The 576,716-nt window shown below is 43.8% G+C and overlaps 1 protein-coding gene across 1 annotated transcript; it reads right to left on the bottom strand.

Annotated features, from left to right (window-relative positions):
- Positions 1-170,107: 170,107 nt before the first annotated feature.
- LOC146805518 (lysozyme g-like) lies at positions 170,108-560,752 on the bottom strand. Its single transcript, XM_085623805.1, has 4 exons — positions 560,575-560,752; positions 344,553-344,749; positions 344,285-344,423; positions 170,108-170,241 (listed from the first exon to the last, which is right to left on the bottom strand). Exons 1-4 carry the CDS (start codon positions 560,750-560,752, stop codon positions 170,108-170,110), a joined length of 648 nt encoding a protein of 215 aa, XP_085479931.1.
- Between the last annotated feature and the right edge of the window lie 15,964 nt (positions 560,753-576,716).

The following is a 576,716-nucleotide window of genomic DNA, read 5'->3' as shown; positions in this document are numbered from 1 at the left end:
TAGTCTCTTTATGAGACTGGAGTTCGAAGTACTTAGTTTACAAGTCAGCAATTATCAGTAACAGCACAAATACACGTTTGGGCCCTAGGGGCGTACCAAACCATATACCAAAAAAGTGGTATAAGAACCACGACGGGAATAGACGCTAGGCCTATAGCCTATAGAATTGCTGGGACCCCAAGGAACCACCCAAGGTAGTGACACAGGGGACCCATGGGGACTGTATGCAGTGTGAGAGCACAACTGCAGGTTCCCGTTATCTTCTATGGGCAATGTCGCGGTTGGAAATGTAAAGATTAGGGACACTTCTAATCGAGTCAGGACCAAACCCCTCTGGACTTAGGAAATTCTAGGGCTAGCACCCACGAGAGTACCGGAGTACTCGAGTTACCTCACCCAGGGAAGCTGGGTGCATAGGTGCCTTTTGGTGTCGGGTCGCGTCGTCGATTTCAATGGAAGCCTGCAAAGAACTGCTGCTGCCGTGAAGAGGAGAAGTGTCCGGAGAGATCCAGGCCTGGATCTGGGATGTAAGGAACCTGAAAGCAGAGAGGACAGAGTCTGGGTCACTTGTCAGTGACCTAGGGCAGGATGGACCAATGCCCACATGTGTCGGGTGCTTCAGGTGAGTTGATGGGTGTCTTCAGCCATGAGGTCCAGGAGGCATCGACGAAGTCCACAAGCCGGATTTGAGCTGTCCCACGAAGTCTGTCGAGTGCTGCGGTGTCGGCGACCAGAAAGGACCCAACAAGTCTTGGCAAGGGCAAGTCACAGGAATTCAGAGAAACGACAGCGGTGCAGACCAGCAAGGTCTGAGGGACTCACCCAGCAAGGGTAAGTAAGGGCACGTCTGGAACAACCAGGAAAGCCCAAGCAGAAAAGGAGTTGCCTTCATGGGGACCTGCTAGCCAACAGGCTAGTTATCGCGAAGGAGCCTCGAGCAGTCACACTTGAAGCTGGCCCACGGGTCACTCGTGGAGTGGAGGCCAACAATAAGAGGTGCTCATGGCAGGGGCTACTCGGAGCACAAAGCACCACTTCAAGGAGGTCCAGGAAGATAGTGTTGCTGCAAAAGATCACGGTGTCCAGGGGTCACGGTTCCACATCACCCACGATAGCCACGGGCCTCAGCTTTGCTGTGGACTCAGGGTATCCTCAGAGAAGTCTGGAATTCTACCTCCGTTGATGCAAAGACCTCGGCGTCCGGCGGGAGCTTCAGCGATGCAGACCGGTCAATTGCTTCTTTGGTGCCTGCCAAGCAGCAGAGTCACTCCTTGACCCCAAGGGAGATTTCTTCAGTGTTCTAGTCAGGATAGAACGTCGAAGGTCCAGGATATATGTTGCAGAGTTTCATCCAGGGTAATCTAAATCCCTAGGGACTGGATTCCTGTACTTATGGGATGGACTAACTCTAAGGCCCCACCTATGGGTGGGCCTGGTAAGAGGGGTAGTTACACCCATTTATTTTGTCCAGTTTCATGCCAGAGCAGGGGCAGGTAGCCCCTGCAACCGGTTTGAACTGGGTTATGCACAGGGACAGCAAACTTGCCCCCAGTGCAGGACTTCAAAGCACCAGAGAGTGCTCCCGCCCAGCCCCAATACACATCTGCCTGTCTGGGGAGGTGGTCACACCTCCCTTCGACAGGAAACCTACTATCCAGGCCTCCCCTGCCAGAGTTTCGGTCAGCAGCAGGAGGCCAGACCCGTGTCTGTGGCAGAGGCATCCATTTTGTGATGCCAGGGCTCAGGAAAGTCCTACCAGGTTTAGCCAGTGTGAACATGTCTATCCCTCTAGAAGGGTGGAATGCTACCCCCGCCGCCAGAACTGGTGGGGGGGTGGTATTCCAAAGCGTTTGACAACAAACACGACATGTTTTGATGCAGCCATTCCAAAGTTAGCATTTACCGCGAGGTTATAATGCTACAGAGGGGCTCAGCTCATGCTTGGGCACCATCTCACATAAAACCAAGCACTCAGCCTTCAGGATTGTCAAGGCCTGCCATAGGAGTGGCTTATAGGTGTATATGTGTCTGTATATATATGTGGATATAGGTAGCCTATACCACAGTAAGGGGTGCAAACACACCCTTACCCAGACTGCAGTAGCAGACCTGTGGTGCCATTTAGGAGTGCTTCCCAGGGGTGGCATAATACATGCTGCAGCCCCTGGTAGGCCTCTGAGGTACCTATGCCCTAGGTACATAGCATACCATATACTAGAGGCTTATAAGGCACTCCAGAATCCAATTAGATATGTACCTAAGGTACATGGAAACCATTTTAGAGAGGAAGCAGCTAGGCTGTGGTCCTGATTAGCAGGGCCACAGCCAGACTAAGGTAGAAAAACAGTAAAACACCAGCAAAAAGTGGGGGTACCCATGTGTAGCAGATCCTACTCTCCTACACTGGTTCCGGGCTTTCAGCCCTCATCGGCCAGGATAGCTTGACTACAGTGGCATGGAGAGCACGGGACCCACGTCTGGGCATACCCATCCCACTTGGGGTGACGAATGCAAAAAGAACAATTGATGGACAGAATGCAGAACAATGTCATACATACACCCCAGTACATAGATCTGGGCCTAAAATCATCGTTTTTTTGCTCACCATGTCATTCCAGCTTGGACCCAGCCATATTCAAATCAGTCTTGACCCTACGCCCAATGGGAACAGTCCATGCCAGGCCAGGTCCTCCCTGGACTGAAAATAAGCATCCTAGGACCGGTTTCGGGCTGTCAGCCCTCATCAGCCAGGATAGCTTGGCTCCAGTGCTTGTTTCCGGTCCACGGAGGACCAGGCTTGGCAGTTCAAGGTGGACTGTTCCCACAAGGAACAGGGTCAAGACTGATGTGCATATGGCTGGGTCCAAACTGGGGCGGTGTGGTGAGCAAAAGAATGATGGATTTAACCCAGTTCCTTGTGACAGGGGGTGAATGTTTGCATTGTCCAGCATTCCGTCCATCAATTGTTTCTTTTGCATATGTTTCATGTCAGTTTTAAACTTCCGTATGCATTATTAAAATCTATAGTTTTTTTTATTTGTACTCTTTTATGGCCAACTATTTTGCCAAATAAAGTTTATTGTCTTGACTTTGCATTTATATTTAATTTAAGCTTGGCATTATTAAACATGTACTTACCTGAAGGTGAAAGACTGAAAAAAGTTCTAGGCTATATTGTTTTTTTTTAGTCATGCCTTTGATCCCCCACCACCTAAACTCACCCCACCCCATCTGCACACAGCATCACAGTTCCCCTACATTTTTTATGCACTTAGACTACTGACAAAATCCATTAAATGCCCGACATCTTACCAAGTTCGTTCTTACCATGTTCGTAGCCTTCTAGTTTTCAGTGGAGAAGCAAGGGTCCATAGGCCTGAGTGGAATCCAGAAAAATTATGCTTTTAACTGATGTGCAGTTGGTAAAATAGAGCAATACCAAGGATTCACTGGGATCCTCAAGCATCTTGGTCCCGTGCCACTGCACTTGCTGCACCATTGATAGCTATGTCCCTGCTAGTCTTGCCCTTTAACCTCGTCTTCCTTCCCCTCCCATTTGCCTCTCCTCCAATTCAGTTTTACGACTACCAGTATTTCTCTATTTCTATGTAAAGCACTGTTTTGGAATAATTTGTTTCTAGCTTCAGTGAGTCCATAAATACTCATATTATCTGAGTGAGGCCAAAATAGCTTCCCCATAATATGTTCAACAATAAGAATGATTTGTGGCGTGGAATGTGAAAAGCAACACATGTGGAGGTCTTCTCAAGAACACAACATGGAGTCAATGTGGTTCACCTCTTGAACAACCTTTTCGCAGAGGTTTTAGAGGTGTAAGTCTTATGTTAACTCCACCCTTGTGAGAAAGATATGATAACATGCTCTCATTTATTGTGTCGACTGCAGAGAAAATTTACATTGAAATCTATTTATGGGTAACTGTGGATGTCATTTAGGGATCACCAGAGGTTGCATTTTCTGCGCCTAATGTTTCGGTTCCAAATCTCAGGATCTCTACCACACATGGCAGTGGAGATATGGCGATTTTTATCTTCCAACGATTCCACAGGAACTTAGAAAAAAATGATGATAAATATATGGTACAATATCAGATGGCATGGGCATTTGATGGTGATCACCAAGAGCGGCAATACTTCCCTTTTTGATGCCTATGCATGGCTGAGCATAACAATGTTTTTATTTGCAATTGAATCCCAGGATGAACTAGCCTTTTTGGAGATCCATTTCTGCTAACCATGGGCAGAAAAGAATGGGTACATCTGGCATTATCTTGCAGCCGGTCCACACAGTCATTGCCACAGCTATTCTTCTATTCTGAGTGACTGTCAATAGCCAACATTTCAGCCAATGAGAATAGGCTCCTCTTTTAAGCTAATTATACTTGAATGCTGGAAGCCAATCTCAATATCTGTCAATAGTCACAGTTTTTCTGGACTGCACTTTACAGTCCTCAGGGCTGCAGAAATAATTACTTTTTGGGCATATAACCTGATTCTTTTTCTAATCCTTGCAATTTTGAAAAAATGAACTCCTTTCCGCTGTCTGATTATAAAAAAATAATGTTAAACCCGTCAGCCGTAATCTGGTCTTCCCCCAAACGTTTTACCTTATTCCTCCATATTTTTATGATCTTGGTTTTGTTGCCAGCGAACAAATCAAACACAAGGAGAAAATGGACAGAGTGCTGAAACTTTTCAAACACTCACCCCCAGTCACAGATCTGGGTTGAATCCATCATCATTCTATAGATCACTTTGCCACCCCAGTTCAGACACAGCTATATGCAAATCAGTCTTGATCCTGTGCCTCATAGGAACAGTCCAGCCCGAACTGGCAAGCCATGTCTTCCCTGGACCGGAAACAAGCATCCTGGGACTGGTTTCAAGCTAACAGCCCTCTACAGCCAGGCTAGCTTGAATCCAGTAGCAAAGTGAGCAAGGGACCCACGTCTGGGCATACCCTGCCAACTTAGGGCGAACAAAGCAAACACAAGGAGATGATGGACGGAGTGCTGAAACGTTTCGAACACTCACCTCCAGTCACAGATCTGGGTTGAATCTATCATCTTTCTTTAGCTAACTTTGCCACCCCAGTTCAGACACAGCTATATGCAAATCAGTCTTGACCCTGTGCCTCGTGGGAACAGTCCAGCCCGAACTGCCAAGCCATGATTTCCCTGGACCAGAAACAAGCATCCTGGGACCGGTTTCAGGTTAACAGCCCTCATCAGCCAGGCTTGCTTGAATCCACTGGCAAAGGGAGCAAGGGACCCACGTCTGGGCATACCCTGCTAACTTAGGGTGAACAAAGCAAACACAAGGAGATGATGGACGGAGTGCGGAAACTTATCAAACACTCACTCCCAGTCAAAGATAAGTGTTGAATCCATCATCATTCTTTAGCTCACTTTGCTACCCTAGTTCAGACACAGCTATATGCAAATCAGTCTTGACCCCGTGCCTCATGGGAACAGTCCAGCCCGAACTGCCAAGCCATGTCTTCCCTGGACCGGAAACAAGCATCCTGGGACCAGTTTCGGGCTAACAGCCCTCATCTGCCAAGCTAGCTTGCATCCAGTGGCAAAGTAAGCAAGGGACCGACGTCTGGGTATACCCTGCTAACTTAGGGCGAACAAAGCAAACACAAGATGATGATGGACGGAGTGCTGAAACTTTTCAATCACTCACCCCAGTCACAGATCTGGGTTGAATCCATCATCATTCTTTAGCTCACTTTGCCACCCAAGTTCAGACACAGCTATATGCAAATCAGTCTTGACCCTGTGCCTCATGGGGACAGTTCAGCCTGAACTGCCAGGCCATGTCTTCTCAGGACTGGAAACAAACATTCTGGGACCGGTTTAAGGCTAACAGCCCTCATCTGCCAAGCTAGCTTGAATCCAGTGGCAAAGTAAGCAAGGGACCGACGTCTGGGTATACCCTGCTAACTTATGGCGAACAAAGCAAACACAAGCTGATGATGGACGGAGTGCTGAAACTTTTCAAGCACTCACCCCCAGTCACAGATCTGGGTTGAAAGCTGACTTTGCCACCCCAGCTCAGACACAGCTATATGCAAATCAGTCTTGACCCTGTGCCTCATGGAAATAGTCCAGCCCGAACTGCCAAGCCATGTCTTACCTGGACAGGAAACAAGCGTCCTGGGACCGGTTTCAGGCTAACAGCCCTCATCAGCCAGGCTAGCTTGAATCCAGTGGCAAAGTGAACAAGGGACCCACGTCTGGGCAAACCCTGCCAACTTAGGGCGAACAAAGCAAACACAAGGAGATGATGGACGGAGTGCTGAAACTTTTCAAACACTCACCTCCAGTCACAGATCTGGTTTGAATATATCATCATTCTTTAGCTCACTTTGCCACCCCAGTTCAGACACAGCTATATGCAAATCAGTCTTGACCCTGTGCCTCATGGGAAAGTCCAGTCCGAACTGCCAAGCGATGTCTTACCTGGACTGGAAACAAGCATCCTGGGACCGGTTTCAGGCTAACAGCCCTCATCAGCCTGGCTAGCTTGAATCCAGTGGCACAGTGAGCAAGGGACCCACGTCTGGGTATTCCTTGCCAACATAGGGTGAACAAAGCAAACACAAGGAGATGATGGATGGAGTGCTGAAACTTTTCAAACACTCGCCTCCAGTCAAAGATCTGGGTTGAATATATCATCATTCTTTAACTCGCTTTGCCACCCCAGTTCAGACACAGCTATATGCAAATCAGTCTTGACCCTGTGCCTCATGGGAACAGTCCAGTCCGAACTGCCAAGCCATGTCTTCCCTGGACCGGAAACAAGCATCCTGGGACCGGTTTCAGGCTAACAGCCCTCATCAGCCTGGCTAGCTTGAATCCAGTGGCAAAGTGAGCAAGGCACCCATGTCTGGGTATCCCCTGCCAACTTAGGGTGAACAAAGCAAACACAAGTAGAGGATGGACGGAGTGCTGAAACTTTTCAAGCACTAACTCCCAGTCACAGATAAGTGTTGAATCCATCATCATTCTTTAGCTCACTTTGCCACCCCAGTTCAGACACAGCTATATGCAAATCAGTCTTGACCCTGTGCCTCATGGGAACAGTCCAGCCCGAACTACGAAGCCATGTCTTCCTTGGACAGGAAACAAGCATCCTGGGACCGGTTTCAGGCTAACAGCCCTCATCAGCCAGGCTAGCTTGAACCCAGTGTCAAAATGAGCAGGGGACCCACAACGGGGCATACCCTGACAACTTAGTGCGAACAAAGCAAACACAAAAATATGATAGACGGAGTGCTGAATCTTTTCAAACACTGACCCCCAGTCACAGATCTGGGTTGAGTCCACCATCATTCTTTAGCTCACTTTGCCACCCCAGTTCAGACACAGCTATATGCAAATCAGTCTTGACACTGTGCCTCATGGGTACAGTCCAGCCTGAACTGCCAAGCTATGTCTTCAATGGACCAGAAACAAGTATCCTGGGACCGGTTTCAAGCTAACTGCCCTCATCAGCCAGGCTAGCTTGAATCCAGTGGCAAAGTGAGGAAGGGACCCACGTCTGGGCATACCCTGCCAACTTAGAACGAACAAAGCAAACACAAGGATATGATGGACGGATTGCTGAAACTTTTCAGACACTCACCCCCAGTCACAGATCTGGGTTGAATCCATCATCATTCTTTGCCACCCCAGTTCAGGCACAGCTATATGCAAATCAGTCTTGACCCTGTGCCTCATGGGAACATTCCAGCCCAAACTGCCAAGCCATGATTTCCCTGGACCGGAAACAAGCATCCTGGGACCAGTTTCAGGCTAACAGTCCTCATCAGCCTGGCTAGCTTGAATCCAGTGGCAAAGTGAGCAAGGGACCCACGTCTGGGCATCCCCTGCCAACTTAGGTTGAAAAAGCAAACACAAGGAGATGATGGACGGAGTACTGAAACTTTTCAAACACTAACCCTCAGTCACATATCTGGGTTGAATCCATCATCATTCTTTAGCTCACTTTGCCACCCCAGTTCAGACACAGCTATATGCAAATCAGTCTTGACCCTGTGCCTAATGGGAACAGTCCAGCCCAAACTGCCAAGCCATGTCCTCCCTGGACAGGAAACAAGCATCCTGGGACCGGTTTCAGGCTAACATCCCTCATCAGCCAGGCTAGCTTAAACTCAGTGTCAAAGTGAGCAGGGGACCCACATCGGGCATACCCTGCCAACTTAGTGAGAACAAAGCAAACACAAGGATATGATGGACGGAGTGCTGAATCTTTTCAAACACTCACCCCCAGTCACAGATCTGGGTTGAGTCCACCATCATTCTTTAGCTCACTTTGCCACCCCAGTTCAGACACAGCTATATGCAAATCAGTCATGACACTGTGCCTCATGGGAAAAGCCTTTTGGCTTTGTTATGGCTTTCTGTAAACAGTGCTTTAGCATGTTGCTAGAGCTTAGACAATGAAGAAATCAATAACCTGTTCTTTGCATAGCAGCCCACACTACAGACATTTGGTGATGAGGCTGGAACCGGGCCGCTCACTGAACATGCTTGTCACTGCTGGTCACAGGCATGTGTAGCAGTCATCGGTCCCTACTTGGTTCACCCATTTCTGGTATCATTATTAAAGTTAAACATGGAAGAGGGACAAAATATGGGAGAGGGAAGCAGCTTGAGAATGTGTTAAGCTGTCCCTTCTCACACGCTCCCCTGTTGCTCCAATTACCAAAGGCCATATAAGTACCAATGTACAGCTTTCTGGGCTTGCTTGACTCTGCAGTTGATATGGGGTTCCTATGGGGGAGGGGTGACTGGGGTGGGGAACTAGGTGAGGGGGGAGGAAACTGATGGGGAGGAACAGGGGAGTTGTAGTGCCCAGCAGAATGGGTAGCTGCAAGGATCTGTTTCATTACAACATATAACCTCATTGCTGAAAGAATTTTTTTCAATGTGGCCAAAGAGGCCAGGGAAGATCTGCATGTGAAAATGTATAAACAGAGCATTTCAAGGAATCTAGAGCCACCTAAACATAGGATAGGAATTTGGTAATTGTAAACTACTTTACAGCTGAATGGAGGCAGCTGCTGTTGCAGAGTTGTCTCGTTTCAACCCCCTCTCTGATTCTGCTTCTATGATACAAGTGTGGAGACATGAATCATGCCAGGGCAATTGAGCAACATTTTAATCTATGCCTACTTTACCAGGTGTCTAGCTAGGGTCCAGGATAGTATGAATAATTTGTTTTTCTATACTGACCTATTGACTGCTACTGAAGATTCATTCATGGAAGTCATATAAACCCATTTCTATGCATTATAGTGATGCTGATGCAGCACAAAGTTTATAAAATTTGTCTTTACCCTTACAATAATCTTATCTGACTAGGCTCATTTCAGGCAACAACCCTCTTTCTCTCGATAGTCTCAACTAGCTCTTAGATTTCTACAAACCGTGGTCCTCTGATGGATCTTTTTGTTGAGCTGACAAGGACTAGAATACTAGGAAACGTGAACAGGTATTCTATGAGGACAAGGAATAAAATAATTGTTACCTCAAACCTAATTCAATACCTTTCTCAGCCACTGATACAAATGGCTTGAGATAAGAAATATGACCAAAAGAAGAAGGCAGAATTGATAAAGAAAATTCATAGGAAGCATTTATCTAATGCCTAGTCAAGAAGATAAATTTCAAATTTAGATTTCATGACTGTGTATTTACACAAGTAGCCTCACAACACAAAACAGAACATTGTTAGACAGCTGGAAAATCCTCTGTGGAGAGAAACAATACATTTCAGTTTCAGTTATTAGTCATACAAACCAAAGCAAAGCTGATAACTTCAAGTTCGTACTCAGTTTAATCTGGTCAAGTCTGAAAGTGCCACAGTCGGAGTCAGATAACCTCTCAGCCAAAAGGTTATTTTTCCTGCACAACTTTACTAGCCGGCAAAGTACAGGATTCGAGGTTGCAGTTTGGATATAGTTCAGTTGGTTAGAGTCTATTCCACCCAGTATGGAAGGAAAGGGGCATAGAAAAGACAATAGGGATCAAAAGTCCATCTGACAGCATGCCAGACAAGAAAAGAAAAATGACAGCCATCCCCCAGAGTACCAATTCCATTAGTCCATGGGGTTCTCATTGGTCACTCACAGTGGGTTATAGTGGGGTGATCAGTGAATAACACATCTCCAGAAGAATTAAGTAATCCTTTTTGCAAATGTCATTACCATTCATTAAGTTCAATTGTATTCTCATTTTGTCACTTCCATGGAAATGGGTGGAACTTTACTTTGCTCACAGTCCGTCTGTTCCCAGGTGCTTTCCCCTGGGTTTGCAACAATACCTTTACATTTCTATTGAATATGCTTCTTAGCAGGGAAAGAGAACATTTATGGCCTGCATGAAAATTAGCTGAATCACTACCATTTAATTTCATCTTAAATCACACATATTCATGAATGGATTTCGTTTCTCTCCAATACAGCAGTAATACTTTCTTCCAGGTACTACATATCAATATTAGGCACTACAAAAAATGTTCATTTCTACATTTTCATTTTCAAAGTAAATTATTAACGTGGCACTCTCAATACATGTGCTTTGTATAAACCATTAAGAAGGGCAGATTTGCACTATGCCAAATTTCTCTAAATACAAGCAATTTTGCAATTCAAGATTTTTATTATGCAGGCATATATTTCAGATATGATACACATTATGAATGTTATAATTTCAATACTCTATGTTAACAATATTTTATTTTCTCACAACACGTAAATACGTTCATTTATACTTCTCATTGTATCTTTTTATTTTGTTTACATTTTCGAATCATAATTTTAGAACCCTCTGCATGCTTCTACTATGCAGCATGTATTCTCACGTTTTTCGATTCAGCAGGTTGACATGTCTTCATCAAAAAATATTTGTTGTAATGATCTTTTAAAGGTAAGAATTGATAAAGGTAGACGTCAGATAATATCCATGCTCCGTCAATGCCAAGTAGTGTACTACAAGTAAAAAAGATTTAGATGTGACACCTAAGTATCCCAGCTTGCATATTTTAACATTAACAACTAGAGTGAGTGTAATAACAGACAGAAGTGCATTTTTATAATACGGTTTCTTAGTTTAAGAAAAACCAGAGTAACAATCAGTCCCCGGTGAGACACCATATTGTGTATGTTTTGGAAATTCTCCATATGTATATTTTAGCTAACCTTTGCAGGCCCCCTTCTAGTTATAAAAGTTACTACACACAGTGATGGTTGACAGTAACGTCCCTTTCCCAGGGGCAGAACAGTAAAAACAAGCATTGGCATAGCCGATAGGTCTCGCTTTTGGGACCTTATAAGTATTTAGTTATGCAGCATAATATCCTTGGTGCAACAACATCAACCGTTGCATGGCTAAACACTTATAAGGTCCCCAAGGCGAGAACTATTGGCTAGGCCAATGCTTGTTATAACTATTATTATTTAATATTTTACAGATATCAATTTTCATGGGTACGATGCAAATGTTGGCATTTATTCTGTTATTGTGGCACCTTGGGTAATCACACTTCATGCTCAGTTTCGGTTTCCTGAATGTCTGTACAGTCGACATCTTTCTAAATGTGGGCTCCAGTTTAGGCCTTGGAAGTGCCTAATCATCATAGAAAAATAATATTTTATGGCAGCTAAACTCAGTGGCACTATTTAGAATAATTGAAATACAGGTTCAACTTTCTATGTGTTGCAAATTTGGGACTGGCGGCATTCTTCGCCATGACTGTGAGAAAGTTAATTCATGTATCAAGGGCCTGATTAAGAGTTTGGCAGTGTGGGTACTCAGTCGCAAATGTGACGGAGTACTCTCCCGCCAAACCTTTGGTCCACCTGCCCTATTTAGAGACAGGCATACCTTAAGTATTCTGTTCACGGACCCTCTGTTGGCTTCATCAATGGAATACTTCCTCTAACCGCTCAGGATGGTAGGACCCAAAGTTCCACCCCTTACCAGATCGAATAGCTTAATATGTTAAGCAACAATATGAATGCTGCTAAGATTTCTTGAGTGATAACCCTGAACATTTTAAAGTCTTCTTAACTTGAGACCAACAACACTTGCCAGTGCACTTAAAAATGTATTATTGGCCGCATTTCTTTGAGAACAATGACACCCCATTGCATGATATTGTACCAGAAACATAATGGGAGCCCCAACAAGTAATTTTGATTCAACTCTGAAAATGGCTCCATCCCAACTTTTCAAGGTATTAACCCCCCCAAGGTGTGGGTCTAGTTGCGCCCCTGGCAACGATTATCCAAGTTCAAAGTTAATTCTAAATTAGTAGGGATTGTAGATAATTACATGGAATTGGAAATGGGCAGAAGCAAAAGCAGAAGGAAAATGGGAATGAGAGTGCAGTTGTGGAAACAAAAGAACACAAGGAATGCTGTACTGGGATAATGCAGATGAAGATCTCTGAATGCAAGTGACGTTTGAGTGAGTCACTCAATGAAAATAGTGTAGGAGATTGTGGAGCTGAGAATGGTGCAGCGGCGTCCAGTGAGGTACATAGCATTAGGGCAAAAAATGAGCTATGTGTCATGATTTTGCTTTAGAGTTTGTTTTTAATCTTAATGGCAGGCTTATACAACAGTCTCCCGTATCTAGGCTGTCAACTGTGCAACTGGGTTAGTAAACTTTCATGCTGTTGTTCATTACACATTTGTCTATAATCAATGTAATGTTAAGGTTATTGTTCTAGTGTTGTTTCTTTTGCCCTTCTTTCTTTTGTTTTCATGTCATTAAAGTTTTATATAAAGAATGGGACAAAGACTTGTTGTAATCAACTGTTTAGTATAATGCATTCTCCTCATTGATGTTCTGTTCCCTGCTGCTCAGCCAGTGTGTGAGGTCATTAGAATGTTCAAGAAGTTTGTGGTTGGATGCAGTGAGTTGGAGTGGATGGGCTGAGCAGCAAGGATGCTGCTCCTGGTGGGGTGTTCCTGTAACTAAGTTAAATAAACCTCCATCTATAACCTACAGGTATCAATCTTATTTGTAACAAGACTCTGGGGGTGTCCAAGGGATTGTAAAGTCCAAGGCACATATACATAATAAAGATGCTTTATTGTAGATTGAAACACCAATACAGAAGAGCACCATAATGCACAGCTTCCCTTGCCCAGTCTTCTCTACGCCACTCCTGGGAATTCTACTGAAAAGTAAAAAGCGAATAACCAGTGCAGGTGCCAGAGAACACAGCTAGCGACGACATAGGTACATTAAGCATACATCTGACATACGTATGAACACAACAGCGATTCCATAGCGAGGTATTAAAAAATGTTCACAGAGGCTTTCTTTGAGGTACTTACAGTGGGCTTGCTGTGTGTCTCTGTGTGATGCCACCCTGCGAGTTACTGAGCCAAACAACAACCATGTCGTTACATATGAACACAACAGAAATTCCATAACGAGGTATTAAAAAATGTTCACAGAGGCTTTCTTTGAGGTACTTACAGTGGGCTTGCTGTGTGTCTCTGTGTGATGCCACTCTGTGAGTTACTGAGCCAAAACAGCCATGTCATTACTTCATTTTCACTGTAAAAAAGTTACTTAGATTGAAAATGTTTTTAAAAGGTACTGAAGCTAGAGAACAGTTCAACAAATCAGAATGACATCAGTAGAACCAATCAATGCCCAGAAGGCACGCACTGAACACAAACTCATTCAATTGGTGCCACACCTTGCAATTTTTTTTTATTAATCACGACCCGGGTTGCCAGAGACCCACAGGGTGTGTCGTTAGTCAATTAGTCCAGCCTGGTAAAAACAAATGAGTGCTTGCTTCACCAAGCATATGTTTCAGCAAACCATTGCTTTTGAGTAAAGCAGCAAAGTGGTTAACATAAAACTGAGTCAATGTACAAAACGTTCAACGGACCTCTTGAGAAAAGCCCCTGTGCTCTTTTCGCCGTTCACTTTTTCCTAAATCTCGTGATATTATTTATGTAGTTGCTAGGTAACACGCCACAAAAGTTAGCGCAGCTACTTATCTGAGTGCCGCAAGATGGCGGAGTCTCGGAGCAGGTCTGCGCTCACCTCTGCAGGTGGAAAGGTAAGTCTGCTCTCAGTGTTTTTTATTGTGCGTTCAGAGTGCTTTTCAGAGAGAAATGCATGGCACCTCTGTCCCCGCAGTATTATTCTCCCCCTAAGTTCTCCAGGCAGTACAATCTGCAGACACTCACGGGCCAGACACTTATACGACAGAGCAGCTTGGCGTTATTTGCAAGTTTTCTGTTCCACGTGTCACCAGGGAGCCGTTTTGTGCCCCGAATGACCTCTGAATACTGTCTACCTTTCTTTATGACCTTTTTGTACGCACTTTAGCCCATAGATGACGTACATATGTTCTTTTACCCAACACTATAAGCAAAGTACTCATTTAACGTAGGGCTGGTCTAGAGCCGCCGACTGGAACTGGAGAACCCGGTTCGAGTGCTGGCTTAGAATCAACATCCTGCTACTCTGGGCAAATCATTTAATCTCCCAGTGCCTAAAAGCAAAAACAACAACTGCGCACGCTGAAGAGAAGAAAAAAAAAAAAAGATGATGAGAGGAGGAGGCAGCAGGGGGAGGGGAGAGAGAAGGGGGCCTGTTTCCCTTGCGGGAGTGAGCAGGAACCATATGTTTGTAATTAATACATGGTTTGAAAGCTCGCTCCAGCAGGTAAATCGCCAGACGTGCACACGTTGCTTTGAAAGCAATGCAACGCGTGCACGTTTTTGGCTGAAAAGCTGAAGTGATTTCAATAGGTCTTTATCCTATGCAGCGCATGCACGCTGCGTAGGCGAGACCTGACAAAAAGACATTCAATCCTTAATATACTTGCAATGCAAGTTGGCTTTGGCTCCGCATGTGTGTTATCTGGTCCTAGATGTACCCAAGTTGGATCTTCTGAGGCAAGAGTAACAATAGTTCCATGAGAACCAAGGACACAGATGACAAATAATAGCCTTGTATGCTGACATTCCCCAAAGTTGTATACTGGTGTCTGGGTCTGATGGAGCTGAGCAAGGGCATTTTGTGGAGAAAGATTTATAGATCAATTCTGCCACACGTAGTGACAAAATCAAATTCAATTTATCAGTGAGCCCTACAGCGAGAAGTGTGGCTCAATGGTTAGAGCGGCAGACCCTGATGCAGAGGTCTGGCCCGGGACCAGGGTTCAATTCCCCGCCCGGTGGGTCTTGGGCTCAAAAATTCCACGGACCTGATAATTCTCGCCTCGATGCCTATTCCAATCATGGAGTCCCACTCCGCAACTCTGGGCAATAGCTTGCTTAATCTCCACAACGGCCCCCACAACGCTAAAGGATGCCTGGCCTCCACATTGGGGGTGCCCAGGAGTGGACGCCTCACAGGGAAAGCCAGTATGGGTTCCACAGCGGTATTCGTACAAGCGCCTTGAGACCCTTGCGGGTGAGTAGTACGCTATACAAGTATCAATTTACATTTACAGCGTGGAGTGGAGACAGATACATCTGGCCACCTGGGAAGAGAAAGTCAGTTGAGGGATGGTTGCTTTAGAGGAATATAAATTGTTACCATGCGTGCCTATTACCACGCATGAAATACAATATGATAACACATTGTATTACATCATAGTTCTTAGCACACATGGTTTGTGGTAACAACTGATATAAATATACACACACATAGACACACACATACAATTCATCTAAACCTCCTATCTCACTACCTTTCAAAACCCCTTACTACTACCCTTACCCATCCCCCAACCCTTGAAACCCTAACACCCTTTACTACCCCTTACACTTACCCATCTCTGAACCCTAAAACCCTTTAGTAATAGGATCCTTACCCATCCCTGACCCTAAAAGCCCTTACAAATCCTTACCCATACCCATTCCTGAACCCAACAAATAGCATATTACCCAGTATCCTTACCCATCTCTGAACCCTGAAATCCCCTTACTACCCCCTACCATTACTCATCTCTGAAGAATAAAAAAAGCCTTACCACCCATTACCATTACCTAACCCTGAACCCTATAAATCCCTTATTGCCTCTTACTACTCTTTACCATGTTCCATCCCTAAGTCCCATAATCCCTTAAAACTCCACACTCTTAGTCAGCCCTAAAACTACAAAAATCCTTACATCCCTGGCTTTCCCTTAATTCCCATACTTAAATGGAATTCAAAAAGCCATTTACCTGCATGGCTAAGTCTTGCATTACTAAGTCCTATAAAATGCAATGCGTGTTACTTATGTAAGTGGTAATGGCCATGTTTTAAATGGAACTTGTTGTATCACCCTAGTTTTAAGCATTACATACTGCTGCAGAGGGTTGCTAGGTCAGTTGTTGCTGTAGTTCGAATATGTGAGTCTAGGAGTTTCATTGAGCCTCAGTGAGGACTAAGAGGAGCCATTAGAGAATTCCTGGTGGCTGATTTGCCCAACAGAGGGGCTTTTCTAGGCTCTTCCCAGATTGGTGCTGGACAGTGCAATGAACAATTAATTACATTGTTTGACTTGACAGTGCTGGAAGGCACACTAAGTCCTCATTCCAAGCTTTCCTGTGCTGAAGTACACTCTGTCTGCATTTCTTGTTTTTTTTCACATTGGAGGCAGGGGGATACAAAATCAGCAAAATTGTCAGAATTTTTTGCATCTGCTTACCATGGGTTAAAAAGGGTATTTATTTGTCCACCCTTAGTTGCAGCATATTGCTATCAGGAGATGTTGGTGATTGAGACTCAGCAGAATGAGATAGCAGTCACAAGCTCTAAACCCACAGAGCATCAAACTTGGAATGCAAGACTCAAGTATGTTTCCTTTCCCACAATGGAGAGAGCTTTGTCAGATATCTGCGTAGGAAGCTGGAAGAGGAAAGGCAACACTGAAGGATCCCTGAACCTAAAGCCTCAACTCTAGGGCTCTGTTTTTGATCGGTTAGCCACAGGTTCTAAGCCTGGAAGGTACCTCAGCCTTTCATCCTTCCAGGATCGATAAAATTAGTACAATTAATTTGAGTAGTAATAAACATCTGTTATTCAGTGGCATGATACCCCAAGAGTAGAAAATAACTTTCAAAATAAACATGTTATGAGAGTATAATATGCCTACTTCTGGGGAACATGGCTTCTGGGGATGCAGCATGATATGAATCTCTCCCGCCTTATTTAACCCAGTAGTAACCTAAGGCAAGTGACGTATCTCTGATACATGAGGGAAGGCTCACTGGCAGTGATGGGTATGACTTCATCAACAGGATTTCCCCCAAAAATCTTTGTGTCACTTTTAGCCATAAAAAACATGTAATGTTCCCTTGACATTGATTTAGTTGCATCTCCTATTCTGTGTGTTTTTCCAGTTCCTGTGTCATATCCTTTACCTGAGCCCTGAATGCATGTATCCTCCCTTTCCTAGAGTTTTGCCCAATTCTGTCTTATGAATATAGTTTCTGCAACACTTTTTCTGATGGCCGAGTCATATTCTGGTCTGTCAAACAAGTATGTGCGTGTGTCTGTCCCTTCCTTTTCTGGGTTCCTACAAACCTATTCAGCCCATTCTGAAACTGTTTTGTAGTGTACACTGCGAATTAATGCAACAACTTTATTTTCCAGGTCCATTCTATTCTGACCACTATATTTCTCACACTGTGTTGGCCACCATTAACTGCTGTTACAAAGGAAGATCAACTTAATAACACTTAGCGAGCTTGTTTAACAGAATCAACTGAAATTCATGGCCAACAAAGGAGTCATTCATAAAACAGAGTATACTTAGTTCAGATCTTTGGGTGTGCATGATATATGACACAGTGAATGGAATTCTGAAATGGAATTCTGAAAATTAAATGCGAGCAAGTGTTAAATCATGTTAAAGCAAATACGCAAATCATTTGAATTGGATAAACAAAATCAATCATGGATAACAAAATTAATGAAAAACGAATGAAAAACAGACATACAAACATAAAACTACTGCATTCACTTCATGCATATTACGGAATAACATACATGTGTAGGGGTACAGAGAAAAGCAATCAAACAAACGTATGTCCAGTGTGTAGTTTGTCCATGTTGTTACAATAATCATATGTGAGAAAAATGTATGCCAACTCCACTCTCAAACACAATCAGAAGAACATCTCCATGAGCTGTAGAATTTGTACTAATGGTAAGTAAATTACAAAAGACTACATATCCATAAGCTGTAAAAGTTGTTCTAATGGTAAGTAAATTACAGAAGACTACATATCCATGAGCTGTAAAATTTGTTCTAATGGTATGTAAATGACAGAAGACTACAAACCCCTGAGCTATAACATTTGTTCTAATGGTAAGTAAATTACAGAATACTGCATTTTCATGAGCTGTAGAATTTGTTCTAATGGTTGGTAAATTACAGAATACTACATATCCATGAGATGTAGAATTCCTTCTAAATGTAAGTAAATTGCAGAAGACAACACATCCATAATCTGTAGAATTCATTCTAATGGTACGTAAATGACAGAAGTCTACATATCCATTAGCTGTAGAATTTTTTCTAATGGTAAGTAATTCACAGAAGACTACATATCCATGAGCTGTAGAATTCATTTGAATTGTAAGTAAATTATAGAAGACTTCTCCATAATATAATTGTACATCCCAAAAATGTAATTTGGGATGCAATAACCCATTAGCTTTCATGGAATAAAGCTTGTATTTAGATTTGGAAGATTAGCATCACTGATTAGTTTAACCATCAACCGAAGGTACTCGAAGTCTCCCTCTGGGGTCACAAAGAAGGTTAGTACCCTACACTCCGAGAGGTAGTGTAAATCACTGGTACAGAAAATGTTTTACACCCCCAGTTTGGCCAACACTCCATATATTTTGGTAAGGGGGAGAAGGTCAACAACATTATACTCTCAAAATGTGTTTTTGGTGATATCTATTAGAGAAAAACACATTGAGGAATCCACCCATGCTGTAAGACCATTTTTGCTAGTAAAATGGCTATCAGTTCTTTGCAAGACACCCAAGGGAACATTCTGTAGACTATTTTTGTGTCTGATACCTTTTCACACTGCTTAGCCTGCACCTAAAAACCTCAATATACATCTTCAGTACGTCATTTGTCTTGCATTATATAACCATTTATTTCTCTTCCTTAGCTCAAGGTGTAATTTGATTGTCTAGCTGCCGTGTCATGCTGCCGCAAAACATGTAGACTCTTTCTCCAAAATTGCACATTGTCAGCAGTTTATTATTAGTTAAAAACAATGGGTCCTATTCACAAACTGGAGTTTGCAATATGTAAAATAGTACTACAGTGATACTACTTACATACTGCAAAACACCATTCACAAATCTAAGACTAGAGACCTCCTCCTCGCCTATCTAGTCTGGGCAGCAGTCCCCACCACATGTGTGTATGTTTTTGTAGAAGATATGGAAGGGACCAAGGGGGAATACTTACAACTAAATGGGAAAGGTTTAAATTTAAGGAGTGGTTAAAAGTCATGTGAAGAGGGCTTCATGTAGGGACATACCAATACAAACACACCCAGTGTGAGACCTTTGCTATTCCACATATTGAACTTTTTGAAGTTGACCTTGAAACCTGGCACTGCAACACACTAATCTAATTAATAACAATTAGAATATAAGGGAGATGCCCCTAAAGGAAAGCGTACCACTCCCTATCAATGTAGAAACTCACAAAAGATACGTTCTCATGAAAGAAATGCTGCGACCAGGGTCTCAGTAAAGAGGGGGTTAAAGAAAGACCTTATCTTTAAGGACGAGAACCCTCACTCACCCGAAGTTGACAAGCTTCATCACAGGGCTCCCTCCTCACACCTGAGCTGCAAGGTCCTAGGTGTGGGCTAAGACTCATCAAAAAAGATTTTTATGAAGAGGACCTGAGGTGTTTTCAATAGGGAAGACTGAAGAAGTAGGTGAGTGAGGGGCAGAGTGCAAATGAAGTAAGAAAATATTAAAACTGTCTTCAGGGACCTAGTACCTTTATCCATCGGTGCCCTCGTACAGGGTTAAAAACTAAGAGGACCAGGGGTTAAGAGCAAATATACCCCTGCTAGAGGTCAACATGTTTCTCCCTAACTCAACTCCACCTGAAGTTCATGGGAATTCCTCAGGACCAGAAGGAAAAACTAGTCACTCTGCAAAAATGGAAATGAAAACAAAACACAGGTGCTTATACTGGCCATCAAGGTTTGTAACCCGTGTATAAGGCGGATAATAAATACAACGTCTCATCTGGAAAAATAAAATACAAAAGCCAATCATTATCCGGCCACAATTATAGAACAATATTAACTAAGCCCCCAACATAGTACAATATCCATATAACCAAAACAAAATGAACCATGGATACCTGATAGGAGGATTTAAATTACCTCTCTTCAGCCATAGGGTACCCCACGTCAGGCTCAGCTAATGGAGACAAAAATAAAGATGCCACATGGCAGATGTGTAGAGCAGGCCAATCATCTAGGTCTCACTTAGTAGATGTCTTGTAAAATATTAGAGCATTGGGAGAGACTTATAGCGATAGGTCAGCGCCCGACTGAGTACTCAGAACCTACCTATCCAAGTTCCCATGCCCTGGGTGCATGTCCGACTCTAACATTAGTGATGCAATCTAAAGGCCCAATGTTACAGTAAGGGTTCACATGCAATCATCATATTAACCTAATGCTAACTTTCTTAAAGAAAAGCTGAAAAAAGAGCTATAAGCACAGTCCACTACATAGTTAAGGAACTGACTCTGTGCAGTCTGGCTGAATTAAAGAAATCCTCATCTTAAGTTCACCTACGAGCATATCAAAGTTCCTTTACACTTTCTAGACCTTCAATTACATCTGCTCTCCTTGGATAAGAGGATAACATCTCCTTCATCTATCAAGTGTGTGATCATGCCCGATTGTTGAAATCATTTTGTAGACAGTGGCTGTGTATTGAACCTGACTGCCTCCAAGAACCCTATAAAAAAGCCCTGTGAAGAGGTTTGCTGCTGTTGCTTAATTCATTTTCAGACCCTTTATAAACCCCCTATCCACTAAAAGTGCTACAACTTCTGTCGATGCATCACTTGACATAAAGGTAGTGATACAATTTAGGTAAACCCAACACCATCCTTTGATTAAACCTGGATCATAATTTAACAAACTGGAATTCAATATTGTCTGAGAAAATCCCCGCCCCTCCAAACAAAACAGATAGTGACCATTAGGCATGTTTTGCTCTTCTCAGTATGTATGCACAAAGATTTTGTCTGTCTCTTTTCATTAAATCATGTTATTAAATTCAGTATCATTCTTTGGCCAGGACGGTATCTATGACTATTCACAATAAACTATTCACAATTTGTAGTCTTTCTTAGAGATGTTGTGATCCTGTTTCCTTGTGATTACAAGTAGCCTTTGTGAGTTCCCCTTTGAACTGCATTAGGGCAAAGAAGGAAAGTTAAATGTCTTAAAAGCTTTTTTGCCTCATAACCGCTTTGAAAGCATCAACAACAGAACTGGAGGATCATTCTCTCCCCATTGGTCATCAAAAACTCCTTGATCTGTAACTTAAGCTTTTAAACATTATCCTTGATTGTTCTTATCATTCCTTCAAAGGCCTATGCCGTAATCAGTTCCCAAGTGACTGATGAATGGTCAGAAGCAGCAATATGGCCCTTTAGCCACAGTCCAGGGAATGCGGATATTGTCTCCATGATTATATTGAAGTCTCTTGCCCTATGATCTTGTGTAAAGAAGGATCCTTTGTTGTCCAGCAGGCTCTTAAGTAGGAAAAAATATGCCCTCTAGTCTTCTGCATCAGTCAATTGTAATTGTATGTTCTTGTGGATTGCCAGAAACAAACCACATGTATTCAGTGAGAAATATTCCAAAGGGAAAAGTTTGAAAGAACAGTTGTGTATGTCTTTTTCAATGAGTGGGTCTCTTGGAGACATACACAAATCTGTCTATCTATGTTGCTTCTCCAAAGAGGAGTTGAGGCTTTCAAAATCTTATATTAAAAATGAATCTGGTTTGAGGTCAGATTCTTTAACAACACACGTTGGGTAGGAGCTTTTAGAATAGATCAACCCCTTGTGATGAACAAAACCTACTCTCACCGTGTGGGACAGGTGATATTAGTTGCCCCTCCACCTTTTATGATGTGTGGGTAATCATCCAAATCATCCAAATCTGCCACGCGTCACAAAAATCCTGTAGTTAGGGCAGCTTTACGTCTCCTTTTGACTTTCCCCATGAGAGTGTACTTGGAGACACTAGAGACCAACTATTATTATATATTGGGATTCATGCCCCTGACAAGGCCACAAAGCACTCAGAGTTTTATGGGGGGGCCTGGGTCTTTTTCAGAGTGCATGTTAAAAGTGCATTGGATGCTTTTGTCTTGTGTAGGAAGTGTCTGTAGAGATTCATCCTATCCAGAAACATCTTTAAATATGGTGTGGGGTGCATCAGCCAGCTTTGATCATGTTGTGTTATTATTAACATATTATTAATGTCTACCATGGCAGCTAATGCTACATAAATATTGTAATGATTTAAATATTATTGATACTTTAGGGAGGGGATGTCACAAGAGCTGCTGAGTTTTAAACCTGGGGACCGAGGTTCATATACCGGCCTTGGCGCTTAAATTTAACATTGTGTGATTCTGGTGAAACCACTTAATCGCCATGTGCCTAAAAATACTGTAAAATGTAAAATATGCTGTGTGGAATTTGTTTTTGTGATTCCCACTTCATGTACATGATCTTGTAGATCCTCTCTCAAGCACCCCTTCCCTTAAGATGGAACATACAGCACTCAGTTTGCTATATAAATACCAATACAGGTATACATGTCTGTTTGTGCCCTATACAATTCTGCGATACGTATCATTTGTTTCTACTATGACTGCTAATTCCTTATACATATTGTGATACCTGCAACAGTGCAGTGTTTTCTGTGCCTTTCCATCTTTCGTTGGGTTGAAAGGAAACAAGAAGAGACAGAAGATTGCAGAGAGATTTCCCCCATTAGCGAATTAATTAGAGATGGAAAGAAATTTATTTTGGAGCAAAGGATACTTTTGTAGACCAGTCAACAAATGTGATTTAGATAGAAATTTTGTATAAAAGCCAATTTTAAGCCAATTTTAAGATTAAGTGGTTTAAGTCTATTAATCCACTGGCTGAAAAAAAAATACTCAAATTATTTGTCTTGATGTCTTGTACATATTCATGTGTGTGATTAACTGTCACTCAAGGAAAGAAAGTACAGGTTGAGCTGCTCTAAAGTTTCAGCCCAACAAAGCATGAACATGGCATTGAATTGTACAATATTCTGAGGTTGGTGAGTTAAGTCAGAGATTCTGAGAGAACTCTTGCAGCCCGATGACTGAGGTGAACACTGGACCTCATGATGAGGCCTAAGATGGTGAACCCTGGTGTTGCATTCAGACTGTACAGGCTGAGATAGCCCCTTCCAAGAAACTCCCCTCATAACAAGTAGCTGAGCACCAGAAGTGAGAGCAAGTAGCAGAGATAGGGGCATGTCTGACAGTGAAGAGGTATCATGGAACTGACTGCTCAGATCATTGTGGTCTGATCACAGACCACAGGGGTCAAGCCGCTGTGAGTTGACAAACCCAGTGACAGCAAGCCACAGGGTGTTATCGTCAGCCTCTGGTTAGAAGCTATGAAGTAACGAAGCAGGTGACCCCAAAGAGAGGCAGTAACTTGTCTGAGGGGATCCCACCCGCCTCCACCCATAGCAGAGAAACTATGGCTTGCAATGCTCCTCGCCCAGAGGCACAGGATATCCCCCACAAGACCAAATAGGGGTGGAGGACACAATGAGATATCCTGATGGTGACAACAAGTTGATGGGTGGATGGTAGCTGGCAATGTACCTCCATGCTTCTTCCAAATGTTCTTCTAGTGCTTGATGACCTCTTGGAGATAGGGGGTTGCTTGTATTCTCTGTCCTGGGGAGTGAGAATTTCTGTACTACAAGATGGAGGCTAAGAATTGTTCCATCCTTTAGTGTGAATACCACACTAGATCCACTTTGTCTGTGAGGGATACAAGAGGATTGTGACCTGAGATGAGCATCCCCTGGCCCACAGAAGCAACTATCTGATAAGTACAGCACTCGGAGGTCCTGGAGCAACCTGCGCTGGAAGCCCTTGGACAGCTGAAAACCCAAAGTCCTAGCCCCCTAAATAGAGGCAACCCTGTGGGAAGTCCCAGAAAATCCCTATAAACAAGTTCAACTGAGGTAAGTCTGATAGAATGTCAGGAAGCAGGGGATTGAAAGTCCAAGGACCTTCCTCCATCAAAGTGCAGCGTATAAAACGAACAGCAAGAAGAACCTGAACCATGGCTGGCCCTGGCAGGCCTGCAAATTGCCAGGAGTAATCAGATCACACTCTTCTTTTCTTTTTGTAGAGTTTTATATAGCGCAAACTTGAACCAAATCCAATCAGGTATCAGAGCGCTTTACATAGCACCAATTATGTTACATGAGGACACACATTCATTCTTTGTTAGACACGAGGAGATTAAGTGATTTGCCCAGAATCACAGGATGTTCAGCGTCATTACCGAGACTCAAACCCAGTTCCCCAGGTCCGAGGTCGAGCGCCCTCGCCGTTAGACCAAATCCTCCCCTCTGAATAAAGACTTCCTCCTATTGGTATTCCGAGAAGTTGAGGAAGAAAAACATTCCATTATGTTGAGCTTGCAACACAAATTGAAAGAACTTAACAAGCTAAAATTGGGAATGGGACTGAATGAGCCACAATGATTGCTGTGAGCACATGCTGGCTCTCAAGGAGTAACAGGATATGTGAAGACCTGGAGAATTGCTCAAGACTGAATGATATGCATATCCGGGGCATTCCTTGAGATGTGTACCACAAAGATCTGAGATGATATGTAACCGATCCATCGTGGAGCACCCAGGGAGTGACTAAATATGACTGGAAAGAACAAAGGGGATGGGCCTGCCATCTTGAAAGTGAGATCTGTGATGTGCTAACTAGGGTGCACTTCTATGAAGATAAATAAGGTATAATGTTTAATGCACGTCAGGGATGAGGAAATGCAACTCTTTGTTTCAGGACTTTTCCTTGCTCTCACTAGCCAAGCAAAAGTCATTCAAACTAATCACACACCATCTTCAGCGTGATTTTCCAGTGGGAAGGTAAACGCCTTTCACTTGCCTCATGCAGGGAATGCTGCAAATATCTGGAACTTGAGACTGGTCTGGTGGGCCAAATCCCAGAAGAGAGAAGGGTGGGCATTTGTCATAGAAAGAAAAGTTACACTGGCATGGAGGAGATTGAGGTGTACATAGAAGATGCTGCAGCATCAGCGAAAAGTCACCGGGGATGCACAGGTTGGGAACAAGTCTAGTAAGGTTGTACCTAGGTAAACTATCTTATTTATAAGTATGAGCCTCTGAGCAGCAGACTACCTTGACACTGTGTCTGGGATCTGGGGCCCTGTAGGGGAGTAGGGTATGGGCTGGAATTTAATATCCATGATTTTGGCAGTCAGAGCCAATAGCCCCTCTCTTACTTTAGATAAACTGCACTTCTTGGGGGAATTGAGTTAGGAGATGGGAAAGTAAAGTCATTCGAAACTGGTTTAAAATTGTAGGTCACGGTGTAAGGGCCTCTTTACGATAGCAGTCAGCAGTGGCAACTGGCACTGGTAAGAGCAGTGGGGCAGGAGGTGGAAGTTACCAGATGATGGAATAGGTAATATTAAAAAAAAAAAAAAAACACTTACCTTGTGCTTACCGCATCACGACTCGACGATGCGGTGAGCACAAGCTAAGTGTTTTTTTATTTTATTATTATTACCTGTCCTGTCATCTGTTGACTTTCACCCACCCTGCACTACCACTCTTACCTGTGCAAGCTGCCACTGGTAGTCAGATGACCGCTGACAGCCATCCCTGCGGGCAGGACCATCCCATAATGAGTCAGCGGTCCCGCCCACTCTATTAGGATACAACCGCCATGCAGGTGGAGGTTACATTCTGTTTTCTATTGCGGCTTATGCTGCGGCCCAGAAAAAGGGCAGCAGCACAAGTTGCACTAGAAGAAAATATTTTGTGCATATCCGTGCACTGTGTGCCAGGCAGCATGTGGTGCCTAGCACACAATGCATGCATGTGTGGGGGGCATAAAACCACGAAGCTGTGGCCCACGGGGGACAAGGGCCATTCTTGGGGCCCCCAAAATCCCTTTCCATCTGCCTATTCATGGGCAGTTGGACCGCCATGAACAGGCAGTTGAAAAGGATTTTCCTAATCCCTATGGTACTGCCTGCACAGGCACCGTCTCTATAGTAGGGTTAGCAATTGGACCACCGTCCTGACGGGATCTTTGATCCTGTCCGATGCGATGGTTTTTTCCATCTACATTATCAATCCACCCGCCTGCATCGCATAATGCAGATGTCCGAACAATGGCCTGGATGTTGGGGGGACCTACATCATTATAAAGGACTAAGTTTAGTTACCTCACCATAGCTTGTTATAGGCTTTGAATGTTTGAAGTCTGGGGTGGTAGTGGTGCATGGGTGTTCCTGACTGTTCCACTAGATTGGCACGCACACTGTTTTATATTCCACTGAGATGACTCTACACAATGTGGCAATTACTCACCATTTTGGGGTCACATAATTCCTTTAAGCTGACACTAGTAACTCATTTAATTGGAGGCCTCCAGAAACCAACTAAATTCCTGGGAAAACCACAAGACATTGAAGCAGATATCTGCTTCCTGTAGCATATTCTCCTTCTCTGGACAGAGCAATCTTGTATACAATCCTGTAACTTTCCCACCGTAAATGTGCCTCATGGCCCTCTTAGACAGCAGGTGTGGCCATCTTACTGAGATCCCGACATAGGTGTGTGCAGCACAGAAGAGAAAGTATGATAAGGCATGGATATGGTTTATTCTACAGCATAAATGAGATTATTGAATACTATTAATTATAAGGAGTGGCATCTAAACTTTCTATAGAAGGGAAGACCCAGGTTGGAGACTTGGCTCTAGTTAATGCTTAACCTCACTGGCACTTGCTGTCAACTGATTGTACCAAATATATGTGTGCATTGATTAACACTGCTTAACAAACCTCTGACATCATTAGTGGAAGACTTGTCCATAGGCCTTCAAAGAGAACTTGAGCCAGACAGATATCAAGAGAAAGGGCTCAGCAATAAAACACGCATCAGTATTTACGGAATCTCCTTTTCAATGTGTACATCATTTCCCATGTATATTATTAAAGTACTGTGATTTTCAAGTTACTTCTTCATAGGAGTGTAGCCTAAACGCTTTATATTTCTCAACATATGCCATTATTTTTTACTTTCAACCCTTGAGCTGATCATCTAACGCAGCCGCGGTCGGTAGTAGGAGTACCTGCAGGGCGGTGACGTGGGGAGGGGCAGGGTGGCGGGTAGTAAACTATGGATTACGGAGGTTTACAGGTAAGTATACATATAAATTAATAAAACGAATTTCGTTGCATGCACTGCATCCCCAAATGCGATGCAGTGCACGCAACGAAATTTGTTTTATTAATTTATATGTTAACTTACCTGTAAACTTCCGTAATCCATAGTTTCCTACCCCCCACCCTGCCCCTCCCCCTCCCCACGTCACCGCCCTGCAGGTACTCCTACTACCGACCGCGGCTGATCTAATGTGGCCGGATAGGTGATTTAGCAGTAGCATAGCAGTGGAGAGATAGGACCTATCAAAAATTCCTAATCTAACTCAATCTTCACAAGTAAATAATGTTGTTTCTTTATACATTCTTGCATCCTCAAACTGCATGCTGTCTCAAAGTGACATTGCAGCAAAATAAAAACAGAAATAGTTTGACCACCAAGCATGGGGGGTCAGGGTATCACAACTCTGCCCCCTTATGTCTTTTCTTTAAACATTATTATGCGATCGACAACTTGCTTTTCTGTCCGTTCGCGAGCGCCACGAGATTTGTAATATGGCTGCCCAAGCCCGCAAGAGTGTGCGATCGCGAACACGTCATTCGGGCGCGCGAGCTGGCTTCCGGCGGCTGTCTTGGTAAGATCGCGATCCCGAACATGCAAAAACTACAATCTGGCGAAGAATATCTTGCGAGCTTCATAAAACCTTCTCTAAAATTATCATTTTGCTCAGAAAAACTCCTCAAATTGTGATTTTGCTGTAGTCTTTTGTGTAAGGAGGAGTCCTTTAATTTTTTTAACTCTTTTTTTCAAGAGGAAGGAAGTGCCCCTGAGTCCACAACTTCCTGTTGCTGTCCAGCAGGCTCCTCCCAGTGCTTTGTGCATGTGCTGTTCACTTTCATTTGGATTTGGAGCTGGAAGGTTCACTTTTTGTGTCTGTCTGCTGCATCATACCATTGGATTGGATTTATTTGAGGACTTTTTGATTTGAGATTTAATTTACTACAAGTAAGTTGGAGAATTGGTGTGTTTGTTTTATTGGGGCTTGTTTGTACCTACATTTGTCTTGGATTTTCATTGTTTTTTAAAATTATTGTTGTGGCGGGGGGCCTGTACTTTCAATAGGGGCTTAGTTGTTTTTCTCTGCAATTTCTGCCAGTAGGGTACCCATGGGCCATGTTTCGTGGTGTCTGTAGAATTTTCAACATCATGTAGGGCATGGATGGCATAGGATTGAAATGCTAAATGTAGCTGTGGTGTATTTGACTGTTGGTGTGTGAATGTGTGTGAAATACCTTTGTTGGATGTGTGTGCTTGATGTGTAACTTCTTTCCAATCCTTTCGTAGCCCTGTTGATTTTCATTTTTGGATTAAAGCTGTGTTGTTTAGTAGGCCTCCTTTGTCCCGTCATCTATTATAGGCCTGCTTCAGGTCATTTTTTTCCATGGCCTGTTGTGACTGTGAGTGCCCATGTGCCTTGGGGCAATTTTGTGGTGGTAGTTTACTAGTGTGTGCTTTTTTTCCATAAAGTCCTGCATTTCTTTTCTTTGTTCCCCTTGGCTTATGCTTGTTGTTGTTGTGTCCTCCTGGCCATGTGTGTGGCGGCCAGTTTGTGAAGGCAGGTATTGTGCTTTTGCCATAGGCTTACATTGACTGTTCCAAGCTTGTGGCCTAGTCTGCCAGTTGGCCCAGAGTTAGTCAGCCTCAAATCTTTGGTGCGTTATTTAAATTTACAGTTTGTGTTGTCTGTTGATTTTTTTTTACACCATGGATGGCTTTGGATTTTATTGCAAAAGGTGTTTTTTGGGGTGGAATAGCAGTTTTTGGGTGTGTGTTAAATAAATAGGGCTTTTCAGCCAGTAGGTAACCCTAGGGATTCAGCTCGCGTACTTTCGATAACTCTGCACAGCGCGACAACGCGGACTTACAGTTTGCGGCATTTTCGCGCTCTCAATATGCATGTTCGCGCACGCGATGAAGCATTTTTGTACAGTTCGTGATCCCGAACACGCAGCATTTGCAATCTGGCAAACAATATCTCGCGAGCAACATAAATCCATCTCGAAAACTCTGATTTTGTGCATTTTGCTAAAAAAACTCCTCAGGTTGTCATTCAGCTGTAGTTTTGGAGCACGGAGAAGCTTTTATTTTTAAAAAAATATTTTTTATGACAGTAAGTAAGTTCCACAGACACTACAAATTCCTGTTCCTGTCCTTTGTAATCACTTTTTTGGTTATTATTGTGGTGGGTGGCCTGAGCATGTGTGTGGCGGCCATTTTAGGAAGGCAGGCATTGTGCTTTTGCCATAGGCGTACATTGACTGTCTTCCATTTCTTGTTGTTGTGGGTGTGTGGCGGCCATTTTGTGGAGCCATCCAAGCAGTGTGCTTGCTTTTGCCATTCTGTTCCAAGCTTGTGGCCTAGTCTGCCAGTACGCCCACAGAGGTAGTCATCCTCAAATCTTTGGTGCATTATTTAAATTTACATTTTGTGTTGTGTGTTGAATTATTTTTTTACACTGTGTATGGCTTTGGGTTTCATTGCAAAAGGTTTTTTTTGGGGTGGGATAGCAGTTTTTGGGTGTGTGTTAAAGAAATAGGGCTTTACAGCCAGTAGGTAACCATAGGGATTCAGCTCGCGTACTTTCGGTAACTCTGCACAGCACGACAACGCAGACTTACAGTTTTCGGCATTTTCGCGCTCTCAATATGCGTGTTCGCGCACGCGATAAAGCATTTTTGTACAGTTCGCGATCCCGAACACACAGCATTTGCAATCTGGCAAACAATATCTCGCGAGCAACATAAATCCATCTTGAAAAGGCTGATTGTGTGCATTTTGCTAAAAAAACTCCTCAGATTGTCATTGAGCTGTAGTTTTGGAGCACGGAGAAGCTTTTATTTTTTTTTAAATATTTTTTATGAGAGTAAGTAAGTTCCACAGACACTACAACTTCCTGTTCCTGTCCTTTGTAATCACTTTTTGGTTATTATTGTGGTGGGTGGCCTGAGCATGTGTGGCGGCCATTTTGTGGAGGCAGGCATTGTGCTTTTGCAATAGGCCTGAATTGTCTGTCTTGTATTCCTGACCGTTTCTTGTTTTTGTGAGTGGTCTGGCCATGTGGTGGCGGCCATTTTGTGGTACCAGCCACTGTGCTTTTTCCATAGGCCTCCAAGCTTGTGGCCTAGTTGTACAGTAGGCCCAGGGGTACTACTCATCAATCATCACGGGTGCATGGAATTTAAACAACTGTTTTTGTGTTGTGCGTTAAATTTCAACATCATGTATGGCTTTGGATGGAATTTTAAAATGTAGCCTTTACTTTTTTTCGGGGGTAGATTTCACTTTTTGGGTGTTGTAAATAAATGCCTTTAGTTTTTATGTATATATGTTCGTTGTTGTTGCTCCCTTATGCTGCATCCATCCCATAAGATGCACACATTTTTATTTAGGGCCAACAGGCTAGACTACATTTATGTTTTTGTTCTTTGCTATTCTTCTTCCTGAGTGTACACAGTACAAATACACCAGGGTCCCTGGCCTTGTCAGTCTCTTTAATGGCTGGCTATACTGTTGTTGTTCACTGACTTCATAAAATGTAATAATTGTGACCACCCACCAGACACTAAGAAGATGACCAGGCATCTCTGCAACTTGTGCAACTGAGTGCTGTTTTGACATCTGAAGAAGATGCCCCCAAAGAAAGCAGGTAGCAGGTCCTCCGGTACCAAGAAACTTGCCATGGAGAAGAAGGAACAGAAGAAGAAGGAAGTGTTACTCAAATCTGGTGTGCCTCCCAAAACCTTTTTTGGAACACCAAAAATGACGCCTGAAGCAGCGTTGTCGGGGGGCCAAGCTGGGGGCAGCACCTCCACATCAGTGGGCCCAACCCACCAACCCAGGCCCAAGCAGATGAGTGTGGAAGAGGTAGCCAGCCTTATGGTGGAAAGCAGTGATGTTGAACCTGAACTAAACTTATCGCTATCTCAAAGTAGTACACAATCAACGCAGGAGGGAACACAGCAGATAAGTGGTCAACAGCCACAACCACCGCCTGCAATAGTACCTGTAGTTCCTCCCGAAGTAGGGGCAGTTCAGGAAATTGAGCCTCATGCAGAGGAAGAAGAGGAAGCCACTCCTTTAGAAGTTCCATTGGCTTCCAAATCTCCATCAAGGAAAAGGAGGGTTAGTACATCAAGTTCTTCACCAAGCCCCCCTTCTGATGATCTAGATGCCACTTGGAAGCCACAAACTGAGTCTGAGAGGGAAACACGTCACAAGAGCAGGCATGGGAAAAGGAAGGTTCCAGAAAGCCTTACACTTATGGAGGTTGATGTAGAAGAGCAGGAGGATGATGATGATGATGGTGAGCCAGTCATCACGAACATCACTCCCGGGCCTGAGGAGATGGAGACCAACATTTTTACACTATCCAAAATGGCTGCGAGGGATGTAGAACGCATACCTCCAACACAGGTAACACCAACACGACCTCCAGCTTCCATTTTTACATTAGAAAAGGGCCGGCAGCGTCCTACATCTAGCACAAGCACCACCTCAGCAGAAGTAGGTAGTGCTACTGCACAGAGTCAAATTCAACACACACCCTCCAGTTCATCCGGCATTGGAAGTGGCAGTGGCACCTCCAGCAGGAGACAAAAGTTAAGCTCCCAGTGTGGGACTTCTTTACGGTTAGCGGAAAGGAGGAGAACATTGCTATATGCTCCGTTTGTCATACCTCTGTTAGTCATGGTAAGCTTGGTACAAACTATGGTACCGGAGGCCAAATGACCCATCTGAAAAAACACCACGCAATCCAGTGGGAGGAGCACCTTAGTCGCATGAAAAAAACTGGAACCATTGCTGTTGAGCATAAACGAGTAGAAAGTCCGCTCACGGTGGAACAGGAAGAAGAGGGAGACATTCTCTGTGCTAGTGGTACACAAAGTAGCCCTGTCCCCAGCACTGCAGTGGTAACGCCCACATCCTCAGCCACATCTCATTGGCACAAGAGTAAGAGTCAGCCTGAGACACCAAGGAGTACTGCTGGCCCAAAAAGTGCGACGTTGACCACAGGAAGGAATACCATGCAGCCTACCATTCTTAGCATGTTTAGTAGGCCACAGGGGCAGTACGAACGCAACCACCCAATAGCACGTTTGTACAATGCGAAGCTGGCTAAAATGTTAGCACTGGACCTTCTCCCTTTTTCTTTTGTTGAAGGGGTGGGTTTTCTTGAATTTGTGACCACCATCTGCCCAAAATGGAAAGTTCCCAGCCGCTACTATTTCGCAAGAGTTGCTGTTCCAGCACTACATCACGACGTGCTGGAATTGCTTGGAAAAGCCTTAAAACAGAGTGCTGTTCAGAGTATTCACCTGACAACAGACATGTGGACCAGTTGCCAAGCCACTGATTACATGTGCATCACTGCACACTGGGTCTCTTTTTCGGGTGTTAAACATAAGATATCTGACGGTCTTGTTGACACCGCTGAGATTTTTAAAGACACTCGCAAACATGCAACTGTAGCCATGTTTGCTATGGAGAAATCTCATACTGCTGCAAACATTTTGGATGAGTTTAACAGCAAGGTGTTTGAGTGGCTGCGACCAAGAGGGCTTACCATTGGTTTTGTTGCCACGGACAATGGCAGTAATGTAGTTAGGGCTATGAAAGATGGTGGCTATTTCAGGGTAACATGTTTGGCACACTGCATTAACATTGTTGTTCAAGACTTTCTGAAAAATGAAAGCAAAGTCAGCAGCTTACTGACCACCAGCAGAAGAATATGCACACATTTCAACCATTCTTTTAAAGCCTGCAAGCAGCTGAGGGTCATTCAACGTGAGCATAAAATGCCAGTCAAAGCACTCATCCAGGAGGTGCCAACACGTTGGAACTCAACGTATTACATGCTTGAGCGTCTGTTTGAGCAGTACATACCACTTAATGCTTATGTCATGAAAAGGTCAGGGGATCCTACTGTGAAAGGCATGAGAGTTGAGATGGCCCAATGGGACCTCGTCAAATGCCTGACAGAGATGCTACTTCCTTTTGAGGTCTTCACACGTGAAGTGAGCAGGGAGGACTGTACTATGGGCCAAGCTATCCCATTGTTGTACATGCTAGAGCAAGAGCTGAAGGAGGTGTCAGAAATGTACGCAGGTGTGGATGACAAAGTAGACACATATTATTTGGCAGACACCTTAGTCGCTCGCTTATCTGACAATACAAAGATTCAAAATAACATTGTGTCACATCCACATTATATTACTGCCTCAATTTTGGATCCACGTTACAAATTATTGCTGCGCAGTAATGAAGTGATTCCTTTTTCAGAAGTGGATGTTGCCCAGTACAAAACTTTGATAGCTGAGGAAGCCACTGACTTTGAAAACGAAAGGATCTTAATTAGAAGCCCGCCCCCCCAGGGCAGAAAAAGTACTGCAGGGCACCCAGAGTCAAGTTCTACTTCAGAGGCCGAGAGCAGTGCGTTTGCCTCCCAGCAGTCAACAACACTGCCAGCAATAACATCAACAGCACCAACAGGATCATCAGGCACATTTAAAACAACAGCAGGTGATTGGTTTCTATGGAAAGGATTTTGTACGTCCATGACTGATGCAAAGGCAAAAGAGGCCAAGCAAATCGGAGCACCCCTGAACATTGAGCGGATGGTTCAGGCCTATCTACATGACAAATCAGAGGTCTTCATGGAGCAAAGCCCATTGGTGTATTGGTATGGGAAAAGAAGCCAATGGCCAGTGCTCAGCAGGCTGGTGATAAAGTATGTGGCTTGCCCTGTTGCAAGTGTCTCTTCAGAGCGTGTTTTCAGTGCTGCTGGTGCCATTGTTACTGTCAAAAGGACCAGTCTCTCGCCCAAAAGCATTGAGAGGTTAACCATGATCAAAATGAATATAATATGACATAAGTAGTGGGTTGTTAGAAGTACTTATGTCCGAACCACCAGAGTTTGAGGACGAGCTCCTTTTCCCTGACAACTAGGCTTTCAAATTGTTCTCCCTTCCTTTATTTGTGTGTGACTGTGTATCTGTTTTTCTGGTTCAAAATCTAATCACAACAAATCCATCAACAGTCTCCTCTTTTTATTTCCCTATTGGAGTTGCACGTCTGTGCATAACTGTCCACTCCACTCCTCAGGGTCCTGCTCCATCTTCCTTACTCTCCCTAAGTACATTTCAAGCAAGCCACACATTGGATGGAGATGGAGAATAGTACAATACATGTTGCCTCTAACAGTCCCTCCATAAGAAGTGAAACGTGACTCCAGCTATATTCCGTTTTGTTTCCAAGCCGAAAGAAACTCATCACTGATTGTCAGAAGGCTAGGCAGGCATCAGAACCGACAGCCAAAGAGAACAGCAAGACAGGTAATGAGTGATTAATATTGTGAATGATGGCATGCATTGCATTGGATGCTGGGTGACTACGAATAATTGTGCATGCCATGAAGTAGAACTATACTAGTTTATCGACAAAGTAAAAGTGACTCAGGTGTGGTGACAGTTAATATTTCCTTGTTGTTTCATAATAACCACATTGTACTCCTACCACTTCAGGTGCCGGCCAATATCTGTTGCAATTTTGTAATATGGTATATATTATACTTAATCAGTCACTACAGACTGAGTTGGTGTTGGAGAATACGTACCACACGGTCATCATCATGATGCTGCTGAGCATACTATCTTTGCACACAGCCAGTTGGATCGGAGAACATTGATGGAATAACTGCGTTTCATGGGCTGACTTAAAAGGTAAACAGTTTGAACAAGAACCACAGCAGACCTAGGCTAGATGTCCATGTAGTGGTGTGGACTGGAGTAGAGTGTAGTGGTATGAGGGACAGTGGCGCATTGATTTAGTCACTTCATTTGGAAAATGCTAGGTTGCTGCAGTGCATATGACATTTCTCTGGCTCGGTCAAAATGTAATTAAGGGTTAGGGTGCCTGGCCTGTGCTGCGGTTCTCCTGTTCTGTGGCTGCGCTGGCTCCTGAGTCCTGTCCCGTTGTTGTTGTAGCTTAATGCTGTAGAGTAGACACTATGAATCCTATCCAAGCTGCCTCAGTCTGAAAGTGTTCTCTCCAGAGTCATGTCTTCTCGTCTTGCACTCCACTCTAATTGAATTTATTATTTTAAATGCAGTAATTTTTCAATACCCCGTTTGTTTTATCATCTACACTTACAGGCCGGCCTTTAACCTGTGCTATCATGGGAGAAACGACTCACACTTACCTTACCAATCCGCATCAGGCAGGCAGTGGTACCCAAGATTGATGTGCGGAGTGTCCATGGAAGGGAGGACCAAGAGGAATGACGAGAATGATGCAACTCCACATTTGGACCAGGATAATACAGTAACTTTAGTATCATTCATCATTCGTCTTTAAATTTATTTGATTGCTTTTTTCTCTTCAATCATTACGACTGTGTGTTGTGGTTTGTTTGGTAATTGATCCCTACAACTATTTTTTAATTTGCTTTGCTAGCTTGAAAATAAAAGTAAGCCCGGTACAGCATGTAATTTGGCTCGGTCTGAGCTCTGTGGGCGGCAGACAGGCAAGGCAAATATCATATTAACAATTTCTTTCCTGTACTGTCTCATTGGGTAATAGTAGTTATAGTAAGTACAACTCATTATCATTAACCATCAAGTTCTCTTCCTCAGCATGCATGCATTTGCTTTTTCTCACTTTATACTTTGATTTCTTTGATAATGGATCATGGTCGTCTTACAAGATTGTGTTTTACTTTTGTTGTGTCCATGCATACTGTCTGTTTTTCTTTCTTAAACCTTTCCCAGAACCCCACTTCCCATCCATTTATCAATCCCTAACCCTCTTCCCCCGGGCTGTGTGATTTATATTGAGGTGTGATGTGATGACTACATTAAATGTACACCAACAATTGATTACACACTTGCTGGGGCAGATGTGGTGAAAGCAACACTAATTGAATTTCAACTAAGGCAGGGCAAAGATCTTCTTCTGCTTGCCCACCCATGCTGTAGTTTACTTTGTGTTCTGTTCTACTACTCCTCCCACAGTCTCTCAGTCAAGTGACTTTCTCTTTCTTTTTTCAAATGCTATTGCCAGTGTCTACTACTACCTCCACAATATTGGCATCTTCTCCGTTAATTTGGGAAACCAACCATGCAGCCATCAGTGTGCCGAACTTCATCATCAATCACAGGTAAGATAAGTTTGGTGGGAGGTATGGACTAGGAGGAGAGACTGACAGTACTATTATGACAATTAAAAATAACTCAGTGAGGGGTACTGCATCTATCGGTTTGTGTGTTACAAAATCGGCTGATCTTTTAAATCAAACACTGGCTGTGGGCAGGCAGCAGCACGGAAACAAAGTAACAAACCATGTAACTTAGATTGAATTCTGAAAACTGTAACCCACCACAAAACATTAACATCGTATAAGTAAATAAAATAAAATGTAATATCCCCTAACAAAAATAAACTATCCCACTCTGACCTAACCCACCCCCTCCCTAACCCCAACCAATGTCCAAAACGAAACGAAAGTCCAAGATTCCCAAAATCCGAACGAATCCCCAACGCCCAAAAACCACCCCCCAACAAAAGGAATTAAAAAAGGGGCAAATGACAAGGTCCTCTATTGTCGGCGGGCCTTGAGGTGTTTGTCCACCAGGATTTTTACCCGCTCCTCCAGGTTCTCCTCTAAGCGGGCCATCCGGCGGAGCAGCTGGCGGCGAAATGCCCTGCAGTTACATGCAGGGTGGGGGGCAGCAGTGCTTGAAATGGAGGCGCGGCGGCGGGCGGCTGCCAGACCATGGCTCCATGAAACTGGAGCCAAGCCCTGACTGGGGCCCGGGGCATTGGAGGAGGCTGCAGCTGCAGCCGCCTCCTCCTCCTCCTCCGCCTGAGCCACCAGCCGGCGATAATGTTCGCAGATGGCCTCCACTTTACGGCGCCGGGCCCTAGAGGCCAACTCCTTCTGAGATGGTTTTGTTGATGTGGAAGGAGTATCTATATCAAGAAAGAAAAAGAACATGTTGTAGCCAATTATCTTAGCAAAACAGAAACACTAAAATCATTCAACACATAGTGTCACAGTATCACTAGCAAGCACAGTTCATAACATTTGTGATTTGGTGGTAAGTATCTCTACTCCTACTTCCTTGGACTCTAACATTTGTGGGAGTTTCCGACATTAATATAATCGTACTATGTACTCCGGTACACCAGTTGTGTTGTTCTTATGTGTAGTTTAGCCCAATTACATAACCTTGTTGTAGCCGGCATGCCAGCTCAGTCAGCTAAGGTTGCACCCAAGAGAAACAGATATGAGCCACATGATGCAGACTCATGTTAGTTTTATTTACTACTACTGTCTGCAGGTGGGGAAGCTCATATTTTTGTATGACGCCTTACGGCCGGTGGCACTGGCCATACTCTGTCTGTTACATGAGGGCAAATGCACAATTTCACTTAAACCCTGCCCTGGGTACTACAAAAAGGCTTATTATTAATCTGATCCAATGATCATTGCTTATATTCATATTATAGATGCTAATACGATACGACATCAGGTCAGTAGCGGTCGGTGGTGGGAGTGCTGCCGGGCGGTGACGTGGGAAGGTGTAGGGTGGTGATAGTAAACTTTGGATTAAGGACAATCACAGGTAATTAAACAATACATTTCAAAAAAATTTGCACGCACTGCATCGCATTCGGCAGTGCAGTGCGCACATTGAAAATATTTTTATTTATTTTTATGTTGATTACCTGTATTTGGCCGTAATACACAGTTTACTCGCTAGTGTCACCCACCCGTCCCCTCCCCATGTCACCCCCCTCCAGCACTCCCACCACCAACCGCTACTGCAGAGGGTACTTTGCTTTCATTGATTATGTAACCAACCATAAACAACAGATAGGCCACCCTTTGCAGGCTGGCTGACTCAATCGAAAATACATAAATAATAATAGGTAGGGAGTGGTCCCCAAAGTGGGAGGAAGGGGCTTCCGCTTGATAATATATATATATATATATATATATATATATATATATATATATATATATATATATATATATATATATATATATATATATATATATATATATATATATATATATACATATATATATATATATATATATATATATATATTATCTACTGGCGGTCGCCAGTAGATATTTATAGTTAGGATCGTGTTTCCATAGGAAATCCGCAACATTCTATTTGGAATAACTTTGGCGCCGATTGACGAATCCTCGCGAAATTTTCAAAATAGGTGGGGCGCTCCGCTCCGCTCCTTCCCTGAAAGTCTCGGGGGGATTCGTCAAGCGGGGGCTGAGAAAAAGCGGGGGTCCCAAAACGCATTTTCCCCATGCATTTCTCCATAGGACCTTTAGTCCAAGCTACAGCCCGAACAGCTGAACAGAATTACTTGAAATTTGGCAGAGAGGTAGTCCTCAGGTCAGGGATGTGCCTTTTGCAGGTCTGGTGTAAATCTGTTCAGTATTTCCTGAGAAAATAGCATTTAAAAGCATATATATATCTATAAGCGCGCTCCGTGCGCGTACGGTAAAACTTACCTTACGCGCACGCTGCCGTGCACGAGCGCGATTCAGATTGGTTGTTAGATCTTAGTAAACATTCGAATCGGTCGAAAACAGGAAGTGTCGGCCGCCATTTTGTCTCTCGCAGTCTGAGGGGGTGAAAAACAAAGTTGGAGAACGTGAAAAGGGGGCAGGGTGGACAGTTCCTGACCCCGTAGCCTTAGTCAGGGGGTCCCAGAAGGACCCCCAAGAGCCAAAATTTCCTTTAATTTTTTTGCGAAAAATCGCGGAGTACGCGTAGCGTGCGTGTACGGTAGAAACGGAAAAATTCTGCGAACTGCGTAACGTGGGAGCATGGTGCGCGTACGGTACGCGCACGGTGAAAAACCTTAAAAAAAAAAAAAATACATAACTTAGCATTTAAAAAACCGTACAAATTCACTTGAAAAACCATAGGTTTCACAAACGTTATAGTTAGGAATTAGCATTTAAAAAACCTTGCAAATTCACTTAAAAAACCATAGGTTTCACACATGTTATAGTTAGCTGGACATTTCCCTCGTAAAAAACCAATGAAATTCCCCCGTTATAGTTAGTGCAGGCAACTATACCTCACGCAACCGCAATCCTCTGCTGATGACGTCAGATATTACATCACTGATGACATATGTGTCTTTCTGAAAAAAAAATATTTGTAATATATGTATAGCTAAAAATTAATGGAAGAAGACATGGGTAAATAAGTGTCTAAATATAGTGATGTAATATCTGACGTCATCAGCAGAGGATTGCGGTCGCGTGAGTTATAGTTGCCTGCACTAACTATAACGGGGGAATTTCATTGGTTTTTGACGAGGGAAATGTCCAGCTAACTATAACATGTGTGAAACCTATGGTTTTTTAAGTGAATATATATATATATATATATTTAGTATCTAAAGGTGGGAACATTGTTTTATGGCCGAGGGATATGTATTTGGAAGAAGCATGGTTGCACCTCAATGATACAAACTGTTACAGAAAAGCCAACTTCCAAGACTTGAAACAGAACAAAGAATATGTTTTTAATGAATTGGCATAGTGAAAGCGTGTGGGTCTTCTATCTAAAAATGAATACAGCTTTCTCAAGAATGTTTATCCTATGATTCCGTTTTTATACTTTATTCCAAAAATACATAGGAATGTGGTACCGGTTCCAGGTAGACCAATTATTTCAGCTCAGAAAAGTCTATTAGAGGCAATGTCAAAATATGTTGACCATTTTTTGCATGAATTTGTAGGAAAATTGCCATCTTTTGTTAGAGATACTGGACACTTTCTTTCTAAATTGAAAACAGTTATTTGAGATGAAGATTGTTTGTTAATAGTGATGGATATTAGCTCGCTGTACACTAGTATTCATCATCGCGATGGTATCAATGCAATCCGTTACTATTTGGATATGAGAAATATACATATGTATGAACACAACAAGATGTTGGTTAAAATGATAGAGATTTGTCTAACACGCAATTATTTCTTATTTAATAAGGAAATATTTCAACAATTGCGCGGAGTAGCTATGGGAGCATGCTTCTCCCCCAGCTACGCATGTTTACATGTGGGCTGGTGGGAGGAGCATGTACTGAAAACTACCCATAAGAATATTTTTGACCAACACGTTCTTCATTGGTGGCGGTTCATTGATGATGTCTGTTTAATTTGGAAGGTTCCCCGGAATCAGCAGCTAGCTTTGTAAAAGATCTCAATACCAACATACTAAACTTAAAATTCACATCAGAAATTAGCAATAAAAAAGTGCAATTTTTGGATGTAGAAATCTTTATTAAGGAGAATTCATACAAAGTTACACAGAAAATTAACGGCTGGGAACTCCGTACTAAATGCTGGTAGTGCACATCCCCAGCATCTTATACGAAGTATTCCCTATGGTGAATTTTTAAGAATCAAACGTATTTGTAGTCATGATGATGATCTAAAAGAATGTCAGGCAGACGCCTTTAAGAGATTCCTAAGTAGAGGATATAAAGCCATTGAATTGACCAAAGCATTAGACAAAGCGAACAATACAAATGACATTGGTTATGATTCTAAAATTTCAGAGATTCCAGCAACAGTTGTGCAAATAGAAGAGAACACAGAGACATCTACTATTAAGACAGTTGAGAGTATAAGACTGATAACTAATTTCTGTAGACAAGAACAACAGGTTCGCAAGATTCTTTATAAAAACTGGCCAATTATTCGGTCTGACATGACAATGTCACGAATCTTACCAGAACTACCGAATTTAACATGTAGAAGAGCGCCGTCTATGCGGGATGCTCTTGTAAGAAGTAGTCCAGAGGTGATAGTCCCTAAAACATGGCTTTCAACTAGAGCAGGGTTTTTTAAATGTAGTTCATGCCGTGCATGTAAGTTTGGTAAAAATACTCCAGAATATGTCAAAGCTTTTAGTCCAGAACCAGTTAAAATAGAAGGGCATTATACTTGCAGAACTGATTATGCTATTTATATTTTAGAATGTACGTGCCACTTATTATATGTAGGAAGTACCAAACTGCAAGTTTTTAATCGGATATTGCAACATCTTAGAGCTGTGGTTAATTCCGATCCTAATTATCCAGTAGCTAGACATTTAAAACACGTTCACAAGAATAACCTCAATGATCTCAGATATTATGTTATCAGTTCGGTACCAAATAATATTAGAAGTGGCAACAGAGAAAAAAGATTAAGACAAGTGGAATCAGAATTTATTATGCTACTTGACTCTAGGATGCCAAATGGTCTCAACAATAGTGATGATTTGCACAACTTTCTTTAAAATTTTCAAATTTAAAATACAAATTAAATACTATCAATTGCTGATGAATCTTATTTAGGCTTTGTTAGAAAAATGGGGGTTTTTATTATGTTTCTATGGCTCGTTATTTTATCTGGTTTTTCTGGATTTTAGCGGGGTATGGGTGAGAATATTGCCGATTTTTTTAGCTTTGACATTTTATTTGTATAGAAAAAACTTTTTTATAGTGATTTTTACTATATTTATTTATTTTTTTAGATCATTAGCTGCAATATGTTATCTTTTAGCTTTATGAAATTGATAAATCTTGCGGCATTATTCTCATTTTACTTGATGGTATCTAAGGTTTTAGATTTTGTCAGGTTGGCGGGGTTCTTGCCGGCTGATTTTATTTATTTTGAGTAGATCATCATATAAAAACGATTTAAAACTCAAATGAATATAGAAGAGTTTAAAATTATGGATTATTAGTCTTCAATAAGACATGATGTTTGAGTACTAAATTATGACTATATTTTTTAATTTGATCAAAAAGCAAAAATGCATTTTTTCTCTTTTTTATTAGATTCATGGATATATTTCAAAAAATCATCAAAAAAACCTTGAAAATGAATTAAGATCTATTGTAAGAAAAGAAGAATTGGAGGGGCATCTCTGCATTTATGCTGCTACATGGTGTTATTATTATGTATATTGTTTGGTTGGATGGTTAATTTATGCACTTGCACTTTATTTATATTTTGGCACATATTGATGTATGGATTAATTGAAGTTTTAAATGTCGAGACTTTTATTTAAAAAAGGACAATTACGGAGAGTGTAGATATTAATGGGAATTTGAAGTTTATTTAAACTTAATATGAGCATTGGGCTATTTATGTTACAAATTCTCATTACATTTTGATTGAGAATGGAGGATCTGATAATTCTCTAATATTACAGAAAATAACATTAAGGAGCACTATGCCAGTATTGTTTCGTTCTATGAAGTAGAATGTAAAGGAGAGGAAAAATGACATGAAAATTATATGTATATGTATTGAGCTGTTGGCCTTTTAAATCGACATGCACTGTGCTTTTAAATCAATCACAAATTGAATACATCATGTGATTATGTGCTTTTGGTTGGTTCCACACTATATATTCACACTGATTCAGTGCGTCATGTGATCAAGACTGCCGGTGGGCAGTCGAAACGCGTCATGCTGAGCACTTGCTTTATTTATAATTTTGCACAGAAACCTTTTTATCTGCAACAATAAAAGAAGAACTTTTCCCATATTGTGGTCCGTACCTGCTTTTTCGATCGGAAGTGGGATCGCTTCAGGATTGTGCTTGTCATATATATATATATATATATATATATCTACACATATATATATATTCACAGAAAAAACCATAGGTTTCAGGGGTGTTACAGTTAGCTGGACTTTTCACTTCTACAAAACCATTGAAATTCCCCCGTTATAGTTAGTTCAGCTAACTATAACTCGCGCGCCCGCAATAAACTGCTGATGACGTCACATATTACATCACTCATGACATGGTCAGTGACATCACTCATGACATCACTGATGACATCTCAAATGACATCACTGATGACATCATCCAGTGAATGTGTGTTTTTCTGAAAATTAAATATGTGTTATATATGTATATCTCAAGGTCGATGGAAGAATAAATGGGTATATAAGTGTCTAAATGGATGATTTGTTTTTGAAAAATTGATTGTGTAACTGACTGATTAAGTGTATCATAGTGAATACATGGCTTAGTGAGTAATGTTTAAATATGTAAATATCTGTATCAGTCTCTCACTTTGTGTATAAGGGGCTGCATGGGTTGGTGAGTAGCTACATGGGTGTCTATATAGGTTATTAGTTGGTTTTTTGAGTATCAGTCTGAGTGTCTGCATGGTTCGGGGGGGGGTATTACGTAGTGCATAGGTGCATGAATGAGTGACTCACTGTTTGTATGTGTTGAAGACAGCATGTGTGCAGGACTGTATGGGTGGATGAGTGTGTGTATGGGTGTGTTAGTGAGTGAATGACTGTCTCAATAGTGTCTTTATGAGTAACTACATATGTTTTAAACTAGTATATGTGACTATTGGTGTATATAAGTGAGTATATGTGAGAGTGAGAGATTGAAAGAGTTCCTGTATGAATAAGTATGTGTTTCTATAAGTGATTGTTTAAAAGACTAAGTATGTGTACGTTTCCGTAGAAGTAAGTGTGGTGGTGTGTGTATAACTGTATATGCAAGTAAATGTATGTTTAATTCTTTATTAGCATCAGTGACTATGTGTGTGAGTAACTCTATGGATGAGTGGCATTGTGTAACAGGATGTATAGGTGTATGAGTACATATGATGAGTGAATACATGTATGAGTGACTGGATAGGACTGTTGGTGAATGAGTGGATGTGTATGTGGATCTTAGAATTACTGAAGAGGTTGTTGTAACTGGTATTGGTATGTCCATTGTTTTGAAAAGTTTAGTCTCTATTTTTGAATGTGTGTATCAAAGGTTATATTAGGGTGAGAGGAGGTCTGCCACTCTATCACAAGGATGATGTCATCAGTGATGTCATTTGAGATGTCATCAGTGATGTCATGAGTGATGTCACTGACCATGTCATGAGTGATGTAATATGTGACGTCATCAGCAGTGCATTGTGGGCGCGCGAGTTATAGTTAGCTGAACTAACTATAACGGGGGAATTTCAATGGTTTTGTAGAAGTGAAAAGTCCAGCTAACTGTAACACCCCTGAAACCTATGGTTTTTTCTGTGAATTTCAAAGGTTTTTTAAATGCTAATTTCTAACTATGCCTACAGAGATAGGGCATGTGAAGAAAGAAGGAAAAATGCACAGAAAGGAAAAAAATGAAGTGCAGAAAGAAGCAACAGAAGTCCTCAAAGACTAAGAAAAGTGCAGGAAGAAGGATAACGTGCAGAAAGAACAAAAAGAAGAGCAGAAAGAAGCCTTGTTGCAAAATCATCCTGTACCCTCAACTTTTTCAGACGGATACTGGTGGTAACTGTGTCTGACTAACCAGTCCTAGAGCCAGTGCTATGTTAAAAGACACTTAGAATACAGTGAAAACACCTACATACACTAGGGAACATTATGCGTTGGGGTCCCCCTGTGATTAGCATGACCTCCTCTGTAAGCCCCTAGTAAATAATAGGGCAGGGGGATTAAAACTACCTCTTAAAACAGGCCACAGGGCGTTTTTGCACACGTTAATTCAGGCCCCGTCCCCTCCCTTCACCACTGTGTAAACACGCCCTGTGTCCGTTTTTAGTTGGGAGATTAAGTTCATTTGAATCCTGAGGGTCCCTAGGGTCCAACTAGCCCACTAGGTACCTCCAGTAAGTGCCACAGAGCTGCGTTGCAGAGAGGTGTAAAAAGTGGCATGGCCTGGACCACCTCTCTGCAATGCAGCTCAGTGGCGCTTACTGGAAGCACTTGGTGGGCTGGGTTAGCCCCCAGGGGCCCTCAGTATTGAAGGAAAATTATATCCCCAATTTAAAACGTGCCATAGTGCGTGTTTGCACACGTCACCTCAGGCCCCGTCCCCTCCCTTCACCACTGTGTAAACGCGCCCTGTGGCTGTTCTAAGTTGAGAGATTAAGTCCCCTTGAATCCTAAGGGTCCCTAGGGTCAAACTAGACCACTAGGTACCTCCAGTAAGCGCCACAGAGCTGCGTTGCAGAGAGGTGTAAAAAGGGGCTTGGCCTCAGAACACCTGTCTGCAGCGCAGCTCCCTGGTGCATACTGGAGATGCCTGTTGGGCAAGTTGGCCCTCAGGGACCCTCAGTATTGAAGAGGAATTAATTCCCCAGAGTGCTGCAAGGAGGGGGCGTGGCCTCCGGCACGATGCCAGTCTTTTATTTATTTTAATTTTTTAAGAAGGGGGCTGTGTGGTTCCCCTTATTATTCTAATTTATTGGCCCTGATGACCCCATCCCCCAGCGCCTGTCTCCTAATTATATTTTTTTGACCCCAATCCCCAGGGCTGGCCACTGTTTTTTATTATTTTTAAAAAATATATATTTATAGTCACACCTAGGACATGCTGGACAAACCGTACGTACCTATCACTATGACGAATTGCGTGATATTCATTAAAAGGCGACTATGCATACAATGAATCCACGTGGAATGTATTTACACCACTAGTTAAGCTCTAACATGTCGGATGCCCTACCGTGCCTAATCCCGGTAGACACCCTTGTCGTTTATTTATACAAACATGGGTAGCTATTGACGGGCACATTTAATACACATGCACACCAAGCCATTCAAAGGGGATTCGACAAAAATTCGACCAAAACTATGCAAGAAACCCCCCTCACGGTTAATAAAACACACATCCACTGCCGGATGTCTAATACTTTTTATTTTACTCTCTGGAAAGGGGACGAACATCACTTGAGAGTCACAGCGCGCTCCTGGCAGAGCCCAATGCTGTGTTACACCCACCATTGCCTGCTGAGTGCCACACACCTCTGTGTTGTATTCCACTAGCTAGTGCATATGCTATGACACTCTCTAGCCCATGTGCACTGTAACACCACCCCGTGAATATGTCATGCAACACTTGTCTTCGCACGGGTTATATTGCCCCATCTAACGTGCCTTCCTCGATGCCTATGTTATAACGCACAGTGCTATGCCATACATATTACAATCTGGGATCCATATCTTTGTCACAGTGCATATGCAACGTTACACTCCCCAGCACATATTTTATATTACAACTTTAGAGACTAGTTAGGTTACACAACACTGCCCTGTGCATATTACACTCCAAGGCGCATATCGAATAGCACGCGCAAGTGCCTGTGCTATCTCGCGCTCTCCAATGAATCTGTCATTGCGCACAATGTATTGCATATTATATTTCACGCCCGGTTCATCTTATATCACACTTTTTGGTGCATAGTTTATACCATACACTATCTAGTTTTCATTTTCAATCGTGCTCTCAGGACTATGTTCTATATAACACTGCGTCCACCTACCCTTTTCACGGGCATTACATTTTGCGATAGGGGGTGGAGGGTCAGGGGGTGTTTCTGCCAAGTGAGCCCCGAGTCACAGTCACAAACGTCCTCTTCTTCCTGAATAAAAGTGAGATTATGCTGCATACTTGTTCATATTTTAAGTAGTTCGCACAGACACACGTTTTAAAAACAATAAAGTTCCTAATACCCGCCTTCTCTGAACAGTTAGCTTGCTGCCCCATCCCCCTCCTCCCTATCCTCTGTTGTGTGAATCCATGGACTAGCCTCCTCCCTCCTGCCATGCATGGTCTGATGTGCTGCCACTGCCCTCAATTTAGTATGATGTACCAGTCCACTCCTCCTGCCCTCAATTGCCTAATTCTATGCCCCATCATTGACCTCCTGCTTAAACTCTGCTTAGCTTGCTGCCCCTATTCTCCTTCCCCCTGCCCTCCGATGTCTTTGTGCATGCCCCTGCTCCATCCTTTTTGCCCACCATGTTCCATGGACCTGCCACTCCTATCTACTATGAGTGTTCTATTGAGGTGCCACTCCCCTCCCACCTGCCTAGCATTGTCAGATGACTGTAGACTGTCCCTGCCACCTCCACCCTGCCTGTCCACATGCCATGCCCCTATCCTCTTCCTCCTGTCCTACATGGTCCATTGTACTGCCACACCCTTCTGCCCTCCCTGGTCTGTTGTGCTGCAACTGCTCCTCCTGCCTGCCCTGTGCGGTCTGTTGTGAGGCCCCTTCCCCTGAACTTTCTTGTCTGTGCACAGGTCCTGACCCTCCCTTCTATCCTCCATCGTCCTTTGTGCATGCCCCTGCACCCTCCTTCTTGCCCATCATAGCCATTGTGCTACCACTAACCCTCCCACTTGCCATGCATGGTCTTCTGTGCTGCCATGGCCCCTCCCACCTTCCCTGTGTGGTCAGTTAGCTGCCCCTGAACCCCTCCCACCTTCCCTCCATGGTCTGTGTGTATGCCATCACAGTCTCACTGTTGCTCTTCATGGTGTGTCTTGCTTCTAGTGCCCATCCTGCCTGACCTCCATGGCTATCTTGCTGCTCCTGCCCTGCCCCCTTGCCCCCAGCCCTCTGTTTACATGTGCAGACCCCTACTCCCTCCCTCCTGGCTTGTCTGTTCCATTGTAATGCCCCTGATCCATCCCTCCTGCCCTTTATGGTCTGTTATGCTGCAGCTTTCTCTCTTGCCTATCCATTATGGTCCTGCCTCTTGCCCCTCTGTTCTCTGTTGTCCATGTGCATGGTTCTGTCCCCTCCCTCTTGCTTTCTATGGATTGTTGTGCTGCACTCCCGTCCCGCATGCCCTGTGTGGTGTATTGTGCTGCTGTAAACCCTGTTGCCTGCCCTGCAGGGTCAGTTTGGTGCACCTCTCCATGTCCCTCCTGTCCTCTGTTATCCAAGTCCATGTCCCTACCCCATTTCCTTCCATGATCCAATGTACCATACTTGCGAACATTTTGAACTTGGAAAGAGGGAGATTTTGAAAAAAAAACTGGGATATTGATTTTCCCCTTTGAGTTGCATTGAAAAAGAGGAGATTGTAGACAGAGAGATAAAATAAAGCCCATTTGAGCTTAAAAACAGTGGACGTTTCCTGGCAGAATCGGGTCTGTTGGCATGTATGGTTGTACTACCATTGCCTCTTCCTTCTGCCCACAATGGTCTATTACATTGCCACAGCCTCTCTTGCAAGTCCTGTATTGTTGGTTTGTTGCCCCTGCCCCCCTTTCCACTGCCCTCCATAGTCTGTTGTCCTGCCATGGCCCTTCCTGCCTGCTCAGTGTGGTTAAATTGTTGCCTTTGCACCCTCCTACCTGCCTTCAATTTTCAGAGTCCGTGCCCCTGGCCTCTGCCTCTCAACAGTATCCTAATGAACAACTAGATTGCTAACATTCTATATTTATTACAAAAGTGTGGAACGCCTGACGTCATCTTGATGTGATCAAAACTGTAATACCTAGAGCATTTCCTTTAGAAATTACATATATGAGAGGGTCTTTTTGGCATCAAAATTATGGTTAGTGCTCTAAAAGACTAAAATAAGGACATATTTTCTGAGTTTTCAAATAGCGAGAAAGCACTTTTAAATTATTTGTTACCTTTATGTTTTTTTATCCAGTTGACCACTTGATTAAATGTTGCACTTAGGGGAGAGGATGTGGTGTTACTTCCAGAACTGCAGACTGTGCAACTGGGGAACCAGGTTGGAGTTTCTGCTTCAGCTCGACATTCTGTGATTCTGGTCAAATCACTTAGTCTCCCCATGTCTACAACCAAAATGAATTTGTTCTTGTGTGATGTAACCAATGCTCATGTAAAGCACTCCAATACCTGACAAGTTTGCACTATATAACACTTGAAAAACACAAAATAATAAGTGTTTTGCACACTTCTGTCATTGGGCTATAGTTGGGCTACATCTGGGTGATTTTGGGCTACATTTGGGCTCTTTTGTCTCCGGTGGCCATCTTGGGAGATTTATTTGTTATGAAGTTTCCTAATTTCCTCATGTACTGCAGTATCCTCAGTAGGAAATGCTTTCAGTTTTTTACTTTGATTCCTTCATGAAGGTATTCAGATATGTCACACATTTGCCATAAATTCTGAATGTTAGCACTCTAGTTGCTCATTAGATTACTGTAGTAAAACTACTGTTCACCATGGAAGTCTGCTCCTGGTATTAAAAGGGCATGTTTCAGTCTGCATGTCAGAATTTTTTAATGAAATAGAAGAGGATTTGAGAAGTCACTCAAAATGTGCCCTCATTTTCTTTATTCAGCATTAATCATAATTTCTATGGCAAAATGAACCCCCTCATTGTGTTCCTTTTTAAATTAAATGTTTTAAGTGTTGCCAGTTTATTCCAATCAAGATGGCTTCAGGTGTGCCATACTTTTGTCATAATGAAGACAGTAAGCGCTCTAGTTGTTTTTAAGAACACTCTGGGACATTCTGTCATTGGGCTATACTTGGGCTACATCTGGGTGATATTTGGGCTACATTTGGGCTCTTTTGTCTCTGGTGGCCATCTTAGCAGACTTATTTGTTATGAAGTTTCCTAATTTCCTCATTTACTGCAGTCTCCTCAGTAGGAAATACTTTCAGCTTTTTCTTTGATTCCAAAGGCATTCAGATGTGTCACACATTTGCCATAAATTCAGAATGTTAGCACTCTTTTTGCTCATTAGATCACTGTAGTAAAGCTACTGCTCACCAGGAAAAACTGCTGCTGGTATTGAAAGTGCATGTTTCAGTCTGCATGTTAGAATTTGCTTAATGAAATAGAAGAGGATTTGAGAAGTCACTCAAAATGTGCCCTAATTTTTCTTTCTGCAGCACTAATCATACTTTTTATGGAAAAATGTACCCCCTAATTTTGTTCCTTTTTAAATTAAATCTTTTAAGAGTTACCACTTTAATCCAAGCAAGATGGCTTCAGGTGTGCCATACGTTTATCATAAGTAGGACTGTTAGCGCTCTAGTTGTTCTTTGGAACACTCTGGGAAGCTGCAGTAGAACACAAAGGAATCAACTGACAGTCTCTGCCCTTGTTGGATGTACATGTTTTACTGAGAATGTCAGACTTCATTCTCACATGACTGAGAAAGATAATGTGAATTTACAGAAAATAAGCTCTCAGTTTAGCTTATAGATCACCTTCCAAACCTCTGTGGGAAAAGCATGAGAAAATATTTTTCTCTCAATCATGATATCCCAGCAGAAGGCTTTTTCACATGGTGAAATCACCTTAGAACATACCATAATTCCTAAAATGAATATGGTACCATCAACAAATGATTTATAATGTAACTAAAGTCTTAAAACCTTCTATTAACTGCAATGCTTTTTAATGTGGTGCTATCATGTATATTGGTCCCAAGATGGCTGCCAACACTTCTTGGATGAAGTGCTGACAGCCAATCATATCTCAGGATGAGATGTGTGGTTAGGCTCCGCCCACATATATATATGATTTTACTTTTGATTTTCTCAGGAACTACTGAACAGATTGACACCAGACCTGCAAAAGGCACATCCCTGACCTGAGGACTACCTCTCTGCCAAATTTCAAGTAATTCTGTTCAGCCGTTCGGGCTGTACCTTGGACTAAAGGTCCATATGGAAAATTGCATGGGGAAAATGCGTTTTGGGACCCCACTTTTTTCTCAGCCCCCGCTTGACGAATCCCCCCGAGACTTTCAGGGTAGGAGCGGAGCGGAGCGCCCCACCTATTTTGAAAATTTCGCGAGGATTCGTCAACCGGCACCAAAGTTATTCTAAATAGAATGTTGCGGATTTCCTATGGAAACACGGTCCTAACTATAACTATCTACTGGCGACCGCCAGTAGATAAATATATATATATATATATATATATATATATATATATATATATATATATATTACCTACTGGCGGTCGCCAGTAGGTAGTTATAGTTAGGACCCTGTTTCCATAGGAAATCCGCAACATTCTATTTTGAATAACTTTGGCGCCGGTCGATGAATCCTCGCGAATTTCTCAAAATAGGTGGGGCGCTACGCTCCGCTCCTACCCTGAAAGTCTCGGGGGGATTCGTCAAGCGGGGGCTGAGATAAAAGGGGGGTCCCAAAACGCGTTTTTCCCATGCATTTTTCCATAGGACCTTTAGACAGGGCTACAGCCCGAACGGCTGAACAGAATTACTAGAAATTTGGCAGAGAGGTAGTCCTCAGGTCAAGGAAGCGCCTTTTGTAGGTTTGGTGTAAATCTGTTCAGTAGATTCTGAGAAAATAGCCTTTAAATCAATATATATATATCTGTGGCAGCTTACGGTGCGCTTACCGTGCGCTTACCGTAAGCTTACCGTACGCGTACGGTGGCGTGCGCGAGCGCGATTCTGATTGGCTGTTACATCTAAGTAAACATTCGAATCGGTCGAAACCAGGAAGCGGCGGCCGCCATTTTCTCTCTCGCACTCTGAGGGGGGGGCTGTAAACAAAGGCAAAAAACATATAAAGGGGCTGTTTAGACAGTGCCCATGCACATAGCCATGTTAGTTGAGTCCTCAAAGATCCCCCAAGGCCAAAAACGGTAAATTTTTATTTTTTGAAAATTTCGCCGATTACGCTTACCGTACGCGTACGGTGCGCTTACGCTAAAAATTTTAATAAAAAAAAAAACACATTCTCTGTGCATGGCATATTATTGTCATCACTTACAAATTAAATTTAACAGATTACCTATCACAAGGAAGCGCATAATATATCCTCCATGTGCGCACGGTGCGTAACGTGGGCACGCGGTGCGCGTAGCGCACTGCGTGCCCACCTTGCGTGTACGGCACTAACTGCGCAAAGTGGGCGCACGGTGCGCGAAGCGCACCGCGTGCTCACTGTGCACGCACGGTGCGCAAAGCGCACCGTGCGCGCACGGAACGAACTGCGTTAAGTGGGCGTGCACGCCACGAATGGCGTAAAGTAACTTAGCATTTAAAAAACCGTACAAATTCACTGAAAAAACCATAGGTTTCACACACGTTATAGTTAGGAATTAGCATTTAAAAAACCTTGCAAATTCACTGAAAAAACCATAGGTTTCAGACATGTTATAGTTAGCGGAAATTTTACTGATAAAAAACCAATGAAATTCCCCCGTTATAGTTAGTGCAGGCAACTATAACTCACGCGACCGCAATCTTCTGCTGATGACTTATGTGTCTTTATGAAAAAAAGATATTTGTAATATATGTATAGCTAAAAATTTATGGAAGAAGACATGGGCAAATAAGTGTCTAAATACAGTATTAGCATCAGCAGAGGATTGCGGTCGCGTGAGTTATAGTTGCCTGCACTAACTATAACGGGGGAATTTCATTGGTTTTTTATCAGTAAAATTTCCGCTAACTATAACATGTCTGAAACCTATGGTTTTTTCAGTGAATATATATATATATATATATATATATATATATATATATATATATATATGACGTGCTTGCAAACTACTGCAAGTCTACTGTATTCTTCTGATAATACTACCTATATTCCCCTACGCTTTGCTACTGTTGCGCAGTTTCTTTTACATTTTGTTCAAAGTAAGAATCTCCAGTGACACTTTCCACCTATACTGTCTATTGATGATGATAGTAGTAGTAGTAGTAGTAGTACATCCAGGCATACATCCATTAAAGTAAACCTTTATCCTTCTTTTTTATATATCTCATACTTAGTTGGTTTCACCAACAACCACCCATGTTTCCGCTCCTTCCTTGCTTGCCTTGGCTTTGAGAACCAAACAACGCTGATTCTTGCTATCTAGCACTATCCACCCATACTGTGTCGCCCACCCAGGCAGGCATTCTCTTTCACCTTCCACCCATCTTTCAACAACCTATGCATCTGATCTGATTACTCTGAGCCACCTATGAATGCTTCCAACAACGTATCCTTCTCTGCCAGTCAGTCATATTATTTATCTCGCCTGTCCTTCCACCCTTAGTTCTTTCCCTCTTTGTTCAACACATCCATCAAGGTCATCTGATCTGAGTTTGTCTTCTCCATAAAACCTTCACAGCTGATTTTGGAGTCAAATAGAAGAGGCCATTGGTTACTCAACTCACGCTGCTAATGCTAAGTAAAGGGGGTCTTCTTCAACCGTTGTATAATGTTCACTACAACTTAATAAGTCGCACAGTACAGTGAAATAGTGAACACACTTCCATCTAGTAGTAATGTCAAGAAGTAATGAATATAACTTACCGCTGACGGCCACTGCTGCTGGCTCCCCCAGTGTCTGTCCTGCAGGTGCCGCCAGTTCTCCTGCCCCCTCCGAAATGGCCGCATCGCCGCTGGCCCCGCCGGCACTGGTGGATGGTAGTGTGCCTAGAAAAAAACAACACACATTTTTAGATGCCTGGAAACCTCCCCCTATTTTAAGTGTTCACTTGGAACATTGAAAAAAAAGTTAATACAACATACATCAGCACTAGACAGTAAGTACAGTCAGTAGACAGACACTAGTAGTGATGTGGTTCCTAGGGTCATCTAGTCCTACTCTACTCTTTTGCAAGTTAGTCTGAGCCATGTGTAACCCTTATAGATTCATCATGTCGACTACTACTCTTTTGGCGCATATTTAATTATTCAATACTAGGACCGGTGGGGCCCTAATCTCCACGCACAGTTGCGTTCAGGTCAATACCTTAAAACAATTCTCAAAACTGTAGTTTTTTATGAACATACTTAATCCAACGTTTGTGATGAATGAATAAAAAAATTATTCTCGAATCAATGTCTCAATGATTAAAGCAATTTATTCATTGCAAAAATATTTGTTAGTTGAATCTTCATTCATTTCTTCGTACAAATCCAAATTACACTCTTACAAGAGGTTCACTTTTGTAAATGCCCAATGCATTTCGAGCCAACCGGCTCTTCGTCAGGGGCTAAGTATCTAAAGAAATAAATAAACAATGTATATTTACACAATGAACGTGACAATGATGGCAAAAACATCAGTTTGCAAATACATGATCAAACTCAATATTTAATTTTACCTGCCAGCTTATTGACATGTGCAGTAGATGCCTTTGAGGCCACTTGACTGTTGCGTACAAGTGAAGAGGTCGAAAAACAACCCACTTATTGAAATGATTAGTCCATATTGCTTAGCAATCACATACATGTTACACTTTTTGCCATGACTGCAAAATGCTTGCATTCACCAGTATACTATCTAACGGCTAATGCGCAGCATTTTTCTCATATAATAGGAGGAAGATTCCCTTCTACAAACCAGAGATTTACAGAGCAGATTGGATGCAAGATGATGTAACCAGTATTTCTACGTTCTACGGTGAGGGGTCTTCCAGAATTCAAAAGATCTTGGCTCTTGTTCTTGCTGTCATGCACTTGTAAATGTTTACTGTTTTAATCCTAGGCTTTTTGCTGGCTTATTGACTATGGCTGTAGTAAATTAAATTTCATATTAATGATGTACAGAGTTTGATACTTGTTTCAAGTAAACCTTTTGAACTTACACATAGACTCTGTGGTATTTGGTGTGGTGGGGTGGACTTACACAAGTGAGTGAGCAAAATGGTGTTATTAATTAATATGTTCTGGGTTGTCTGTCTCAGTCATCATCAACATTGTGTATCTTTTTCGTGGGGGGGGTCGGGAGTGGGACCCTAATGTGAGACACTATAGCTAGTCGGTCAGGGGAACGTGGGTTATTTGGACTGAGGTGTGATCAGTAAGGTCCAACCTCCCATCAGCAACATCCTATGTTGTTTTGCATAGTACTGTATGTGGCTCTGCAGAATCACTAGACAATAGTAGTATCATGTACTATCCGATCAAAAATACTAGTCAAATATCTGGTTGGCCATTTTGTTTGTGGTAATTCTCAAAGCCTAAACATTGAGAAGACTTGAAGAGGACAACCCAAAGGACAGGACACAGTGGCTAGAGCTATTGGTCAATCAGAGTTTGATTATTCCAAAGAAAACCTTCTATAAAGAGTGGGCAACTGTGCAAGCTTCGCTACAGACAGAGTAATAATAGTAATAGTAGTAGTAGTAGTAGTAGTACAGAGAGTCATAGCAGAGGCAGTTAGAAGCAACTTAGTTAGAGGCAGGGATAAACAGAATTTGGAAACAGATAGTCAAGGTCAAAGAAGTAAGCTTTTGTAAAAAATATAATTAGAAAGTGGAACCATAATTTATAGTTCAGAAAAAAAAGATGCAGTAAACGTTAGGGAAATATAAATGTCAATATAACCACTAGAGGACTTACTGGGGCCAGCAGCAGGAGCCTCGGTTGAGGAGCGGTCCTGTGGTTCCCCCGCCGACTCCGACCCCGTCTTCTTGCCCCTGGGTGGTGCTGATGATCATGTAAAATATAATAAAGAAAGACAAACATTAAGGAGTGCTGTGAAACAAATAATAATAAATCATTTTGAAAAATAAGTCAAACAACATTTTAGGAAACAGCAATTGCAATAAAATTGACCTATCTAATCAGATGGATCGACTACTGGCTTCTTCTTGCATTCACGGATCATCTACTTATTTATGAACACTCCAGTGTTCCATAATCATTCTGATTACAATACGAAGCCTAGTAAGTACCACCTGACCTACACCACCTATTCCAGATGGGCCAATTGTTCACTAAGTCTGCATTTCCATCTTTTTCAGCCATCAAATGCATGGATGAGATGGAGGACACATGCATACATTAGTGCATACATACATACAACAAATTGTGGGTTGGTTGCATGATTCTGATCTAGTTCTGCTACTGACTGACCATGCTAAGCCTACCACTCACTAAACAAAGTACAAAAGGTTCGACGGAGGACTGGGGTAAGCAGCAATCAGTGACAGAGGAGGCATCACGCAGACCGCACAAAAACAATTATTAACTAATACTAACAAACTAAACCTAGTATCCAATATCCATCACCACTATTTCACAGTAGGACAATGGAAGGACTAGAGTCTCTCTAGCAAATCGCATTACCTAACTTCAGTTTTGTAAAATAAACTTACATAATCAGCATCAGCAGCACAAGCTAGCGCAAACTAACTTGCAAACAAGTAAGAGTACCACCGAGCACCTGGGTCCTTGGCTTAAATCAAAGAACATTTTGCTTTTTGGAATGTAATTTACCAGCAACGCTTGGCACGCAGCAGTAATCTTGTTGTTCATCAAATTTAATATACACAATCAGTTACTCACCAAGCCCGACGACCTCAACACCTAGCAGGTCCAACAGGTCCTGCTCCCGGTCCAGGATGTCGGTCCACCGGTGGGCTAGCTGATTGTGGGTGCGCCAGACACCAGAGCACCGGAACACTGTCCGGCGCACCTTCACCCACCGACAGTGCCCCTCCTGGGTAGCGTACCCGGAGCCTGCCGCCAAGGTCAAGGGGAGGAGGCGCTGGATGAAAAAAACAAGGGCGGCCACCTCCTCCTCCCCAAACAGTTGCCGGGCCTGCACCCCTGAGGACGCATTCTGCCACAAGGCAGGCGGCCCTTCTCTGCTCCTGCAGGTCCCTTGCCCTTGGCACTCGGACTTGGTGTGCCCTTGGCCATGGTTCTGGGGTGGGTGGGAGGCGAAAAAGAAAAGTTAGAAGGGAAAAAAAAGTTAGGGGGAAGAAGATAGAAAGAACTTTATAAAAGTAACAAAACACAGTAAAAGTAGAAATAAAATGCAAAATATAAACTTAGGCAAAGAGAGAGATAGATAATAACTAAAAAAAGTCAGAAAAAATGCTTTAAAGACAAAGGATTGCAAAGATAAAGGGTAGATACAAAAGTAGGCCCAGAACCATAGCATAGAGTGAAAAACAAGATGGCCGCGCCCATTCGCGACCGCGTGGGTAAGTTCACGCGATATTTTTTGTGAACATGCACTATTCATCACGAACAAGTAAAATGCGCTCCCGAACACGTCAATGCACATCGCGAACACGCTATCCGCGACCCGGAACAGGAAATAGGCATCGCGAGCAGGCGGGACAATTGAAAAACAAGATGGCCACGCCCGTTGGCGACCGCATGGATAAGATCGCAAGATATATCCCCCGAGCATGCAAACAGCTCCCCGAACACGTTCACCGCGCTCCTGAACAAGAAAAAGCCATCGCAAACGGGCGCCCCAAGCAACTACGCAAGCTCGCGAAGCTACGCGAAGGTCGCGTAGTGCAATTACATCATCGCGAAGCTTCGCGAAGCTTCGCGAAGCTTCGCGAAGCGCGGCTACGCGAACTACGCCCAGGGTTAGTGTAAATCCCTTCAGCTCTTTCAGCTGTAGATATGTCTAAAGTTCCCAAGAAAAATGAATGGGGAAAATGTGTTTTGGGACCCCCCCTTTTTCTTGGCCCCTGCATGGCAAATCACCCTGACACTTTTCACTGGAAGACCAATCAAAGTTTTTTGGAAAGTTTTGTGGCTATTTGTCAAACTGTGCCAAAGTTATTAGCAACACAAAAAAGAAGGTATTTATGTAAACATGGTCCTTTCTATAACTACCTAATGGCAACTGCCACCTGGTAACATATATACCATACATATATATATGTATGTTATTAATCAAACACTGGTTGTGTGAACTGTTGGAATTCTCTTGATAATTGACTTCTTTTTTGTGTGTATATATATATATAAATCCCACTAGTATCACACCTTCCATCAGTGACATAGAAATTCTTCAAACACTAGATAGCCTTATGAACGAACATCAAGCAGATATGACACAATCTACAGATTTACTAGACCCCAATGTCATCTCCACAGTTGAAAATGTAGGTTTTGATCCTAAGATACCAGCTGTTACACCTTTTAGAGCTAGATCTAAATATAGACCACAGCACCCCAGAGACAATATCGATGTCTTTCATGATCTGGTTAACCAGGATGTTTTACAACTCCTTAAAAAACCTATTATGAAATCTAACCTTACACGATCACAAATGGAAGCCCTGAAGGGTCTTCAGAATGATGACAATACTATTATTACACCGTCTGATAAAGGTGGGAATATTGTTCTTTGGGAAAAGAAGAATTACATCCAAGAAGTCATGAGACAATTAACTAACACCACTTGCTACATTAAGGTTGATCATTCCTACTTTTCTAAATTGCAGACTAAACTTTCTGACTACCTCAAAGTATGGTCCGATGATAATTTACTCAACTGGGACGAGGTTACATTTTTTTAAAATGAAACTCCAACCATACCTACCTTTTATCTCCTCCCTAAAGTGCATAAAGATCGCAGACAACCACCAGGAAGGCCCATAGTGTCCTCAAAAAATGGTCTACTAGAGAACGTTTCACGGTATGTGGACTATTTTCTAGCCAACTATGTCAAAGAACTTACATCATATATCAGAGACACTAAAGACTTTCTCCAAAAAATTGAAAATATACATTGGGAAAAACACTTCTGGCTGGTATGTCTAGATGTTGAAAGCTTATATACCAGCATCAGGCACAATGATGGATTGAGAGCATGCGAACACTTTCTTAGGACTAGAAGCATGCACCTAGTGACTAACATTCAAATGCTGCTACAGATGATTGAACTATGTCTTACTGAGAATATTTTCATATTCAATGGAGTCCTTTACAAACAAATACAGGGAACTTCGATGGGCACCTGCTTCGCTCCCAGCTATGCCAATCTTTTGGTGGGCTGGTGGGAGAAGCAGGTGCTCTGGAGTGAAACTCTAGAACATTGGACTCATAAGATTAACACCTGGCTCAGGTATATTGACGACGTCTTCTTTATTTGTGAGGGTACTGAGAAAGCTCTTCTTAATTTTACTAAAGAACTGAACAACAACTTAGTTAATCTTAAATTCTCCATGCAACATAGCCAAGAGAGTGTAGATTTCCTTGATATCAGAGTTACAGCTCAAAGGGATAAACTTGTTACTGAGGTATTCAGAAAAAATACAGCTGGCAACTCAGTGTTGCACGCTGCAAGCTGCCATCCACCTAATTTTAGGTGGAGTATCCCTTTTGGCGAATTTCTCCGTGCCAAGAGAAACTGTAGCTCAGAAACAGCTTATAAGAAAAACAAAAATGAAATGAGGGAACGATTTCTTGCTAGAGGATATCCTAATAACATGCTTAGGATAGGAGAGAAGAAAGCAGATGCAATAAAGAGGGAGGAAGCACTCTACAAACCACCTAAAACTAATGTCACTAAATCTGATTCTGTAATTAGATTGATTACCACCTATAACTTCCAATCCCACCTGTTCAGCCAAATAGTAAGAAAAAGATGGGATATACTACTCCAAGATAAAACACTGAAAGAGATACTAGGTTCTCACCCAGCAATGACATACAGAAAAGGTAGATCCATAAAAGGTCGAATAGTGAGAAGCCATATGGAGAACAAACAAACAACTTGGCTGACGAGAAAGGGAGGGTTCCACAAGTGTGGGAAATGTAAAGCCTATAGTTACAGCAATAATGTGAGAGAAGTGACACTGCAAAGAACAAACAGAAAATGGAGTAAACGGAGACACATACAGTGTAACACAGAATTTGTTGTGTATGTTATCACCTGCCCTTGTGACAAGTGGTATATTGGCTCAACTACCTTCCCTGTGAAGAAGAGGATACTCGAACATTGGCGAGCAATTATAAATAAAGACTTCTCTTACAGTACTGCAAAGCATTTCAATCAACATCATGATGGAGACTGGACCAAGGCTAAATACTTTGCATTGGATACTATTCCAAAAAACCCAAGGGGGGGCAACAGAGTCCTGTCCTTGCGTAGATCAGAATCTAAGTTTATCCTCCAAGCTGGCAGTATCGCCCCTATAGGGCTGAACATTGATGAAGAAATGCATGTGCATCTCTGAATTTGTATATTTGGCAAATCTCCTGATATCCCGATAGGAATTCTTGTTCTGTAATGTTTTAAAACTCTTTCACCTTTTTATACAATGTTTTCTGACTTTCTTAGGTTTTCTTAGTTTTTTGGTTTATCTTTTTTGACATTGGGGTACCATATAAGAATAAGAATATAGGAAGAAATGTATATAGCATTTATTGTCCATGGGTTTAAAAGAATATTAGGTGTGAAATTCTTACTAATCATATTTCCTTTCTCTGTTTGTCTCCATATAGATTGGATCTTGATGGAGTGAATGTGTCACCAACTACTGTTAAGAACTACGTGCACGGAGAACATGTGTTTATATTTATAGACACACTCTCCTCTCATAGATAAATTAGACACAATTTAAGTGGATTTCGCAACCCTATAGAACTGATTACAGAGATTTATGTGTGGATAGATTTCTTCTTTAAGGTACTAGACCTGAGATAATTCTTTATACAATTGAATACTAAAGTTGTTTTGATCTCTGAGTTAAGTTGTTTTGTACACTGTTTCTGTTCTCAGTACACATATATTTTCTAATGCTACATGGCACTCTAGATTTGGGTACTATACCTTAATTAGTGTCTATAAGGAAAATTACAAAGAATAACCTGAGCGAGCCAATGTTTAGGATGATTTTTTGAAATATACACAATAATGTTTTGTACTCACCGAATCTCTGGATGGTGGTTAAATCCAGAGTCTTTTCTTTATTTTTTTCATTTGGAAAAGAGCACTTAAACCCTTGTATCAGAACCATGGTCATGTGACCAAGAGCTGGATAGCTCGAAACGCGTCTTTTGTGCCCGTGAATAAAGGATTTATTGGAAGTAGTGGATCAGTGTGGCTCTTTGTCTTTAACCTAACGACTTTCCTGTTCGATATATATATATATATATATTATCTACTGGCGGTCGCCAGTAGATAGTTATAGTTATGACCGTGTTTCCATAGGAAATCTGAAAATTCTATTTTGAATAACTTTGGCGCCGGTTGACGAATCCTCGTGAAATTTTCAAAACTAATGGGGCGCTCCGCTAAGCTCTTACCCTGAAAGTCTCGGGGCGATTCGTCAAGTGGGGGCCAAGAAAAAAGGGGGTCCCAAAACGCGGTTTCCCCATGCATTTTCCCATAGGACCTTTAGTCGAAGGTACAGCCCGAACGGCTGAACAGAATTACTTGATATTTTGGCAGAGAGGTAGTCCTCAGGTCAGGGAAGTGCCTTTTGCAGGTCTGGTGTCAATCTCTTCAGTAGTTCCTGAGAAAATAGCTTTTAAAGGCATATAAATATCGATAAGCGCGTACCGTGCGCGCACCGTGCAAGCACCCTAACGTGCGCGAGCGTAATTCTGATTGGTGGTTACATGTTAGTCAACATTCGAATCGGTCGAAATCAGGAAGTGTCGGCCGCCATTTTGTTTGTTTTCAGTGCGAGAGTGAAAAAGGAAGGTGGCGAACATGAAAAGGGTGCAGGGTAGAGAGTTCCTGACCCCCTAGCCTAGGCAGGAACATTTTATTTTTTTTTTAAATCGCAGGGGTGCGCGCACCGTGCGCGCACGGTAAAAAAACAAAAAAATTAAAAAATTTAAATTATTCTTTTTTTTTAATACGTAGTTTATTGTAAAATAAATATATAAAACAAATAATAATACATACATAACTTAGCATTTAAAAAACCATACAAATTCACTGAAAAAACCATAGGTTTCATACATGTTATAGTTAGGAATTAGCATTTAAAAAACCTTGCAAATTCACTTATAAAACCATAGGTTTCACACATTTTATAGTTATATTTCACTCGTAAAAAACCAATGAAATTCCCCCGTTATAGTTAGTTCAGATAACTATAACTCGCGCGACCACCACTCTATCACAAGGATGATGTCATCAGTGATGTCATGAGTGATGTCACTGACCATGTCATGAGTGATGTAATATGTGACATCATCAGCAGTGCATTGCGGGCGTGCGAGACGTCACATATTACATCACTCATGACATGGTCAGTGACATCACTGATGACATCACTGATGACATCTCAAATGACATCACTCATGACATCATCCAGTGAATGTGTATTTGTCTGAAAATTAAATATGTTTTATATATGTATATCTCACGGACGATGGAAGAATAAATGCGTATATAAGTGTCTAAATGGATGATTTGTTTCTGAAAAATTGTTTGTATAACTGACTGATTAAGTGTATCTTAGTGAATATATGGCTTACTGAGTAATGTTTAAATATGTAAATATCTGTATCAGTCTCTCACTTTGTGTATAAGTGGCTGCATGGGTTGGTGAGCAGCTACATGGGTGTTTATATAGGATATTAGGTGGTTTTTTGAGTATCAGTCTGAGTGTCTGCATGGTTCGGTGGGGGGTATTACGTAGTGCATAGGTGCATGTATGAGTGACTCACTGGTTGTATGTGTTGAAGACAGCATGTGTGCAGGACTGTATGCGTGGATGAGTGTGTGCATGGGTGTGTTAGTGAGTGAATGACTGTTTCAATAGTGTCTTTATGAGTAACTACATATGTTTTAAACTAATATATGTGACTATTGGTGTATATAAGTGAGTATATGTGAGAGTGAGAGTGAGAGTGAGAGATTGAAAGAGTTCCTGTATGAATAAGTATGTGTTTCTATATGTGATTGTTTAAAAGACTAAGTATGTGTAAGTTTCTTTTGAAGTAAGTTTGGTGGTGTGTGTATAACTGTATATGCAAGTAAATTGATGTTTGATTCTTTATTAGCATGAGTGACTATGTGTGTCAGTAACTCTGTGGATGATTGGCATTGTGTAGCAGGATGTATAGGTGTATGAGTACATATGATGAATGAGTACATGTATGAGTGACTGTACAGGACTGTTCGTGAATGTGTGGATGTGTATGTGGATCTTAGAATTACTGAAGAGGTTGTTGTAACTGGTATTGGTATGTCCATTTTTTTGAAAATTTTAGTCTCTATTTTTGAATGTGTGTTTCAAAGGTTATATTAGGGTGAGAGGAGGTCTGCCACTCTGTCACAAGGATGATGTCATCAGTGATGTCATTTGAGATGTCATCAGTGATGTCATGAGTGATGTCACTGACCATGTCATGAGTGATGTAATATGTGACGTCATCAGCAGTGGATTGCGGGTGTGCGAGTTATAGTTAGCTTAACTAACTATAACGGGGGAATTTCATTGGTTTTTTACGAGTGAAATGTCCAGCTAACTATAACGTGTGTGAAACCTATGGTTTTTTCACTGAATTTGCAGGGTTTTTTAAATGCTAATTCCTAACTATAACGTGTGTGAAACCCATGGTTTTTTCACTGAATTTGCAAGGTTTTTTAAATGCTAATTCCTAACTATAACGTGTGTGAAACCCATGGTTTTTTCAGTGAATTTGTATGGTTTTTTAAATGCTCATTCTTACCTATAACATGTGTGATACCCATGGTTTTTTCATTGATTTTGTATGTTTTTTTTAATACAAATTCTTATATTAATCGTGTGGTTTTTTTTTATTTGCAAGGTTTTTTACATTTTTTTTTTTACTTTATATTCTCTTAAAACACTATGCTTAAATTTTAAAAATTCTGCAATATATTATTTTTTCTCATTTTTTTTTTACCAAACAGGTAAGATATATTAGTATAACATAGTGATTCTTTTTTTCCTTTTTTTGGTTTTTTTTTTTTACGTGCGCGTACGGTAAGCTTACGGTAAGCGTATGGTTTGCGTAATGTACGTAATATTTCTACTCTTTTTGCGTATGGTTATGCAATTTACGTAGCCGTGCGTACTGCGTACACGGCGCGTACGCGCATACGCTACACGCGCACATTACGCGGAAGTGTTGGGGCGTGCCTGTTATGCGCATGCGTGCGTGTGCGTGTCTTTTATACGCGCATGCGTACTTTTACCGTAAGCGCTCCATAAGCGCACCGTAAGCGTAACGTACGCGCACGGTGGGTCATGTGATCAAGAAACAAAACTTTTGATTGGTTCAAAGTAGTTTCAGTTCTAGAACTCTCCTACACCACACCCATTCCCCTCATTTCTGCTTGTGATGCCTTAGGAGAAGGAGCTGAGTTGTCTTTGGGATACGATGGCAGACCAGCACTCCTCTTCTGAGAGTGAGGCTAGCAGCACCACCATCAGGCAGAGAAGGAGGAAACAGAAGCTCTTTTATATGGGAGTATTTTACTTTTCCTGAGGGCGAGAAAAAAGTAAATGCTGCTTTAGTGACTTGCAAGCTGTGCCAGCGTGTACTTTCTAGAGGTAATCCTAACAAGAAGTATTCCTTCTCGAATCACACTATGTTACGACACCTTGAGGATGTACACCCTAGGACACATGCACGACATACTAGAGGAAACCCTTCAGTAAGTCGAGCAAGCACATCCACAGCAGCTCAGCCGAGTCCATCTTCGGAAGCTCAGCTGAGCCCTTCATCTGTGGGGGCAGATTCACCTTTTTCTGGTCCTGTGGAAACTAACTATCGATTTGCGAGGGTTACAATGCGGTGCTCAAATTGCCATGGTCTAATTGTTCATAGGGAGACCAGTGTTCCCCTAATTAACAACAAAATAGACCAGCACATTTGTCCTACCAGCTAATATTCCCATTCTTCCTTTCCTCTGTCCCTGCATGAACACAACGGCTCTTTTAAGAGCCAACCTTACCTCTCAACTTTTTTTAATTTTTTCTTAAAAACTTTTTTTTTTTTTTTTTTTTAAAACACTAAAAAACAATTACCACATTACAAGGTCTTTGAGGGATTAATAACGAAATACTGAAAATCTGTTTGAGGAGAAGTGGAAGAAAGGGACCATCTAATTTCTGACTTACCTGACCCACCCAACAATTTAATTATCATTTTAAATTTAATTGAAATTGCTTGTAAAAATGGTTTTTTTTTCGAAAATTTTCTTTCTCAATCTGAAAAAAAAGAAAAAAGTATTGATATTTAATAAAACATTATATAATACAGTACACGTATTTACATATTTTCCAAAAACAATTTTTTGCCATTTTTTTGCTGTTTTCAGAATATATTGCATCTCACTATAAATCGTGAAAGCAATTGCATTCATCACTTAACAGCGGGCAAAAAAAAAATAACAATCTCAAAGATTGTTTTAAAAATGCCCAGAATCTCTTTTCACTTAAACATAACATTATAGAAATGCAAAATATTCAAAAAAAATATCATCTAATAACAATAACTATTTCTTTAAAATACCGTCTGACAATTTTGTTACAGAAGCATAATCACAAAAATAATATATCTCAAATAACTCCACAATACATCTGGTTACCTTTCCTTTAGGCCAAATTGTAATTTTAAAATTCTTTTTTGATTAAATTTCCAATGGTAATCCAATAAAATTCCAAAATTTAAATTGTACAGATGTTACCGATTCTCTCTAAAATTTTGGTTTCCAAAAGATTAATTAGTAATTAAATAAGTCAACAATACAATTGGTTACCTTTCCTTTAGGCCAAATGGTAATTTTAAAAATCTTTTTTGATTAAATTTCCAATGGTAATCCAATAAAATTCCAAAATTTAAATTGTACAGATGTTACCGATTCTCTCTAAATTTTTGGTTTCCGAAAGATTCATTAGGAATTAAATAAGTCCACAATACAATTGGTTACCTTTCCTTTAGGCCAAATGGTAATTTGAAAAATCTTTTTATTTGAAAATTCCAATTGTAATCCAATAAAATGGTAAAATTGTTTTGTACAAATCTTGCCAATTCTCTCTAAAATTTAGGTTTCAGGAAGATTAGATAGGAATTTGCTAAATCAAAAGGCAAACGTTGCTTGAAAATCAATTGGGAATCATTACACAGTGTCCAGCCTTTTTCACATTTAAGATAAACTGTGTAATGTCCTGAAGTTACAGTAGGTCCTTCATGGAAAATTATTGCAACTGTTACAAAAGTTTTTCCTGAAATTGATAATTGCTGTCTAATAAACTTCTTTATTAAAGTATCCAATTTTGAACCATCAGCTCTACATCGTTGCATCATTAAAATTACATACTGTCCGTATTCCTTTAAAATTAACGTTGAAAACATGTCAGATTTACACTCGCCGCAGTCCATGCTATGATTAGCATCTTTAACTAATTTAGCAAAAGTGACTGTTTTTCTCTCTGGCAATGTTAAATAAATAAACCTTTCAGAATCAACATTAGAGCCACATGTATTGAAACAGTTTTCACAACTATGTTCCCATTTATAAGAGACACCAAACATATTTTCAATTTGTACCCCTTCTTCTTCCAGTACCTGAAGAAAATACATCAAGAATTCCTGTGCGTCTTGCTGTACATTTTGAGAAAACTGTGTTCGTCCTGAACATACATCTAAAAGTTTTCTAATTTCAGTAGCACTTTCTATTTGAGTTTTATCATTACTCAGCTTTTCAAAAAGGAGACTCAACTCAGAACAGAATCTTTTTCTCTGATTTACTATTATCCGCTCTTGCAAACTTTCCAGATAAAATACAACATTCAGCACTACATTAGCGTAGCAGTTGACACCAGAGCTATTTTCAAAATGACAACCTACAACCTCTTCAACATTTTCCTTTTTCTTTTTGCTTGCAATTACATCACTCCTCTTTTTTTTCTCCTCTCTACATCCTCCTTACAGATATTCTCAATTCTCCTTTTTTGAGAAACAACACGTTTCTCCAACACAGGATACTGACCTAAATGAGGAGCATAGGTTCTTCTTAATCTATTATACTCCTTTACACAATTTGCATCAGCACTAACTTTTGAATCATCAAAGTCTATCATAAATAAACCAGATAATGTTTTCACTCGTGACAAAGCAACATAAGCCATACCTTCTTTGAACACAGTTGAACCAATGTTTATAAAAGCACAATCTACAGTCAATCCTTGAGACTTGTGAATAGTTACAGCATATGCTAGAGAAAACGGAAACTGTTTCCTACGTACATATAAGTCTTTCACAAGCATGAAACGAACTGTACAACGACAAATGTCTATAACTTCTTCTATCTGATCAAATTTTATTTTTAAACATTCAATTCCATCTTTTTTCTGGAAATTAATAAAACCCACAACTCTTCCCATAGCTCCATTCACTAAACCTTTTTCAACATCCAAATTTCTCCTTAAAAATACTCTACAGTTCATGCAAACATATAGATTTTTTTCTAATCCAGCAGTTTTGGAAATGTTCTTCTCTAGTGAATCCAATTTATTTTTCAGTTTCCCTGTTAATGTAATAGTAATTCTTTCATGCTGAATTTTGTCCACTGCTTCCAATTTCCTAATCTCTTCCTTTTCCAATTTCAAAAGTTCCTCATTGAATATTGAGCATTCACGTAGAGTTGGCATTAAGCAGATGACACTTTTCTTTTCTGCAATGTTCTTGTATATTTTCTCTGCAACTATTTCTTCCTTTGGGAATAAATTATGTAGCAACCGACTCTGTAATGCTTTCGTGCCAGCTTCAGTGAGTAGTCCAATTCTGATATCTTTCAGAATACTTCAATATTCTTCATCGTTTGCTTGCCTCATATTAGTAGTAAGTTCCTTGTACTCAAAGAAGGACCAAATATTTGCATTACCAATGCTTCCCAATGACTTATTTGTGTCTTCATGTGTCACAGTATTAAACACTGGTTGTCCTTTAACTGGAGTAAGCTGTAGAAGATCCCCAAAAACTATGACATGTTTTCCACCAAATAACACGTCATAGTCTGTCCTTAGAATTTGCTGCATTCTTAAATGCACAAAGGCAAGCATTAAGTTTGACACCATGCTCACCTCATCAATAATGAGAACTTGCATCTTCTTCAATACTCTTGAAACTTCCAAGCATGCTTCTCCAGTTAGCTTGTGGTATTGTATTTTGTTCTCATGCTCCACTGGTAACATTAGCAAACGATGTAAGGTGATTCCTTTTAGGTTATATGCTGCTAACCCAGTTGGAGCAGTAACCACACAAGACAAAGTTGAATCCGTTTTTTGCTGTAGATAGCTTCTGATGACTTTTATTAAGAAACTTTTTCCAGTTCCAGCTTGTTCGCTTACATACATCCTGATTGGTTGAAATGATGTGCATGAGCACTCTTTTTTTTCATGTAGTAATCCGTGATCAATTTTGTTTCTGATCTCTTCATAAATTTATTGCTGCTCTTCATTCAGTTGTCTTTCCAAATTTGGTAAGTCTATAAATTCTTCTTGAGCTTGATTCATAGCCGTTTCCACTTCAGTCATAGCTATTGCAGCTTCATTTTCAACGATTGGTTGTCCTAGGGGATCTTGACTGAGTGTTCCAGAACTTTGGCTGTCTTGAGAACTGTCTCTAGCTACTTCAGCTGCAATTGTAGTTTCCTGTTCAATTTCTTCATTTAACATTTGCACATAATTTGTGAAAGTACTGCATTCTATGCTGTCTTTGCAAGCATTAAAGGAATCTTCATAGCTTTGAAATTCTCCCAGTAGTTCGTCCTCTGAACGCCATGGTTTAAACAGCTGTAAAAGAGCCAAGTAGTAAAATTCCTTTTTGTCAGTAGTTTCGCAACTGAGCTTCCTGTGATTAATCAAACTTCCTTTTGTTTGCTTCACCAAACATCCTTCCTCACCAATGACTTTTTATTTTCCATTGTTGATGTCTTTTGTGGCTTTCCGTGAATAAATGTAGTTCTGCAGCACTTCATAGAGACACATGTTCTCTAGATGAAGACTTCTCTTTGGGTAATATGTGTCCAACATGTTTGATTTCAAAATATCTGTACTTTCTGGGTCATTCTCGGCCAAATATTCAATTTCTCCAACAGATTTCAGTACCCGATTTCTCATTGCTGCAAGGCCTAAACTTGCCCAAATTATTCTTCTTGATTTCGAGTAGAGACTTGCAGAAGATAACCTATCTGAACATTCGTAGGATCCAATTTCTCGATGCGATAACATCTTTAAACTGAAACTGTACAGCTTCTTACTGACAGTCTTCTCGTGAGAAATCTCTTCCCACATTTCTTTCAATTCAGTTTTTTCTGATTTAGTAATGTAAGACGTTACATATCGAGCAACAGCAATGGAATTGTCAGCTACATACTGTATATCCATGTTAGCATTCCACATGGATAAAATGACTGGGTTGTAGTCATTTATATTTTTTGATTCTTCTTTTCTTTTTAGGTTGTAGGTATTCTTAGGTGATTTTCTTGTAATAGTATGTCTCACAGCTGACATAAAACTGTTTACTCTTCCTTTTGAAAGAACAGGTCTAGGAAATCCAAATCGACATTTAGTGTAGAATTTATCTTTGCTCTTGTATTTCCGTCGACAGTATTTTCCACACCGATGACTTTGGAAACGTAAAACTTGCTCCTTTAACTTTTTCTCTTCTGTGCTTTTTGGTATAGCACATGTTGCATATTCTTCAATGAAAGATAACACTGCTTCATCAGTATCTGTTCCAAACTTTGGGGCATCCTTGATCCACAACAGCATATGAATATGAGGAGCACCTCTTGCCTGGTACTCTTTTCTCCAAAAGAAATCCACTACTTCTCCAAGAGGTGGATTTTTTTTTATTGCAGATGAAGGACATCATAGCCTCAAATCTATGATTGAAATATCTGCAAATATTAACCCGATCCAATGAGCACAGTTCTCCTGCTGTCTTGTATTCGATGTTTCTAATGTTTAAATTTGCCTCTCGCAGAAAATCCAGTAAATCATCCCAAGCGTACTCAGCACAGCTTAGGGTAGGAACCATGTTGGTGTTCCTAAATTCCGTAACATGCATTTTAATTCACCATGGCGTCGGTACCAATATTCATTTGTCCCACGCTGACAAGCCATCAGATTGATCAGTTGTGTTTCCAAATGATCATCTCGGTGCTGCACTTTCTCCATGAAATCCTTAGCAGACACATTTTGTAAATGTACTCCACTTTTTAAAATGTGATTTACTGCATAAGATAATGCAGACAAGTCGCTTTCAAATAAAAGATGGAACAAATAAGGAATACTTTGTCGAAATCTTTGATCTTCTGCATATAGTCTTGTAGTCCGATACTCAGAAGCTGGAATCTGTTCTGGACGTTCATCGTATCGTCCTCCTTTTCCTGTAGGAAACAGCTGGGGAAAACATCGAGCTTCCAAGCTCTCCTCCCATACACTCACGGGAGTTCCTTTTGCTTTCTTCATCTGAAACAGATCAATAGTGTCTCCCATAACTTCTTTTGAATGAAGAGGATGTATGCTAAAATGTTCATAAATTTCTTCTTCCTTTGACTTGTCCACTTTTTCAATTTGTCCAGTTGGTGTTTCTGTGTCTTCTTGTAAATCTTCTTCTTCTTCTTCTATATAAGTTGATTCATACCATTTGTTATTCCTTTTCAAATTCAAATTTGCTCTTTGTACTTTCCGTACATCTACCAGCTCCTGCCAAATCTTCTTATTCTTTGTAGGTACACCATTAACCAGAATAACTAATGGTTCAGTTTCCAAAGTATCTGCATCAATAGTTTCCATATTTTTTTTCAAATCCAAGGGCAAATACACCACTCTACCTTTTAAACCTCTCAGTAAATCAGAAGGAGGTAATTTACCAGTTTTGGGCTCCATACGTACTATGGTCTGGAACGGATGAACACATCGAATAAATATAGACTCATATGTATTTAATTCAGAAAGTTCGGCAGGAATAGCATCCAATTCTAAATTATTATGTACAGCTCTGGTCGGCATTCTATTTTCTTCTAACTTGTTGTAACAGTATTTACAAATACGCTGATCTTCACCCAATTCAAAACAATTTTCAAGAAATATATATGTGGCAAAATCCTTCCACTTATAACATAATTATCTTCATTTTCACTTTTTCTGTAGAGATCAACATTCCTGGTTTGTTTTTTATAATGAGTTCTGCGGCAACAAATACAAGTAATATTTGGTCTTTCATTAGAGATTATTGCAAATTTTGTTATGTGATCATTAAATTTCTTACAGAGGGTTCTACATTCTCTTCCACTTCTTCCTCATTTACTGTGTCCTTTTCTGCACTTTCTTGTTCTGGACCAAAGTAACAAAACTGAATTTCATCAGTAACCTTCTCTACATCTGATACCGATCCACGGAACAGAGCCCTATTCAATTCATCTAACTTTATTGCTGGACTTTTAGCAAAATACAATTGTCTCACAAACTTTCTCATTTCAGTATGATGAACAGCCAGCATCCTAAAATGATGAAAAACACTTTTACACACTTTTCTAGATAGACAAGCCAGAGAATGTCCCTGCAAACCAGTATTCTCTCTCACTCTGCATGGATCTAGACTTTGAAGCACCTTAATCTTCTGTTTAACACTTTTTTTACTATATTCTCTTAGAAACTCACGAAATTTATCAATAGATTCCTGACGCACAGTGCAAATACTACTACAATTCCAAGTATACACTGGGGCTTTAGGACGTCTCCCCATAGCCTCATCCGCCATCACTTGTTCCTCATCTCTTGGAACCATTTTCTCCTTCTCCATTATACAACCATTTTTCACTTCATAAGCACGACCTCTGGTGTCAACTGCATGCAGCAAACTATTACTTTGAAGATAACTCTCTTCATTAAAAAAAGGTTCACTACTTGAACTATGCATCCATTCTCCTAAAAACACTTTACAAAAGTTTGTTCTTTTCACTAGTCTTTTCCTTTTGCTTTGTGATTTCAGTACATTGACCATTTTATCTAATGTACGCATCCTGTTCAAAATTAAAATGAATAGTTTCCTTTTTAATTCTAAAGCCTTTGCTGCAATGGCTTCAATTTCTTTTTTTCTCTTATAAAATTTAGCTTTTTTCTTATATTTCTTCACATCCTTTCTCAAATTGGACATAACTCTTCTCTGAAACATTTTTCTACCAAGCTCTTTAAACGCTGTTTTTCTTTTTAAGTTAATCTTTATTGTTTCTGAAGGTATATTTGCATTAACTAAATGCTCAATTTTTTCCTGTTGTTTTCTATTTAAAACATTCTTTCCAGTACAGACATTTTGTACATTTTTCCTTTTTTTGAAGATATTGTTTAAAAAAACTTTTGTCTGCTTACCAGAAGACTTTCTCTTTTTCCCAACATGAGCATCTCCAACTAACTTAGGTCCTCCAGTTGTCTTCAAATATAGATTTTTTTTGTGGTTTTTCCTTAGTCTGGATTTTGTAGGAATCTTAAATTTTGTTCACTGCTCTTCAGCAATATCTGAAAAAAACTAAAAAAAAATTCCTTTATTTAATTTAAATATATTACTATATTTTTTATAATCTTTTCAAATCTTAAAATACTATGTACCCCTTTCCTACAAGTGAAAATCACAATAACACCATCACAAATTAAATATCTAAAAACAATTCATGTGTGCACACAGAGTCATGGTTTGATATTAGTCAGAAAACAAAATTTCTTTGCCAATTTGAAAGCACACTTACTACTCTTTTTTTGGCAAGTGATAAGTACTTTTACAGTCTGACACATTTTGAATCCACTTTTCAGATTCTGAAAACAGCACATGTCCAAACAGCTTTTTGAGACCAGGAACATGTGTAACCTGGGAGAATGACTACACTCCAGCAAGGGCAACCAGCCTTAGTGATGCTGAATGTATTTGCATTACTGACTGCAACCTCAAACCCCACACGGTTGTAAATACTATGCATGATTCTACAGGATAAGCAGCTGGGTGTGTGCTAAGAGTCTGCTTCTGCAGAAAAATAGCTGCCCCTTTCCTACTAATGCAAATGTAAAATTACCAGAGTAATACGCAATAAATCTCTGTCTATAATTCCTCTTTGCACACTGAGTCATGGTTTGATATTAGTCAGAAAACAAAATTTCTTTGCCAATTTGAAAGCACACTTACTACTCTTTTTTTGGCAAGTGATAAGTACTTTTACAGTCTGACACATTTTCAATCCACTTTTCAGATTCTGAAAACAGCACATGTCCAAACAGCTTTTTGAGACCAGGAACATGTGTAACCTGGGTGAATGACTACACTCCACCAAGGGCAACCCGCCTTAGTGATGGTGAATGTATTTGCATTACTGACTGCAACCTCAAACCCCACTCGGTTGTAATTACTATGCATGATTCTACAGGATGAGCAGCTGGGTGTGTGCTAAGAGTCTGCTTCTGCAGAAAAATAGCTGCCCCTTTCCTACTAATGCAAATGTAAAATTACCAGAGTAATACGCAATAAATCTCTGTCTATAATTCCTCTTTGCACACAGAGTCATGGTTTGATATTAGTCAGAAAAAGAAAATTCTTTGCCAATTTGAAAGCACACTTACTACTCTTTTTTTGGCAAGTGATAAGTACTTTTACAGTCTGACACATTTTCAATCCACTTTTCAGATTCTGAAAACAGCACATGTTCAAACAGCTTTTTGAGACCAGGAACATGTGTAACCTGGGTGAATGACTACACTCCAGCAAGGGCAACCAGCCTTAGTGATGCTGAATGTATTTGCATTACTCACTGCAACCTCAAACCCTAAAAGTATTCCTCATTTATACCAGTACACCTTAATGTATGGTGAAAACATAGTCCATAATATTTTACATGTTCCTTACATTTAAATTTCTCCCAAAAACAAAAAATGATAAACACAACTTCAACAAAAGGAATTCCAATTCTATTATTCATTTCTTAATATACCACATACATCCCCTCTCAAACTCATAACTCACCTTTAAAATTAGTTAGTTGTGAAAGAAATGTGGCACTCAAACAGCAGATTATCAGAGCCAGGATCTCTGTTCTGTACACCTCTCTCCTCTCAGCAGAACCAGATAATGGCAATGTTTCCCTCTCTTTTCCACACATATACATGTTAATTTCAAATCTCAGTGCTGCCCCCTTTTTTTCAAATGGAATCACACATTTCTATTGGTTGAAAACCAACCCTTTTCCAAAAGTACCCTTCCCCCAACTTGACTTCTGCCTAGTACCCTTCCCCCAACTTGACTTCTGCCTGCTACCATAGCAACAGCTCATGGAACACTGCTGTGTGAAGTCAGGTCAGAAGTTCACCACACAATGTTTCATTTCCAAAGAGCAAGAGTGCTTGACTTTTCTAACCTAACAGCAAATCCATAGTAATGTTCTTTGGTAACACATTTTTCTGTACCAATACAAAACATGCTTCTATAAATTGACACATACAGCCTAGTTTTTAGTGTAGAATGGTATGAAACAGCCAATGAGTTCTTTTTATTTTTAAAAAATATGTATGCCTCCATTTCCAAACTGTCTTTCATTTCTTTTTCCCATTCTACTGAAATCCACCTCCTGAGTTCATCCAGATCTCCTTTGAAGATGTTCACAGTGTGGATTGTAGGGCACAGCTATGTCTTCTGGAGTGAAAAGTATGCAGAGAAAACAGGTATGGTGAGAGACCTTGCTTTGCCAAATGTAGACATTAAATGGATTGGTCAGAGAGGGTTAAAGTGGCACCAATTGATGCCATTGGTGAAATCCTTCATGCAAATCCAACACCCTGACCTCATAATAGTGCACTGTGGTGGCAATGACCTAGGCACTTTGACTGGGGTAGGTCTGGAAATGCTTATGAAGGAGACCTTTGCACAACTGTTTTCACTTTTCCCTAAAACTGCCTTTGCGTATTCTAACATATGCCAAAGGCAAAAATGGAACTGGTCCAATCATTTTTGTCCGCAGATTGACAAAGCAAGAAAGCACGTCAACAAATCTGTTTCTGCTTTCCTCCGAGACTATGGTATGGGTTCCATTTACCACAACAACTTGCGTTACGACATGCAAGACATTTATAGAGGAGATGGTGTACACTTCACTGATGAAGGGAACAGAGTCTTCCTCTTGAACCTTAGACTCTGCATCGGTACTTACTTGTAGGTACCGAAAAACACTTCATAAACACAACGGCTCTTTTTAGAGCCCCCTAATATCTTAACACTTATATCTGAATTTTATTTCTTTTTTAATTTTTTTTTCTACCGTACGCATACGGTAAGCTTACCGTACGCGTACCCGCGATTTTTTTTTAAAATTAATAAATGTTTTTTTTGTACTTTTCTGTCCTTCTTTGACCCCCTTTCAAATGTTAGGGGGTTTGTAACTCTCTTCCTTGCCCCCTTTTCACGTTATCTCCTTTTTTTTTCTGTGTGAAACACACGAAATGGCGGCCGACACTTCCTGATTTCGTCCGATTCGAATGTTTACAGTCATGTGACAACCAATCAGATTTGAGCTCGCGCACGGCGTCGTACGCGTACGGTAAGCTTACCGTAAGCGCACGGAGCGCGCTTACAGATATATATATTGATTTAAATGCTATTTTCTCAGGAACTACTGAACAGATTTACACCAGACCTACAAAAGGCACTTCCTTGACCTGCGGACTACCTCTCTGCCAAATTACAAGTAATTCTGTTCAGCCGTTCGGGCTGTAGCTGTGTCTAAAGGTCCTATGGAAAAATGCATGGGGAAAATGCGTTTTGGGACCCCCCTTTTTTCTCAGCCCCCGCGTGACGAATCCCCCCGAGACTTTCAGGGTAGGAGCAGAGCGTAGCGCCCCATTAGTTTTGAAAATTTCGCGAGGATTCGTCGACCGGCGCCAAAGTTATTCCAAATAGAATGTTGCGGTTTTCCTATGGAAACAGGGTCCTAACTATAACTACCTACTGACGACCGCCAGTAGGTAATATATATATATATATATATATATATATATATATATATATATATATATATATATATATATACATATATACATATTTGTTTGTTTTTTCACTGAAAAACCAAGGTTACAGAAACATTATAGTTAGGCTCAAGTTTCTGCTTATGACCTCACATATTACATCACTCATGACATCACTAAAGACATTTCAAATGACATCACTGATGATATCATCCAGTGACTGTGAGTGTTTTAAAATGTTGATGAGTGCTCAATATATAGACTCAATATATAGACTAAGCTGTATTGATGAATCAGTGGTTGTATGAGTGCCTGTATGGATGATTCAGTTGGTGCTTGACTAACTGTTTAAGTGAGTGATTAGGTGTATCAGTGAATGTATGGGTAACTGACTAGGTTGTTTGAATCAGTCTGCCAGATGGTGTCTAAGTAGCTGTATGGGTTGATGAGTGAGTATTTGAGTGTCTGTAAGGGTGATTGTTTGGTTGTCTGATTACCTGCATGGGTGTATGAATGCCTGTGTGGGTAGATGAAAGAGGTGTGTGACTACCTGCATGGATGAGTGAGTGGTTGAGTCAGTGGCTTTATGGGCTAGTGATTATGTCATTGAGTGTGTATATGGCTGTGTCAGTGAGTGAATGGATGTGTCAGTGGTATATGGGTGAGTAACTGGATATGAGAAAGGCAGTAGAGGTGACTGTTGAAGTATATGAGTGACTGTATGTATGAGTGAGGGATTTTGATAGTGGCTGTATGGGTGAGTGTGTGCCTGTGTGAGTGACTCTATAGGTGAGTGAGTATGTGTTAGTATCTGTATGAATAATTGAGTGGTTGTGTGTATAATTGTATAAATGATTGAGTTGGTGTAGAAGTGGCTGTACAGGTAACAGAGTGGATGTGTTCATAGACCTATGACTCAGTGAGTAGGTATGTGAGTATTGGTGTGGGTGTGCAGTGATTTTGAGAACATTAGTGTGGAAGTTGGAGTTTATATGGTGTGTGAGTGGGTGAATCAGAGATTATGTGGATGATGTCATCAGTGATGTAATTTGAGACGTCAACAGTGATGTCATTTGAGATGTCATCAGTGGTGCCACTGACCATGTCATGAGTAATGTAATATGTGAAGTCATAAGTAGTGAATTGCATCATGTGCATATATATTTCAGATATGATACACATTTTGAAGGTCTTTGCCACAGAACTCTCTATGTTAAAAATATTTTATTTTCTCACAGCACATAAGTACGTTCATGTATATTTCTCATAGTTTTTTTCTTTTGTTTATATTTTTGTGTCATTTTTTAGATCCTCTGCATGCTTTTATGATGCAGCATGTATTCTCACATTTTGTGACTTAGCAGGTTAACATGTCTTCATTAAAAAATATTTGTCAAAATAATTTTTTATAGCTGAGAATTGATAAAGGCAGACGTCAGATAATATTTACACTCCATCAATTCCCCCCTTTGATGGCAAATCAAGCCATCACAAGATCTTATCTTATCAACATTTGATCATCTTCTGATATCACTTTAGAATACAGTTGTTTTCATTTGCTTCAATATAGCCTGTTCCAAATTTTGCATTTCATCCTAATATCCACATTGCCTTTTTTCTAATTCAATTTCTGCTCTATTTCTTTCCACTAGTTTCTTCTTCAAGCCCTTTACATTTACATTAACGATATATAATTACTATGATTAGTAAGCCAATAGCAAAAGTTATTAGTGATGTCGGTATTTTTTCCAATAGACTTCCTCCCAGTCCTGCAAACCAACATTCCACAGATGAGACTCTCTTCCCAATGGTTTCCAAAGCACCATCAGCTTTAAGTCCTGTTAGTAATGTTGCTAATATATCCTCACAAATCTTCACTTTTGTCAGGGATATAAGAACAACATTGTTCAACCTTCATCATGCAACAGACACCGCCTTCTTTTGCTAGAAGGACATCTAAAGCAAGCCGGTTTTGTAAAACCATTGATCAGATAGTAACCATCTCTGGATCTAAAACAAGAAATCCACCAGCAGTACCAGTTGACGGCCAATCTACTACAGTTGAAACTTTCTGAATTTTTGTGAGAATTCAGTACTACCCCCACTGAAGGTACTATAGCTCCAAAATATCTCCAATGATTTCTGCAGCACTCATTTCCCTTCTTAAACATCTGTGTCCTATCTCATTGGTTGCACTGTTTTCATTTACTTGATACATTTTTGGAAATACTATTCCCATATAATGTAGTGAAGACTGCTATTTATATACGTACAATGCTAAGTTAGCACAACCGCGTTAGATGTTCGAAAGCCATCTTGCCACTTTTGCTGCTTTTGCACACGACACTGTAGTTACATGTTATTAATTAAGAAATGCTTGCTCGCCTTTGCTTCATATGAGAACTAGGCCTGGGCAAAAATTTCGTTCCGTTCGCGGAAATTGCGATAATTTGACATTTTTGCGTTCCGCGGAGAGCGCGAAAATGTCAAAAATTCCGGTTTCCGCAGCTTGGCGATAATTTGTTTCTTGCTCGCGCTGTAAAATAATACATTCTCGCGCGCGCGCGATCGCCTTACCTGAATCCCTGCGTTCGCCGACAAGTTTTCTTGATCCGGTCGCGTTCTCCATGAGATGTTGTATTGTTTTTAGCCATTTGCGCTGTCTCGCGACAGTTCGCGCCCGCAGTGACGTCATGCGTCGCGCGATCACGTCTTTCTTCTCGCGATCATGCACCGCGAGAACAACTCAAAACAAGATGGCCGCGCCCGCAAGCAACCACATGGGTAAGTTGGCGACCCGCAACCATGCAGAAAATCTCGCGAACATGCCGGAAAAAAACTTCCGCATCTTCGCGATATTTCTGCTTGTTTGCGATAATTTTAAACATTCTCGCGATAATTTGCGAAGGTTAATTCCGCAAATTCCGCCCACCCCTAATGAGAACTGTCTGTTGTTCACATCCCTAACAGTGAGCTGTGACCTTGGTCTGAACATTGTGTAAAGAGAAACAGTCTGGGTCGCTAGACGGTGCATGTTGGTGGGTTCAGGTTGATCGGCCCACTATTTAGCCATAACACGCACGCAGCTGAAAATACCTGAATGTCGAGTGCTTTTAATATTGCAGGTTGCATGCTTTAGACACATTCGGAAGAAGAGCTTTCCCAGGTGCAGAGTCTAGTTGATCCTGTGATGTGATTCCACTAAGCTGATCTTTACGGTATGGGGTTCCCCAGTTAAGCCTAGAGACCCTCTATTAATATAATAATAATAATATTAGTTTGCTATCGAAAGGAAGGTGGCTGTCATCCACTGTCATTTTATTATGATTTCTCCTTTCATTTTCTATGGTATTGTAACTATGCTGATGGTTTTGATCTTAATCATTTGTCTGCTTATGTTAGCCAAAGTACTGCATCTTAGGACACGAGGTTTATAAAATAAACTCTTTAAACTTTACTGTGTCTCTGTTTGTTCTGTTGTGGACTGATATGAGAATAATTCCGAACAGGTATTTCTGATTCCCACCATTCCTGAGAATACACTAAGTCGCTTGTTCTGGGTTGTCTATACATTGGGACCGCTGAGATAAAACTCGGATAACGAATGGGACACTGATGCTGGTCGGATAAGGGGTTCTGGGTTCTGAGGTAGTTTTTGGTACCTACTAAGAAAAGGGGGTACCCCGAAACTGATATAGGGAGAGCAATGGGGGACAAGACCAATAACAAGAACAAAAGATTTGCTCTACCTATCTAAATAGTAGTGGATCGACTAGATCTCGCTGATATATCACCCAAAGAGTTGCCTTCGGCTATACCATTTGAAAAAGAGCACACAAGAATTTTTTTTTTTTTTAATTAAGGATTATACTTTTTATTTGATAATTCTATTGGTATAAATGCAAAAAACAGATACTCAAAATATAACTTGGATACATTTTTGAAAAGATATATACAAAAACCAAGGATGGCCCCATCAGAGAGGTAAAAGAGATATATAAACAATTAAGTCACATTCATACTCACCAAACATGGCATTCAATCTTGTACATCCAATCAATACACTACACATACATTTTCACCACATTAAAAATTACACATAAAGGGGAACTCTTTTAAGGATTTCAGACTGTAGCTTTATTCTCCAATGGTCGACGGCCAACTGGTCACGTTACTGTATACCAGGGTGCATGAAAAGTTACCGCTGCAGGAAACCGCGGTTTCCTGCAGCAGTAACTTTTCACTTGGAAGGACGTTATCCTTATGACGTATTGCCTTCACGCATCACGAACGTATATACAAGCCCAAAAACATCGCCACGCTTAAACTGAGACTTTCGCATTAGTGTGTGACCCGAGATACATTGTTTCCATGCACCATGGTATACAGTAACATGACCAGTTGGCCGTCGACCATTGGAGAATAAAGCTACAGTCTGAAATCCTTAAAAGAATCGACGTGCTTTCAAACACAGAACAGTTGCCATTCTCAATTTGCGACCACCGATTTTGGAGCTTCTCTATAACATCCGTTGCCGCACAACTTGCCAGGACGCAGACAGTCGGGACTCATTCAGTATCGATCCAATGATTCCTTTACAATCATTTTGATGTACGTTAGGATTTAACTCAGGCCCCTCGGACAACAGAAACGCATAAAACCCACGCCCTGAAGAAGGTGGCACCCTTAGTGTTGGGTGATTGCACCGAAACGTGCATCGGCGTGTCTTTTTTTGTAGTGTTTGGTTGTTTCCATCAACTCCAACAGTACATAATAATGTTTTGAGGAGAGTTCCCCTGTATGTGTAATTTTTAATGTGGTGAAAATGTATGTGTAATGTATTGATTGGATGTACAAGATTGAATGCTTTGTTTGGTGAGTATGAATGTGACTTAATTGTTTATATATCTCTTTTACCTTTCTGATGGGGCCATCCTTGGTTTTTGTATATATCTTTTCAAAAATGTATCCAAGTTATATTTTGAGTATCTGTTTTTTGCATTTATACCAATAGAATTATCAAATAAAAAGTATAATCCTTAATTATAAAAAAAATGTTTTTCTTGTGTGCTCTTTTTCAAATGGTATAGGCAACTCTTTGGGTGATATATCAGCGAGATCTAGTCGATCCACTACTATTTAGATAGGTAGAGCAAATCTTTTGTTCTTGTTAGTGAGTTTTTGGTACACCACGATTCACTGAGGTCCTGGTTTCCTGTGCATAGTTCTGTGCATAAGCAGAATCCCTGCAACAATAACAACATCAAATACCATTTTTTTGGTAGCCTGTAATAAGCATTCCTCTCACAAATGTAATAGGCTCCTGGGAATTCAGCATCTGCCCCAGCCAAATATTTTCCCCAACCTCCTACAAGTAGGAAGGTATGATCACATTCACTGAAACCAACACATTTTTTGTTATAGTCTGTTTTGTGTCTAAATGTGCATAACTTCCCCCTATGTTGCCAATCCAGAGCCATGTCTGCATGTGTCTCCCCCTTTTTCAATTTACCTTCCCAGTGCGCCCATGGCGTATCTCTATTTGCGATTCAGATTTTCTTTTTATCTCCCCTCGTCGAACTTCTACTGAATTTATAAAATCTTTTTCTACAGTATGTAAAGCACAAGTTAGATTATGTTGATGCTCATATACTGTATCTATAGTTATTGTAGGTTGGAAAAATTTTCTGAATATTTCAGCATATCATGCATCTGGTACTACATTTACATTTTTCTTGAGCGGAACTTCTGAAAAGATCACATCATAATTTGAATAATAATATTGAAATTGTCCTTTACAATAGAATAAACTTGTTAGTACAGTTAAAGAAATGCCATAAGTTATAGGTAAAGATGATAGGTCAGTCCCTCAGATACAGAAGAGGATAATTGCATGCACACATAACAGTCTCTTGCATCCATAGTGTTTACATACTCATAGAGGAGTCTAATAAGCAAGTTTAGTGAGAAGTCATTACTAGACTGATCATGATGTAAATCTGTATTTTTTGTCACAACCACTTTCTCTTGTACTTTTGAAAGTTAGAATTTGAATAAACATGATAATGGAAGGTTTAGTATTATCAATATCAAGAAAAGTATTTAAACTAAAGCAGTCAAAAAGCAATCACATATACATCAAGCAACCCTCTTTCTCTAGATAGTCTTAACTATCTCTTAGATTTCTACAAAACTTGGTCCTCCGATGGATCTATTTGTTGAGATGAAAGTGACTAGAATACTAGGAAACATAAGAGTTCTTTTTTGAGGACCTGGAATAAAATAATTGTCACCTCCAACCTAATTCAATAACTTTCTCAGCCACTGATACAAATGGCTTGAGACAAGAAATATGACCAAAAGAAGGAGACAGAATTGATAAAAATAACTCATAGGGAACATTTATTTAGGAAGATGGCGGATTGAGTCGACCGGGAGAAGCAGCACCTAATGAGAGCTCCTGACGGATGGCTATCTTCTGATGAATTTACTACTCTCTGAATACGGGGGAATCGGTGTATAAACTTTTTAAAAAGAAAATCATTTGGCAACATGCAACAAGTTATCTTTAAGGACTTTGCCACTCAAACTTTGGCGTTTTTCTCTGAAAAGTATTGGGCTGGAAAGTGCTTACCTTTCATGTTCCGACGGGACACCCAAGGCTTCTTTCGGCTCGAACAACGAAGCTCTGTGTTCTACTGGATCGGTCTAACGGCCTGCCTTCGATCCAGCCGGCAACCAATGCCTCCCCTGTAGGTGAACTCTCAGCGGGTGGGACAGCTGACCCAAAACTTGGCTGCAACTGATGCGGACAATTCTGCTACAGAGGGGACAAATGGTCCATCAAAAAAGGCTTCCCTGCCTGCTTTGCTGTGCTCTGTAGATGCTGTTAATCTCCTCGCTACTGCCTCTGAACCCGCTATGGCTGAGATCGTTATGGAGGCAGTGCAACATAAACTAGCAGGATTACCGATGGGCTCCTCTGATGCTATATTGGCGGCAAGCGCTGCGGGCGCTGTGAATATAGTGAGTACTATGGAGCAAGGAGTGGAGTCTGCAGATTCTTCGGGAGGTTTAGCTGACTTGGGAGTAGTTCCTGACTTGCAATCTGATAGTAGACTTGCAGCAGGCTCATCGTTATCTGATAATAGTAATGGAGGCAATGGAGGTAATGGAGGTAACACTGGTGACATAACCAGTGATAGAACTGGCAAGTTGACTGGCCCTTATACTTCTAGTGTACTTGATGATAACGATAACAAGTCAGGCAAAGGAAACTTGCAATCTATGAAAACGATCTCCAGTGCTCTTTCAACTGCCTTTATTGCAATGGGGCATATGGACACACTAGCATCTCCACAGTTACAAGTGCCAGCAGCAATAGAAATTTCTCAACTGCCTAACTTGATAAACTCTTCACAGAATGGTGTAAGTGTGGAATTACCAGCTGATATATCATTGCTCTCTTCATCACCAGTGAACGCTGATAACTCATCTGTTCATTCATCGGAGGAAATCAACAACTCTCAGCTTTAGTTTGCAAAGAAGAAAATGCAATCTTAAGCCTGTTAAAATGGCAAGGACTGGTCGCAAGGCCGGTGTGTCTAACAAAGATATTCCTACTTATCAACAACAAGGCAAATTCATGACCACTTCAAAAGCTAAATCAAACACTCAGGATAGCCCCCTATGTAAGTGGGTTACCTCTAAGGGGGAAGTAAAGGCAATCGTCTCGAGATTATCTGGACTAGTTCAAAATCCACTAGCTATCAGAAGTCAGCCTGCTTCCATCTCTTCTTCTGTAACTGATCATCCCCACAAGGGCGCCAGCATGACGAGGTGCTCTAATATGGTAGAATCTCTTGCACTATCCAGCGCTACACCTCTTGCTGATTCATCTAGAGATTTATCATTGCCAATGGCAACACCAGAGCCTTCGTGAGCTTTAATTATGCAGGTATTATCAGCGCAAAGAGCTGAGGCACAGAAATATCATACACAACTCAGGGTGGATAATGCCATCATACAGCAATCATTGGTAGCAGTGACGTGCAAGGTTTCAGAACTTGCAACTGAAATGACTACTGTACAGCAGTGGCTATCTGACAATGAAGATGCAGTGACATATTCTACTAAGCTGCTACAAGAACACGATATCCAACTTAATGCTCTACAGGGGAAAGTTGAGGATTTAGAGAACCGCAAACGCGGAACAATTTGCGAATAATTGGGATCCCGGAAGGCAGAGAAGGTTCGGACCCACGACTATTTATTGTACAAACATTTCAGAAAGCCTTTCCTGACTTAGCAGACTGGGACTGGGATTCCCAAATACAAAGAGCTCATAGGTTACCAGCTTTCCTCAACCAAGCAGATCAGTCCGGCCTTCGTTGACCACGACCAATACTCATATATGTCGGCAACTTCTTATTACGTCAGTCTATAGCAATTAAATCCCGACCTAGTACACCAGTCCTAACTGACTCATTTTCCATCATCGCAAGATCCGATCTATGTAAAATCATGATGGAAAAACGTTGGAGGATGAGGCAACTTATTGACTCTTGGAAGGCTCTCGGCGCACTGGTCTATTTGCAAGAACCTGCTGGATTGAAGGTTATTAAGGACGGCAGGATACAGATCTATTATACTGTTCAAGAGGCAAAACTGGCGCTTGCTAAACTGCAAAATAATCCTTAAATAAGAACATGATCTGAAATATTTATTGCTTTAGGCCATCCGAAGCAAGGCAGCCCTGTATTGCTACAAATATAGAAGGGTTGTTGTCTCTTTTCTACTTTCTGAACTCCTCTTCTTTCTTTTTTCCTGTTTGTTCGCACAAACACTGCACCATTAGCCAATGCCGGGAGGGTCTTTGAGGGCTCTGCTTCTCTTTGCTGTCATCGATCGCAGGTTAGTGGGGGTGATTCCTTCTTTAAGCCACGGGGGTTGGACAACCTGTCAAGGTTTTGGGGGTGGTGGAGGGGGTAGAGGGGGTAGGGGACTCAAGCTGACCAAGGGGTAGCGCATTGATAAGCATCGGGTTTGGGGGTGTAAATCACGTGGTGTACAGATTAAACTAGAATTGAATATGGATATGTCACAAAATTTGCATGGGCAAGATCAATTTGTTTATGTTTTTTATGCAAATATTTAAAAGGCTGTTGCTCTCTAAATTACCTTTGAAACTCACCAAGGAGAGAATTAATGTGAACCTGAAATGTTAGAGGTTATATAATTGGTACAATTAGATGTATCAGTTGGAATGTGGCAGGGCTAAACTCATCCGTTTGGTCAGAGAGGAGCTTAAGATATATAAGCAGCATCTGGTCATTTTAGTAGAGACACATCTGGCATTTATAGACAGGGGCTTGTTTAAACAGCTTGGTTTAGAGATGCTAGAATGTACCTCGGTCCCAATATTTATACTCCTTTTCCCTTTATTCTCTGAAGGCAGAGAGGCCTTTGCCTAGCCCAAACCAGTTCTGGTCAGTCCTGGAGCACTTTGTTGACATGCCTCCTTCTTTCCTTTCATAGTGCAGGGAAGGGACATCAGGCTCACCACAGGAGGTGGAGCCAGCATTGTGGAGGGAAGGCCCAGCCCTATTCAGGTCCCAGGTGCAACTCCTCCCTCCCATCTAAATGCACCACTGGGCTGACCCACCCTGTCTCCTGGAATCCCCCAGCCCTGTCACTCAAACTCTGGACAAGGAATACACAACCTAGCAGAGGCAGGTTTGGATGGTTAGACAAGAGAATGCCTGCTTTCTAAAAGTGGCATTTTCAAACACAGAATGTTAAAACCAACTTCACTAAAAGATGTATTTTATCATTCTGAGTTCAGGCATACTAAACTCAAATTTCTACTATGTTCCCTGAGTCAGTTAGGATTATAAAATGTAATAACCAAACTGCCCATTCTGGCCTATGGAGAACAGGTAGCCTTGCAATAGTAAAAAATGAAAATGGCTGTAATTCACTATTAGGACATGCCACACACACCAGGGCATGTCCAACTTTTACCTACAATGCATCCTGCCCTTGGGCCTACCATAGGGGTGACCAAAATGCATAAAAGAGAAGGTTTAGGGACTGGCAAGTGGGTGAACTTGCCCAGTCAGCATGGCAGTACCAGACTGCACACAGGCTCTGCAATGGTAGATCTGAGACACACTTTAGAAGCTGCTCCGGTGGGTGGCACAATCAGTGCTGCAAGCCCACCATCAGCATTGTTTACAAGCCCTGGGCACACGCAGTGCACTGTACTAGGGTCTGACAAGTAAACCAATCAAGCCAATCATGGAGTCACTAATCCATATATCAATTCACCATAGGGAGCACTTGCACTGTGGCACTGAACAGCAGTGGCACAGTGCCCAAAGCATCTATAACCAGCAAAAACACATGAGGCAACAGCAAACAAATTGAAGGGAGACCCACGCCAATGGTGCCAGGTCTAACACGTGTCCCCTCCAGCTGAAATGTGGGGAGAACTACCCTACCTCCTGGGAGTTCTCATCACTAAGGCGTAAAAATCTGGACAGACCATCTGCGTTAGCGTGTTCTGTACCAGGGCGGTGTTCCACCGTGAAATCCATCTCCTGTAGGGAAATGGACCACCTCAACAGCTTTGCATTCTCACCCCTTATCTGCATCAACCACCTGAGGGGCCTGTGGTCTGTCTGAATCCGGAAGTGAGTCCCAAACAAGTATGGTCTCAACTTCTTCAGTGGCCAGACCACAGTCAATGCCTCACGCTCAATTGCACTCTACCTCTGTTCCCGTGGAAGTAACCTCCTACTGATGAAGGCTACAGGTTGATCTAGGCCCTCCTCTTTAATCTGTGATAGAACAGCCCCCACACCATGCTCTGAAGCGTCTGTTTGCACGAGAAACTCTTTTGAGAAGTTGGGTGCCAGGAGCACTGGCGCCGTGCACATGGCAGTCTTCAGGGCATCAAAAGCTCTCTGACAGGTGTCAGTCCAAATCACTCTCTTGGGCTGCTTCCGGGAAGTCAGCTCTTTCAAGGGTGCAACAATGCTGCCATACCCCTTGACAAACCTCCTGTAATACCCGGTGAGTCCTAAAAAGGCTCTCACCACTGTCTGGGTCTTGGGGGGTTCCCAAGCCAGGATGGTTTCAATCTTGGGCTGTAGGGGCGCCACCTGGCCGCTCCCCACCTGGTGTCCCAAGTACACCACAGAACCCTGCCCGATCTGGCACTTACTCGCCTTGATCGTGAGGCCTGCTCTCCGCAGCGCCATCAACACTTCCCAGAGGTAGCGCAGATGTTCTTCCCAACTGGCGCTGAACACTGCATTTGTCATCCAGATAGGCGGCACTGAACTCATCCAGTCCAACCAACACCTGGTTGAACAACCTCTGAAAGTTGGCAGGGGCATTCTTCATCCCAAAGGGCATAACCCGGAATTGGTAGTGCCCATCTGGTGTGGAGAATGCTGACCTCTCTCTTGCCCCATCAGTCAAGGCGATCGGCCAGTACCCAGACATTAAGTCAAACGTGCTGAGGTACCGGGCAGCCCTAACCGATCAATGTGCTCATCAGCTCTGGGGATGGGGTGCGCGTCAGTCCTGGTGACTGAATTGAGCCCTTGGTAGTCCACACAGAACCGCAGTTCTGGCGCGACACCCGGTGCGGCAGCCTATGGGACCAAGATCACTGGACTGGCCCAAGGACTGTTAGAGGACTCAATCACCTCCAATGCAAGCCTCTTGGAGACCTCCTCCTTGATGAAAGCCCTCACTCTGTCAGTCACCCTGTAAGTTTTGTGCTTGACGGGAGGACTGTCCCCAGTGTCTACATCATGGACGCACCAATCAGTGACACTGGGAATCAGGGAGAACAGGTCAGAAAACTGTCCCAGCAACTGGTGACAGTCATTCTGTTGCTCAGGGGTCAGGGTGGCAGAGAGGTTTCTCCATACACTGAATCATCTTGCTCTGTTGCAGACAGGAGGTCAGGAAGAGGTTCAGTCTCCTCCTACATTCCAGCATCTGTTGCTAGTAGTATGCCCACTTTGGACCTTTCTAAGTGGGGCTTCAGGCGGTTGACATGCAGGGCCCGCAAGGGGTTCCTGGCAGACCGCAAGTCCACCAAGTAGGTAACCGGACTCTTGCGCTCCACCACTTCAAATGGTCTGGTCCACTTATCCTGGAGTGCACAGGGCTCCACGGGGGCCATGACCCACACTCTCTGACCAGGCTGAAGCTCTACCAGAGTGGCATTCTGGTCGTACCACCACTTCATCTCCTCCTGGCTGGCTTCCAGATTCAACTCAGCGAGTTTTCTGAAATGCCTAGTTTGGTTCCTGAAGGCCAGCATGTAGCTATATACATCCTGGGGAGGTTTCCTGGGAGATTGCTCCCAGCCTTCCATGACCAAACTCAAAGGTCCTCTCACTTTGTGTCCATAGAGAAGCTCAAAGGGACTGAACCCTAGAGATTTCTGTGGCACCTCACGGTATGCAAAGAGAAGGCATGGTAAGAGGACGTCCCATTTACACCTCATGGGTTCCTCAAGACCCATGATTATGCCTTTTAGGGTACGGTTGAACCTTTCAACCAACCCATTACCTTGGGGGTGGTAAGGAGTGGTGAACTTGTAGGTTACACCACACTTCTGACACAGGGACTTCATATACTTAGAAATTAAGTTGGTTCCTCGGTCAGACACCACCTCTCTAGGGAATCCTACTCGTGAGAAAATTCCCATCAGTGCCCGTCCCACCACGGGGGCCGTCACTGTCCTCAGAGGTATGGCTTCCAGGTACCGGGTGGCATGGTCCACCAAGACCTTGATGAACCTGTTGCCCATGGCTGTCTTGGGATCCAGTGGCCCCACAATGTCAATACCCACCCGTTCAAAGTGGATGCTGACCACAGGGAATGGCTGGAGAGGAGCCTTGCGCTTCCTCCCGCTCTTTTCACTTGCCTGGCAAGTCTGACAGGTCCTGCAATAAGTGTTTGAACTCTTGCGCATTTGGGGCCAATAAAAATGGGTGACAAGCCTTTCAAAGGTCTTGTCCTGCCCCAAATGTCCTGCCAAAGGCACATTATGAGCCAGCCCCAGTAAGAAGGCTCTGAAGCGCTGGCATACCACCAGCACACGGGCTGACCCAGGCTCAGCAACCTTAGGCTCACTATACAGGAGACCATTCTCCCAGTAGATCCAATGTGATCCAGACTGATCACCTGCTGCCTGGTATGCAGCCTGCTGCCGCAAACCCACAAGAGAAGGGCACTTGTTCTGTTCCTCACAGAACTCCTCCCTGGAGGGACCTCCTTCCTGCTGCCAATGGGTCAGCTCAGGCATGTCTCCCAGTTCAGCAATCTCTTCCCCGGTAGGCTCCAGGGCATCTCCCTCAGGGTCTGCCTCCTCCTGGGCCGTGGGAATCTCAGGGGCCGGTTTCCCGCGCCCACTACCTCTTCTCTTAAAGGCAGGTACCTGGGCCATTTTCTCAGGCTCCAGGTCCTCTTGAACACCCTTACCGGCTGCCATAGACCGAGTGGTCACGCAGGCCCACTCAGGCAAACCCAACATCTCTAAATGAGCTCTCCGCTCCACCTTAGCCCAAGGGGAGCTCTCCAGATCGTTACCTAACAGACATTCAACAGGCATGGCTGGTCTCACAGCTACTTGAAGAGTCCCTGAGACCCCCCACTCAAAGGAGAACCTGTGCCACCTTGCAGTAGCTCTCTGTGTGGTCAGCGGCAACAACTGGATAGAATGCATTTGTGACTACCTGCTCTTCAGACACCAGCTGACAGCTGTCACACTGGCTCCGGAGTCTCTAAGAGCTTCCACCCTCTTGCCAGATATGGTCACCCACTGCCTGTATTTCTTAGTGTTATCAGGCAGCTGGGTCCTGGGGACCACTTCACAGTCTCCTAAAGAGACGAGGGACATATCTGCGGGGCCCCACCCACCTTGGCCACCCATCTATTCCCCCAAGGCTACACTAGCCAACTGCCGGGGTGGTGCACTAATGGGTGCTGTCTTCCCATACGAGGTACATCTAGCATCATAAGAACAGTGGCCTACCTGACCACACTTAAAACAGGTCTTGGGCCACTTGTGAACAGGTTTATCTGTCGGGGCCACTACCTTCTTCTCAGGGGGAGGCTGGGAACCTTTCCCTTGGTTCCCTTGGGGATTACTTTGGGGCTCTTTCTGGAACTCCCTCTGTTTACCCTTGTCCCCCCACTCTTTGGTGAAGTCTACCACATGACCCTTCTGGACCCGGGTGCTCACCCAGCGGTCCGCCTCCTCAGCAAGCTTCCTAGGGTTAGTCAGCTTACTATCAATAAGATGCTGGCGTAGCTCTGGAAAACAGTTATTAGACAAGTGCTCCGATGCTAACAAATCATAGAGTGCTTCAAACGTATCCACCTGGCTACCCTTCACCCAACCATCCAATGCTCTGCAAAAGAAAGAAGCATATTTCACCCAAGTGGTAGACTCCAGTTTTCTGCAATTTCTAAACCTTTGCCTGTATACCTCTGGGGTCAAACCAAATCTGGACATTAGGGCTCACTTCATGTTAGTATAGGACATCTGCTACTCTGTAGGCAAATCCAACAAAGTGTCCCTCCCATCACTAACAAAGCGGCCCCTCAACCCTGCTCCCCAATCCTTCTCAGGAACCCGGTGGGCCAACATTGCAGCTTCATAAGCCCTAAATAATTGACCAATATCCTCATTCTTGTGGAAATCTTTCACTACATCTTTGGGGATGTAAGCTCTTGCTTCTACCTGCACTGGCGGTATGCTGCCACCAGAGGGAGGAACCTCTAAACGTTTGGCTTTGAGTTCCAATTCCCTCAATCCTCTCTCATGCTCAAAATGCATCCTCTTTTACGGTGAGGCCCTTTACAGAGATTTTAAATTTCTTGCACAAAGCTTTGAGATTAGGCACAGTGTAAGTATCAATTCTCTATTCCTCCAACACAATGTCTACAGATACTATGGTTGCTGACTTGCTCATGGTAGCAAAAAGACTACCAGTTCTCAGGAATCAAAAATAGAAAAGAAGTTCCAAGGAAAAATTCTCTCAAATGATGTGGTTGCGTTATGGTCTGCACTCACTAGTAGTGTACACCAATCACTGTATATGAATCACAAATGCAAGTCCAAATCCTCACCACTGACCACCAATGTTAGATTTGGGGGTCTCTAGCTGGCATTGGTAGATACCTGTGACAAATAGGGACCCTTGTGTCTAGTCAGGGTAAGGGGCTACACTCCTAAAATAACCCCTGCTCACCCCCTTGGTTGCTTGGCACGAGCAGGCAGGCTTATCTCAGAGGCAGTGTGTAAAGCATTTGTGAACACATACAGTAATACAGTGATAACAGTACAAATGGACACCACACAGGTTGTATTATAAAAATAAGTCTTTTTATATAGACTTAACACAAGACCAGACAACAAAATTTCACAATACTGTACTCAAAAATAGTCTTTTAAATGTTATAAATAGCTCAGTTCTCTCAAGTTGTAAATGCCACACTTTACTCTCAATGTACCTTAGATGTGCAGCGCAAAGAAAACAAAAGTGTTGCAGGGAAGGTGATGCGTTGGTTCCTTGCACGCAGGGGAGTGGATGCGTCGGTTCCTTACTGCTGCACAGGGGAGTTGATGCTCGCTTCCTTACTGTGTGGGGAGTTGATGCGCCAGTTTCTTACTGCTCTCCGGTGCGATGCGACATGCTGGCACCTCGATGCGATACTCTTCTCCAGTGCAATGCGATAAAATGGCGTCTTGGTTGCAATGCGACAATGTTGGTGTGATGCGACACGCCCAACGGCCGTGTGGCGACTTGATGATCTTTGGAGCCGCGACAGGCCCTGTGACGCGCTTCTCCGGTGATGCGACAATGACCTCTGTGGCAGCATCCCGCTTCTCCGGCGATGCGCCGCTCTCCGGCGATGCGATGATGACAGCGGCGGCTCACTTCCTCGGCGATGCGATGCCAGTGGCTGTGGCTGCGACACACTTCTCGTTGTTGCATCATGCTTCCAGCTCCCAGCGACACGCAGTCTCTCAGAAGGCCCAGCACAACAACAGGCACTTCAGTTCCCAGCAAGGGAATTCAGGGTGGAGCTGGTTGGTGAAGTTTTGTATCCCTGAGACTTCAGGCAGGAGACAAGCTCTAGTTCAAGCCCTTGGAGATTCTTCTTCAAGTTGATAGAAAGCACAGTCAGTCCTTTTCTCCTCTCTTTGGCAATGAAGCAACCACTCCAGGCCAACCCCCAAACACACAGCACAGGGGTAGTCTCCTCCTTCAGCTTCCTGGTTCTTCTCCTCAGCAAAGGTTTGTCTTGATTCCCAGAAGTGATCTAAAGTTCTTGGGTCTGGGTCCCAATATTTATACTCCTTTTTCCTTTGTTCTCTGAAGGCAGAGAGGCCTTTGCCTAGTCCACACCAGTTCTGGTCTGTCCTGGAGCACTTTGTTGACATGTCTCTTTCTTTCCTTTCACAGTGCAGGGCAGGGACATCAGACACACCACAGGAGGTGGAGCCAGCATTGTGGAGGAAAGGCCCAGCCCTATTCAGGTCCCAGGTGCAACTCCTCCCTCCCATCTAGATGCAGATCTCTCTATCCACCACTGGGCTGACCCACCCTGTCTCCTGGAATCCCCCAGCCCTGTCACTCAAACTCCAGACAAGGAATACACAACCTAGTAGAGGCAGGTTTGGATGGTTAGACAAGAGAATGCCTGCATCCTAAAAGCGGCATTTTCAAACACAGAATGTTAAAACCAACTTCACTAAAAGATGTATTTTATCATTCTGAGTTCAGACATACTAAACTCGAATTTCTACCATGTTCCCTGAGTCAGTTAGGATTATAAAATGTAATAACCAAACTGCCCATTCTGCCCTATGGAGAACAGGTAGCCTTGCAATAGTGAAAAATGAAAATGGCTGTAATTCACTATTAGGACATGCCACACACACCAGGGCATGTCCTACGTTTACCTACAATGCACCGTGCCCTTGGGCCTAAGATAGGGGTGACTAATATGTATAAAAGGAAAAGTGTTTGGACTAGCAAGTGGGTGCACTTGCCCAGTCAGCATGGCAGTACCAGACTGCACACAGGCTCTGCAATGGCAGACCTGAGACACACTTTACAAGCTGCTCTGGTGGGTGGCACAATCAGTGCTGCAAGCCCACCATCAGCATTGGTTACAAGCCCTGGGCACATGCAGTGCACTGTGCTAGGGTGTGACAAGTAAACCAATCAAGCCAATCATGGAGTCACTAATCCATATATCAATTTACCATAGGGAGCACTTGCACTATGGCACTGAACAGCAGTGGCACAGTGCCCAAAGCATCTTTAACCAGCAAAAATACATGAGGCAACAGCAAAAAAAGGAAGGGATACCCACGCCAATGGTGCCAGGTCTAACACTTTTCATTTACTTTTGAGGACCTTACCAGCCATGAGTATCTTAAGTTATGAAAGAATCCATCTCTCCCGAGTATATACCATGACTCAGTTACTTGTAATTGGGCTAGACATGGCATTAAAAGACTGGGACAACTATATTATCATTCTTGTTTTTCGACTTTCACATCACTTCAACAATCTTATGATCTTCCATACCAGTCATTTTTCAAATATTTACAATTTAGAGATTATTTTCTCAAAGGACAATTAGCGCAACTTCCACATGCTCACGTAGTTCTCACATGTTTTCTAAACCTCCCTTTAAAAGCCAGAATTAGCTCAATGTACACACATTTCTGCTGCGTTAGAAATGCTGACCTTAGTGAATTAGCAAATCAATGGAGTAGGACACTTAATATGGTTGGAAATGCATCTGAAATCAGGCTGGTCTTAGATAAATTAAATAAATCTGTACAGTTTATCAATTTAAAGCTGCAACAATTCCGTACTGCATGATAAACTATACTCCGGATAAAATAGCCAAGTGGCAGATATCATCACAGGCCCTTGGTAGTGGGGGTACGGATAAAACATGCTGTCCTAAGTGTGGTCAAAGGGCAGCCGATATTCTCCACATGTTTTATTTATGTGCTGTGGTATCAGCTTTTTGGGAATAGGTTATACAGCATGTCAGCCATCGTTGGAGTCTTGAATAAACTTTTACTGTTAAAGAGATTATGTTGGTGTTTAAGGCTTGTGATGATCCTTATATGGGGTGCTTTATGTCTATTCTATTGGTAACTGCCCATCTTTGTATTGCGAGAGAGTGGAATAGCCCTAACTCTCCTTCACTATTCGGTTGGCTGGCCCTCATGAAGAATATCTATGAAAGAGAACGTGCACTTGCTAAAACTCGATCTATTCGATCAATGCTAAGATTTAATTGTATTTGGAAATATTTTGAGCATTAGTATGGTATATCCCAGACTGATGGTGTATGTTACTAGGATGATACTGTATTAATACTTATATTGTTTATCTAAAATCTGACTATAATCTGTTTTTCCTATAGTCTGGTATTGTTCTTGCTCATGTATTGCTTTATATTATTGCCAATGTTTTGATTATCTTGGATTCTTTTTTTTTCTCTTCTTGTGTTGTTTTGTTCTTTTTTTTCCAATACTGCCTGTACACCTCGAAAAAATAAATTCAATAAAAAAATAAAAAAGGAACATTTATTTAATGCCTCGTGTTGCATAGAGAAGTCAAGAAAAAACATTTAAAAATCAGATTTAGTGACAGTGTATTATTACAAGTAGCCTCATAACACAAAGCAGAGCATTATTTGACAGCTGGAAAATCCTCTGTGGAGAGAAACAGGATAGATTTGAAGTTCAGTTAATAGTCATACAAACAAAACCAAAGCTGATCACTTCAAGTTTGTCCTCAGTTAGATCTGGTCAAGTCTGAACAGCAGCACCACGTGCCACAGTCGGAGTCAGATAACCTCTCAGCCGAAAGGTTATTGTTCCTGCAAAACTTTATCTGTCGGCAAAGTACAGGATTCGCGGTCACAGTTTGGATATAGTCTAGTTCGTTAGAGTATTCCACCCAGTATGGATGGAAAGAGGCATGGAAAAGACAATAGGGATCAAAAGTCTGACCGACACTATGCCAGGCAAGGAGGGGAAAATGTAAGCCAACCCCTAACTCCTTTCCTGATAGGGCAATTATACTGCCAAATGTTCCAGGTTTACACCCCATAACGTATCAATTCCATCAGTCCATGGGGTTCTCATTGGTCACTCATAGTGGGCTGTTGTGAGGTGAGTGATCGGTGAATCATAAAACTTCAGAAGAATTAAGTAATCCTTTTTGCAAATTTCATTAAGATTCATTAAGTTAAATTGTATTCTCATTTTTTCACTTCCATGGAAATGGGTGGAACTTTACTTTGCTCACAGTCAATCTGTTCCCAGGCGCTTTCACCTGGGTTTGCAACATTACTGTTACATTTCTATCGAATATGCTTCTTAGCGAGAAGGGAGTCTATTGCGACCACTGCTGCATCCACTTTGCCTTCCAGAAACCCACCACACACCACCTCACCCAACAGATCCCCCGCCGCTGCTGGAGCAAAATCACCGAAGACCAACTACATGCAAACCTCGCTTTCAGCCCACCCACCGAACCCTCCAACGCCGGCGACGCTGCCCACAACCTCAGACGCTGGATCAAGGACTGCGCCAACACCCTCGCCCCACTGAAGAAACCCCCCCACAGAGACACCAGCAAGAGGGCCAGCTGGTTCACCCCAGAACGCCTTGCCTCCAACCAAGCCTGCCGGAAACTAGAGAAGGAATGGCACAGTGAACAAACTCCGGCCAGCCACGCAGCACACAAGCATGCCATCCGCAACCACCACCACCTCATCAGGGCAGCCAAGAGGATCTCCTTCAAAGACCACCTCGACAACAACGCACACAATAGCAAGGAGCTCTTCAACATCGTGAAGGAACTCTCCAACCCCAGCTCCAACACCAACGACATCCCGCCGTCGCAAGCCCTGTGCGACTCCCTCACCACCTTCTTCCACCGCAAGATAGCAGACATCCACAACAGCTTCAACACCCAGACAGCCCCAACCGACAGCAACACAACAGACCCTCCACACACCATCAACCACGACCCCCTGCTAGCATGGGCCAGCGTGAGCATCGATGTCACCATCAAGACCATGAGCACAATCCACTCCGGCTCTCCGTCAGACCCATTTCCGCACCACGTCTTCAACAAAGCAAGCAGCTCCATCGCACCCCACCTGCACAACGTCATCAACCTCTCCCTCGAGACCGCGACCTTCCCCGAGAGCTGGAAACACCCCGAGATAAACGCCCTACTTAAAAAACCTAAGACAGACTCAAGAGACCTCAAGAACTTCCGGCTCATCTCTCTGCTCCCCTTCTCGACCAAGGTCATCGAGAAAATCGTCAACAGACAGCTAACTCGATACCTCGGAGAATACAGAATCCTGGACCCTTCCCAGTCAGGGTTCCGCAGCAACCACAGCACCGAGACTGCCCTCATTGCCGCCACTGACGACATCAGGACCCTGGTGGACAACGGTGAGACCGCAGCACTCATCCTCCTAGACCTCTCCTCCGCCTTTGACACCGTCTGCCACCGCGCACTATGCGCACGCCTCCACGCCGCAGGGATCTGAGACAAGGCTCTGGAATGGACCACCTCCTTCCTCTCTGGCAGAACCCAAAGCGTCCGCCTCCCCCCATATCGTTCCAAAGCCTCCGAGATCATCTGCGGCGTACCCCATGGATCCTCCCTCAGCCCGACAATGTTCAACATTTACATGGCCCCCGCTCGCACACATCGCCCGACAGCACGACCTCAACATAATCTCCTATGCAGACGACACTCAACTGATCCTCTCCCTCACCAAGGACCCCATCACCACCAAAGCCAACCTCCATGAAGGAATGAAGGCTGTCGCCGACTGGATGAAAATCAGCCGTCTGAAGCTGAACTCGGACAAGACGGAGGTCCTCATCCTAGGCTCCAACCCCTCAGCCTGGGACGACTCCTGGTGGCCGACGGCACTGGGGGCAGCCTCGACACCCACCGACCACGCACCAACATGGGAATCATCCTCGAATCAACGCTCTCAATGACCAAGCAAGTCAATGCCGTCTCCTCCTCCTGCTTCAACATCCTCCGCATGCTCTGCAAGATCTACATATGGATCCCGACAGATGCATGAAAGACAGTCATCCAGGCCCTCGTCAGCAGCAGACTCAAGTACGGAAACACCCTCTATGCGGGACCCCCGACCAAGCTCATCAAATGACTACAACGCATCCAAAATGCCACAGCACGACTGATCCTCGACGTACCACGACACGGCCACATCACCCCCCACTTGAGAAACCTGCACTGGCTCCCCGTCAACAAGAGGATATCCTTCAAGCTCCTCATCCACGCACACAAAGCACTCCACAAGACCGGCCCAGCCTACCTCAACAGACGGCTCTCCTTCTACATCCCCAACCGCCAGCTACGCTCCTCCGACCTCTCACTCGCCACTGTCCCGCGCATCCGAAGATCAACCACTGGCGGGAGATCCTTCTCCCACCTCGCCGCCAAGACATTGAACACCCTCCCACTGAGCCTACGACAGACCCAAGACCTGCTGACCTTCAGGGGGATACTCAAGACCTGGCTGTTCGATCAGTAGCACCCCCCCCCCCAATCGCCTTGAGACCCTCTCGGGTATGTAGTGCGCTTTACAAATGATTGATTGATTATTTGATTGATTGATTGTTAGCTAATACAGAAATGAAACTTCATAGAAAGTTCTCATAGGGCTTAGGTGACTGTCTCACATGGTTTTACATTAAAGCAGAGAAAGAGATCATTTAAGGCCTGCATGAAAATTAGTTGAATCACTACAGTTTAATTTCATCATAAATCACAAATTTTCATGAATTCAGTTCGTTACTCTCAATTACAGCAGTTGTAGTTTCTTCCAGGTACTACATATCAATATTAGGCACTACCAAAAATGTTCATAAGCATTATTTGTACATTATCATTTTCATAGCAAATTAATAATGTGTCACTCTCAATACATGTGCTTTGTATAAATGCTACAGAAGTTCAGATTTGCACTATGGCAAATTTTTCTAAATATAAACAATTTTGCATTTCAAGAACTTCATTATGCAGGCATATATTTGAGATATGATACACATTTTGACTGTTATTATCACAATACTCTATGTTAAAAATATTTTATTTTCTCACAACACGTAAATAAGTTCATGTATACTTCTCATTGTATCTTTTTATTTCTTTTACATTTTCGTGTCCAAATTTTAGAACCCTCTGCATGCTTTTACTATGCAGCATGTATTCTCACGTTTTTCGATTCAGCAGGTTAACATGTCTTCATCAAAAAATATTTGTTGTAATGATCTTTTAAAGGTGAGAATTGATAAAGGGAATAATATCAACCCTCCCTCGATGCCAAGTAGTGTACTGCAAGTAGAAAAGATTTAGATGTGACACCTAAGTATCCCTGCTTACATATTCTAACATTATCAACTAGAGTGATTGTAATAACATACAGAAGTGCATTTTTATAATGCAGTTTCTTAGTTTAAGAAAAACCAGAGTAACAATCAGGCCTGTGGGTGACACCATATTGTGCATGTTTTAGAAATTCTCGTATGTATATGTTAGCAGACCTTTGCAGGCCCCCTTCTAGCTATACAATTTACTACACACTTTGATAGTTGACAGGAAAATTCCTTTCCCAGTAGCATGACAGTAGAAAAAAGGTGAAAAGACATTCAAAGCTGATTTACTTGCAATGCAAGTTAGCTATGGCTCTAACACATGTGTTATCTGGTCCTAGATGTACCCAAGTAACAATACTTCCATGAGAACCAAGGTCACGGATGACAGATAATAGCCTTGTGTGCTGACTTTCCCCAAAGTTGTATACTGGTGTCTGGGTCCGATGTACCTGAGCAAGGGCATTGTGTGGAGAAAGATTTATAGATCAATTCTGCCACACTTAGTGACACAATCAGATTCAATTTATCAGTGAGCCCTACAGCGTAGAGTGGAGACAGATACATCTGGCCACCTGAGAGGAGAAAGTCAGTTGAGGGAGGGTTGCTTCAGAGAAATATAAATTGTTACCATGCATGCCTATTACCACACATGAAATACAATATGTTGATCATTATAACACATTGTATTACATCAAAGTTCTTAACACACATTATTTGTGGTAACAAATTATATAAATATACGCACACACAGACACCCACACACACACAAACACATACAATTCATCTAAACCTCCTATCTCACTACCTTTCAAAACCCCTTACTACTACCCTTACCCAGCCCCATCCCTTGAAACCCTAGAACCCTTTACTACCCTGTACACTTACCCATCTCTGAACCCTAAAAACCTTTAGTAACAGAATCCTTACCCATCCCTGACCCTAAAAGCCCTTACAAATCCTTACCCATACCCATTCCGGAACCCTAAAAATACCCTATTACCCAGTATCCTTACCCTTCGCTGAACCCTGAAAACCACTTACTACCCCCTACCATTACTCATATCTTACCACCCATTACCCTTACCTACCCCTGAACCCTACAAATCCCTTATTGCCTCTTGCTACCCTTTACCATTATCCATCCCTAAGTCCCATAAACCCTTAAAACTCCATACTCTTACTCAGCCCTGAAATTACAAAAATCCTTACATCCCTGGCTTTCCCTTAATTTCCATACTAGCCCTGCTCGCGCCTCGCACATTTGATCCTTTTTTAGCTGCTCATCTGTTTTAAATATTATTGTACTGTTTTTAAATATCATTGTACTGTCATAATTTGCTGGGAGGGTTGTTGCTGCTAGGGAGTTTTAACGTTCATATTTTTGCACTGACTTACTTCTATTTAAGCTCTTTGTTGCTTCTCCTTGCGTTTATTTGCACTGTCCTTGCTGGTTGTCAGGGCCGCCCCGTTCCGCCACGGCTGACATGCCGCTTGAGCGGAGGGCGGACCCTTCAATCCACAGTTTTCCGGCCATCTCACTTCTGGTGAGGACGCGCTCCTGACGTCCGCCGGAAGGGATTTAAAGTAAAACATTCATGGTGCGGACGTGCAGCGGACTTAACTAGCCCTGCTCGTGCCTCTCACATTTGATCCTTTTTTAGCCCGCTCATCTGTTTTAAATATTATTGTACTGTTTTTAAATATCATTGTACTGTCATAATTTGCTGGGAGGGTTGTTGCTGCTAGGGAGTTTTAACGTTCATATTTTTGCACTGACTTACTTCTATTTAAGCTCTTTGTTGCTTCTCCTTGCGTTTATTTGCACTGTCCTTGCTGGTTGTCAGGGCCGCCCCGTTCCGCCTCCGCTGATGCGCCGATTGAGCGGAGGGCGGACCCTTCAATCCACAGTTTTCCAGCCATCTCACTTCCGGTGAGGACGCGCTCCTGACGTCCGCCGGAAGGGATTTAAACATTCATGGTGCGGACGTGCAGCAGAAGCGCGCAGCGGGCGCGCCGCTGGCGCGCCAAAGGCGCGCCTAAGGCAAGCCCATCTGCGCCCGTCCGCGCCAAGTCCGCGCCTAGGGCCGACAACTCTGAACCGTGGCCCCCACCGATTATTAAATATACGAGTTGTGTTTTGCGTGCCTTGGGCAAGCAAGGTAGGGAAAACTACTGTGTTATGCGTTTTGGGGTTAGCATGGCAAGCTGTGCTTGTGGTTTTGTTCTCCCCCACCCTGAACCAGTCTCAGCCTTGCAATCACCCCAGCGTCCAGCAAACGGCATTGCACATGAACAATCTATGCTCTTTGGTGGTCCTATTAATGCCAGATCATTGGGTAAGCATAGGTATGAAATTGCTCACAGCATAGAAAGCCGGGGTCTAGATATACTATTCATAACAGAAACCTGGGCAGATGCCGCATCAGACCCCGACTTTATCACTGCAACACCTGTTGGGTTTAGAGCAATTAGAGTGGACAGGTCTTTCAAACGAGGAGGTGGAGTAGCTATTATTTTCAGGGATCATTTTCTGGTCACACACTATCCCGTTTCTACTCCTTCGTATGAAGCTCTCCATTTCTCATTTACACTCAATCACAAAGTGACTTTCAAGGGGATTCTTCTCTATCGTCCTCCAGGCACTCGCAACACCTTTTTAACTAATCTGGACACTTTGCTTGAGCTAGTTATTTTAAATTCAGATTTTACTATTCTTGGAGACTTCAACTTCCATCTGGAAGAGTTAGAAAATAAAGACACAATGGGGTTATTAGATACCTTAAGATCACTCGGACTGACTCAACTGGTGCAGTGACCGACACATACAGCTGGACACACGCTGGATGGTGTTTTCTCTTCAGCTTATGGCCTCTCCCGCTACTATGGTCAGATCACTCATTAATTAAGATCAGCCTTCCCTTCTTTAGGGTGGGAGAGGGTGGCACTACCAAACGGCCAGTTTCCACCTGTAAAGCTTGGAATAAAGTGGACAAGTCATCCCTTTATACCTACCTGGAAACCTTTCGCCCTCTCTTTCAGGACCAGGTGGACTTAGCCGTCACCAACTATACTAATTGGATTTCGTGCGCAGTCAACGCCTCGGTTCCTCCAAAAACTCTTTCAGGCAACAGGACTACGCCTTCTGCCCCCTGGTTTTCTGAACGCCTTCGGAAAGAAAAACAGATGTGCCGCCGTTTAGAACGGCGTTGGCGTTTAAACTATGATGAGCCGGGTAAATTAGCTTACAAAATAGCTTTATTGAACTATAAAAAACTTCTTATCTCAGAAAAGAAAAAATATTTTACACAGCAGATTGATTTAGCTACTAATTCACCCAAGGAATTGTTTGCGGTGATTAGCAAACTGGCTATACCCAACAACACAGGCAGGAAGATCAATCAGAAATTCTGCAACGACATCGCAGACACTTTTAAATCTAAGGTTTTAGAAATCTTTCAAGCCTTCAAGGAGGCTCCTGACTCTTGCCCTCTACCACACCCATGTGGCTCAGACACCATTAATCACACTTTATTTGCGTTCTCCCCGGTCTCCTTAGATGAAGTAAGAATATATGTATATCAATCTAAGTCAGGTTCACCACTGGACCCATGTCCACCGACATTCCTCAAAGGGCTGGCAGACTTTGTGAGTCCAGGTCTCTCAGATATTTTTAATCTGATGTTTACCTCTGGTGCCTTTCCGATCAGTTGGAAGGAGACATCTATCTTGCCGTTATTAAAAAAATCTACATTAGACGCCACCAATCCCACTAATTACCGACCTATCGCTAGACTGCCTTTGGATAATGGACAAAATTATAAACAATCAATTGTCGCAATTTATTAACGCAAGCGGTTTGCTGGATCATTCCCAGTTCGGCTTCCGCAAAGATCATAGTACGGAGACCACACTGAACAAAGCATCAGAGGAGATCAGAGCAGTGATGGATGGAGGAGGTGTGGCTGCTCTCGTGCTTCTTGATCTATCTGCCGCTTTCGATACGGTGGATCACTCCCTCTTGCAAAACTGTTTGGAGAAGTTGGGAGTAGGAGAGGTGGCGCAGGCACTTCTGGCCTCCTTTCTCACTGATCGAAAATCCACCGTATATATCGACGATTTCAACTCAGACCCCTATATTCTACTTTGTGGCGTCCCTCAGGGCAGCTCGCTGAGCCCTTCATTGTTCAATATCTACGTCTCTGAACTGGCCCCTCTTATCCAGGAATTTGGGTTCAACCTGACCACTTATGCCGACGACACCCAGATTGTGTTAGCGGCACATAAACTTCAACATTTCCCGGCCTCGCAGTTTAGATGCTGCATGGGTGCCATCAATAGATGGATGACCGCACACTGCCTTAAACTCAATTCCAATAAAACGGAAGTTTTGATTTTTGGCAGTTTGCAGCCCCCCTGGAAAAATTTGTGGTGGCCAGCGGAGTTGGGCCTACCACCAAAGCCAGTGGCTAAAGTAAAGAATTTGGGTGTACTGATGGACAATAGACGGACATTTTGTCATCAATGCCGTGGTGTCTGCTTCACATTTTCTCATAAAGAAAATAAGGAAAATATTTCCGTACATCCCCGACAATACCAGGAAAACAGTAGTTTCTTCCCTTATTCAATCCAAATTAGACTACTGTAATGGTCTATATCTTAACACCCAGAAGCAGTGTCTGAAGAAACTTCAGATGATTCAGAATTCGGCAACTCGCCTTTTGCTTGACATTCCCAGACATAGTTCAGTTTCTAATGAAATTCGCAAACTGCATTGGCTCCCAGTACCCCGGCGCATTGAATTCAAGACATTATTTATTGTTTTTAAAGCTTCGCATCACCTAGGTCCATCTTTCCTGCAGAATTTTTTCACATGGTATCAACCGACCAGACACCTTCGGTCTATGGGGGCACGATTACTGCTGGTACCAAGAATTCATACGGCTCATTGGGGAGGCCCTGGTTTTTTCTATGGTGCATCAAAATTGTGGAATTCCCTTCCCTCTCAACTTAGGAATGTTAGTTCCTTGACGGTTTTCAGAAAGCAACTAAAAACCTGGCTTTTTCAGTACTAGGTGCGAGTCTGTGGCTTGCATTTCCTAGCGCCAAGACACCTCCGGGTAGTTGTGCGCTTTTATAAATCTCATTAACATAACATAACATACTTAATGGAATTTAAAAAGCCATTTACCTGTGTGACTAAGTCTTGCATTACCAAGTCCTATAAAATGCAATGCGAGTTACTTATGGGATTGGTAATGGCCACGTTTTAAATGTAACGTGTGGTATCACCCTCGTTTTAAGCATTACATACTGCTGTGGAGGGTTGCTACGTCAGTTGTTGCTGGAATTCGAATGTGTGAATCTAGGAGTATCATAGGGCTGCAGTGAGGACTAAGAGCAGACATTAGAGAATCCCTGGTGGCTGATTTTCCCAAGAGAGGGGCTTTTCTAAGCTCTTCCCGGATTGGTGCTGGACAGTATAATGAACAATTAATTACATTGTTTGACTCAACAGTGCTAGAAGGCACACAAAGTCCTCATTCCAAGCTTTCCTGTGCTGAAGTGCACTCTGTCTGCATTTCTTCTTCTTTTTTTCACATTGGAGGCAGGGGGGTAGAAAATCAGCAAAATTGTCAGAATGTTTTGCATCTGCTTACCATGGGTTGAAAAGGGTATTTATTTGTCCACCCTTCGTTGCAGCACATTGCTATCAGGGGATGTTGGTGACTGAGACTCATCAGAATGAGATGGCAGTCACAAGCTCTGAACCCACAGAGCATCAAACTTGGAATGCAAGACTCAAGTATGTTTCCTTTCCCACAATGGAGAGAGCCTTGTCAGATATCTGCGTAGGCAGCTGGAAGAGGAAAGGCAACACTGTAGGATCCCTGAACCTAAAGCCTCAACTCTAGGGCTCTGTTTTTGATTGGTTAGCCACAGGTTCTAAGCCTGGAGGGTACCTCAGCCTTTCATCTTTCCAGGATCGATAAAATTAGTACAATTGATTTGAGTAGTAATAAACATCTGTTATTCAGTGGCATGATACCCCAAGAGTTGAAAATAACTTTCAAAATAAACATGTTATGAGAGTACAATATGCCTACTTCCGGGGAACATGGCTTCTGGGGATGCAGCATGATATGAATCTCTCCCTATTTGTATAACCCAGTAGTAACCTAAGGCAAGTGACATATCTCTGATACATGAGGGAAGGCTCACTGGCAGTGATGGGTATGACTTTCATCAACAGGATTTCCCCAAAAAATCTTTGTGTCACTTTTAGCAATAAAAACCTTGTAATTTTCCCTTGACATTGATTTAGTTGCATATCCTATTCCATGGTTTGTTTTCCAGTTCCTGTGTCACATCCTTCAACTGAGCCCTGAATACATGTATCTTCCCTTTCCAAGAGTTTTGTCCAATTCTGTCTTATGAATATAGTTTCTGCTACACTTTTTCTGATGGCCGAGTCATATTCTGGTGTGTCAAACGTGTATGTGTGTGTGTGTGTCCCTTCCTTTTCTGGGTCTCTACAAACCAATTTAGCCCATTCTGAAACTGTTTTGTAGTGTACACTGTGAATTAATGCAAAAACGTTATTTCCATGTCCATTCTATTCTGACCAATATATTTCTCACACCTTGTTGCCTACCATTAGCTGCTATTACAAAGGTAGAGCAACATAATAACACCTAGCGAGCTTGTTTAACAGAATCAACTGAAATCCATGGCCAACAAAGGAGTCATTCATAAAACAGCGTATACTTAGTCCAGATATTTGGGTGTGTATGATATATGACACAGTGAATCGAATCATGAAAATTGAACGCAAGCATGTGTTTAACCATGTTAAAGAAAATACAAAAAGCATTTGAATTGGATAAACAAAATCAATCATTGATAACAAAGTTAATGAAAAATGAATGAAAAACAGACTTACAAACATAAAACTATTGCATTCACTTTATGCATATTACAGAATAACATACATTTGTAGGAGTACAGAGAAAAGCAATCAAACACACATATGCCCAGTGTGTAGTTTGTCCATGTTGGTACAATAATCATATGTGAGAAACATGTATGCCAACTCCACTGTCAAAAACAATCAGAAGAACATCTCTATGAGCTATAGAATGTGTTCTAATGGTAAGTAAATTACAGAAGACTACATATCCATGAGCTGTAAAATAAAATTCATACTAATGGTAAGTAAATTACAAAAGACTACATATCCATGAGCTGTAAAATTTGTTCTAATGGTAAGTAAATTACAGAAGACTACATATCCATGAGCTGTAAAATGTGTTCTAATGGATTGTAAATGACAGAAAACTACAAACCCATGAGCTGTAAAATGTGTTCTAATGGTAAGTAAATTACAGAATACTGCATTTCCTTGAGCTGTAGAATTTGTTCTAATGGTTGGTAAAGTACAGAATACTACATATCCATGAGATGTAGAATTCATTCTAAATGTAAGTAAATTACAGAAGAAAACACATCCATAATCTGTAGAATTCGTTCTAATGATAAGTAGATGACAGAAGGCTACAGATCCATTAGCTGTAGAATTTGTTCTAATGGTAAGTAATTTACAGAAGACTACATATCCTTGAGCTGTAGAATTAATTCAAATGGTAAGTAAATTATAGAAGACTTCTCCATAATATAATTGTACATCCTGAAAATGCTCAGCAGAACTTTCAAAATGACATTATACTCGACAATAAACTTTGTAAAGACCAAAATGTCATTTGGGAATGCAATAACCCCCTAGCTTTTATGGAATAAAGCTTGTATTTAGATTTGGAAGATTAACATAACTGATTAGTTTAACAATCAACTGAAGGTACTCGAAGTCTCCCTCTGGGGTCACAAAGAAGGTTAGTACCCTACACTTACTGGTGACAAACCCTGAGAGGTAGTGTGAATCCCTGGTACAGAAAATGTTTTACACCCCTAGTTTGGGCATCACTCCATATATTTTGCTAAGGGGCAGATGGTCAACAAAAGTATACTCCCAAGTTGTGCTTTTGGTGATATCTATTAGAGAAAAACACATTGAGGAATTCACCCGTGCTGGAAGACCATCTTTGCTAATAAAATGGCTATCAGTTCTTTACAGCCACAAAGGCAACATTCTGAAGACTATTTATATGCCTGATACCTTTTCACACTGCTTAGCCTGTACCTAAAAACCTCATTATACATCTTCAGTATGTCATTTGTCTTGCATTATGTAACCATTTATATCTCTTCCTTAGCTCAAGGGTGTAATTTGATTGTCTAGCTGCCCTGTCATGCTACTGCAAAATGTGTAGACTCTTTCTCCAAAATTGCCTATGTAGTCTGGGCAGCAGTCTCCACCACATGTGTATATGTTTTTGTAGTAGATATGGAAGAGACCGAGGGGTATAATTACTACTAAATGCGAAACGTTTAAATACATTTAATGAGTGGTTAACAGGTATGTAAAGCAGGGTTCATGGAGGGACATACCAATATGAACACACCCTGAGTGAGACCTTTGCTATTCCACATATTGAACTTTTTGAAATTGACCTTGAAACCTGGCACTGCAATGCACTAATCTAATCAATAACACTTAGGATCTAAGGGTGATGCCCCTGAACAAGAGCGTACCACTCCCTATTAATGTGGAAACTCACAAAAGATAAGTTCTCATGAAAAAAAATGTTGCGACCAGGGTCTCAATAAAGAGGGGGTTAAAGAAATACCTTATCTTTAAGGACGAGAACCCTCACTCACCAGAAGTTGATAAGCTTCATCACAGGGATCCCTCCTCACACCTTGGCAGCGAGGTCCCAGGTGTGGGCTAGTACTCTTCAAAAAAGATTTTTATGAAGAGGACCTGAGGTGGTTTTAATAGGGGAGACTGAAGAAGTAGGTGAGTGAGGGGCAGAGTGCAAATGAAGTAAGAACCTATTAAAACTGTCTTCAGGGACCTAATAACTTTATTCAGTGGTATCCTTGTACAGGATTAAAACTAAGAGGACTAGGGGTTAAGAGCAAATATATCCCTGCTAGAGGTCAACATTTTTCTCCCTAACTCAACTCCAAATGGAGTTCATGGGCATTCCTCAGGACCAGAAGTGAAAACTAGTCACTCTGCAAAAATGGAAATAAATACAAAACACAGATGATTATACTGGCTACCAAGGTTTGTATCCCGAATATAAGGGGGGTAATGAACACACCGTCTCATCTGGAAAAATAAAATTCAAAAGCCAATTATTATCCGGCCACCATTAAAGCTCAATAATATGTAAGCCCCCAACAGAGTACGACATCCATATAACCAAAACCAAATGAACTATGGTTACCTGATAGGAGGATTTAAATTACCTCTATTCAGCCATAGGGTACCCCATGTCAGGCTCAGCTAATGGAGACAAAAATAAAGATGCCACATGGCAGATGTATGGAACAGGCCGACCATCTAGGTCTCACGTAGTTGATGTCTTGTACAATATTAGAGCATTGGGAGAGGCTTATAGCGATATGGTCATCGCCCATCTGAGTACTCAGAAACTACCCTTGGTGCATGTCCCACTCTAACATTGGTTAATCAATCTAAAGGCCCAATGCTACAGTAAGGGTTCATATGTACTCATCGTATTAACTGAATGCTAACTTTATTAAAGAACGGCTAAAAAAAGAACTATAAGCACCGTCCACCACATAGTTAAGTAACCAACTCTTTGCAGTCTGGCTGAATTCAAGACGTCCTCATCTCAAGTTCACATATGAATGTAGCAAAGTTTCTTTACCGTTTCTTGACATTCGATTATGTATGCTCTCCTCGGATAACATCTCCTTCATCTATCAAGTGGGTGATCATTCCCAATTGTTGAAATCTAGTTGTAGTCAGTGGCTTTATATTGAGCCCAAATGCCCCCAAGTACCCTATAAAAAAGCCCAGTGACGAAGTTTGCTGCTGTTGCTATATACATTTTGAGACCTTTTATAGACCGCCAATCCACTAAAAGTCCTACAACTTCTATCTATGCATTACTGGGTTTATAGGTAGTGAGACATTTTATGTAAACCCAACACCATCCTTTGATTAAACCTGGATCATAATTTAACAAACTGCAATTCCATATTGTCTGAGAAAATCCCTGCCCCACCAAAAAAAAAAGAAAAACAGATAGTGACCATTAGGCATTTTTTGCTCTTCTCAGTCTGTCTGCACAAATATTTTGTCTGTCCCTTTTTATTAAATCATTTTATTAAATTCAATATCATTCTTTGGCTAGGACGATCTTTCTATGAGTATACACAATTTGAAGTCTTTCTTAGAGACGTTGTGATCCTGTTTCCTTGTGATGACAAATTGCCTTTGTGAGTTCTCCTTCCAACTGCATTAGGGCAAAGAAGGAGAGTTCAATGTCTTAAAAACTTTTTTGCCTCATGACCGCTTGAAGGCATCTACAACCCAACTGGAGGATCATTCTCTCCCCATTGGTCATCAAAATGTCCTTGATCTGTAACTTAAGCTTTTAAACAATATCCTTGATGGTTCTTATCATTCCTTCAAGGGCCCATGCCGTAATCAGCTCCCAAGTGACTGATGAATGGTCAAAAGCAGCAATATGGCCCTTTAGCAACAGTCCAGGGAATGCGGTTTTTGTCTCCGTGATTATATTGAAGTCTCTTGCCCTATGATAGTGTGTAAAGAAGGATCCTTTGTTGTCCAGCAGGCTCTTTAGTAGGAAAAATATCCCTTCTAGTCTTCTGTCTCAGTCAATTGTAATTGTATGTCCTTGTGGATTGCCAGAAACAAACCACATGTATCCAATGAGAAATATTCCGAAGGCAAAAGTTTGAGAGAAAAGGTGTTAATATCTTTCTCAATGAGTGGGTCTCTTGGAGACATACACTAATCTGTCTATCTCTGTTGCTTCTCCAAATAATCTGTTCTTTAATAGAGGAGTTGAGAATTAATCTGCTTAAGGTCAGATTCTTTAACAACATACATTGGGTGTCTGACTCCAGGTGGGACGTTTTAGTATAGATCAACCCCTTGTGATGAACAATGCCTACTCTCACCGTGTGAGACAGGTGATATTTAACGCGAGTCCCCGCCTTTCCCTCCCCCTGACAAGGAGCGTACTGCTGACAGGAGCGTTACGGCGCTTGCTGTTTAGTTAACTTTTTACTCACCTGTTTGTTTTCTTTTAGGTCTTCTGACCCTCGCTCGCCTGCTCCCCTCACTTGCACTATAATTGTGCCCCTCACCGCCGTTTGGCGGGCTGGTCCTGGGGAGGCGGACATCTTGGTTTGGGGTGAGGTGAGGGATTAGTCCGACAGCGCTTCATAGCGCATGCGCCAGCGGGGGAACACATATTTAACGCGAGTCCCCGCCTTTCCCTCCCCCTGACAAGGAGCGTACTGCTGACAGGAGCGTTACGGCGCTTGCTGTTTAGTTAACTTTTTACTCACCTGTTTGTTTTCTTTTAGGTCTTCTGACCCTCGCTCTCCTGCTCCCCTCACTTGCACTATAATTGTGCCCCTCACCGCCGTTTGGCGGGCTGGTCCTGGGGAGGCGGACATCTTGGTTTGGGGTGAGGTGAGGGATTAGTCTGACAGCGCTTCATTGCGCATGCGCCAGCGGGGGAACGCATATTTAACGCGAGTCCCCGCCTTTCCCTCCCCCTGACAAGGAGCGTACTGCTGACAGGAGCGTTACGGCGCTTGCTGTTTAGTTAACTTTTTACTCACCTGCTTGTTTTCTTTTAGGTCTTCTGACCCTCGCTCTCCTGCTCCCCTCACTTGCACTATAATTGTGCCCCTCACCGCCGTTTGGCGGGCTGGTCCTGGGGAGGCGGACATCTTGGTTTGGGGTGAGGTGAGGGATTAGTCCGACAGCGCTTCATTGCGCATGCGCCAGCGGGGGAACGCATATTTAACGCGAGTCCCCGCCTTTCCCTCCCCCTGACAAGGAGCGTACTGCTGACAGGAGCGTTACGGCGCTTGCTGTTTAGTTAACTTTTTACTCACCTGTTTGTTTTCTTTTAGGTCTTCTGACCCTCGCTCGCCTGCTCCCCTCACTTGCACTATAATTGTGCCCCTCACCGCCGTTTGGCGGGCTGGTCCTGGGGAGGCGGACATCTTGGTTTGGGGTGAGGTGAGGGATTAGTCCGACAGCGCTTCATTGCGCATGCGCCAGCGGGGGAACGCATATTTAATGCTCCTCCCCTAGCACAGCGGGATCGCGCAGCGGGCGTGTCTTCGCGTGGCCGGAGTCGTGCCAGAGTCCTGCCCGTCTGCGCCCGTCCGCGCTAAGGCCGTGCGGGACGTGGCGGGCTCTGGTTCGCGATAGTCATAACTTCTGGTCTGTTGCCATGCGGACATACTCCAGGGAGAGCCTGATGTCCATCGACCAGGTGAGCCTCTGCTGTACACTTCCGCTTGTCCACCCTCTCTGTGGTCCGTATCGTTGTCCCTGCAATGGCCTGATACTTGACCCTCCAATGCCTCTCCCTCAGAAATATCCTTCTGTTGTTCATCATAGTAGGGGCTCTCTTCCCTTTCTGCGGATTATGAACCTAAATGTGAGGTAGGTCTTGAAACATCAGCAGAATCTGTACGATCTTATTGAGGATGAAGCCCCGGATATCCTTGCCATAACTGAAACATGGCTTCAGGAAGCTGACACTGCCATTTTCAATCTGGCATGCCCCTCTGACTATTCTATGTACACCTTGAATAGAGCATCTAGAGGGGGTGGAATAGCGCTGATAGTTAGGTCTCGTTTTCCCTGTGTGTGGAACAGCCTTAAGATCGCTGGCTGTGAAAGCGCCTCTTTTAAAGTCTCTGTCAGCCCAGAGTTTACACTCTCTGGGATGGTGGTATATCGTCCGCCGGGCAGTGACGTGCTGTTCAGAAATGCTTTTTCGGATATTGTCGGCACTTTGATCACTGACTGCGCCAACTTTTCTATACTGGGCGATTTAAATCTGCATTTCGATACACTGTCCAGTCTGACAGCTCGTGCCATCTCTTTGGACTTAGAGGCTCTTCAATTGTCCCAGCTGGTTTCCCAGCCTACTCACATTGGGGGACATATTCTTGACCCTTTTTTCACCAATTTGACTGAGGCTAAAATCACTGCGATTACTCCAGTAGAATGGTCTGACCATTTCCTGGTGTCTATCCAGTGTCCCGTGTCAGTGACCACTCCCACTTCCTCAGCTAGACGGGTACTTAGGAGATCTTGGAACAAACTCAGGCTGGAAGATTTTCATCATCTTCTGTTAGTGGAGCCCTTGGGCCCAATGAACAATGTAGACGAGGGGTATGACCTCTTCTGCTCCTGGCTTACTAGGGCTCTGGACGCCTTGATACCTATTGTATCGACTAAGATCAATCCTCGTGAGTCGAGTCCCTGGTATGATGGGGCCTTACGCGCCTTGAAGGGAGCCAGTAGACGGGCGGAGAGGGCTTGGCGGAAGACATATGGGGCCGATTTAAAAGCTGCATATGCCGCGTCCGTCAAGCTCTATCATCGGGCCATATGTCGTGCTCGTGCGGCCTTCTATGCCGAAGAATTCCGGAACAGCACCAACCCGTCGAAGGCCATCTTCAAGGCGGTTAAAGATCTTATGGCTAAGCGGACTACCTCTTCAGCCGAGAGCTCTGTCTCCCACTGTGAATCCTTTGCTTCCTATTTTTTGGGAAAGGTCCAAGCTATTTATCGGACATTCCCTAGCATTGGGGTTTCGTTGGGAAGTTCCAATGACACACCACGTCAGATCACCCTCCCTTCATTTCCCCCTCTCACCTCGGATGGGTTTGATAAACTCGCTTTGCAAGTTAAATCTGGATCTCCATCCGATCCAGTAAGGCCTGCTCTCTTTCGAGACCAGACCTTTATGGGACGCCCCGTTGTGCGTTCCCTTGTCAACCTCTCCTTGGAATCGGGGGTAGTTCCAACTAAATGGAAGCAGGCGGTGGTGTCCCCGATCATCAAAAAACCCTCCTTGGACCCGTCTAAGCCTGAAAGTTTTCGCCCCATCTCGCTGCTACCTTGGCCGGCAAAGTTGACAGAGGCCCATGTTAATCTGGCCCTGTCAGAACATCTAGCCCGGACCAACGCCCTCGATCCCACACAGAATGGCTTCCGTGCTGGTCACAGCACGGAGACCGCTCTCCTTGCAATGGTGGAACATCTGCGTGCAAGGCTGGATGCTGGTCAGACGGCGGCGCTGATATTGTTAGATCTCAGCGCCGCCTTCGACACGGTATCTCACAGCATCCTCCTGCATCGGCTCGAGGAGATTGGTATCAGTGGTCTGGCGCTGCAATGGTTCCGCTCCTTCCTGGACAACCGCTCCTTCTGTGTGGCCATTCCTCCCTTTTCGTCCAGTTTCCAGCCGCTGGCCATGGGGGTTCCGCAAGGGTCCTCGCTAAGCCCCACGTTGTTCAATCTTTACGTGAGACCGCTGGCTGATGTCGCGAGGCAGTGGGGCCTAACTTTGGTCTCATATGCCGATGACACTCAGCTGGTGGTTACTCTCAGCGGGGATGTACAACAAGATGCCCCCAGGTTTCAGTCTGGACTGAAGGCAGTGGCTAGCTGGTTGACAGAAAACTGTCTCCAGCTTAATGCCACAAAAACGGAGGTAATGGTTGTTGGGAAGGGAGTTGAGCTTTGGGGCGATCAGTGGTGGCCTTCTGAGCTGGGCCCCACTCCGACCTCAGTGTCGGAGGTGAACAATCTGGGGGTCTGGTTGGACGTTGGCCTTACCTTTATAGGGCATACCAAAAAAACTGCAGCCTGTTGTTTTGGTCTGTTAAGAGGACTTAGACCAGTTCTTAAATATTTCGATGCCCCAACCAGACAGCTTGTAGTCCAGGCAACTATCATCTCTCGTCTGGACTACGCTAGCTCTCTTCTGGCTGGGGCTAACCAGGCTGAGTTAACTCGCCTACAGCGGGTTCAAAATGCTGCGGCTAGAGCCATTGTTGGCCTACCCAGATTTTGCCCGGTGGCGAATGTCCTCCGCTCCCTGCATTGGCTCCCTGTAAGGAAGCGTATTCTTTTCAAGGTCCTTTGTTTGGCCTTTAAAATTTTAAGAGGTATAGGCCCTGAAATCTTGTCCAATTGTATCTCTTTCTATGTCCCCACCCGTAGTCTTCGATCTCAGGGCCAGGCCCTTGCTGTGGTCCCCAGATTTAGACTCAGTTGAATGGGGGGCCGTTCCTTCAGCGTGAAAGCTGCACTAATTTGGAACACCCTCCCAGTTGAAGTCCGTCAGTTAGATGATCTGCTGTCTTTCCGGAGAGCTATTAAAACTTTCTTGTTTTAGCTGTTCATTTTAGGTTTTCTCTTTTCCTGTTGTGTTATGTTTCTCCTTGTCTCTGCGCCGGGACGCTCCTTGGCTGGAGTAGCTGTGCGCATAATAAATTAATATAACATAACATAACATAACATAACATAACATAACATAACATAACATAACATAACATATTATTTGCCCCTCCACCTTTTATGATGTATGGGTAATCATCTTTACGGGAATTTTACCCATGAGTATGTCTTCTTATTGCTATTTTTCACATTTCCTGATGCACCCTTTCTGCTTTTGGATAACTTACTTCTGTTAGCAGGTCAGCATGAGATAGTAGGTCATTAATTCAACTGCGGATCTAATAGTGACTGAGCCCATGCTGATCTGAAAATGCATTGAAAGAGAAAAGCCACCTGGACTAAACATAGTGTTTGGTTCCTTAGGCCATGCTGAGCTGAGGTGGTTCCTCAGTATCTTCGTGCATCACAAATGATCTGCTTAGTGTTATCGAGTGTAGTTTGAGACCGTCTTGATTTGCACCTTGTTACCACAAAAGCAAGTAGTCTCTTGCTTCCTTTCTTGCCTGAGATATTCAGCCCTTGACCTAGAATGAGAGTTTTCCCAAGAATTTGACTTGGGCATACATCCATCTTCCATTTGGCAGGCTTCCTCTGGCGCTCTTAAAATTATAGAGTGTGGATAGTCCTCTTTCAAAATGTCTCACACTAAGGTGTTTGGAAACTCAAAATAGTCACATTCTTCCAAACCTAAATGTTTTTTATCCTAAGGGTATGCCTCAGAGATCGATATTCCAAATCTGCCACACGTCACAAAAATCCTGCAGTTAGGGAAGACACTAGAGAACATCTTTCATTATATATTGGGATTCATACCCATGACAAGGCAGCAACGCACTAGGATTTTTATGGGGGGCCTGGGTATTTTTCAGAGTGTATGTTAAAAGTGCATTGGATGCCTTTGTCTTATGTAGGAAGTATCTGTAGAGATTCATCCTATCCAGAAACATCTTTGAATATGGTGTGGGATGCCACAGCCAGCTTTAATCATGTAGCGTTATTATTAACGTATTATTAGTGTCTACTATGGCAGCTAATCCTATATAAATATTGTGATGTTTTAAATCGCATTGATGCTTTATGGAGGGGATGTCTCTAGAGCTGCTGAGTTTTAAACCTTGGGGCCCAGGTTCAAATCCCGGCCTTGGCGCTTAAATTTAACATTGTGTGGTTCTGAGGAAATCACCTACAGCAGAGAAACTATGGCTTGCAATGCTCCTCGCCCAGAGGCACAGGAGATCCCCCACAAGACCAAATAGGGTTGGAGGACACAGTGAGATATCCTGATGGTGACGAAAAGTTGATGGGTGGATGGTAGCTGACAATGTGCCTCCCGCCCCTTGCAAATGGTGTTCTAGGGCTTGATGACCTCTTGGAGGTAGGGGGTTGCTTGTATTCTCTGTCCTGGGGAGTGAGAATGTCTGTACTACAAGATAGAGACTAGGAATTTTCTGTGCCTTCAGTGTGAATGCCCACTTTTTCTGGGAGGTATACAGGAGGATTGTGCCTGAGATCAGCAACTCTTGGCCCACAGAAGGAACTATCTGATAAGTGCATCACTAATAAGATATGTGAAGACCTGGAGAATTGCTCAAGACTGAATGACATTCATATCCGGGGCATTACTTGAGATGTGTACCACAAAGATCTGAGATGATATTTAACCGATCGATCGTGGAGCGCCCTGGGAGGGACTAAATATGACTGGATAGGACAAAGAGGATGGGCCTGCCATCTCAAAAGCGAGATCCGATCCATGATGTGCTAACCAGGGTGCACTTCTATGAAGACAAATGAGGTATAATGTTTAATCCACGTCAGGGATGAGCAAACGCAACTCTTTCTTTCAGGACTTTTCCTTGCTCTCACTAGCCAAGCAAAAGTGATTCAAACTAATCACACACCATCTTCAGGGTGATTTTCCAATGGTAAAGTAAATTTCTTTAATTCACCTCATGCAGGGAATACTGCAAATATCTGGGTCTTGAGACTGGTCAGGTGGGCCAAATCTCAGAATAGAGAAGGTTTGGCATTCGTCACAAAACGAAAAGTCACACTGGCATGGAGAAGATTGAGGTGGCCATAGAAGATGTTGCAGCATCAGCAAAACGTCACTGGGGATGCACAGGGTGGGAACAAGTCTAGTAAGGTTGTCCCTAGGTAAAATATCTTGGATAGTACCTATTTATAAGTATGAGCCTCTCAGCAGCAGACTACCTTGAAACTGTGTCTGGGATCTGAGGCCCTCTAGGGGTGTAGGATATGGGTTGGAATTTAATATCCATGATTTTGGCAGTCAGAGCCAATACCCTCCGTCTTACTTTAGATAAACTGCACTTCTTGGAGGGATTGAGTTAGGAGATGGTAAAGTGAAGTAATTCAAAATTGGTTTAAAATTGTAGTTCACAGTGTAAGGGCCTCATTACGATGGCAGTCGGCAGTAGCAACGGCACTGGTAAAAGCATTGGAGCAGTAGGTGGAAGTCAACAGATGATGGAATAGGTAATAATAAATAAAATAACAGCAATATAACCACTTACCTTGTGCTCGCCGCATCGCCGACTTGACGATGCGGCGAGCACAAGGTAAGTGTTGTTTTTAAAAATTAATATTATTACCTATCCTGTCATCTGTTGACTTCCACCCCGCCCTGCAATACCGCTCTTACCTGTGCAAGCTGCCATTGGCAGTCTGATGACCGCCGACCGCCATCGCTGCGGGCAGGAACCATCTGGCAATGAGTCACCAGTCACGCGCACTCTATTAGAATACGACCGCCATGCAGGTGGTGGTTAAACTCTGTTTTCTAGTGCGGCTTATACTGCGGCCCAGAAAAAGTATTTTGTGCACATTCATGCACCGTGTGCCAGGCACCATGTGGTGCCTGGCACACGGTGCATGAATGTGTGGGGGGGCACGAGCCAATAAGCTGTGGCCCACGGGGGTTGAGGGCCATGCTTGGGGGCCTCAAAGTTCCTTTCTATCTGCCTATTCATGGGTGGTAGGACCGCCATGAATAGACAGTTAAAAAGGAAAAACCTAATCCCTACAGCACTGCCTGTGCAGGCACCGTCTGCATAGTAGGGTTAGGAATTAGACCGCCGTCCTGATGGGATCTTTACTCCTATCCCATGCGGCGGTCTTTTCCACCGACATTATCGATCCAACCACCTGCATCGTGTAATGCAGTGGTTGAAACGATGGCCTGGATGTTGGGGGACCCTCACTGACAGCCTGTCAGTGGAGGTCTGCCGAACATTATTATGAGGGCCTAAGTTTATTTACCTCACCATAACTTGTTATAGGCTCTGACTGTTTCAAGTCTGGGGTGGTAGTGGTGTATGGCAGTTCCTGACTGTTCCACTAGATTGGCACACATACTGTTTTATATGCCATTGCGATGACTCTACACAATGTGGCAATTACTCACCGTTTTGAGGTAACATAATTCCTTTAGGCAGACACTTGTAACTCTCAAAATTGGAGGCCTCCACAAACCAACAAAACTCCTGGGAAATCTACAAGACATTGAAGCAGATATCTCCTTCCTGCTGCATATTCCCCTTCTCTGGACAGATCAATCTTGTATACAATCCTGTAACTTTCCCTATCACATCTGAGTCTCATGGCCCTCTTAGACAGCAGGTGTGGCCATCTGACTGAGATTCAGACATAGGTTTGTGCAGCACAGAAGAGAAAGTCAGGATATGGAGATGGTTTATTATACAGCATAAATGAGATTATTGAATACAATTAATTATATGGGGTGGTGTCTAAGCTTTCAATAGAAGGGAAGACCCAGCTTGGAGACTTGGGGCCAGTTGATGCTTAACCTCACTGACATTTGCTGTCAACTGATTGCACACTTCTCAGCCTTGCACCAAATATATGTGTGCATTGATTAACACTGCTTAACCAACCTCTGGCAAAATTAATGGAAGACTTGTTCATAGGCCTTCAAAGAGAACTTAAGCCAGACAGATATCAAGAGAAACGGCTCAGCAATCAAACAAGCATCAGTATTTACGGGATCTCCTTTTCAATGTGTACATCATTTCCCATGTATATTATCAAACTACTGTGATTTTGAAGTTACTTCTTCATAGGAGTGTAGCCTAAAACTCTTTATATTTCTCAACCATGCCATTATTTTTACTTTCAAGCCTTGAGCTAATCAACTAACCTGGCTGGATAGGTGATCTAGAAGTAGTGTAGCAGTGGAGAGATGTCTTACCTGATTCCAGTACCTATAAAAAATTCCTAATCTAGCTCAATCTTCACAAGTAAATAATGTTGTTTCTTTTTACATTCTCGCATCCTCAAACTGCATGCTGTCTCAAAGTGAATTTGCAGCAAAATAAAAACAGAAATATGTTGACCACCAAGCCTGGGGGGTCAGGGTATCACTACCCTGCCCCCTTGTGACTTTTCTTTAAACATTTTTCTTAGACTCAGGACAGGACATGCTGCCACATTCTTGTTGATGTGGTAGCAGTCAATCAGACCTCACCATAAGATCTGTCATCCTTGTGGATCCTCCACTATGTGATATATACAATTGTGTTGAGCATTAATTGCTCAAAAAGTACTAACTGTAACATCTCTGTAACCTTCGTTTTTTTCAGTGAATTTCTTAGGTTTTTTAAATTCTACTTCCTAACTATAACTTCCCTGTAACCTTTGGTGTTTTTCATAAATTTCTATGGTTTTTCAAATTCTATTTCCCAACGTCCATGTGACCTATGATTTTGTTAATGTTTAAAGTTTTTAAATTGTGTTTTGTTTTCTAAAATGGCTCTATAACGTGTACTTTTATAACCTTTTATTTTCTTTAGTAGATTAATAAAGTAGTCTTTTTCTTTATTTTTTTTATATTCACAACCTGAAACTTCGCATAAAGTCTTATATGCAGCTGTCTTATACACACAAACGCTCTTTTCAGAGCAAAAAAAAAGTCCAAAAAGTTGTTCGGTTTTTTTTTTAACTTTGCAGCGACCTTGCGATGATCACGATCGTGTTGCAAAATCACAAAAGAAATGCAAACATTCAACGACCATTCCACATAAAAAAATGATAACTTAAAAAATGTATTATAACTATTACAATACACAGAAACTAACAACTTAAAGAACATATTTGTACAAATATATTTGTAGTAACCTTTTTAAAACTGTGTTTGAGCCCTACTTCCTGTTTTTGCTAAGACAATGGGAGGCACGATGACTTTGTTAACCGCGCCTATCGCACCTTTTTCAAGAGGTATAAAACACATATATGCACACATTTTACAGTATTTTAGACACTATGAGTTTAGTACTGCACTGTTTAAAGTCATATTTTTGTAGGGAGTTTGTATAAAAACCATCTTTTAAACCAATTTTCTGTTTCTGCAGTGACACCGTGCATTGCGATGATATCGGCAGCCAATATTGGCCGTGAATACGTCACAAAATGGCAAAACAAATGCAGAAATTCAGTAGCCACCACCACATCAAAACTTATAACTTCAAAATAGATTATAACCAACAGACTAAACACATTACTATCTAAATGACTGTATAATAGCATGTACAAATCCCTTAATATCTATATAACATAGTGCATAAATTTTGCTGTGTAATCTATAACTGCATGCATCACTGAATCAGTAAGTCTCTCATTTACTGTATAAGTATTTGAGTGAATCTGTAAGACGGTGCATCAGTCTATCAATGCTTCTGTAATGACCTGTCTGACTGCCTCAGTGCATCTATGATGGGTGCATCAGTGTTGCACTGGATCTGTGATTGGTTGCATAAGTCTCTCATTCAATCTGTGAGTAGGTGCATGAGTGCCTTTTTGCATTTATAAGTAAGTAGATAACTGTCTGACTGGATCTGTGATTGGATACATTAGTGTCTGATTGGGTGAGTGAATGGATGCATGAGTGTCGGAATGGGTTTATGAGTGAGTGCATGAGTCTCTCAGTGGGTCTATCGCTGTCAGCAAGAATGTATGAGTGGTTCAGTCAGTGGGTGTGAGGGTCCCTGAGTGTGACTGTGAGTGGATACATAAGTCTCAGAGTGTATAACTCACTGGGTGCATAAGTCTCTTAGTGGATCAATGAGTGGGTATGCGGGTGACTGTATGGGTGTGTGAGTGTCTGAGTGGGTATGTGAGTGGGTGTATTAGTGTTTGAGTGGATCTGTGAGTGGGTGTATGAGTGTCTCAATGGGACTCTGAGTGAGAGCATAAGTCTCTGAGTATCTGAGTGGGTCTGTGACTCAGAGGGTGAGTATCTGGGTGGGTCTGTGAGTGGGTGCATGGTTTTTGAGTGTATGAGTGAGTGATTGAGTCCTAATGTATCTGAGAGGATCTGTGACAGAGTATGGGAGTGACTCTATGGGTGTGGGAGTGGGTGTATGAGTGTCTGAGTGGATCTGTAAGTGCCTGTATGATTGTTTCAGGTGGTCTGTGAATACATACGTGAGTGGGTGCATGAGTCTCTGAGTGGGACTGTACATATGTGTGTGACTGTCCGAGTGGGTCTATAAGTGGGTCCATGAGTATCTTAGTGGGTATGTGACTGAATGTATAAGTGTATGTGGGGGTATGTGAATGGGTGTATAAGTGTCAGAGTGAGTCTCTGAGTGCATACATGAGTGTGTAACATTGACTGGTGAGTGTGTACAAATATATATTTTGCATACTTTTAGCAATATTCACAATGATGCTGTGATTTTTGCAATGTCCCCACAACAGTACAAGTGGGACCCGCTGGTGATCACACTGTCGTCGTGAATATTGCGCTAGATTTAGAAAATCAATTTTTGACACATAATTTGTGTCACTAATACTCCCATTTCTTAAACATTGGGTCAGAGTACCTCCACCTTGACCCCTTAGGTTAGCTTTCAGTGAAACTTTCAGCCTCAGGAACCATTCCCGATCAATAAAATGGTGGCCACAACTTTCTGTGCGGGTTGTGTCCAGCCAATCAGAGGATTCCTTTTGGTACACACCTTTGCAATTAATCATGAAACCGTTGCAAAATATCCGCGGCCAGAGATATCACTATAATTTCTGGCTTAAATTTCACAAACAGTACCAAATGGATTTGCACCAAATAACAAAAAGCACAATCTGCTTAACAACATCTACCTTTCTGCCAAATTTGGTGTAATTTAGTCCAGCGGTTCGGGCAGTAGGTTTGACAACATGTTCCTTTGGGAATTAACATTACAAATGCACCCTTATTTCATGCCCTTATTTCTCGGTCCCTACAGCACAGATCACCGCAAAACTTTTCATGACACACAGAAACTACTTTGACACCTATTTTGGACAATTTCATGCCAATTGGTCAAATTGCGCTAAAGTTATATACAAGTCAAAAAATGGTTTTCCTATGGAAACTAGGTCCTAACTATAACTACCTACTGCCGAAAGCCAGTAGATACTATATATATATATATATATATATATATATATATATATATATATATATATATATCACGAGTATTCCTACGCTGAGTTCCAACGAGCGGCTCTCTCAAGAGATGGACACAGACCCAAGACTTTGTGCAAAAATATATCTCCTTTATTCCTCTGTCGCCATTACGCGTTTCGGCTCGCCTGAGCCTTGATCACATGACAGTGGCATGATAGGGATAGCGTTTATTTAAAATGAAAGTACGAGTGTGATTGTAACCACGTGATGATCATGACGTACTGGTTTCAGCATAGACATAGACAACAAGAACGGCCGTGTTTACATAGTACAGAGCACCAAGGCATTTCTCTATTGGTCGAAATCATATTGTAATGTCTTTTGTGGTGTTGTATATTGACACATTCATTGTTGGGTGTAATATACATAGTCATAAATAGTACAAAAATTATAGTGTGTCAAATCGTCGTTTCCACTGTTGATGAGAATTACATTTGTATATGAGACATGCATATCGGTAAAATACCACCTTGTTGCTCATATTAAATGCTGTGCCAATCCTCTATCTATGTATGGGAATTTTTTCATCGTGATACAATTGTTAAAAGCAAAAGCAATAAAAATAAAGCAATTATTTCTGTAAAAGTGCAACGTGTTATGTGCAATATATGTGCAAAAGGAGCCAAATATAAGTACCGGAATATCATAATTCAAGGGGCAATTCAGTTGAATTGTGTGGGTTCATGTTTAATACATTGTTACCTCGTTGCATTTCTTGCTCTGTTTTATATAGTGATGTTTCATTTACTTCTTTATTTGTCTAAATATATGGTGGGATCATTTATTGCCACAGGTTATTATCTTTGCGATCAAATTATCCTTAAAATCTGATTATTGAATACAATGACCTATATTGCTGTTATAATAACTTTCATCATTTAGGTCAATGAAGCCTTGAATCATATACGGTTCATAATCCTAATGTTTCGTCAGATCCTCTGTCTTGTTTACTGCTGGGTGGGTCCCATGATCTAATATCAGGTTCGTCTTCACCTGATCACACTGGATCAAACGCACCTGTAAAGTGCATAAGTATCAGTGCATGTTAATTGTGCAAAATGCCAATAAATAGATAAAAAGGTAATGTAGCCTTAAAAATATATCTATCGACCTGTCCGTTTAATATCAAATCTGGATAGGTGCAAATTAAGAACATATTTGCTAAAAATAAATACAGTAAAAATTGGATTACGTGATATTTTAAAAAGCCTTGTAAAACTACAATAAATAGTAAACTATTGTGTTTTTGTAAGACATTCGGGGATCTATTGATAAAAGGCAGTATGACAAATTGTAATTCAAATGATGTTAAAAAGATTTCTGGTTATTATTGAGAAATGAGGTTTAGTATGATTAACGTCTAATATTGTGAGAACATATTACACTATATTATATTAGACATGTGTACAGATCCTCCGTGGCATTGAAACCTGCGGGGTGCTTAGTATCTAGTTGTAAGATGTACAGAGTTTCTAGTTTTCTTAATTTGCTTTCTCGGTCCCCTCCTCTCCTGCTAGGTGGGACAGCATCTATGACAAAATATTTCAGATAGTGGTTGTCAGATTTATGCTGTTCCCTAAAATGCCGTGCAACAGGATAGGTATTATCCTGATTTGTAATGGCTCTTAAATGTTGGAGGATACGTTGAAAAACAGGTAATTTGGTGCTGCCTATGTACCGTAAATTACAGGGGCATGAAAGTACATATACAGCCTATTCTGTCTTACATGTTAAAAGTTTAGAAATAGTGTAATTTTGATCACTGAAAGGAGTTTTGTACATGTTGGTGTTAACTTCCTGAATACATGCTTTGCATGTTTTGCATCTGAAAAATCCTTTAACGGATTGTATCCAGCTGATGTTGTCAATCACCTCAGGACTTGTTTTGACTAGTATGTCCCTCATTGAGGGTGCCCTACTGTAAGTGATGGACACCCTCTGCGGTAGCAGAGGTCCTATCACAGGGTCACTGCGTGCCAGAGGCCAGTTCCGCTGGATGATTCTATTCAATGTTTTGTGCTATTGGCTATATTGGATGATCAAACGGAATTCCTCATTTAGATTTGCATTTTCAGTATTGCCATCAATGGTATTGTAAGGGCTAACCTTCTTAGATTTGTCGTAGGATTTTTTGTCAAATTTTTTTTTTTCAATTTTTTTATCCTTAATGGCTTCCTCCCTACTCCAAGACATGGACTTTTTGATAGCATTATCAATGACATCTGTCTGGTAGCCACGTTGTTTGAAGCAAATTTTACTTTCATCTTGTGCTACCTTTAGGTCCTGATTATTACTACCTATGCGCCTAATGCGCAGCATTTCCCCATAGGGGATGCTGTTGATAAGGTGTTAGGGATGCGCACTAGTAGCATGGAGCGTGGAATTACCTGCTGTCTTTTTTCTAAAAAGGCGGGCTTCTATTTTGTTGTTACTTATGTAGACTTGGGTGTATAAGAATTCAATTTGTGAATGACTGACTGTTGCGGTGAAATGTAAATTCATACTATTGACATTGATCTTCTCAATAAATTCATTTGCTTGTTGTAGTGTGCCATGCCAAACTACAAAGAGATCGTCAATATATCTGAGCCATATTTTGACATTATTGATAACATATTCACCAAATTCTTCCTTGAGGACCAGCTCCTCCCATCTGCCCATATGCAGACATGCATAGCTTGGTGAGAAGCTGGCCCCCATAGCTACACCTCTAATCTGTTGATACAGTTGGCTATTAAACATAAAAATGTTGTTATATAAACAGAATTCAGTCATTTCTACAAGCATGTTGTTGTGTTCTTGATGCTGTATAGATCTTTGTGAAAGGTAATATTGGATTGCTGTTAGACCGTCCGTATGTTTGATGCTGGTGTATAAGGAGGTTACATCCAATGCCATCAGTAAATAATCATCCTGCCACGCAAAGTTCAAAATCTTCCTAAGAAAGTCACTGGTATCTTTCACATAGGATGGTAGGTTCTGCACAAACTCCTGTAAATAGTAATCAATATATTTTGTTGTGTGTTCCACCAGACTGTTTCTAGCACTGATTATTGGTCTTCCGGGAGGATCGTTGTAGTTTTTATGAATTTTTGGGATGAAATAAATAGTCGGTGTTGTGGGATTATCATGTTTTAAGTATTTAAATTCATCATTGCTAATCAGTTTCGCGTTTTTCCATTTGACAAGCTTGAGATGGAACTCTTTATGTGTGGTTTTCATATTGCCCGTAGTAGTCCGTGTGTAACATGCACTATCATTGAGTTGTTTATATGCTTCCTTGTTATATAAGGTTGTTGGCCAAATTACAATGTTGCCGCCCTTGTCGCTGTTGCGGATTATAATTTCCTTGTTTTTTTGTAATTTGGATGTTAACAATCTATATTGCTGGTTGACTTTGTTGGATTGTCTTATTTTAGATTGTGTCTTCTTGTGTAACTTTTTCATTTGCGTGGTTACAGCTTCGTGGAAAATGTCAATGGAGTCGCGAATCATGATCGGATTAAAAGAGGATTTAGGTTTAAATGGACTTGCTTTGGGAATTTCATTTGCTTGGTTGCTTTCATTGCTTAGATCTTGCATGATCTGTAACAGGGGTGCATCCGATTGAGTCAAAGTTGTTGCCCCTCGTTTAATATCAGGTGTAATAACTTGACTGTTGGCTGCTTGATTGGGTGTATTGATTAAGAAATGCTTCTTCAGTTTTAACTTACGTACTCCTTTGTATAGATCAAGTCTGGTCGTAGCATAATCAAAGTTGTTTTGTGGTGCATATGAGAGACCAAGTCTTAGCATGTTTATTTCTTGTTTTGTCAGCTCAATACTGGACAAGTTGATAATAGTGTTTTCTACCTGTTCGTCCATTATTGTTTGTTTCTCCAATATCCCCGTCCTCTCCTTCTGAATTGTTTTTGCTCGGTTAATGTTTGCTTTGCGCCTCTGCCGCCGTTTGTAATTAGAGGTGCCGGATTTGTTGGGGGTCTTGGACGCAGTGTTTGTCTGCGTTCTTGGCATAAAAAATTGAGTTCCTCTCCTGGGGATGGCTTGGATTTTGATCCCATCATTGTGGCATTGCGCATTTCAGATTCAGATTCAGATATATATATATATACATATATATTTCCACAGTTCGGCTCAATTTAGTAGACCCCTGGCGATTCTTTATCCGGTGCGTAACTGCAGCAGAGCCATGCCGTAAATTTATTCACCAACAGCTTCCTTCTCAGGAGACCAAATAGAACGCGCTCACAGGAATCTTTGTTACCCCAGGTTCCTTTATTTATTCAATAGCATCCAGTTCCAAGGAAATACCAACGTGTTTCGCTATCAACAGATAACTTGATCACTCTCCAACGTGTGGGTAGCTGACCTGGATTATGCCCCCTTTGGCCCACGACCAGGAGTGTTATGGTGATGCCCGTTTATGGCATGCATGGATGTTTGGCATGCATGTTGGAAACTGGGCCTGGGAGATTGCATGTGTCGTAGTATGCAGTGAGCAAATTGGCCCACTTCCCGATCCTGCTTTGATGCACATTGGGTACAGTGGTTGGAATCAGCACATCTGTCCCGGTCAGCTGATGGATTATGTCGATGACATGTCAAATATCGTGGCCAACCATCACTCATTAGAGATAGTGGCTTACGCAGCTGCACTCGTGTTCATGGACGAGTGACAAGGTAGCTGCAACCATGACTCGATGTGCCACATTGCACGTGTCCTGCAGCATCATTGCATGTGCATCTGGTCACATGTCCCAAGACCACAGTGGACATGGCTGCATTGGCGTCGACTCATGTCCGAAGCACGGACAACGAACGCTGCTTGACACTGACGTGTGTCAGTGATGGACTACCCCGAGGTGAACATGAACGTTTTCCTACGTTCCTTATTCAGGCATGCTGCTGCATTTGTCTGCATATCGTGGCACTACTCTTGGCCATACTGACACACATATTTTTTATAAAGATTCCACATTTTCACTTGTCTCCAAATGTGTTGTGTCTTCATTTGTATGCCAATGTGTGTGTCACGGACTCTCTGGCTGCCTGCCATACGTGAATTGCTACCCCATCCAGACTGTGAGTTTGTACTTATGCGTTCTCATGTGCCTGTTTCGTACTGACGCTTTTGGACGTTTATCCACCACAGGCGAGTGCATTTGTGTCCTGTGTTCGATTGTGCGAATGTTTAAGTTTGGACAACATTGTGTTGGATGTTGGTGTGCTCTGCTTCCTATCTGTGTGTGCCGCATTGTGTGTGAGATGTCGCTTCATGTGAAGTTTTGTTCACCCTTCTCCCTTTCAGGCAGTGTGGTTTTCACTTCTGTGCTTGTTCAGTGGTGTGATGTTGGCGGGTTGTGTGACCTGTGCTCCTTGTTGGTGTGTTTCATTTTAGCCATGGTTTGTCTGTAGTTGTGCTGTACTTAATTGTGTATGTGCGCCATTGTGCCCATCTCCCCCGTCCCCCCACTACCTGCTTGTTCCTCTTCCTCTTCCTGGTGCTGTTGTGTTTGTAATTTTGTTACTCCACACATAAATACACGTAAAGAACAAATTAGAATAGTTCCTTGATTCTTTTGGATTACAAAACTTCTCTCTATTGGTTATTTTTGAATTTTCCATATAAACTGTTTTTTTAATATTCAAGGACACATAGAAGTCAGAAGTGCAATGCATTCTATCAATACACTTTCTAGAACATTCTACAACACATGCAGGTTAAAAGTTCATCAATTTTTTTAAACCCAACAATATTTTTTATCAACATTTTCTCGAACATTTAACGGCACGTGCAGGTTAAAGGTTCATGATTTTTTTAAGTTCCAACAGTGCCTTCCAAATGCAAGTAGCAGGTGTGGTTGAGTTGACCAAATTTTATCCTATGATATGTACTCCACGTTTAAACTGCTTTTTCTTAACCAATCACAAAGATGCTTTTCCACAAAACGAATGTGCACCCTACTTTTAAAAAACAATGCTTTTCATATCCCAATCAGTTATCATTTTGAATGAGAAAAAAAAGTAGTTCCCCACCTTTAAACATATCTCTTATTCTACGAACGGACTGCATGAGCTATTGACATCTATCCATACTTCCCAGCCATACCTTCAAAATGCTAGTGTGGATTGTAGGACATAGCTATCTGGTGCAAGAGGTATGCAGAACAGAGATGTATTGACTTAGACCTAGGTTTACACAATATGGACATTAAATGGTTTGAACAGAGAGGATTGAAGTGGCACCAACTGTTTCCTTCGGTTAAAACTTGTTTGCATCTCCAACACCGTGACCTCATGATTGTGCACTGTGGTGGAAACGACCTAGGCACATTGACTGGTGTAGGTTTGGAAGTGCTAATGAAAGACACCTTTTGACAATTGATGTTGCTTTTTCCTCAAACTGTCTTTGTATATTCCAATATATGCCAAAGACAGAAGTGGAAATGGTCAATCCAATTTTGTCCTCAGATTGAAAAATCTAGGAAGAGTGTCAACAAAGCTCTGTCTGCATACCTCAGAGACCATAGAATGGGGTCGATCTACAACAACAACATACGTTTTGATATGGCCGATATCTACAGAAGTGAGGGAGTACACTTCACAGATCAGGGAAATTGAGTTTTTCTGAATAACCTGAAGCTGTGCATCCGCACTTATATGTAGCTCCAACTAATAAACGCAATGGCTCTTTTTAGAGCCTCCTTATATTCCCAATATCGGTTCGCAGAGTGACAGCTGTGATCCGGCTAGTACAGGGAGACCTGTGGTCCGTCGGGCAGGCTCGCAGAGGGAGAGCTGCGGCCCGTCGGCTCGCACAGGGAGATCTATGGGCCGTCGGCTCGCAAACGCACACCAGCCTGTTGGCTCGCAGAGAGAGAGCTCGGGTCTAACTCGCAAAGGGACACCAGCGGGCCAACGGTCCTGCTAGCAGAGACACAGCTATCACCTAACGGACTGGCTTGCACATGTACAGCTAGGGACACGATGGCTCGCAGATATGCGAACTGATGGACTGGTACTGTCTTATGCTTTAGGGTAGTACAGTGGTGTTTGTGTACTGTAGGGGGTTTGTGCTGGAGGTAGCGTTTTAGGGTTTAAGGTAGTGCAGTGGTGTTTGGGTAGTGTAAGAATCGTGCTGGAGATAGTGTTTTAGAGTTTATGACAATGCAGTAATGTTTGGGTAGTGTAAGGGGTCATGCTGGGAGTACTGTTTTGGGGTTTAGGGTAGTGCAGTGGTGTTTGTGTAGTGTAGGGGGTCATGTTGGGAGTAGTGATTTAGGGTTTACGGCAGTGCAGTGGTGTTTGGGTAGTGAAGGGGGTCATGCTGGGAGTAGTGTTTTAGGGTTTACGGCAGTGCAGTGGTGTTTGTGTAGTGTAGGGGGTCATGCTGAGAGTAGTGTTTTAGGATTTAGGGTAGCACAGTGGTTTTTGTGTAGTGTGGGAAGTCATGCAGCGAGTACTGTTTTAGGATTTAGAGTAGTGCAGTGGTGTTTGTGTACTGTTTGAGAAATCATGCTGGGGGTAGCATTTTAGAGTTTAAGGTAGTGCAGTGGTGTTTGGGTAGTGTACGAATCATGCTGGAGGTAGTATTTTAGTGTTTACGAAAATGCAGTGGTGTTTGGGTAGTGTAAGGGGTCATGCTGAGAGTAGTGTTTTAGGCTTTAGGGTAGTGCAGTGGTGTTTGTGTAGTATAGAGGGTCGTCCTCGGAGTAGTGTTTTAGTGTTTATGGCACTGCAGTGGTGTTTGTGTACTGTAGGGGGTCGTGCTGGGGTAGTCTTTTAGGGTTTAGGGTAGAACAGTGGTATTTGGGTAGTATAGGGGGTCTTGCTGGGGGTAGTGTTTTTATGGTTTAGGATAGTGCAGTGGTGTTTGTGTAGTGTAGGGAGTCTTGTTGGGAGTAGTGTTTTAGGGTTTAGGGTAGTCTGGTGGTGCTTGAGTATTGTAGGGGGTCGTGCTGGGGATAGTGTGTTAGGATTTAGGGTACTGCATTGGTGTTTGCATAGTGTAGGGGGTCCTGCTAGCGGTAGTGTTTTAGGGTTTACGACAATACAGTGGTGTCTGGGTTGTGCTAGGGGTAGTATTTTAGGGTTTAGGGTAGTGCAGTGGTGTTTGGGTAGGGGGTAGTGCTGGGGGTAGATTTAGGGTAGTGCAGTGGTGTTTGGGTAGTGTAGGGGATCGTGCTGGGGTAGTGTTTTAGAGTTTACGACAGTGCAGTGGTGTTTGGGTAGTCTTTGGGTAGTATAGGGGATCGTACTGATAGACTGACTCACAGAGCTCTGAGCCGATGGACGGGCTTCTAAAGGCATAGCCGCGACCTGGTGATATGAAGAGAGGCAGCGTGAAAGGCATATCTCACACAGACACAGATGCCAGTGTTGCCTCGCAGAGGTAAAACTACAAACCCGATGGCTTCTACACGGAGAGATGCGAGCTGATGGAGTAAATCACAAAATGGCTGCCAACACTTCCTGGTTTCAACCATTCACAGCCAATAAGCCGCAAGCTGGTGCTTGTAACCCCTCAGCCAATCACATGTCAGAATTCTCAAATATCGATATCTATAAAATGTGATATTTCTCAAAAACTACTGAACAGATTAACAGCATTTAAACAAAAGTGTGCTTTCTGGACCATCACATTTGTCCCTGCCAAATTTGGCGTAATTCCGGTCAGCAGTTTCACCTGTAGTCTTTTGTAAAGTTTTGTATGGAAATTGCATGGAGAAAACACGATTTAGAACCCTCTTGTTCTCAGCCCCTCCTACACCTTTCACCCCCAAACTTTCAATGTAAGAGCTAATCATAGAGGGCTCCAGAAGGGGGGCCGCACAACCCCCCTACCAACATGAGTGAATCCCCGGGGCTGCCCGGACCCCAGCGCACCCCCACAACACCTGTGAACCCCTGCTATCATTTTTAAGAAATACCCCCGGAACCTAGCCCACCCATGGGCCTCGTTAAAATGAAATGCGAGAACCCGCGACCCAGTGCAAATTTTTGACGATTTTCTGTTTAAAAAAAATGATTTTTTGGGCCCCTAGGGTCCTTCTGGGACCCCCTGAGCAGGCCTTTTTCTACCCTGCCCCCTTCTCTTGTGTTATACCTTTGTTTCTCTGTTTTCGGTTGTCTCGCTTCTACCGAGCAACAAGAAGGCCACCAACACTTCTTGGTTTGGACTACTAGCAGCCAATCACAGTGAAGCTCGCGCACGCGACTTAGGCTCTGCCTAGATCTCAAAACTTTTATTTTTCGCTTTTTGACTCAAGCAATACCTTTCTGCCAAATTTGGAGTAATTCCGTTCAGTAGTTTCGGCAGAAGCCTTGCACAAAGTTTCCTATGGGAAATTGATTTTCTTACTCTTATTTTTTTAATTTCTCAAAAACTACTGAACGGATTTGCACCATTTAAAGAAAATGTCGCTTTCTGAACCAAGCTCTACCTTTTAGCCAACTTTGGGGTAATTCTGTTCAGCAGTTCGGGCTGTAGCTCGTAGTAGCCCCTGCTTGACGAATCACCCCCAAACTTCCAGGATAGGAGCTGACCCGGATAGACTTTTTTGGTGGAGAATTTCAGGAAGATTCGTCAAACGACGCCAAAGTTATTAGGAAATCAAAAATAGCTTTTCCTATGTTTATATATATATCACATATATTACATAAAGCCTCCTCAGGCCCGGCAAACAAGAGACGCGTTTTCGGCTGGCGCGGCAGCCTTTTCATATATATATAAGAATATATCTTTTAAACAGTGTCATGGAACTTGTCAATATTGTCATGGGGCATATTACGGAAGAAGGTTGAACTGGGCCTGAATTCTGTAGATGCTGGTTGATCTGTAATGATATCAAGAGTATCAGCCAGGTTACGGGACTATAACCCTGTCCCTAATCGAAGTTTATTTGAGGCAAGACGAGTATCTACATCTCCTACTTTGAGACCAGGACTTAGGTTGATATTAGTATCAATTATAATCTCAAACTGACATACTCCATGAGCAGGAAATCTATTTAATTCCGAGATGTCCAGGTTGACATTCAAGATAATACCATTCTACCAAGCTACACCGCAAAGCAACAGCGGGTAATAGTCTTCTCCATGCTCTCAACAGTCATCCTGAAAATCTGAAATTGAGTATCCTTAACAGGAAACTATTGAAAGCAAGAAGAAACTGCAGCACGGATGATGCATATCTCACTGAACAGGCCAATAGGTTTAGAGAACGTGATTACCCCACGTGGGTTATTGGCAAAGCTGTGTCCAAAGTAACTAAGGTCAGTAGGAGTCAAACATTGGAAGAAAAATATGAGAAAACAGAGAATGGTTTGGAGGGCAGCGCCACTAGGGTTATTCTCACATACAATGCCAACTCAGAAGATTTTTTTTTAATCCTCAATAAGAACTGGAACATACTGGCAAGTGACATGATTCTAGGACACAATATACACAGTATACAATCCCGTCTTAGGGTCACTTATAGAAAAGGACGAAGCCTGCGGGACATTCTAGTAAAAGGAGACATCACATTGAAACATTCTTTGAAACAGTTTACAGGGGTTCTTCCCATGTGGACACTGAAGACAATCACCCAATTGCTTATTTGCAGCCCCACTTTTGTAATTTATGTTCTGGAATGCCCGGTGACCTGAGATACAAGGGAAGCACTACCCTTATAGTTAAGAAAAGGATACTTGAGCATATGAGGGCAATACACAACAAAGACATTCATTACTCCATAGCTAGGCATTTTCAAGATTTTCATGTATCTAACAGTTACCTCTTGAGATATTTTGCTATTGAACAGGTACAGGAGAAGCCTAGGGTTGGAAATAGGGTTCTTCAGCTGAGAAAGAGAGAATCCAGGTACATTCTGGATCTAGATACCAAAAAAAGCTAGGGGTAACATAACTTGGATAAAGAGCTAGGAATACACCTACATGATAATAATTCATAATTAGGAATCCCAGAAGAATCTCTGATTTTATGCAAATGTTGGTCCAAAGATTGTGAATATCCGCTTGATTAAACATATTCCTTTGATTTAAAACATGTTTTGAAGATTTACCATTTCTGACTTGCATGTATAGTAATGATTATGGTAGGTTCTATTTTGTAATTTTCATTTTAATGTTTTTAACCTAACATTTGTCTGTGTTTATATTACAGGAGAAAAGGAAAGGGCCCACTCTTGGTTGGAGGCATCAAAAGGGGTCCCTTCCCTTTTCTTCAGAATCATGTCTCCGTGGTGAAGGGTTCACAGCAGATAAGACTGATTGATTTTCCTTTTAAGGTTTTTTGGAAATGGGTTTGAAATTAGGATTTTTCTCAATTTAGTAGTCCTAAGTTTAGACTTAGGACTACTAAATTGAGAAAAATCCTAATTTTAAGACTTTCGGTATTCACAGAAGGCATTTAGGAGTCCTAAAGTTAAGAGTCCTAACTATACTACTACTAAACTGAGAAAAATCCTAATTTTAAGACTTTCGGTATTCACAGAAGGCATTTAGGAGTCCTAAAGTTAGGACTCCTAACTTCTGTGAATACCGAAATGAGTAAGTGCCTTCTGTGAATACCAAAATGAGTAAGTGCCTTCTGTGAATACCAAAATGGTAGTAAGTTTAGGATTTTGTCTTAAGTTAGTTTTGTGAATCGGGCCCACCTTTGTCTTATGCTGTGAAGTCAGGTGCCCTCTTTGTTGCACCACACCTGTGGAAGTAGTGTCAGCATGTGTTTATACCTACTAGGCTGAACTACTGACCCCTACAGGTCTGAAAGTGCTGGGGTACAGAAAATATGTGAGTTATTGTCTAGAGTCTCATGCTGCTAAGCTGAGCTGCTGCCGGACTCGGGGATGAAAGCGTGAGTCCAAACTGTGTGTCATATGCTGTAAAGTCATGTGCTCTGGCCGCTGTGCCACATCTGTGCAAGTAGTGTCAGCATGTAGTTATACCTACTCAGAGAAACTTTTGTTTTCGAATATTATAAGTTGTGTATGGTGTTTAGGGGGTGTTATACAGTGAGTGCGAAGGGAAATTCAGTATTTTGAAAGTGCAAACTACTCACTCGTATGGGTCTGATGGTGCTGGGGGCGTAAGCTGAGCTGCTGATGGACTCGGGGATAAGGGCGCCGAACTACTGACCCCTACCAGTCTGAAAATGCGGGGTACAGAAATTAAGTGAGGTATTGCCTAGAGTGTTATGCTGTTAAATTGAGCTGCTGCTGGACTTGGGGATGAAACCGTGAGCCCAAACTGTGTGTCCTATGCTGTGAAGTCATGTGCTCTGGGCGCTGTGTCACACCTGTCCAAGTAGTGTCAGCAATTTTATACGTAGTAGGAGGAAGTTTTGTTTGGAACACGGTAACTTGTATATGGTGCTGGTAAGTGATCCGCAGCACTTGCAAAGGCAGTGTACCCAGGACATGCAGCAGACGTGCAAGGTATAGGTGGACGTGAATGGAGTCGAACATGTGTTCCGGATGCCCTGCTATGCATCAGTGGCTCTGCTTGTAGCTGCACTGGCTTGCCGTGTGCTAGTCTTGTGGATGAAATGGTACAGCTTGGTGCAATGAGTACGTGTGAAGGCCATTTCACGTACGCTAACTACAACGAAGGACTTTTGAGTGTGGGATGTCCACTCGCTCTCAAATCGGGCAGTGGGTAGTGTGGGAGATGGATGCAAATATTATCGTATCTGTCAGGGGGGGCTGGCTACTTGCAAGTTCATTCTCGGAGCAGCAGATGTGTTAGCGCAAGATAGCTCATACAAAGAACCTTTCATCCTTACAGTAACTTCTCCAGGTGCATTCATACAGGATGTGTATAAAGGCCGGTCGTGGGTGTTGTGGGATGTCTGCGACTCTGGTCATCATGGATGAGATGCCCAGCACGTGGCACATGGGCGGGTTCACTGTGTGTTACGTTGCCAAACAGCTGCTCCTCCTTCCAACGAGCCCCCACTCTTTTGTGCGCTGCACTGTTGTATCCCGTGCACTCCTACGGCACACCTTTGTAATGCCTATTGGCGCAGGACCTGCGGCATTCCAATCACTCCGTGACACTGCCGTTTGGAGGTGGTGCATGCCACTTTACAACATCGACTGCTGCGGCCCTTGTGGCGGCCACAGCAGAACACAGAGACACACTTGCCTCACTTCTTGCACACGCACATGTGTGAGACACCCCGTTCCCTTTGCTGCTTGTGCATGCAGGAGGATGCATGCGTAGCTACATCTCCTGGCTCACTGCCAACACTGAGGTGACATGGTAACGTCCGCTGAAGACAGCACACTGTGATATTCCAGGGCCGGTACTTATCATGCTAACACAATGACCACATGGACATACTTGCTCAGATTTGGGTTCGGGGGGCATTGGTGGTCCTGGGCTTGTTGCAAGGAGTGTAATGGCCCTCATGGGTATCCATGTATCATGCTCATTGACTCTATGGCACCTGTGGGTGTTCAGGTGTGGCTCTTGGCTGTGTTCCTTTTAAAGCTGCAGGTAGTCGTCCTGCTTAACACCAGCAGAAAGCAGGTGTAAAATCTCTGGTGCTAATGCGGCTTATCGCCAGGATTTGTTTCGCTTCATACTTTTTGGCTTTCGTTGTGAAAGCTGTGATGTGTTTTTTTCGTGTACAGAAAAATAAACGAACTGGGCAGTGTATCCCGTCAAGATCCAACACCTGAGCCACTATTCCCAATCAATATAAATACAATGAGATGTCTTTATTGATTTTGTGTGTACACTGTAAATGCACCCACTACCACAGTGGAATTCAATACAGGATTTTGGTAATTAGAAAGGATCGCAAATGTGCGCCTCGTGTGTTTTTGCACAGGAACACCTACTCTGCATCTCATTATCAGCATTTTAATGCAACTAAAGTTGAGAGAAATCTAACACAATATTAAGAAGCTGGTGCAAACTGCAGACATCACCAGTATTTCAACGATAACTGCCCCAAAATTTAACACCATGGTGGACACCACCAAATAACAGAATAAGAACGTGAAATAATGACACAGCACTTAACTTTATTGAAATTTAACAAACTCAACATTAAACAACAAGGCGGAAGACCCCTGTTGGGTCCATCAATGTCGATGACACAGCCTGGAAAATAAAGCACAAAATAAGGACGTGTGTAATGTGCATATGAGAGGAGTGAGACACAGAGAAAGAGAGAAGGAAAAAAAGCCAGAGAGAAAAAGAGAGGAAAGGAAAGAAAGGGAGTGAGAAAGGGAGAAGGGAGAGAGAGAGAGAGATAGAAGGAAAGGAAGGAAGAGAGTGAGAGAGAGAGTGAAGAGAGGAAAGTGAGAGAGAGAGAGAGAGAAAGAGAGAGAGAGAGAGAGAGAGAGAGAGACACTGCCACCCTTGCGCAGCCATGACCAAATAATTACCTGCTGCTACCTGAGTGTCTACCAGTGGGCACTCCACATGCCCGTCAAAGTTCCACGGCCCGGCACATCTCACAGATGTCGCTGAGTCCTGAGTCATCAATGGCGGAGACCACATCAGCTTTTGGGGCCGCTAACTCTGTGCAACGCAAGTCAGCACCATGTGGTGGTAGGCCGCTGACGGCCATACAACTTAGGGTGCGACTAACCCTGTGCAACTCAAGTCAGCGCCACGTGGTGGTAGGCTCATGACAGCCATATGAGCTTCGGGTGGCACTAACCCAGTGCAAGTCAAGTCCGCACCACGTGGTAGTAGGCCCCTGACGGCCATGCCGCTCAGGGTGCAACTACCCTCTGCGCAACTCTTCATGGACTCTTTATAATTCAGACCCGTGGAGCGTCCGCCATCCAGTCACCACCGGCAATAGAGGATGTGACGTTTTCGATGCATTATATTTGCGTGGTCACATGGCTTGTGATGCATGTGCCGTATGGGTGTGGTGTGTGTGCAAACCTGCCCTCAGGGAGTGGCTGTGAGATGTTGACAACTGGAGCACTGACCTGCATACCAACAGCAAGTACGCCTGCGTCAGGTAGCTATGTGGGGGTATGAAAACGTGTTTTCTCAATGGATTTTCTATAGGAAACTATAGACAAGGCTAAAGGTCAAACTGCTGAACGGAATTATGCCAAATTTGGCAGGGAGAAAGGTCTTGGTCTAGAAAGCGGGCTTTCTCGCATCGAGTTAAAATATAAAAGAAAGGTCTCGAGGGCAAATAATATGCCGGAGCTCTGTTTCTGCAAGATAACTCTTTCACGCTGCCTCTGCCCAACATCACCACTTCGCAGCTATGCCGTTAGAAGCCAGTCCGTTGGCTCATAGCTCTCCACCTTTACGAGCTAGTACGCTACTGTGCCTGCGAACTACTACGGTGCTGGTCATTTGGGAGCGGACGGCTCGTAGTACTGCGTCTGTGAGTCGATCGGACAGGCCACAGTTGTCCCACTGCGAGCCTGGGTGCGAACTGTTCATAAGTCACACTACATAAGCATTGGAAAGCCATTTTGTGATTCAGTCCGTCAGCTGGCATCTGTCCGAGGCATTTCTGAAAACATATCGCAGTTCTTTCTGTGAGAGATACCCCTTTCACGCTGCCTCTTCTCACATCAGCAGGTAACGCACCCTCTTCCCACATTATCAACATACCCCCAACAACCTTCTTGGGCCCAGAATTGTCCCTGTACGGTTGGACAAACAAGAATCTTAGTCATGTATAGATTTATATATAAAACATTTTATTTAAACAAAACAACAACAAATAAAACTGAAGGGAGTCTGGTGCTGTGGTCGCTGCCATGAAGTTACTGTCATTCAGGATTCAGGACACAGTTCCACATGTGGGATTGGCTTGTATTGAGCAGGGTTAGTGGCACCACGTGTCGCGCCTTATGTTGTACAGGGTTAGTGGCACAATGTGCCGCCGGCCTTGCATATGGAAGTATGTCTAACTGATCAAAGAGAATATGCTGCTGTGGTCGCTGCAACAGACTTGGGGCCACTGCCATTCAGGACTCAGGACACAGTTACACATGTAGGATCGACTTGTGTTGAAGAGGGTTAGTGGCACCACGTGTCGTACCTTGTGTTGTACAGGGTTAGTGGCACCACGTGTTGCCGGCCTTGCATATGGAAATATGCCTCACTAATCAGAGGGAGTCTGGTGCTTTGGTTGCTGCCATGGACTTGGGGTCACTGTCATTCAGGATTCAGGACACAGTTACACATGTGGGATCATTTGGCTTATGTTGAACAGGGTTAGTGGCACCATTTGTTGCCGGCTTGTGTTGAACAGGGTTAGTGGCACCATGTGTTGAAGCTTGCGTTGAATTCTGCCTGAATAAGTCCACATCGCATGTGCACACCCTGCGATGATGCGTGGTCCAGGCAGGCCTCACTGGTAGCAATGTCTTTACATGCTTTGAAAGAATCTTCATGGCAGTCAAAATCTCCAAGTAATTCCATTTCAGTCCTCCAAGGTTTGAAGAGTTGGAGAAGAGCTTAATAGAAAAACTCTTATCTGGAGTATCACAACTTAATTTCCTGTGATTAACCACATTTCCTTTGGCATTCTTTAAGAAACATCCATCAGATCTAATTACAGCATATTTCCCTTTATTTATTTCCTCTGTAACATTTTTTCTAAAACTATAATGTTGCAGTATTTTGTATAGACATACGTTTTCCAGGTATGGACTTCTATTTGGATAGTATGCGAGGAACTGGAATTGAGTTATCTGCAACATATTGTATGTCCATATTTGCATTCCACATCTTCAAAATTACCCGATTGATTTTTCTGTTCTTTGTATATTATAAGTATTTTTGGGTGATTTTCGAGTGATAGTATGCCTCACTGCTGACATAAAACTGTTCACTCTTCCTTGCGATGACTTATGGTGCAATGACTTAGTAGTACCTTTGGCGCTCAGCATGTACGTACCCTGCGATGATGCGTTGTCCGGGAGGGCTGCATTCGGAGAAATGTCTTTTGTCTATTGAATTCTGCCTCAGTAAGGTGACATGTCGATGTCTTGTGTTGCACTGAGTTAGTAGTACCTTTGGCGCTCAGTGTGTACGTACCCTGCGATGATGCGTTGTCCGGTGGGGCCGCTTTCGGACCAATGTGTTTTGTCTATTGAATTCTGCCCCGGTAAGGCCACATGGCGATGACTTGTGGTTCTCTGAGTTAGTGGCATCTGAAGTACTCAGCGTGGGGGCATCCTGCGATGATGCGTGGTCCGAGAGGGCCGCACTGGGAGGAATGTTTCTTGCGTACTGCACTGCATCATCTGCAATCGCTACTCCATCTGAATTGTGAGGCCTGCTGTGCGCAGTGTAGATCGAAGACAGTAGTCTGTACAGACATAAGTCTGCGGTGCTGCGCCGCTGGGTTCGCAGGGGACCTGTGTTGGGGAGAGCCGCGGTCATGGTGGCAGCCTCGTGGCAGGGTGAGGCCCGCCGCTCTGGCATAGTCGTTGGTCTTCACAGTTCACAAGTGAACCATGCCCAGAGCCCCGGCCTATTTATTCACACTCCTAGGCTGAAGTGGTGTACGTCAGACCAGCTCACTCCGGTTACCTTTATGCTTACAGGAGGGTACGATACAGCTACATGACTGAGATCGTCCCTAGTGTTTGACGTAACAAGGTTGGGTCCACTGTTCACAACACTACAAGCACCAGTAGTATTTGTGTACATGGAGAGGTGTATGTTGTGCATACTGAGATTTTGTGCATTGTTATTCATGGGTGAATTGCTTCCTTCACATATAGTTTGTTCACACCTGTCCCAATATTCAGGTTTTGTGTGGTTGAGTGGCCATGCTGTTTTCGGAAAGTTCGCTGTCTTGTTCTGCGCTGCCTCAGTGGTAGAGGGGGTGGTCCTGGGGGTGGTAGTGGGTGGTGTGCCGTTCTTGGGTGTCGGAGCTGCTTCATCAGTAGGTCTATGACATGTGTTGGCATTCAAATGTGGCTCTGGGCTGGGCTCCCTTTTATACTATATGTAGTTGTTTAATATTTAAAAAACAAGATGACATTAAATAATAAATAAAAAAATACAAAAACAATTTTTAGGATATTAAAGTTACAAAATGTCACATTTATTTTCAAAATTACTGAGAAAAACATAGGTTTTATGAACATTATAATTAGAAATTAACATTTAAAAAACCTTTGAAATTCACTGAAAAAAACATAGGTTTCAGGCACGTTATAGTTAGAAATTAGCATTTAAAACACCTAAGAAATTCCCTGAAAAAGACATAGGTTTCAGGCACGTTTTAGTAAGAAATTAGCATTTAAAAAACCATAGAAATTCACTGAAAAAACCATAGGTTTCAGGGATGTTATAGTTAGTTGGACATTGGACTCATAAAACCAGAGAAATTCGCCCGTTATAGTTAGCTGAGCTAACTATAACTTGCGCGCCTGCAATGCACTGGTGATGACATCACAAATTACATCACTCATGACATGGTCAGTGACATCACTCATGACATCACTCATGACATCTCAAATCCAGTCCAATATCCAACTAACTATAACGTCCATGAAACCTATGTTTTTTCAGTAAATATATATATATCTATATATATATATATATATATATACACACAACAGTGCACTGAGAATCAACAGACAACAGTGTTTCTTCTTGTACCTTTTATCAAGATATCTTTTACTCTCCCTTTACGTATTCTTTCAATACGGCAATCAGCCTCCACTACTGTAATTAGCTGCAAACAACCAGCCAACACGTGTTTCGCGCACTAACGCGCTTCTTCAGGGATCTTAAATAAATATCTTATAGTTTTCCACATCCTTTATCTTGGTTTGTGATACCATCTTACTGGATAATGCATTTGTTTTGTCTTATTATTTCTTTTGAACTCTACCTCTTGTTTTCTTATACCAGAATCATTAGGTCATTCACATCAATATTCAATCTATTACGCAACTGCCGATAGGGAGCTATTATCAGAAAGATGGATACTTTCCCCGTTATTAATAAATACACAACATAGTCACTCACTATAAGTTTCCCCAATTCGGATTACTAATTGGTTCCCTGTAAGGGCGAAACCCCTGGCCAATTGACCACGGATAGCATAATGTTTTCCCCAGCCACGAGCAACAATATATTTTTACAAGCTATATTTACATAGAAGCTATATACTTGGAATTTCAGTTACAGCTTGCTCTGCTGTTGCATATTTACGTGTCTCTAGCCTTTTGCTTCACATCCAAGCATCATTTCCAATTAACCATTAAGTACTTGAAGTGTCTATTTCTGTTTGCCCATAACTCGATAATACTGCCCTCGTGACTCGAGCTACACACAGGCCCGCTTTCAACTCAGCCAGGTTCTATGAATTTTCATCTGGATGGGCCAAGGCTCGTTCAGGTGAGCCAATGCAGGCCCAATTTTTGTAAATTCTAGAGGTAACCTACAAACCGAAGATTTTCATTATATCTTATTCCAAGCAGGCATACAGTGCATCTAGAGAATTATTTGAGAGTAAGAGATGATACCAGTACTCAGCAGGCCAACTCATAACTCCCAGCAGGCCAGGCTTTAACACCAGTCCCAGGATTCCAAGCAGAGTGTAATAGTAGTTCAAGTTGAGGAGGTCCCTATTACCACACGTAAGCCATGACATTTTGCACTAGGAAGACTGGCACTGAAAGCTTAATCCGGACTCGAGCCTGAAGCCGGGTTCTGGCTCAGCTTGAGGTCCTTGTTGGAACTGCAAGCCCATAATGAGCCAAGCTTTCATGCACCTTCTGATTGCCACCCTCAATCTACCCAGGATGTGGCATTAGGGCAAAAGCTTCCAACAAGTTAGGCTTGAGTCTCGGCATTGGCTCAACATCCTGTGATTCCTTGCAAATCTCTAGTGCTTAAAAGAAATGAATATGACCTTGTGTAGTGTAACTGGTGTTCATGGAAAGGGCTTCAATACCTCTAGGTCTAATAACAGCATAAAACTGTACAAAGAGGTAAAAACAAAGCATTAACTTAAAAAGGAGAGACAGAGGCTCATTTGTACAAGGTGAAAATATAAAACCTAGATAAATTGGAGCTTTCCCACTTAGATTGTGTGAGCTTGGGCAAATATTTTATTTCACCAAAACTCTTTTTTCTTCATATCTGCGCATGAAAGCACCTTCAAATATATAAATCAGAAAACCAACTATACTAAAACCTATTGTGTTTGATTGAATAGACCAATGTTGGTCTATAATAATCTGGGCTATATACAAGGTCCACATGACACCTGTCTTGCCTCTTGGTTCACTAATGGTACTGTTACCAGTGTGATGACGGTATAGGAATGACTCTAATCTCATGTTTAAAAACGGTCATTTTTAATAAGTACTTCTCAGTACAGCGGTATCTTGTGGCATTAATGTCAAAGCTTCTATGAGTTAAAGAAATAAGAGACAGTATAATAATTGACATGAAGTTTGTTGTATGTTTCACAAAGCAAACATTTTAAGAACTCCGTTTGTACATCGGCTTTTAGCTCGGCTATCCCTGTTACTTTGTTTTCTCGCTCAGCTCTGCCCCCAAAAGACACCACTCAATTTCAGTGGAAAAAACATTTTGACGTGCAGACGTTGAAATTGATGAAGCACTTGAGAGGTGCCTTCTCCGTGGCCTCTTCTGCCCTGACTGGGTGGGCCAAAGGTCATGTTTGGGTGGGCCTGGCCCACCCGGCCTCCCTGCTAGAACCAGGCCTCCTTCCACTCCATAAAGTTTCCGCTTACCGTGGATCATCTGTCAGCCTGTGTCCGTCTCATCTGAATCAAATGGTGCAATCATTGAGACTTTTCTCTCCTTCCTATTTATATGCAGCTGTAGCCTTAATTGGCAACACCTGAAAGAGCGCGAATGAAAAACAAGGCACTGTCACTCCATGGGAAGGTGCTCAGTGCTTTATATCACTAAAAGCATAACACAAACACAACTCGCCTCATTCTTGTCCTTCCTGAAACTTGTTCACGAGCTGCATTTGAAAACTTTAGGTATATAAATTAGGACAGCAAGGAAGGTAGAGAGGCCACTCACCACAAAAAAACAGAGGGGACAGTGTGATGGCATATTTGTTCCCAGCTAGTTCAGCAGTGTTGAGTGCCAATGGATTTGAGTCAAAATGCTGGAAACTGCTTACCTTCGGCACCCAAAAAAGGCAAGAAATGCTGGACACAGGAGAAGGCTGGCAATGCCTTTGGCAGCCCACATCTTTTATCTTGATCACCTGGTAGTCTAGTCAAATGGTTCTTCTTGTACCCTTCTAGCGACAGCTGCGCTGTTACTGGTAATAGTCATTGGGTTGGGGTTTTGAGCATCAGCTTGCAAACTGAGGTCACAGCAGCAAATGTCACAGCTGCTGTCATGCTGGTGACAGAAGCGTTGTGATTGGATAGGGGAGTCTAGGTACTTCCTGTTTCCTGCACTGTAGATAGAAGAACTGAGGAGAGTGGGCCGCCAGGGAGGTAAGGTATATTTTCTTTTTTTCTGCCTTTTTTAGATTTTTTAACCCCCCCTCCTTGGCACACAACTACTGCTTTGTAGCAGCCGCTACTGCATGTCTGGGCACTATGAGGCAAGTTCTTAGCATATAAGGCAGTCTACTTCCTTCTTCTCCTCTCTTTTTTTCCAGGCACTGCATGAATCAAGTGGCTTGGTTTTTTTCCCATTATGAAAACTCCTTTTAGCCTCTTTGGTCTCTGTAAAGACCCTTTATGGGAGTGCAAGTTTTGTACTAGTTGCAAGTGCATAGCGGTCAACCTACCCTTTAACATGAGAATGACATGCAGCCAGTCACATGTTTTCTGCCTAACATGCAGTGGATTTGTCGGCTAAAAAAATCAGGATTGGCTGAAAGTCACTTTCATGTCATTGGACAAGTAGACAATGACATAAGGGTAATACAGGTAATAATAAGAGAACTAGGAGGGCAGAGGGTATGTTAAACAATAAAAAGGAAGCACGACTTAGAGCACATTTGCATATGAGACACTCAGCTATAGCAGGTTTTCAGAGACATAGGCCTGTCTTATGTCTGATACTGCCACAAAACCAATGACCTTTAGGAGGCACAGGCCTGGCATGTGATAGCCAGAAGCAGTGATTACCATCAATGTAGAGCTTTCCTTTCTAGTCAACTTTCATAACTGCAATGGTAACATTATTGAGGTTCAATAAAGGCCCAAAAGTCTTCTGCTGGGCCTTGTTTGAAGGCTAGGAGAGGACCTCTGAAGACTATCTAGTTTGTGTGTGAAGGCGCACCGGGGTGCCTCAGGGGATAAAGGGAATGTTTGTCGACAAATCAGTGGAATCTCAGGGCATCTGGTGGTGGGCATTGAGGTTCTGGACCTTTAAGAGTCCAGAGGTGTCAGGGAAACAACACCCAAAGACCCCTGAGTTCCTCCTGTCTCGGTGCACAAATAAACAGAGACACAGGCTTCTCGATGGTGGCGTCAAAGACCAAGGTTTATTTACTGCAGGGACACAGAAGTCATAGGAACCACACAGAGGCAGAATCTACGAGACTGTTCAAATTGCATTAAGTGGGTTGTTCTTTAAATACACGCAAAATGTCTTTAGGCAACATTACACGAATATTTCTCATGCCCAACCCGGTATCCCAAACAAACAGTAAATAGACATCAAACAATAATTAGTCGTAGGATTTCGGTATTCGATCAGATTCCCCTGACAGTTTTCCATTCTTTGTCCGAACCTCCCCATCATAAAAATCGTAACCTCCCCATTGTAAAAGCCCAGAAGGAGAGGAGCAGAGCCAGGTGCAAAGGATTGAAAAGTAGGATAAGAGGTGTTTATGGATCATAAACGGGCATGTCTACCGTCTTCGGCCTTTCAGTCAGGACAACGGACACGAGAACCAGTATAGCAGGACTGGCCTCAGGCAAGGGAGGCAGCTTGATTCTGCCTAGTCATGTAGCGTCAGCCTTTCTCGGGGCTTGAGCTTACGTGTCCTTAACAAGGTGACTCTGCCGGGGTCATCGCCCGTTCATTGACTATGTGAGGGCAAGAGACAAAATGGATGCCGTAACTAAAATGGATGCCATGACTTTACAACAGAATGCCCTATTTCTCAGTGAATTCATGCTAGTTGTGTAGCGAAAACACTGTTATGCATATAATGGATCATTTGCGGTTCATTGGTACCGAAATCGTGTCAGTACTACGATACCGAATTCACGGGTTCGGATCGCTACAGAACCTCAGACCGTCCTTTTGCCCTTACATAGGCAATAACTCACTCTATGTCAGAATCCATTTCTATGTTCATCAGGTCACTGATATGTTGTTGAAGCATTACTCTATCCCGTGGCGTATCTCTAAAAACAGGTGGTCTTCTTACGCATGTTGAAATGCAGAGGTTACATAAGGCAGGACCACACTGAACAATGAGACAGCACGAAAATAAAAATACCAACGCAACACCAGTGACTATCAGAACCTTCCATCCCCACGCAGACAACAGGCTCCAGAACCATCCCATTAATGACCAGTCACCTTCCTCTACATGTATAGAGTCAGAAATATTATGTAACTTAGAGATGGCCTTGTACACCGTTGGCGCATTATCTGGGATAAAAACACAGCAACTCGATTGGATCATCTTACACACTCCACCTCGATCTGCAAGTAACACATCAAGAACCATACGGTTCTGTAACTTCATGAGGCGATCCGCTTGAAGCTCAGCTGTCAGGTTACTAAGGGCACCCGCAGTTTCGGTGATGGTGGATTCAACTACCCGTGTTAGTTGACGTAAATTTCTACTGTTGGCCATAGGCCCCCAGAACGGAAGGAAACCTTTGAAGAAGTCTCCTGCTTCTTGGCCAGCAGTATCTTCCTTACTGAAAACACCTCTCACAACTCTAGTTTTGTGATAGTCCGGTGCAGCAATGTATGTCGGTGGTAACAGTTGAGCGATATAACATGAGCCTGAGAAGTCAGCAGGCAGCCATATGTATGCTCTGTCTTGGCAAACAAAATAGGTACCCTTAGCAGCTAAGAATGCAGGGGAAGACTGTGACTGGAAAACATATGTTTCGATACAGTCACTCTTCCCTAGTCGAGCTTTTGGATTCCTCCCATTTCCTTGCAAACAGACCTGACCTTGGTGGGGTACGACCCAGATCGGAGTTCTCACCCAGAGTAATGCCATATTCCGTAACATTCCAACCCATGTAAACTCGCAATTCATCCTTGGGAATGAACGGAGTATTATTGACATCTCTAACCATGTCAGTGATTCCTTTTACCAAGGCTCTATTAGCAGAGTTATACCGAGTGGAACGCGGAGGTCGTGGAGGATAGGTCTCTAGGGCATAAGCAAACATGGTCTGAAATGCCCAGAATGATCCATTATAACTAAAGGGCAGAACCAGATAAGGGATGCCCTTGTCCATGGTATGTGGTATCAAGCCACACACCCAGCAGTTTGTTGTGTTAACCACTAGTTGATGTTGGTGCAAGAGCTGAATGAAAGTGTTATTTATAAACTCGGAGCGTCGAGCTTGCTCGTGGGCAGGAAAAGGATGGAAAGAATGAAGAGAAACAACAGTCGGAGAAACAGGAACATGGGGAGATACTGTAGATGTAACAGGTGTAAAGATCAACTGAATACCAAAAATAATTCCGCCTACCAAAGTTATCAAAACAATTAGAAGTGTCAGAGTACATTGCATTAGAAAACATTTGCTATATAATATGTCATATAGCTTTGTCTTGTGCACATTTATGACATTAACCCGTCGCAGTTCAGGAAGCTCCATCTTCTACAACCGTTCGCAACGGATGGTTTGTACCTGTTAAAGACTTGCCTCTGTTTACCCTGGGAGTTCCCAAGATAGACAGAAGAAACCGACCTTATGTCTGATTCCCTGCAAATTAAAACAAGGCACACGTTACGACCCTACGGTAACCCAGACGGCAAGGTGAGAGAAACAATAAAAACAAAAAGATAAAAATTTTGAGCAAACTTCCTGACTGAATGGAATGCAGTAAGATCAAAACAGTTTTCAAACAGAAAGGTAATTATGCAATGTCATTAGTTCATAACATGAGAACGTAGATTATATCTGTACTTTCCGGGTCTTGTCTGATCTTGAAATAGCTGGTCTACAGGTGCGGAAATGTTCGACTCCACAGGTGGCAAATGTTCACTTTGTACAATACTCGGTCCAGGATTCAAAGGAGCGGTTCCTGCTGAGGTGTCAAAGTTCTGTGTTTCAGTTCGTGGGTGGTCCGTTATGTACTCTGCATCACTGAAAGGGATGTGCCTAGGAACAGGTTCTGTCTCGGATACACCAAAACCCTGTCTAACCCAATTGTCATAGGGGAGTGGGAGAGGGACACGCTTCGTATGGCTAGCGTGCACCCAATTTTTCCTTCCAGCTAGGCGTACAGCAGTTCTTGTTGTGAGGAGTACCTGGAACGGACCCACGAATCTTGGCTGGAGGTTCCGAGTTCGTTCGAAATTCCGAACTACAACTTGGTCGCCTGGTTTCAACGTGTGGCCTGGACTCTCTGACAGTTTAGGCAAGGATTCGAATACCTGTTGATGAATAAGGCTTAATTTAGCAGTCAGATCATAAAGATAATCAATCAACATTGGGTATTCAATCTGTTTGAATTCCTTTGGCCTAGAGACTCCCCAAACATTAGCAGGACGACCGAACACAATCTCATATGGGCTAAGCCCTACTCGAGAGTGTACAGTCGCTCTGGTGGACAGTAGAGCTAAAGGCAGTGCATCTGGCCAAGAGAGACCAGTGGAAGCTTGAATTTTAGCAAGTTTCAGCTTCAGGGTGCCATTGTACCCTTCAACCAAACCCGCTGACTGTGGGTGATTCGCACTGTGAAATTTTTGGTTAATACCCAGACCCGCACACACACTCTTCATAACTTTCCCTACAAACTCACTTCCATTGTCCGACCAAACAATCCGTGGCATACCTGGGGAAGTATTCTTTGAGGAGGATTTTGGCAGTGGACATAGCAGTGTTATCCTTCAACGGATATGCCTCAATCCATCTTGAAAAGGCACAGACTACCACTAGGACGTATTTAAGATTGTTACACCTATCCATGTGGATATAATCCAACTGAATCCCTTCAAAGGGACAAGAAGGGGGAGCAAAATGACCAGTTGGTGTTGGGGTTCCCTTGCCAGGATTATGCATCAGGCATATCATGCACTTTTTCACCACTCTTTCCGCACACTTAGTAATTCCATCGTTCTTCCATACTGGAGCTAACATTTTACAGATCCCTTTTGAACTGATGTGCGCCGCTCCATGCGCCATCGTGACTACCGCAAGTACATACGCATCAGGTAACATCCAACGTTGCTGCTCAGACAAATCAACCCAACATCCACTTGAATCCATTTTACCCGTTTTCTCCTTCCATTCATTCTTCTCATTTTCAGTTGCTTCATTCTGGATTGCCTTCACACTTTCAATCGTATTCTCACACATCCCTGATTCAGCAGTCCATCTTGCAGACGTTGCAACATACATTCGGCTCGTCATGTTCTTGGCCGTCTCTTTGGCGACCTCATTGTGGTAAATATTTCATTACCGGTACTATTTTTTATGCGGTAAAGTCTAGTAAGAATAACTCAGTAAATATAAGAGGCAGAATCCGTGGTATTAGAGGTTCTAAAAGGCTTTATTCCTATACAAAGGAATGCAATTCGAATTGCAGGCTTCTATTCCATCACCACGAAAGTTCAGGAAGGAAGGGCATACATTATTGACAGATAATTAGTTTTATAGGAAATGCATTACAGTGAAACAGATGCAAGAGGCGTAACAGCTGATAGTACAGATAAAATGTGCATACGTAACTAATAGAGGCGGGCATATGGGCGTAATTTAATAAACGTCATTATACATGATGTCACAAGTGGGTGGATCCATAAAAGAATCCTGCAATGTCAGCAGAAATATTTGGCAGAGATGCGCGCGCAGCCGCATGACGTGTGATTGACGTGCAACTAGAGGGTGAAGGGGACTTGACATTTAGCTCTACATGTGGAGACAGAAGTCTGGGGGTCATGTCAACCTAATCCCAAATCATATCTAATATCCTATGTTTAAAGAACTGTGTTATCCAAAAGGAAAGGTCTCTAGGATAGAATCTATTCTATACTGACTGTTAGTGCGTGTACAAGCGTCTAAGTGTCTACATGAGATGCGAGGGGGGTGGGAATATTCCATGGTAACGGAGGCTATGAATTACTTGCATGAGGACAGCGAGGCCTGGCCCTTTGCACGGTAGCTGGAGGAATGTTTACCTAAACTACTAGACAGGAATGCATCGGATGAGGAGCGGAGTAGATCATCTTGAAGGTGAAATACAGTTTTTGGCAGGCAACAGGCTGGATCAGGCACCGTTAGCCGCGCAGGGAGTAGGACAAAGTTCATGGATACAGATGCAGGCTCAGACTGGAGCTTTCAGAGGCAGAAGGCAGGAAAAGGCTTGATGACAGAATTCTGGGCCTACTCGCCTGAATCTGTAAAATGTGGAAAGTGAACCACATAAAGTCGGTGGCCTTTCATACTTAGGAATGGAATATCTGACCCATTCATGGCGGATCTGAAAGAGGACATGTTGACGGTGGACGCACATATATTTGCGTCTTCAAAACTGGAACTGGAGGGAACATACATGTACTTATAGCATGCACATGGAGCCGTTGGGGTCTACGATAGGGGACATAACTGATCACAAAATTCATATTTCCTCATTCCCTCCTTGTCCCCTACGGACCCTCAGGAGATATCGATCTTCATCAATCCATCGATCTGTTCATATAGCATCATTTGTTCTTCTTTCTTCTTCCGGGATTTTGAACGAAAACTTGGATGTGGGATACACGATGTGGCACACAGACCACAAATCGCTGGCCCACATTGTAGACATAGGCAGCAACTGAATAGTATGAGAAAGCCAATACCTAGGAAGGATAGGATTCTCCATCCCCAGGCTGACAACACGCCCCAGAACCAACCGGACCAAGTCCAGGTGCCTGAACTCTGGTGTATCTGGCTTATAATCTTATGAAGGCGGGTTATGGCTTTATATACTGACGGCGAGTTTTCTGGTATGAAAATGCAGCAACTTGATCCGATGACTCTACAAGCTCCGCCCCTATCGGCCAGGATGACGTCAAGGACAAGACGATTTTGAAGCACAACAATCCGCATAGCAGACTGCTCTTCTGTTAAATTGCCTAAGGCGGAAGTAGTTTCGTTCACTACTGCTTCAAGGGTTCTGGTTAATCTACGTATCAGCTTACTATTAGTGACTGTACCTATATAGGGAAAGAAACCTTTATTGAAATCTGTGTATTGCTCCCATGCTGTTTCAGTGTAATCGACAATTGGGAGATCTCTCTGCTGTCTATTGTGTACTAAATGGGTATTTCTGTGATAATCAGGAGGAGCTAGGAAAACAGGTGGCAGAAGGAATGCTATGTAACAGGTACCATCCCAATCTAGAGGTAGACGTATATATGCGGTCTGGCCACATATAAAGTAGGAATGACGGGAAGCTCTAAATGTAGACTTGCCTTGATCACTGAATTTTATTACAGTGGTGCATTTACTATGGCCCATGTGTATGGAACCATTCTTTCTTATACATAATTCCCCTTTTACTGGGAATACTGACATGGCGGGCAAGATTGGTGTAGCTTCAGATTCAACGTTCAGGATCATGAGGTTAAGTGTAAAATTACCTAATCCATATACTTCATTTTCTAAATCAGTTCCTGTTCTTTTGGGAAGTCCCTCCTTGTTAGGGTAGCAGACTTTAAGCAAAACTAGGTTCAGGTTTCCCCATACCCAGTTGTCTTGATAAACTGCGGAATTTGAATCTAGGGAATTAATCAAACTAAACCATGCTCCACAGGAGCCATTGTGTGTGAACGGATAGGGAAAGAGGGGCAAAACTCCCTTATAGTTCTGATAGGGAGGGAGTCGGCCACATATCCAACAATTTGTGGCATTGCTGGTCTGATGGGAATGATGTAACATACTAATGAATGTGTTGTTGCGCAGCGCAAATCTATAGGACAATTCATGCGGAGGTAATTCGCTAAAAGAATGTTCTGCAGTTACATTGTAAGCACGCTTAAGAATAGGGTAATACATGTGCAATAGTATGCTGACAATGATGATCAGAAGACTTAGAAAAAACAAAATTAATAATGTTACTATGCAGTGACTACGAAGTGATTTACAATACGCATGCTTTTTAAGCTGCATCTGTTGATTTCTTTCTCTATTCCGGTCTAGAGGATACATGTCAGAGACAAATTCAACCGATTCACCTTGGAGAGGACTTAAACAATCAAATTGTCTGACTTGCTAGACCTTAACTTCAGTTTATAAAGTTCAGAGTTTGTTAATTCAGCCAAGGGGAGCTTTGAGTCTGTCGGTGAGGGAATGCAGGGCTGAGCGTTCACACTAGATGGTAGTCCATAAAATTTCTTGATATGACTCGAGTGCAACCACCCTTTACGTCCCTCAATCTTCACGGCTGTCCTTGTAGTTAGCAGAACCAATTTTGTCGATGTCCATCTAGGCTCCAGTTGGGTCTTCCGGTCAAAATTCCTGACCAGAACCAGGTCGCCAGGAACCACGTCATGGGGCTTCACCTCAGTATTATCGGGAAAAGCTGCGGCTACCTGTGAACGACAAGATTGTAGTGCAGACATCAAGGAAGCCAGGTAATCTGTCAGAATATTACAGTCAACATCAGTGATTTTGCGAGGTATAGGCGTCCCCCACATATTTGGTGGTCTACCGAAGATCACCTCGTACGGGGATAGCCCTGTTCGAGAATGTGCTACCATTCTCATGTAAAAGAGCGCAACTGGTAAGGCTACTATCCAATCGACACCTTTTTCCCTACATATTTTGGACAATCTAATTTTCAGAGTTTGATTATGGCGTTCCACGAGACCTGCCGCCTCGGGATGTCGGACACAGTGAAATTTCCATTGGTAGCCTAACAAAAGGGAAACGTGTTTCATTAGTTCGGATGAGAACGGCTGGCCGTTATCTGAGTAGACAACACGTGGTAAACCGTACCGTGGGAAGAATTCTCGAACTAACTGTTTGGCAGTAGTCGGGGCAGTGTAATCTGAAACCGGGTAGGCTTCTGTCCAACGGGAGAGAGCACAGACAACTACGAGAACATATTTGAATCCTCGACATCGTTCCATCTGGATATAATCCATCTGGAGGACTTCAAAAGCATGATCGGGAGTTTGAAATCCACCCTGCTCTACGGGGATGCTTTTACCTGGATTAAACTGACAACATATCATACAGGTACGAACTTTTTGTTTAGCTGCTGCTCGCAAGTGTTTGTTGAACCAAATGTGTTGAATGCTGTCTAGCATAGCTTTTTCTCCTAGGTGCGCTGGACTATGTATTGTGTTAATGATGACTTGAACCATGGAGTCGGGAAGAAACCATATAGATTTTTCCTTCGTCATCCATCCTTGATCCGTTTGGATCCCTCCTAATTCAGTCCATTTCTTTATTTCTTCTGGTGTAGCATGTGTCTGTATGTCAATTACATCAAGGGTGGGATCCTTAACTGTCATGCAATGTGTTGGTGTCGGAACTATTGTCTTTGTCGTGTCAGTTGTGTGAGTCTGATTCTGAGCAGTCTGTTTAGCTGTTCTGTCAGCTAGGTCATTACCCTGAGAAATGATATCGGTAACTTTTGTGTGGGCTTTGCATTTCATAATCGATATTGCAGTAGGTAGATGAATCGCGTCTAATAGGGCTTGGATGAGGGGTCCGTGTTGGATGTGGGCACCGTGAGAAGTTAAATAACCTCTCTCTCGCCACAGTACGCCGAAGTCATGGACGACTCCGAATGCATAACGTGAATCTGTGTATATGTTGACTTTCTTATTTTTGGCTTGAATACAGGCTTGTGTCAGAGCGATGAGCTCTGCTGCTTGAGCTGACAAAGTGTTAATACAATTTGTTTCAATGACTTCAGTGTCTGTTGTGACTGCGTAAGCGGCCACTAACTCTCCTGTACTTGTTCTCATACATGACCCATCTACATACAATGTCAAGTCTGGATCTGACAAAGGGATATCTGTCAAGTCTTGTCTGGGTTTCGTCGTGATAGTAATGACTTCGACACAATCATGTGCCAATGGATCTGTTCCGCCCACTGGTAACAATGTGGCAGGATTTAACGTATTACAACGTCTGATTTCTATGTGTGGCTGAAACAATGTTAATTCGTAACCCGTGAGTCTCGCTATAGTCAAGTGTTGTGTTTGTGTGCGGTTCAAGAGAACCTCTACTGCGTGTGGTACTTGTACTGTCAATTGATGTCCTAACACTATGGCATCGCTTTGTCTGATAGCTAAAGCTGTTGCTGCCACCGATTTCAGGCACGCAGGAAGAGCCTGAGCTACTGGATCTAATGTACTAGAGAAATAAGCACATGGTTTGTGTGATCCTGCTTGTTCCTGAGTGAGTACTGACAAGGCAGTACCGTCGCGTTCTGTAACAAAGAGTGTAAACTGTGTACTGTAACATGGTGTTGCTAGGACAGGTGCTTGGCATAAAGCTTTCTTTAAGCTTTCAAAGGCATGTGTATGTTCTTGAGTCCAAGGGAGGACAGTCGATGTGGCCGCCTCCTGTGTTGTCAATTGGATGAGTGGTTTTGCTAGAAATGCATATTGAGGGATCCACTGCCTACAGTATGAAGTGAGGCCTATAAAAGCCCGTACCTCCTTTTGTGTCTTGGGTGGTGACATGTTAGTAATTAACTGGATGCGGTCGGGTGTAAGCTGCCTTCCCTCCTTGGACAGCGAGTGCCCAAGGTAAACAACTCGCTGGACACAGAATTGCAGCTTAGAAGGGGACACCTTGTGCCCCTTGTCGGCCAGAAATTTTAAAACCGTCAGTGACGCTGTTTCACATTCAGGTTAGCTTCGGGCGGTGATCAGCAGATCATCGACATATTGAAGCAAGGCAGTGTTAACTGGCATGTGAATACTGTCAAGTTCTCGTTTCAGTGCTTGGCTATAGATGCTGGGGCTTTCTGTAAATCCTTGAGGTGCGCGTGTGAATTTAAAACTTCGTCCATTTAAACTGAATCCGAACAGATATTGACTTTCCGGATCGATTGGGACGCTAAAGAAAGCATTCTTGAGATCAATTACAGTGAAAAACGTTGCTTCTGAGTCAATAGCTGTGAGTAATGAAGAGATATCTGGGACCACAGGGTATTGTGGTACAATACATTTATTTAATTCGCGCAGATCAATAACTAATCGATATACTGGTGGTGCTTTTGGATCCGTTCTTTTAAGAATCGGAATTATCGGGGAATTACATACATTGGAGTCGGTTTCGACAACCACTCCTTGTGCAATGAGCTCGTCAATGATTTGCAGCAAAGCCACAACAGCATCTGGTGGTAACTTGTATTGTCGCATTCGTGGTAGTACTACTCCTGTTTTCAATGTAACTCGATATGGTGTAATGTTCATGCAACCAACATCAGTGGGGCCTTGTGCCCATAAATGTGTAGGTAAATTCTGCAGTCGGTGATCCATGTCTCTGGACACGTAGTGACCTTTAAAGTCACGTAAAAATAGTCGTACTCCTTCCGGAGAACAACATATTATGGCTCCTAGAGCTTTCAATGTTTTTATACCTAACAAGTTTTCTGGACATGATTTAGTAAGCAATAAATCTGTAGTACGTGTCAATGGACCGACCGTAAGTGGAAGAGGTTGTGTTACGTCATTGATTATAGGTTTTCCTGAGAATCCAAGGGAGATATTCTGTGAGCCTGAGAGGGGTGCCCCTGGAACTTCACTGCGTCTTATAGTTGTTCTGCTTGCCCCTGTATCAAGTAAAAACTTTCTGTCTTCCCCTAATAGTTCACTATGTACATAAGGTCCCTCTTGGTCTACAGGAACCTCAATAAGGGGTAAGCCAACTTCCCTCTCTAGGCTATTTCATGTGTATCGCTGATAATCGGGATAATCTGCTTGTGCATACTGATACATCTGTTGTGTCGTTGCTTGTGTTGCAGCAATAGGCTGCGCTTGTGGTGGTGCTACGATCTGTTGTGGAGCCGCCTGTTGCGGAGCTAGTTGTTGCGGAGCTAACCTAGGTTGTGCATGCTGAGGGATTTGTTGTTGATTCTGATCCTGTCTAGGTGGACGTGGTCTCTCCTGGGTTCTACCTGTGGCAATATTATGTTTCAGGACTGGACAATCGTGTATATAATGACCTTGTTGTTTACAATAGTTGCATGTCCCTTTCGTAGGACCTGCGGAATCACCCTTTAGGTGACCATCAGCTGGAACTGACTGAGCAACAAGCATTTTCATTTTTGTATCTTTCATACGTCTTTGTTCATGTTCTTGTTCTTCTCTAATTCTATTGTGGTGATATTGTAACATCTGTAACATCTGTGATGGGGTATTACCTTGCCAGGTACTTTCGAATTTCAATACTCTATTCTTGATTTGCAGCAGAGAATTTTCAACTAATTTTGTCACAAACAGATGTGGATATGACTCGCTACTGGCCACTGCCACTATTTATACCAAAACATTTTTCAAATCGGGAATAGAAATCACTAGTGTCTTCATCTGGCTTTTGTTTACAGGCTGATATTGCACCCCAGTCTTCCTTTTTCGTAGTTAATAAACGTGGCAGTACCTGCACTAGTAGCCCTGCTAGTGCTGTAGTCTTTTCCCCAAGCCCTGCTCCTGCAGCTCGGGCCCTTTCTTCGTTTTCTAATGCTGTCCAATCTATCTTTTGGTCTCCCACCTCCCATTCCTTTTCTTTGAGTTTCTCGTAAACACCAGCGGGTAATAGGACTTTTAATATTTTCATAATGTCGGGGTAGGTATACTCTCCCATGAGTAACATGTCTTTTATCTCGCGGTGGAAACCTGCTGGGTCCTTGTCATGGCTGGGTACTACTTTCTTCATTTCTAATAATTCCAGTTTAGTTATAGGCGTGTACACAAACACGCGTGTAAAGTTATTACCGTCACCTCTGATTGGGTGTACTTCGCGTAACGGGTTCTGTCTATCTATGTGATACATTTTTCTTCCCATAATGGGAACTGGAACGTGTTCTGGGCATACGAAAGTTAAATATTGGTTTCGAAATTCTAGAATTTCTTTAATCAAATCAGTACCTGACCCTCTCCATATATTCGTGAGTAGTTCTGTCAATATGTCAGGTAAGGGTCCTGGATCGGAGTGTTGGTTTTTATGTAATATAAGGAGGTGTTGAATCATGTATATACTAGCTAAACGCTGTTCGTATGGGTCAAGATTCAGAAACGTGTGTGCAAGTACATTATCATTGTATTCGCTGGGACTGTCAGCCCATTGTACTGCTGACCTGGCTAATTCTTGTTCGTCCATGGAATCGAGCATGTGGTACCCCCTGCGATCTCGGAGTAATTTATCAGCGGCTTGGAATAGGTGTTCAGGGGATCTTGTATTTAACATAGGGTTTGGAAAATGTCTATTACATTCTGGACGTATTGGACGTATCGGGTCATTAAAGCCTCTAGTATTATTATGGGGTCTTCCTCTACCTACATAAGCTATCGTTTCTAATTGTTCTGATTCTTGCTCCTCCTCCTCTTCTGATTCTACTCTGTCTGTCTCTCGTCTTTCTTTATGTATTCGTTCTACTTCCTTGCGGATCTTTCGACACATGGCGATTATACACGCCTGTCTATCATGTTTCTCTTCTGATATGTTCTGACCCCATTTGACAAGTCTTTGCATGGTATCGTGATCTGCCCCAGGCCTGTCTTGATTCCTAATTACGCAATTTATGAAAAAACGTAGTAGTTGTCTTTGGACGTCCACTTTCTGGTATTCCATAGCTTCGTTAATACTTTCTGGACCTCGCCCTGTTTGGACAAAGCGATATATTTCGTCTAGGTGTTCACCCATTCCTGGTATCGTCATTAAATATAATGTAGCTCGTCGTATACGTAGTGATGATATGAGCAATTTGTCCTGTCTACCTGGTACTGGGTCGTATCTACAATCCACAAGCTGTTCTTTAAACATGTCGGATGTCGCTAATTGGGGTGTACGTTGGAGTGCTAAATCTCTAAGGGTCTGTTTATTTCGCGGCGGTGTGGCAAACATGTCTGTCGTACCTCCTGTAGCACCATCTGAGGTGCTAGGCACGAAAGGATTCGTTGGACGTAAGATAGAGATTGTAGATGCGGGAAAAACTGTAGAAACGGACGGACCTGTGGGAACTTGTGTAGGAGTTTGTAGTTGCGGGGATACAGACGGATGCTCTTGGTGTTGAACACCATCGGCAAGCGGTATGTGTGGTATGGCATTAGCATACTCGGGAGCTACGTCATCTAAATAGGAGGAAAGGAAAACGTCCTTTGCTGTTTTGGGATGTGTTTTGGGATGTGCTTTTATCGGGAGCAATGGAGGAGTTAAGTCTTTTGGTATCTCCGGGGTAGCCTTAGGTAACCCTTCGGCCAACAGAGGATACATACCATTCATAAGAGTGTTTCTTTGTCTATCTACTTGTTCTGAGTTTACTCGGGTACCTTCCTCAATTAATAGATTTTCTCGGGTTTTATTTGAATTCTCTCTACCTTTCTCTTCCGGTCTGAGTGCTTTTTCTGTACGTCTATATGATTCTTTACGCCATAATTCAATGGCATCTTTCTGTGACTGTCTGGCTTTCTTTTTCCATAATTCTTCTTCTACTCTCATGAGGCAATCTGCATCCCAGGTCCCCGCTGCGGGCCATCTCTGACTCTCTGGTAACTCTTTGGTGTAGTCCACCCATAAATCAAGAAATAATACGGCATCTAGGCCATGCTTATGATACATAAAATACCCTGGAGTGTCCCTAGGTGGGATGGGAACAGCTTCTTCGAGTACACCTTTTCTGGTTTTGATCTGTCTTAGTTTCGAAAAGAGCGGCATTTTAGACCTTATTACTAGAACACAATTTATACAATAAACGCAATAATGAACAGTCATTCACACCACAATATATAGAACGTATTAAAACGTTTAACACTTAACAGTTTTACGAACGATGATAACTAATAGAAAACTAGTTACTGACATAATACTGACACTTAGATAATACTTATTTATATGCAAGACATACTATATATACTGCTAAACAGTACAGATACACTGCTGAAACAGTGCAGACCGGATTTGTGTACCCAAACCCGTCTTGACCGGCACAGACTATGTGCACGTAAAATGCCTCCCCGGTAATGGTACTCACCGGGTAGCTCGGAACGGAAGGCCTCGGAACTGAACTGAAACTGGACCGGACTGGACTCGACTCGACTGGACTCGGAACTTCGGAACCTGGTGGGCCTCTGTATACCTCGGATCTTGCTCTCTCAGCTAGGCTCTGGTCGGGATACTTCGCACTTCTCACCGCCTCGTCTGGGTGTTGATCGCAGCCTCAGTCGCCTCCGCTTGGCCGGAGGGAGATACAGGAAATCCTGCAGGTACGCGTTTTTGTCCGTTCAGCTGTGGCAGGAGACCGGGCCTGCAACGCACCTCCGGCGCGTGAGATGAGAAAGTGTCCCTGTTCGGGCGCCAATTTATGTGGTAAATTTCATTACCGGTACTATTTTTTATGCGGTAAAGTCTAGTAAGAATAACTCAGTAAATATAAGAGGCAGAATCCGTGGTATTAGAGGTTCTAAAAGGCTTTATTCCTATACAAAGGAATGCAATTCGAATTGCAGGCTTCTATTCCATCACCACGAAAGTTCAGGAAGGAAGGGCATACATTATTGACAGATAATTAGTTTTATAGGAAATGCATTACAGTGAAACAGATGCAAGAGGCGTAACAGCTGATAGTACAGATAAAATGTGCATACGTAACTAATAGAGGCGGGCATATGGGCGTAATTTAATAAACGTCATTATACATGATGTCACAAGTGGGTGGATCCATAAAAGAATCCTGCAATGTCAGCAGAAATATTTGGCAGAGATGCGCGCGCAGCCGCATGACGTGTGATTGACGTGCAACTAGAGGGTGAAGGGGACTTGACATTTAGCTCTACATGTGGAGACAGAAGTCTGGGGGTCATGTCAACCTAATCCCAAATCATATCTAATATCCTATGTTTAAAGAACTGTGTTATCCAAAAGGAAAGGTCTCTAGGATAGAATCTATTCTATACTGACTGTTAGTGCGTGTACAAGCGTCTAAGTGTCTACATGAGATGCGAGGGGGGTAGGAATATTCCATGGTAACGGAGGCTATGAATTACTTGCATGAGGACAGCGAGGCCTGGCCCTTTGCACGGTAGCTGGAGGAATGTTTACCTAAACTACTAGACAGGAATGCATCGGATGAGGAGCGGAGTAGATAATCTTGAAGGTGAAATACAGTTTTTGGCAGGCAACAGGCTGGATCAGGCACCGTTAGCCGCGCAGGGAGTAGGACAAAGTTCATGGATACAGATGCAGGCTCAGACTGGAGCTTTCAGAGGCAGAAGGCAGGAAAAGGCTTGATGACAGAATTCTGGGCCTACTCGCCTGAATCTGTAAAATGTGAAAAGTGAACCACATAAAGTCGGTGGCCTTTCATACTTAGGAATGGAATATCTGACCCATTCATGGCGGATCTGAAAGAGGACATGTTGACGGTGGACGCACATATATTTGCGTCTTCAAAACTGGAACTGGAGGGAACATACATGTACTTATAGCATGCACATGGAGCCGTTGGGGTCTACGATAGGGGACATAACTGATCACAAAATTCATATTTCCTCATCATCAGCAAACGCATTCCCACGGCCAACATCATCCGTAATCTTCTGATGTGCACTGCATTTCACAATCGCAACTTCATTCGGTAGGGTCAGAGATTCCAATAGATCACTGACTAACTGTCCATGTTGGATCTTAGTTCCATGGGACGTGAGAAAACCTCTTTCTCTCCAGAGACGTCCAAAGCTATGTGATACGCCGAAGGCGTATTGGCTGTCAGTAAACACATTCACTCTCTTTCCCTCAGCTAAAACACACGCTCTTGTTAGTGCAATTAATTCTGCAGCTTGGGCAGAATTCTGACTTACTCTTGCAGTCTCAACAATCGTACTCAAAGTCGTAACTGCATACGCGGCCGTCACATCACCAATCTGTAATTTAAAACATGACCCATCGACATATAAGGTGCCGTCTGGATCTAGTAACGGAGTATCTTTCAAATCAATCCTACCTTTTGTCTCTTCCTCAGTTCTGAAACAACAGTCATGGGGCTCTGAATCACTCGACTCCTGAGTAGTCGGCAACAGCGTTGCTTGATTCAGTATGTTGCATCGCTTGATCTGAATGTGACTTGCCAAAAGCGTCAGCTCATAGCCTGATAGTCTAGCACTGGTGAGGTGCTGAGTTTTCGTTCGATTCATGAGTGTATCCACAGCATGTGGAACCATGACTACTAACATGTTGTTCATGACTAGTCCAGCAGACTGTCGAATAGACACTGCAGCTGCTGCTGTAGCTCTCAAACAACTTGCCAATGCTCTGGCTACCGGATCTAATGTGGATGAGAAATATGCACAAGGCCGCTGTTTGTCACCAAATTGTTGCGTTAATACACTCAACGCACAACCTTCTCCTTCATGGACATATAGTGTAAACGGCTTACTGTAGTCAGGAGTACCCAACACAGGAGCTGAACACAGCGCATCACGTAAGTTGGAGAAACTTTGTTGACATTCATCAGACCATGGCAAAGGGCTCGGAACACCTTTTCCAGTCAGGGCTACCAATGGTTTTGCCATGAGAGAAAAATTTGGGATCCATTGCCTGCAGTATGACGTAATACCCAAAAACGCACGCACTTCTCTCTGTGTGCTTGGTACAGTCATCTGCGAGATTGCTTTGATTCTCTCTGGGGTCAACCTTCTTCCCTCCTTTGACAAAAGATGACCTAAGTCGGTCACTTCTTGGCAACAATATTGCAGTTTAGAAGGTGACACCTTGTGATGTAAGTCTGACAAATGACGTAATAAAGAAATTGTAGCTGATTTGCAAGTTTCCTTGTCATCAGCAGCCAGTAAAAGATCGTCTACATATTGGATCAGAGCAACACCAGGAGGAAGTACAAGAGCATACCTAATTGACTCTTCAATGCTTGACTGTAAATTGAAGGGCTCTCACAATAACCTTGTGGAGCGCGCTTGAATCTGAAACTGCGACCTCCTAAGGAGAAACCAAAAATGTCTCTACTTTCCTCGGCTATGGGAATGCTGAAAAATGCATTTTTCAAGTCGAAAACTGTAAACCATGAGGCTGAGGCAGGAATCAACGTCAATAATGCAGTGATATCTGGGACCACAGGAAAGTGTGGAATCACTATTTTGTTAACCTCTCTGATGTCAATCACAAATCTGTAGATTGGAGGCTTGGAAGGGTCAGTGCGTTTCAAAATCGGCAGAACAGGACTATTGCAGACATTTCCTCTAGTTTCCTCAATCACATCTTTCTGTATTAAGTCTTTCACAATCAGTAAGAGTGCACGTTCCCCTTCATTCGAAATCCGATACTGTGGGATTCGTGGGAATTTAACATTCGCTTTCAGACTTACCACATAAGGGGGAATTTCCAAGAGGCCTACATCGTTAGGACCAGTTGCCCAAAGAGTATCAGGGAGAGAACGCAGCTCCGGTGGGAGCTTATCCATCGACATATACATTGGAGAGATGACTCTTTTGCCTAATGTGAGCTGTACTCCCGAAGGAGAACAGTACAGTGTCGCATGTAGGCGTTTCAACAGATCTAAACCAAGCAGATTCTCATTACAACCGGTTGTTAGAATAAGGGGTGCTTCCAGTTCGCATGGCCCAACAGATATTGGCAAAGGACTAGAAACAGGATTGTGAACAGGGGCGCCTGAGAAACCTACTGAAGTGTTCGTTAAGCCAGACAAAGGTGCGCCAGGGAGTTTCGCATGCATAATTGAACTTTTTGCCGCACCAGTATCCAACAGAAACGGTTTGACCACGCCTGAGGTAACTACTGCGACATAAGGTCCACTCTGATCAACTGGAACTGATACTACTCCCTCTCTTTGCCTGTGGCTGTCCTAGTACTCGCTTCTCTGAATCTCCTCATTATGATCATAATAATCTTCAACATGATACTGTGGAGATCTACCTGCTTGCGCAGATTGTGCATTTCGCTGATCGAAATAATTCGATTGGCGATCGGCCTGTGGTGTCATAGTACCACGTCCTCTACCTCTAGGAGTTTGCATAGATCCAACAGTACCTCTCTGAGCTGGGACACCACTAGTCTGTGCGTGCAGTACCGGACACTCATTCTTATAATGACCCTCCTTTTTACAATAGGCACACTGATTCCATGCTAACTGTTGTCGAGAAAAACCATAATTAAATCTTTGGGACGTCCCTTGCTGGAATTGTGGCTGTTGCTGAAACTGGGGTCGCTGCTGTGAATCTGACTGATTCGAACGAGGCGGATACGCCTGTTGCAAAAGAACTTTAGTCTTTAAATCTTTTGTTTTCTTTTCTGACTTTTCCTTCTCTTCTTTCTCTCTATTCTCGTAATACTGAGCAGTTGCAAGTATCTGTGCTGTCGTCGACACTGCCCATGCACTTTCAGAATCCTTTAACTTGTTACTAAGTTCAGGTAGTAAATTAAACACAAACTTGTCGACAAACAATCTCTGGCCTCCTTCAGTACTCATATCTTGCCCACTGTGGTCTACGAAGGTCTCTTCAAATCTAGTGAAAAAGTCAGAGACGCTTTCGTCCTTCTTTTGTTTGCATGCCGATAGTTTATCCCAATTGACTCGTAACGCTGGCATCAGCGTTTTCATCAGATTAATTATTCTGCCAGGTAGGGCAGCAATCAGAGGTTCAGGTTTAGCACCGCCAACTTGTTGCGCATCTGCTGCTACACTAACTGGCCAATCACCTCCTAAGGCGACTGGGTGGTTCTCTTGTCTAATCTTGGCCCATATAGGCTGTGGCACTACATTACCAAATAACATTTCAATGTCCGCCAAATTCATGATGCACGCTTGAACTGTCTGCGTTAACTCTTTGTAATAACCAGCAGGATTTTTACGTGGGTCTGGTAATGTTTGTTTTACTGCTAATACTTCGGCCCGTTTCCAAGGGATGTGTATCCACACTCTCTGGAAATGTGCCGGAGCAGCTACAATATTATTAACCCCATCAGCTTGAACTGCATCACGCCATATCGGCGGAACTTTCCTCATCGGATATTGACCTCGTTTTTTCCTAGTAGTAATCGGTGAACCATCAGGGTCTCTTGTCGCTCGAAGAGGGGAATCATCCCTATGAGCTAAAATCAGTTCTATCGCTCCCCTTACTTCTGAACCTATCACCATTCCTGCGGCGAACTTCTGTTGAATATTTATTAGATCAGAGGGGACGGAATCTAAGTCATCATCTTCCCATTCTTCACGCACAAGAGAACACATCACGTCAAAAACATAACGTTGAGTTGGTTCATTCCATTGCATAAAAGTATCTAACACTCTTTGTGCATCATACTTCACAGCTTTCGACATCCACCTAAGAGCTGTTGAATCTAACATGTCTCGTTCCTGAGGACCAGGAAGCTAGCTACGTCTCTGTATAGAGTCAGAAACGGGGGTCTCAATTAAAGACCTGTAGAGAGGAGTTAAGATATTAGTTACAGAGTCGGTTATTTTCCGACGAACGGAAAGCGGAGTCAGAAGGTTCACAGGGTTCGGGGATAAGGCAGCTGGAGCAGATGAAATAGTAAGGGTAGGAGTAGCAGGTAAAGCAGTTTGCGTAACGACAGGCAAAGGCGGAGCAGGCGACCCAGGAAGAGGGGGTGCCGAAGGAACATTAACCACGGGAAGGACAGGAGCTGGAATCAAAGGAAGTGGAGCAACTATTCCAGGCTGACCAGCAGCTGGCTGTACAACAGGTAGTAACTGTGGTACTGTAATACCCTGTGCATACGGTGGAGGTGAATTCAACAGGTAAGACAACAGAGGATCCTTCTCATGATCCTCCATCGGCTTAGTAGGACAAGATGGCAATACAGGGTAACATTTATCAATTGCCAAATTATATTTTCTATTCGCCATCTCCATTGCTTTCTCAGTCTCGTTGACATGCAGCTGCCTAGCAGACTCCATTAAAGTCAACCCTTTCTCTTTCTGTTCTTTCTTCGTCTTCCTAATTTCTCTCTGTTTGGCTTCTTTACGCCATACGCGAAAAGAATCAAACATTGCCGGCCGGGCTTTTCTCTTAACCAACTTCATTTCTAGATTGTCTAGAATTTCGGTTTCGAAGCTACCATGCGGTGGCCAACTAAGGACCCCATCTTTTCTGGTATAACGGACCCATACTTCATTATACGTAATAGGACCAACACCATGTTTACAATAGAGCTCATATGTAGAAGTTCCAATCGGAGGAACCGAACACGAATCCTCCAACCGGGAATCCCCGTTGCAACGTAACCAGGACAGGAAACAATTACTACTGGTAGTCATGACAAACAAAGACAAATTCCGACCAAAAATGCGCAAAGAACTTAGGCCTACCAAAATGAACTAATACCAAAACAAAGATTATCTAAACAAGAGCAACCAATGATAATCTACGAAAAAACCAGAGCAACAAGGAACAACCAAACTGAGCGTAACCCACTTAATACTTAACTGAAATGTGGAAGACGTCACCAAGGAGAACCCGTCTACGTCTCGCCGTACTAAGGTCTGCACCTCGGGTCCAAGACAGGGCGACAGTCAGGGCAGCGGTCCTCTGTAGCCGTCTGGGAACGGGAACCCTCGTGGAAGAGATCGTCGGGCCACTTTTACGACATGCAGGGATCGATGAAGCGGGGTACCTCCCTCCGGAATCTTCACACGAAACTTCTAGAACTTTTCAGGCTTTGGACCGGTACCGGATGACGTCGTCCCACGTTGGGCGCCAATCTGAGGTTCTGGACCTTTAAGAGTCCAGAGGTGTCAGGGAAACAACACCCAAAGACCCCTGAGTTCCTCCTGTCTCGGTGCACAAATAAACAGAGACACGGGCTTCTCGATGGTGGCGTCAAAGACCAAGGTTTATTTACTGCAGGGACACAGAAGTCATAGGAACCACACAGAGGCAGAATCTACGAGACTGTTCAAATTGCATTAAGTGGGTTGTTCTTTAAATACACGCAAAATGTCTTTAGGCAACATTACACGAATATTTCTCATGCCCAACCCGGTATCCCAAACAAACAGTAAATAGACATCAAACAATAATTAGTCGTAGGATTTCGGTATTCGATCAGATTCCCCTGACAGTTTTCCATTCTTTGTCCGAACCTCCCCATCATAAAAATCGTAACCTCCCCATTGTAAAAGCCCAGAAGGAGAGGAGCAGAGCCAGGTGCAAAGGATTGAAAAGTAGGATAAGAGGTGTTTATGGATCATAAACGGGCATGTCTACCGTCTTCGGCCTTTCAGTCAGGACAACGGACACGAGAACCAGTATAGCAGGACTGGCCTCAGGCAAGGGAGGCAGCTTGATTCTGCCTAGTCATGTAGCGTCAGCCTTTCTCGGGGCTTGAGCTTACGTGTCCTTAACAAGGTGACTCTGCCGGGGTCATCGCCCGTTCATTGACTATGTGAGGGCAAGAGACAAAATGGATGCCGTAACTAAAATGGATGCCATGACTTTACAACAGAATGCCCTATTTCTCAGTGAATTCATGCTAGTTGTGTAGCGAAAACACTGTTATGCATATAATGGATCATTTGCGGTTCATTGGTACAGAAATCGTGTCAGTACTACGATACCGAATTCACGGGTTCGGATCGCTACAGAACCTCAGCATTTGCAGGTAAGCTGATAGTCTCTGAGATCTGCCTTGGGACCTGTAAAGACTGACTTGGATGTCAGAAGGAATGAATGAATGAATGAATATTAGATTTTTAAAGCGCAAACTTTGCCCAAGAGCATGAAGGCGCTACCGGCAGGACTGTCATACAAAAATAAAGTATAGTTCAGACAGAAATCTTTTTAAAGAGCCAAGTCTTCAGAGCCTTGGGAAAGAGAGACTGAGACAGCAGTCCTGAGAGATCACAATGAAGGGAGTTCCATAGACTAGCATCAACAATAGAAAAAGCCCTGCCTCCCCATCTAGACTTCTTAAACCTTGGAACGTGCAGCAGATTTTTGCTGGTTGAGCTAAGCTGCTTGGTAGGGACATAGCGCTGGAACAGCCCTTTGATAGTCTCTGGGCCCAGACCATAAAAGGCTTTATGGGTGAGGCATGTGGCTTTAAACACGATTCTTTGATTTTAAAGGAAGCCAGTGCGGTTTGTTGAGGGAAGCCGAGAGGGAGTGGCATTTCAGAAGGTCCATTACTAGCCTGGCTGCTGCGTTCTGTAGCAGCTGCAAGCGACAGACATCTCCCTTATTAATGCTCAGATAAAGGGCATTACAATAGTCCGACCTGGACATCACTAATGCAATCACTGCCTGTGTGCAAGAGGCCAAGGATAGGAAGTGGGAGATTTTTCTGAGGATCCTGATTATCCCAAAGTTTGTAGACACCGTTATGTTAATCTGCAGACGCAAAGAGAGTGATTTGCCACAATGACCCCTATGTTTTTACCCTGGGATACAGGCCTAGGGCAGCAACCAAAAGAATCTGGCCACCTATCGATTGACCAGATATCCTGTTGGTTTCAGAAAATCAGGACCTCAGTTTTTTCCCCGTTGAGTTTAAGATAGTTCTTAACCATCCAAGAGGAAACTGTTTGCATGCAATTTTTTAAGTTTGAGGCAGATTTCCTTATGCTGTGCGTGATAGACACCGTAATTTGCATGTCATTGGCGTAGGACAGTACTTCCAATCCAAAGGATCTTACCACCCCTGCCGCGGGGGCAACATAAATAATAAAATGGGTCGGACTCAAGGAGGAACCTTGCGGGACACCACATTACAGCTGGTTAGGGGCGAATAGAATTGCCCCATTTTCACTAGCTGTGTCCGATCATTAAGGAAGGAGGTGAGAAGTTTAAGGGTCATGCCCCCAATCCCTATCTCCTTGAGCTGTTCCACCAATCTCAAGGGAGAAAGGGTATCAAAGGCTACTGTAAGGTCAAGGAGAACCAACAGCGTGGTATGTCCTGCGTCAACCTGAACACTAATATTATTGAGTACAGAGGTTAGCGTTGTCTCTGTGCTGTGGTTACTTCAAAAACCATGCTGCGAGCCTTCTAGGAGCTGGTACTCACATAGATAAGAACTGAGGTGGGAATTCAAATGTTTCTCCAAGATCTTGGCTGGAACTGGTAGCAAAGAAATAGGGCGATAGCTTTTCAATCCCGCGGAGTCCAGAGAAGATTTTTTTAAAAGAGGCTTAACCACCGCCGTCTTCCAAGGGATGGGGTACTGCCCTGCCGACATGGCAAAATTGAGTACTGAGGTACGGTGCAGTACAATAGCTTCCCTTCCTATTTTCAAAATCTTCAAAAGGCACACCTCCTTTGGGGACCCAGATGTAATCCCCCCTAACAGGTGGTCCACAGGTTCTGGAGACAGGGGGAGAAAGGTAAGTACCTTAGGTATCTCCTCCGTGGCTACGAAGGGACTCTTAGAAGAGAGGATATTAGAAGAGACTAAAAGGGCACTTTTAACATTGGCAGCTTCCAAAAAGGAATATATATCCATGATTTTAGCGTGGAAGAAATCTGCCATGTTATCACAAAGCTCCTGAGAGGTATCCATCAGGTCCGGAACAGGAGGAGAAACAAGCAAATTAATAACATTAAAAAGTTCTCTAGGAGATTTAATAGATTCAGTGGGCTTTGATTAGACTAATACTTTTTCCTCAATAATGGCCGCTTTGCATTCCTTCAGACGTTGTTTGTGATGCGTCCCTACCTGCTGGAGGAAGATCTGCACGCCAAATTCTTTCCTGCTTGCGACAGGATTGCCTCATCTTTCTAAGTCTATCTGAGAACCAAGGGGCAGAGAGATTTTTTCTTACAGTGTAGTGCTACTTAAAGGGCGCTAGACTATCCAGGGCTGCTAACAGCCAATTCGAAAAATCCACTGCCACTAAATTAGCATCGGTGCGCGCAGGGACCTGATAATTTTTTAACAAGTTGACGAGAGCCTCCTTACTAACGAGGCTAAGATTTCGCTTTTTCTCTGTTGCCTTGTTAATAGCAGAACCAAAGGCTGGTACCCATATCCGGAGAGTAAAGAGTAAAAGGAAAGGCATAATGGTCTGACCAGAAGAGAGGCATCGGCTCTCCTACCTTAATCCGTTGGTCGTTAGAAATAATGTCATATAATATATGTCCTGCCACATGGGTGGGGCTCATAACCAATTGTGATAGGCCACAACAACCCAGGGTTTTCAAAAGAATGTGGGTGTCTTTACATGAAGCTTTGTCCAGATGGAAGTTAAAATCACCCAGCAGGGTAAAGTTTGATTTCGCTAGGTGCAGTTCTGAAAGATTGCTAAAATCCTGGCTGAATGATGACCTTGATCCGGGCAGCTGGTAGGTCACAACACTAGTAAAACATTCTGTAGGATAGAATGTTATTGAAAAATATAGTGCCTGGAACGGATCAGAGGATGTAATAAGTGACTCAGTACCACAGGGGACAAAGTACATTTGAGGGCCAGACCAGTTGTGACTGAAGATGACCTGGGAGTAAATTATGGCACTATGGGGGTGTTTGAAGCCCAACTGGTAGTGCCAGATGACTTGAAAAGGACATCACTGGATGGGATGAGGGTTTCTATTCTGCTTACTTCTTGTTTGTGATTGAAGGCTGAAAGTCTCTGAGAGCTAGCTAGTGGTGCTTTAGGGCCAGCTTGACTGTCTGAAGGCCGACTGAGTGCCTTTTAGGGTATAAAAGGGTCTCTCAGGTCTATTTGACCTTAATGCAGAATAGAGGACTGCAAGAGGTATTTTGCCGTTGAACTCAGCATGTTGGCTCGGATTGTCCAAGGGTGAGTTTGGGCCGTCTAACCTCTAGCCAAGGATGTCTGTGGGCCAGTTCAAACGTCCAGCTGAGGGTGTTTGAGCATCTGCAGGGTATCCCTGGAAGAAAAGTGATAAAAGGGAATGAGAGGGAGAGCTGTTGTGAGTATGAGTTTTATAGTTTTTAGATTCCCAGATTTTCACGAGAAAATTCCAATTATGAATAAATGCATCTTGTCTTTATAGAGACGCCTGTTGACGATAGTAATACAGGCCTTATGCTGGCATCTTCGAATATGCAAATTTATATCAAACATGTGCAGTATCTGTGCGTGATTGGCCATTGCAGGTGATGTACATAGGAGACATTTGCAATTACCTAGTCACTCAACATTTAATGACAAGTGCTGATAATGTCCATTAATAGTATAGAATACAAGCTCACTAAAAGATGTTGGCAATTTAAAATATGCATTGAACTGAAATGTGCTTTTCACTTTCTTGTTGTTTTTCTGTCTCTTATTTTGTCTCTCTTTCTCTTACTGTTTGTCAGACACACACTTTTTTTTCTTTACTTCATGCTCCAAACAGATCAGGGATAATTCAATGTAGTCAATGTGGTAATGACTCTAGACGAGCTGTTTTCGAGTGTGAGAATGTGTCACCACAATTGATCCAACCCCTGATTATGGTCGCAAGGTGCCCTGATATCCCACGTGCCCAACAGCACCAAAACATTTCATGCGATTCGCCCTATACCCGGCAAATGCTGTGGGGTCTGTGAGGACATTGTAAATGAAGGATTTATGAATGACTTTCATGGAACGCATAATAGTGGCTGCGTGATTAATGCGAAATTATTTCATTTTTTGTATTGTCTTTTTAAGTAAACCTGATGTATTAGATGTATTTAAGTGACTTCAATTTCTATCAGTACAACAATTGGAAGTGTTGTGAACCAAGCATTTTTCAATTAAAAAATATTCATGACTGACACGGAGGAATGTACTGTGGAAAGTCAAGAGAGCAGAACGAATGCCACTTTCCAAATTTTGAAAGCACCTTTTCCAGTGGTGGCTCACCTGTAGGAGCATATCATTGTGGAAAAGTATTTCTCAATGTGCTTTTTTATCTTCTGATAATCTTTTTCTTATTGTTTCTTTGTGGGTAACCGGTTCCAGGGCTCGACTGAAAAATTATGCATTCCAGTAAATCGTTTGCATCACTGTAAACATTGCTGTTCCAAAAGTGTTTGGTAAAAAGAAGTATTGAGGTTAGATTGCAGAGTGATAGTTCCTCGCATGTCGCAGGATGTTAACTTTTTCTGTAGCCATTATTTCAAAGTAACTTCCGACACTGCTGAAACATACAGAGATAGCATTGAATTCCATTTTCCACAACGTCAATAATAAAAATGTATTAGTGGAGAGAGTTATTAATTAAAGATTACATTGTCTAGTATTTTATTCAACTAAGTATGACTCTTAGATCGAATTCCCCCAAAAATATTTTTCGAGACATTTTCATGTAAAAGAGTCATGCTGTATGGACTTGGAAAGGAAGGTGATCCAAGTAATTATTTAAAATCCATGTTGTTTATAATATTGGGCGCGAGCCACCACATCATTGGAATAGTCTTTGTGAGCTGTATTATTGTCCACTTCTGAGAAGCTTTTGATGTTTTGAGGGCCAGCGTAATATGCAGCAATTCCACCTACAATAAAAAGTGAATGAAACACAGATATAAAATAATTTTCCGCCAGTTTGTTTAACACACACCAAATAATTGTTTTTATTAATTAAACAATGCACCTGTTACAGAGTGCAGACTGCTCTATTTCTTATAAAGGTTACACAGGTGGAGAGCGACCTTTCCTCCATTGTTGCTGAGACAGGATTGACTAGTCACAGTTTATGGAGAAAGGTCTTGTACCTTCTCCTGATCTAATTGTTTTCCTCAAAAGAAAGGGGCATGAAACATGTACTGCTTGGCCATGGTGGCTTTCAGAGGGCGAGTGGGCATGCCTTGTCATAACTCTCTTAAATAACGCAAGGCTGATCCCACACCGCTAGTTAACTTCCTCTTAATATCCCATTTGCCTTTAATTTCTAAACTCATCAAATCACTGTACATTTGCAACTTTACACATTTATTCAAGAGTGTGGCCGACCGGGGGCATATTATCAAGCCAGGCGATAAAATTATTGCCGCTTTAGCAGCAGAAAACTGCCGCTAAAACCGCGATAATGGGCTTGATAAAATGCTCTATGGAATTCCAATTGAAGCCCATGATAGACGTCCTTCACATTTAACATGGGCTTCAATGGGAATTCCATAGAGCATATTATCAAGCCCATTATCGCCGTTTTAGCGGCAGTTTTCTGCCGCTAATGCGGTAATAATTTTATCGCCTGGCTTGATAATATGCCCCTAGATGCTGCCAAGCAGGTCTGCACAAGGCGTTACGGCCATTCTGGTCTCATTCTCTTCTCTTCATAACCTCAGACTGATTCAGGACAATAGCAGTACTTCCGCCCTGGTCCTTTTAGACCTTTCTGGTGCATTCAGACGGCCTCACCATTCCCTCAATCGTCTCTGGAGATTGCAGTGAGAGAACATGCCGTGGAACATATAAGCTAGTTTTTTGCTGATGCACCCGTCAGCAAATTGCTGATTGGTCCCTTCCTCAGATTCTACAACTATGTTGACTAAATGCAGCTACTCTTTATGAGTAACAACTCATCTGAATCTCAGGAAGCCTTTGAAAACACAATGCTATTCATCCGTGATTGGATGAACAGCAGTTATGTAAAGTTAAATTCTGAAAAACTGAAATTGTCATATCAAGAAACAAGTATGATTTTTGAGTCCCTCATTTTAGCCGCCAGCGATGGGCATTCCCCCACAGCCAAGAAATCAGTAAAAAGTCTTTGGGTCCTCATTGATGAGAATCTGTCCATGAAGCCCCAGTTAGGAGTGGTCACTTCTTCCTGTTTCTTCCAACTCTGAAGAATCAGGAAAATCAGGAAACTCCTTACCATTAAGGCCTTTGTCCAAGTAGTCCTTGCCCTGGTCACCTCTAGGATAGACCATGCACTCTCTCTCCCAAAAAGCCTCAATCGCAGACTCCTATTGGCTTAGAAGCAGGCAGCCAGGTTAAATTTCCATCAACCCAGACACTGTCACATTACCCTTCTGATGGGAAAATGAATCTGACTTCCTGTAGAACAAAGAACTGTCCTCAAGACAAAGAACATCATTTTTTAAATCCCTTCAAGGAAGAAACACAACTTTCATATCAGCCCGAAATGATAAGTACATGCCCAAGAATAACCTAATATCCATCCACATGAACTTTCTCACAATTCCCATATTTAAAAACAAGAAAAGGGGAGGTTCCAGATTTTGAGTTCTGTCCCCTCGCATCTGTCACTCCCAACCTTAAGTGATAAGAGCCCCACCTAGCTACATGAGATTGGGGTAATTACTAAAAGCATGACTTTTTAAACAAGCATATGACTAATTCCTATGAGTAGAGTCTATGTGCTCAAAAAAAACTAGTAACATAACATAACACAACATAGGAGGGAAGAGGGTATGGCATTTAGAAAGAATGGTAGTAAATGAATGGCCTACTTGGTCCTCTATGCCATTTCTCCTTACTCATTGCAATAGCCTCAAGGTGCCAACAGGTGGCTCTCCACTTTTTATGTGAATGGGTTTAAGGGAGAATGTATATGATTAGACATGGATTTCCACTCAAAACGAAGACTATATTTCACGCCTTAACTTGAGCTGTATGTTGATTAAATATGATGTTGCTCAGACCTTAAGTGGAATACTGAACTGGATGGACATTCAGATTTTAATTCCACATGATCTCAGGTGCACATCTTTCTCTCTGATGGTCAAAGATAGTACTAGTTTCAGTGACCTATTCTAACAAACAGGTCTTTGGTGCATCAGGCTTGCCTGTTAAAGACCTATGAGATAGTAGAAGAGACAAGGTGTTACAAGAGATTTTCCGCAGTGAGTGGACTCGCTTTGTCTTGACCACCTCCAATCTAATGGCACTCTGAAGACTAGAGATCAATATGCCAATGATTTTAAGTTGAGCCCCAAAGACATTTACCATATCTCACAACTCCTACACTGGGCTAGACACCCCAGAGTGACAGAATTCAGTGAAGGGAGATGACAGGAGTGGAGTATATAGTCACAGAGAGGGACACTAGGAAGACACTCTTGCATCTTTATCACTCCCTAGACAGACCTACCCCCTAACACAACTAGTGTACAGAGGACAATGGTCAACCTACCTTGCCCTCACATTGACCGAGGCTGCAGGATCCAAATCTGTGGCAGAGAGAAGAAATCCCCCCATGTCTCTAACACAAAACAAATGCTTTCCAATTAATGTTGCAATCTGACCACAGTTCGGCCAAAAGCCATGTGTAATGCTCCTGACAGTTGTTTTAGGGGTTGTGATTCACAAGGGACTTCTAGCTACATGTGGTGGGAATGCCAAAATATCCAGCCATGTTGGGGCCAAATTTAGGAACTCATAAAATGAATCACAAATATTGAGCTACCTTGATTGCCACAAATAACTTTTTTAGGCCAAATGAAGCTGAACGAACTTCACCCCCTATCTTGAGCTGAGGAACATTGAATAGCCCACTCTTATTTGTAGCCCACATAGTGGTAGCCCAGAAATTGTGAAACTCTTCTTTACCAATGATAAACCAGTGTTGACAGTATGGATAATATATGCAGAGGAGTGCCTCACATCCACCCTGAGAGATACATTGCCCAAATTTGACAAGATAAGGACCCCATTGCCACCTACACCACAAGGGACAGGGCAATACTACAACCACCAGAACTGGTGGGATTAGTTGGGTTGAGGCATTAGAAACGAATACTCTAAAAGGCTCAGACTGAAGAACAGATTGTGTTAAAATATTAAGGAAGCGCTCCCTTACTAGTAAATTGTAAAGTCCTGTATAATCATGCACATTACTTCCATGAAGCCAGCCTCCCAAAGCCTTAATAGCGCTGTCTACAAAATCTACCCAGTCTTGGGTGTGTGTCCCTAAACGTAACCGTGCACTATTTGGAGGTTAAACTAAACCATCTATGAGGGCACTCTTCAAGACTGAGTAATTATCTGCATCTTCCTCTCAAACAGTAAGAAGTTTGTCTCTACCTTTGTTAGCAAAGGAGTGTCAAAGGATAGCTGCCCACTGACCTTGAGGGACTTTCCGAACTTTACAGGCTCTCTCTAAAGCAGGGATCCATTTATGGATGTCATCCCTCTCCTGATAAGGAGGGATTATCCTGCCCAGGTTTCTAGTATCAAAGGAGTGTTTTGTGACCCTAGGTTCGTTAGTGCTGCCACCATGGGATTCTAATTCCAAATTCTTCCTAGCCCTCTGAACTTTCAGGTTCTTCTTATCAAGGGCCAACTGCTCCTTTCTGATTCTGAGCTTTCGTCTCTCAAGCTTGAACAAGTAATATTCTCTCCCTAAGGAATCTTCTCTCTTGCTAGAGAGAGAGGTCCCTATGGCGTGCTTAGAGGAGGTTGAATTGACGTAGGAGGAGCTAGACCTCCCCTGGGCTCTTTTTACCCTTCTAGGAGAAATTAAGAGGGACATACCTCTAGGGACTCTCTGTGTACCTTCCTTACTATTCCCTGGGGGATTAGAGTTTACCAGTGAGGGGTCTTTAGACACTGGTGTGAGACACCACTGACTCTTCTTGAGCCCCGCCACCCTTACTCACATTGTCCTGCCCTTCTGACCTATCAGGATTCTGGAGTTCATCCTGCAGGAGTGCCTCTAAGTGCTGCTGTTTTAGGTTTGCTACCTGTCTTTATTTTTTGGGTGCAGACAGGGTCCTATGTTCCTGGAACTTAAGACCACTATATCTAGAGGGTGGGGCCTCACTGGATCCACCAATTATTGGCATGGTAACTAGGTGTAGTGTGGTGTTGCACCTACCTACCCTAGTGAAAACTAAACTTCTAAATATTGGAGAAAGGGTTGTGCCAGACTCTTAACTACCAATCCAAAAAGTTCAGTAGAACTTACTAAATCACAAAAGTATTATATGTGCCTATCTAGTAATGGTTTTTCATGTAACCCTCAAATAGATTAAATGGTAAAACTGTGCAGGCCTTAATCTCACCGCTGCCACCAATGTAGAAGGCTGGCTTAGTATATGGTGCACACCTATCTAAGTGATGCACCTTGCACTAATCCAGACAACCCTTGTATTGATTACAGTGGTCTGTGATAACCATAGAAAGCTCTCAAAGTGGTAGCTGTGGACAGCAGCCTTCAGGCTTACCTTGAAGGAGTGTAAACCAGCTTGTTTTATCAGTTTAATCAATAGTGTGTATTGAATCAAAATGAACCACTCAGAGTTTAAATAAAAATACTTCAATTTATTAAACAACACTTACCAACACACTGGTATATCTCCTAACCGGAGATATCAACACAATACACCAAAATACTTCAAATGGAATCAGGTGAGTAGCAGAAAATACAGTGGTCTCCAAAGGGAGACCAAACCATATACTAATAAAGTGGAATGCAAACTGCAATGGGGGACGGGACTTGGACCAGCAGACTCAGAGGAGCTGGGGACACAAGGAACTACCCAAGGTAAGTGCCCAAAACCCCACGGACGCTGTGTGCAAAGTGGAAACACAGCCATGTGTTCAATTGAAGTCAATGGGTAAGTCGCGGTTGCAGTTTTGCGGATGAAGGGCCCTTCCCATTGGAGGACAGAAGGTTGGAGAGCCTGTGGATGCCCCAGAAACCAGGTTACCTACACAAGGAAAGCCAGGTTCATGGGGGTGAACAGTTGTCAGAAACCTCAGTAGATGACAATGAAAGACTTGGAAGAAAATGCCTCTGGAGAAAAAGTCCGGTGGAATCCAAGAGAGGATTCTGTATGTGAAGAACCTGCAAGCAGAGGGGCCATAGTCTATGCCACTCTGAGGTGAACATAAGGCATGGTAGAGCAATGCTCACCGATGTCCTGAGGTTAAGAAGAGTCAACAGTGACCTTGTTGTTGCAGCTGTGAGGACCAGGTGATGCTGAGGAAGACCAGGAGCTGTGCACAAGCTGTCCCAAGTTGGATGTCTGTGAGTAAGTGGTCGGTGTCCTGTGGGGGCACCAACAAGCCTTGGTAGCTGCAACTGGTGTGCAGAACGAAGAAGAAGCAACGTTGGGACAAGCAAGGTTTAACAGACTCACCAACATCAGGAGAGTCAGAGCAGGCCCTGAGCAAACAGTAGAGCCCACAGAAGCAGCAGAAGACCCTCAGGAGAGCCCACAGGGCAAATTCACAGGAGTCACAAGAGGACCTCGAGCTGCTCACCAAGGAGGAAGGTCCTTGGTGGAGAGGATGTTCTGAGGGTGATGATCTCTGTAAGGAAGAGATACTGGAGACTGGAGATTCTTGTAGCCTGAAGATCTCTGGAGTGTAGAGCCATAGCTGAGGCAACGTCAAGTTGACGCAGTGCACAGGGATTCGGTCTCAGCGATTCCGACAATGGATACTGGCCTCAAAATTGCAGAGAGAAAAGGTCAGGCATTGAGGGAGTTGCAGAACCACCATCTGTGTTGCTGAGCCTCAGAAAGTCCGTATGACGACAGTAGCAGCAGACCCGGTAGCTTTGTTGTGGTGGCTGCAGATGCAGGGGAGTGACTCCTGGACTTCAAGGGATATTTTGTTGGGTGTCCTGGATGCCCACAGGTCTGTCGAATAACCTGGATGAAGCACAGTCACAGAGAATGAACAAGACTTGAAGAACAGTGAGAACAGGAGCAGCAGGTGTCTTTCTTGGTGCAGTCTCGGATCCATTCAAAGTCCAATGAATTCAAAGTGTCCAGCATGAAAGGAGAGCATGAAATATGCCCTTCAAAGTAGTCTGGTGGTGCTGGCAAGTGCCCCCACCCTAGACCTATGCACTAAGTCTTGTCTGGGAGGTGGTCACACCTCCCTGTGACAGGAAACCTGTTGTTCTGCCTTCCCTTGCTCGAACTTGGCTCAGCAGCAAGAGGACAGAACCATGGTCGGCAGCAGCACTAGCTTACTGGCAGACCATGAAAGTCTGTGACCGGGAGTACATGGGGTACCCAAGAGAGCCACCCAGTGCATAGCATCATACTTCCAACAATGGAATCAGTGTTGGGGTATGTTTCCAACTTGTTTGATACCAAACATGACCGGGTTCGGTGCAGCCACTATATAGTTAGACATCTGGTAATGACTAATGTCCACTTTATGCATTAAAACGGCAGACCTCACTTGCAAAGCCTGGAGAATCGACTCAGGGGTTTGTAGGGGTGTTGCCCTCATGCAGGGGCACCCTCAAACTTACAACCAAGCACCCCGCCCTCAGAACTGAAGAGCCTGCCATAGGGGTGACTTATAGGTTTTAAGTGCAGTGAACAAAGATAAAAGGAAACATATATCTGTCATGAGAGGTGCAAGCACCAACTCACACAGACTGCAATGGCAGGCCTGTAGTTACAGTTTAAGTGGACTCCCATGGGTGGCACAATACATGCTGCAGCCCATGGGAGACCCCTGGTGTACCTATGCCTTGAGTACCTTAGTACCATTTTCTAGGGACCTACAAGGGTGCACCAGTAGCCAATTTACGCAAAATCTTTTAGAAAAAGAACAGATTTTTTTTTGTGTTTACACCGTGCTATTAGTGAAATTTTGTTTTAATATCAAATGTGTTGAACTACTATTACTAAGGGTTGACATTTGTTTATTAGACATTAAAACCCATAAACATTATTGAATTATAAAATTAACATCACAAATATATCAATGGAAAAGAAAAGGAAAGGAAAAGACAATCAATAACCAGACACATTAAGACGACATCTAAAACCCAGGTCTCTTTACCCATATAGCCTTCATTAGTATAGGGCCAGAGTCCCTACTACTTTTTAAAAATGCAATTACTAAAATGTCAGGGATAATTGAAGTGACATCACACATCCTTTCAACTTAATGACATCACAGGAACAGGAAGTGATATCATATGACCTGCGATCCCAGAAAGGGAAGTCACATGACCTTAACCCTGTTGCTACCAAGATTATTGAATTGCTGAAGTTCCATAGTAAATACATGATTATAACAACACAACACAGAAAATGTCTGTGTTAGAAACCACATATATTACGATGCCACCATAATCTTTGAAAGCGGTGGTGCGTAATGCTTTTCCTGACAAGTTAAGCGAGTGAGCCGGACCTCATCTAGTAGGGCTCAAGGAGGAACTTCCCCAAGCACATAAAAAAAAAATGGGTCATATGGTGCATTTAAAGCACAATGTTCACACACATTTGCTAAAATGCCTTCAGCTCTGAAAAGGTTCTCATTAAAAATTGAAGTCTTTTCACAATTTGCAGAGCCAATAAAACCTGATGCACCTCAGGAGTGTACCTCATTTTTTTCAAAATGCGTTTTGACTACCACTATATGACAACAATTATCTACACTGTGCCAGGGCCATTGTTTTGTCATGGACTCCCCTTATATCCCATGGATGACCTTATGTCAAATATCACATACGCTATGCCAGTGCCAGAACTTTGCCACTGGTAACCCATATGCCAAGGTATACCTCTACTATGCCAGTGCCAGTATTATACCATAGGTGCTCATCATGCCAAGAATTACCTCCAGTATTCCATTACCAGTATTTTGTGAAAGGTGCCTTTTCAGCTAAGAATCACCTGCAACATACCAGTGTCAGTATTTTGCCATGGGTGACTCACTAAACCAAGAATGACTTTCGGTATGCTATGGCCAACCGTATAATTCTCAAGCATAATACTACATTCTTACTAATTCTCCTATAACTCACTTATACTTATTCTATTTCCTTCTCATTTATTTTCACTCACTTACACTCATTCGTTCTCACTCTCTTTCACTCACTCTTTCTTGCTTATTCTCACTTACTCATTCTTACTTGGATCATCTCATACTTTCTCATTCGCCCACTCTCACCCAAACTCTCACTCCATTATTCCCAAACACTCATTTATTCTCAGTCTTACTCACTCATTCTCCATAATTCATTCAAACTAGCTCACTCACATTTACTCTTAGTGTCACTCACTCACACTTTCCCACCTACTCACAACCACTTGCACTCACTGATACTCTCACTTATTCTCACTCGCAATTACACTCATTGTGACTCACTCTCAAATACTCCCTCAAACTCATTCTTAATCATTTATTCTCATTCATCTACTCACATTCACTTACAGTCACTCTTACTCTAACTCATTCTGACTCTCTTATACTCCTTTACTGAGTCTCATTCTCACTCAATACCTGCTACTGTTTCTGACCCACTCGCTTTCACCTACACATACATGCTCACACAACAGAGATACATGTTCATACAGATATGCCGTCTCACAAAACTACCATCCCCAAACATGAACACAATAAACATTTAAAAACATTGCTCTTCTTACCAATTCTGCCAGCAAAAGTCTAGTTCCAGGTTCTAGTGCTCCATCTTCTATTACACTAATAGTGAATAATAACTTATTATTCACTTTTAGTGTAACTAAGAAAGGGCTGTAGACAAATGCTGAACATCAACAACCTAAAGAACAAGCTGTCCCTGTATTCTCGCACTGATTTTGCAACCTCTGAGGCCAGGGGTTGCAAAAGCAGTGCCAGGGTTTGGAAGGGGCAAGCAGGTGGTCTCAAGTGCCACTCCTGTCGACCCCTAAATGATTTCCATGGATATTTGTAGAGAGAAATTATGTATATTCATGCTTAGTTTCACTATATCTAATGGAGGCCTGAATATCAAAATTAGTTAATGTTAGATGCCATCTTTGCTTTGTCACATGTGAACACTTTATTTCTAGGCACGCTGGAGTTCTATGTATCAAATGTTCTTTTTCTTCTTTCATATGTGAAGAAATGATTTCTTTTCTTTGTGATTATCGTGGAATGTTGTTTTAATGACTATGACATTCAAGAGACACCTGTGGTGTGCAGATTAGTCCACGTAGCTTATCCAGACTTATCTAAGTCTGAAGGGTGCAGATAGAAGCTTATATTGTGAGAAAACATGAGGACATATTGAGAATGTAATTGTTTCATTTTGCTTAAAACTGATTGGATAGTCTTCTTGAAAACTGAATGTAGTTGTGTAAAATAATAAAGCTCATGTGGTTTTAGCACAGGTGAGAGCAGAGTAAGACATTTTTAGTGTGCTCTTTCAGAGGGATGACTAACGTTTCCTTTGTCCTGCCTTGTGAGACAATCGAATGGTGGGTTGTCCTCTGCTTTGTCAAATTTGATCAAACTTGATTGCTTATTAATTGAACAATATGCATTCTGATTATAAATTGCTGCTATCAAAAGGAGGGAAGAAAACCCACTGTCTACACTGAACTAATTACACTATGCCCAATCATGGGTCAGATTTATAGAAAAGAGCCATGGGCCAAGACAGACTCGAGAAGATAAAAAGGACAAAAGGGAAATACCAAAACGAAATTTATTTCAAAGACAATGGTCAAGATGATAATCTTTGCACAAAGGATAAACAATATAACATACAATCCAATTTTTACACCTGAACGGAAATCCCACATATAAAACAAACATAAACACACTCAATCAGACATCATACTCATATATAGAATGAAACAAACATATGTACAGCAGTTATACACATTCATTTTCAATTACATTTAAAAATGACATCAGCAGTATATGAATTTGGCAAAATAACAAGCTTGTGCGCTCCCAGTTCATAAGGGCAGATGGAGTCTTCTGGTGGGCACGAGAAGGTAAGAGCCAACGCACGTTTCGGTGTTTGCCCATACAGAGCTACACCTTCATCAGGGCAACGGTGATAAAAGGCGTGTGGGACAACACAGGAGAAACCTATTATTGAGTCATGAAAAAAAGAAACAATACATCAAGGAATCAACATTTTGAAAGAACATTCTGTTCACAGTGTATTAACATCATAGTATCTCCTTCAGCGCTCTCAAAGGTACAAAAAAGTCACTAAAGTCACATAGAGGCTAAAGGATAAAAATCCAAAGTACAAGTCAGGGGGCCCAGATTCAAAAGAGGATAATATATAGAATACATGAAACCAACCTGGTGGGTTGCTTTGGATGGATAAGACCGTGGTGCACCCAACGAGATAGAATCAAGACAAAGTAAAAGCATTCAAAATATCAACGAGAAAATAGAGGATCACCGGTGATGCAAGAGAAATGATATCAAGAGGGTGCAGATATAGCACAACCGACCACCAAGAAATGATGGAAAACAGAGATGCTAAGGGGGTTTTTACATACAAAGTAATATAAACAGAGTTAAATAAATATAGAGGGGACAATACCTTTCAATCAAGTGTGCTATTAAAAGTCAACTCTTCTAAGTAATGTTGGAGAGACAATACATATGCATCAAGTAAGTAGGCACATCAGTTCTATAGAAAAAAGAAAATAGTAGAGTGAGAAAAACATGAAAGTAATATGGACAATCCCAAGAGGGGGGTAGGAGGGAATGGTGCGACTTACAGGTAAGAAAAATTAATGATGCGGCTTACCCAAGGCTGGGTCCGATAGGTTGCAGTCATGAACAACAGCCAGTATGAGGCTACTCGAAGAAGATTTAAGGCGTCAGGGGTAGATTACCCTAAACATAAAAAGTATGTATATCAGAAGGGGCCGAGACCATAAAAAAGAGACTGTTCCTTTAGAAAGATGGACAGTGGTGACAAGCGAATTCAACTGACAAAGGGTCCAGATGCTGCTATACGTCAGAAAGACGCTGCTATACGTCAGAAAGAGCTAGGTATTATAACCGTGACTCAATGTTCCAACAAAAGCAAGAAAAGGCCACGGACCGGTTGGTGTGTGTTACTCGACATTCGAACATTAACCATAAAATTCGTCAGGCTATTAATTCTCTCTGGTATCTCCTAAACATGGGTGACAATGATCGATTGCCTAAACCTCTTTTTGCGTTTAGAAGGAATACAAATCTCAGGAACCATCTTGTTTGTGGCAAGATACCAGAACCTTCTTCCCCCTTCCGCCAAATGTCCATCACTGGCCTACCCCCCATTACAGGCAGTCATCGATGTGGGTCCTGTCAAGCATGTCCCAACGCCTTGGTCAGACAAAATATCAACATCAATAAACAAACCATTAATTTGATGGAAATGACTAACTGTCGAACCTCGAATGTCGTTTATGCGATTTTCTGCCCATGCGACTTGACCTATATCGGTGAGACTGGCAGGGAATGCCGCCTTAGGATGGGTGAACATAAATCTAACATTCGTTTAAAGAAATCAGGGGCTCCCCTCGTCTCCCATTTGACTGAATTTGCCCATTCAGAACAAGATCTCAAATGGATCATTTTGGAAAAAATACACACCCCTGCGGGTAAGGACCCCACGGCCCTTAGATGGAAGAGGGAAGTCTTCTGGATATATTATCTGAATTCTGTTGCCCAGGGTCTCAATGAGGTCTGTCCCTGGGAAAATGCTATAACATGAGTTGTCATCTCGTGATTTATTAGTACCCTCTTTATTTGCCTCAGTCTTCTGATAGGTCTTCTTCCCTGTTGCGAGTTCCCCCTATCCCTGTGATTCGCTTATCTCTCATCTTTCATTTTCTATTTTTTATTCTATTTTTATTCTATTTTTTATTGTTTTCTGTTACTTCGAACTTTGATCTAGGAAAAATTTGTTTTTGTTTATTTGACTTATATTGATCCCTTTGAAAACCCTTCCCCCAGCTTCATTCACGCTTGAATGATGTACACTCACTTGGAGATTCGGCTCTTACTATCCCGATCACTTTATCATTTTTTCGTTTGGGGGGATGATCGGGCGGATACTACTAATTACATTTAATACTCTTGTTACTTACTCAATTTTTATTTGTTTTCCTGCTCCCCTGAAGATGCTGAGCCTTACGTGCCTATGATGATGGTGGCGATTGTGCTTCGGTTCCATTCTATTACGCTCTGTTCCATTATGGCCGCCTATGCTGTTAGCTCCTTTTGTTGTGCACTCTGAGCCCGTTCATTGTTTCTTAGCTCTGCGTATTCTCGCGAGATCCTCTATTCTTGGCTCGGGGATTGGTCCCATTATATTTAAAACCCTGGGTTATTAAACCCAGACTCCTTGTGTTATCTAGGCTCATCATTGTTGCCACACTTTCGTTCGAACATCGCGTTTATTGACAGTAAGACACCCCCGCCTCAGTCTATCTGTTTAACCGTTCTCTTGTCCGTGCAATGTATGTTTGGGCGCTTTAAACCCTCCAGCATAAACAGCGCATCTCCATGCCTCTGTTCCCGCTTATTACCTCTGAGCGATGCTTTTATATATAGATCCTGCCTTGAAGCCTTTGAGCTCGTTACCTATATGGTGCCAAATTAGGAACAGTTTTAGTCCTTTTGCTTTAATCTTGACTTTACTGTATTGGCCCCCTCCTTGCTAGCTCCGTATATCACGTGAAATAGATTTTCTCCTTTTTCTCCTCTAGGCCCTGTATCATATGGCCGGATTTGAGATTCCCCCTATTCTCATCTGCCTAGCCACGACTGCGAAGACCAGTTTGCGGTGTGTTTAGGCGTACTGTTTCCGCCCAACGGTGGCCCTCTCTGCCTGGTAAGCGTCCTGCCCATGGTAGTCAGTCTGACGTATAGCTGCGTCTGGACCCTTTGTCAGTGGACTTCGCTTGTCACCACTGTCCATCTTTCCACAGGAACAGTCTCTTTTTTATGGTCTCGGCCCCTTCTGATATACATACTTTTTATGTTTAGGGTAATCTACCCCTGACGCCTTAAATCTTCTTCGAGTAGCCTCATACTGGCTGTTGTTCATGACCGCAACCTATCGGACCCAACCTTGGGTAAGCCGCATCATTAATTTTTCTTACCTGTAAGCCGCACCATTCCCCCCTACCCCCCTCTTGGGATTGTCCATATTACTTTCATGTTTTTCTCACTCTACTATTTTCTTTTTTCTATAGAACTGATGTGCCTACTTACTTGTTGCATATGTATTGTCTCTCCAACATTCCTTAGAAGAGTTGACTTTTAATATCACACTTGATTGAAAGGTATTGTCCTCTCTATATTTATTTAACTCTGTTTATATTACTTTTTATGTAAAAACCCCCTTAGCATCTCTGTTTTCCATCATTTCTTGGTGGTCGGTTGTGCTATATCTGCACCCTCTTGATATCATTTCTCTTGCATCACCGGTGTTCCTCTATTGTCTCGTTGATATTTTGAATGCTTTTACTTTGTCTTGATTCTATCTCTTTGGGTGCACCACGGTCTTATCCATCCAAAGCAACCCACCAGGTTGGTTTCATGTATTCTATATATTATCCTCTTTTGAATCTGGGCCCCCCTGACTTGTACTTTGGATTTGTATCCTTTAGCCTCTATGTGACTTTAGTGACTTTTTTGTACCTTTGAGAGCGCTGAAGGAGATACTATGATGTTAATACACTGTGAACAGAATGTTCTTTCAAAATTTTGATTCCTTGCTGTATTGTTTCTTTTTTTCATGACTCAATAATAGGTTTCTCCTGTGTTGTCCCACACGCCTTTTATCACCGTTGCCCTGATGAAGGTGTAGCTCTGTATGGGCAAAAACCGAAACGTGTGTTGGCTCTAACCTTCTCATGCCCACCAGAAGACTCCATCTGCCCTTATGAACTGGGAGCGCACAAGCTTGTTATTTTGCCAAATTCATATACTGCTGATGTCATTGTTAAATTTAATTGAAAATTAATGTGTATAACTGTTATACATATGTTTGTTTCGTCCTATATATGAGCATGATGTCTGATTGAGTGTGTTTATGTTTGTTGTATGTGTGGGATTTCCGTTCAGGTGTAAAAATTGGATTGTATGTTATATTTTTTATCCTTTGTGCAAAGATTATCATCTTGACCATTGTCTTTGAAATAAATTTCGTTTTGTTATTTCCCTTTTGTCCCTTTTATCTTCTCGAGTCTGTCTTGGCCCATGGCTCTTTTCAATAAATCTGACCCATGATTGGGCATAGTGTAATTAGTTCAGTGTAGACAGTGGGTTTTGTTTCCTCCTTTTGATTCTAGTTGTTCCCTTTTCCCCCTGTCTACCCATCCTGCCTTTAGGGACCACCCTTCCATTGAATAGTTTTCTTCACAGCCTTGAGCTGTGGGGTTTTTTCTGTGCTTGTATCTGTTGATTTGCTCTATGTGTTGTATTTGACGTTGTGCACCCTATCTGTTTTTTCCTCCTCTACTGGTTTAGATACCTTGTACATCTTTCTATTAGTTTCACTGTATGATCCCATTTGGACTAATCTAGTTTTTTCCCCCCTACCCTTCACCGTATCCCAGAAACAACATGGAAAGCATTAAAACATTCGGCTTCTCAGATGAAGACTTTGCCCGTATGATCGGGACCACCACTGATAGCAATAAACAATTCACTCTATCAAGGGGCTTGAAGAGCAATGGACAAAACTCTTGAATCTCAAAAAGAAATCTAAACGCACGGAGGCACATGCCAATTTTATGCTGAAATATCTTAAGGCCGGTACCATCCCTATAGGCCTACGTGTTCGCAACATCCCGGGTCTCTTTGTCGCACTGAGACTATTTTTGGAAAAGTGGGCCTTAATCTCTAATAGATGCTCCAGAGATTGGATGATGCTGATAGTTGAAACCGCTAGAGAGGTTCTTTCTATTCTCAATAAAGAAATTGAACAAATGGAAGAAAAACTCAAACGAGAGAATGTTGTTGAGATAGGAAAAAGTAAACTGGAAGAAATCTCACTTGAACTTGATTCTTTCTCTGAGTACCTCCTCAAGAGAAAGACTGACAAATTCAAAAAAGACATCAGGCTTTTCTCCCAAGAGCGAGCCTATCCATACCTGACTCCTAACTTCTAGACTAACACTGAAGAAGCTTATTCAAACTATCCCAACAATTCTAGCAGTACCAGACGGAACAACAGACGGGTTGTTACGTTCTCCGATACTACGGATTCAGATAGCGAGGAACCCACCAACTATAACCCCAACTATAATCCGGCGTACCAATCCAGACAAGAGAATTTCGACAGAACAACCCCGTCAAATCGTTTTTTAGGGAATCGCAGAGGCACCTTTCGCCCCAGGAACCGGAACCCCAGACACAGGGGCTTCCGTCAGTATCCAATACAACCTCAGATGTACATACAAACGAGGCAACAACAATATTGGAAAACATAAGCAACATCCCTGTTTTCAATTTGTCACTAAAAACTATAAATCCTGAGACGTCCAAACTGCTATCTAGATGGTTGTCCTTTGTTCCATCTGCTAATTTTAATAAATTTGAATTTAACAAGGACCTCCATTCCTTCTTCCGCAAAATAAGACTAAAAAAATTCTTTCAGATTAGGCCCCTTGCTGACAATAATAACAACCGATCTGGACTCAGACCTCCTTCCGAATTTACTCCATCCTTGGACTCTCTGGGACCTGAAGTCCTTATCTTTGAGAAGGCAGTCTTGACTAGAATTCAACAAACTTTGAAATATGTTCCCAAACCGACACCTAACCTCCTCAAAGAAGAAAACGATGCCCTCCTTAGAGATAATGAACAACTCACCATCAAACCGTGCGACAAGGGGGTTGGGATTGTCATCTTTGACACCCCCACATACATTGACAAAATGAACAACCTTTTATCGGTAGTCAAACACTACAAGCGTATCACTATTATTCCTGAACCAGCACAAAAACACCGCATTCTGACTATGGTACGTAATGCTGTGGATGAAGGATACCTGTGTACCAAGGAAGCTGAGTTCCTTACCCCTCTCCACACTCGACTGCCGATCATCTACGGGGTGCCCAAGACCCACAAAAACGTGTCTGATCCCCCCTGAGACCCATCGTTTCCACCATTGGGGCAGCTACGGAGCCACTTTCAAAGTATGTCGACCATTTTTTAAAACCGTTGGTTGCCAACCTTGAATCTTATGTAAAGGATACTGGCCATTTCATCGCCAAGATTGAGAAGTTAGACTACCATAGTGACAGGGAATTCCTTGTTACTATGGACGTCGAGTCCCTATACACTAACATCCCCCAAGAAGGAGCCCTATCGGCCATTCAAGATATCTTAAGCTCGGAACCGGAGATCACCAATGCCCCCTTTATCCTTCAATGTCTGAAAACCATACTGGGTGAAAACTATTTAGAATTCAACAACGAATATTACCAACAAACCCAGGGAGTCAGTATGGGGGCTGCCTGCGCCCCCAGCGTGGCATGTCTATATATGGGGATGTTTGAAAGAATTAACATCTACAATGAGATTGCCCCCTTTTTCGAGAATGTCTTCGCCTGGTCCCGTTTCATAGATGACATTTTTTTCATCTGGAAGGGTGACCAGGCCTCCCTGGACGATTTTGTCCGTTGGATCAACCTTGCTGATCAAAATCTTAAATTTACTGGTCACTCCAGTAACAGCAGGATTGAATTTCTTGATGTGTGGGTTGAGAACAAAGACAACCACCTATTTGTCTCCCTATACACCAAACACGTTGCTCCAATTTGACAGCTACCCCCCCCGCTGCCAAAGGGAGGGCATTCCCTTTAGCCAATTTCTTCGACTTCGGAGAAATTGTACTGAGACGAAGGACTTCCTCTGCCAGGCTGACATCTTGAAAACTAAACTTTTGAACAGTGGCTATCCCCCCCAAATTGGTGAAGAATTCTCTCAAAAGAGCTAGGTATTATAACCGTGACTCAATGTTCCAACAAAAGCAAGACAAGGCCACGGACCGGTTGGTGTGTGTTACTCGACATTCGAACATTAACCATAAAATTCGTCAGGCTATTAATTCTCTCTGGTATCTCCTAAACATGGGTGACAATGATCGATTGCCTAAACCTCTTTTTGCGTTTAGAAGGAATAAAAATCTCAGGAACCATCTTGTTCGTGGCAAGATACCAGAACCTTCTCCCCCCTTCCGCCAAATGTCCATCACTGGCCTGCCCCCCATTACAGGCAATCATCGATGTGGGTCCTGTCAAGCATGTCCCAACGCCTTGGTCAGACAAAATATCAACATCAATAAACGAACCATTAATTTGATGGAAATGACTAACTGTCGAACCTCGAATGTCGTTTATGCGGTTTTCTGCCCATGCGACTTGACCTATATCGGTGAGACTGGCAGGGAATGCCGCCTTAGGATGGGTGAACATTTGTTTAAAGAAATCAGGGGCTCCCCTGGTCTCCCATTGGACTGAATCTGCCCATTCAGAACAAGATCTCAAATGGATCATTTTGGAAAAAATACACACCCCTGCGGGTAAGGACCCCATGGCCCTTAGAAGGAAGAGGGAAGTCTTCTGGATATATTATCTGAATTCTGTTGCCCAGGGTCTCAATGAGGCCTGTCCCTGGGAAAATGCTATAACATGAGTTGTCATCTCGTGATTTATTAGTACCCTCTTTATTTGCCTCAGTCTTCTGATAGGTCTTCTTCCCTGTTGCGAGTTCCCCCTATCCCTGTGATTCGCTTATCTCTCATCTTTCATTTTCTATTTTTTATTCTATTTTTATTTTATTTTTTATTGTTTTCTGTTACTTTGAACTTTGATCTAGGAAAAATTTGTTTTTGTTTATTTGACTTATATTGATCCCTTTGAAAACCCCTCCCCCAGCTTCATTCACGCTTGAAGGATGTACACTCACTCGGAGATTTGGTTCTTACTATCCCGATCACTTTATCATTTTTTCGTTTAGGGGGATGATCGGGCGGATACTACTAGTTACATTTAATACTCTCGTTCCTTGCTCAATTTTTATTTGTTTTCCTGCTCCCCTGAAGATGCTGAGCCTTACGTGCCTATGATGATGGTGGCGATTGTGCTTCGGTTCCATTCTATTACGCTCTGTTCCAATATGGCCGCCTATGCTGTTCTTTGTTTCTTAACTCTGCGTATTCTCGCGAGATCCTCTCTTCTTGGCTCGGGGATTGGTCCCATTATATTTAAAACCCTGGGTTATTAAACCCAGACTCCTTGTGTTATCTAGGCTCATCATTGCTGCCACACTTTCGTTCGAACATCGCGTTTATTGACGGTAAGACACCCCCCGCCTCAGTCTATCTGTTTAACCGTTCTCTTGTCCGTGCACGGTATGTTTGGGCGCTTTAAACCCTCCAGCATGCCCAGCGCATCTCCATGCCTCTGTTCCCGCTTATTACCTCTGAGCGATGCTTTTATATATAGATCCTGCCTCAAAGCCTTTGAGCTCGTTACCTATATGGTGCCTAATTAGGAACAGTTTTAGTCATTTTGCTTTAATCTTGACTTTACTGTATTGGCCCCCTCCTTGCTAGCTCCGTATATCACCTGAAATAGATTTTCTCCTTTTTCTCCTCTAGGCCCTGTATCATATGGCCGGATTTGAGATGCCCCCTATTCTCATCTGCCTAGCCACGACTGCGAAGACCAGTTTGCGGTGTGTTTAAGCGTACTGTTTCCGCCCAACGGCGGCCCTCTCTGCCTGGTAAGCGTCCTGCCCATGGTAGTCAGTCTGACGTATAGCAGCGTCTGGACCCTTTGTCAGTTGACTTCGCTTGTCACCACTGTCCATCTTTCTACAGGAACAGTCTCTTTTTTATGGTCTCGGCCCCTTCTGATATACATACTTTTTATGTTTAGGGTAATCTACCCCTGACGCCTTAAATCTCCTTCGAGTAGCCTCATACTGGCTGTTGTTCATGACCACAACCTATCGGACCCAGCCTTGGGTAAGCCGCATCATTAATTTTTCTTACCTGTAAGCCGCACCATTCCCCCCTACCCCCCTCTTGGGATTGTCCATATTACTTTCATATTTTTCTCACTCTACTATTTTCTTTTTTCTATAGAACTGATGTGCCTACTTACTTGATGCATATGTATTGTCTCTCCAACATTACTTAGAAGAGTTGACTTTTAATAGCACACTTGATTGAAAGGTATTGTCCTCTCTATATTTATTTAACTCTGTTTATATTACTTTCTATGTAAAAACCCCCTTAGCATCTCTGTTTTCCATCATTTCTTGGTGGTCGGTTGTGCTATATCTGCACCCTCTTGATATAATTTCTCTTGCATCACCGGTGTTCCTCTATTTTCTCGTTGATATTTTGAATGCTTTTACTTTGTCTTGATTCTATCTCTTTGGTTGCACCACGGTCTTATCCATCCAAAGCAACCCACCAGGTGGGTTTCATGTATTCTATATATTATCCTCTTTTGAATCTGGGCCCCCCTGACTCGTACTTTGGATTTTTATCCTTTAGCCTCTATGTGACTTTAGTGACTTTTTTGTACCTTTGAGAGCGCTGAAGGAGATACTATGATGTTAATACACTGTGAACAGAATGTTCTTTCAAAATTTTGATTCCTTGATGTATTGTTTCTTTTTTTCATGACTCAATAATAGGTTTCTCCTGTGTTGTCCCACACGCCTTTTATCACCGTTGCCCTGATGAAGGTGTAGCTCTGTATGGGCAAACACCGAAACGTGCATTGGCTCTTACCTTCTCGTGCCCACCAGAAGACTCCATCTGCCCTTATGAACTGGGAGCGCACAAGCTTGTTATTTTGCCAAATTCATATACTGCTGATGTTATTTTTAAATTTAATTGAAAATGAATGTGTATAACTGTTGTACATATGTTTGTTTCGTCCTATATATGAGTATGATTTCTGATTGAGTGTGTTTATGTTTGTTTTATGTGTGGGATTTCCGTTCAGGTGTAAAAATTGGATTGTATGTTATATTGTTTATCCTTTGTGCAAAGATTATCATCTTGACCATTGTCTTTGAAATAAATTTTGTTTTGTTATATCCCTTTTGTCCCTTTTATCTTCTCGAGTCTGTCTTGGCCCATGGCTCTTTTCTATAAATCTGACCCATGATTGGGCATTGTTAGACCTGTCAGCCCTAGGGTGGTCTCCCCCTGTATTTTTGATTGTGCCTCATTTTTTCCACCCTCGTTTTTGTGTTGGACTTAGGTCTCCGGGCGCCTTTTCATTGCCAATCAGTGTTAAGGTGCAGGTGCTCGCTTCCCCAAAGATGGCTGCCAAAGGCCCCTGCTACTGCGGAGTGGCCTTTCTAGTGCACCATAGCTGCCAGGAGCTGGCTGGAAGCCCACAACAATGTTGCAACACCAGCCCGCCTTTTTTTGTCCTATACCTAGAGTGGGGAAGCTCCTGGAATGTGCTGGAACCTTCTGGAAGAAGTGTGGGGTTTTACTTTTGCCGCCTTAGGAGGTGGTCACCTGACCTAGGGCTACTTAACAGAGGGAGGGAACTTTTTATAGTCAGTTGGGGTAAAGCAGACCTGGGGAACCCACGCAGGAGTTTTAGGCGGTAGGGCCTAGGCAGGGACTTATGCCTCTGAAGGTGACAGGGTTTAGGCACTGCCCTTTAAGTGAGTGAGGGATCCTGTACTACCCACTGATCTAGCCCGGCGATAGGGAAACCCAGGGGCCATCTGCCAAGCTGGACTAGAAAGGAACTAGTCACCAACTCAATCCCTAACCCCCAGGAACAGAACCCCTAAGGGCGCCAGAGACAACTGCGCCACCAGGACTGCTGAAACTACTGCTAGAAGTTACTGCTGAGACTTCCTGCTGAAATTCCTGCTGAAACTTAATATTGGAACTTTCTCCTCAAAACTCCCTGCTGGACTGCTGGGGGATCAACCAGGTACTAGCGCTGTGACCCCTGTGCTCCCCGACCTTGCCTGGGATCCCCCTAGTCCGTCCTGTACCAGGCGCTGGTCGCCGAAGTCACCCCTTAATTTCTGCCCCCCGGGTGTGGGGATTCAAGGCGCACTCACCGCTACGGCCCAGGGCCGGGAAACTGCCCCCTGTCATCACCGGGGCCCGCGGAGAAGCCCGGGGCCCCGCCGCTGCCGTCGCAGCCGAAGAATCGCAACCCCCAGCACCGAGAAGGCCTCGTTGCGCCCAGGCGTCTGGCCGCGGTCGCGTAGGCCTGAAGCCGAGCCCTCGCATCACCTGACAGGGGCGGACTGCCAAACGCCGCCCCCGCCGTCACGCTATTGGTGGATTGGGCCGCGCCCCCGCAGACTGCACTGTCATTGGCGGCTGCGGGCGCGGACCCCTGCAGCCACAAGAAGATCCCAAGAACCCCCGGTGAGGCCAGCAGAGCTCCCCGGTCACGTCTGACCCGACCGGGAGCTCCGCGCGTTGTCCCCCGCTCCTCGTACCACTCTACTCGGCGGAAGAAGCTCGTGAGGGAGGCCCTCGGCCCGGACATCGCCGGGCGGCCTGGAATCCCGTTGTGAGGTCCCCGCCGGTCGGAGCGCTGATCGGCGCGAGACACGTAAGGAGGAGGGATCCCCTCCCACCAGCGAACCCGTCGCCAGGGCCGAGAGAAGGCCAAAGACCAAGGTAACCCATGGGGGAGGCGGGCGGAAGGCCGTAAGGAGGCCCCGAGTTCGCCCCTCCCCTGGGGAGGTTCCTCACGAGGCCCAGTGAGCCACGGCCCTCCCCCAGACCCGGGACCCGGGTCACCAGCACCTCTCCCCCTTGGTAGGGCCCCCCGAAGATACTGTGGGCCTCATTGTGGACCTGACATATGAAGCACGAAGGGGACACAGAGTGCTAAGACCTATTTGAGGGCCCGATAGGGGGATGCTGAGATTCTCCACTGGGTGGCCAATGCCTCATGTGACGTGCTAGGAGACTGCCCGCAGCGCTATGTACATGTAGCCTGATTTCAAGCGCTACTCAAATGCTGGGTGCAGCGCTATGTTCTGAGGCCTGCTTTAACGCGCTATTTGCATGCTATGTGCAACGCAATGTCGCTAGGCCATGTTTTAACGCGCTAGAAATTGGCTATGTGCAGCGCTATGGTCCTAGGTCTGATTTAAAGCATTATTCAATTGCTATGGGTAGCGTTATGTTCCTATGCCTGATTTTAAGCGCTGTTTAGTTGTTACGCGCAGCGCTGTGTTTAACCCCTGTGTTTGACGCTCCGCAGGATCACCAGGTGAAGCGCTTGGGTTCCATAGCTGGTTTAATGTATTCAGGTATTGCCCATTGAAGAGTAATGAAATGCTTTTGAACTTGATATTTAAATGTATTCAGGTATTGACCATTGAAGAGTAATGAAATGCTTTTGAACTGGATATTTAAATGTATTCAGGTATTGCCCGTTGAAACCTAATGAACTGCTTTTGAATCTAAACTGATTTAGATAAACTAATTGATTTTCAGTTAACATACTGTGTGGTGTCAGTTATTGCGTGCGCTTCCTGCTTCAGGGGTTGTGTGTGCTGTATGATTGCTTCACACGTAAGCCTTCGGGTGCCCAACCGCTCGAGTCACGTTACCCCCTTAGGGCCCGGTGACCCCAGGTCCTACAGGCATAGTGTAATTAGTTCAGTGTAGACAGTGGGTTTTGTTCCCTCCTTTTGATTCTTGTTGTTCCCTACTCTCCCTGTCTACCCATCCTGCCTTTAGGGACCCCCCTTCCATTGAATATAAATTGCTGCTAACCTGATCTCTGCCTTCCGTAAACCATTAACTTTTAATAAACCTTCATGGTTTGATACTAAATATTCTCTGCTTTTCTGTGGAGCCTAATGTGGTATATATAATGATGAATGTATTTGTTTAATGACCAGGCTCAGGTCTGGAGCACTAACATCCTTAGGGGATTAACACCATTCCTAGTCCTTCAGGAGCGTTATGGTTCTCAAAATTGCTTACACTATGACGTTATCCTGTCCAAAGAGGATTGCAGGTCATGTCTCCAGGCTTTGTGGTTTTCATCCTTCAAAACTACTTATGACTACACACTGAGTTGCTCATCTTCAGCTCTGATCTCCAGGGAAGCCAGACAAAGGTTCTCCCTCAGGTCTCACATTTCCTTTTTGTGCAGGTGCACAGAGACTTTGCAAGTAAATGTGAACTTGTTATGCTAATAAGTCAGCTTATGTATCCAATTAAGTAGTATTTAGGCTCTAACACACCGGCCATTCAAATTCACAATTAGACCCAAACATTTGGAGGGAGACAATTGATTAAAGGTGTGCTTCCTTCAGATGTGCCATAGCTGCATGGCAATTAACACAATCAGATGCTTTTGCTGAGTTTTGGTTTCTTGGTAGAATTAAGGGCACAGGATGTGTGGGGATGCACACCAACTGCAATCAGAGGTCTCATTCAGGCGAACCTACACTAATTTACACAGGGAGAGCCATTATGCATTCTACTCACTGGTGTAGAGATGCAAAGGCCTGTACCCAGCACTTTCAATCATCGGGCTCCACCCACTAGGGGTCTTATTATCTGGTCATGACAATAGTATTCACCCAAGTGAATAGAAGTTTGACTTTTTTGTGCCTTTATTGCCCAGCAGAGTCTTGCACAATCTTCATGGGAAACAGATAAAACAATGTAGAGCTATGTGAAGGGTTTTGCAAAATTATCTTCTGCAGGGGAAAACACATAGAATTCGTCGGATTCAGAAAATGAGGATCAAAATCACACATGGATACTGCACCAGCAATCTTCGACCTTGTACCCATAATATCGTTAATACACAAGGCCCTGATAAACCAGTTGGCAGCGTTACTGGTAAAGCCTTTTCATTATTTTATACTTTGCACAACTTACATTAATCGCAAGTATATATATATACATACATAGAACCAGGGCCGGACTGGCCGTAGCGGGCACCGGGCAATCCCCCGGTGCGCCGCATGGTTGGGGGCCGCTTTTGGGCCCCTGGGGCCGTTTTTGCAGCATAGCTGCAAAATCGGCCCTGTAACAAAATCGGCGGAAAATCGGCCCTGGCACAGAGCTCGGCGGCACCCCCAACCCCCCACGGAAGCGGGGGAGGGGGGGGGTGCGGCCGAGCACTTTGCCAGGGCCGGTTTTGGTTCCCAGTCCGGCCCTGCATAGAACAGTATTTGGACTCCATACCATTATATTTGGCCCATCACAACAAAATGTTGGTTGCAATGATTTTGTACTGCCTTAACCCCTTCGCCGCGGCACGAATTTTGCCGCAGCACTGGGGGGGTTTGGGAACAGCGCGGCGCCCCCATAATCATGACGGAACCACTCCGTCATGAGTCACGGGCGCGCTGTGCTCATGACGGAGTGGTTCCGTCACGACTCCGCCCACTGCGCTAATCGCCCGCACAGGCGGGGAATTAGCGCCGCGTGGGCGGAGCGGCCGCCAACGGCCGCAGCATGACGGAACCACTCCGTCATGAGCACACGGCGCCCGTGGCTCATAACGGAGTGGTTCCGTCATGAGCAGGGAAGGGGTTAATAACAACTATTTTCTATTGTCAAACCAGTTATTTCAACAAATAAGAGGAGTAGCCATGGGGGCTTGTTTTTCCCCTAGCTACTCCTGCCTCCACATGGACTGGTGGGAGGAGATGGTTTTAAACAGAGAGCTTAAGTCCGCTGTAGACAGGCAGGTGAAAGTTTGGTTACGCTACATCGATGACTTATTTGTGATTTGGCACGGTACAGAAGAATCAGCCCTTGACTTTGTGAGAAACATCAACGAAAACAGCGTAAATCTCCATTTCACAGCCACCATCAGTAGCACAAGTGTGTACTTCCTTGATTTGGAAGTTTATATCAAAGACCAAGAAATTGAAACTAAACTTTACCGAAAACCAATGGCAGGTAATAGTTTGCTGCATGCTACGAGTCATCATCCTCGGCATCTCATCCAGAGTATACCATATGGAGGGATGTTGAGGATACGTTGAACATGCAGCACTGACTTTGATCTTGCTGACGCGCAACAACTCAGCAAAATTAGGTTCTTGGAGCATGGCTACAATGAAAAAACCATAAATATAACCATTACGAAAACCAACAGTCTGGACAGATCTGAGTTATTAACTATAATAGCCATCAAATGTCCAAGCCATGTCAATGTAACAGACACTGAAACCAGACTTATTCTTACGTATAGCAAAGAACAAAATGCTTTACGCAAGATTATAAACAAAAATTGGCCAGTGGTTAAGAGTGATCCCGTAACTAGGAAAATGCTGCCCAAACACCCTAGCATCACGTTCAGGAAATCAAAGTCCATAAAAGACTTGTTGGTTAGTCGCAGTCCTGAGATCAAACCATCAACTAATTGGCTTACTGCTCGCAGGGGATTTGTAAAATGCAATACTTGCTGGGCCTGTAAATATGGGACAAATAGAACATCATATAAAACCCCATATTCAGAATACCCCATAAAAATCACAAAATTCCTCACATGTCGCACGGAATATGTGGTCTACGTGTTGGAGTGCTCTTGTGGGTTGCAGTATGTGGGCAGTATCAAGTTACAGGCCCACAAAAGAATACTGCAGCACATGAGAGCAATTACCAACAGTGACCTGACATATCCCATAGCGCTACACTTTAAAGAAACGCACGCCAACAATCTTAACCATCTCACCTATTTCATAATTGACTCCATTCCAATGTCCAGAAGAGGGGGTAACAGAGAGGCTAAACTTAGACGCCTCGAAACACAATACATTTTAGAACTCGATACCAAGACTCCCAATGGACACAATTCCAGTGAGGACTTTTATACTTGGTTATAATGAATATGACAGTTGACCATAGTAGAGTTAATTTTCCACTTTCTGTCCATGCAACATGAATGATCAAACAATTACTATCCCAATCTTATCAGCATTTCTTCAGTATACTGCAGTAAGCATTACGCTCTTATGAGTTTACTATTTGATTTTAATTCATAGCAGTTTTATTTAGTTATGTATAATTCAGGAACATGGGTAGTTCCAGGGTAGCAAGTTATTTAACATTTCACGTAGCACTTTAGACAAGGACAGGAAAAGCCATAATATTAGAAATATTGCTTCCGTGCAAGCATAACAATCAATCAGCTATAGTTAAACAAAGTAAAACATGTAATCAAATTATGTGTACGATATTATATTATACATGTACATGGAGGCGCTGCTTACCGGAATAGTGATTTTACCTGTTACCGTGTATTGAATTATGATGCTGCCAAATTTGGGGGACTTTTAACGAATAATTTTGCACATTTTCTCGCACACTGCACTTTGTATTTTAACCCTTTTTAAAGTTGTAGGATCTGCTGAAAGTTCTGGGCCATTTTGTAAATTAATTTTTCAAGGTCAGCAGTCTAGTGTTGACGCTGACATCGTCGCGCACGCCCAGTTATAAAAAGGGCTTATGACGCGACCGCGCTGAGGCGCTGCTTACCGGAATAGTGATTTTGCCTGTTACCGTGTATTGAATTATGATGCTGCCAAATTGGGGGGACTTTTAACGAATCATTTTGCACATTTTCTCGCACACTGCACTTTGTATTTCAACCCTTTTTAAAGTTGTAGGAGCTGCTGAAAGTTCTGGGCCATTTTGTAAATTAATTTTTCAAGGTCAGCGTCTAGTGTTGACGCTGACGTCGTCGCGCACGCCCAGTTATAAAAAGGGCCCAGGTGCCAGTAACCCTGCCGGTGGAACAAGGACCTTGATTGCGTATACCACCGAACAGCTTCAGCACTATAGCAGAGTGGAAGGAAGGAAATGTATTCACGGTATGCACCCAGAGGTGAAAACAACCTAATGTATGCATTGTCCTTTCCACTTCCGGCCTGCTCTTAACAGGGAAAGTACCCTGGCCCCGGTTTTTAATATGTTGTTGCTTAATTGTTGGTCATTGTCCAGACATTCTACTGAGATTAGATTATTATTAGAGGACGAGAGCCCAGATGTGCTGTTTTTAACAGAAACATGGTTGACAAATGAATCCGATATGACTCTTATGAAAGCTCTTCCCTCTGGATATACCATTCAAAGACTTGATAGAGAGCATAGTAGAGGAGGGGGCATAGCCATCGTTTTTAAAACTGAATTTAACTGTCGCATTTCCGAGAATACTATACCAGATTACGAGAGTTTAGTCTTCTCTATTGGTTTTTCCCATACCTGCACCTTCTCAGGGATTTTAATTTATCGTCCCCCAGGGCCTTTGGGAAAGTTTTGTACTGATCTTCCCGAGATTATAGCTGATTTAGCGCGGTCCTTGTCCAATTTCTCGATGTTGGGAGATTTTAACCTGCACTTTGATGACTATGCTCTACCAGTTATTCGGGAATTTGTAAACAGCATGGAATTTTTCCAGTTATTCCAAAAGGTTAAAGGCCACACTCACTCTTTGGGTCATTTACTTGACCCTATTTTTACTAATGCCATTGATCTCCAGGTTGGAAATTCCACTCCGATACCCCGGACGGACCACTACCTTATTTCTTTCACCTGGACTCAACAGGCGCCTAGTAGATCAGTAACTACATCTATTAAACTGCTTCGGCCATGGTCACAACTTCCATTAGAACATTGGGTATCAATACTTAATGATACTAGACCGGCACCAGAGCCTAATTCAACTACTGCCAGTCTCAATTTTGAAAATTGGTTGAGCTCCTCTTTAGATATAGTGCTCCCAAAGAAATATATCAAGGATAAAAATGGAGCGAATAAGAATGATTGGTACACTCCTAAATTATGTAAACTTAAGCAGGCTTGTAAGCGATCGGAAAGGAAATGGAGAAAGGATTACTCAATTTTTCATAAAGCAAATTATAGGGAGAACATTAGAAAGTATAAGGAAGAAATTAAGCATGCTCAATCCCTTTATTATGAAAATCAAATATTGTCAGCCTCTAATTCTTCCCGTGAAATATTTCCTATAGTAAACTCTCTTATTAAACCCCCTTCCCCACCCACCTTGTGTGAGGACATGTTATCTCGCTGTAATCAGTTAGCCTCTTTTTTCTCTAATAAAATTCAAGAGATTTACACATATTTTCACCAAACAGTTTTTATTGACGCTCCATCATTTAATAATATAGGATGCACTGATAACTGCACTTTAACCGCCTTTCCTATCCTGGACCATTCTTCACTTCAAGTTATACTTGGCCAATTGAAATCAGGCTTCCCTAAAGATTCAGTTACGCCCCTTATTTTAAATCAAATTTTTGACACAGTTGTTACTGCTATCCTAGAACTGATTAATGCTTCATTTCAGAAAGGCATAGTTCCCATTTCCTGGAAGCAAGCTATGGTGAAAGCATGGTTAAAAAAACCAAACCTGGACCCGGAGGTACTGGGAAATTATCGCTCTATCTCCCTGTTACCAGGGATCAGCAAAATTGCTGAAAAACATGTACACTGTGTTTTTTCTAGGTTTCTGTAAACCAATAATTCCTTTCATCCGTCCCAGACCAGTTTTAGACCGTTGCAGGGTACAGAGACGGCCCTTTTGACGGTAGCTGAGGCCACGAGAAAAAGTTTGGATAACGGAGGCTGCGCTGCTATTATTCTTTTAGATCTCAGCGCAGCCTTCGATACAGTCAACCACCAGTTGCTCATCCACAGGCTCAGGCAGGTAGGAGTAACTAATCTGGCTCTTAAGTGGATTCATTCATTCCTGGAGGACCGGTCTTTTCAAGTGTTTTATGGAGACTGTATTTCTGATCCTCAACCGCTTCGGTGTGGGGTCCCTCAGGGATCTTCCCTGTCCCCCACGCTTTTTAATGTATATATGAGCCCCTTGGCAGGGGTTGTGGAACCTTTTGGCATTCAAATAGTCACTTATGCCGATGATACACAGCTGATTGTTTCCCTCAATCAGATGAATAACTCTACCTCGGACTTCGCATTGTGTCTGGAAGGAATATCAGCGTGGATGGATCGCTCTTTCCTGAAGCTGAATGGATCCAAAACAGAGCTGATGGTTTTGGGTAACTCTACTGTACCTAATTTAATATCATTTTGGCCAAATTGTTTTGCCCCCCCCCCCACTTCCTAAAGATCATATTAAAAGCTTGGGGGTGTGGCTAGATGGTAAGCTTGATTTCGGGAAACAAGCAAGGAAGGTTGCTGGCAGCTGCTATGGATTACTGAGGAAGACACGGAAAACTTTTCCTCTCCTCCCTCTCAGTACAAGGAAAGTGGTGATATTCAGGCCCTTATTTTATCAAGGCTTGATTATACCAATGTTCTTTACCTAGGAGTACCTTGCTCCACGGTCAAGACACTGCAAGTTGTTCAGAATTGTGTGGCACGCCAACTTCTGTACATTCACAAGCGACAGTCAGAACGGCAAGCAATGACCACTTTGCACTGGTTGCCCATTCAGCAGAGAGTACAGTTTAAGGCTCTCTGCATTCTACATAAGATTCTATCAGGTTCTGCCCCTTTTATTATTGGTTCCTTTGCTTCCATTTATCATCCGTTCAGACACCTTCGTTCAGGCAATAAGAGGCTTGCAGTTGTTCCCAAAATTAGGATAGTACATGCCGGGGGCCGATCCTTTTCTTATAATGCAGCCAGGCTCTGGAATTCACTTCCTCTAGATATTCGATGTGTAAGTAACCATCTGGGCTTTCGGAAATGTTTAAAAACTTTCTTGTTTCCATAAATCGATACTATTCACTAGCTCTTGGCCTCTAGCGCGGGGATGCCTTTGGTAACCAGGCGCTCTATAAATATTTTACAATTACAATTACAATATCATATGTTTTTTACTATACCTACATGAAATTGCCAACATTAGGTTTTAAATTTTGTTTGAATGCTTTTATAACAAAGTTTATGTATTTTACGTAGATTTGTTTTATATGTATTTATATCAAGTGGATTTTAACCTTTCATCTATTTATTGCTGATTTGCACAATCATATATGAGACAATTAAATCATATGATTATTTCTTCCATTTCTATACGATGAATTTACCACATGTGATTGCACTAGCACTTTAAAAAGAATAATGTGACTCCCATAGCACGTCATGTGATCAAGGCTGTGTCAGGTCGAAACACGTCATGGCAATTGTGGTGACTAAACAATAAACCAAAAATAACAGCACAAAATGAGGGTCTGCATCTGTTTGTTCCCAGCGGAAGGTAAGTTTCAGAGAATGGTAGAGTTGGATATATCTATATCTATCTATCTATCTATCTATCTATCTATCTATCTATCTATCTATCTATCTATCTATCTATCTATCTATCTATCTATCTATCTATCTATCTATCTATCTATCTATCTATCTATCTATCTATCTATCTATCTATCTATCTATCTATCTATCTATCTATCTATCTATCTATCTATCTATCTATCTATCTATCTATCCTCGTTGGCTGAAACAGGAAGAAAGTGGGGTGTCGACATCTGTTCTTATGCAGACGACACCCAACTGATGATCACATTGGATGAGGAGGATGACCCAAAGGATAGGTTACTAAATTGACTTGCGGAACTAGCCAATTGGATGCATGGCTACTGTCTTAAGCTAAATGCAGATAAATCCGAAATACTGTTGTTCGGCAGACATACACAACTATGGGATAGCAGCTGGTGGCCCACAACCTTGGGCACCCCTCCCAGCCCGACAACGACGACTAAGAATCTAGGTGTGATACTAGGTAACACTCTGAGTATGAAAACCCATGTATCAACAATCTGTGGTAAAGGCTTTGCATTATTGAAAATGCTCAGAAGAGTCTTTCCATGGATTCCTACTGAGTGTAGAAAGATCCTGGTCCAGTCGTTACTAATGAGCAGACTGGACTATGGAAACTCCTTGTTCGTGGGAATGGCTGACTATCTCTTTTCCAAATTACAGGTTGTGCAGAGCGTTGCGGCAAAGGCTATCTGCAATAAAAGAAAATACGACCCAGCCAGGAGCTGCATGAGAGAGCTGCACTGGCTGCCAATGAGAAACAGAGCTACTTTTAAGCTACTGTGCATAACGCATAGAGCACTGCACAATACAGGCCCACGTATTTTAAAAAACAAAATCGCATTCTATGCTCCATCCAGGAATTTACGCTCCCAAACAACAGCAAGAGCAAGAATTACCCGTGTGAAAACAGCAAGGATGGGTGGACGGGCTTTCTCCCACCTGGCGGCGACCAGTTGGAATGAGCTGCCTGTGAATCTTAGATTAACGGACAACCACCTGTCCTTCAGGAAGCAACTGAAAACATTTCTCTTCCCCAAGCTTGATTAAAATAATGACCCTGTTATCTGCCTACTACTCACTATTGACATTATAGCGCCGTGATATCCTACTTAGGATGATTGTTCGCACTTTATAAGTACTATTAACATTAACATTAACTATCTATCTATCTATCTATCTATCTATCTATCTATCTATCTATCTATCTATCTATCTATCTATCTATCTATCTATCTATCTATCTATCTATCTATCTATCTATCTATCTATCTATCTATCTATCTATATATATAGAATGGGGGCATACAAATCTAGAATCCTCGGCGAAACTATTGCAAATCTTAGTCAAATATGCAAGCATTGATAGGAAGGCATTCATGAAAGAAATCGAGGAAATCAATGATTTACTGGCAAAATTTGAGCCCAATGATATGATTACTAAAACGCGAAAAGAAATAAATGAGAGACTTGCTAAGCAGGAAGAAAAAATTAAGGCGTGCAAAGTATATAAATTCGCCCGGGATAAGGAGGACTATGCCCAGGGTCGAATTTACACTTTTGCCCGAAAATTCGATAGCGCTAAAAGAACGAAATTTGCGCAACAAGCACAGCAGGCAAAATCAACAAAACAAATTAGTTTGACAGCAGCGTCTACTTCTGCAATAGCAAATAAAGAGGGCAATGTGAATCAGGAGCCAAGTGACAATGAATTACTAACGAGTGGGCCTTCCTCGGATGAAGAAGGCTGCAGCACATGGGACCCCAATACAATTATTCTTGATTTAGGTGAAGAGGTGGATTTTTTAGTGTCGGACAGGCTCCAGACATTACGACCTCGGACCAAACAACCACAAAAGGGTCAACAACAGCAAAAAGAGCAAGATGCAACAAACGGAGGGGTGAACGCCGGAAAAAACACAAAATCTCCCAAAAAACAAAAAAGCAATATTGGCGAAAAAAACACTAGATAACAATGCAATTATAAATTTATCTACAATCACCCTGAGCGAAGCTGAGAAACAACTTTTGAGTCTTGGACTGACATACTGTCCGGTTTCGGATTTCAACTACACAAAAACGAGTGTTGATATCTATTTGTACATCAGAACGTTAAAAATAAAAAAGTTCTTCAGTATCAAGGAGGGCCTGAACGAAAAGGATCCATCCATCAATACTGCTGTTATAGTGAACCCTTTAACCTTACCAGCTAGAGACACCAAAACTTTTTTGGCGCTGCACCAATTGGCGACCAATGACATGAATGATGAGGACATGGCGTCCACACAGGAGGAACTCAGAATGGCTTTAATTGAGCAGGTGGGAGCAAACATCAGCCCATTCAAACCGAAATCAAAATTCATCCCTACTATGCCAAGGGACTCAATTGACGTTTTCCAAGATGTAGTGGTGGAGGATCTCAAAAAATTGTACCACAAAATAAAACATAGGAAAAGATATAAAAGTCAACATGAGAAAGATTATTTACTGCTGACTAAAAAATTGGGTAAAGATCATAGGATCATTGTTACCACCGCGTACAAAGGAGGAAACATGGTGGTTTGGCCTCAAGGAGCTTATATTGAGGAAGCAATGAAACAGTTGAATAATCCATCATGCTACTCTAAGACTACCATTAAGAACTTTAATGAAGCCAAGGAGGTCCTAAAAAAGCTATTAAACAAATGGAAAAGGGAAGGCATGATTTCAAAACAGGAATATGAATTTTTACACGTTGAACACCCTGTATTACCCAAATTTTATCTTTTACCCAAAATCCACAAACAAGTTGTTCCAGTTCCAGGCCGCCCAATTATTTCAGCGATTGCAGGAGTAGCGGAACATGTGACAGAATATATCGACTACTTCCTGCAAGATTTAGTGAAAGGCCTACCTACCTATATTAGAGACACTGGGGACTTTATCAGGAGAATTAAGAATACCTCATGGAGCGACGATATGCTATTTATCACCTTAGATATCGAATCGCTCTATACTAGTATTGAACATGCATCTGGGCTCAGAGCTTTAGAGTTTTTCCTTGTCAAAAGACCCATAAACTGTTATAATCATAACAAATTATTGTTAGAACTTACTAGTTGGTGTCTCAATAACAACTTCTTTTTATTTGGTAGTGATGTTTCCATTCAGAAACGTGGCGTTGCAATGGGGGCATGCTTCTCCCCTAGCTATGCGTGTTTACACGTAGGCTGGTGGGAGGAACCGGTCATCAGGCGAATGCACAGTGACATCTACAATGAACATGTAGTGCTTTGGATTCGTTTTATAGATGATGTTTTTGTTTTGTGGCGGGGGGATCATGAAAGTGCAACTAATCTCATCAATTCCCTCAACAGCAATCAGGAGAATCTAAAATTCACTTCTTCTCTCAGTAATTGTGAAGCAGAGTTTCTAGATGTTAAAGTGTTTATACATGATAATCACTTGGCCACCAAACTTTACCGGAAAAGCACTGCTGGAAATAATATCCTTCATGCCAGCAGTGCACATCCTAGACATGTAGTTGACAACATTCCGTTTGGAGAACTACTGAGGCTTAAACGGATATGTAGTACAGACAGGGATCTGAAAATCTGTACTATGGAAGTTCTGGAGAGATTCAGACAGAGGGGATATAGCAAATCGGTCTTGAAACAGGCAGTTCTTAAAACAGAAGCTAGTACTCGGGAATCACTATTTTTGTCTACATCTAATACATCTTTAGACAGTGATTCTACCAATACGGACAAATCCCCTAGATTAATCATAGCCTACAGTAAACAGGCAAGACAAATTAGATCAATTGTCCAGATGCGTTGGCCTGTACTTAAAACGGATTTAGTCTTAAAACCTAGACTACCGGATGGTCCAACGATAACTTATCGTAAGGGACCCTCCTTGAGAACTCATGTCTGCCATGACTTTCCTGAGTTAAGAAAGCAGGAGGAGTGGTTAAAATCCCGGCCGGGATTTAAACGCTGCTCCACATGCAGAGCGTGTAAATTTGGGAAGAACACCACCCAATACCGTACACCGTTTAGCCCAGATCTGTTGGATATACGTGGGTCTTTTACCTGCAAAACTGAATTTGCTATCTATGTGCCAACATGCACTTGTGATCTCAGATATGTTGGGAGTACCCGACAGCCAGTGCATGTCAGAATTCTTCAGCACTTGCGTGCTATTGTAAACAATAATGCATCATATCCGGTGGCGAGGCATTTTAAGACCTGCCACAACAACAATTTGCAATGCCTCAATTATTTTGTTATCGCCTCGGTTCCAAAAGCCAGAAGAGGTGGAGACCGGGATAAGATGCTAAGAAGACTAGAATCTGAATTCATTCTAGAATTAGATAGCAGATTCCCCAATGGGCTAAACACGACGGATGACCTGCATGTATTTCTTTGATACAGAAACGTACATTATTAATGATTAGATCTTGGTAGAGTGTTATGTCATTTTCGCTTTCACTAATATCTATAAGAATTTCTATGTTTTAATATCCCATTTTCCCCTTTTTTTATTCTAATTTTTCCCTGTTTTTGTTGGATATATAATTCAGGGATACACATTTTTTTCACTTCATTTATTGACATAGACTCATTGATTTGCCTGTTTAGACTCTGATTCTGAACTAATAGTCAATTTATCTCGAGTGTTTTGTTTAGAGAGCTTTATAAATATTATTATTAATGTTAAAGCGTCAAATCCAAATTTTGTGTGACATTACAATTGCATTTTATGAAGTAGAATAATGAGGCTTCAATGTGATGTCTAAAGACAGGTTTCCATATCTAAAAAAGTGCAGAATTTGCACATTTTTTCTCTGTGTGTTTACATTATTGCGTAATTTACACATTGAACTTTTGCACTTTATTTTAGTATATATATTTATAATTGAACTGGATTAATGAATTTTAATCTGTGATATTTATATATATGTTTTAAGTGTTTGCTATTTTTGCACAAATAACAATTTTTGCACTTTATTGCGTTATTTGCACAGTTAATCCGATATGGATACTAATATAACAACGGTCTTAAACACATTGAGTAGGATTTTAGCATTATATGCGAAAAATTATGTAAATATATACATGCTTCAATATTTTGGTTTATATATACTTAAAGTCATGCATTTAGCTCATGTTTTATGGTTCTTGGATTTTAACCAATATACAAAACATAAACACTTGGGGTTTTGTAAAAATGTTTGGAAAACAGACTATACGGATTTCAAACTGAGTAGTATGTCATCACTTTTTGAATGTCACATGGTGCTGAGAAAAAGAAAAAAATGCAACCAATTGTAAACCATTGGGTACTTAATGGGCTTCATTTTTACTAACTGACTGTCTGTGAGTGATAGAGATCAGGGTATCTAAAATACGCCCACTACCACAGATAGAGTAATCACACAGTTACACGCACATACATACATCATACGCTAGGGCCCATTTCACTAACATGCACTCAAATACTCTACCAGCAATAAACCTGTGGAAAGAAAACACCTAAACACCCTGCATCAATATCAGGTCGATCAGATCTGGTTTAGCGACTGTCCTAATCAATAACATAATCTACACAACATATACAATAATGATCAAAAATATAAACCCAATAATTGACAAGAAAGAAAATTCAACACCATGTTTAAAATTATGTTGCTTTATCTAAAATTAGTCAAAGTAAAATCAATCAGAATAAATCATTTCTCGTAGTTACCTATTCTAACTAAGTGTCAGAACGGGTCAGGACAAGTCTCTCGGTAAATGTCTCTCAAGACGAAGTCCTCAGCATCAATCCTCAGCAACGCAGCTTCACGCAGCAAAGGTAAAATGGCAAGTGGCAAAAGGGTGGCAAGAACCCTCTCTAAGCTAACAGTTTTTATAATAAATTGAACAAAGGAAAGATACATTGGAACATAGGAAAAATCATGATGTCCGCCGGACTTGCTGAGCAGAGCGAGAAGGAAAGGATGCAACATTGCAACATTTGTGAACCTCCGCTCAGGAGAAATACACATAGCGAAGACTACGGAACAGGAACCAAGAAAATAAAACATGTATCACATTTAATCCGACTTCTCCTCGGCCATCGAGCCACAGTTCAGAGTTTCCCTCTAAGGCTCCTTTGTCTTTCGAGATTGCCAAGGACACTTTCACTTTTCTTGGAGAACTCCCAAAAACTGCTGCCGTCCTCATGGAAAGTTTCATAGAAGGACCATGGTCAGTCAACTTCAAGACCATTTCCAGCAGGGGTCTCCCTCGTCACGTCTTTCACCTATTCACTCGAGGCCAGGCTTCAAAATTAGCCATCATGGATTAGGCCTCCATAGGCCGCAATAGACCATCTCAATTAAAAGAAATAAAAAACAACGTTACTACAGCATAATGATTAAACAGTGTTAACCCCACTAATACCCTTATGTGTATGCATTTATCTAGCTTTCGCAACATAAAAAAGTATTAATTCAGACAGCGTTTTGTGCTCAAAATAAACAGCACACAGCAACGTTTAAACATGAAAACTTGCACGTTATTTTTTAGAAAACAGAAACAGCACACACATGCTAACCCTCGTGTAACTTTCTCTTATGTTAAGACAAACGAATTGATTAATAAAAACACACTTGCACAAGACAAATAATTAATTGTTATTCATTAATATTTAATAAAACGCACAGACATACTAGAGCTTCAAAAGCCCCTGAATTTTCTAAATGAAAACTCTGCTCCAGCAATCCCCCCTTTGGTGATTTTATCACCAAATAAACCCAAAAAAAAAAAATTAGTGAAAATTTAGTCCCATTTTAGGAGAAATCAGAAATGTCTTTTCCCCTTAGACAACATTAAACACCAGTCACTCTTTCATCATCTCTCTTTGTCTCTAAATAAACACTCTCCCTCAATTCTTCTAGTTCAATTTCTTGAGGTTCTCTTTTCAACTTCTTATTTTTCTTTTCCTTATTCAATTTCTTTTTCCCTCCCCTGTTTTTACAACACACACACACCAATCTTATTATTAATAAAGCCACAATTATACAAGACAAGGGAAACAATATTCTACCTATAAAAGTACTACCTATCTGTGCAATAAAATCCTTAACAGCTATCATTTTATTAGCTATTTTAGTCCACAAACTCACAGCTTCAAGTGGTACTAATTCTTCATGCAAATCAGTAATATTTCTGATATAGACCTTCAGGTCTTTACTTTCATCAGGAATGTAAGTGCAACAATGTTGAACTTTCAATATTCCACAGACTCCACCCTCCTTGGCCAATAAAATATCAAGGGCAAGTCGATTTTGCATAGACATGGCACGTACGGCACTTAATTCCGTATTCACCAAAAGAAACCCTCCTGCGGTATTTGTCGATAAGCGATCAACCACTGTGGATAGTTTCCGAATTCCATAAGCATTTAAAGAAATTCCCACTGCTGGAATCAAAACCCCCAAAATATCACCCACAATTTCAGACCAAGTTTCTCTCTTAAAACGTGTTAATAAGTTAATATCTTCTACATCTCTTATTTTATCTGTATGAAAAATCTTAGGAAAAACCAGGCCCACATAACACGTGCCATACCAATGGTCAGGCAACTTGTAATAAGCCTTGTTCCCACAAACATAGTATACTCCTGGAAAAATCGTATCTTCTCCACCTCTAAAACCCCAACCTGTCGCAATGAAGTATGTATCATGGCACTCACTAGTTCCCACAAAATATGTATCATATTGGGATTTCCTTCTGGTAATGCAAAGTTTACCCTTCTGCGGTGCATCTAGAGCTAAAGTTGGACTAGCCCCATTTCTCAACTCTTTTCCCATCTCAATGTCCCAAATTGTCTCACTCACTTCATATTTTCCCCCTTTCTCATGCATGTTCACTCTCCTTTCTTCTACCATATCCAGGAAAGCTCTCTCCTCTTCTTTCAAACTGCAAGTTAAATTATTCTTAAAAATGTAATCTAATGTTAATCCTTTTTCTTCAATAAAAATCTCACCAAAAGTGTTAGCTTCTTTAGCTGGATTCAGCTCTTTGTTCATTGGCAAGTGCCCAAAAATACTATCTCTGTTAGACATCTTATAATCTATTTTCCCTAACAAATAAAAAACACTACTTAAAATACTACAGGAAATACCATATGTAGCTGGTAAATGGTGATAAGTAACACCCTCTGATACGGATGCAGGTAATTGCATACAGACGTAGCAATCCCTTATTTCCATTGTCTTCACATATTCATATAACAGTTTAGAAAAAACATTACTAGAAAAATTATTAATTGACCTATCTTTGTGTATGTAACTACTACTTCTATTTGGAACTACTTTTTGTGAATTCCTCTCTACATTAGTCACATTCTCTATATGCATTCCAAACTCTACTCTAAAAGTAACTAATAAAACTAAAACACCCCATAGAAGCATTAATAATCCAGTACAACAGCAGCACATTCTACACCACCTCTTAAAGAAGGCACATCTATTACTATTATTCTCTATGTTAGCCATTTAGTTTAGCCTCTACTACTCCACTACTATTTGAACTTCTTCAATTCTTCAGTAATTTTTCAGCTTTCAATTTATCCAAATGATCTCTCCGTTCACTTGATCCAAGTGAATCTTTCTTTCACTCAGTTTGGATACTTGTCATTCTTCACTTCAATTTCTTCAACATCAAATTGTATTAGATCTCCAACGTCAAGATCCTCAGTACTCGACTCTTCTCCAATGTCAGTCAAGAGTACTTTCAGAATTTCACCAGTATCTTCCTCAACCACTTCTCTCAAGACCACTTCCGGATTATCTCGAGTCACTGTTTCTTCTTCTCCTCCTTCAGACAGTGCCACATAAGACCATTCCGGTGATCTGTACTTTTGGTTGGGTCTTCTTACTCTTTTTATTTCTACTGGTTCGTTTGATTCCTTTGATTCTTCTCCTTCAGCTTTTGAACTTTGACTCGAAACTTCATTCACTTGTTCAGCTTTCGATGAATTTGCTCTTATTACTCTGTATCTTAGCCTCTTAACTCTGTTGTTAGGCCAACGATCTCCTCTTAACACCTTCTTCGGCTTTATTTCTTTATTACTTCTTTCTCCAATCCAAGTTCTCTTTCTTAGAACTCGACCCTCTGTTTGTTCATCCTCATCATCTGTTTCAAGTGCCTCTTGTTTCCGTTTCCCAGCAGTTTTCTTCTTCTCCACAGATTTTTTCACCACTGTTTGAGACTTCCCTACTCCTGTCCCTCCTCGGTTCTCCGACACGCAATCTTCTTGCTGTCTACTTGTCCCTTCACCTAGCTCCTCATGAATGTTTCCTACACCTCCTCGGGGGTCTTCCGCAATCTGTCCCTCTCTATCTTCTTCTGACCCTACTTCTTCAAGTATAATCTCAAGTGGTTCTTCAATCTCCTCCTCTTCTGATTCAGGAGTAATCTCTGTGTGATTTCTTTTTTCTTTTCTTTTTCCTTCACTGCTGTTTGAAACTTCAGGCTCTCTCACAGAATTTGATCTTCTCTCTGATACTCGCAGTGATTCTCTTGAAGCTCTCTCTGCTTCTTTTCTCACTGATTCCGTATCATCAGTATCTTCATCATCACTGGAATCTGACTCTTCAAAATACTCTTTACCAGTCCCTTCTTTTGGGTTTGGAACTCTCAGAGTATGACTTGCATGTACCCAGTGCTTCACTCCAGCACACTTTACTGCAGTCGTTGTAGTCAGAATGACTTGTCTTGGCCTTCCCCACCTTGGAATCAAGCAATTTCTTCTTCTGTGTACCTTAATCCTCACCCAGTCTCCTGGACTCAGATCATGGGCTTGCTTCTTCTCAAGTGTGGTAGCTTCTTCTCCAACCTGGTGAAACACAGAATGAACTGCGTCAGCCAGGCCTTTACAGTAATCCAAAATCATGTCATCAGTTATTGTCACCAACTTATTGACAGGCACGAATGCATGGCGCATAGCACGTCCCATGATTATCTCGTGCGGACTCAAACCAGTAGTTCTATCTGGAGTAGATCTCATTGTCATCAGAACTAAAGGCAAAACATCTGGCCATTTCATGCCAGTGGCTAAGCACATTTTTCCAATCCTATTCTTGATCGTACCATTAATCTGCTCAACCACACCAGAAGCCTCTGGTCGGTATGCACAATGTAGCTTCTGCTGTATTTTCAATGCTTCACAAATCAAACCCTTGAGCTCATTCTGAAAGTGTCTACCTCTATCAGACTCAACTGTAACTGGAAACCCGTACCTAGGAATCAACTCCCTTAACAGTAACTTTGCCACTGTTAATCCATCATTTCTTCTAGTCGGGTAAGCTTCCACCCACCTTGAAAACAAACAGACTACCACTAGAACATACCTCAGTCTGTTCACTTGGGGCATTTCAATGAAATCAATCTGCATTCTTGTAAAAGGACCTCCTTCTCTGCCTATTGTTCCCAGACTCACCACTGTCTTTTTCCCAGTGTTAAATTGCTGACAAACCAAACACCTCTGACAGATGCTTTCTGCAATTGTCCTAAACTTTGCATTGTACCAGGTCTGCTTAAACGACCTAACCATCGCGTCTCTTCCCAAATGTCCCTGGCCATGATACATCCTTGCCATTGACGACAAGATAGAGTTAGGCATCACTGGTCTGCCATCTCTGTAGACCCAAACATGGTCTGTTTCTCTTGGAGCACATCCTGCCTTAATCCAATCTTGTTTCTCTTCATCTCCTGCCTCATCTTGTAACTGCTTCACTTCATCCCAGGTCTCTAGGACATTAGTAAACATCACAGAAAGAAAAGACATTTCCTTTTCTCTTTCCCTGTTAATGGACTGATTGGTCTTGGCACAGTACTGCGCAACATCATTGGCGTACCTGTTTCCAATCGTTATAAAATCCTCCCCCTGACCATGGGCAGCACACTTTACAACTGCTAACTCCTTAGGCAGCTGTATCGCCTCAAGCAATTTTCCAATCATTTCAGCATTCTTTATTGGAGTTCCACTCGATGTCAAGAAACCTCTTTGTAGCCAAAGTTGGCCAAAATCATGCACCACTCCAAATCCATACTGACTATCAGTCAACACAGTCGTCTTCAAATCTTTCCCAATCTCACAAGCTTTTGTCAATGCTATTAATTCAGCAACTTGCGCAGATTTCACTCCTTTCAATGGTGATGCTTCCATGACCTCTGAAACTTTGCACACCGCATATGCTGCACATAGCACACCATCATCATTCCTCAAGCATGATCCATCCACAAACAACACATGGTCATTCTCAGGTAAGGGAATATCCCTTATGTCTGGTCTCGGTTTTGTACAGTACTCAAGCACATCCAAACAATCATGATCATCTTCCATCTTTATACCCACATTTTCAATATCCGGCAAGAGTGTCGCTGGATTCACATTCACACATCTCTCAAGAGTCACATTTGATGCACCCAGAATCACTTTTTCATACTTAGTCAACCGACTATGTGACATGTACTGAGTTCTGCTTCTTGTCAAAAGAATTGCCACATTGTGAGGTACGAATACCCTTACAGGATATCCCATTATGATTCCCTCACTCTGTTCCAGGCTCCTGCATGTTGCAGCCACAGATTTCAGACAACCTGGTAAACCCACAGCTACAGGGTCAAGTGTTGATGAGAAGTACGCAATAGGCCTTCTCAATTGTCCATGTTTCTGGATTAACACTGAAAGTGCACATCCATTTCTCTCACTGCAGTACAGCTCAAATTCTTTCTCATAGTCAGGCATACCCAAAGCTGGAGCCTCACACATTTTACTTTTGAGCTCTTCAAATGCTGCCAATTGTTCTGCATCCAGATCTAATGGATCTGTCATTTCACTTTTTGTCAGCTTAATCAGTGGCTTTGCTATCAGAGAAAAATTAATTATCCACTGACGACAATAACCCACCATACCCAGGAACATTCTCACTTCTCTCTGGGTTTTTGGAGCTTTCATTTCTCTTATTATTCTGATCCTGTCAGTAGTCACTTTTCTCAGACCTTTTTCAAATTATGTCCAAGATAATGAACCTCTTTCTTGCAAAATTGCAATTTGGCTGGAGATACCTTTAATCCTCCATCTGCCAGATGATTCAGTAAAGCTATGGTATCCACTTCACAAGCTTCACGTGTCTTTGATGCCACCAGTAGGTCATCAATGTACTGCACTAACACTGAGTTTTCGGGCATAATCAAACTCTCCAACGATTTCTTTAATAACTGATTGAATATCGAAGGACTCTCTGTATACCCCTGTGGGATTCGACACCATGCTAAGATAAGCTGGCCAAACCTAAATGCAAAAATCGGCTGGCTGTCATGATGCAATGGAATTGAAAAGAACGCATGACACAAATCAATCACTGTATACCACTCAGCATCATGTGGAATTTGATACAGAATCACTGATGGATTTGGCACAATAGGACAACATGCCACAACAATTTGATTAACTTTTCTCAAATCCTGTACGATCCTAAATTTACCATTGGGCTTTTTCAGTCCCATTATCGGTGAATTACACGGACTACTCAGTAGTTCTCTCAGAACTCCCTGCTGAATCATTTTCTCAATTATAGGAGTTATCCCTTCAATTATTTCTGGTGTCATTTTGTACTGAGGAATGTTAGGATATGTAATTCCCTCTTTCACTGCAATTTTCACTGGATCTACATTATTCATCAATCCCACATCCTCTCCTGTAAAATCCCAAACTGCTCTTTTCACTGTGTCTCTCAGCTCTTGAGGCAAATCCTCCGGATTAAACAAAGCAAATGCACCAATTAACTCACTTTCTCTATTTTCTAAAGTCATTCGGTAGAAAACATCATCATCTGGTGTTTCAAAAGCTATTCCATCTGGTGTTCAAAAAATTGTGCAATTCATTTTACACAATAAGTCCCTACCTAACAGGTTCACTGGACTCGTATCACAGACAATAAATCGGTGCATGTCTGAAAACTTCCCTATCTGTACTCTTACTGGTTCAGTAAGACGTGTTCTGATTTGTGTATTGGCTACACCAACTACTTGGATTGCTTCATCCGAGAGAGGAAGATTTTTAACATCTGATGACCTGACAGTTGATCTTGTCGCACCTGTGTCTACCAAAAAAGTAACACTCTCCTCATTTATTTTCCCATCCACAAATGGTCCTGCCTGGTCTATTTCTAGAGTTGCACCAAGTATGCACTCTTCCTCCTCTCTTCGGCACCGTCAATAATCACCCTCAGACTCACTCCCTTCACTCTTTAACAAGTACTGCTGTACTTTGTTAGAACCTCTTGGTTTGTTTACCTGCTCATCATTGTAGAATCCTGAATCCTGATTATACTTTTGTACCCCTCTATTCTGCGGCAAGGGCGGTTTTGGCTCTTGACTCTGCTGTCTCACAACTTTCTGTTGTTGCTGTTGATTATTCCCTTCGTTCTGGTTCTGCACCTGTTGATTTAAAGATTTACTCTCATTACTCACTAATGGTGGATTAGGACATTCAGATCTCCAATGTCCCAGCTGGCCACAGTTGTGACAAGGGAACTTTTTCTTCGCTTCCTCAAGACTTCCTTTCCCTTTTCCTGCATATCTGGGTCTATTTCCTGCATTATTTCCTGGATTATTCGCCTGTTCCACTAACTGTGCTTCCTGTCTTTCTGCAACTTTCACTTGTGCCCACATTGCTTTCTCTTTCAGATTTCTTTGTTTTGCTTCAATTTCATCACTGAAGTATTTTGCATGTCTTAGGATCTCATCTACTTTTTTACTCTGCCAATCCACTGTGTGTTCACGAATTCTCTCACCAATTTCAGGTCTTAGACCATATACAAATCTGTATACAAAGTGACTCAAATCTTTGTCACCCAGGTGTTCATCTCCACTGAATTGTTTAAATGCCAGTATCAGCCTCTCGTAAAAAGCATGAACTGATTCTTTTGCTTCCTGTTGTGTTCGATCTATCTTAACCCAGTCTGTCTCTTTTGGAGGAACTTTACTCTTCAGGTATACCATCACCTGATCATACTTCCTCATTACTTCTGGATCTGGTGCCCCTGTTCTTGAATCTCTTGGATATTCCTCAGTAGGCCAACTCACAACTATTTTACACTCAGTCCACAAGTCTGCTGGAACAATTATATCAAACAGACTATTCAGGTCAACCCACAGCACTTTTGACAATTTCACAAACCTGTCTACCTGCCTATACCACTCGACGGGCTTTTCTCTCAATCGAGGGAAATCATTCGTAAATGATAAAATATCCTGTCTGGTCCATGGAACATGTACATATCCTCCTCCAGGTATTTCTCTCATAGGATAATTATCCACTGGTTTCTCCTTTTCTCTCACTGGAAATGCTGAATAAGTTGTTCTATCTACAGATTCCTCTCTTTTCTTATACCACCTATCCTTCCACTTTTCAACATCACCCCATCTTCGCAATAATGCCACCATTTCTTTAATCTGTCCTGTTCTACCAGAAGCATTCAAATTTTCAATGTCCTTCTCTGTAAAATCCATCCTGTAAGTTCTCTGTAAAGCTTTCACTTTATCAATGTCAACTCCTTGTTCATTTGCTATTGCTCTTAGCCTGTCATGTGTATTCCTTGCTCTCCAGGTAACACTTTTACACATAAACAATAGCTCACCATCATGATGACTCTTCAGGATTTCTACTGGAACTGTTCCTGTCACAAGCTCTTCTAATTCTATACGTAACCTAGCCACATCAATAACTTGTGAATCCTTATCCTTTTTCTGAAGAACCTTCATCCAATCATTCAAATCATCAACTGTTATTTCAGCAGTTTTTCTCACTGGAACCACTCTTTTCTGCGGTTCTAAAATTGGCATCCCTGAACAACCAGGTTCACTAGTATCCAATAGTTCACTACATGTGTCATGTCTTGTTTGTCTCAGGTCACTTCTTTCTACTCTTTTATCTGAATCTCCTGAAGGACCAACTGAATTTGTAAAATTATTCCCAACATATGGAATCACTAGTCCATTCTCACCTGCTCTCTGTTTGTCAAACACAGGCATAACTGGACCTATTGTTACAGGCACCGTAACAGCTTCTAGATTCTTCGTTAACTCCCTAATTTTCTCAGTCAGTTCTGTTGTCGTTTTTGCTAATTTTCTAGCATTTTCCTCACTACTTCGATTCTCTCTCTCCCTGAAAGAACTATTACTTCTTGATTCAGGTGTCATTTTTTCTTTCTCAATAATACAGACTGTATCTCTTATCGGAGAAACAACTGGTGTACTCTCATCTGGTTCTGGTCTATATGGAGGTGGTCTCTTGTAAATCATGTCATTTAAGACCTCATCATCATACTCATTAACTCCAACTGCTCCTTCTTCAATTGTTCTCATAGGATATAATCCCTCTGACATATTAACATCTCGCCATCTTTTCATCCGATCATGATGTGTTTCACGATCATGTCTCCTCCCAAACATGTTCCAGTAATACCCTCCAGACCTTTGCTTTTCTCGCTCATGAACTTCCTCTTCCCATTCCACTAAAGCCTCGAATTGTGTAGGTCTCGGCTTCGGGTCCAGACGTACGATCTTTTCCCGTAAATTTCCAAACACGGCCAAATTAAATGAACCATGTTCTGGAAATGCTAGAACACCATCTTCTTTAGTATATCTAACCCAATTCTGCAACCATATACAGGTATGTAATCCATATTTCGCAACCATGAAGGATGCAGGTGTTTTCGCTGGAGGTAGCAACTCACCCTCTCTCGTTTTAACCTCTTTATCCTTGGTAAACCACTTTTTAACTTTCCCAAAGAACGTTTTTTTCTTTTTCTCCTCTTGATAATACATTTTAGCGCTTACCAAAACTCTCTACTCTCTCCGTATTATAAATATACAATACGAGCTTTTCAACCAATAGCAGCGCGACTCACACTAACGCACCAATCCTGGAGCGTCTACGTCACTAAACAGCTCTTCCAATCCCTGCGCGACTCACACTAACGCACTAATCCTAGCGCGAACCCTATTCTGATCCACTATCCAATCAGAGCGCAGACTTTCTGACGTCAACAGTCGCTGCAGTTTGTCTCTGTCTTCTGTCACTCGTCTACCCCTCCTTTACAAAATCTCTCAGTAGACTTCGTGTCAAGATTTCTACAAAATCTATTAGTTACAACATAAAAACATCTCCATTGTCTGCTTCGCTAACCACAGAATAGTAAAGAGAGTCTATTTTTCAAGAGTCAACAAACTTTCATACATCTCATAACTGTTTCCTCTAGGACTTATCCAAAGAGTCTTACAATCAATAAATGTATATACATTCACGCACATTCATGCAAGAAAAATATAGTACATGCACACAGAATCCTGTTTTCGAGAAGCAGCGCACAATCTGTCCCACTACAGAATTATAACACACATTAACTAAGCAACTTCGCCCAGTTCCTCAAACAAGCTCAGAGAATACCTATTACACCTCCCGCGATAAGCTTTAACGGAAATCCTCTACGGATCCCTGGGACTTAAGACCAGACTTTCAAAGATAACCTTCACTACGATACACACTCCTTATATACCAGAAATATATTCTAATAGTAACATACGACGATGTCACTGATTCCGAACCCAGACAATGTGAACGCGCAACTTCAATTGTCACACGTTATTCCTTACAATCCCGTCTTTCCCGAGAGCAGCATATACTTCCCTCTGCCCTACTACGGAACTGCTACAACAGCTTCCAAGTTCCAGAAGCACTACATATAACTCAACATGACGACTTCAACATATAATATTAGTACATAAACCAATATTGACAAATAAAATCAATAATCAATAAGCTAATGTACAAGCAATCTTATCAGATCAAGACAACCATCTAAAACCATCCTCTGCTACCAGGAAATTGATAGAGATCAGGGTATCTAAAATACGCCCACTACCACAGATAGAGTAATCACACAGTTACACGCACATACATACATCATACGCTAGGGCCCATTTCACTAACATGCACTCAAATACTCTACCAGCAATAAACCTGTGGAAAGAAAACACCTAAACACCCTGCATCAATATCAGGTCGATCAGATCTGGTTTAGCGACTGTCCTAATCAATAACATAATCTACACAACATATACAATAATGATCAAAAATATAAACCCAATAATTGACAAGAAAGAAAATTCAACACCATGTTTAAAATTATATTGCTTTATCTAAAATTAGTCAAAGTAAAATCAATCAGAATAAATCATTTCTCGTAGTTACCTATTCTAACTAAGTGTCAGAACGGGTCAGGACAAGTCTCTCGGTAAATGTCTCTCAAGACGAAGTCCTCAGCATCAATCCTCAGCAACGCAGCTTCACGCAGCAAAGGTAAAATGGCAAGTTCAAAAGGGTGGCAAGAACCCTCTCTAAGCTAACAGTTTTTATAATAAATTGAACAAAGGAAAGATACATTGGAACATAGGAAAAATCATGATGTCCGCCGGACTTGCTGAGCAGAGCGAGAAGGAAAGGATGCAACATTGCAACATTTGTGAACCTCCGCTCAGGAAAAATACACATAGCGAAGACTACGGAACAGGAACCAAGAAAATAAAACATGTATCACATTTAATCCGACTTCTCCTCGGCCATCGAGCCACAGTTCAGAGTTTCCCTCTAAGGCTCCTTTGTCTTTCGAGATTGCCAAGGACACTTTCACTTTTCTTGGAGAACTCCCAAAAACTGCTGCCGTCCTCATGGAAAGTTTCATAGAAGGACCATGGTCAGTCAACTTCAAGACCATTTCCAGCAGGGGTCTCCCTCGTCACGTCTTTCACCTATTCACTCGAGGCCAGGCTTCAAAATTAGCCATCATGGATTAGGCCTCCATAGGCCGCAATAGACCATCTCAATTAAAAGAAATAAAAAACAACGTTACTACAGCATAATGATTAAACAGTGTTAACCCCACTAATACCCTTATGTGTATGCATTTATCTAGCTTTCGCAACATAAAAAAGCATTAATTCAGACAGCGTTTTGTGCTCAAAATAAACAGCACACAGCAACGTTTAAACATGAAAACTTGCACGTTATTTTTTAGAAAACAGAAACAGCACACACATGCTAACCCTCGTGTAACTTTCTCTTATGTTAAGACAAACGAATTGATTAATAAAAACACACTTGCACAAGACAAATAATTAATTGTTATTCATTAATATTTAATAAAACGCACAGACATACTAGAGCTTCAAAAGCCCCTGAATTTTCTAAATGAAAACTCTGCTCCAGCATGAGCAAGGGCGGATGCCCGAAACGCGTCAGATTGGTGAAACTCGGCTCTAAATAAAATAAAATAACTGTGCCTTACTTTGGATTTGCGTGGCTTCCATTCTTCGTGGATACAGATCTCTGTGGAGCTACAATTGTGGAATATATATATATATATATATATATATATATATATATATATATATATATATATATATATATATATTACCTACTGGCGGTCGCCAGTAGGTAGTTATAGTTAGGACCCTGTTTCCATAGGAAATCCGCAACATTCTATTTGGAATAACTTTGGCGCCGGTCGACGAATCCTCGCGAAATTTTCAAAATAGGTGGGGCGCTCCGCTCCGCTCCTACCCTGAAAGTCTCAGGGGGATTCGTCAAGCGGGGGCTGAGAAAAAAGGGGGGTCCCAAAACGCGTTTTTCCCATGCATTTTTCCATAGGACCTTTAGACACAGCTACAGCCCGAACGGCTGAACAGAGTTACTTGAAATTTGGCAGAGAGGTAGTCCTCAGGTCAAGGAAGTGCCTTTTGTAGGTCTGGTGTAAATCTGTTCAGTAGTTCCTGAGAAAATAGCATTTAAATCAATATATATATCTGAGCCAGCTTACGGTGCACTTACCGTGAGCTTACGGTAAGCTTACCGTACGCGTACGGTGATGTGCGCGAGCGCGATTCTGATTGGCTGTTAGATCTTAGTAAACATTCGAATCGGTCGAAACCAGGAAGCGGCGGCCGCCATTTTGTGTGTTTCACTCAGAAAAAAAAGGGTGATAACTTGAAAAGGGGGCAAGGAAGAGAGTTACAGACCCCCTAACATTTGAAAGGGGGTCAAAGAAGGTCAGAAAAGTACAAAAAAAACATTTATTAATTTTAAAAAAAAATCGCGGGGTACGCGTACGGTAAGCTTACCGTAAGCTTACCGTACGCGTACGGTAGAAAAAAAAAAGAAAAAAAGAAAAAAAAATCAGATTTAAGTGTTTAGATATTAGGGGGCTCTAAAAAGAGCCGTTGTATTTATGAAGTGATTTGATTTTTTAGTGGTACCTACAAGTAAGTACCGACGCAGAGTCTAAGGTTCAAGAGGAAGACTCTGTTCCCTTCATCAGTGAAGTGTACACCATCTCCTCTATAAATGTCTTGCATGTCGTAACGCAAGTTGTTGTGGTAAATGGAACCCATACCATAGTCTCGGAGGAAAGCAGAAACAGATTTGTTGACGTGCTTTCTTGCTTTGTCAATCTGCGGACAAAATTGGTTGGACCAGTTCCATTTTTGCCTTTGGCATATGTTAGAATACACAAAGGCAGTTTTAGGGAAAAGTGAAAACAGTTGTGCAAAGGTGTCCTTCATAAGCATTTCCAGACCTACCCCAGTCAAAGTGCCTAGGTCATTGCCACCACAGTGCACTATTATGAGGTCAGGGTGTTGGATTTGCATGAAGTATTTCACCAATGGCATCAATTGGTGCCACTTTAACCCTCTCTGACCAATCCATTTAATGTCTACATTTGGCAAAGCAAGGTCTCTCACCATACCTATTTTCTCTGCATACTTTTCACTCCAGAAGACATAGCTGTGCCCTACAATCCACACTGTGAACATCTTCCAAGGAGATCTGGATGCACTCAGGAGGTGTAATTCAGTAGAATGGTAAAAAGAAATGAAAGACAGTTTGGAAATGGAGGCATACATATTTTATTTTTTTTAAAAGAACTGATTGGCTGTTTCATACCATTCTACACTAAAAACTAGGCTTTATGTGTAAATTTATAGAAGCATGTTTTGTATTGGTACAGAAAAATGTGTTACCAAAGAACAGTACTATGGATTTGCTGTTAGGTTTGAAAAGTCAAGCACTCCTGCTCTTTGGAAATGAAACATTGTGTGGTGAACTTCTGAACTAACTCTACACAGCAGTGTTTCAAGAGCAGTTGCTATGGTAGCAGGCAGAAGTCAAGTTGGGGGAAGGGTACTAGGCTGAAGTCAAGTTGGGGGAAGGGTACTTTTGGAAAAGGGTTGGTTTTCAACCAATAGAAATGTGTGATTACATTTGAAAAAAAGGGGGAAGCACTGAGATTTGAAACTAATGTATATGTGTGGAAAAAGAGAGGGAAACATTGCCATTATCTGGTTCTGCTGAGAGGAGAGAGGTGTACAGAACAGAGATCCTGGCTCTGATAATCTGCTGTTTGAGTGCCACATTTCTTTCACAACTAACTAATTTTAAAGGTGAGTTAAGAGTTTGAGAGGGGATGTATATGGTAAATTAAGAAATGAATAATAGAATTGGAATCCCTTTTGTTGAAGTTGTGTTTATCATTTTGTGTTTTGGGAGAAATTTAAATGTGAGGAACATGTAAAATAATATGGACTATGTTTTCACCATAAATGAAGGTGTACTGGTATAAATGAGGAATACTTTTAGGGTTTGAGGTTCCAGTCAGTAATGCAAATGCATTCAGCATCACTAAGGCTGGTTGCCCTTGCTGGAGTGTAGTCAGTCACCCAGGTTACACATGTTTCTGGTATGAAAAAGCTGTTTGGACATGTGCTTTTCTAAGAATCTGAAAAGTGGATTCGAAATGTGTCAGAATGTAAAAGTACTTATCACTTGCAAAAAAAAAGAGTAGTAAGTGTGCTTTCAAATTGGCAAAGAAATTTCGTTTTCTGACTAATATGAAACCATGACTCTGTGTGCAAAGAGGAATTATAGACAGAGATTTATTGCGTATTGCTCTGGTGATTTTACATTTGCATTAGATGGAAAGGGGGAGCTATTTTTTTATGCAGAAGCAGACTCTTAGCACACACCCAGCTGCTTATCCTGTGGAATCATGCACAGTATTCACAACCGAGTGGGGTTTGAGGTTGCAGTCAGTAATGCAAATACATTCAGCATCACTAAGGCTGGTTGCCCTTGCTGGAGTGTAGTGAGTCACCCAGGTTACACATGTTGCTGGTCTCAAAAAGCTGTTTGGAGATGTGCTTTTTTAAGAATCTGAAAAGTGGATTCAAAATGTGTCAGACTGTAAAAGTACTTATCACTTGCAAAAAAAAAGAGTAGTAAGTGTGCTTTCAAATTGGCAACGAAATTTCGTTTTCTGACTAATATGAAAACATGACTCTGTGTGCAAAGAGGAATTATAGACAGAGATTTATTGCGTATTGCTCTGGTGATTTTACATTTGCATTAGATGGAAAGGGGGAGCTATTTTTCTGCAGAAGCAGACTCTTAGCACACACCCAGCTGCTTATCCTGTGGAATCATGCACAGTATTCACAACCGAGTGGGGTTTGAGGTTGCAGTCAGTAATGCAAATACATTCAGCATCACTAAGGCTGGTTGCCCTTGCTGGAGTGTAGTCAGTCACCCAGGTTACACATGTTGCTGGTCTCAAAAAGCTGTTTGGACATGTGCTTTTTTAAGATTCTGAAAAGTGGATTCAAAATGTGTCAGACTCTAAAAGTACTTATCACTTGCAAAAAAAAAGAGTAGTAAGTGTGCTTTCAAATTGGCAAAGAAATTTCGTTTTCTGACTAATATGAAAACATGACTCTGTGTGCAAAGAGGAATTACAGACAGAGATGTATTGCGTATTGCTCTGGTAATTTTACAGTTGCATTAGTAGGAAAGGGGGAGCTATTTTTTTATGCAGAAGCAGACTCTTAGCACACACCCAGCTGCTTATCCTGTGGAATCATGCACAGTATTCACAACCGAGTGGGGTTTGAGGTTGCAGTCAGTAATGCAAATACATTCAGCATCACTAAGGCTGGTTGCCGTTGCTGGAGTGTAGTCAGTCACCCAGGTTACAGATGTTGCTGGTCTCAAAAAGCAGTTTGGACATGTCCTTTTTTAGAATCTCAAAAGTGGATTCAAAATGTGTCAGACTGTAAAAGTACTTATCACTTGCAAAAAAAAGAGTAGTAAGTGTGCTTTCAAATTGGCAAAGAAATTTCGTTTTCTGACTAATATGAAACCATGACTCTGTGTGCAAAGAGGAATTATAGACAGAGATTTATTGCGTATTGCTCTGGTGATTTTACATTTGCATTAGATGGAAAGGGGGAGCTATTTTTTTCTGCAGAAGCAGACTTTTAGCACACACCCAGCTGCTTATACTGTGTAATCATGCACAGTATTCACAACTGAGTGGGGTTTGAGGTTGCAGTCAGTAATGCAAATACATTCAGCATCACTAAGGCTGGTTGCCCTTGCTGGAGTGTAGTCAGTCACCCAGGTTACAGATGTTGCTGGTCTCAAAAAGCAGTTTGGACATGTGCTTTTTTCAGAATCTGAAAAGTGGATTTAAAATGTGTCAGACTGTAAAAGTACTTATCACTTGCCGAAAAAGCAGTAGGAAGTGTGCTTTCCAATTGGCAAAGAAATTTCGTTTTCTGCCTAATTTCAAACCATGACTCTGTGTGCACACAGGAATTGTTTTTAGATATTTAATTTGTGAAGGTGTTATTGTGATTTTCACTTGTAGGAAAGGGGTACTTAGTATTTTAAGATTTGAAAAGATCATAAAAAATGTAGTAATATATTTAAATAAAATAAAGGAATTTTTTTTTAGTTTTTTTCAGGTATTGCTGAAGAGCAGTGAACAAAATTTAAGATGCCTACAAAATCCAGACTAAGGAAAAACCACAAAAAAAACTATATTTGAAGACAACTGGAGGACCTAAGTTAGTTGGAGATGCTCATGTTGGGAAAAAGAGAAAGTCTTCTGGTAAGCAGACAAAAGATTTTTTAAAGAACATCTTCAAAAAAAGGAAAAATGTACAAAATGTCTGTACTGGAAAGAATGTTTTAAATAAAAAACAACAGGAAAACATTGAGCATTTAGTTAATGCAAATATACCTTCAGAAACAATAAAGATTAACTTAAACAGAAAAACAGCGTTTAAAGAGATACGTAGAAAAATGTTTCAGAGAAGTGTTATGTCCAATTTGATAAAGGATGTGAAGAAATATAAGCAAAAGGCTAAATTTTATAAGAGAAAAAAAGAAATTGAAGCCATTGCAGCAAAGGCATTAGAATTAAAAAGGAAACTATTCATTTTAATTTTGAATAGGATGCGTACATTAGATAAAATGGTTAATGTACTGAAATCACAAAGCAAAAGGAAAAGAGTAGTGAAAAGAACAAACTTTTGTAAAGTGTTTTTAGGAGAATGGATGCATAGTTCAAGTAGTGAACCTTTTTTTAATGAAGAGAGTTATTTTCAAAGTAATAGTTTGCTGCATGCAGTTGACACCAGAGGTCGTGCTTATGAAGTGAAAAATGGTTGTATAATGGAGAAGGAGAAAATGGTTCCAAGAGATGAGGTACACGTGATGGCGGATGAGGCTATGGGGAGACGTCCTAAAGCCCCAGTGTACACTTGGAATTGTAGTAGTATTTGCACTGTGCGTCAGGAATCTATTGATACATTTCGTGAGTTTCTAAGAGAATATAGTAAAAAAAGTGTTGAACAGAAGATTAAGGTGCTTCAAAGTCTAGATCCATGCAGAGTGAGAGAGAATACTGGTTTGCAGGGTCATTCTCTGGCTTGTCTATCTAGAATAGTGTGTAAAAGTGTTTTTCATCATTTTAGGATGCTGGCTGTTCATCATACTGAAATGAGAAAGTTTGTTAGACGGTTGTATTTTGCTAAAAGTCCAGCAATAAAGTTAGATGAATTGAATAGGGCTCTGTTCCGTGGATCGGTATCAGATGTAGAGAAGGTTACTGATGAAATTCAGTTTTGTTACTTTGGTCCTGAACAAGACAGTGCAGAAAAGGACACAGTAAATGAGGAAGAAGTGGAAGAGAATGTAGAACCCTCTGTAAGTAAGACATTTAATGATCACATAAGAAAATTTGCAATAATCTCTAATGAAAGACCAAATATTACTTGTATTTGTTGCCGCAGAACTCATTATAGAAAACAAACCAGGAATGTTGATCTCTACAGAAAAAGTGAAAATGAAGATAATTATAAGTGGAAGGATTTTGCCACATATATATTTCTTGAAAATTGTTTTGAATTGGGTGAAGATCAGCGTATTTGTAAATACTGTTACAACAAGTTAGAGGAAAATAGAATGCCGACCAGAGCTGTACATAATAATTTAGAATTGGATGTTATTCCTGCCGAACTTTCTGAATTAAATAAATATGAGTCTATACTTATTCAATGTGTTCATCCATTCCAGACCATAGTACGTATGGAGCCCAAAACTGGTAAATTACCTCCTTCAGATTTACTGAGAGGTTTAAAAGGAAGAGTGGTGTATTTGCCCTTGGATTTGAAAAAAAATATGGAAACTATTGATGCAGATACTTTGGAAACTGAACCATTAGTTATCCTGGTTAATGGTGTACCTACAAAGAATAAGAAGATTTGGCAGGAGCTGGTAGATGTACGGAAAGTACAAAGAGCAAATTTGTATTTGAAAAGGAATAACAAATGGTATGAATCAATTTATATAGAAGAAGAAAAAGAAGATTTACAAGAAGACACAGAAACACCAACTGGACAAATTGAAAAAGTGGACAAGTCAAAGGAAGAAGAAATTTATGAACATTTTGGCATACATCCTCTTCATTCAAAAGAAGTTATGGGAGACAATATTGATCTGTTTCAGATGAAGAAAGCAAAAGGAACTCCCGTGAGTGTATGGGAGGAGAGCTTGGAAGCTCGATGTTTTCCCCAGCTGTTTCCTACAGGAAAAGGAGGACGATACGATGAACGTCCAGAACAGATTCCAGCTTCTGAGTATCGAACTACAAGACTATATGCAGAAGATCCCAGATTTCGACAAAGTATTCCTTATTTGTTCCATCTTTTATTTGAAAGCGACTTGTCTGCATTATCATATGCAGTAAATCACATTTTAAAAAGTGGAGTACATTTACAAAATGTGTCTGCTAAGGATTTTATGGAGAAAGTGCAGCACCGAGATGATCATTTGGAAACACAACTGATCAATCTGATGGCTTGTCAGCGTGGGACAAATGAATATTGATACCGACGCCATGGTGAATTAAAATGCATGTTACGGAATTTAGGAACACCAACATGGTTCCTTACCCTAAGCTGTGCTGAGTACGCTTGGGATGATTTACTGGATTTTCTACGAGAGGCAAATTCAAACATTAAAAACATCGAATACAAGACAGCAGGAGAACTGTGCTCATTGGATCCGGTTAATGTTTGCAGATATTTCAATCATAGATTTGAGGCTATGATGTCCTTCATCTGCAATAAAAAAAATCCACCTCTTGGAGAAGTAGAGGATTTCTTTTGGAGAAAAGAGTACCAGGCAAGAGGTGCTCCTCATATTCATATGCTGTTGTGGATCAAGGATGCCCCAAAGTTTGGAACAGATACTGATGAAGCAGTGTTATCTTTCATTGAAGAATATGCAACATGTGCTATACCAAAAAGCACAGAAGAGAAAAAGTTAAAGGAGCAAGTTTTACGTTTCCAAAGTCATCGGTGTGGAAAATACTGTCGACGGAAATACAAGAGCAAAGATAAATACTACACTAAATGTCGATTTGGATTTCCTAGACCTGTTCTTTCAAATGGAAGAGTAAACAGTTTTATGTCATCTGTGAGACATACTATTACAAGAAAATCACCTAAGAATACCTACAACCTTAAAAGAAAAGAAGAATCAAAAAATATAAATGACTACAACCCAGTCATTTTATCCATGTGGAATGCTAACATGGATATACAGTATGTAGCTGACAATTCCATTGCTGTTGCTCGATATGTAACGTCTTACATTACTAAATCTGAAAAAACTGAATTGAAAGAAATGTGGGAAGAGATTTCTCACGAGAAGACTGTCAGTAAGAAGCTGTACAGTTTCAGTTTAAAGATGTTATCGCATCGAGAAATTGGATCCTACGAATGTTCAGATAGGTTATCTTCTGCAAGTCTCTACTCGAAATCAAGAAGAATAATTTGGGCAAGTTTAGGCCTTGCAGCAATGAGAAATCGGGTACTGAAATCTGTTGGAGAAATTGAATATTTGGCCGAGAATGACCCAGAAAGTACAGATATTTTGAAATCAAACATGTTGGACACATATTATCCCAAGAGAAGTCATCATCTGGAGAACATGTGTCTCTATGAAGTGCTGCAGAACTACATTTATTCACGGAAAGCCGCAGAAGACATCAACAATGGAAAATATAAAGTCATTGGTGAGGAAGGATGTTTGGTGAAGCAAACAAAAGGAAGTTTGACAAATCACAGGAAGCTGAGTTGCGACACTACTGACAAAAAGGAATTTTACTACTTGGCTCTTTTACAGCTGTTTAAACCATGGCGTACAGAGGATGAACTACTGGGAGAATTTCAAAGCTATGAAGATTCATTTAATGCTTGCAAAGACGGCATACAATGCAGTACATTCACAACTTATGTGCAAATGTTAAATGAAGAAATTGAACAGGAAACTACAATTGCAGCTGAAGTAGCTAGAGACAGTTCTCAAGACAGCCAAAGTTCAGGAACACTCAGTCAAGATCCCCTAGGACAACCAATCGTTGAAAATGAAGCTGCAATAGCCATGAATGAAGTGGAAACGGCTATGAATCAAGCTCAAGAAGAATTTATAGACTTACCAAATTTGGAAAGACAACTGAATGAAGAGCAGCAACAAATTTATGAAGAGATCAGAAACAAAATTGATCACGGATTACTACATGAAAAAAAAGAGTGCTCATGCACATCATTTCATCCAATCAGGATGTATGTAAGCGGACAAGCTGGAACTGGAAAAAGTTTCTTAATAAAAGTCATCAGAAGCTACCTACAGCAAAAAACGGATTCTACTTTGTCTTGTGTGGTTACTGCTCCAACTGGGTTAGCAGCATATAACATAAAAGGAATCACCTTACATCGTTTGCTAATGTTACCAGTGGAGCATGAGAACAAAATACAATACCACAAGCTAACTGGAGAAGCATGCTTGGAAGTTTCAAGAGTATTGAAGAAGATGCAAGTTCTCATTATTGATGAGGTGAGCATGGTATCAAACTTAATGCTTGCCTTTGTGCATTTAAGAATGCAGCAAATTCTAAGGACAGACTATGACGTGTTATTTGGTGGAAAACATGTCATAGTTTTTGGGGATCTTCTACAGCTTACTCCAGTTAAAGGACAACCAGTGTTTAATACTGTGACACATGAAGACACAAAGAAGTCATTGGGAAGCATTGGTAATGCAAATATTTGGTCCTTCTTTGAGTACAAGGAACTTACTACTAATATGAGGCAAGCAAACGATGAAGAATATGGAAGTATTCTGAAAGATATCAGGATTGGACTACTGACTGAAGCTGGCACAAAAGCATTACAGAGTCGGTTGCTACATAATTTATTTCCAAAGGAAGAAATAGTTGCAGAGAAGATATACAAGAACATTGCAGAAAAGAAAAGTGTCATCTGCTTAATGCCAACTCTACGTGAATGCTCAATATTCAATGAGGAGCTTTTGAAATTGGAAAAGGAAGATATCAGGAAATTGGAAGCAGTGGACAAAATTCAGGATGGAAGAATTACTATCACATTAACAGGCAAACTGAAAAATAAATTGGATTCACTAGAGAAGAACATTTCCAAAACTGCTGGATTAGAAAAAAATCTATATGTTTGCATGAACTGTAGAGTATTTTTAAGGAGAAATTTGGATGTTGAAAAAGGTTTAGTTAATGGAGCTATGGGAAGAGTTGTGGGTTTTATTAATTATCAGAAAAAAGATGGAATAGAATGTTTAAAAATAAAATTTGATCAGATAGAAGAAGTTATAGACATTTGTCGTTGTACAGTTCGTTTCATGCTTGTGAAAGACTTATATGTACAAAGGAAACAGTTTCCGTTTTCTCTAGCATATGCTGTAACTATTCATAAGTCTCAAGGATTGACTGTAGATTGTGCATTTGTAAACATTGGTTCAACTGTGTTCAAAGAAGGTATGGCTTATGTAGCTTTGTCACGAGTGAAAACATTATCTGGTTTATTCATGATAGACTTTGATGATTCAAAAGTTAGTGCTGATGCAAACTGTGTAAAGGAGTATAATAGATTAAGAAGAACCTATGCTCCTCATTTAGGTCAGTATCCTGTGTTAGAGAAATGTGTAGTTTCTCGTAAAAGGAGAATTGAGAATATCTGTAATGAGGATGTAGAGAGGAGGAAAAAAAAGAGGAGTGATGTAATTGCAAGCAAAAAGAAACAGGAAAATGAAGAAGAGGTTGTAGGATGTCATTTTGAAAATAGCTCTGGTGTCAACAGCTACGCTAATGTAGTGCTGAATGTTGCATTTTATCTGGAAAGTTTGCAAGAGCAGATAAAAGTAAATCAGAGAAAAAGATTCTGTTCTGAGTTGAGTCTCCTTTTTCAAAAGCTGAGTAATGATAAAACTCAAATAGAAAGAGCTACTGAAATTAGAAAACTTTTAGATGTATGTTCAGGACGAACACAGTTTTCTCAAAATGTACAGCAAGACGCACAGGAATTCTTGATGTATTTTCTTCAGGTACTGGAAGAAGAAGGGGTTCCCATTGAAAATATGTTTGGTGTCTCTTATAAATGGGAACATAGTTGTGAAAACTGTTACAATACATGTGGCTCTAATGTTGATTCTGAAAGGTTTATTTATTTAACATTGCCAGACAGTAAAACAGTCACTTTTGCTAAATTAGTTAAAGATGCTAATCATAGCATGGAATGCGGTGAGTGTAAATCTGACATGTTTTCAACGTTAATTTTAAAGGAATACGGACAGTATGTAATTTTAATGATGCAACGATGTAAAGCTGATGGTTCAAAATTGGATACTTTAATAAAGAAGTTTATAGGACAGCAATTATCAATTTCAGGAAAAACTTTTGTAACAGTTGCAATAATTTTCCATGAAGGACCTACTGTTACTTCTGGACATTACACAGTTTATCTTAAATGTGAAAAAGGCTGGACACTGTGTAATGATTCCCAATTGATTTTCAAGCAACGTTTGCCTTTTGATTTAGCAAATTCCTATCTAATCTTCCTGAAACCAAAATTTTAGAGAGACTTGGCAAGATCTCTACAAAACAATTTTACCATTTTATTGGATTACCATTGGAATTTAAAAAAAAAAAGATTTTTCAAATTACCATTTGGCCTAATGGAAAGGTAACCAATTGTAATGTGGACTTATTTAATTTTTAATGAATCTTTTGGAAACCAAAAATTTAGAGAAAATCGGTAACATCTGCACAATTTAAATTTTGGAATTTTATTGGATTACCATTGGAAATTTATTCCAAAAAGATTTTTAAAATTACAATTTGGCCATAAGGAAAGGTAACCAATTGTATTGTGGACTTATTTAATTATTAATTAATCTTTCGGAAACCAAAATGATAGAGAGAATCGGTAAGATCTGTACAATTTAAATTTTGGAATTTTATTAGATTACCATTGGAAATGTAATCAAAAAAGAATTTTAAAATTACTATTTGGCCTAAAGGAAATGGAACCAGATGTATTGTGGAGTTATTTGAGATATAATATTTTTGTGATTATGCTTCTGAAAGCAAAATTGTCAGACGGTATTTTAAAGAAATAATTATTGTTATTAGATGATATTTTTATAGAATAGTATGCATTTCTAAAATGTTATGTTTAAGTAAAAAGAGATTCTGGGCTTTTTTAAAACAATCTTTGAGATTGTTATTTTTTTTTTGCCTGCTGTTAAGTGATGAATGCAATTGCTTTCACAATTTATAGTGAAATGCAATATATTCTGAAAACAGCAAAAAAAAGGCAAACATTTTTTGGGGGAAAATATGTAAATACGTGTACTGTGTTATATAATGATTTATTAAATATTAATACTTTTTTCTTTTTTTTCAGATTGTGAAAGAAAATTTTCGAAAAACACCAACCATTTTTTCAAGTAATTTCAATTACATTTTAATTAAAAAGTAAATTGTTGGGTGGGTCAGGTAAGTCAGAAATTAGATGGTCCCTTTCTTCCACTTTATCTCAAACAGATTTTTAGTATTTAGTTATTAATTCCTCAAGGATCTTGAGATGTGGTACGCGTACGGTAAAAAAAAAAAAAAGTTTTAAAGAAAAAATAAAAAAAAGTTGAGAGGTAAGGTTGGCTCTTAAAAGAGCCGTTGTGTTCATGCAGGGACAGAGGAAAAGAAGAATGGGAACATTAGCTGGTAGGACAAATGTGCTGGTCTATTTTGTTGTTAATGAGGGGAACACTGGTCTCCCTATGAACAATTAGACCATGGCAAAATGAACACCGCATAGTAACCCTTGCAAACCGATGGTTCGTTTCCACAGGATCAGAAAAAGGTGCATCTGCCCCCACAGATGAAGGGCTCTGCTGAGCTGCTGTGGATGTGCTTGGTTGACTTACTGAAGGGTTTCCTCCAGTATGTCGAGCATGTGTCCTAGGGTGTACATCGTGAAGGTGTCTCAACATAGTGTGATTCCCGAAGGAATACTTCTTGTTGGGATTACCTCGCGAAAGTACACGCTGGCACAGCTTGCAAGTCACCAAGGCAGCATTTACTTTTTTCTCACCCTCAGGAAAAGTAAAATACTCCCATATAAAAGAGCTCTTCTGTTTCCTCCTTCTCTGCCTGATGGTGGTGCTGCTAGCCTCACTCTCAGTAGAAGAGTGCTGGTCTGCCATCGTATCACAAAGACAAGTCAGCTCCTTCTCCTAAGGGATCACAAGCAGAAATGAGGGGAATGGGTGTGGTGTAGGAGAGTTCTAGAACTGAAAGTAGTTTCAACCAATCAAAAGTTGTGTTTCATGATCACATGACCCACCGTGCGCGTACGTTACGCTTATGGAGCGCTTACGGAGCGCTTACGACCATGTCATGAGTGATGTAATATGTTACGTCATCAGCAGTGGATTGCGGGTGCGCGAGTTATAGTTAGCTTAACTAACTATAACGGGGGAATTTCAATGGTTTTTTATGAGTGAAATGTCCGCTACCTATAACGTGTGTGAAACCTATGGTTTTTTCACTGAATTTGCAAGGTTTTTTAAATGCTAAATCCTAACTATAACGTGTGTGAAACCTATGGTTTTTTCAGTGAATATATATATATATATATATATATATATATATATATATATATACATATATATATTACCTACTGGCGGTCGCCAGTAGGTAGTTATAGTTAGGACCACGTTTCCATAGGAAATCTGCAACATTCTATTTTGAATAACTTTGGCGCCGGTCGACGAATCCTCGCGAATTTTTCAAAATAGGTGGGGCGCTACGCTCCGCTCCTACCCTGAAAGTCTCGGGGGGATTCGTCAAGCGGGGGCTGAGATAAAAGGGGGGGTCCCAAAACGCGTTTTTCCCATGCATTTTTCCATAGGACCTTTGGACAGGGCTACAGCCCGAACGGCTGAACAGAATTACTAGAAATTTGGCAGAGAGATAGTCCTCAGGTCAAGGAAGTGCCTTTTGTAGGTTTGGTGTAAATCTGTTCAGTAGATTCTGAGAAAATAGCCTTTAAATCAATATATATATCTGAGCCAGCTTACGGTGCGCTTACGGTACGCTTACCGTACGCGTACGGTGGCGTGCGCAAGCGCGATTCTGATTGGCTCTTAGATCTTAGTAAACATTCGAATCGGCCGAAACCAGGAAGCGGCGGCCGCCATTTTCTCTCTCGCACTGAGAGTTAGGTTTTAAAATAAAGCCCAAAAACATGTAAAGGGGCTGTTTAGACAGCTCCCACACACATAGCCATGTTGAGGGAGTCCCCAAAGATCCCCCAAGGGCAAAAATGTAATTTTTATTTTTTCGCTAATTTCGCCGATTACGCTTACCGTACGCGTACGGTAAAAAACGTATAAAAAAAAAAAAACTATCCACACTCTCCCCACCCCGTGTGCAATTGGTGGCCGAATGCCACCAATTGTGCATGGCTTATAAGAGGTGTGATAAACTATAATATTTTTAAAAAAAATAATAAAAGAAAAAATTATCCACACTCTCTCCACCCCGTGTGCAAATGGTGCCCGAAGGGCACCATTTGTGCATTGCTTATAAAAATTACGAAAAATTAAAATATTACCTTTCAAAACGAAGTGCATCATATGTCCTCCATGTGCGCACGGTGCGCGAAGCGCATCGTGCGTACATGGCCCATCTAGCGTAACGTGGGCACGCGGTGCGCGTAGCGCACCGCGTGCCCACCGTGCGTGCACGGCACTAACTGCGTAAAGTGGGCACGCGGTGCGCGAAGCGCACCGCGTGCTTACTGTGCGCGCACGGTGCGCGAAGCGCACAGTGCGCGCACGGAACGAACTGCGTTAAGTGGGCGCGCACGCCACGAATGGCGTAAAGTAACTTAGCATTTAAAAAACCGTACAAATTCACTGAAAAAACCATAGGTTTCACACACGTTATAGTTAGGAATTAGCATTTAAAAAACCTTGCAAATTCACTGAAAAAACCATAGGTTTCACACATGTTATAGTTAGCGGAAATTTTACTGATAAAAAACCAGTGAAATTCCCCCGTTATAGTTAGTGCAGGCAACTATAACTCACGCGACCGCAATCTTCTGCTGATGACATATGTGTCTTTATGAAAAAAAAATATTTGTTATATATGTGTAGCTAAAAATGTATGGAAGAAGACATGGGCAAATAAGTGTCTAAATACAGTATTAGCATCAGCAGAGGATTGCGGTCGCGTGAGTTATAGTTGCCTGCACTAACTATAACGGGGGAATTTCACTGGTTTTTTATCAGTAAAATTTCCGCTAACTATAACATGTGTGAAACCTATGGTTTTTTCAGTGAATATATATATATATATATATATATATATATATATATATATATATATATATGATGCTCAAAGTGATCCCACAAGTTTAGCATGCGCTCCAACAGCAAGAAATCCACGCAGGTCCTTCAAGTCACAGGCTGTAGCCGACGCGTTTCGGAAGATTCCTTTTTCTAGGCTGGTTCACCGGATACACAGCGTTTTTCAAACCGCACCTTTATCCCTTATTCGCCAGCTGATTGACCAATCGGTAAGCTTATATAAGCACTGTCCCAAGGTCTTCTGGGACTTGAAGTGCAGATTAATTCTCCCCATATGGGTGCTGTGTGGCCAGGTCCCCTAATCAACTCTCTATGGGTCCCGTGAAGTGTGAGTCCTGAAATTCTCGGTGCCGCTGTTCCCGGAAGACTAGGCGGGATGCCAAGCCTCGGCCCGCTGATTCTGCAGTGGTGCACGCTCCGCGGCTGGGAGGCCACGTGAAATATGATGCTCAAAGTGTTCCCACAAGTTTAGCATGCACTCCAACAGCTAGAAATCCACGCAGGTCCTTCAAGTCACAGGCTGTAGCCGACGCGTTTCGGAAGATTACTTTTTCTAGGCTGGTTCACCGGATACACAGCGTTTTTCAAACCGCACCTTTATCCCTTATTCGCCAGCTGATTGGCCAATCGGTAAGCTTATATAAGCAGTGTCCCAAGGTCTTCTGGGACTTGAAGTGCGGATTCATTCTCCCCATATGGGTGCTGTGTGGCCAGGTCCTCTAATCAACCCTCTATGGGTCCCGTGAAGTGTGAGTACTGAAATTCTCGGTGCCGCTGTTCCCGGAAGACTAGGTGGGATGCCAAGCCTCAGCCCACTGATTCTGCAGTGGTGCACGCTCCGCGGCTGGGAGGCCACGTGAAATATGATGCTCAAAGTGTTCCCACAAGTTTAGCATGCACTCCAACAGCTAGAAATCCACGCAGGTCCTTCAAGTCACAGGCTGTAGCCGACGCGTTTCGGAAGATTCCTTTTTCTAGGCTGGTTCACCGGATACACAGCGTTTTTGAAACCGCACCTTTATCCCTTATTCGCCAGCTGATTGGCCAATCTGTAAGCTTATATAAGCACTGTCCCAAGGTCTTCTGGGACTTGAAGTGCGGATTCATTCTCCCCATATGGGTGCTGTGTGGCCAGGTCCCATAATCAACCCTCTATGGGTCCCGTGAAGTGTGAGTCCTGAAATTCTCGGTGCCGCTGTTCCCGGAAGACTAGGCGGGATGCCAAGCCTCAGCCCGCTGATTCTGCAGTGGTGCACGCTCCGCGGCGGGGAGGCCACGTGAAATATTATGCTCAAAGTGTTCCCACAAGTTTAGCATGCACTCCAACAGCTAGAAATCCACGCAGGTCCTTCAAGTCACAGGCTGTAGCCAACGCGTTTCGGAAGATTCCTTTTTCTAGGCTGGTTCACCGGATACACAGCGTTTTTCAAACCGCACCTTTATCCCTTATTCGCCAGCTGATTGGCCAATCGGTAAGCTTATATAAGCACTGTCCCAAGGTCTTTTGGGACTTGAAATGCGGATTCATTCTCCCCATATGGGTGCTGTGTGGCCAGGTCCCCTAATCAACCCTCTATGGGTCCCGTGAAGTGTGAGTCCTGAAATTCTCGGTGCCCCTGTTTCCGGAAGACTAGGCGGGATGCCAAGCCTCAGCCCGCTGATTCTGCAGTGGTGCACGCTCCGCGGCTGGGAGGCCACGTGAAATATGGTGCTCAAAGTGTTCCCACAAGTTTAGCATGCACTCCAACAGCAGAAAATCCACGCAGGTCCTTCAAGTCACAGGCTGTAGCCGACGCGTTTCGGAAGATTCCTTTGTCTAGGCTTGTTCACCGGATACACAGCGTTTTTCAAACGGCACCTTTATCCCTTATTCGCCAGCTCATTGGCCAATCGGTAAGCTTATATAAGCACTGTCCAAAGGTCTTCTGGGACTTGAAGTGCGGATTCATTCTCCCCATATGGGTGCTGTGTGGCCAGGTCCCCTAATCAACCCTCTATGGGTCCCGTCAAGTGTGAGTCCTGAAATTCTCGGTGCCGCTGTTCCCGGAAGACTAGGCGGGATGCCAAGCCTCGGCCCGCTGATTCTGCAGTGGTGCACGCTCCGCGGCTGGGAGGCCACGTGAAATATGATGCTCAAAGTGTTCCCACAAGTTTAGCATGCATTCTACAGCAGGAAATCCACGCAGGTCCTTCAAGTCACAGGCTGTAGTCAACGCATTTCGGAAGATTCCTTTTTCTAGGCTGGTTCACCGGATACACAGCGTTTTTCAAACCGCACCTTTATCCCTTATTCGCCAGCTGATTGGCCAATCGGTAAGGATATATACGCACTGTCCCAATGTCTTCTGGGACTTGAAGTGCAGATTAATTCTCCCCATATGGGTGCTGTGTGGCCAGGTCTCCTAATCAACCCTCTATGGGTCCCGTGAAGTGTGAGTCCTGAAATTCTCGGTGCCGCTGTTCCCGGAAGACTAGGCGGGATGCCAAGCCTCGGCCCGCTGATTCTGCAGTGGTGCACGCTCCGCGGCTGGGAGGCCACGTGAAATATGATGCTCAAAGTGTTCCCACAAGTTTAGCATGCACTCCAACAGCTAGAAATCCACGCAGGTCCTTCAATTCACAGGCTGTAGCCGACGCGTTTCGGAAGATTCCCTTTTCTAGGCTGGTTCACGGGATACACAGCGTTTTTCAAACCGCACCTTTATCCCTTATTCGCCAGCTGATTGGCCAATCGGTAAGCTTATATAAGCAGTGTCCCAAGGTCTTCTGGGACTTGAAGTGCGGATTCATTCTCCCCATATGGGTGCTGTGTGGCCAGGTCCCCTAATCAACCCTCTATGGGCCCCGTGAAGTGTGAGTCCTGACATTCTCGGTGCCGCTGTTCCCGGAAGACTAGGCGGGATGCCAAGCCTCAGCCCGCTGATTCTGCAGTGGTGCACGCTCCGAGACTGGGAGGCCACTTGAAATATGATGCTCAAAGTGTTCCCACAAGTTTAGCATGCACTCCAACATCAAGAAATCCACGCAGGTCCTTCAAGTCACAGGCTGTAGCCGACACGTTTAGGAAGATTCCTTTTTCTAGGCTGGTTCACCGGATACACAGCGTTTTTCAAACCGCACCTTTATCCCTTATTCGCCAGCTGATTGGCCAATCGGTAAGCCTATATAAGCACTGTTCCAAGGCCTTCTGGGACTTGAAGTGCGGATTCATTCTCCCCATATGGGTGCTGTGTGGCCAGGTCCCCTAATCAAACCTCTATGGGTCCCGTGAAGTGTGAGTCCTGAAATTCTCGGTGCCGCTGTTCCCGGAAGACTAGGCAGGATGCCAAGCCTCGGCCCACTGATTCTGCAGTGGTGCACGCTCCGCGGTTGGGAAGCCACGTGAAATATTGTTAGATGGACCGGGAGGGTCGGCCGAGGACAAGGGGAGAGGTCTCCGGGGAGAGCCGTCTCCAGCGATCGTACAGATGAGTAACTTCCCCCCCACAGATGTACACCACACAAGGATAGGATTTAACGTTCTTTATAAGCGATTTCTTAAGGTACGATGGAATGGTACAAGGAGGTCTGGACTCAGGGGTCCCCTCGATTCTAGTCTCTTGGTTTGGGAAAGGGGGTAGCGGGACAGTCTGGTTACCAATCTGGTAGATGTGATGATGGATAGCTCACAATCCTCGAGCTCGGTGTTCTAGCTTGGACGGGCCGCGGCAGCGCCAGCAGGTCCCGGTGAAGGTGGTCGTTACACGGTCCGCGGCAGCGCCAGCAGGTCCCGATGAAGGTGGTCGTTACACGGTCCGCGGCAGCGCCAGCAGGTCCCGATGAAGGTGGTCGTTACACGGTCCGCGGCCGCGCCAGCAGGTCCCGATGAAGGTGGTCGTTACAACGGTCCGCGGCAGCGCCAGCAGGTCCCGACAAGGATGGAGGATGCAGAAGGCCACAGCAGCGCCAGCCGGCAAGACGATAGTTCACAAGGCAGGGCTACGGCAGCGCCGGTAGTCCGTCAAGGCTGAGTTCTTCTCGGTGTCTCTCGACTCCAGGATACAACTGCCTTCCTGCTCTGGAGCTGCCCTAGTTATAGGTCTGGCGCCCTTTGATGTCCGGACCTTCGCACTTGGAGGTCGGGAAGTCCGGGATGAGGGAGTCCAGACACCCAGCAGGGGGGTGGAGCCAGCGCCCGGGGGAGCTGGAGGGCGATCGGCACCTGGCGGGGGAGAGCCATCGACACTTCTTCCTCCCATCGACCTGCCAAGTGGTCCGTTCACCTCCTGGGTGGATGGTGGTGCTGGGATGTCGGGGCCTGGCCAGGCCCAGGGTTAGGGTCGAGCTGAGGCCACGCGGCCTCGTGGTGCCGTGTCCAAGATGGCGGCTGGTCCGGCCTGGGGAGCCGGTAGTGGTTCGGCCCCATGATACATAGATGTCCGGGGGCAGGAGCTCCGTCTGGAGACGGGGTGCGGGTTGTTTCTGTGGGTAACACCTGGAGGGCCGGGGCTTGGGCCCTGTCATGCGGGGAGGGAGCAAGCCCTTCATGTGGCCTGTCCAACAAATATGATGCTCAAAGTGTTCCCACAAGATAAGCATGCACTCCAACAGCAAGAAATCCATGCAGGTCCTTCAAGTCACAGGCTGTAGCCGACGCGTTTCGGAAGATTCCTTTTTCTAGGCTGGTTCACCGGATACACAGCGTTTTTCAAACCGCACCTTTATCCCTTATTTGCCAGCTGATTGGCCAATCAGTAAGCTTATATAAGCACTGTCCCAAGGTCTTCTGGGACTTGAAGTGCAGAATCATTCTGCCCATATGGGTGCTGTGTGGCCAGGTCCCCTAATCAACACTCTATGGGTCCCGTGAAGTGTGAGTCCTGAAATTCTCATTGCCACTGTTCCCGGAAGAGTAGGCGGGATGCCAAGCCTCGGCCCGCTGATTCTGCAGTGGTGCACGCTCCGCGGCTGGGAGGCCACGTGAAATATGATGCTCAAAGGGTTCCCACAAGTTTAGCATGCAGTCCAACAGCAAGAAATCCACGCAGGTCCTTCAAGTCACAGGCTGTAGCCGACGTGTTTCAGAAGATTCCTTTTTCTAGGCTGGTTCACCGGATACACAGCGTTTTTCAAACCGCACCTTTATCCCTTATTCGCCAGCTGATTGGCCAATCGGTAAGCTTATATAAGCACTGTCCCAAGGTCTTCTGGGACTTGAAGTGCGGATTCATTCTCCCCATATGGGTGCTGTGTGGCCAGGTCCCCTAATCAACCCTCTATGGGTCCCATGAAGTGTGAGTCCTGAAATTCTCGGTGCCGCTGTTCCCGGAAGACTAGGTGGGATGCCAAGCCTCGGCCCGCTGATTCTGCAGTGGTGCACGCTCCGCGGCTGGGAGGCCACGTGAAATATGATGCTCAAAGTGTTACCACAAGTTTAGCATGCACTCCAACAGCAAGAAATCCATGCAGGTCCTTCAAGTCACAGGCTGTAGCCGACGCGTTTCGGAAGATTCCTTTTTCTAGGCTGGTTCACCGGATACACAGCGTTTTTCAAACCGCACCTTTATCCCTTATTCGCCAGCTGATTGGCCAATCGGTAAGCTTATATAAGCACTGTCCCAAGGTCTTTTGGGACTTGAAGTGCGGATTCATTCTCCCCATATGGGTGCTGTGTGGCCAGGTCCCCTAATCAACCCTCTATGGGTCCCGTGAAGTGTGAGTCCTGAAATTCTCGGTGCCGCTGTTCCCGGAAGACTAGGTGGGATGCCAAGCCTCGGCCCGCTGATTCTGCAGTGGTGCACGCTCCGCGGCTGGGAGGCCACGTGAAATATGATGCTCAAAGTGTTCCCACAAGTTTAGCATGCACTCCAACAGCTAGAAATCCACGCAGGTCCTTCAAGTCACAGGCTGTAGCTGACGCGTTTCGGAAGATTCCTTTTTCTAGGCTGGTTCACGGGATACACAGCGTTTTTCAAACGGCACCTTTATCCCTTATTCGCCAGCTGATTGGCCAATCGGTAAGCTTATATAAGCACTGTCCAAAGGTCTTCTGGGACTTGAAGTGCGGATTCATTCTCCCCATATGGGTGCTGTGTGGCCAGGTCCCCTAATCAACCCTCTATGGGCCCCGTGAAGTGTGAGTCCTGAAATTCTCGGTGCCGCTGTTCCCGGAAGACTAGGCGGGATGCCAAGCCTCAGCCCGCTGATTCTGCAGTGGTGCACGCTCCGCGACTGGAAGGCCACTTGAAATATGATGCTCAAAGTGTTCCCACAAGTTTAGCATGCACTCCAACATCAAGAAATCCACGCAGGTCCTTCAAGTCACAGGCTGTAGCCGACGCGTTTAGGAAGATTCCTTTTTCTAGGCTGGTTCACCGGATACACAGCGTTTTTCATACCGCACCTTTATCCCTTATTCGCCAGCTGATTGGCCAATCGGTAAGCCTATATAAGCACTGTTCCAAGGCCTTCTGGGACTTGAAGTGCGGATTCATTCTCCCCATATGGGTGCTGTGTGGCCAGGTCCCCTAATCAAACCTCTATGGGTCCCGTGAAGTGTGAGTCCTGAAATTCTCGGTGCCGCTGTTCCCGGAAGACTAGGCAGGATGCCAAGCCTCGGCCCACTGATTCTGCAGTGGTGCACGCTCCGCGGTTGGGAAGCCACGTGAAATATTGTTAGACGGACCGGGAGGGTCGGCCGAGGACAAGGGGAGAGGTTTCCGGGGAGAGCCGTCTCCAGCGATCGTACAGATGAGTAACTTCCCCCCCACAGATGTACACCACACAAGGATAGGATTTAACGTTCTTTATAAGCGATTTCTTAAGGTACGATGGAATGGTACAAGGAGGTCTGGACTCAGGGGTCCCCTCGATTCTAGTCTCTTGGTTTGGGAAAGGGGGTAGCGGGACAGTCTGGTTACCAATCTGGTAGATGTGATGATGGATAGCTCACAATCCTCGAGCTCGGTGTTCTAGCTTGGACGGGCCGCGGCAGCGCCAGCAGGTCCCGGTGAAGGTGGTCGTTACACGGTCCGCGGCAGCGCCAGCGGGTCCCGATGACGGTGGTCGTTACACGGTCCGCGGCAGCGCCAGCAGGTCCCGATGAAGGTGGTCGTTACACGGGCCGCGGCAGCGCCAGCAGGTCCCGATGAAGGTGGTCGTTACAACGGTCCGCGGCAGCGCCAGCAGGTCCCGACGAGGATGGAGGATGCAGAAGGCCGCGGCAGCACCAGCCGGCAAGACGATAGTTCACAAGGCAGGGCTACGGCAGCGCCGGTAGTCCGTCAAGGCTGAGTTCTTCTCGGTGTCTCTCGACTCCAGGATACAACTGCCTTCCTGCTCTGGAGCTGCCCTAGTTATAGGTCTGGCGCCCTTTGATGTCCGGACCTTCGCACTTGGAGGTCGGGAGGTCCGGGATGAGGGAGTCCAGACACCCAGCAGGGGGGTGGAGCCAGCGCCCGGGGGAGCTGGAGGGCGATCGGCACCTGGCGGGGGAGAGCCATCGACACTTCTTCCTCCCATCGACCTGCCAAGTGGTCCGTTCACCTCCTGGGTGGATGGTGGTGCCGGGATGTCGGGGCCTGGCCAGGCCCAGGGTTAGGGTCGAGCTGAGGCCATGCGGCCTCGTGGTGCCGTGTCCAAGATGGCGGCTGGTCCGGCCTGGGGAGCCGGTAGTGGTTCGGCCCCATGATACATAGATGTACGGGGGCAGGAGCTCCGTCTGGAGACGGGGTGCGGGTTGTTTCTGTGGGTAACACCTGGAGGGCCGGGGCTTGGGCCCTGTCATGCGGGGAGGGAGCAAGCCCTTCATGTGGCCTGTCCAACATGCGTCCCCCCCAGCTGAAGGTGGGGAGAGTCACCCATCCTCTTGGGGACTCTCCTCGTCGAGGCGGAAAAAGCATGACAGGCCATCTGCGTTGGCGTGGTCTTGGCCCGGTCGATGTTCCACAGTGAAGTCCATCCCCTGCAGGGAGATGGACCAGCGCAATAGTTTGGGGTTCTCCCCCCGCATCTGCATTAGCCACTGCAGGGGTCGATGATCTGTTTGCACCCGGAAGTGGGTACCGAAGAGATAGGGCCGGAGCTTTTTGAGGGCCCACACCACTGCGAAGGCCTCCCTCTCGATTGTGCTCCAGCGCTGTTCTCGGACTAGGAGGCGTCTGCTGATGAAGGCCACCGGCTGGTCAAGTCCCTCGGGGTTCAGCTGGGAGAGGACCGCCCCGATGCCATGGTCGGAGGCATCCGTTTGCACAATGAATTCCCGACTGTAATCGGGGGCCTGGAGCACAGGGGCAGTGCACAGGGCGGCTTTCAGCTTCTCGAAGGCCGCTTGACAGTCTGGGGTCCAGTTAATCTTCTTCGGGTGGTTTTTGGATGTGAGACCCGTGAGGGGCCCCACAATGCTGCCATAGTCCTTCACGAACTGCCGGTAGTAGCCGGTGAGCCCCAAGAAGGCTCGGACCTCGGTCTGCGTGACTGGGGGCTGCCAGGACTGGATGGCAGCGATTTTGAGTTGCAGAGGGGCCACCAGACCGCTTCCCACCTGGTGTCCGAGGTAGGTCACGGATCCCTGACCAATTTGGCACTTGCCGGCCTTGATTGTGAGGCCGGCCCGCTGGAGGGCCTGCAGGACCTCTCGGAGGTGGTGGAGGTGGTCGGACCAGAGGCGGCTGTACACAGCGATATCGTCCAGGTAGGCGGCGCTGAACTCCTCGAGCCCCGCCAAGACCTGGTTCACTAGTCGCTGAAAAGTAGCTGGGGCATTCTTCATGCCGAAGGGCATGACTTTGAAGTGGTAGTGGCCATCGGGGGTAGAAAAGGCGGACCGTTCTTGGGCCCGGGGTGTGAGACCGATCTGCCAGTAGCCCGCTGTCAGGTCGAAGATGCTGAGGTAGCGGGCAGCCCCCATGCGGTCGATCAATTCATCCGCTCGGGGGATGGGATGAGCGTCGGTTCTGGTGACAGCATTCAAGCCCCGATAGTCGACGCAGAATCGGAGTTCAGGAGTGGTGCCGGGGGCAGCAGCTTTGGGGACCAGCACGACCGGGCTGGCCCAGGGGCTGTCCGAGGGCTCGATGACCCCGAGCGTGAGCATCTTGGATACTTCCTCTTGGATGCACGCCTGCACCCGATCTGGTACGCGGTATGCCCGGTGTCTGATAGGGGGACTGTCCCCAGTGTCCACGTCGTGCAAGCACCAGGGGGTGACCCCTGGGGTGAGGGAAAACAAGGTAGCAAACTGCAGCAGGAGGTCCCGGCAGCCTTGGCGCTGCTCTGGGGTGAGGGCATTGGAGAGCCGGACCCCGTCCACGGAACCATCTCTCTCCTGAGTCTTCAGGAGATCAGGGAGAGGCTCGGAGTCTTCTTCCGCTCCACTGTCTGTAGCCATCAGGAGGCTGAGTTCCGAGCGCACAAAGTGGGGTTTGAGTCTGTTGGTGTGGAGGACCCGGAGGGGGTTCCGGGGAGATTCCATATCGATGAGATAGGTGACGGGGCTCTTGCGTTCGACCACTTTGAAGGGCCCCGTCCACTTGTCCTGCAAGGCACATGGTTCGGTGGGGGACATCACCCACACTTGTTGACCAGGTTCGAATTCGACGGAGGAGGCATTTTGATCGTACTATTTTTTCATGTCCTCCTGACTGGCCTCAAGATTCGCTTTTGCCATTTCCCTGAATCGCCGGGTCTGATTGCGTAGTGTCAGGAGGTACTTGAAGACGTCTGGAGGGGTCTTTAGGGGGGCCATCTCCCAACCTTCTTTGACTAGGCTGAGGGGCCCTCGCACAGGGTGCCCGTACAAGAGTTCGAAAGGGCTAAAACCGAGGGACTTCTGGGGAACTTCTCGATAGGCGAAGAGGAGGCACGGAAGTAGTACATCCCACTGGCGACGGAGGGGCTCTTCCAATCCCCCAATCATTCCCTTGAGCGTGCGGTTGAATCGCTCAACTAGTCCGTTTCCTTGAGGGTGATAGGGGGTCGTGAATCGGTAGGTGACCCCGCACTGTTGCCAGAGGGACTTCATATATTTCGAAATAAAGTTTGTGCCTCGGTCACTGACGACTTCTCGGGAGAAGCCCACCCGGGAGAAGATCCCCATTAAGGCCCGGCCGACCACCGGGGCTGTTACAGTTCGCAGGGGCACAGCCTCAGGGTAGCGGGTGGCGTGGTCCACCAGTACCAGGATGAACCGATGTCCTTGTGCTGTGCGGGGGTCCAGGGGCCCCACAATGTCTATTCCCACCCTCTCGAACGGGGTGGTGACAACTGGGAAGGGTTGCAGAGGTGCTTTGAGTTTGCGGCCGCTCTTCCCGCTGGCCTGGCACGTGGGGCAGGACCGGCAGTGGTTGAGGACGTCGTTTCTCATCTTCGGCCAGAAAAAGTGGGTCACCAGGCGACTGTAGGTTTTGTCCTGGCCCAGGTGTCCAGCCAGAGGGACATCGTGGGCGAAATTTAACAGGAAGTCTCTGAAACGGAGGGGCACCACCAGCACTCGACTGGCCCCTAACTCCGCGATTCTCTGTTCACTGTATAACAGGTCGTTATCCCAATAGATCCAATGGGCTCCGGTGGTGTCCCCTGCACTCTGGGCGATGGCTTGCTGGCGGAGTCCCTCGAGGGAGGGACAGGTCTTCTGCTCTTGACGGAACTGTTCCTGGGTGGGCCCCCCTTCTTGACGCCACTGAGCCAGGTCGGGAAGATCCTGGGGCTGGGCGACCCCTTCGGGGGTTTGCTCTGGGGGGTCGGTATAGTCGGTGTCCTCTACTGGAGCGATCGGGGGAGGAGGTGCAGGCCATTCTGGTTCTTCTGGTCGGGGGATGGCACGGGCGGCCATGGACCGGGTGGTTACGCACGCCCAGTCCGGGAGGCCCAACATCCCCAGGTGATCTCTTCTTTAGACGGCGGCCCACGGGGAACTCTCAAGATCATTCCCCAGGAGACAGTCCACGGGGGCATCATCCCGGACCGTCACCTTCAACATGCCGGAGACCCCTCCCCATTCGAAGGGGACGCAGGCCATTCGACATAGACTCTCTGAATTGTCGGCTGAACGGACGGGGCAGAGAATGTTCGGCAGGATCTGCTCTGGTTTTATCAGGTGACAGCGGACGGCCGTCACACTGGCCCCTGTGTCACGTAGTGCTTCGGCCCGGCGCCCATTAATGTTCACCCACTGGCTATATTTTCTGGTGTTGGCGGGTAGGGGGGCCCGCGGGACCATGTCTTTTCCCCCTAGGCACGCTAGAACCATGGCGGCCGGTTCCCACTCTTGTTGTGCCTGCTCGTATTCTTCTTGTTCTTCGGAGATTTGTTCTCCCCCCAGGGCGGCGGCAGCTACCTGGCGGGGTTTTGGAGTTTGGTTCTGTGGACAGTTCGGGTCATTGGCGTAGTGGCCGACTCGCTGGCATCGGTGACACGTGACGTTGGCTCGGAACCCCGGGCGCATCGGGGGGTTGCCCCGGCTGGCCGGGGGCGGGGTGCTGGCAGCGGGAGCGGCCGGGACGGTGTCTCTCCCTCGCCCCTGGCCTCCTCCTCGGGGACGGTGCTGACCTTGGTTGTTCCGGTTCTGCTCGTGTGGCCCTCTCCGGCCCACTCGGGTGCTTTCCCACCGGTCAGCTTCGGCGGCGAGTTGCCGTGGGTCAGTCAATTTACTGTCGAGGAGGTGCTGCCTGAGCTCGACGAAGCAGTTGTTAGAGAGGTGCTCCCACACCATGAGATTAAAAAGTTGCTCGTAGGTCGTTACGTGGCTTCCCTTGATCCAACCCTCGAAGGCTCGGCTGAAATAGTTGACATATTCCACCCAAGTTGTACCCGGGATCCGGGTGCAGTCCCGAAACCTCTGGCGGTACATTTCGGGTGTGAGCCCATATCGGGTGAGGAGGGCAGCCTTAATGTGGTCATAGGATGACATCTGATGGTCTGGAAGCTGTAGCAGGGCATCGCGGCCTTCGTTGACGAACCTCCCCCATAGGCCGGCTCCCCAGTCACTTCGATCGATCCGGTGGGAGGTCATGGCGATCTCGTAGGCCTTGAACCACTGTTGTATGTCGTCCTCTCGGACATAGTCTCGAACGACATCCTTGGGGATGTGGACTTCCTTTTCTGTCGCTCCCGGGGTGCGCGGTCGCTCGGGCACCTCCGGTTCTTTGTTCTGCTTCCGTAGTTCTATTTCTGCCAGTTTGCGCTCGTGTTCGTATGCTAATCTCTTTTCTTCGAGCTCTCTCTGCCTCTGTTTTTCTTCCCGTTCTTCTCGGAGCCGCAGATGTTCTAGGTTCAGTTTTTGCTCGGCTAATTTTAGTTCACCGTCCATTTTGAGCCGTGCCATTTCTAACTCATGTAGTCTGTTTTTTTCTCTTTCTTGGATCTCTTCCTGCGAGAGGCCCGTTCCTCGCTCCTCGGGAGCCATGGCGTTCCTCTCTGATGCTGCACTGTTTCGGTCTGGGGATCTGGTGACCCCGGTTTCTGCCCACGACTCAATGGCGTGCTTGAAATCGTCTTTGGTACTCAGGCCGGTGGTAGCAATGCCTAGTTCCATGCAGAATTGTTTCAATTCACGATGGCTGTACTCTTCCAATTTATCCATCTGGAATTTCTCGGTGTATCCGCTCTCTTTGGTTGACATTGTGGTTTTGTCGTGGGGTGAGCTACTCTCTGTACGATTACGCGTTGATTCGGATCGCGCCGCTGGCCACCAATGTTAGACGGACCGGGAGGGTCGGCCGAGGACAAGGGGAGAGGTCTCCGGGGAGAGCCGTCTCCAGTGATCGTACAGATGAGTAACTTCCCCCCCACAGATGTACACCACACAAGGATAGGATTTAACGTTCTTTATAAGCGATTTCTTAAGGTACGATGGAATGGTACAAGGAGGTCTGGACTCAGGGGTCCCCTCGATTCTAGTCTCTTGGTTTGGGAAAGGGGGTAGCGGGACAGTCTGGTTACCAATCTGGTAGATGTGATGATGGATAGCTCACAATCCTCGAGCTCGGTGTTCTAGCTTGGACGGGCCGCGGCAGCGCCAGCAGGTCCCGGTGAAGGTGGTCGTTACACGGTCCGCGGCAGCGCCAGCAGGTCCAGATGAAGGTGGTTGTTACACGGTCCGCGGCAGCGCCAGCAGGTCCCGATGAAGGTGGTCGTTACACGGTCCGCGGCAGCGCCAGCAGGTCCCGATGAAGGTGGTCGTTACAACGGTCCGCGGCAGCGCCAGCAGGTCCCGACGAGGATGGAGGATGCAGAAGGCCGCGGCAGCGCCAGCCGGCAAGACGATAGTTCACAAGGCAGGGCTACGGCAGCGCCGGTAGTCCGTCAAGGCTGAGTTCTTCTCGGTGTCTCTCGACTCCAGGATACAACTGCCTTCCTGCTCTGGAGCTGCCCTAGTTATAGGTCTGGCGCCCTTTGATGTCCGGACCTTCGCACTTGGAGGTCGGATGGTCCGGGATGAGGGAGTCCAGACACCCAGCAGGGGGGTGGAGCCAGCGCCCGGGGGAGCTGGAGGGCGATCGGCACCTGGCAGGGGAGAGCCATCGACACTTCTTCCTCCCATCGACCTGCCAAGTGGTCCGTTCACCTCCTGGGTGGATGGTGGTGCCGGGATGTCGGGGCCTGGCCAGGCCCAGGGTTAGGGTCGAGCTGAGGCCACGCGGCCTCGTGGTGCCGTGTCCAAGATGGCGGCTGGTCCGGCCTGGGGAGCCGGTAGTGGTTCGGCCCCATGATACATAGATGTCCGGGGGCAGGAGCTCCGTCTGGAGACGGGGTGCGGGTTGTTTCTGTGGGTAACACCTGGAGGGCCGGGGCTTGGGCCCTGTCATGCGGGGAGGGAGCAAGCCCTTCATGTGGCCTGTCCAACAAATATGATGCTCAAAGTGTTCCCACAAGTTTAGCATGCACTCCAACAGCAAGAAATCCATGCAGGTCCTTCAAGTCACAGGCTGTAGCCGACGCGTTTCGGAAGATTCCTTTTTCTAGGCTGGTTCACCGGATACACAGCGTTTTTCAAACCGCACCTTTATCCCTTATTTGCCAGCTGATTGGCCAATCAGTAAGCTTATATAAGCACTGTCCCAAGGTCTTCTGGGACTTGAAGTGCAGAATCATTCTGCCCATATGGGTGCTGTGTGGCCAGGTCCCCTAATCAACACTCTATGGGTCCCGTGAAGTGTGAGTCCTGAAATTCTCGTTGCCGCTGTTCCCGGAAGAGTAGGCGGGATGCCAAGCCTCGGCCCGCTGATTCTGCAGTGGTGCACGCTCTGCGGCTGGGAGGCCACGTGAAATATGATGCTCAAAGGGTTCCCACAAGTTTAGCATGCAGTCCAACAGCAAGAAATCCACGCAGGTCCTTCAAGTCACAGGCTGTAGCCGACGTGTTTCAGAAGATTCCTTTTTCTAGGCTGTTTCACCGGATACACAGCGTTTTTCAAACCGCACCTTTATCCCTTATTCGCCAGCTGATTGGCCAATCATAAGCTTATATAAGCACTGTCCCAAGGTCTTCTGGGACTTGAAGTGCGGATTCATTCTCCCCATAAGGGTGCTGTGTGGCCAGGTCCCCTAATCAACCCTCTATGGGTCCCATGAAGTGTGAGTCCTGAAATTCTTGGTGCCGCTGTTCCCGGAAGACTAGGCGGGATGCCAAGCCTCGGCCCGCTGATTCTGCAGTGGTGCACGCTCCGCGGCTGGGAGGCCACGTGAAATATGATGCTCAAAGTGTTACCACAAGTTTAGCATGCACTCCAACAGCAAGAAATCCACGCAGGTCCTTCAAGTCACAGGCTGTAGCCGACGCGTTTCGGAAGATTTCTTTTGATAGGCTGGTTCACCGGATACACGGCGTGGGAACACTTTGAGCATCATATTTCACGTGGCTTCCCAGCCGCGGAGCGTGCACCACTGCAGAATCAGCGGGCCGAGGCTTGGCATCCCGCATAGTCTTCTGGGAACAGCGGCACCGCGAATTTCAGGACTCACACTTCACGGGACCCATAGAGGGTTGATTAGGGGACCTGGCCACACAGCACCCTTATGGGGAGAATGAATCTGCACTTCAAGTCCCAGAAGACCTTGGGACAGTGCTTATATAAGCTTACCGATTGGCCAATCAGCTGGCGAATAAAAGATAAAGGTGCGGTTTGAGAAACGCTGTGTATCCGGTGAACCAGCCTAGAAAAAGGAATCTTCCGAAACGCGTCGGCTACAGCCTGTGACTTGAAGGACCTGCGTGGATTTCTTGCTGTTGGAGTGCATGCTAAACTTGTGGGAACACTTTGAGCATCATATTTCACGTGGCCTCCCAGCCGCGGAGCGTGCACCACTGCAGAATCAGCGGGCCGAGGCTTGGCATCCCGCCTAGTCTTCCGGGAACAGCGGCACCGAGAATTTCAGGACTCACACTTCACGGGACCCATAGAGGGTTGATTAGGGGACCTGGCCACACAGCACCCATATGGGGAGAATGAATCCGCACTTCAAGTCCCAGAAGACCTTTGGACAGTGCTTATATAAGCTTACCGATTGGCTAATCAGCTGGCGAATAAAAGATAAAGGTGCGGTTTGAAAAATGCTGTGTATCCGGTGAACCAGCCTAGAAAAAGGAATCTTCCAAAACGCGTCGGCTACAGCCTGTGACTTGAAGGACCTGCGTGGATTTCTTGCTGTTGGAGTGCATGCTAAACTTGTGGGAACACTTTGAGCATCATATTTCACGTGGCCTCCAAGCCGCGGAGCGTGCACCACTGCAGAATCAGCGGGCCAAGGCTTGGCATCCCGCCTAGTCTTCCGGGAACAGCGGCACCGAGAATTTCAGGACTCACACTTCACGGGACCCATAGAGGGTTGATTAGGGGACCTGGCCACACAGCACCCATATGGGGAGAATGAATCTGCACTTCAAGTCCCAGAAGACCTTGGGACAGTGCTTATATAAGCTTACCGATTGGCCAATCAGCTGGCGAATAAGGGATAAAGGTGCAGTTTGAAAAACGCTGTGTATCCGGTGAACCAGCCTAGAAAAAGGAATCTTCCGAAACACGTCGGCTACAGCCTATGACTTGAAGGACATGCGTGGATTTCTTGCTGTTGGAGTGCATGCTAAACTTGTGGGAACACTTTGAGCATCATACTTCACGTGGCCTCCCAGCCGCGGAGCGTGCACCACTGCAGAATCAGCGAGCCGAGGCTTGGCATCCCTCCTAGTCTTCCGGGAACAGCGACACTGAGAATTTCAGGACTCACACTTCACGGGACCCATAGAGGGTTGATTAGGGGACCTGGCCACACAGCACCCATATGGGGAGAATGAATCTGCACTTCAAGTCCCAGAAGACCTTGGGACACTGCTTATATAAGCTTACCGATTGGCCAATCAGCTGGCGAATAAGGGATAAAGGTGCGGTTTGAAAAACGCTGTGTATCCGGTGAACCAGCCTAGAAAAAGGAATCTTCCGAAACGTGTCGGCTACAGCCTGTGACTTGAAGGACCTGCGTGGATTTCTTGCTGTTGGAGTGCATGCTAAACTTGTGGGAACATTTTGAGCATCATATTTCACGTGGCCTCCCAGCCGCGGGACGTGCACCACTGCAGAATCAGCAGGCCAAGGCTTGGCATCCCGCCAAGTCTTCCGGGAACAGCGGCACCGACAATTTCAGGACTCACACTTCACGGGACCCATAGAGGGTTGATTACGGGACCTGGCCACACAGCACCCATATGGGGAGACTAAATCCGCACTTCAAGTCCCAGAAGACCTTGGGACAGTGCTTATATAAGCTTACCGATTGGCCAATCAGCTGGCGAATACGGGATAAAGGTGCGGTTTGAAAAACACTGTGTATTCGGTGAACCAGCCTAGAAAAAGGAATCTTCCGAAACGCGTCGGCTACAGCCTGTGACTTGAAGGACCTGCGTGTATTTCTTGCTGTTGGAGTGCATGCTAAACTTGTGGGAACACTTTGACCATCATATTTCACGTGGCCTCCCAGCCGCGGAGCGTGCACCACTGCAGAATCAGCGGGCCGAGGCTTGGCATCCCGCCTAGTCTTCCGGGAACAGCGGCACCGAGAATTTCAGGACTCACACTTCACGGGACCCATAGAGGGTTGATTAGGGGACCTGGCCACACAGCACCCATATGGGGAGAATGAATCCGCACTTCAAATCCCAGAAGACATTGGGACAGTGCTTATTTAAGCTTACCGATTGGCCAATCAGCTGGCGAATAAGGGATAAAGGTGCGGTTTGAAAAACGCTGTGTATCCGGTGAACCAGCCTAGAAAAAAGGAATCTTCCGAAACGCGTCGGCTACAGCCTGTGACTTGAAGGACCTGCGTGGATTTCTTGCTGTTGGAGTGCATGCTAAACTTGTGGGAACACTTTGAGCATCATATTTCATGTGGTCTCCCAGCCGCGGAGCGTGCACCACTGCAGTATCAGCGGGCCGAGACTTGGCATCCCGCCTAGTCTTCCGGGAACAGCGGCACCGAGAATTTCAGGACTCACACTTCACGGGACCCATAGAGGGTTGATTAGGGGACCTGGCCACACAGCACCCATATGGGGAGAATGAATCCGCACTTCAAGTCCCAGAAGACCTTGGGACAGTGCTTATATAAGCTTACCGATTGGCCAATCAGCTGGCGAATAAAAGATAAAGGTGCGGTTTGAAAAATGCTGTGTATCCGGTGAACCAGCCTAGAAAAAGGAATCTTCCAAAACGCGTCGGCTACAGCCTGTGACTTGAAGGACCTGCGTGGATTTCTTGCTGTTGGAGTGCAGGCTAAACTTGTGGGAACACTTTGAGCATCATATTTCACGTGGCCTCCTAGCCACGGAGCGTGCACCACTGCAGAATCAGCAGGCCGAGGCTTGGCATCCCGCTTAGTCTTCCGGGAACAGCGGCACCGAGAATTTCAGGACTCACACTTCACGGGACCCATAGAGGGTTGATTAGGGGACCTGGCCACACAGCACCCATATGGGGAGAATGAATCTGCACTTCAAGTCCCAGAAGACCTTGGGACAGTGCTTATATAAGCTTACCGATTGGCCAATCAGCTGGTGAATAAGGGATAAAGATGCGGTTTGAAAAACGCTGTGTATCCGGTGAACCAGCCTAGAAAAAGGAATCTTCCGAAACGCGTCGGCTACAGCCTGTGACTTGAAGGACCTGCGTGGATTTCTTGCTGTTGGAGTGCATGCTAAACTTGTGGGAACACTTTGAGCATCATATTTCACGTGGCCTCCCAGCCGCGGAGCGTGCACCACTGCAGAATAAGCGGGCCAAGGCTTGGCATCCCGCCTAGTCTTCTGGGAACAGCGGCACCGAGAATTTCAGGACTCACACTTCACGGGACCCATAGAGGGTTGATTAGGGGACCTGGCCACACAGCACCCATATGGGGAGAATGAATCTGCACTTCAAGTCCCAGAAGACCTTGGGACACTGCTTATATAAGCTTACTGATTGGCCAATCAGCTGGCGAATAAGGGATAAAGGTGCGGTTTGAAAAACGCTGTGTATCCGGTGAAACAGCCTAGAAAAAGGAATCTTCCGAAACGTGTCGGCTACAGCCTGTGACTTGAAGGACCTGCGTGGATTTCTTGCTGTTAGAGTGCATGCTAAACTTGTGGGAACATTTTGAGCATCATATTTCACGTGGCCTCCCAGCCGCGGGACGTGCACCACTGCAGAATCAGCAGGCCAAAACTTGGCATCCCGCCTAGTCTTCCGGGAACAGCGGCACCGACAATTTCAGGACTCACACTTCACGGGACCCATAGAGGGTTGATTACGGGACCTGGCCACACAGCACCCATATGGGGAGACTGAATCCGCACTTCAAGTCCCAGAAGACCTTGGGACAGTGCTTATATAAGCTTACCGATTGGCCAATCAGCTGGCGAATACGGGATTAAGGTGCGGTTTGAAAAACACTGTGTATTCGGTGAACCAGCCTAAAAAAAGGAATCTTCCAAAACGCGTCGGCTACAGCCTGTGACTTGAAGGACCTGCGTGGATTTTTTGCTGTTGGAGTGCATGCTAAACTTGTGGGAACACTTTGAGCATCATATTTCACGTGGCCTCCCAGCCGCGGAGCGTGCACCACTGCAGAATAAGCGGGCCAAGGCTTGGCATCCCGCCTAGTCTTCTGGGAACAGCGGCACCGAGAATTTCAGGACTCACACTTCACGGGACCCATAGAGGGTTGATTAGGGGACCTGGCCACACAGCACCCATATGGGGAGAATGAATCTGCACTTCAAGTCCCAGAAGACCTTGGGACACTGCTTATATAAGCTTACCGATTGGCCAATCAGCTGGCGAATAAGGGATAAAGGTGCAGTTTGAAAAACGCTGTGTATCCGGTGAACCAGCCTAGAAAAAGGAATCTTCCGAAACGTGTCGGCTACAGCCTGTGACTTGAAGGACCTGCGTGGATTTCTTGCTGTTGGAGTGCATGCTAAACTTGTGGGAACATTTTGAGCATCATATTTCACGTGGCCTCCCAGCCGCGGGACGTGCACCACTGCAGAATCAGCAGGCCAAGGCTTGGCATCCATCCTAGTCTTCCGGGAACAGCGGCACCGACAATTTCAGGACTCACACTTCACGGGACCCATAGAGGGTTGATTACGGGACCTGGCCACACAGCACCCATATGGGGAGACTGAATCCGCACTTCAAGTCCCAGAAGACCTTGGGACAGTGCTTATATAAGCTTACCGATTGGCCAATCAGCTGGCGAATATGGGATTAAGGTGCGGTTTGAAAAACACTGTGTATTCGGTGAACCAGCCTAAAAAAAGGAATCTTCCGAAACGCGTCGGCTACAGCCTGTGACTTGAAGGACCTGCGTGGATTTCTTGCTGTTGGAGTGCATGCTAAACTTGTGGGAACACTTTGAGGATCATATTTCACGTGGCCTACCAGCCGCGGAGCATGCACCACTGCAGAATCAGCGGGCCGAGGCTTGGCATCCCGCCTAGTCTTCCGGGAACAGCGGCACCGAGAATTTCAGGACTCACACTTCACGGGACCCATAGAGGGTTGATTAGGGGACCTGGCCACACAGCACCCATATGGGGAGAATGAATCCGCACTTCAAATCCCAGAAGACCTTGGGACAGTGCTTATATAAGCTTACCGATTGGCCAATCAGCTGGCGAATAAGGGATAAAGGTGCGGTTTGAAAAACGCTGTGTATCCGGTGAACCAGCCTAGAAAAAGGAATCTTCCGAAACGCGTCGGCTACAGCCTGTCACTTGAAAGACCTACGTGGATTTCTTGCTGTTGGAGTTCATGCTAAACTTTTGGGAACACTTTGAGCATCATATTTCACGTGGCCTCCCAGCCGTTGAGCATGCACCACTGCAGAATCAGCAGGCCGAGGCTTGGCATCCCGTCTAGTCTTACGGGAACAGCGGCACCGAGAATTTCAGGACTCACACACACTTCACGGGACCCATAGAGGGTTGATTAGGGGACCTGGCCACACAGCATCCATATGGGGAGAATGAATCCGCACTTCAAGTCCCAGAAGACCTTGGGACAGTGCTTATATAAGCTTACCGATTGGCCAATCAGCTGGCGAATAAGGGATAAAGGTGCGGTTTGAAAAACACTGTGTATTCGGTGAACCAGCCTAGAAAAAGGAATCTTCCGAAACGCGTCGGCTACAGCCTGTGACTTGAAGGACCTGCGTGTATTTCTTGCTGTTGGAGTGCATGCTAAACTTGTGGGAACACTTTGAGCATCATATTTCACGTGGCCTCCCAGCCGCGGAGCGTGCACCACTGCAGAATCAGCGGGCCGAGGCTTGGCATCCCGCCTAGTCTTCCGGGAACAGCGGCACCGAGAATTTCAGGACTCACACTTCACGGGACCCATAGAGGGTTGATTAGGGGACCTGGCCACACAGCACCCATATGGGGAGAATGAATCCGCACTTCAAATCCCAGAAGACCTTGGGACAGTGCTTATATAAGCTTACCGATTGGCCAATCAGCTGGCGAATAAGGGATAAAGGTGCGGTTTGAAAAACGCTGTGTATCCGGTGAACCAGCCTAGAAAAAAGGAATCTTCCGAAACGCGTCGGCTACAGCCTGTGACTTGAAGGACCTGCGTGGATTTCTTGCTGTTGGAGTGCATGCTAAACTTGTGGGAACACTTTGAGCATCATATTTCACGTGGCCTCCCAGCCGCGGAGCGTGCACCACTGCAGTATCAGCGGGCCGAGACTTGGCATCCCGCCTAGTCTTCCGGGAACAGCGGCACCGAGAATTTCAGGACTCACACTTCACGGGACCCATAGAGGGTTGATTAGGGGACCTGGCCACACAGCACCCATATGGGGAGAATGAATCTGCACTTCAAGTCCCAGAAGACCTTGGGACAGTGCTTATATAAGCTTACCGATTGGCCAATCAGCTGGTGAATAAGGGATAAAGGTGCGGTTTGAAAAACGCTGTGTATCCGGTGAACCAGCCTAGAAAAAGGAATCTTCCGAAACGCGTCGGCTACAGCCTGTGACTTGAAGGAACTGCGTGGATTTCTTGCTGTTGGAGTGCATGCTAAACTTGTGGGAACACTTTGAGCATCATATTTCACGTGGCCTCCCAGCCGCGGAGCGTGCACCACTGCAGAATAAGCGGGCCAAGGCTTGGCATCCCGCCTAGTCTTCTGGGAACAGCGGCACCGAGAATTTCAGGACTCACACTTCACGGGACCCATAGAGGGTTGATTAGGGGACCTGGCCACACAGCACCCATATGGGGAGAATGAATCTGCACTTCAAGTCCCAGAAGACCTTGGGACAGTGCTTATATAAGCTTACCGATTGGCCAATCAGCTGGTGAATAAGGGATAAAGGTGTGGTTTGAAAAACGCTGTGTATCCGGTGAACCAGCCTAGAAAAAGGAATCTTCCGAAACGCGTCGGCTACAGCCTGTGACTTGAAGGACCTGCGTGTATTTCTTGCTGTTGGAGTGCATGCTAAACTTGTGGGAACACTTTGAGCATCATATTTCACGTGGCCTCCCAGCCGCGGGACGTGCACCACTGCAGAATCAGCAGGCCATGGCTTGGCATCCCGCCTAGTCTTCCGGGAACAGCGGCACCGAGAATTTCAGGACTCACACTTCACGGGACCCATAGAGGGTTGATTACGGGACCTGGCCACACAGCACCCATATGGGGAGACTGAATCAGCACTTCAAGTCCCAGAAGACCTTGGGACAGTGCTTATATAAGCTTACCGATTGGCCAATCAGTTGGCGAATACGGGATTAAGGTGCGGTTTGAAAAACACTGTGTATTCGGTGAACCAGCCTAAAAAAAGGAATCTTCCGAAACGCGTCGGCTACAGCCTGTGACTTGAAGGACCTGCGTGGATTTCTTGCTGTTGGAGTGCATGCTAAACTTGGGGGAACACTTTGAGCATCATATTTCACGTGGCCTCCCAGCCGCGGAGCGTGCACCACTGCAGAATAAGCGGGCCAAGGCTTGGCATCCCGCCTAGTCTTCTGGGAACAGCGGCACCGAGAATTTCAGGACTCACACTTCACGGGACCCATAGAGGGTTGATTAGGGGACCTGGCCACACAGCACCCATATGGGGAGAATGAATCTGCACTTCAAGTCCCAGAAGACCTTGGGACACTGCTTATATAAGCTTACCGATTGGCCAATCAGCTGGCGAATAAGGGATAAAGGTGCAGTTTGAAAAACGCTGTGTATCCGGTGAACCAGCCTAGAAAAAGGAATCTTCCGAAACGTGTCGGCTACAGCCTGTGACTTGAAGGACCTGCTTGGATTTCTTGCTGTTGGAGTGCATGCTAAACTTGTGGGAACATTTTGAGCATCATATTTCACGTGGCCTCCCAGCTGCGGGACGTGCACCACTGCAGAATCAGCAGGCCAAGGCTTGGCATCCCGCCTAGTCTTCCGGGAATAGCGGCACCGACAATTTCAGGACTCACACTTCACGGGACCCATAGAGGGTTGATTACGGGACCTGGCCACACAGCACCCATATGGGGAGACTGACTCCGCACTTCAAGTCCCAGAAGACCTTGGGACAGTGCTTATATAAGCTTACCGATTGGCCAATCAGCTGGCGAATACGGGATTAAGGTGCGGTTTGAAAAACACTGTGTATTCGGTGAACCAGCCTAAAAAAAGGAATCTTCCGAAATGCGTCGGCTACAGCCTGTGACTTGAAGGACCTGCGTGGATTTCTTGCTGTTGGAGTGCATGCTAAACTTGTGGGAACACTTTGAGCATCATATTTCACGTGGCCTACCAGCCGCGGAGCATGCACCACTGCAGAATCAGCGGGCCGAGGCTTGGCATCCCGCCTAGTCTTCCGGGAACAGCGGCACCGAGAATTTCAGGACTCACACTTCACGGGACCCATAGAGGGTTGATTAGGGGACCTGGCCACACAGCACCCATATGGGGAGAATGAATCCGCACTTCAAATCCCAGAAGACCTTGGGACAGTGCTTATATAAGCTTACCGATTGGCCAATCAGCTGGCGAATAAGGGATAAAGGTGCGGTTTGAAAAACGCTGTGTATCCGGTGAACCAGCCTAGAAAAAGGAATCTTCCAAAACGCGTCGGCTACAGCCTGTCACTTGAAAGACCTACGTGGATTTCTTGCTGTTGGAGTTCATGCTAAACTTTTGGGAACACTTTGAGCATCATATTTCACGTGGCCTCCCAGCCGTGGAGCGTGCACCACTGCAGAATCAGCAGGCCGAGGCTTGGCATCCCGCCTAGTCTTACGGGAACAGCGGCACCGAGAATTTCAGGACTCACACACACTTCACGGGACCCATAGAGGGTTGATTAGGGGACCTGGCCACACAGCACCCATATGGGGAGAATGAATCCGCACTTCAAGTCCCAGAAGACCTTGGGACAGTGCTTATATAAGCTTACCGATTGGCCAATCAGCTGGCGAGTACGGGATAAAGGTGCAGTTTGAAAAACGCTGTGTATCCGGTGAACCAGCCGAGAAAAAGGAATCTTCCGAAACGCGTCGGCTACAGTCTGTCACTTGAAAGACCTGCATGGATTTCTTGCTGTTGGAGTTCATGCTAAACTTTTGGGAACACTTTGAGCATCATATTTCACGTGGCCTCCCAGCCGCGGAGCGTGCACCACTGCAGAATCAGCAGGCCGAGGCTTGGCATCCCGCCTAGTCTTCCGGGAACAGCGGCACCGACAATTTCAGGACTCACACTTCACGGGACCCATAGAGGGTTGATTAGGGGACCTGGCCACACAGCACCCATATGGGGAGAATGAATCTGCACTTCAAGTCCCAGAAGACCTTGGGACACTGTTTATATAAGCTTACCGATTGGCCAATCAGTTGGCGAATAAGGGATAAAGGTGCGGTTTGCAAAATGCTGTGTATCCGGTGAACCAACCTACAAAAAGGAATCTTCTGAAACGCGTCGGCTACAGCCTGTGACTTGAACAACCTGTGTGGATTTCTTGCTGTTGGAGTGCATGCTAAACTTGTGGGAACACTTTGAGCATCATATTTCACGTGGCCTCCCAGCCGCGGAGCGTGCACCACTGCAGAATCAGAGGGCTGAGGCTTGGCATCCCGCCTCGTCTTCCGGTAACAGCGGCACCGAGAATTTCAGGACTCACACTTCACGGGACCCATAGAGGGTTGATTAGGGGACCTGGCCACACAGCACCCATATGGGGAGAATGAATCCGCACTTCAAGTCCCAGAAGACCTTGGGACAGTGCTTATATAAGCTTACCGATTGGCCAATCAGCTGGCGAATACGGGATAAAGGTGCAGTTTGAAAAACGCTGTGTATCCGGTGAACCAGCCTAGAAAAAGGAATCTTCCGAAACTCGTCGGCTACAGCTTGTCACTTGAAAGACCTACGTGGATTTCTTGCTGTTGGAGTTCATGCTAAACTTGTGGGAACACTTTGAGCATCATATTTCACGTGGCCTCCCAGCCGCGGAGCGTGCACCACTGCAGAATCAGCGGGCCGAGGCTTGGCATCCGGCCTAGTCTTCCGGGAACAGCAGCACCGAGAATTTCAGGACTCACACTTCACGGGACCCATAGAGGGTTGATTAGGGGACCTGGCCACACAGCACCCTTATGGGGAGAATGAATCCGCACTTCAAGTCCCAGAGGACCTTGGGACAGTGCTTATATAAGCTTACCGATTGGCCAATCAGCTGGCGAATAAAAGATAAAGGTGCGGTTTGAGAAACGCTGTGTGTCCGGTGAACCAGCCTAGAAAAAGGAATCTTCCGAAACGCGTCGGCTACAGCCGGTGACTTGAAGGACCTGCGTGGATTTCTTGCTGTTGGAGTGCATGCTAAACTTGTGGGAACACTTTGAGCATCATATTTCATGTGGCCTCCCAGCCGCGGAGCGTGCACCACTGCAGAATCAGCGGGCCGAGGCTTGGCATCCCGCCTAGTCTTCCGGGAACAGCGGCACCGAGAATTTCAGGACTCACACTTCACGGGACCCATAGAGGGTTGATTACGGGACCTGGCCACACAGCACCCATATGGGGAGACTGAATCCGCACTTCAAGTCCCAGAAGACCTTGGGACAGTGCTTATATAAGCTTACCGATTGGCCAATCAGCTGGCGAATACGGGATTAAGGTGCGGTTTGAAAAACACTGTGTATTCGGTGAACCAGCCTAAAAAAAGGAATCTTCCGAAACGCGTCGGCTACAGCCTGTGACTTGAAGGACCTGCGTGGATTTTTTGCTGTTGGAGTGCATGCTAAACTTGTGGGAACACTTTGAGCATCATATTTCACGTGGCCTCCCAGCCGCGGAGCGTGCACCACTGCAGAATAAGCGGGCCAAGGCTTGGCATCCCGCCTAGTCTTCTGGGAACAGCGGCACCGAGAATTTCAGGACTCACACTTCACGGGACCCATAGAGGGTTGATTAGGGGACCTGGCCACACAGCACCCATATGGGGAGAATGAATCTGCACTTCAAGTCCCAGAAGACCTTGGGACACTGCTTATATAAGCTTACCGATTGGCCAATCAGCTGGCGAATAAGGGATAAAGGTGCAGTTTGAAAAACGCTGTGTATCCGGTGAACCAGCCTAGAAAAAGGAATCTTCCGAAACGTGTCGGCTACAGCCTGTGACTTGAAGGACCTGCGTGGATTTCTTGCTGTTGGAGTGCATGCTAAACTTGTGGGAACATTTTGAGCATCATATTTCACGTGGCCTCCCACCCGCGGGACGTGCACCACTGCAGAATCAGCAGGCCAAGGCTTGGCATCCATCCTAGTCTTCCGGGAACAGCGGCACCGACAATTTCAGGACTCACACTTCACGGGACCCATAGAGGGTTGATTACGGGACCTGGCCACACAGCACCCATATGGGGAGACTGAATCCGCACTTCAAGTCCCAGAAGACCTTGGGACAGTGCTTATATAAGCTTACCGATTGGCCAATCAGCTGGCGAATATGGGATTAAGGTGCGGTTTGAAAAACACTGTGTATTCGGTGAACCAGCCTAAAAAAAGGAATCTTCCGAAACGCGTCGGCTACAGCCTGTGACTTGAAGGACCTGCGTGGATTTCTTGCTGTTGGAGTGCATGCTAAACTTGTGGGAACACTTTGAGGATCATATTTCACGTGGCCTACCAGCCGCGGAGCATGCACCACTGCAGAATCAGCGGGCCGAGGCTTGGCATCCCGCCTAGTCTTCCGGGAACAGCGGCACCGAGAATTTCAGGACTCACACTTCACGGGACCCATAGAGGGTTGATTAGGGGACCTGGCCACACAGCACCCATATGGGGAGAATGAATCCGCACTTCAAATCCCAGAAGACCTTGGGACAGTGCTTATATAAGCTTACCGATTGGCCAATCAGCTGGCGAATAAGGGATAAAGGTGCGGTTTGAAAAACGCTGTGTATCCGGTGAACCAGCCTAGAAAAAGGAATCTTCCGAAACGCGTCGGCTACAGCCTGTCACTTGAAAGACCTACGTGGATTTCTTGCTGTTGGAGTTCATGCTAAACTTTTGGGAACACTTTGAGCATCATATTTCACGTGGCCTCCCAGCCGTTGAGCATGCACCACTGCAGAATCAGCAGGCCGAGGCTTGGCATCCCGTCTAGTCTTACGGGAACAGCGGCACCGAGAATTTCAGGACTCACACACACTTCACGGGACCCATAGAGGGTTGATTAGGGGACCTGGCCACACAGCATCCATATGGGGAGAATGAATCCGCACTTCAAGTCCCAGAAGACCTTGGGACAGTGCTTATATAAGCTTACCGATTGGCCAATCAGCTGGCGAATAAGGGATAAAGGTGCGGTTTGAAAAACACTGTGTATTCGGTGAACCAGCCTAGAAAAAGGAATCTTCCGAAACGCGTCGGCTACAGCCTGTGACTTGAAGGACCTGCGTGTATTTCTTGCTGTTGGAGTGCATGCTAAACTTGTGGGAACACTTTGAGCATCATATTTCACGTGGCCTCCCAGCCGCGGAGCGTGCACCACTGCAGAATCAGCGGGCCGAGGCTTGGCATCCCGCCTAGTCTTCCGGGAACAGCGGCACCGAGAATTTCAGGACTCACACTTCACGGGACCCATAGAGGGTTGATTAGGGGACCTGGCCACACAGCACCCATATGGGGAGAATGAATCCGCACTTCAAATCCCAGAAGACCTTGGGACAGTGCTTATATAAGCTTACCGATTGGCCAATCAGCTGGCGAATAAGGGATAAAGGTGCGGTTTGAAAAACGCTGTGTATCCGGTGAACCAGCCTAGAAAAAAGGAATCTTCCGAAACGCGTCGGCTACAGCCTGTGACTTGAAGGACCTGCGTGGATTTCTTGCTGTTGGAGTGCATGCTAAACTTGTGGGAACACTTTGAGCATCATATTTCACGTGGCCTCCCAGCCGCGGAGCGTGCACCACTGCAGTATCAGCGGGCCGAGACTTGGCATCCCGCCTAGTCTTCCGGGAACAGCGGCACCGAGAATTTCAGGACTCACACTTCACGGGACCCATAGAGGGTTGATTAGGGGACCTGGCCACACAGCACCCATATGGGGAGAATGAATCTGCACTTCAAGTCCCAGAAGACCTTGGGACAGTGCTTATATAAGCTTACCGATTGGCCAATCAGCTGGTGAATAAGGGATAAAGGTGCGGTTTGAAAAACGCTGTGTATCCGGTGAACCAGCCTAGAAAAAGGAATCTTCCGAAACGCGTCGGCTACAGCCTGTGACTTGAAGGAACTGCGTGGATTTCTTGCTGTTGGAGTGCATGCTAAACTTGTGGGAACACTTTGAGCATCATATTTCACGTGGCCTCCCAGCCGCGGAGCGTGCACCACTGCAGAATAAGCGGGCCAAGGCTTGGCATCCCGCCTAGTCTTCTGGGAACAGCGGCACCGAGAATTTCAGGACTCACACTTCACGGGACCCATAGAGGGTTGATTAGGGGACCTGGCCACACAGCACCCATATGGGGAGAATGAATCTGCACTTCAAGTCCCAGAAGACCTTGGGACAGTGCTTATATAAGCTTACCGATTGGCCAATCAGCTGGTGAATAAGGGATAAAGGTGTGGTTTGAAAAACGCTGTGTATCCGGTGAACCAGCCTAGAAAAAGGAATCTTCCGAAACGCGTCGGCTACAGCCTGTGACTTGAAGGACCTGCGTGTATTTCTTGCTGTTGGAGTGCATGCTAAACTTGTGGGAACACTTTGAGCATCATATTTCACGTGGCCTCCCAGCCGCGGAGCGTGCACCACTGCAGAATAAGCGGGCCAAGGCTTGGCATCCCGCCTAGTCTTCTGGGAACAGCGGCACCGAGAATTTCAGGACTCACACTTCACGGGACCCATAGAGGGTTGATTAGGGGACCTGGCCACACAGCACCCATATGGGGAGAATGAATCTGCACTTCAAGTCCCAGAAGACCTTGGGACACTGCTTATATAAGCTTACCGATTGGCCAATCAGCTGGCGAATAAGGGATAAAGGTGCGGTTTGAAAAACGCTGTGTATCCGGTGAACCAGCCTAGAAAAAGGAATCTTCCGAAACGTGTCGGCTACAGCCTGTGACTTGAAGGACCTGCGTGGATTTCTTGCTGTTGGAGTGCATGCTAAACTTGTGGGAACATTTTGAGCATCATATTTCACGTGGCCTCCCAGCCGCGGGACGTGCACCACTGCAGAATCAGCAGGCCATGGCTTGGCATCCCGCCTAGTCTTCCGGGAACAGCGGCACCGACAATTTCAGGACTCACACTTCACGGGACCCATAGAGGGTTGATTACGGGACCTGGCCACACAGCACCCATATGGGGAGACTGAATCAGCACTTCAAGTCCCAGAAGACCTTGGGACAGTGCTTATATAAGCTTACCGATTGGCCAATCAGTTGGCGAATACGGGATTAAGGTGCGGTTTGAAAAACACTGTGTATTCGGTGAACCAGCCTAAAAAAAGGAATCTTCCGAAACGCGTCGGCTACAGCCTGTGACTTGAAGGACCTGCGTGGATTTCTTGCTGTTGGAGTGCATGCTAAACTTGGGGGAACACTTTGAGCATCATATTTCACGTGGCCTCCCAGCCGCGGAGCGTGCACCACTGCAGAATAAGCGGGCCAAGGCTTGGCATCCCGCCTAGTCTTCTGGGAACAGCGGCACCGAGAATTTCAGGACTCACACTTCACGGGACCCATAGAGGGTTGATTAGGGGACCTGGCCACACAGCACCCATATGGGGAGAATGAATCTGCACTTCAAGTCCCAGAAGACCTTGGGACACTGCTTATATAAGCTTACCGATTGGCCAATCAGCTGGCGAATAAGGGATAAAGGTGCAGTTTGAAAAACGCTGTGTATCCGGTGAACCAGCCTAGAAAAAGGAATCTTCCGAAACGTGTCGGCTACAGCCTGTGACTTGAAGGACCTGCGTGGATTTCTTGCTGTTGGAGTGCATGCTAAACTTGTGGGAACATTTTGAGCATCATATTTCACGTGGCCTCCCAGCTGCGGGACGTGCACCACTGCAGAATCAGCAGGCCAAGGCTTGGCATCCCGCCTAGTCTTCCGGGAATAGCGGCACCGACAATTTCAGGACTCACACTTCACGGGACCCATAGAGGGTTGATTACGGGACCTGGCCACACAGCACCCATATGGGGAGACTGACTCCGCACTTCAAGTCCCAGAAGACCTTGGGACAGTGCTTATATAAGCTTACCGATTGGCCAATCAGCTGGCGAATACGGGATTAAGGTGCGGTTTGAAAAACACTGTGTATTCGGTGAACCAGCCTAAAAAAAGGAATCTTCCGAAATGCGTCGGCTACAGCCTGTGATTTGAAGGACCTGCGTGGATTTCTTGCTGTTGGAGTGCATGCTAAACTTGTGGGAACACTTTGAGCATCATATTTCACGTGGCCTACCAGCCGCGGAGCATGCACCACTGCAGAATCAGCGGGCCGAGGCTTGGCATCCCGCCTAGTCTTCCGGGAACAGCGGCACCGAGAATTTCAGGACTCACACTTCACGGGACCCATAGAGGGTTGATTAGGGGACCTGGCCACACAGCACCCATATGGGGAGAATGAATCCGCACTTCAAATCCCAGAAGACCTTGGGACAGTGCTTATATAAGCTTACCGATTGGCCAATCAGCTGGCGAATAAGGGATAAAGGTGCGGTTTGAAAAACGCTGTGTATCCGGTGAACCAGCCTAGAAAAAGGAATCTTCCAAAACGCGTCGGCTACAGCCTGTCACTTGAAAGACCTACGTGGATTTCTTGCTGTTGGAGTTCATGCTAAACTTTTGGGAACACTTTGAGCATCATATTTCACGTGGCCTCCCAGCCGTGGAGCGTGCACCACTGCAGAATCAGCAGGCCGAGGCTTGGCATCCCGCCTAGTCTTACGGGAACAGCGGCACCGAGAATTTCAGGACTCACACACACTTCACGGGACCCATAGAGGGTTGATTAGGGGACCTGGCCACACAGCACCCATATGGGGAGAATGAATCCGCACTTCAAGTCCCAGAAGACCTTGGGACAGTGCTTATATAAGCTTACCGATTGGCCAATCAGCTGGCGAGTACGGGATAAAGGTGCAGTTTGTAAAACGCTGTGTATCCGGTGAACCAGCCGAGAAAAAGGAATCTTCCGAAACGCGTCGGCTACAGTCTGTCACTTGAAAGACCTGCATGGATTTCTTGCTGTTGGAGTTCATGCTAAACTTTTGGGAACACTTTGAGCATCATATTTCACGTGGCCTCCCAGCCGCGGAGCGTGCACCACTGCAGAATCAGCAGGCCGAGGCTTGGCATCCCGCCTAGTCTTCCGGGAACAGCGGCACCGACAATTTCAGGACTCACACTTCACGGGACCCATAGAGGGTTGATTAGGGGACCTGGCCACACAGCACCCATATGGGGAGAATGAATCTGCACTTCAAGTCCCAGAAGACCTTGGGACACTGTTTATATAAGCTTACCGATTGGCCAATCAGTTGGCGAATAAGGGATAAAGGTGCGGTTTGCAAAACGCTGTGTATCCGGTGAACCAACCTACAAAAAGGAATCTTCTGAAACGCGTCGGCTACAGCCTGTGACTTGAACAACCTGTGTGGATTTCTTGCTGTTGGAGTGCATGCTAAACTTGTGGGAACACTTTGAGCATCATATTTCACGTGGCCTCCCAGCCGCGGAGCGTGCACCACTGCAGAATCAGAGGGCTGAGGCTTGGCATCCCGCCTAGTCTTCCGGTAACAGCGGCACCGAGAATTTCAGGACTCACACTTCACGGGACCCATAGAGGGTTGATTAGGGGACCTGGCCACACAGCACCCATATGGGGAGAATGAATCCGCACTTCAAGTCCCAGAAGACCTTGGGACAGTGCTTATATAAGCTTACCGATTGGCCAATCAGCTGGCGAATACGGGATAAAGGTGCAGTTTGAAAAACGCTGTGTATCCGGTGAACCAGCCTAGAAAAAGGAATCTTCCGAAACTCGTCGGCTACAGCTTGTCACTTGAAAGACCTACGTGGATTTCTTGCTGTTGGAGTTCATGCTAAACTTGTGGGAACACTTTTAGCATCATATTTCACGTGGCCTCCCAGCCGCGGAGCGTGCACCACTGCAGAATCAGCGGGCCGAGGCTTGGCATCCGGCCTAGTCTTCCGGGAACAGCAGCACCGAGAATTTCAGGACTCACACTTCACGGGACCCATAGAGGGTTGATTAGGGGACCTGGCCACACAGCACCCTTATGGGGAGAATGAATCCGCACTTCAAGTCCCAGAGGACCTTGGGACAGTGCTTATATAAGCTTACCGATTGGCCAATCAGCTGGCGAATAAAAGATAAAGGTGCGGTTTGAGAAACGCTGTGTGTCCGGTGAACCAGCCTAGAAAAAGGAATCTTCCGAAACGCGTCGGCTACAGCCGGTGACTTGAAGGACCTGCGTGGATTTCTTGCTGTTGGAGTGCATGCTAAACTTGTGGGAACACTTTGAGCATCATATTTCATGTGGCCTCCCAGCCGCGGAGCGTGCACCACTGCAGAATCAGCGGGCCGAGGCTTGGCATCCCGCCTAGTCTTCCGGGAACAGCGGCACCGAGAATTTCAGGACTCACACTTCACGGGACCCATAGAGGGTTGATTAGGGGACCTGGCCACACAGCACCCATATGGGGAGAATTAATCTGCACTTCAAGTCCCAGAAGACCTTGGGACAGTGCTTATATAAGCTTACCGATTGGCCAATCAGCTGGCGAATAAAAGATAAAGGTGCGGTTTGCGAAACGCTGTGTATCCGGTGAACCAGCCTAGAAAAAGGAATCTTCCAAAACCCGTCGGCTACAGCCTGTGACTTGAAGGACCTGAGTGGATTTCTTGCTGTTGGAGTGCATGCTAAACTTGTGGGAACACTTTGAGCATCATATTTCACGTGGCCTCCCAGCCGCGGAGCGTGCACCACTGCAGAATCAGCGGGCCGAGGCTTGGCATCCCGCCTAGTCTTCCGGGAACAGCGGCACCGAGAATTTCAGAACTCACACTTCACGGGACCCATAGAGGGTTGATTAGGGGACCTGGCCACACAGCACCCATATGGGGAGAATGAGTCCGCACTTCAAGTCCTAGAAGACCTTGGGACAGTGCTTATATAAGCTTAAAGATTGGCCAATCAGCTGGCGAATAAGGGATAAAGGTGCGGTTTGAAAAACGCTGTGTATCCGGTGAACCAGCCTGGAAAAAGGATTCTTCCGAAACGCGTCGGCTACAGCCTGTGACTTGAAGGACCTGCGTGGATTTCTTGCTGTTGGAGTGCATGCTAAACTTGTGGGAACATTTTGAGCATCATATTTCAGGTGGCCTCCCAGCCGTGGAGCATGCACCACTGCAGAATCACTGGGCTGAAGCTTGGCATCCCGCCTAGTCTTCTGGGAACAGCGGCACCGAGAATTTCAGGACTCACACTTCACGGGACCCATAGAGGGTTGATTAGGGGACCTGGCCACACAGCACCCATATGGGGAGAATGAATCCGCACTTCAAGTCCCAGAAGACCTTGGGACAGTGCTTATATAAGCTTACCGATTGGCCAATCAGCTGGCGAATAAGGGATAAAGGTGCGGTTTGAAAAACGCTGTGTATCCGGTGAACCAGCCTAGAAAAAGGAATCTTCCAAAAGGCGTCGGCTACAGCCTGTGACTTGAAGGACCTGCGTGGATTTCTTGCTGTTGGAGTGCATGCTAAACTTGTGGGAACACTTTGAGCATCATATTTCACGTGACCTCCCACCCGCGGAGTGTGCACCACTGCAGAATCAGCGGGCCGAGGCTTGGCATCCCGCCTAGTCTTCCGGGAACAGCGGCACCGAGAATTTCAGGACTCACACTTCACGGGACCCATAGAGGGTTGATTAGGGGACCTGGCCACACAGCACCCATATGGGGAGAATGAATCTGCACTTCAAGTCCCAGAAGACCTTGGGACAGAGCTTATATAAGCTTACCGATTGGCCAATCAGCTGGCGAATAAGGGATAAAGGTGCAGTTTGAAAAACGCTGTGTATCCGGTGAACCAGCCTAGAAAAAGGAATCTTCCGAAATGCGTCGGCTACAGCCTATGACTTGAAGGACCTGCGTGGATTTCTTGCTGTTGGAGTGCATGCTAAACTTGTGGGAACACTTTGAGCATCATATTTCACGTGGCCTCCCAGCCGCGGAGCGTGCACCACTGCAGAATCTGCGGGCCGAGGCTTGGCATCCCGCATAGTCTTCTGGGAACAGCGGCACCGAAAATTTCAGGACTCACACTTCACGGGACCCATAGAGGGTTGATTAGGGGACCTGGCCAGACAGCACCCATATGGAGAGAATGAATCCACACTTCAAGTCCCAGAAGACCTTGGGACAGTGCTTATATAAGCTTACCGATTGGCCAATCAGCTGGCGAATAAGGGATAAAGGTGCGGTTTGAAAAACGCTGTGAATCCGGTGAACCAACCTAGAAAAAGGAATCTTCCGAAACGCGTCGGCTACAGCCTGTGACTTGAAGGACCTGCGTGGATTTCTTGCTGTTGGAGTGCATGCTAAACTTGTGGGAACACTTTGAGCATCATATTTCACGTGGCCTCCCAGCCGCGGAGCGTGCACCACTGCAGAATCAGCGGGCCGAGGTTTGGCATCCCGCCTAGTCTTCCGGGAACAGCAGCACCGAGAATTTCAGGACTCACACTTCACGGGACCCATAGAGGGTTGATTAGGGGACCTGGCCACACAGCACCCTTATGGGGAGAATGAATCTGCACTTCAAGTCCCAGAAGACCTTGGGACAGTGCTTATATAAGCTTACCGATTGGCCAATCAGCTGGTGAATAAAAGATAAAGGTGCGGTTTGAGAAACGCTGTGTATCCGGTGAACCAGCCTAGAAAAAGGAATCTTCCGAAACGCGTCGGCTACAGCCTCTGACTTGAAGGACCTGCGTGGATTTCTTGCTGTTGGAGTGCATGCTAAACTTGTGGGAACACTTTGAGCATCATATTTCACGTGGCCTCCCAGCCACGGAGCGTGCACCACTGCAGAATCAGCGGGCAGAGGCTTGGCATCCCGCCTAGTCTTCCGGGAACAGCGGCTAGGAGAATTTCAGGACTCACACTTCACGGGACCCATAGAGGGTTGATTAGGGGACCTGGCCACACAGCACCCATATGGGGAGAATGAATCCGCACTTCAAGTCCCAGAAGACCTTGGGACAGTGCTTATATAAGCTTACCGATTGGCTAATCAGCTGGCGAATAAAAGATAAAGGTGCGGTTTGAAAAATGCTGTGCATCCGGTGAACCAGCCTAGAAAAAGGAATCTTCCAAAACGCGTCGGCTACAGCCTGTGACTTGAAGGACCTGCGTGGATTTCTTGCTGTTGGAGTGCATGCTAAACTTGTGGGAACACTTTGAGCATCATACTTCACGTGGCCTCCCAGCCGCGGAGCGTGCACCACTGCAGAATCAGCGGGCCGAGGCTTGGCATCCCGCCTAGTCTTCTGGGAACAGCGGCACTGAGAATTTCAGGACTCACACTTCACGGGACCCATAGAGGGTTGATTAGGGGACCTGGCCACACAGCACCCATATGTGGAGAATGAATCTGCACTTCAAGTCCCAGAAGACCTTGAGACAGTGCTTATATAAGCTTACCGATTGGCCAATAAGCTGGCGAATAAGGGATAAAGGTGCAGTTTGAAAAACGCTGTGTATCCGGTGAACCAGCCTAGAAAAAGGAATCTTCCGAAACGCGTCGGCTACAGCCTATGACTTGAAGGACCTGCGTGGATTTCTTGCTGTTGGAGTGCATGCTAAACTTGTGGGAACACTTTGAGCATCATACTTCACGTGGCCTCCCAGCCGCGGAGCGTGCACCACTGCAGAATCAGCGAGCCGAGGCTTGGCTTCCCTCCTAGTCTTCCGGGAACAGCGACACTGAGAATTTCAGGACTCACACTTCACGGGACCCATAGAGGGTTGATTAGGGGACCTGGCCACACAGCACCCACATGGGGAGAATGAATCCGCACTTCAAGTCCCAGAAGACCTTGGGACAGTGCTTATATAAGCTTACCGACTGGCCAATCAGCTGACGAATAAGGGATAAAGGTGCGGTTTGAAAAACGCTGTGTATCCGGTGAACCAGCCTAGAAAAAGGAATCTTCCGAAACACGTCAGCTACAGCTTGTGACTTGAAGGACCTGTGTGGATTTCTTGCTGTTGGAGTGCATGCTAAACTTGAGGGAACATTTTGAGCATCATATTTCAGGTGGCCTCCCAGCCGTGGAGCATGCACCACTGCAGAATCACCGGGCCGAAGCTTGGCATCCCGCCTAGTCTTCCGGGAACAGCGGCACCGAGAATTTCAGGACTCACACTTCACGGGACCCATAGAGGGTTGATTAGGGGACCTGGCCACACAGCACCCATATGGGGAGAATGAATCCGCACTTCAAGTCCCAGAAGACCTTGGGACAGTGCTTATATAAGCTTACCGATTGGCCAATCAGCTGGCGAATAAGGGATAAAGGTGCGGTTTGAAAAACGCTGTGTATCCGGTGAACCGGCCTAGAAAAAGGAATCTTCCGAAAGGCGTCGGCTACAGCCTGTGACTTGAAGGACCTGCGTGGATTTCTTGCTGTTGGAGTGCATGCTAAACTTGTGGGAACACTTTGAGCATCATATTTCACGTGACCTCCCACCCGCGGAGTGTGCACCACTGCAGAATCAGCGGGCCGAGCCTTGGCATCCCGCCTAGTCTTCCGGGAACAGCGGCACCGAGAATTTCAGGACTCACACTTCACGGGACCCATAGAGGGTTGATTAGGGGACCTGGCCACACAGCACCCATATGGGGAGAATGAATCCGCACTTCAAGTCCCAGAAGACCTTGGGAAAGTGCTTATATAAGCTTACCGATTGGCCAATCAGCTGGCGAATAAGGGATAAAGGTGCGGTTTGAAAAACGCTGTGTATCCGGTGAACCAGCCTGGAAAAAAGAATCTTCCGAAACGCATCGGCTACAGCCTGTGACTTGAAGGACCTGCGTGGATTTCTTGCTTTTGGAGTGCATGCTAAACTTGTGGGAACACTTTGAACATCATATTTCACGTGGCCTCCCAGCCGCGGAGCGTGCACCACTGCAGAATCAGCGGGCCGAGGCTTGGCATCCCGCCTAGTCTTCCGGGAACAGCGGCACCGAGAATTTCAGGACTCACACTTCACGGGACCCATAGAGGGTTGATTAGGGGATCTGGCCACACAGCACCCATATGGGGAGAATGAATCTGCACTTCAAGTCCCAGAAGACCTTGGGACAGTGCTTATATAAGCTTACCGATTGGCCAATCAGCTGGCGAATAAGGGATAAAGGTGCAGTTTGAAAAACGCTGTGTATCCGGTGAACCAGCCTAGAAAAAGGAATCTTCCGAAATGCGTCGGCTACAGCCTATGACTTGAAGGACCTGCGTGGATTTCTTGCTGTTGGAGTGCATGCTAAACTTGTGGGAACACTTTGAGCATCATATTTCACGTGGCCTCCCAGCCGCGGAGTGTGCACCACTGCAGAATCTGCGGGCCGAGGCTTGGCATCCCGCATAGTCTTCTGGGAACAGCTGCACCGAGAATTTCAGGACTCACACTTCACGGGACCCATAGAGGGTTGATTAGGTGACCTGGCCAGACAGCACCCATATGGAGAGAATGAATCCACACTTCAAGTCCCAGAAGACCTTGGGACAGTGCTTATATAAGCTTACCGATTGGCCAATCAGCTGGCGAATAAGGGATAAAGGTGCGGTTTGAAAAACGCTGTGAATCCGGTGAACCAACCTAGAAAAAGGAATCTTCCGAAACGCGTCGGCTACAGCCTGTGACTTGAAGGACCTGCGTGGATTTCTTGCTGTTGGAGTGCATGCTAAACTTGTGGGAACACTTTGAGCATCATATTTCACGTGGCCTCCCAGCCGCGGAGCGTGCACCACTGCAGAATCAGCGGGCCGAGGATTGGCATCCCGCCTAGTCTTCCGGGAACAGCAGCACCGAGAATTTCAGGACTCACACTTCACGGGACCCACAGAGGGTTGATTAGGGGACCTGGCCACACAGCACCCTTATGGGGAGAATGAATCTGCACTTCAAGTCCCAGAAGACCTTGGGACAGTGCTTATATAAGCTTACCGATTGGCCAATCAGCTGGCGAATAAAAGATAAAGGTGCGGTTTGAGAAACGCTGTGTATCCGGTGAACCAGCCTAGAAAAAGGAATCTTCCGAAACGCGTCGGCTACAGCCTCTGACTTGAAGGACCTGCGTGGATTTCTTGCTGTTGGAGTGCATGCTAAACTTGTGGGAACACTTTGAGCATCATATTTCACGTGGCCTCCCAGCCGCGGAGCGTGCACCACTGCAGAATCAGCGGGCCGAGGCTTGGCATCCCGCCTAGTCTTCCGGGAACAGCGGCTAGGAGAATTTCAGGACTCACACTTCACGGGACCCATAGAGGGTTGATTAGGGGACCTGGCCACACAGCACCCATATGGGGAGAATGAATCCGCACTTCAAGTCCCAGAAGACCTTGGGACAGTGCTTATATAAGCTTACCGATTGGCTAATCAGCTGGCGAATAAAAGATAAAGGTGCGGTTTGAAAAATGCTGTGTATCCGGTGAACCAGCCTAGAAAAAGGAATCTTCCAAAACGCGTCGGCTACAGCCTGTGACTTGAAGGACCTGCGTGGATTTCTTGCTGTTGGAGTGCATGCTAAACTTGTGGGAACACTTTGAGCATCATATCTCACGTGGCCTCCCAGCCGCGGAGCGTGCACCACTGCAGAATCAGCGGGCCAAGGCTTGGCATCCCGCCTAGTCTTCCGGGAACAGCGGCACCGAGAATTTCAGGACTCACACTTCACGGGACCCATAGAGGGTTGATTAGGGGACCTGGCCACACAGCACCCATATGTGGAGAATGAATCTGCACTTTAAGTCCCAGAAGACCTTGGGACAGTGCTTATATAAGCTTACCGATTGGCCAATCAGCTGGCGAATAAAAGATAAAGGTGCGGTTTGAGAAACGCTGTGTATCCGGTGAACCAGCCTAGAAAAAGGAATCTTCCGAAACGCGTCGGCTACAGCCTCTGACTTGAAGGACCTGCGTGGATTTCTTGCTGTTGGAGTGCATGCTAAACTTGTGGGAACACTTTGAGCATCATACTTCACGTGGCCTCCCAGCCGCGGAGCGTGCACCACTGCAGAATCAGCGAGCCGAGGCTTGGCATCCCTCCTAGTCTTCCGGGAACAGCGACACTGAGAATTTCAGGACTCACACTTCACGGGACCCATAGAGGGTTGATTAGGGGACCTGGCCACACAGCACCCACATGGGGAGAATGAATCTGCACTTCAAGTCCCAGAAGACCTTGGGACAGTGCTTATATAAGCTTACCGACTGGCCAATCAGCTGACGAATAAGGGATAAAGGTGCGGTTTGAAAAACGCTGTGTATCCGGTGAACCAGCCTAGAAAAAGGAATCTTCCGAAACACGTCAGCTACAGCTTGTGACTTGAAGGACCTGTGTGGATTTCTTGCTGTTGGAGTGCATGCTAAACTTGTGGGAACACTTTGAGAATCATATTTCACATGGCCTCCCAGCCATGGAGTGTGCACCACTGCAGAATCAGCGGGCCGAGGCTTGGCATCTTGCCTAGTCTTCCGGTAAAAGCGGCACCGAGAATTTCAGGACTCACACTTCACGGGACTCATAGAGGGTTGATTAGGGGACCTGGCCACACAGCACCCATATGGGGAGAATGAATCCGCACTTCAAGTCCCAGAAGACCTTGGGTCAGTGCTTATATAAGCTTACCGATTGGCCAATCAGCTGGCGAATACGGGATAAAGGTGCAGTTTGAAAAACGCTGTGTATCCGGTGAACCAGCCTAGGAAAAGGAATCTTCCGAAACGCGTAGGCTACAGCCTGTCAGTTGAAAGACCTGCGTGGATTTCTTGCAGTTGGAGTGCATGCTAAACTTGTGGGAACACTTTGAGCATCATATTTCACGTGGCCTCCCAGCCGCGGGACGTGCACCACTGCAGAATCAGCAGGCCAAGGCTTGGCATCCCGCCTAGTCTTCCGGGAACAGCGACACCGAGAATTTCAGGACTCACACTTCACGGGACCCATAGAGGGTTGATTACGGGACCTGGCCACACAGCACCCATATGGGGAGACTAAATCCGCACTTCAAGTCCCAGAAGACCTTGGGACAGTGCTTATATAAGCTTACCGATTGGCCAATCAGCTGGCGAATACGGGATAAAGGTGCGGTTTGAAAAACGCTGTGTATCCGGTGAACCAGCCTAGAAAAAAGGAATCTTCCGAAACGCGTCGGCTACAGCCTGTGACTTGAAGGACCTGCGTGGATTTCTTGCTGTTGGAGTGCATGCTAAACTTGTGGGAACACTTTGAGCATCATATTTCACGTGGCCTCCCAGCCGCGGAGCGTGCACCACTGCAGTATCAGCGGGCCGAGACTTGGCATCCCGCCTAGTCTTCCTGGAACAGCGGCACCGAGAATTTCAGGACTCAAACTTCACGGGACCCATAGAGGGTTGATTAGGGGACCTGGCCACACAGCACACATATGGGGAGAATGAATCCGCACTTCAAGTCCCAGAAGACCTTGGGACAGTGCTTATATAAGCTTACCGATTGGCCAATCAGCTGGCGAATAAAAGATAAAGGTGCGGTTTGAAAAATGCGGTGTATCCGGTGAACCAGCCTAGAAAAAGGAATCTTCCAAAACGCGTCGGCTACAGCCTGTGACTTGACGGACCTGCGTGGATTTCTTGCTGTTGGAGTGCATGCTAAACTTGTGGGAACACTTTGAGCATCATATTTCACGTGGCCTCCCAGCCACGGAGCGTGCACCACTGCAGAATCAGCAGGCCGAGGCTTGGCATCCAGCTTAGTCTTCCGGGAACAGCGGCACCGAGAATTTCAGGACTCACACTTCACGGGACCCATAGAGGGTTGATTAGGGGACCTGGCCACACAGCACCCATATGGGGAGAATGAATCTGCACTTCAAGTCCCAGAAGACCTTGGGACACTGCTTATATAAGCTTACCGATTGGCCAATCAGCTGGCGAATAAGGGATAAAGGTGCGGTTTGAAAAACGCTGTGTATCCGGTGAACCAGCCTAGAAAAAGGAATCTTCCGAAACGTGTCGGCTACAGCCTGTGACTTGAAGGACCTGCGTGGATTTCTTGCTGTTGGAGTGCATGCTAAACTTGTGGGAACATTTTGAGCATCATATTTCACGTGGCCTCCCAGCCGCGGGACGTGCACCACTGCAGAATCAGCAGGCCAAGGCTTGGCATCCCGCCTAGTCTTCCGGGAACAGCGGCACCGACAATTTCAGGACTCACACTTCACGGGACCCATAGAGGGTTGATTACGGGACCTGGCCACACAGCACCCATATGGGGAGACTGAATCCGCACTTCAAGTCCCAGAAGACCTTGGGACAGTGCTTATATAAGCTTACCGATTGGCCAATCAGCTGGCGAATACGGGATTAAGGTGCGGTTTGAAAAACACTGTGTATTCGGTGAACCAGCCTAAAAAAAGGAATCTTCCGAAACGCGTCGGCTACAGCCTGTGACTTGAAGGACCTGCGTGGATTTCTTGCTGTTGGAGTGCATGCTAAACTTGTGGGAACATTTTGAGCATCATATTTCACGTGGCCTCCCAGCCGCGGAGCGTGCACCACTGCAGAATAAGCGGGCCAAGGCTTGGCATCCCGCCTAGTCTTCTGGGAACAGCGGCACCGAGAATTTCAGGACTCACACCTCACGGGACCCATAGAGGGTTGATTAGGGGACCTGGCCACACAGCACCCATATGGGGAGAATGAATCTGCACTTCAAGTCCCAAAAGACCTTGGGACACTGCTTATATAAGCTTACCGATTGGCCAATCAGCTGGCGAATAAGGGATAAAGGTGCAGTTTGAAAAACGCTGTGTATCCGGTGAACCAGCCTAGAAAAAGGAATCTGCCGAAACGTGTCGGCTACAGCCTGTGACTTGAAGGACCTGCGTGGATTTCTTGCTGTTGGAGTGCATGCTAAACTTGTGGGAACATTTTGAGCATCATATTTCACGTGGCCTCCCAGCCGCGGGACGTGCACCACTGCAGAATCAGCAGGCCAAGGCTTGGCATCCCGCCTAGTCTTCCGGGAACAGCGGCACCGACAATTTCAGGACTCACACTTCACGGGACCCATAGAGGGTTGATTACGGGACCTGGCCACACAGCACCCATATGGGGAGACTGAATCCGCACTTCAAGTCCCAGAAGACCTTGGGACAGTGCTTATATAAGCTTACCGATTGGCCAATCAGCTGGCGAATACGGGATTAAGGTGCGGTTTGAAAAACACTGTGTATTCGGTGAACCAGCCTAAAAAAAGGAATCTTCCGAAACGCGTCGGCTACAGCCTGTGACTTGAAGGACCTGCGTGGATTTCTTGCTGTTGGAGTGCATGCTAAACTTGTGGGAACACTTTGAGCATCATATTTCACGTGGCCTACCAGCCGCGGAGCATGCACCTCTGCAGAATCAGCGGGCCGAGGATTGGCATCCCGCCTAGTCTTCCGGGAACAGCGGCACCGAGAATTTCAGGACTCACACTTCACGGGACCCATAGAGGATTGATTAGGGGACCTGGCCACACAGCACCCATATGGGGAGAATGAATCCGCACTTCAAATCCCAGAAGACCTTGGGACAGTGCTTATATAAGCTTACCGATTGGCCAATCAGCTGGTGAATAAGGGATAAAGGTGCGGTTTGAAAAACGCTGTGTATCCGGTGAACCAGCCTAGAAAAAGGAATCTTCCGAAACGCGTCGGCTACAGCCTGTCACTTGAAAGACCTACGTGGATTTCTTGCTGTTGGAGTTCATGCTAAACTTTTGGGAACACTTTGAGCATCATATTTCACGTGGCCTCCCAGCCGTGGAGCGTGCACCACTGCAGAATCAGCAGGCCGAGGCTTGGCATCCCGCCTAGTCTTACGGGAACAGCGGCACCGAGAATTTCAGGACTCACACACACTTCACGGGACCCATAGAGGGTTGATTAGGGGACCTGGCCACACAGCATCCATATGGGGAGAATGAATCCGCACTTCAAGTCCCAGAAGACCTTGGGACAGTGCTTATATAAGCTTACCGATTGGCCAATCAGCTGGCGAATACGGGATAAAGGTGCGGTTTGAAAAACGCTGTGTTTCCGGTGAACCAGCCTGGAAAATGGAATCTTCCGAAACGCGTTGGCTACAGCATGTGACTTGAAGGACCTGCGTGGATTTCTTGCTGTTGGAGTGCATGCTAAACTTGTGGGAACATTTTGAGCATCATATTTCAGGTGGCCTCCCAGCCGCGGAGCGTGCACCACTGCAGAATCAGCGGGCCGAGGCTTGGCATCACGCCTAGTGTTCCGGGAACAGCGGCACCGAGAATTTCAGGACTCACACTTCACGGGACCCATAGAGGGTTGATTAGGGGACATGGCCACACAGCACCCATATGGGGAGAATGAATCTGCACTTCAAGTCCCAGAAGACCTTGGGACACTGTTTATATAAGCTTACCGATTGGCCAATCAGTTGGCGAATAAGGGATAAAGGTGCGGTTTGCAAAACGCTGTGTATCCGGTGAACCAGCCTACAAAAGGGAATCTTCTGAAACGCGTCGGCTACAGCCTGTGACTTGAACAACCTGTGTGGATTTCTTGCTGTTGGAGTGCATGCTAAACTTGTGGGAACACTTTGAGCATCATATTTCACGTGGCCTCCCAGCCGCGGAGCGTGCACCACTGCAGAATCAGAGGGCCGAGGCTTGGCATCCCGCCTAGTCTTCCGGTAACAGCGGCACCGAGAATTTCAGGACTCACACTTCACGGGACCCATAGAGGGTTGATTAGGGGACCTGGCCACACAGCACCCATATGGGGAGAATGAATCCGCACTTCAAGTCCCAGAAGACCTTGGGACAGTGCTTATATAAGCTTACCGATTGGCCAATCAGCTGGCGAATACGGGATAAAGGTGCAGTTTGAAAAACGCTGTGTATCCGGTGAACCAGCCTAGAAAAAGGAATCTTCCGAAACTCGTCGGCTACAGCTTGTCACTTGAAAGACCTACGTGGATTTCTTGCTGTTGGAGTTCATGCTAAACTTGTGGGAACACTTTGAGCATCATATTTCACGTGGCCTCCCAGCCGCGGAGCGTGCACCACTGCAGAATCAGCGGGCCGAGGCTTGGCATCCCGCCTAGTCTTCCGGGAACAGCAGCACCGAGAATTTCAGGACTCACACTTCACGGGACCCATAGAGGGTTGATTAGGGGACCTGGCCACACAGCACCCTTATGGGGAGAATGAATCCGCACTTCAAGTCCCAGAAGACCTTGGGACAGTGCTTATATAAGCTTACCGATTGGCCAATCAGCTGGCGAATAAAAGATAAAGGTGCGGTTTGAGAAACGCTGTGTATCCGGTGAACCAGCCTAGAAAAAGGAATCTTCCGAAACGCGTCGGCTACAGCCGGTGACTTGAAGGACCTGCGTGGATTTCTTGCTGTTGGAATGCATGCTAAACTTGTGGGAACACTTTGAGCATCATATTTCATGTGGCCTCCCAGCCGCGGAGCGTGCACCACTGCAGAATCAGCGGGCCGAGGCTTGGCATCCCGCCTAGTCTTCCGGGAACAGCGGCACCGAGAATTTCAGAACTCACACTTCACTGGAGCCATAGAGGGTTGATTAGGGGACCTGGCCACACAGCACCCATATGGGGAGAATTAATCTGCACTTCAAGTCCCAGAAGACCTTGGGACAGTGCTTATATAAGCTTACCGATTGGCCAATCAGCTGGCGAATAAAAGATAAAGGTGCGGTTTGCGAAACGCTGTGTATCCGGTGAACCAGCCTAGAAAAAGGAATCTTCCAAAACCCGTCGGCTACAGCCTGTGACTTGAAGGACCTGCGTGGATTTCTTGCTGTTGGAGTGCATGCTAAACTTGTGGGAACACTTTGAGCATCATATTTCACGTGGCCTCCCAGCCGCGGAGCGTGCACCACTGCAGAATCAGCGGGCCGAGGCTTGGCATCCCGCCTAGTCTTCCGGGAACAGCGGCACCGAGAACTTCAGGACTCACACTTCACGGGACCCATAGAGGGTTGATTAGGGGACCTGGCCACACAGCACCCATATGGGGAGAATGAGTCCGCACTTCAAGTCCTAGAAGACCTTGGGACAGTGCTTATATAAGCTTAAAGATTGGCCAATCAGCTGGCGAATAAGGGATAAAGGTGCGGTTTGAAAAACGCTGTGTATCCGGTGAACCAGCCTGGAAAAAGGATTCTTCCGAAACGCGTCGGCTACAGCCTGTGACTTGAAGGACCTGCGTGGATTTCTTGCTGTTGGAGTGCATGCTAAACTTGTGGGAACATTTTGAGCATCATATTTCAGGTGGCCTCCCAGCCGTGGAGCATGCACCACTGCAGAATCACCGGGCCGAAGCTTGACATCCCGCCTAGCCTTCCGGGAACAGCGGCACCGAGAATTTCAGGACTCACACTTCACGGGACCCATAGAGGGTTGATTAGGGGACCTGGCCACACAGCACCCATATGGGGAGAATGAATCCGCACTTCAAGTCCCAGAAGACCTTGGGACAGTGCTTATATAAGCTTACCGATTGGCCAATCAGCTGGCGAATAAGGGAGAAAGGTGCGGTTTGAAAAACGCTGTGTATCCGGTGAACCAGCCTAGAAAAAGGAATCTTCCGAAAGGCGTCGGCTACAGCCTGTGACTTGAAGGACCTGCGTGGATTTCTTGCTGTTGGAGTGCATGCTAAACTTGTGGGAACACTTTGAGCATCATATTTCACGTGACCTCCCACCCGCGGAGTGTGCACCACTGCAGAATCAGCGGGCCGAGGCTTGGCATCCCGCCTAGTCTTCCGGGAACAGCGGCACCGAGAATTTCAGGACTCACACTTCACGGGACCCATAGAGGGTTGATTAGGGGACCTGGCCACACAGCACCCATATGGGGAGAATGAATCCGCACTTCAAGTCCCAGAAGACCTTGGGAAAGTGCTTATATAAGCTTACCGATTGGCCAATCAGCTGGCGAATAAGGGATAAAGGTGCGGTTTGAAAAACGCTGTGTATCCGGTGAACCAGCCTGGAAAAAGGAATCTTCCGAAACGCATCGGCTACAGCCTGTGACTTGAAGGACCTGCGTGGATTTCTTGCTGTTGGAGTGCATGCTAAACTTGTGGGAACACTTTGAGCATCATATTTCACGTGGCCTCCCAGCCGCGGAGCGTGCACCACTGCAGAATCAGCGGGCCGAGGCTTGGCATCCCGCCTAGTCTTCCGGGAACAGCGGCACTGAGAATTTCAGGACTCACACTTCACGGGACTCATAGAGGGTTGATTAGGGGACCTGGCCACACAGCACCCATATGGGGAGAATGAATCCGCACTTCAAGTCCCAGAAGACCTTGGGACAGTGCTTATATAAGCTTAAAGATTGGCCAATCGTCTGGCGAATAAGGGATAAAGATGCGGTTTGAAAAACGCTGTGTATCCGGTGAACCAGCCTGGAAAAATGATTCTTCCGAAACGCGTCGGCTACAGCCTGTGACTTGAAGGACCTGCGTGGATTTCTTGCTGTTGGAGTGCATGCTAAACTTGTGGGAACATTTTGAGCATCATATTTCAGGTGGCCTCCCAGCCGTGGAGCATGCACCACTGCAGAATCACCGGGCCGAAGCTTGGCATCCCGCCTAGTCTTCTGGTAACAGCGGCACCGAGAATTTCAGGACTCACACTTCACGGGACCCATAGAGGGTTGATTAGGGGACCTGGCCACACAGCACCCATATGGGGAGAATGAATCCGCACTTCAAGTCCCAGAAGACCTTGGGACAGTGCTTATATAAGCTTACCGATTGGCCAATCAGCTGGCGAATACGGGATAAAGGTGCAGTTTGAAAAACGCTGTGTATCCGGTGAACCAGCCTAGAAAAAGGAATCTTCCGAAACTCGTCGGCTACAGCCTGTCACTTGAAGGACCTGCGTGGATTTCTTGCTGTTGGAGTTCATGCTAAACTTTTGGGAACACTTTGAGCATCATATTTCACGTGACCTCCCAGCCACGGAGCGTGCACCACTGCAGAATCAGCAGGCCGAGGCTTGGCATCCCGCCTAGTCTTCCGGGAACAGCGGCACCGACAATTTCAGGACTCACACTTCACGGGACCCATAGAGGGTTGATTAGGGGACCTGGCCACACAGCAGCCATATGGGGAGAATGAATCTGCACTTCAAGTCCCAGAAGACCTTGGGACACTGTTTATATAAGCTTACCGATTGGCCAATCAGTTGGCGAATAAGGGATAAAGGTGCGGTTTGCAAAACGCTGTGTATCCGGTGAACCAGCCTACAAAAAGGAATCTTCTGAAACGCGTCGGCTACAGCCTGTGACTTGAACAACCTGTGTGGATTTCTTGCTGTTGGAGTGCATGCTAAACTTGTGGGAACACTTTGAGCATCATATTTCACGTGGCCTCCCAGCCGCGGAGCGTGCACCACTGCAGAATCAGAGGGCCGAGGCTTGGCATCCCGCCTATTCTTCCGGTAACAGCGGCACCGAGAATTTCAGGACTCACACTTCACGGGACCCATAGAGGGTTGATTAGGGGACCTGGCCACACAGCACCCATATGGGGAGAATGAATCCGCACTTCAAGTCCCAGAAGACCTTGGGACAGTGCTTATATAAGCTTACCGATTGGCCAATCAGCTGGCGAATACGGGATAAAGGTGCAGTTTGAAAAACGCTGTGTATCCGGTGAACCAGCCTAGAAAAAGGAATCTTCCGAAACTCGTCGGCTACAGCTTGTCACTTGAAAGACCTACGTGGATTTCTTGCTGTTGGAGTTCATGCTAAACTTGTGGGAACACTTTGAGCATCATATTTCACGTGGCCTCCCAGCCGCGGAGCGTGCACCACTGCAGAATCAGCGGGCCGAGGCTTGGCATCCCGCCTAGTCTTCCGGGAACAGCAGCACCGAGAATTTCAGGACTCACACTTCACGGGACCCATAGAGGGTTGATTAGGGGACGTGGCCACACAGCACCCTTATGGGGAGAATGAATCCGCACTTCAAGTCCCAGAAGACCTTGGGACAGTGCTTATATAAGCTTACCGATTGGCCAATCAGCTGGCGAATAAAAGATAAAGGTGCGGTTTGAAAAACGCTGTGTATCCGGTGAACCAGCCTAGAAAAAGGAATCTTCCGAAAGGCGTCGGCTACAGCCTGTGACTTGAAGGACCTGCGTGGATTTCTTGCTGTTGGAGTGCATGCTAAACTTGTGGGAACATTTTGAGCATCATATTTCAGGTGGCCTCCCAGCCGTGGAGCATGCACCACTGCAGAATCACCGGGCCGAAGCTTGGCATCCCGCCTAGTCTGCCGGGAACAGCGGCACCGAGAATTTCAGGACTCACACTTCACGGGACCCATAGAGGGTTGATTAGGGGACCTGGCCACACAGCACCCATATGGGGAGAATGAATCCGCACTTCAAGTCCCAGAAGACCTTGGGACAGTGCTTATATAAGCTTACCGATTGGCCAATCAGCTGGCGAATAAGGGATAAAGGTGCGGTTTGAAAAACGCTGTGTATCCGGTGAACCAGCCTAGAAAAAGGAATCTTCCGAAAGGCGTCGGCTACAGCCTGTGACTTGAAGGACCTGCGTGGATTTCTTGCTGTTGGAGTGCATGCTAAACTTGTGGGAACACTTTGAGCATCATATTTCACGTGACCTCCCACCCGCGGAGTGTGCACCACTGCAGAATCAGCGGGCCGAGGCTTGGCATCCCGCCTAGTCTTCCGGGAACAGCGGCACCGAGAATTTCAGGAATCACACTTCACGGGACCCATAGAGGGTTGATTAGGGGACCTGGCCACACAGCACCCATATGGGGAGAATGAATCCGCACTTCAAGTCCCAGAAGACCTTGGGAAAGTGCTTATATAAGCTTACCGATTGGCCAATCAGCTGGCGAATAAGGGATAAAGGTGCGGTTTGAAAAACGCTGTGTATCCAGTGAACCAGCCTGGAAAAAGGAATCTTCCGAAACGCATCGGCTACAGCCTGTGACTTGAAGGACCTGCGTGGATTTCTTGCTGTTGGAGTGCATGCTAAACTTGTGGGAACACTTTGAGCATCATATTTCACGTGGCCTCCCAGCCGCGGAGCGTGCACCACTGCCGAATCAGCGGGCCGAGGCTTGGCATCCCGCCTAGTCTTCCGGGAACAGCGGCACTGAGAATTTCAGGACTCACACTTCACGGGACCCATAGAGGGTTGATTAGGGGACCTGGCCACACAGCACCCATATGGGGAGACTGAATCCGCACTTCAAGTCCCAGAAGACCTTGGGACAGTGCTTATATAAGCTTAAAGATTGGCCAATCGTCTGGCGAATAAGGGATAAAGATGCGGTTTGAAAAACGCTGTGTATCCGGTGAACCAGCCTGGAAAAATGATTCTTCCGAAACGCGTCGGCTACAGCCTGTGACTTGAAGGACCTGCGTGGATTTCTTGCTGTTGGAGTGCATGCTAAACTTGTGGGAACATTTTGAGCATCATATTTCAGGTGGCCTTCCAGCCGTGGAGCATGCACCACTGCAGAATCACCGGGCCGAAGCTTGGCATCCCGCCTAGTCTTCCGGTAACAGCGGCACCGAGAATTTCAGGACTCACACTTCACGGGACCCATAGAGGGTTGATTACGGGACCTGGCCACACAGCACCCATATGGGGAGACTTAATCCACACTTCAAGTCCCAGAAGACCTTGGGACAGTGCTTATATAAGCTTACCGATTGGCCAATCAGCTGGCGAATACGGGATAAAGGTGCGGTAAACACTGTGTATTCGGTGAACCAGCCTAGAAAAAGGAATCTTCTGAAACACGTCGGCTACAGCCTGTGACTTGACGGACCTGTGTGGATTTCTTGCTGTTGGAGTGCATGCTAAACTTGTGGGAACACTTTGAGCATCATATTTCACGTGGCCTCCCAGCCGCGGAGCGTGCACCACTGCAGAATCAGCGGGCCGAGGCTTGGCATCCCGCCTAGTCTTCCGGGAACAGCGGCACCGAGAATTTCAGTACTCACACTTCACGGGACCCATAGAGGGTTGATTAGGGGACCTGGCCACACAGCACCCATATGGGGAGAATGAATCCGCTCTTCAAATCCCAGAAGACCTTGGGACAGTGCTTATATAAGCTTACCGATTGGCCAATCAGCTGGCGAATAAGGGATAAAGGTGCGGTTTGAAAAACGCTGTGTATCCGGTAAACCAGCCTGGAAAAAGGATTCTTCCGAAACGCGTCAGCTACAGCCTGTGACTTGAAGGACCTGCGTGGATTTCTTGCTGTTGGAGTGCATGCTAAACTTGTGGGAACATTTTGAGCATCATATTTCAGGTGGCCTCCCAGCTGTGGAGCATGCACCACTGCAGAATCACCGGGCCGAAGCTTGGCATCCCGCCTAGTCTTCCGGGACAGCAGCACCGAGAATTTCAGGACTCACACTTCACGGGAACCATAGAGGGTTGATTAGGGGACCTGGCCACACAGCACCCATATGGGGAGAATGAATCCGCACTTCAAGTCCCAGAAGACCTTGGGACAGTGCTTATATAAGCTTACCGATTGGCCAATCAGCTGGCGAATAAGGGATAAAGGTGCAGTTTGAAAAACGCTGTGTATCCGGTGAACCAGCCTAGAAAAAGGAATCTTCCGAAAGGCGTCGGCTACAGCCTGTGACTTGAAGGACCTGCGTGGATTTCTTGCTGTTGGAGTGCATGCTAAACTTGTGGGAACACTTTGAGCATCATATTTCACGTGGCCTCCCAGCCGCGGAGCGTGCACCACTACAGAATCAGCGGGCCAAAGCTTGGCATCCCACCTAGTCTTCTGGGAACAGTGGCACTGAGAATTTCATGACTCACACTTCACGGGACAGGACCCATAGAGGGTTGATTAGGGGACCTGGCCACACAGCACCCATATGGGGAGAATGAATCCGCACTTTAAGTCCCAGAAGACCTTGGGACAGTGCTTATATAAGCTTACCGATTGGCCAATCAGCAGGCGAATTAAAGGTGCGGTTTGAAAAACGCTGTGTATCCGGTGAACCAGCCTAGAAAAAGGAATCTTCCGAAATGCGTCGGCAACAGCCTGTGACTTGAAGGACCTGCGTGGATTTCTTGCTGTTGGAGTGCATGCTAAACTTGTGGGAACACTTTGAGCATCATATTTCACGTGACCTCCCACCCGCGGAGTGTGCACCACTGCAGAATCAGCGGGCCGAGGCTTGGCATCCCGCCTAGTCTTCCGGGAACAGCGGCACCGAGAATTTCAGGAATCACACTTCACGGGACCCATAGAGGGTTGATTAGGGGACCTGGCCACACAGCACCCATATGGGGAGAATGAATCCGCACTTCAAGTCCCAGAAGACCTTGGGAAAGTGCTTATATAAGCTTACCGATTGGCCAATCAGCTGGCGAATAAGGGATAAAGGTGCGGTTTGAAAAACGCTGTGTATCCAGTGAACCAGCCTGGAAAAAGGAATCTTCCGAAACGCATCGGCTACAGCCTGTGACTTGAAGGACCTGCGTGGATTTCTTGCTGTTGGAGTGCATGCTAAACTTGTGGGAACACTTTGAGCATCATATTTCACGTGGCCTCCCAGCCGCGGAGCGTGCACCACTGCCGAATCAGCGGGCCGAGGCTTGGCATCCCGCCTAGTCTTCCGGGAACAGCGGCACTGAGAATTTCAGGACTCACACTTCACGGGACCCATAGAGGGTTGATTAGGGGACCTGGCCACACAGCACCCATATGGGGAGACTGAATCCGCACTTCAAGTCCCAGAAGACCTTGGGACAGTGCTTATATAAGCTTAAAGATTGGCCAATCGTCTGGCGAATAAGGGATAAAGATGCGGTTTGAAAAACGCTGTGTATCCGGTGAACCAGCCTGGAAAAATGATTCTTCCGAAACGCGTCGGCTACAGCCTGTGACTTGAAGGACCTGCGTGGATTTCTTGCTGTTGGAGTGCATGCTAAACTTGTGGGAACATTTTGAGCATCATATTTCAGGTGGCCTTCCAGCCGTGGAGCATGCACCACTGCAGAATCACCGGGCCGAAGCTTGGCATCCCGCCTAGTCTTCCGGTAACAGCGGCACCGAGAATTTCAGGACTCACACTTCACGGGACCCATAGAGGGTTGATTACGGGACCTGGCCACACAGCACCCATATGGGGAGACTTAATCCACACTTCAAGTCCCAGAAGACCTTGGGACAGTGCTTATATAAGCTTACCGATTGGCCAATCAGCTGGCGAATACGGGATAAAGGTGCGGTAAACACTGTGTATTCGGTGAACCAGCCTAGAAAAAGGAATCTTCTGAAACACGTCGGCTACAGCCTGTGACTTGACGGACCTGTGTGGATTTCTTGCTGTTGGAGTGCATGCTAAACTTGTGGGAACACTTTGAGCATCATATTTCACGTGGCCTCCCAGCCGCGGAGCGTGCACCACTGCAGAATCAGCGGGCCGAGGCTTGGCATCCCGCCTAGTCTTCCGGGAACAGCGGCACCGAGAATTTCAGTACTCACACTTCACGGGACCCATAGAGGGTTGATTAGGGGACCTGGCCACACAGCACCCATATGGGGAGAATGAATCCGCTCTTCAAATCCCAGAAGACCTTGGGACAGTGCTTATATAAGCTTACCGATTGGCCAATCAGCTGGCGAATAAGGGATAAAGGTGCAGTTTGAAAAACGCTGTGTATCCGGTGAACCAGCCTAGAAAAAGGAATCTTCCGAAAGGCGTCGGCTACAGCCTGTGACTTGAAGGACCTGCGTGGATTTCTTGCTGTTGGAGTGCATGCTAAACTTGTGGGAACACTTTGAGCATCATATTTCACGTGGCCTCCCAGCCGCGGAGCGTGCACCACTACAGAATCAGCGGGCCAAAGCTTGGCATCCCACCTAGTCTTCTGGGAACAGTGGCACTGAGAATTTCATGACTCACACTTCACGGGACAGGACCCATAGAGGGTTGATTAGGGGACCTGGCCACACAGCACCCATATGGGGAGAATGAATCCGCACTTTAAGTCCCAGAAGACCTTGGGACAGTGCTTATATAAGCTTACCGATTGGCCAATCAGCAGGCGAATTAAAGGTGCGGTTTGAAAAACGCTGTGTATCCGGTGAACCAGCCTAGAAAAAGGAATCTTCCGAAATGCGTCGGCAACAGCCTGTGACTTGAAGGTCCTGCGTGGATTTCTTGCTGTTGGAGTGCATGCTAAACTTGTGGGAACACTTTGAGCATCATATTTCACGTGGCCTCCCAGCCGCGGAGCGTGCACCACTGCAGAATCAGCGGGCCGAGGCTTGGCATCCCGCCTAGTCTTCCGGGAACAGCGGCACCGAGAATTTCAGGACTCACACTTCACGGGACCCATAGAGGGTTGATTAGGGGACCTGGCCACACAGCACCCATATGGGGAGAATGAATCCGCACTTCAAGTTCCAGAAGACCTTGGGACAGTGCTTATATAAGCTTACTGATTGGCCAATCAGCTGGCGAATAAGGGATAAAGGTGCGGTTTGAAGAACGCCGTGTATCCGGTGAACCAGCCTGGAAAAAGGAATCTTCCGAAACGCGTCGGCTACAGCCTGCGACTTGAAGGACCTGCGTGGATTTCTTGCTGTTGGAGTGCATGCTAAACTTGTGGGAACACTTTGAGCATCATATTTCACGTGGCCTCCCAGCCGCGGAGCGTGCACCGCTGCAGAATCAGCGGGCCGAGGCTTCACATCCCGCCTAGTCTTCCGGGAACAGCGGCACTGAGAATTTCAGGAGTCACACTTCACGGGACCCATAGAGGGTTGATTAGGGGACCTGGCCACACAGCACCCATATGGGGAGAATGAATCCGCACTTCAAGTCCCAGAAGACCTTGGGACAGTGCTTATATAAGCTTACCGACTGGCCAATCAGCTGGCGAATACGGGATAAAGGTGCGGTTTGAAAAACGCTGTGTATCCGGTGAACCAGCCTAGAAAAAGGAATCTTCTGAAATGCGTCTGCTACAGCCTGTGACTTGAAGGACCTGCGTGGATTTCTTGCTGTTGGAGTGCATGCTAAACTTGTGGGAACACTTTGAGCATCATATTTCACGTGGCCTCCCAGCCGCGGAGCGTGCACCACTGCAGAATCAGTGGGCCGAGGCTTGGCATCCCGCCTAGTCTTCCGGGAACAGCGGCACCGAGAATTTCAGGACTCACACTTCACGGGACCCATAGAGGGTTGATTAGGGGACCTGGCCACACAGCACCCATATGGGGAGAATGAATCATTACTTCAAGTCGCAGAAGACCTTGGGACAGTGCTTATATAAGATTACCGATTGGCCAATCAGCTGGCGAATAAGGGATAAAGTTGCGGTTTGAAAAACGCAGTGTATCCGGTGAACCAGCCTAGAAAAAGGAATCTTCCAAAACGCGTCGGCTACATCCTGTGACTTGAAGGACCTGCGTGGATTTCTTGCTGTTGGAGTGCATGCTAAACTTGTGGGAACACTTTGAGCATCATATTTCACGTGGCCTCCCAGCCGCGGAGCGTGCACCACTGCAGAATCAGTGGGCCGAGGCTTGGCATTCCGCCTAGTCTTCCGGGAACAGCGGCACCGAGAATTTCAGGACTCACACTTCACGGGACCCATAGAGGTTTGATTAGGGGACCTGGCCACACAGCACCCATATGGGGAGAATAAATCATCACTTCAAGTCGCAGAAGACCTTGGGACAGTGCTTATATAAGATTACCGATTGGCCAATCAGCTGGCGAATAAGGGATAAAGTTGCGGTTTGAAAAACGCAGTGTATCCGGTGAACCAGCCTAGAAAAAGGAATCTTCCGAAACGCGTCGGCAACAGCCTGTGACTTGAAGGACCTGCGTGGATTTCTTGCTGTTGGAGTGCATGCTAAACTTGTGGGAACACTTTGAGCATCATATTTCACGTGGCCTCCCAGCCGTGGAGCGTGCACCACTGCAGAATCAGTGGGCCGAGGCTTGGCATCCCGCCTAGTCTTCCAGGAACAGCGGCACTGAGAATTTCAGGACTCACACTTCACGGGACCCATAGAGGGTTGATTAGGGGACCTGGCCACACAGCACCCATATGGGGAGACTGAATCCGCACTTCAAGTCCCAGAAGACCTTGGGACAGTGCTTATATAAGCTTAAAGATTGGCCAATCGTCTGGCGAATAAGGGATAAAGATGCGGTTTGAAAAACGCTGTGTATCCGGTGAACCAGCCTGGAAAAATGATTCTTCCGAAACGCGTCGGCTACAGCCTGTGACTTGAAGGACCTGCGTGGATTTCTTGCTGTTGGAGTGCATGCTAAACTTGTGGGAACATTTTGAGCATCATATTTCAGGTGGCCTCCCAGCCGTGGAGCATGCACCACTGCAGAATCACCGGGCCGAAGCTTGGCATCCCGCCTAGTCTTCCGGTAACAGCGGCACCGAGAATTTCAGGACTCACACTTCACGGGACCCATAGAGGGTTGATTACGGGACCTGGCCACACAGCACCCATATGGGGAGACTTAATCCACACTTCAAGTCCCAGAAGACCTTGGGACAGTGCTTATATAAGCTTACCGATTGGCCAATCAGCTGGCGAATACGGGATAAAGGTGCGGTAAACACTGTGTATTCGGTGAACCAGCCTAGAAAAAGGAATCTTCTGAAACACGTCGGCTACAGCCTGTGACTTGACGGACCTGCGTGGATTTCTTGCTGTTGGAGTGCATGCTAAACTTGTGGGAACACTTTGAGCATCATATTTCACGTGGCCTCCCAGCCGCGGAGCGTGCACCACTGCAGAATCAGCGGGCCGAGGCTTGGCATCCCGCCTAGTCTTCCGGGAACAGCGGCACCGAGAATTTCAGTACTCACACTTCACGGGACCCATAGAGGGTTGATTAGGGGACCTGGCCACACAGCACCCATATGGGGAGAATGAATCCGCTCTTCAAATCCCAGAAGACCTTGGGACAGTGCTTATATAAGCTTACCGATTGGCCAATCAGCTGGCGAATAAGGGATAAAGGTGCGGTTTGAAAAACACTGTGTATCCGGTGAACCAGCCTAGAAAAAGGAATCTTCCGAAACGCGTCGGCTACAGCCGGTGACTTGAAGGACCTGTGTGGATTTCTTGCTGTTGGAGTTCATGCTAAACTTGTGGGAACACTTTGAGCATCATATTTCATGTGGCCTCCCAGCCGCGGAGCGTGCACCACTGCAGAATCAGCGGGCCGAGGCTTGGCATCCCGCCTAGTCTTCCGGGAACAGCGGCACCGAGAATTTCAGGACTCACACTTCACGGGACCCATAGAGGGTTGATTGGGTGACCTGGCCACACAGCACCCATATGGGGAGAATTAATCTGCACTTCAAGTCCCAGAAGACCTTGGGACAGTGCTTATATAAGCTTACCGATTGGCCAATCAGCTGGCGAATAAAAGATAAAGGTGCGGTTTGCGAAACGCTGTGTATCCGGTGAACCAGCCTAGAAAAAGGAATCTTCCAAAACCCGTCGGCTACAGCCTGTGACTTGAAGGACCTGCGTGGATTTCTTGCTGTTGGAGTGCATGCTAAACTTGTGGGAACACTTTGAGCATCATATTTCACGTGGCCTCCCAGCCGCGGAGCGTGCACCACTGCAGAATCAGCGGGCCGAGGCTTGGCATCCCGTCTAGTCTTCCGGGAACAGCGGCACCGAGAATTTCAGGACTCACACTTCACGGGACCCATAGAGGGTTGATTAGGGGACCTGGCCACACAGCACCCATATGGGGAGAATGAGTCCGCACTTCAAGTCCTAGAAGACCTTGGGACAGTGCTTATATAAGCTTAAAGATTGGCCAATCAGCTGGCGAATAAGGGATAAAGGTGCGGTTTGAAAAACGCTGTGTATCCGGGGAACCAGCCTGGAAAAAGGATTCTTCCGAAACGCGTCGGCTACAGCCTGTGACTTGAAGGACCTGCGTGGATTTCTTGCTGTTGGAGTGCATGCTAAACTTGTGGGAACATTTTGAGCATCATATTTCAGGTGGCCTCCCAGCCGTGGAGCATGCACCACTGCAGAATCACCGGGCCGAAGCTTGGCATCCCGCCTAGTCTTCCGGGACAGCGGCACCGAGAATTTCAGGACTCACACTTCACGGGAACCATAGAGGGTTGATTAGGGGACCTGGCCACACAGCACCCATATGGGGAGAATGAATCCGCACTTCAAGTCCCAGAAGACCTTGGGACAGTGCTTATATAAGCTTACCGATTGGCCAATCAGCTGGCGAATAAGGGATAAAGGTGCAGTTTGAAAAACGCTGTGTATCCGGTGAACCAGCCTAGAAAAAGGAATCTTCCGAAAGGCGTCGGCTACAGCCTGTGACTTGAAGGACCTGCGTGGATTTCTTGCTGTTGGAGTGCATGCTAAACTTGTGGGAACACTTTGAGCATCATATTTCACGTGGCCTCCCAGCCACGGAGCGTGCACCACTACAGAATCAGCGGGCCAAAGCTTGGCATCCCACCTAGTCTTCTGGGAACAGTGGCACTGAGAATTTCATGACTCACACTTCACGGGACGGGACCCATAGAGGGTTGATTAGGGGACCTGGCCACACAGCACCCATATGGGGAGAATGAATCTGCACTTTAAGTCCCAGAAGACCTTGGGACAGTGCTTATATAAGCTTACCGATTGGCCAATCAGCAGGCGAATTAAAGGTGCGGTTTGAAAAACGCTGTGTATCCGGTGAACCAGCCTAGAAAAAGGAATCTTCCGAAATGCGTCGGAAACAGCCTGTGACTTGAAGGTCCTGCGTGGATTTCTTGCTGTTGGAGTGCATGCTAAACTTGTGGGAACACTTTGAGCATCATATTTCACGTGGCCTCCCAGCCGCGGAGCGTGCACCACTGCAGAATCAGCGGGCCGAGGCTTGGCATCCCGCCTAGTCTTCCGGGAACAGCGGCACCGAGAATTTCAGGACTCACACTTCACGGGACCCATAGAGGGTTGATTAGGGGACCTGGCCACACAGCACCCATATGGGGAGAATGAATCCGCACTTCAAGTTCCAGAAGACCTTGGGACAGTGCTTATATAAGCTTACTGATTGGCCAATCAGCTGGCGAATAAGGGATAAAGGTGCGGTTTGAAGAACGCCGTGTATCCGGTGAACCAGCCTGGAAAAAGGAATCTTCCGAAACGCGTCGGCTACAGCCTGCTACTTGAAGGACCTGCGTGGATTTCTTGCTGTTGGAGTGCATGCTAAACCTGTGGGAACACTTTGAGCATCATATTTCACGTGGCCTCCCAGCCGCGGAGCGTGCACCGCTGCAGAATCAGCGGGCCGAGGCTTGACATCCCGCCTAGTCTTCCGGGAACAGCGGCACTGAGAATTTGAGGAGTCACACTTCACGGGACCCATAGAGGGTTGATTAGGGGACCTGGCCACACAGCACCCATATGGGGAGACTTAATCCGCACTTCAAGTCCCAGAAGACCTTGGGACAGTGCTTATATAAGCTTACCGATTGGCCAATCAGCTGGCGAATACGGGATAAAGGTGCGGTAAACACTGTGTATTCGGTGAACCAGCCTAGAAAAAGGAATCTTCTGAAACACGTCGGCTACAGCCTGTGACTTGACGGACCTGCGTGGATTTCTTGCTGTTGGAGTGCATGCTAAACTTGTGGGAACACTTTGAGCATCATATTTCACGTGGCATCCCAGCCGCGGAGCGTGCACCACTGCAGAATCAGCGGGCCGAGGCTTGGCATCCCGCCTAGTCTTCTGGGAACAGTGGCACTGAGAATTTCATGACTCACACTTCACGGGACGGGACCCATAGAGGGTTGATTAGGGGACCTGGCCACACAGCACCCATATGGGGAGAATGAATCCGCTCCTCAAATCCCAGAAGACCTTGGGACAGTGCTTATATAAGCTTACCGATTGGCCAATCAGCTGGCGAATAAGGGATAAAGGTGCGGTTTGAAAAACACTGTGTATCCGGTGAACCAGCCTAGAAAAAGGAATCTTCCGAAACGCGTCGGCTACAGCCGGTGACTTGAAGGACCTGCGTGGATTTCTTGCTGTTGGAGTGCATGCTAAACTTGTGGGAACACTTTGAGCATCATATTTCATGTGGCCTCCCAGCCGCGGAGCGTGCACCACTGCAGAATCAGCGGGCCGAGGCTTGGCATCCCGCCTAGTCTTCCGGGAACAGCGGCACCGAGAATTTCAGGACTCACACTTCACGGGACCCATAGAGGGTTGATTGGGTGACCTGGCCACACAGCACCCATATGGGGAGAATTAATCTGCACTTCAAGTCCCAGAAGACCTTGGGACAGTGCTTATATAAGCTTACCGATTGGCCAATCAGCTGGCGAATAAAAGATAAAGGTGCGGTTTGCGAAACGCTGTGTATCCGGTGAACCAGCCTAGAAAAAGGAATCTTCCAAAACCCGTCGGCTACAGCCTGTGACTTGAAGGACCTGCGTGGATTTCTTGCTGTTGGAGTGCATGCTAAACTTGTGGGAACACTTTGAGCATCATATTTCACGTGGCCTCCCAGCCGCGGAGCGTGCACCACTGCAGAATCAGCGGGCCGAGGCTTGGCATCCCGTCTAGTCTTCCGGGAACAGCGGCACCGAGAATTTCAGGACTCACACTTCACGGGACCCATAGAGGGTTGATTAGGGGACCTGGCCACACAGCACCCATATGGGGAGAATGAGTCCGCACTTCAAGTCCTAGAAGACCTTGGGACAGTGCTTATATAAGCTTAAAGATTGGCCAATCAGCTGGCGAATAAGGGATAAAGGTGCGGTTTGAAAAACGCTGTGTATCCGGTGAACCAGCCTGGAAAAAGGATTCTTCCGAAACGCGTCGGCTACAGCCTGTGACTTGAAGGACCTGCGTGGATTTCTTGCTGTTGGAGTGCATGCTAAACTTGTGGGAACATTTTGAGCATCATATTTCAGGTGGCCTCCCAGCCGTGGAGCATGCACCACTGCAGAATCACCGGGCCGAAGCTTGGCATCCCGCCTAGTCTTCCGGGACAGCGGCACCGAGAATTTCAGGACTCACACTTCAAGGGAACCATAGAGGGTTGATTAGGGAACCTGGCCACACAGCACCCATATGGGGAGAATGAATCCGCACTTCAAGTCCCAGAAGACCTTGGGACAGTGCTTATATAAGCTTACCGATTGGCCAATCAGCTGGCGAATAAGGGATAAAGGTGCAGTTTGAAAAACGCTGTGTATCCGGTGAACCAGCCTAGAAAAAGGAATCTTCCGAAAGGCGTCGGCTACAGCCTGTGACTTGAAGGACCTGCGTGGATTTCTTGCTGTTGGAGTGCATGCTAAACTTGTGGGAACACTTTGAGCATCATATTTCACGTGGCCTCCCAGCCGCGGAGCGTGCACCACTACAGAATCAGCGGGCCAAAGCTTGGCATCCCACCTAGTCTTCTGGGAACAGTGGCACTGAGAATTTCATGACTCACACTTCACGGGACGGGACCCATAGAGGGTTGATTAGGGGACCTGGCCACACAGCACCCATATGGGGAGAATGAATCCGCACTTTAAGTCCCAGAAGACCTTGGGACAGTGCTTATATAAGCTTACCGATTGGCCAATCAGCAGGCGAATTAAAGGTGCGGTTTGAAAAACGCTGTGTATCCGGTGAACCAGCCTAGAAAAAGGAATCTTCCGAAATGCGTCGGCAACAGCCTGTGACTTGAAGGTCCTGCGTGGATTTCTTGCTGTTGGAGTGCATGCTAAACTTGTGGGAACACTTTGAGCATCATATTTCACGTGGCCTCCCAGCCGCGGAGCGTGCACCACTGCAGAATCAGCGGGCCGAGGCTTGGCATCCCGCCTAGTCTTCCGGGAACAGCGGCACCGAGAATTTCAGGACTCACACTTCACGGGACCCATAGAGGGTTGATTAGGGGACCTGGCCACACAGCACCCATATGGGGAGAATGAATCCGCACTTCAAGTCCCAGAAGACCTTGGGACAGTGCTTATATAAGCTTACCGACTGGCCAATCAGCTGGCGAATACGGGATAAAGGTGCGGTTTGAAAAACGCTGTGTATCCGGTGAACCAGCCTAGAAAAAGGAATCTTCTGAAATGCGTCTGCTACAGCCTGTGACTTGAAGGACCTGCGTGGATTTCTTGCTGTTGGAGTGCATGCTAAACTTGTGGGAACACTTTGAGCATCATATTTCACGTGGCCTCCCAGCCGCAGAGCGTGCACCACTGCAGAATCAGTGGGCCGAGGCTTGGCATCCCGCCTAGTCTTCCGGGAACAGCGGCACCGAGAATTTCAGGACTCACACTTCACGGGACCCATAGAGGGTTGATTAGGGGACCTGGCCACACAGCACCCATATGGGGAGAATGAATCATTACTTCAAGTCGCAGAAGACCTTGGGACAGTGCTTATATAAGATTACCGATTGGCCAATCAGCTGGCGAATAAGGGATAAAGTTGCGGTTTGAAAAACGCAGTGTATCCGGTGAACCAGCCTAGAAAAAGGAATCTTCCGAAACGCGTCGGCTACATCCTGTGACTTGAAGGACCTGCGTGGATTTCTTGCTGTTGGAGTGCATGCTAAACTTGTGGGAACACTTTGAGCATCATATTTCACGTGGCCTCCCAGCCGCGGAGCGTGCACCACTGCAGAATCAGTGGGCCGAGGCTTGGCATTCCGCCTAGTCTTCCGGGAACAGCGGCACCGAGAATTTCAGGACTCACACTTCACGGGACCCATAGAGGTTTGATTAGGGGACCTGGCCACACAGCACCCATATGGGGAGAATAAATCATCACTTCAAGTCGCAGAAGACCTTGGGACAGTGCTTATATAAGATTACCGATTGGCCAATCAGCTGGCGAATAAGGGATAAAGTTGCGGTTTGAAAAACGCAGTGTATCCGGTGAACCAGCCTAGAAAAAGGAATCTTCCGAAACGCGTCGGCAACAGCCTGTGACTTGAAGGACCTGCGTGGATTTCTTGCTGTTGGAGTGCATGCTAAACTTGTGGGAACACTTTGAGCATCATATTTCACGTGGCCTCCCAGCCGTGGAGCGTGCACCACTGCAGAATCAGTGGGCCGAGGCTTGGCATTCCGCCTAGTCTTCCGGGAACAGCGGCACCGAGAATTTCAGGACTCACACTTCACAGGACCCATAGAGGGTTGGTTAGGGGACCTGGCCACACAGCACCCATATGGGGAGAATGAATCCGCACTTCAAGTCCCAGAAGACCTTGGGACAGTGCTTATATAAGCTTACCGATTGGCCAATCAGCTGGCGAATAAGGGATAAAGTTGCGGTTTGAAAAACGCTGTGCATCCGGTGAACCAGCCTAGAAAAAGTAATCTTCCAAAACGCGTCGGCTACATCCTGTGACTTGAAGGACCTGCGTGGATTTCTTGCTGTTGGAGTGCATGCTAAACTTGTGGGAACACTTTGAGCATCATAGTGAAGTGAAATAAGCTTTATTTCGATAAAACAATATCTTAAAAGCATATACATAACAAACGTGTGAGATCAAAAGGCGAGCCATAAGACTGTAACATCATCAGATTTCCAAAGCAGACAAGATAAAAACACATATAGACAAGATAAATAAGACAATTTTAAAAAAGAGAGTATGTACCAGTGATAAAACAAAGGGACTGCTTATGTATGAGCTACAAGGGCTTTGCATCTTAAGAGCCAGGACCACCTCAAAAATTTCGATAGAGCGCAGACATACAGGGATCGTGTATCTGATTTTAAAATGCGCAAGGCCGTGAGATGGTCTCGCATGCCCAGATCTCTACACAAAGGTTTAAGCCAATAAGACCTTGGAATTTTGTATTTGGGACATGCAAATAGAACATGTGCAATTGAGTCAGTGTGGGTCTCGCAAAAAGGGCAGAATGGTGAAGTCTGGGACGGTGGCTTCCAGCGCGCGGTCAGCTCTCGCACCGGGAGAGTGCCAACTCTAAATTTAAAATAAAGGGCACGGTCAAAGGGCTTCTGAATAATATCAAGAAAGGGCTCATAGCGTACTTCGTCTTTAAACCTTAGAAACTCAGTTGTGCATCTGCCACCATGAGGGCTAGAGTTCCTCTTTGCGATAACCCAATTCCAATAGAGTTTCTTCAATACATCTTTCGGGGGCGAGGTTCTGTTCTCCCAGGCGTCTTTGAGGCCAAGGTCACAGAGCAGGGTCTTTAGATCTTTCAACCATTTAACTTTATGCCAGCAAGGCAGAGACAATAATTCAGATAGCCCCTCCGCATACTTAGCTAACTCAGGGGTTCGCCAGAGCCGATCCCATAGAAGCAGGGGGCGTACTTTTGCCAAATCTTTCAACGCATGGCACCCCAGATCCATCAGTAAAGGTACTACTGGAGTGCTCTGGGGAAGTGCCATCAGTTCCTTATAGAAGCTGGAGTCGGATTTAATAAGCTCGTCCATGTTATTCAGGCCCCAAAGTTCAGCGCCATAAAGTGCCGAACTCACGCCTTTCGCTTCATATATCTCGAGGGCTGGGGCTATAGGTCTGGACGCGGATGAACGATGCTCCCTGAGGAGGGCACCAGAGACCCTCTTATGAGATAGAAGCATCTTATGTATGTGGGATGACCAACGCATAGTGTCTGAAATGCGGATACCCAGGTAATCGAATTCGTTAACCCTTTCAAGGATAGCCGCATTCAGGACTGGGGGCCGCCCTAGTTTTTTGGGTGGGTTCAGTATTAGATATTTTGTTTTGGCGGAGTTTATTACAAGGCCTCTGCTATTACAAAAAACTTGGAAGCTGTCTAAAAGGGTTTGTAGACCCATAGGTGATTTACACAACAAAATAGTATCATCAGCGAACAGGAGAGTTGGAATACGTTCGCCCGCCAGGGATGGTGCGTCAGATGGAACTTTCATCAGATGATCCACTACACCGTTCACGTAAAGTGAAAAAAGCGTAGGGGCGAGAACACATCCCTGGCGGACGCCCCTGTTCACTGGAATTCTCTCCGTTTTCTGGCCTTGCAAGCCCCACCGTACTTGGGCATAATTTCCCTTGTGAAGTTTTACTAATAAAGCCAATAAGTAGGGGGGGATGTTCATATCGGCCAAGACGCCCCACAGAGTGTCACAGGGCACAAGGTCAAACGCTGTTTTAAGGTCTATAAAAGCGAGGTAAAGGCTGCCCTTACCAAGAAGGACAACCTTCCAATATATAAGGAGCAGTCTAAAGAACTGTTCTATGGTGCCTGTCCCGGCCCTGAAGCCTGCCTGGTAGTCTGAGAGGATGTTGTTTTCGTTCACCCAGGATAAGATCCTCTCCAAGATTACCTTCCCAACCACCTTCTGGGATGAATCAATCAGACTAATTGGGCGGTAGTTGGCTGGGTCCTCTCTGCCGCCCTTCTTAAAAATCGGGACGACCTCAGCCCCCTTCCAGGATTCAGGGACCGAAGCACCATTAGTTATGGCATTAATTAAGGTGGAAAGAAGCATCCCCCAGCTAGATGGATCTAGTCTGAGAACGTCACCAGGGATACCATCCGGACCAGCTGCCTTCTGGGGGACAATGGACTTGATAGCATAGAGTACTTCCTCTTCAGAAAAAGGATTAGCGCTCAATGTGTCCATGGAAGGAAAAGCCATGTCAGGAGGAAACTCCCTCGCTACCTCTGGTCGGAAAGAGTAAAGTTTGGAAAAGTGTTCAAACCAGACCTCACTAGTGATGTTACATGTCAAGAGTTCATGGGCTGGTCTATTCTTAGTTCTAATTACATTCCAAAAGGAGCCTGGGTCGCGTTTTAGGGAAGCCTCCCTTAATGCCTGCCAATACTGTTCCTCCCAGACCTTTTTGGCATTAATTACACAGAGTCTATACTCCTTCCTGGCCTTCTGGATCTTTGGTGTAATCTTACTTTTAAGGGCCATAATTAGAGCAGATTTCATCCGCCTGCAGTGTTGCGTATACCAACCACCCATAAAGGTATCCTTAGCCCCCCCCCTAGAGGGCCCACCTTTGTCATGGGCTCAAAAAAGGTTGCCCAGTTCTTTGATGGTACCTTGAAAAACGGTTAGAGCCTTACCACAAGCAGCCTCATGGTTGTTAGATGAAGCCAACTCGGCTTGCGCTGCGTGCAGTATTGCCCCAATCGACTGGACTTTCCCATCATCAAGCATTACTTTACACCATTTGAGGCGTCTCTCGCAATTTGCGGGGCGCACCTTGTGGGTTTGCATAGGGCTAGCTACTGAGGGGACCAGGGACCCACCTACTTTCTCCCAGAAAGGTTTCATACTTAGGGATAACTGGTTGTGATCACTATCATGGGAAGGATTATCTCCATATCCACCATATATGTCCAAAGATTAAAATCAAGGAGTATATAATCTATCCTTGAAGTGTGGTTTATCCTATTATAAGTATGGGCGCCTTGCAGGTCTGAGGGTGTTCTACCGTTTACCGCTCTTAGCCCAAAATCTAAGGTCATGGTGTTCAAGTGTATAACTGATTTGGTCCAACTCCTGATGGGGGGCAATGTTAAGAGCGGGATGCCTCTTTTGGCGTCGTCTTCCAGTAAACCAGGGAGATCAAGTGATGCAAGGGGCTCAAAGGAGCAGTTAAAATCTCCTGCCACCAGGACATGGGATGCGTGGTGGCACTTCCTTAATTCGCCCTCAAGAAGTATGAGAGTAGGTGACAAGGCTCCACCCCTTAGTCCCCTAGCGTAAACAGTGAATATGTCCAGAGTCTTCCTGCCCTGGGCTCCCTTAAGAGTGAGCCTTAATATATCAGGAGAGATGTTATGGGCCTGCCTGATAGAGCACCCAAAAGAGATGCTAACCCAAATCATGAGACCGCCCAAGGGGCGTCCTCTCCCCGATGGTGATAGGGTGGCTGGTACAAAAAAGGTGGTATAGCCAACCATGTGTTGGGGCACTATGCTCCAAGTCTCCTGAAAAATACAAATACTATAGGGCTCTATTAGGGAATTCCAGTATGGGAGATCTAATTTGCTGGCAATGCCAGCTACATTCCAGCTTAGAACCCTTAGAGGAGGAACAATAGGGGCTATAACCCCTGTTGTAGGAAGAATAGAAGGACTAGGGATAACCTGAGGCAAGGTAGGTTTGGGAAGCAATGACAAGTAATATATAGCCTGTGGATTTGGGGTAAGTTGTAAACTAAGCTGGTGGGCATGGGGGCTCATGATGGTTGGGGAAGGGTCCCCCGCTAGTTCAGTAGATGCTACTGCATCTTTTTTATTTTGTGCGCCAGCGGGGGAATAAGATCCGATCAAGGCAGGGGTTCCTTGTCAATAATGGTTAGAAGGACCACATAGTTCTCGGGGTCTGGTAGGGACAATTACAGAGGAATCATTTTCACCGCTGATCCAGGCCCTCTTAGAATACCCATCGTGAGCCAAATGAAAGAAAGAATGTGAGTAGTGGAAATACACAGAGTCTGAATAGAATTGGCTTAAGTCACGACATCCCATGCCATTAGTGACAGGATTTGATTGTTGATTGCAAATTAGCCTTGTAACATGAGGATCCCTGAAGTTTACAATTATGCAATCACCAGGCGTATTCTTGGGTCTGTTGCCCACCCAAGAAACCCTTCTGACATAAAGGACACAACCGTCCAAATGCCTAGGGAGCGGCCTGTTGGTATTCAACCAATGAGTTGTTTTATTTTTTAATTCAGTAAAGGATTCTGACTTGCCAGCTTTGAGCTGAGGGACTCCAGTTAAGACAGCAACATAGGGTAGACACTCCGGTGGCAAGTTGATGTGGGGTAGGTTTTGTTGGGTACGGATGGCATTTTCATTCGAATGGGCAAGTACGGTGTCCTTGATAGATGATATAGGTAAGGTCTGTGTGGGCTCTATCTCATGACCTGATGCTTCAGAGTTTGTATAGCTATCGATTGGGCCAGAAACTAACTTATTATGTGTGGATTCTTTAAACAAATTAAATGGAGGTGCTGGAGGTTTAGGTCCTATGGAGACAGCTCCATTCGTGGGCCCTGGAGTTGGGGTAGTACTTGGATGTAACGGGGCGTTTTGAAGAGTAGACTCGTTATGGGTAGTTGGAAGGGAAACAGCAGTAGCGTAATTGACGTGGCCAATCTTTGAATGTAACTTAATTAGAGATTTGAGAGAGAAGAAGTTATCTAAAGAGGCCTGCTCGAATCTCTAAAGCTTCTCAGACAATAACCTTACTCTTTCAGTCAAAGGAAGTAGGAGGGATTTAATGAGTAATTCAAATTGGCTGACGAGGGAGGATTGGAGCTCAGGGCCATATGGTTCAGGGGCTGAAGGGGGCTGTTCTACAGAAGTTTGAGAGACCAGGTATATAGAATGCCCAGAGGGTGACCTGGTCCTCTGATGTAAAGATGTAGATGCCGCTATGAAACCCGCTTTCCTGTCAGCAATATTACGCAATTTACTTTTGCATTTTTTAGATATTCTTACGTGGTCCTCCTTATGGCCGCTACCCACTCTTTTCCTTTTACTCGGAGCAGTTTTAGGACCTGTGATGATATTTAACTCAGGGGGGACTGGGATTTCAAAAGAAGGAGTTATATTTGTAGTGGACTTCGGGGGCACTGTCGGAATAGGCAGCAAGGGTGAATACGACAGGTCTAGGTGTACTAAAGAATCGTGACCTTCAGGGCTAAGAAGATGTTTGTCCGCGCTAACCGCCATGGTTTTGGTATTTCCCAATATAATACTATTTATTTGAGTGGTTTCTGGGACGGGGGAGACAACTGAAGCTATTTTGCCCAATGAAGAACGTTTATCATTGAGCTGGTCAAGAGAAAGTCGACGTTCAGTGATAGCAATTTCCTTTTCAAGCACTGAGCAGGCACGTATTATAAAATGATCTAAGGTGCCGCTCACTCCGGCCCCCCCTGGCCCACCTCTCTTTCCCGAGCGCGTAGACATTGCCATAAGGACAGAATAAGAACACAAGTCACAGCATAAAATACACTTGCCTGTATGTTATAAACACAATGTCCACACTAGGGCCGCAGACTAAGACAATAGCATAACCCTGTATCACATGAAGCAAAACAAAGGGGCCAAGAGGGAGGGCCCGGCCTGGCCTCCTGTGGCCTCTGACGGCCACAGACGGTCCCGCCCTTGTCCCGGGCTTCGCCCGGGCTCGTTCCCGTGCGCGTTCCGCGCTGCGGAAGCAATATTGGATAGTTATAAAACCAGTGGGCGGGAGGATCGGGTGGGCGGCCCTAGCCACAGGTGGAGACAGCAGAGGGCGCCTGGGTGATGTAATCTTCCTCTCTTCCCCACAGCAACGGCTAGAACCGGCAGCGGAGGCTCGGCGTAAGCAAGGAACCACGAAGATCAACACTGCTGGATACAATGTTGCAGGAATATCCAAAGGGCTGCCAAGGACGAAGCGGGACCCGCGCCAGCGGGTTCCGCGAGGTTTCTTGTAGGAGCACTGTGCGGGAGGATCGGGTGGGCGGCCCTAGCCAAAGGTGGAGACAGCAGAGGGCGCCTGGGTGATGTAGTCTTCCTCCCTTCCCCACAGCAACGGCTAGAACTGGCAGCGGAGGCTCGGCGTAAGCAAGGAACCACGAAGATCAACACTGCTGGATACAATGTTGCAGGAATATCCAAAGGGCTGCCAAGGACGAAGCGGGACCCGCGCCAGCGGGTTCCGCAAGGTTTCTTGTAGGAGCAGTGGACGGGAGGATCGGGTGGGTGGCCCTAGCCACAGGTGGAGACAGCAGAGGGCGCCTGGGTGATGTAGTCTTCCTCCCTTCCCCACAGCAACGGATAGAACTGGCAGCGGAGGCTCGGCGTAAGCAAGGAACCACAAAGATCAACACTGCTGGATACAATGTTGCAGGAATATCCAAAGGGCTGCCAAGGACGAAGCGGGAACCGCGCCAGCGGGTTCCGCGAGGTTTCTTGTAGGAGCAGTGGGCAGGAGGATCGGGTGGGCGGCCCTAGCCACAGGTGGAGACAGCAGAGGGCGCCTGGGTGATGTAGTCTTCCTCCCTTCCCCACAGCAACGGCTAGAACCGGCAGCGGAGGCTCGGCGTAAGCAAGGAACCACGAAGATCAACACTGCTGGATACAATGTTGCAGGAATATCCAAAGGGCTGCCAAGGACGAAGCGGGACCCGCGCCAGCGGGCTCCGCGAGGTTTCTTGTAGGAGCAGTGGGCGGGAGGATCGGGTGGGCGGCCCTAGCCACAGGTAGAAACAGCAGAGGGCGCCTGGGTGATGTAGTCTTCCTCCCTTCCCCACAGCAACGGCTAGAACCGGCAGCGGAGGCTCGGCGTAAGCACGGAACCACGAAGAGCAACACTGCTGGATACAATGTTGCAGGAATATCCAAAGGGCTGCCAAGGACAAGGCGGGACCCCCGCCGCGGAGCGTGCACCACTGCAGAATCAGCAGGCCGAGGCTTGGCATCCCGCCTAGTCTTCCGGGAACAGCGGCACTGAGAATTTCAGGACTCACACTTCATGGGACCCATAGAGGGTTGATTAGGGGACCTGGCCACACAGCACCCATATGGGGAGAATGAATCCGCACTTCAAGTCCCAGAAGACCTTGGGACAGTGCTTATATGAGCTTACCGACTGGCTAATCAGCTGGCGAATAAGGGATAAAGGTGCGGTTTGAAAAACGCTGTGTATCCGGTGAACCAGCCTAGAAAAAGGAATCTTCCGAAACGCGTCGGCTACAGCCTGTGACTTGAAGGACCTGCGTGGATTTCTTGCTGTTGGAGTGCATGCTAAACTTGTGGGAACACTTTGAGCATCATATTTCACGTGGCCTCCCAGCCACGGAGCGTGCACCACTGCAGAATCAGCGGGCCGAGGCTTGGCATCCCGCCTATTCTTCCGGGAACAGCGGCACCGAGAATTTCAGGACTCACACTTCACAGGACCCATAGAGGGTTGATTAGGGGAGCTGGCCACACAGCACCCATATCGGGAGAATGACTCCGCACTTCAAGTCCCAGAAGACCTTGGGACAGTGCTTATATAAGCTTACCGATTGGCCAATCAGCTGGCGAATAAGGGATAAAGGTGCGGTTTGAAAAACGCTGTGTATCTGGTGAACCAGCCTAGAAAAAGGAATCTTCCGAAACGCGTCGGCTACAGCCTGTGACTTGAAGGACCTGCGTTGATTTCTTGCTGTTGGAGTGCATGCTAAACTTGTGGGAACACTTTTAGCATCATATATATATATATATATATATATATATATATATATATATATATATATATATATATATATATCAACAACGCCGGTCCCGATAAAGATGAAGGCTGTCTGTAGGGCGGTCCGTGTCGGGGTAATCGGAAACCCCAATTATGCAGCTCGATACACTCCTTCTCCAGAAAGTATACACGGACACCAGGGAGATTTGCAGTTTCAAATCGGTTTTAATGAACTGCACTCGCTACGCGTTTCAGCTTTCGCCTTGTTCACGCTGAAGCAGCATTTTTTTGAATAAAGTTATATAAAGTTCATAAACGCAAAAATAAACAACAGACTCCTCACATCAACAGAATGTAATGCAGAGACTTGGTAATTTAGGCGGCCATCTTAGCCTAGTACAAAATTCATTATACAGGTATATATCCTTCTATGTATCTCGTAGCATATATATAAAATAACTATACGTTCAAATAATTATTGGAAATAAGTGCATATTATATCACATTATCGTGTTTCCAAATAATATAAACACAATACCACACCCTGTACAATATGCATAAATTATCTACAATATGTACAATATATACACACATGTTATGCCCCAGTGGGCAGATTTACAAAGTTATTCCAACAACTATTGGCAATATGCATCTCAACTAGATGGTAATCTTATTCATGTACATGCGCAATCTTATCGCCCCAGTGGGCATACTGAAAGAATACATAATACTGCAAGTGCAACTTGAAGTTCCTGAAGGGCCACAGCATGATTCAGTACCAGTACTCTAATAGAGACCCAATAGATGACACTATGGGTCTACCAGGGGGATTAGCCGGATTCTTGTGCAATTTGGGAAGTAGATATAGCACAGGTATCCGAGGGTGAGGACATCTCAAATAATTATACTCATCCCACTCTAATAGCCCCTTCTCTCTCCATTCTACTAGAAGTTCCCAATATTTCTTGTTAGAAGCAACAATAGTCTTCCTATCCGATACTGCATAACATGTCTGATCACTCAATTGTCTGACACCCTCACGCAAATAGTCTGATTTGTCCAATACCACAACATTACCACCTTTATCCGATTGACGGATAACAATGGTATCATCGGCCTTTAAGTTTGACAAAGCTTGAATTTGATGCCAGTTCAAATTCTTGTCACACACCGGAATCTTAACCTGTCTCATTTTCTTAAGGTCATTTAAAACACCCCTCTCGAATACTTCAATGGCATCGCATTCAATGTTCGGTAAAAACAATATCCTGTTGCACGACATTTCTTTGAAGAACATGCTCAAAATGAAAAATTGTTGAAAATGGTGGTGATTGATGCTGTCATGGATACTGCACGTGGAGGGAATAAACTACTTCTCCTGAGACAATTAGAATCTAGATATATCGTAGATTTTGACACAATGGTCCCGAAAGGGTTGAATTCTAGCGAAGAGCTATCTGTACATTTGCATAAGTAAGATTTGTCATTATATCAGGTCTATGATATACTAAAATTTATCTTATTTCCGTTTTTTAGAGATTGGTACTGAATCATGCTGTGGCCCTTCAGGAACTTCAAGTTGCACTTGCAGTATTATGTATTCTTTCAGTATGCCCACTGGGGCGATAAGATTGCGCATGTACATGAATAAGATTACCATCTAGTTGAGATGCATATTGCCAATAGTTGTTGGAATAACTTTGTAAATCTGCCCACTGGGGCATAACATGTGTGTATATATTGTACATATTGTAGATAATTTATGCATATTGTACAGGGTGTGGTATTGTGTTTATATTATTTGGAAACACGATAATGTGATATAATATGCACTTATTTCCAATAATTATTTGAACGTATAGTTATTTTATATATATGCTACGAGATACATAGAAGGATATATACCTGTATAATGAATTTTGTACTAGGCTAAGATGGCCGCCTAAATTACCAAGTCTCTGCATTACATTCTGTTGATGTGAGGAGTCTGTTGTTTATTTTTGCGTTTATGAACTTTATATAACTTTATTCAAAAAAATGCTGCTTCAGCGTGAACAAGGCGAAAGCTGAAACGCGTAGCGAGTGCAGTTCATTAAAACCGATTTGAAACTGCAAATCTCCCTGGTGTCCGTGTATACTTTCTGGAGAAGGAGTGTATCGAGCTGCATATATATATATATATATATATCCGAAGCATTTTTTCCAACTCTTCCCGCTTCCCGTCCGGCAAACAGTGAAGAGAGAGTATACGGACACCAAGTTTCTCCGTGGCAAGATCAGGTCTTTATTAGAATAAACAGCTTTCGACGCGTTTCGGATAACACAGTATCCTTGTTCACATATATATATATACATATACAGTCGCCAGTAGGTACTTATAGTTAGGACCTATTTTCCATAGGAAATCTGCAACATTCTATTTGGAATAACGTCGGCGCTGATTGACGAATCTTCGCAAAATTTTCCAAACTTTTGGCCAGCTCCGGTCCGCTCCTATCCTGAAACTTTCACGGTGATTCGTCAAGCGGGGGCCGAGAAAAAAGGGGGGTCCCAAAACGCGTTTTGCCCTTGCATATTCCCATAGGACCTGTTGACGCAGCTACAGCCCGAACTGCTGAACGGAATTACACCAAATTTGTCAAAGAGGTAGTCCTCAGTTCAGACTCATGCCTTTTGCTTAAATGGTGTAAATCCGTTCAGTAGTTCCTGAGAAAATTAGAGTTAAAAAGATAGATATATCTGGGCGGAGCCTAACCACACATCTCATCGTGAGATCTAATTGGCTGTCAGTACTTCATCCAAGTAGTGTTGGCAGCCATCTTGGGACCAATATACATGATGCCAACTCATTAAAAAGCATTGCAGTTAATTGAAGGTTTTAAGACTTTAGTTACATTATAAATCATTTGTTGATGGTACCATACTCATTTTAGGAATTGTGGTGTGTTCTAAGGTGATTTTACCATGTGAAAAAGCCTTCTGCTGTGATATCATGAATCATGTTTGAGAGAAAACTATTTTCTCATGTTTTCCCACAGAGGTTTGAAGGTGATCTATAAGCTAAACTGAGAGCATATTTTCTGTAAATTCACATTATCTTTCTCAGTCATGTGAGGATGAAGTCTGACATTCTCAGTTAAACATGTACATCCAACAAGGACAGAGACTGTCAGTTGATTCCTTTGTGTTCTACTGCAGCTTCCCAGAGTGTTCTAAAGAACAACTAGAGCGCTAACAGTCCTACTTATGACAAACGTATTGCACACCTGAAGCCATCTTGATTGGAATAAAGTGGTAACTCTTAAAACATTTAATTTCAAAAGGAACAAAATGAGGGGGTTCATTTTACCATAGAAAGTATTAGTGCTGCAGAAAGAAAAATTAGGGCACATTTTGAGTGACTTCTCAAATCCTCTTCTATTTCATTAAAAAATTCTGACATTCAGACTGAAACATGCACTTTCAATACCAGCAGCAGACTTCCCTGGTGAGCAGTAGCTTTTCTACAGTGATCTAATGAGCAACTAGAGTGCTAACATTCTGAATTTATGGCAAATGTGTGACACATCTGAATGCCTTCTTGATGGAATCAAAGTAAAAAACTGAAAGAATTTCCTACTAAGGAGACTGTAGTAAATACGGAAATTAGGAAACTTCATAACAAATAAGTCTCCCAAAATGGCCACCAGAGACAAAAGAACCCAAATGTGGCACAAATATCACCCAGATGTAGCCCAAGTATAGCCCAATGACAGAATGCCCAGAGTGCTCTAATGAACAACAAGAGCACTAACAGTCTTACTTATGAGAAAAGTATGGCACACCAGAAGCCATCTTGATTGGAATAAAGTGGTAACACTTAAAACACTTAATTTACAAAGGAACAACATGAGGGGGTTCATTTTGCCATAGAAATTATGATTAGTGCTGCAGAAAGAAAAGTTAGGACACATTTTGACTTCTCAAAGCCTCTTCTATTTCATAAAACAATTCTGACATGCAGACTGAAACATGCACTTTTAATACCAGCAGCAGACTTCCCTGGTGAGCAGTAGCTTTACTACAGTGACCTAATGAGTAACTAGAGTGCTAACATTCAGAATTGATGGCAAATGTGTGACACATCTGAATGCCTTCTTGATGGAACCAAAGTAAAAAGAGTGTTCTTAAGAACAACTAGAGCACTTACTGTCTTACTTATGACAAAAGAATGGCACACCTGAAGCCATCTTGATTGGAATAAACTGGTAACACTGAAGACATTTAATTCAAAAAGGAACACAATGAGGGGGTTCATTTTGCCATAGAGATTATGATTAGTGCTGAAGAATGAAAAATTAGGGCACATTTTTTGTGACTTTTCAAATCCTCTTCTATTTCATTGAAAAATTCTGATATGCAGACTGAAACATGCACTTTTAATACCAGCAGCAGACTTCCCTGGTGAGCAGTAGCTTTGCTACAGTGATCTAATGAGCATCTAGAGTGCTAACATTCAGAATTTATGGCAAATGTGTGACATATCTGAATACCTTCATGATGGAATCAACATAAAAAACAAAGCATTTCCTACTGAGGAGACTGCAGTAAATGAGGAAATTAGGAAACTTCATAACAAATAAATCTCCCAAGATGGCCACCAGAGACAAAAGAGCCCAAATGCAGTACATATATCACCCAGATGTAGCCCACATGTAGCCCAATGAGAGAAGTGGGCAAATTACTTATTTTATGTGTATTTGCAGTTTTATATAGTGCAGACTTGTCAGGTATTGGAGTGCTTTACATGAGCATTGGTTACATCACACAAGATCAAATTCATTTTGGTTGTAGACATGGGGATATTAAGTGATTTGACCAGAATCACAGAATGTTGAGCTGAAGCAGAAACTCCAACCTGCTTCCCCAGTTGCAAAGTCTGCATCTCTGGAAGTAACACCACATCCTCTCCCCTAAGTGCAACATTTAATCAAGTGGTCAACTGGATAACAAAACATAACCATTACAAATAATTTAAAAGTTCTTTGTCGCTATTTGAAAACTCAGAAAATGTGTTCTCATTTTAGTTTTTTAGAGCACTAACCATAATTTTGATGCAAATAAGACCCTCTCATATATGTAATTTCTAAAGGAAATGCTCTAGGTATTACAGTTTTGATTACATCAAGATGACATTAGGCGTTCCACACTTTTGTAATAAATATAGAATGTTAGCAATCTAGTTGTTCATTGGGATACTGTTAAGAGGCAGAGGCCAGGGGCACGGACTCTGAAAATTGAAGGCAGGTAGGAGAGTGCAGAGGCAACAATTTGACCACACTGGGCAGGCAGGAAGGGCAGTGGCAGCACAACAGACTATGGAGGGCAGTGGAAAGGGAGGCAGGGGCAACAAACCAACAATACAGGACTGGCAAGAGAGGCTGTGGCAATATAATAGACCTTTGTGGGCAGAAGGAAGAGGCAGTGGTAGTATAACCATACATGCCAACAGGCCCGTTTCAGCCAGGAAACGTCAAATGTTTTTAAGCTCAAATGGGCTTTATTTGATCTGTCTCCTGTCTACAATCTCCTCTTTTTCAATGTAACTCAAAGGGGAAAATCAATACCCCAGTTTTTTTTCAAAATCTCCCTCTTACCAAGTTCAAAATGTTCACAAGTATGGTACATTGGATCATGGTAGGCAGGAGGAATTGGGGTAGGGACATGGACTCGGATAACAGAGGACAGGAGGGACATGGAGAGGTGCACCAAACTGACCCTGCAGGGCAGTCATCAGGGTTTGCAGCAGCACAATACACCACACAGGGCATGCGGGACGGGAGTGCAGCACAACAATCCATAGAAAGCAATAGGGAGGGGACAAGACCATGCACATGGACAACAGAGAATAGAGGGGAAAGAGGCAATGGTAGCTAGCTGACCATAATGGATGGACAGGAGAGAAAGCTGCAGCATAACAGACCATAAAGGGCAGTAGGGACGGATCAGGGGCATTACAATGGAACAGACACGCCAGGAGGGAGGGAATAGGGATCTGCACATGGAAACAGAGGGCTGAGGGCAAGGGGGTAGGGCAGGAGCAGCAAGATGACCATGGAGGTCAGGCAGGATGGGCACTAGAAACAAAAGACACCATGGAGAGCAACAGTGAGACTATGATGGCATTCACACAGACCATGGAGGGTTGGTGGGAGGGGGTCAGGGGCAGCTAGCTAACCACACAGGGAAGGTAGGAGGGGCCATGGCAGCACAGAAGACCATGAAGGGCAAGCGGGAGGGTTAGTGGCAGCACAATGGCTATGATGGGCAAGAAAGAGGGTGCAGGGGCATGCACAAAGGACCATGGAGGATAGAAGGGAGGTTCAGGACCTGGGCACAGACAAAAGAGTTCAGGGGAAGGGGCCTCACAACAGACCGCACGGGGAAGGCAGGAGGAGCAGCTGCATCACAACAGACCAGGGAGGGCAGAAGGGTGTGGCATTAAAATGGACCATGGAGGACGGGGATAGGGGCATGGCATGTGGACAGGCAGGGTGGAGGTGGCAGGGACATGTTACAGTCATCTGACAATGCTAGGCAGGTGGGAGGGGAATGGCAGCTCAACAGAACACTCAGAGTAGATCGGAGTGTCAGGTCCATGGAACATGGTTGGCAAAAAGGATGGAGCAGGGGAATGCACAAAGACATCGGAGAGCAGGGGGAAGGAGAATAGGGGCAGCAATCTAAGCACAGAGGCTAAGCAGGAGGTCAATGATGGGCCATAGAATTGGGCAATGGAGGGCAGGAGTGGACTGGTACATCATGCTAAATGGAGGGCAGTGGCAGCACATCAGACCATGCATGGCAGGAGGGAGAAGGCTAGTCCATGGATTCAGACAACAGAGGATAGGGAGGAGGTGGATGGGGCAGCAAGCTAACTGTTCAGAGAAGGTGGGTATTAGGAACTTTATTATTTTTAAAATGTGTGTCCGTGCGAACTACTTAAAATATGAACAAGTATGCAGCATAATCTCACTTTTATTCAGGAAGAAGAGGACGTTTGTGACTGTGACTCCGGGCTCACTTGGCAGAAACACCCCCTGACCCTCCACCCCCCCATCGCAAAATGTAATGCCCGTGAATAGGGTAGGTGGACACAGTGTTATATAGAACATAATCCTTAGAGAGGTGTGGCTCACTGGTTAGAGGCGGCAGACCCGTAAGCAGAGAATTGGCCAGGGACCAGGGTTCAATTCCCGACGCGGCAGGGTCGTGGACCAGGGTCAAAAACGGACTCGATAATTCTCGCCCCGGTACCTACTCTAACCAGGAACACACTCGGCAACTCTGGGCATTAAGCTTGCCTCATCTCTACAACGGCCCCCCACAGACGCTGGGGATGCCTAGTTTCACCTTGGAGATACCCAGAAAGGGACCATCTCACAGGGATAACCAGGACGGGTTCCCCAGCGGTCTATAGCGCCGGGACACCTCCTTGTGAGGTAGCTGTTCGCGCTTTACAAATATCAGTATTATTATTTATTATTATTATAATCCTGAGAGCACGATTGAAAATGAAAACTAGATATCGTATATGGTATAAACTATGCACCAAAAAGTGTGATATAAGATGAACCGGGGCGTGAAATATAATATGCAATACATTGTGCGCAATGACAGATTCATTGGAGAGCGCGAGATAGCACAGGCACTAGCGCGTGCTAGGCGATATGCACCTTGGAGTTTAATATGCACAGGGCAGTGTTGTGTAACCTAACTAGTCTCTAAAGTTGTAATATAAAATATGTGATGGGGAGTGTAACGTTGCATATGCACTGTGACAAAGATATGGATCCCAGATTGTAATATGTATGGCATAGCGCTGTGCGTTATAACATAGGCATCGAGGAAGGCACGTTAGATGGGGCAATATAACCCGTGCAAAGGCAAGTGTGGCATGACATATTCACGGGGTGGTGTTACAGTGCACATGGGCTAGAGAGTGTCATAGCATACGCACTAGCTGGTGGAATGCAACACAGAGGTGTGTGGCACTCGGCGGGCACTGGTGGATGTAAAACAGCATTCAGCCAGGAGCACGCTGTGACTCTCAAGTGAGGTTCGCCTCCTCTCCAGAGAGTAAAATAAAAAGTATTACACATCCGGCAGTGGATGTGTGTTTTATTAACCGTGAGGGGGGTTTCTTGCATAGTTTGGTCAAATTTTGATGTGCCCATCAATAGCTACCCATGTTTGTATAAATAATCGACAAGGGTGTCTACTTTGAGAGTACCCACCGGCGGGGGCACCGGGATTAGGCACGGTAGGGCGTCAGACACGTCAGAGCTTCACTAGCGGTGTAAATACATTCCACATGGATTCATTGTATGCATAGTCGCCTTTTAATGAATATCACGCAAATCGTCATGGTGATAGGTACATACGGTTTGTCCAGCATGTCCTAGGTGTTTCTATAAATATATTATTTTTAAAAATAATAAAAAACAAAGGCCGGCCCCGGGGAATAGGGTCCCTGGGGCCATAAGTGGCCTGAGGAGGGGGCCAGCCACGCGGCCCCCTTCCAAATGTATTTTTTTCAACAAAAAAAATTTGGGTGCAGGCCCTGGGAGATGGGTCCCCAGGGCCAATAAATTAGAAAAAGAAGGGGGCCACACAGCCCTCCTTCTTAAAAAAAAAAAAAAAGTAAAAGACCGGCATTGTGCCGGAGGCCACGCCCCCTCCTTGCAGCACTCTGCAAACGTGCCCCCTGGCCAGTTGTAAGTTGGGGAATTAATTCCCCATCTATATTGAGGGTCCCTGAGGGCCAACTAGCCCAACAGGTATCTCCAGTATGCGCCAGGGAGCTGCGTTGCAGACAGGTGTTCTAAGGCCACGCCCCTTTTTACTCCTCTATGCAACGCAGCTCTGTGGCGCTTACTGGAGGTACCTTTTGGGCTAGTTTGACACTAGGGACCCTTAGGATTCAAGGGGACTTAATCTCTCAACTTAGAACAGCCACAGGACTCGTTTACACAGTGGTAAAGGGAGGGGACAGGGCCTGAGGTGACGTGTGCAAACACGCCCTGTGGTGCGTTTTAAGTTGGGGAAATAATTCCCTTTCAATCCTGAGGGACCCTGGGGGCCAACTAGCCCACCAGGGGCTTCCAGTAAGCGCCACTGCGCTGCGTTACAGAGAGTTGGTCCAGGCCGTGCCACTTTTTACACCTCTTTGCAACGCAGCTCTGTGGCGCTTACTGGAGGTACCTAGTGTGCTAGTTGGACCCTAGGGACCCTCAGGATTCAAATGAACTTAATCTCCCAAATAAAAACGGCCACAGGGGGTGTTTACACAGTGGTGAAGGGAGGGGACAGGGCCTGAGTTAACGTGTGCAAACACGCCCTGTGTCGCGTTTTAAGTTGGGGAAATAATTCCCCTTCAATCCTGAGAGACCCTGGGGGCCAACTAGCCCACCAGGTGCTTCCAGTAAGTGCCACTGCACTGCGTTGCAGAGAGGTGGTCTAGGCCGTGCCCCTTTTTTCATCTCTCTGCAACGCAGCTCTGTGGCGCTTACTGGAGGTACCTAGTGGTCTAGTTGGACCCTACGGACCCTCAGGATTCAAGGGGACTTAATCTCCCAACTTAAAACGGCCACAGGGAGTGTGTGCACAGTGGGGAAGGGAGGGGACGGGGCCTGAGGTGACGTGTGCAAACACGCCCTGTTGCACATTTTTTAAGTGTTAGTTTTAATCCCCTGCCCTATTATATACTAGGGGCTTACAGAGGAGGTCATGCTAATCACAGGGGGACCCCAACGCATAGTGTTCCCTATTGTATGTAGGTGTTTCCACTGTATTCTTAGTGTCTTTTAACATAGCACTGGCTCTAGGACTGGTTAGTCAGACTCGGTTACCACCAGTATCCATCTGAAAAAGTTGAGGGTACAGGATGATTTTGCAACAAGGCTTCTTTCTGCTCTTCTTTTTGTTCTTTCTGCACTTTATCCTTCTTCCTGCACTTTTCTTCGTCTTTGAGGACTTCTGTTGCTTCTTTCGGCATTTCTTTTTTTTCTTTCTGTGCGTTTTTTCTTCTTTCTTCACATGTCCTATCTCTGTAGGCATAGTTAGAAATTAGCATTTAAAAAACCTTTGAATTTCACTGAAAAAACCATAGGTTTCAGGCATGTTATAGTTAGGAATTAGCATTTAAAAAACCATAGAAATTCATTGAAAAAACCATAGGTTTCAGGGGCGTTATAGTTAGCTGGACTTTTCACTCGTACAAAACCATTGAAATTCCCCCGTTATAGTTAGTTCAGCTAACAATAACTCGCGCGCCCGCAATGCACTGCTAAAAGGTTATTTAAATGCCAATTCCTAACTAAAACGTGCATGAAACCTATGGTTGTTTCAGTGAATTTCAAAGGTTTTTTAAATGCTAATTCCTATCTATAACTTATCTCTAAAGATATCATGTTTAATGATTTTCATTGGATTTCTAAATTTTTCAATTTCAGTATGTCAATTTCATTAATTATGTTTTTTTGAAATTCTTTTTTAACTCTAATTTTTTAACCTATTTTTTCATTTAAATCTTTTCAAAATTAAAAAATATTATTTGTTTTTATTGGGTTTTTCAAACATATTTTTTTATATTTTTAAAAATATTTTTTTAACTATATGTTCAAAACTTTATTTTATATATGTTTTTCCCATGTTTTTTGGATCCGCGCACCCTATGCGCACCGTTCGCGATCTGTACGATAGCATCCGCGCATGGTATGCATTGGGTACGTGTTTAGTGCTCAATCGCAATGCGACCGGTACGCGACTCCCAGCCTATACGCGACACGTTCGATGTACGTAACGCGACATTTACGCGCTTCTGCGATGTGTCATATGCATGTATGACGCGGTAGGTGCGCGGATCCCCCGAAATATTTAACATTTAAAAAAACATATATATATGTATTTCATGTGAATATTAATAGAAGACAAACTCTTAAAAGTAATATATTTTTACATCTAATCTTATATTTCATTTTAATTCAATTTCGCGGATGTGCGCTGGGTGCGTGCTGCGTAAGCGCAGGGTGTGCGGATCCCATGTGACCTGCAAAAAAAGAGATTTGATTGGTTCATTACACTTCCTGTTCTAACTATTGAAAGACCCCACCCATTTCAATCATTCTTCTTTCACCTTCTTTGGAGGAGCATCTCTTTGCAGAGAAGAAGATTTTTTGGACTAAGTTTACACTTAGCTCTAACTTTTTTCTCCTAACAATGGCTTCAGGGCAGCAGGAATCACCTGCATCTCCTCATACATCTGAGGATGAATTTTTGGAGGAGCCACCACGCACACCACGTTTTTCTTCAGTGGTGTGGACATTTTTTTACTTTTCCCGAGGGGCAAACGAAGACCAATGCCACCTTGGTCACGTGCAAGATTTCTAAAAAAGTGCTGTCTCGAGGGGATCCGACAAAGAAATACTCATGCGGGACAGCCAGCATGATGAAGCACCTACGGACCCTTCATCCAGTCAATCGTGCACGAGAAGAATGCCGATGGATGAGAGACACTCCTGCTCCTGCGCCTTCCACCTCATCGCAGCCAAGCACTTCAAGAGTGCATCCGTCAGCCCACAACTTGAAAATCCGTCCTCAATTTCAATTTTTAAAAGTGCTCTGCACTAAGTGCAATGCAACTTTGTGCTATGTGGAGCAGTCGTTCGATCTGATCTGCCGCTGGCAAGAAAGTCACCATTGCTAGTTTATTTATTTATTTTTTCCCCTGAAGTTCATTGTTTTGTTCCTCCTGTTTTGTTTTTTGTTTTTTTTTCCAGAAAAACCAAAAAAATCACAAAATCGTTGGAAAAACCATTAAAAAAAAATATAAAAGAAGAAAGAAGAAAAAAAAATGTTCTTCTAAGAACTAACTTTCCTGGTTTAAAAAAAGAGCTAATTTTCTTTGTTAGTGTGTGAAAGTTTAGCTGAATGTATGTGTAGTACGTAATTGACTGAATTAATGCATTAGTAGCGTGCTTCCGAATCACAGGGATGCAACATATGTACATAAATATGTTGCAAATCTATGCTTATATCTGCACGGCTGCTTAAACTGCAGCCATGTGGTGACACAGGCACCCTTGCACCATAGTGCAAGGATATCTGTGACATGTGCTGTTTGTTTTTCTGCAGGAAGACACACCTTCCTGCACAAAAACAATGAGAAAATGCATTTTTCTCCTTCAATGTATGCTGAACATGTTAGCATGCATTGAAGATATAAAAATGTGGAGAAATGAAAACAATTCTCCTTGTTGTGCTTTCCTACACCAATTTTAGAATGGCGCAGCATTCACACACATATCGAGATTTATGATTTCTGATAAATCTAGAGATGTGTCTTGTTCTATGAGTATTCAGTGCAATCATACACAACAACACTTATAGAATACCCTTTCAACGTAAAGTGGTGTGTATGATGAGGTTGTATTTACATGGAGTAGAAAAAGTACACAGAGTACCTTTTCCTCTCTTTGTAAATATGAAAGAATGTCTTGCGCAATAACTATGTTACAAAAAGTGACATATTTCCGGTTTTAAAGTTCCTTGCGAATGATAGAAGGTAAGCACAGAGTTTTGTCTGCAAAGATGTTCAAAGAAGAATGATTGAAATGATTGCGGTCCTTCAATAGGTACAATGAGAAATATTATGAACCCCTCAAATCTCTTTTTTTGCAGGTCACATGATATCTGATTATGGTCAGATTTCAAAACTACATAGGTATAAACAGAGTGTTTTTAGAAACGTGTTTCAACATTGTAGCTTCTTGCAGACCTCCTCAGTCTGCATATTGAGACTTAGTTAAACTTACCTTCACAGTAATAGGAATAAAAAATGGTATACATTTTTTTCAGATTTTCATTGCAATTTAAATTGATATAAATTGCTGATTTTAAAATTTGGATCTGTGAAAGAAAAGAAAAAAAAATGATAACATGTAATAATACATTTTTTACAACACAGCATAATTTCCACAAAGTAATTTCTTTGCCTTTTTTGCTGTTCTCAGAATATATTGAATTTCACTAGAAATAGTGATGTCAATCGTACTCATCACTTAACAGCGGGCAAAAAAAAAAACAATCATAAAGATTGTTAAAAAAAATCAACATGCTATTCTCAGTAAAATACAAGAAAATACAAATCACACATATATGAAATGCTTACGGCTTACAAAATTTTATAACTTTAACTTATAAAAACTGCAAATATTGCCGCTTTAAAATATTCACCGAATCAATGACCACCAAAAAGTCCATAATTCAAAAATATACCTTTCCTTGAGGCCAAATGGTATTTTTGCACTCCTTCTTTATGTAAATTGTCCAATGGTAGTCCTATTAAATTATAATAATAAATTCCTCAGAGAATGACTTATCTTCCTAAAACTTTGACTTTAAAAATATTAGGTAGGAATTTTATAACTCCCTAGGCAAACGTTGTTTAAAAACCAATTGGAAATCATTACAAAGTGTCCAGCCTTTGTCACATTTTAGATAGGCAGTGTAATGTCCAGATGTGGTGGAAGGACCATCATGGAACATTATAGCAATTGCTACAAAAGTTCTTCCTGATATTGATAGTTGTGCTGCTACAAATTGCTTTACTAAAGTATCCAATTTTCTTCCATCAGCTGTACAACGTTGTATCATTAAAATTCTGTATTTTCCATATTTTGTTAAAAATAATTGTGGATAACATTTCTGATTTACATTGGCTACACTTCATGTTTTGATTTGCACCTTTAACTAATTTATTGAAAGACACTGATTTACAGTCTGGTAATGTTAAATACAGAAATCTCTCAGTGTCTACATTGGTGCTACATGTATACATGCAATTTTCACAAGGATGTTCCCATTTGTAAGAAAGGCCAAAAATATTTTCTATTTCTACACCTTCATTTTCAAAAATGGTAAGCATATACATTAAAAATTCCTGAGCATCTTGTTGGATATATTGTGAAAATTGTGTAGAACCAGAATACACATCCAAAAGACTACGAACATCTGAAACAGATTGTATTTTACTTGTATCTGTTGTCAACTTTTCATAAACAGAATGCAACAGAGAACAAAATCTTTGTTGCCGATTCTGCATAATTTGTTCTCGCAAACCTTCCAGATAACAAACAACATTGACCACTACATTAGCATAGCAGTTGACACCTGAAATATTATCAAACTGATAACCAACAATCTCTTCAACAGTGTCCAATTTCTTTTTACCTGCAATCACAACATTATCTTGTTCTTTTCCCCTCTTGACACCTTCAGAACAGATATTCTCTAACCTTCTTTTTTGACCAACCACACGCTTTTCAAATACAGGATATTGATCTAAATTTGGAGCATAACCCCTTCTTAACCTATTATACTCTTTTACTCAGTTTGGATCTGCAGTAACCTTCGTCTCATCAAAATCAATCAAAAACAAACCAGATAATGTTCTTACTCGCGACAAAGCAACATATGCCATACCCTCTTTAAATACGGTAGATCCAATGTTCACCATAGCACTGTCTACACTTAATCCTTGAGATTTATGAATAGTCACTGCGTATTCCAGAGAAAATGGAAATTGTTTCCTACGGACATATAAATATTTAACAAGCAAAAAACGAACTGAACAACGACCAATTTCTTGAACTTCATCAATCTGATCAAATTTAATTTTTAAAAATTCAATTCCTTCTTTTTTCTGATAATTGACAAAATCCACCACTTTACCCATTGCACCATTAACTAAACCTTTCTCTACATCCATATTACGCCTTAAAATTACCTGACAGTTTACACACGCATATAGTGTCTTTTCTAAACCAGCAGTTCTAGATATTTTTTTTTCTAAACAATCCAGTTTTGATCTCAACTTTCCCATCAAAATAATAGTGATTCCTTCATGCTGTATTTTATCGATGGCTTCCATTTTTACAGTTTCTTCATTTTCCAGTTTCAATAGTTCTTCATTGAATATGGAACACTCGCGCAGTGTTGGCATTAAGCAAATCACTGATTTATTTTTAGCAATTTCCACGTACACCTTTGCAGGAACTGCATTTTCATTTGGAAAGAGATTGCAAAGTAATCGACTCTCCAAAGCTTGTTTGCCTTGTTTTGAAAGAATTCCAATTCTTATATCTTGAAGAATACTTCCATATTCAGCATCATTTGCCTTTCGCATATTTGTTGTCAGTTCTTTGTATTCAAAATGAGTCCAAATGTTCACATTACCAACACTGCCAAGAGACTTTATGGTATCTTCATGGGCTAGTGTTTTAAATACTGTTGTCCTTTTACCGGAGTCCGTTGCAGTAGATCTCCAAAAACTATGACGTGCTTTCCTCCGAATAACACGTCATACTCTGTTTTAAGAATTTGCTGCATTCTTAAATGCACAAAGGCAAGCATCAAGTTTGAGACCATGCTCACCTCATCAATAATGAGAAGTTTCATTTTCTTCAGGACTCTTGAAACTTCACAACAAGCTTCTCCAGATAGCTTGTGGTATTCCAATTTGTTCTCATGCTCTACTGGCAGCATTAGTAAACAATGTAAAGAAATTCCTTTAATGTTATGTGCTGCCAACCCAGTTTGAGCAGTGACAACACAATACAAATTCGAATCAGTTGTTTTCTGCAGATAACTTGTAATTACTTTAATTAAGAAACTTTTTCCTGTTCCAGCTTGACCACTCACATACATTCGGATAGGTTGAAATGATGTACCTGAGTACCCTCTCTTTTTTCATGAAGTAATCCATGGTCAATTTGCTCTTTCACTTGCTGATATATTTGTTTCTGTTCAACATTTAGTTGTTCTTCCAAGTTTCCTAACTGTATTGCATCTTCTTGAGCTTGATACATTGCTGTTTCCACCTCATTCATTGCACTCGCTGCTTCATTTTCAACAATTGGTTGTCCTAGTGGATCTTGACTCAGTGCAGCAGAACTTTGACTGTCTTGAGAACTGTCTCTAGCAATCTCAGCTGCAGTTGTAGCCTCTTGATCAATTTCATCATTCAACATTTTGACATAATTTGCGAAAGCACTGCATTGTATGCTATCTTTAGTAGCATTAAATGAATCTTCATAGCTGGGAAAATATCCAAGTAATTCCAGTTCTGAACGCCATGGTATCAACATTTGCAAAAGGGCTAAATAGTAAAATTCCCTTTTGTCAGCAGTGTGGCAACTCAGTTACCTGTGATTAATTAAATTTCCTTTCCTTTGTTTCACCAGACATCCTTCGGAACCAATCACTGCATATTTTCCATCGTTGATGTTCTCTGTAGTATTCCGTTTAAAAGTGTAGTTTTGCAGCAATTCATAGAGACACATGTTCTCAAGATGATGACTTCTATTTGGGTAGTATGTATCCAACATATTCGTTTTCAAAATATCTGTACTTTCTGGTTCATTTTCTGCTAAATATTCAATTTCTTGAACAGATTTCAGTACCCGATTTCGCATTCCTGCAAGACATAGACTCACCCATATGATTCTTCTACTTTTGGAATATAGACTTGCAGATGATAACCGATCTGAACATTCATATGCTCCAATTTCACGATGCAATAACATCTTCAAACTGAAACTGTATAATTTCTTACTTAGAGTCTTCTCATGAGAAATCTCTTCCCACATATCTTTCAATTCAGTCTTTTCTGATTTAGTAATGTAAGACGTTACATATCGAGCAACAGCAATGGAATTGTCCGCAACATACTGAATATCCATGTTAGCGTTCCACATGGATACAATAACTGGATTGTAGTCATTTATGTATTTTGATTCTTCGCTTCTTCTTAAGTTGTAGGTATTTTTCAGAGACTTTCTTGTGATGGTATGTTGCATAGCTGACATAAAACTGTTCACTCTTCCTTTGGATAATACAGGACATGGAATTCCAAAACGACATTTGGTATAGAACTTATCCTTTGACTTGTAGTTTCTTCGACAGTATTTTCCACACCTGTGGCTTTGAAATCGTAAGACTTGTGGATTTAAGTTTTTATCTTCTCTGCTATTAGGAAGAGCACATGTAGCATAATCTTCAATGAAAGACAAAACAGTTTCATCTGAATCTGTTCCAAATTTGGGGGCGTCCTTGATCCATAACAACATATGTATATGAGGAGCACCTCTTGCTTGATACTCCTTTCTCCAAAAGAAATCCACAACTTCTCCAAGAGGAGGATTCTTTTTATTGCAGATGAAAGACATCATAGCTTCAAATTTATGATTGAAATATCTGCATACATTGACAGGATCCAAAGATCACAATTCTCCAGGTGTCTTGTATTCAATATTTTTTATATTGGAATTTGCCTCTCGAAGAAATTCAAGTAAATCATCCCAAGCATACTCAGCACAGCTTAGTGTAACAAACCATGTAGGAGTTCCCAAGTTCTGTAGCATACATTTCAGTTCTCCATGTCAACGGTACCAATATTCATTAGTCCCACGCTGACATGCCATCTCTCTGATGCACTTTATCCATAAAATCCTTTGCAGTTACATTTTGAAGATGCATTCCAGTTTTTTAAATGAGATTTACTGCATATGAAAGTCCAGACAAGTCACTTTCAAACAGAAGATGAAACATATAAGGGATACATTGTCGAAATCTTGGATCTTCTGCATATGATCTTGTTGTCCGATATTCAGATGCAGGAATCTGCAATCAATCAATCAATCAATCAATCAATCAATCAATCAAGACACTTGTATAGCGCGCTACTCACCCGGAAGGGTCTCAAGGCGCTTAGGGGAAGGGGTCCGCTACTGCTCGAACAGCCAGGTCTTGAGTTGTCTCCTGAAGGCGAGGTGGTCCTGGGTCAGCCGAAGGTGGATGGGGAGGGAGTTCCATGTCTTGGCCGCCAGGTAGGAGAAGGATCTGCCTCCGGTGGTGGCCTTTTGGATGCGTGGTACGGCGGCGAGGGCGAGGCTAGCAGACCCTAGCTGGCGGGTGGGCGTGTGGAAGGTCAGGTGGTCGTTGAGGTACTTAGGGCCCAGGTCGTGAAGAGACTTGTGTGCGTGGGTGAGGAGCCTGAAGGTGATCCTCTTGTTGACGGGGAGCCAGTGCAGGTCCCTCAGGTGGCCGGAGATGTGGCTGCATCGGGGGATGTCCAGGATGAGTCGGGCGGAGGCGTTCTGGATGCGTTGGAGTCTTTTCTGTAGCTTGGCTATGGTTCCGGCGTAGAGGGTGTTTCCATAGTCCAGTCGGCTGGTGACGAGGGCCTGGGTGACCGTCTTCCTGGTTTCGGTCGGGATCCATCGGAAGATCTTGCGCAGCATGCGGAGGGTGTGAAAGCATGAAGAGGAGACGGCGTTGACTTGTCTGGTCATCATCATATCGTCCACCTTTTCCTGTTGGAAACAACTGCGGGAAACAACGAGCTTCCAAGCTCTCTTCCCATACACTCATGGGACTTCCTGTTGCTTTTTTCATTTGAAACAACTCAATTGTATTCCCCATCACCTCTTTGGAATGAAGTGGATGTGCACTGTAATGTTCATAGATCTCTTCACATCTGGACATGTCCACTTTTTCTACTTGTCCACTTATTGTTTCAGTATCTTCTGCTAAATCTATTTCTTCTTCTCCAACAAACACATTTCTATAGTACTCATTATTTTTTAACAGATACAATGACGACTTTTGCACTTTTCTAACAACCACTAACTCTTGCCAAATGTTCTTATTCTTAGTAGGAACACCATTAACTAGAATGACTACTGGCTCATTTTCCGCATGGTCTACACCAATAGTTTCAATATTTTTCCTTAAATCTAATGGTAAATACACAACTCTTCCTTCCAATCCTCTTTGCAACTCTGATGGAGATAATTTACCTGTTTTGGTCTCCATACGAACAATAGCTTGAAACGGGTGAACGCATTGTATGAGAATAGACTCATACGTATTTAAATCTATCAGCTCTGGTGGAATAGCAACCAACTCTAGATTATTATGAACAGCTCTAGCATGCATTTTATTCTCATCTAATTTGTTATAACAATATTTGCAAATACGCTGCTCAGATCTAGGCCTGGGCTAAAAATCCGTTTCGCTCGCGGAAATTGCGATAATTTGCGAGAATTTGCTGCATTCTTAAATGCACAAAGGCAAGCATCAAGTTTGAGACCATGCTCACCTCATCAATAATGAGAAGTTTCATTTTCTTCAGGACTCTTGAAACTTCACAACAAGCTTCTCCAGATAGCTTGTGGTATTCCAATTTGTTCTCATGCTCTACTGGCAGCATTAGTAAACAATGTAAAGTAATTCCTTTAATGTTATGTGCTGCCAACCCAGTTTGAGCAGTGACAACACAAGACAAATTCGAATCAGTTGTTTTCTGCAGATAACTTGTAATTACTTTAATTAAGAAACTTTTTCCTGTCCCAGCTTGACCACTTACATACATTCGGATAGGTTGAACTGATGTACATGAGCACCCTCTCTTTTTACATGAAGTAATCCATGGTCAATTTGCTCTTTCACTTGCTGATATATTTGTTTCTGTTCAACATTTAGTTGTTCTTCCAAGTTTCCTAACTGTATTGCATCTTCTTGAGCTTGATACATTGCTGTTTCCACCTCATTCATTGCACTTGCTGCTTCATTTTCAACAACTGGTTGTCCTAGTGGATCTTGACTCAGTGCAGCAGAACTTTGACTGTCTTGAGAACTGTCTCTAGCAATCTCAGCTGCAATTGTAGCCTCTTGATCAATTTCATCATTCAACATTTTGACATAATTTGCGAAAGCGCTGCATTGTATGCTATCTTTAGTAGCATTAAAAAAATCTTCATAGCTGGGAAAATATCCAAGTAATTCCAGTACTGAACGCCATGGTATCCACATTTGCAAAAGGGCTAAATAGTAAAATTCCCTTTTGTCAGCAGTGTGGCAACTCAGTTACCTGTGATTAATTAAATTTCCTTTCCTTTGTTTCACCAGACATCCTTCGGAACCAATCACTGCATATTTTCCATCGTTGATGTTCACTGTAGTATTCCGTTTAAAAGTGTAGTTTTGCAGCAATTCATAGAGACACATGTTCTCAAGATGATGACTTCTATTTGGGTAGTATGTATCCAACATATTCGTTTTCAAAATATCTGTACTTTCTGGTTCATTTTCTGCTAAATATTCAATTTCTTGAACAGATTTCAGTACCCGATTTCGCATTCCTGCAAGACATAGACTCACCCATATGATTCTTCTACTTTTGGAATATAGACTTGCAGATGATAACCGATCTGAACATTCATATGCTCCAATTTCACGATGCAATAACATCTTCAAACTGAAACTGTATAATTTCTTACTTAGAGTCTTCTCGTGAGAAATCTCTTCCCACATTTCTTTCAATTCAGTCTTTTCTGATTTAGTAATGTAAGACGTTACATTTCGAGCAACAGCAATGGAATTGTCCGCAACATACTGAATATCCATGTTAGCGTTCCACATGGATACAATAACTGGATTGTAGTCATTTATGTATTTTGATTCTTCGCTTCTTCCTAAGTTGTAGGTATTTTTCAGAGACTTTCTTGTGATGGTATGTTGCATAGCTGACATAAAACTGTTCACTCTTCCTTTGCATAATACAGGACATGGAAATCCAAAACGACATTTGGTATAGAACTTATCCTTTGACTTGTACTTTCGTCAACAGTATTTTCCACACCTGTGGCTTTGAAATCGTAAGACTTGTGGATTTAAGTTTTTATCTTCTCTGCTATTAGGAAGAGCACATGTAGCATAATCTTCAATGAAAGACAAAACAGTTTCATCTGAATCTGTTCCAAATTTGGGGGCGTCCTTGATCCATAACAACATATGGATATGAGGAGCACCTCTTGCTTGATACTCCTTTCTCCAAAAGAAATCCACAACTTCTCTAAGAGGAGGATTCTTTTTATTGCAGATGAAAGACATCATAGCTTCAAATTTATGATTGAAATATCTGCATACATTGACAGGATCCAAAGAGCACAATTCTCCAGGTGTCTTGTATTCAATATTTTTTATATTGGAATTTGCCTCTCGAAGAAATTCAAGTAAATCATCCCAAGCATACTCAGCACAGCTTAGTGTAACAAACCATGTAGGAGTTCCCAAGTTCTGTAGCATACATTTCAGTTCTCCATGTCAACGGTACCAATATTCATTAGTCCCACGCTGACATGCCATCTCTCTGATGCACTTTATCCATAAAATCCTTTGCAGTTACATTTTGAAGATGCATTCCAGTTTTTAAAATGAGATTTACTGCATATGAAAGTCCAGATAAGTCACTTTCAAACAGAAGATGAAACATATAAGGGATACATTGTCGAAATCTTGGATCTTCTGCATATGATCTTGTTGTCCGATATTCAGATGCAGGAATCTGCAATCAATCAATTAATCAATCAATCAAGACACTTGTATAGCGCGCTACTCACCCGGAAGGGTCTCAAGGCGCTTGGGGGAAGGGGTCCGCTACTGCTCGAACAGCCAGGTCTTGAGTTGTCTCCTGAAGGCGAGGTGGTCCTGGGTCAGCCGAAGGTGGATGGGGAGGGAGTTCCATGTCTTGGCCGCCAGGTAGGAGAAGGATCTGCCTCCCGCGGTGGCCTTTTGGATGCGTGGTACGGCGGCGAGGGCGAGGCTAGCAGACCATAGCTGGCGGGTGGGCGTGTGGAAGGTCAGGTGGTCGTTGAGGTACTTAGGGCCCAGGTCGTGAAGAGACTTGTGTGCGTGGGTGAGGAGCCTGAAGGTGATCCTCTTGTTGACGGGGAGCCAGTGCAGGTCCCTCAGGTGGCCGGAGATGTGGCTGCATCGGGGGATGTCCAGGATGAGTCGGGCGGAGGCGTTCTGGATGCGTTGGAGTCTTTTCTGTAGCTTGGCTATGGTTCCGGCGTAGAGGGTGTTTCCGTAATCCAGTCGGCTGATGACGAGGGCCTGGGTGACCGTCTTCCTGGTTTCGGTTGGGATCCATCGGAAGATCTTGCGGAGCATGCGGAGGGTTTGAAAGCATGAAGAGGAGACGGCGTTGACTTGTCTGGTCATCATCATATCGTCCACATTTTCCTGTTGGAAACAACTGCGGGAAACAACGAGCTTCCAAGCTCTCTTCCGATACACTCATGGGACTTCCTGTTGCTTTTTTCATTTGAAACAACTCAATTGTATTCCCCATCACCTCTTTGGAATGAAGTGGATGTGCACTGTAATGTTCATAGATCTCTTCACATCTGGAAATGTCCACTTTTTCTACTTGTCCACTTATTGTTTCAGTATCTTCTGCTAAATCTATTTCTTCTTCTCCAACAAACACATTTCTATAGTACTCATTATTTTTTAACAGATACAATGACGACTTTTGCACTTTTCTAACAACCACTAACTCTTGCCAAATTTTCTTATTCTTAGTAGGAACACCATTAACTAGAATGACTAGTGGCTCATTTTCTGCATGGTCTACACCAATAGTTTCAATATTTTTCCTTAAATCTAATGGTAAATACACAACTCTTCCTTTCAATCCTCTTTGCAACTCTGATGGAGATAATTTACCTGTTTTGGTCTCCATACGAACAATAGCTTGAAACGGTTGAACACATTGTATGAAAATAGACTCATACGTATTTAAATCTATCAGCTCTGGTGGAATAGCAACCAACTCTAGATTATTATGAACAGCTCTAGCATGCATTTTATTCTCATCTAATTTGTTATAACAATATTTGCAAATACGCTGCTCAGATCTAGGCCTGGGCTAAAAATCCGTTTCACTTGCGGAAATTGCGATAATTTGACATTTTCGCGTTCCGCGGAGAGCGCGAAAATGTCAAAATTTCCGCAATCCGCATTTTACCGGAAATTTTTTGCTTGCTCGCGCTGTAAAATAATACATTCTCGCGTGCGCGCGATCGCCTTACCTGAATTCCCACGTTCGCCGACAAGTTTTCCCAATCCAGTCGCGTTCTCCACGAGATGTTGGATTGTTGGTAGCCATTTGCACTGTCTCGCGACAGTTCGCGGTCGCAGTAACGTCATGCGTCGCGCGATCACGTCTTTCTTCTCGCGATCATGCACCGCGAGACAAGTGAAAACAAGAAGGCCGCACCCGCGAGCAACCGCATGGGTAAGTTGGCGAGCCGCGACCATGCAGAAAATACCGCGAACGGGCGGGAAGAAAACTTCCGCATCTTCGCGATATTTCCGCGTGTTTGCGGAGATTTTTAACATTTTTGCGATAATTTGCGAAAGTGAATTTCACAAATTCCGCCCACCCCTACTCAGATACCAAATCAAAAAACAATCCTCTACCAGCAAATAGGTTGCAAATTCCATCCACTTATTATCTTCTATTTCACTTTTTAAATAGAGATTGACACCCCTAGTCTGATTTTTATAGTGACTTCGCCGACAACAAATACAAGAAACATTTGTTCTTTCACCTGAAATTACCTTAAACTTTGTGATTTCATCCTCAAATTTTTCTGTAATTACGGGTTGTACAGTGTCTTCAACATTTTGTTCAACTAATGTGTCAGTTTCCTCACTCTCTTGCTGAGGACCAAAGTAACAAAACTCAATATCATCACAGACCTGCTTCACATCTGATACTGACCCACGTAAAAGAGCACTGTTCAACTCACTTAACTTTATTGCTGGACTTTTTGCATAATACAACCTTCTCACTAACTTCCGCATTTGAGTATGATGTACTGCCAGCATTCTGAAATGGTGAAAAACACTTTGACAAACTTTCCTAGAAAGATAAGCCAGAGAATGACCTTGCAAAAAAGTATGTTTTCTCACTCTGCAAGGGTCTAGTCCTTGCAACAGCTTAATCTTTTGTTTTACACTTTTTTTAATATAGGCTCGTAAAAAACTACATCATTTTTCTATAGATTCCTGTCGTACACTGCAAATACTACTGCAATCCCAAGTGTACGCAGGGTTTTTTAGCACGTCTCCCTAAAACATCATCAACTATCACTTCTTCTGCATTTCTTTCAACCATTTTCTCTTTCTTAATTGGACAACCGTCTCTAACCTCATAACCTCTACCACTGGTGTCAACTGCATACAATAATTTTTCGCTCTGTGAATAACCCTCTTCGTTAAAAATAGGCTCTGAACTGGAACTGTGTTTCCATTCTCCCAAAAAAACATCACAGCATTTTCTTTTATTAATAACTCTTTCTTTTCTTCCTACTTTTGGCCTTCATTATGTGGATTAGTTTATCTAGTGATCGAATTCTGTTTAATACTAAAATAAATGGTTTCCTTTTTATTTCCAAAAACCTTTTCCACAATGTTTTCAATATGCTTCTTCTTTTTATATAATAAAGCTCTCTATTTATATTTCTTCACATCTTTCAGCAAATTATGCACTACTCTCTTGTAAAATATTTTTTTGCGTAATTCCTTATACTGATTTTGCCTTCTTTTACCATACTTTATCTCCTTTGACTGACCATTCGCTTTTCCTCTTATTTTGAATTTTTTTCTTAGTTGAAGCATTCTCAGTAGTTCCAGCATTATGTACATTCTGTTTGGTCCTACAAACATTTTTAATAAATTGCTTTGTGATCTTACCAGAAGATTTTTTCCTTTTAGCCACATTATCTTGTACATTCAATACTTGTGGTTGATGTTTCTTCAAGTAATCCTCCCGTCTCTGTTCTTTTCTTTTTCTTTATTTTTCTGGCATGATTTCTCTATTTTAACGTTGAAAAACAGTATCTGTAAAAAAGAATCACAAAGAAATGTTTATTAATAACTTTCAAATTGATACTATTCTATTACTGTAGAAACACATTTTATATAAAAACTGGCTAAGAAACTATAGCCCTGAAGCACAAGTGTGACAATGGTTAAAACACTACATGCATAGTGCATACTACTTAAAGCAGTTCATGCCCTAAAGCCTACCTCACTAAAAGACTACATGCTAACTGACTGAATGATTACAGTACTATAAGGAGACACACTGGGTGAGTGACAGGGTGTTTGCTAGAAGTGAATGAATACTGATTGGGGAATTGAAGGTGTGAAAAACAACTGTAGGTGGTTAGAGGACTGCATGCATAGTGAATAGGCATTTGAATCAGTCTATGTGCTAAGGCCTGACTCAATGCATGAGTACTTGGATCCTGACTGGATGATTAGAGTACAGCAAGGAGAGTGCCTGGGTGAATTTATAAGTGGTTGGCTTTTGGCGCAGTGAATGGATTAGTACTTGGTACTGAATGGGTCACTAGAGGAGTGCAAAGGGAGTGACAGGATGTTTGCTGGACTGTTTGGATACTGACTAGGGAATTGAAGGTGTGAAAGACAAGTGTGTAGGTGCTTAGAGGGCTGCATGCATAGTGGATAGGGGTTTGGAGCAGTCCATGTGCTAAGGTCTGGGTCGCTGAATGAGTACTTGGTACTGACTGAATGATTACATCACTGCAAGGAGAGTGCATGGGTGAATTTATACGTGTTTGGGATTTGGCGCAGTGAATGGATTATTACATGGTACTGAATGGGTCACTAGAGAAGTGCAAGGGGAGTGGCAGGGTGTTTGCTGGAGTGTATATATACTGACTGGGGAATTGAGTGAATATTGCTCAATGTACATAGCCATACAGCCGACGCGTTTCGTCCTGTCTAGGACATCATCAGGGCTGTAATGAAGGAGAAAAGAAAAAAGAATATCGTATCACTCTCCATTATTCCATGTATGATTCTTACTAAGTACCTATACAAGGAAGAAATATATCCCTAGTATACAGAATATACCTATTGAACAATACAATCATTAAAATAAAAATCAAAAATATCCATTTATGATCAAACAGTGTTAACAATTATTTTCCATTCTAGTAATGAGCTAATCGCTACTTTGACCCCTGATTTTCCAGTTGTGCCCTTGGTCCCACCCATGGCCGTATTATTCCTTTCACGTGTTCCATTACAGAGAGGATAACCCACAACATCCTTCCTATAATATAACTGTTTACAAAATCAACATTCATTTAAGAACTCACAATTTATTATCAACCTTAAAGATATAAGCTCCAATTCAATTTTATATTTTCCAAAAATTGACCCTTTTGTCATAAAACCACTCTACCTCTCCCCTCCTGCTAATAATATCCAAAAGCTTGCATTTCTCTAATAATTATTTCTCACCTTCATATTACATGGAACAATCCTTGCACAACTATGCTTTCCTTTACTTTAATTCACCTCTTAGTTTTCCGTTGCTTTGTTTCTTATCCCAATCAATCCTTCTGTATACGATTGATTAATCTAAAATATATAACAAAAGATACATTAGTAATAACAATCCTTTCCATCCTTCCATTAGTAAGTTGACACGTCCAATTTCCTTATCGTACCTATAATCTTATGTCCTCACAACTCCCACATTTGATCCAATGATCCCGCTCAGTTGCTTATAATCGCCATTATCCGTTTGAAACCTCCAAGCTTCCATCAATATTATTGCAAATTCAACTTGTTTGTTATCCTCCTGTTCACTGACTATTTAACTGTAAATGTAACCAAAAGACACCACATTAATATCACTACTATAAATCCTCCAAAATTAAAATAAAACGCCCTATTACACACACGTACCTTGCAACAGAAAACCCTCGTGACTTGCAGCCGGTCCGATAGCCTAGCTCTGTAGCCTGATACCGCTAACTCTCCTTTTGAAGGATTCAAGCACCAATCATTTTCTCCGATTTCCAAACCTCATTACCATATCTGAGCCCAAATGTGAATGAGGCGTAGTAACTAGGAACAATAATTAGCTTGACATTGTCAATAACGGTATTAGCGAACAGGAATAGGCGTCATTCTATATTTTTATTTTTATTTATTTTTATTTTTATTTTTGATCTTCACGGACGTTGGGTGAGGGTCATCGGACCAGAGAGAGAGTTACTTGAGCCCTTGTGTAAATGAGGCTTTGAAACCAGAAATAATAATTGATCTGTAACATTTAGAAAGATATGCAGATATTGCTAGAAATTTGATGTGGTTAAACGTGATTTGATTGGAGGTTTAAACTGGTGGACTAGAATGGCAATACCCAAATCGGACATGGTAACGAGACTTAGAAATTGGAGATAATGATTGGTCGGTAATGTTTGGAACGATACTTAGACATGGCTTGAAATTTGATGTAGTTGACGTGATTTGATTGGAAGTTCACACTGGTGGACCAGAATGGAAACACCCTGGTTACGTGGTTTGGAAAAACGGAGAAAATGATTGGTCGGCAATGTTTGAAAGACATTCAGACATTGATTGGAATTTGATGTAGTTAAACGTGATTTGATTGGAGGTTCAAACGGGTGGACCAGAAAGAGATATGGTAATGAGGTTTGGAAATCGGAGAAAATGATTGGTGCTTGAATCCTTCAAAAGGAGAGTTTGCGGTATCAGGCTACAGAGCTAGGCTATCGGACCGGCTGCAAGTCACGAGGGTTTTCTGTTGCAACGTACGTGTTTGTAATAGGGCGTTTTATTTTAATTTTGGAGGATTGATAGTAGTGATATTAATGTGGTGTCTTTTGGTTACATTTACAGTTAAATAGTCAGTGAACAGGAGGATAACAAACAAGTTGAATTTGCAATAATATTGATGGAAGCTTGGAGGTTTCAAACGGATAATGGCGATTATAAGCAACTGTGCGGGATCATTGGATCAGATGTGGGAGTTGTGAGGACATAAGATTATAGGTACGATAAGGAAATTGGACGTATCAACTTACTAATGGAAGGATGGAAAGGATTGTTATTACTAATGTATCTTTTGTTATATATTTTAGATTAATCAATCGTATACAGAAGGATTGATTGGGATAAACAAAAAATTGGGGGTGACAATAAACAAAGCAATGGAAAACTAAGAGGTGAATTAAAGTAAAGGAAAGCATAGTTGTGCAAGGATTGTTCCATGTAATATGAAGGTGAGAAATAATTATTAGAGAAATGCAAGCTTTTGGATATTATTAGCAGGAGGGGAGAGGTAGAGTGGTTTTATGACAAAAGGGTCAATTTTTGGAAAATATAAAATTGAATTGGAGCTTATATCTTTAAGTTTGATAATAAATTGTGAGTTCTTAAATGAATGTTGATTTTGTAAACAGTTATATTATAGGCAGGATGTTGTGGGTTATCCTCTCTGTAATGGAACACGTGAAAGGAATAATACGGCCATGGGTGGGACCAAGGGCACAACATGGAAAATCAGGGGTCAAAATAGCGATTAGCTCATCACTAAAATGGAAAATAATTGTTAACACTGTTCGATCATAAATGGATATTTTTGATTTTTATTTTAATGATTGTATTTTTCAATAGGTATATTCTGTATACTAGGGATACATTTCTTCCTTGTATAGGTACTTAGTAAGAATCATACATGGAATAATGGAGAGTGATACGATATTCTTTTTTCTTTTCTCCTTCATTACAGCCCTGATGATGTCCTAGACATGACGAAACGCGTCGGCTGTATGGCTATGTACATTGAGCAATATTCACTCAACGGATTTATTATATTGTTTGAAATTTTGAATATTGTTAGTTGGAATTAATGTAACAGTTGTACATGTATAGATTTAGATGAAAACCAATGTATTAGTTGATTGGAATACTATTTAATGATTGAATAATTGAAAAAATCAGGAAGGAACAATATTAAGAAATATAAAGAATGAGAAATAAAAACAAATATTATAAATTCATTTGTTGTACTACAACATTTATTTGTTTATATTATGTAATATTACTCCGCTCCTTTCCATTATAATTCAAAAGTTTTGTATTCAGGTGGCTTTAACGGTGGGCCACTAGGAAGTGAGCAGGAGACTATCAATTGCAAGTTAATAACTATCTACTAGATATTACTCTCTGGTGCACACATAGTTGTAACCCTCATTGTTACATTCATTATATCAGGCATTTGAAGCAGTCTATGTGCTAAGGCCTGACTCAATGCATGAATACTTGGGTACTGACAGAATGATTAGAGTACTGCAAGGAGAGTGCCTGGGTGAATTTATAGGTGGTTGGCTTTTTGTGCAGTAAATACATTAGTACATGGTGCTGAATTGGTCACTGGAGGAGTGCAAGGGGAGTGATAAGGTGTTTGCTGGAGTGTATCTCTACTGACTGGGGAATTTTAGGTGTGAAAGAGAATTGTGTCGATGGTTATTGAACTGCATGCATAGTGCATAGTCGTTTGAAGTAGTCCATGTGCTAAGGCCTGGCTCACTGCATGAGTACTTGGGTACTGACTGAATGATTAGAGTACTGCAAGGAGAGTGCCTGGGTGAATTTATAAGTGTTTAGAATTTGGCACAGTGAATGGATTAGTACATGGTGCTGAATGGGACACTGGAGAAGTATAAGGAGAGTGACAGAGTGTTTGTGGGAACGGTATGAATACTGTCTGTAATATTGAAGGTGTGAAAGACAAGTATGTAGGTGGCTAGAGACCTACATGCATAGTAGATAGACGTTTAAAACAGTCCATAGAGTAACACTTGGATCACTGCAAAACTACCTGAGTACTGACTGAATCATTACAGTACTACAAAAAGAGTGACTGGGTGAATCTTTTTAAGTTTTTTGGTTTTGGTGCAGTGAATAGATTAGTACTTAGTGCCATGTGAGTCAGTGGATGTGTGCAATTGAAGTGACAGAGTGTTTATTGGAGTTTATAAATACTGACTGGGAAATTGAAGGTCTGAAAGACAATTGTGTTGGTACTTAGAGACCTCCATGCATAGTGGAAACACGTTTGAATCAATCTATGTGCAAAGGCCTGTCTCACTCCATTAGTACTTGGGTACTGACTGAATGATTATACTATTGCAAGAAGAGTGCCTGGGTGAATTTATAAGTGTTTCAATTTTGGCGCAGTGAATGCATTACTACATGGTGCTGAATGGGTCACTGGAACAGTGCAAGGGGAGTGACAGAATGTTTGCTGGAAGTATATGGATACTGACTGGGGAATTGAAGCTGTTAAAGACAAGTGTATAGTATGTTAGAAGACTGCATGCATACTGCACAGACATTTCAAGCAGTCTATGTGGTAATGCATGGTTCACAACATGAGTACTTGGAAACTGACTAACAGCCTCATGCATCAACCCAAAATCCAGTCGGTAAAATACCGATTCGCTAATAGCTCCCGGTATTAAGTTAAAAATACCCAATCCCAATGCATCAACCCAAAAGCAGAAATCGCTATTTAAGGAATCCTTAAATACCGATTCCTTAAATAGGGATTCCTTAAATACCAATTCCTTAAATAGGGATTCCTTAAATACCGATTCCTTAAATAGCGATTGCATTTAAGGAATCCCAAAGTGAGATTCCTTAAATGCAATGCATCAAAGTTAAAAAATTAGCGATTTCGCTAATAGGGGGAGCAAATTACCATGAAGATGAACTGCATGGTAATTTGCAAAAACTTTGAAAAATGCACTTTTGTGCATTTTTCAAAGTTTCATGTTGCGCACACACATGCCCTTAGAGCATGTGTGTGTGCAACATATGTGCACATATCATTTTCAGGGGTGCTATAGGGTGTGATTTTGACACCCTTGCACCCTTGAAATTGCATGAGCAATTAGCGAGAACCTACTGGTACTCGCTATTTGCTCATGCAATCTCCGATTCATTCCTATTGGCCTGGAGGCCCAAAGGAATGATTGGGACGGCATTCCTTAATTGCTACTCGCTATTTGCTAGTAGCAATTAAGGAAAGTTAAGGAATCGCTATTTGAATAGCGATTCCTACATGCATAGCCTTTTGCTATTCCTTATTAGCGAATCCTTATTTTTCGCTAATAAGGAATCGCAAATGCTAATGTTGATGCATATGCCCCTAAATCATTAGACTAGTGCTAGGATAGTGCCTGGGTAAAACTTTTACATTTTTCAGTTCTGGCGCAGTGAAGAGAATAGTACATGGTACTGAATCAGTCACTGGATGAGTGCAAGATGACTGACAAGATGTTTATTGAAATATATAGATACTGATAGTTAATTAAAGAAGTGAAAGACAAGTGTGTAGGTGCTTAGAAGCCTGTATGCATACTGTATAGGGTTTAAAGCAGTCCATGTTGAAAGGCCTGATTAAAGTACTGCAAAGAGAGTGCCTGGGAGAATTTATTAGTGTTTGGGTTTTTGCGCAGTAAATGGATTAGTACATGGTGCTGAATGGGTCACTAGAGGAGTACATGGGGAGTGACAGGGTGTTTGCTTGAAGTGTATGGATACTGACTGTGGAATTAAAGGTATGAAAGAGAACTATGTAGATGGTTAGAGAACTGCATGCATAGTAGATAAGCATTTGAATCAATGCATTTGCAAAGGCCTGCCTCACTCCTTCACTACTTGAATATTAACTGAATGTTTACAGTATTACAAGGACAGTTCTTCGGTGAATACATAAGGAATGACTACCTTTTAATTCTACCTAAACTTGAGAACAGGAAGTTTTTAAGCAGTTATGCATATTCAAAGAAATGAAGTACTCAAATGCTTTTCTCACAGTGGTTACACAAATGCACACAGACTCACAGTGTGATTCTAGACAACAACCACTATCCCTAGGAGTTTACCAAAACTCATTCACTACTGTGGAAGTGGTAAGGGAACTGCACACAATCTACATATTTCAGGACTGCACTTTTGTGTCAAAGCCTGACTCATTTAATCAAAGCATAAGCAAAAACTGCCTTCTAATGCTACTGAAACTTGACAACAAGACAGGTTTAAAAACAGTTATCTGTCAGCAAATACACGATGTTACCAAATGCTTCTCTCACAGTGGTTCCCAAATGCACACAGACTCACAGTGTGATTCTAGACATGCAATACTATCTCTACCAGTTTACCAAAACTCATTCACTACTGTGCAAGGGATAAGGGAACTGCAAACAATCTACATATTAAATTACAGCACATTAGTGTCAAAGCATGACTCATTTTATCAATGCATAAGCAAAGACTGGCTTCTATTGCTACTAAAACTTGACAACATGACAGGTTTTAAAACAGTTATCTGTCAGCAAATACATGATGTTACCAAATGCTTTTCTCACAGTGGTTCCCAAATGCACACAGACTCACAGTGTGATTGTAGACAAGCACCACTATCCCTTGGAGTTTACCAAAACTCATTCACTACTGTGGAAGGGGTAAGGGGACTGCACACAAGATACATATTTCAGAACTGCACTTTAGTGTCAAAGCCTGACTCATTTAATCAAAGCATAAGCAAAAACTGCCTTCTAATACTACTAAAACTTGACAACAAGACAGGTTTTAAAACAGTTATCTGTCAGCAAATACACGATGCTGCCAAATGCTTCTCTCACAGTGGTTCCCAAATGCACACAGACTCACAGTGTGATTCTAGAAAAGCAACACTATCCCTAGCAGCTTACCAAAACTCATTCACTACTGTGAAAGGGGTAAAGGGACTGCACACAATCTACGTATTAAAGTACAGCACATTAGTGTCAAAACATGACTCATTTTATCAATGCATAAGCAAAGACTGGTTTCTAATGCTACTAAAACTTCACAACATGACAGGCTTTAAAACAGTTATCAGTCAGCAAATACATGATGTTACTAAATGCTTCTCTCACAGTGACTTCCACATGCACACAGACTCACTGTGTGTTTCTAGACAAACAACACTATCCCTTGCACTATACCAAAACACATTTCTTCATCTAGAAGGAGTACTACATTTTAGTGTAGAAACATAACTCATTTCACAAATTCATAAACAATCACTGATTTCTAATTGTACCAAAATTTAAAAACAGCACACTTATCTCCCTGCAAACACATGAAAAACACAAATGCTTATCACTAAAGACCTCCTCTCAATTAAATAACTCACCTTTCAAGTAGTTTTGTAGATTTAGAAGTATATCAGTCACACACCAGATTTTCTTATACAGAATCTCTGCACTGTGCACCTGTCAGCAAAACCAAAGAATGGCAAAGTTTCCCTCTCATTTTCCCCACATATACATGTAAACATCAAATCACATTCCTTCCCACATAAAATCAAAACCAAACACACATTTCTATTGGTTAAACATTTCAACCCTTTCCAAATGACATAAATTTGAACCCTTCCCCCAATCTGCCTTCTGCCTGTTACCATAGAAACAGGTCATGGAACACTGTACTGAGCACACAGGTCACAAGTTCAGCACACAATGTTGATAATCAAAACAGCAAGTGTGCTTGACTTTTCAACATATCAGCTTATCATATATAATGTTCCTTACAATCAGTTTTTGTTAACCAATAAGAATCATGCGTTTAAGAAACAGAAATATGCACCCTACCTTTCAGTGTAGAAGGTTGTCAAACAACCAATGATTTCTTGTCTTTTTTCAAAACTGCATCTTAGCCACCATTTTAGAAAAATCTTACTTTCCAAACTGCCATTTCATTTACAGAGACCGTCTGAGTGCATCCAGACCTCCTTTCAATTCAATTCAATTCAATACAGGCTTTATTCGATTTAAAATTAAAAATCATAAAAGCAAACATATTAAAAAGAGCAATAAAAGTTCCAGCACAAATAACAAATATACTACATCAGTAATATAGAAAAATGAAAAATTTGTTTTTAAATGACAAAAGAGGAATCATGACATACATATCAACCATCTAAGATGTCTTGGACAGGCCATAATACAAAAATTGATTTCAACCATTTACTCATTTTGTGAATTAAGTGGTAAGACATTTCCTAACCCGCAACACACTCTTTAAAAAGCCTACCACTGAACCAATGCAGTAACAATTTTCCAACATCTGGAGGTATACCAGGGCAGGACGGCATTGCCTCCATCTTCCTTCTTTCGATACAGGAATTATCCATCTGCGCCTTTCATTATTGTAAAACTTACAAAATAGAATTGCATGTATTGTGGTTTGTGATGAAATGTTATCACACGGACAGCAGCAAAGTTCCCTTGACCAGTCGTTAATGTCAGGGTGAGTAATAAGACGATGAAAAGTCCCAAATCTGAATCTTGTGAGCAGGTATCTATCAAAACCCCCTCCGACACATAATAGGTATGGTTGAATTTTGCTGGTAACGGTGATTATTTGGTGGTTAACCACCATAATTTTGTTCAATTCAAGGCCTAGTCTGATCTCTTCTAGATGTGTCATACAGATCTTTTTAAGATCCTTTCGATTGATGGAAGTCATATTTTCCGGTAGGGTTAAAAACTCTGGGCATCCAATATCATGTAGGAAATTTTTTACATATCTAAGCCAAGATATTTTGCCCACATTGTCCAACCTCATGGCATCCATTATTATTTCTCTGTTGAGGCCAGCGCTGTCCGAAGTCCAAATTTTATGCCACAGCAAAATCGATTGAGTCTTTATTAAATCAGAAATATAGGCTACACCTAGCTCGCTGTGGCAATTAAAAACTGGGGCACTAGCTGGGACGCCCAAGATGAACCTTAAAAAGCCATTTTCAGTACTTTGAATGGACGTACACTCATGAAACCCCCAGATGGCTGCCCCGTAAGTAGCTGTACTTACACATTTTGCTTGGTAGATTTTTAATAGCATTTCGGGCGGCCTTTTCCCCAGTTTTTTTGAAAAGTTTATGAGGGCCGCAATGGACTTCATAAAAAGTAGGTTCCTAGCCTTAACTGCCGCAGTCCATGAACCGGTTGTATTAAAAAGAACACCCAGATAGCTAAACAGATTGGTAGTTTCCACCCGCCTACCACCCGCCTGGTAGCTTCTGGGGTTATTTATCTTCCCACCGCAAGCCATAACAAAGCTTTTTTTTGCGTTCAATTTTAGCCCAAGCCTGTCCATAAAACAATTATAAAAAGAAAGCGCTCTTTGTAGGCCAACCTGTGTACGGGCAATGAGCACTGCATCATCAGCATAGAGGAGAGAGGCAATCGGGCGCGTGTTAACAGTCGGGGGGTCCCTAGTATGTGACACCAACTCCTGCTCCTTTCAAGATGCTTAGAGTGTGGATTGTGGGACACAGCTATATTTTCTGGAGCCAAAGGTATGCAGAAAACAAAGGCATTCACAAAGACCTAGGTTTGCCAAATGTAGACATTAAATGGATTGGACAGAGAGGGTTAAAGTGGCACCAATTGATGCCATTGGTGAAATCCTTCATGCATTAGAGCCACTCAAGAACAAAACACTTAAGCTTGATGTTTATCTCCCAAAAATGTCAATTGTTTTTTTCTTGGATCCGCGCACCCAACGAGTTAGGAACCGCTCACCCAACGCGAGAGAATCCGTGCACCCAACGCGATAGGGTGTGCGCACCCTGCGCGCATTTCGCCGTTAAAAAAAAAAAAAGGGGGGGCCCCAGGGGGTCCTTCTGGGACCCCCTAAGCAGATCTAGAGGGTCAGAGTATTTCCACTCTTCCCCTTTATATCTTTTACACACTTATTCCCCTTGCTTCTTCAGCCTCGCTTCTACCGAGGCAGAAAATGGCCACCAACAGTTCCTGGTTTCGAATGTAGACAGACACTCGACAGCCAATTAGCATTCAGCGCATGATCGTCAGGGTGCGCGCACAGTTCGGGGAGGGTGTGCTTACGGTGCGGGTAGGGTGCACGGATCCTCCCCGGCCATAGATATCACTAACTTTTTTTCCCTAATTTTCTCAGGAACTACTGAACAGATTCACACCATTTATGCAAAAGGCACGAGTCTGAACTGAGGACTACCTCTTTGGCAAATTTGGTGTAATTCCGCTCAGCAGTTCGGGCTGTAGCTGCGACAACAGATCCTATGGGAAATTGCATGGGGAAAACACGTGTTGGGACCCCACCTTTTTTCTCGGCCCCGCTTGACAAATCACCATGAAACTTTCAGGGTAGGAGCGGAGCTGTCCAAAAGTTTGGAAAAGTTTGCGAAGATTCGTCAATCAGCGCCAGACTTATTGGCAATAGAATGTTACGGATTTCTTATGGAAAATAGGTCCTAACTATAACTATCTACTGGCGACCACCAGTAGATAATATATATATCTATATATGAACAAACAATCCAGCTCCCACAGAAAACTCCATGGACGAAGGCACAGACAGGAGGTAATCAAGATGTGGTAAATATTTATTTCTCAGGTCCACCCTCAACCCCTGAGATAAGAGATACGCGTTTTGGCTTTCAGGAAGCCTTTTTCAATATATATAGTGTATGTGTGATTGTCATGTTAAATTTGACCATGATTAATGTAGGCCTCAGTTTAAATAATTCACTCTAAAATGAAATGCTCTTGTGGCTGCTGTACATTTTATTCTCTTTCTTTCATTTCAGGAGCCAAATTTCAAGAGTATGATCTAATTAGAACAGTATTCTTCTTGTTTCAGTGTATATGAGAATGTTTATTGGTATGTGTACCATGGTGAACTAAAAATTGAACCACTGCTTCTGCACATAGAACATGCTCACCACGATGTATCCTCCTATACAACATATCTCTTTAAGATGATGCAGGAGAAATTTACATTGTGTGATGACTGGGTAAAGGGCCAACACCGAGTTATCATGGAATGTTTGATTCTGTTTGGTTCTGTTCATGGGAATCGTGAGTGATTTGTTTTCACTTAAGATCTGCACTTTTAATTGTTTATTGCTGAGTTAGTTAGATGTAGGTGCCCTTTCCATTCTCCTCAGAAGAGATGCTCCTGTTCTCCTGCCCAAAATATTTAGACTCCTGGGCAAATCCATTCTCACTTACTTGACTGAATCTTTATTTGTTTCTGCCTTTTAGAGGCTTTACCTGTTGACACTTTATGCTTGATGGCTCCCCAACTTACCTGACTTCCTAGCAAAGCATATCAGGGACCATCCCTTCATGGAAAGCTGCACCTGCCAGATTTGCTTTATGAAAACTGATAGACCTGTCAGCCTTAGGGGCTTCTTACCCCAAACGTTTTGTCTTTTCGAGACATTTGTTTTGTGCTGAAATTCATTTTTGCTGGCCTTAAGGACTCTGTGCACTTGACCACAGCGAACCAGTTCTAAAGTACTTGTGCTCACCCCGTTAAACATGATAATAGTGACTAACAAATGACTGGCACATTTAATTTACTAATAAGTCCCTTGTAGAGTGGTATACCATTTACCCTGGGTGGTAAATTAAATGCTATTAATGGACCTGCACCACTTTTTCTGCCACCCACTTACGTAGCCCCTTAAAACATGTCTCAGGCCTGCTATTGCAGCCTGAATGTAGTTTTAAGCTGCCAATTCGACTTGGCAATATAACCCCATTGCCAAGCCTTAAACTCTCCTTTTATTGCATATAGGTCACCCATAAGGAAGGGCCTAGGAGGCTCATAGGACAAGGTTCATTGTAATTAAAAAGTTAGACATATACTTTTATGTTTTACTTAAGTGCACAACATCTAAGTACAAAACATCTACATTCATTCTTCATTTATGTGAAGCCTACCCTTCACAGATAACATTGGGTTGCCTTATGACATTCAATAAGTGCTTACTTTTCATTTGGACAGATAGCATTTCACGTTTGGTATCTATGAAATTGTTATTAAAAATCCTTTTTAATGGTAAATTGGATTTTAAATTACAGTTTTGAAAATGCCACTTTGGAAGGTTGACATTTTTCTGGTCCTTAGCTTTTTGGTGCCAGTAGCCTTTGTCACATCACATGACTGGATGTAGTTTGCAGTTAGGCTTTGTAGATTTATCCTAGACAGTCACACAATACAGGACCTGAGTATGCCTGAATAGGCCTTCTGCTGGAAGGATGGGGGGCAGAGCTGAACACAGCCCCACTTGCTACTGAATAGGTTGTGCCCTGCCTTCCCACAAAGGGGTTGTCTCTGTATCCACCTTGATGCTAGGGTAGGGGAGTCAAGAGATTCTAAGCACTTTAAAGAGAAACCTCTAGAAACTGTTCCCACATCAAAGAAGGCACCAGGTATACAAACAGGGCCCTCAGAACCACTCTTCAGTTCACTTTCTGGACCTGTGGAAGGACTCTCAGAGGAATGACTGTTGCTGTGGCCTGCTGTCTACTCAACAAGACTGCTTTGCTGCACCTGGAAAGACTGCTTTGCTGCCTGGGGCCTGCCTTGAACCCTCAGAGGCCTGTTCCGATGCTTGAGCCCTGCTTTGTCACCTGAACCCAAGACTACCAGAGTGACTCTAAAGGTTAATTTGCTTGGCTACTATTCACAGCTGCAGGGATAAAACAGGCTCCCAGCATCTTGAACCCAGACCTGGACCTAGCATGAGTGTGTCCTAACCCCCCAAGTGTTGTCCCTTCAGTCCTGGACCCTTGGTGGTGGTACTAAACGTGCACTGACAGCCAAAGTCCAAACCTTGGGAAAATTTGGGTTAACACTGCTCTGAGAACCGAGGGAAGACCAAAACAAGCCTGCTTGTTGATCCACCTGAGTTGCATCCCTGATCGACCTGACTTTGCAGTAGATTGTTATGTTCTTCTCCACAGCATCAAATCCTGTTCAGCTGTCCATTGCTAAAGAGGACACAGGCCTCCTGTAACTCTCTTCTGCTCTAGCCTCCTACCTCATCCCACTGGAGATTGTTGACTTTCTATAAAAGTGACCCAGTCTGAATGTAGAAATCTAGAAATCTTCACCACTACTTCATCTAGTGGCTCGCTCATGACGGTGCTCCTTCCTCATATACCTTCCTGCAGCCCTGCCTCGCTGAGCTTTGCCTTCTCAGAACATCAAATCCAAAGGGAAGCACTGACTGGGCCCAATTCACATTTTGTACCCAAAAAGCCCTCCATCGTGGTTGGCCATTTCTTTCGACTAGGAACTGGTCTTGCATGACTAGATGTCCGTGGTTAGAACTTTGATCTTTAAGGTGCTAGTTTTTACAAAAAATCTTTAAAAAAATCATTACTCCAGTTCTACTGATTGGATTTTTGTTCTTTTGGTGTCAAATGATTCATTAAAATGTACTCTCATTTTCTAAATTGGAGTGGTATTTTTCTTGAGTTGAGTTTCTACTTGAATACTGTTGCTGTGCTGCATACAAACATTACACATCGCCGCTAAATTAAACCTGACTGCTATTTGGGCCAAGCTGCCCAGGGTTAAGCGCAAGTTAACCTAGTGACTTTGTATGGTTCACCCTGCCAGGGATTGTGGCTGTTGCTTGACCTGGACCAACATCTGAGTAAACCAACAACCCAATTTCTCACAAAAAACCTTGAGCAGTTTGTCTTTGTATTTGCTATTTTGAATTGATTTGAATCATACTGATTTATATATTTATGTATTCACTACTAGTTTTTGACAACATTAAATGATTTGAGTTTATATCTTTGCTAATCTGCTACTAAACCTTCATTGTTTGCAAATCTACTACCCAATGATATCATTATGGGGCCTAATTGCTTCACTGTCATTGATGTATTGTTGATTTAAAAAGTCATGCCTCAGTCTGGGACAAAAGGTTCATCTGCTGGAGTGCCCTTATACTTGAGTTTGCAACAACGCTCAGCACTGCTGCAAATCACATTCACCCTGTAATAGTACCCTTCTAGTGCATTCCCATAAATCAGTGGTATCACAACCTAATTAGGTTTATTTACAGAGCTAAGTGCAGACCTCACTCCTTAGGAAACACAATTCTTGAGAAAATCATCAGCCCTAGAGGCCTGAGGGGGTTTAAGGATTGTGAGTGAGACTGAAGACGAGCAGTAGAAAATAGCCCCTGGTGTATTGATACAGACCTTTCAAATGCTGAATCTGAGACCAACTCGAAAACTTTTTCATGATTGCCTTGGTCATGTTGATTAGAATCTCTGTACCCTGGGAGATGTGTTCTTTACTGTTCCAAGCACCTCTGATCTCGTGCAAGCGTTTGTCAATCTAAAATACAAAGCAACATTGGTACTATGTTTCCATATGACCAGTTTAGACAGATATTTAGAGACACAGTGTTCGATGAGATTATTTATTTTAATGCCATGCCACGGCTGTGTTGGTGATGGTTCTTACCTGCATCAAACCAAAGTATTTTCCTCCCTCACACCATTCATTGGCAAGGAAAGCACCAGCACAGGATTCACGAGAAATGATTCCAGCAATCACAGCTGGATCCATGCACAAACTGCTGCCAACTTCCAAAATCTCTGTTTTGTATATGGTTATGTTTTTGAGGTCAGTTTCTGCCATCTGGTTGGATGCATGGACCCCTGCAGTGAAGATGTTAAAGCAGTAAACATTATTGTTGGCATTGTTGTTTGATCATTGACATTCTTCCCAGTCAAATATCCAGAGCCACAGGCACAGGCATCAAAACAGAAATGGTCAACACCCTGTTACAGATGCTGCAACACCATTTGCTAACAGCATAACAAAATAATACAGCTTTAGGACTGTCTGCGCTTAAAAAACATTGTTAGAAACATTTACAAAGGGGAAGGGGTCCCTTGGAGACCACTTCCGATTTGTGAATGGGTTTCCACCTGCTTGAAGTAGGCGGTAAAATGCAAATGTTTTGTGACCGCATTTTGGTAGCAAAACCTACCAGTGTGAGTCACTATTAGGTAGAAACGCCCTTAACATGCCCCTTATTAATACCGAATTGCAAACCCATTTTTCAATTAGGAAATAGACTCTCAAATTACAAAATAGGGCTTCGTATATAGAAAAATCTTTTTTTTCCGGTCGCAAAGACTCAATTCTGTGAATTGGGCCATTTGCGACCTAAAAAAACCATTGTACATCTGGCCCTTAGAAACATAGCTTACATAAAACATGACAGAGATCATTCACAATGTAGAGTGGGTGACTTGAAAATGTAGCAAATCTGCCTTTTCTGCATGATCAGCCCAGTTTTCTTGCTTTTTTCTGGTTCTTATTTTTCTTTGTTATTGAACTCTGTGCACTGTACATTCGCTAAACAGGAGTAAAGTGTTGGTGCTCCCCCTTACCCCCTTCAGCGCGGCGCGGATTTCCGCGCCACGCTGAAGGTTCTGTGTGCGGGCAGGGCCATGACGGAGCGGTTCCGTCATGCGCACAGTGCAACCGACGTGCATGACGGAACCGCTCCGTCATGCGTGTCGAAGGGGTTAAAACATGGTTACATTGGCTTATTCTTTATTGACATATTTAACTTGCAGACAGGTCCCTAGTATATGCTGTAGAAATGTGCTCAGGACCAGGATCTTAAATGGGACCTGTGGACTGCAGCACCTATTGTGCTATCCATTCGTTTGACCTGTAGAAAAAAGCTTCAGGACTACCATGTAGACTGAATACAGCAGCCTAAAACCTGCAGTCAAAGCTGTCAAAATAACCCTTTTTGGCTTGTGAAAATGTGTTGCTTTAAAAAAATAACAATAGACCCCTAAGTGCACACTGTTACCCACACAGTGGTGTCCATGATGTTCGAAAATGGAACATGTACAGAATTAAAGCTGGCATGTTTCTCCAGGGACTAACCCCAAAAAGTTATTTTCATTCACTGAGCTATAGGTGTGTCCTAGACAATATGAAAGTATGATTATAAACTCTAATCTATAACTTTTAACATGAAACATCTATGATATTCAGGAAGTCCCCTAGGTTGCTGAGTTTCGATGGGGCCAAGAAACCCTATTGTTGCCACAAGTAAGTCCCCTAAAGCTAGATTACTCAGACCTCATCCAAGCCCCTGCCCCCTTTCTCAACTACTTTGCAATGCGCTTCCTAGCGCACTACTGGTTGGGGGATGAAGTCCCCTTGGCTACTGAAGGTCGTTGTAGGCCAAGAACCCTTATAGTTGGCAGCAGTTAGTCCCACACAGCGAGATTGCTCAGACCTGATCGAAAACCCTACCCCCTTTCTCAACTACTCTGCAAATGTGCCTCCTGGCATACTACTCTTGGGGGATGAAGTCTAGAGGTGAGAGTGCAGATCAACTCCACTCTGCTGGTGGTTGGCAGAACTTTTGCTGAACTTTGTGTTCCAACTGGTGGAGTTTACCACCCACCCCAATCAGACACTCACACGCCCACTCAGACATTGATATACCTACTCACAATTGCATTGTCCCACTCATAATATCTCATACTCATACACAAGGGTTCCACCATTTTTAATTTTAGATGTAAGGTGCACTATGGGGTTGCTTGTGGTCGGGAAAACAGTAACTGTTGAAAAGTGGGTAGGGTTACCCCTGGGAACATTTACCCCATTGGTTATGGAGGGGTCAAGGATCACCCCCACCCACTCGCTAGTGCAAACCATGAATGTCACAACTCAAAGAGCCCTTTTCCGAACACTTACTGGACCTATACACGATCAGAAAAGGACTGGATCCTGCTTGTTTTAAACTGAGAGGAGCCCTGAAGGACATAGAACTGCTCCCTTTTGTACCCGGACAAAGAAGTGGACTCTAAGGGTCAGTTAGCTGTCCTTCTGTGTGGTTACAGGAAAACAATACGCTGCCAGTTGACCAGTAACGATTGGCCCTGGCTTAGACCCTGTTGGTGGCCTCTGCTGGAGTGTGTTCTGGCCCCTAGCTGCCATTACTGAGGTCTTGAGGACCTTGGATGTGAACCAAAGGAGCTGCTCCAGATAAGCTGAAAAGTTGGGACTCTTAAAAACTTACATGACCTCCAGTGAGTCAGCAGGACCTCACAGCAAATGTTTCCAATTTCAGTGCAACTTCCTCACATGCAGTTTCAGGCTCACTTGTCTGCTCTGTGTCACAGCAACCAAGTGATTAAGCTTAGGTTAATTCATTGACTTTTGAGGTTCAGCCTGACAAGTTAGTGTTATAATTTCTTGAGCTGGGCAACCATCCACCCCCAATTATTAGTCCACTCATACAAAAATGTTATGCATTCAGATACAGATAGTTACACTTAGCTGCTCTCACTTCAAATATCCTTACCTGCTCACCTGGTTAAAGCCCAATATCATATGGTGGAAATAAAACAACCCTAAAACTCAAAATAGAGTAGGTTCCTGCTCATTAACAGAGGCTCAGCACCTTTTTTGAAAGCCCCTGTTTTGCATCTTCACTAGGCCACAGGATCTCTCTTCATACCCCTTTCGTTTTTTATTTTGGGGAGGGAGGAGGGAGTAGGGGATGTTTAAGCCACAATGGACCCTAAAGCCCATCCACTCAATTGACTCTCTGTGGCTTTTCAGCCAGAGACTGGACCAAGCCCTGACCCCTGAACATTGCTCCTATTCCATATTTGACCCATTGAAAGAGATCATCTCAAAGCCTTGACCACTTTTAGAACCCCCCTCTCTCCCACAGTAAAAATAATTTTGAGGTTGGCAAGCGGGAAATATGCAACATAACATATTAAATACGTTTAAATATGATTTGTTTATAATTTACCAGTGCACCTCCGCCATGCACTGCTTATGACCCCACATAATATGTCGCTCATTACATGTTCTATGACAGCACTGAGGACATCAACCAATGAGTGTGTCAATTTGTTTTGCACTTACATGGCAGGTAAATATCATCCTACTTTTCTACCTATTTTCGTACAGCCTCTTTCCTGATAATAAGTGTGAGTGTTTAAAGTATATTTGTGCTCCTAATGGGTCGTAAGTGTGTAGAGGTATGGATCATATTATGAATGTCAGTGTACAGAACTAACGTTGTGAAATAATTCCCCTTCAATCCTGAGGGACCCTGGGGGCTAACTAGCCCACCAGGTGCTTCCAGTCTTCGCCACTGAGCTGCGTTGCAGAGAGGTGTAAAAAGGGGCATGGCCTCAGAACACCTGTCTGTAACGCAGCTCCCTGGCGCATACTGGAGATACCTGTTGGGCTAGTTGGCCCTCAGGGACCCTCAGTATTGAAGGAATTAATTCCCCAGCTTACAACTGGCCAGGGGGCGCGTTTGCAGAGTGCTGCAAGGAGGGGGCGTGGCCTCTTTTTTTTTTTTTATGAAGGAGGGCTGTGTGGCCCCCCTTCTTTTTCTAATGTATTGGCCCTGGGGACCCCATCCCCCAGGGCCTGCACCCTAATTTTTGTTGTTGAAAAAAATGAATTTGGAAGGGGGCCGCGTAGCCCCCCTCCCAAGGCCTTAATCGGCCCCGAGGACCCCAACCCCCGGGTCATGGCCTTATTTTTTTATTCTTTAGGAGAGGGGCTCATTGCCCCCCTCCTCAGGCCGCTTAAGGCCCCGGGGACCCCATCCCCCAGGTCTGGCCTTTGTTTTTTATTATTTAAAGAAACACCTAGGACATGCTGGACAAACCGTATGTACCTATCACCATGACGATTTGCGTGATATTCATTAAAAGGCAACTATGCATACAATGAATCCACGTGGAATGTATTTACACCGCTAGTGAAGCTCTGACGTGTCTGCCTAATCCCGGCGCCCCTGCCGGTGGGTACTCTCCAAGTAGACACCCTTGTTGTTTATTTATACAAACATGGGTAAGTATTGACGGGCACATTTAATACACACGCACACCAAGCCATTCAAGGGGATTTGACAAAAATTCAACGCAACTATGCAAGAAACCCCCTCACGGTTAATAAAACACACATCCACCGCCGGATGTGTAATGCTTTTTATTTTACGCTCTGGAAAGGAGACAACTCTCACTTGAGAGTCACAGCATGCTCCTAGCTGAGCCCAATGCTGTGATACTCCCACCAGTGCCCACCGAGTGCCAAACACCTCTGTGTTGTATTCCACCAGCTAGTGCGTATGCTATGACACTCTCTAGCCCATGTGCACTGTAACACCACCCCGTGAATATGTCATGCCACACTTGCCTTCGCACGGGTTATAGTGCTCCATCTAACATGCCTTCCTCGATGCCTATGTTATAACGCACAGCGCTATGCCATACATATTACAATCTGGGATCCATATCTTTGTCACAGTGCATATGCAACGTTACACTCCCCAGCACATATTTTATATTGCAACTTTAGGGACTAGTTAGGTTACACAACACTGCCCTGTGCACATTACACTCCAAGGCGCATATCGCATAGCACGCGCTAGTGCCAGTGCTATCTCGTGCTCTCCAATGGATCTGTCATTGCGCACAATGTATTGCATATTATATTTCACGCCCCGGTTCATCTTATATCACACTTTTTGGTGCATAGTTTATACCATATACTATTTTTTGTTTTCATTTTCAATCGTGCTCTCAGGACTATGTTCTATATAACACTGCGTCCACCTACCCTTTTCACGGCAATTACATTTTGCGATGGGGGTGGAGGGTCAGGTGGTGTTTCTGCCAAGTGAGCCCGGAGTCACAGTCACAAACGTCCTCTTCTTCCTGAATAAAAGTGAGATTATGCTGCATACTTGTTCATATTTTAAGTAGTTCGCACAAACACACATTTTAAAAACAATAAAGTTCCTAATACTCACCTTCTCTGAACAGTTAGCTTGCTACCCCATCCACCTCCTCCCTATCCTCTGTTGTCTGAATCCATGGACTAGCCTCCTCCCTCCTGCCATGCATGGTCTGATGTGCTGCCACTGCCCTCCATTTAGCATGATGTACCAGTCCTCTCCTCCTGCCCTCCATTGCCAAATTCTATGGCCCATCATTGACCTCCTGCTTAGCCTCTGTGCTTAGCTTGCTGCCCCTATTCTCCTTCCCCCTGCCCTCCGATGTCTTTGTGTATGCCCCTGCTCCATCCTTTTTGCCCACCATGTTCCATGGACCTGCCACTCCTATCTACTCTGAGTGTTCTGTTGAGCTGCCACTCCTCTCTCACCTGCCTAGCATTGTCAGATGACAGTAACCTTACTGCCACACCCTTCTGCCCTCCCTGATCTGTTGTGCTGCAAATGCTCCGCCTGCCTGCCCCACGCGGTCTGTTGTTAAGCCACTACCCCTGAACTCTCTTGTCTGTGCCCAGGTCCTGACCCTCCCTCCTATCCTCCATGGTACTTTGTGCATGGCCCATCATGGCCATTGTGCTGCCACTAACCCTCCCGCTTGCCATGCATGGTCTTCTGTGCTGCCATGGCCCCTCCCACCTTCCCTGTGTGGTCAGCTAGCTGCCCCTGACCCCCTCCCACCTTCCCTCCATGGTCTGTGTGTATGCCATGATAGTCTCACTGTTGCTCTCCATGGTGTGTCTTGTTTCGAATGCGCATCCTGCCTGACCTCCATGGTCATCTTGCTGCTCCTGCCCCCTTGCCCCCAGCCCCCTGTTTCCATGTGCAGACCACTATTCCCTCCCTCCTGGCTTGTCTGTTCCATTGTAATGCCCCTGATCCATCCCTCCTGCCCTTTATGGTCTGTTATGCTGCAGCTTTCTCTCTTGTCTGTCCATTATGGTGAGCTATCTACCATTGCTTCTCTCACCTCCGTTCTCTGTTGTCCATGTGCATGGTCCTGTCCCCTCCCTATTGCTTCCTATGGATTGTTGTGCTGCACTCCCGTCCCGCATGCCCTGTGTGGTGTATTGTGCTGCTGCAAACCCTGATGCCTGCCCTGTAGGGTCAGTTTGGTGCACCTCTCCATGTCCCTCCTGTCCTCTGTTATCCGAGTCCATGTCCCTATCCCAATTCCTCCTGCCTATTATGATCCAATGTACCATACTTGCGAACATTTTGAATTTGAAGAGGGAGATTTTGAAAAAAACTGGGGTATTGATTTTCCCCTTTGAGTTACATTGAAAAAGAGGAGATTGTTGAGTTGAGACAGATCAAATAAAGCCCATTTGAGCTTAAAAACATTGGACGTTTCCTGGCTGAAACGGGTCTGTTGGCATGTATGGTTGTACTACCACTGCCTCTTCCTTCTGCCCACAATGGTCTATTATTTTGCCACAGCCTCTCTTGCCAGTCCTGTATTGTTGGTCTGTTGCCCCTGCCCCCCTTTCCACTGCCCTCCATAGTCTGTTGTGCTGCCACTGCCCTTCCTGCCTGCCCAGTGTGGTCAAATTGTTGCCTCTGCACTCTCCTACCTGCCTTCAATTTTCAGAGTCCGTTCCCCTGGCCTCTGCCTCTCAACAGTATCCCAATGAACAACTAGATTGCTAACATTCTATATTTATTGCAAAAGTATGGAACGCCTGACATCATCTTGATGTCATCAAAACTGTAATACCAAGAGCATTTCCTTTAGAAATGACATATATGAGAGGGTCTTATTTGCATCAAAATTATGGTTAGAGCTCTAAAAAACTAAAATGAGGACATATTTTCTGAGTTTTCAAATAGCGACAAAGAACTTTTACATTATTTGTAATCCTAATGTTTTTTAATCCAGTTGACCACTTGATTAACTGTTGCACTTAGGGGAGAGGATGTGGTGTTACTTCCAGAGCTGCAGACTTTGCAACTGGGGAACCAGGTTGGAGTTTCTGCTTCAGCTCAACATTCTGTGATTCTGGTCAAATCACTTAATCTCCCCATGTCTACAACCAAAATGAATTTGATCTTGTGTGATGTAACCAATGCTCATGTAAAGCACTCCAATACCTGACAAGCCTGCACTATATAAAACTGCAAATACACAAAAAATAAATGTTTTGTAAACTTCTGTCATTGGGCTACATGTGGGCTACATCTGGGTGATATTTGTGCTGCATTTGGGCTCTTTGGTCTCTGGTGGCCATCTTGGGAGATTTATTTGTTATGAAGTTTCCTAATTTCCTCATTTACTGCAGTCTCCTCAGTAGGAAATGCTTTCAGTTTTTTACTTTGATTCCATCAAGAAGGTATTCAAATATGTCACACATTTGCCATAAATTCTGAATGTTAGCACTCTAGTTGCTCGTTAGATCACTGTAGTAAAGCTACTGCTCACCACGGAAGTCTGCTGCTGATATTAAAAGTGCATGTTTCAGTCTGCATATCAGAATTTTTTCATGAAATAGAAGAGGATTTGAGAAGTCACTCAAAATGTGCCCTAATTTTTCTTTCTTCACCACTAATCATAATTTCTATGGCAAAATGAACCCCCTCATTGTGTTCCTTTTTAAATTAAATGTTTTAAGTGTTACCAGTTTATTTCAATCAAGATGGCTTCAGGTGTGCCATACTTTTGTCATAAGTAAGACAGTAAGCGCTCTAGTTGTTCTTCAGAACACTCTGGGACATTCTGTCATTGGGCTATACTTGGGCTACATCTGGGTGATATTTGGGCTACATTTGGGCTCTTTTGTCTCTTGTGGCCATCTTGGGAGATTTGTTTGTTATGAAGTTTCCTAATTTCCTCATTTACTGCAGTCTCCTCAGTAGGAAATACTTTAAATTTTTTACTTTGGTTCCATCAAGAAGGCAATCAAATGTGTTACACATTTGCCATAAATTCTGAATGTTAGAACTCTAGTTGCTCATTAGATCACTGAAGTAAAGCTACTGCTCACCAGGGAAGTCTGCTGCTGGTATTCAAAGTGCATGTTTCAGTCTGCATGTCAGAATTTTTTTATGAAATAGAAGAGTATTTGAGAAGTCAATATGTGCCCTAATTTTTCTTTCTGCAGCACTAATCATAATTTCTATGGCAAAATGAACCCCCTCATTCTGTTCCTTTGTAAATTAAATGTTTTAAGTGTTACCACTTTATTCCAATCAAGATGGCTTCAAGTGTGCCATACTTTTGTCATAAGTAAGACTGTTAGATCTCTAGTTGTTCGTTAGAACACTCTGGGACATTCTGTCATTGGGCTATATTTGGGCTACATCTGGGTGATATTTGTGCTACATTTGGGCTCTTTTGTCTCTGGTGGCCATTTTGGGAGACTTATTTGTTATGAAGTTTCCTAATTTCCTCATTTACTACAGTCTCCTCAGTAGGAAATACTTTCAGTTTTTTACTTTGATTCCATCAAGAAGGCATTCAGCCGTGTCACACATTTGCCATAAATTCAAAATGTTGGCACTCTAGTTGCTCATTAGATCACTGTAATAAAGCTACTAGTCAACAGGGAAGTCGGCTGCTGGTATTGAAAGTGCATGTTTCAGTCTGCATGTCAGAATTTTTGTAATGAAACAGAAGAGGATTTGAGAAGTCACTCATAATGTGCCCTAATTTTTCTTTCTGCAGCACTAATCATACTTTCTATGGAAAAGTGAACCCCCTCATTTTGTTCCTTTTCAAATTAAATGTTTTAAGAGTTACCACTTTATTCCAATCAAGATGGCTTCAGGTGTGCAATACGTTTGTCATAAGAAGGACTGTTAGCACTCTAGTTGTTCTTTAGAACACTCTGGGAAGCTGCAGTAGAACACAAAGGAATCAACTGACAGTCTCTGCCCTTGTTGAATGTTTTACTGAGAATGTCAGACTTCATTCTCACATGACTGAGAAAGATAATGTGAATTTACAGAAAATATGCTCTCAGTTTAGCTTATAGATCACCTTCCAAACCTCTGTGGGAAAAGCATGAGAAAATAGTTTTCTCTCAAACATCATTCATGATACCACAGCAGAAGGCTTTTTCATATGGTAAAATCACCTTAGAACACACCACAATTCCTAAAATGAGTATGGTACCATCAACAAATGATTTATAATGTAACTAAAGTCTTAAAACCTTCTATTAACTGCAATGCTTTTTAATGAGGTGCTATCATGTATATTTGTCCCAAGATGGCTGCCAACACTTCTTGGATGAAGTACTGACAGCCAATAAGATCTCACGATGAGATGTGTGGTTAGGCTCTGCCCAGATATATCTATCTTTTTAACTCTAATTTTCTCAGGAACTACTGAACGGATTTACACCATTTAAGCAAAAGGCACGAGTCTGAACTGAGGACTACCTCTTTGCCAAATTTGGTGTAATTCCGCTCAGGTTGTAGCTGCGTCAACAGGTCCTATAGGAAAATGCATGGGGAAAATGCGTTTTGGGAACCCCCTTGTTTCTCGGCCGCCGCTTGACGAATTACCGTGAAATTTTCAGGATAGGAGCGGACCAGAGCTGACCAAAAGTTTGGAAAATTTCGCAAAGATTCGGCAATTGGCGCCAACGTTATTCCAAATAGAATGTTGCGGATTTCCTATGGAAAATAGGTCCTAACTATAACTACCTAATGGCGACTGCCAGTAGATAATATATATATATATATATATATATATATATATATATATATATATATATATATAAACACACAAGATGCCCCAAAAGGAATCGCCACACACCGAGAGATATACTGCTACCTGTTCTGAAGCTCTGCAACCTGTGGTGTTAGTGCGGATAGCTCTCCGTGTGTGGCGATTCCTTTTGGGGCAGCTCGTGTGTTTTGTATTTAGTGGCTGTCTGGTCACGGAAAAGCCCCACCGCTTGCCAAGGCGGGTCTGTAGTGCTCGATAACGGGAGCGCTCGTGTGAATGGAGGATGCCTGTATCACAGTGTAATACTTACAAGTGGAGGACAGTTTGGCGAAGCCTCTCGCCCTAATGGGTATGACATTTTCATGAATGGAGGCAGCGGAACCCTCTTGGGGACTGCGGATATCTCTCCGTGTGTGTCGATTCCTTTTGGGGCTGGGGGCAACTCGTATGTTATATATATATATATTCACTTAAAAAACCATAGGTTTCACACATGTTATAGTTAGCTGGACATTTCACTCATAAAAAAACAATGAAATTCCCCCGTTATAGTTAGTGCAGGCAACTATAACTCACGCGACCGCAATCCTCTGCTGATGACGTCAGATATTACTTCACTGATGACATATGTGTCTTTATGAAAAATAAATATTTGTAATATATGTATAGCTAAAGATTAATGGAAGATGACATGGGTAAATAAGTGTCTAAATACAGTGATGTAATATCTGACGTCATCAGCAGAGGATTGCGGTCGCTTGAGTTATAGTTGCCTGCACTAACTATAACGGGGGAATTTCATTGGTTTTTTACAAGTGAAATGTCCAGCTAACTATAACATGTGTGAAACCTATGGTTTTTTAAGTGAATTTGCAAGGTTTTTTAAATGCTAATTCGTAACTATAACATGTGTGAAACCTATGGTTTTTTCAGTGAATATATAAACATATAAATATAATCTGCATAGCTATATAAATATAAATTCATGCAAACATATACATATATGCATACATATGCATGGTATGTACATGAAAGTTTGAAAAACTCTAATACAAGCAATGCTAAAAAGCCACCTAATTACAAACAGAATTGCTTTAACTTAAACGAGGGCGAGACCTATTGCATTTTCAATGCTTGTTTACTTTGATTCCATCAAGAAGGCATTCAGATGTGTCCCACATTTTCCATAAATTGTGAATGGTAGCACTCTAGTTGCTCATTAGATCACTGTAGTAAAGCTACTGCTCACCAGGGAAGTCTGCTGCTGGTATTGAAAGTGCATGTTTCAGTCTGCATGTCAGAATTGTTTAATGAAATAGAAGAGGATTTGATAAGTCACTCAAAATGTGCCCTAATTTTTCTTTTTTCCTCACTAATAATAATTTCTATGGCAAAATGAACCTCCTCATTGTGTTCCTTTTAAATTAAACTACTCACTCTCTACTACTCACTCGCTACTACTTTCTACTACTCACTCTCTACTACTCACTTTCTACTACTCTCTACTACTCTACTACTCTCTACTACTCACTCTCTACTACTCACTCTCTACTACTCTCTACTACTCTCTACCACTCACTCTCTACTACTCTATTACTCACTCTCTACTACTCTCTACTACTCTCTCTCTACTACTCTCTCTCTCTACTACTCCCTCTCTACTACTCTCTCTACTACTCACTCTCTACTACTCACTCTCTACTACACTCTACTACTCTCTACTACTCACTCTCAACTACTCACTCTACTACTCTCTCTACTACTCACTCTACTACTCACTCTACTACTCTCTACCACTCACTCTCTACTACTCTCTCTCTCTACTACTCACTCTCTACTACTCACTCTACTACTCTCTACTACTCTCTCTGCTACTCACTTTCTACTACTCTCTACTACTCACTCTCTACTACTCACTCTCTACTACTCACTCTCTACTACTCTACTACTCTCTCTCTACTACACACTCTCTACTACTTGCTCTCTACTACTCACTCTACTACTCTCTACTACTCTCTCTGCTACTCACTTTCTACTACTCTCTACTACTCTCTCTACTACTCACTCTCTACTACTCACCCTCTACTACTCTCTACTACTCTCTCTCTACTACACACTCTCTACTACTTGCTCTCTACTACTCACTCTACTACTCACTCTAGTACTCACTCTCTACTACTCCCTACTACTCCCTACTACTCACTCTACTACTCACTCTCTACTACTCTCTACTACTCACTCTCTACTTCTCCACTACTCTCTACTAATCACTCTCTACTACTCACTCTGTACTACTCTCTACTACTCACTCTCTCTACTACTCTCTCTCTACTACTCACTCTCTACTACTCACTCTCTACTACTCTCTCTCTACTACTCTCTACTACTCTCTACTACTATCTACTACTCACTCTCTACTACTCTCTACTACTCACTCTCTACTACTCTCTACTACTCTCTACTACTCACTCTACTACTCATTCTCTACTACTCATTCTCTACTACTCTCTCTCTGCTACTCAGTCTCCACTACTCACTCTCTACTACTCTCTACTACTCACTCTCTAATACTCACTATCTACTACTCCCTCTACTACTCACTCTCTACTACTCTCTACTACTCCCTCTACTACTCACTCTCTACTACTCTCTACTACTCTCTACTTCTCACTCGCTACTACTCTCTACTACTCACTCTCTACTACTCACTACTACTCTCTCCTACTCACTCTCTGCTACTCTCTCTACTACTCTCTACTACTCTCTCTACTACTCTCTCTCTACTCTCTACTCTCTATTACTCATCCTCTACTCTCTACCTCTCTACCTTTCTCTACCTCTCTACCTCTACCTCTCTACCTCTACCTCTCTACCTCTACCTCTCTACCTCTACGTCTCTACCTCTACATCTCTACCTCTCTACCTCTCTCTACCTCTCTCTACACGCACACATATGCACATACATGCATTTATATATATGTATGTGTATATATATGTATATACATACATATATAAACATATATATAATCTGCATATCTATATAAATACAAATATAAATGCATGCATACATATACAGATATGCATCTTATTTACATGAAATTTTGAAAAACACTAATAAAAGCAAAGCTAAAAAGCCACCTAATTACAAACAGAATTGCTTTAACTTAAACGAGGGCGAGACCTATTGCATTTTCAATGCTTGTTTACTTTGGTTCCATCAAGAAGGCATTCAGATGTGACACATTTGCCATAAATTCTGAATGGTAGCACTCTAGTTCCTCATTAGATCACTGTAGTAAAGCTACTGCTCACCAGGGAAGTCTGCTGATGGTATTCAAAGTGCATGTTTCAGTCTGCATGTCAGAACTTTTTTATGAAATAGAAGAGGATTTGAGAAGTCAAAATGTGCCCTAATTTTTCTTTCTGCAGCACTAATCATACATTCTATGGCAAAATGAACACTCTCATTTTGTTCCTTTTTAAATTAAATGTTTTAAATGTTACCACTTTATTCCAATCAAGATGGCTTCAGGTGTGCCATACCTTTGTCATAAGTAAGACTGTTAGCGCTCTAGTTGTTCTTTGGAACACTCTGGGAAGCTGCAGTAGAACACAAAGGAATCAACTGACAGTCTCTGCCCTTGTTGGATGTACATGTTTTACTGAGAATGTCAGACTTCATTCTCACATGACTGAGAAAGATAATGTGAATTTACAGAAAATATGCTCTCAGTTTAGCTTATAGATCACCTTCCAAACCTCTGTGGGAAAAGCATGTGAAAATAGTTTTCTCTCAAACATGATTCATGATATCCCAGCAGAAGGCTTTTTCACATGGTAAAATCACCTTAATTCCTAAAAGGAGTATGGTACCATCAACAAATGATTTATAATGTAACTAAGGTCTTAAAACCTTCTATTAACTGCAATGCTTTTTAATGAGGTGCTATCATGTATATTGATCCCAAGATGGCTGCCAACACTTCTTGGATGAAGTGCTGACAGCCAATCAGATCTCACAATGAGAAGTGTGGTTAGGCTCCGCCCAGATATGTATATGATTTTACTTTTGATTTTCTCAGGAACTACTGAACGGATTTACACCATATGTGCAAAAGGCACATGCCTGACCTGAGGACTACCTCTTTGCCAAATTTCAAGTAATTCTGTTCAGCCATTCTGGCTGTAGCTGTGTCTAAAGGTCCTATGGAAAAATGCATGGGGAAAACGTGTTTTGGGACCCCCCTTTTGTCTCGGCCCCCGCTTGACGAATCACCCCGAGACTTTCAGGGTAGGAGCTGAACGGAGCGCCCCATTCGTTTTGAAAATTTGGCGAGGATTCGTCAACCGGCGCCAAAGTTATTCAAAATAAAATTTTGAGATTTCCTATGGAAACTAGGTTGTAACTATAACTATCTACTGGCGACCGCCAGTAGATAATATATATATATATATATATATATATATATATATATATATAGATATATATTCACTGAAAAAACCATAGGTTTCAGGGGTGTTATAGTTAGCTGGACTTTTCACTTGTACCCGTTATAGTTAGTTCAGCTAACTATAACTCGCGCGCCCGCAATGCACTGCTGATGACGTCACATATTACATCACTCATGACATGGTCAGTGACATCACTCATGACATCACTGATGACATCTCAAATGACATCACTGATGACATCACTGATGACATCATCCAGTGAATGTGTGTTTTTCTGAAAATTACATATGTTTTATATATGTATATCTCAAGGTCGATGGAAGAATAAATGGGTATATAATAAGGGTGGGCGTAGTTCGCGAAGTAACACTTCGCGAAGCTACGCAAAGTGAAGTTCGCACTACGCGAGCTATGCGTAGCACTTCGCGAACTGCGAAGTAACATGTTCGCACTGTGCAAGATGTTGTTTTCAATGATTGCACAGTGCGGACAAGCAACCGGCACTGTGCAATCATTGAAAATGGCATCTTGCACAGTGCGAGCTGTAGTTTTCTGCTGCTCGAGTAGATTTTTACTCGAGCTGCAGCTTTCTCAACGCGAACTGGTAGTTTCTCATCGCGAGCGGTCGCGAGCATACGCGACCCCTCGCAATGAGAAACCTGACCTTCTCGCGTTGGGAATCTCGCCGGGAGGTTTATTTTCCATGCTCGCGATCGCGAACAAGGAAAAAGTCTCGCCAGGATGTCATTTTGCTTGCTCGCGGTCGCCAACTTGACGTTGAGGACCGCGAGCAAGCAAAAAATGACCGCAGCACTACGCAACACTACGCTACGCGTGTTCGCACTGTGCTACGTGCAGTTCGCGTAGCGCGAAGTAGCGCGAACTTCGCAAACTACGCGAGCGTAGCGTAGTGCTTCGCCCAGGCCTAGTATATAAGTGTCTAAATGGATGATTTGTTTTTGAAAAATTGATTGTGTAACTGACTGATTAAGTGTATCATAGTGAATACATGGCTTAGTGAGTAATGTTTAAATATGTAAATATCTGTATCAGTCTCTCACTTTGTGTATAAGTGGCTGCATGGGTTGGTGAGTAGCTACATGGGTGTCTATATAGGTTATTAGTTGGTTTTTTGAGTATCAGTCTGAGTGTCTGCATGGTTGGTGGGGGGTATTACGTAGTGAATAGGTGCATGAATGAGTGACTCACTGTTTGTATGTGTTGAAGACAGCATGTGTGCAGGACTGTATGGGTGGATGAGTGTGTGTATGAGTGTGTTAGTGAGTGAATGACTGTCTCAATAGTGTCTTTATGAGTAACTACATATGTTTTAAACTAGTATATGTGACTATTGGTGTATATAAGTGAGTCGGCCTAATGAAAATGCTCCGCAAAGTACTCCCTCTGCTTCCTTTCCAGGCGAGGAGAATCATGGTTCAGGCCCTGATACTCTCCCGCCTGGACTATGGAAACGCGCTATATCTGGGTGCCCCGGCTTCAGTGACCAACAGGCTCCAAGTCACGCAAAACTGCGCCGCCCGATTATTATTCAACATCCCCCGCTGGCAGTCAGCCAAGAAAGCTCTAAAAGAATTGCGCTGGCTCCCGATGGCTGCTAGAGCACAGTTTAAGGCTATGTGCATTGTGCACAAATCTTTCCATCGAACAGGCCCTGCCATCCTGTCCCCCTTAGTTGTGCCCTACGCTCCATCCAGAGCCCTTCGCTCGGGATCATTGCACCTAGTTACCACTTCTAAAATCAACAAAGCATGTTGGGGCGGCCGTTCCTTCTCCCATACTGCTGCGAGACTTTGGAACTCCCTCCCCTTAGCCCTCAGAGAAAATAATAACCGGCTGGCTTTTAGGAAAGCTTTGAAAACCCACCTGTTTGCAAAAACGTGCTAGTCTCACCCTGCGGCCCGCCACAGTGATCAATTAAAGCGCTGCGAGGCCTCCGGGTAGTCTATGCGCTATATAAATATAATTTTTCATTTCATTTCATTTCAGTGAGAGATTGAAAGAGTTCCTGTATGAATAAGGATGTGTTTCTATAAGTGATTGTTTAAAAGACTAAGTATGTGTAAGTTTCCGTAGAAGTAAGTGTGGTGGTGTGTGTATAACTGTATATGCAAGTAAATGTATGTTTGATTCTTTATTAGCATGAGTGACTATGTGTGTGAGTAACTCTATGGATGAGTGGCATTGTGTAACAGGATGTATAGGTGTATGAGTACATATGATGAGTGAGTACATGTATGAGCGACTGTATAGGACTGTTGGTGAATGAGTGGATGTGTATGTGGATCTTAGAATTACTGAAGAGGTTGTTGTAACTGGTATTGGTATGTCCATTGTTTTGAAAATTTTAGTCTCTATTTTTGAATGTGTGTAAAAAAGGCTATATTAGGGTGAGAGGAGGTCTGCCACTCTATCACAAGGATGATGTCATCAGTGATGTCATCAGTGATGTCATTTGAGATGTCATCAGTGATGTCATGAGTGATGTCACTGACCATGTCATGAGTGATGTAATATGTGACGTCATCAGCAGTGCATTGCGGGCGCGCGAGTTATAGTTAGCTGAACTAACTATAACGGGGGAATTTCAATGGTTTTGTACAAGTGAAAAGTCAAGCTAACTATAACACCCCTGAAACCTATGGTTTTTTCAGTGAATTTCTGAGGTTTTTTAAATGCTAATTCCTAACTATAACGTGTCTGAAACCTATGGTTTTTTCTGTGAATTTCAAAGGTTTTTTAAATGCTAATTTCTAACTATGCCTACAGAGATAGGACATGTGAAGAAAGATGAAAAATGCACAGAAAGAAAAAAAAGAAGTGCAGAAAGAAGCAACAGAAGTCCTCAAAGACAAAGAAAAGTGAAGGAAGAAGGATAACGTGCAGAAAGAACAAAAGGAAGAGCAGAAAGAAGCCTTGTTGCAAAATCATCCTGTACCCTCAACTTTTCAGACGGATACTGGTGGTAACTGAGTCTGACTAACCAGTCCTAGAGCCAGTGCTATGTTAAAAGACACTTAGAATACAATACAGTGAAAACACCTACATACACTAGGGAACATTATGCGGTGGGGTCCCCCTGTGATTAGCATGACCTCCTCTGTAAGCCACTAGTTTATAATAGGGCAGGGGGATTAAAACTACCTCTTAAAACAGGCCACAGGGCGTTTTTGCACACGTTAACTCAGGCCCCGTCCCCTCCCTTCACCACTGTGTAAACACACCCTGTGTCCATTTTTAGTTGGGAGCTTAAGTTCATTTGAATCCTGAGGGTCCCTAGGGTCCAACTAGCCCACTAGGTACCTCCAGTAAGTGCCACAGAGCTGCATTGCAGAGAGGTGTAAAAAGTGGCACGGCCTGGACCACCTCTCTGCAATGCAGCTCAGTGGCGCTTACTGGAAGCACTTGGTGGGCTAGTTAGCCCCCAGGGGCCCTCAGTATTGAAGGGAAATTATATCCCCAATTTAAAACGTGCCATATTGCGTGTTTGCACACGTCACCTCAGGCCCCGTCCCCTCCCTTCACCACTGTGTAAACGCGCCCTGTGGCTGTTCTAAGTTGAGAGATTAAGTCCCCTTGAATCCTAAGGGTCCCTAGGGTCAAACTAGACCACTAGGTACCTCCAGTAAGCGCCACAGAGCTGCGTTGCAGAGAGGTGTAAAAAGGAGCTTGGCCTCAGAACACCTGTTTGCAGCGCAGCTCCCTGGCGCATACTGGAGATGCCTGTTGGGCTAGTTGGCCCTCAGGGACCCTCAGTATTGAAGAGGAATTAATTCCCCAATTTACAATTCGCCAGGGGGCGCGTTTGCAGAGTGCTGCAAGGAGGGGGCATGGCCTCCGGCACGATGCCAGTCTTTTATTTATTTTAATTTTTTAAGAAGGGGGGCTGTGTGGTTCCCCTTCTTATTCTAATTTATTGGCCCTGATGACCCCATCCCCCAGGGCCTGTCTCCTAATTATATTTTTTGGACCCCAATCCCCAGGGCCGGCCACTGTTTTTTATTATTTAAAAAAAAAATATATTTTTAGACACACCTAGGACATGCTGGACAAACCGTACGTACCTATCACCATGACGATTTGCGTGATATTCATTAAAAGGCGACTATGCATACAATGAATCCACGTGGAATGTATTTACACCACTAGTGAAGCTCTGACATGTCTGATGCCCTACCGTGCCTAATCCCGGTAGACACCCTTGTCGTTTATTTATACAAACATGGGTAGCTATTGACGGGCACATTTATTACACATGCACACCAAGCCATTCAAAGGGGATTCGACAAAAATTCGACCAAAACTATGCAAGAAACCCCCCTCACGGTTAATAAAACACACATCCACTGCCGGATGTGTAATTCTTTTTATTTTACTCTCTGGAAAGGGGACGAACATCACTTGAGAGTCACAGCGCGCTCCTGGCAGAGCCCAATGCTGTGTTACACCCACCATTGCCTGCTGACTGCCACACACCTCTGTGTTGTATTCTACTAGCTAGTGCATATGCTATGACACTCTCTAGCCCATGTGCACTGTAACACCACCCCGTGAATATGTCATGCCACACTTGTCTTCGCACGGGTTATATTGCCCCATCTAACGTGCGTTCCTCGATGCCTATGTTATAACGCACAGTGCTATGCCACACATATTACAATCTGGGATCCATATCTTTGTCACAGTGCATATGCAACGTTACACTCCCCAGCACATATTTTATATTACAACTTTAGAGACTAGTTAGGTTACACAACACTGCCCTGTGCATATTACACTCCAAGGCGCATATCACATAGCACGCGCTAGTGCCTGTGCTATCTCGCGCTCTCCAATGAATCTGTAACTGCGCACAATGTATTGCATATTATATTTCACGCCCTGTTCATCTTATAGCACACTTTTTGGTGCATAGTTTATACCATACACTATATCTAGTTTTCATTTTCAATCGTGCTCTCAGGACTATGTTCTATATAACACTGTGTTCACCTATCCTTTTCACGTGCATTACATTTTGCGATAGGGGGTGGAGGGTCAGGGGGTGTTTCTGCCAAGTGAGCCCGGAGTCACAGTCACAAACGTCCTCTTCTTCCTGAATAAAAGTGAGATTATGCTGCATACTTGTTCATATTTTAAGTAGATCGCACAGACACACGTTTTAAAAACAATAAAGTTCCTAATACCCACCTTCTCTGAACAGTTAGCTTGCTGCCCCACCCCCCTCCTCCCTATCCTCTGTTGTGTGAATCCATGGACTAGCCTCCTCCCTCCTGCCATGCATGGTCTGATGTGCTGCCACTGCCCTCAATTTAGTATGATGTACCAGTCCACTCCTCCTGCCCTCCATTGCCCAATTTTATGCCCCATTATTGACCTCCTGCTTAAACTCTGTGCTTAGCTTGCTGCCCCTATTCTCCTTCCCCCTGTCCTCCGATGTCTTTGTGCATGCCCCTGCTCCATCCTTTTTGCCCACCATGTTCCATGGACCTGCCACTCCTATCTACTCTGAGTGTTCTGTTGAGCTGCCACTCCCCTCCCACCTGCCTAGCATTGTCAGATGACTGTAACCTGTCCCTGCTACCTCCACCCTGCCTGTCCACATGCCATGCCCCTATCCTCTTCCTCCTATCCTACATGGTCCATTGTACTGCCACACCCTTCTGCCCTCCCTGGTCTGTTGTGCTGCAACTGCTCCTCCTGCCTGCCCCGTGCGGTCTGTTGTGAGGCCCCTTCCCCTGAACTTTCTTGTCTGTGCACAGGTCCTGACCCTCCCTTCTATCCTCCATCATCCTTTGTGCATGCCCCTGCACCCTCCTTCTTGCCCATATTAGCCATTGTGCTGCCACTAACATTCCCACTTGCCATGCATGGTCTTCTGTGCTGCCATGGCCCCTCCCACCTTCCCTGTGTGGTCAGTTAGCTGCCCCTGACCCACTCCCACCTTCCCTCCATGGTCTGTGTGTATGCCATCACAGTCTCAGTGTTGCTCTTCATGGTGTGTCTTGCTTCTAGTGCCCATCCTGCCTGACCTCCATGGCTATCTTGCTGCTCCTGCCCTGCCCCCTTGCCCCCAGCCCTCTGTTTACATGTGCAGACCCCTACTCCCTCCCTCCTGGCTTGTCTGTTCCATTGTAATGCCCCTGATCCGTCCCTCCTGCCCTTTATGGTCTGCTATGCTGCAGCTTTCTCTCCTGTCTGTCCATTATGGTCAGCTAGCTACCATTGCCTTTTGCCCCTCTGTTCTCTGTTGTCCATGTGCATGGTCCTGTCCCCTCCCTCTTGCTTTCTATGGATTGTTGTGCTGCACTCCCGTCCCGCATGCCCTGTGTATTGTGCTGCTGCAAACCCTGATGCCTGCCCTGCAGGGTCAGTTTGGTGCACCTCTCCATGTCCCTCCTGTCCTCTGTTATCCAAGTCCATGTCCCTACCCCATTTCCTTCCATGATCCAATGTACCATACTTGCGAACATTTTGAACTTGGTAAGAGGGAGATTTTGAAAAAAAACTGTGGTATTGATTTTCCCCTTTGAGTTACATTGAAAAAGAGGAGATTGTAGACAGGAGACAGATCAAATAAAGCCCATTTGAGCTTAAAAACATTGGACGTTTCCTGGCTGAATCGGGTCTGTTGGCATGTATGGTTGTACTACCATTGCCTCTTCCTTCTGCCTGCCCACAATGGTCTATTACATTGCCACAGCCTCTCTTGCAAGTCCTGTGTTGTTGGTTTGTTGCCCCTGCCCCCCTTTCCACTGCCCTCCATAGTCTGTTGTGCTGCCACGGCCCTTCCTGCCTGCTCAGTGTGGTTAAATTGTTGCCTTTGCACCCTCCTACCTGCCATCAATTTTCAGAGTCCGTGCCCCTGGCCTCTGCCTCTCAACAATTTCCTAATGAACAACTAGATTGCTAACATTCTATATTTCTTACAAAAGTGTGGAACGCCTGATGTCATCTTGATGTAATCAAAACTGTAATACCTAGAGCATTTTCTTTAGAAATTACATATATGAGAGGGTCTTATTGGCATCAACATTATGGTTAGTGCTCTAAAAGACTAAAATAAGGACATATTTTCTGAGTTTTCAAATAGCGACAAAGCACTTTAAAATTATTTGTTATCTTTATGTTTTTTTATCCAGTTGACCACTTGATTAAATGTTGCACTTAGGGGAGAGGATGTGGTGTTACTTCCAGAACTGCAGACTTTGCAACTGGGGAACCAGGTTGGAGTTTCTGCTTCAGCTCGACATTCTGTGATTCTGGTCAAATCACTTAGTCTCCCCATGTCTACAACCAAAATGAATTTGTTCTTGTGTGATGTAACCAATGCTCATCTAAAGCACTCCAATACCTGACAAGTCTGCACTATATAACACTGCAAAAACACAAAATAATAAGTGTTTTGCACACTTCTGTCATTGGGCTATATTTGGGCTACATCTGGGAGATTTTGGGCTACATTTGGGCTCTTTTGTCTCCGGTGGCCATTTTAGGAGATTTACTTGTTATGAAATTTCCTAATTTCCTCATGTACTGCAGTCTCCTCAGTAGGAAATGCTTTCAGTTTTTTACTTTGATTCCATCATGAAGGCATTCAGATATGTCACACGTTTGCCATACATTCTGAATGTTAGCACTCTAGTTGCTCATTAGATCACTGTAGTAAAACTACTGTTCACCATGGAAGTCTGCTCCTGGTGTTAAAAGTGCATGTTTTAGTCTGCATGTCAGAATTTTTTAAGGAAATAGAAGAGGATTTGAGAAGTCACTCAAAATGTGCCCTCATTTTCTTTCTTCAGCATTAATCATAATTTCTATGGCAAAATGAACCCCCTCATTGTGTTCCTTTTTAAATTAAATGTTTTAAGTGTTACCAGTTTATTCCAACCAAGATGGCTTCAGGTGTGCCATACTTTTGTCATGATGGAGACAGTAAGCGCTCTAGTTGTTTTTAAGAACACTCTGGGACATTCTGCCATTGGGCTATACTTGGGCTACATCTGGGTGATATTTGGGCTACATTTGGGCTCTTTTGTCTCTGGTGGCCATCTTCGGAGACTTATTTGTTATGAAGTTCCCTAATTTCCTCATTTACTGCAGTCTCCTCAGTAGGAAATACTTTCAGTTTTTTACTTTGATTCCATCAAGAAGGCATTCAGATGTGTCACACATTTGCCATAAATTCAGAATGTTAGCACTCTTTTTGCTCATTAGATCACTGTAGTAAAGCTACTGCTCACCAGGGAAAACTGCTGCTGGTATTGAAAGTGCATGCTTCAGTCTGCATGTCAGAAATTTTTAATGAAATAGAAGAGGATTTGATAAGTCACTCAAAATGTGCCCTAATTTTTCTTTCTGCAGCACTAATCATACTTTTTATGGAAAAATGAACCCCCTCATTTTGTTCCTTTTTAAATTAAATGTTTTAAGAGTTACCACTTTAATCCAAGCAAGATGGCTTCAGGTGTGCCATATGTTTATCATAAGTAGGCCTGTTAGCGCTCTAGTTGTTCTTTGGAACACTCTGGGAAGCTGCAGTAGAACACAAAGGAATCAACTGACAGTCTCTGCCCTTGTTGGACGTACATGTTTTACTGAGAATGTCAGACTTCATTCTCACATGACTGAGAAAGATAATGTGAATTTACAGAAAATAGGCTCTCAGTTTAGCTTATAGATCACCTTCCAAACCTCTGTGGGAAAAGCATGAGAAAATATTTTTCTCTCAATCATGATATCCCAGCAGAAGGCCTTTTCACATGGTGAAATCACCTTAGAACATACCACTATTCCTAAAATGAGTATGGTACCATCAACAAATGATTTATAATGTAACTAAAGTCTTAAAACCTTCTATTAACTGCAATGCTTTTAATGAGGTGCTATCATGTATATTGGTCCCAAGATGGCTGCCAACACTTCTTGGATGAAGTGCTGACAGCCAATCAGATCTCAGGATGAGATGTGTGGTTAGGCTCCGCCCACATATATATGATTTTACTTTTGATTTTCTCAGGAACTACTGAACAGATTGACACCAGACCTGCAAAAGGCACTTCCCTGACCTGAGGACTACCTCTCTGCCAAATTTCAAGTATTTCTGTTCAGCCTTTCGGGCTGTACCTTGGACTAAAGGTCCCTATGGAAAATTGCATGGGGAAAATGCGTTTTGGGACCCCCCTTTTTTCTCAGCCCCTGCTTGACGAATCCCCCCGAGACTTTCAGGGTAGGAGCGGAGCGGAGCGCCCCATCTATTTTGAAAATGTCGCGAGGATTCGTCAACCGGCGCCAAAGTTATTCCCAATAGAATGTTGCCGATTTCCTATGGAAACACGGTCCTAACTATAACTATCTACTGGCGACCGCCAGTAGATAATATATATATATATATATTTATTTATATGTAACACCCAATTTTTGTAATTTGAAAATCATGCTTTAGATGTTGCAAAAAATGCAAGGCTTGCAGCAACAGTATTGACTGCGCTACACCTATCATAGCAAGCAGTGAGAGGGAATTTAAACTCAAAAAGGCCTAACATGCAATACCACATATTGCATTTATGCATTGATTTGTCCTTGCAATAAGGCCTATATCGAGAGTACAATTCATTGTGCAAAGAAACGAGTATTGGAACATGTCAGAGCGATACGACATAACAACAGGCAATATCCGGTCGCTCGACACTTCTTTGAGCATCATTTTCAGAATGAAAAACTGTTGAGAATGGTGGTCATTGATGCGGTTCCAATCAAGGCAAGGGGTGGAAATAGACAATTGACATTACGCCAGCTAGTATCTAGATATATTATTGATCTGGAAACTATGACCCCTTTGGGATTAAATTCGAGAGAAGAGTTAGCAGTACATCTACGTTACTAAATCAAAATTATAATCAGCAACGTGGTTATCTTCAATTTGTAGTTAAAAATTGCTAATGAACTGTAAAGTGAAAAGTCTTTTTTATAGTTACTGTAATTATTGTTTAAATTGTCTGCTTATTAACAGTTTTTTATTATCACTAAAATTTATTTTTGTACATTTTCAGGTGAGGTGTATTATTCTCAAATTCAGGCCAGGTATTTGACACAGTACTGTGGAAATCAACGCCCGCTGGGGCCAAATCGTTTGTTGAACAAATATATGAGAAACACATATACAAGATATATTAGCCCATTGGGGCTAAATTGTTTTTTTGTTTTGTTTTGTTTTGCTTTGTTTTGCCTTGCTTTGTATTCACAAGTATAGGTGTTTATAAGCATTACTAATGAATACCTGACAGTACCAAGATGGCCGACATGTTTTTTGAGTGAAATTCAATGTACAATACACTTGTCCTTTCACTATGTTTATTGCACTAAAGAAATAAAAAAGATACTGTTACTGCATGACCCTCAGCATGACCAAGGCGAAAGCTGAAACACGTTGCTGGTGCAGTCAGTATTATTTGCACTGCATTTCCAAGGTGCCCTGGCATTTTTTTCAAATTACGAAAATTGGGTGTTACCTATTGCAGGGTGCCGATACCCTGAGCGAGGACCGCCCTAACAGACAGCTTCTACCAATATCGGGATCTGCACATCTATATATATAATTTAAGGCTTAGTAAAATATATATATATATATATATATATATATATATATATATATATATATATAGATATATTCACTGAAAAAAACATAGGTTTTACAGAAGTTATAGTTACAAATTAGCATTTAGAAAACCTTTGAAATTCACTGAAAAATCCATTCACTCGTACAAAACCATGGAAATTCCTCCGTTATAGTTAGTTCAGCTAACTATAACTCGCACCCCCCAATGCACTGCTCATGATGTCACATATTACATCATTCATGGCATGGTCAGTGACATCACTGATGACATCAATGATGACATCTCAAATGACATCACTGATGACATCACTGATGACATCATCCAGTGACTAGGTGTTTCTGTAAAGATTAAATATGTTTTATATATATGCCAAGCTGTATTGAAGAATCAGTGGGTGTATAAGTGTCTGGATGAAGGATTTACGAAGTGTGTCACTGATTGTATAAGTGCCTGACTAAACGGGTCTTACTGAATGCATGCATTAGTGACTAAACTGTGTGAATGTCTGTAGCAGTGTGTCTGTTGTTGTGTGCGCTAGTACACGGGTTAATCAGTAGCTACATGACAGTTTATATGGGTTATTGACTGTTTGCCTGAGTATTTGCAGCGGTGCCTGACTGTGTGTGTGGGTGGGTTGGAGGTGTGTGACTCTGTGCATAGATGTGTGACTAGTTGATTCACTGGGTGTATGGGTTCAAGATCGCATGTGGGAACAGCTCTATGACTGGGTGAGTGTGTATATTGGTGTGTTCGTGAGTGAATGGAGATCTCAGTCATACATGTAAGTAGCTACATATGTAAAAGGCAGTTTATGTGAGTGATGGTGTATATACATAACTATATGTGACAGTGAGTAATTACGAACGTGGCTGTATGGATGAGTGTGTACTTGTATCACTGATTATATACGAGAGTAAGTATGCACTACTATCTGTATGAATTAGTGAGGTGGTGTGTGTATAACAGTCATTGCATGTTTTTGCCTTTTTTTCTGTAACATCAGCAGCTTGTTTTCAGAAACAGACAGATTACAGCAAACATTGCTCCTTTTCTTTCTCCTTTCAGCGTATATATTGTGACTTTCTATATTATAATATTGATACTGTACTTCACTTCAGAGGTGTTGGTGATCCGTCGGCGCAAACCCTAAAGATGTCTAATTAACGTCACCAGCTTCCAGTTGTTAGTCTGTTTTCCCCTGGGGATCATATACTATCAATAGGTATATTATAATATGAACAGTCATGATGATCTCAGAGGAGTTCATGACGCGTTGGTGCAAAGAATAAATATATATAAGCAACGTCACCAGTTTCCGGTTTTTAGTCTGTTTCCCCCGTTTGATCATATACTGTGAATATGTATATTATAATTTTCACAGTCATAATGATCTCAGAGGAGTTTATGACCCGTCGTCACGAAGATCAAACATTTCGAAGTCCCAGAGAAAAGAAGCTCTGAAAATATTCACCACTCAAAAGTATTTCGTCATTGATCTTCTGTTGTATTCATAACTTTATTTTCCTTTTCTTTTTACGGTAACAATGGTGTCACTCGTTATATTGTAATAGACTGTCCTATTGTTACAGAAGAGGAATTTGCGATTTGTCGGCGTCATCTGAAATACAGCTTACTAAGCTTCATGACATACTTGATCAGATATTTTCTCAATGAGCATATTTTACAAAATTGCAGTCTAAAAAAATAAAGCTTTCATACATACTTTCTTACTTTAAACATTTGAAAAACCCTACATTTCTGAATGTTATTTTTTAATTTCTATTTTTCTCAGTTGCGGTTCCTATTCACCTTCTCCCTATAGAATATATAAGACCAGTACTGTATATTATAATTGTACTATCCTATATATTCTTAAATGAGTACGTGATTTGTAAGCGGAACAGTGGGCGACCTCTAAGCACTATGACAGAACGTTCCCGAACTCTACAAAATACGAACTTGAAAAATGATAATGCATACATTTCAATGTAATATGAAGTCATTTGTGATAAACAGTTTTTTACTTGTTTTTCTGACCTCAGATGATGTAGTGCGGGAGTGTTTGTTGTAGCACTTTTTTTCTACTTTATCTAAAAGTAACTGATGCCCTCTTATATTATAAAGAATATGGGGCAACACTTTTACAAGATATAGCAGAAAAAAGGAGGGTGTGGCCACGCTTAATTGATATTTTATGATATTCCATTTTTATTTGCCACCCCTTTAATATATACAGCGTCAGTATCCGAAGAAAGTTCACTTGTAATTGCTAAATAAAAACTGTTTGAAACCTAAGCTGAAATTTTTGCTCCGCAACCACACCTCCCCATCAGAAAAGTAAACACCTCATTATAGGTATATAGCGTTCCTGGGAAGTATCCCACCCGCAAACTTAATAAAAAGACGACCGCAACACACTCTGTTATTTTTTCGCCATGATTTGCACACCCCAGGGCAATTATATAAATGGTCCTTAAAATATATAAAAAACAATTTTTACCTTCACAATCCCTTTCTACCACCTTGTGACCACTGTACAGAGTTAATAGTGTTCCTACCCTCCCCTCTACTACTTTGTTTTCCCATACTACATTGGAAGTGCGTCACAAAATGTCTGACAACAGTGAACTGTTCCCACCAAATAAGGAGCAAACTTGTACTCGGAACACTTTAGCCAATAAAATGTCCATGTTGTTCCGCAGAGGAGGAGGGAATGGCTGCCAACACTTCTACTTTTAATGCTTCACAGCCAATGAACATTAAGCTTGGGAAGGTCCCGCTTGGAACACGTTACCCAATGAGATGTCCCTAATACTCTGAGGAGTGGGAAGGAATCGCTGACAACACTTCTACTTTCAATGGTTTACAGCCAATCAACATTAAGCTTGGGAAAGTCCTCCTTGGAACACGTCAGCCAATCAGATGTCCCTCCTACTCCGCAGAGGGGAAGTGAATGGCTGCCAACACTTCTACTTTCAATAGTTCGCAACCAATCAACATGAAGCTCTGGAAGCTCCTCTTTAGAACACGTCAGCCAATCAGATGTCCCTCCTACTCCATGGAGGAGAAGGGAATACCTAGCAAGACTTCTACTTTCAAAAGTTCACAACCAATCAACATTAAGCTCTGGAAGGTCCTCCTTACAACATGTGAGGCAATTAGATGTCCTTGCTACTCTGCGGAGGGAAAGTGAATGGCAGGAAACACTTCTACTTTCGATGGTTCGCAGCCAATGAACATTAAGCTTGTTGTTCGAACACCACAGCCAATTAAATGTTAATTTTGTTCCACGCACAGATACAGAACACGCCCTCCCACACATTAATGCATTTTCTGTAACAAAGTGACTCCATCTGTGATAAAAGTGAACATTGCATAATAAGTAAACATTATTCCACATTATATTAAAGGAAGGCCGCAATACAGCGGATTGTTGTTTTCCCGATATAATTTCTACAGCCTACTGCACCCCCCTTCCAACATAAGTGAAGCCCCGGGGCTACGGGGGCCCATTATTTTTTAAGAAATGCCCCCGAGATAGAGAACACTCCCTACCACATATTAATACATTTCCTGTAACAAAGTGACTCTATCCGTGATAACAGTGAACACTGCATAATAAGTAAACATTATTCTGCATTACATTAAAGGAAGGCCGCAATGCTGCGCATTGTTTTTTTCCCGATAAAATTTCCACAGCCTACTGAACACGCCTCCCAATGTAAGTGAAGCCCCGGGACTGTGGGGGCCCCAGCTAGCCCCCGCTTTTATTCTTTTTAAGAAATATCCCCGGGACCTAGCCCACCCAGGGGCCTCATTAAAATAAAACGCGAGAACCCGTGACCCCAATGTAAATTGTGGTGATTTATTTTTTAAAAATACTTTTTGGGGCCCAGGGGGTTCTTCTGGGACCCTCTAAGCAGGCCTAGGGGGTCAGGGTGTTTCTACCCTGCTCCCTTCTCTATTTTTTCAGTTTTCTTGTGACTCACATTTACCGAGTCACAAGATGGCTGCCAACACTTCCTGGTTTGGAGTGTTGGCAGCCAATCACAGTGAAGTTTGTGCTCGGGACTTAGGCTCCGCCCAGATATCGAAACTTTTATTTTTCAATTTTTTCAGCAAATACTGAATGGATTTATACCATTTAAAAAAAATTGCTTTCTGATTCAAGCACTACCTTTCCGCCAAATTTGGGGCAATTCCGTTAAGCAGTTTCGGCTGTAGCCTTGCACAAAGTTTCCTATGGGAAATTGATTTTTTCACTCTTATTTTTTCAATTTCTAAAAAACTACAGAACGGATTTACACTATTTAAAAAAAGGTCACTTTCTGAACCAAGCTCTACCTTTCTGCCAAATTTGGGGTAATTCCGTTCAGCAGTTCGGGCTCTAGCTCGTCGCAAAATTTCCTATGGAAATTAACATGGGGGAAACGCGTTTTGGGACCCCCTTTTTTCTCAGCCCCCTCTTGACGAATCACCCCCAAACTTTCAGGATAGAAGCTTACCTGGATAGACATTCTTTTGGGAGAATTTTGCAAAGATTCGTCAAATGATGCCAAAGTTATTAGCAAATCAAAAAATAGTTTTATAGGGGAAACTAGGTTGTAACTATAACTACCTACTAGCGACCGCCAGTAAGTAGTGTATATATATATAGATATAGATATATATATTTTTCTCACTGAAAAAAACATAGGTTTTACAGACGTTATAGTTAGGAATTAGCATTTAAAAAACCTTAGAAATTCACTAAAAAAACCATAGGTTTCAAGGACGTTATAGTTAGATGGACATTTAACTCATATAAAATCAGAGAAATTCGCCCGTTATAGTTAGTTGAGCTAACTATAACTCACGTGCCTGCAAAGCACTGGTGATGACGTCACATATTACATCACTCATGACATGGTCATTGACATCACTGATGACATCACTGATGACATCTCGAATGATATCACTGATGACACCACTGATGACATCATCCAGTGAATGTGTGTTTCTGTAAAGTTTAAATATTTTTCATTTATATCTATGCTAAGGTGTATTGAAGAAAGAGTGGATTTACAAGTGCCTGAATGGATTATTTAGTAGGTGCGTGACTGACTGTATAAGTGAGTGATTGAACATGTGTTACTGAATGTATGGGTTAGTTACTAAACTGAGTGAAAGTCTGTATTAGTGTCTCAGTTGGTGTATAAGCGGCTGCATGGGTTGGTGAGTAGCTACATGAGTTATTGATTTGTTGTCTGAGTATCTGTATGGGTGCCTGAGTGTCTGTATGGGTGGGTGAGAGGTATGTGACTCTGTGCATACATGTCTGAGTGGGTGATTCACTGGTTGTATGGATTAAAAAGTGCAACTGGGAAGGGCTGTATGGGTGAGTTAGTGTGTATATGGGTGTGCTGGTGAGTGAATGAATGTCTCACTGGTATATTTGTGAGTAACTACATATGCTTTAAGGCAGAATATGTGAGTATTGGAGTACATAAATGACTATACATGAGTGTAAGTTATTTGAAGAGTGGGTATTTAAAAGAGTTTCTGCTTGTATCAGTGATTGTATAAGACAGTAAGTATGTGTTAGTATTTGCATAAATAAGTGATGTGGTGTGTGTATAAATAATGCAGTTGGTGTGTATAACTGTATACATGAGTAAATGGCTATGTGATTGATTCTTTGCATGACTGACTAGGTGTGTGAGTAACTCTATGGATGAGTGGCGAACTGTGACTGTATGTATAGGTGTATGAGTGCATATTATAGTACTGTATTGATGAGTAACTGCATGTATAAGTGAGTGGATTTGAGTGTAGACCTAGGAAATAGTGGGTGGTATATAGTGTCTGGCATTGATGTGTGTATGGTTTCAAAAATAGTAGTCTGTATTTTAGAGTGCGTGTATCAATGTTTATATTAGGCCATCAGTACGTGCATCAGATTATCACGTGGATGATATCACCAGTGATGTCATCAGTGATGTCACTGACCATGTCAAGAGTTATGTAATATGTGACATCATCACCAGTGCATTACGGGCGCGCAAATTATAGTTAGCTCAACTAACTATAATAGGCAAATTTCTCTGGTTTTATATGAGTCAAATGTCCAACTAACTATAATGCCCCTGAAACCTATGTAATTTTTCTGTATCTTCAAAAAAAGTATGTATATATATATATTGTTCCCAAAAAGATGCCCTGATGTGAGGACGCGACTCCATGGAAGACGTTTTCACAAACTATTATTTTCCAAAACCGACGCTGGCATTCTGAATGTTCTCTGTCCCTGACGAGTTTCGGAGCGGCTGCTCCTTATTCATAGGGGAAAAGCTTTCAGTCACAGAAGGCACCCAACTTGTATTCTCTCTTTTGGGCGTGCACAATTGATTGCCCTCCGGTGGGCCTCCCAGATAATTGAAGTTATTAGTGCATGCCGGGAGTTGTAGTGCTAAATTCTTCTCCTCCAGTGGGGCCCGTTTCCTGAAAGTAAATTTTCTTTCCTTCACTTTTAATATTTCAAACCCTTCGATGGGCCTCAGAATAGCAGTCCGGTTTTTGCTTTTAAATCTTCCATGCTGTAAAAGGGCTCAGAGGATTCCAAACCCTACAGACCTGTGTTCCTTCATACAGGTGGTGCAATCCCCCACTGCCTGACTGCCGTGTAGAAAATTGTTCCCAAAAAGATGCCCTGATGTGAGGATTGTGCGATACGCACAGTGATTAATCTCTCTAGAGATATTGTGATGATAACAAAGAGATACAAATCATGTGTATGTCAAGCAAATAAGGCAATTTTAAATCTAATTAAATGGGTTACAATGTTGCCGTTGGTTAATTATAATATATGTTCAATTGTCCAATAATGGTTTCACAATTTAAACCTCATATGAAATAGTGAAATGAGATCGGTGCATGTAATGATCAAAGAACTACGAGTATGTCTTCTCTTTTTATGGTTGTAGTTTATCACGTGATATGGAACGTATGCACTGGTTAAAATGGTGGTAAAACTTTATTGGAGCTGTTAGTGAGCAAGCCTGCTGGGCAGGCGAAACGCGTCTGACTCTATTCAACTGACATTAAAGTAATTCTCCAAACGACACGGCGTCGGCATTCCATTTTTTGGAAATTGAGGCATAGTGTTGGACCGGGCTTTCGGATGTCCGTTAACGCCGACGCGCCTTGCGTTTAGGAGGCGTGGATTGCAGAAGCAAATTTTGAACCAATATATATATATATTCAGTGAAAAAACCATAGGTTTCACACACGTTATAGTTAGGAATTAGCATTTAAAAAACCTTAGAAATTCAGTGAAAAAACCATAGGTTTCACACATGTTATAGTTAGCTGGACATTTTACTCGTAAAAAAACATTGAAATTCCCCCGTTATACTTAGTTCAGTTAACTATAACTCGCGCGCCCGCAATGCACTGCTGATGACGTCACATATTACATCACTCATGACATGGCCAGTGACATCACTCATGACATCACTGATGACATCTCAAATGACATCACTGATGACATCATCCAGTGAATGTGTGTGTTTCTGAAAATTACCTATGTTTTATATATGTATATCTCAAGGTCGATGGAAGAATAAATGGGTAAATAAGTGTCTAAATGGATGATTTGTTTTTGAAAAATTGATTGTGTAACTGACTGATTAAGTGTATCATAGTGAATACATGGCTTAGTGAGTAATGTTTAAATATGTATATATCTGTATCAGTCTTTCACTTTGTGTATAAGTGGCTGTATGGGTTGGTGAGTAGCTACATGAGTGTCTATATAGGTTATTAGTTGTTTTTTTGAGTATCAGTCTGAGTGTCTGCATGGTTCGGTGGGGGGTATTACGTAGTGCATAGGTGCATGAATGAGTGACTCACTGTTTGTATGTGTTGAAGACAGCATGTGTGCAGGACTGTATGGGTGGATGAGTGTGTGCATGGGTGTGTTAGTGAGTGATAGATTGTCTCAATAGTGTCTTTATGAGTAACTACATTTGTTTTAAACTAGTATATGTGACTATTGGTGTATATAAGTGAGTATATGTGAGAGTGAGAGATTGAAAGAGTTCCTGTATGAATAAGTATGTGTTTCTATAAGTGATTGTTTAAAAGACTAAGTATGTGTAAGTTTTTGTAGAAGTAAGTGTGGTGGTGTGTGTATAACTATATGCAAGTAAATGTATGTTTGATTCTTTATTAGCATGAGTGACTATGTGTGTGAGTAACTCTATGGATGAGTGGCATTGTGTAACAGGATGAATAGGTGTATGAGTACATATGATGAATGAGTACATGTATGAGTGACTGTATAGGACTGTTGGTGAATGAGTGGATGTGTATGTGGATCTTAGAATTACTGAATAGGTTGTTGTAACTGGTATTGGTATGTCCATTGTTTTGAAAAGTTTAGTCTCTATTTTTGAATGTGTGTATCAAAGGTTATATTAGGGTGAGAGGAGGTCTGCCACTCTATCACAAGGATGATGTCATCAGTGATGTCATCAGTGATGTCATTTGAGATGTCATCAGTGAGGTCATGAGTGATGTCACTGACCATGTCATGAGTGATGTAATATGTGACGTCATCAGCAGTGCATTGCGGGCGCGCGAGTTATAGTTAGCTGAACTAACTATAACGGGGGAATTTCAATGGTATTTTTACGAGTAAAATGTCCAGCTAACTATAACATGTGTGAAACCTATGGTTTTTTCACTGAATTTCTAAGGTTTTTTAAATGCTAATTCCTAACTATAACGTGTGTGAAACCTATGGTTTTTTCACTGAATTTCTAAGGTTTTTTAAATGCTAATTCCTAACTATAACGTGTGTGAAACCCATGGTTTTTTCAGTGAATTTGCAAGGTTTTTTAAATGCTAATTCCTAACTATAACGTGTGTGAAACCCATGGTTTTTTCAGTGAATTTGCAAGGTTTTTTAAATGCTAATTCCTAACTATAATGTGTGTGAAACCCATGGTTCTTTCAGTGAATTTGCAAGGTTTTTTAAATGCTAATTTTTTTTTTTTCTTCTATTTTTTTAAACATATTTTTAATTTAATGTTCTAACCTTTTATAAAGACTATGGTTAAATTTTTAAAATTCTTTAATAGGTTTTTTTAAATATATTTCATAAAATAAACATGTAAAATTTATTTGCAGTACATTTTTTCCTTTTTTTTTTTTTTTTTTTAGTACGTGTACCGTACGCTTACGGTAAGCGTACGGTTAACGCAACGTCCGTAATTTATCTACGCTGTTTGCGTATATTTACGCAATTTGCGTAGCCGCGCGTACTATGCGTGGGTCGTGTATGCGTATACGCTACACGCGCACGTTACGCGGAAGTGTCGGGGAGTGACTGTTAAGCGCATGCGCGCAAGCGTGTGTCTTTTTTACGCGCATGCGTACTTTTGCCGTAAGCGTACCGTAAGCGTACCGTAAGCGTACGGTAGGTCATGTGATCATGAAACACAACTTTTGATTGGTTGAAACTACTTTCAGTTCTAGAACTCTCCTACACCACACCCATTCCCCTCATTTCTGCTTGTGATCCCTTAGGAGAAGGAGCTGGGTTGTCTTTGTGATACGATGGCAGAACAGCAGAGCTCTTCTGAGAGTGAGGCTAGCACTAGCAGCACTACCTTGAGGCAGAGAGCGAGGAAACAAAAGACCTCTTATGTATGGGATTATTTTACTTTTCCTGAAGGCCAGCAAAAGGTAAATGCACCCTCAGTGACTTGTAAGCTGTGTAAGCGTGTACTTTCAAGAGGTAATCCTGACAGGAAGTATTCCTTTGGGAATCATACCATGATGAGGCACCTCAGGGATGTACACAGAAGGACACATGCTCGACTTACTGGAGGTAACCCTTCAGTAAGTCATCCAAGCACATCCACAGCAGCTCAGCCTGGACCATCATCTGCAGGGCTGACTCCTTCTTCTGCAGGTCAGGTGAGCCCTTCATCTGTGGGGGGAGCATCTCCTTTTGCTGGCCCTCTGGAAATTAACCCTCGATTTCTGAGGGTTGATATTCGATGTGCCTCTTGTCATGATCTAATTTGTCATAGGGAGACCAGTGTTTCCCTAGTGAACCTCAAAATAGATCAGCACACTTGTCACAGAGACTAATTTTCCCATTCTTTCTTTCCTCTCTCCCTGCATGAACACAACGGCTCTTTTAAGAGCCAACCTTATCTTTCATCTTTTTTTATATATGTTTTTTAAAACTTTTTTTTTTTTTTTTTTTACCGTACGCGTACGGTGCGCGTAATTTTTTTTTTTTTTTTAAAAAACACTAAAAATCAATTATCACATTACAAGGTCTTTGAGACACTACAATTATTATTTTTGACTTACCATACCCACTCAAAAAAATATTTATTCATTTGTTTTAAAAAAAAAAAATTGCTTTAAAAATGGTTCTAGTTTTCGAAAATTTTCTATATCAATCTGAAAAAAAAGAAAAAAATATTAATATTTGTCAAACATTTTAAAATACAGTACACGTATTTACATATTTACCAAAAAATATATGAATGTATTTGCATTACAGACTGAAACCTCAAAACCCCACTCGCTTGTAAATACTGTGCATGATTATACATGGAAAGGAGCTGGGTGTGTGCTAAGAGTCTGCTTCTGCACCAAAAAAAGGCTCCCCCTTTCCTTCTAATGCAACTGTGAAATCACCAGAGCAAAACGCAATAAATCTCTGCCTGTAATTCCTATTTGCACACAGAGTCATGTTTTCACATTAGTCACAAAACGAAATTTCTTTGCCAATTTGAATGCACACTTACTGCTCTTTTTTTTTGGCAAGTGAAAATCACTTTTACAGACTGACACATTATGAAACCACTTTTCAGGTTTTTTTAAAAGCCCATGTCCAGACTGCTTTTTCAGACCACCACCATGTGTATCCTCGGTGACTGCCTACACTCCAGCAAGGGCAACCAGCCTTAGTGATGCTGAATGTATTTGCATTACAGACTGAAACCTCAAAACCCCACTCGCTTGTAAATACTGTGCATGATTATACATGGAAAGGAGCTGGGTGTGTGCTAAGAGTCTGCTTCTGCACCAAAAAAATCGCTCCCCCTTTTTCCTACTAATGCAACTGTGAAATCACCAGAGCAAAACGCAATAAATCTCTGCCTGTAATTCCTATTTGCACACAGAGTCATGGTTTCACATTAGTCACAAAACGAAATTTCTTTGCCAATTTGAATGCACACTTACTGCTCTTTTTTTTTGGCAAGTGAAAATCACTTTTACAGACTGACACATTATGAAACCACTTTTCAGATTTTTTTAAAAGCCCATGTCCAGACTGCTTTTTCAGACCACCACCATGTGTATCCTCGGTGACTGCCTACACTCCAGCAAGGGCAACCAGCCTTAGTGATGCTGAATGTATTTGCATTACTGACTGCAACCTCAAACCCTTAAAGTATTCCTTATTTTTACCAGTACACCTTAATTTATCATGAAAAAATAGTCCATATTATTTTACATGTTCCTCACATTTAAATTTCTCCCAAAACAGAAAATAATAAACACAACTTCAACAAAAGGAATTCCAATTCTATTATTCATTTCTTAATTTACCATATACATCCCCTCTCAAACTCATAACTCACCTTTAAAATTAGTTAGTTGTCAAAGAAATGTGGCACTCAAACAGCAGATTATCAGAGCCAGGATCTCTGTTCTCTACACCTCTCTCCTCTCAGCAGAACCAGAAAATGGCAAAGTTTCCCTCTATTTTTCCACACATATACATGTAAGTTTCAAATCTCAGTGCGTCCCCCTTTTTTTCAAATGTAATCACACATTTCTATTGGTTGAAAACCAACCCTTTTCTTAAAGTACCCTTCCCCCAACTTGACTTCTGCCTGCTACCATAGCAACAGCTCATGGAACACTGCTGTGTGGAGTTAGGTCAGAAGTTCGCCAAACAATGTTTCAATTCCACAGAGCAAGAGTGTTTGACTTTTCAAACCTTACAGCAAATCCATAGTACTGTTCTTTGGTAACACATTTTTCTGTACCAATACAAAACATGCTTCTATAAATTTACACATACAGCCTAGTTTTTAGTGTAGAATGGTATGAAACAGCCAATCAGTTCTTTTTTTTAATAAAAAAATATGTATGCCTCCATTTCCAAACTGTTTTTCATTTCTTTTTACCATTCTACTGAATTACACCTCCTGAGTGCACCCCGATCTCCTTGAAAGATGTTCACAGTGTGGATTGTAGGGCACAGCTATGTCTTCTGGAGTGAAAAGTATGCAGAGAAAACAGATATGGTGAGAGACCTTGCTTTACCAAATGTAGACATTAAATGGATTGGTCAGAGAGGGTTAAAGTGGCACCAATTGATGCCATTGGTGAAATCCTTCATGCAAATCCAACACCCTGACCTCATAATAGTGCACTGTGGTGGCAATGACCTAGGCACTTTGACTGGGGTAGGTCTGGAAATGCTTATGAAGGACACCTTTGCACAACTGTTTTCTCTTTTCCCTAAAACTGCCTTTGTGTTTTCCAACATATGCCAAAGGCAAAAATGGAACTGGTCCAATCATTTCTGTCCGCAAATTGACAAAGCAAGAAAGCACGTCAACAAATCTGTTTCTGCTTTCCTCCGTGACTATGGTATGGGTGCCATTTACCACAACAACTTGCGTTATGACATGCAAGACATTTATAGAGGAGATCGTGTGCACTTCAATGATGAAGGGAACAGAGTCTTCCTCTTGAACCTTAGACTCTGCATCGGTACTTACTTGTAGGTACCAATAAAAAATCACTTCATAAACACAACGGCTCTTTTTAGAGCCCCCTAATATCTAAACACTTAAATCTGCATTTCATTTCTTTTCTTTTATTTTTTTACCGTACGCGTACGGTGAGCTTACCGTACGCGTACCCCGTGATTTTTTTAAAAATCAATAAATGTTTTCTTTGTAATTTTCTGTCCTTCTTTGACCCCCTCACAAATGTAAGGGGGTCTGTAACTCTCCTCCTTGCCCCCTTTTCTTGTTATCACTCTTTTTTTTCTGAGTGAAACACACAAAATGGCGGCCGCCGCTTCCTGGTTTCGGCCGATTAGAATGTTTACTAAGATCTAAGAGCCAATCAGAATCGCGCTCGCGCACGCCACCGTACGCGTACGGTAAGCTTACGGTAAGCGTACCGTAAGCTGGCTCAGATATATATATTGATTTAAAGGCTATTTTCTCAGAATCTACTGAACAGATTTACACCAAACCTACAAAAGGCACTTCCTTGACCTAGGGACTACCTCTCTGCCAAATTTCTAGTAATTCTGTTCAGCCGTTCGGGCTGTAGCCCTGTCTAAAGGTCCTATGGAAAAATGCATGGGAAAAACGCGTTTTGGGACCCCCCTTTTATCTCAGCCCCCGCTTGACAAATCCCCCCGAGACTTTCAGGGTAGGAGCGGAGCGTAGCGCCCCACCTATTTTGAGAAATTCGCGAGGATTCGTCAACCGGCGCCAAAGTTATTCAAAATAGAATGTTGCGGATTTCCTATGGAAAAGGGGTCCTAACTATAACTACCTACTGGCGACCGCCAGTAGGTAATATAGTAGATAGTTATAGTTAGGACCGTGTTTCCATAGGAAATCCGCAACATTCTATTTGGAATAACTTTGGCGCCGATTGACGAATCCTCGTGAAATTTTCAAAATAGGTGGGGCGCTCCGCTCCGCTCCTACCCTGAAAGTCTCGGGGGGATTCGTTAAGCGGGGGCTGAGAAAAAAGGGGGGTCCCAAAACGAATTTTCCCCATGCAATTTTCCATAGGGACCTTTAGTCCAAGGTACAGCTCGAACGGCTGAGCAGAAATACTTGAAATTTGGCAGAGAGGTAGTCCTCAGGTCAGGGAAGTGCCTTTTGCAGGTCTGGTGTCAATCTGTGCAGTAGTTCCTGAGAAAATCAAAAGTAAAATCATATATATATGTGGGCGAAGCCTAACCACACATCTCATCCTGAGATCTGATTGGCTGTCAGCACTTCATCCAAGAAGTGTTGGCAGCCATCTTGGGACCAATATACATGATAGCACCTCATTAAAAGCATTGCAGTTAATAGAAGGTTTAAGACTTTAGTTACATTATAAATCATTTGTTGATGGTACCATACTCATTTTAGGAATTGCGGTATGTTCTAAGGTGATTTCACCATGTGAAAAAGCCTTCTGCTGGGATGTCATGATTGAGAGAAAAATATTTTCTCATGCTTTTCCCACAGAGGTTTGGAAGGTGATCTATAAGCTAAACTGAGAGCTTATTTTCTGTAAATTCACATTATCTTTCTCAGTCATGTGAGAATGAAGTCTGACATTCTCAGTAAAACATGTACATCCAACAAGGGCAGAGACTGTCAGTTGATTCCTTTGTGTTCTACTGAAGCTTCCCAGAGTGTTCCAAAGAACAACTAGAGCGCTAACAGTCCTACTTATAATAAACATATGGCACACCTGAAGCCATCTTGCTTGGATTAAAGTGGTAACTCTTAAAACATTTAATTTAAAAAGGAACAAAATGAGGGGGTTCATTTTTCCATAAAAAGTATCCTCTTCTATTTCATTAAAAAATTCTGACATGCAGACTGAAACATGCACTTTCAATACCAGCAGCAGTTTTCCCTGGTGAGCAGTAGCTTTACTACAGTGATCTAATGAGCAAAAATAGTGCTAACATTCTGAATTTATGGCAAATGTGTGACACATCTGAATGCCTTCTTGATGGAATCAAAGTAAAAAACTGAAAGTATTTCCTACTGAGGAGACTGCAGTAAATGAGGAAATTAGGAAACTTCATTACAAATAAGTGTCCCAAGATAGCCACCAGAGACAAAAGAGCCCAAATGTAGCCCAAATATCACCCAGATGTAGCCCAAGTATAGACCAATGACAATGTCCCAGAGTGTTCTTAAAAACAACTAGAGCGCTTACTGTCTTCATTATGACAAAAGTATGGCACACCTGAAGCCATCTTGATTGGAATAAACTGGTAACACTTAAAACATTTAATTTTTAAAAAGGAACACAATGCTCTAGGTATTACAGTTTTGATTACATCAAGATGACGTCAGGCGTTCCACACTTTTGTAATAAATATAGAATGTTAGCAATCTAGTTGTTCATTAGGATACTGTTGAGAGGCAGAGGCCAGGGGCACGGACTCTGAAAATTTAAGGCAGGTAGGAGGGTGCAAAGGCAACAATTTAACCACACTGAGCAGGCAGGAAGGGCCGTGGCAGCACAACAGACTATGGAGGGCAGTGGAAAGGGGGGCAGTGGCAACAAACCAACAATACAGGACTTGCAAGAGAGGCTGTGGCAATGTAATAGACCATTGTGGGCAGAAGGAAGAGGCAATGGTAGTACAACCATACATGCCAACAGACCCGATTCAGCCAGGAAACGTCCAATGTTTTTAAGCTCAAATGGGCTTTATTTGATCTGTCTCCTGTCTACAATCTCCTCTTTTTCAATGTAACTCAAAGGGGAAAATCAATACCCCAGTTTTTTTTCAAAATCTCCCTCTTACCAAGTTCAAAATGTTCGCAAGTATGGTACATTGGATCATGGAAGGAAATGGGGTAGGGACATGGACTTGGATAACAGAGGGCAGGAGGGACATGGAGAGGTGCACCAAACTGACCCTTCAGGGCAGGCATCAGGGTTTGCAGCAGCACAATACACCACACAGGGCATGCGGGACGGGAGTGCAGCACAACAATCCATAGAAAGCAAGAGGGAGGGCACAGGACCATGCACATGGACAACAGAGAACAGAGGGGCAAGAGGCAATGGTAGCTAGCTGACCATAATGGACAGACAGGAGAGAAAGCTGCAGCATAACAGACCATAAAGGGCAGGAGTGATGGATCAGGGGCATTACAATGGATTAGAAAAGCCAGGAGGGAGGGAGTAGGGGTCTGCACATGTAAACAGAGGGCTGGGGGCAAGGGGGCAGGGCAGGAGCAGCAAGATAGCCATGGAGGTCAGGCAGGATGGGCACTTGAAGCAAGACACGCCATGAAGAGCAACACTGAGACTGTGATGGCATACACACAGACCATGGAGGGAAGGTGGGAGGGGGTCAGGGGCAGCTAACTGACCACACAGGGAAGGTGGGAGGGGCCATGGCAGCACAGAAGACCATGCATGGTAAGTGGGAGGGTTAGTGGCAGCACAATGGCTATGATGGGCAAGAAGGAGGGTGCAGGGGCATGCACAAAGGACGATGGAGGATAGAAGGGAGGGTCAGGACCTGTGCACAGACAAGAAAGTTCAGGGGAAGGGGCCTCACAACAGACCGCACGGGGCTGGCAGGAGGAGCAGTTGCAGCACAACAGACCAGGGAGGGCAGAAGGGTGCGGCAGTACAATGGACCATGTAGGACAGGAGGAAGAGGATAGGGGCATGGTATGTGGACAGGCAGGGTGGAGGTGGCAGGGACAGGTTACAGTCATCTGACAATGCTAGGCAGGTGGGAGGGGAGTGGCAGCTCATCAGAACACTCAGAGTAGATAGGAGTGGCAGGTCCATGGAACATGGTGGGCAAAAAGGATGGAGCAGGGGCATGCACAAAGACATCGGAGGGCAGGGGGAAGGAGAATAGGGGCAGCAAGCTAAGCACAGAGTTTAAGCAGGAGGTCAATGATGGGGCATAAAATTAGGCAATGGAGGGCAGGAGGAGTGGACTGGTACATCATACTAAATTGAGGGCAGTGGCAGCATATCAGACCATGCATGGCAGGAGGGAGGAGGCTAGTCCATGGACTCACACAACAGAGGATAGGGAGGAGGGTGATGGGGCAGCAAGCTAACTGTTCAGAGAAGGCGGGTATTAGGAACTTTATTGTTTTTAAAACGTGTGTCTGTGCGAACTACTTAAAATATGAACAAGTATGCAGCATAATCTCACTTTTATTCAGGAAGAAGAGGACGTTTGTGACTGTGACTCCAGGCTCACTTGGCAGAAACACCCCCTGACCCTCCACCCCCTATCGCAAAATGTAATGCCCGTGAAAAGGGTAGGTGAACACAGTGTTATATAGAACATAGTCCTGAGAGCACGATTGAAAATGAAAACTAGATATAGTGTATGGTATAAATTATGCACCAAAAAGTGTGATATAAGATGAACCGGCGTGAAATATAATATGCAATACATTGTGCGCAATTACAGATTCATTGGAGAGCGCGAGATAGCACAGGCACTAGCGCGTGCTATGCGATATGCGCCTTGGAGTGTAATATGCACAGGGCAGTGTTGTGTAACCTAACTAGTCTCTAAAGTTGTAATATAAAATATGTGCTGGGGAGTGTAACGTTGCATATGGACTGTGACAAAGATATGGATCCCAGATTGTAATATGTATGGCATAGCACTGTGCGTTATAACATAGGCATCGAGGAAGGCACGTTAGATGGGGCAATATAACCCGTGCGAAGACAAGTGTGGCATGACATATTCACGAGGTGGTGTTACAGTGCACATGGGCTAGAGAGTGTCATAGCATATGCACTAGCTAGTGGAATACAACACAGAGGTGTGTGGCACTCAGCAGGCAATGGTGGGTGTAACACAGCATTGGGCTCTGCCAGGAGAGCGCTGTGACTCTCAAGTGATGTTCGTCCCCTTTCCAGAGAGTAAAATAAAAAGTATTACATATCCGGCAGTGGATGTGTGTTTTATTGACCGTGAGGGGGGTTTCTTGCATAGTTTTGGTCGAATTTTTGTCGAATCCCCTTTGAATGGCTTGGTGTGCATGTGTATTAAATGTGCCTGTCAATAGCTACCCATGTTTGTATAAATAAACGACAAGGGTGTCTACCAGGATTAGGCACGGTAGGGCATCAGACATGTCAGAGCTTCACTAGTGGTGTAAATACATTCCACGTGGATTCATTGTATGCATAGTCGCCTTTCAGGGAATATCACGCAAATCGTCATGGTGATAGGTACGTACGGTTTGTCCAGCATGTCCTAGGTGTGTCTATAAATATTTATTTTTTAAAAATAATAAAAGACAGTGGCCGGCCCTGGGGATTGGGGTAAAAAAAATATAATTAGGGGACAGGCCCTGGGGGATGGGGTCATCAGGGCCAATACATTAGAATAAGAAGGGGAACCACACAGCCCCCCTTCTTAAAAAATTAAAATAAATAAAAGACTGGCATCGTGCCGGAGGCCACGCCCCCTCCTTGCAGCACTCTGCAAACGCGCCCCCTGGCGAATTGTAAGTTTGGGAATTAATTCCTCTTCAATACTGAGGGTCCCTGAGGGCCAACTAGCCCAACAGGCATCTCCAGTATGCACCAGGGAGCTGCGCTGCAGACAGGCGTTCTGAGGCCAAGCCCCTTTTTACACCTCTCTGCAACGCAGCTCTGTGGCGCTTACTGGAGGTACCTAGTGGTCTAGTTTGACCCTAGGGACCCTTAGGATTCAAGGGGACTTAATCTCTCAACTTAGAACAGCCACAGGGCGCGTTTACACAGTGGTGAAGGGAGGGGACGGGGCCTGAGGTGACGTGTGCAAACACGCACTATGGCACATTTTAAATTGGGGATATAATTTCCCTTCAATACTGAGGGCCCCTGGGGGCTAACTAGCCCACCAAGTGCTTCCAGTAAGCGCCACTGAGCTGCATTGCAGAGAGGTGGTCCAAGCCGTGCCACTTTTTACACCTCTATGCAACGCAGCTCTGTGGCACTTACTGGAGGTACCTAGTGGGCTAGTTGGACCCTCAGGATTCAAATGAACTTAATCTCCCAACTAAAAACGGACACAGGGCGTGTTTACACAGTGGTGAAGGGAGGGGACGGGGCCTGAGTTAACGTGTGCAAAAATGCCCTGTGGCCTGTTTTAAGAGGTAGTTTTAATCCCCCTGCCCTATTATATACTAGGGGCTTATAGAGGAGGTCATTCTAATCACAGGGGGACCCCAACGCATAATGTTCCCTAGTGTTTGTAGGCGTTTTCACTGTATTCTAAGTGTCTTTTAACATAGCACTGGCTCTAGGACTGGTTAGTCAGACTCAGTTACCACCAGTATCCGTCTGAAAAAGTTGAGGGTACAGGATGATTTTGCAACAAGGCTTCTTTCTGCTCTTGTTTTTGTTCTTTCTGCACGTTATCCTTCTTCCTGCACTTTTCTTCGTCTTTGAGGACTTCTGTTGCTTCTTTCTGCACTTCTTTTTTTTCTTTCTGTGCATTTTTTCTTCTTGCTTCACTTGTCCTATCTCTGTAGGCATAGTTAGAAATTAGAATTTAAAAAACCTTTGAAATTCACTGAAAAAACCATAGGTTTCAGGGGTGTTATAGTTAGCTGGACTTTTCACTTGTACAAAACCATTGAAATTCCCCCGTTATAGTTAGTTCAGCTAACTATAACTCGCGCGCCCGCAATGCACTGCTGATGACGTCACATATTACATCACACATGACATGGTCAGTGACATCACTCATGACATCACTGATGACATCTCAAATGACATCACTGATGACATCACTGATGACATCATCCTTGTGATAGAGTGGCAGACCTCCTCTCACCCTAATATAACCTTTGATACACACATTCAAAAATAGAGATTAAAAATTTCAAAACAATGGACATACCAATACCAGTTACAACAACCTCTTCAGTAATTCTAAGATCCACATACACATCCACTCATTCACCAACAGTCCTATACAGTCACTCATACATGTACTCACTCATCATATGTACTCATACACCTATACATCCTGTTACACAATGCCACTCATCCATAGAGTTACTCACACACATAGTCACTCATGCTAATAAAGAATCAAACATACATTTACTTGCATATACAGTTATACACACACCACCACACTTACTTCTACGGAAACTTACACATACTTAGTCTTTTAAACAATCACTTATAGAAACACATACTTATTCATACAGGAACTCTTTCAATCTCTCACTCTCACATATACACACTTATATACACCAATAGTCACATATACTAGTTTAAAACATATGTAGTTACTCATAAAGACACTATTGAGACAGTCATTCACTCACTAACACACCCATGCACACACTCATCTACCCATACAGTCCTGCACACATGCTGTCTTCAACACATACAAACAGTGAGTCACTCATTCATGCACCTATGCACTACGTAATACCCCCCACCGAACCATGCAGACACTCAGACTGATACTCAAAAAACCAACTAATAACCTATATAGACACCCATGTAGCTACTCACCAACCCATGCAGCCACTTTTACACAAAGTGAGAGACTGATACAGATATTTACATATTTAAACATTACTCACTAAGCCATGTATTCACTATGATACACTTAATCAGTTAGTTACACAATCAATTTTTCAAAAACAAATCATCCATTTAGACACTTATATACCCATTTAGTCTTCCATCGACCTTGAGATATACATATATAAAACATATTTAATTTTCAGAAAAACACACATTCACTGGATGATGTCATCAGTGATGTCATTTGAGATGTCATGAGTGATGTCATGAGTGATGTCACTGACCATGTCATGAGTGATGTAGTATGTGACGTCATCAGCAGTGCATTGCGGGCGCGCGAGTTATAGTTAGCTGAACTAACTATAACGGGGGAATTTCAATGGTTTTGTACAAGTGAAAAGTCCAGCTAACTATAACACCCCTGAAACCTATGGTTTTTTCAGTGAATATATATATATATATATATATATATTATTAGAAAACTAGTCTCCCGTACCGGAAGTTTACCAAGCTCAATCACCACGTGCATCCTAGCCGCCATATTGCAAAACTCATTAAAGATGCATATTTCTTATACAACGGCTTCGTAGCACCGTGTCCCACCTAACATCATATACGTATAAGGACGCGCCAGCTCCTAGTTTGGTATGCGAAGGGTGCGCGGTACCAATACACGCGTTACGTCATCTACATATAGGGTCGCTCCGGCTGTGCATTCCGTATGCGACGAGTGCACGCTGCTAGACCCTGTGTTATGTCATAGACGTATGGTATCGCGCCGGGTACGCCATTCTCTCATTTCGTTTTTATGTCTCAAAACTATATCTAAATAAGTTTAAAGTGTATATGAGAGCAAGCGATAATCTAAAATATTTTCCACATTTATATATTTCTAACTGTAATAAACTTATATTATGGTAAATATATTTTCTCAAAATCACGTTGGTGCGGCCTCCTTGCGCGCTTGGTGCGCGATTGCCATGGACCTTAAAGAAAAGCTTTTGATTGGTTCATAACATTTCCCATTGTAACAGTTGGAGGACCCACCCATTTTAGTAATTCTACACCGTATGATGAGAGACACCTCTTCTGCTTACAGAGCTTTTTTGAAAAGTTTTTTGCTGTGTACACATATCTTATAGTACACACAACATGCAACGATCATCTTGATAAATAATCATGCTCTGTACAGTAGCCTTCCATGTGTGATAGCCATGCATCTGAAACGTTACATCAAAAAACAAATGTGTGTTACACGATGCCCCTGGTGTGTGTGTGCGCATTATTGTGCTGCCTTTTGGCCTGGGTATTGGTGGTTCGAAGGGGTATCATCAGCCACGGGCAGAGTGCACATCCGAGATCACATGTGACAAGCAGTAGAGAGTAATGTGTAGATTTGTGTTGCAGTATGCTCTGTTGTCAGGCTTTACCAGTGTAGTGGTGTGTCATATGTGAGACTTTCAGATCCACGTTTGACATGCATTGCTTGACTGTAATGAGCATTGTCACTGTGTATGACATAGCCTCACTGCTGATACTCCCTCCATCCGAGCACATTCACATGTGTGCGCTTCGCGATAGCAACACTTTCAACAATACCGCACACCATTGACATGCGTGTCTGTGCATATCCACAAGCTTGACAACGACATGTGATGTTGTCCTTTCAATGTTTTCGGACAGCATCTCATTAGCGATAGTTGCCACCCTCCCGGTACATGCTACATTAATGTAAATTGCGGATTGTGCGACATCAAAACTGCAACAGGGACACATACATAAGTACACTTCCTGGCCAGGCAGGAACTGAACAATGCCCAGGTCCCTGGAATAAATATTCACACCTCTATGCTGGCCTGCCATACGCAAGCCCAGACCACTTTGCTTACGTATAAATAGGATAATGACAACGTCACATGTCCCAGTTCTTCCACACTGCTTCAGGTGATTTGGCCGCATCCACCTCACATATCACAATGCGCAATAAAAAAAAGGGATCCATGAGGTGTACATCATCCTGGCAATCAAAACTACATCTGAATTGTGAACCCTGCTGGCCGTCGTATTTGGACACACACCAATGACAGCAGGTGAGCAGTGGGGCCTGGGTGCACAGGGGCTGCAATTGAGCGCGGTGCAGCGGGAGGGGTAGGGTGCATCAGCCTGGGTGCGCAGGTGCAAACAAGTGATGTTGCTGTGCGTAATGATGTGATCTCTTACCACATTCAGTCACATCTCTGTCTCATTTTAAGGACCTGCTGGACCGTACTGTAGGCCTGTGCCAGCGGGCCCTACAGACACGTGGCATTGGATTTGGGGCACTGTAGTGAGCTGACTACTAAGTGTACATGCACACAGGCTTGCGCCACTGCATTGCATGCGCAATTTATGCTTCCAGCATGTGTTTGTTCCTTTGTATGTGAACGTTGGCATAACATATTATTATTTATCCTGGTCTATTCTTGTGCTCTCCAACTCCTTTTTGAACCACGATTACCACTAACAGTTGGTAGATCGTACTTCAAGAAGGAAGGATGCACTCAACTGGTGTTCTCTCTTAAACTTGAAATAAACCTTTATTTACCTTAAGACGTTTCCACCATTATATTATCTCTCTCTTTTGAGACACTGAGTTAGTTGCACGAAAAAGCACGCAGCAGGTGCTCATCTGGTGCTGATGCTCTGGCCTTTCTGACGCCTTCCATTGTGGTATCAAGACACCATCCCAGAAACGAGACCTGCTGTGCCACCCTTAGAGGCACCCCGGAGTCGGAGTTCGCACCGGCACATCGTTGGACACACTGGTTGTGGCAGGTGAGCAGTGAAGCCTCGGTTCGCAGCAGCTGCATTTGAGCACAGTGCGCGTGAAGGGCCTGGGGTCCAGCAGCCTGAGTGCACAGGTGCAGGCAAGCGATGTTGCCGTTGATAATAATATAATATCTGGCCTCATTCATATCTCTGTTTCATTTTAAAGACTTGCTGGACCGCACTGTTTCTCGTGGACACCAGCATTCCAGACACACGGGTGACGGGAGGTGAACATTGAGGGCTGGGTGCAGTAGGCCGATGCTCTGTCTCCTCCTCCCTCTGTTCTTTTGACACACCCTCCCCTTCTCCCTTCCACCCACTCGCTCGCTCTCTGTCCAATTCTCACTTTCTTCCTTTTATTCTGACTACCTTTCTTTTTCTCTTGGACAGGGCACACATACTTATGTTTCTTTTTTCTCTTGCAGGTTTTGTACGCTGCTTTCGGAGGAGCCCCACCTACTTCTTTCATGTTTTACTGTTTATTTGAATAAAGTTACGTTTCCATTTATTTGTGTTGTTTTAATAAAAGTTATTTTTTTACCAATAAATAAGTGAGTGTATGGGTCTTCTTTTTCTGATAACACGTGTCTGTAGTTTATTGTGAAAATAGACAGTTGATAGGAGGTTATGAGGGAAAACATTTGTAATTTTGCGGTGCACCTACAAAATATAAACCAACAGACTATTACATAAATGAAGCCTGGGTAATTCTACAACGGCAAGGGTTCTATGAGTGTATCACTTTATAACACCATGAGTACTGCCCGTGTGATTACAGAACAAATAAGGCACTGCCTAGGGCCACCGAGGCTTCAAGGACTGGCGAGGCCCACCCTGCATATTTAAGTAAAGCCCCGGAGGTTGCCGACCCCTGGTCTTGAGTTGGCCTCGAAGCCCTCCAATTCATAAACAATACCCTGGGAGGTGTCGATCCCCTAGTCTGCGAAACATCTCTTTGCCCTCCCGTGCCAAATTTACATGTGTGATTAAGGTTCCCAGTGCTGCAGAGACCCCGCAATATAATAATAGGATTGGCCCCAGAACATTACCCACCAGTGGGCTCATTTAAATGAACGGGTGAGACCCCACTTTATTTTTATTTTACAATTTTTTCCATCCAGTTCCGCTTTATTAAAGCGATACAAGGTTTTCTTCCTCTCTCTTCAATGAGGCAAACAAGAATTTACTATCACAGGGTGCAAGCAATGCTCCCGTCCTGTAATAGCAAACATAAATGTCCCGCGGATGCACACAATGCACACATTGTATGACCTGCGCCTGGGAGGTGGAGCTCCATAGGGCCATGATGCATTGGTTAATGCATAACTACAGAATTAGTATAAACGCATACTAACACTACTTGCACACGTGTAGTACAGAAACCAGAGTGTAGTGAAGAGGCAGAGGAAGCCCAAAATCAAAAAATCTAAATCTAACCATAGGTAGGATCACATAGTTCGATGAGCCGACGACCCTGGGATGAGTAGAAACAGCTTCACCAAGAAAACGGGTCTTCAGTAGGCCTGGGCGGTAAATTCCGTTCCGTTCGCGGAATTTGCGGAATTTGGGTAATTTCGCGTTCCGCGGAGAACGCGAAATTGCCCAAAAATCTGCGTTCCGCGACTTCGCGAAATTTTTTGCTTGTTCGCGTTCTCAATATGCGTGTTCGCGAGATATTTCACCCCGAGCACGCAAACAGCGATCGCGAACAGGAAAAAAGTATCGCGAACAAGCAATTCCGTGTGTTCGTGGAGATTTGCGTAACGCGATTACGCAAATTCCGCCCACCCCTAGTCTTCAGCAGAACGCAAGCAAGCTCAAAATCTTGGTGAGTGCTGCCTTCTTTTGACCTTCTCCCACTCGTCACCAAATTTATGTAGTGAAGAGGAAGACAGCAGTGGATCCGATAAGTAGATTTATTGCAGGAAAAGAAGACAGCTTAAACAGCCACCAACAGGACCAGATAGCAAGGCAACCGTTTTCTCCAGCACCGTGTACAAACTCCCCAAGATTCCCCTCATGACAGCCCTACACTCTAACATTACATACTTACATTATAGTAGCATTATATACTAACATTCTGCTATGACTTACATTGGAATACTACACAGAGCACATGACTTTACAGCAATGAGCTCATGGTTTCATCCACGAGTCTTGAGACCGGTAGGGGTGAGTAGTTCGCTTGCCACTCCCTGTATTGTATAAACGAAAACTAACACTACTTCTACAGGTATGCTACAGCGCCCATAGCACATCACTTTACAGCAATGAGCTCACAGTTTAATCCCTGAGTCTTCAGACCAGTAGGTTTGAGTAGTTCGCTTCCCACTCCCTGTATAGTATAAACGCATACTAACACTACTTACACAGTTATACTACAGTGGCCACTATGCTACAGCGCCCAGAGCCCATCACTTTACAGCAATCAGCTCGGTTTGATCCCCGAGTCTTCACATTGGTAGGCATGATTACTTCTCTTCCCACTTCCGGTATAGTATAAACGCATGGTAGAGGTCATTCAATCAATCAATCATAACATTTGTAAAGCGCACTACACACCCGTGAGGGTCTCAAGGTACTGGGGGAGGATGCTGCTACTGTTCGAAGAGCCAGGTCTTGAGAAGTCTCCTGAAGGTTAGAAGGTCTTCGGTCTCCCGCAGGCGGATGAGGAGGGTGTTCCATGCCTTGGCAGCGAGGTGGGAGAATGATCTGCCGCCAGCAGTCACCCTTTGGATGCGGGGGACGGTGGCGAGGGCGCGGTCTGTGGAGCAGAGCTGGCGGGTAGGGGTGTAGAGGAAGAGTCGGCTGTTGAGGTATGCTGGTCCGGTGTTGTGGAGTGCCTTGTGTGCGTGGGTGAGGAGTTTGAAGGTTATCCTCTTGTTGACAGGGAGCCAGTGCAGGTCTCTCAGGTGGGGTGATGTGGCTGTGGGAAGGGATGTCGAGGATCAGGCATGTGGAGGTGTTCTGCATGTGTTGGAGCCGTTTCAGGAGTTTGGCCTGGGCTCCTGTGTAGACTGCTTTCCGTAGTCCAGTCTCCTGCTGATGAGGGCCTGGGTGACCATCCTTCTTGTTTCGGTGGGGATCCACTTGAAGATCCTGCAAAGCATGCGGAGGGTGTTGAAGAAGGAGGAGGAGACGGTGTTGACCTGCTTTGTCATGGAAAGGGTAGAGTCGAGGATGACCCCTAGGTTGCGTCTGTGGTCTGTGGGTGTAGGGGGTGCTCCTAGTGCAGTCGGCCACCAGGAGTCATCCCAGGCCAAGGGGGTTGATACGAGGTCAGTAGTTCGCTTCCCACTCCTTGCATGGTATAAACGCATACTAACACTACTTCCACAGGTATGCTACAATGACCACAGCACATCACTTTACAGCAATGACCTCACGGTTTAGGCTCTTGGTTTCATACCCGAGTGTAGCAGCATCTCATCTCAGCACCATGTCACTCTGAGCAACACCGCACTTTCAATCTGGTAGAAGTGACTACTTTGCTTCGCACTCCCCCACAGAGGTTGTAGTGCTCCTATCCTTCTGTTTCCTAACTCATTTTGACCTTTTCCCCCTTACTCGTTTCAACAGAATCACAAAATGGCTGCCAATACTTCCTAGTTGCAACCACTCGCACCACTTGCAGCCAATAAGCATGAAGCTTGTGCTCGTAACGCCTCAGCCAATCAGATAGCAGAATTCCCAAATATCGATATCTGCAAATTTCGATATTTCTCCAAAACTACTGAACGGATTTACACCAAATAAACAAAAGTGTGCTTTCTAGACCAAGACCCTTCTCCCTGCCATATTTGGGGTAATACCATTCACCCGTTTGACCTGTAGCCTTGTATAAAGTTTCCTATGGAAATTGCATGGAGAAAACATGTTTAGGGACACCCTTTTTTCTCGGCCCCCCTTGATGAATCACTCCCAGACATTCGACATAGGAGCTGATATGAACATAGAATTAGATTGGAAAATTTCATGAAGATTCATCAAATGACGCCAATGTTATAAGTAAAACAAAAAATGCTCTTCCTATCGTATATATAAACCTACTGGCGGTCGCCAGTAGGTAGTTATAGTTAGGACCTATTATCTATAGGAAATCCGCAACATTCTATTTAGAATAACTTTGGCACCGGTTGACGAATCTTCACGAAATTTTCAAAACTCGTGGCCCACTCCGGTCCGCTCCTATCCTGAAAGTCTCATGGTGATTCCTCAAGCAGGGGCCAAGAAAAAAGGGGGGTCCCAAAACATGTTTTCGGCATGCAATTTTCCATAGGGCCCTTTAGTCGCAGCTACAGCCCGAACTGCTGAACAGAATTACACCAAATTTGGCAGAAAGGTAGACCTTGGTTCAGAGTCATGCCTTTTGCTTAAATGGTGTAAATCCGTCCAGTAGTTCCTGAGAAAATCAAAAGTAAAATCACATATATATCTGGGCGGAGCCTAACCACACATCTCATCGTGAGATCTGATTGGCTGTCAGCACTTCATCCAAGAAGTGTTGGCAGCCATCTTGGGACCAATATACATGATAACACCTCATTAAAAACCATTGCAGTTAAGAGAAGGTTTTAAGACATTAGTTACATTATAAATCCTTTGTTGATGGTACCATACTCATTTTAGGAAGTGTGCTATGTTCTAAGGTGAGTTTACTATGTGAAAAAGCCTTCTGCTGGGATATCATGAATCATATTTGAGAGAAAACTATTTTCTCATGCTTTTCCCACAGAGGTATGGAAGGTAATCTATAAGCTAAACTGAGAGCATATTTTCAGTAAATTCACATTATCTTTCTCAGTCATGTGAGAATGAAGTCTGACATTCTCAGTAAAACATGTGCGTCCAATAAGGGCAGAGACTGTCAGTTGATTCCTTTGTGTTCTACTGCAGCTTCCCAGAGTGTTCCAAAGAACAACTAGAGTGCTAACAGTCCTTCTTATGATAAACGTATGGCACACCTGAAGCCTTCTTGATTGGAATAAAGTGGTAACTCTTAAAACATTTAATTTAAAAAGGAACAAAATGAGGGGGTTCATTTTGCCATAGAAAGTATGATTAGTGCTGCAGAAAGAAAAATTAGGGCACATTTTGAGTGACTTCTCAATTCCTCTTCTATTTCATTAAAAAAATCTGACATGCAGACTGAACATGCACTTTCAATACCAGCAGCATACTTCCCTGGTGAGCAGTAGCTTTACTACATTGATCTAATGAGTAACTAGAGTGCTAACATTCTGAATTTATGGCAAATGTGTGACACACCTGAATGCCTTCTTGATGGAATCAAAGTAAAAAACCTGAAAGTATTTCCTACAGAGGAGACTGTAGTAAAGGAGGAAATTAGGAAACTTCATGACAAATAAGTCTCCCAAGATGGCCACCAGAGACAAAAGAGCCCAAATGTAGCCCAAATATCACCCAGATGTAGCCCAAGTATAGCCCAATGACAGAATGTCCCAGAGTGTACTATAGAACAACTAGAGCGCTAACAGTCCTACTTATGATAAACGTATGGCACACCTGAAGCCTTCTTGATTGGAATAAAGTGGTAACTCTTAAAACATTTAATTTAAAAAGGAACAAAATGAGGGGGTTCATTTTGCCATAGAAGTATGATTAGTGCTGCAGAAAGAAAAATTAGGGCACATTTTGAGTGACTTCTCAAATCCTCTTCTATTTCATTAAAAAAATCTGACATGCAGACTGAACATGCACTTTCAATACCAGCAGCATACTTCCCTGGTGAGCAGTAGCTTTACTACATTGATCTAATGAGTAACTAAAGTGCTAACATTCTGAATTTATGGCAAATGTGTGACACACCTGAATGCCTTCTTGATGGAATCAAAGTAAAAAACCTGAAAGTATTTCCTACAGAGGAGACTGTAGTAAATGAGGAAATTAGGAAACTTAATGACAAATAAGTCTCCCAAGATGGCCACCAGAGACAAAAGAGCCCAAATGTAGCCCAAATATCACCCAGATGTAGCCCAAGTATAGCCCAATGACAGAATGTCCCAGAGTGTACTATAGAACAACTAGAGAGCTAACAGTCTTACTTATGACAAAAGTATGGCACACCTGAAGCCATCTTGATTGAAATAAAGTGGTAACACTTAAAACATTTAATTTGCAAAGGAACAACATGAGGGGGTTCATTTTACCATAGAAATTATGATTAGTGCTGCAGAAAGAAAATTAGGGCACATTTTGACTTCTCAAATCCTCTTCTATTTCATTCACAAATTCTGACATGCAGACTGAAACATGCACTTTGAAAACCAGCAGCAGGCTTCCCTGGTGAGCAGTAGCTTTACTACAGTGATCTAATGAGCAACTAGAGTGCTACCATTCAGAATTTATGGCAAATGTGTGACACATCTGAATGCCTTCTTGATGGAAACAAAGTATACAAGCATTGAAAATGCAATAAGTCTCACCCTCGTTTAAGTTAAAGCAATTCTGTTTAAAATTAGGTGGCTTTTTAGCTTTGCTTGTATTAGTGTTTTTCAAACGTTCATGTACATAACATGCATATGTATACATATATGTATATGTATATGTATGCATGCATTTATATTTGTATTTATATAGACATGCAGATGATATATATGTGTATATATGTATGTATATATATATATACACATACATATATAAAAATGCATATGCATATATAGAGAGTAGCAGAGAGTGAGAAGTAGAGAGAGTAAGAGAGAGTAGTAGAGTAGTAGAGAGTGAGTAGTAGAGAGTAGTTGAGAGCGAGTAGTAGAGAGTGAGTAGTGGAGAGTGAGCAGTAGAGAGTAGTAGAGAGTGAATACTAGAGAGTGCGTAGTAGAGAGTGAGTAGTAGAGAGTAGTAGAGAGTGAGTAGTAGAGAGAGAGTAGTAGAGAGAGTAGTAGAGAGTGAGTAGTAGAGAGTAGTAGAGTGAGTAGTAGAGAGAGAGTAGTAGAGAGTGAGTGATAGAGAGTAGTAGAGAGTAGTACAGTGAGTAGTAGAGAATAGTAGAGAGTGAGTAGTAGAGAGAGTAGCAGAGAGTAGTAGAGTAGTAGAGAGTGAGTAGTAGAGAGTGGGTAGTATAGAGTGAGTAGTAGAGAGAGTAGTAGAGAGTAGTAGAGTACTAGAGAGTGAGTAGTAGAGAGGGAGTAGTAGAGAGTAGTAGAGAGCGAGTAGTAGAGAGTGAGTAGTGGAGAGTGAGTAGTAGAGAGTAGCAGAGAGTGAGTAGTAGAGAGTGAGTAGTAGAGAGTGAATAGTAGAGAGTGAGAAGTAGAGAGAAAGTAGTCGGAAGTGAGTAGTAGAGTGAATAGTAGAGTGAATAGTAGAGAGTGAGTAGTAGAGAGAGTAGTAGAGAGTGAGTAGTAGAGTAGTAGAGAATGAGTGGTAGAGAGTAGTAGAGAGTAGTAGAGTGAGTAGTAGAGAGTAGTAGAGAGTGAGTAGTAGAGAGTGAATAGTAGAATGTAGTAGTAGAGAGTAGTAGAGAGAGAGTAGTAGAGAGTGAGTTATAGAGATTAGCAGAGTGTGAGTAATAGAGAGTGAGTAGTAGAGAGTAGTAGAGAGTGAGTAGTAGAGAGAGAGTAGTAGAGAGTAGTAGAGAGTGAGTAGTAGAGAGTGAGTGGTAGAGAGTAGTAGAGAGTAGTAGAGAGTGAGTAGTAGAGAGTGAATAGTAGAGAGTAGTAGAGAGTGAGTAGTAGAGAGAGTAGTAGAGAGTGAGTAGTAGAGAGTAATAGAGAGTGAGTAGTAGAGAGTGAGTCATAGAAAGTAGTAGAGAGTGAGTAGTAGAGAGTGAGTAGTAGAGAGTAGTAGAGTAGTAGAGTGTGAGTAGTAGAGAGTAGTAAAGAGTGATTAGTAGAGAGAGAGTAGTAGAGAGTGAGTAGTAGAGTAGTAGGGCGTAGTCAGTCAGTGTCAGTCAGTCAGTGTCAGTCAGTCAGTGTCAGTCAGTCAGTCAGTGTCAGTCAGTCAGTGTCAGTCAATCAGAGTCAGTCAGTGTCAGTCAGTCAGTCAGTCAGTGTCAGTCAATCAGTGTCAGGCATTGTCAGTCAGTCAGTTTCAGTCAATCAGTGTCAGTCAGTGACAGTGTCAGTGTCAGTCAATCAGTGTCAGTCAGTGTTAATCAGTCAGTGTCAGTCAGTCAGTCAGTGTAAGCTAGAGCAGCTCTGATGACCTGGCTCTCTGGCTCAGTCAATCAGTGTCAGTCAGTGTCAGTCAGTCAGTGTCAGTCAATCAGTGTCAGTGTCAGTCAGTCAGTGTCAGTCAATCAGTGTTGGTCAGTGTCAGTTAGTCAGTCAGTGTCAGTTAGTCAGTGTCAGTCAATCAGTGTCAGTCATTGTCAGTCAGTCAGTGTCAGTCAATCAGTGTCAGTCAGTGTCAGTGTTAGTCAGTGTCAGTGTTAGTCAATCAGTGTCAGTCAGTGTCAGTCAGTGTCAATCTGTCAGTGTCAGTCAGTCAGTGTCAGTCTGTCAGTGTCAGTCAGTCAGTGTCAGCTAGATCAGCTCTGCTGACCTGGTTCTCTGGCTCTAAAGCAGTTCTGCTGACCTTGTTCTCTCCCTCTGAAGCAGCTCTGCTGACCTGATTTCTCTGGCTCTACAGCAGGTCTGCTGACCTAGTTCTCTGGCTCTAGAGCAGCTCTGCTGACCTAGTTCTTTAGGCTACAGAGCAGCTCTGCTGACCTGGTTCTCTCCCTCTAAAGCAGCTCTGCTGACCTGGTTTCTCTGGCTCTACAGCAGGTCTGCTGAGCTGATTCTCTGGCTCTATAGCAGCTCTGTTGACCTAGTTCTTAGGCTACAGAGCAGCTCTTCTGATCTGGTTCTCTGGCTCTACAACAGCTCTGCTGACCTGGTTCTCTGGCTCCAAAGCAGCTCTGCTGACCCAGTTCTATGGCTTTAAAGCAGTTCTGCTGACATGGTTCTCTGGTTTCAGAGCAGCTTTGCTGACCTAGTTCTTAGTCTCTAGAGCAGCTCTGCTGACATAGTTCTTATTCTCTAGAGCAGCTCTGCTGACCTGGTTCTCTGGCTCTTGAGCAGCTTTGCTGACCTAGTTCTTAGTCTCTAGAGCAGCTCTGCTGACCTGGTTCTCTGACTCTACAACAGCTCTGCTGACCTGGTTCTCTGGCTCTAGAGCAGCTCTGATGACCTGGTTCTCTGGCTCTAAAGCAGCTCTGCTGACCTGGTTCTCTGGCTCTAGAGCAGCTCTGATGACCTGGTTCTCTGGCTCTAAAGCAGCTCTGCTGACCTGGTTCTCTGGCTCTAGAGCAGCTTTGCTGACCTGGTTCTCTGGCTCTAAAGCAGCTCTGCTGATCTGGTTCTCTCCCTCTAAAGAGCTCTGCTGACCTGGTTCTCTGGCTCTAAAGCGGTACTGCTGATATGGTTCTCTGCCTCTAGAGAAGCTCTGCTGACCTGGTTCTATGGCTCTAAATCAGCTCTGCTGACATGGTTCTCTGGTTCTAGAGCAGCTCTGCTGACCTGGTTCTCTGGCTCTAAAGCAGTTTTGCTGACCTGGTTCTCTCCCACGAAAGCAGCTCTGCTGACCTGGTTTCTCTGGCTCTACAGCAGCTCTGCTGACCTGGTTCTTGGCCTCTAGAGCAGCTCTGCTGACCTGGTTCTCTGGCTCTACAACAGCTCTGCTGACCTGGTTCTCTGGCTCTAGAGCAGCTCTACTGACCTGGTTCTCTGCCTCTAGAGCAGCTCTGCTGACCTGGTTATATGGCACCAAAGCAGCTCTGTTGACCTGGTTCTCTGGCTCTAGAGCAGCTCTGCTGACCTGGTTCTCTCCCTCTAAAGAGCTCTGCTGACCTGGTTCTCTGGCTCTAAAGCAGTTCTGCTGATCTGGTCCTCTGCCTCTAGAGCAGCTCTGCTGACCTGGTTCTATGGCTCTAAAGCAGCTCTGCTGACCTGGTTCTCTGGTTCTAGAGCAGCTCTGCTGACCTGGATCTCTGGCTCTAAAGCAGTTCTGCTGACCTGGTTCTCTACCACTAAAGCAGCTCTGCTGACCTGGTTTCTCTGGCTCTACAGCAGCTCTGCTGACCTGGTTCTCGGCCTCTATAGCAGCTCTGCTGATCTGGGTCTCTGGTTCTAGAGCAGCTCTGCTGACCTGCTTCTTCGGCTCTAGCGCAGCTCTGCTGACCTGGTTCTCTGGCTCTACAATGGCTCTGCTGAACTGGTTTCTCTGGCTCTACAGCAGCTCTGCTGACCTGGTTCTCTGCACTCACGATGCACGCACCCGACTTCGCGAAAATATATTTAAAAATAATACAAGTGTATTATAAGTACAAATATATTATTTTTATGATTATCTTAGATAATCTCTTGCCCTAATATGTATATTAAAGACAGATACATGTCATTTTGGAACATAACATTTTTTGGCGGGAGTCGCGCACCCAACGCGCCCCAGCAAGTATATGACATCACGTGGGACCCGCAACCGCGCAAGCATCTCGTACCGTAATGCACATGTGTCGTGAATGCGCGGGAGCAGGAGCCACGGACTGTTTGCATACAAATCAAGCATATCACGTAATATTAAATGTATATGATGTAACTGAAAAACACGCAGCCGTCGCACACCGTACACGGATCCTTCACGACTTTTCTAAAATGGCGGCTAGAATGCGCGCACACACCGTGATGTGTAGGATTAAGTCCGCGACTCTGAAAAAAATTGGATTTTTTTAAAAGAAAATAATATAAATATATTAAAGTAAAAAATGAACACACGAAAATTAATCAATATTTCAGTTTGAATTTTTTTTAATTTTGTTTTTGCAATTTTGTTTTTGCAATTAAACAGTTAAAAAACTGTAGAAAATCAGTACAAAAAAATAGGTATAACTACTATCATACTTAAAAATTTGCATTTAAAAAAACCTTTGAAATTCACTGAAAAAAACAGGTTTCAGAGACGTTATAGTTAGAAATTAGCATTTAAAAAAACTTTGAAATTCACAGAAAAAACAATAGGATTAGGAGACGTTATAGTTAGAAATTGGCATTTAAAACACCTTAGAAATTCACAGAAAAAAACCATAGGTTTCAGGGGTGTTATAGTTAGCTGGCCATTTTAATCCCCTGCCCTATTATATACTAGGGGCTTACAGAGGAGGTCATGCTAATCACAGGGGGACCCCAACGCATAGTGTTCCCTAGTGTATGTAGATGTTTCCACTGTATTCTGAGTGTCTTTTAACATAGCACTGGCTCTTGGACTGGTTAGTCAGACTCAGTTACCACCAGTATCCATCTGAAAAAGTTGAGGGTACAGTATGATTTTGCAACAAGGCTTCTTTCTGCTCTTCTTTTTGTTCTTTCTGCATGTTATCCTTCTTCCTGCACTTTTCTTCGTCTTTGAGGACTTCAGTTGCTTCTTTCTGCATTTCTTTTTTTTCTTTCTGTGCGTTTTTTCTTATTTCTTCACATGTCCTATCTCTGTAGGCATAGTTGGAAATTAGCATTTAAAAAACCTTTGAAATTCACTGAACAAACCATAGGTTTCAGGCACGTTATAGTTAGGAATTAGCATTTAAAAAACCATAGAAATTCATTGAAAAAAACCATAGGTTTCAGGGGCGTTATAGTTAGCTGGACTTTTCACTCGTACAAAACCATAGAAATTCCTCTGTTATAGTTAGTTCTGCTAACTATAACTCGCGCGCCTGCAATGCACTGCTGATGATGTCATATATTGCATCATTCATGACATGGTCAGTGACATCACTGATGACATCTCAAATGACATCACTGATGACATCATCCACGTGACAATCTAATACACCTCGTCATACACTAGTATAACTTTTCATCACTCACTGTAAAATACAGAGTACCATATTTGAAACCATTGACACACCAATACCAGTTACTACATACCCACTCACTGATTCCTAAGTCTACACACACAACTACCCATTCAACAACAGAATCATTTATACATGCAGTCACTAATTAATAGAACACTATTGTTAGACCTGTCTGCTTCTGAGAGTCCCCTCACACCATGATTTATTTTGTTCCCCCGTGCCTCCTAAAATTTGTCGCTTTTTATTTGTCTACCAGGACCTTTTTGTGTGTTGTCCCATGGGGCTAGATGCTCCTTGACGCTCAGCTGCTCACCAAGTTCCTGGCACCTATGTACAAGGCGCCTGACGGAACCAGTGGCATTACACACTGAGGTTGTCAACCCTAAAATGGTGGACACCATTGTCCCCTATGAGAGTGACTCCCATGGAAGTCCTTCTGACCTCTGACCCTATGGAGGTTTTGGCGCACTTTGTGTAACCTGCAAACCTGACAGGAATCCCCTCAGAAGTTACAAGTACACAAAATGGCTGCCTTAGGAAGCCCAGTATGGTGGCTCCTAATGACCAAAAAGACACCTTGGAATGGCCATGTCATTGACACAGCCAGGGAAGGTTGTAGAACCTTCCGGCTCGTGCTGGCACCCCAGGGCACTGGCTATAAAAGGCCCAGTCCCTGGCGGCCATGATGAGAAAAAGTGGAGAAGAGAAGAAACATAGAAGATGACTTGACACCAGATTGACACCTGCCCTGTTCCCCCCCCCTGAGGCATCTGATAGCGCAGGCAGAAGTACAGCCGAGGTTGTTGGCGTGGACCCTGACTGGCGTTCCAGTCAGAAGCGCGAGCAGTGACCTCTCGCCTTCAGCGCCTGGCCAGCGAGTGCCCAATTGCCCCTCAGAGACTTTGGCCATAGTTAGAGCCTCCCCGCCTTCCCCAGTGGTGAGATCGCGACTGCAACCCTTGACAGGGCCCCTTCAACTTGAGTGCCTCCTGGCGGGCGTTCGGACGTCTCTGAACCCACCGCCGTCGAAGCGCTGATCGTGGACAGAAGGTGAGGTGCTGCGCTGGGGCGGGGAAAGTCTGGCCTTCATTTGGGCGAGAGTACCGTCTCTGCCCTGCCCGAGTGACTTGGGGACTGTTGTTGTGGACAGGAGCCCCCCCCCCGTGAGTGAGATCGGAGGGAGGATCGCGGAGCCCCTGGAACCCCCCTTCGCCCTTGGGAGAAGGGCCATACTGACTGGAGCGCTTACTGGCGCAGCTAAAGTGAGGTGGGACTGTCTCTTCCCCTGAAGTTGCCGCATTGTTCCGGGACTGAGGTGCGGCTCCAATTTTGAACTGTGCGCGCAGGTAGTTTGACCCCTCCGGCAGCCCGTTCGATGGTCTGAGGACTCGTGAACTGAAGCCTCCTTCGGAGACCCCGCCTGCGTTGACAGAAGCGAACAGACTCCTCCGGCCGCAGTAGTATTAAACCGGCTGGCCGCGGAGTGTAATTGCCGTAGTCATTGTATGTCTTTATCTTCCAGATACATGCGCAATATGCTTTAAGTGCAACTAAAGGATTATCACGAGTATCTTGTGCCCAGAGAGCCCGAACCCGTGAACACTTCAAAAACTGTAAGAGCGCGCATTCCGCATTAAATGGCAATCTAAATGTGTTTACCCTGAAAGTGATTAATTGGTGGCAGCGATACCAGTATGACCCTGAGATATTTATGTGAAACGATCGGTATCTAACTTGCTATGCAACTGTGATGTTTTGCTGATATTTATTCCAGTCATTGCTGATATTTATTCCAAATGTATTGAATCCTGATATTTATCCAGTATATTTATTTATTAGAGTCCAACCATTTATTCCTACGCAACCAGTACACAGCTAATCAAACCCATGAAAGAAAGGTGAATGTGATTAACTAATTGAACTTCTTCCAACCCAGAGAACTTTTACATAAACGAAACGTATTTTTCTATAACAGTGGTGTGGTGTCCTTCTTTTTATGTGGTGTGCAGGGAGTTATTATTTGGTCATAGCCGGCTTAACACAACAGCCTTCTACCGCCTTGTCACTCGAGCCAAGCTACCCCCCTTTGTGCTGGGCTTGCCCATCGCAGGTCCAACATAAAACTGGTGGCAGCGGTTGGGATTACGAGCCGTGCTGTTGTGAACCTCATAATAATTTGGTGTGCATCACAGGTACACACCCGGAGTATTCTCCCAGCGGCCTTCTAATTCTGTGATTTTGTTTTTTTAAATTCTTTCCTGGAGGTGGGTGGAGGTGATCCTCAGAGAAAGTTCCTATCTTCATAACCTACTTCGGGGTGGTGGTCCACACTTTCAACTGACAAAAATGGAATTCAAAATGTCAGAGCTGGAGACCTATACTGTGGCACAGCTCAGGGAGTTCTGTCAGGAAAGGGGAGTGTTCGTTAGGCGAGGAGCCAAGAGAGAGGAGCTCCGAACTAGTCTGCGAGCCTGGGTGGAAGCACACACGGAGGGAACGGTAGAGGAGGAGGAATCAGACAGGGAAACTGTCAGGGAGATGATTACAGAATGTCCCCTGGGGGTGGGTGCGATGTCTATCAGCCCCAAGGTAGCCTCACGGGAGGGCAGTAGTGTGTCATCAAGAGGGTTATCAGAAACCGAGTTAGCCGACAGGAGAGAGGAAAGACAGTTAAGGTGGGAGTTGGCCAAGCTGGAGATGGAAGGGAGGAGGATGGAACATGAGTTCAAGTTACGAGAACTCGACCTCAAGACCATTAACAATACTCCGGGGGGTGTCGAGTCCAAGGAAATTGCCAGGGAGCCCAGGCCCCATTTACCAATGGATGTAGTCGCCAGTTATTCCGCTGGGGACGACATAGCCAAGTGGCTGGCAGCCTATGAGGTCTCCTTAAGAGCCCATGGGATCCATGAGAAGCACTGGGGTGGTGGATTATACCGGTACATGCCTCCGACAGGAAGGGATGCCCTATTGGCCCTAGACCGGGAGGAACAGGTAGACTACCCCGCCATGAAGGTGGCGCTCATTAGGAAGTTTGGGTTGACCCCGGAGAAATACCGGCAAAGGTTTAGGGGTAGCCACAAGCTGAGCTCACAAAATTGGGTTGACTTCCTGGATTTTGCCAAGAAAGCTCTGGAAGGGTGGGTCCAAGGTAGTGAGGTGGAGGACTATCAAGGGTTGTATGACTTAATCCTCAAGGAGCATCTACTCGAGAAATGCCTTCCCGTGCTGAGGCAACACCTGGTAGACAGCAAACTTACTTGCCCCCGTAAGCTTGCTGAGGAGGCGGACATTTGGGCAAGTACCCGAGTGTCCACGAAGGGGATTGGAGGAGATTCTCAGAAGTCCGGACAGGGCGCTCCCATAAGGAAAGAGGGGGGAGATAACAAGAAACAGGAGTTCTCCAAAGGCCCCCAAAATAACTTTAAGGGGAAAAACACCTTTTCCAACTCTAAGGCTAACCCGCAGAAGAACCCTAACCCTGGCCAGAGTCAGCAGCCAAGGGTTGTCCATTGCTTTGAGTGCGGTGGTATTGGACATTACAAAGGAGACCCGAAATGCCCAAAGAGACCACCCCCTCCCGCTGGAGGAAAGGCCCCGGGAGTCGCTAGTGTAGCGCTCGGGGAGGAGATGCCCTTAAGTGAGGGAAGGGAGTGGGCGGGAGTCACCTTAGTGTCCCTGGGTGATCGGGAGATGGTTCCAAAGATCCAGGTGCCCTCGAATACTACCAAGTATGGGCAGTGGGTCACCATCAATGGCCATAGAGGGGAAGCTCTGAGAGATACAGGAGCCAGTATGACTATGGTAAGGAGTCATCTGGTGTCCTCGGAGCAGGTGGTTCCGGGCGTACTTCATCCAGCCGCACTGGCTGACGGCAGAATGGGCCACTATCCTATGGCCGAGGTTCCCTTTGAGTGGGGAGGGGTTGCAGGTCCACTTCGAGTCACCGTAAGCCCCGCCGTGCCAGTCGATTGTTTGCTGGGCAATGATATGGAGCACAATGCTTGGAAGGAGGTGGAATACCGGACTCATTCGGAGATGCTGGGTACACCTGATTGGGCCTGTGTGAGTACCAGGTCGGCGACTGCTCGGGAGGAGAAGTCGCAGGGGTCGGAGTCTGGAACAATGGCCCACCCCATAGCTGCTGATGAGGGAGCATGCCGAGGACAGGAGGAGCCTGCCTCGACGTCCGTGCCCCGTGAGACGGATAGGCCACCTACGGAGGTGGACCCGGAGTCCACGGAGGAGGACATGGTTCCGTTGGAGAACTTACCTATCCCCGCTGATTGGCGAGTGGAGGGAGGTCCGTCCAGGGAGGAACTGAGCAGGGGACAAAGGGAATGTCCCACCCTCAAGGGTCTGAGGCAACAGGCTGAAGCCCAAGCAGCGGGTAACGAGTCTGGGAACTATTGTATTTACTGGGAGGATGGCCTCCTCTATCGTGAACCCAGGGCACCAGTGCACGGATTGTCACGGGCCCTGGTAGTCCCACAGTGTTACCGAGCCTTCCTGTTAGAGTTGGCTCATGAGATTCCCTTGGCAGGACACTTGGGTCAGGACAAGACCTTTGCCAGGCTTGTCCCCCACTTTTATTGGCCTCGAATGAGGGTGGCGTCCAACGCATATTGTCGGTCGTGTGTGTCATGCCAAGCCAGTGGGAAAACAGGGACGAAGCTGAAGGCTCCCCTGGAACCACTTCCCGTCGTTGGCACCCCCTTTGAAAGGGTGGGCATCGACATTGCTGGGCCCTTAGATCCACCGACAACATCCGGTCACAGGTTTATCCTGGTACTGGTGGATCATGCCACAAGGTATCCAGAGGCAATTCCTCTGAGAACCATCACTGCACCGGTGGTGGCAAAGGCCCTGATGGGGATCTTCACCCGAGTGGGTTTCCCCAAGGAAGTTGTGTCTGATAGGGGGACCAACTTCATGTTAGCATACATACGGGCAATGTGGAAGTAGTGTGGAGTGACCTACCGGTTCACCACTCCTTATCACCCACAGGCCAATGGCCTTGTGGAAAGGTTCAACAAGACGTTGAAGGGTATGATCAGAAGTCTACCCGAAAGCCTGCGGAGGAAATGGGACGTCCTCCTACCCTGCTTACTTTTTTCCTACAGGGAAGTGCCACAGAAGGGAGTGGGCTTTAGCCCCTTCGAGCTTCTGTATGGGCACCCTGTACGTGGACCTCTCAGCCTGGTGAGGGACTCATGGGAAAAGTCTCCCCGGAAAGTTCCACAGGACGTGGTGAGCTATATGCTGGCCTTCCAGAGCCAAATGGCTAAGTTGTGGAAGCAAGCTTCTGACAACTTGGAAGCCAGCCAGGCAGTGATGAAAGCGTGGTATGACCACAACGCTCACCCAGTGGAGCTGGAGCCTGGACAGAAGGTGTGGGTGATGGAACCGGGAGAGCTAAGCGCTCTTCAGGACCGTTGGACAGGCCCATATGAGGTATTGGAAAAGATGGGCAAGTCTACCTACCTGGTGGACGTCAAGACCCCACGGCATCCACATCGGGTGCTGCATGCCAATCGCCTCAAGCCCCACTATGAGAGGCCCGAAGTCATGTTGATCCTGGTGACTGATGGATCGTAGGAAGAGGACACTGAGCCTCTCCCCGACCTGTTGGCGTCTCAAGAAAAGGATGGGTCATTGGAGGGAGTGAAACTCTCACCATCCCTAACTCCGGAGCAGCAGGAGGAATGCCGCCAGGTCCTGGGGTCATTCTCTCCTCTGTTCTCCCTTGTCCCGGGTAAGACCCATCTGTGTGTTCATGACGTGGACACCGGCGACAGCCCACCTGTGAAGTCTAAGTCTTACCGGCTGTCGGACAAGGTGAAGGCCAGCATCTGAAGTGAAGTAGCTAAGATGCTGGAGCTCGGAGTTATTGAACCTTCAAATAGCCCTTGGTCTAGCCCGGTGGTTTTAGTTCCTAAAGCTGCACCACCTGGCACCACGCCAGAATTGCGATTCTGCGTGGACTATCGAGGACTTAATTCGGTCACGAAGACCGATGCTCATCCGATCCCTCGGGCGGATGAACTAATTGACCGGTTGGGAGCTGCCCAATATCTGAGTAGCATTGACCTCACAGCAGGGTACTGGCAGATTCCTATGACTGGTGGAGCGAGGGAAAGGTCAGCCTTCTCCACACCTGATGGACACTACCAGTTCTGTGTGATGCCCTTTGGGCTCAAGAACGCTCCTGCAACCTTCCAGCGGCTGGTGAACATGATCCTCACTGGGAAGGAATCCTTCTCTGCTGCTTACCTTGACGACATTGCTGTCTTCAGTAGCAGTTGGGAGGATCACTTGCAGCACCTGCAAGACGTTCTCCAGGCCCTGGAACAAGCTGGTCTGATGATCAAGGCCAGCAAGTGTCAGATTGGGCAGGGGTCGGTGGTGTACTTAGGTCACTTGGTGGGCCGGGGAACGGTGCAACCCCTTCAGGCAAAGATTGAGGCAATCGTGGCCTGGGAACCCCCCAAGACCCAGACTGAGGTCCGAGCCTTCCTGGGCCTCACAGGTTACTACAGACGGTTCGTGAAGGGGTATGGCACTATCGTGGCTCCCCTTACTGAACTCACGGCCAAGAAGCAGCCCAGGAGAGTCATCTGGACCGAGGCTTGCCAACGAGCCTTCGACACTCTGAAACAGGCATTGTGCAACGCTCCAGTTTTGAAGGCTCCAGACTTCTCGAAGGAATTCATTGTCCAGACAGATGCATCCGACATTGGCATTGGGGCGGTGCTATCGCAACTCAATGAAGAGGGTCTGGATCAGCCCGTGATCTTCCTGTCACGGAGACTACTTCCCCGGGAACAGAGATGGAAACCATTGAGCGGGAAGCCTTTGCGGTGGTCTGGGCACTGAAGAAGCTGCGACCATACCTGTTTGGTTCGCACTTCCTTGTTCAGACAGACCACCGACCCCTTCGTTGGCTCATGCAGATGAAGGGGGAAAACCCAAAACTGTTGAGGTGGTCTATCTCCCTACAGGGAATGGACTTTCGGGTGGAACATCGGCCCGGAGCTGACCACGCCAATGCAGATGGTCTCTCCAGGTATTTCCGCCTTAGTGTTGAGGACTCCCAAGGGGTTGGGTAGCTCTCCCCACTTTCAGCTGGGGGGGACGCGTGTTAGACCTGTCTGCTTCTGAGAGTCCCCTCACACCATGATTTATTTTGTTCCCCCATGCCTCCTAAAATTTGTCGCTTTTTATTTGTCTACCTGGACCTTTTTGTGTGTTGTCCCATGGGGCTAGATGCTCCTTGACGCTCAGTTGCTCACCAAGTTCCGTGCACCTATGTACAAGGCGTCTGACGGAACCGGTGGCATTACACACTGAGGTTGTCAACCCTAAAATGGTGGACACCATTGTCCCCTATGAGAGTGCCTCCCATTGGAGTCCTTCTGACCTCTGACCCTTTGGATGTTTTGGCGCACTTTGTGTAACCTGCAAACCTGACAGGAATCCCCTCAGAAGTTACAAGTACACAAAATGGCTGCCTTAGGATGCCCAGTATGGTGGCTCCTAATGACCAAAAAGACACCTTGGAAGGGCCATGTCATTGACACAGCCAGGGAAGGTTCTAGAACCTTCTGGCTCGTGCTGGCACCCCAGGGCACTGGCTGAGGTGCTGCGCTGGGGTGGGGAAAGGCTGGCCTTCATTTGGGCGAGAGCACCGTCTCTGCCCTGCCCGAGTGACTTGGGGACTGTTATTGTGGGCGGGAGCCCCCCCCGTGAGTGAGATCGGAGGGAGGATCGCGGAGCCCCTGGAACCCCCCTTCGCCCTTGGGAGAAGGGCCATACTGACTGGAGCGCTTACTGGCGCAGCTAAAGTGAGGTGGGACCGTCTCTTCCCCTGAAGTTGCCGCATTGTTCCGGGACTGAGGTGCGGCTCCAATTTTGAACTGTGCACGCAGGTAGTTTGACCCCTCCGGCAGCCCGTTCGACGGTCTGAGGACTCGTGAACTGAAGCCGCCTTCGGACACCCCGCCTGCGTTGACAGAAGCGCACAGACTCCTCCGGCCGCAGTAGTATTAAACCGGCTGGCCGCGGAGTGTAATTGCCGTAGTCATTGTATGTCTTTGTCTTTATCTTCCAGATACACGCGCAATATGCTTTAAGTGCAACTAAAGGATTATCACGAGTATCTTGTGCCCAGAGAGCCCGAACCCGTGAACACTTCAAAAACTGTAAGAGCACGCATTCCGCATTAAATTGCAATCTAAATGTGTTTACCCTGAAAGTGATTAATTGGTAGCAGCGATACCAGTATGACCCTGAGATATTTATGTGAAACGATCGGTATCTAACTTGCTATGCAACTGTGATGTTTTGCTGATATTTATTCCAAATGTATTGAATCCTGATATTTATCCAGTATATTTATTTATTAGAGTCCAACCATTTATTCCTACGCAACCAGTACACAGCTAATCAAACCCATGTAAGAAAGGTGAATGTGATTAACTAATTGAACTTCTTCCAACCCAGAGAACTTTTACATAAACGAAACGTATTTTTCTATAACAGTGGTGTGGTGTCCTTCTTTTTATGTGGTGTGCAGGGAGTTATTATTTGGTCATAGCCGGCTTAACACAACAGCCTTCTACCGCCTTGTCACTCGAGCCAAGCTACCCCCCTTTGTGCTGGGCTTGCCCATCGCAGGTCCAACAACTATCAAATGCACTTATACACATATAGACATTGACACATCAGCAGTCATCTTAGTCGGTTATGCAGTCATCCTACTCACTCATGAAAAAAATTAATCACACTTACATTTACTCACTTACAAATGTATCCAACAACACCTCATTTATTCAAACACATAGGGGCATATCAGCAACAACTGGTGATAATTATCGCTCAGCGCTCTGAGCGTGAGGATAATTATCGCCGGCTAGCGTGGATTTTTATCGCTGAGATAGCGTGCTATTAGCAACGCTTATCTCAAAAGCGATAAAAATCCTAGCGTTAACTGCCTAACGTGAGATTATCGCTGGAAACCCAGCGATAATCTCACGAAATGTGGTGTTAGCTTGTTGATAGGGACTCACAAACTTAGCCATGATATCCACCTTCCATAGGATATCATGGCTAAGTCAGTCCTGAAGCAGGCGTAAGGAAAGTTATCGCTACTTTCCTTGCAGCTATGCTTCATAGCGTGGGGCTTGATGATAGGAGAATTATCGACATTTCTCCTGTCATGTTAGGTCAGGTGCTCCCACTTTGCATCTCATTAGAGATGCAAAGCTGGGCGTTAAGATTTTGTGCGCTAAAGCAAGGTTTCCCGAGTTAGTGTGACCTTGCTAATTAGGCGATAAAATTATCGCCGCTTTTCGGACGAAAACGGCCGCAAAAGCGGCGATACGTTTTTTATCGCCGCTTTGTAAATATGCCCCATAGTAACTCATAGTTAATATGTTAAAAAATCACCATTACAATTATACACTCATTCATATAGTTACTCTCACAATCTCTGACTCTTACACATACTTTTTTATATACACCAACTCTCACATACAATGCCTTTTATTTTTTTACTTTGTTGAAGATGTACAACTAAAACATATATTCGCTCACCAACACACAAATAAATACACTCAGTCACCCAAACAACTGTTTCCACATGCAGTCTTAAACCTATACACATAGTCAATCAACCATTCACACATCTATGCATAGAGTTATACATACCCCATCCAACCACACACAAACTCAGTGCCCCATACAAATACTCACCCAACTAATGATTAACTAATATACATACTCATGTAGTTAGTGACCAACTGATGCAGCATGTTATACAACAACAGAGACAGTGCTGCACACATTCACATAGTTTAGTTACTAATCCATGTATTAAGCTAGACATTTTTAATTACTCACTTAAACAGACAGTCAGACAGCTACTAAATCCTCCATCCAGACGGTTATATATCCACTCAATCTTCAATACAGATTGGTATATATATATCAAAAATATTTACATTTCAAACTAAACCACATTCACTGGATGATGTCATCAGTGATGTCATCAGTGATGTAATTTGAGATGTCATCAGTGATGTCACTGACCAGGTCATGAATGATGCAATATGTGACATCATCAGCAGTGCATTGCGGGCGCGCGAGTTATAGTTAGCAGAACTAACTATAATGGAGGAATTCCTATGGTTTTGTACGAGTGAAATGGCCAGCTAACTATAACACCCCTGAAACCTATGTTTTTTTCAGCGAATATATATATATATATATATATATAGCTTATGTCTCAGGAGCATGTGACAGGGCCTGCTCTTGTCCCATGTCCTCATTGTAATGGAGTCCTCGCACTGGAGGATTCCACATTGGGTGTTCTAGAGTAAGCATTCTGTGGTGGGCAGTTGGACACAGGCCAGGAGGGAAGCAGCTGCTCTTAACCGTTATTGCTTAATAAAGCCACGTACCTTCGTCAACTTGGTGTTTGCCTTCGTTCCTTCACAACAACACCAAATCCAGGAAAGTGGTGGCACATCTGATTTACTTTATTAACTATAGGATGTAACTGAGAGTGACTAAGTCTCACCCTTTACAAAACTAACATCTATGAATGTGATATTATATATACATTTGCCATATAATCCATTCTTTGCAGCATAATTTACATATTTTACCACACAAATTATGTTTTTAGCCGAAACAGTAAAAAAGTTACTATAAAAGCAGCAAAACGTGTTGCCGCACAGTTGAAGGCCTTTTCAAGGGTTGAGTGTTCACCTTTCTGTTGCTTATTGCTATATTTAGGTGTTAAACTGGTACTATTGATCTGCAACCAATGGCCAAAAAGGGGTATCAAGTGTGAAAATTACAAAATAATGAAGAACTGCTATCATAATTTGCGGGGCATTATAATTTCGCTTTTCTGGCCTCATAATTTACTTAACCCTACCATTTGTCTCTCCTCTGCCGCATGATTCTTGTAGCCCTGCTTGTAAGCTATGTTTCTTTTGTGGTTCTATGGGTGAGCCATTGATACATACTGTGCAATTGTCCATCCCTTTAACCTGCATGTCTTTTTTGATTTTTGGGCCGGGTGAGTTTATACCTGTAAAACAGAGAGTTGAGTATCATTCCAGTACAGCAGATCTAAGATTGGTTGACTTCCTCACTGAATATTTAGATGTTTTATAAGTGTTATAAAAATATTATGTTAATGATTTAATGATTTTAACTTTTATTATTCTGTATTGTTTTTTAATGTAACAAGCATCTCAGTGACTGACATATTTTCATTTTCTGTTCAGAGAAGGCTTGAGCTTCCATGAATTTCAATTTATTATTTGGTATTACTGAATTTGTGTTTTTGCAACGCTTTTAATACAGTTGTGAAATTTGTGTGAATCCATCGTATCTATGTATGTTTTTTAAACTATACCGTTCTTTAATATAGCTTAATGAGAGGAGTGATGTGGTTATATGGAAAATTAGAAAGGTTAACTATAAAATCAGCATCAGCAACTTGGTCTAATAATTCTAAGATTTTATTGTTTATAGTGTAGCATTATATTGCAGCATTCCTTAGTGTGACACGTGTCTTTCTACTAAGGGCTTGGATAGCCACCATTTTTCCTGCTGACTCCATACCACCGGCCCAGATCTCTGAACTGTGAAACCCTCACAGAGCACAAGATCACACCGCGCACTGCAGAAATACTTCACAAATAAACACCAACTCAGCTTTGCATGACCGCAAATTACAGGATTAGTTTAGTTTTGGGATGGGCACACAGATCTCTGGGTAGGGAGCCAGTGGGCATTAGTGACTGAGTTTTAAGGCCATATAATACAGGGATCCCTAAATTCAGTTTTGGGTTCCATGTTTTTGATAGTGGTACAGCCAATACATCTGCAAAGCATTCCTCTACTACACTCAGGTGCCAATTACGATCCGGCAAAAAAATTACCCGTCCGACTCGTATCCGGTCTTTTTACCGTACGAATCGTACAAGTGCCGTACAAACTGGCAATCACGATTCGCATGGTAAAAAGTCCATACGAACCGCAGTCGGAATATTTCCCCACACGTCGTCAGGTCGGAAAATGTGTCCGACACGTCCTCGGACGATTTACCGTACAAATGTGAAAAGTCAAGTCCGACCGAGGAATCACGATCCAACCCGTGCGTCCGATCTCACAACCGTATGGTAAAAACACCGTTCGCACCGAACTCCCATTGCAACCATGGAGACATGTCCCCGCATACGCGCCCAACACTCCCCCCAGCACCCATACATTCGAGTCGCACTCCCCGTTAATGTACACACCCCCCCTGTATGTACACCCGTGTACGTGTCGAACCCCCACCCGTGTATGTACACCCCTGTACGTCCGAGTCGTACCCCCACCCCTGTACGTGTCCTACCCCCGTGCATGTACACCCCTGTACGTTCGTGTCGTACCCCCACCCCTGTACGTGTCCTACCCCCGTGCATGTACACCCCTGTACGTTCGCGTCGTACCCCCACCCCTGTACGTGTCCTACCCCCATGTATGTACACCCCTGTACGTCCGAGTCGTACCCCCACCCCTGTACGTGTCGTACAACCGTGTATGTACACCCCAGTACGTTCGAGTCGTACCCCCACCCCTGTACGTGTCGTACCACCGTGTATGTACACCCCAGTACGTTCGCGTCGTACCCACACCCCTGTACGTGTCCTACCGCCGTGTATGTACACCCCAGTACGTTCGCGTCGTACCCCCACCCCTGTACGTGTCCTACCCCCGTGTATGTACACCCCAGTACGTTCGCGTCGTACCCCACCACTGTACGTGTCGTACCACCGTGTATGTACACCCCAGTACGTTCGCGTCGTACCCCCACCCCTGTACGTGTCCTAACCCCGTGTATGTACAGCCCAGTACGTTCGCGTCGTACCCCCACCCCTGTACGTGTCCTACCCCCGTGCATGTACACCCCAGTACGTTCGAGTTGTACCCCCACCCCTGTACGTGTCGTACCACCGTGTATGTACACCCCAGTACGTTCGCGTCGTACCCCCACCCCTGTACGTGTCGTACCACCGTGTATGTACACCCCAGTATGTTCGCGTCGTACCCCCACCCCTGTACGTGTCCTACCCCCGTGCATGTACACCCCTGTACGTCCGAGTCATACCCCCACCCCTGTACGTGTCGTACCACCGTGTATGTACACCCCAGTACGTTTGCGTCGTACCCCCACCCCTGTACGTGTCGTACCACCGTGTATGTACACCCCAGTACGTTTGCGTCATACCCCCACCGCTGTACGTGTCCTACCCCCGTGTATGTACACCCCAGTATGTTCACGTCATACCCCCACCCCTGTACGTGTCGTACCACCGTGTATGTACACCCCAGTACGTTCGCGTCGTACCCCCACCCCTGTACGTGTCCTACCCCCCTGTATGTACACCCGTGTACGTCAGAGTCGCACCCCCACCACAACCTCCTAAGTACGGAGTGCACCCCAGGCCCCAACATCAAAACCGCATGTACGAGTCGTACCAAGCCACACACAAGGACAGCACCGTACAACCAAATGGCCCATGTACACACCGTACCCACGCTCAAAACGCACGTACACAACCAGGACAAAACAAAACAACACAAGAATACACTATTCGAATGGCACAAAGCCACTAAACATGGCCAACAAACACTAAAAAAACACATTCACTGACCTGCAACTGCCAAAAACAAACAGAGGCCCAAAACACCACCACTCCTTATAACACACCCACCCAAACTTCAAACACAGCCACACCCACCAATGGACCAATAAAAAGGGCCCACACACACAAACCATGAGCCTTTGCAACAGACTCACTGCTGCCAGACACCACAGAACCATCCTACAAGCTTCACCACACCTTACACTTGCGCACCTTCACACAACCACCTTCACAAACACCCCCTCATCACATTCACACACACACACCTGCACAACCACACCCACACACCCACAACCATCCACATACCCCCCCCACCATCCACACCCACACCCCTCACCATGCCCACTAACAAGAATCCAAAGTTCAGTAACCGAGAGTTGGAGGTCCTTGTTGATGAAATCCTCAGAGTCGAGCCACAGCTCTTTGGAACATTGGTCAGACAGACCAGCATTGCAGCAAAAACAGCCATGTGGCAGACCATCGTCGATGCTGTGAATGCTGTTGCGGACACCAGAAGGACCAGGCATGAATGCCAAGCCAGGTGGTACGATCTGCGGAGGAGGGTCCGAGCCAAGATGCTGGAGGAACACAACCAGGCCAACGCCACTGGAGGAGGGCCCTCCCGCAGACCCGTACACTACCAGCCCTGGGAGGAGAGGGTGATGGCCATACAGCCGGTGGAGGCAGTCGAAGGATTAGGAGGACTCCGAGACCCGGGTGAGTACACAAACAACGCACCTCACATGGGGGGAACGTCATCCACAACCAAAATCACTAACAGGCACGCAACCACCCCAAGCTATTGCATGACTCAACCACACTCCATGAACACGCACATGCCACTGCCGCCACCATGCCCCATGCACCCAGCTGGACAATGTCAAGTCACAGGCCACAGAAGACACCAACACATGACACGGTAACCCGGATGGCGGGAGGGTGGGCCCCAAAATTCACATAGTGCAACTCAGAAGCAGACAACAATGCCCTCTGCCCATATGGCCTAGGTCACAGCCATACAAACACTGTGTCCCCACACAGGAAAGACTCGCCAGCAAATGGCGGACGCCTTGCATCAACACATGGGGGTGAAGGCACTGTTTTGCACATGACAGCAGCTAATGAACAGCCAACATTGTGAAAGAGTGGCAGCACACACCACCACAGCAGCAGCGCAGAGACACACACTACACCCAATGGGTGACTGGAGATCAGAAACAAACTCACATCAACAAGCCAAGGGCCATTCAAAGATCTGCTAACAGTGTGTGCCCAGGAAGCTGGGCTGAGGTGACAGAGGGTGACACACAGAGGGAGGGAGAGGGGGATAGAGAGGGAGGGAGAGGGGGACAGAGAGGGAGGGAGACACAGGGACACGGACAGAGGGAGGAGGCTGACACACGGAGGGAGGGAGAGGGGGACAGAGAGGGAGGGAGAGGGGGACAGAGAGGGAGGGAGACACAGCGAGACGGACAGAGGGAGGAGGCTGACACACGGAGGGAGGGAGAGGGGGACAGAGAGGGAGGGAGACACAGGGAGACGGACAGAGGGAGGAGGCTGACACACAGAGGGAGGGAGAGGGGGACAGAGAGGGAGGGAGACACAGGGAGAGCAAATCAGCCGTGTGGTGTGTGGGAATGTCTGCTCGTCAGCAGGTAGACTGCGTGCATGTAGCCAAGGGTGGCCAGTGCCAGAACCCCCCCTCTTCTCCATGGCCAAACACAGGGCCATCTCACAACCTGTTCACGAGCACAACGACAGCTACCTGCATTATATAAGTGTGTGGATCCACTCCATGTGCACATGTACAGTGCTACACAGAAGGCGCCAATACATGGCTCGCCACACCTGCCCACTCCACTGCTGACTGCAGTCACACTTGACGCAGCAAGTAAGACTGTGCCACACATAGTTAAAGGGGCCAAAGTGGAGCACAAGGGACACACCCATGCACAAGTGCACTGTGAGTGGAATGCAAGACAGATCCTAATTCCAAGAGGAAATGTGCCAACGTTGAAACTGATGAAACATGGATGTTGCATGGACTGAAATTAACATTGTCTCTCTCACACACAGGTCAACGTCGTGGTTCACCCCCCAACACTGGGGGGGAAGACTCACAGGACCCGGATCTGCGGGAGGCTGATCCCACCGGCAGCGACGACTCTCACCACTCTGTGGACGACCCCGACCAACCTGGCCCCTCTGGTGTCCAACCACCTGCAGCACCTGCGTCAGGTACAACGGGGCCAACCACCACCCCCACTCCTGCCACATCTCAGGAGACACCCAGGATCCCTGCCCCACCACCACAAAGCAGCCAGGCTGGCCAGGAGGGACACGGTGTCCCGGGCACCCAGGAGGAGGCAGGCGACAACGCAAATGCCACCCCTCAGGGGTCCCGGAGACCCGATGTGCCCACAAGGGCAGGCCAGGTGCAAGTGGGCAGGGGTGGTGGGAGTGGAGGACGGCAGAGGCGCCAGCCTGACCAGTTGGCTGCCGAACCGATGTATTCCCATGTCCGAAACATCCTGGACACATACCGGCAGGACACCACGGGCCTGGCCCAGGTTGTGTCCGTCCTCGAGGGGATCAAGACCCAGCAGGCCCAGCAACATGCGGAGCTACATGCCTGTCTACTGCAACACCAACGGAGGATGGAGGACGGACAGGCTGAGCTCGTGACTGCGTACACGGGAATTCACGATACACTCCGTCGGATGGCCGACAACATGGCTGACCCTCCCTGTGCCAGAAGGCGGAGAACATCACCACCCACAGGGAGGGATCAGGAGGAGGAGGAGGAAACATCCGATGGAGCATCCCAGACGTCATCACGGCCTGCTTCTGAGGGTCCCCGCAGGAGGGCGGGTCGTCCACGGAAAAGGCCGTGAGGGTCGGCGCAACATCACCATCTCCCAGGACACCTGGCCTGGCACCTGGCCCACTGGAGCAACAGCATCACAGCATCAAGAGACATTCTCTGCCACATGGCCTTGCTGGTCACTGTCTGACCAATGTAGACAAAGACTGTGGCATGGACTCTGAGGACTTCCAATGGCAAGGACACCAACTCCCCTACTGAACTTTGGATTCCAAACTCCCGGAAAGCCCCTCACGTCATACCCCCCCCCCCCAAATAAAAATTCACACCATGAAGAGAAGATGCCTGCTGGTTGCATTATTACCTTACATGTGTCTTGTAAAGTCTATACATGCCAGAGTTCTCTTTTGACTTCAACCATCCACACCCTGGGGCCTGAGTCTGGCACAGGACACACGGGCCACAGTGTATTAGGCAAGACAGACATGGAGCACCACACACACCCGTGATGGGCCCAACCAGCTGAGGGGGTGGCCGAACAACCGTGCTGACAGACACATTGAGTACAGCAACAGTCATGCGCAGAGATCAGGGATCCAGTCCAGTGTCCTGGGGGGCACCCAGGTATGTGTAGACAGGTGGCAGAACCATGTCCTGCAAGCTTGAGTCCGGTGGATGCAGAGAATGGGGGCCTGGCCAACGTTGGATGCATGGGGATGGCACATGTCACAATACCCACACAGTCATGGACATCATGCATAATACACAGTCTCAGCCCACACACACAGCTTGCATCTTGCTACTCAACACATAGACACATAGCCTCTATCAGGGGAAACCATGCCAAACATGCTGGATGCACCGTGGCAACACACCAGCATTGACTGAGAAGAGGCACCTTGGAGGCATAGGGACACCTTTATTAGTCATGTTTTCGGGATTGCAGAGGCAACTTGAAGTACACATGAACAGTTCATGTGGAGTAACATGTGGGTCCAACACTGGCACCCCCCTTCTGCAGCACAAATGCGTGATAGCTATGGAACTGGCACACAATTGTCGGCCAACAGCTAAACACCCACAGCTGCTCACGGAGATCCTGCCATACACCATAGATCCGCTGATGTAGAAGTCCCACACCATGTCAAGCCAATGCAAACCGTATGTGACCGAGGGCAGTGTTACACACATTGATGCCATCATCACAATCCACTATCCCATCACTGATGACTGTCAACAAGTCTGACCATCTATTCAGGTGTACCCAGCTGCATGTTATGTGTACCATGGTGATGCTACATGTCTGCAGAGGAACCAAACATCGACAGGGGCAGTGTGCATACATCATGAACAACTGCCACACCCAATACACCCCTGATGCATCCCTTACCCTATGGAGACTTCCAAACGTGTCAGTGCCTGTAACGCTGAGTCAGCACACGATGACGTGTCCATGAGGAATAGCAGTGCCACAACAATGCAAGCAGCAGACGGCATGCGCAAGTACCTGGGGAAGAGAGACACACAAGAAGTCAGCCACAAGAAGCACAGCCACTTGCATGTGCATTTACTTGACACATGTATGGATGACAACATGCTAGGTCACAATTATGACTGGGGAAATACAACCATCACTGGCACCATCACTCCAGTGACACACCCACACACACCTCTGACTCACGTGCCATACATGCAGGTGGAGACACACATCACAACACATGCCACACGGGGACCAATGCGTGCACACTCAGACACTGGTACTCACCACTAAGCAAAGAAGTCGTGTATGAGCCGAGTCCGGATGTCCTCTTGCGGCTCCACATCCTCCACATCACTAGCCCCATTGCCAAGCCCTTCGTCCTCCACGGGTGGATGGTCCTCGTCATGTTGATCCAGGATGAGTGGCACAGCTTTCTCAACTGCCATGTTGTGCAGCATGCAGCAGACCATGAAGATTTTGCAGACCTTCGCAGGGGCATATGGGAGTGCGCCGCCGGTCTTGTGGAGGCACCGAAATTGGCTCTTCAGCAGGCCAAACGTCCTCTCTATCACTCGCCTTTTCCGGCCATGGGCGGTGTTGTAGCGGAGCTGGGCCGGCGTGATGGGGTTGCGGAGAGGTGTGAGCAGCCATGGCATGTTGGGATAGCCAGCGTCCCCTACATGGGAAGCACATGGACATCGTTAGAAGTGGTGAAGCGGTCGTGCTGGTAGGCTATGCAAAATACAGGACAGACAGACTGTACCCACCAACAACACATGCTCGTTCGTTGCGCAGCTGCATCATCATTTCAGGCATCCTGCTACGCCTCATGATGTAGGCATCGTGTGCTGATCCTGGAAAACGAGCACAGACATGTGAAATCACCATGTTGGACAGACACACCACAAGGGCATTGATGGAGTGGTAGTGCTTCCGATTGCGGTACGCTACCTCCCGTGCGTGTGGTGGTACCAAAGCTACATGTGTCCCATCTATGGACCCAATAACATGGGGCATCCCTCCCAGGGCATAGAATCCACGCTTGACCCCAGTCATCTGTTCAGGGGTTGGGAACTTGATGAAGTCATCCAGGTGAATCAACATGGCCTCTAAGAAATCATGCAGAACACGGCAGAACATGCTCTGGGACATGCCACCAACATGAGCTATGGTATTTTGAATGGTACCCGTGGCTAGAAAATGTAGGGCTGCCATTACCTTCAGCTTGGGTGTCAGTGCCGTAGGATACCTGTGCAGCGGTTGCAGGTGTGGTGCCAGTCTCGCCGTCAACTCCAAAATCAACGGTTGGGGGAAGCGGTAGCACCGGATACTGTCATTCTCCCGCATGGCAGCCAAGTCCGGCATTGCTCGGGGAAGAGGCGGCGCTCTGCAGTAATTTGGAAGTGACAAGGAAGAGTGAGTGCACCACAACAACAAATCATTTGTACTGAGCACATGTTATTCTGTCTATACACATATGCTACATACAGAGTGAGGTATGTGCCACATGCCCTGGACACGTATGCCTGCCAGGTGACACTCCTACCAAGACCCAGCTACACACGGAGATTGAGAACCTCCCCATGCCATGCCATGGGATTAGCTGTGTCCCAGTGCAAGTGAACAGCCAGACGCAAGACAGGAGTGACATACACCCACACATCAGCAGAAGTAGGAGGCCGATTGCAGAGACTGGTAGCGGAACACTAGAGCCACAGGTCACATGACATTACACTAGGACAGCCCACACACCTTGCCATGAAGGTGCACATGTCATGACTCACCACACATTCATTGAGAGGATGCAGACATGTCCTTGTCACGCTACTCCGTGTCCCATGCATACATGCGCACCTCACATCCGAAACCACATGTGGCATGGTGTGCGGAACAGTGTGCAATGTCAATCTACACACAGACACATGTTGGTTGCTGCAACAGCTGCAGCTTTTGAGGGTGCTCCAACATCAACCAAATGGGAAGCCCCCACACATACATGACATAGTCACATCGTGCACCGTGGGTAGTGACAAGTCAGGTGTGGTAACCCCTGTAACGGGCATCAGGGGACACTCCCGTGTGTTGGTGTCCATGCCATGCCAGTGTCGGTCATACCAAGTGTGCAGTACGACATGCACACATGTCCAAGGAGTCAAGGGCATGCCTGGCACACATTGCACCGTCACACATTACATCTGTACACATCTCATCATACATCTGGTGCCTTCTCGACTCAGGAGTTATGTGCCACATCACAGCCTGTCACACCTGTGCCCCACACATGTAGTAATGCACAGACAATGCCTTGATGTCCATTCATGGACAAGTATGTCCATCCATGGACAAGTATGTCCGCCCTATTCCTTCCTGTGTGCTGCCTGTCACCACTGTGATGTGTGAAAACTGCCGTACTGCTGCTAAGAGGGCCTGTGTACGTTCCCATATCACTATGGGAGTGCTGCCGTATGTGTACCCATCGTGATGGCGAGCGTACAGGCATGTGTACGGTCCGTACCACTACGAGTACGCATACGCAAGAACACCCATAGTGGTACGGGCCGTACACACGCCTGTACTCTCCCTATCACTATGGGTGTCCTCGCGTATGCGTACACGTAGTTGTACGGGCCGTACACACGCCTGTACTCTCCCTATCACTATGGGTGTCCTCGCGTATGCGTACACGTAGTTGTACTGGCCGTACACACGCCTGTACTCTCCCTATCACTATGGGTGTCCTCGCGTATGCGTACACGTAGTGTTAGTGAGCGTACAGGCGTGTGTACGGCCCGTACCACTACGAGTACGCATACGCGAGGACACCCATAGTGATAGGGAGAGTACAGGCGTGTGTACGGCCCGTACAACTATGTGTACGCATACGCGAGGACACCCATAGTGATAGTGAACGTAGGCACGCGTGTACGGGCCGTTGCTATGCATTTGGGGTGCCCTAGGGCCCCGGAACGCACCGTACCTATGTGTGAAGCTCCAAATTACATAGGGGACACATGAGGGACAAGTATTAAGGCCTACATGCATGCTGGTTGTCATGGAGACCAAGTTCAAATTTAGATTTTGTTCAGGAAGGTGCACAGCAGAAGTCAGTTGGAATGAATCTACTCTGTTGCAATGTGTTTGTGGGGCTGACATCATGCAGGAGAAAAAAACAGATTGAGAACCCACAGACTGCTAGGTTTGAAGGGATTGGAGGAAACATAGGATGCATATGTGAGTGACCAATCACTCTGTACTCCTGCGCATGAGATGGGCCAGCAAGGCAGATATAAGGCAGCCAGGTCCCATGAGGGAGCACTTGCCTGCACATCTCTGTATTCCACGACCCAGCTGCTGCTACTGATTCCCTGGAACCATGTCAAGGGCTGTGGAGAGGTCACAGCCATTCACCCTGGAGGAGAACATGGCTTTGGTGGATGTGATCCTCCCACGGTACCCCATGCTGTATGGGCGACCAGGTTATCAGGTGAGTTCAGTGTCCACTGGCACAGACTGTGTCCCTTTTTTGTGACTTCTGCCATTGTGTCAAGGTGTGACACACATGCTATGTACTGTAGGGGGGGTCCCGGGGGGGAATGCCTGATGTCTCCCAGCAGTGCCCAGAGACAGGAGGGGTGGGGGCCTCTCACTCCCAGCAGTGCCCTGAGACAGGAGGGGTGGGTGCCTAACACTCCCAGCAGTGCCCAGAGACAGGAGGGGTGGGGGCCTATCACTCCCAGCAGTGCCCTGAGACAGGAGGGGTGGGTGCAGAGTCCTCCCAGCAGTGCCCTGAGACAGGAGGGGTGGGTGCCTAACACTCCCAGCAGTGCCCAGAGACAGGAGGGGTGGGGGCCTATCACTCCCAGCAGTGCCCTGAGACAGGAGGGGTGGGGGCCTATCACTCCCAGCAGTGCCCTGAGACAGGAGGGGTGGGTGCCTAACACTCCCAGCAGTGCCCTGAGACAGGAGGGGTGGGTGCAGAGTCCTCCCAGCAGTGCCCAGAGACAGGAGGGGTGGGGGCCTATCACTCCCAGCAGTGCCCTGAGACAGGAGGGGTGGGTGCAGAGTCCTCCAAGCAGTGCCCGGAGACAGGAGGGGTGGGTGCCTAACACTCCCAGAAGTGCCCAGAGACAGGAGGGGTGGGTGTGATGCACAGTGTGAGCCTGGATCATTGCTTGTGTAGTTGCCCTCATTCCACCTGTGTCCTTTAAATGGCACGTACTGCTTTTGGCCTTCCCCCAGAGGATCATGTCCCTATGACAAAGGTGCAATGCGTTGGATGCATACTATGCCTTGTAAACAGCAAAAGTGTTATAATCTGTGTCCCTGTGACATGTGCCAGGTGTATTGAGGTAGTGTCACTTGTCCATCCTCACAGTTAGACGCTTCTGCCAAGGAGAAGATATGGCTGGACGCCGTCAGCGCCGTGAGGAGTGCGGATGGTCGGAAGCGGCGCCTGCCCCAGGTGAGGAAACGCTGGCAGGATATCCGGTGCTGGACGCGGAGGATCGCACGGGTCCTGCTGGGGGACTCACCTGAGTGCCATAAGAACCGCGGGCGCCGCCGTCTCTCCCACATCCAGAAACGTGTGCTGGCGGTGGTCTTTCCTGACTTGGACAGGCGCCTACAGGAGATGCAGCAGCCGGAAGGGGGTAGGTACATGTGTGTGTTTGTTGTGTTTCACCAGCATTTGTAAGTGCACTGTTCCATGGATACACTTCCAGGGTTTATGGTGCTGTGCAGATCCTGTTACCCACAGTGTTGCAGGCCTCTCCTGCCTCCCTTCCCCACCTTGCAATGTGTTCACTGGTCTCTGTGTAGTCACTCCATCACAAAGTTATGTAGCCTGACACATTCTCCAAGTGTACAATGCCTGCAGCATCATGTGTGGGGGTGGTGTGTAACAGGTTTAGTGACCTTGCCTGTGCCCTGTCCAGTTCTGGACTTGTGGGTTCCATGTAAGTTGGCACTAATGCTGATTGCAGACATGGGAGTTAATCTCTTGAGTGTGAGGCCTTCCAGCAGGCATGTCCCATGTGGTGGCCTGTGACATGATGTGCATAAGTGTGCGTTACGCATAGTGCAGGGATGTTAGCGTGTGTTGCAGTCATTTTCATTCAGGAGCATGGAGTTGTGTGGCCACTACTGTCCCCAGGGGCATCTTTTCCTAGGTATCATGTGTGTAATCCGAGAATGTCGACAATCTCTGTGTCTACAGCATAGGTTGTGCTCTGTGCCATTGTCCCCTGGCACCATGTTTATTGACGTGAGATGTATTACAAGTGTCCACTGTCCAGCCTGACCTGATTTTCCAAGTACATACTCACGGTGGCCATTGCCTGTGTGTCTTGTAGCAATCATCTGATGATGCCCATTTGTACATGATTATTTGGACAGGCGCACCTTGGGTATTTGGTGTGCAATCTTGAATTATTGCATCCCATGTGTATTTCACCCAGACTAAGAGATGTAAGTGCTTCCTGTGTCTCCACAGATTTGTCTCATATAGGGGGTGGGTGGTGCGGCCATGGCCTACATGTCAAGACCTGTAATCTCCTTGCTCGGACTGGCCAGTGTGTGATGTTTGTCTGGACATACACTCAAGGTGCAGCGTGCCAGTCAGGGTGGGCATGTTATCAGTATTACCTATGCTGCATGTGCCTCTAGTTCCTGGATGTGGTCCCTGCTCATCCCAATTTCCTGCCACGCTGTGTGGTGCAGATGCAGTGCTGTATACTATGCCTTGTTGTAAACAGCAAATGTGTTATAATCTGTGTCCCTGTGACATGTGCCAGGTGTATTGAGGTAGTGTCACTTGTCCATCCTCACAGTTAGACGCTTCTGCCAAGGAGAAGATATGGCTGGACACCGTCAGCGCCTTGCTCCTCAGTCAAAATTCCATGTCATCTCATTTGCTATTGTGTCATGCTCTCCATAGTTTTTCCATGGCATGGTGGGTCACACAACTGTGTCTTGCAGGGCCTACATATGTACCTTGTTTTGTAGTTGTAACTCATCCTTTGTTTCAGGCTATGCACTGTAACCTAAGTAGATTTGACTCATGTGACATATGTATACAGGTGTATGATTAATTTCTGTCTCTTCACCCTGCCCACAGCATCGTCGGGGGACACGGAGGGAGACATGGACACAGACGGCGTGGAGGGACCAAGCACCAGTGCCAGCGGTGACATCGGGGCTGGCACTTCGAGTGGGACTGAGGCGGAGGAGAGTGAACCCGGGGACCTGTCGACTGGCACAACAGAGCATGAAGCTGACGGGTCCGAGGATGATCTCTCCGAGTGGGCGGTGGCTGCACCACCATCTGACAGCAGCCCTACATCTGGCACCACCCCCTCCATTGGCATCAGCCACCTCCCACGTGCTCGTGTCCCTTCCCAATGTGCCCGGTCACCACATGTCTCCTTCCTGCCAGGCACCGCACCCCCTGCCCCTGTCTCCACTGCTGCCACCAATGCTGAGTCTGTGGACATCTAGCGGCAGTTGCAGATTGGTCAGACTGCGATTCTTAATGTCCTCCATGCCCACAGCCAGGTCCTCAACAACATGGAGGCATACTTGGAGGGCATTCATTCATCGCAGGCTGACCAACACAACTTGCTGAGGTCCATAGACTCCACACTGACTGCAGCAGTGGGTCTCCTGCAGCGCTACGTCCCACCCCCTACCCCTGCTCCTTCCACACTTCACACTCCCATGCCTGTCCCACATACACCCAGACGTAAGCATGCACCCACCACAACAGACACAGGCACCACACCAGCAGGGAAGGTCCGCCGCACACCTCCTGACACGCACACACAGGGTGAAGTAGGCACACCCACTGGGTCGGGGGGCAAACGTGTGACATGCAGCCAGAGTGGGAGTCCGCATTCCACCCAATCCACTCCCTCCAAATCCCCTCCCCTCAGCTCTCCTGGCCACATCTCCCCCAAAGACTCCTTCATGGCCGCTCTGTCCCTGAGCCCCACAGTGACACCACCCCACAAGCGGTCAAGGAGGTCCACAGTCAGGGTGCTTGAGTCCCCCCCCCTGTCCACACCCTCCCCCAGTGGCGCTGCGACCCATCCCTCTGACCCCCCCTCCTTGGGGCCTGTGGTTCCTTCGGGTGCAGGGGAGTCCCTGGAGGACCTTGCCGAGGTGTGCAGCGCGCTCCTAGAATCCACCTTTGGCCCTGCCCCACCCCCTGTGGTGGAGTCCTCCATCCCTGCACCCACGTCGCCTACCCTTCGCCCTCCTGTCCCTGCGGTGCCTGTTCCTTCCCCCCAACATGATGCCCTGACCCCTGTGGAAGACAACGGCTTGTAACTGTGCAGGCAAGCTAGGGGACACGCATCCCACTGTGTCCCCCATCCAGCTGGGACTCCTGGACTGCCCTATGGGCTTTGTTAATATTGGACTTACTTCATAATAGTTTTTTGCTCATGCTGAATAAAGCTATTTATTTTTTGCCCTTGGAACACTCCTGCTTTGCTGGCATTGCTGTTGGTGGGGCTGCTACATGGTTGTGGGTGTTGGTCATGTGTTGGGTGTGTGGGAAATGTAGTAGTGTGCTGCTCATAGGGGGGACCCTGGGATCTGTGTGCCATCACACGGTGTTAGCTACCTTTCTCCATTCATGTAAGCAGTTGCTGCATGTTGCAATTGTCCCAAGGTGTATTCCTTCCTCTGTGTACCCTGACTTCTTCCCTGCAGGGTGTCCCCTGACTTTAGCGCAGAGCTGTGTGTCCATTAGCTGGGTGTGTGACGTAGTCCTTCACCTTTGCACATGCATGCTGAGCCATTTTCCACCTGCATCATTTGTGGCATCCTTGGTAGTCATTGTACTTGTGTATGTGGCCTATTGACATGACTTCATGTGGACATGTTTTCTTTTTGGCCCTATGCATGCGTATACTCCCAGCCTCGCACACATGTGGTACATGTACTGCAGGGTTTTTGTGCACCTGACTGACATTTGTGGGCATGGTATCTGTGGCTACTCCACCCTTTGCGTTCCATGGGCACTGCTGGGAGTGATGGGCACCCACCCCTCCTGTCTCTGGGCACTGCTGGGAGGACTCTGCACACACCCCTCCTGTCTCAAGGCACTGCTGGGAGTGATAGGCACCCACCCCTCCTGTCTCTGGGCACTGCTAGGAGTGTTAGGCACCCACCCCTCCTGTCTCAGGGCACTGCTGGGAATGATAGGCCCCCACCCCTCGTGTGTCTGGGCACTGCTGGGAGTGATAGGCCCCCACCCCTCCTGTCTCTGGGCACTGCTGGGAGTGATAGGCCCCCACCCCTCCTGTCTCTGGGCACTGCTGGGAGTGATAGGCACCCACCCCTCCTGTGTCTGGGCACTGCTGGGAGTGATAGGCACCCACCCCACCTGTGTCTGGGCACTGCTGGGAGTGATAGGCCCCCACCCCTCCTGTCTCTGGGCACTGCTGGGAGTGATAGGCCCCCACCCCTCCTGTGTCTGGGCACTGCTGGGAGTGATAGGCCCCCACCCCTCCTGTCTCTGGGCACTGCTGGGAGGACTCTGCACACACCCCTCCTGTCTCTGGGCACTGCTGGGAGTGATAGGCACCCACCCCTCCTGTGTCTGGGCACTGCTGGGAGTGAAAGGCCCCCACCCCTCCTGTCTCTGGGCACTGCTGGGAGGACTCTGCACACACCCCTCCTGTCTCTGGGCACTGCTGGGAGTGATAGGCACCCACCCCTCCTGTGTCTGGGCACTACTGGGAGGACTCTGCACCCACCCCTCCTGTCTCAGGGCACTGCTGGGAGTGATAGACCCCACCCCTCCTGTCTCTGGGCACTGCTGGGAGTGATAGGTCCCCACCCCTCCTGTCTCTGGGCACTGCTGGGAGGACTCTGCACACACCCCTCCTGTCTCTGGGCACTGCTGGGAGTGATAGGCACCCACCCCTCCTGTCTCAGGGCACTGCTGGGAGGACTCTGCACCCACCCCTCCTGTCTCAGGGCACTGCTGGGAGTGATAGGCCCCCACCCCTCCTGTCTCTGGGCACTGCTGGGAGTGATAGGCCCCCACCCCTCCTGTCTCAGGGCACTGCTGGGAGTGATAGGCCCCCACCCCTCCTGTCTCTGGGCACTGCTGGGAGTGATAGGCCCCCACCCCTCCTGTCTCAGGGCACTGCTGGGAGTGATAGGCCCCCACCCCTCCTGTCTCTGGGCACTGCTGGGAGGACTCTGCACACACCCCTCCTGTCTCTGGGCACTGCTGGGAGTGATAGGCACCCACCCCTCCTGTGTCTGGGCACTGCTGGGAGGACTCTGCACACACCCCTCCTGTCTCAGGGCACTGCTGGGAGTGATAGGACCCCACCCCTCCTGTCTCTGGGCACTGCTGGGAGTGTTAGGCACCCACCCCTCCTGTCTCAGGGCACTGCTGGGAGGACTCTGCACCCACCCCTCCTGTCTCAGGGAGAATATGCTCCGTCCGACGGTTCGTACCCGGTTTTTACAGGATCGTGATCGGCGCCTCAATGTGTAAAGACCCTCTGCATTGACTTATTCACCATATCTTTCCAAGACATTGATCGTGAAGCTCTTGCCTGCTGGGAGCCCAGTTCACCTAACCTCTGGGGAGTGAACACATTCCACCAGAAGAAGCTGAGGAGACATCCCTTGCTAGTGCTAACTAAATCCACCAAAAAAGGTGCTCATTTGGTAAGCATGGCCATTCTTTCTCCACTTAATTGCATGTTCAAGCCATAACTACAAACCACTTCTCCTGTGGTGCCCAGCTGTGGCCCGTGCAGGTAAGAGCGGTGGGGCCTGGTGGGGAATATATCGATGGATGATGATGAGGGAAACTTAAATATTTATTTAATTTTCCCTTGTTATCGTCCTTCAAAATTCCCCCTCCCCACCTGGCCCCAGAGCCCCACCACTCTTACCTGCATGGGCTGGGCGTGTCGGATCTACCCATCCCCTACACTCCCAATATATTGCATGTCTCTTATAACCTGATATTGAACAGTGTATTTGGTAAGGCCTGTGATGCCTGTCCTTGGACAGGAAAGATATGTGATTAAGGTCGAGTTTGGCCGAAACGTGTCATGGCAGCAATGGCAGCTCACTGAGAATAAACACCTGAAATTCCACTAACACTGGGTTCGTCGTCCGTTTTTTTCAAACAAGGAGAAGCACAAGCGGAACACGAGCAGAGTGTGGCGATATATATATATATATATATTTATATATATATATATATATATATATAAATATATATATTCACTGAAAAAAACATAGGTTTCAGGGACCTTATAGTTAATTGGACATTTCACTCGTACACATCCAGAGAAATCCCCCCGTTATAGTTAGTTCAGCTAACTATAACTCGCGCCTCCGCAATGCACTGTTGATGACGTCAAATATTACATCATTCATGACATGGTCAGTGACATCACTTATGATATTACTGATGACATCTCAAATGACATCATTGATAATATCACTGATGACATCATCCAGTGACTGTGTTTTTCTTTAAAGTTTAAATATGTATTATATATATGCCAAGGTGTATTGAAGAATGAGTGGGTGTATAAGTGTCTGAATGGATGATTTAGTAGTTTGGGTGACTGACTGTTTAAGTGAGTGATTAAACATGTCTTACTAAATGCATGGGTTCGTGACTAAACTGTATGAATGTCTGTATCAGTCTGTCTGTTGTTGTGTAAGCGCCTGCATTGGTTGGTCAGTAGCTACATGAGTGTCTATATGGGTTATCGATTGGTTGCCTGAGTATTTGTATGGGTGCCTGGGTGTGTGTGTGTGGGTGGGTGTGAGGTGTGTGAGTCTGTGCATAGATGTTTGAGTGGTTAATTCACTGTGTGTATGGGTTCTAGAGTGCATGTGGAAACAGCTGTATGGGTGGGTAAGTGTGTGTATGGGTGTGTTGGTGAGTGAATGGGTATCTCAATGGTACATATCCAAGTAACTACATATGTAAAAAGCAGTGTATTTGAAAGTTGAAGTATATAAATGACTATATGTGAAAGTCAGTGATTGTGAGAGTAGCTGTATGGATGAGTGTGTACTTGTATCAGTGATTGTAGAAGAGAGTAAGTATGCATTTGTTTCTGTTTGAATAAGTGTATAGGTCAGTAAATGGAAGTGTGATTGATTCTTTGCATGACTGACTAGGAGTGTAAGTATTTCTGGATGAGTGGTGGTGTGTGAGTGTCTGTATAGGTTTATGAGTGCACATGATAGTGTTGTATTGATGACTGACTGCATGTATGAGTGATTGTATGGGTGAATGAGTGGATATTTTTAGAGACTTAGGAATCAGTGAGTGTGTATGTAGTAACTGGTATTGGTGTCTCGATGTGTTTTACAGTGGGTGTATCAAAGGTTACATTAGAGTGTGAGGAGGTGGATCAGATTTTCATGTGGATAATGCCATCAGTGATGTCATCAGTGATGTCATTTGAGATGTCACTGACCATGTCATGAATGATGTAATATGTGACATCATCAGCAGTGCATTGCGGGGGAGCGAGTTATAGTTAGCTGAACTAACTATAACAGGGTAATTTCTCTGGTTTTGGACAAGTGAAATGTCCAACTAACTATAACGTCCCTGAAACCTATGGTTTTTTCAGTGAATTTCTAAGGTTTTTTAAATGCTAATTTCTAACTATAACTTGCCTGAAACCTATGATTTTTTCAGTGATATATATATATATATATATATATATATATATATATATATATATATATATATATATATATATATATATATATATGCTGGCGGTCACCAGTAGGTAGTTATAGTTAGGACCTAGTTTCCATAGGAAAAGCGTTTTTTTGATTTGCAAATAACTTTGGCGCCATTTGACGAAGCTTCACGAAATTTTCAAAATTAGTCGTCCGCTTCTGTCTTGAAAGTTTCAGGGTGGTTCGTCAAGCAGGGGCCGAGGAAAAAGGGGTTTCCCAAAACACATTTTCTCCATGTTAATTTCCATAGGGAATTTCCATGTTGATTTCCTCCAGGAGGGGGGCTGCATGGCCCCCCTCCCTACTAGTGCAAAGCCCCGGGGAGGTGGTGGTCCCCGGGGATTAGTGGTCCCTAACGGAACCCCGCATTTCCATATTTAATCTCCCAGGGAGGTGGTGGTCCCAGGGGTGTGTGGGGGGGCTCGAGCCCCCCACACAGATTTTTTTAAATAGAGCCCCGGGGAGGTGGTGGTCCCTGGGGCAGCATGGGGGGATTGGGACCCCCTCCATGCATTGTTTTCACAGCCCCAGGGAGGTGGCGGTCCCTGGGGCTGCAGGGGCCATGTGCACCCCGCAGTTGTTTCTGAATGCCCTGAGGAGATGGGAGTCCCCAGAACAGCATGGGGGCCATTGGGCTAGGCCTGGGCGGCAAATTCCGTTCCGCTCGCGGAATTTGCGGAATTTGCGGAATTTCGCGTTCCGCGGAGAACGCGAAATTGCCCAAAATTCTGTTTTCCGCAACTTCGTGAAATTTTCCGCTTGTTCGTTTTCTCAAAATGCGTGTTCGCGGGATATTTCTCCCCGAGCACGCAAACAGCGATTGTGAACAGGAAAAAAGCATCGCGAACAAGCAATTCCGCGTGTTCGCGAAATTTTGCGTGTTCGCGGAGATTTTTTACCGTTTCGCGGAGATTTGCGTAACGCGATTACGCAAATTCCGCCCACCCCTACATTGGGCCCCACCATGTATTTTATTTGACAGCCCCGGATAGGTGGGGGTCTCTTGCTAATTAATTGGCAGTGCCCCCGGGACCTGGCCCCTACTTCCTTGAGGTACATGATGGGCTAGTTGGCCCTGAGGGACCCTCAGGATTTAAGGGGACTTAATCCCCCAACTTACAACATGCTTGGGGGCACGTTTTGCACAGTGGTGAAGGGGGTCCTGATATAAGAAGTTAGCAATCCTGCCATGTGGGACCTACTGGTGGTATTAAAATGGATAGTTGGCCCCCAAGGTTGATGTTGGGGACTAACTACTCCTCCTGTTACCTCCAGTAAATTGTACACAGTGGGATTGCTAAGAGGTGTTTCAGAGGCTATGCTCACCTTTCTCCACCACTCTGGAAATGCGACTGGTATGTTATAGTTTCACTGAGAAAACCCTAGGTTTCATTGACATTATAGTCAGAAATTAACCTTTTAAAAAACTTTGAAATTCACTGGGAAAAAAACATAGGTTTGACAGACGTTATAGTTAGAAATTAGCATAAAAAAACCTTAGAAATTCACAGAAAAAAACACAGGTTTCAGGGACGTTACAGTTCGTTGGACATTTCACTCGTACAAAACCAGAGAAATTTGTCTGTTATAGTTAGTTAAGCTAACTATAACACGCGCACCCGCAATGCATTGCTGATAACATCAGTGACATCGCTCATGACTTCACTGATGAAATCTCAAATGACATCACTGATGACACCATCTAGTGACTGTGTGTTTCTGTAATGTTTAAATATGTTTTGTATATATTTATATATATTACCTACTGGCAGTCGCCAGTAGATAAATATAGTTAGGACCTATTTTCCATAGGAAATCTGCAACATTCTATTTGGAATAACGTTGGTGCCGATTTATGAATCTTCACAAAATTTTCCAAACTTTTGGCCAGCTCTAGTCCGCTCCTGTCCTGAAAATTTCACGGTGATTCGTCAAGCGGGGGCCGAGAAAAAAAGGGGGGTCCCAAAACACATTTTTCCCATGCATTTTCCCATAGGACCTGTTGACGCAGCTACAGCCCGAACTGCTGAACGGAATTACACCAGATTGGGCAAAGAGGTAGTCCTCAGTTCAGACTCATGCCTTTTGCTTAAATGGTGTAAATCCGTTCAGTAGTTCCTGAGAAAATTAGAGTTAAAAAGATAGATATATCTGGGCAGAGACTAACCACACATCTCATCATCATCATGAGATCTGATTGGCTGTCAGTACTTCATCCAAGAAGTGTTGGCAGCCATCTTGGGACCAATATACATGATAGCACTTCATTAAAAAGCATTGCAGTTAATAGAAGTTTTTAAGACTTTAGTTACATTATAAATCATTTGTTGATGGTACCATACTCATTTTAGGAATTGTGGTGTGTTCTAAGGTGATTTTACCATGTGAAAAAGCCTTCTGCTGTGATATCATGAATCATGTTTGAGAGAAAACTATGTTCTCATGCTTTTCCCACAGAGGTTTGGAAGGTGATCTATAAGCTAAACTGAGAGCATATTTTCTGTAAATTCACATTATCTTTCTCAGTCATGTGAGAATGAAGCCTGACATTCTCAGTAAAACATGTACATCCAACAAGGGCAAAGACTGTCAGTTGATCCCTTTGTGTTCTACTGCAGCTTCCCAGAGTATTCTAAAGAGCAACTAGAGCGCTAACAGTCCTACTTATAAAAAACGTATTGCACACCTGAAGCCATCTTGATTGGAATAAAGTGGTAACTCTTAAAACATTTAATTTAAAAAGGAACAAAATGAGGGGGTTCATTTTTCCATAGAAAGTATGATTAGTGCTGCAGAAAGAACAAGCATTTGCAATGCAATAGGTCTTGCATATATGCGAGTTTGAACTATTGACATTGTAAATTACAATGACTTTTATTTTTGTTTTAGTTTTTAAAACATAAATAAAAGGCATTGTCATTTACAATGCTAATAGCTTAAACTCTTGTAAATGCGAGACCTATTGCATTGCAAATGCTTGTTTAAAGGATTCCTATGCGTTTGAAATTTTCTAATAAAGCAACAGAAGTGTACTACATCATAAGAAAGCATAGTTTATTGTCCATTATCTTTCATTTCTTACTGCTTTCTTCTGGAACATTCTGATAGATATACACTATGCCATGTTATGGAGTAATCCTTTACTGAAGTAAACCAGTTCACTGAAATATTAATAGTACGCACGCTTTACAAAGGGAACGAGCACCTTCGTGTATATTGTTTTCATTTTAGGAAAAAAAAACACAGATATAACAAAAAATAAAATAGAATACTGAACGTGACAGTTACAGTGATGAAAATAAGTGCCTACTTGAGATTATTACCTGAAAAGCTTTTCTTGGTGCGCTATCATTTGAAGTTATGTTAATCCATTATAAATAAAGAATTTAAAGATGCGTAATCAGAACTTTCATGTTCAACTTTCGGACCCGACTGTTGATTACGTTTAAGATTCAGCGCAGGAGCCGCACGTTTTGTGTGTTTTGGCTGAAGCATTTCAAAGTGAAATGAGCTATTTGCTTTAAATAGAAATAAAAGCAAGCGATTTGGGGGTATTGATTGACATCATAATGCGCATGCTATTTAAATATACACGCACTGTAAATCGGCTAAATAATTTTTTGGCTAAGCACTTTTGTGGAGAGATGAAAGAAAATACGTTTAATTTACACAAACATGACACTTTCCAAGGTAGGAGATTGAACGAGAATGGAGTCAGAAAAGGAAGAGGGTAGGGGAAAGCATTCACGCGCGCTTAATCAAAGAAGCCGCATGCCAGCTGGGGGTAGGGGAAAGCATTCACTAGCAAACAGCAACGTGGACAGAGTTTTACAGGGACAGGCTGGAGGTACTGACACCAAGGTGGGCAGACATCTACAGGGGCAGGGTGTGGGGGTACTGTCACCAACGTGGGCAGAGTGGAGGTAGTGACAACTAGTGGGCATACGTCTACAGGGGCAGAGTGGAGGACGAGCTGTGTGGTGAGGGAGGGGGAGGGAGTTTGCGTGAGCGAACGCGAAAGTGAAAGACAAGCAAGGGGGGGCAGTGAGTGCTAAAGCAACACAGGGAAGGCTGGCATATGGTGATCACTTTCGCGGGTGATTTGATGTTCTCAGTGGCCGCGTGGCTCACTGAGAACATCAAAGCGCCCGCAAAACGTACACGCAGGCTGCCAAATGGTGCGCGCGGCCTGCGCACATGCACTGTAGTTGGGGGCCTGAAAAGCACTCGTTTGCACTTCCAAATCCCCATTTTCCATAGCTCTCGCCAGAGCAGCGCTAAAGCGCTGGCTCAGGCGAGACCTAAAAACGAGGGCACATTTTGAGTGACTTCTCAAATCCTCTACTATTTCATAAAAAAATTCTGACAAGCAGACTGCAACATGCACTTTCAATACCAGCAGCAGACTTCCCTGGTGAGCAGTAGCTTTACTACAGTGATCTAATAAGCAACTAGCATGCTAACATTCTGAATTTATGGCAAATGTGTGACACATCTGAATGTCTCCTTGATGGAACCAAAGTAAAAAACTGAAAGTATTTCAAACTGAGGAGACTGCAGTAAATGAGGAAGTTAGGAAACTTCATAACAAATAAATCTCCCAAGATGGCCACCAAAGGGAAAAGAGCCCAAATGTAGCCCAAATATCACCCAGATGTAGCCAAATGACAGAATGTCCCAGAGTGTTCTAACGAACAACTAGAGCGCTAAAATTCTTACTTATGACAAAAGTATGGCACACCTGAAGCCATCTTGATTGGAATAAAGTGGTAACACTTAAAACATGTAATTTACAAAGGAACAAAATGAGGGATTTCATTTTGCCATAGAAATTATGATTAGTGCTGCAGAAAGAAAAATTAGGGCACATTTTGACTTCTCAAATCCTCTTCTATTTCATAAACAAATTCTGACATGCAGACTGAAACATACACTTTAATACCAGCAACAGACTTCCCTGGTGAGAAGTAGCTTTACTACAGTGATCTAATGAGCAACTTGAGTGCTAACATTCAGAATTTATGGCAAGTGTGTGACACATCTGAATGCCTTCTTGATGGAACCAAAGTAAAAAACTGAAAGTATTTCCTACTGAGGAGACTGCAGTAAATGAGGAAATTAGGAAACTTCATAACAAATAAATCTCCCAAGATGGCCACCAGAAACAAAAGAGCCCAAATGTAGCCCAAATATCACCCAGATGTAGCCCAAGTATCGCCCAATGACAGAATGTCCCAGAGTGTTCTTAAGAACAACTAGAGCGCCTACTGTCTTACTTATGACAAAAGTATGGCACACCTGAAGCCATCTTGATTGAAATAAACTGGTAACACTTAAAAGATTTAATTTAAAAAGGAACACAATGAGGGGGCTAACTTTGCCATAAACATTATGATTAGTGCTGAAGAAAGAAAAATTAGGGCACATTTTGAGTGACTTCTCAAATCCTCTTCTATTTCATTAAAAAATTCTGATATGCAGACTGAAACATGCACTTTTAATACCAGCAGCAGACTTCCGTGGTGAGCAGTAGCTTTACTACAGTGATCTAATGAGCAACTAGAGGGCTAACATTCAGAATTGATGGCAAATGTGTGACATATCTGAATACCTTCTTGATGGAATCAAAGTAAAAAACTGAAAGCATTTCCTACTGAGGAGACTGCAGTAAATGAGGAAATTAGGAAACTTCATAACAAATAAATCTCCCAAGATGGCCACCAGAGACCAAAGAGCCCAAATGCAGCACAAATATCACCCAGATGTAGCCCACATGTAGCCCAATGACAGAAGTTTACAAAACACTTATTTTTTGTGTATTTGCAGTTTTATATAGTGCAGACTTGTCAGGTTTTGGAGTGCTTCACATGAGCATTGGTTACATCACACAAGATCAAATTCATTTTGGTTGTAGACATGGGGAGATTAAGTGATTTGACCAGAATCACAGAATGTTGAGCTGAAGCAGAAACTCCAACCTGGTTCCCCAGTTGCAAAGTCTGCAGCTCTGGAAGTAACACCACATCCTCTTCCCTAAGTGGTCAACTGGATAAAAAAAACATAAAGATTACAAATAATTTAAAAGTTCTTTGTCGCTATTTGAAAACTCAGAAAATATGTCCTCATTTTAGTTTTTTAGAGCACTAACCATAATTTTGATGTAAATAAGACCCTCTTATATATGTAATTTATAAAGGAATTGCTCTAGGTATTACAGTTTTGATTACATCAAGATGACGTCAGGCGTTCCACACTTTTGTAATAAATATAGAATGTTAGCAATCTAGTTGTTCATTGGGATACTGTTGAGAGGCAGAGGCCAGGGGCATGGACTCTGAAAATTGAAGACAGGTAGGAGAGTGCAGAGGCAACAATTTGACCACACTGGGCAGGCAGGAAGGGCAGTGGCAGCCCAACAGACTATGGAGGGCAGTGGAAAGGGGGGCAGAGGCAACAAACCAACAGTACAGGACTGGCAAGAGAGGCTGTGGCAATATAATAGATCATTGTGGGCAGAAGAAGAGGCAGTGGTAGTACAACCATACATGCCAACAGACCCAATTCAGCCAGGAAACGTCCAATGTTTTTAAACTCAAATGGACTTCATTTGGTCTGTCTCCTGTCTACAATCTCTCTTTTTCAATGTAACTCAAAGGGAAAAATCAATACCCCAGTTTTTTTTTTAAATCTCCCTCTAACCAAGTTCAAAATGTTCACAAGTATGGTACATTCAATCATGGTATGCAGGAGGAATTGGGGTAGGGACATGGACTCGGATAACAGAGGACAGGAGGGACATGGAGAGGTGCACCAAACTGATCCTATAGGGCAGGCATCAGGGTTTGCAGCAGCACAATACACCACACAGGGCATGCGGGACGGAAGTGCAGCACAACAATCCATAGAAAGCAATAGGGAGGGGACAGGACCATGCACATGGGCAACAGAGAACAGAGGGGAAAGAGGCAATGGCAGCTAGCTGACCATAATGGACAGACAGGAGAGAAAGCTGCAGCATAACAGACCATAAAGGGCAGGAGGGACGGATCAGGGGCATTACAATGGAACAGATAAGCCAGGAGGGAGGGAATATGGGTCTGCACATGGAAACAGAGGGCTGGGGGCAAGGGGGCAGGGCAGGAGCAGCAAGATGACCATGGAGGTCAGGCAGGATGGGAACTAGAAACAAGACACACCATGGAGAGCAACAGTGAGACTATGATGGCATACACACAGACCATGGAGGGAAGGTGGAAGGGGGTCAGGGGCAGCTAGCTGACCACACAGGGAAGGTGGGAGGGGCCATGGCAGCATAGAAGACCATGCATGGCAAGCGGGAGGGTTAGTGGCAGCACAATGGCTATGATGGGCAAGAAGGAGGGTGCAGGGGCATGCACAAAGGACCATGGAGGATAGAAGGGAGGGTCAGGATCTGGGGACAGACAAGAGAGTTCAGGGGAAGGGGTCTCACAACAGACCGCGCGGGGCAGGCAGGAGGAGCAGTTGCAGCACAACAGACCAGGGAGGGGAGAAGGGTGTGGTAGTCAAATGGACCATGGAGGACAGGAGGAAGGGGATAGGGGCATGGCATGTGGACAGGCAGGGTGGAGGTGGCAGGGACAGGTTACAGTCATCTGACAATGCTAGGCAGGTGGGAGGGGAATGGCAGCTCAACAGAACACTCAGAGTAGAAAGGAGTGTCAGGTCCATGGAACATCGTGGGCAAAAAGGATGGAGCAGGGGCATGCACAGAGACATCGGAGAGCAGGGGGAAGGAGAATAGGGGCAGCAATCTAAGCACAGAGGCTAAGCAGGAGGTCAATGATGGGCCATAGAATTGGGCAATGGAGGGCAGGAGGAGTGGACTGGTACATCATGCTAAATGGAGGGCAGTGGCAGCACATCAGACCATGCATGGCAGGAGGGAGAAGGCTAGTCCATGGATTCAGACAACAGAGGATAGGGAGGAGGTGGATGGGGCAGCAAGCTAACTGTTCAGAGAAGGTGGGTATTAGGAACTTTATTGTTTTTAAAATGTGTGTCTGTGCGAACTACCTAAAATATGAACAAGTATGCAGCATAATCTCACTTTTATTCAGGAAGAAGAGGACGTTTGTGACTGTGACTCCGGGCTCACTTGGCAGAAACACCCCCTGACCCTCCACCCCCCATCGCAAAATGTAATGCCCGTGAATAGGGTAGGTGGACACAGTGTTATATAGAACATAGTCCTGAGAGCACGATTGAAAATGAAAACTAGATATCGTATATGGTATAAACTATGCACCAAAAAGTGTGATATAAGATGAACCGGGCGTGAAATATAATGTGCAATACATTGTGCGCAATGACAGATTCATTGGAGAGCGCGAGATAGCACAGGCACTAGCGCGTGCTATGCGATATGCACCTTGGAGTTTAATATGCACATGGCAGTGTTGTGTAACCTAACTAGTCTCTAAAGTTGTAATATAAAATATGTGATGGGGAGTGTAACGTTGCATATGCACTGTGACAAAGATATGGATCCCAGATTGTAATATGTATGGCATAGCGCTGTGCGTTATAACATAGGCATCGAGGAAGGCACGTTTGATGGGGCAATATAAACCGTGCAAAGGCAAGTGTGGCATGACATATTCACGGGGTGGTGTTACAGTGCACATGGGCTAGAGAGTGTCATAGCATACGCACTAGCTGGTGGAATACAACACAGAGGAGTGTGGCACTCGGCGGGCACTGGTGGATGTAACACAGCATTGGGCTCAGCCAGGAGCACGCTGTGACTCTCAAGTGAGGTTCATCTCCTTTCCAGATGATGTTTCCCGACTCCAACATCAGCCAAGCCTTGGTCCTTCTGGATCTGTCGGCTGCCTTTGACACGGTCGACCACACCATCTTGGTCGACCGTGTCAAAGAAGCGGGCATCGGTGGGACGGCACTTAACTGGGTCCGTTCCTTTCTGACGGACCGCCACCAATCTGTCCGACTCTCCCAGTTTTCGGCTGACAGGAGGATGCTTACCTGCGGTGTTCCACAGGGTTCGTCCTTGTCACCACTTCTTTTTAACTTGTATCTCACCCCCCTGATCCGTTCCCTCCGGGGTTGGAATGTCTCTGCATTTAATTATGCAGACGACATTCAGCTTGTCTTCAACCTTGACTCCTCTGACGATGCGGCCCAAAATTTCCAATCCACCCTCTGCCATATCAGCAATTGGATGGGCGCCCACCATCTCAAACTTAATCCCGACAAGACGGAGCTTGTTCTTGTCGGAGGCCCATCCAACCCTTGGAACTCCACCTTCTGGCCCCTCTCACTTGGCCCCCCCCCCACCCTGCTGACAAAGTGAAAAGCCTAGGGGTTTACATCTCCCACGATCTCTCTATGAAACATCAGGTCAATGCCACTGTGTCCTCTTGCTTTTTTCAGCTTAGGAAGATCCGAAAAATAGCCCACTTCCTGACCACCGAAGCCCTCACTCTGGCATTGCTGGCCCTAGTCATCTCTTGGATCGACTACGCTAACGCTTTGTATGTAGGAATCCCTCAATATCAGATCAAACGATTGCAGTTGATACAAAACCAGGCAGCTCGCCTAATTTATCATCAACCTAAACATCATCACGTCCACCCCCTGCTCAAAACCCTTCATTGGCTTCCTGTATCAGAGCGCTGCAAGTTCAAACTTGGCTGTCTGACTCATAAATCTTTGGCCGGCATCGGCCCTTCCTTCATCTCTTCCCTCCTACATCGCTATGTTCCCTCCAGGCACCTCCCATCCTCTGACCAAGCACTCCTCCAGGCACCCAGATACAGGCGCAAAAAACATGGAGGTCTCAGATTTTCTTTTCTGGCCCCCTCATTTTGGAACTCTCTCCCATTGGAACTTAGACTCTCTTGCTCCCATCTTCAATTTAGGTCTCTCCTTAAAACCCACCTCTTCCGCAGTGCCTATTCATAGGCTTTTCTCACCCCCCTCTGCCTCCCACCGAATATAGTGAACAGCGCCAAGAAACCGTCCGGTGTATGCTGCGCTTTATAAGTAATTTTTACATTACATTACATTACAAAATAAAAAGTTTTACACATCCGGCGGTGGATGTGCGTTTTATTAACCGTGAGGGGATTTCTTGCATAGTTTGGTCAAATTTTTGTCAAATCCCCTTTGAATGGCTTGGTTTGCGTGTGTATTTAATGTGCCCATCAATAGCTACCCATGTTTGTATAAATAATCGACAAGGGTGTCTACTTGGAGAGTACCCACCGGCGGGGGCACCGGGATTAGGCACGGTAGGGCGTCAGACACGTCAGAGCTTCACTAGCGGTGTAAATACATTCCACATGGATTCATTGTATGCATAGTCGCCTTTTAATGAATATCACGCAAATCGTCATGGTGATAGGTACATACGGTTTGTCCAGCATGTCCTAGGTGTTTCTATAAATATATTATTTTTAAAAATAATAAAAAACAAAGGCCGGCCCCGGGGGATAGGGTCCCTGGGGCCATAAGTGGCCTGAGGAGGGGGCCAGCGCAGCCCCCCTCCTAAAGAATAAAAAAAAAAGGCCATGACCCTGGGATTGGGGTCCCCGGGGCCGATTAAGGTCTTGGGAGGGGGGCCAAGCAGCCCCCTTCCAAATGTATTTTTTTTCAACAAAAAAAATTTGGGTGCAGGCCCTGGGGGATGGGTCCCCAGGGCCAATAAATTAGAAAAAGAAGGGGGCCACACAGCCCTCCTTCTTAAAAAAAAAAAAAAAAGTAAAAGACCGGCATCGTGCCGGAGGCCACGCCCCCTCCTTGCAGCACTCTGCAAACGTGCCCCCTGGCCAGTTGTAAGTTGGGGAATTAATTCCCCATCAATATTGAGGATCCCTGAGGGCCAACTAGCCCAACAGGTATCTCCAGTATGTGCCAGGGAGCTGCGTTGCAGACAGGTGTTCTGAGGCCACGCCCCTTTTTACACCTCTATGCAACGCAGCTCTATGGCACTTACTGGAGGTACCTAGTGGGCTAGTTTGACCCTAGGGACCCTTAGGATTCAAGGGGACTTAATCTCTCAACTTAGAACAGCCACAGGGTGCGTTTACACAGTGGTGAAGGGAGGGGACGGGGCCTGAGGTGACGTGTGCAAACACGCCCTGTGGCGCTTTTTAAGTTGGGGAAATAATTCCCTTTCAATCCTGAGGGACCCTGGGGGCCAACTATCCCACCAGGTGCTTCCAGTAAGCGAAACTGAGCTGCGTTGCAGAGAGGTGGTCCAGGCCGTGCCACTTTTTACACTTCTCTGCAACGCAGCTCTGTGGCGGTTACTGGAGGTACCTAGTGGGCTAGTTGGACCCTAGGGACCCTCAGGAATCAAGTGAACTTAATCTCCCAACTAAGAACGGCCACAGGGCGAGTTTACACAGTGGTGAAGGGAGGGGACGGGGCCTGAGTTAATGTGTGCAAACAGTGTTTTAAGTTGGGGAAATAATTCCCCTTCAATCCTGAGGGACCCTGGGGGCCAACCAGCCCGCCAGGTGCTTCCAGTAAGTGCCACTGCACTGCGTTGCAGAGAGGTGGTCTAGGCCGTGCCCCTTTTTACATCTCTCTGCAACGCAGCTCTGTGGCGCTTACTGGAAGTACCTAGTGGTCTAGTTGGACCCTAGGGACCCTCAGGATTCAAGGGGACTTAATCTCCCAACCTAAAATGGCCACTGGGTGTGTTTGCACAGTGGGGAAGGGAGGGGACGGGGCCTGATGCTAATCACAGGGGGACCCCTATGCATAGTGTTCCCTAGTGTATGTAGGTCTTTTCACTGTATTCTGAGTGTCTTTTAACATAGCACTGGCTCTAGGACTGGTTAGTTGGACTCAGTTACCAACAGTATCCGTCTGAAAAAGTTGAGGGTACAGGATGATTTTGTAACAAGGCTTCTTTCTGCTCTTCTGTTTGTTCTTTCTGCACGTTATCCTTCTTCCTGCACTTTTCTTCGTCTTTGAGGACATCTGTTGCTTTTTTCTGCATTTCTTTTTTTTTCTTTCTGTGCGTTTTTTCTTCTTTCTCCACATGTCCTCTCTCTGTAGGCATAGTTAGAATTTAGCATTTAAAAAACCTATGAAATTCACTGAAAAAAACATAGGTTTCAGGCACGTTATAGTTAGGAATTAGCATTTAAAAAACCTTAAAAATTCATTGAAAAAACCATAGGTTTCAGGGGCGTTATAGTTAGCTGGACTTTTCACTCGTACAAAACCATTGAAATTCCCCCGTTAGAGTTAGTTCAGCTAACTATAACTCGCGCGCCCGCAATGCACTGCTGATGACGTCACATATTACATCACTCATGACATGGTCAGTGACATCACTGATGACATCACTGATGACATCACTGATGACATCATCCAGTGAATGTGTGTTTTTCTGAAAATTACTCATGTTTTATATATGTATATCTCCAGATCGATGGAAGAATAAATGATTATATAAGTGTCTAAATGGATGATTTGTTTTGGAAAAATTGATTGTATAACTGACTGATTAAGTGTATTTTAGTGAATACATGGCTTAGTGAGTAATGTTTAAATATGTAAATATCTGTATCAGTCTCATGAGGTCAGAGTTCAAGGCTTCAACCGCATATTACAACACTTGCGGGCTGCAAGTGTTGTAATATGCGGTTGAAGACTTGTAGTTTGGTACTGCCTACGTATTTTATTCTGCATGAACATTCTAACACGTAGACTGCAAAATCTGTACGGCAAGTTAATAGACTTTTGATTTTCATAGGTTTAGGTTTGAATGCTGTTGAGAATTCAAGAGTATTAGTTCCAAACATACAAGCTCGACACGAGCTGCACTTAAAAAAACCTGTGCTTTTAGATAACCATTTGGTTGAAACAATGACCTCTGGACTGGTTTTTACCAGTGCATCCCTCATGGAGGGTGCACGTCTAAAGGTAAGCGCAGGTAACTCCGGCACCAATTGTGACATTGTTAAGTCAGTTTTTACAATGGGCCAGTTTTTATAAATAATTCTCCTGAATTGTTTCTCCTGGCGACTATAGGTTGTAATAAGTCTCACTGTATTATTAAGTCCTGATTGGTCAGTGATGTTATTTCTACTTATGAAGGTGGTATCAGATTTGGCACTGTGTAGACATTCATCTCTGGTATGGCCATTAGCTTTACTCTTGGCCAAATTGAGTTCATTTTCCTTATATCCTCGAGCCTTAAATCTCTGAAATGCCTCTTTTTGACAGAATTTGAGGTCCTGATCTGAGCTACAAATTCATCTTACCCTTAAAATTTCCATATAAGGGATGCTTTTGATGAGATGGTTGGGGTGGGAACTGCCAGCATGCAGTATGAATATATATATATATAATTTGTATTACAAAGAACATCCGTTTTTGAGGACGCACTCTGAATCAAAATTCAGTACGAGCAACAGCTTCTCTACCCTCCGGATTAGTAGTACAGCCTGACACGTTTCAGAGCGGTCAGCTCCTTGTTCACAGGCATAGTGTGAATGCGCAGAGAAATGAGAGCACCATTCAAAACAGCATGTTATTTATTAACTCCTTTAGTAGGCAACAGGTGAGTCCACCAATGCGGCATGATGGGATATGTAGTTTCGCCTTAGGTAGGCTGCTTGTTGTTTTAGTAGACTTGGATGTGTCCCTTCTAACATCCCCAATAGTTAGTTTCTGCGCTCACACATGTACTTTGCTTTCTGTTGAGCCCTCCAGTGGGCCTCCAAATTGTAGATTGTCTGTGCATATGTCTTTTGATTCATCACAAGGAGATCGCGCATAGTTCTTTGTCTCACTGATCCTTAATCAGCAGGTGGTGCAATCCTTGCGGCTTGGTCTGCTGCCCATATTTTGTATTACAAAGATCCTCCGTTTTGAGGACGCACTATGAATCGAGATTCAGTACGAGCAACGCTTCTCTCTCCTCCGGATTAGTAGTACAGCCTGACGCGTTTCAGAGCGATCAGCTCCTTGTTCACAGGCACGGTGTGAATATATATATTGCTCTTGCTTGTCCATTGTATGGGAAGCACTCGAACATCATCCGGACTTCAAGCGTAAGTCTTTATTGACAGGTACGGAAACATTCCTCTCCAGGACCCTTGAGCAGTCATGAGTCCACTGCTTACGTATTTCGAATAATCTTCATCCAGGGCTTGTGGTCAAATGAATTTCGCACCGCTCGATCACAGCCTTTCCCTTTTAAACTTAATTGCGCATCCTTGATTGGCAGCTCTGGATGAGTACTGCTCAGTGTTTCTTGGGATCGGTAGTGCCGATGCTGTCATTTAGTTGCATTAATATTCATTATTATTCTGCTTGAAATTTCAGACCCTAGATTGGGCCCTTGTAGCGGGCGTTTCCTCAATCCTATAGGAAGATGCCACAACACAGGGATAGCGTGTAGTGTCCCCTACGGCCCCCAGGTTCTCGGGGTGGTGCATTCCCGGCGACACGGCAGCCGCCTGTTATATTATGCTCTTGCTTCTCCATTGTATGGGAAGCACTCGAACATCACCCGGACTTAAAGCGTAAGTCTTTATTGACAGGTACGGAAACGTTCCTCTCCAGGATCCTTGAGCAGTCATGAGCCCACTGCCGAATAATCTTCTTCCAGGGCTTGTGGTCAAAAAAATATTGCAACGCTCGATCACAGCCTTTACCTTTTAAACTTAACTGCGCCCTTGATTGGCAGCTCTGGATGAGTATTGCGCAGTGTTTCTTGGGATTGGTAGTTCCGATGCTGTCATTTAGTTGCGTTAATATTCTGCTGGATGCATGGGTTGGTGAGTAGCTACATGAGTGTCTATATGGGTTATTGATTGATTTTCTGAGTATCTGTATGGGTACCTGAGTGTCTGTGTGGGTGGGTGGGGGTGATTTTGTGCATAGATGTGTGAGTGGGTGATTCACTGGGTGTATGGGTTCAAGAGTGTATCTGGGAAGGGCTGTATCGGTGAGTGCGTATGTGTATGGGTGTGTTGGTGAGTGAATGGATGTCTCAGTGGTATATGTGTGAGTAACTACTTATGTGAATGGCAGTATATGTGAGTGTTGGAGTATATAAATGACTATATGTGAGATTGAGTGATTGTGAGAGTTCATGAATGGATGAGTGTGTGCTTGTATCAGTGATTGTATAAGAGAGTAAGTATGTGTTACTATCTGTATGAATAAGTGAGGTGGTGTGTGTATAACTGTATAACTGAGTAAAAGGGAGTGTGATTGATTCTTTGCATTACTGATGTGAGCAAGTCTATAGATGAGTGGTGGTGTGTGTGTCTGTATAGGTGTATGAGTGCATATGATAGTGCTGTATTGATGAGTGACTGCATGTTTGTGTGACTGAGTGGGTGAATGACTGAATGTGTGTGTAAACCCAGGAATCAGTGAGTGTGTATGTAGTAACTGGTATTGGTGTGTCGATGGTTTAAAAAATGGTAGTCTGCATTTTACAGTGAGTGTATTGAAGGTTATATTAGTGTGAGGAGGTGCATCAGATTTTCACTTAGATGATGTCATCAGTGATGTCATCAATGATTTCATTTGAGATGTCATCAGTGATTTTATCAGTGATGCCACTGACCATGTCATGAATGATGTAATATGTGACGTCATCAGCACTGCATTGTAGGGGCGCAAGTTATAGTTAACTGAAATGTCCAACTAACTAGAACTTCCCTGAAACCTATAGTTTTTTCAGTTAATTTCTAAGGTTTTTTAAATGCTAATTTCTAACTATTATGTGCCTGAAACCTATGTTTTTTTCAGTGAATTTCAATGTTTTTTTTAAATGCTAATTTCTAACTATAACATCCCTGAAACCTATGTTTTTTCAGTGAATTTCAAAGGCTTTTAAATGCTCATTTCTAACTATAACGTCCTTGAAACCTATGGTTTTTCAGTGAATTGCAAAAGTTTTTTAAATGCTAATTTCTAACTATGCCTACAGAGGTAGGACATGTGCAGAAAGAAAAAGAAAGGAGCAGAAAGAAGCAAGAGAAATGCAGAAAGAGGCAACAGAAGTCCAGAAAGATGGAGAAATGTGCAGAAAGAAGCAAGAGTTATGCAGAAAGATCCAACAGAGGTGCAGAAAGAGGCCTTGTTGCAAAGTCATCCCGTGCCCCGAATGTTTTGCTCACTGGTACTGGTGGTAACTGACTCTGACTAACCATGCCCGGAGCCAGTGCTATGCTGAAAGACTACAGTGAAAACATCTACATACACTAGTGTACACTATGGGTTGGGGTACCACTGTGATTGGCATGACCTCCCCTGTAAGGCCCTAGTACCTAATAGAGCAGGGGGATTAAAACTACCCCTAACTCAGAGGTTCAGAAAGAGGCAAGAGAAGTGCAGAAAGAAACAACAGAGGTGACGAAAGAGGCAAGAGAGGTACAGAAAGAGGCAAGAGAGGTACAGAAAGAGGCAGGAGGGGTGCAGAAAGAAGGTAGAGAAGTGCAGAATGAGGCATGAGTATTGCTGAAAGAAGCAACAGAGCTGTAGAAAGAAGCAAGAGAAGTGCAGAAGGAGGCAAGCGGGGTGTAGAAAGAAGCTAGCGCAGAGCAGAAAGAACAAACAGTGGTGCAAAAAAAGGCAAGGGGATGCAGAATAAGGTAGGAAAGGGGTACAAAGAAGCAAGATAGGTACAGAAATAGGCAGGAGGAGTGCAGAAGGAAGGAAGAGAAGTGCAGAAAGAAGCAACAGAGGTGCTGAAAGAGGTGGGAATAGTGCAGAAAGAGCAAGAGAAGTGCAGAAAAAAGCAAGAGAGGGATAGAAAGAGGCAAGGGAGGTGCATAAACAGGCTGGAAAGGTGCAGAGAGAGGGAAAAGGGGTGCAAAAAGAGGCAAGAGGGGTGCAGAAAGAGACAAGAGGAGTACAGAAAGAAGCAAGAGTAGTGCAGAAAGATCCAACAGAGGTGCAGAAAGAGGCCTTGTTGCAAAGTCATCCCTTGCCCCGAATGTTTTGCTCACTGGTACTGGTGGCAACTGACTCTGACTAACCAGGCCCGGAGCCAGTGCTATGCTGAAAGACTACAGTGAAACATCTACATACACTAGTGTACACTATGGGTTGGGGTACCGCTGTGATTGGCATGACCTCCTCTGTAAGGCCCTAGTACCTAATAGAGCAGGGGGATTAAAACTACCCCTAACTCAGAGGTTCAGAAAGAGGCAAGAGAAGTGCAGAAAGAAACAACAGAGGTGACGAAAGAGGCAAGAGAGGTACAGAAAGAGGCAAGAGAGGTACAGAAAGAGGCAGGAGGGGTGCAGAAAGAAGGTAGAGAAGTGCAGAATGAGTATTGCTGAAAGAAGCAACAGAGCTGTAGAAAGAAGCAAGAGAAGTGCAGAAGGAGGCAAGCGGGGTGTAGAAAGAAGCTAGCGCAGAGCAGAAAGAACAAACAGTGGTGCAAAAAGAGGCCAGGGGATGCACAATAAGGTAGGAAAGGGATACAAAGAAGCAAGAGAGGTACAGAAATAGGCAGGAGGAGTGCAGAAGGAAGGAAGAGAAGTGCAGAAAGAAGCAACAGAGGTGCTGAAAGAGGTGGGAATAGTGCAGAAAGAGCAAGAGAAGTGCAGAAAAAAGCAAGAGAGGGATAGAAAGAGGCAAGGGAGGTGCAGAAACAGGCTGGAAAGGTGCAGAAAGAGGGAAAAGGGGTGCAAAAAGAGGCAAGAGGGGTGCAGAAAGAGACAAGAGGAGTACAGAAAGAAGCAAGAGTAGTGCAGAATGAACCAACAGAGGTGCAAAAAGAGGCAAGAGAGATACAGAAAGAGGCAGGAGGGGTGCAGAAAGAAGGAAGAGAAGTACAGAAAGAGGCAAGAGAATTGTTGTAAGAAGCAACAGAGGTGTAGAAATAAGCAAGAGAAGTGCAGATAGATATGTGAGGGTGCACAAAGCAGCAAGAGCAGTGCGGAAAGAACCAACAGAGGTGCTGAAGGAGGTGCAAAGAGTGCAGTAAGAGCAAGAGAAGAGCAGAAAGAGGCAACAGAGGTACAGAAAGAGGCAAGAGAGGTACAGGAACAGGCAGGAAATATATAAAAACAGGGAACAGGGGTGCAGATAGAGGCAAGAAAGTTGCAGAAAGAGAAACGAGGGGTGCAGAAAGAGGCAAGAGGTACAGAAAGGGGCAACTGATCTGCAGAAAAAAAGCAGCCGAGGTGCTAAAAGAGGCAATTGAGGTACAGAAAGAAGCAAGAGAGGTGCAGAAAGAGGCAATATATGTGCAGAAAGAAGCAACAGAGGTGCAGAAAGAGGCACAAACGGTGCATAAAGAGGCAAGAGAAGTGCAGAAAGAAGCAACGGAGGTACAGCAAGAGGCAAGAGTGGTGCAAAAAGAGGGAAGAGAGGTATGGAAAGAGGCAAGAGAGTTGCACAAAGAGGGAAGAGGTGTGTAGAAAGAGGCAAAGGATTGCAGAAAGAAGAAACAGAGGTGCCAAAAAAGGCAAGATAGGTGCAGAAAGTAGCAAGTGAAGTTTTGAAAGAGACAACAGAGGTGCTGAAAGAGGCAAGTGAGGAGCCAAAAGAGGCAAGAGATCTGCAGAAAAAGCAACAGAGGTGCTGAAAGAGGCAAGTGAGGTATGTACACAAGCAAGACAGGTGCAGAAAGAGGCAAGTGAGGTGTGTAAAGAAGCAAGGCAGGTGCAGAAAAAGGCAATAGAAGTGCAGAAAGAAACAACAGAGGTGCAGAAAGAGGCAAGAGTGTTGCAGAAAGAGGGAAGAGAAGTGTAGAAAGAGGCAAGAGAGTTGCACACAGAGGGAAGAGGGATGCACAAAGAGCCAGGAGCTGTGCAGAAAGAAGCAACAGAGGTACCAAAAGAGGCAAGAGAGTTGCAGAAAGAAGCAAGTGAAGTACAGAAAGAGGCAACAGAGGTCTAGAAAGACACAAGAGAGGTGTAGAACAAGCAAAAGAAGTACTGAAAGAGGCAAGAATACTGCTGAAAGAAGCAACAGAGGTTTAGAAAGAACCAAGAGAAGTGCAAAAAGAGGCAAGTGAGGTGCAGAAAGAAGCAAGAGCAGTGCATAAAGAACCAACAGATGTACAAAAAGAAGCAAGAGGGGTGCAGAAAGAGGTAGGAGAGGTACATAAAAAGGCAAGAGAGGTACAGAAATAGGCAGGAGGGGGCAGAAAGTGAAAGAGAACTGAAGATAGAAGCAACCGAGGTGCTGAAAGAGGCACGAAGGGTGCAGAAAGAGACAAGACAGGTGAAGAAAAAAGAAAGAGATGTGTAAATAGAGGCAAGAGAGTTGCACAAAGAGGGAAAGGGGTACAGAACCAGGCAAAAGGGGTGCAGAAAAAAGCAAGTGATGTGCAGAAAGATGCAAGATATGTGCAGAAAGAAGCAACAGAGGTGCAAAAAGAGGGAAGAGAGGTGCATAAAGAGGCAAGAAAAATGCAGAAAGAATCAATAGAGGTGCAGAAAGAGGCAAGTGGGGTGCAGAAAAAAGCAATATAAGTGCAGAAAGAAGCAACAGAAGTGCAGAAAGAGGGACGGGGAGAGAGAAGCAAGAGCGGTGCAGAAAGAAGCAATAAATGTGCAGAAAGAAACAAAGGAAGTGCAGAAAGCAGAAACTGAGTTGCAGAAAGAGGCAAAAGGGGTGCAGAAAGATGTAAGAAGGGTACAGAGAAAGGCAAGAGAGGTACAGAAAGAGGGGAGAAGGGTGCAGAAAGAGGCAAAGAGTTGCAGAAAGTAGCAACAGAGGTGCCAAAAGAGGCAAGATAGGTGCAGAAAGAAGCAAGTGAAGTCTTGAAAGAGGCAACAGAGGTGTTGAAAGAGGCAAGTGAGATGCAGAAAGAGGCAATAGATCTACAGAAAAAGCAACAGAGGTGCTGAAAGAGGCAAGTGCGGTGTGTAAAGAAGCAAGACAGTTGCAGAAAGAGGCAAGTGAGGTGTGTAAAGAAGCAAGATGGGTGCAGAAAGAGGCAATAGAAGCGCAGAAAGAAACAACAGAGGTCCAGCAAGAGGCAAGAGGGGTGCAGAAAGAGGAGAGAGAAGTGCAGAAAGAAGTAAAAGAGGTGCTCAAAGGGGCACGAGGGATGCAGAAAGAGGCAAGAGCAGTGAAAAAGAACCAAGAGAAGTGTAGAAAGAAGCAACAGAGGTGCAGAAGGAGGCACGAGGGGTGCAGAAAGAAGGAAGTAAAGTGTAGAAAGAAGCAACAGAGGTGCTGAAAGAGGCAGGAGTGTTGCAGAAAGAGGGAAGAGAGGTGTAGAAACAGGCAAGATAGTTGCACAAAGAGGGAAGAGGGGTGCACAAAGAGGCAGGAGGGGTGCAGAAAGAAGCAACAGAGGTACCAAAAGAGGCAAGCTAGTTGCAGAAAGAAGCAAGTGAAGTGTTGAAAGAGGCAACAGAGGTGCTGAAAGAGGCAAGTGAGGTGCCGAAAGAGATAAGAGATCTGCAGAAAAAGCAACAGAGGTGCAGAAAGAGGCAAGTGAGGTGTGTAAAGAAGCAAGACAGGTGCAGAAAGAGGCAAGTGAGGTGTGTAAAGAAGCAAGACAGATGCAAAAAGAGGCAATAGGTGTGCAGAAAGAAGCAACTGAGGGACAGAAAGAGACAAGAGTGGTGCAGAAAGAGGGAAGAAAGGTATGGAAAGAAGCAATAGAGTTGCACAAAGAGGGAAGAGGGGTGTGGAAAGAGGCAAAGGGTTGCAGAAAGAAGCAACAGAGGTGCCAAAAGAGGCACGATAGGTGCAGAAAGAAGCAAGTGAAGTGTTAAAAGAGGCAACAGAGGTGTTGAAAGAGGCAAGTGAGGTGCCGAAAGAGGCAAGAGAGCTGCAAAAAAAGCAACAGAGGTGCTGAAACAGGCAAATGAGGTGTGTAAAGAAGCAAGACAGGTGCAGAAAGAGGCAAGTGAGGTGTGTAAAGAAGCAAGACATGTGCAGAAAGAGGCAATAGAAATGCAGAAAGAAGCAACAGAGGTGCAGAAAGAGGCAAGAGGGGTGCAGAAAGAGGAGAGAGAAGTGCAGAAAGAAGCAAAAGAGGTGCTCAAAGGGGTGAAAGGGATGCAGAAAGAGGCAAGAGCAGTGCAGAAAGAACCAAGAGAAGTTCAGAAAGAAGCAACAGAGATGCTGAAATAGGCAGGAGTGTTGCAGAAAGAGAAAAGAGAGGTGTAGAAAGAGGCAAGAGAGTTGCACAAAGAGGGAAGAGGGGTGCAGAAAGAGGCAAGAGAGTTGCACAAAGAGGGAAGAGGGGTGCAGAAAGAGGCAGGAGGGGTGCAGAAAGAACCAACAGAGGTACCAAAAGAGGCAAGAGAGTTGCAGAAATAAGCAAGTGAAGTGCAGAAAGAGGCAAGAGAGGTCGAGAAAGACACAAGAGAGGTGTAGAAAACGCAAAAGAAGTGCTGAAAGAGGCAATAATATTGCTGAAAGAAGCAACAGAGGTTTAGAAAGAAGAAGTGCAAAAAGAGGCAAGTGAGGTGCAGAAAGAAGCAAGAGCAGTGCATAAAGAACCAACAGAGTTACAAAAAGAAGCAAGAGGGGTGCAGAAAGAGGTAGGAGAGGTACATAAAGAGGCGCGAGAGGTACAGAAATAGGCAGGAGGGGCAGAAAGAGAACTGCAGATAGAAGCAACAGAGGTGCTGAAAGAGGCATGAATGGTGCAGGAAGAGACAAGACAGGTGAAGAAAGAAGGAAGAGAGGTGTAAAAAGAGGTGAGAGAGTTGCACAAAGAGGGAATGGGGTGCAGAACCAGGCAAAAGGGGGGCAGAAAGAAGCAAGTGAGGTGCAGAAAGATGCAAGATAAGTGCGGAAAGAAGCAACAGAGGTGCAAAAATAGGGAATAGAGGTGCATAAAGAGGCAAGAAAAGTGCAGAAAGAAGCAATAGAGGTGCAGAAAGAGGCAAGTGGGGTGCAGAAAAAAGCAATATAAGTGCAGAAAGAAGCAACAAAAGTGCAGAAAGAGGGAAGGGGAGGGAGTGACAAGAGGGGTGCAGAAAGAAGCAAGACAGGTGCAGAAATAAACAAAATAAGTACAGAAAGACAGATAACTGAGGTGCAGAAAGAGGCAAATGGAGTGCAGAAAGATGTAAAAAGGGCACAGAAAAAGGCAAGAGAGGTGCAGAAAGAGGGAAGAAGGGTGCAGACAGAGACAAGAGGGGTACAGAAAGAAGCAAATGAGGTGCAGAAAGAAGCAAGAGAGGTGCAGAAAAAGGCACAAGAGGTGCAGAAAGTAGAAGAGATTTGCAGAAAGAGGCAAGAGAAGAACAGAAAAAGAAAGAAAGGTGCAAAAAGAAGAAACAGAAATGTAGAAAGAGGCAAGAGAGGCGCAGAAGGAAACAAGAGTGGCTTGCACACCATTAGTACCAATAGAACACCCTCATTTAGCAATAAGTATCAGGTGACCATTCTGGGTTTGCACTGGGCCTTCCTCCATGCTCTAACACGTGTCGCTGCATTTTTGGTAAAGTTTGAGCCGTTTGAGGTAGAAACAAGGCTTTATTTGTTTAAATCTGTAGATTAGGGATCAGATGGTGGATTATGTGGCTAATGCGGTAAATGTATAATTGTGTGAAAGTCAGTGCAGCTAAACAGTCCCATAATTCTAGTGGCCCTGCTCATACCTCTGACTAGGTCCACAAGTACTCCACAGTGATTCCTTCTTTTTTTGTCTAACTGAGTTCATAGTTGAGCTTCTATGAAAATGAGGAAGACTAAACCTGAGGTGACCACTCCACAAAACAGACTACCATACGACATAATTACTCTCTATAACACATAATCCCACTTTACATAATTCCTAAACCTTAAACACCACATACTTTCTATCCACGTAATTTTACTGCACAATAGATAGCATAATTCCACTATACACAACATACATCCACTTCACTCTAAAAAACAATAGTAAAAACTGTTTACATTTACAATGCCAATAGCCCTAACTCTTGCGAAACCTATTACATTGCAAACACTTTTTTAACTAGTAGTCGTGTTTTGCAGAGTGGTGGAGAAAGGATGCTGGGCCTCCAAACAGTGCTCAGAAAGTGCACTACATAGGACTTACAGGAGGGACCATGAGGGCTTCTTGGCCCCCAAAGTCCCTCAAGAGTAAATTGGACTTCATCCCCCATCCTGTATTCTGCCAGGTGGTGCGTTTGCAAAGTGGTGGAAACAGGGGGCAAGGCCTACAAAGACATTTTAACAATCGCACTGTGTGGGACATACTAGAAGTAATAGGAGGGGTAGTTGGCCCCCAAGGACATCCTTGCGGGCTAACTACCCCTCCTATTAAGTCCCACACAGCAGGATTGCTAAGTTCTCTTAGCAGGCCACACCCCCTTTGCCCACCAGTCTGCAAACACACTCCCTATTGCGCTCTTCGATTGGGTTTGAAGTCCCCTTCACTGCTGGGGGTCCTTTAGGGGCCAACTAGCCTACCTCTTACCTCCAGTAAGCCCCACACAGTGGGATTGCTGGGAGGTGGACAAAGACCACGGCCCTTTCCCCACCACTCTGCAAACACGCCTCCTTGTGTGCGTTATAAGTTGGGGTATTAAGCTCACTTCATTCCTGAGGGTCCCTGGGAGCCAACTAGCCCACCAGGTACCACCAGTAAGCCCCACACACCTGGATTTCTGAGATTGGTCTGAGGCCACGCCCCCTTTTGACACCACTCTGCAAACACGGCTCCTGGCGCACTGCTGTTCGGGGGATGAAGTCCACTCAAGAGGACCTCATCACCCCACAAGCAGTGTGCCAAGAGGTGTGTTTGCAGAGTGGTGTGAAAAGGGACATGGCCTCAGACCACCCTTCTACAATCCAGCTATGTGGCGCTTGCTGGAGGAAGCTGGTGGGCTAGTTGGCCCCTAGGGAACCTCAGTATTCAAGGGGACTTAATTCCCCAACTTAGAACGCGCCAGGGAATTAGTGAGGGGAGAGGGGGTTATGTCAAATACTTACACCATTGGTGGGGTGCTAACCATTAAAGTATTCAGACTTAATAAAATATTTAATGGCATCCATGAGCATTTGCGCAGTAACCAATAGATGTCTCAGCCAGGTGGCTTTCTTCTGATTGAATTTGAATGAAAATTGAGGATGAGCCACATATAGTTAAAATAGGGGTGGGGGCGGTTTAGACAAAGAGTATGCACCTCTGTCCTTACTGTGTAATGCAGTTCTGGCACCAACCACAGGATAGCGCTGTGTACAGATGTTTGTGGTGAAGTAGCTTGATGGGTGAGGTCTCTGGTTTTGTTATGAAGTCACAATGTTATGCAGCTTACTGACCCTTAATTCTCTTGTGGTTTCGAGAGGTGTGTTTGTTAAAGTTTGTTGAAAGAAAAAAGTGTCTGAGCTGGTATGCTCTCGCAAAAGAACTATGTACGTGAGGAAGCTTTCAAAGGCAGAGTCGACAGGCAGTTTACTTATAAGAACGTGCACCAAATGTTTTTTTCTCAGTGTGCTGTACCTTTCCTGAGACAACTGGTTGAGACAAATGGAGGATCAAAAGTTGATAAATTGTCCACCTCATTTCGAATCTACACCTTTGTTAAGGTGCATCTTGGCAAAAGCATGTCCTTTAAATGTTTCACATGGACCTGTAAAGATTACAAGATTGGAGAGAGGATGTGACGTTACTGCTAGAGTCCCGACGTCTGGTCCATATGCTGTGATTCTAGGCAAAGCACTCAATCTTCTCATGCCAAAAAAGTAAATCTGACCTTGTGTAATGTTATGTTCCTAGTGCTCATGTAAAGTGCTCCAATGCCCTTGGGCTGACTTTGCGCAATAATAGACTGCATAAATAAATACACATAGCGTTATTTCAAAGGTGACTTGCAGCAAACGCCGAAGTTTCAGTTCGAGTGTTGCACGTGCAACACAGCCATGCATAGAACGTGTGGCCAAGTGCAGTGCACTGGCATACTGTTTTCAGTGTTGACCAAGGGGAGCCATGCGTCTTGAGGCACCATTTTTTGGCAAGTAATAAAGTACTTCTGAACACCCATCTGTGACAATGAGCGCAGCATTACACTGCCAACCAGAGAAAATATGATGCACGCATATTTTCAAGATGCTAATCTGATTTATTGCAGTGTTTTATGATAAAATTGTGTATTGGGGTGCCCCTTTCTCGCATGTGTCACATGCAGATTCAAATGCAGCAAAAAGACAACTTTATTTATTTAAAAATACTTTAATTGTTCTTCTCCCCACGGGACACTCTAGGGCACTTTACAGCTAACGGCACCCCACTGCTCATATGTGGCGTGGACAATAAATTAATCAGCCCTGCGGGGAAAATGCACACAAAGGGGGAGTCAGGGGAAGGTTAACCCAGAGAGTAGGTGTTGCATCTCTTGCAGGCTATCGTATTATAGCCAAGCCCACTGGAATTATGCCATTGTGTGGCTGCAGCGATTTTCGCATAATGACATATTTGCCGTATAATTTATTATCTGCTGCGTAATGTGCAGATTTTAATTTAAAAAATAAAATTCTAGCTCAAACGGTTCAAAAGTTTTTAAAAAATGTACAGTGTTGCAGTGCTATGGAAGGCTCTTAGCATAGTGGCACTGGTCACCTTTCTATTGCTTATTGCTATATTTGGGCATTAAACTGATACTTATGAGGTGCAAACAATGCCCAGAGAGTGTTATCAAGTTTAAAAATGACTAAATAATTAAATACTATATAAAAAAATGTGCTGTATTATGCCGCATAATTTGCTTTTTCTTGCTACATAGTTTCCTCACCCCTGCCACATAAATTGGCCCTCTCCTGCCACTTAATTCCAGTGGTGATGACTATAGCTCAGTGCAGGATGAACCTATGGAGACATAGGTGTTCATAACCTGGACCACGAATCAGTGCCTCCATTTAGACTCACAACCAGTTCCAGATATATGAGATAGGATTTCACTTAAGAGTGGAGTGGAAGACAAGGCATATGGTTTTATTTTTTTCTGATGGGGGGTATCTAAGTCTTTTCCATGGATGCATTTGTGGGAGAGGCACTCTTGAATCATCCCCCCTTTGTTTTCAGGTCGAAGATATCCTATTTAAGAATTATATTAAATCCAAAAATGTGTTGCTGTATTTGCTAGCGACCATCTCGCCATGGGCCTCTGTAGCACATTTGTGAACAATGTACTTGGAAAGTTAACTTCCCCCAATGCACTTCTGTCGCAGCCGTTTCTGATTCTCAAGCACCCATGCTAACTCCTTTGCCTTTGTTGAGAAAGGGTGCTTATGAGTGTAGTTCACTCTGAGGAATAGATTCGTTTCCAGAGGGGAGCCTCAGTGTTCAGTACTATGTTATGGAGTACCACACACAACATGCAGTAACACACACACATGCTGATGGGTCTCTGTGGGAGCCTCAGTGTTCAGTACTATGACATGGAGTACCACACACAACATTCAGTACCACACAAAAGTGCTGATGGGGCTCTGTGGGAGCCTCATTGTTCAGTGCTATGACATGGTCTATAACACACAAGAGTGCTAGTGCCCGGTACTATGGGATGCAGTACCTCACACAAGAGTGCTGTTGGGGCTCGGTGATCCTGTGATCTCAAGTCGTCCAAACACAGTCACATGTCAACAGAAGCACAACTAGAGCCAAAGTTTGGGGAGAGGCTACTAACATTTTCGGGGGGGGGTGACTCTTCCAGCAATTTGCAGAGTGGAAATGCAGCGGCGTAAGAAGGGGTGAAAAACAACAAAGCCTCGTTAACAAGTGAATGGTCTTTTAAAGAACTGTGAAGTACTCAGGTGCGGCTGCAATAAGACCGCCAGCCCGGGAAGCTGTCTCTGCCCAGGCTGCCACACTCGATGGGGGAGGGGGCTGAAGCTCTTTGAGCCCAATGGGCATTGCGCACCTGCATCTCAATGTAGAGAGTCAACAGATTATTGTGGTGTGCAGGTAACAGGAAATTATGTCACCGCCATATACTTCTTTGGTTAAGGACTGAAGGACTTGCTTGAACCAGGAGATGATTGTGCCAGTAAAGTGTGTGAACATGAGCCTTTTGTTCTCCCTGCAAAATGTAACTTTGAGAACGTACGCATGAATATCCTTGCAACTAAACCGTCATCAAGGATAAATTCAAACTTTTTAAACATAGTTCTATCAATGACGTCTCCAACCTTCCAGTGAATCATAAAGTGCATGTTCTGTAACTTCTGCCCTAGCTTCAGTTAACTGATAACGTGCTTGAAGCAGACAGTTTCTGGAATCCCTGGCTATCACATTGTACACTCATAATCTGTGGCTAAGATAATGTATTATCATTGTGTCATGAGATAGTTCAGTTAGAACATAATACAATTCACATGAGGCTGCCTCGAGACCCATTTCAGTAGCAGGGTGCTGGTTAAAAGAAAACTCGGATACCACTTGCCAAAGTGACCCATGTGCTTCCATCAGAAATTCAGCATAAAAATGCTGAAATTAACTGTAGTGTTGGTGTTTACTGTATCAACTCTGCAGGTTAATACAAAATAGAAACCTCTTCAGTTGCTATATAAAGTTGCCATCGTGCGTATGAAAATGCTGTTCAATTTATTTTTTATATTGCCATGAGCACCTATACTTTGGAAACTTGAATAAGCATGGAAGAAAAGGCCTAAATGTGTTCAAATGTAAAGGACTGCCAGGTGCCTGTGTAAAAGAAAAAAAGTGCACATAGCATGTGCTGTGAGAGTCTGCCTGTCTTTTCCCCCACCCAGCATTCACGCTGCCCAGCACTGCCAGTGTCAGCAAATTCCAGTAGCAGAGAGTGACGGGGAGGGTAGAGCATGGTCAGGTGGCAGCAGGCCATGGCGTCTCTGTCAGTAAGCAGGAGTTGTGCAGAAATCATTCAGGATAAGACATTGCCCTCAGCGACTGACAGCCTCAGAGCAGGCCAGCTGATAAGGCGGTTGGTGTTCAGCCTTGGCCCTTTTACCGGCTACTTCATTGTTACATTTATTCTGTGCCCATCTTCAAACTTGAGTACATTTCCAGCCGCACTGTTGTATTTACATGCCAGTGACAGAGCAACGGCTCGAGCAGGATCACAACGTTTGTTTGAGCAGCACTTGTGCATGTCAGAACATCAGTGCATGCTTTGCATATCATGTGCCTTTGTTGGAGACCAATAATTTCCTAATAAATGTTTGGGGAGCATTTGGCATTTGAAGCATGCTTGTAAAGTAAAAGGCTGGATACACAGAGCATGGCAAATTTCTAGTAGGTCAGCAGACCACTTTGAGTCAAACAATGCGATGTGATTTTGCAGGTGGTTGGCGCTAACATTTTGTAAGTACATTTATTCAAGTGCTCATTAGAATGTTCATATAATACTGACCTAATTATGCATAGAAAAAAAGATAAGCCATTCACTTCATTAATTTCTTCTTTTTACATCCAAAAAAGGAACAGAAAGAAATTGTTTGCTTTTATTGGAGGGAAGTATCAACTTGTGCAAAACCAGAACTGTAACAATTTTATATTACAGTAATTATGCCCAATAGCTGACAGCCAAAATCACGTATGAGAAAGCAAAGGCTGTTTTCTCACACAGGCCCTGCTGCAGAACATCTGCTGAGAGATTTGCATATTAATCAACCTATATTAACTCTAATTATTCTGGGAAATTATCGAGGCTGAGAGGACACAGCGGGCTATTTCACCTGGGCAATCAGAAAAGGATCTTGCCCCCCTCCCCTTTGGCTGCTTTGTCGACCTGGGGCAGCCTGTGCAGCTTTTGTGTGCCTAGTGCGGTGTTTGGCTTCTCTGCCTGCTAGGCCCTCAGTGTTTGCTGCAAGATGGCGCATGTGGGCACAGATGGCGGATTTATACAGGGGTGACGAAAGGTGGTACCTCAGAACACTTGAGCAAACCTTACGTTTTTTTCCAGCCTGTAGTTTAGGCCTGAGCTAATAAATTGGAGTTTAATTGAATTAGAACCTGGCTTTAGCCGCTGCCTCGTGACAGAAAATATTCAATACCCCCATCGCCCCTCCTCTGTTGTTCGATTTACACATCACTGGCTCCCTTGCCTTTCTGCTTCGCTTAGAGTAGCCATAATGTGTTGAGCTTTTGTGTCTGCCGTTCCACTATCCCTTTTGCTGCTGTCTGGTTTGGGCCCATGTGACTTGCAACATGGCTGTCTTGAAATCAGTCTAACAAATGGGTTACCATGCCAGGAGAGACGCTGGTGTGTGAAAGAGGCAGATGATCACACACGAGAACTAGCCCAGTAGCACTTGGGCGAGAATGCATCCTTGACTAGTAAAATGTGTTTACTGAGCTATTGTGTGTATATTCAGAGATGCATTTGGCATCACTCGAATTAAAAAGCATGGATACGCTGAGCCACCAGGGCCTTGTAAACATAATAGTATGGTTTGTGGGGCCCATGGGATGGGGTCCGGAAGGCTCTTTTGAGTATGAAAACACAGCCCCTTCTGTGAAAAACAGCCCCATGCTTGGAGCCGTGCAAGCCCTCATTTGCACCTTAATAGCCTCACCTCCCCCAGTCAGGTGAGATCTCTCATTGCATGATAGATGCCCTGGCATTGCTTGCTAATAACGCATGAAGGCGCACAACACCTGAACTTCTCACTCGCCCCGAGCGCCTGATCGCCTGCCACATCCCAGGAGCAGGGGAGCCACCATCTGTGCAAGCCGGCAGCCATGGGTGCAATGTCGCTGTAGTACTGTCCTGCCTGGGAATATGGGCACTTTTACTGTGAGGAAGCCTCTTTCAAGAGCAGAAATCCGGCGATTTGTCATGCAGGTGCAAAGCTAAGATAGAAAACCTCAAAATGCCTCCTACTGTGAATGAAAGATCCCCCTAACAGTGTCCTAAAATGATTAGATTTTAGCCGGACTCCGTCACTCAAATTATGTAAATCTGAAGACACATTTGACTATTCACTGCAGCCCTGTTACTGTTAGACTTTCAACAATAGCATTCTGCCATGCTGGACCACACTTTTAAATGCCCATCTGAGTTACAGCCCTGGGAAAGTGGCGGTCCCCGCTTATTATCTCGGCCTTGCCCCCGGGAACTGGGGATTCGCAAACCCAGCATGAATTCGGCCGTGGGTCCCCCTGAGCAGGCCTATTCTTTGTTTTCTATCCTTTGTTTACCTTTTTTCTTGTGACTCAGTCACAAGATGGCTGCCAACACTTCCTGGTTTGTAGTGTTTTTGAATGATACTGCAGTCCTCCCTTGATTGGAGAGACACACCTCCCCTGCCATGTGATCGCTCACCTGATGTAGTTCGGTAAGTCCTACAACTCCCAGAATGCATCATCTCTGGGCGGGTGATGCCTGGGGAAACTTGATGATGAAAAATCCATGTGACTTTGGTGTACTGCAGAGAAAGGCGCACCGTATTCAGTGTAAATTTAGTCCTCAGACCTCCCTGGGTCCCCGCATACGTTCCAAACCCCCAGGCACAAGTCCGCCAGGTTGTGATCTGATTCATTAAATCAGTACTCCTCGTGAAGTCACGAGCTGCCAGCTGGCAGCGTCCCTTGCTTGACCCATACTCTGGAAGTGGGCTGGAGCAATCCAATACCTTGGGCGACGAACAACTGCTTGCGCAGATATCAGTAATGCCTCCAGCCAACTTGATAGAACGGGGCCCCTTAAGGCGTCTCTGGCTGACGCGATAATATCCACACGAAACCTCCAGCAAGCAGAAGGAAGAGGCCACACAGGGAATCCAGGAAAAGATCTTTAATTGGAATGCAGTTCTGGCATAATGAATTTCGACGTAGTGTCTTCCTCAGATGCCACTGCTACACTGAATCCACCTCTCGCCACTACTTTTGAATGATACTGCAGTCCTCCCTTGAATGGAGAGACACACCTCCCCTGCCATGTGATCGCTCACCTGATGTAGTTCGGTAAGTCCTACAACTCCCAGAAGGCATCATCTCTGGGTGGATGATGCGTGGGGAAACTTGATGATGAAAAATCCATGTGGCTTTGGTGTGCTGCAGAGCAGGGCACACTGTATTCAGTGTAAATTTAGTCCTCAGACCTCCCTGGGTCCCCGCATACGTTCCAACCCCCCAGGCACAAGTCTGCTGGGTCGTGAGCTGATTTAATAAATAAATGAAGTCACGAGCTGCCATTAAAGATCTTTTCCTGGATCCCCCATGTGGCCTCTTCCTTCTGCTTGCTGGAGGTTTCATGTGGATATATATATATATATATATATTATCTACTGGCGGTCGCCAGTAAATAGTTATAGTTAGGACCTTGTTTCCATAGGAAATCTGAAAATTCTATTTTGAATAACTTTGGCGCCGATTGACGAATCCTCACAAATTTTTCAAAATAGGTGGGGCGCTCCGCTCCTACCCTGAAAGTCTAGGGGTGATTAGTCAAGCGGGGGCCGAGAAAAAAGGGGGGTCCCAAAACGCGTTTTCCCCATGCATTTTTCCATAGGGACCTTTAGTCCAAGGTACAGCCCGAACGGCTGAACAGAATTACTTGAAATTTGGCAGAGAGGTATTCCTCAGGTCAGGGATGTGCCTTTTGAATATCTGGGGTCAACCTGTTCAGTAGTTCCTGAGAATATTTCAGTTAAAAGTACATATATATCTATAAGCGCACACCGTGCGCGTACGGTAAGCATACCGTACGCGCACGCTGCCGTGCGTGAGCGTAATTCTGATTGGTGGTTACATGACAGTAAACATTCCAGTCGGTCGAAATCAGGAAGTGTCGGCCGCCATTTTGTCTCTCGCAGTCTGAGGCTGTTAAAAACAAAGGTGGAGAATGTGAAAAGGGGGCAGGGTGGACAGTTCCTGACCCCCTAGCCTTTGTCAGGGGGTCACTGAAGGACCCCCAAGGATGAAAAAAACAATCTTTTTTTTTCCAAAAAAGCGCGGGGTGCGCGCACTGTGCGCGCACAGCACGCACAACGCATCGTGGGTGCTCAGTGCGTGCACGGTGAAGAACCTAAAAAAAAAAATATTAATAAATACATAACTTAGCATTTAAAAAACCGTACAAATTCACTTAAAGAACCATAGGTTTCACACACGTTATAGTTAGGAATTAGCATTTAAAAAACCTTGCAAATCCACTTAAAAAACCATAGGTTTCACACATGTTATAGTTAGCTGGACATTTCCCTCGTAAAAAACCAATGAAATTCCCCCGTTATTAACATTGACACTACCAGACATCGAGCATTTCAGAGGATGCGTCGCTCCAGAGCCGCTGTTATTGAACTCGGCCGCATCCATAATTTAAAAGACGCCTGGCGAACACTAAACCCCTCTATTGCTGGCTTCAGCATCTCACCAACTTTGCTCAAGAATTGACATGGCCTGGGCTTCAGACAAAATCATAGGGAATAGCTCCATGGAGCTATGTCCAAGAGTGGCTTCGGATCACAATCCAATTATATTAACACTCACTTTGCCACAGATCTGTCAGAAACCCAGGACATTTACATTCCCAAGACACTTATTGTCCAATAAGGACTATATCCTACAATTAGAAGCACATTTAGGGGAATTTATTGCAATAAATATAAATTCAGCTTCACCCAGCATAGTTTGGGATACTGTCAAAGCTAGCATACCGGGGTTCACACAGCAGTTTGTTTTGAATCAGAACTCTTTATACAAACTTGGCTGGGCTGCAATGAGTAATACTATAATTATGCTAGAAAAACAGCTCTCACAGGCACAGATACAGGGTGTTTCAAATGTATCTGACATATGTCAAAAGTTAGCTAGCTCTAAGCTTAATATTAAAACCAGGCTTATGGAGAAAAATATGAATAGTCTACATAAATATCATCTATCTCAATATGAGAGTGGGGATAAGATTGGTAAAATTTTAGCATACAAAATCGCCGACGACAAATCTAGAACATCTATAAAAGAAATTAAGGGTCCAAATAACACGGTCTATGCCCAACCTAAACAGATTCTCGAGCAATTTGTGGCTTTCTATAGTGCACTATACACCCCAGACGAACAGCCTGCTCTGATTAAGATCCAAGAATATCTGGATACTAATTTAACCAAGGGAAAGCCGACTGAAAACATGGCGTTGTTATCTGAAAATATCACTGAACTAGAGATTAAAAAAGCGATTGCTACACTTCCTCTAGGCAAAGCCGCTGGAGAGGATACTATCCCATTAGATATTTATAAACTATGCTCGGAGGAAGTGTTGTCATTGCTTTCTAATGTGATTAGTAATATCAGGACTACCGGGAAGGCTCCTAAATCTTGGAATATTACCAGGATTGTCTTTTTTAAAAAAAAGGGTAAACCGGGAGATCAATGTGGGTCATATAGACCCATTTCGCTTATCAACGTGTAGATGCTAAAATGTTTGCCAAGGTACTGGCTATTCGATTAGCTCCACCCATCCCCTATCTGGTATCCCCCCATCAACATGGCTTTGTCATGGGAAGAGATACCACTGCCCATATCAATATGGCTATCACTTCATTTGATGTGGCTAGGGTCGGACCCACCCCACTAGGTATGATACTCTTGGATGCTGAAAAGGCTTTCGACCGAGTGGGGTGGGAATTTCTCTTGTCAACGCTGACCACTATGGGTTTTCATGGCCAATTCCTTAAATGGTTACAGGCTCTCTACGATCACCCAACGGCTAGGCTTTGCTATGCCGGGCTAACTTCAACTAGTTTTTCAATCTACCGCGGCACTCGGCAAGGGTGTCCATTATCACCCTTGCTATTCGCACTATCGCTGGAACCCTTCCTTGTTGCCCTACAAGCTAATCCCTACATCACTCCTTTTAAACACGGTCAGAATTCGTTAAAAATTACGGCATATGCCGACGACATTGCGGTCTATTCAACCAATATACCGATAGCTATACTGGGTATTACCGAGGAGCCTAACAAATTCGGGTCAGTTTCTGGCTACAAACTCAACTCACATAAAACACAAGTCATTGTGAATCACAAGCCCCCGACTCCGATTGCAGGTACCTGTAGAACAGCCACCTATCTTGGAATCAAAATTTCTTCTGATATCAATGGGATAATTAAACTTAACTACGAGGTTCTCATCAAAGAAACTGCTACAACTTTAAAAAAGTGGCATAAGGTCCCCCTTAGTATGATCGGCAGGATCAATCTAATTAAAATGAGTATATTACCTCAATTTCTATACTTATTTAGGTCCATACCTCTCCTCGTTAAAAACATATATTTTAAACGGTTGGATGGGATTTTTAGTAGCTTTATCTGGGGATACAAGAAGGCTCGCAGATCAATTACTCTGCTTAAACTACCTCTCAATCAAGGCGGTCTGAACTTCCCCGACTTTAGATCATATTTTCTCTCAGCTTTTCTCAGCCGTCTTCGTTGCTTGTTCATCCGAGACAGGCAATTGTTTTATTGCTACCAAATTGCTCTAGGGGAGGAATCTAATATGTTCCTAGCCAAAGTTAATGACCCAAACTACTTCAAACGGGTAAAATTCAAGACTATCAGATACACTGTTAAAATTTGGCAACTTATTCTGGCCAAGTGTAATACGTCTTTTTTCCACCCTCAATTAGCTCTATGGGCCAATCCTGGTCTTCCGGGGATATTTCATGATGGGATATTCCATATGTGGAAAGCCGCTGGAATAGAAACACTTCAGGATCTATATGGTAATGACAGCCTCTTGGCCTTCGAGACACTAAGAACAATCTACAAACTACCTATAACCTCACAGTTTAAATACATTCAAATACATGATTATCTAATACGTAAAATGAAGCTACTAAATATCTTAGATTCAGATATCTGGAACTGTTTCTATTCTAACAAGGCTTGATCCCTTATTAGTCTAGCTATAAAGCCTTAATCTCGCTCAAACCAGACGATTGTGGGAAAATTGCGGCAAAATGGAGCTCTCGTCTAGGCTTGAATATCACTGCTAATCAGATTTCCTCTTCGCTATGTAGTATAAATCGTTCGGTCCAATCTTCTAGTCTGAGATTACAACAATATAAAACGATATTTCAGCTATACTACACTCCAGAAAAAAATTCAAAATGGTCTAGCAGTTGCTCCAATAGCGAACGGACAAGGTGTCCTAAATGTGATCTATCAGCCGCCAATCTCGAACACATGATGTTCACGTGTCCCCGACTTATGGAATTTTGGCATAAAATCAGCCAGGGTATGGTTCAGATTCTGTCACAACCAATCACACTCAGTCTGGCTAATGTACTTTTAGGCACTCCTTTGTTAAATAAATCCTCAGCAGCCGTACAAGCTGACCTTGTCAACATTTTGATTGGCTGTGCCAGACTGACCATCGCTAGGACATGGATTTCAAGAAACCCACCACATGTGATGGAGTGGTGGCTCCTTGTTAAAGAAATTCATACTACGGAATCTTCCCTTGCTAAGATCAGAGGTGTTAAATCTCTTCAAAAGATAGATAGAATCTGGGGTTCCTCAACTATATGAAAGCCTCACAGATTAATGGGCTAAGATTGGTGAATCCACAACTGTCTGAAAGATGGCTGACCTGGGTAGTGCTGACAGGAATGTGTTTTTTTTTTTTTTTTCCCTTCTTTGACTAATGTTATCTACACTGGTTCCCGTATAAGTCATATATTTCTTGATTTCTAATTCTGATGTGTATCTCTCCGCTTTGTTCGATTTGCTTGATTTGTCAGATATGTTTGACATATTTGTTATTTCAATTTTTACTACGTTCTGTTGTTTCGATCTCTTGTCCTGATCTCAATAAAAAAAAGAAAAAAAAAAAAAAAAAAAAAGAAATTCCCCCGCTATAGTTAGTGCAGGCAACTATAACTCACGCAACCGCAATCCTCTGCTGATGACGTCAGATATTACACCACTGATGAAATATGTGTCTTTCTGAAAAATAAATATTTGTAATATATGTATAGCTAAAGATTAATGGAAGAAGACATGGGTAAATAGGTGTCTAAATACAGTGATGTAATATCTGACGTCATCAGCAGAGGATTGCAGTCGCGTGAGTTATAGTTGCCTGCACTAACTATAACGGGGGAATTTCATTGGTTTTTTACGAGGGAAATGTCCAGCTAACTATAACATGTGTGAAACCTATGGTTTTTTCATTGAATTTGCAAGGTTTTTAAAATGCTAATTCCTAACTATAACGTGTGTGAAACCTATGGTTTTTTAAGTGAATTTGCAAGGTTTTTTAAATGCTAATTTCTAACTATAACGGGTGTGAAACCTATGTGTTTTTTTAGTGAATTTGTAAGGTTTTATAACTGCTAATTTATGTATGTATTATTATATTTTTTATATATTTATTTGACAATAAACTACCTATGTATATAGTTATAGATTGACTGTATCCTGTAATATGGAATGGCTCGTTTAACTCGTTTAAAATGTTTTTTTTTTTAAGGGTTTTTTACCATGCACGCACGGTGCACGCACGGTACGCGCACCCCACGATTTTGTGAATTTTTTTTTTTAAAAAATGTCACCCTTCGGGGTCCTTCAGGGACCCCCTGACAAAGGCTAGGGGGTCAGGAACTCTCTACCCTGCCCCCTTTTCACGTTCTCCACCTTTGTTTTTCACTGCCACACACAAAATGGCATCCGACACTTCCTGATTTCGACCGATTCGAATGTTGACTGACATCTAACCACCAATCAGAATTACGAGCGCGCACGGCACCGTGCGCGCACGGTGCGCGCATATAGATATTTATGTACTTTTAACTGCAATTTTCTCAGGAACTTCTGAACAGATTGACACCATATATGCAAAAGGCACATCCCTGACCTGAGGACTACCTCTTTGCCAAATTTCAAGTAATTCTGTTCAGCCGTTCGGGCTGTACCTTCGACTAAAGGTCCTATGGGAAAATGCATGGGGAAAACGCGTTTTGGGACCACTCTTTTTTCTCAGCCCCTGCTTGACGAATCACCCCAAGACTTTCAGGGTAGGAGCTGAGCGGAGCGCCCCATTAGTTTTGCGAAGATTAGTCAACCGGCGCCAAAGTTATTCAAAATAGAATTTTCAGATTTCCTATGGGAACTCGGTCCTAACTATAACTATCTACTGGCGTCTGCCAGTAAATTATATATATATATATATATATATATATATATATATATATATATATATATATATTCACAGAAAAAAGCCATAGGTTTCAGGGATGTTATAGTTAGTTGGACATTTCCCTCGTACAAAACCAGAGAAATTCCACTGTTATAGTTAGTTTAGCTAACTATAACTCGCACCCCCGTAATGCACTGCTGTTGACGTCACATACTACCTCATTCATGACATGGTCAGTGACATCACTGATGACATCTCAAATTACATTACTGATGACATCACTGATGACATCATACACGTGAAAATCTGATGCACCTCCTCACACCTGAATATAACTTTTGATATACCCACTCTAAAATACAGACTACCATTTTCGAAAAAATAGACACATGAATACTAAATACACACTGACTGGTTCCTAGTTCTACACACACATCCACTCATTCACACATACAGTCACTCATACATGCAGTCACTGATCAATGCAACACTATCATATGCACTAATACACCTATACAGACACTCACACACTGCCATATATCCAGAGTTACTGAAACAGCTAGTCAGTCAACCAAAGAATCAATCATACTTCCATTTACTCACCTATACAGTTATACAGACACCAGCTCACTTATCCATACAGATACTAACACATAATTACTCTGATATAGAATCACTGATACAAATACACACTCACCCATGCAGCCACTCTCACAATTACTTGATCTCACATATAGTTATTTATATACACCATCACTCACATATACTGCATTTTACACATGTAGTTACTTACACATGTACCACTGAAACTTCCATTCACTCACCAACACACCCATATACACACTCACCCACCCATACAGCTGTTTCCTCATGCACTCTTAAACCCATACACTCAGTGACTCAACCACTCACACATCTATGCACAGAGTCACACACCTCCCACCCACACACACAGACACTCAGGCAGCCATACAAATACTCAGGCAAGCAATCAATAACTCATATAGACACTCATGCAGCTTCTCACCAACCTATGCAGCAGCTTACACAACAACAGACAGACTGATACAGACTTTCACACAGTTTAGTCACCAACCCATGCATTCAGTAAGACACATTTAATCACTCACTTATACAGTTAGTCACACACCTACTAGATCCTCTATACAGACTCTTATACAAGCACTCATTCTTCAATACAGCTTGGCATATACATAAAACAAATTTAAAGTTTACAGAAACACACAGTCGCTGGGTGATGTCATCAGTGATGTCATTTGGGATGTCATCAGTGATTTCATCAGTGATGTCACCGACCATGTCATGAATGATGTAATATGTGACGTCAGCAGCAGTGCATTACGGGGGCGCGAGTTATAGTTAGCTGAACTAACTATAACGGTGGAATTTCTCTGGTTTTGTATGAGGGAAATATCCAGCTAACTATAATATCAATGAAACCTATGTTTTTTTCAGTGAATATCAATGGTTTTTTAAATGCTAATTTCTAACTATAACGTCTGTAAAACATATGTTTTTTTCAGTGAATATATATATATCTATACACATATATATATTCACTTAAAAAACCATAGGTTTCACACATGTTATAGTTAGCTGGACATTTCACTCGTGAAAAACCATTGAAATTCCCCCGTTATAGTTAGTGCAGGCAACTATAACTCACGCGACCGCAATCCTCTGCTGATGACGTCAGATATTACATCACTGTATTTAGACACTTATTAACCCATGTCTTCTTCCATTAATTTTTAGCTATACATATATTACAAATATTTTTTTTCAGAAAGACACATATGTCATCAGTGATGTAATATCTGACGTCATCACCAGTAGATTATATATATATATATATATATATATATATATATATATATATATATATACATATACATATATATATCAATTTAACTGCCTCAGACCAGTCAATTCTAGCAGATCCACAAGAATTAGCCCAATAGAACACACTGTCAACAGGGAACAGTCAAACATCTGAACTGACAGGAGAATCAACTAGCAGTAACAACGAGCAACTCAATGTAACCATACCCTTCAAACCAATATCGACGTTTACCCCAATAACACCTAGAGTCTCAATCGCCATCTTTCACGAACAAACTATTGCAGGAATCAAAAGACTGAGCCACAAGATAAAAGCCAATAAAAGAGAAAAAATGAATGAACAGGAAAATAATACCACCAACTCATGGCCAAATTGAAAAAGAACAGTCAGATAATTATAAGAAATGCTGACAAAGGGGGAAATTTGGTCATCTGGGGGAAAAACGAGTATATAGAGGAAACCATGGGGCAACTTTCTGATCACAAATGCTACCAGAAGAGTGATATGCTCTCTCTAAAAACAACATACAATTCATACTACAACAAACTGCTAGCATGGAGAAGTGCGGGAATGCCAACAATGGATGAATATAAATTCCTAAAAAATGACACACCAACAACACCTGTAATTTATTTCATCCCTAAGCTACATAAGAACCCCCTCAAACTTCCTGGATGGCCTATAATCTCGCCAAAGAACAGCGTAACAGAAAAAACGTCACAATATGTGGACTATTTTTTACAGGAGCATGTCCAACAACTTCCCTCTTACATAAAAGATACGGGGGATTTTGTAGCTAAAATCCATGATTTCAAGTTGCATGATGATCTCCTACTAATAACGATCGACATAACAGCACTTTATACAAGCATCAACCACAAAGATGGAGTAAGGGCAATACAGCACCACCTTAGAAAAAGACCAGCCCAATTCGAACAGTACAGCAAAATGCTAATCAATATGATTGACTTTTGTTTGAATAACAATATTTTCATATTCCAAACTCATTTATATCAACAGTTATGAGGCGTAGCAATGGGTGCCAGCTTCTCCCCCAGCTACGCATGTCTACATATGGGCTAGTGGGAGGAGCTGGTCCTAAATAAGTCTTTTGAGGTGATATTGCACAGCAATTTGAAATTGTGTTTAAGGTTTATTGATGATCTGTTTTTAATCTGACAAGGGACCTTGTCAGAAGCACAAAGTTCTATAGAGAGACTTAACAATAACCATACAAACTTGCAATTTACAGCAAACATCAGTGCAGAGACCTTTCTCGACGTCGAGGTATATATCAGGGAGGGCAGGATGAAAGCAAGGGTTCATAGAAAACCCACGGCAGGCAACTCTGTGCTTCATGCAGCAGGTGCCCACCCTCGGCACCATTCAAAGCATCCCGTATGGTGAAATGATCAGGCTAAAAAGAATATGCAGTAACCAACAAGATTTAACAACAGCACAACAAGCGATCAAAACAAGGTTTTTAGAGAGAGGCTATACAAATAAATATATTAATGCATTTCCAAGAGCCAGGCATTGAACAGGGAGGACTTAATCAGAGGAACAATATACCAGGCACATACTCAGCCATATATGACAGCTAGTGGCAGGCAAGATTCAAGAGGAGAAACATTCAGAATAATAATTGGGTACAGCAAACAAGATAAAGTTATCTATAGAATAATTTGTAGAAATTGGCCAATAGTTCTAAATGACCCAATAATTGGCCATCTGCTATTACCCACATTAGCCATCACACATCTTAGAGCTCCATCCATGAAGGATGCCCTGGTGCAAAACATCCCTGACAGTACGATAGCCACTGCATGGCTTGCACAAAGAAAAGGCTTCTTCCAATGTAAATCTTGCAAAGCCTGTCAACATGTTACCAACAGGACAACCTATGTAACACCTTTTGGTAACCAGGAGCACTTTATCAACAAGTCTCTCGCCTGGAAGACTGATTATGTTGTATATGTTCTCGAGTGCCCCTGTAGACTGACGTATGTGGGAAGCACCAAACCACAGGGGCACAAGAGAATACTGCAACATATCAGGGCCATTAAAATCAAGATCAGACATACAGCATTTTGGGGAAATACATACATCTGACCCCAAGAAACTCAAATATTATCTGATTGAAATGAGGAGGCAATAGAGAAAAGGCCCTATGCAGATTAGAGACAAGATACATCTTGGAGCTTGACTCCAAGCATCCTGGGGGGTTGAACACCACTGAAGATCTGTACACATGCCTGTAGTCAGAATCAGAGGTTTATAAGGCGATAGGCTAAGGACACTATGGGGGCACAACTTAAATGTATTTATACAATGAATGTCTTTTAGCCTATTACAACAATTGGGATACAGCTGCCCAGCCAATCGATAAAACAGGCACTTTCTTTTAAAAAAAATATAACACAATTTTTTAGGTCTATTTAGCACTTTTACAATGAGGAGTTTTATTGCACTTACACTTTACAGAATAATCATAGCACTTCAGCACTAATTGTAGTAAAAGTTTACATCATGCAATGTACTCATAGTTGTATGTACAATCACTTTAGAGAATCAAGACGGGACCGTCCTGATCATCCAGGCTATTCAGTACTGTATATGGCAATATTTCGTAAAAGTTATATTGTATATTAATGTTTCTCATGACAGTTTTTAGCAGATCCTTTTACAAAATGATTGTTTTTTATAGTAAGGCAACCTAAAATGCTGATGGGCCAAATATGCTTTTAAATAGCTGGTATTTAAACTGTTATTTATGCATGCATTTAAAAAAAATGTATGAAGTCATGACGATCAGATAATGACAGCCTATTACCAGTACTGTATTTACATATTTTGCATAAATTTGCACAGTGTATTACACACAAAGTTTTTTGCGTATATATGTAGTTTTTTTTTTCATGTTTATGGCTACAAACCTAATTTGCACATGTTACTTTAAAAAAAGAGGGTAAAAAACGATATAAAAATAAATCATTGACTGCCAAGCGCGTCATGTGATCAAGGACCTCCAGGGCTGAAACGTGCCATGGGTGTTATTTGAAACTGAATAAAGAACTTATCAACACCAATTTCGTGGTCCGTTCTCCATCCTTGTGCAGAAGTCACCCAGTGGCGGGAGGAGTGCTTGTGATATATATATATATTCACTGAAAAAACCATAGGTTTCAGGGGCGTTATAGTTAGCTGGACATTTCCCTCGTACAAAACCCTAGAAATTCTCCTGTTATAGTTAGTTCAGCTAACTATAACTTGCGCCCCCGCAATGCACTGCTGATGACATCACATTTTACATCACTCATGACATGGTCAGTGACATCACTGATGACATCACTGATGACATCTCAAATGACATCACTGATGACATCACTGATGACGTCATCCATGTGATAAATTAGTACATCTTCTCACACCCTAATATAACCTTTGATACACCGACTCAAAATTTCAGACGGCCATTTTGACAACCATAGATACTCCAATACCAATAACTACTCACCCACTCATTGACTTTTAGGTCTACATACATGTCCACTCACTCACCTCTACAGTCACTCATACTTACAGTCACTCTGTGCATTTATACACCTATATAAACACTCACACACCGCCAATCATCCATTGAGGTACTGACACATCTAGTCAGTCATGCAAATAATTAATCACAGTCCAATTTACTCACCTATACAGTTAAACATACTCAAGTTCACTTACTCATAAAAATGCTAACAAATTCTGTGTCTACCAGCAGAAAAAACAAACAGCACATGACACAGATATCCTTGAACTATGGCATATACAGCCACTCCCAAAATATCACACACTCAGATATAGATAGTTATATACTCTTACACACATATACACTGCGTTTCACATATGTAGTTACTGACACATGTACAACTGAGATTTACATTCAACCACTAACACACCCATACATACACTCACACAACCATACAGTCCATCACAGATGCACTCTTAAAACCATGCACACAGTGAATCACCCACTCACACATGTAGTCACAGAGTCACACACACCCTACCCACACAAACACTCAGGCACCCATACAGATACTCAGACAACTAATCAATAACCCATATAGACCCTCATATAGCTATTTACTAAATCATACAGCCACTTATACACCAACACACACACACATACAGACATTCACACAGTTTAGTCACTAGTCTGCAGTAAGATACATTTAATGACTCACTTATAGAGTCAGTTACGCACCTAGAAAATCATCCATTCACACACTTGTACACCCACTTATTCTTCAACAGGCCTTTCCCTATATATATTAAACATAATAAAACTGTTCAGAAACACATACTCAATGGATGATGTCATCAGTGATGTCATCAGTGATGTCATTTGAGATGTTATCAGTGATGTCATCAGTGATGTCACTGACCATGTCATGAGTGATGTAATATGTGACATCAGCAGTGCATTGCGGGGGCGCGAGTTATAGTTAGCTGAACTAACTATAACAGGGGAATTTCTAGGGTTTTGTATGAGGGAAATGTCCAGCTAACTATAACGCCCCTGAAACCAATGGTTTTTTCAGTGAATTTCTAAGGTTTTTTAAATGCCAATTCCTAACTATAACGTGCATGAAACCTATGGTTTATTCAGTGAATTTCAAAGGTTTTTAAAATGCTAATTCCTATCTATAACTTATCTCTGAAGATATCATGAAAAGCATTCTTTTTTAAAAGTAGGGTGCACATTAGTTTTGTGGAAAAGCATCTTTGTGATTGGTTAAGAAAAAGCAGTTTCAACGTGGAGTATATATCATAGGATAAAATTTGCTCAGCTCAACCACACCTGCTACTTGCATTTGGAAGGCAATGTTCGAACTTAAAACAATCGTCAACTTTTAACCTGCACGTGTCGTTAAATGTTCAAGAAAATGTTAATAAAACAATATCGTAAAGTTTAAAAAAATTGATGAACTTTTAACCTGCACGTATTGTAGAATGTTCTAGAAAGTGTGTTGATAGAATACGTTGCACTTCTGTCTTCTATGTGTTGTTGAATATTTAAAAAAACGGTTCACATGGAAAATTAAAAAGAAACCAATAGAGAAGTTTTGAAACCTAAAAGAATCAAGGAACTATTCTAATTTATTCTTTACATGTATTTATGTGTGCAGCAACAAAATTATCGACACAACAGCACTAGGAAGAGGAAGAAGCAGGGAGTGGGGGGAGGAGGGGAGATGGGCAGAATGGCACACATGCACAAATAAGTTCAACACACATATAGACTAACAATGGCCAAAATGAAACACACCAACAAGGAGCACAAGTCACACAACCTGCCAACATCACACCACTGAACGAGCATAGAAGTGAAAACCACGCTGCATTCATACAGGATGTGTACAAAGGCCAGTCGTTGGTGTTGTGGGATGTCTGCGACCGTGGTCATCATGGATGAGATGCCCAGCATGTGGCACATGGTCGAGTTCACTGTGTGTTATGTTGCCAAATGGCTACTCCTCCCTCCCACGAGCCCCCACACTTTTGTACGGTGAGCTGTTGTATCTCGTGCACTCGTACGGCATGCCATTGTAATGCCTATTTGCGCATGTCCTGCTACATTCCAACTACAACATCACAGTGCCGTTTGGAGGTGGTGCATGCCACTTTACAACATTGACTGCTGCGGCTCTTGTAACAGGCCACACCAGAACACAAAGACACACTTACCGCACTTCCTGTACATGGACATGTCCGAGACACCCCATTACCCTTGCCCGATAGGCACACCCCTGCACTGACCTGTGAACAACAGACCAGCACATGCCAGTTGTGCATGTAGGAGGATGCGTACATAGCTACACATCCAGGCTCACTGCCAATGCTGAGGTGACAGCACACTGTGATGTTGCAGGGCTCGTGCCTATCATGCTAAGTCAATGACCATAGGGACACACTTACTAAGATGTGGGTTTGGGGGGCATTAGCGGTCCTGGAGTTGTTGAGATGAGTCTTCTGGTCCTCATGGGTATCCCTGTATCATGCTCATTGACTCTATGGCACCTGTGGGTGTTCTGGTGTGGCTCTTGGCTGTGTTCCCTTTCATGGTGCAGGTAGTTGTCCTGCTTAACACCAGCAGAAAGCAGGTGTAAAATCCCTGGTGCTAACGTGTCTTATCGCCAGAATTTGTTTCGCATTGCAATTGGTGTGAAAGTTGTGATGTGATTTTTTACGTGTGCACAACAATATACGAACTGAGCAGTGTATCTCGTCAAGATCCAGCACCTGACGCACTATTCCCAATCAATATAAATACAATGAGATTTCTTAATAGATTTTGTGTGTACACTGTAAGTGCAGCCAATACCTCAGGGCAATACAATACAGGATTTTAGTATTTAGAATAAATCGCAAAGGTGCACCTCGTGTCTTTTTGCACGGGAACGGCTACTCTCCATTTCATTATCAGCACTTTAACGGAAGTAAAGTTGAGATAAATGTAACACACTATTCAGAAATTGGTGCAAACTGCAGATATCACCAGTATTCCAGCGATAAGTGCCCCAAAATTTAACACCATTGTGGACTCCATCAAATAACAGTAATAAGGACAAGAAAGAGTCACACAGCAGTTAAGAGAACAACCAAAAACGTTATTATTTTGTTTTTCAAACTTTATTTTTTATAATATTAAATATATAAACGAAAAACTATTTTCAAACTTTATTTTTTTATTAACCCCTTGCATGCTTCTGACGGAACCACTCCGTCATGAGCCACGGGCGCCGTGTGCTCATGACGGAGTGGTTCCATCATGCTGCGGCCGTTGGCGGCCGCTCCGCCCATGCGGCGCTGTTTCCCCGCCTGTGCGGGCGATCAGCGCAAGTGGGTGGAGTCATGACGGAACCACGCCGTCATGAGCACAGCTCGCCCGTGACTCATGACGGCGTGGTTCCGTCATGAGCATGGCGGCGCCGCAAACCCCCCAAACCCCCCCAGCGCTGCGGCGGAATTCGCGCCGCAGCAAAGGGGTTAACATATATCTGAACAATAAACTAATAAACAAAATGTAACAACAATAACAAAAAACAACAAGGCGGAACACTACTGTGGGGACAATGGATGTCGACGACAGACCTGGAAAATAAGAAAGATTGTTAAAAAAACAACAACATGGTGTTCTCAACAAAATACCACAAGAAACAAGTCACAGATATATAAAATGCATACAGCTAACAACATTTTATAAGTTTAACTTACAAAAACTGTAAATGTTGCCGCTTTAAAATATTTACCGAATCTGAAGAAAATGTTTTGCAGAAGGCACCACACCAACAACATTTTTCTTCAGTGGTAAGGACATTTTTTACTTTTTCCAAGGAGCAAACAAAGACCAATGCCACCTTCTTCACTCGCAAGATTTGCCAAAGAGTTCTGTTACAAGGGGATCCTAACAAAAAATACTTGTGCGGCACAGCAAGCATGATGAAACACCTAAGGACCCTTCATCCAAACAATCTTACACGAGAAGAGTGCAAACAGATGAGAAACACTCCTGTACTGTATCTGTAAAAAAGAATCACAAATAAATGTATATTAATAACTTTCAAATTTATACTATTCCATTACTGTACAAACACATTTTATATAAAAACTGACTAAGAAACTATAGCCCTGAACCACAAGTGTGACAATCGTTAAAACACTACATGCATAGTGCATACTACTTTGAAGCAGTTCATGCACTAAATCCTACCTCACTAAAAGACTACATGCTAACTGACTAAATGATTACAGTACTATAAGAAGACACACTGGGTGAGTGACAGGGTGCTTGCTAGAAGAGTATGAATACTAACTAGGGAATTGAAGGTGTGAAACACAACTGTATACGTGATTAGATGACTGCATCCATACTGCATAAGCATTTAAAGCAGTCCATGTGCTAAGGCCTGGCTCACTGCATGACTACTTGGGTACTGACTGAATGATTAGAGTACAGCAAGGAGAGTGCCAAGGTGAATTTATAAGTGCTAGGCTTTTCGCACAGGGAATGGATTAGTACTTGGTACTGAATGGGTCACTAGAGGAGTGCAAAGGCAGTGTCAAGTGCTGGACTGTATGGATACTGACTAGGAAATTGAAAGTGTGAAAGACAAGTGTCTAGGTGGTTGGAAGACTGCATGCATAGTGCATATGGGTTTGAAGCAGTCCATGTGCTAATGCCTGGCTCAGTGTATGAATACTTAGGCATTGACAGAATGATTAGAGTACTGCAAAGATAGCATCTCGGTGAGTTTATAAGTGTTTGGGTTTTAGCACAGTGAATGGATTAGTACATGGGGCTGAATGGGTCACTAGAGGACTGCAAAGGGAGTGACAGGGTATTTCCTGGAAGTGTATGGATACTGATTAGGGAATTGAATGTGAGAAAGAAAATTGTGTAGGTGGTTAGAGGACTGCATGCATAGTGGATAAGGGTTTGAAGCAGTCCATATACTAAGGCCTGGGTCACTGGATGAGTACTTGGGTACTGACTGAATGATTAGAGTACTGCAAGGAGAGTGCCTGGGTGAATTTATTAGGGTTTGGCGCTGTGAATGGATTAGTACATGATGCTGAATGGGTCACTAGAGGAGTGCAACGGCAGTGACAGGGTGTTTGCTGGAAGTGAACGGATACTGACTGGGGAATTGAAGGTGTGAAAGACAAGTGTGTAGGTGGTTAGAGGACTGCATGCATAGTGGATATGGGTTTGACGTAGTCCATGTGCTAAGACCTGGCTCAGTGCATGAATACTTAGGCAGTGACTGAATCATTAGAGTACTGGAAAGAGAGTGTCTAGGTGAATTTATAAGTGTTTGAGTTTTGGCACAGTCAATGGATTAGTACATGCTGTTAAATGGGTCTCTAGAGGACTGCAAAGGAAGTGATAGGATGTTTCCTGGAAGTGTATGGATACTGACTAGGGAATTGAAGGTGTAAACGACAAGTGTATAGTATGTCAGAACACTTTTATTTGAAGCAATCTATTTGGTACTTAGAAACTGACTAAATAATCAGACTACTTCTAGGACAGTGCTTAGGTAAAACTTTTAAATTTTCAGTTCTGCCACAGTGAACAGAATAGTACATGGTACTGCACCTTCTCATTCTATCAATGCATAAGCAAAGACTAGCTTCTAATGCAACTAAAACTTGACAACATGAGAGGTTTTAAATTAGTTATCTGTCAGCAAAATCACGATGTTACCAAACACTTCTCTCACAGTGGTTCCCAAATACACACAGACTCACAGTGTGATTCTAGACAAACAACACTATCCCTAGCAGCTTACCAAAACTCATTCACTACAGTGGAAGTGGTAAGGTACCTGCACACAATCTACATATTTCATGACTGCACTTTAGTGTCAATGCCTGACTAATTTAATCAACGCATAAGCAAAGACTGGCTTCTAATGCTACTAAAACTTGACAACATGACAAGTTTTAAAACAGTTTTCTGTCAGCAAATACACGATGTTACCAAACACTTCTCTCACAGTGGTTCCCAAATACACACAGACTCACGGTGTGATTCTAGACAAACAACACTATCCCTAGCAGCTTACCAAAACTCATTCACTACAGTGGAAGTGGTAAGGGAACTGCACACAATCAACATATTTCACGACTGCACTTCAGTGTCAATGCCTGACTCATTTAATCAACGCATAAGCAATGACTGGCTTCTAATGCTACTAAAACTTGACAACACGACAAGTTTTAAAACAGTTTTCTGTCAGCAAATACACGATGTTACCAAACGCTTCTTTCACAGTGGTTCCCAAATGCACAAAGACTCACAGTGTGATTCTAGACAAGCACCAGTATCCCTAGGAGTTTACCAAAACTCATTCACTACACTGGAAGTGATAAGGGAACTGCACACAATCTACATATTTCACGACTGCAATTTACTGTCAATGCCTGACTCATATAATGAACGCATAAGCCATAACTGTCTTCTAATGCTACTAAAACTTGACAACATGACAGGTTTTAAAACAGTTATCTGTCAGCAAATACATGATGTTACCAAATGCTTCTCTCACAATCCTTACCCAAATGCACAAAGACTCACAGTGTTTTTTTAGACAAGCAACACTATCCTAGGAGTTTACCAAAACTTATTCACTAGTCTGGAAGAATTAATGGTACTGCACAAAATCTACATATTTAAGTACAGCACATCAGTGTCAAAGCATGACTCATTTAATCAACATATAAGCAAAGACTGGATTCTAATGCTACTAAAACTTCATAACATGACAGATTTTAAAACAGTTATCTGTCAGCAAATACATGATGTTACCAAATGATTCTCTCACACTGATCCCAAATACACACTAACTCACGGTGTGATTCTAGACCAGCACCACTATCCCTATGAGCTTACCAAAACTCATTCACTACAGTGCAAGTGGTAAGGGAACTTCACACAATCTACATATTTCAGAACTGCAATTTACTGTCAATGCCTCACTCATTTAATGAAAGCATAAGCCATAACTGTCTTCTAATGCTACTAAAACTTGACAACCTGACTGGTTTTAAAACAGTTATCTGTCAGCAAATACACGATATTACTAAATGTTTCTCTCACAGTGGTTCCCAAATGCACACAGACTCACTGTGTGATTCTAGACAAACAACACTATCCCTTGCACTATACCAAAACACATTTCTTCATCTAGAAGTAGTACTACATTTTAGCATAGAAACATAACATAACTCATTTCACAAATTCATAAACAATGACTGGTTTCTAATTCTACCAAAATATAAAAACTGCACAGTTATCTGTCTACAAACATATGAAAAACACAAATGCCTATCACAGAATGGTTTCTACATGCACACACATTGTAGAGAAAAAAAGTACTCCCTACACTTTAGCAGGAAAAATGCATCAGTCTGATTAAAATCAAAATAGTCTACATACATCCCCTCACAATTAAATAACTCATCTTTTGTAGATTAAGGAGTATATCAATCACTCACCATAGAATCTCTGCACTGTGCACCTCTCAGCAAAAGCAACAAATGGAAACGTTTCCCTTTCATTTTCCACACATATACATGAAAACATCAAATCACAATCCTTCGCACATAAACTCAAAAGCAAACACACATTTTTATTGGTTAAACATTTCAACCACTCGCAACTGAAAAAAATTTCAACCCTTCCCCCAATCTGCCTTCTGCCTGTTACCATAGAAACAGGTCATGGAACACTGCACTGAGCTCACAGGTCACAAGTTCAGCACACAATGTTCCTACACAAGACAGGAAGTGTGCTTGACTTTTCAACATATCAGCTTATCATATATAATGTTCCTTACAATCTGTTTTTGTTAACCAATAACAATCATACCTTTAAAAAACAAAAATATACACCCTACCTTTCAGTGTAGAAAGTTGTTCTACAACCAATGACTTCTTGTAGTTTTTCAAAAAACGTTGCTGTGGATCCGCGCACCCACCGCGAGAGAATACGTGCATCCAACGCGATAGGATGCGCGCACTGTGCGTGCATTTTGCCGTTTTTTTTTTAAAAAAGGGGGGCCACAGGGGGTCCTTCTGGGACCCCCTAAGCAGATCTAGAGGGTCAGAGTATTTCCACTCTGCCCCCTTTATATCTTTTACACACTTATTCCTCTTCCATCCTCAGCCTCACTTCTACAGAGGCAGAAAATGGCCGCCAACAGTTCCTGGTTTCGAATGTAGAGAGACGCTCGACAGCCAATTAGCATTTAGCGCGCGATTGGGAGTGTGTGCGCTCCGTTCGGGGAGGGTGCGCTTACGGTGCGGGTACGGTCCGCGGATCCTCCGCGGCCATAGATATCACTAACTTTTTTACCCTAATTTTCTCAGGAACTACTGAACAGCTTCACACCAAATATGCAAAAGGCACGAGTCCTAACTGAGGACTACCTCTTTGCCAAATTTGGTGTCATTCCGTTCAGCGGTTCGGGCTGTAGCTGCGACAACAGATCCTATGGGAAATTGAATGGGGAAAATGTGTTTTGGGACCCCCCTTTTTTCTCGGCCCCCGCTTCACAGATCACCGCAAAACTTTTAGGGTAGGAGCGGCGCGGAGTTGGCCAAAAGTTTGGAAAATTTTGCGAAGATTCGTCAATCGGCGCCAAAGATATAGAATGTTGCGGATTTCCTATGGAAAATAGGTCCTAACTATAACTATCTACATATATATATATATATATATACTCACCGTCACAAGCCTATGATAGGAAATGCTAATCAGCAAAGGTGTGATGACGCAGGAAGGGATTCAGACAGGGATGATTCCCTAATCTGATCGTGCCGGAGGACTGGCATTGCTGTAAGGCCTAATGAAAAGCGAGCACTTGGCACATGATTAATCAAGCACAAGACATCGTGAGTAAATAAACCCACTATGAGATTTGATGGATGCACGAAAGAATTGAACTTTTTATTGAAAAGGCATATGGATGTAACAAGATTCCATGCATCACATTACAACTGCCAAGCAAAATGCATTATGGGGACTGTAGTTTCTAAGAGACTGTCATGTGACTTTTAAAATAAAAGGCGCGCAGAAATGCACTTTGCACTTTAAGATCTCTACCTGTGATCAAGACAAATGTTGTCGAAACGCGTAAGGAGAAGGAGAAAATTACTGCGCTGCTGTGTCTGCAAATAAAATGCTGTGACTCCGGTAATGGGCTTCATCGTGTTTGTTAATGGAGAGTTAATTGATGGGCTGCTCCGTGCCCATTGTTCTGAGGCCGCCCTGTAGGGTTGGGGGCCCCTTTGCTCGGAGGCTTTTTGTGGATTCAAATCTGGGGCATGACCCACTCACCGTCACAAGCCTACGAGAGGAAATGCTAATCAGCAAAGGTGTGACGGCGCAGGAAGGGATTCAGACAGGGATGATTCCCTGTTCTGATAGTGCCGGAGGACTGGCATTGTTGTAAGGCCTAATGAAAAGCGAGCACTTGGCACATTAATCAAGCACAAGACATCGTGAGTAAATAAACCCACTATGAGTTTTGATGCATGCATAAAAGAATTTAACTTTTTATTGAAAAGGCATATGGATGTAACAAGATTCCATGCATCACATTACAACTGCCAAGCAAAATGCATCATGTGGACTGTAGTTTCTAAGAGACTGTCATGTGACTTTTAAAATAAAAGGCGCGCAGAAATGCACTTTGCACTTTAAGATCTCTACCTGTGATCAAGACAAATGTTGTCGAAACGCGTAAGGAGAAGGAGAAACTTACTGCGCTGCTGTGTCTGCAATTAAAGTGCTGTGACTCCGGTAATGGGCTTCATCGTGTTTGTTAATGGAGAGTTAATTGATGGGCTGCTCCGTGCCCATTGTTCTGAGGCCGCCCTGTAGGGTCGGGGGCCCCTTTGCTCGGAGGCTGTATGTGGATTCAAATCTGGGGCATGACCCATTCACCGTCACAAGCCTACGAGAGGAAATGCTAATCAGCAAAGGTGTGACGGCGCAGGAAGGGATTCAGACAGGGATGATTCCCTGTTCTGATTGTGCCGGAGGACTGGCATTGTTGTAAGGCCTAATGAAAAGCGAGCACTTGGCACATTAATCAAGCACAAGACATTGTGAGTAAATAAACCCACTATGAGATTTGATGCATGCACGAAAGAATTGAATTTTTTATTGAAAATGCATATGGATGTAACAAGATTCCATGCATCACATTACAACTGCCAAGCAAAATGCATCATGGGGACTGTAGTTTCTAAGAGACTGTCATGTGACTTTTAAAATAAAAGGCGCGCAGAAATGCACTTTGCACTTTAAGATCTCTACCTGTGATAAAGACAAATGTTGTCGAAACGTTTAAGGAGAAGGAGAAACTTACTGCGCTGCTGTGTCTGCAATTAAAATGCTGTGACTCCGGTAATGGGCTTCATCGTGTTTGTTAATAGAGAGTTAATTGATGGGCTGCTCTGTGCCCATTGTTCTGAGGACGCCCTGTAGGGTCGGGGGCCCATTTGCTCGGAGGCTGTTTGTGGATTCAAATCTGGGGCATGACCCACTCACCGTCACAAGCCTACGAGAGGAAATGCTAATCAGCAAAGGTGTGACGGCGCAGGAAGGGATTCAGACAGGGATGATTCCCTGTTCTGATTGTGCCGGAGGACTGGCATTGTTGTAAGGCCTAATGAAAAGCGAGCACTTGGCACATTAATCAAGCACAAGACATTGTGAGTAAATAAACCCATTATGAGATTTGATGCATGCACGAAAGAATTGAATTTTTTATTGAAAATGCATATGGATGTAACAAGATTCCATGCATCACATTACAACTGCCAAGCAAAATGCATCATGGGGACTGTAGTTTCTAAGAGACTGTCATGTGACTTTTAAAATAAAAGGCGCGCAGAAATGCACTTTGCACTTTAAGATCTCTACCTGTGATAAAGACAAATGTTGTCGAAACGTTTAAGGAGAAGGAGAAACTTACTGCGCTGCTGTGTCTGCAATTAAAATGCTGTGACTCCGGTAATGGGCTTCATCGTGTTTGTTAATAGAGAGTTAATTGATGGGCTGCTCTGTGCCCATTGTTCTGAGGACGCCCTGTAGGGTCGGGGGCCCATTTGCTCGGAGGCTGTTTGTGGATTCAAATCTGGGGCATGACCCACTCACCGTCACAAGTCTACGAGAGGAAATGCTAATCAGCAAAGGTGTGACGGCGCAGGAAGGGATTCAGACAGGGATGCTTCCCTGTTCTGATTGTGCCGGAGGACTGGCATTGTTGTAAGGCCTAATGAAAAGCGAGCACTTGGCACATTAATCAAGCACAAGACATTGTGAGTAAATAAACCCACTATGAGATTTGATGCATGCACGAAAGAATTGAATTTTTTATTGAAAATGCATATGGATGTAACAAGATTCCATGCATCACATTACAACTGCCAAGCAAAATGCATCATGGGGACTGTAGTTTCTAAGAGACTGTCATGTGACTTTTAAAATAAAAGGCGCGCAGAAATGCACTTTGCACTTTAAGATCTCTACCTGTGATAAAGACAAATGTTGTCGAAACGTTTAAGGAGAAGGAGAAACTTACTGCGCTGCTGTGTCTGCAATTAAAATGCTGTGACTCCGGTAATGGGCTTCATCGTGTTTGTTAATAGAGAGTTAATTGATGGGCTGCTCTGTGCCCATTGTTCTGAGGACGCCCTGTAGGGTCGGGGGCCCATTTGCTCGGAGGCTGTTTGTGGATTCAAATCTGGGGCATGACCCACTCACCGTCACAAGCCTACGAGAGGAAATGCTAATCAGCAAAGGTGTGACGGCGCAGGAAGGGATTCAGACAGGGATGATTCCCTGTTCTGATTGTGCCGGAGGACTGGCATTGTTGTAAGGCCTAATGAAAAGCGAGCACTTGGCACATTAATCAAGCACAAGACATTGTGAGTAAATAAACCCATTATGAGATTTGATGCATGCACGAAAGAATTGAATTTTTTATTGAAAATGCATATGGATGTAACAAGATTCCATGCATCACATTACAACTGCCAAGCAAAATGCATCATGGGGACTGTAGTTTCTAAGAGACTGTCATGTGACTTTTAAAATAAAAGGCGCGCAGAAATGCACTTTGCACTTTAAGATCTCTACCTGTGATAAAGACAAATGTTGTCGAAACGTTTAAGGAGAAGGAGAAACTTACTGCGCTGCTGTGTCTGCAATTAAAATGCTGTGACTCCGGTAATGGGCTTCATCGTGTTTGTTAATAGAGAGTTAATTGATGGGCTGCTCTGTGCCCATTGTTCTGAGGACGCCCTGTAGGGTCGGGGGCCCATTTGCTCGGAGGCTGTTTGTGGATTCAAATCTGGGGCATGACCCACTCACCGTCACAAGTCTACGAGAGGAAATGCTAATCAGCAAAGGTGTGACGGCGCAGGAAGGGATTCAGACAGGGATGCTTCCCTGTTCTGATCATGCCGGAGGACTGGCATTGTTGTAAGGCCTAATGAAAAGCGAGCACTTGGCACATTAATCAAGCACAAGACATCGTGAGTAAATAAACCCATTATGAGATTTGATGCATGCACGAAAGAATTGAACTTTTTATTGAAAAGGCATATGGATGTAACAAGATTCCATGCATCACATTACAACTGCCAAGCAAAATGCATCATGGGGACTGTAGTTTATAAGAGACTGTCATGTGACTTTTAAAATAAAAGGCGCACAGAAATGCACTTTGCACTTTAAGATCTCTACCTGTGATCAAGACAAATGTTGTTGAAACGCGTAAGGAGAAGGAGAAACTTACTGCGCTGCTGTGTCTGCAATTAAAATGCTGTGACTCCGGTAATGGGCTTCATCGTGTTTGTTAATGGAGAGTTAATTGATCGGCTGCTCCGTGCCCATTGTTCTGAGGCTGCCCTGTAGGGTCGGGGGCCCCTTTGCTCGGAGGCTGTTTGTGGATTCAAATCTGGGGCATGACCCACTCACCATCACAAGCCTACGAGAGGAAATGCTAATCAGCAAAGGTGTGACGGCGCAGGAAGGGATTCAGACAGGGATGCTTCCCTGTTCTGATCATGCCGGAGGACTGGCATTGTTGTAAGGCCTAATGAAAAGCGAGCACTTGGCACATTAATCAAGCACAAGACATCGTGAGTAAATAAACCCACTATGAGATTTGATGCATGCACGAAAGAATTGAACTTTTTATTGAAAAGGCATATGGATGTAACAAGATTCCATGCATCACATTACAACTGCCAAGCAAAATGCATCATGGGGACTGTAGTTTCTAAGAGACTGTCATGTGACTTTTAAAATAAAAGGCGCGCAGAAATGCACTTTGCACTGTAAGATCTCTACCTGTGATCAAGACAAATGTTGTCGAAACGCGTAAGGAGAATGAGAAACTTACTGCGCTGCTGTGTCTGCAATTAAAATGCTGTGACTCCGGTAATGGGCTTCATCGTGTTTGTTAATGGAGAGTTAATTGAATGGCTGCTCCGTGCCCATTGTTCTGAGGCCGCCCTGTAGGGTCGGGGCCCCTTTGCTCGGAGGCTGTTTGTGGATTCAAATCTGGGGCATGGCCACTCACCGTCACAAGCCTACGAGAGGAAATGCTAATCAGCAAAGGTGTGACGGCGCAGGAAGGGATTTAGACAGGGATGATTCCCTGTTCTGATCGTGCCGGAGGACTGGCATTGTTGTAAAGCCTAATGAAAAGCGAGCACTTGGCACATTAATCAAGCACAAGACATCGTGAGTAAATAAACCCACTATGAGATTTGATGCATGCACGAAAGAATTGAACTTTTTATTGAAAAGGCATATGGATGTAACAAGATTCCATGCATCACATTACAACTGCCAAGCAAAATGCATCATAGGGACTGTAGTTTCTAAGAGAATGTCATGTGACTTTTAAAATAAAAGGCGCACAGAAATGCACTTTGCACTTTAAGATCTCTACCTGTGATCAAGACAAATGTTGTCGAAACGCGTAAGGAGAAGGAGAAACTTACTGCGCTGCTGTGTCTGCAATTAAAATGCTGTGACTCCGGTAATGGGCTTCATCGTGTTTGTTAAAGGAGAGTTAATTGATGGGCTGCTCCGTGCCCATTATTCTGAGGCCGCCCCGTAGGGTCGGGGGCACCTTTGCTCGGAGGCTGTTTGTGGATATATATATATATATATATCTATATCTATATATATATATAAATATATATCTATATCTATATTCACTGAAAAAACCATAGGTTTCACACATGTTATAGTTAGCGGAAATTTTAATCATAAAAAACCATTGAAATTCCCCCGTTATAGTTAGTGCAGGCAACTATAACTCACGCGACCGCAATCCTCTGCTGATGCTAATACTGTATTTAGACAATTATTTGCCCATGTCTTCTTCCATTAAATTTTAGCTATACATATATTACAAATATTTTTTTTTCATAAAGACACATATGTCATCAGCAGAGGCTTGCGGTCGCGTGAGTTATAGTTGCCTGCACTAACTATAACGGGGGAATTTCAATGGTTTTTTATGATTAAAATTTCCGCTAACTATAACATGTGTGAAACCTATGGTTTTTTCAGTGAATTTGCAAGGTTTTTTAAATGCTAATTCCTAACTATAACGTGTGTGAAACCTATGGTTTTTTCAGTGAATTTGTACGGTTTTTTAAATGCTAAGTTACTTTACGCCATTCGTGGCGTGCGCGCCCAGTTAACTCAGTTCGTTCCGTGTGCGCACGGTGCGCTTCGCGCACCATGCGCGCACAGTGAGCACGCGGTGCGCTTCGCGCACTGCGTGCCCACTTTACGCAGTTAGTGCCGTGCCCACGTTAAGCGGGATGGGCCATGTACGCACGATGCGCTTCGCGCACCGTGCGCACATGGAGGACATATTATGCGCTTCGTTGTGAAAGGTAATCTTTTATATTTTCATTTGGAGATTATCTGCCATGCAAAAATGGTGGGGATAGTGTGGATACTTTTTTTTTTTAATTAATTTTTACCGTACGCGTACGGTAAGCGTAATCGGCGATTTTTCGAAAAAAAAAAAAATTGAATTTTTGGCCTTGGGGGTACTTTGGGGACACCATCATCAATGCTAGGTGGTTAGGAACTGAATACATTGCCCCTTTAGTTGTTTTTTGCCTTTGTTTTTGCTGCCTCACTCAGAGTGCGAGAGAGAAAATGGCGGCCGCTGCTTCCTGGTTTCGTCCGATTCGAATGTTTACTTAGATCTAACAGCCAATCAGAATCACGCTCGCGCACGGCACCGTACGCGTACGGTAAGCTTACCGTAAGCGCACCGTAAGCGCACCGTAAGCTGCCACAGATATATATATTGATTTAAATGCTATTTTCTCAGGATCTACTGAACAGATTTACACCAAACCTACAAAAGGCACTTCCTTGACCTGAGGACTACCTCTCTGCCAAATTTCAAGTAACTCTGTTCAGCCGTTCGGGCTGTAGCTGTGTCTAAAGGTCCTATGGAAAAATGCATGGGAAAAACGCGTTTTGGGACCCCCTTGTTTCTCAGCCCCCGCTTGACGAATCCTCCCGAAACTTTCAGGGTAGGAGCGGAGCGTAGCGCTCCACCTATTTTGAAAATTTCGCGAGGATTCGTCGACCGGTGCCAAAGTTATTCCACATAGAATGTTGCGGATTTCCTATGGAAACAGGGTCCTAACTATAACTATCTACTGGCGACCGCCAGTAGATAATATATATATATATTGTGATCAAGGCTGTGTGTTCACAGCCGAAACGCGTCATGCTGGCAAATGGAAGAATAAATTAAGCACGTTGAAAATTTATATGGCGCACTGTTGTGGTCTGTACCTGTGAGACTTGTGGAGTATGCTTCAAGGGATCCAGGACCATTGAATTGATATATATATGTATATATCTATATATATATATATATATATATATATATATATATATATATAAATTCAATGAAAAAAACAGAGGTTTCACACATGTTATAGTTAGCTGGACATTTCACTCGTACAAAACCATTGAAATTTCCCCGTTATAGTTAGTTCAGCTAACTATAACTTGCTCGCCCGCAATCCACTGCTGATGACGTCACATATTACATCACTCATGACATGGTCAGTGACATCACTCATGACATCACTGATGACATCTCAAATGATATCACTGATGACATCACTGATGACATCATCCATTGAGTATGTGTTTCTGAACAATTTTAATATGTTTAATATATACAGGGAAAGGCCTGTTGAAGAATGAGTGGGTGTACAAGTGTGTAAATGGATGATTTTCTGTGGTGCGTAACATGATTCTATAAGTGAGTCATTAAATGTATCTTACTGCAGACTAGTGACTAAACTGTGTTAATGTCTGTATGTGTCTGTATGTTGGTGTATAAGTGGCTGCATGGTTTTGTGGATAGCTATATGAGTGTCTATATAAGTTATTGATTGCTTGTCTCGGTATTGGTATGGGTTCCTGAGTGTTTGTGTGGGTAGGGTGTGTGTGACTCTATGCATAGATGTGTGAGTGGGTGATTCTATGGGTGCATGGTTTTAAGAGTGCATCTGTGATGGACTGTATGGTTGAGTGAGTGTATGTATGGGTATGTTAGGGATTGAATCTATATCTCAGTGGTACAATCGTGACTAACTACATATGTGAAAGGCAGTATATGTGCGTGTAAGAGTATATAAGTGTGTAGATGTGAGAGTGTGTGATTGTGAAAGTGACTGTATGGATGAGTGTGTGCTTGTATCAATGATTCTATAAGAGTGTAGGAATGTGATACTATTTTTATGAGTAAGTGAACTTGAGTGTGTATAACCGCATAGGTGAGTAAATGGGAGTGTGATTATTTGCATGACTGAGTAGGTGTAAGAGTAGCTCTATGGATACTTGTTAGTGTGTGAGTGTCTATATAAGTGTATAAATGTATATGATAGTTTTGTACGGAGTGACTGTAAGTATGAGTGACTGTACAGGTGAGTGAGTGGAGGTGTATGAAGACCTAAGACTTAATAAGTGGGTATGTAATGATTGGTATTGCAGTATGTATGGTTTTGAGAAAGGAACTCTTAAATTTTGAGTCGGTGTATCAAAGGTTATATTAGGGTGTGAGAAGATGTGGTAATTTATCACATGGATGATGTCATCAGTGATGTCATCAGTGATGTCATTTGAGATGTCATCAGTGATGTCAGTGACCATGTCATGAGTGATGTAATATGTGACGTCATCAGCAGTGGATTGCGGGCGCGCGAGTTATAGTTAGCTGAACTAACTATAACGGGGAAATTTCAATGGTTTTGTATGAGTGAAATGTCCAGCTAACTATAACATGTGTGAAACCTCTGGTTTTTTCATTGAATTTGCAAGGTTTTTAAAATGCTAATTCCTAACTATAACGTGTGTGAAACCTATGGTTTTTTCAGTGAATTTGCAAGGTTTTTTAAATGCTAATTCCTAACTATAACGTGTGTGAAACCTATGGTTTTTTAAGTGAATTTGTAAGGTTTTTTAAATCCTTTTTTTTCTTTTGATTTTTTCTTTTGATTTTTTTTTTAAACAATATGCTACTTATGTATATAATCATTGATTTACTGTATCCTGCAATATAGAAAGGTTCACCTTTTTTAAATAAATGGTTAGATATAGTTGAATAACATAGTTAATATCTTCTACAAACCTTTTTTTTTAGGATTTTTTTCCGTGCGCGTATGGTAAACTCACCGTACGCGCACGGTACGTTTTATGTACGGTGCGCGTACGTAATGTTTATGCTCCGTGTGCGCATGCGTACGCGATTTACGTACGCGTCCGTAATTCGCGTGCGACGCGTACGCGCTTGCTCCCTACACGCGTGCGCACGTTACGCGGAACCGCCGTACGTGTGTGCGCGCGTGCGCACGTGCCTCTAATGCGCATTCGCGTGTCTCACGTACGCCCATGCGTACTTTTACCATGCGCGTACGGTAAGCTTATGGAGCGCGCACGGTAGGTCATGTGATCCAGAAACAACACTTTTCATTGGTTTAAACTTGTTTCATTTCCAGAAACTTCCAACACCACACCCATTCCCCTCATTACTGCTTGTGATTCCTTAGGAGAAGGAGCTGAATTGTCTTTGGGATACAATGGTAGAGCAGCAGTCCTCTTCTGAGAGTGAGCAGGGCAGCAGCATCATTAGACAGAGAAGGAGGAAACAGAAGAATTCTTTTGTTTGGGAATATTTCACATTTCCTGAGGGGCAGAAAAAGGTAAATGCTCCATTAGTCACCTGCTCACTTTGTGAGCGTGTCTTATCTAGAGGTAATCCAAGGAAGAAGTATTCCTTTGGTAATTACACTATGTTTAGACACATTAGGGATGTACATCCCAGGACTTTTGCTCGACATACTGAAACAAACCTTTCAGTAAGTCACCGAGCACATCCGCAGAAGCTCAGCCGAGTACATCTTCGGCAGCTCAGCCGAGCACTTCCTCTGCGGTGGGAGCATCACCCTCTTCTGCTCCTCTGCCCATCTACCCTCGGTTTCAGAGGGTACATATAAGGTGCAGCACTTGTTACTCTCTTATTGCTATGGGGGAATCTAGTATTCCTCTAATAGATAATAAGATTGAGCAGCACAAGTGCGGTCCCTTCTAATATTCCCATTCTTTCTTTCCTCTGTCCCTGTATTAACACAAGGGCTCTTTTAAGAGCCACCCTACCTCACATTTTTTTAAAATTAATTTTATCAGTTTAAAAAAAAAAAAAATTTTACCGTGCGCGTACGGTACGCGCACCTTTTTAAAAAAAATATATATATTTATTACACCCTTCAATGTACATGAGGGACCACAAGGGAAATGACAAAAGCAGAGTGAGGAGAAGTGAAAACAAGGGACTACATAAGTAAATGTGTGATAAATACAGATATTTCAAACTTACCTGACCAACTTAATTTTCATTAAATGTTTTTTTTAAATTGCTAGAAAAAAGGATTAATTTTCCTAAAATTTCTTTCTCAATCTGTAACAAAGGAAAAAAGTATTAATATTTAACAATACATTTTACAATACAGTACACATATTTTCATATTTAACAAAGACATGTTTTGCTCTTTTTTTGCTGTTTTCATAATATATTGAATTTCATTGCAAATTGTGAAACCAATTGCATTCATCACTTAACAGCGGGCAAAAAAATTAACAATCTGAAAGATTGTTTAAAAAAAGCCCTGAATCTCTTCTCAGTAAAACATACCTTGATAGAAATATAATATATATAATAAAAATATCATCTAGCAACAATAACTATTTGTAATAAATAACGTCTGTAAATCTTGTTGCTTAAGCTCATACACCCAAATAATATCTGTCAAAGAAGTCCACAAGAGATTTTTACCTTTCCATGAGGCCAAATGGTAATTTTTAAATTCTTTTTTGATGAAATATCCAAAGGTAATCCAATAAAATCGCAAAAAATGATTTGTTCAGATGTTGCAATTTGTATCTAAAATTTTGGTTTTAGAAAAAATAAATAGGAATTTGGTAATTCTGCAGGCAAACGTTGTTTGAAAATCAATTGAGAATCATTACACAGTGTCCAGCCTTTTTCACATTTAAGATAAACTGTGTAATGACCAGAAGTTATCGAAGGTCCATCATGGAAAATTATTGCAACTGCAACAAAAGTCTTTCCTGATATTGATAATTGTTTTCCTACAAACTTCTTTATAGAAGTGTCCAATTTTGTTCCATCAGCTCTACAACATTGCATCATTAAAATTACATACTGTCCATATTTCTTTAAAAATAACGTTGAAAACATGTCTGATTTACATTTAGAACATTCCATGCTGTGATTGGCATCTTTAACTAATTTACTAAAACTGACTGATTGACTCTCTGGTAATGTTAAATATATGAACCTTTCAGAATCAACATTAGAGCTGCATGTGTTGAAACAGTTTTCACAACTATGTTCCCATTTATAAGAGAGACCAAACATATTTTCTATTTCTACCCCTTCTTCTTCCAGTACCATAAGGATATACATCAAGAATTCCTGTGCATCTTGCTGGACATTTTGAGTAAACTGTGTACTTCCTGAACATACATCTAAAAGTTTTCTAACATCAGAAGCACTTTCTATTTTAGTTTTATCATTACTCAGCTTCTCAAAAAGAAAACTCAGCAGAGAACAGAATCTTTTTTCATGATTTAGTATTATCTGCTCTTGCAAACTTTCAAGATAAAATACAACATTCAGCACTACATTAGCGTAGCAGTTGACACCAGAGCTATTTTCAAAATGACAACCAACAACCTCTTCAGCATTGTCCTTTTTCTTTTTGCTTGCAATCACATCACTCTCCTTTTGTTTTCTCTTCTGTACATCCTCATTACAGATATTCTCAATTCTCCTTTTCCGACAAACAACACGTTTTTCAAACACAGGATACTGACCTAAATGAGGAGCATAGCTTCTTCTTAATCTATTATATTCCTTTACACAGTTTGCATCAGCACTAACTTTTGAGTCATCAAAGTCTATCATGAATAGACCAGATAATGTTTTCACTCGTGACAAAGCAACATATGCCATACCTTCTTTGAACACAGTTGAACCAATGTTTACAAAAGCACTATCTACAGTTAATCCTTGAGATTTGTGAATAGTTACAGCATATGCTAGAGAAAATGGAAACTGCTTCCTACGTACATATAAGTCTTTCACAAGCAAGAAACGAACTGAACAAATGTCTTTAACCTCTTCAATCTGATCAAATTTTATTTTTAAAAATTCAATTCCATCTTTTTTCTGGTATTTCACAAAACCCACAACTTTACCCATAGCTCCATTCACTAAACCTTTTTCTACATCCAAATTTCTTCTTAAAAATACTCGACAGTTCATACAAACATAAAGATTTTTTTCTAATCCAGCTGTTTTCGAAATGTTCTTCTCTAGAGAATCCAATTTATTTTTCAGTTTGCCTGTTAATGTAATAGTAATTCCTTCATGCTGAATTTTGTCCACTGCTTCCATTTTCTTAATCCCTTCCTTTTCCAATTTCAAAAGTTCCTCATTGAATATCGAGCATTCACATAGTGTTGGCATTAAGCAGATTACAGTATTTTTTTCTGCAATTTTCTGGTATATTTTCTCTGCAACTATTTCTTCATTTGGAAATAAATTATGTAGCAACCGACTCTGTAATGCTTGTCTGCCAACTTCTGTGAGTAGTCCAATTCTGATATCTTTCAGAATACTTGCATAATCTTCATCGTTTGCTTGCCTCATATTGGTAGTGAGTTCTTTGTACTCAAAGAATGACCAAATATTCGCATTACCAATACTTCCTAATGACTTCTTTGTGTCTTCATTTGTCACAGTATTAAACTCTGGTTGTCCTTTAACTGGAGTGAGCTGCAGAAGATCCCCAAAAACTATAACATGTTTTCCTCCAAATAACACGTCATAGTCTCTCTTTAGAATTTGCTGCATTCTTAAATGCACAAAGGCAAGCATTAAGTTTGATACCATGCTTACCTCATCAATAATGAGAACTTGTATCTTCTTCAACACTCTTGAAACTTCGAAGCATGCTTCTCCTGTTAACTTGTGATATTCTATTTTGTTCTCATGCTCCACTGGTAACATTAGCAAGCGATGTAAGGTAATTCCTTTTATGTTATATGCTGCTAAACCAGTTGGAGCAGTAACAACACAAGACAAAGTTGAATCTGTTTTTTGCTGTAGGTAGCTTCGGATGACTTTAATTAAGAAACTTTTTCCAGTTCCAGCTTGTCCACTCACATACATCCTGATTGGTTCAAATGATGCACATGAGCACTCTTTCTTTTCATGTAGTAATCCATGATCAATTTTTTTTGTGACTTCTTCATAAATTTGTTTTTGTTCTTCATTCAGTTGCTGTTCCAAATATGTTAAGTCTACTAAATCTTCCTGAGCTTGATTCATAGCTGTTTCCACTTCAGTCATTGCTAGTGCAGCTTCATTTTCTACAATTGGTTGTCCTAGGGGATCTTGACTGAGTGTTACAGAACTTTGGCTGTCTTGAGAACTGTCTCTAGCTACTTCAGCTGCAATTGTAGCTTCCTGTTCAATTTCTTCATTTAACATTTGCACATAATTTGTGAAAGTACTGCATTCAATCGTATCTTTACATGCATTAAAGGAATCTTCATAGCTGTGAAAATCTCCAAGTAATTCATCCTCTGAACGCCATGGTTTAAACAGCTGTAAAAGTGCTAAGTAGTAAAATTCCTTTTTGTCAGGAGTGTCGCAACTCAGCTTCCTGTGATTAATCAAGCTTCCTTTTGTTTGCTTCACCAAACATCCTTCCTCACCAATGACTTTATATTTTCCATTGTTGATGTCTTCTGTGGCTTTCCGTGCAAAAATGTAGTTCTGCAGCACTTCATAGAGACACATCTTCTCAAGATGACGACTTCTTTTTGGGTAATATGTGTCCAACATGTTTGATTTCAAAATATCTGTACTTTCCGGGTCATTCTCTGCCAAATATTCAATTTCTCCAACAGATTTCAGTACCCGATTTCGCATTCCTGCAATGCCTAAACTTACCCAAATTATTCTTCTGGATTTAGAGTACAGACTTGCAGATGATAACCTATCTGAGCATTCGTAGGATCCAATTTCTCGATGCGATAACATCTTTAAACTGAAACTGTATAGCTTTTTACTGACAGTCTTCTCGTGAGAAATCTCTTCCCACATTTCCTTCAATTCCGTTTTGTCAGATTTAGTGATGTAAGATGTGACATACCGAGCAACAGCAATAGAATTGTCAGCTACATACTGAATATCCATGTTAGCATTCCACATGGATAAAATGACTGGGTTGTAGTCATTTATATATTTTGACTCTTCTTTTCTTCTTAGGTTGTACGTATTTTTAGGCGATTTTCTTGTAATAGTATGTCGCACAGCTGACATAAAACTGTTGACTCTTCCTTTTGAAAGAACAGGTCGTGGAAATCCAAATCGACATTTTGTGTAGAATTTTTCTTTACTCTTGTACTTTCGTCGACAGTATTTTCCACACCGATGACTTTGGAAACGTAAAACTTGCTCTTTTAAGTGTTTCTCTTCTGTGCTTTTAGGTATAGCACATGTTGCATATCCTTCGATGAAACTTAAAACTGCATCATCAGAATCTGTTCCAAATTTTGGGGCATCCTTGATCCACAACAGCATATGAATATGAGGAGCACCTCTTGCTTGGTACTCTTTTCTCCAAAAGAAATCCACAACTTCTCAAAGAGGTGGATTTTTTTTATTGCAGATGAAGGACATCATAGCCTCAAATCTATGATTGAAATATCTGCAAACATTAACCGGATCCAATGAGCACAATTCTCCTGCTGTCTTGTATTGGATGTTTTCTATATTTGAATTTGCCTCTCGAAGAAAATCCAGAAGATCATCCCAAGCGTACTCAGCACAGCTTAGGGTGAGAAACCATGTAGGAGTTCCTAAATTCCGTAACATACACTTCAATTCTCCATGGCGTCGGTACCAATATTCATTTGTCCCACGCTGACAAGCCATTAGATTAATCAATTGAGATTCCAAATGATCATCTCGCTGTTGCACTTTGTTCATAAAATCCTTTGCAGACACATTACGTAGATGTACTCCAGTTTTCAAAATGTGATTTACTGCATAAGATAGTGCTGACAAGTCACTTTCAAATAAAAGATGGAACAAATAAGGAATACTTTGACGAAATCTGGGATCTTCTGCATATAATCTTGTAGTCCGATACTCAGAAGCAGGAATCTGTACTAGACGTTCATCATATCGTCCACCTTTTCCTGTAGGAAACAGCTGGGGAAAACAACGAGCTTCCAAGCTCTCCTCCCATACACTCACGGGAGTTCCTTGTGCTTTCTTCATCTGAAACAGATCAATAGTGTTTGCCATAACTTCTTTTGAATGAAGAGGATGTATGCTGAAATGTTCATAAATTTCTTCTTCTTTTGACTTATCCACTTTTTCAATTTGCCCAGCTGGTATTCCTGAGTCTGGTAGTAAAACTTCTTCATCTTCATCCATATAAATTGTTTCATACCATTTATTATTTCTTTTCAAATATAAATTTGCTCTTTGTACTTTTCGTACATCTACCAGCTCCTGCCAAATTTTCTTGTTCTTTGTTGGTACTCCATTAACCAAAATAAATAATGGTTCAGTTTCCAATGTATCTGCATCAATAGTTTCCATATTTTTTTTCAAATCCAATGGCAAATAGACAACTCTTCCTTTTAAACCTCTTTGTAAATCCGAAGGAGGTAATTTGCCTGTTTTGGGCTCCATACGAACTATAGTCTGGAACGGATGGACACATTGAATGAGTATAGACTCATACGTATTTAAATCACTAAGTTCTGCAGGAATTTCAACCAATTCTAAATTATTATGTACAGCTCTTGCTGGCATTTTATTTTCTTCGAACTTGTTATAACAGTATTTACAAATACGGTGATATTCACCCAAATCAAAAATTATTCCAGAAATAAATATGTAGCAAAATCCAACCACTTAGTATTATATTCTTTTTCACTTTTTTTATAGAGATCAACATACCTTGTTTGTTTTTTATAATGCCTTCTCCGGCAACAAATACAAGTAATATTTGGTCTTTCATGCGAGATGATAGTAAATTTTGTCATTTGATCTTCAAATGTTTTACTAATAGTAGTTTCTACATTGTCTGCCACATTTTCTTCAATTACTGTGTCATTATCTGCACTTTCTTGTTCCGGACCAAAGTAACAAAACTGAATTTCATCAGTAACCTTCTCTACATCTGATACAGATCCACGGAACAGAGCCCTATTCAACTCATTTAACTTTAGTGCTGGACTTTTAGCAAAATACAATCTTCTCACAAACTTTCTCATTTCAGTATGATGAACTGCCAGCATCCTAAAATGGTGAAAAACACTTTGGCAAACTTTCCTAGAAAGACAAGCCAGAGAATGTCCTTACAAACCAGTATTCTCTCTCACTCTACATGGATCTAGTCTTTGAAGTACCTTAATCTTCTGTTCAACACTTTTTTTTACTATATTCTCTTAGAAATTCACGTAATTTATCAATAGATTCCTGTCGTACAGTACAAATACTACTACAATTCCAAGTGTACACTGGGGCTTTAGGACGTCTCCCCATAACCTCATCAGCTATCACTTCTTCCTCATTTCTTGGAACCATTTTCTCCTTTTCCATTATACAACCATCTTTCACTTCATAAGCACGACCTCTGGTGTCAACTGCATGCAGCAAACTATTACTTTGAAGATAACTCTCTTCATTAAAAAATGGTTCAGTACTTGAACTATGCATCCATTCTCCTAAAAACACTTTACAAAAGTTATTTCTTTTCACTACTCTTTTCGTTTTGCTTTGTGACTTCATTACATTGACCATTTTATCTAATGTACGGATCCTGTTCAAAATTAAAATGAATAGTTTTCTTTTTAAATCTAAAGCCTTAGCTACAATTGATTCAATATCTTTTTTTCGCTTATAAAGTTTCGCTTTCTTCTTATATTTTTTCACATCCTTTAGCAAATTGGACATCACTCTTCTCTGAAACATTTTTCTACGAATGTCTTTAAATGCTGTTTTTCTTTTTAAGTCAATCTTTATTGCTTCTAATTGTACATTAGCATTTTCTAATTTCTCACTTTTGTCCTGTTGTTTTCAACTTGAAACTCTATTTGCAGTGGGGACATTTTTCAAATTTGTTCTTTTTTTGAAGATATTTTTAAAAAAATCTTTGGTTTGCTTACCAGAAGACTTTTTCTTTTTTCCAACATGAGGATCTTCAACTAATTTGGGTCCTCCAGTTGTCTTCAAATATAAATGTTTTTTCTGTTCTTTTCTCTTCCTTGATTTTATAGGCATCTTTAACTTATTTCACTGTTGTTCAGCAATACCTGAAAGAAACTAAAAAAAAAATACCTTTATGTAATTTAAATGTATTACTATATTTTTTTTGTGCTTTTCAAATCTTATAATACTATCTACCCCTTTCCTACAAGTGAAAAACACAATAAAACCAACACGAATTAAAGCTTCCCCTTTCCTACGAATGTAATTCTAAAAGAACCAGAGTACCACGATTTTAATCTCTGACAACAATTCCTGTGTGCGCACAGACTCATGGTGTGATTCTAGGCAGAAAACAAAATTTGATTTGCAATTTGAAAGCACACTTACTACTGTGGTAGAGCAAGTGATAATTACTCTAACAGTCTGACACATTTTCATTATTTTTTTCAGAAACAGAATAGAGCTCATGCCCAAACTGCTTTTTGAGACCATGAACATGTGCAACCTGAATAACGTACTACACTCTAGCAAAGGAAATGAGCCTTGGTGATGTTCAATGTATTAGCGTTACTCACTGCTATCTGAAACACCACACAGCGCTGAATAGTAAGCATGACTGTACATGAGAAACAGCTTGCTCTCTGCTAAGAGTGTGCTTCTGGAGACTGTCTACTGTCAAGTGCAAAAGAGATCTGCATTGATCCTTGCGCAACTTCATAAACATTGGAGACATGTATGTAACACTACATGTGTGGTAAGGGTTAATTTGACTTCTGAACATGTACAAACTACATGACCCATTGCAGGAGTGTAAGGAAAATCTACCATGTTGATGTCAAATGTGTTTGCGTTGCCCTCTCATTTGTGACATATTAATTTGGGCTCAATGCTAGCCATCACAGTTCAATAAAACAAGCTTCCCCTTTCCCACGAATGCAATTCTGAAAGAACCAGAGTAACACGAATTGAATCTCTGACAACAATTCCTGTGTGCGCACAGACTCATGGTGTGATTCTAGGCAGAAAACGAAATTTGATTTGCAATTTGAAAGCACACTTACGACTGTGGTAGAGCAAGTGATAATTACTGTAACAGTCTGACACATTTTCATTATATTTTTCAGAAAATAGCACATGCCCAAACTGCTTTTTGAGACCATGAACATGTGCAACCTGAATGACGTACTACACTCTAGCAAAGCAAATGAGCCTTGGTGAGGTTCAATGTATTAGCGTTACTCACTGCTATCTGAAACACCACACAGCACTGAATAGTAAGCTTGACTGTACATGAGAAACAGCTTGCTCTCTGCTAAGAGTATGCTTCTGGAGACTGTCTACTGTCAAGTGCAAAAGAGATCTGCATTGATCCTTGCGCAACTGCAAAAACATTGGAGACATGTATGTAACACTACATGTGTGGTAAGGGTTAATTTGACTTCTGAACATTTACAAACTACATGACCCATTGCAGGAGTGTAAGGAAAATCTACCATGTTGATGTCAAATGTGTTTGCATTGCCCTCTCATTTGTGACATATTAATTTGGGCTCAATGCTAGCCATCACAGTTCAATAAAACAAGCTGCCCCTTTCCCACAAATGCAATTCTGAAAGAACCAGCGTAACACAAATTGAATCTCTGACAACAATTCCTGTGTGCGCACAGACTCATGGTGTGATTCTAGGCAGAAAACAAAATTTGATTTGCAATTTGAAAGCACACTTACGACTGTGGTAGAGCAAGTGATAATTACTGTAACAGTCTGACACATTTTCATTATATTTTTCAGAAACAGAAAACAGCACATGCCCAAACTGCTTTTTGAGACCATGAACATGTGCAACCTGAATGACATACTACACTCTAGCAAAGGAAATGAGCCTTGGTGAGGTTCAATGTATTAGCGTTACTCACTGCTATCTGAAACACCACACCACACTGAATAGTAAGCTTGACTGTACATGAGAAACAGCTTGCTCTCTGCTAAGAGTGTGCTTCTGGAGACTGTCTACTGTCAAGTGCAAAAGAGATCTGCATTGATCCTTGCGCAACTGCATAAACATTGGAGACATGTATGTAACACTACATGTGTGGTAAGGGTTAATTTGACTTCTGAACATGTACAAACTACATGACCCATTGCAGGAGTGTAAGGAAAATCTACCATGTTGATGTCAAATGTGTTTGCATTGCCCTCTCATTTGTGACATATTAATTTGGGCTCAATGCTAGCCATCACAGTTCAATAAAACAAGCTGCCCCTTTCCCAGGAATGCAATTCTGAAAGAACCAGAGTAACACGAACTGAATCTCTGAGAACAATTCCTGTGTGCGCACAGACTCATGGTATGATTCTAGGCAGAAAACGAAATTTGATTTGCAATTTGAAAGCACACTTACGACTGTGGTAGAGCAAGTGATAATTACTCTAACAATCTGACACATTTTCAATTTATTTTTCAGAAACAGAAAATAGCACATGCCCAAACAGCTTTGTTATGCTGAATACAAACCATCACAGTTCCAAAAAACAAGCTGCCCCTTTCCTGCGAGTGCAAGGCTAACAGAGCAAGAGCAACACGAATTAAATCTCTGATAACAATTCCTGTGTGCGCACTGTCTCATGGTGTGATTCTAGGCAGAAAATAGTATTCCTGGGTGATACCAGTACACTTTAACTTATGGTGAAGACATACTCCATAATATCTAACATGTTCAAGGCACTTAAATATCTTCCTTAACATAAAATGTAAAACACAACTTTTAAAGTGGTAGGAAAATGTACCATGCTATTTTCAAATGTGCTTGCATTTGCCTCTCATTTGTGAGAAAGTGATTTCTGCTGAATGCTTACCATCACACTTTAAGAAAACAAACTGCCCCTTTCCTGCGAGTGCAAGGCTAACAGAGCAAGAGCAACACGAATTAAATCTCTGATAACAATTCCTGTGTGCACACAGACTCATGGTGTGATTCTAGGCAGAAAACATTATTCCTGGTTGATACCAGTGCACCTTAACTTATGGTGAAGACATACTCAATAATATCTCACAACTTCAAGACAGTTAAATATCTCCCAAAACACAAAATATGAAAAACAAATTTAAAAGAAGAATCACATTTCTATTATTTATATCAAAATGCTCCACATACATTCCCTCTCAAATTCATAACTCACCTTTAAAAGTAGTTAGTTGAGAAATAAATGTGGCACTCAAACAGCAGATTATCAGAGCCAGAATCTCTGAGCTGTACACCTCTCTCCTCTCACCAGAACCGATTAATGGAAATGTTTCCCTCTCTTTTTCCACACATATACATATTAACTCCAAATCACAGTCCTTCCCACAATTTTTTCAAATGGAAACACACATTTCTATTGGTTGCAAATTTCATCCCTTTCCAAATGATCCCTTCCCCCAACATGACTTCTGACTGCTACCATAGCAACAGATCAGGGAACACTGGTGTGAGCAGAGAGGTCAGAAGTTCAGCACACAATGTTTCTAATCCAAAGAGCAAGAGTGCTTGACTTTTCAAACCTAACAGCAAATCCAAAGTAATGTTCTGTGTGAACACATTTTTCTAAACCAATACAAAACATGCTTGTAAAAATCTAACCATACAGCCTAGTTTTAACTGTAAAATGGTTTGAATCAGCCAATCAGTTCTTTAAAAAAAAAAAAAAGTATGTTAGCCTCAATTTTACATCTATCTTTCTTTTCATATTGCCATTCTACTGAAAGACACCTTCTGAGTGCATCCAGATCTCCTTGAAAGGTGTTCACAGTGTGGATTGTAGGTCACAGCTATGTCTTCTGGAGTGAAAAGTATGCAGAAAAAAGAGGTATTGTGAAAGACCTTGCTGTGCCAAATGTAGACATTAAATGGATTGGTCAGAGAGGGTTAAAGTGGCACCAATTAATGCCTTTGGTGAAAACCTTTCTACATCTCCCACAGCCTAACGTTATTATTGTGCACTGTGGCGGAAATGACCTAGGCACTTTAACTGGGGTAGGTCTGGAAATGCTTATTAAGGACTCCTTTGTGCAATTGATGTCACTTTTCCCACAAACTGCCTTTGTATATTCTAATATATGTCAAAGGCAAAAGTGGAACAGGTCCATCCAATTTTGTCCGCAGATTGACAAAGCAAGAAAGCACGTCAATAAGTCTGTTTCTGCTTTCCTCAGAGACTATGGTATGGGTTCTATATACCACAACAACTTGCATTACAACATGCAAGACATTTATAGAGGAGACGGTGTACATTTCAATAATGAAGGGAACAGAGTCTTCCTCTTGAACTTTAGACTCTGCATCGGTACTTACTTATAGGTACAAAAAACACTCCATGAACACAACGGCTCTTTTTAAAGCCAACCAACATCCAAACATTTCATTTTGATTTTTAATTCTATTTTTTTTATTATTTTTTTCCGCCGTACGCTTACCGTACACGCACAGTACGCGTACCCCGCTATTTTTTAAAAAAATGTATTTTTCACACTTCTGAGTCCTTTTTGGACCCCCTGACAAACGCTAGGGGGTCTGCAACTCTCTACCTTGCCCCCTTTTCACGTTCTCCACCTTTGTTTTTTAGTGTGAGACACACAAAATGGTGGCCGACACGTCCTGATTTCGACCGACTGGAATGTTTACTGTCATGTAACCACCAATCAGAATTACGCTCGTGCACGGCAGCGTGCGCGTACGGTATGCTCACCGTACGGGCATGGTGCGCGCTTATAGATATATATGTACTTTTAACTGCAATTTTCTCAGGAACTACTGAACAGAGTGACTCCAGATATTCAAAAGGCACATCCCTGACCTGAGGACTACCTCTCTGCCAAATAATTCTGTTCAGCCGTTCGGTCTGTACCTTGGACTAAAGGTCCCTATGGAAAAAAGCATGGGGAAAACACGTTTTGGGATCCCCTTTTTTCTCGGCCCCCGCTTGACTAATCACCCCGAGACTTTCAGGGTTGGAGTGGAGCGGAGCGCCCCACCTATTTTGAAAAATTTGCGAGGATTCATCAACCGGCGCCAAAGTTATTCAAAATAGAATTTTCAGATTTCCTATGGAAACACGGTCCTAACTATAACTATCTACTGGCGACCGCCAGTAGATAATATATATATATATATATAATAAGGACGCACTTGGGAGGTCACAATCATCCAAGGGCGCTGCCAGCACCACGACCACAGAGTACGCCTGACGCATTTCGAGTTGAAATAGGATTGCATACCATACCCATTGGGGTGCGTCCTTGCAGGCTGAGCCTTTTGTTTCTTGATGTCAAGGCTGATGTGAAATAGGATTGCATACCATACCCATTCAGGCTGCAACACTACAAGTCCCATAAGTCTCCAGGACTTTCTATCTAGAAGCCTATTGGCGGGCCACCATTTTTGAATAAATTGTTTGCAGCCGAGTAAAATGAGTACTTTTGCCTATGATTAAGGGGAAACTCGAAACGCGTCAGGCGTACTCTGTGGTCGTGGTGCTGGCAGCGCCCTTGGATGATTGTGACCTCCCGAGTGCGTCCTTGCAGGCTGAGCCTTTTGTTTCTTGATATATATATTTAGGGTATTTATCTGGCTGATGCTCTTTATTATAAAATAAACAAGATCTTTCATCGACGGATGGACTCATAGCGGCTATTATTTCCTGACAAGAGTGCGTTAGTAATTTGGTACTGAGTGACAATAATGTAAATATTTGGGCTGCTTCGGACCCGTAATTGCACCAACGCTGAAAGTGTCCTGGTTTACCCGAAGAGGAGAAAGTTAATATATATATATATATTCAGTGAAAAAACCATAGGTTTCACACACGTTATAGTTAGGAATTAGCATTTAAAAAACCTTAGAAATTCAGTGAAAAAACCATAGGTTTCACACATGTTATAGTTAGCTGGACATTTTACTCGTAAAAAACCAATGAAATTCCCCCGTTATAGTTAGTTCAGCTAACTATAACTCGCGCGCCCGCAATGCACTGCTGATGACGTCACATATTACATCACTCATGACATGGTCAGTGACATCACTCATGACATCACTGATGACATCTCAAATGACATCACTGATGACCTCACTGATGACATCATCCAGTGAATGTGTGTTTTTCTGAAAATTAAATATGTTTTATATATGTATATCTCAAGGTCGATGGAAGAATAAATGGGTATATTACTGTCTAAATGGATGATTTCTTTTTGAAAAATTGATTGTGTAACTGACTGATTAAGTGTATCATAGTGAATACATGGCTTAGTGAGTAATGTTTAAATATATAAATATCTGTATCAGTCTCTCACTTTGTGTATAAGTGGCTGCATGGGTTGGAGAGTAGCTACATGGGTGTCTATATAGGTTATTAGTTGGTTTTTTGAATATCAGTATGAGTGTCTGCATGGTTCGGTGGGGGGTATGACGTAGTGCATAGGTGCATGAATGAGTGACTCACTGTTTGTATGTGTTGAACAGAGCATGTGTGCAGGACTGCATGGGTGGATGAGTGTGTGTATGGGTGTGTTAGTGAGTGAATGACTGTCTCAATAGTGTCTTTATGAGTAACTACATATGTTTAAAACTAGTATATGTGACTATTGGTTTATATATGTGAGTATATGTGAGAGTGAGAGATTGAAAGAGTTCCTGTATGAATAAGTATGTGTTTCTATAAGTGATTGTTAAAAAGACTAAGTATGTGTAAGTTTCCGTAGAAGTAAGTGTGGTGGTGTGTGTTTAACTGTATATGCAAGTAAATGGATGTTTGATTCTTTATTGGCATGAGTGACTATGTGTGTGAGTAGCTCTATGGATGAGTGGCGTTGTGTAATAGGATGTATAGGTGTATGAGTACATATGATAAGTGAGTACATGTATGAGTGACTGTATTGGACTGTTGGTGAATGAGTGGATGTGTATGTGGATCTTAGAATTACTGAAGAGGTTGTTGTAACTGTTATTGGTATGTCCATTGTTTTGTAAATTTTAGTCTCTATTTTTGATTGTGTGTATCAAAGGTTTTATTAGGGGAAGAGGAGGTCTGCCACTCTATCACAAGGATGATGTCATCAGTGAGGTCATCAGTGATGTCATTTGAGATGTCATCAGTGATGTCATGAGTGATGTCACTGACCATGTCATGAGTGATGTAATATGTGACGTCATCAGCAGTGCATTGCAGGCACGTGAGTTATAGTTAGCTGAACTAACTATAACGGGGGAATTTCATTGGTTTTTTACGAGTAAAATGTCCAGCTAACTATAACATGTATGAAACCTATGGTTTTTTCTAAGGGTGGGCGTAGTGGGCGTAGTGGGGCTACGTGAAGCAGCACGTAGTGTGCCCAAATCTACGCACACTACGCGCTTCGCGTAGCCCCACTACGTGCCACCCACCTCCCACCCGCCATTCTTTTAAATAATATAAGCAATGAAAAATAAAGTAAAGTACGTCGACTTACCCGTAAGCGCGGCGTCTCCGGGGCTCCCTCTTTCAGTTTCTAATTTCTTCTGGCAAATGCGCATGCGCGGACGCCCGCGCATGCGCATTTCTCGCGAGAAATGCGCATGCGCGGGTGTCCGCGCATGCGCATTTGCCAGAAGAAATTAGAAACAGAAGGAGGGAGCCCCGGAGACGCTGCGCTTACGGGTAAGTCGACTTACTTTACTTTATTTTTCATTGCTCATATTATTTAAAAGAAGGGCGGGCGGGAGGTGGGTGGCGGGTGGCAAGCAGCTACGCTTCGCCCTCGGCGTGTGCGTAGCGCTGCCCTGCTTCGCCTACTTCGGAAAGTGCGAAGCAGGCAGCGCTACGTACACTACGTGGGCGAAGCGTAGTGCTACGCCCGGGGTTAGTTTTTTCACTGAATTTCTAAGGTTTTTTAAATGCTAATTCCTAACTATAACGTGTGTGAAACCTATGGTTTTTTCACTGAATTTCTATGGTTTTTTTAAATGCTAAGTCCTAACTATAACGTGTGTGAAACCCATGGTTTTTTCAGTGAATTTGCAAGGTTTTTTAAATGCTAATTGTTTTTTTTTTCTTCTATTTTTTTTAACATATTTTTATTTTATTTTTCTTACCTTTTATAAAGACTATGGTTAAATTTTTAAAATTCTTTAATATGTTTTTTTTTTATATTTTTTTTAAAATAAACATGTAAAATTTATTTGCAGTACTTTTTTTCTATTTTTTTTATTATTTTTTTAGTACGCGTACCGTAAGCTCACGGTAAGCGTACGGTTTACGCTACGTCCGTAATTTATCCACGCTGCTTGCGTATAGTTACGCAATTTGCGTAGCCGCGCGTACTCCGCGTGGGACGCGTACGCGTGTGCGCTACACGCGCACGTTACGCGGAAGTGTCGGGTAGTGTCTGTTATGCGCATGCGCGCAAGCTCGTGTCTTTTTTACGCGCATGCGCACTTTTGCCGTAAGCGCACCGTAAGCGTACGGTGGGTCATGTGATCATGAAACACAACTTTTGATTGGTTGAAACTACTTTCAGTTCTAGAACTCTCCTACACCACACCCATTCCCCTCATTTCTGCTTGTGATCCCTTAGGAGAAGGAGCTGGTTTGTCTTTGGGATACGATGGCAGAACAGCAGAGCTCTTCTGAGAGTGAGGCTAGCACTAGCAGCACTGTCTTGAGGCAGAGATCGAGGAAACAAAAGCCCTCTTATGTATGGGATTATTTTACTTTTCCTGAAGGCCAGCAAAAGGTGAATGCACCCTTAGTAACTTGCAGGCTGTGTCAGCGTGTACTTTCTAGAGGTAATCCTGACAGGAAGTATTCCTTTGGGAATCACACCATGAAGAGACACCTCAAGGATGTACACAAAAGGACACATGGTCATCTTTTTGGAGGTAACTCTTCAGAAAGACAAGCAAGTACATCCACAGCAGCTCAGCCTGGACCATCATCTGCAGAGCTGACTCCTTCTTCTGCAGGTCAGGTGAGCCCTTCATCTGTGGGGGGAGCATCTCCTTTTGCTGGCCCTCTGGAAATTAACCCTCGGTTTGCGAGGGTTGAAGTACGGTGCGCCACTTGTCACGATCTAATTACTTATAGGGAGACCAGTGTTTCCCTAGTGAACAGTAAAATAGATCAGCACACTTGTCGTACCGTCTAATATTCCCAATCTTTCTTTCCTCTGTCCCTGCATGAACACAACGGCTCTTTTAAGAGCCAACCTTACCTTTCATCTATTTTTTATATATGTTTTTAAAACCTTTTTTTTTTTTTTACCGTACGCGTACGGTACGCGTAATTTTTTTTTTTTTTTTTTAAAAACACTAAAAATCAATTATCACATTACAAGGTCCTTGAGAGACTACAATTATTATTATTGACTTACCATACTCACTCAAAAAAATATTTATTCATTTGTTTTTTTTAAAAATAGCTTTAAAAATGGTTCTAGTTTTCAAAAATGTTCTATATGAATCTGAAAAAAAAGAAAAAAGTATTAATATTTTTAAAACATTTTATAATACAGTACACATATTTACATTTTTTTCCAAAAAATATTTTTGCCTTATTTTTGCTGTTTTCAGAATATATTGCATTTCACTATAAATTGTGAAAGCAATTGCATTCATCATTTTACAGCGGGCAAAAAAAAATAACAATCACAAAGATTGTAATAAAAAAGCCCAGAATCTCTTTTTACTTAAACTTAACATTATATAAATGCATAATATTCTAAAAAAATATCATATAATACCAATAGTTATTTCTTTAAAATACCGTCTGATATGTTTGTTTCAGAAGTATAATCACAATATTATATCTCAAATAACTCCACAATACATCTGATTCCATTTCCTTTAGGGCAAATAGTAATTTTAAAATTTTGTTTGGAATAAATTTCCAACAGTAATCAAATAAAATTCTAAAGTTTAATTTGTCCAGATCTCACTGATTCTCTGTTACATTTTGGTTCACGAAAATTTTTGGAATAATTTATTAAGTCCACAATAGAATTGGTTACTTTTCCGCATGGCCAAATAGTAATTTTTTAAATCATTTTTGAAAAAAATTCCAATGGCAGTCCAATAACATTCCAAAATTTAAATTGTGCAGATGTTACCGATTATCTCTAAATTATTGGTTTTTCAAAGTTTCATTAAAAATTAAAAAAGTCCACATTACAATTGGTTATCTTTCCATTAGGCCAAATGATAATTTAAAAAATCATTTTTCTACAAAATTGTAATGGTAATGCAGTAAAATGGTAAAATTATTTTGTCCAGATCTTGCCAAATCTGTCTAAAATTTAGGTTTCAGGAAGATTAGATAGGAATTTGCTAAGTCAAAAGGCAAACGTTGTTTGAAAATCAATTGGGAATCATTACACAGTGTCCAACCTTTTTCACATTTAAGATAAACTGTGTAATGTCCAGAAGTAACAGTAGGTCCATCATGGAAAATTATTGCAACAGTTACAAAAGTTTTTCCTGAAATTGATAATTGCTGTCCTGTAAACTTCTTTATTAAAGTATCCAATTTTGAACCACCAGCTCTACATCGTTGCATCATTAAAATTACATACTGTCCGTATTCCTTTAAAATTAATGTTGAAAACATGTCAGATTTACACTCACCACATTTCATGCTATGATTAGCATCTTTAACTAATTTTGCAAAAGTAACTGTTTTACTTTCTGGCAATGTCAAATAAATAAACCTTTCATTATCAACATTAGAACCACATATATTATAACAATTATCACAACTATGTTCCCATTTATAAGAGAGACCAAAAAAAATGTCAATGGGAACTCCTTCTTCTTCCACTACCTGAAGAAAATACATCAAAAATTCCTGTACGTCTTGCTGTACATTTTGAGAAAACTGTGTTCGTCCTGAACATACATCTAAAAGTTTTCTAATTTCAGTGGCACTTTCTATTTGAGTTTTATCTTTACTCAGCTTTTGAAAAAGGAGACTCAGCTCTGAACAGAATCTTTTTCCCTGATTTACTATTATCTGCTCTTGCAAACTTTCCAGATAAAATGCAACATTCAGCACTACATTTGCGTAGCAGTTGACACCAGAGCTATTTTCAAAATGACATCCTACAACCTGTTCTTCATTTTCCTTTTTCTTTTTGCTTGCAATTACATCACTCCTCTTTTTTTTCCTCTTCTCTACATCTTCATTACAGATATTGTCATTTTTTCTTTTACGAGAAACTACACGTTTCTCTAACACAGGATACTGACCTAAATGAGGAGCATAGCTTCTTCTTAATCTATTATACTCCTTTACACAGTTTGTATCAGCACTAACTTTTGAGTCATCAAAGTCTATCATGAATAAACCTGATAATGTTTTCACTCGTGACAAAGCAACACATGCCATACCTTCTTTGAACACAGTTGAACCAATGTTCACAAATGCACAATCTACAGTCAATCCTTGAGACTTGTGAATAGTTACAGCATATGCTAGAGAAAACGGAAACTGCTTCCTACGTACATATAAGTCTTTCACAAGCATGAAACGAACTGTACAACGACAAATATCTTTAACTTCTTCTATCTGATCAAATTTTATTTTTAAACATTCAATTCCTTCTTTTTTCTGATAATTAATAAAACCCACAACTCTTCCCATAGCTCCATTAACTAAACCTTTTTCAACATCCAAATTTCTTCTTAAAAATACTCTACAGTTCATGCAAACATATAGATTTTTTTCTAATCCAGCTGTTTTGGAGATGTTCTTCTCTAGTGAGTCCAATTTATTTTTCATTTTGCCTGTTACTGTGACAGTAATTCTTCCATCCTCAATTTTGTCCACTGCTTCCAATTTCCTGATCTCTTCCTTTTCCAATTTCAAAAGCTCCTCATTAAATATTGAGCATTCACGTAGAGTTGGCATTAAGCAGATGACACTTTTGTTTTCTGCAATGTTCTTGTATATCTTCTCTGCAACTATTTCTTCCTTTGGAAATAAATTATGTAGCAGCCGACTCTGTAATGCTTTTTTGCCAACTTCTGTGAGTAGTCCAATTCTGATATCCTTCAGAATACTTCCATATTCTTCATCGCTTGCTTGCCTCATATTAGTAGTAAGTTCCTTGTACTCAAAGAAGGACCAAATATTTGTATTTCCGATGCTTCCCAATGACTTCTTTGTGTCTTCATGTGTGACAGTACTAAACACTGGTTGTCCTTTAACTGGAGTAAGTTGCAAAAGATCTCCAAAAACTATGACGTGTTTTCCACCAAATAACATGTCATAGTCTGTCTTCAAAATTTGCTGCATTCTTAAATGCACAAAGGCAAGCATTAAGTTTGATACCATGCTCACCTCATCAATAATGAGAACTTGCATCTTCTTCAATACTCTTGAAACTTCCAAGGATGCTTCTCCAGTTAGCTTGTTGAATTGTATTTTGTTCTCATGCTCCACTGGTAACATTAGCAAACGATGTAAAGTGATTCCTTTTATGTTATATGCTGCTAACCCAGTTGGAGCAGTAACCACACAAGACAAAGTAGAATCCGTTTTTTGCTTTAGGTAGCTTCTGATGACTTTTATTAGGAAACTTTTTCCAGTTCCAGCTTGTCCGCTTACATACATCCTGATTGGATGAAATGATGTGCATGAGCACTCTTTTTTTTCATGTAGAAATCCGTGATCAATTTTGTTTTTGATCTCTTCATAAATTTGTTGCTGCTCTTGATTCAGTTGTCTTTCCAAATTTTCTAAGTCTATAAATTCTTCTTGAGCTTGATTCATAGCCGTTTCCACTTCATTCATGGCTATTGATGCTTCATTTTCAACGATTGGTTGTCCTAGGGGATCTTGACTGAGTGTTCCTAAACTTTGGCTGTCCTGAGAACTGTCTCTAGCTATTTCTGCTGCAATTGTAGTTTCCTGTTCAATTTCTTCATTTAACATTTGCAGATAAGTTGAGAATGTACTGCATTGTATGCTGTCTTTGCAAGCATTAAAAGAATCTTCATAGCTTTGAAATTCTCCCAGTAGTTCATCCTCTGTACGCCATGGTTTAAACAACTGTAAAAGAGCCAAGTAGTAAAATTCCTTCTTGTCAGTAGTGTCACAACTCAGCTTCCGGTGATTTATCAAACTTCCTTTTGTTTGCTTCACCAAACATCCTTCTTCACCAACGACTTTATATTTTCCATTGTTGATGTCTTCTGCAGCTTTCCGTGAATAAATGTAGTTCTGCAACACTTCATAGAGACACATGTTCTCCAGATGATGACTTCTCTTGGGATAATACGTGTCCAACATGTTTGATTTCAAAATATCTGTACTTTCTGGGTCATTCTCGGCCAAATATTCAATTTCTCCTACAGATTTCAGTACCCGATTTCTCATTGCTGCAAGGCCTAAACTTGCCCAAATTATTCTTCTTGACTTCGAGTAGAGACTTGCAGAAGATAACCTATCTGAACATTCGTAGGATCCAATTTCTCGATGCGATAACATCTTCAAACTGAAACTGTACAGCTTCTTACTGACAGTCTTCTCGTGAGAAATCTCTTCCCACATTTCCTTCAATTCTGTTTTTTCTGATTTCGTAATGTAAGACGTTACATATCGAGCAACAGCAATGGAATTGTCAGCAACATACTGTATATCCATGTTAGCGTTCCACATGGATAAAATGACTGGGTTGTAGTCATTTATATTTTTTGATTCTTCTTTTCTTTTAAGGTTGTAGGTATTCTTTGGTGATTTTCTTGTGATAGTATGTCTCACAGCTGACATAAAACTGTTTACTCTTCCATTTGAAAGAACAGGTCTAGGAAATCCAAATCGACATTTAGTGTAGTATTTTTCTTTGCTCTTGTATTTCCGTCGACAGTATTTTCCACACCGATGACTTTGGAAACGTAAAACTTGCTCCTTTAACTTTTTCTCTTCTGTGCTTTTTGGTATAGCACATGTTGCATATTCTTCAATGTAAGATAACACTGCTTCATCAGTATCTGTTCCAAACTTTGGGGCATCCTTGATCCACAACAGCATATGAATATGAGGAGCACCTCTTGCCTGGTACTCTTTTCTCCAAAAGAAATCCACTACTTCTCCAAGACGTGGATTTTTTTTATTGCAGATGAAGGACATCATAGCCTCAAATCTATGATTGAAATATCTGCAAACATTAACCGGATCCAATGAGCACAGTTCTCCTGCTGTCTTGTATTCGATGTTTTTAATGTTTGAATTGGCCTCTCGTAGAAAATCCAGTAAATCATCCCAAGCGTACTCGGCACAGCTTAGGGTAAGGAACCATGTTGGTGTTCCTAAATTCCGTAACATGCATTTTAGTTCACCATGGCGTCGGTACCAATATTCATTTGTCCCACACTGACAAGCCATCAGATTGATCAGTTGTGTTTCCAAATGATCATCTCGGTGCTGCACTTTCTCCATAAAATCCTTAGCAGACACATTTTGTAAATGTACTCCACTTTTTAAAATGTGATTTACTGCATAAGACAGTGCAGACAAGTCGCTTTCAAATAAAAGATGGAACAAATAAGGAATACTTTGTCGAAATCTGGGATCTTCAGCATATAGTCTTGTAGTCCGATACTCAGAAGCTGGAATCTGTTCTGGACGTTCATCGTATCGTCCTCCTTTTCCTTTAGGAAACAGCTGGGGAAAACATCGAGCTTCCAAGCTCTCCTCCCATACACTCACGGGAGTTCCTTTTGCTTTCTTCATCTGAAAGAGATCAATATTGTCTCCCATAACTTCTTTTGAATGAAGAGGATGTATGCTAAAATGTTCATAAATTTCTTCTTCCTTTGACTTGTCCACTTTTTTAATTTGTCCAGTTGGTGTTTCTGTGTCTTCTTGTAAATCTTCTTCTTCTTCTATATAAATTGATTCATACCATTTGTTATTCCTTTTCAAATACAAATTTGCTTTTTGTACTTTCCGTACATCTACCAGCTCCTGCCAAATCTTCTTATTCTTTGTAGGTACACCATTAACTAGAATAATTAATGGTTCAGTTTCCAAAGTATCCGCATCAATAGTTTCCATATTTTTTTTCAAATCCAAGGGCAAATACACCACTCTACCTTTTAAACCTCTCAGTAAATCTGAAGGAGGTAATTTACCAGTTTTGGGCTCCATACGTACTATGGTCTGGAACGGATGAACACATTGAATGAGTATAGACTCATATGTATTTAATTCAGAAAGTTCAGCAGTAATAGCATCCAATTCTAAATTATTATGTACAGCTCTGGTCGGCATTCTATTTTCCTCTAACTTGTTGTAACAGTATTTACAAATACGCTGATCTTCACCCAATTCAAAACAATTTTCTAGAAATATATATGTGGCAAAATCCTTCCACTTATAATTATCTTCATTTTCACTCTTTCTGTAGAGATCAACATTCCTAGTTTGTTTTCTATAATGAGTTCTGCGGCAACAAATACAAGTAAAATTTGGTCTTTCATTAGAGACTATTGCAAATTTTGTTATGTGATCATTAAATGTGTTACTTACAGAGGGTTCTACATTCTCTTCCACTTCTTCCTCATTTACTGTGTCCTTCTCTGCACTGTTTTGTTCAGGACCAAAGTAACAAAACTGAATTTCATCAACAACCTTCTCTACATCTGATACCGTTCCTCGGAACAGAGCCCTATTCAATTCATTTAACTTTATTGCTGGACTTTTGGCAAAATACAACCGTCTCACAAACTTTCTCATTTCAGTATGATGAACAGCCAGCATCCTAAAATGATGGAAAACACTATTGCACACTTTTCTAGATAGACAAGCCAGAGAATGACCCTGCAAACCACTATTCTCTCTCACTCTGCATGGATCCAGACTTTGAAGCACCTTAATCTTCTGTTTTATACTTTTTTTACTATATTCTCTTAGAAACTCTCGAAATTTGTCAATAGATTCCTGACGCACAGTGCAAATACTACTACAATTCCAAGTGTACACTGGGGCTTTAGGACGTCTCCCCATTGCCTCATCTGCCATCACTTGTACCTCATCTCTTGGAACCATTATCTCCTTCTCCATTATGCAACCATTTTTTACTTCGTATGAACGACCTCTGGTGTCAACTGCATGCAGCAAACTATTACTTTGAAAATAGCTCTCTTCATTAAAAAAAGGTTCACTACTTGAACTATGCATCCACTTTCCTAAAAACACTTTACAAAAGTTTGTTCTGTTCACTACTCTTTTCCTTTTGCTATGTGATTTCAGTACATTAACCATTTTGTCTAATGTACGCATCCTATTCAAAATTAATATGAATAGTTTCCTTTTTAATTCTAATGCCTTTGCTGCAATGGCTTCAATTTCTTTTTTTCTCTTATAAAACTTTGCCTTTTGCTTATATTTCTTCACATCCTTTATCAAATTGGACATAACTCTTCTCTGAAACATTTTTCTACGTATCTCTTTAAACGCTGTTTTTCTGTTTAAGTTTAACTTTTTAGTTGCAGAAGGTATATTTGCATTAACTAAATTCTCAATTTTTTCTTGTCCTTTTTGTTTGAAATCATTCTTTCCTGTACAGACATTTTGTACATTTTTCCTTTTTTTGAATATATTCCTTAGAAAATCTTTTTTTTGCTTACCAGAAGATTTTTTCTTCCTCCCAACATCAGCATCTTCTACTAACTTTGATCCTCTAGTTGTCTTCTACTATATATATATATATATATATATGTATATATATGTATATATATATATGTGTGTGTGATCAAGGCCATTGTTTGGCCGAAACCCGTCATGGGCAGCACGAGCACAGAATAAACTTCAAAATGTTGGTACAGCTTACTATTGGAGTCCTTTGCATCTATTGGAGCTTTCATATGTGTTGGATGCATGTTTGCTGATATATATATGTGAGCAAGGCCACCGAGTTGGCCGAAACGCGTCTTTTCGAACTTTGCACCAGACAGATGATTTACATAAATCGGTACTGCGGCTGGCAGTATCAGCAAATAAGAAGTTGTCCGTCTCTCTTTTCCGGTGCCGGAAAGCACCTCAGAGTGGTAATTGGATATATATATATATGTATATATATATAATTCACTTAAAAAACCATAGGTTTCACACATGTTATAGTTAGCTGGACATTTCACTCGTAAAAAACCAATGAAATTCCCCCGTTATAGTTAGTGCAGGCAACTATAACTCACGCGACCGCAATCCTCTGCTGATGACGTCAGATATTACATCACTGTATTTAGACACTTATTTACCCATGTCTTCTTCCATTAATCTTTAGCTATGCATATATTACAAATATTTGTTTTTCAGAAAGACACATATGTCATCAGTGATGTAATATCTGAAGTCATCAGCAGAGGATTGCGGTCGCGTGAGTTATAGTTGCCTGCACTAACTATAACGGGGGAATTTCATTGGTTTTTTACGAGTGAAATGTCCAGCTAACTATAACATGTGTGAAACCTATGGTTTTTTAAGTGAATTTGCAAGGTTTTTTAAATGCTAATTCGTAACTATAACGTGTGTGAAACCTATGGTTTTTTCAGTGAATTTGTACGTTTTTTAAAATGCTAAGTTATGTATTTATTAATTTTTTTTAATTTCAGGTTTTTAACCGTGCGCGCACGGTGCGGTTCGTGCACCGTGCGCGCTCTGTGGGCACTCGGTGCGCTTCGCGCACCGAGCGCCCATGGTTCGCAGTGCTTGCCGTGCGCGCGCAGTGCTTGCCGTGCGCGCGCAGTGCGCGCACCTCGCAATTTTTTTTTTTTTTTAAAATTGTTTTTTTCTCCCTTGGGGGTCCTTCTGTGACCCCCTGACCAAGGCTAGGGGGTCAGGAACTGTCCACTCTGCCCCCTTTTCACGTTCTCCACCTTTGTTTTTCACCCCCTCAGACTGCGAGAGACAAAATGGCAGCCGACACTTCCTGGTTTCGACCGATTCGAATGTTTACCGACATCTAACAACCAATCAGAATTGCGCTTGCGCACGGCAGGCTGTGCGCACAGTGCGCGCACGGTGCGCGCGTACAGATATTGATATGCTTTTAAATGCTATTTTCTCAAGAAATACTGAACAGATTTACACCAGACCTGCAAAAGGCACTTCTTTGACCTTATGGCTACCTCTATGCCAAATTTCACGTAATTCTGTTCAGCCGTTCGGGCTGTAGCTGCGACTAAAGGTCCTATGGAAAAATGCATGGGGAAAACGTGTTTTGGGACCCCACCTTTTTCTCGGCCCCCTCTTGACGAATCCCCCCGAGACTCTCAGGGTAGGAGCTGAGCAGAGCGCCCCATTAGTTTTGAAAATTTCGCGAAGATTCGTCAACCGGCGCCAAAGTTATTCAAAATAGAATTTTGAGATTTCCTATGGAAACTAGGTTGTAACTATAACTATCTACTGGCGACCGCCAGTAGATAATATATATATATATATATATATATATATATATATATATATATATATATATATATATCGAACCAGTCCAAAACTTCAATAAAGAAGGCGCTGACTCCGTGGGTAAATGACCAAAGAAAGATTCTTTTAATTCCATAAGACCTAGACGCGTTTCGGCGGCGGACCGCCTTGCTCACTACATCAGGTATCTCACCCATCAGCAATATATACATAGATGGATGACATGCATTAACTGGTTGGTTGTCACAGCAACCGTCCGTAAGCAAAGGACATAGAAGAATTGGCTGCATTTGCATGATTGTGCAAAAACGGAAAGGTAAAAAGAGAAAACATTTTGTTGTTTCTGAATTACACAATTGTTAATAAACGCACAATTGTTAGATAGAAACATTGTGAGAGCATATACTAAATGGAAAATAATGCAAGCTGTGACAATTATTTAAAACAAAAAACACATTGTGTTTGAATTTTGAGAACTGCACTGTTATGTGTTCCTCTGTGAATTATTTGAGTAACTTGGAGTCCAGGCTTAAAACCATCTAGATGCTGCGCTCGTCCCTCTTGTGTATAACCCCCATTTAAGCGAGATTAAGTGATTCAAATTCATGGTTGCCTGTATATTGTACCTACAACATGTATTGCACCCAGAGGATGTTTAAAATCAGTATTTTGGCATTGTGGTTGCTAAGCTAACACAGCGTACTGGAATGTACTTGGAGGGATGTACAAGCTGTATTACCTCGGGGTATAGTCAGAAGGTGACGCTGAGTATTGCCCAAGTAGGCTGTAAATCTTTTGATTTCAAAGTCAGTATCTGTACGAATAACTGTCTAGGACAACACAAGTAAGTGAGTCTTCAAGGTGGTGACTGAAAGGAACAGTGAAAAATGTGTCAACTAAACCTTAAAAATGAATTGCACTTAAAGCAGTGAGAACCTAACACTATGGATTGGGTTAAAAGTACAGGACAAGCGGCTGGGATATCAGAGATGTACATTGAGAGCCTCATCAGCATTCATTTCATTGGGAATTTTTGAATCTAGGAGGATTATGTATCTAGATTCCAATCTTCTGACTGACAGCTGTCTTTTCTGACCCCTGCTGTTTTTAGGGATACTGTCAATTACGAAGAAAGAAAGATCCTGGGTTTTGCCGGCGTGACGCGTGTTGATGTGTCTCGCAACTGGATATGCTGGGTCATGTGTGATGGCCCTAAGATGTTGCAATATCCGTACGTGTGCGGGGTGTATTGTGCTACCGACGTACCGTTTACTAGGGGTGGGCGGAATTTGCGAAATTAACTTTCGCAAATTATCGCAAAAATGTTTAAAATTATCGCAAACAAGCGGAAATATCACGAAGATGCGGAAGTTTTTTTCCGGCATGTTCGCGAGATTTTCTGCATGGTTGCGGGTCGCCAATTTACCCATGTGGTTGCTTGCGGGCGCGGCCATCTTGTTTTGAGTTGTCTCGCGGTGCATGATCGCGAGAAGAAAGACGTGATCGCGCGACGCATGACGTCACTGCGGGCGCGAACTGTCGCGAGACAGCGCAAATGGCTAAAAACAATAAAACATCTCATGGAGAACGCGACGGGATCAAGAAAACTTGTCGGCGAACGCAGGGATTCAGGTAAGGCAATCGCGCGCGCGCGAGAATTTATTATTTTACAGCGCGAGCAAGAAACAAATTAACGCCAAGCTGCGGAAACCGGAATTTTTGACATTTTTGCGCTCTCCGCGGAATGCGAAAATGTCAAATTATCGCAATTTCCGCGAACGGAACGAAATTTTCGCCCAGGCCTACCGTTTACCACACGTGCATTGGAGTACGTAAACAGCAAAGTCTGTTTTACATGAGTAGTTTCCTCTGATTTATATATTTATATATATGCACATACAACACACAATTCTCTGAATGGGAGGCCCCCTGGCTGGGTGGCCTCAGCCACACAGGTACGAAGCAAACTGCAGCAAAGTTGTCAAAGAGAAGAATATGCCAAGGCCAGAATGTGGAAGGAACTTGCATTTTATTAGTGACACAGCAGCTCATTATCATTTCGAGAAGTGTTTAAGCAATTTAATTAGCCTTAATCATTGGTGAGCAAGATGAAAGAAGGACTGCTTTAAACTTTTCTAATATTCCTTCATTTCCCAACATGCATCATTATTATCAGGTAAGTTTGATTTCTGTAATAAAAATATGTAATCATAATTCACAGTCTTTACATGTTGCAGTGCAAATATATTGTTCCATGGTGGCTTTTGCTCCATATGGTGCCGTAAAAAACATATTGAAGTCCTTAAAACCCCAGCCTCCACAGTCAGCCGGGGAGATGAATGCCCCATCAGCGTCCCTTGTACTCTTCCAGCCGATCATAGTATCAGGCTAAATCCTTTGTTTTTACCATTGGAGGTGGGCGGGCCATGCCCCCTCATCAAATCCAACACACAATTCTCCTAATAGAAGCACCCAACGCTGACAGGGTGGCCTCAGCCACACAGGCATGGAGCAACCTGCAGCAACAACATTGAAGAGAAGAATAAGCCGAGGCCTGAATGATGAAGGAACTTGTGTTTTATTAGTGACACACAGCAGCACATTATCATTTCCAGGCATGTTTCGGCAATTTAATTAGGCCTAATCATTGGTGTGCAAGCTGAAAGAAGGACTGCTTAGAAACTTTCTATTATTCCTTCAGTTCCCAAAATGCATCATTATTATCAGCTAAGTCTGATTTGCATAGTAAAAATCTGCAATCTTAATTCACAGTTTTTACATGTTGCAGTCCAAATATATTGTTCCATAGTGGCCTTTGCTCCATGTGCTGCCATAAAAAATATATTGATGTTCTTAAAACACCAGCCTCCACATTCCGCCTGAGGAGATGAAGGATCCTCTAGCGTCCCTTGCTCCCCTTCAGCCAATCACAGTATCAGGCTAAATCCTTTGTTTTCACACTCAGAGGTGGGCGGGTAATGCCTCCTCATCAAATCTAACACACAATTCTCTGAATAGAGGGCCCCCAATCCTGGCAGGGGGGCCTCAGCCACACAGGCATGGAGCAACCTGCAGCAACATCAATGAAGAGAAGAATAAGCCGAGGCCTGAATGATGAATGAACTTGTGTTTTTTTTGTGACACACAGCAGCTCATTATTTTTTCCAGACGTGTCTGTCAATTTAATTAGCCTTAATCATTGGTGTGCAAGATGAAAGAACGACTGCTTTAAACCTTTCTATTATTCCTTCATTTCCCAATATGCATCATTATTCTCAGGTAAGTTGGATTTGCATAATAAAAATATGTAATCATAATTCACAGTCTTTACATGTTGCAGTTCAAATATATTGTTCCATTTTGGCTTTTGCTCCATGTGCTGCCTCAAAAAATATATTGTAGTCCTTAAAAAAAAACAACCTCCACATTCCGCCTGAGGAGATGAAGGGTCCTCAAGCGTCCCTTGCTCTCCTCCAGCTGATCAGGCTAAATTCTTTGTTTTCACTGACGGAGGTAGGGGGCCATGCCCCCTCATCAAATCTAACGCACAATTCTCTAAATAGAAGGCCCCAAACCTAGCATGGTGGCCTCGCCACAAAGGCATGGAGCAACCAGCAGCGACTTCATCGAAGAGAAGATTAAGCCGAGGCCCGAATGTGGAAGAAACTCATGTTTTATTAGTGACACACGGCAGCTCATTATTATTTGCAGACTTGTTTCAGCAATTCAATTAACCCTAATCATTCGTGAGCAAGATGAAAGAAGGGATGCTTTGAACCTTTCTATTATTCCTTCATTTCCCAACATGCCTCATTATTATCAGGTAAGTTCGATCTGTGTAGTAAAAACATGTAATCAAAATTCACAGTCTTTACATGCTGCAGTCCAGAAATATTGTTCCAAAGTAGCTTTTGCTCCATGTGCAGCCGTAAAAAATATTTTGAAGTCCTTAAAACACATTCCGCCTGAGGAGATGAATGCTCCTCTAGCATCCCTTGCTCCCCTTCAGCTGATCATAGTATCAGGTTAAATCCTTTGTTTTCACAGTCATGCCCCTCATCAAATCCAAAACACAATTCTCTGAATAGAGGGCCCCCATCCCTGGCAGGCTGGCCTCAGCCACACAGGCATGGAGCAACCTGCAGCGACGTTGTCGAAGAGAAGAGTAAGCCGAGGAAGGGACTCGTGTTTTATTAGTGACTCAGGGCAGCTCATGATCATTTTGGCTAGGGAACCACTTTTTGGGTTTCATATTCTAATAAGCACCCATTTGATGTATGTGTGTGTGTGTGTGTGTATAGATATATTGATGTATATTCACTGAAAAATACATAGGTTATAGGGATGTTATAGTTAGGCTCATATTAAATTCTTACAAGCATACAAGCACTCACACACCCTGATAACCACTAACCCAGATATCCACTTACATACTTACATACCCATTGACTTGTCAATACACGCACTCCCACATCCATTCACTAACCCATACATCCATTCACACAGACACTTACTTTACAATACAGCCACTCACACACCAACCCACTTAACCAAACACCCACTCATGCAGCCACTCATAGAGCCACTCACACACCCATCAATCAATCAATTAATCAGGGAATTATAAGCGCACTACTCACCCATGAGAGTCAAACGGTGCTGAGTGGGGGAACGCTGCTCTGTTCAACCGAAGAGCCAGGTCTTGACAGTCTTCCTGAAGGTATTCAGGGAGAAGGTGCATCTGATTTCTGCCGGTAACTTGTTCCAGATCTTGGCTGCGATGTGAGCAAACGATCTTCCGCCTGCTCTGGCTTTGTAGATGCATGGGGTTTCAGCCAGTGTGAGCTTGGACGAGCCCAGCTTTCGTTTGTGTACGTGGAAGTTTATTCTGTCGTTGAGGTACTTGGGTTCATTGTTGTGTAGGCATTTGTAGGTGTGCACAGGGTATGCTCAGACGTGAGTCCCTTGCTCACTTTGCCACTGGATTCAAGCAAGCCTGGCTGAAGACGGCTGAAATGGATCTGATGACAGAACTGCAGTTAAATTGTACAAATTTGTATATAGTGTATTATTAGGAGAATTGTATCTTATTTTTAGTACTTGTGCACTTGAGTCACTGTATGTATATAAACGATCATAGTTTGTTTTTTCTTATTATGTTATAGGAGTTAAGGAATCATGGCTACCTGAAGAAGGCTGAACGCCGAAACGCGCGTAGTGATTTAATAGAGCCATGCAATAAATTTTGATACCAATCGGAAAGTAATTGATGTGATTTAAAAGAGTCTGATCTAAATTCTGATATCAATTGTAAAGTATTTTGTTGACCTATATGCAACGATATATTACCCTTAACACATGTTTATTTCAAAGCAGATCTTTTTGCTTTATGCACTTTTTGTCCTTTTCTCCCATGCGAGCTGCAAATATACATATATTTGAGATTGGTATAATTACTAATGTGTAAATCAATGCACAAATTAAATGAATGATTCAAAGCGTAATTGTACACTTAGCTTAGAAAATAATTGACTATAAAATCTGATTTGATTTGACTGTACATAAAGCATTGGGAAGATTGAATTGAGGCATTAAGCGTATATTTAAAGAAATGTATAGATTGATACACAACAAATAAAAACATAGAAAAAATAGAGCTGGTGTTGGGGTTATATTTGGTTGCTATGACAATACAGTGCACTTTTATATATATATATATATTTTTCGTTATTTTTTTGTATATTAGCTCATTTTATCTGAAATACTTTCCTATATATTTTGTTATCAACTGAAGACGGCTGAAATGCCAGAAACCGGTCCTAGGAAGCTTGTTTCCGGTCCAGGGAAGACATGGCTTGGCAGTTCGGGCTGGACTGTTCCCATGAGGCACAGGGTCAGACTGATTTGCATATGGCCATGTCTGAACTGGGGTGGCAGAGTGGGCTAAAGAACGGTGATGGATTAAACCCAGATCAGTTGACTGGGGGTGAGTGCTTGCAATGTTCAACACTCCGTCCATCATTTCCTTTGGTTTTTGCTTTGTTCGCCATAAGTTGGCAGGGTATGCTCAGACGTGAGTCCCTTGCTCACTTTGCCACTGGATTCAAGCAAGTCTGGCTGAAGACGGCTAAAATGCCAGAAACCAGTCCTAGGAAGCTTGTTTCCGGTCCAGGGAAGACATGGCTTGGCAGTTCCGGCTGGACTGTTCCCATGAGGCACAGGGTCAGACTGATTTGCATATGGCCATGTCTGAACTGGGGTGGCAGAGTGGGCTAAAGAACGGTGATGGATTAAACCCAGATCAGTTGACTGGGGGTGAGTGCTTGCAATGTTCAACACTCCGTCCATCATTTCCTTTGGTTTTTGCTTTGTTTGCCATAAGTTGGCAGGGTATGCTCAGACGTGAGTCCCTTGCTCACTTTGCCACTGGATTCAAGCAAGCCTGGCTGAAGACGGCTGAAATGCCAGAAACCGGTCCTAGGAAGCTTGTTTCCGGTCCAGGGAAGACATGGCTTGGCAGTTCGGGCTGGACTGTTCCCATGAGGCACAGGGTCAGACTGATTTGCATATGGCCATGTCTGAACTGGGGTGGCAGAGTGGGCTAAAGAACGGTGATTGATTAAACCCAGATCAGTTGACTGGGGGTGAGTGCTTGCAATGTTCAACACTCCGTCCATCATTTCCTTTGGTTTTTGCTTTGTTCGCCATAAGTTGGCAGGGTATGCTCAGACGTGAGTCCCTTGCTCACTTTGCCACTGGATTCAAGCAAGTCTGGCTGAAGACGGCTAAAATGCCAGAAACCAGTCCTAGGAAGCTTGTTTCCGGTCCAGGGAAGACATGGCTTGGCAGTTCCGGCTGGACTGTTCCGATGAGGCACAGGGTCAGACTGATTTGCATATGGCCATGTCTGAACTGGGGTGGCAGAGTGGGCTAAAGAACGGGGATGGATTAAACCCAGATCAGTTGACTGGGGGTGAGTGCTTGCAATGTTCAACACTCCGTCCATCATTTCCTTTGGTTTTTGCGACGCTGGCCTCAGCCACACAGGCACGGAGCAACCTGCAGCGACGTTGTCGAAGAGAAGAGTAAGCCGAGGAAGGGACTCGTGTTTTATTAGTGACTCAGGGCAGCTCATGATCATTTTGGCTAGGGAACCACTTTTTGGGTTTCATATTCTAATAAGCACCCATTTGATGTATGTGTGTGTGTGTGTATAGATATATTGATATATATTCACTGAAAAAACCATAGGTTACAGGGATGTTATAGTTAGGCTCAGATTAAATTCTTACAAACATACAAGCACTCACACACCCTGATAACCACTAACCCAGATATCCATTTACATACTTACATACCCATTGACTTGTCAATACACGCACTCCCACATCCATTCACTCACCCATACATCCATTCACACAGACACTTACTTCACAATACAGCCACTCAAACACCAACCCACTTAACCAAACACCCACTCATGCAGCCACTCATAGAGCCACTCACACACCCATCAATCAATCAATTAATCAGGGAATTATAAGCGCACTACTCACCCATGAGAGTCAAAAGGTGCTGAGTGGGAGAACGCTGCTCTGTTCAACCGAAGAGCCAGGTCTTGACAGTCTTCCTGAAGGTGTTCAGGGAGAAGGTGCATCTGATTTCTGCCAGTAACTTGTTCCAGATCTTGGCTGCGATGTGAGCAAATGATCTTCCGCCTACTCTGGCTTTGTAGATGCGTGGGGTTTCAGCCAGTGTGAGCTTGGACGAGCCCAGCTTTCGTTTGTGTACGTGGAAGTTTATTCTGTCGTTGAGGTACTTGGGTTCATTGTTGTGTAGGCATTTGTAGGTGTGCGTAAGGATTTTGTAGGTGATTCTCTTCTCCACAGGGAGCCAGTGGAGTCTCCGGAGATGTTGGCTGATGTGTTCATGCCGGGGGATGCCAAGGATGAGTCTAGCCATGGTGTTCTGTATTGTTTGGAGCTTGCGGAGTAGGGATTTGTTAATGCCGGCATAGACTGCGTTGCCATAGTTCAGTCTGTTGGTGATGAGTGCATGGGTTACTGTCTTCCTTGACTTGGGGTGATCCATTTGAAGGTCTTGCGAAGGATGCAGAGGGTGTTGAAGCAGCTGGAGGTAATGGTGTTGATCTGTCAGTTCATGGCAAGCGATGAAGTGAGGATGATGCCGAGGTTTTTGGCATGGTCTGAGGGTATAGAGGCCTTTTCCCAGGGCTGTGGGCCAGCAGGTGGTGTCCCATGCTGAAGGGGTTGTTCCAAGGATGAGTACTTCTGTCTTCTAAGCGTTGAGTTTTAGGCAGCTGTTAGTCATCCAGACTGCGACTTCTTGCATTCCTCTCTGGAAGTTGTGTTTTGTGGTGGCGGGGTCTTTGGTGAGGGTGAGGGTGAGGATGAGCTGGGTGTCATCAACATAGGACATGATGTTACAGCCAAGTTGACTGATGATAGCTGCAAGGGGGGCCATGTGGATGTTAAAGAGGGTTGGGCTCAGAGATGACCCTTGTGGGACCCTGCAGATGATTTCTGTGGGGGTGGAGAGGAATGGTGGTAATCTGATCCTTTGGCTTCTTCTGGTGAGGAACAAGTGGATCCAGTCTAGGGCAGTTCCTTGTATGCCGGCCTTGTGTAGTCTGGAGACTAGTGTCCGGTGAGAGATGGTGTCGAAGACTGCAGACAGGTTGAGCAGGATGAGGGCTGTGGAGTGGCCTTGGTCCAGGAGGGTGCGGATGTCATCCGTGGCAATGAGTAGGGCGATCTCTGTGCTGTGGTTATTTTGGAATCCTGATTGAAATGGGTGGAGCATGGCGTGCTCTTCAATGAATCGTGGCAGTTCCCTGTTGACTATTTTCTCTGCCACTTTGGCTGTGAAGGAGAGAAGCGAAATGAGCCAGTAGTTTTTGAGGTCGGTTTGGTCGGCTGTGGGCTTTTCGAGCAGGGGCCTAACTGCAGCAAGCTTCCCGTCATCTGGGAAGGTGCCTGTTTTGAACGTGGTGTTGATGGTGCTTTGAAGTTCAGGTGCACTGGTGTGAGTGGCTCTGTGATAAATGTGTAGGGGGCAGGGGTCGGTGCGGGCCCCTGAGTGGATACCTTTCGTGGATGTGGCAGTGTCCTCGGTTGTGATTGGTATCCAGTTGGAGATGGTGGGCTTGCTGGTGTCTTGGGGGTGCGGGGCTGGCTGTGGCATCTTGTGGGTGGTCGATGAAGTTTTCATAGAGTGTTCTGATCTTGAGGTGGAAGTAGGTTCCAAGTGTGTCAGAGAGGTCTTGGGACTGGGTGATGCCTGTGGCGTCGCTGCGTGGGTTGGTGAATTCCTGAATGACACTGAAGATTTCCTTGGAGTTGGTGGAGTTGGTGAGGATTTTGTTGTGGATGAATTTCCTTTTGGTTGTTCTTATTTGGTTGTGGTAGTCTGTCATGACATCCCAGTAGGTGGAGCAGTTATCGATTGTCTTGGTGTTCGTCCAGTTCTTTTCTAGGTGTCTGCAGGTACATCTGGCTTCTTGGAGGTCAGTCATACAGCCACTCACATACCCACTTACTAACCAACATAGCCACTCGCTCAGCCACTCACTCACCCATATAGCTACACAAACCCACTTATACATCCATACAGCAACTCACACATCCATACAACCACTCAGACAAGCAGTCACTCACAGATACACAAAGCCACTCACACAATATGTGTTAAAAGTAGTATCACTCATTAGTAGTATACCCAGTATACTATTTATACTTTTGTTGTACCTTGGTATATATGTTTGACACTCATAAATGTTTAGAAAACACTCACACTCACTGAATGATGTCATCAGTGATGTCTTTTGAAATGTCATCAGTGATGTCACTGAGCATGTCATGAGTGATGTAATGGGATTGTGAGGTCAGGAACAATGTATTGTGGGGGTGTAGGTGATAGGTAACTCAGCTAATTTTAGCTGCTGAATTGTAAAAGTGAAATCTGACCCTAACTAATACGTCGCTGTAACCTGTGGCTTTTCTCAGTGAATTCCTACGTTTTTAAAATTCTTTTTCCTAACTATAACGTCCCTTTAAACTTTGGTTGTTTCAGTGAATTTCATAGGTTTTTTAATGCTATTTCCTAACTATAACGTCTCTGCAACCTTTGTTTGTTTAAGTGAATTTCTAAGTTTTTAACATTTTAATTTCCTAACAGTAACCTGTAAACTTTGAGACTGAGTGTGTGAATGAGTGCAAGATTATATCAGGGAGTGTGTGAGGGAGTGTGTGAGTATCTCAATGGGTATGTGAGTTGATATATGAGTTTCTCACTGGGTGTATTAGTCAGTGTGTGAGTGTCTGAGTGGATCTGTGAGTGGGTACATGAATGTCCGAGTGGGTGCATGAGAATCTGAGTGAGTGTCTTAGTGGGCCTGTGAGTAGGTATGAGAGTGTCTGAGTGGGTTTGCATGTGCCTCCATGAGTGCTTGAGTCAGTCTGTGAGTGAGTGCATGTGTCTGAGTAGGTCTGTGAGTGGGTACCCGAGTCTCTGAGTGGGTCTGTGAGTGGTTGATAAGTTTTGGGTGGGACTGTGAGTAGGTACATGAGTCTCTGAGTGAGTCTGTGAGTGAGTGTATGAGTGTCTCAGTAGATCTGTGAGTGAGTGCATGAGTCTCTGAGTGGGTCTGTGAGTAGGTGCGTAAGAGTCTGTGTGGGTTTGTGAGTAGGGGCGTAAGTGTCTGCGTGAGACTATGAGTATGTGCATGAGTCTCTTAGTGGGTCTGCAAGAGGATGCATTCTCTGGGGCTTAGTCACATTAAAGTGGGGAAGGGGAGCCACAAAGCTCCCCTCCCGGGTTAAATATTTAGCCCCAGGTACCCCATCCCCCAGGGCTAGCCACAATACAGTGGACCAATCTTGACACTTTGGACCCAATCCCTCGGGCCCGGCCTTGACTCCCGGCTGCCTTGGGCACCCAAAATGCAGCATGGGGACCATTCGGGGGCCTCAATGCCCCTGCGGTCCCAGCCAGCTCTCCCCCTCTTGTGGGAGCCAGCATTGCTGCTGCATGGAGGAAGCTGCTGGAAAGGCAACCCCGTCCATGCAGGAACAATCATTTTTTCTCTTTCTCTGCAAGTAAAGAGATTAATCCTCATGCAAGAGCTCTTTGACAGCTCTCTCTTGCTAGGACCAGAGTGACATAGCAGGTGCCAGCCCTGGGGGGTGGCAGTCCCCAGAGCCATGTAAGGATTCCTCCTTTCTTGTTCACAGGCTACCCCATGGAGGTTGTGGTCCCTGAGCCCTGTGTGTCATGGGAGGGGGCCACGCTGTCCCTTTCCCATTTTTTTAAACAAAATTTGTCCCGATGAGTGTGCTGTCCGGGGATCTGCGCTGCCCCCATAAATGTTTGTTCATCTCTGGGGAGGTAGTTTTCCCTAGGGCATCTAAAGCCTCAGAATGGAGGGCCCCTGCACCCCTTCTTTTTTTATGAATAAAGCCCCATGGAGGTGATGGTCCCCAGGGCTCCAAGAACCTGAGGAGGGCCCAGTGCGCCCCCTACATTAAAAATAAAATGCCCCCTGGTCCTGACCCACCGAGGTTGCCCACACTTGTTTTTTGTTTGAATTTATGCTGTGAATTCATGAAGTTTGCAGATTCATGGCAGAAACATTTTAAAATGCTTTTCTGGCCTATTGGGCTCCCTCTGGAACCCGAAGACCAAGGAAATGGCAGTCAGGGTATTCCTACCTTCTTTTCTTTTTTCTGTTTCTTTTTGTAGGACTTGGTTGAAGCCAAGTCTAAAAATGGCTACCAACACTTCCTGTTTGAAATGCTGCCAGCCAATCAGAGCTCTGCATTTCCCTACACAAGCTCGTTAATATTCGTGAATTAGTAACGATTGCAGATAAACAAATTTGGATTTCATTAAATTTCTTAACTACTGAACTGATTTTCACTAGATAACTGAAAGCATGATCGGTGAACCAAAATCCACCTTCCTGCCAAATTTAGTGTAATTCCGTCCAGCAGTTCGGGGTGCAGTCGTATCTAAAGTTCACCAGGGAATTAACATAGGAAACACACTTTTTTGACCCCCCATTTTCTCAGCCCCTACTTGAAGGATCACCCGAAAACCTTTGATGCTCAACAAGACTCACCATGACACTTTTTTGGGAAAATATCATGAAGATTCTTCAAAAGGTGGCGAAGACAAAGGCAAGCAACAAAAAGTGTTTTCTATGGAAACATGGTCCTCACTATAACTACCCCCTGGCAACCAGCAGTAGAATATATATCTATATATATATATATATATATATATATATTATCTACTGGCGGTTGCCAGTAGATAGTTATAGTTACAACCTAGTTTCCATAGGAAATCTCAAAATTCTATTTTGAATAACTTTGGCGCCGGTTGACGAATCCTCGCGAAATTTTCAAAACTAATGGGGCGCTCCGCTCCGCTCCTTCCCTGAAAGTCTCGGGGGGATTCTTCAAGCGGGGGCCGAGAAAAAGGGGGGTCCCAAAACGCGTTTTCCCCATGGAATTTTCCATAGGGACTTTAGTCGCAGCTACAGCCCGAACGGCTGAACAGAATTACGTGAAATTTGGCAGAGAGGTAGCCATAAGGTCAAAGAAGTGCCGTTTGCAGGTCTGGTGTAAATCTGTTCAGTATTTCCTGAGAAAATAGCATTTAAAAGCATATATATATCTATACGCGCGCACCGTGCGTGCTGGGTGCGCGCACCCTGCCGTGCGCGAGCGCAATTCTGATTGGTTGTTAGATCTTAGTAAACATTCGAATCGGTCGAAACCAGGAAGTGTCAGCCGCCATTTTGTCTCTCGCACTCTGAGGGGGTGAAAAACAAAGGTTGAGAACGTGAAAAGGGGACAGGCTGGACAGTTCCTGACCCCCTAGCATCTGTCAGGGGGTCCCAGAAGGACCCCCAAGGGTCCAAAAAGAGTTTTAATTTTTTTCGCGAAAAAACATGGAGTGCGCGCAACGTTCGCGCACGGTGGAAACGGAAAAAATTCCGCGAACGTTGCGCACCGTGCGCGCACGGTCCGAACTGCTTAAAGTGGGCGCGCGGTGCGTGAAGCGCACCGCGTGCACGGTGCGCGCACGGTAACATTTTTAAAAAAAATATATATATATTAATAACTTAGCATTTAAAAAAACGTACAAATTCACGGAAAAAACCATAGGTTTCACACACGTTATAGTTAGGAATTAGCATTTTAAAAACCTTGCAAATTCACTTAAAAAACCATAGGTTTCACACATGTTATAGTTAGCTGGACATTTCACTCGTGAAAAACCAATGAAATTCCCCCGTTAAAGTTAGTGCAGGCAACTATAACTCACGCGACCGCAATCCTCTGCTGATGACATATGTGTCTTTCTGAAAAATAAATATTTGTAATATATGTATAGCTAAAGATTAATGGAAGAAGACATGGGTGAATAAGTGACTAAACGTATCCTTGAACATAGCAGAGCGATTACCAACAATGATGAAAAATACCCTGTGGAACGTCTTTTCTACAATTAACATTTCTCAAATGCGGCCTTACTAAGCTCCACTAACTATAACAGGCAAATTTCTCTGGTGTTATATGCGTCAAATGTTCAACTAACTATAACATCCCTGAAACCTATGGTGTTTTCTAGTGAATTTCTAAGGTTTTTTAAATGCTAATTTCTAACTATAACGTGCCTGAAACCTATGGTTTTCTCTGTGTTTTTTAATTATCAACCCATTCTCAACTTGGTGAAAACTGCAAATATCACCACTCTTCCATTGATACCTTAAGCCAACAAAATCGCCACAAACGAGAGCCACAACTAACGCTAATGAAATGCAAAGTAGGCGTTCCCGTGCAAAAAAAACCCGAAAACACCACTTCCCTATAACGACCAGCCTAATCTGCAATGTGATCCAAAAAGCAGGCAATAAGCCGAGTTAGCAGTAACAAATTAACATCAACCTTTAACTGGTGTAAGGAGGTCGACTATCTACTCCGTGAATTGGACCCAACTCACAGCCACATCTAGACCAACACGTGATAGAGATACTGATCATGCAGGTCTGACACGCAACAAGACCACGACACCCACCGCCACCACCACCAGAACCTCCCCACCGCACCACCCCCCCTACTACCAACAAGGCAGCGCAAAACAGGACAACGGACCTTTCCAAAACACCATGCCCCTCAACCACGCAATAGCTGAATGTTGAGAGATGTGGCAACCACCATATATGAAGGAGGCAAGTCACCCTTCAACAATAAAGCACTGAATTTCAAGTGTAACGCTAATGTGCTGCACAGACCTCACTATGCAAAGCACAAACCTCTCCATGTGGAGATATACTGTTGATACTTGTAGTGTAGTGCACAGTGGACGCAACCATGTTACCTCAGGCAGTGTGGAAGATCTAGGTCATGTAGCTGTGTTGTTTCCCCAGGTAGCAGAGTGTGCTGCTCCAACGTACGCCTCTCCAGCGTAGCAGTATGAATAAATAGGTCAGGCCCTAGGTGTGGTTCACTTAAGGGAAGGCCAATGAGTCTGTCACAGCGGCAGCCCTCACCCTGGTATGTGGCTGCTGCCATAACCGCGGTCCTCCTCGACACAGACTTATGTCTGTACCGACTACTGCCTTCGATCTACACTGCAGGCAGCAGCACTCACAATTCAGATGCAGTGGCGATTGCAGATGTTGCAGTCCAGTTCGCAAGACACTTTGCTTCCAGTGCGGCCCGCCCAGACCACGCATCATCACATGGTGCGCACACGCTGTGTGCTTCAGGTTCTACTAACTCACTGCATCATAAATTATCGCCACCTTGCTGTGCGCCCATCCTGACTACTGCCGCCGCCCTATACTAGGGTTACATGGTTCACAATTCAAGATACAAGATTCAAGATTAGTAGCGACGCAAATTGTGTAAGACACAATATTGGGTAAGAAGTAGGGGTGGGCGGAATTTGCGAAATCCACTTTCGCAAATTATCGCGTAAATGTTAAAAATTATCGCAAACACGCGGAAATATCGCGAAGATGCGGACGTTTTTTTCCCGCATGTTCGCGAGATTTTCTGCATGGTTGCGGCTCGCCACTTACCCATGTGGTTGTTCGCGGGTGCGGCCATCTTGTTTTCAGTTGTCTCGCGGTGCATGATCGCGAGAAGAAAGACGTGTTTGCGCGACGCATGACGTCACTGCGGGCGCGAACTGTCGCGAGACAGCGCAAATGGCTAAAAACAATACCACATCTCATGGAGAACGCGACCGGATCAAGAAAACTTGTCGGCGAACGCAGAGATTCAGGTAAGGCGATCGCGCGCGCGCGAGAATGTATTATTTTACAGCGCGAGCAAGAACCAAATTATCGTTGAGATGTGGAATGCAGAAATTTTGACATTTTCACGCTTTCTGCGGAACGCGATAATGTCAAATTATCGCAATTTCCGCAAACGGAACGAAGTTTTCGCCCAGGCCTAGTAAGAAGACCACATGCTCCCAATCTGTGCAGCTCAAGTCAACAACACCTGCCTTTGCTGACCGCTCCCTCCGGCCTACACTGTGGAAGACCGATGACATGTGGTACCAACTAACCCTGTTCAACACAAGCCAATCCCACATGTGTAAGTGTGTCCTGAGTCCTGAATTGCAGCGACCACAGCACCAGACTTCCTTCAATCAGTGAGGGGTATTTCCATATGGAAGGCCGGTGACACATGGTGCCACTGAACCTGCACTATGCAGGCCGGTGCGGCCACCAACGTATGCATGTGGCTGTGGGCCCTTGCTCACCGCTACCTCTGGCCTACACTTTGGAAGATCGGTGACAAATGCTGCCACTAACCGTCATCAACACAAGCCGATCCCACGTGTGGAACAGTGTCCTAAGTCCTGAATGGTAGTGACCCTAACTCTGTGAGACAACACCAGCACCAGACTCTTTTCGATCAGTGAGGCATATTTCCATATACAACGGCGGAGACACGTGGTGCCAATAACTCTGCTCAACACAAGTCGAACAATCCCACATGTGCAACTGTATCCTGAGTCCTGAATGGCAGTGAACCCAAGTCCATGGCAGCGACCACAGCAGCATACTCTCTCTGACTAGTTAGGCATATTTCAATATGCAACGGCGGCGACACGTGGTGCCAATAACTCTGTTCAACACAAGCTGATCCCACATGTGTAACTGTGTCCTGAGTCCTGAATGGCAGTCACCCCAAGTCTGTGGCAGCGACTACAGCAGCATACTCCCTCTGATTAGTTAGGCATATTTCGATATGCAAGACAAACAGCACGCCGTGCACTAACCCTCTTTAACACAGACCGATCCCACATGTGTAACTGTGTCCTGAGCCCTGAATGGCAGTGACCCCAAGTCCATGGCAGCGACCACAGAACCGCACTCCCTTCGATCAGTGAGGCATATTTTGATATGGAAGGCCGGCACCAACAACCCTCTTTAACACAAGCCGATCCCATATGTGTAACTGTGTCCTGAGTCCTGAATAGCAGTCACCCCAAGTCTGTGCCAGTGAGCACAGCAACACACTCCCTTTGATCAGTGAGGGGTATTTCCATATGCAACTACAGACTCCAGTAGGCAACTAACTATCACAGTCCTACACCCTACATATTATCCTTTCAGTATCTTCGCTTCGAAGATTTTTTTTTTTATATATCAGTTATAGCTTTACAACGATGACCAAATTAATCTTCAAATGCAAACTAACATGGAATAGCAGTCTACACTACAGGCACTACAGCTTGCAATTCAAATTTTAAATGCTAATTTCTAACAACAAGATTGTACTCTGAAAATACAACACTTCGTCAATGTATTCTATACTTATTTCATCTTTTCATCATACGCCTACACTGCACTCAGTAGGGCTCACAAGGAAAATTATTTCTTCATTCATTAACTACAGAGTCCACTAGGCAAGAAACTATTACAGGCCTACATAATATCCTTTTAGTATCCTTTCTTCTTGAACATTTTTTATATCAGTCATAGCTTTAGTACAATCACCAAATTAATTTTCAAGTACAAATGAACACTCAGCAGTCTACACTGCGGGCAGCAGACCTCACAATTTGAATTTTGGGCACGTGGTGCCAACTAACAATGTCCAATAAAAGCCGATCCCACATGTGTAACTGTGTCCTGAGACATGAATGGCAGTGACCCCAAGTCCATGGCAGCGACCACAGCACCAGACTCCCTTCGATCAGTGAGGCATATTTCGATATGCAAGGCCGGCGACACGTAGTCCCACTAACCGTCTTTAACACAAGACGAGCCCACATGTGTAACTGTGTCCTGAGTCCTGAATGGCAGTGACCCCAAGTCTGTGGCAGCGACCACAGCACCAGACTCCCTCTGATCAGTGACGCATACTTCCATATGCAAGTACAACAGCACGTGGTGCCACTAACCCTGTTCAACACAAACCGATCCCACATGTGTAACTGTGTCCTGAGTCCTGAACGTCCGTGACCCAACTTCGTAACAGCGACCACAGCACCACACCCCTTCGATTAGTGAGGGGTATTTGCATATGGAAGGTAGGCGACACGTGGTGCCACTGAACCTCCACTACACAGGCCGGTGGGGCCAGCAACGTATGCATGTGGCTGTGGGCCCTTGCTCACCGCTACCTCTTGCCTACACTACGGTCAGCACGCCTCACAATTCAGATAGAGTCCTGATTCCACATGACGCAGTCCAGTACCCAAGACAAATTGCTCCCAGGGCGGCCCGTCCACACCAAGCATCATCACAGGCTCATACAGTCTCAATACTTCTGGTGCCACTAACCCTGTTTAACACAAGCCGATCCCACGTGTGTAACTTGTCCTGAGTCCTGAATGGCAGTGACCCCAAGACTGTGGCACCGACCTCAGCATCACACTCTCTTCGATCAGTGATGCATATTTCGATATGCAAGGCCGGCAACACGTAGTCCCACTAACCCTCTTTAACACAAGCCGATCCCACATGTGTAACTGTGTCCTGAGTCCTGAATGGCAGTGACCCCAACTTCGTGGCAGCAACCACAGCAGCAGACTCCCTTCAGTCTTCTTTGTTGTTCTTTTCTTTTAATATTTTTTTTATATGTAAATCTATACATGACTAGGATTCTTCTTTGTCCAACCGCACAGGGACACTTCCAGGCCCATTAAGGTTGTTGGGGGTATGATGGTAATGTGGGAAGGGGTGCGTTACCTGCTGATGTGGGGAGAGGCAGCGTCAAAAGGTATCTATCATAGAAAGAACTCCGATATGTTTTCACAAATGCCTCGGACAAAATCACAAAATGGTTATTCAATGCTTATGTAGTGTGAGTTATAAACAGTTCGCACCCAGGCTCGCAGAGGGCCAGCTGTGCCCCGTCTGCTCGACTCACAGAAGCAGTACTAGGAGCCGTCCGTGTTATTGTAGCTATCCCTGTCCTGTTCCATCGTACGCCATGCCACGCCACTTCGATTACATTCTGACGTTGGCCCCACATAGCTACCTGTCGCAGGCGCACTCGCTGTTGGTGTGCAGGTCAGTGGTCTACGTTTCAATATCTCACCGCCACTCCCTCAGGGCAGGTTTGCACACACACCACACCCATCCGGCACATCCGTCACAGGCCGTGTGACCACGCAAATATAATAGATCGACAACATCACATTCTTTATTGCCGATGCTGACTAGATGGCGGACGCTCCACGTGTCTCAACCATAAAGAGTCTTTGAAAAGTTGTGCAGAAGGTTAGTCGCACCCTGATCTGTATAGCCATCAGGAGCCTACCATCCCCTTGGTGCTGACTTCAGATGCACAGGGTTAGTACCACCCAACCCTCATATGGCCATCAAGGCCTACCACCACGTGCACACACTTGTGTTGCACAGGGTTAGTGGCATCCGAAGCTGATGTGGTCTCCACAATCGATGACTCAGGACTCAGCGACATGTGTAAGATCTGCCGGGAAGTGGAGAAGCTGATGTGGTCTCTGCCATTAATGACTCAGGACTCAGTGACATGTGAAAGATCTGCCGGGACGTGGAGAAGATGATGTGGTCTCCGCCATTCATGACTCAGGATTCAGCGACATCTGTGAGATCCGCGGAGAAGGTAATGTTGTCTCCGCCATTCATGACTCAGGACTTAGCAACATATCTGGGATGCACGGAGTTTTGATGGGCACGTGGAGTGCCCACTGCTGCACACTCCGGTGGCACCAGGTAATTATTTGCTCATAGATGCGCAGAGGCGGCAGTGTCTCTCTCTCTCTCTCTCTCTCTCTCTCTCTCTCTCTCTCTCTGTCTCTCTTCCTTCTTTTCCTTCTATCTCTCTAACTCTCTCTCTTCCTTCTCCCTTTCTCACTCCCTTTCTTTCTTTCCCTCTCTTTTTTTCTCTGGCTTTTTTTTCCTTCTCTGTTTCTCTGTGCCTCACTCCTCTGATATGCCCATTACACACATCCTTATTTTGTGCTTTATTTTCCAGGCTCTGTCGTCGACATCCATGGCCCCCACAGGAGTGTTCCACCTTCTTGTTTTCTATTATTTTTGTTACATTTTGTTTATTAGTTTATCATTTATATATATGTTAATAAAAAAATTAATTTTGCAAATAGTTTTTCGTTTATCGTTTACATATATACTTAAGTAAAAATAAACATTAATAACGTTGTGACACTCTTTCTTGTTACTATTACTGTTATTTGATGGAGTCCACTACGGTGTTAAATTTTGGGGCACTTATCGTGGGAATACTGGTGATGTCTGCAGTTTACACCAACTTCTGAATAGTGTGTTAGATTTATCTCAACTTTACTTCCATTAAAGTGCTGATAATTAAATGCAGACTAGCCGTTGTATTGAATTGCAATGAGGTAGAGGCTGCACTTACAGTGTACACACAAAGTCAATTAAGAACTCTCAATGTATTTTTATTGATTGGGAATAGTGTGTCAAGTGCTGGATCTTGACGCGATACACTGCTCAGTTCGTATATTGTTCTGCACACGAAAAAAATCACATCGCAACTTTCACACCAACTGCAATGCGAGATAAGCCACGTTAGCACCAAGTATTTTACACCTGCTTTCTGCTGGTGTTAAGCAGGACAATTACCTGCACCATGAAACGGAACACAGCCAAGAACCACACCAGAACACCCACAGGTGCCATAGAATCAATGAGCATGATGCAGGGATACCCATGAGCACCACAAGACTCATCACAACAACTCCAGGACCGCCAACGCCCCCAAACCCGCATCTGAGCAAGTGTGTCCCTGTGGTCATTGTCTTAGCATGATAGGCACGAGCCCTGCAACATCACAGTGTGTTGTCACCTCAGCACTGGCAGTGAGCCTGGACATGTAGCTACGCACGCATCCTCCTGCATGCACAACAGACATGTGCTGGTCCGGAGTACACAGGTAAGCTCAAGAGTGTGCCTAGCCGGCAAGGGGAACAGGGTGTCTTGGACATGTCCGTGTACAGGAAGTACGGTAAGTGTGTCTCTGTGTTCTGGTGTGGCCTGCCACAAAGGCAGCAGCACTCAATGTTGTAAAGTGCCATGCACCACCTCCAAACGGCACTGTGATGATGTAGTTTGAATGTAGCAGTACATGCGCGAATAGGCATTACAATGGTGTGCCGTACGAGTGCACGAGATACAACAGCACACTGTAGAAAAGTGTGGAGGCTCATGGGAGGGAGAAACAGCTGTTTGGCAATGTAGCACACAGTGAGCTCGCCCATGTGCCACGTGCTGGGTATCTCATCCATGATAACCACTGTCACAGACACACAACAACACCAATGACCAGCCTTTATACACATCCTATATAAATGCAGACTGGTTTTCACTTCTATGCTCGTTCAGTGCTGTGATGTTGGCGCTTTTTGGGACTTGTGCTCCTTGTTGGTGTGTTTCATTTTGGCCGTTGTTTGTCTATACTTGTGCTGTACTTAATTGTGCATGTGTGCCATTCTGCCCCCTGTCCCCCCAATCCCTGCTTCTTCCTCTTCCTGGTGCTGTTGTGTCTATAATTTTGTTGCTCCACACATAAACACATGCAAAGAACAAATTAGAATAGTTCCTTGATTCTTTTAGGTTTCACAACTTCTCTCTATTGGTTTCTTTTGAATTTTCCATATAAACCGTTTTTTTAATGTTCAACAACACATAGAAGTCAGAAGTGCAACGCATTCTATCAACACACTTTCTAGAACATTCTACAACACGTGCAGGTTAAAAGTTCACAATTGTTTTAAGTTCGAACAGTGCCTTCCAAATGCAAGTAGCAGCTGTGGTTCAGTTGAGCAAATTTTATCCTATGATATGTACTCCACTTGAAACTGCTTTTTCTTAACCAATCACAAAGATGCTTTTCCACAAAATGAATGTGCACCCTACTTTTAAAAACGAATGCTTTTCAACTCCCAATCACGTATCGTTTTGTATGGCAAAAAAAAGTACTTCCCCATCTTCAAACATATCTCTTATTCTACCAAGGAACTGCATGAGCTACAGACATCTTTCCATACCTTCCAACCATACCTTCAAAATGCTAGTGTGGATCGTAGGACATAGCTATATTTTTAGGTGCAAGAGGTATGCAGAACACAGACGTATTGACTTAGACCTAGGTGTACAAAATGTGGACATTGGTTTGCACAGAGAGGATTGAAGTGGCACCAATTGCTACCTTCGGTTAAAACCTCTTTGCATCTTCCACACCCTGACATAATGATTGCGCATTCTGGTGGAAATGACCTAGGCACATTGACTGGGGTAGGTTTGGAAATGCTTATGAAGGACACCTTTGGACACCTCAGCTCAGCACCATGTGACTCTGGGCAATATCCCACTTAATGGATCACATAATTTCCACGCCGGCCTCGAGGGCCTTCACACCCATAAGGGTGAGTAGTTTGTACTTTACAAATACCGTAATGATTTGATACGCGCAAATTTACCTTCGCACTCCCTGTCTAATACCCCCTAAGCACCATACACAAGTTACAATGTTCAAAACAAAAGTTCCTCCGAGTAGGTAAAACTAAATGCTGACACTTCTTGACAGATGTGGCACAGCGGCCAGAGCACATGACTTCACAGCATATGACACACAGTTTGGACTCACGCTTTCATCCCCGACTCTGGCAGCACCTCAGGTTAGCACCATGAGACTCTAGACAATACCTCACATATTTTCCGTACCCCAGGACTTTCAATCCAGTAGGAGTCAGTAGTTCGTCCTCGTAGGTATCAACACATACTGACATAACTTTCACAGGTGTGCTGCAGCGGCCAGGGCACATGACTTCACACCATAAGACAAACAGTTTAAACTCACGCTTTCATCCCGACTCCCGCAGCAGCTCACCTTAGCAGCATCAGACTACGCAATACCTCACTTAATTTCTGTACCCAGCACTTTCAGACGGGTAGGTATGAGTAGTTCGCTTCGCACCCCCTCTATGCCACACCCTAAACACCCCACAGAGGTTACAGTGATCCTACCCTCCTCTTTCCCACATTTTTCGCCCTTTTTCCCTCTTACTCACTTCAACGGAATCACAAAATGGCGGCCAACACTTCCTAGTTGCAAACGCTCGCAGCGCTCGCAGCCAATCAGCAGCAAGCTCGTGCTCGTAACGCCTCAGCCAATCAGATGGCAGAATTCCCAAATTTCGATATATGTAAATTTCGATATTTCTCAAAAACTACTGAACGAATTCACACCAAATAAACAAAGGCGTTCTTTCTAGAACAAGACCCTTCTCCCTGCCAAATGTTTGGTAATTACGTTCACCCGTTCGACCTGTAGCCTTGTCTAAAGTTTCTTATGGAAATTAACATTGAAAAAACACATTTTGGGACCCCCCCTTTTTTCTCGGCCCTTCCTGGACAAATCACCACCAAACTTTCAACATAGGAGATGATCTCAACAAAGAATTTGTTTTGAAAATTTCACGAAGATTCATCAATCGGCGCCAAAGTTATTGCAAATAGAATATTGCCATTTTCCTATAGTAACTAGGTCCTAACTAGTAAAATATATATATATATAGATATATATATTATCTACTGGCGGTCGCCAGTAGATAGTTATAGTTAGGACCGAGTTCCCATAGGAAATCTGAAAATTCTATTTTGGCGCCGGTTTACTTATCTTCGTGAAATTTTCAAAACTAATGGGGCGCTCCGCTCAGCTCCTACCCTGAAAGTCTCGGGGTGATTCGTCAAGCGGGGGCTGAGAAAAAAGGGGGGTCCCAAAATGCGTTTTCCCCATGCATTTTCCCATAGGACCTTTAGTCGAAGGTACAGCCCGAACGGCTGAACAGAATTACTTGAAATTTGGCAAAGAGGTAGTCCTCAGGTCAGGCATATGCCTTTTGCTTAAATGGTGTAAATCCGTTCAGTAGTTCCTGAGAAAATCAAAAGTAAAATCACAGATATATCTGGGCGGAGCCTAACCACACATCTCATCGTGAGATCTGATTAGCTGTCAGCACTTCATCCAAGAAGTGTTGGCAGCCATCTTGCGACCAATATACATGATAGCACCTCATTAAAAAGCATTGCAGTTAATAGAAGGTTTTAAGACTTTAGTTGCATTATAAATTATTTGTTGATGGTACCATACTCATTTTAGGAATTGTGGTGTGTTCTAAGGTGATTTTACCATGTGAAAAAGCCTTCTGCTGTGATATCATGAATCATGTTTGAGAGAAAACTATTTTCTCATGATTTTCCCACAGAGGTTTGGAAGGTGATCTATCAGCTAACTGAGAGCATATTTTCTGTAAATTCACATTATGTTTCTCAGTCATGTGAGAATGAAGTCTGACATTCTCAGTAAAACATGTACATCTAACAAGGGCAGAGACTGTCAGTTGATTCCTTTGTGTTCTACTGCAGCTTCCCAGACAGTTCTAAAGAACAACTAGAGCGCTAACAGTCCTACTTATGACAAACGTATGGCACACCTGAAGCCATCTTGGTTGGAATAAAGTGGTAATTCTTACAATATTTAATTTAAAAAGGAACACAATGAGGGGGTTCATTTTGCCATAGAAAGTATGATTAGTGCTGCAGAAAGAAAAATTAGGGCACATTTGAGTGACTTCTCAAATCCTCTTCTATTTCATAAAAAAATTCTGACATGCAGACTGAAACATGCACTTTCAATACCAGCAGCAGACTTCCCTGGTGAGCAGTAGCTTTACTACAGTGATCTAATAAGCAACTAGAGTGCTAACATTCTGAATTTATGGCAAATTTGTGACACATCTGAATGCCTTCTTGATGGAATCAAAGTAAAAAACTGAAAGTATTTCCTACTGAGGAGACTGTAGTAAATGAGGAAATTAGGAAACATCATAACAAATAAGTCTCCCAAAATGGCCACCAGAGACAAAAGAGCCCAAATGTAGCCCAAATATCACCCAGATGTAGCCCAAGTATAGCCCAATGACAGAATGTCTCAGAGTGTTCTAACGAACAACTAGAGCACTAACAGTCTTACTTATGACAAAAGTATGGCACACCTGAAGCCATCTTGAATGGAACAAAGTGGTAACACTTAAAACATTTAATTTACAAAGGAACACAATGAGGGGATTCATTTTGCCATAGAAATTATGATTAGTGCTGCAGAAAGAAAAATTAGGGCACATTTTGACTCCTCAAATCCTCTTCTATGTCATAAAAATATTCTGACATGCAGACTGAAACATGCACTTTGAATACCAGCAGCAGACTTCCCTGGTGAGCAGTAGCTTTACTACAGTGATCTAATGAGCAACTAGAGTGCTAACATTCAGAATTTATGGCAAATGTGTGACACATTTGAATGCCTTCTTGATGGAACCAAGTACAATACTGAAAGTATTTCCTACTGAGGAGACTGCAGTAAATGAGGAAATTAGGAAACTTCATAACAAATAAATCTCCCAAGATGGCCACCAGAGACAAAAGAGCCCAAATGTAGCCCAAATATCACCCAGATGTAGCCCAAGTAAAGCCCAATGACAGAATGTCCCAGAGTGTTCTAACGAACAACTAGAGCGCTAACAGTCTTACTTATGACAAAAGTATGGCACACCTGAAGCCATCTTGATTGGAATAAAGTGGTAACACTTAAAACATTTAATTTACAAAGGAACAAAATAAGGGGGTTCATTTTGCCATAGAAATTATGATTAGTTCTGCAGAAAGAAAAATTAGGGCACATTTTGACTTCTCAAATCATCTTCTATTTCATAAACAAATTCTGACATGCAGACTGAAACATGCACTTTGAATACCAGCAGCAGACTTCCCTGGTGAGCAGTAGTTTTACTACAGTGATCTAATAAGCAACTAGAGTGCTAACATTCAGAATGTATGGCAAATGTGTGATACATCTGAATGCCTTCTTGATGGAACAAAGTAAACAAGCATTGAAAATGCAATAGGTCTCGCCCTCGTTTAAGTTAAAGCAATTCTGTTTGTAATTAGGTGGCTTTTTAGCTTTGCTTGTATTAGTGTTTTTCAAACTTTCATGTACATAACATGCATATGTTTGCATATATGTATATGTTTGCATGCATTTATATTTGTATTTATATAGATATGCAGATTATATATCTGTTTATATATGTATGTATGTATATATATATATACATACATATATATAAATGTATATGCATATATATGCATATATATGTGCATATGTGTGCATGTAGAGAGAGGTAGAGAGAGGTAGAGGGGTAGAGGTGCTAGAGGTAGAGGTGTAGAAGTAAAGAGGTAGAGAGGTAGAGGTAGAGAGGAAGAGGTGGAGAGGTAGAGAGTAGTAGAGAGAGAGGTAGAGTGAGGTAGAGAGGTAGAGAGTGGAGAGTGAGTGATAGAGAATAGAGAGGGAGTAGAAGAGAGTAGTAGAGAGATTAGCAGAGAGTGAGTAGTAGAGAGTAGTAGAGAGTGAGTAGTAGAGAGTGAGTAGTATAGAGTAGTAGAGAGTGAGTAGTAGAGTGAGTAGTAGAGAGTAGTAGAGAGTAGTAGAGAGTGAGTAGCAGAGAGTAGTAGAGAGTGAGTAGTAGAGAGTGAGTAGTAGAGAGTAGTAGAGAGTGAGTAGTAGAGAGTGAGTAGCAGAGAGAGAGTAGTAGAGAGTAGTAGAGAGTGAGTAGTAGAGTGAGTAGTAGAGAGTAGTAGAGAGTGAGTAGTAGAGTGAGTAGTAGAGTGAGTAGTAGAGAGGGAGTAGTAGAGAGTTGTAGTAGAGAGAGTAGTAGAGAGTGAGTAGTAGAGAGTGAGTAGTAGAGAGTAGTAGAAAGTGAGTAGTAGAGAGTAGTAGAGAGTGAGTAGTAGAGAGAGAGTAGTAGAGAGTAGCAGAGTAGTAGAGAGTAGTGGAGAGCAAGTAGCAGAGAGCAAGTAGAAGAGAGTGTGTAGTAGATAATGAGTAGGAGAGAGTAGTAGAGAGTGAGTAGTAGAGAGAGTAGTAAAGAGTGAGAAGTAGAGAGTGTAGTCAATAGTAGTAGAGTAGTAGAGAGGGAGTAATAGAGTGAGTAGTAGAGAGTAGTTGAGAGCGAGTAGTAGAGAGTGTGTAGTAGAGAGTGAGTAGTAGAGAGCAGTAGAGAGTGAGTAGTAGAGAGATAGTAGTAGAGAGTGAGTAGTAGAGCGTAGTAGAGTAAGTAGTAGAGAGTGAGTAGTAGAGAGAGAGTAGTAGAGAATGAGTAGTAGAGTAGTAGAGAGTGAGTGGTAAAGAGTAATAGAGAGTAGTAGAGTGAGTAGTAAAGAGTGAGTAATAGAGAGAGTAGTAGAGAGTAGTAGAGTAGTAGAGAGTGAGTAGTAGAGATTGTGTAGTAGAGGGTAGTAGAGAGTGAGTAGTAGAGAGTGAGTAATAGAAAGTAGTAGAGAGCGAGTAGTAGAGAGTGAGTAGTAGAGAGTAGTAGAGAGCGAGTAGTAGAAAGTGAGTAGTAGAGAGTGAATAGTAGAGAGTGTAGTAGAGAGTGAGTAGTAGAGTGAGCAGTAGAGAGTGAGTAATAGAGAGAGAGTAGTAGAGAGTAGTAGAGAGTGAGTAGTAGAGAGTGAGTAGTTGAGAGTGAGTAGTAGAGAGTAGTAGAGTGAGTAGTATAAAGTGAGTAGTAGAGAGAGAGTAGTAGAGAGTAGAAGAGAGTGAGTAGTAGAGTAGTAGAAAGTGAGTGGTAGAGAGTAGTAGAGTGAGTAGTAGGGAGTATTAGAGAGTGAGTAGTAGAGAGTGAGTAGAAGAGAGTGATAGAAGAGAGTAGTAGTGAGTAGTAAAGAGTAGTAGAGAGTGAGTGGTAGAGAGTGAGTAGTCGAGAGTAGTCGCGAGTGAGTAGTAGAGAGTAGTAGAGAGTGAGTAGTAGAGAGTAGTAGAGAGTGAGTAGTAGAGTAGTACAGTAGTAGAGAGTGACTAGCAGAGAGTAGTAGAGACTGAGTAGTAGAGAGTGAGTAGTAGAGAGAGAGTAGTAGAGAGTGAGTAATAGAGTAGTAGAGAGTAGTCAGTCAGTTTCAGTCAGTCAGTGTCAGTCAGTGTCAGTCAGTCAGTCAGTTTCAGTCAATCAGTGTCGGTCAGTGTCAGCCAGTCAGTCAGTCAGTGTCAGTTAGTCAGTGTCAGTCAATCAGTGTCAGTCATTGTCAGTCAGTCAGTGTCAGTCAATCAGTGTCAGTCAGTGTCAGTGTCAGTCAGTGTCAGTGTTAGTCAATCAGTGTCAGTCAGTGTCAGTCAGTGTCAGTCAGTGTCAGTCAGTGTCAATCTGTCAGTGTCAGTCAGTCAGTCAGTGTCAGTCTGTCAGTGTCAGTCAGTCAGTGTCGGCTAGAGCAGCTCTGCTGACCTGGTTCTCTGGCTCTAAAGCAGTTCTGCTGACCTTGTTCTCTCCCTGTAAAGCAGGTCTGCTGACCTGGTTTCTCTGGCTCTACAGCAGGTCTGCTGACCTGGTTCTCTGGCTCTAGAGCAGCTCTGCTGACCTAGTTCTTTAAGCTACAGAGCAGCTCTGCTGATATGGTTCTCTGGCTGTACAACAGCTCTGCTGACCTGGTTCTCTGGCTCTAAAGCAGCTCTGCTGACCCGGTTCTATGGCTCTAAAGCAGTTCTGCTGACATGGTTCTCTGGCTCTAGAGCAGCTCTGCTGACCTGGTTCTCTCCCTCTAAAGCAGCTCTACTGACCTGGTTTCTTTGGCTCTACAGTGGCTCTACTGACCTGGTTCTCTGGCTCTAGAGCAGCTCTGCTGACCTGGTTCTTAGGCTCTAGACCAGCTCTGCTGACCTGGTTCTCTGGCTCTAAAGCAGCTCAGCTGACCTGGTTCTATGGCTCTAAAGCAGCTCTGCTGACCTGGTTCTCTGGCTCTAAAGCAGCTCTGCTGGCCTAGTTCTCTGGCTCTAAAGCAGCTCTGCTGACCTGGTTCTCTCCCTCTAAAGCAGCTCTGCTGACCTGGTTTCTCTGGCTCTACAGCAGTTCTGCTGACCTGGTTCTCTGGCTCTACAACAGCTCTGCTGACCTGGTTCTCTAGCTCTAAAGCAGTTCTGCTGACCTGGTTCTCTGCCTCTAGAGCAGCTCTGCTGACCTGGTTCCATGACTCTAAAGCAGCTCTGCTGACCTGATTCTCGGCCTCTAGAGCAGCTCTGCTGACCTGGGTCTCTGGCTCTAGAGCAGCTTTGCTGACCTGGGTCTCTGGTTCTAGAGCAGCTCTGCTGACCTGCTTCTTAGGCTCTTGAGCAGCTCTGCTGACCTGGTTCTCTGGCTCTTCAACGGCTCTGCTGACCTGGTTTCTCTGGCTCTACAGCACCTCTGCTGACCTGGTTCTCTGCACTCACGATGCACGCACCCGACTTTGCAAAAATATATTTAAAAATAATATAAGTTTATTATAAGTACAAATATGTTATTTTTATGACTATCTTAGGTAATCTGTTGCCCTAATATGTATATTAAAGACACATACATATCATTTTGGAACATAATTTTTTTTTGCAGGAGTTACGCACCCAGCGCGCCCCAGCACGTATATGACATCACACGGGACCCGCCACCGCGCAAGCATCTTGTACCGTAATGCGCATGTGTCGTGAATGCGTGGGAGCAGGAGTCGCGGACTGGTCGCATACCAATCGCGCACATCACGTAATATTAAATGTATATGATGTAACTGAAAAACACGCAGCCATATGCGGATCCTTCACGACTTTTCTAAAATAGCGGCTAGAATCCACGCACCCACCGTGATGTGTACACTTTGAGTGCGCGACACAGGGAAAAAAGATTTTTTTAAAGAAAAAATTATAAATATATTAAAATAAAAAATGTAAACAAAAAAATTAATCAATATTTCAGTTTTAATTTTTTTTCTAATGTTTTTTTGCAGTTTTCAGAAAAATATATAATGTTATTTAATGATAAAATATTTATAAATGAACAGATAAAAAACTGTAGAAAATCAGTACAAAAAAAAAGGTATGACTACTATCACACTTAAAAATTAGCATTTAAAAAACCTTTGAAATTCACTGAAAAAAACATAGGTTTCAGAGACGTTATAGATAGAAACTGGCATTTAAAAAGCTTTGAAATTCACTGAAAAAACCATAGGTTTCAGAGACGTTATAGTTAGAAATTAGCATTTAAAAAACCTTAGAAATTCACAGAAAAAAACATAGGTTTCAGGGGTGTTATAGTTAGCTGGCCATTTCACTCGTACAAAACCATAGAAATTCCTCCGTTATAGTTAGTTCTGCTAACTATAACTTGCGCGCCCGCAATGCACTGCTGATGATGTCACATATTGCATCATTCATGACATGGTCAGTGACATTACTGATGACATCTCAAATGACATCACTGATGACATCACTGATGACATCACCCACGTGACAATCTGATACACCTCATCATACATTAGTATAACCTTTCATCACTCACTGTAAAATACAGAGTATCATATTTGAAACCATTGACACACCAATACCAGTTACTACATACCCACTCACTGATTCCTAAGTCTACACACACAACTACCCATTCAACAACAGAATCATTTATAAATGCAGTCACTAATTAATAGAACACTATCAAATGCACTTATACACATATATAGACATTGACACATCAGCAGTCATCTTAGTCGGTTATGCAGTCATCCTACTCACTCATAAAAAAATTAATCACACTTACATTTACTCACTTACACAATTATCCAACAACACCTCATTTATTCAAACACATAGTAACTCATAGTTACTATGTTAAAAAATCACCATTACAATTATACACTCATTCATATAGTTACTCTCACAATCACTAACTATTACACATACTTATTTATATACACCAACTCTCACATACAATGCCTTTTATTTTTTTACTTTGTTGAAGATGTACAACTAAAACATACATTCGCTCACCAACACACAACAAAATACACTCAGTCACCCAAACAACTGTTTCCACATGCACTCTTAAACCTATACACCTAGTCAATCAACCATTCACACATCTATGCATAGAGTTACACACACCCCATCCAACCACACACAAACTCAGTGTTCCATACAAATACTCACCCAACTAATTAATAACTCATATACACACTCATGTAGTTAGTGACCAACTGATGCAGCATGTTATACAACAACAGAGACAGTGATGCACACATTCACATAGTGTAGTTACTAATCCATGTATTAAGTGACACACTTTTAATTACTCACTTAAACGGACAGTCAGACAGCTACTAAATCCTCCTTCCAGACAGTTATATATCCACACAATCTTCAATACAGATTGGTATATATATATAATACATATTTAAATTTCAAACTAAACCACATTCACTGGATAATGTCATCAGTGATGTCATCAGTGATGTCATTTGAAATGTCATCAGTGATGTTATCAGTGATATCACTGACCATGTCATGAATGATGCAATATGTGACATCATCAGCAGTGCATTGAGGGCGCGCGAGTTATAGTTAGCAGAACTAACTATAACAGAGGAATTTCTATGGTTTTGTACGAGGGAAATGGCCAGCTAACTATAACACCCCTGAAACCTATGTTTTTTTCTGTGACTATATATATATTCACTAGCAGGACATTTCACTCGTGAAAAACCATTGAAATTCACCCGTTATAGTTAGTGCAGGCAACTATAACTCACGCGACCGCAATCCTCTGCTGATGACGTCAGATATTACATCACTGTATTTAGACACTTATTTACCCATGTCTTCTTCCATTAATTTTTAGCTATACATATATTACAAATATTTTTTTTTCAGAAAGACACATATATCATCAGTGATGTAATATCTGACGTCATCAGCAGAGGATTGCGGTTGCGTGAGTTATAGTTGCCTGCACTAACTATAACGGGGGAATTTCAATGGTTTTTCACGAGTGAAATGTCCTGCTAACTATAACATGTGTGAAACCTATGGTTTTTTAAGTGAATTTTCAAGGTTTTTTAAATGCTAATTCCTAACTATAACGTGTGTGAAACCTATGGTTTTTTCAGTGAATTTGTACGGTTTTTTAAATGCTAAGTTATGTATTTTTTTTTTTTAAGGTTTTTCACCGTGCGCGTACCGTACGCACACGGTGCGCTTAGCGCACCGTGCGCGCTCTGTGGGCGCAGGGTGAGCTTCGCGCACTGCACGCCCACATTACGCAATTCGCTGAATTTTTCCGTTTCTAATGTACGCGCACGCTTCGCGTACTCCGTGATTTTTTGCAAAAAAATTAAAGGAAATGTTGGCCCTTGGGGGTCCTTCTGGGACCCTCTGATAAAGGCTAGGGGGTCAGGAACTTTCCACCCTGCCCCCTTTTCACGTTCTCCACCTTTGTTTTTCACCCCCTCAGACTGCGAGAGACAAAATGGCAGCCGACACTTCCTGGTTTCGACCGATTCGAATGTTTACTAAGATCTAACAACCAATCAGAATCGCGCTCGCGCATGGCAGCGTGCGCATACGGTAAGTGTTACCGTACGCGCACGGTGCGCGCTTATAGATATATATATGCTTTTAAATGCTATTTTCTCAGGAAATACTGAACAGATTTACACCAGACCTGCAAAAGGCACATCCCTGACCTGAGGACTACCTCTCTGCCAAATTTCAAGTAATTCTGTTCAGCCGTTCGGGCTGTAGCTTGGACTAAAGGTCCTATAGAAAAATGCATGGGGAAAACGCGTTTTGGGAACCCCCTTTTTCTCAGCCCCCTCTTGATGAATCCCCCCGAGACTTTCAGGGAAGGAGCGGAGCACCCCACCTATTTTGAAAATTTCGCGAGGATTCGTCAATCGGCGCCAAAGTTATTCCAAATAGAATGTTGCGGATTTCCTATGGAAACACAATCCTAACTATAACTATCTACTGGCGACCGCCAGTAGATAATATATATATATATATATATATATTTATATATATATTACCTACTGGCGGTCGCCAGTAGGTAGTTATAGTTAGGACTCTGTTTCCATAGGAAATCCGCAACATTCTATTTGGAATAACTTTGGCGCCGGTCGACGAATCCTCACGAAATTTTCAAAACTAATGGGGCGCTCCGCTCCGCTCCTACCCTTAAAGTCTCGGGGGGATTCGTCAAGCGGGGGCTGAGAAAAAAGGGGGTCCCAAAACGCGTTTTCCCCATGCATTTTTCCATAGGACCTTTAGACACAGCTACAGCCCGAACAGCTGAACAGAATTACTTGAAATTTGGCAGAGAGGTAGTCCTCAGGTCAAGGAAGTGCCTTTTGTAGGTCTGGTGTAAATCTGTTCAGTAGGTCCTGAGAAAATAGCATTTAAATCAATATATATATCTGTAAGCGCGCTCCGTGCGCTTACCGTAAGCTTACCGTACGCGTACGGTGCCGTGCGTGAGCTCAATTCTGATTGGTGGTTACATGACTGTAAACATTCGAATCGGTCGAAATCAGGAAGTGTCGGCCGCCAGGTGTGCGCCAGGTGTGCGCATAGTGAAAAACCAGAAAAAAAAAAAAAAATAAATACATAACTTAGCATTTAAAAAACCGTACAAATTCACTGAAAAAACCATAGGTTTCACACACGTTATAGTTAGGAATTATCATTAACAAAACCTTGCAAATTCACTTAAAAAACCATAGGTTTCACACATGTTATAGTTAGCTGTACATTTCACTCGTAAAAAAACAATGAAATTCCACGTTATAGTTAGATCAGGTAACTATAACTTGCGCGACCGCAATCCACAATGTGTAATTTCAGATGTCATCATTGATGTCATGAGTGATGTCACTGACCATGTCATGAGTGATGTACTATGTGACGTCATCAGCAGTTTATTGTGGGCGCGCAAGTTATAGTTACCTGATCTAACTATAACGTGGAATTTCATTGGTTTTTTACGAGTGAAATGTACAGCTATCTATAACATGTGTGAAACCTATGGTTTTTTAAGTGAATTTGCAAGGTTTTGTAAATGATAATTCCTAACTATAACGTGTGTGAAACCTATGGTTTTTTCAGTGAATATATATATATATATATGAACCAAACAAACGCCACTGCGCTTGAGAGGGCACTCGACGGTGTTCTGTTCCCTCCGGAATTGATTCGCCTTCAGTAGCCCGCCTTTCTGCAACTCCATATTTCACCATTCCCGATGCGTTTCAAGGCGAAAACGCCTCTTAATCATGGGTTATTTACAGAGGCACAGACACGCTCACCTGTCTTTCACTCCTTTTATTCAAGTCAATTTGGTGAAGAACCGCCCTCAGTGGGCGTGGTTTGATGATTACAAGCGCATTTTGCGTGGCACGATGTTCTAAGCAGAAGAAAGCCTGCCTTTTTCAACTCCATCCAACTCAAGGATTTTAATTGAATTAAAATGTTACTGGGGCATGGAGCCTACTTAAGGGAATATAACTCACCTAATGGACTGCATTTCCCAAAATGCGCTTGTAATCATCAAGCCACGCCCACTGAGGACGGTTCTTCACCAAATTGACTTGAATAAAAGGAGTGAAAGACAGGTGAGCGTGTCTGTGCCTCTGTAAATAACCCATGATTAAGAGGCGTTTTCGCCTTGAAACGCGTCGGGAATGGTGAAATATGGAGTTGCAGAAAGGCGGGCTGCTGAAGGCGAATCAATTCCGGAGGGAACAGAACACCGTCGAGTGCCCTCTCAAGCGCAGTGGCGTTTGTTTGGTTCATATATATATATATATATATATATATATATATATATATATATATATATATATATATATATATATATTCACTGAAAAAACCATAGGTTTCAGACATGTTATAGTTAGCGGAAATTTTACTGATAAAAAACCAATGAAATTCCCCCGTTATAGTTAGTGCAGGCAACTATAACTCGCGCGACCGCAATCCTCTGCTGATGCTAATACTGTATTTAGACACTTATTTGCCCATGTCTTCTTCCATAAATTTTTAGCTATACATATATTACAAATATTTTTTTTTCATAAAGACACATATGTCATCAGCAGAAGATTGCGGTCGCGTGAGTTATAGTTGCCTGCACTAACTATAACGGGGGAATTTCATTGGTTTTTTATCAGTAAAATTTCCGCTAACTATAACATGTCTGAAACCTATGGTTTTTTCAGTGAATTTGCAAGGTTTTTTAAATGCTAATTCCTAACTATAACGTGTGTGAAACCTATGGTTTTTTCAGTGAATTTGTACGTTTTTTTAAATGCTAAGTTACTTTACGCCATTCGTGGCGTGCACGCCCACTTAACGCAGTTAGTTCCGTGCGCGCACGGTGCGCTTCGCGCACCGTGCGCGCACAGTGAGCACGCGGTGCGCTTCGCGCACCGCGCTCCCACTTTACGCAGTTAGTGCCGTACACGCAAGGTGGGCACGCAGTGCGCTACGCGCACCGCGTGCCCACGTTACGCACCGTGCGCACATGGAGGACATATTATGCGCTTCCTTGTGATAGGTAATCTGTTAAATTTAATTTGTAAGTGATGACAATAATATGCCATGCACAGAGAGTGTTTTTTTTTTTTTATTAAAATTTTTAGCGTAAGCGCACCGTACGCGTACGGTAAGCGTAATCGGCGAAATTTTCAAAAAATAAAAATTTACCGTTTTTGGCCTTGGGGGATCTTTGAGGACTCAACTAACATGGCTATGTGCATGGGCGCTGTCTAAACAGCCCCTTTATATGTTTTTTGCCTTTGTTTACAGCCCCCCCCTCAGAGTGCGAGAGAGAAAATGGCGGCCGCCGCTTCCTGGTTTCGACCGATTCGAATGTTTACTTAGATGTAACAGCCAATCAGAATCGCGCTCGCGCACGCCACCGTACGCGTACGGTAAGCTTACGGTAAGCGTACCGTAAGCTGGCTCAGATATATATATTGATTTAAAGGCTATTTTCTCAGAATCTACTGAACAGATTTACACCAAACCTACAAAAGGCACTTCCTTGACCTGAGGACTACCTCTCTGCCAAATTTCTAGTAATTCTGTTCAGCCGTTCAGGCTGTAGCCCTGTCTAAAGGTCCTATGGAAAAATGCATGGGAAAAACGCGTTTTGGGCCCCCCTTTTATCTCAGCCCCCGCTTGACGAATCCCCCCGAGACTTTCAGGGTAGGAGCGGAGCGTAGCGCCTCACCTATTTTGTGAAATTCGCGAGGATTCGTCGACCGGCGCCAAAGTTATTCAAAATAGAATGTTGCAGATTTCCTATGGAAACAGGGTCCTAACTATAACTACCTACTGGCGACCGCCAGTAGGTAATATATATATATATATATATATATATATATATATATATATATATATATATATATATATATATATATATATATATATATATATATATGTATAGTCACTAAAAAAAACAAAAGGTTAAAGGGACATTATAGTTCGGTAATAGCATTTGAAAAACCTTAGAAATTCACAGAAAAAAACAAAGGTTACAGGAACATTATAGTTAGGAAAAGGAATAGAAAAACCACAGAAATACACTGAAAAATCCAAAGGTTACAGAGATGTTATAGTTAGCCTCAAGTTTCACTTGCACAAACCCAGAGTAATTCAGCAGTTAGCTAACTATAACATGCACTCCCACAATCCCCTGTTTATGACCTCAAATATTACATCACTGTTGACATGGTCAGTGACATCGCTCATGACATCACTGATGACATCTCAAATGATATCACTGATGACATTATCCAGTGATCAGAGTGTTAAATATACATACAAAGGTGTATTATTGAATCAGTGGGTGTATGATTGCCTGTATGGGTGATTCAGTTGGTGCATGACTGACTGTACAAGTGAGTTATTAGGTGTCTCAGTGAATGTATGGGTGAGAGACTAGATTTTGTTAATATCTGTATCAGTCTCTCAGTTGGTGTTTAAGTGGATCTATGGGTTGGTGGTGAGTGGCTGTATTGATTATTGGTATATCAGTTCTTGTATGGGCGTATGAGTGTTTGTGTGGCTGTGTGGGGATGTGAGTGGCTGCCTGCATGGATGAATGAGCGGTTGAGTCAGTGTCTTTATGGGGTAGTTAGCGCATCTGTGAGGGGCTGTATGGGTGACTGCATGTGTGTATGGCTGTGTCAGTGAGTGAATGGATGCATCAGGGGTAAATGGGTGAGTAACAGGCCTGGGCGTAGTTTGCAGAGTTTTGCTACACAGAACTCCGCGAAGTTACAAAAAACTCAGCGAAGTTCCGTGAGCGGCGGAGTGCAGTGCGAACTGCAGTTTGTGCTGGTATTCCTGCTGCTCAGGTAGAAATTCTACCCGAGTGGAAGCTCACACGTACCGTACGAAATCGCGAGTGGAGAAAAAACTCTGCTGCACATCGGTAAGCAGATTTTTTTGCACTACCAAAGCTCTACAGAGTGCGGAGTGCAGAAAACTCTGCAAACTCCGCGAACAGAGCGAAGTTCACGCCCAGGCCTAGTGAGTAACTGCATATGTGAAAGGCAATGTAGGTGAGTGTTGGAGTATATGAGTGACTATATATGTGTGAGTGAGTGATTGTGAGAGTGGCTGAATGGGTGAGTGTGTGCCTTTGACAGTGTCTTTTGTAGGTGAGTAAGTATGTGTTAATATCTGTATGAATAAGTGTGTGGGTGTATGTATAACTGTAAAGGTGAGTATGTGGCTGCGTGATTCACACTATGTGTGAGAGATTATGCATGTGCATACCTCTATGGGAGACGGATAATATATGAGTGGCTGTATGGGTGTAAGAATGGATGTATCAAGCATCCTAGGACCGGTTTCAGGGTTTCACCCCTCTTCAGCCAGGATAGCTTGACTCCAGTGGCGTAGTGAGCACGGGACCCACGTCTGGGCATACCCTTCCCACATAGGGTGAACAGCAAAACACACAAGATGATGGACGGAATGTTGCACATTGGCAAAACTGGAATGGCATTGTGAGCAAAAAAACGATGGATTTAGGCCCAGATCTCTGTACTGGGGAGAATGTATGACATTGTTCTGCATTCTGTCCATCAACTGTTGTTTTTGCATTTGTCACCCCGAGTGGGACGGGTATGCTCAGACGTGAGTACCGTGCTCTCCATGCCACTGGAATCAAGCAATCCTGGCTGAAGAGGGGTGAAACCCCGAAACCGGTCCTAGGATGCTTGGTTCCAGTCCAGGGAGGACCTGGCTTGGCAGTTCAGGCTGGACTGTTCCCATGAGGCACAGGGTCAAGACTGATCTGCATATGGCTGGGTTCAAACTGGAATGACATAGTGAGCAAAAAAACAATGGATTTAGGCCCAGATCTCTGTACTGGGGAGAATGTATGACATTGTTCTGCATTCTGTCCATAAACTGTTGTTTTTGCATTTGTCACCCCGAGTGGGGCGGGTATGCTCAGACCTGAGTTCCATGCTCTCCATGTCACTGGAATCAAGCTATTCTGGCTGAAGAGGGGTGAAACCCCGAAACCGGTCCTAGGATGCTTGGTTCCAGTCCAGGGAGGACCTGGCTTGGCAGTTCGGGCTGGACTGTTCCCATGAGGCACAGGGTCAAGACTGATCTGCATATGGCTGGGTTCAAACTGGAATGACATAGTGAGCAAAAAAACCGATGGATTTAGGCCCAGATCTCTGTACTGGGGAGAATGTATGACATTGTTCTGCATTCTGTCCATCAACTGTTGTTTTTGCATTTGTCACCCCGAGTGGGGCGGGTATTCTCAGACGTGAGTCCCGTGCTCTCCATGCCACTGGAATAAAGCTATTCTGGCTGAAGAGGGGTGAAACCCCGAAACCGGTCCTAGGATGCTTGGTTCCAGTCCAGGGAGGACCTGGCTTGGCAGTTCGGGCTGGACTGTTCCCATGAGGCACTGGGTCAAGACTGATTTGCATATGGCTGGGTTCAAACTGGAATGGCATGGTGAGCAAAAAAACGATGGATTTAGGCCCAGATCTCTGTACTGGGGAGAATGTATGACATTGTTCTGCATTCTGTCCATCAACTGTTGTTTTTACCTGTGCACAGTTACCAGGTTGCGCATGACTATTGTCTTACATGTACAGCCCTCACACGTGTGCACATATGTTCCCATTTAGCCAGCCAAGAGCCCCTTACTCTTTCTGCATTGCAGCAACTTTATCTTAATAGGAGATACTGGTGGTAAACACTTGCAGTCCTTTAAACATGTGATTACAATGGCTGCATATGGCTGGGTTCAAACTAGAATGGCATGGTGAGCAAAAAAACGATGGATTTAGGCCCAGATCTCTGTACTGGGGAGAATGTATGACATTGTTCTGCATTCTGTCCATCAACTGTTGTTTTTACCTGTGCACAGTTACCAGGTTGCGCATGACTATTGTCTTACATGTACAGCCCTCACACGTGTGCACATATGTTCCCGTGTAGCCAGCCAAGAGCCCCTTACTCTTTCTGCATTGCAGCAACTTTATCTTAATAGGAGATACTGGTGGTAAACACTTGCAGTCCTTTAAACATGTGATTACAATGGTAAGACAGCTGTTGTGAGGTTCACCTACAGTAAAAAGTCCAGGTGATCCAAAAACAAAAAATCCAGGTGGACTAAATGAGCAAAACCCATTGTGCTACAAATATAATATGGGAGATAATTACCACTGCATGGTGAGGGTGTACCCTATGAACACACACACAGTCTACATACTATAACAAAATTTGCTGCATTACACCGCATAATTTGTATTTTTGTGCTGCATAATTTAGTCAACATTGTTGCAAATTTTGGCCCTCCCTGTTGCATAATTCCATTTGCCTGGGACTGTATGCTTCTTGCAGTTATGCACGCTAAATTTATATTTACATAAAATGAGATGGAGAATGAGTTTGTTAGTTCATGCCATTCAGGATTGAAATGGTACTGACCACAATATGATAGCCTGTCAGGAATGAAATGGTACCTACCACAATCTGATACATTCTCTTGTTTTGCGGTTGCACAGTCAACTCCAGTTGTCGGAACCTCCATTATATTTCCATAGCATCCCGATTTTGAGGTGTCACCTAGAGCGGGTAAACAAAAAAGATATTGCCTTACTCTTTTTACAAAATTCTGAATCTGCTCATGCTCATGAGCTGGCATATCTAGCTCCTTGTGACACATTTAAATTATACTGTACCTGTTTAATGCTATTACTATCAAATGTTCTGGGAATCTAGCACCAGTTGGGGTGAGCAACTTGAAACGTTGCCTTTGCAGCTCACAAAAGTGTGTGACCAAATCATGCAGCGTGTCCCACTGCGTTCCTCCACGTGCACATTGTTCTCTTTCTTTCCACCTTCATTAGGGTGGCTAAATATATTCTGTTTTGTTCAACCTATACCCGGGCAAGGTAGTTGTGATTAGGACTTCATTGTCAACTTTTATATCTTGGAAGCACAACTTTATGGAACACAGGTGCATGGGAGTAGTAAACTCACTGTTTGACCATTGTGAGGTCTTCATTGGCGACACGGTATTTACTCTCTGTCGACTATTGAAGGACAAAAATAATGTATTCAATCTTGCACAAAATGTAAATTATAGCTTAGTATGTAGTGTATTGTACTGTTATGGGATACACTTATCAGGGCAGTTTATGACTATAATAAGGGCAGGGACTGCTTTACAAACGTTTATTTTCTGGAAAAAAGAAATGATAAAGTTGCTCACTAAGGTCCTCATTCTTTTCAGTCTCTTTTTGCTGATTTGAGAAGAAATAGGAGATTCTGCCTACATCGGTATTTCAAGTAATGCAATAATTTCATGTGACATTACAGCAGGATTTGATCAATCAGACCAGGTTGAATTAATCCCTGCAAATTGACCCAGAAAGTGAGAAAAATATGCAAAAATAGGTGTGGTAGCAACGATTTCTAGTGTTATTCTTCATTCCCTAGGGGGTCTATAGGCGATTACTCATAAAAAGATCATATTGCATCTTGGAATTAATGATATCCATGGTGTCAATAATTTTGGTTGTGAAATGACCACATTGGAATTATTGATGTATTTGTGATGGGACCCTGAGGGTTACCCCTCCTTTGAAGCAAATCTCTCTCTTATCAAGGAATTCACAAAGAATTCAATACTACATCTGGAGCCTGAGATTGTTGTAGATGCCCAGGACTTGAGCACTCACATGCACATATATTTCTGCACCCAAAATGCACTAGCTATGACGTAAAGTCCTACTATGCCTGAAAATGTGTTTTAAACGTTTCACTATGGAGCAACTCATGCCATCTATCTATCTCTTTCAATTTTCAGGGTGCTCTCTTCCCGTTCTCATTCAAAAACTCATTTACTTCCACACTTCACTCAGATACGTTTTAAGGTATGGGCAAAGTGGGCTCTGGCCCAGGGCCCCAGTCTTTCAGGGTCTGATTCTGTTCTCTACAAGGTCCTGCCCTGGTGACCTTGAATGATTCTTAAACATAGATTGTTTTAAAGCCTTTTTTGCTTTAATATATATTTTAATATGAAGGCTGTGTGGGAGCTTATTACAGATATTTAAGCACAATGGAACATCCACAAAAATGTTCCTTTGAAATCAAAAGAGGACCTCGGGAGCAGAGAATATTTGCAATAAACCAGTAAGCTGATGCTATATTACAATATTGAAAACACACATCACTATCCATGAATATTAGATAGAAACTAATTTTGAATTTGGACCAGTGTGTCTGTGCAATGTCAGTCAGCTGGACAAAGAGGGCCCCCAAAATCCTTAAGATGTCCCTGCCTTGACTAAATTAAATTTGTAGTTATTTACACCATGAGAATCTACCCACAATCCAAATATTTTGGAATTTGTGAATGTTTAACAACTCCTGTGCCTAACAAGGAATGCCAGTGACCAGTGTATTACGAAATTTGTTTTCACAGAAATTCAAAAATACTAGTGAAATTTCTATCTCATCACATGGCATTTTAAATAGAATTTGCAATGGCATATGTAAGGGTGAAATTTAAACATTACTGATTCTGTTAATCAAGAATGGGATTTCGCTCTCATCAATGGCATTTTTAGCACATCTTAAATGTAGCTAGGTGTGCAAAAAAAAATCGGAATTTAGACCTCCATAAATAAATTGAAGCACCCCATGCTTATTATATTCTCAAGGCACTGCAATCATTGACGTCATTTAGGAATCTCCAGGGTTCACTGTTGCGATGTCTTGGTTGCCCCTTGCTACCCCCAGCACTGCCTCTGAGACCCCTAGAATCAGAGGTGGCAAAATCAGTGCCAAGAACACAGGGGTGTTTTGCATTATCAGAATCGGGCCCTACCTAGTTTTCTGCTCATTTTAATCACATTAATAGAGAATAATAGTTTATTGTCCACTATTAGTGTAATAAAATGTAGAGCAGTAAGATCTTGATATTCACTGGCATCTTAGAGAACAATAATAAAATGGTTTTAATGTTTGTTGTGTGCGTGCATATGGGTGAGAGTAAGTTTTGGTGAAAGAGCATGTATACGTGTGAGCATGTATGTTTGTGTATGGGATCATGGATGTGTGTGTATGCATCAAAATGAGTGAGTAGGTATAAGTGAGTCAGCAGGAGTGAGTGAAAGAGTGTAAATGAGTGACTGAGGGTGAGAATGAGTAAGTGAAAATTAATGAGTGCAAGTTAGTGCTAATGGTAGAATGAGTGTGAATAAGTGAATGTAAGTGAGCATATGTTGTTATGCTTGCAGATCAGCTGCTGGACCTGACATCCTTCTTGGCTTATAGAAGCACTCTTGACAAAATGTTGGCAATGGAATACTGGAGGCAATACTTGCATATGTGATACCCTCGGAAAAGTGCTACTGCTAGCACTCTGTAGGTACATTTTATCAAGGAGCACTCATGAATACATTCCAGCACTGGTCTCCTGGAGGAAATTCTTGACATAGTTGACACCTTTGGCAAATTGCTTGTGATGGCATATTGGAGGATATTCTTGGTATATGGGAAGACAACTGCAGAAAGGTCATGGGCCATCCATGACAAAATGTGGTCCTTGACATATTATACATTACTTTTGACATAAAGGACCTCCATAGTGCAAGACAAGCAGTATTAGGAGAATATAATCCTGGCACTGGCATATTGTATGTAGTGTTTGGGGAAAATGTTGTTCCTAGCAATGGAGGTAATTTTTTACATAAGGGGTCACCCATAGGACATTTTAAAATCTAGTTCGGTGAACTCATGAGGAGTCAGACCCAGTAGCTTGGCACACCTTGAAAGGACTTGAATATTTAGTAAGTGTTTTGTAGAGCCTATTGGCTTTTTAGCAGATGTGAAAATTATGCATTAACATGCACTAATAAAGCCAATATTGTTCAAAACATTCTCTGAGAAGAGAAGCCCCCACCTTTTGTTCTCCCCTGGAAGAATCTATAATATTAATTATGTAACTTAAGCAATGTTAATTATTGAGATGTCATCAGGATTACGGATCTGTGACATCACTTCCTGGGATGATGCAGGGTCAAAGGTCATATGATGTAACTTCCTGTGACATCATTAAGGTCAAAGCGTATATGATGTTACTTCTGCTACCCCGGGCTTTTTAGTGAATCAACTTCCATGACTGCAGTTTATACACTATAACGTAGGAGGTGTTCACAGCACCAACAGCAATAATTTCAACCTATGCTAGCACTTGCATAGTGTAAGGTAAAGAATAGTCACAACATTAAATTGTTTCTCTAAGGCATGTAGTCAGCTGTATTCATAGACAATAATGTATAAAATTAATTTCATTCTTCATTACTTGGAAATGTATGGGTATTAGACCCAAAAAGAACCATGAATACAACTCTCCTGCTGAGATTTATCTTTTGTCATTTCGTCACTGCCCCAATATGGAAAGGGGAGATCAGTTGAATATAAGTGTGACCTGGAAGAGGATACAACAGTGTTAAATGAATACTCACTAGCTTTTTTTTCACAGCAAGATGAAAAACACCATAAAGCCATAGGAGTTCTCAAACTAGTTGTTCACTCAGAGTTGAGCACTTTTTAAAACCAATGTTCAGCTAAACACCTAATGGGCTTCTTGAATATGTAAAAGATATTACTAATTAGTAAGCTTTTCTTGGTAAGTTGAGCATTGTACTGTTTACAAACATTAGACTGATTAGAAGTTCAGGCACAAATAATTCAGTTCTGATCAGGCTTGTAGGGAATTGATAGTGTTTAATAAATAAAAACGAGAGCAAAATGACAAAAATTCTGAAGAACCAGAGTTATTGGCTTTTTTTTTTTAATAGAAATTAGAACCAAAAGGGCTAAATTGCCAACTGTGGATATCCGGTCGTGCTGGACCGGGACAAAGTCACTAGTTCAGGCCGACCACGACGGAGCGTGGGTCAGCTACAGGGACTCAGTTAGGCCTGCTGGACACAGTACCTTAAATCCTGGTTTGCAGAGCTTTGCCTGGATCTGCGTCGAAGATGTGTTGTGCAGCCAAAGCAACTTACAAGGTGCAAGTATTGGAGTGGTACCATTTGGGAGGGTAGACTCCAAGGTGGCAGATTCCAGGAGCAGATCAAGGTTGTTGGAAGCCTAGGTCCCTGAGGGTTCAGCTCAGGAGGCTAGCCAGCTATCCCTTGGAGCAAAACAGGAGTCCATCAGAGTGCAGTCCAGCAGAGTGGCAGCTTTTCAGCAGCACAACAGTCCTTCTGCCTGGCATAGTATCCACAGGTACAGAAGTGTACTGGAGAGTTGGTATCTGAGGTCATTCTTTTATACACAGTTGTGCCTTTAAAGGGGGGTGACGCTTCTGGAGGCATGTCTTTGAAGTGCACAGATGCCCTGCCTTTCCTGGCTCCAGGCTAACTGCAGGGGGTATGCTGCCCTTTGTGTGGAGAGATGACACAACCTATTTAAGAGTAAATGGGGCTGTGCCCAACTCTTTCCTCTCATCCTGCCAGGGATGGCCCATCCATTCACTCCTAAGCTCCCATTGTGTGTGGCTGTCTAGGAGGAATACACAAAGCCCAACTGTCAACTACACCCAGTCATGTGACCAAAGACAGAATACAGACACCAAATGGCCAAGGCAAGAAAATGAGGAGCATTTTCAGAATTGTAATTTAAAATCTGACTTCCCCATAAATTAGGATTTTAAATTAGGATTCCTGAGAAATCAAACATGAACTGGTTATCTCTTCACATTTGGAATTTACACATATTAAATGTGATAAGTCAACTCAAATGTTATGTTTTGGGAGAGATATGGCTTGCAGTAGTATAAAACAAATGTATGAGTTTTTCACTACCAGGACATGTAAAACTTTATTGAACATGTATTACTTTTCAAATACATTGCACCCTGCCCTCTGGGCTGTCCGGGGCCCACCCTAGGGTTAACTTATATTTATTAAACGAAAGGTTTGGGTATTGCAAAAGGTTTATTTTGCCAGGTCAAAATGGCAGTTTAACTGCACACACAGGCTCTGCAATGGCAGGCCTGAGACATGTTTAAAGTGTTACTTAAGTGGGTGGCACAACTAGTGCTGCAGGCCCATTAGTAGCATTTAATTTACAGGCCTTGGGCAAATGTAGTGCTACTTTACTAGGGACTTACAAGTAAATTAAATATGCTAATTGGGTATTAATCAATATTACCATGTTTAGAGTAGAGAGAGCACAACCTCTTTAGCACTGGTTAGCAGTGATATAGTGCACAGAGTCCTAAACAAAAACGAAAGGAAAAACGTCTTTGGATGACCCTGCAGAGAGGGACAAGTCCAACAAGGCTCAATTATTGCTTATATTCATTGAGCTTCAGCAGAAGTTGATCAATTTAATTTGCATGTAAAAATCTGTACATGTGTGTATCACTTTTAGATCTCGCCTGAGCAGAGTGCATGCACTGTTGCTTGCGAGAAATTTTGTTTACTTACAGGGGGCATAGAGCCCATCCATTGTTTCCCACTGTATGGCTTCATATGTGAGCTCATTTCCTTGTTCCTCTTTTGTCAGGGTATGGCGGCTCCACTTCTTCTTACTGCGTCTGTTTTCCTTCCCCTGAAGAATTGCCCAAATACTGTTTCCTTGCCCACTGGGGGTCATTCCAAAGCTCATCGGAATTTTGTGGTAAATATTTAAATTACCTGTACTATTTTTTATGCGGTAAAGTCTAGTAAGAATAACTCAGTCAAAATAAGAGGCAGAATCCGTGGCATTAGAGGTTCTGAAAAGGGCTTTATTCCTTACAAAGGAATTATAGTTCGAACCAGGCAATCTTATTCCATCACCACGAAGGTTCAGGAAGGGATAGGCAATACATTATTGACAAGTAACAATATATATATGAAAAGCATTGCATTAAGACAGATGCAGGAGGCGTAACAGCTGATAATACAGATAAGAATACACATACGTAATGAAAAATAGGCGTAAATACAGGCGTATACTAGAAACGTCATTTAAAATGATGTCACAAGTGGGTGGATCCATAAGAGAATCCTGCAGTGTCAGCAGAAATATTTGGCAGAGATGCGCGCGCAGCCGCATGACGTGTGATTGACGTGTGATTGACGTGCAACTAGAGGATGAAGGGGAATTGACCTTTAGCTCTACATATGGAGACAGAAGTCTGGGGGGTCAGGTCAACCTAATCCCAAATCGTATCTAATATCTTTGTTTAAGGAACTGTTTTATCCAAAAGGAAAGGTCTCTCGGACGGAATCTATTCTATACTGACTGTTAGTGCATGTACAAGCGTCTATGTGTCTACATGAGATGCGAGGGGGCAGGAATCTTCCATGGTAACAGGGGCTATGAATTATTTGCATAAAGACAGCGAGGCCGAGCCCTTTGCTCGGTAGCTGGAAGGATGTTTACCTAAACTATTAGACAGGAATGCATTGGATGAGGAGCGGAGCAGATAACTTGAAGGCTGAATACAGTTTTTGGCAGGCAACAGGCCGCGTCAGGCACCGTTAGCCGCGCAGGGAGTAGGACAAAGTTTATGGACACGGATGCAGGTCCAGGCTGGAGCATTTCAGAGGCAGAAGCAGGAAAAGGCTTGATGACAGAATTCAGGGCCTACTCGCCTGAACTGTAAAACGTGAAAAGTGAACCATATAAAGTCGGTGGCCAATCATACTTAGGAATGGACTATTTGACCCATTCATGGCGGATCTGAAAGAGGACATGTTGGCGTTGGACGCACATGTATTTGCGTCTTCATAGCTGGAACTGGAGGGAACATACATGTACTTGTAGCATGTACATGGAGTCGTTGGGGTCTAAGATAGGGGACATAACTGATCATAAAATTTATATTTCCTCATTCCCTCCTTGTCCCCTACGGACCCTTATGAAATATCCATTTTCATCAATCCATCAATCTGTTCATATAGCATCATTTGTTCTTCTTTCTTCTTCCGGGATCTCAAATGAAAATTTGAAGGCGGGATACACGATGTGGCACACAGACCACAAATCGCTGGCCCACATTGTAGACACAAGCAGCAACTGAATAGTATGAGAAAGCCAATACCTAGGAAGGATAGGATCCTCCATCCCCAGGCTGACAACACGCTCCAGAACCAACCGGACCAAGTCCAGGTGCCTGGATTCTGGTGTATCTGGCTTACGATTTTATGAAGTCGAGTTATGGCTTTATATACTGACGGCGCGTTTTCTGGTATGAAAACACAGCAACTTGATCTGATGACCCTACAAGCTCCGCCCCTATCGGCCAGAAGGACAAGACGATTTTGAAGAACAACAATCCGCATCGCAGACTGCTCCTCTGTTAAGTTGCCTAAGGCGGAAGTAGTTTCATTCACTACTGCTTCAAGGGTTCTAGTTAATCTACGTATCAGCTTACTATTAGTGACTGTACCTATGTAGGGAAAGAAACCTTTATTGAAATCTGTATATTGCTCCCATGCTGTTTCAGTGTAGTCGACAATCGGAAGATCTCTCTGCTGTCTATTGTGTACTAAATGGGTATTCCTATGGTAATCAGGCGGGGCTAGGAAAACAGGTGGCAGAAGGAATGCAATGTAACAGGTACCATCCCAATCTAGGGGTAGGCGTATGTATGCGGTGTGACCACAGATGAAGTAGGAGTGACGAGAAGCTCTAAATGTAGATTTGCCTTTATCACTGAATTCTATTACAGTGGTACATTTACTATGGCCCATGTGTATTGAACCATTCTTTCTTACACATAATTCGCCTCTAACTGGAAATACTGACATAGCGGGCAAGATTGGTGTAGCTTCGGATTCAACATTCAGGATCATGAGATTAAGTGTAAAGTTACCTAATCCATATACTTCATTTTCTAGATCAGTTCCTGTTCTTTTGGGAAATCCCTCCTTGTTAGGGTAGCAGACTTTAAGTAAAACTAGGTTCAGGTTTCCCCAAACCCAGTTGTCTTGATAAACTACTGAATTTGAATCTAGGGAATTAATCAAACTAAACCATGCTCCACAGGAGCCATTGTGTGTGAACGGATACGGAAAGAGGGGCAGAACTCCCTTGTATTTCTGATAGGGAGGGAGTCGGCCACATATCCAACAATTTGTAGCATTGCTGGTCTGATGAGAATGATGTAACATACTAATGAATGTGTTGTTGCGCAGCGCAAATCTATAGGATAACTCATGCGGGGGTAATTCGCTAAAAGAATGTTCGGCAGTAGCATTGAAAGCACGCTTGGAGATAGGGTAATACATGTGTAATAATATACTGGAAATAATAATCAGAAGACTTAGAAAAAACATAATTAACAATGTCACTATGCAGTGACTACGAAGTGATTTACAGTACGCATGTTTCTTGAGCTGGTTCTGTCTATTTCTCTCTCTATTTCGGTCTAGAGGATACATGTCAGGGACAAATTCAACCGATTCACCTTGGAGAGGACTTAAACAATCAAATTGTCTGACTTGCTAGACCTTAGTTTCAGTTTATAGTTTTCCTTTTCTGGCTTGTCAACCAGGGGGAGTTTTGAGTCAGTCTGTGAGGGAATGCAGGGCTGAAAATTCAAGTCGGATGATAGTCCATGAAACTTTTTGATATGGCTCGAGTGCAACCACCCTTTACGTCCCTCAATCTTCACAGCTGTCCTTGTGGTCAATAAGACGAGTTTAGGCGACTGCCAGCGAGGCTCCAGCGGGTTCCTTCTGTCGAAGTTCCTTACAAGTACGATATCTCCCGGAACCACGTCATGGGGCTTCACCTCAGTGTTATCGGGAAAAGCTGCAGCTACCTGTGAACGACTAGATTGTAGTGCAGACATCAAGGAAGCCAGGTAATCTGTCAGCATATTACAATCAACATCAGTTATTTTACGAGGTATAGGCGTCCCCCACATATTTGGTGGTCTACCGAAGATCACCTCATACGGGGATAGCCCTGTTCGAGAGTGTGCTACCATTCTCATGTAAAAGAGCGCAACCGGTAAAGCTACTATCCAGTCGACACCTTTTTCTCTACATACTTTGGACAGTCTAATTTTCAGAGTTTGATTATGTCGCTCCACGAGACCTGCTGCCTCGGGATGTCGGACACAGTGGAATTTCCATTGGTAGCCTAACAGAAGTGAAACATGTTTCATTAGCTCGGATGAGAACGGTTGGCCATTATCTGAGTACACGACACGGGGCAAACCATATCGTGGGAAGAATTCTCGAACTAACTGTTTGGCAGTAGTCGGGGCAGTGTAATCTGAGACGGGATACGCCTCTGTCCACCGGGAAAGAGCGCATACAACTACGAGGACATATTTGAATCCTCGACATCGTTCCATCTGGATATAATCCATCTGGAGGACTTCAAAAGGGTGATCGGGGGGTTGAAATCCACCCTGTTCTACAGGTACGCCTTTTCCTGGATTGAACTGACAACAAATCATGCAGGTACGTACTTTCTGTTTAGCTGCTGCTCGCAAGTGTTTATTGAACCAAATGTGTTGAATGCTGTCTAGCATAGCTTTCTCTCCTAGGTGCGCTGGACTATGTATAGTGTTAATGATGACCTGAACCATTGAGTCGGGGAGAAACCATATAGATTTTCCCTTCGTCATCCATCCTTGATCCGTTTGGATCCCTCCTAATTCAGTCCATCTCTTTATTTCTTCTGGTGTAGCATGTGTCTGTATGTCAATTACATCAAGGGCGGGATCCTTAACTGTCATGCAGTGTGTTGGTGTCGGAACTATTGTCTTTGTCGTGTCAGTTGGATGAGTCTGATTCTGAGCAGTCTGTTTAGCTGTTCTGTCAGCTAGGTCGTTACCCTGAGAAATAATATCAGTCACTTTTGTATGGGCTTTACACTTCATAATCGATATTGCAGTCGGCAGATGTATTGCATCTAACAGAGCTTGAATAAGGGGACCGTGCTGGATGTGGGCACCGTGAGAAGTTAAATAACCTCTCTCTCGCCAAAGCACGCCGAAGTCATGGACGACTCCGAATGCATAACGTGAATCTGTGTATATGTTGACTTTCTTATTTTTGGCTTGAATACAGGCTTGTGTCAGAGCGATGAGCTCTGCTGCTTGAGCTGACAAGGTATTGATACAATTCGTTTCAATAATTTCAGTATCTGTTGTGACTGCATAAGCGGCCACTAACTCTCCTGTATTTGTTCTCATGCATGAACCATCTACATACAATGTCAGGTCTGGATCTGATAATGGAATATCTGTCAAGTCTTGTCTGGGTTTCGTCGTAATAGTAATAACTTCAATACAATCATGTGCCAATGGGTCTGTTCCACTTAATGGCAAAAGTGTGGCAGGATTTAATGTACTACAACGTCGGATTTCTATGTGTGGCTGGAACAATGTCAATTCATAACCCGTCAGTCTTGCTATAGTCAAGTGTTGTGTTTGGGTCCGGTTCAAGAGAACCTCTACTGCGTGTGGTACTTGTACTGTCAATTGATGTCCTAACACTATGGCATCGCTTTGTCTGATTGCTAAAGCTGTTGCTGCGACTGATTTCAGGCACGCAGGAAGAGCCTGAGCTACGGGATCTAATGTACTAGAAAAATAAGCACATGGCTTGTGTGATCCTGCCTGTTCCTGCGTGAGTACTGACAAAGCAGTACCTTCACGTTCTGTAACAAAAAGTGTAAAACGTTTGCTGTAACATGGCGTTGCTAAAACAGGTGCTTGGCATAAAGCTTTCTTTAAGCTTTCAAAAGCTTGTGTATGTTCCTGAGTCCAAGGGAGGACAGTCGATGTCGCTGCCTCCTGTGTTGTCAACTGAATGAGTGGTTTCGCTAGAAATGCATATTGAGGGATCCACTGCCTACAGTACGAAGTGAGGCCTATGAATGCCCGTACCTCCTTTTGTGTCTTGGGTGGCGGCATGTTAACAATTAACTGGATACGGTCGGGTGTAAGCTGTCTTCCCCCCTTGGACAGCAAGTGCCCAAGGTACACAACTTGCTGGACACAGAATTGTAGCTTTGAAGGGGACACTTTGTGCCCCTTGTCTGCTAAGAAATGTAAAACCGTCAGTGATGCTTTTTCACATTCAGGTTCGCTTCGGGCGGTGATCAGCAGATCATCGACGTATTGAAGCAGGGCAGTGTTAGCTGGCATGTGGATACTGTCAAGTTCTCTTTTCAGTGCTTGGCTATAGATGCTGGGGCTTTCTGTGAATCCTTGAGGTGCGCGTGCGAATTTAAAACTTCGTCCATTTAAACTGAATCCGAACAAATATTGGCTTTCCGGATCGATTGGGACGCTAAAGAAAGCGTTCTTGAGATCAATTACAGTAAAGAACGTTGCTTCTGAATCTATGGCTGTTAGCAATGAAGAGATATCTGGGACCACGGGGTATTGTGGTACAATGCATTTATTTAATTCTCGCAGATCAATAACTAATCGATATACTGGTGGTGCTTTTGGATCAGTTCGTTTAAGAATCGGAATTATCGGGGAATTACATACATTGGAGTCGGTTTCCACAACCACTCCTTGTGCAATGAGCTCGTCAATGATTTGCAGTAAAGCCACAACAGCATCTGGGGGTAACTTGTATTGTCGTATTCGTGGTAGTACCACTCCTGTTTTGATTGTGACTCGATATGGTGTAATGTGCATACAACCTACATCAGTGGGGCCTTGCGCCCATAAATGTGCAGGTAGATTCTGTAACCGGTGATCCATGTCTCTAGACACGTAGTGACCTTTAAAGTCACGCAAAAATAGTCGTACTCCTTCCGGAGAACAACATATTACAGCTCCTAGAGCCTTCAATGTTTTTATACCTAACAAGTTTTCTGGACATGATTTCGTAAGTAATAGATCTGTAGTCCGTGTTAACGGACCGACTGTGAATGCAAGGGGTTGTGATACTTCGTTAATAGTAGGCTTTCCTGAAAAACCAAGGGAAATATTTTGTGAGCCTGAGAGGGGTGCCCCTGGGACTTCGCTGTGACTGATAGTTGTTCTGCTTGCCCCTGTATCGAGTAGAAACTTTCTGTCTTTCCCCAATACTTGACTCTGTACATAAGGACCCTCTTGATCTGCTGGAACCTCAATGAGGGGTAAGCCAACTTCCCTCTCTAGGCTATTTCATGTGTAGCGCTGATACTCTGGGTAGTCATTTTGTGCATACTGGTACATCTGTTGTGTCGTGTTTTGTGTTGCAGCAATAGGCTGTGGCTGTTGTTGTAGTTGTTGTTGTGGTTGTGGTGCGGTCTGTTGTACAGCTGGCATAGGCTGTATATTCTGAGGTACTTGTTGTTGGATCTGATCCTGTCTAGGCAGACGTGGTCTCTCTTTCGTTATACCCGTAGAGATATTATGTTTCAGAACTGCGCAATCGTGTGTATATAATGACCTGGCTGTTTACAATAGTTGCATGTCCCTCTAACAGGACCTACTGTATCATTTGACTGTGTCGTACCCTTTTTATGACCGTCAGCTGGAACTGACTGAGCAACAAGCATTTTCATTTTCGTGTCTTTCATACGTCTTTGTTCATGTTCTTGTTCTTCTCTAATTCTATTGTGATGATATTGTAACATTTGTAACATCTGTGACGGTGTGTTACCTTGCCAAGTACTCTCGAATTTTAATACTCTACTCTTAACTTGGGGCAGAGAATTTTCAACTAATTTTGTCACAAACAGATGTGGATATGACTCACTACTTGCTTTTATGCCACTATTAATACCAAAACATTTTTCAAATCGGGAATAGAAATCACTAGTGTCTTCATCTTGTTTTTGTTTACAGGCTGAGATTGCACCCCAGTCTTCCTTTTTCGTAGTTAATAAACGTGGTAGTACCTGCACTAATAATCCTGGTAATGCTGTTGTCCTTTCCCCAAGCCCTGAACCTGCAGCTCGGGCCTTTTCTTCGTTTTCTAATGCTGTCCAATCTATCTTTTGGTCTCCCACCTCCCATTCCTTTTCTTTGAGTTTCTCGTAAATACCGGCGGGTAATAGGACTTTTAATATTTTCATAATGTCCGGGTAAGTATTCTCTCCCATGAGTAACATGTCTTTTATCTCACGGTGGAAACCTGCTGGGTCTTTGTCATGGCTAGGTACTACTTTCTTCATTTCTAATAATTCAATTTTAGTTATGGGCGCGTACACAAACACGCGTTTAAAAATATTGTCCTCACCTCTGATTGGGTGTACTTCGCGTAAGGGATTCTGTCTGTCTATGTGATACGTTTTTCTTTCCAACTTGGGGGGAACTGAAACATGTTCTGGGCATACGAAGACAATGTACTGGTGTCGATATTCTAGAATTTCCTTAATTAAATCAGTACCTGAACCTCTCCATTTATTCGTGAGTAATTCTATCAGCATATCAGGTAGGGGACCAGGATCGGAGTGTTGGCTTCTATATAATATAACGAGGTGTTGTATCATGTATATACCAGCTAAACGCTGTTCGTCTGGGGTAAGATTCAAAAACGTGTGTGCCAACGCATCATCACTGTATTTTTCAGAACTGTCAGCCCATTGTACTGCTGACCTGGCTAATTCTTGTTCATCCATAGAATCGAGCATATGATACCCCCTTCGGTCTCGGAGTAATTTATCAGCAGCCTGGAATAAGTGTTCAGGGGACTTCGTGTTTAACATAGGGACTTGAAAATGTCTGTTACATTCTGGACGTATCGGACGTATCGGGTCATTAAAGTATCTGGTATTGTTACAAGGTCTTCCCCTACCTACATAGGCTATCGTTTCTAATTGTCCTGTGGGCATTTCTGATTCTTCCTCCTCCTCTCCCTCTGATTTAGTTTTGTCTGCCTCCAATCTGGCTTTATGTATTCGTTCTACTTCTTTGCGGATCTTTCGGCACATAGCTACTATACATGTCTGTTTATCATGTTTTCCCTCTGATATATTCTGACCCCATCGGGTAAGTACTTGCATTTCATCCTGGTCTACCTCGGACCTATCTCTGTCTCTGATCAAGCAGTTTATGAAGAAACGTAACAGTTGTCTCTGTATATCCGCTTTCTGGTATTCCATGGCTTCGTCAATACTTTCAGGGCCTTGCCCTGTTTGGACAAAGCGATATATATTGTCTAAATGTTTAATCATTCCTGGTAGCGTCGTTAAATATATTGAAGCTCGTCGTATACGTAGTGATGATAGCAGCATTCTGTCATTTTTACCGGGCACTGGATCATATCTACAATCTACAAGATGTTCTTTAAACATGTCGGACGTTGCTATTTGGGGTGTACGTTGGTTTGCTAAATCTCTAAGAGACGATTTACTTCGTGATGGTGGCGTGGCAAAAATTGCTGTCGCACCTTCTGAGGTGCTAGGCACGAAAGGATTCGTGGGATGTAAGGTAGAGACTGTGGATGCAGGAAAAGCGGCGGAAACAGATGGACCCGTGGGATTGTGCGGAGGAGTTTGTGGTTGCGGAGTTGGGGGCGTTTGTTCTCGGCGTTGAGCACCATCGACAGGTGGCGTGTGTGGTGGAACATTAACATATTCCGGAGCTACATCGTCTAAATAGGAGGAAAGGAAAATATCTTTTGCGGTCTTGGGATGTGCTTTAATCGGGAGTAATGGGGGTGGCAAATCTTTCGGTATTCCCGGGGTGGCCTTAGGTAAACCTTCGGCTAAAAGAGGATACATACCATTCATAAGAGCATTTCGTTGTCTGTCTACTTGTTCTGTTTTTACTCGGATACCTTCCTCAACTAATACGTTTTCTCGGGCTCTATTTGAGTTCTCCCTACTTTTCTCTTCCAGTCTGAGCGCTTTCTCTGTGCGCCTATGCGATTCTTTACGCCATAACTCAATGGCATCTTTCTGTGACTGTCTGGCTTTCTTTTTCCATAATTCTTCTTCTACTCTCATGATGCAATCTGCATCCCATGTCCCAGCTGCGGGCCACCTCTGACTTTCTGCTAGATCCTTGGTGTAGTCCACCCATAAGTCAAGATATAATACGGCATCTAGGCCATGTTTATGATACATAAAATACCCTGGAGTGTCCCTAGGTGGAATGGGAACAGCTTCTTCGAGTACTCCTTTTCTAGTTTTGATCTGTCTTAATTTTGAAAAGAACGGCATCTTTAAACCTTCCTACTTGATTCTTACTTGAACCGAACTTGAACACAATTAATACAATAAACACAATAATGAACACTCATTCATACCACAATTTTTGAACACAGTAAAACATTTAACATTTAACATTTAACTTTTAACGAACAATGATAATTAGAAGAAAACTAGTTACTGACATAATACTAATACTAGATAATATTGAATTATATAAATGAACATACTGGATATACTGCTAAACAGTACAGATACACTGCTAAAACAGTGCAGACCGGATCTGTGTACCCAAACCCGTCAGGACCGGCACAAATTAATGTGCACGTCTAACTGCCTCCCCAGCAACGGTACTCACCGGGTAGCACGGAACGGAAGGCCTCGGAACTGAACTGAACTGGACCGGACTGGACTCGACTCGACTCGGAACTTCGGAACCTGGTGGGCCTCTGTATACCTCGGATCTTGCTCTCTCAGCTAGGCTCTGGTCGGGATACTTCGCACTTCTCACCGCCTCGTCTGGGTGTTGATCG

The sequence above is a fragment of the Triturus cristatus genome, chromosome 8, assembly GCF_964204655.1.
Source record: "Triturus cristatus chromosome 8, aTriCri1.1, whole genome shotgun sequence".
Lineage (NCBI taxonomy): Eukaryota > Metazoa > Chordata > Amphibia > Caudata > Salamandridae > Triturus > Triturus cristatus.
This window is presented reverse-complemented; position numbering and strand designations above follow the sequence as displayed.

Excerpts from the sequence above, each read along its gene's own strand:
- LOC146805518 (XM_085623805.1), bottom strand. The coding sequence starts at position 560,752 with ATGCCAGCTCATGAGCATGAGCAGATTCAGAATTTTGTAAAAAGAGTA. Across the intron at positions 344,750-560,574 it reads AGAGAATGTATCAGATTGTG|GGGTCCATGCATCCAACCAG; the intron begins GTAGGTACCATT and ends TCTTCACTGCAG. Across the intron at positions 170,242-344,284 it reads TCAGATTCAGCATTTGAAAG|GTGGAATTGCTGCATATTAC; the intron begins GTCTGTATCAAT and ends TTTTTATTGTAG.